The sequence below is a fragment of the Schistocerca nitens genome, chromosome 2, assembly GCF_023898315.1.
Source record: "Schistocerca nitens isolate TAMUIC-IGC-003100 chromosome 2, iqSchNite1.1, whole genome shotgun sequence".
Classification (NCBI taxonomy): Eukaryota; Metazoa; Arthropoda; class Insecta; order Orthoptera; family Acrididae; genus Schistocerca; species Schistocerca nitens.
Window position 1 is genome coordinate 1,109,248,049 of NC_064615.1, and position 576,716 is coordinate 1,109,824,764.

General features: G+C 42.4%; 1 protein-coding gene across 2 annotated transcripts; it reads right to left on the reverse strand.

The window, feature by feature from the left end:
• Window positions 1-77,478: 77,478 nt before the first annotated feature.
• Window positions 77,479-438,655, reverse strand: LOC126237502 (26S proteasome non-ATPase regulatory subunit 1). Of its 2 annotated transcripts, none has more exons than XM_049947659.1 (18): window positions 438,528-438,655; window positions 438,176-438,293; window positions 432,341-432,510; window positions 420,571-420,764; window positions 416,081-416,293; window positions 414,576-414,788; window positions 401,664-401,890; window positions 388,289-388,541; window positions 382,207-382,395; window positions 360,003-360,218; window positions 356,373-356,437; window positions 103,673-103,787; window positions 96,181-96,297; window positions 89,732-89,834; window positions 88,824-88,993; window positions 88,538-88,735; window positions 81,240-81,552; window positions 77,479-77,701 (listed from the first exon to the last, which is right to left on the reverse strand). In XM_049947659.1, the coding sequence occupies exons 1-18, from the start codon at window positions 438,544-438,546 to the stop codon at window positions 77,631-77,633; spliced, it is 2,964 nt and encodes a 987-aa protein (XP_049803616.1). In that variant the 5' UTR covers window positions 438,547-438,655; the 3' UTR covers window positions 77,479-77,630. The 2 variants fall into 2 exon arrangements, with proteins under 2 accessions (XP_049803616.1, XP_049803615.1); XM_049947658.1 differs by having other exon boundaries at window positions 88,487-88,735.
• Window positions 438,656-576,716: the final 138,061 nt, after the last annotated feature.

The window sequence follows — 576,716 nt, forward strand, 5'->3', positions numbered from 1 at the left end:
AATTATATTTCTCCCTCCCTCTCCTTTTTATGTTACGGTTTCATACACTTGAAGATGACATTTTAAAATCTCAAAACCAGTCATGGTTTAAATAAATATTAGTACAACTGAAGTGGATCTCTCTAAATTACACAGATACCTGTGATGACTACAAAAGTGTTGGGTAGAAACTATCAGGTTCAGACCAGTAGGTGAAAGTAAACTTCTGAGTGATTTCTCCTGTTTCAGCAACAGTAATCTGACTACTGTGATCATTTCTGCTCCTATTACAATTGAAACCTTTTTATGAAAAGGAATGGTTGCTACACAGCTTATAGTAGAAATGCTGAGTAACAGATAGGCACAACAAAAAGAGCTTTCAGCCAAGACCTTTGTTGAAAATAGACCACACACACACACACACACACACACACACACACACACACACACACGACCAGAGTCTCTGGCAGCTGAAGCCAGACCAGATTGTTGTGCCTATCTGTGACTCAGCACCTCCACTGTATGGTGAGTAGTAACTATCCTTTTCATACTATTTTACATTCAGTCCTCGATTTTCCATTGTTTAACTGAAACCTTTTGTATTTCAAAACTTCTAGCTACTATTGTTGTTGTTGTAGTCTTCTGTTCAAAGAGTGGTTTGATGCAGCTCTTCATGCTGACCTATCCCGTCCAAGTCTCTTCATCTCTGCATAACTATCACAACCTACATCCATCAAGACATGCTCTACCTCTACAACTTTTACCTGTCACACTTCCTTCCACTACCAAACTGATAAATCCTTCTTGCCTCAGAATGTGTGCTATTAACGATCCCCTCTTTTAGACAAGTTGGGTCATAAATTTCTATCCTCCCTGATTTGATTCCTCCTCATTTATTTCTGATCTATCCATCTAGACGTCAGCTTTCTACTATAGCACCACATTTGAAAACCTTCTATTCTCTTCTTGTCTGAATTGCCTATCATCTGCATGAGAGCAATTGTCTGGGCTGTTGGAGGAGGAATAGGGGTTGGTTATGACACATGATGTGAAGAGGGGCCAGTGGGTTGGTGCAGGACAGGTCTTTCAACAGGTGACTCAGTGACTGCACAACAAGATGAATGAATTTGGAGGGTAGACCAAATAAGAAACAGAGAAAGGAGCAGATGGGGGTAAGGAGAGGAAGATGTGAAGAGGGTGAAGAGGGGGCAGGGAAGCAAGAGAGAAAGGATGGGGGGTCGAAAATGAGGAGGAAAGGAGGGAGGGAGAGAGACAGAGACAGAGAGAGAGAGTGACAGACAGAATGCCTGATTGGGGAGCAAGGTGGGGGGGGGGGGGGGGGGCATGATCAGGTCAGGCTGTATCATGTGAGAAAGCAGACGTGTTATGTATCAGCTATGTTACAATTGCTTTATAACATTCAGTGTGGACATGACGAGTAACCAATTGTCTTCTCACATGAGTGACCACCATTACACTGTGCCAAACTGTAAATGTGACTACCCCACTGCCAAACAAGCTGTGCACCACCATAAAAATGACTTTAGCACCTGCTTCACTACAAAGGTCATCTGGATTTTTCCTCCCAACACTTTTTTCTCTGAACTACACAGGTGGGAATTGTGTCTCCAGCACACCTTGTGCCCATGCAATCATCTTGGCCTAAACCTCTGCTAACCTATTTCCTGCTGCCGCCCCTTAACATTTTCCTTCTCTCTACTGCTCATACCAATCCTTCCCATGAAGACTGGGTACTGCTTTTTCCCATCACTCTTCCACATCTCGCCCCCCCCCCCCTCCTCCCCCCCTCCCCCCCCCTCCCACACACACACACACACACACACACACACACACACACACACACACACACACACACAGGTGCTTTCTCTCTCTCTCTCTCTCTCTCTCTCTCTCTCTTTCTTCTAGTTACAAAGTCATACATGCTTCTACAGCCTTGCATTTGTTGGTTGGTTGGTTGTTTGGGGGAAGAGACCAAACAGCGAGGTTATCGGTCTCATAGGGTTAGGGAAGGATGGGGACTAAGTCGGCCGTGCCCGTTCAAAGGAACCATCCCGGCATTTGCCTGGAGCGATTTTAGGGAAATCACGGAAAACCTAAATCAGGATGGCCGGACGCGGGATTGAACCGTCGTCCTTCCGAATGCGAGTCCAGTGTGCTAACCACTGCGCCACCTCGCTCGGTCCTTGCATTTGTCCTCTAGTAATTACTGATTAGCCATTTTGCACTTTCTGCCAATTACAATATTTAAATGTCTATAATTCCTTATTCCTGCTTCATTTGCTATACTTTTGTATTTTCTCCTTTTGTCAATTAAATTTAATATTTCTTGAGTTATGAGGGATTCTGCTTTGCCCTGGCTTTTTACCTACTCTGTTGCCTTCACAATTTGATGGGCTCATGGTGAAACAGCAGTAGTTCTCACAGTAGGATAATAACGAAGTTTTATTTTATGAACAAGTGTAAAACATGATATATAATGCACACACATCATAAGAAAAAGGTGGCCTCTGTACCACTGAGTTCATTTTGTAAATCCCAGATGGCAAAACAATATAAGCAACAGGAAAGTATGTCAAATATATATGTGAAAGTATAAGACTGTTTATGAATATCTCAGAAACAAGCAAAACAGAACTTTTTAATTCATTGTCACAACACTCCCACTTCATTTAGTAAATGTTTAACACTTTCACTGTCTTTTCTCTCTAATTTCTTCAGCAGTGATGATAAAAAGTAGCTTAGTGCATTGAAGTTGCTTCTAGCAATTGGCTTGGTTAGAATATCTGCTTGCTTATCTGCAGAGCTGACATGTTGCAGATTAAAGATGACCAAGCTGAATTTTTAAAATGATGCTTCACATCTATGACTGTTCCTCACTTATAGGGCTAAGGGTTCTTGATCAACTAGATGGTGACTTGACAGCCCATATACAAAGTGGCAGTTATTTCTTTTAGCCGCATAATATTTTGAAAAATTGGCTGGATCTACATGATTTCTTTTACAGCTTAACAGGAGGCTATATATTCTGCTTCTGTTGACAAGGCCTCCACCTTCTGTATTTGAGAGTTCAGAGTTGTGGTGGCTTCACCAAATTTAAAAACAAAACCTGTGGTTGATTTTTGAGTAAGAATGTCATCTGAATAATCTGAGCCATTAAAAACAAACAGATGAATATCCCCAGTCACTGGATAGTGTAAGCTGTAAGAGATTGTACCGTTTAGGTACTATTCACAGCATTCCAAAAATCCCCAGAGCCTAAGGGGACCCAAGATTAGCAAGGGTTCATATCCTCCAGGGTGTGCAGTTGGCAAATATCAGAGTGCTATTGTGTCAAATAATAAATTAAAGAACATTACCCCAGTACCAGCATACCCATAGTCTTGCTTTCCACTTCAGTTCCTCATTTTTATGATTCTTACTGGCCAGTTGCATACAGTTCTATTTCATGTTTAATCTTGAATGTACAGAATCTCCTTTAGACATTGAGAACCAAGCCACCTTGTGATGGAGTCAAAAATGCACTTTCTTTTAAGATTGTTGGAAATTGTATCAAAACATTTCCCCAATAAATGAACATGGCAACAGCTGTGAAACATTATAATTTGATAGGATTTCCAACAACATTTAAAGATAAGGCACTTCCGGTTCCATTATAAGGTGATTTTATGTAAAACATACAGAAAATATTTTGTATTAATGAGTTAAGACACAATAAAATATATCTATTTGTATATAGTTGTCCTGGAAGAATCATCAAAGTGAACAAACGAAATGACATGAATGAGGCACCGCATATCTTTTGTTTATCTGTAGAATTAGCAACTTACTTAGGAACTCTCATTCACTTGAGAATCACTGAGCCCCTACCAGTGAATGTCACAGATAAGGTTATGATAACAGAAGTAATATGGCTGGAGCTTATAATGGAGCTCAGACCTATATTCCTCAGTGGAATTTTGCAGTAAAATTCTCTCAGTTTGGTTTTTATAGCCTTGATTTATGTAGAGTACATGCAGCTGAGAGTTGTTATGGAGTGATTCTGTTTCTCAACAACCTGTGTAGCTGCAGTCCATAATTATGGGAAATTCTGAAACTGTGTGCTGAAAGTTCTTTATATTGTGCATCGTGGACAGACAGACAAAGCATTTCTCAACTCTTGTTCATTGTATGACATAGAAATGTTTCTCTGCAGAACTGTGGCTAGGTGTGTGCTGGCATAGAACCAGATGCAATTGGATGTCACCACCTACCCATGCTCAGTTCATGTGAATAGATTCTCAAAGTAAGTACTACTGAGAGGGTAATGCCTTTGGAGAGCATCACTTAGGCAAGTACACTCATCTAAAGGACCCCCAGAAGCCAGTGGGTCATGTGGGGATACAGGGATGACCGCTGAGCAGGCCGTGGTTCTGACCACTTGCTCTCTCCTCAGCCATGCCTCCTCTTCATGGCAGCATGCCCTCTGCCTGTCTGTTGGCTGCCTCCAGGCACCATAAATTTACTCTTTTGTACCCTAAGTGGTAGAATTATGAAAGTAATTACAAGTTATCTTCTCTGAATCCCCATGTAGCATGTTCTTACTCACTTACCAGCACCCCCATCTGAACACCTACATCCTGCCTACCAAGTCCCCTCAAAAATCCTGAATAATATTGCATATTTGATACCCACTGGAGTGCTCAGTTGTGGCTGTAAGACCAAATGCAGCTCACTTGGATGATATTGTCACTGCTGTTAAATTTCTTAGCTGAAATATGTTCTGTAGTATGGAGTTTTTGGATTATGTGAGACCTTGAAGAGTTTAATAGTGATATCACTTTGGCTGAAGTTGTTGGTATCTATTGACTACAGAAGTAATTTACTGTAAGTTCAAAATACTGCCATTTATGTTGAAGTAAGACACTTTCAGAGCTTATTAAATGGCTTAAAATCACTTTGTGGAAATTGTGACAGTATTCGGTATTCTTTATTCACCATTGACCACTTACAAGGGAATAGGTTTGAACATTAAATATACAATTAAGAACAAATTTTACAGTGAATTTTTTACAGTTTAATTCCACTTCTTTTAGAAATATCCTTAAGTACTAATGTCAAACATGTTTATTTCAAATAGTTTAACTATATTGTAAAATGAGTGTTTGAGTAACCAATCATGTATGTCAACTTTGAAAATATTGTAGGACAATGTCTGAGCAGATATTGGAAGTTTACAAAAAATTCTAAGCATATTATTCTGAGTAGGTTTGTAGTTGTTGTTAGTCTGTTTGTAACAAGGTTCAGGTTACGTCTGGTATTGTGAGGGTGTATAGCAGGGGTAGCCAAGAATTCATCTCACAGGCCATGCCTGGCCACAAGTCGTATAGCGATCCCACCATGCCATGTTATCTGACCTTGAGGAGGCATAGCATATGACTTGTTATATTTCATATTTCTCAACCACATAGATCAAACACAAAACAAATTTTCAGTATTATTTAATTATTTGCAGTGAAGACATAACATAATTTTTATCTGGTACAAACTGTTCAGCACATGCACATATGCAGAAAATTTCAGAAATTTTCACACTCATGTTGCCATGTAGTCATGACTTATTTAGTACTATAACTGAAAAAAGTCTTTCACACACATATTTTGGTCAAAATATTGTAGCACTTCAGCATCCTCATTATGCGAATGTGAAAACTCGAACTGCAAATGCAATCTAGACAAGCAGGACAGTTCTACTGTTAAAGAGATTTGTCTTTAAAATGGGAATTATCTTGCAGATCAGTCAGTTACATCTGCAAGATCCTATGGCTTAGGTCTTAAATCAAATGAAACTTTTGTTGAATACCGTAGCTAGTTTAGCTGCAGAATAGTCCAACATGTCTGCTTCAACAACTTATTACAGAAAGAAAAATGGCTAGAAATGTACAAAATGAACGATATAAATGAAAAATTCAACACTTTCATTGATACATTAACCCATTTCTTTGAACTTGTATTCCCACTGAAAACATTAACCATACGGGGGAACTCTAGAACAAACAGCTGGATCACAAAGGGAATAAGGGTTTCATGCCAGAAGAAAAGACTACTTCATGAAATATGTAACTCAAAAAATTCCTAACCTGTAGTACGCGCATACTATAAAAAATACTCCAAAATATTAAGAAAAGTAATAAAAGCAGCAAAAATAATGCATAATGATGAAATCATTTATAATTCAGCTAATAAATCAAAGGCTATGTGGAGTGTTATAGAAACAGAATGTGGAGAATACAGACAACCTTGCAAAAACATAACACTATCACATAAAAATAAAAAAGTAACAAACCCCTTAGAAGCAGCCAACAACTTTTTCACAGGTGTTGCTGAAAATATGTTACAATCAAACTTTAAGAGCACCCAGGCAAATGAATATAAAATAAGTTCATGTAGAGGATCAATGTACATCAGTTCTGTTTCACAAGATGAAGTAGCTAAAGCAATAAAAGGACTAAAAAATTCCAAATCGGCAGGTATTGATGGTATACCTGCAACAATGTTAAAGAAGAGCGCATCAAACCTAATTGAAGTACTCACACACTTATGCGACTGCTCACTTCAGGCAGGCACTTTCCCTGATGTGTTGAAAACATCAAAAGTTATTCCTGTATATAAAAATGGGGATAAAGACAATGTAAATAACTACAGACCCATCACAATTTCCTCCTGCATCTCTAAAGTACTGGAAAAAGTTATGTATGAGAAACTTATGAAATTTATAAATAAAAACAGCATCCTATGTAATGAACAACACGGATTCAGAAATAAGAGGTCAACGACAACTGCTGTCTCTGAGTGCATCAATTCCATCCTAAACCTGATGGACAAAAAACAGGAAACAATAGGTGTCTTTATTGACTTGTCAAAAGCTTTTGACATGGTGGACCATAAAATTCTGCTATCAAAGCTAGAAAGATATGGTATTCGAGGTCTATCCAACAAGTGGATCAGTTCCTTCTTGACTAATCGTATGCAGGCAACGTGCATCAAGCACACAGATATTGAACTAAAAACTGTATCTAATCACTTATCTAACTGTAAACAAATTAAATGTGGTGTACCCCAAGGATCAGTATTGGGACCCCTTCTGTACATAAATGATCTAAGCTTAAATGTTGATGCACACAAAACAATCATATTTGCAGATGACACCACGATTCTACTAAAAGGAGATGACGATGAACTGTTACAGCAGACAGTAAACACGGTCACGAAACAACTTAGCAGCTGGGCACAGAGTAATCAGCTTGTGATAAACAGTAAGAAAACCATTGCTCTAAAATTCCACAATGTTCCTAACAAGGACATGTTTATCCCATCAGTCTCTATCAATGACGAACCAGTTGGTAACAATACTGAAACCAAATTCTTAGGACTTTGGCTGCAGAATAACATCAGATGGAATAAGCATATTGAATATCTCAATGCAGAACTGAGCAAAACATGTTACCTTCTTTGTTCATTAAAATCATGCTGTAGTGAGAAAACAGTATTGAATGCATATCATGCATACTTTCATTCTCGTCTTAGATATGGGGTCACCTTCTGGGGAAACTCTAAAATAGCTAATAGCACTTTTAAACTACAAAAAAGGGCCATTAGACTCTTGTTTGGATGCAAGCCTAGAGACTCTTGTAAACACCTGTTTAAGAAATCTAGTATTCCTCCATTACCATGTGTATACATTATGGAAACCCTTTTGTTCTTTAAATTAAATGTAATAGGCAAGGACTGGAGACTGCAAAAAAACTGTGATATACATGAGCACTTTACCAGACAAAACAGAAACTTACATATGACTCAAATCAGCACAGCACTGTGCCAAAAAGGTACTTTTCACATGGGAATTAAGCTTTATAACAAACTTCCTGAAAACATAAAAGCTATCACTGAGGTCAATACATTTAGAAAATCTCTAAAGTCATATTTACAGCATCACTGCTTTTACTCCATTGAAGAATATTTAAATTTATGAAATGTGTTATATAAATACTTACGTGTAAAGTGTATTATTTAACCTTAAATATGTATGCCTTGAAATGACTTTCAGCCTGTATATTTATAACTTGACTTGCCCAATGTCTTATGCATAAGCTGCTACGTAGACAACAGGACCAATAAATAATACAATACAATACTCAGATGAAACTGTTTGCTGAGCAAGCGAATATGTCAGCAGCGCAGGCAGCTATTTCTGCAAATGTAGAAACCATAGTTGTGGAACAGGCAAATATATAGTGACTAAAGTAACAAATCTGACCACCACTGTGAGTAATTTAGTTACAGAACAGGCAGAGTTAGCCGAGACAGTAAAGGGTATAACCAATAAAGTAAATGAACTGCCTACAAGGGAAGATTTTGTTAAAATATTAGCTGATGTGAATACTTTGACAAATGAACAGACAGAAATCAGGAAAGAAATAAATAGTATGAAGCAAACCCATGAACAATTTCTGATTGAAATAATTGTGAAATTGAAACTGTGCGGGGGAGACAACAAACAGTAGAAATAGAGGTGCAAACCCTGGCATCAACAGTAAAGGAATTAGTGTCTGGATGTGAAGAGTGAATGGAACAAAAACTCTTAAGAAAAAAACCCAGCAGTTTAAGCAACAATTAGATGACTGTGTAGTGAATAAGGAACAGCAGGTGATATTGTCTGTTAACCCAGATACAAGCCCAAACGAACAGATGTATGGAAATATGTCACCTATGAGTGATTATGCCAGATATATCATGGAAGATAAAATCTTAAAGCTTAGGCAGTTCCAAATATTTTTTCCGGAAAAGAAGACATTAAATCCTGTTGTATTTATCAGATGATTCAGGGGAGTGTTACCATGAGCTTGGTCTGGTCAACAGAAAATCAAATATGTATCAGGATACATCCAAGGTGATGGTAATCTGTGGGTGACAGACATTATAGACAAGTGTCACACATACGACGAATCTGAGAATGCATTCCTCAATAGACATTGGTCAAGAGGCATTCAGGAGAGATTGAAGAAGGAAGTACATAACCCAGAACTCTTACCAAAAAGGGAACTTAAGGAGATACTTCGAAAAATATTTGAATAAAGCAAGATATTGGGATCAACCAATAGATCTCAAAAGTGTGATAATGGTTATCAAAGCTCATCTTCCGATGGAGATCAGGGAAAAACTGCTGCATGTTTCTGAAGATAATCTGGAAGAATTCATGTCTGCAGTAGATTCAGTCAATTTGCTACAGGAGGAACAAAGAGGAAGAAACAATTGCAATAAATCCTGTCAAATGGAAAATAGGCAGATAGATTCTAACAGGAATAACGGAAGAATGAATGGAAGACAAGTGGATAATTTCCATCGGCCCAATAAGAACAATGATTACAACTATGGAGTAAACTGTATGGAACAGCAGAATAATGGAAGAAATTATGAACCAAACAGAAACAGACAGAGGCGATTTGAAAGGAGGTACAATCCTATATATAATGACCATAGAAATCAAGGACAAAGTAATCAAACCATATATGAGGTGAGGCCAAGGCTAACAAATAAGCAAGCCTGGTGAGAAAAACCACCAGTCATAGTTGAAGCAACCGATGACAACAAGGGACTGGCAAGACAATGAAATTTAACTGAATCCGACATGATTATGCCACAGAGGTTCAGTCAATAAAAGAGTAATCGGGGGCAAGCAATCACATGTAAACTGTTTTAGATACAATGATGGAATGAGGATCATTGAGGAATTAATGGAAGAGGTAAATCCTGGGGAACAAGTTTTTAATAAAGTACCAATATCAGCGATCCTTGCCGAAATATTAGACGTACCTATCAGAGTAATCTTGGATACTGGAGCTTCGATAAATGCAGTCTCCAATGATTTATCTAAATGGCTATCCCAGAAGACAAAGTTACTGATGTTGCCGATACGAAACTGTAAGATCCTTAAAGCCTTAGGTACCTGTTCACAATCAGTCGGATACAAACTTTGCTAGATGTAACAATAGGAAATAAAGCAATAAGATGCTTGTGCCTAGTAATTCAAAAATTAATAGAAGATTGTATCACGTGATCAGAAACTATGAGGGAGAAGCACTTAAAAATAGCCTTCTCATCTGGTAAAGTCAGTTTTTGTGATAATGGGGAAATGGCACAAGTTTATCTGATCAGGGAAGAAAGGAGCACTTACTGTTCTGGGCATGGCATTAAGCTCATTAGAAAAGAAAGGAGGTGTAAACATACAGAAGAAGTGAAGGAAAGTGAGATACCTGGGATAGCAGAACAAATGGAAGCTGATGGATTGGAAAATGAACAAAATGATATTGGTAGATCTTTTGGAGAAATATGTCCAGGTTTATGAAGAAAGGCCAGGAATTACTAAGGGATTTACATGCCATTTGGAAGTGTTTCCTGATGAGACATATTGTAATAAATCACATCCATTTCCATTGGTCAGTCCATATTACAGTTCACTGTTAGTAGTGCCTAAATCAGAAAAAATTATGTTTCAAAAGGAAGAAAGGAATGAGTGGGTCAACAGTCTAACAAAGGTGCCACATGATAAGCCCACTTGGGAAGAAAAGATTAAATTGGCTTTAGTGAACATGGCCAAAAAGGCAAGAAAGAGAAAGGTAAAATATGACAGTAAATTAAAGAAAGTACAAACTTTTGCTGTAGGGGATAGAATGTTGTTGGGCACTCATCCACAGGCATCTTTATTGAAGAAGAGGAACAAGAAATGGCAATTATTATTTGTTAGTCCACTTGAAATAATAAAGATTCCACATCCTGGGGCATATCTGTTGGCCTACACAGTGACGGGAAAGGTGAAGGGACTCTATTGTCATCATGGTATTAAAAAGTACTATGCCAAGTGAAAATTAGAATTAGTCGAGTATCTAGTAAAGATTGTATATATTTAAGGAGATTTCATTTCATTGAGTTTTTAGGTGTAGGTAGGTTTAATTAGATAAGTAAGTTAACTGATGTTTGTTTTCAGCAGAACCACAGGAGGAGACCTGATGCTGATTGTATACTTTTATGTGTATGTGAATAACTTTTGTGTTTATTTCCAGAATTAATTTTAATTTTTTGTGTGTGTTCATGTTCTCAATTAAGTATTAAGAGTAATGTAGTTTATGAGTGATAGTGTCAGTACTTTCTGGAAGGAAATATTTTAACAGGAAATGATTCCAAGTAGTTCTGGACAGTGAACACGTACTTGTCTGAAAAGTATGGTAAGGCAGAATCATTTTTCTGGGGACACTAGACAACAAAGAGCAGGGCTGTGCATGTCATCTTGTGGTTGGCTTTACTACAATTAAGTGGACCTTTGCTATACAACCAAATTTTCAGTGTCATGTAAAAGGTAAACTAATGGTGGCTGTGCTAAGTTATGTTAGATTCAGATGCTAATGAGAAATTACCATGTATTAGTGGTTCAATGTTTGTATTACTTGAGCAAATGGACTTCCAGTGAAGCAAGCAAAGTAATATGACACTGTAAATAAGGGAATATGTGACTGATTAAATTATGTATGAAGTTATTGAAATATAAGTGCAGTGTAATTCTGCATGCCCATGGACAACCTGCGACTGTTGATAGGGTACAAACAATACACAATAATTAGGAACATTATGAGAATTCATATTGTGTTGAGACTGATCCATGGTGTAATTTGAAGAAAAAAGGATATAAAAACAGTGACGTTTAACAAAAGTGTTACAAATGTGAAAGAATAGTGAAGAACTTGATCCAAATCTATCATGCCAGTGCAGAAACATGTTAGCATGCCAATCTACTAACAATTTCAGGGCCAAAAAGGTATTCAGAGTATGGGGTCAGCAGGCTCACTGGTCATTTGTTTCATATCCACCACATCCCATTCCTGATCCTGATGCGAGTCCATAATGACCTGGTCCACCACGAGAGACACCTACACATCCGGGTAGCAGTCGTAGGAGAGAGAGTCATCATTCAAGACCTTCACAACTTGCTTAGTGAGATTGACTGACATCACCTAGCTTCTCTGCAATAGCTAATTGTGAAAAAACTGAACAAGAAGATTGTATTTTAAATTAAGAAATTTAAGTTAAAACTACCAAAATGCGAAATGGGATTTGGAAACCAGGTTGGCTGACATCACTCCCAGTTTTCCATGGTTTACTGTGGAAGCTTTGCCCAGCCTGGGAGGGGGGGGGGGGGGGGTTCTGAAATCTAAAAAGGCCATGAACCTACCAACTGCCTATTGTCAGGGGTGTTTGGTAAATGTAGTCCAACCTGGAGTAAGGACAGTTGCATATGGCTAGTACAGAGTGGGTTCGAGAAAAGTTGTAGACAAACTTTCACTTCCATCGGTGGCTATACAATATCCGTTGGCCCATACTAGCTGACAGAAGAGAGTGATTGGTTCAACAACCTTTCTATTGTTATCAGTTTAAAGTTAAGATATATTGCGAGGTGGCGCGTTTTGCCTGCGCGAGCAAAATATTTATTACTTGACTCTGCGTTGCTCCATGGCGAGCAGAGAAAAGTAAGAAAATCAGAATGTGACTGGACTTTGTTAAGGGACCGGATAATGTAGGAAGTGTGTGCAATGAAACAGTCATTGTTAGCCGCCATATTGGATAAGTTGTGTTTTTTGAGGTTCACAAGTGATACGTAATGTCAATGTGAAGTTTAGAAATGTTCGTAATTCTGTCTGTTACATTTCAAAGGTAACTGTGCATATTTAATTTTGATCAAAGGATTCTGTGATGAACCATTATGTACTACAAGCTTGTATAGGACTTTGAACATTTGGTGGTCGATGTTTGCTGCAGAACCTGCTTCAATAACACTAGAGACAAGAGAAAGTTTTCTCTGCTAAAAAAAATGCATTTCACCCACAGACAGTCATCAAATGACCAAATGCGAATGGCAGTGTTCCAATTTGAGAAGATCCTATAGAAGTTTCCTTTCTCTTATATTTCAAGAATTTTACAGGCATCCATCGGAGTTGGCAGCTGCTTCTCCACCATGAGATTAACTTGTCTATGTGTACAAAATTACGTATGCTGAAGGAGTTGTCAATGCCAATCAAGATAGTTTCCTTCACAAACATGCAAACAGAGACACTACACACATTAGTTCAATAACAACGAGTTTAATATTACCATCCAGAAAAATATTTATCTCTTCTTTTAAGCAGCAGAAATATAGTAATGCTTAACCTCTGGAATCTAGCAATCAGGATTGTAGGCTTTTTTTGGCATTCCTTACACATAAACCTGGCCCGATGTTAGAAATAACAAAAACTCTTTCCTAATGCCACTCCAAGTGAACTTGCATGTGACAGTGTTATTATCTCACTAACTATTACGACCAACAGGTGAATGTGGTTACAGCTAGGTATCAATTCTCTAATTGGAAAAAAAGGTCAGAACAAACTTATCGTGAGTGGGTAACAGATTTGCAAGGTATGATAAGGAAATGCAAATTCAAATATGCTTTCAGTGCTTTATATTCAGATGTTATACTGCATGATGTGGTTGTGTACAATGTGCTGATGTCAAACTCAGAGAACAAATTTTGAAACAGTCTGATTCATCATTTCAACAGGTAGAACAAATACTAGATCAGTTGTTTGTTGGGTTGAGTCACTTAGTTGTGATCACCACATTCTGCACTGGTGGCATGTTCTAGCCATGCTGAGTAAACAACCTTCCACCCTGTGTAAGCAGTTCACTACACAGGCAGCTACATAGGCAAACAGAATTAAATCTTGCCCTTGCTGTTATACACAGCACAAATGACAAGACTGCCACTCCCGACAAGCTCAGTGTTATTTTGCCGGGCCAGAACCGTTCCCATTGCATTACGGGACAAAGTTGCTGCTGAACTTAAAGAACTGCAAGATAATAGAGTTATTGTGCCCATATCAGCTAGTCAATGGACAAGTCCACTGGTTTCGCTCCCCAAACCTTCAGGTTGCATTTGCCTCTTTGTTGACTTTAAGTCTACAGTCAACCCACAAACTGTCATTGACACTTACCCGTTGCCACACCCAGACGATCTTATGGACAAATTAGGTGCTGGATGCTACTTTTCAAAAATTGATTTGGGCAATGCATACCTTCAAATACTGCTCAATGAAGAATCTCAAAAAGTGTGTATAGTAAATACCCATTTGGGCTTGTTTAAATATTTGCGTTTGCCTTTTGGTAGTGCTTATGCACCCACCATTTTCCAATGGTATTTGGAACAGCTGACTGCGCAAGTGCCAAACTGTTCAAACTATTTGCACAATACTGTAGTAGCAGGTCGTACAACTGAAGAACATATTGCAAATTTACATGCTTTGTTTCATGTGGTATCTGATGCCAGACTAAAGTGTAGACTGGACAAATGTGATTTTTTAAAACCTGAGTTGCACCATCTAGGTCATGTCAAAAACAGTAACGTGTACATCCTCTTCAGTCACATTTTTAGCCATAAATGATTTGCCAGTTCCTCACATTACAGAATTGCAGACAGTTTTAGGGAAAATGAACTGTTATATTCAGTTCATACTGAATGCTGCACAAATAGTAGCTCCATTTCATTGCTTGCATCACAAGAATATCCCCTTTGTTTGGACAGATTAGTGCCAAGTAGCTTTTCAAAAACTTAAAGATGCATTGCTCAGTGATCAATGCTTAGTTCACTTTGATCCTGACAAAACCAGTTGTATTACAGGTTGACGCTTCCTCTTATGGAATCGGTGCAGTGCTTTTGTACAGAATTGATAACAGAAACAGACCTATTGCTTTCACATCAAACGTGTTGCCCAAAGCCCAATGTAGCTATTCACAAATTGAGAAAGAGGCTTTGGCCATTGTGTATGCTGTCACCAAATTACACCACTATTTGTATGGCAGTAAATTCTACTTAGTAAAGGATCACAAGCCTTTGCAGTCCTTGTTTCATCAAATGAAATCAGCTCCTGTATGAACTGTCCAAAAATTGCAACAATGGCTTTGTTGTTGTCTCAATACCAGTACGGATTGTGTATTGTCCGATGGCAAAACATGGTAATGCGGATGCACTTTCACGTCTTCCTATTGGTGCTGATACAGACTTTGACACTTCTTCTGCATCTTGTTGTCACATTAATGCTCAGGATTCTGAATTGCTTCAGTCTTTTCTGTTTAACTATAGGAAAATTGCACAGGCTATGGAAGTTGATTCAGATTTGAGCATTTTGCTAACATGCATTCACACATCCTGGCCTCACTCATTGAATAGCATAAAGAACTCTGTAGTGCACCAATACTTTGCATGTTGCCATAGCCTTGCTGTACAGAAGGGTGAGAGTGGACAGTCACGTGTGTTGATCCCTAAAACTTTGCAAAAAGAAGTGTTGCAGTTACTTCACCAAGGACACTGGGGAATTGTTTGTACAAAACAGTGAACACGTTGACATTGTACTTAGCAGGGTATGGACATCCAAATAGAACAGATGACATCACAGTGTCTTACATGTGTGGAAAATCAGTTCACTCCACCACAAAAATTCTCTTCTTGGCCTAAGTTGCCATCACCATGGTGACATGCACAAAGACTTTGCGGGACCTTTTTCAAACATTCATTGGTTGATTGTAGTTGAATCATATAGCAAGTTTCCTTTTACTGTGTCCATGAACTTAACAATGTCACATAGCACAATTCAGGTGTTCCCTTCGATTTTTTGCCTAGAAGGTTCACTGAAGTAATAGTGTCAGACAATGGCCCTCAGTTCACATCAAATGAATTTGAAACATTATGTGAACACAATGGCACACAGCATCTAACTAGTGCACCATTCCATCCACAGTCAAATGGCAGAGCAGAAGGGATTTTGTCAGAACATTCAAGCAGCAGATGGCCAAACTGCACTCTGCACGCACCAGGGATCAAGCATTGCTACAGTTTCTCACCTCATACCATTCACACACACGAGATGGACTATCGTCGGTGGAATTGTTTCACGGCTGCCGCCATCACACACTACTCCACCTGCTCCACCCTCCTCAGCATTCAGTGCTGAAGGAAGGCCTCAAGTATTGCTTTCAGCCACATGATATTGTCTTTTACAGGGCTTTAAAGGCAGCAGTCGGTGGGCGCAAGGTGAGATCATCTGTCGACTTGATGCTTGCATGTATCTTCTTTCAGGTCCAGATGGTTTGCAGCACTGCCATCAAAATCAACTTCACCTCTGTCATGTACACTATGATCTTTTCACTCTCTCTTCCCTCAGATCAGTTATCAGTGACATGTGTCAACTTCCAGGAACATTGTGTATAGCAAGAACTTTACTGTTTGCATGTCACCCATCGTTTGCGACTACTCCTTGTAAATACAAGTTAAGTATTGTCAATTTGATTTATTGAAATAAAACTACTAATGTTATTTGCTTGAATTGTTGTATAGCAATCTGAGAATGCAGCGCCCTTTAGGCACCTTATACAAGACGAGTGGGCAAGAACCAACAGAACAACTGTTAGTTCACTTGAATTCCACTGGCAACATCTCATACAGTTTGTAAATTACATTTGTGAACATATTTAGTGTTTAATAAGAAAATATTTATTGTATATTTCATCCCAGTGAGTATTTTTTGTGTATCTCAAATACTTCCTGAATTACGTTATGTTTAAATCATGTCACAACTTCTTTAAAATAACAATAAAATTGGATTGTTATATTTGGAGTTGTGGTCCAATTACACATCCTGGCCTGGGCCCAGTCCTGGCACTCAGGGGCCCTGAAAAAATAATGACTAATAGTGGTGTGTGGTCCTCTCCTCCATACATCATACAGTAGCTTGTGGAGTACACATGTAGATGTAGATATTGTAAAACACCTACAAACCATCATTGTCTCTTTGTGACATAGGAGCATAGAGTCCATCATGGGTATCTTTTGAGGTTTTTCCTTGGATATTTGAAAATACATCAAATCTTTAACTGTTTTATAAGGGTGACACCTTCTTAGATGATCCTCCACTTTGGATGGTTTCATAACATCATTGCCTAATGCTTTCTTACATAAAATGGATGTAGGTAATCATCTGTTCAACAAAGATGGAATGAAACCAAACTTCAAATAATCAACATTTTACTGTCTACATTTCTCTTTAGAGCCAGTCATTCTTAATATCAGTTATCTGTGGACAAAAATTAAACTATTTAGGTAAATATGATAGACGTAGAAATCAAAATCAGTCCTACCAACCTCAAGCCATGATCAACATATTTCTATGCAATGAAAGGAATTACAAAAAGAAAATTTGATAAAAAATAATGTACTTACTTTTCTCCAGCACTCCCAAAACAATATGGAATGAAAAATTTTATCTTGTACTGTTCCCCACTATAACCTGTTCACTAAGAATGTGCATACCTTTTGTGCCAGATTTTAAGGCTTACCTTAGAAGCCATATTTTGCACGACTAATGTAATTTTCACTCAGTCATATCTTAAATTTCATCCCAAACAATTTTTTCTTCACAAACTCTCATTGCAACAAAATTTTCTACCTTGAAGAGTCAGCATGTTATCAGATTTAAATTTTATTCACTTGTCAAGCACTGCCCCAAGTGAGAATAAACTGAACTGACTGACTGGCACATTATGTTATCAAACATGTGACAGATGTTTCCCACTCCATTTATCTCCTTCAAAGGCTAAAATATTTGTCACCTTTTCCTTGAGATTGAATGATGCTATCATTGCCAATAAATATTGGGATGTCACTCTGAAATGGATTATAATTTGTAAACCATTCAATTTTATTACAAATGTGATCAGTAGCACCACAGTATAAAAACTGTGCAGTTTCATCTACATGCTTGCCTGCTGTTGAGGAAAAAATTTTTGTGACCTTGATGCTTTGACATAAAGCTTCTGCACACTTCTTTATAATGGCTAGTTTATTAAATTTTAAGCAAATCATCTACAGTCCTTTCCCAGTGACCAGATTCAGTACATTTAATGCATTTACATGATTTTCTCGTTATTCTTAAAATGATTGTTCCTCAGTTGTTTATCTTGCTGGAGTAGATGTATGCTTATAATTTTTTTTTTCTTTTCATAAACTGAGAGTAGTTTGGTCAGCATTGCAGCTGAAGATCCACAATTAATAATCTGTAGCAGTGGCTTCTCTTCAGTTGATGTCTCAGTAATTTTCTTAGCTGCATTGTCCATCTTTTCTCACACTGTGAAATCCATTTTACCTGCCTGTGCTGCTGCAATATTCATGTTGTCATTATGCATCAGTTTAATTTTTTAGCCTATGACAATATCCCAAGCTCCCATTCCATTTAAGGCTATATGCAATTGAATGGCCACTTCTCAATGCATTTGAGCTTGATAATTCTTGTAATGTAACTTTCCATCACTTTTAGGTTACATTTACACTTGCACCTGGTGAAAATAATGTCAAAACTTCTTTCTCACACATTATTAATACTGTACCTGGTGATCTGTTTTATTTACATCACATAAAACTCATCACTCAGTGCTCACTGGACTCATGATTACAGAATAAATTTTCAGCTCCCAGGATAGCTAAAATCATTTATTCTTATAAATGACGAGTTCTGGCAATTATCTGTTGCCATCTTTGGGTGTGCAAGAGATAGGACTGAAAACATTAGGATACAGCAACTATCATAACAGTACACATAATTGCATCCACGATTTGCAATACATGGAATAGCAACATACCTGAATTTACATTATTACACAGTCATCTCCTTCAGTACAGTTGGTGATGCTATACCGTGTACAGCTGTGTTGATATTGTGAGCTATATTACAAGTCAGCATGTCAATTTTAAAATAACAGCCGTATAAGCATTTGTAACTGTGCCAATTACAAGTTCTTACGTTCATCACCACTTCACAGCTGCCACATCCCATTGTAAACAAATATCTTCATGGGATATTCATCTCAGATGACTAATATCAAAAATGCTATTAGGTAACACATATGGCCAGTGTCCATATTAGTCATCTATGATGCAAATCACATGAACACATTTGTTCTAGCACAGCCTCATATATTCAGAGAGTGAGATGCTAATACTACATCATGGACTCATTTTAAGAGCAATTGCAATCCCGTACAGTGTAATAATCGTACATTGGTTATATTAAACATTAGAAGAGTGTGCACTTAGGTATCAAGTGATCAGATCGCTCACAGGTGTTGAGTGATGAGATTCCACTTGGACCTTGAGTGATGTGTTGTCTAGGATAAGCTCATGTAAACATTGTAATTGACAACAAAAGCACAAACATTAAATAACTCCAATGCTGGTACACATACCTTGAATGTATTCTTGTTGAAATATCATGCTTGTAGATATCAAGCTCTTCCTGGATGTATTAAACCTACATATGATACCACAAGCTGTAGGTGGTGATAGGTTGTTATATTGTTTGTGATTTTACATAATGGAAAATTTGGTAAAGAATTATCAAGAATTTTTGTGAAATGTTTTTAAAAAATTTCTAAAATGATATAAAAAGGTTTAGATATAAATTACATTTTATGAATGTTGCAGCATGATTTTACAGAGAAGTTCTTATGTATTTCTTTATTTTAAATGTAGACTATGATTTGGCTTACATTATGATAATAATTTAGACATATGTAACTGTGAGAAATCAAACAACGGAAAATTCAAGATGGAATGTAACAATATTAGAGATGCTGAGATGCTGAGTCGCAATAGGCACAACAAAAAGATTCCCACAGTTATAGCTTTCAGCCATTAAGACCTTCGTCAGCAGTAGATACACATACACACAAGCACACACACACACACTCACGCAAATGCAACTTGCACACATGTCTGCAGCCTCAGACAACTGAAACCACACTGTGAGCAGCAGCACCAGTGCATGATGGGAGTGGTGACTGGGTGGGGGTAAGGAGGAGGCTTGGGCGGGGAGGGGGAGTGATAGTATGGTGCGGGTGGCAGACAGTGAAGTGCTGCAGTTTAGGCAGAGAGTAGGAGAGAAGATGGCGGGGGGGGGGGGGGTGTAATTTGTGGAAAGGACCGAAATAAAAAGAAATTAAAAGACTGGGTGTGGCAGGGATATCATGTTTGGTAGTGTGTTCAGCAACAGGGTGATCCACTTGTTTTTTGGCCATAGTTTGTCGGTGGCCATTGATGCAGACAGTCAGCTTGTTGGTTGTCATGCCTACATAGAATGTAGCACAGTGGTTGCAGCTTAGCTTGTAGACCACATGACTGGTTTCACGGGTAGCCCTGCCTTTGATGGGATAGGTGATGTTAGTGACCGGACTGGAGTAGGTGGTGGTAGGAGGATGTATGGGACAGGTCTTGCATCCAGGTCTATTACAGGGGTATGAGCCATGAGGTAAGGGATTGGGAGCAGGGGTTGTATAAGAATGGACAAGTATATTGTGTAGGTTTGGTGGACGGTGGAATACCACTGTAGGAGGGATGAGAAGGATAGTGGGCAGGGCATTTCTCATTTCAGGGCACTACAAGAGGTAATCAAAACCCTGGCAGGGAATGTAATTCAGTTGCTCCTGTCCTGGATGGTACTGAATTACAAGGGGAATGCTCCTCTGTGGCTGGACTGTGGGACTTTGGGGGGTGGTAGGAGACTGGAAAGATAAGGCATGGGAGATATGTTTCTGTACAAGGCTGGAAGGATAATTACAGTCAGTGAAGGCTTCAGTGAGACCCTTGGTATATTTTGAGAGGGACTGCTCATCACTGCAGATGCGATGACCATGGGCGGCTAGGCTGTATGGAAGGAACTTCTTGCTATGGAATGGGTGGTGGAGGTATTGCTGGTGGTTAGTAGGTTTGATATGGACAGAGGTACTGATGGAGCCATCTCTGAACTGGAGGTTTGTTGGGAAGATGGCTTGTTGGGCTGAGTAGGACCAGGTGAAGCAAATGGGGGAGAAGTTGTTGAGGTTCTGGAGGAATGCAGATAGGGTGTCTTCACCTTCAATCCAGATAGCAAAGACATCGTCAATGAATCTGACCAGGTGAGGAGTTTAGGATTCAGGGTTTTTAGGAAGGATTCCTCTAGATGGCTCATGAATAGGTTGGAATAGGATGGTGTCATGCGGGTGCCCATAGCCCTACCCTGGATTTGTTTTGCCTTCAAAGAATAAGTAATTGTGGGTGAGGATATAGTTAGTCATGGTGACTAGGAAGGAGGTTGTTGGTTTGGAATCCATAGGGTGTCTGGAAAAGTAATGTTCAGTAGCAGTAAAGCCATGGGCATTAGGAATGTTAGTGTACAGGGAGGTGGCATCAATAGTGACAAGCAGGGCACCATGTGGTAAAGGGACAGGAACTGTGGAGAGTTGGTGAGGGAAATGGTTGATATCTTTTATATAGGAGGATAGATTCTGGGTAATAGGTTGAAGGTGTTGGTCTATGAGAGCAGAGATTCTCTAAGTGGAGGCACAGTAACCGACCACAATAGGTCGTCCTTGGTGGTCGTGTTTATGGACTTTAGAAAGCATGGAGTGGTAGGGGTAAGTAGAGAGATGGACTTGGGGAAGAGGTTCTAGAATGGGCCTAAGGATTTGAGTAGTGACTGGAGATTCTGCTGGATTAGTAGAATGCAGTCACTCTGGCAAGGTTTGTAGGTGGAAGTATCTGACAGCTGATGGAGTCCTTTGGCCAGGTTATCCTTGCGGTTCAAAACAATGGTGGTGGAGCCTTTGTCTGCAGGTAGGATTATAAGGTTGGGATCAGTTTTAGATGGTGGACTGCGGTTCTTCCTGCAGATGCAAGGATAGTTTTCATGTTGAGGGATTTAGGGAATGATGGTGAGGCAAGGTTTGAAGTTAAGAACTATGGGGGCAGTGGGAGTGGATCATGGTTGGATAGAGGAGTGATCTGAGTTAGGCAACATTCAATAATGGTCTTTGGTTGACTCTGATTGGTCGGGTTGCATCTGTCCATGCCATACCTTTCCAGTCTCCCACCACCTCCCAAAGTCCCACAGTCTGGCCACAGAGGAGCATTCCTCTCGTAACTCAGTACCATCCGGGACTGGAATAACTGAATTACATTTTCTGCCAGGGTTTCGATTACCTCTCATCATGCCCTGAAATGAGAAATGTCCTGACCACTATCCTTCCTACCCATTCGACAGTGGTATTCCACCATCCGCTGAACCTGCATGATATACTCTTCCATCCTTACACCACCCCTGCTCCCAATCCCTTACCTCATGGCTCATACCCCTGTAATAGACCTGTTCACCTGTGGGGGAGAAAAATTCACCCGAAACCTTTAATTGCTCAACATAAAATAGTTGAGCAGGTGAGAAGCCCAAGTCCTCTTTCAGGACAGTGCACAGTGCTAAGAGTACTAAACCCTGAGTCAAACCAGGCCCCCATATGGCGGTGCATACTCTCTACTATACTATTACTGGCGGGATGGTATACAACCGCACAGTCTCATAAGCTCTTCAAATAACTGGCACCCCTCTCCATGGTAATAACTTGTGGAATGCCAAATCTCAAGAACCGGCAATTTAGGAGTGCCCTGGTGACAGAGACTGCAGAAATATAAGGTACCAGCATGGGCTCAGGTCGCCTAGTGAATCTGTCTAGTATAGTCAGCAAAAAGGCAAAATCCAGTGGTATGGGGGATGGGGATACATCTACATCTACATTTATACTCTGCAAGCCACCCAACGGTGTGTGGCGGAGGGCACCTTTGGTGCCACTGTCATTACCTCCCTTTTCTGTTCTAGTTGCGTATGGTTCGCGGGAAGAACGACTGTCGGAAAGCCCCCATGCGTGCTTGAATCTCTCAAATTTTACATTTGTGATCTCCTCGGGAGGTATAAGTAGGGGGAAGCAATATATTCGATACCTCATCCAGAAATGCACCCTCTTGAAACCTGGCGAGCAAGCTACACCGCGATGCAGAGCGCCTATCTCGCAGAGTCTAGCACTTGAGTTTGCTAAACATCTCCATAACGCTATCACGGTTACCAAATAACCCTGTGATGAAACGCACCACTCTTCTTTGGATCTTCTCTATCTCCTCCGTCAACCCGATCTGGTACGGATCCCACACTGATGAGCAATACTCAAGTATAGGTCGAATGAGTGTTTTGTAAGCCACCTCCTTTGTTGATGGACTACATTTTCTATGGACTCTCCCAATGAATCTCAACCTGGTACCCGCCTTACCAACAATTAATTTTATATGATCATTCCACTTCAAATCATTCCATACGCATACTCCCAGATATTTTACAGAAGTAACTGCTACCAGTGTTTGTTCCGCTATCATATAATCATACAGTAAAGGATCCTTCTTTCTATGTATTCGCAATACATTACATTTGTCTATGTTAAGGGTCAGTTGCCACTCTCTGCACCAAGTGCCTATCTGCTGCAGATCTTACTGCATTTCGCTACAATTTTCTAAGGCTGCAACTTCTCTGTATTCTACAGCATCATCCGTGAAAAGCCGCATGGAACTTCCGACACTATCTACTAGGTCACTTATTATATATATTGTGAAAAGCAATGGTCCCATAACACTCCCCTGTGGCATGCCAGAGGTTACTTTAACATCTGTAGATCTCCATTGATAACGAGATGCTGTGTTCTGTTTGCTAAAAACTCTTCTATTCCGTAGGCTCTTACTTTGTTTATCAGGTGACAGTGCGGAACTGTATTGAATGCCTTCCGGAAGTCAAGGAAAATAGCATCTACCTGGGAGCCTGTATCTAATATTTTCTGGGTCTCATAAACAAATAAAGCGAGTTGGGTCTCACACAATCGCTGTTTCCGGAATCCATGTTGATTCCTACAGAGTAGATTCTGGGTTTCCAAAAACGACATGATACGTGAGCAAAAAACATGTTGTAAAACTCTACAACAGATCAACGTCAGAGATAGTTTTGTGCATCTGCTCGACAACCCTTCTTGAAGACTGGGACTACCTGTGCTCTTTTCCAATCATTTGGAACCTTCTGTTCCTCTAGAGACTTGCGGTACATGGCTGTTAGAAGGGGGCAAGTTCTTTCGCGTACTCTGTGTAGAATCGAATTGGTATCCTGTCAGGTCCAGTGGACTTTCCTCTGTTGAGTGATTCCAGTTGCTTTTCTATTCCTTGGACACTTATTTTGATGTCAGCCATTTTTTCATTTGTGCGAGGATTTAGAGAAGGAACTGCAGTACGGTCTTCCTCTGTGAAACAGCTTTGGAAAAAGGTGTTTAGTATTTCAGCTTTACGTGTGTCATCCTCTGTTTCAATGCCATCATCATCCCGGAGTGTCTGGATATGCTGTTTCGAGCCACTTACTGATTTAACATAAGACCAGAACTTCCTAGGATTTTCTGTCAAGTCGGTACATTGAATTTTGCTTTCGAATTCACTGAACGCTTCACGCATAGCCCTCCTTACGCTAACTTTGACATTGTTTAGCTTCTGTTTGTCTGAGAGGTTTTGGCTGCATTTAAACTTGGAGTGAAGCTCTCTTTGCTTTCGCAGTAGTTTCCTAACTTTGTTGTTGAACCACGGTGGGTTTTTCCCATCCCTCACAGTTTTACTCGGCACGTACCTGTCTAAAACGCATTTTATGATTGCCTTGAACTTTTTCCATAAACACTCAACATTGTCAGTGTTGGAACAGAAATTTTCGTTTTGCTCTGTTAGGTAGTCTGAAATCTGCCTTCTATTACTCTTGCTAAACAGATAAACCTTCCTCCCTTTTTTTATATTCCTATTAACTTCCATATTCAGGGATGCTGCAATGGCCTTATGATCACTGATTCCCTGTTCTGCACTTACAGAGTTGAAAAGTTCGGGTCTGTTTGTTATCGGTAGGTCCATGATGTTATCTCCACGAGTCGGTTCTCTGTTTAATTGCTCGAGGTAATTTTTGGATAGTGCACTCAGTATAATGTCACTCGATGCTCTGTCCCTACCACCCGTCCTAAACATCTGAGTGTCCCAGTCTATATCTGGTAAATTGAAATCTCCACCTAAGACTATAACATGCTGAGAAAATTTATGTGAAATGTATTCCAAATTTTCTCTCAGTTGTTCTGCCACTAATGCTGCTGCGTCGGGAGGTTGGCAAAAGGAGCCAATTATTAACCTAGCTTGGTTGTTGAGTGTAACCTCCACCCATAATAATTCACAGGAACTATCCACTTCTACTTCACTACAGGATAAACTACTACTAACAGCGACAAACACACCACCACCGGGGCTAGTATGGGGCTTGGGACATAGGAGGGCGGGGGGGGGGGGGGGGGGGGGGGGCGGGCAACAGACACAATATCTCAATATCTACATGTGAATGTGGGACTCTTCCTGATGACGAGGGAAAGGAGACTATGAGAGCAAAAACACGTCTAGAATTCTCACAGCTTTGACACTTTCTGAACACTATGTCCAGTGCCAACAATCTTTTAGCATTCCTGGCTCAACAACTTTATCTGCCTCCAATATAGCAGAAGCTTTGATGCCAGGATGTGACAAGTTGTGAAGTGCATTGAACACAGGGGGCACCACCATCTCACCGAAATGAAGGGACAAATCTTGTTCTTGGAAGTATCACACCATATACACTGAGGCACCACGCATTGTCAAGAATTCAAGATGTAAGCTTATCAGTTCAGAATTCAAAGCTTATCAGTTCAGGATTCATACAAAAGTGCAAAAGGAAAGTATGCATCTCTTGCTCTGGCTCCACTGCCACCCAGTCAATAGCAGTGACAGCTGTGCAGTTTCAAGATGAACAATCAGTCACAATATTATCTTGACCCACAATGTTCTAGATGTCCATTGTGAACTGAGCAATGAACTCAGTTGTTGTGGTGAAGTAAGTTCCATAAAATGCTGGAATATGGACATTAAAGGCTGGGATCAGTAAAAATTTTAAAAGCTTGACCCTCCAGCCACAGCCAGAAATGCTTTATAGCCAAATACATAGCAAGAAACTACATGTCCAACACACTCCACAATTGTCACTGCATAGACAGGTTTTCCGGAAAAAAAAAAAGCCAGAGGCTGCCAGCCTGCAATACAGTGCCCACCACTGTTTGGCTCACACCCACCATCAAAGCAATGAGAGCACCGGAAACAGAGTGTGCCATCAAGAAAGCATTATCTAATTCAGTTCTTAGGTTTTTAAAAGCATTTTGAGCTTCATAAGACCACCATCAAAGCAATGAGGGCACCAGAAACAGGGAGTGCCAACAAGAAAGCATAGCTGATGAAGTTTTTAGATCCTGAAAAGCATTTTCAGCTCCATTTGTCCAAGGAATATTTTTGCTTCCAGGCATGATTTTGCTTGTTAGCAGTTTATTTATTGGTCCTTGTACCTCAGCTAAATGTGGCAAGTCACCAATAATAATTTAGCATTCCAAGGAATCTTCTGAGCCCTTTAAACATTGGGGCTGGAGGCATCTGCGAAATGCCGTTGACCTCCTCAGGCAGAGGTGAAATGCCTTTGAGAGTGACTGTGTAGCCTAGAAATTGTACTCTTGCGTGGCAAAAAACACACGTTTCTCAACTGACCATGACTCCATAGCACTCCAGCCATTTGAACAGCAAACATAAATACCTGAAGTGTTCATCTTTGGTTTTAGAAAATACCAGTATGCTGCCCATATGACAGAATATGGATGGAAACCCATAGCATTTCAAGTACAAAATGCTGCTGTGTTTGGGCAGTACTCCATAGACTGAAAGATACTGTATTATGTTCAAAGATCCCAAAGGGTTAGTCATGGCAGTTATATGTTTATAATTTCTGATCTTGGGGATTTGTGAGAAAGCCTTTGCACAATGTATTACACTGCAAAAACAAGCCTGCACCACACTTGTTAAAGTCAGCAATGTTAGGAGCCAGGTATCTATCCAGAATTGTGTGAGTGTTTAGGCCCCTACAATTCCCACACATTCTCCATTAGCTATCCTTCTCCTTTACTATCTGTAGAGGTGATATCTATGCACTGTGAGATCTTGTCAAGGGTCTTTCAGAAATCATCTTCTTGAACTCAGAGTGTGTAGCATGTAACTTGTCAGGAGGTAACCACTGAGGTCTGGTGACCACAGGTTGCCCTGGTGTTGTTTGGATGTGGTGTTGTGTTGAGTGGCTTCTCTTGCTCTTCACCAGTACTGAGTCTGTTAACACAGAGAATTCTCACAAAAGCTGTTGGTCATGGTCATCGCAAACTCTTGTTGCAGCCTTTACACCAGGAGTAGGGGTAGCCACCTCATCCAAGTCCCGCGAAGCAGCTGAGCAGTGTAAACAATGCAACAGTTCAAGTGAAACACTCTAGAAACAGTTCAAGTGTTTGTACAACAAGCATTTTATAGTGGACATTTTTCTCTTTAGTTCAGCTTTGATGTCTTGTAATACTGTTATGGCAAACTGCTCCTCAGTACATAATACATGACTTCACATATCTTTGCATTAAGTACATTTCATGTTTTCTCAATTCTGAAGCTTGCATAAGTTCAGGTAATGTAGAATGAGAAGTCTTCTCATGTAACACACACATGTGCATTCTGCATTTAGATGATTGCAATGTCAAGTACGTTATACCCAGTGTGGAAGATGCAGACAGCTCTAAAATCTCCACGCAATGTACATTAGTGGTGTTGTGCACAACACATGGCCTGATGTGATAGGAATGAGAGGGAAGAGAGGCACTCGATTAAGTAATGGTTTGATACATCCAGCACCGAATATTGGACCACTCAGTCCATGACAATAAATGTCCATGTATGGCAGGAGTAATCATCAAAATCTAATGTTAACTCTGTCTTCCTGAATATCTCAAGGGCCAAATTGTGAGAAGTGGAACTATTATAGATGAGTGTTGTTTGTTTGGCCTCTTTGAATATACACTTATCTCACATCCAGTGATGATCAATAATTAATCACCAGATTTTCTTTCCTTTACAAATAGTCTAATTAAGCCTGAAATTGCAAACGCCATTGCAGCTGTGTTGAATTTGAGGCATACTGAGTGTTCTGGATGAGCGAGGATGCCTGTTGGCACTCATCATTTGCATTTGGGTGGAGGCATGGCTTCATGCTCTGTCTTGCTGCTTCACCCATCCGTCTGTGGTACCAACACCATTCAGATTTTGTTGGTTACTGTTACAGCCTTGAAAACTGTTGTTATCTTCCTGCCTCTGTGGCCTGTCATTCAGCCTAGCAAACTTGTGAACCAGATGGCTCTGTCTGTGCACTTGCATCACTGCAAATGTCTGAATGCATGGTTCAGGGCCTCCCACCATAACCTGTATAACTGCTGCACATGAATTATTGTCCATACAGGTAATAGTGATAGCATGTGTCTTGTGTGCCAAGTTATCAATAGGATGCTCTGTGAAGGCAGACAAAATAGCCCTAATATTCTGCAGCAATTTTCATAGACAAGAAAAGATCTTGAGAGATTGCTCAGACATGAGTACACTGCCCACAAGCAGATGCAGCGAGCGAAGTACTTGTGGAGGGGAACCTCTGAAGCATGCACCACTTTCAGTAATTCTGCAAAGCTGGAACTCAGGTGTTAACACAAAATGTTGGATCACTGGCTCTTTAAGAACTGCATATTACTGTTAGTGGAAAATATCAGGCACAGTCCATATCAATTCAGGCAGTCTAGGAAAAAATCTTACCTTCATCGTCTCAGATGTTATTGACTTTAGCATACGTTAAAATGAAGGATTAAGTAAGAAACACACATTTTTTTGTTTCCCCCAAAAAAGTTTCTGCTCTGTGGTTTATGATGACACTGCACATACCATTTTGAAGATGTGAATTTTGGAAAAAGTTTTAAAATGCTGTATCTCTGGAACAGTTCTAGATATTTTGTTGTTTTTTTTATTATTATTATTTGAAAGATAATTGCTTTATGATTACGAAGAAATCTTCCACTTGGGCTTATCTGTCAAAGTTATTTTACTATAGCATTCTAAACTTTTTTTTATAATTTACAGATTTTTTTTTTTTAGAAATGCCAATCCATAAAATTTTGATTTTTTTTCCTGTTGGTTAGTACCATATAGTTCTACATTCCCTAAAAATGAGAGCTTCCACTTTTAGGTTGAGCAGGTTCTATAAATAATTGAAATTTTTACCATACATAAAACCTGTTTTATTGCCACATTATCACATAACAGGTTCATAAAAATCAAAACCTAGCCTTATTTAACATAATTTTAGTTATGAAAGATAAGTAAGAGACTCATTATTCAAGCATTTTGAATGGTTCCAAAATGTATGTGAAAGGTCCAAAGACTTAAAGGTTTCAATTTATACAACTTCTGTGAACACCGTTTTGTACTGAAATTAGCCAGTCATTGAACTAAAAATGTGTTCAACTGCTTCAGTATCTACCTTAGATATAGAGTGATGCCTTCCTGTTGAATCAATAGGAAGTGGAGCACTTAAAATCTTCAAAACACTGTGAACAGGAAGGGAGCACTAATGGCATTGTTGCTGTCCTTCAGCTGGAAACTTATATCCAGCAGCTGGTCTGTGTGGCAGCATAAAATTCACTACAATTTCATTTAAATCATAACTGGTGTCTATTATCAGTGCAATCCACCTGTCACAGTCATACACACACACCACAAACATCCCCTTTCTCAGGCTGTGAATCTGAATATCATTCTGCTGTTTATGAGGTGTTGGCCGAACGAATGAAATTTCTCCTTCCTTGCTCTTTAAAGTGCTTGCAGTATGAGTTCACCCATCACTTTGAGTCCAAAAATGTGTCTTCCGAATTTCTTTCATGGGAGTGGTTTGTTTGGACCATTCTTCTGTTTTCTGTTCACAGAATTCTTCGATTTCCTCTTTGGATGAAAGAATGAGGGCTGTGGATGTGTAAGATTCCATGATTCTCGTAAAATCCTCAGCATTCTGAATTGCAGCTGTATTTGGTCTGGAAAGATTATGTTTTGTAGCATGGTGTTTCAGCAAGCCTCCGACACCATCACAAGACCCCTGCCTGTGACCATTAGCACTGTGTACCCAGTCAGTTGGCACAAGCAACTTACTCAATTCAAACAGCTGGTAATAATTTTTAAAATGTCTAGGAGCACCATCAGAAATAATGATGATCTTTGTTGCCTGTTTGCAGTTGAAGAATTTTGTGCATTGCTGGCAAGGAATGTGCTGAGTCATGTCCTGTGTAATCACTTATAACTGCAACACTTGTGGTCTTGTTTTGAAAATATGTTATTCCTGTAAAACTGAAACCTTGTTATTACTCGAATGATACCCTTGTACTTCTTGAGAGAGACTTACAGACCAGTTCCCAGCAAAATGACAATAAAGCACTAAACATAGTTCTTCAGTATGAGCACACCCTTTCACCTCTGCAATGTGTTGTTGTTGCTATTTCTTCAGATTCTGGTGTGTTACTGCTTTCACTGACCATTTGCCAAGTTCATCAATGAAACTGTCAAAGGCAACAGTTTTATTAATTAGTTTATTTTCCTCCCATGTCACATAGGTAATTTCTGCAGTTATCTGCTGCATCTTCCAGGCCAAGTGTCTGTAAAGACAGTCCTCACTTTCCAGAGCAGTGACCATATTCTTGAAGAAACGAGTCTCTTGCTTTACGTCAAAGACTACTAATGACTTTACATGCTCAAGCAAGGTGTCATATGTCATGTGCTCCAGTACGTTCTTCAAAGTTAACTCACAAAGTTCAAAATTCGCACAGTACACACAGTAACAGACATATCTAGATGGGTGTTGAACTTCCCACTTAGATCGTAGTGTGTAAAATTTTGATCTTCCAATATGTGAAGATGTATACTTGCTCTTATAAACTGCACAAGTTTCTTTATTACTGCGAGTCACTTTCACAACTTTTTGATCTTCAACTGTTGAGCTTAACATTTTATTTTTATATAGTTTTTTGTTTGTCTTTCTATACTTAATGATGATGTTCAGTTATAGTGTCTTTTTTGTTGCCACTCTGGTGAGAACAGTCCTATTTATCTACCAGATAAAATGACTGCACTATTTGAACTTGAATTGCTTCTACAGGATGACCATAATAGGGATCTGGCCTTCCAAAGACTCCTTTTACAGATCTCACATTTCTTGATTTGTCTACCATGTACTTTGATACTGATGGAACATGGTTCAAAATTGTTTTCTTTGATAATGTCTCTGGAATAATAGTTAAAACTTGCACTTTTTCACTGTAGGATGCACAATATTCAACAGCTGAATTGATATTTGTGAAAAATTCCTGGCAAGAGGTGCAAGAGTACCTTGGTTCATTTTCTTCTGAAGATGGAATTTCTGCTTTGAAGAGTGTGGTCAATTTTGCTGTAGTGTATTCATCCATAGCTTTAGTAATTTCTCTGTACTTTCTTGATGCATAGAGCTATTGACTCGACTTCACTTACTACAGTTTCTTAACAGGACTAACATCTACCTCTGTAGTTGACTGATTCATCGTATTTAACTCTTCCTCTATTGATCCAAAATCTGCATCATCTGCACCATGGGAGGCTTCACCTTGTTCAGATACTATCGTTGTTATTCTGAAAAAACATTTAGAACACAAAAAGTCATCACTGGAAACATCTTCACTTTAAAACAGAGTCTTCAATAGAGAAAACTTATTCCCAACCTGAACAAAGTCTGTTTTTTTTTTTTTTTTTTTTTTTTTTTTTTTTTTTTTTTTTTTTTTTTTTAAATCACTCCTTTATGGATATGCAAATAGTCAGCACACTTCACACTCCTGTGGCCCCAGTCAGAAGACATTTCAAACAATCCTTTTCATAATTCCTCAAGAAAACACAGAACTCACTGGACGGTCTCAGATTTCTTAGAAGCCTCTTCAGTAAACAAATTAGCACTGAACAACTACAATACAGGAACCTGCAATGAACAACCATGAAAAAGAAACTGACTAGAAACTAAAAAACAAAATGTAAGAAATAACTGCAACAAAGACAATAGAAATAAACATTGTAACAAAGAAATTAGTAAGAAACAACTTGAAGACAGACATTACCCTCGAAAGCTAAAAAAATGATTTTTTCTTTTTTTTTTAATAAAACCTGTCCAACTTACAAAGTGGAAGCTCTTCTGTACAGAAAATATAATACTACATGATACTAATCAACAGAAAAAATCTAATTTTTCTGGATTGGCATTTTTGGAAAAAAAATCTGTAAATTATAAAAAAATTCAAAAGCTGACAGTAAAATAACTTTGACACATATGTCCAAACAGAGGATACCATTGTAATCATAAAGAAATTATCTTTCAAATAAATAAGACTCTAACAAAATATCTAGAACTGTTACAGAGATACAGCATTTTAATTTTTTTTCTGAAATTCTCATCTTCAAAATGGTGTTTGTTGTGTTATCTTTGTAGGCCTGTATCTCGGGGCAGGAATTTTTTGGAGAAAACAAAAAAATACGTGTTTTGTACTTACTCCTGAATTTTAACATATGCTAAATTCAATAACATCTGAGACTATGAAGGTAATCCCCCTGCCTGAAGTCATATGGATTATGCCATCATCTAATTGTTCTATAGCACTCAAATCCAACTGTGCTATAACCAATGTAAATTTCTCTGTGTCCAACACCAGTCCTTTGTAGATGAGAATGGCTTCCTTCTGGGTTAGCCATAGCTGAGCCTTTGTGGGCCAGAGAGGTAAAGTCTGATATTATTGTACACTATGTGAACAAAAGTATACCGACGCTTGGCTGAGAATCGCTTACAAGTTCATGGCGACCTCCATCAGTAATGCTGGAATTCAATATGGTATTGGCCCACCCTTAGCCTTGATGAGAGCTTCCACTCTCACAAGCGTACATTCAATCAGATGCTGGAAGGTTTCTTGGGGAATGGCAGCCCGTTCTTCGAGTGCTGCAGTGAGGAGAGGTACTGATGTCCATCAGTGAGGCCTGGCATGAATTTGGCATTCCAAAACATCTCAAAGGTGTTCTATAGGATTCAGGTCAGGACTGTATGCAGGCCAGTCCATTACAGTGATGTTACTGTTGTGCAACCACTCTGCCACAGGCCGTGCATTATGAACAAGTGCTCTATCATGTTGAAAGATGCAGTCACCATCCCCAAATTGCTCTTCAACAGTGAGAAGCAAGAAGGCGCTTAAAACATCAATGTAGGCCAGTGCTGTGATAGTGCCACACAAAACAACGAGGGGTGCAAGCCCCCTCCATGAAAAACACGACCACACCAGAACACCACCGCCTCCGAATTTTACTGTTGGCACTACAAACACTGGCAGATGACATTCAATGGGCATTCGCCACAACCACACCCTGCCATCGGATTGCCACAATGTATACCATAATTTGTCACTCCACATAATATTTTTCCACTGTTCAATCGTCAAATGTTTATGCTCCTTACACCAAGTGAGACGTCATTTGGCATTTACCAGCATGATGTGTGGCTTATGAGCAGCTGCTCGACCGTGAAATCCAAGTTTTCTCATCTCCCGTCTAACTGTCATAGTACTTGCAGTGGATCCTGATGCAGTTTGGAATGCCTGTGTGATGATCTGTATAGATGTCCGCCTATAACACATCATGACCCCTCTTCAACTGTCAGCGGTCTCTGTCAGTCAACAGACGAGGTTGGCCTGTACGCTTTTGTGCTGGATGTGTCCCTTCTCATTTCCACTTCACTATCACATCAGGAACAGTGGACCTAGGGATATTTAGGAGTGTGGAAATCTTGCTTACAGACATATGGCACAAGTGACACCCAATCACCTGACCACGATCGAAGTCCATGAGTTCCACGGAGCACCCCATTCTGCTCCCTCACGATGTCTAATGACTACTGAGGTCACTGATATGGAGTACCTTGCAGTAGGTGGCAGCAAAATGCACCTAATGTGAAAAATGTATTTTTTTGGTGGTGTCTGGATACTTTTGATCACATAGTGTACCTGTTGCCACTGCTTTTACCACTGTTGTTTGATGTATCTGTTGAATGCGTAACATTGCTAATTACCAGAAAACTCTGGAGTTCCTGTTTCACTGCAAACTTTTTGGTGGGGTCCATTGTTCTGTGTAAAAGTGCAGACTACCCATTTTAACCATTCAGTGTGATATCATTAGTGTGGGAATAATTGATTCCACTTCAAAATGTGTTTAATTTGTAAGTTTTGAACATTTTGTTTGTTTTAAAAACAATTTGCACAAAGTAGAAAACTTTTACCACACATCAAAACATGGGCCATCACACACAACTACCAAAGAAGCTAAAATACAAAGACAAAGACAATCATGTAACCACTCCACCACAGGCCATGCATTATGAACAGGTCCTCGATCATGTTGAAAGATGCAATCACCATCCCCAAATTGCTCTTCAACACAAAGAAATACACATACACAGGCATATCACAGATGAGATATTATTTAAGTGTCCGCAATCAATCCCCGTCAACACTGCTTATTGATGTTGCCACAACATAATGCACACACACACAGTAAAAGTGCAAGGCAGTCTCTGTACCACTGAGTCCACTTTACAAGTCTCAGATGGCAGCACAATACTGGAAACTGGAAAATGTACAAAATACAAATGTGAAAGTTTAACAGTGTTTGTGAATAACAGAGAAACAAACAAAACAAAATATTGTAATTGACTATTACAACATTTTTTATGTCCCAAAGCCACCCATTTGTCTTCTACTGTATTCCTTTCTCCTGTTCCAAATCATCGCCTAACGCTCTCTCTGAAAATTTTATAAAAACTGCTGTTTCCTTCAATTTATCCAGATCCTACCGCCTGGATTTCCTACCTTTTTGTAGTTTCTTCAGTTTTAGTTTGCAGTTTGTAACATTCCAAGCTTTGAGGTCATTATATGAAATGAATCTGTGACACCACTTTCTCTATTGAAGAATTTGATGTCACTTTAATTTGAAATGAAAAAATACCTAGGACAGATAGTTAGTGTGGTATCAATAGCTACGATGCCATGGCGTAAGTTACATTGGCACTGCTACAAGACACCAACGACAGCGCCCTCTAGCAGGCACTGTTGAGATCTACGAGCTCCACTGCAGATTCACCCCATCTGATCAAGAGCAGACAGCCGGGACACTTTGCTTCAGTTTCGCACCTCAGGTCAAAGTTATAGACGGCTGGGACACTTCATACCTCCTTGCAAAGTTATGTATTCTTTTTGCTACAGTAAAGGTGATTTAAATTAATACTGCAGTACCGACATGTATTACCTTTCCCTGCTCCTACCCATGCGCTGCCTTCCAGGCGAGATACAAAAGTTGGCGACAAGGACTCCCCTTTCCCTTCCTATCATCACCTTTCTTTGCTCGGTACTGCTTTCTTTTCATGCTAGCCTCATATAAGACTTTCATTTGTGTAAGCCACGGCTTTACCACAGGAACAGGCTTTGCTGTCCGATCTTGTATGTTTTCAGGCTCAGCAAATGATGCAACTGCTTGCTGCCATAAATGGACTGGTCACACTACAAACTGCAGCTACTTTGGCATCTCTGACGCCACCGCCCGTACTGGCCTCATCGCCGACGGTGCCGTCATTTCGTGCCTTCAATCCTGACATTGAACGATGGCCAGAATACATTATCCAGCTTGAGGCACACATCGCAGCTTACAATGTACCAGGTACAGAGCGGCTTGCTTTTTTCATTGCCAACGCAGGTGTTGTGTTGTACCGTGTGCTCGTGAAATTGTTTCCCACCACCCGCCCAGAAACTAAAACATACGATGAAGTAATTGATGCTTTGAACTCCCACTTTTGTGACAGTGTAAATGTGGTAGCTGCATGCTACAAATTCTTTTGCCTCCGGCATGGCCCCTACTCAGTCTAATAAATCTTGGTTAGCGGACCTTCAGGGACTAACTTCTGATTGTGACTTTAATTGCTCATGTGGACGCTCATATGCGGATATAATGATTAGAGATTCTATTGTGCAGAATGTGGCAGGTCACCGCATCCACGAGCAAATCCTCAAATTTAAAAACCCGTCTTTGAAGGAAGTAGTGGACTTGCTAGACAGACAAGATATATTAGACATGGCTACTTCCACGTTCGACGTAACCCCGGGTGTGTATACTCTTAGTGCAGCGCAACATGTGCCCTCCTGGGCCCTGGCCCAACCAGCCACGCCACGCTGCTCGCACGCACATAAACATGGTTCAGACTGGGCACCCTCTCAGAAACTGAAATCATGTCTGAACTGCTTTCGTGCCCACCCACGGGACAATTGCCCATCCCGTCACACACAATGTTATTTTTGTAATAAGAAAGGACAGGTGCAAGCTGTGTGTAGTAAGAGAAACTCTAATTCACAACTTAACTCCCATTTGCGTGACTCATGTGGGCGTCACCACAACGGCAACTGCCATGATCATGATTCACATCAGCCTATGGACGTTAATGCCATTCAAAGCCTTCTGCTTCACGTGCTTCTATAGCTTGTCGTGTGAATCAAGTTTTGCCAGACACTTCCTCTCGCATTCAGAGCGATGCGAGGAAACTTTTTGTGACTTTTAACATTTGTGGATGTTCTGTTAACATGCAGCTGGACACTGGTACGTCGGTTTCTTTACTGAACAAATCGACATATGACTTGTTTGGTTCGCCCCCCCTTAGTCGTTCGCATTCCACGCTGACTGCATTTACTGGACAGGAAGTCTCAGTGCTCTGTGTGTGTAGTTTGCTAGCCACGTATGGTGTAACGACCTGTACAGTGTCTTTCCATGTGCTCCGCTCTAGTGATGCAACAAACGTTTTTGGGACGGACGCATTTGAACTTTTTGGCCTCGCAATTCAGGACAATGCCCTTTGAATCAGCACTAGTGACCATGCAGACAGTGTTGCTGGGCTATGCAATGATTTTGCTGAACTCTTTTCTGATGGCCTTGGTTGTGCCACAACCTTTGCAGCACATGTTGTAATTAAAGACAATTCCATGCCTATTTTCCGGCATGCATGCCCGGTACCACACGCACTGCACGACGTTGTAGCTGCTGAACTTACACATTTGCATGATACTGGTGTCATTGAACCTGTTTCTGCTTCACTATGGGCTTCGCCTATAGTGTGTGTGAAGAAACCAAATGTATATGTGTTGACTTTAAATCTACAGTAAATCCCCAGACAGTGGTAGCTACATTTCCCTTACCGCATCCTGAAGACATTTTTTGATAAACTTGGTGCGGGAAAATTCTTTTTCATGATTGACTTGCAGGACGCATACTTTCAGATTCCACTTGACGAACAGTTGCAGCGCTATTTTGCGATCAACACCCACCTTGGATTGTTCAAATTTCACCGCCTTCCATTCGGTTGTGCTTCAGCTCCTGCTATTTTTCAGTCTTACTTACAGCAGTTGTGTGCCACTGTCCCTGGTTGCTCAAATTATCTGGACGATATAGTTGTATCCGGGCGCACCCCTGACGAACATTTGCAGAATTTGCGTGCCTTATTTACTGTACTTTTGCAGGCAGGACTAAAGTGTAACAGAGGCAAGTGCAATTTTTTTCAAACTGAGATTCAGTATTTAGGACATATGATTAATGGACAGGGTATCCATCCCTCGCCGTCACATCTCAGTGTGATTAGAGACTTGCCAGCACCCAGGAACTTGAAAGAACTTCAGTTGGTGTTGGGCAAGATTACATATTATATTCATTTTATACCAAATGCAGCACAGATTGCAGCACCTTTGCATCACCTTCGGCGTAACAACGTTCCTTTTGTTTGGTCTTTGGAATGTGACACTGCTTTCCACAAGCTCAAATCTGCTTTGTTGAGTGATCGCTGTTTGATTCCTTTTGATCCCTCCAAACCAGTTGTTTTGGCTGTCAATGCATCTTCTCATGGCATCGGAGCGGTTCTCTCACACCGCGTTAATTCTGTCAATCGCTTGATCGCTTTTGCGTCTAAATTGCTCAATTGTGCCCAGCAAAACTATTCTCAAATCGAGAAGGAAGCTTTAACTATTGTATATGGAGTAATTGAGTTTCATGATTTATGGTATGATCGCAAGTTCTATTTGGTCACTGACCATAAGCATTTGATGTCGTTGTTCCACCCGTTAAAGCCAGTTCTGGCCCGTACGGCACAAAAATTGCAACGTTGGTCCTTGTTTTTGTCTGACTATAATTACAAAATTTTGTTTCGGCCTACAGCCCAACATGGCAATGCTGATGCTTTGTCTCATCTACCTATTGGTCCTGATGCAGTGTTTGATTCTTCCAAATTGTCATGCATGTTTATCGATTCTCAAGATAAGGAATTAAGTGATAGTTTTACGGTGGATCTTCATCGCATTGCTTCCGCGACAGCCGCCAATGCTTCTTTGCAGGTTCTTTTGCAGTATGTTCATACTCAATGGCCTCCATCTGCTACGCAGATTCGTGATCCACTTGTTCGATGTTACTTTGCACAACGTCACAACTTGTCTGTACACCATGGTGTTATCTTGTTATGAACTGACAATGATCAGTCTCGTGTGGTTGTACCTCATTCGTTGGAGTCGAAAATCCTCCGTCTACTGCACACTGGTCATTGAGGTATAGTGCAGACGAAGTAATTAGTGTGTCGTCACTGCACTTGTGTCGGCATTGATAAACAAATTGAGAATTTGCTTGCTAACTGTCGCTCTTGCGTGGAGCATCAATCTGCTCCCCGCCAGTGCTTCTTTGCGTGACCGACTCCTGCTGCGGCTTGGCAGCGCATTGATGTTGGTTTTGCGGGTCCTTTCTGGGACACCCGCTGGTTGATAGTTATTGATGCATACAGCAACTTTCCTTTTGTTCTGCCTATGTCTTCTACTACATCTGCCAGTACTATTTGGGCTTTGATGTCTATTCTTTGCATTGAGGGCATTCCGGAAGTTATTGTCTCTGACAATGGCCCTCAATTCATGTCCTCAGAGTTTGAACCGTTCTGTGCTGCTAATAGCATTCACCATCTGACTTCAGCCCCGATCCACCCCCAGTCGTACGGCGAGGCTGAACGCTTTGTGCATATGTTTAAGTCCCAGATGAGGAAGCTGCACACAACACACTCTCACGAGCATGTGCTCTGGACTTTCCTTGCTTCATATCATTCTCAGGCATGCGGCACCCGTTCCCCAGCGGAATTGTTACATGTGCACACCCATCAGTCGCTCCTGCACCTTTTGTACCCATTCCCGCTGCTTCGCCATGTTCTGGCTTGGCGCTGCATGATTTGGTGTTCTATCGCGTTTTCTCTGGCAGGCAGCTCTGGGAGCTTCTGCCGCTGGTTGTTTTCCAGCAGAATTGGAGGCTTCGCGGCTTCCACCGCCTCAGCCCACGACTCCACTACTGCCACCGCCATGTTCCTCTGCAAGGGCAGACCCCATGGACGCTGAGGCTGATGTCACGCTGCAGCTGCCGTCGCCCATGGAGGTTGTTGCTCCACCTCCTCATCCGAGCACACCCAGTGGCGGTGCATGGCCTGGGCAGGTTTTCCATGGGTTGTTTTCCTCACCCCCTTATGACCAATTCGGGGTAGCGGGTGGACAGCATGCCCCGGCAGTTCCGCTGTTTGCCCCCTCAGCTGCGCTGCCCCAGGGTCCCTCCACCTGCCGTCGGAAGCCATACTCAACGACGGTGTGTCGTTTCAGGGGGGAGGGATGTGGTATCGATAGCTATGATGCCATGGCATAAGTTATGTTGGCACTACTATGAGACACCGACGACAGTGCCCTCTAGAATGCGCTGTTGAGATCTATGAGCTCCGCTGCAGATTCACCCCGTCTGATCAAGAGCAGACAGCCGGGACACTTTGCTTCAGTTTTGCACCTCAGGTCAAAGTTACAGACAGCCAGGACACTTCACACCTCCTTGCAAAGTTATGTATTCTTTTTGCTAGAGCAAAGGTGATTTAAATTAATACAGCAGTACCGATATGTATTACCTTTTCCTGCTCCTACCCATGTGCTGCCTTCCAGGCAGGATACAAAAGTTAGGAACCTCACTTGTGATGGTAATTTATTGAATCTAATGGCAACCAACAGGCCTGACCACTTTGAGGATGCCCACACCGAAGCTACGATCAGTGACCATTATGCAGTTGTGGCAAAATGTTTACCAAAGTACAAAGGACACCTAAAAAAACAGTAAACTAGATAAAAAAATTAAGTAGTATCATATCTCAATGAGGAACTTGAAGCTTTCAGCACAGGGCAGGAGCATGTAGAGGAACTATGGCTCAAGTTTAAAAGAATAATTGACCATGCACTGGATAGATATGTACCCAGTAGATCAGTTCATAATGGGAGGGAACCTCCATGATATACGGTCACTGTAAAGAATTTTCTAAAAAAAAGCAGAGATTACTGCATAACAGGTGTAAAACAAAGTGTAGGGCTATAGAGAGATGCTGAAAGAAATGCATTTGACTGTCACGAGATCAATGTGTCGGAAATCCTCCGGCTACTGCACACTGGTCATTGAGGTATAGTGCGGACAAAGTAATTAGTGTGTCGTCACTGCACTTGTGTTGGCATTGATAAACAATGACTATCATAGCAGAATATTGTCAAATAATATTTCACAAAACCCAAAGAAATTCTGGATGTATGTAAAGGCTGTTAGTGGCACCAAAGTTAGTGTCCAGCCCCTAGAGAATGAGAAAAGAACTGAATTTGAGAGAAGCAAAGCAAAAGCTGAAATGCTTAAATATATTTTCAAATGTTCCTTTATAAAGAAAAACCAGGAGAATTGCCCCAGTTTAATCCTCATACCTCTGAAAAGATGAATAAGTATTGGCATCAATGGTTTTGAGATACAGCTGAAATCATTAAAATCCAACAAAGCTCCAAGGTCTGATACAATTCCTGACAGATTCTATACTAAATTTGCAGTTGAGTTATCCCTCTTCTAATTATAATGTATCATAGATCCCTCAAACAAGAAACCGTGCCCAGTTTTAGGAAAAAAGCACAGGTCACACTGATCTACAGAAAGGATAGTAAAAGTGTTCCACAAAACTGCCTTGACACTGATTTCTTGTAGAATTTTAGAACACATTCTGGGCTCAAATATAATGAAAAATCTTGAACAGAATGACTTCCTCCATGCCAACCAGCATGGGTTCCAAAAACATTGCACTTTTCTCACATGACATACTGAAAGCTTTGGACCAAGGCAGTCCAATATATGCAGTATTTCTTGATTTCCAAAAATCATTTGACACAGTACCACATCCACACTTATTGTAAAACGTGTAATCATATGGGGTATCAAGTGAAATTTGTGACTGGGTTGAGTACTTTTTGGTAGGGAGGATGCAACATGTTATTTTTGATGGAAAGTCATAGTCAGTCGTAGAAGTAACTTCATGTGTGCCGCAGGAAAGTGTATATGTTAATGATCTTGCAGACAATGTTAAAAATAGTTTTTCAGATGATTCAGTTATCCATAACAAAGTACTCTATGAAAGAAGCTGCTTAAATATTCAGCCAGACCTTGATAAGATTTCAAAGTGGTGCAGAGATTGGCAACTTTCTTTAAACGTTCAAAAATGTAAAACTTCGCTGAACTTCACACACACACACACACACACACACACACACACACACACACACACACACACACACACACAAAAGAGAGAGAGAGAGAGACAGAATGATCACACAGGCACAGTCATGGGGAAAACAGGTGGTAGACTATGGTTTATTGGAAGAATACTGAGGAAGTGCAATCACTCTGCATAGGAGATTGCTAAGCAGTCACTTGTGCAACTGGTTCTAGAATATTGCTCAAGTGTGTGGGACCTGTACCAGATAGAACTAACAGGGGATATTGAACTTATACAGAAAAGAGCAGTACGAATTGTCACAGGTTTGTTCGAACCGTGGGAGAGAGTCATAGAGATGCTGAAAGCACTGAACTGGAAGTCTCTTAAAGATAGACAGACACTGTTCTGAGAAAGTCTATTAAAGTTTAAAGAACTGGCTTTAAATGATGACTAGGAATATAAAACAAACTGCTATGTGTTGCTTGCATAGGGATGGGATCGTGATGATAAGGATAAAATAATTACTGCACACACTTAGGCATTAGACAACCATTCTTCCTGCACTCTCTCTATACATGAATGGAAAGCAAAGAAACCTTAATAAGTGACATAGTGGGATGTACCCTCCACCATGTGCTTCAGGGTAATTTGCAGAGTATAAATGTAGATGTAGATGTCGTGCCTCTCTGTGAATCAGCATCTCTGTTATATGGAGAGAGCAACTATCCTTTTCATAATACTGTTACATTCCATCCTGGATTGTCCATTGTTTAATGTAGACAAAGATGTAGAATACTTGGTGTTTTCTAAAGAACTTGATAAAGTTGTGTACAATTCAGCTATTGTAGTTTCTTTATTTGTTTCTTGTTAAGAACAATATTTTTCATATTAAAATTTGGAAACCCAATAATTTCAGAAAAACAGTCATCTTGACATTTTTACATCAGATGTAAATAGAAGTGAATAAAAAACACATTTTGAAAAATTTTGTAATTTCATTCCACAGTGACACATGAGTTTTCATTTCAACTGTATGCAGTTCAAAACACAGTTTATATTTCAATCTTTGTAAGCAGCTTGTAATTCAGTTGTTTTGCATGTACGTCTTTGGTTAGGAAGTGCGCCAAGAAAACATGTGAATTAGCAGTGGAGGAAGTCAGTCACATTTACCAGTTCTTTGTGTTTGGCATAGGGTGAGTCTCTCATAGTGTGATGTTGTGGTGTACATGCAGTGTAGATAAACCATTGATTGCAGATAACAGTACATTAGTAATGGGACTCAATATGAAGAGCAAATAGTAAACTGCAACCAAGCACATGGCTCCCACATTACACATTCAGTAGAAAGATTATTAAAGAAGAGAGACTAAATGACCTGAGCACTGTCTTATGTAAACGTTAAGCAGAAAATTGCACAAATCTGGACCAGTGTCTCAGTTGCACGACTATTCCCAAAACTTAATATGAAATTTGATGAAATGTTGGCAACAATCACAAAGAAGAATAATGTAGGCAAATCACAAGGAAGAGAAAAACCAATTCAAGGGAGATGTGGTATACTCCTGAGCTGAATAAATTAAAATGCATTGCCATAATGTTCTGGAATTGGATGAAGATAGTTTTAGATCTTCCAACTAAAAAGCAGCCTTATTGTAACTACTAGCCAAGAGACTGTACAGAAAGGGAGTTAAGGATGCAAAAAAGATATACAATGACAGATTTATTAAATACGATCATAATCCATGTAAAGCAGCTTGGAATCTTATAAATGCATACAGAAAGAAGATTACCTTTGCCTTAAATTACTGTCTACCTTATGTCTTCAAACTATACTTGTTAGGATAGTGAAAAATGTTTTAAGTGAAATTCCAGACTCAGACTTAAAAACTGGAATGAAGTGCACCCTAAGGACACTGCAAAAATAGTTCATTCATATAAGCATTCATAGAGTGCAGATATCTATGGCATATCCAACACAGTCCAGAAGGAAATTATTCCAGCTCTTGCTCAACCACTAGTCATAGTAATCAACAAATGTTTATTCTTCAGTGTCTTCCCAGAATTTATTAAAACTGCATGAACTGTGCCAGTCTCCAAAAATGTGCTCCATGTGAAATGTCTAGTTTTAGACCAATTTCAATAATTCCAATTCCAGGTAAAGTTATGGAGACTCTGAAGAAACACCAGATGCCAAGTTACTTTGAAGACAATAAACTCTTCCAGGACACACAAACGTGGCTTCTGCAAAGAAACGTGAATGGTTACAGCAGCACTGGACTTAATTATAAAGATAGGCAGCAGGTTTGAGACAGAGAAAGTATGTCATTGACACTCTGTGACCTCAACAAAGCATTTGACTGAATCTTGCACAAGGTATTGCTTAATAGCTCTTCAGCTTAATGCTCTTCAATCTTATCTTGAAAACTGAAGAAAAGTAGTACCAGTGAAAGGAGAAGTCTCCCAAGATCAAAAATTGGAACATGGCATACCTCAGGTGAGCATCACAGGACCTTTCCTGTATCTTATTTTTGTCAATGATATGGGCTGTAACAACCACAAATTATGGTTTACTAATGACACCACACTTTTTGCCAAAGGAAAAACTGCTAGTTAATCTATCAAGCAACAGATGTGCTTTTTGAAATCATCCAAGGATGTTTTGTCAAAAACAAATTGAAAATTAACAAAGAAAAAATCAGATCATCCGATATGCAGCCGCAGCAATGTTGTATGCCAAGATAACTGCAGGCTCTCAAGTTGCTGGGCTTCATGATTGACAGAAAACTATCATTGGATGAACACGCAGCGTATGTGCACTCCAAGCTCTCCCACATAATATAGCTTCTGAGGAGACTAAAGTTTGTAGTAAGTGACAGCACTTTATAACAGTGTATTATGGACTATTTCATAACCACATTAATTATGGCCTGCTGCTGTGGGGACACTCTGCAGGTTGCAAGAACATGTTAATACTACAAAAAAAGGGATCATCAATTATAGTAAAAGACTGGAGCACTGCAAGCCTGTACTCGCCCAGTTAGGAGTAAAGACCAATTTCGGCTAGTATGTGTTTTTATCCCTCATCAACGTAAAGTGTGAGGTAAGAAATATATACATATGACTCAAACAACAAGAGGAATACTGCAATACCAAGCTGTCAACTCACTGGAACACAAGATAGCTTTCCAATAGTTGCTCTAAAAATGTTCAACGCACTGCCTTGAGAAATGCAATGTCTGCCATCAGTGTTATTTAAAAGGAAAATTGCACAGGACTTAAACAGCATCCATTCTGTGCTATTGAAAAATTTTCAGCAGTGACCAAAGTGATGGGAAAAAATGATGTCATTTTCATCTGTTGTATATGTCATTAATATGAACAGTTTTCTTTGTATGTTATCTGAAAAATAGTAAAAACCCATATGTATGTATGAAAGCTTGACACTGTCCATCCAGTCATGACTGGTAAACTGCACAGACCTAGTAACAGAGCAATATTTTATATTTTCATATTTGCATACTGTTTATTCAATTTAGGTTGTCTGAAAAATGCACATGTATTAATGCAATTTGTAATAATATCTTTGTTTTATCTTGTAAATAATGTGGAGTGAAGTTTTTCGTAACTAATCAATTATTGTCAAGATACAATATCTGCCCATGGAAATGTCTAATTGTTTAAAATCTGGTTTCAAATCTCTGTCTTGCCATTATATAATGAATCTGAGATCTACTGTCTCTAGGCCCCTTCTTGTAACCTTCTTCCATAGTTCTTAACCAGGTGTTAGCTCAATGATTAAATTATGCTCCATACAGAATTCTACCAGGTGGCCACCTCTTTCATTTACTCCTCCCAGTCCATGTTTTCATACTATTTTTGCTTCTCTTACTTTTCTACTACCAAATTACAGCCACCCATCACAATAAAATTGTCATCTGCTTATAATTTCCCACCCAAAGACCCATATGGGGGACTGTTTTACTTCTGAAACACTTTACCCAAGAGGTTGCCTTCATAATTAAGACATAACAGAAAGCTGCGTGCCCTTGGCAAAATGATAATGGTTGTAGTTTCCCTTTGCTTTCAGCTGTTCACATTACAAGCACGGCAAGGACACGTTGGCTAATGTTAAAAGGCCAGATCAATCAATCATCTAGACTGTTGTCCCTGCAACAACTCTCTTCAGCAGCAATTGATTAATCTGACCTCTGCACATATCCCACTGCATTGTGGTTGCACCTGTGGTAACGGCCATTCCTGTTGTGGAGCATGCTAGCCATCCCACCTCACCAAGATCCATGGTAAATGGGGAAGGGGGTTTTTGCTAACCATTTGTAGTAAAATTACAGGCTCTTCTTCCACTGACTCTATTTTTCCTTGCAGCCTTGAACATGTCTTCTTAATCATGTTATTCTTTGACCTTGTCCAAAACATTTTCAAGTTCTTCACTGTTCTGGTATTAATTTTAATAAGCCTGCAGAGTGGAATCACTGTGGGCAACAAATGTAGTTATACTAATCCCCTGTTGTATTCTGAACAGTATGAATCACTTCCACAGAACAAATTAAGCATCCCATTACAACAGTAATATAATCATTATCTGTCCATGTTCTTTGAAAAATATATTTGACCATGCATGTTCTTGATAGCCTATAAAAATTTTGTGTAATCAGTTAGATCTTTTCACTATGTTCAAGAAGCTGAATTTTGTTAAATGAATATTTTGATGTATTGGCAATAATTCCTCTGCCAGTGTATATAACTAATTAATCCCCAAAAACAGCAACACTCCTATCAGAATAAGTTTCAGTCTGTGATCACAAAATAGTGTGATTCTTGGACTACTGCTTTTGGTCAGTGATATTCATCCTGAAGAACAAACAGTTTTGTGATCACAGACAGAAATAAAAGAAACTTATTCTACACTTTCTGGATCACTATTCTATTCACAATTCTGTTGCAGGTTATGCGATTCCTATCAGAGGTAAGCATTTCTTGTATTTCAACACATAATAGCCAGTCTTAATATTGCAGCTTGTACAGATAACCGAACAATGACAAACTCTTCTAATGATGTTTTTTTTACAGATAGTTCTTTTTCATTGTTTCACAAATGAGAATAATTCTACTTTCATTCCTCTTAGACTTTAATTAGATTTTCCACTGATGAATGAGAATTTGTTCTTTCTATAACACAACAGTCACTTTAGCAATGCTCCCTAGCCTTCAGTCCACCACAAATAGTAATCACTGACTCATACCATAGGGTCAGCTGTAGAGCTGAACATTGCTGTACAAATCCATTAAAGACATTCACACAGCACATGAAAAAACAAACAAAATATGCAGATTAGCACTTTATCTTACCAGATACTTTTATAAATTAGTATTAATATTATTAACTGACAGTAACTTCCACTAAGAGCTGATTCATTGGGTGCGGTATTTAATGCTGTCCCACAGTAGTGGATCCATATAAAATGGTAGGCCTGTCAGTTCACAAGCTGCCAGTGAGAAACTCATAAACTTCACAAAAAAGAGGCTGTTTTAATAAAAGTTACGCATGTTTTTGCAGAATTATTGCATGTGTCTTTGAATATTGTGCCACAACAGTGGATCTGGAAACACACAGCACAGGAGGACTGATAGTTTACAAAGTGCAAGTGAAATATCTTAAGCTCCATAATTTTAACAAACTAGTGCACATTTACCTGGAGAGCCATTATTTGTTGTATTAAATGCTGTGCCACAGTAGTGTGTCCTCAGTTACATAAGCCAGTGAGTCTGACAGTGTACAAGATGGAAGTGGGAATATCTGAAGCTTCACAAAACTTCCAATTATAGCACTTTTCGTGTTCCATTTGCTTATGGTGTACAGGAAGAATTATTGTTTAAACAGCCCTGTACATACAGTAATTAATCCAAACTTGTCTCTGTGGGCCCAACAGGAGCAATACTTATGGGTTGTACCATAAATAAGGATTCCTTGCTTAATGCTGTTTCTTGGAACATTTTAAATGGGCTTGTGCAGAATAATGGCAAGCTATAATATAGGCATCACAGCTGAAGGTACACAGTCTTGAAAACTAAACTGCAAACAGCTGTTGTATGATCCATTAATAGTACTCCTGGTTTCACATCCTTAAAGTTCCATCTTCAAGTACAAGCAGATGAAGAAGAGTAGCTCACAAGGAAATTAAGAACTATGAAAAATTATTAAAAAAATCGTTTAGAATGGCAAGAGTGTTGGGAGAAAAATACATCATCATATACAAAGCATTCAAATTTAAATATGGGAGCTGACTTACTTATTTTCAGGTCATTTACAGACAAAAGTTGAGTGCGCTGAAATTCCCATCATTACCAGTCAGTTTGTAATAATTCATCAAATTAGTGACAAAAGTCAAAAGTTAAAACAGTGGAATGAAGAAGACAGTCATAGAAGCAAGTCAGCTCTAAAACGAACAATAAAACTGTGGAACCAGAGAAAAGGGGGCTTATGGATGAAAGCAAAAAAGAGTAGTAATTGTGATAAAACAAAGGACGCAATGAAAAGAACTAAAAAGTAGCTGTAGAGTAAAATTAGAATCAATAACAGAATAGTAAAAAATCGTTTAGATTGGCAAGTGTGTTGGGAGAAAAATACATCATCATATACAAAGGATGCAAATTTAAATATGGGAGCTGACTTACTTATTTTCAGGTCATTTACAGACAAAAGTTGAGTGCACTGAAATTCCCATCATTACCAGTCAGTTTGTAATAATTCATCAAATTAGTGACAAAAGTCAAAAGTTAAAACAGTGGAATGAAGAAGATAGTCATAGAAGCAAGTCAGCTCTAAAACGAACAATAAAACTGTGGAACCAGAAAAAAAGGGGGCTTATGGATGAAAGCAAAATTAAGTATTAGTTGTGATAAAACAAAGGACGCAATGAAAAGAACTAAAAAGTAGCTGTAGAGTAAAATTAGAATCAATAACAGAATAGTAAAAAGATGCAAATAAGACTTGTTATATTAAAGTCTTACCAGAATAGATATGATACATGACAGCGAGAACTGTCATGGGTAGATGCTGACAGAATATTAGCATACATGTCAGTAACAAGTAAACAGACAAGTGCGGCTTACTCAGAAAAGACAGATGGCATGTGAAATTGTAAATAATCTGAATAAGAATTTTGGAGGTATCCTTGTAATAGACATAACATTAAAAAGAAAGTGCAGTACAATGGCTATTGAAACATAACAAGAATCAATTAATTACATTGTAGACTATCAAAATTAGGGAATAGATTATAGTGTTTCAACTCACTTTGGCTTTGTAGTATGCAGTCTGTATGACACTTCCTACTTCACACAGTCTCAATCTCTTCCTGTATGTTTAAAGTATGGCAATGTAAAAATTTTAAGTTAGTTGACAAATTGGTGATAGTGTGGCTCTGTTCTCATAAATGGGAACTTATTGCTAAAGTGGAGTTTGTCAGAGTTAGGTGCTCTTGGAAACTGATCTCAAAACTTCTACCTGTCTGTCCTATAGTACTATTACAGGCTCATATAAAAGCTGTTTGTGGTTTATTTTTCAATTTTGCAGGACAGTTTCTATCCCCCACGTGACAAACAAACCTGTAACCATAAATGCTGTCATTCATTGCATAAATTCAATATTTCCTGTTATTCTTATTTGGAACTGTATCCATAGTCTAGGATGGATCAATGAATGTTTTGGATACAATCTTTTTTGTCGGCTGAGTTCACCTATCCAATATCCTAACAATGAATTACAGTCTGCCACCTGCTGTACTTATGAGTCAGCCTTTGTGATGATTCTATTTCATACCCGTATGAATTGTTACAACTAAGCATTTTTATGGTAGACTGAGTCCAACTGTGATTAATTGACACTGTAGTCACAGGATACCACTTTTTTCTTTTTAAGTGTACATTTTCCCTTTTTGAACATTTAAAATGAGTTGCCAGTTTGAAATCGTATCAAGATCTGGCTTGATATTTGTGTAGCTTTTGTTCTGGTGGTACTTCATTATGGATAACTAGATTGTCTGCAAAAACGTTGAGGATACTAAGGCCATTAATATGTGACATGAATGGCAATGGTTCCAAAACATTTTTCTGGTGCATGCAAGATAACATGCAGTGTTCTCCTACCAAGAAATCTTCAATCCAGTGTGAAATTTTGTTTGATATTCCATATTATATTACTTTTATTAATACATGGTACTGAGTAATAGTGAATACACTTCAAAAATATAAAGAGGAGGAGGTATACTTGAAATAGTTCTGGATATACGGGAACATTACAGATGGGTTACATCATGTCAGACAGAGATTCAAAAAAAAAAAAAAATAGATTTGATTTTAAGACATATCCAGGAGCAGATAAAGACTCAGATCACAATTTAGCAATTATGAGGAGTAGACTAAAGTTTAAGAGGATCATCTGGAAGAATTAATATGGAAAGAGTGGGATACTGGCGTACTGGGGAGTTACGAGAAGCATTTAAAGTTCACCAACACTGTAAATACTGTGATAATGAATACCACAGCAGGCAGTTCAGCTGCAGAGGAATATTTCGCAGAAGTTGGAGAGATGAACATAGGAACAAGGAAGGCAACTGCAAAGAAACCCTGAGTAACAGAAGAAATTTTTTAATTGAGCAATGGGAGGAGGAAGTACAAAATTGTACAGTAAAAGACAGGAATACAGCAATATAAGTCATTCAGGAATGAAATGAATAGAAAGTTCAAGCAAGCCAAGGCAAAATGGCAGCAGAAGAAATGTGAAGAAACTGAAAAAGAAATGGTAGTCAGAAGGAATGATTTAGCGAATAAAAAATTCAAAACAACCTAAGGGGAAATGAAAAGAGAGAATGTCAACATTGAGAGTACAAATGGGAATTCCACTGTTAAACACAAGGGACAGAACAGATAGGTGGAATACACTGAAGGTCACTTTAAGGAAAGGAAGGACTTACATGATGACAAGACAGAAGGAGAACTTTGAGCCGATATGGAAGACATAGATGATAGACGATCTAGCTTAAGTCAGGGTTCAAAAGAGAATTGAAAGAGATGCAATCAAATAAGGCAGAAGGGATAGATAATATTCCATCAGAATCATTGCATGAAGCAGAAACCAGATGGGTATTCCTGTAAGTGTGAAGTATCTATTTGACTGGGGACATACCATCGCACTTTCAGAAAAATACTATCTGCACAATCCTCAGGATAGCAATTTGACTGTAGATATACCATCACACTTTCAGAAAAATATCATCTACACAGAGCTGAAGATAGCAACAGCAGATAAGGACAAGAACATCACACAATCAGCTTACCATCTCATGCACCCCAAGTTGTGACAAGAATAATATACACAAGAAAGGAAAATAAAATTGACAACCTGTTAGATGACAATCAGTTTCGCTATAAGGAAGGTAAAGGCAGTTCTGACTGGTAATGGAGGCAAGGTTTAAGTAAAATCATGACATACTTGTAGGATTTTTTTACCTGAAAGAAAAGCATTTGACAGTACAAAATGGTGTGAAATGTTCAAAATTCTGAGGAAAGTAGGAGTAAGCTGTAGGGAAAGTTAGGTCATACATAAGTTGTACAAGAACCAATAGAGAACAATAAGAATGGAAGACTAAGTACAGAGTACTCAGATTTAAAGGAAATTAGACAGAGGTACAGTCTTTCAGCCCTACTCTTCAGTCTATACACCAAGTGGAAGCTATGACTGAAAGAAAATAAAGAACCAAGAGTTGGATTAAAATTCAGGGTGAAAGGATATCAACAATGAGATTTGCTGATGACACTGCTAACCTCAAAGAGTATAAAGAAAAATTACAGTGCCTGTGGAATGGAATGAACAGTCTAATGTGTTCAGAATGCGGATTGAAAGTAAATCAAAGAAATATAAAAGTAATGAGATCAACAGTAAACTTAATATCAAAACTGGAGTCATGAAGTAGATGAATTTAAGGTATTATGCTATGTTGGAAGCAAAATAACACAACAGACAAAGCAAGGACTTAAAAAAGGAGACTATCACTAGCAAAGAGGGCATACCTGGTCAAGAGAATTCTATTATTATTAAACATGAGCCTAAATCTGAGGAAAAATTTCTGAAATGAACATATGGGGCACAGTAGTGTTTAGTAATGAATCATGGACTGTAAGACAACTGGAAAGGAGAAAATTGAATCATTTGAGGTGTGGTGTTATGAAAGGATGTTGGAAAATAGGTGGTTCTCCACAGAATCACCAAAGAAACCACTGACAAGAAGACAGAACAGAATGTTAGGACATGCATTAAGACATCATAGAAAAATTTCCATGCTGCTAGAGGGGGTTTAATGTCCTACCAATATCAAGGTCATTCCCATGGTACTAGAGGAAACCGTAGAAGATAAAACTGCAGGGGAAGACAGATTGGAATACATTCAATAAATAAATGAGGATACAGGATGAAAGTGCTCTTCTGAGATGAAGTGGTGGACACAAGAGAGGAATTTGTCATGGGCCATCCCAGAGCAGTAAGGATATTGACAAAGAGAGACAGAGAGAGAGAGTCAAAAGTGAGACAGAGAGAGAGAGTCAAATCCTTTCAAGAAATACCATACCTCATATATCTGAGTTCCTCAGTCCATGACTTTCAGGATGTCATGTAAGAAAATATGCAAGTTCAGTTTCGCATGACTGACATTTTTGGATTCCATGCTAGTTGTCTTGGAAGAGGTCATTCTTTTTGTGACACCTGCTTATGTATAACCACAGAATATGTTCCAGTATTCTATAATGGATGGATGTCAAAATGTAATGAAATTATAACATTATATTGTCACATTCCATCCTGGATTTTCCAGTGTTGGATGGATGTGAAAAATATTTGACCATAATTTTGTGGGTAGCTTCTAATACCTTCTTGTAGACATGTTTGACCTGTGCTTTCATCCAGTAACTGGGCACAGTTTTTAATTTAAGGAATCTTAGGTGTATATCTACATCTACATCTACATACATACTCTGCAATCCACCATACGGTGCGTGGCAGAGGGTACCTCATACCACAACTAGCATCTTCTCTCCCTGTTCCACTCCCAAACAGAACGAGGGAAAAATGACTGCCTATATGCCTCTGTACGAGCCCTAATCTCTCTTATTCTTTGTGGTCTTTCCGCGAAATGTAAGTTGGCGGCAGTAAAATTGTACCGCAGTCAGCCTCAAATGCTGGTTCTCTAAATTTCCTCAGTAGTGATTCACGAAAAGAACACCTCCTTTCCTCTAGAGACTCCCACCCGAGTTCCTGAAGCATTTCTGTAACACTCGCATGATGATCAAACCTACCAGTAACAAATCTAGCAGCCCGCCTCTGAATTGCTTCTATGTCCTCCCTCAATCTGACCTGATAGGCATCCCAAATGCTTGAGCAGTTCTCAAGAATAGGTTGTATTAGTGTTTTATAAGCGGTCTCCTTTACAGATGAACCACATCTTCCCAAAATTCTACCAATGAATAGAAGACGACTATCCGCGTTCCCCACAACTGCCATTACATGCTTGTCCCACTTCATATCACTCTGCAATGTTACGCCCAAATATTTAATCGATGTGACTGTGTCAAGCGCTACACTACTAATGCAGTATTCAAACATTACATGATTCTTTTTCCTATTCATCTGCATTAATTTACATTTATCTATATTTAGAGTTAGCTGCCATTCTTTCCACCAGTCGCAAATCCTGTCCAAGTCATCTTGTATCCTCCTACAGTCACTCAACGATGACACCTTCCCGTACACCACAGCATCATCAGCAAACAGCCGCACATTGCTATCCACCCTATCCAAAAGATCATTTATGTAGATAGAAAACAACAGTGGATATACCACATTTCCCTGGGGCACTCCAGATGATACCCTCACCTCCAATGAACATTCACCATCGAGGACAACGTACTGGGTTCTATTACTTAAGAAGTCTTCGAGCCACTCACATACTTGGGAACCAATCCCATATGCTCTTACCTTAGTTAGCAGTCTGCAGTGGGGCACCGAGTCAAACACTTTCCGGAAGTCAAGGGATATGGCATCTGTCTGATACCCTTCTTCCATGATTCGCAAGATATCATGTGAAAAAAGGGCGAGTTGCGTTTCACAGGAGTGATGCTTTCTAAAGCCGTGCTGATGCATGGACAGAAACTTCTCTGTCTCAAGGAAATTCATTATATTCGAACTGAGAATATGTTCGAGAATCCTGCAACAAGCCGATGTTAAGGATATTGGTCTGTAATTTTGAGGATCTGTCCTTCTACACTTCTTATATACAGGCATCACCTGCACTTTTATCCAGTCGCTCAGGACTTTATGTTGGGCAAGAGATTCAAGATAAATGCAAGCTAAGTAAGGAACCAATGCAGTAGAGTACTCTCTGCAAAACCAAATTGGAATCCCATCAGGACCTGACAATTTATTTATTTTCAACCCATTCAGCTGCTTCACAACCCCAGGGATGTCTATCACTATGTCCTCCATACGGGAATCTGTACGAGACTCAAACGGCGGTATGTTTGTACGATCCTCCTGCATGAAAGATTTCGCAAATGCTAAATTTAAAATTTCAGCTTTCGTTTTGCTGTCTTCTGTTGCCAGGCCAGACTGATCAGTGAGTGACTGGATGGAAGCCTTTGACCCACTTACCGATTTTACGTAATACCAGAATTTCCTTGGGTTTTCAGCAGGATATTTTGCTAAGGTATGACGGTGGTAGTGGTTGAATGCTTTGCGCATCACTCTTTTTACAGCAGCATGAATCTCTACTAACTTTTGCCTGTCCTCATTCTCCCGATCTTTCTTGTACCGTGAGTGCAACTGCCTTTGCTTCCTGAGCATTCTCTGAATTGCGCTGTTAAACCACGGTGGGTCTTTTCCATCCGTAACCCACTTTTTCGTCACATACTTGTCCAATGTGTGATTTACAATGTGTTTAAAATTTGCCCATAATTCTTCCACGTCCATCGTACCGGAAGTAAATGAAGTCAATTCATTTACTAAGTGGGATGCCAACAACTGCTTATCTGCTCTTTCTAGTAAGAATACTCTCCTAGTCGTCTTGACCAACTTTTTAACTTATGTAACCATAGTTGTAATGACAACATCATGATCACTAATCCCTGTCTCAACAATGACACCGTCGATGAGGTCTGGTCTGTTCATGGCTACCAGATCTAAAATATTTCCATTACACGTTAGCTGTCAATTTAGCTGCTCAAGACAGTTTTTGGATAATGTGTTCAAAAGTAATTCACACGACAGCTTGTCTGTACCACCTGTAATGAATCCATAGACATCCCAGTCTATACTAGATAGGTTGAAGTCGCCTCCGACTAATATAGCGTGATCTGGGTACTTCTGCGATACGGAATGTAGACTCTCTTTGAATGATTCTAGAACTGTCATGGTGGAACCTGGTGGCCGGTAATAACACCCCACAATTAACTTTATTTCCCCTAGCCCTGTTAAACGTGGCCAGATAACTTCACAATCACACTCTACTTTGAGCTCAGTAGACACAATATTTTTGTCAACTGCAATGAAGACACCACCTCCTACGGTGTCTAATCTGTCTTTCCGATACACGTTCCAACCCTCACTAAATATTTCAGAACTTCCTATCTCAGGGTTCAGCCAGGTCTCAGTCCCGAGAATAATTTGCATGCCATACGCTTCCTGGAGGGTAATAACTTCAGGAACTTTATTCTGAACACTCTGAAAATTTACTGCTAATACCTTGATAGCTGAAATGTCTTTACACTGAGTGCATCCTGATTTCCCTGCCTGCACGTCGACTGGTGAGTGTTCATCAGGACACCTTGCACTACTGCCTAGCCTGAAAAACCCCATGTGCATGCCACAAGTACTCTGCTACCCAAGTAGCCGCTTACTTTGTGTAGTGCACCCCTCCCCTGACCTATCTAGGGGCATCCTACAATTCCCCACCTAATAGTGCAAGTCTAGAAATCTGCAGACAAGACCATCACAGAGTCGATGAAGCCTTTGGTTGAGACCCTCCACTTGGCTCCAAACCAAAGGACTACGGCAGTCATTAGAGGATGAACCTGCCTCTTCCTTGTGTGACACACACACACATTTGAAAATATAATGTATTTAAAACAAAACTTCGACACAAAAAGACTACTCATCAATAAAAATTCTACAATACACAGCTACAATACAAGCCAAAGTTGGATGTACATGTTAAATGCCAACACAAAGTTATTTCAAACAGTCTTATCCATCCTAATATCAAACTATACATTGCTTTACCAGATACCATTAAACACAAACAGAACTTTGGTCACTTCAAATCTAATTTGAAGTCGTACTCGGTTGATCACTGCTTTTACACAGTACATGAATACCTACAAAAATAAATTTTTCTGTGTTAACCTAGTGTAGTCTCATACACAATAATATTTGTACATTATCTCTCTGTATATAGTGCAACAACATATATTTAAGTATTCATCATTAATTGATATATTAATATGTGTTAATACGTACAAAGCCCCCCCCCCCCCCCCCCCCCCCCCCATGATCCATGAACCTTGCCGTCGGTGGGAGGCTTCATGCTTCAGTGATCAGGTAGCCGTATCGTAGGTGCAACCACAAAGAAGGGGTATCTGTTGAGATGTCAGACAAGTATGTGGTTCCTGAAGAGGGGCAGCAGCCTTTTCAGTAGTTGCAGGGGCAAGAGTCTGGATGATTGACTGATCAGGCCTTGTAACTTTAACATTAACCAAAACAGCATTGCTGTGCTAGTACTGCAAGTAGCTGAAAGCAAGGGGAAACTACAACCACAATTTTTCCCTATGGCATGCAGCTTTACTGTATGGTTAAATGATGATGGCATCCTCTTGGGTTTAATATTCCGGAGTTAAATAGTCCCCCATTCAGATCTTGGGTGGGGACTACTAAGGATGAAATTGTTATCAGGAGAAAGAAAACTGGCATTCTACAGATCAGAGCACGGAATATCAGGTCCCTTAATGGGGCAGGTAGGTTAGAAAATTCAAAAAGGGAAATGGATAGGTTAAAGTTGGATGAAGTGGGAATTACTGAAGTTTGGTGGCAGGAGGAAAAAGACTTCTGGTCAGGTGAATACAGGTTATAAATACAAAATCAAATTGGATAATGCACAAGTAGATTTAATAATGAATAAAAGTATAGGAGCATGGATAAGCTACTATGAACTGCAAAGTGAAGGCAGTAGTGTAGCCAAGATAGACTCGAAGCCCACGTCTACCGTAGTAGTAAAAGTTTATATGCCAAGTAGCTGCACAGATGATGAAGAGACTGAATAAATGTATGATGAGATAAAAGACATTATTCAGATAGTGAAGGGAGACGAAAATTTAATAGTCATACATGACTGGAATTCGGTAGTAGTAAAGGGAAGAGAAGGAAAAGTAGTAGCTGAATATGGTCGGCAGGTAAGGAATGAAACAGGAAGCTGTCTGGTAGAATTTTGCATGGAGCATAACTTAATCATAGCTAACACTTGGTTTAAGAATCATGAAAGAAGGTTATATATGTGGAAGAGGCCTGGAGATACTGGAAGATTTCAGATAGATTATATCGTGGTAAGACAGAGATTTAGGAACCAGGTTTTAAATTGTAAGACATTTCCAGGGGCAGATGGGACTCTGGCCACAATTTACTAGTTATGAACTGTAGATTAAAACTGAAGAAACTGCAACAAAGGTGGGAATTTAAGGAGATGGGTCCTGGATAAAATGAAAGAACCAGTGGTTGTAGAGGGTTTCAGAGAGACCATTAGGGAACAATTGACAAGAACAGGGGAAAGAAATACAGTAGAAGAAGAATGGGTTGCTTTGATAGATGAAATAGTGAAGATCACAGAGGATCAAGTAGATAAAAAGACAAGTGCTAGTAGAAATCCTTGGCCAACAGAAGATATACTGAATTTAATTCATGAAAGGAGAAAATATAAAAATGCAGTAAATGAGCAGGGCAAAAGGAATACAAATGTCTAAAAAATGAGATCGACCGGAAGTGCAAAATGGCTAAGCAAGGATGGCTGGAGGACAAATGTAAGGAGATAGGGCATATATCACTAAGGGTGAGATAGATACTGCCTACAGGAAAATTAAAGAAACCTTTGGAGAAAAGAGAACCACCTGTTGTATTAATAGCAAGAGCTCAGATGGAAAACCAGTCTTAAGCAAAGACAGGAAAGCAGAAAGGTGGAAGGAGTATGTGGAGGATCTATACTAGAGTGATGTACTTGAGGTAGTATCACACAAATGAAAGAGGACGTAGATGAAGATGAGATTGGAGATATGATTCTGCATGAAGAATTTGACGGAGAAGTGAAAGTGAAAAAATGGTCCTGGGAGTGGGCAACATTCCATTACAGCTACTGATAGCCTTGGGAGAGCCAGCCATGACAAAACTCAACCACCTGGTTAGCAAGATGTATGAGATAGGCAAAATACCCTCAGACTTCAAAAAATTCCAGTCCCAAAGAAAGAAAGTGTTGACAGGTGTGAAAATTACCGAACTATCAGTTTAATAAGTCATGGCTGCAAAATACTAACAAGAATTCTTTATGGACAAATGGAAAAACTTGTAGAAGCTGAACTTGCTGAAGATCAGTTTGGGTTCTGTAGAAATGTTGGAACATGCTAGACAATACTGACCCTACGACCTATCTTAGAAGATAGATTAAGGAAAGGCAAACATATGTTTCTAGCATTTGTAGACTTGGAGAAAGCTTTAGACAATGTTGAGTGGAATACTCTCTTTAAAATTCTGAAGGTGAAGCGGGGGACTGGGAGCGAAAGGCTATTTACAATTTGTACAGAAATCAGACAACAGTTACAAGAGTTGAGTGGCACGAACAGGAAACAGTGGTTGAGAAGGGAGTGAGACAGAGTTGTAGCCTATCCATAATGTTATTCAATATGTATATTGAGCAAGCAGTAAAGGAAACAAAAGAAAAATTTGGAGTAGGAATTAAAATCCATAAAAAAGAAATAAAAACTCTGGGGTTTGTCGATAACAATGTAATTCTGTCAGAGACAGAGCAGACCTGGAAGAGCAGTTGAATGGAATTGACAGTGTCTTGAAAGGAGGATATAAGATGAACATCAATAAAAGCTAAACGAGGATAATGGAATGTAGTTGAATGAAATCAGTTGATGCTGAGGGAATTAGATTAGGAAATAAGACACTTAAAGTAGTAGATGAGTTTTGCTATTTGGAGAGCAAAATAACCAATAATGGGTCAAAGCAGAGTATACTAAATTTAGCCTGACTATGGCAAGGAAAGTGTTTCTGAAGAAGAGAAATTTGTTGACATCGAGTATAGATTTAAGTGTCAGGAAGTGTTTTCTGAAAATATTTTTATGGAGTGTAGCCATGTATGAAAGTGAAACATGGACGATAAACAGTTTCGAGAAAAAGAAGAATAGAAGCTTTTGAAATGTGGTACTACAGAAGAATGACGAAGATTAGATGGGTAGATCATGTAACTAATGCGGAGGTACTGTACAGAATTGGGGAGAAGAGGAAATTGTGGCACAACATGACTAAAAGAAGGGACCGGTTGGTGGGACACATTCTGAGGCATCAAGGGATCACCAATTTAGTATTGGAGGGTAAAAATCATAGAGGTAGACCAACAGATGAATACACCAAGCAGATTCATGAAGAAGCTTGCACACGATAGAAGAGCATGGAGGGCTGCATCAAACCAGCCTCTGGACTGAAGACCAAGACAACAGCAACATGTACAGATGTATAATTATATAGAAAATTGTTAATATTGACACAAAAATCCAAACATCTCTTGCACACTGTGCAGATGTTGATGAAAATGGATCAATAAATCAGAATCAATGATGTGGAGCAAGTCAGTTTACAGGATATGTATACATAATTAGTGTTAACATTACTAAATACATTATTGCTTTTAGGCCTACTGTAATACCACAACCCCCTCGGACCCTATATCCTATTCCTATCTCACCTCCACTCTCCCAGAGAGGGCATATATATAACATTAGTAATTTACACTAATTTAAACTGTTGTTTTGACATTGTTTACATTGTGTCTCACCAGTAAATGAAATGAAGGAAATGTGTTGGATTAAAAACTAATGTACCGTCATAATTTACACACAACAGAATCTTCAGGCACATGGTATGAATTGTAATTATGGAGTAATTAATGATTAAAGTTCCGATATTTCCAAATCATAGAGAGACAGTTATTTTTGGGTTTCGAAGCCAAAAATTGTTTGAATACATAATAAAAATATTACATGATGATTTTTCAGTCAGAATCAATCATACTCATATTTTAATTGATGTTAGTTAATTAATAATAACTACAGGTATTCCTTCCAGTTATAAAACTGTTCAACTAAAAGGAGTCGCATGCGTTTCAGCCTTTATGTGATGGTTCCCTGTAGGGTTTGACCTCCATTCTTCAAAATTTTTCTGAAGAGCAAGCCAATTGGGGAAGGGCACCTTATATGGCACATCGTGCCTTGAGATCTGTAGCCCGCTTTCCCGTCGTCTCCTTACAGTACCATTCATCCTCCATCTCTTGGGAGAGGACACCTTCCTGGGTGCATTTTCCACCATGCACTATGCAGTGTCACTTTCTGCACCGACAATGACCATGGACATGTTTGCAACTGATATCCAGCACAGTAGCCAGTCTGTCGTGGTGGGGCCACCACGTACCCTGTTGGTTGTAGCCCCCTGACAACACAGCGATCGTTCTGCTGATGCCCGCGCCAATAGCTCCCCATGTATGCCAAGGAGTAGATGCTTCTCACCCTGGAGCATCAGGACTCCTGGCATCCTGCCAGGTGGCCTTTGCTGCGGTTGGGTGGTGCCTGTGGGGAGGTCAGATTGGGTGGCATCAGGGCAGATGACACGCGATGAAGTGTACCATGTCATCACTTGCTGTTGATCAAACACCAGCAGTCTCTAAGCATTCCATGTCTCAGTACAATGCAAGAAAGTATGACCCAAAATCATTCCCCTCCCTGGCCACACCATCGGAGGAACACCAGGCTAAGGATGGCGGCGAACCTTATTCACTTTGATACCTCGTTTGTATGAGAACTGATGGGGACTCCTTTGTTTCAATGAAGCCACAGTTTTTTGTAGAGCATTTAGAGGACAAGTTTGAAGAGGTGGAGGGATTGTCCAACATGTGATCTGGGTCAGTCTTGATAAAAACAGCATCCTCTGCCCAGTCACGGACTTTACTCGCTTGCGACAAGTTGGGGGATGTTTCTGTTACCATCACGCCACATAACAGCTTAAATATGGTCCAGGGTATTATCTTCCACAAGGATTTCTTTTGCAGTCTGATGATGCGCTGCGCACCAATTTAGAGCGGTGAGGTATTCATTTTATGCGGCACATCCATAGGAGTCTGAGGGATAATCAAGTTGCCACCGATGTCTCCATCTTGGCCTTCGAGGGTGACACCTTACCCGAGAAGGTCAGGGTGATGGTCTATCGCTGTGATGTCAAGCCACATATCCCTCCCCCAATGCAGTGCTTCAAATGCTGGAAGTTCAGCCATATGTCTTCCTACTGTACTGCCAACATCACATGTCAAGATTGTTGACGTCCATTACATCCCAATACTCCATGTGCCCCGCCTCCCATCTGTGCCAACTGTGAAGAGCATCATTCCCCTTGCTCGCCAGACTGCAGTATTTTACAGCGCAAAAGGAAAATCATGGAATACAAGACCCCAGACCGACTGACCTACACTGAGGCTAAGACGAACTTTGAGCTATGGCTGTGACTATGACCTCCTCTTATGCCGCCGCTATGAGAACAGTTGTAGCCCCATCTGTTCTGTGATTCCGGTCGGCTCTCTGAGCCAGAAGACTCCCCCTTGATGGTGGGGGGCACTTCCCTCCCTGTTGCTCTGACACCGCTTACCTTGTGAGCACTGTACCCCCAACCATCGAGGATATCAGTCCCCACTTCTCAGCCGGAGAAGTGTAAGTCTTCTTTGGCACCTCTTGCTAGGAAGGGATCTCTTGGGTCACTCCCTTCCCAGGTTTTTGCTAGTGGGAAAGATTACTCCTGCCATTGGCTGAAGTGCCCAAAAGTAGCTGGCCATAGGGCTTCACGATCATCCTCAGTCCCGGGGACTGAATCAGTCAAGCCCACCCAGCCAGATAAACCCAAGGAGCAGCAGGAAAAGTCCAAATAGAAGACCCCTAAGACCAAAGAAATTGCGGTGGCTTCCACACCACCATTACCTACAAGCTTTGCTTCTGAGGAATGAGGTGGAGATTCTGGCATCTGCTGAGGACCTAGATCTCGCTGGCCCCTCAGACACTATGGATACAGACTGCTCAGGAAATAAATCAATGGCAGCACGTAACCCTGAGGTATAAACTGCCTCATTGAATGTTTCATGCCTTCCCAGCCTCACGATCAATCATCCTCCAGTGGAATTGTGGCAGATTTTTTCCACCGCCTGGCTGAGCTACAGCAGCTGTTAAGCTTGAACCCTGCCCTCCATCGCTATAAGGGATATCACAGGAACCATAGAGACTATAATCCTGTGGCTGTCAGAATATGGATGATGCAGGAAACAACTGTCTGCAATGTATACCTTCCTCCAAATGGTGCAGTACTCCTGAATGCATTGGCTGCACTGGTTGATCAACTCCCTAAACCTTTCCTACTTTTGGGAGATTTTAACACTCATAACCCCTTGTGGGGGGCATCGTGCTTCCTAGCCAAGGCAGAGATGTCGAAAATGTACTGTCACAACTCGACCTCTGCCTCTTAAATACAGGTGCCGCCAGGCATTTCAGAGTGGCACATGGCACATATTTGGCAGTTGATCTCTCGGTTTGCAGTCCTGGCCTTCTCCCATCTATCCACTGGAGAGAACATGATGACCTGTGTGGTAGTGACCAATTCTCCATCTTCCTGTCACTGCCCCAGCGTCAGGCCCACGGACGCCTGCCCAGATGGGCTTCAAACAAGGCAGACTGGGAAACTTTCACCTCTGCTGTCACCCTTGAATCTCCCTCACATGGTAACATTGATGTGATGGTTCAGCAGATGACTACATGTATCGTTCCTGCGGCAGAAAACACAATCCCTCACTCTTAGCCTTTAAACGGCTCCATGCCCGCGTTCGCCATCTTATCAAACGATGGAAGCAGGAATGTTAGGAGAGATACGTCCCGACCATTGGGTGTCATATGTCACCTTCCCAAGTCTGGGCAAAGATCAAATGTGTTTTCAGGTACCAGACCCCAACATGTGTTCCCAGTGTTACCATAAATGGTGTGTTACCTACCAACAAAAATGCGACTGCTGAGCACTATGCTTGAGACTCTGCATCGGAGAATTACCCCCAGCCTTTCACACTCTCAAACAGCGGCTGGAAGGGAAATTGATTTCATTCACTACACGCCACAGTGAACCCTAAACACCTCATTTACAGAGTGGGAGCTCCTCAGTGCCCTGGCACATTGCCCCAACACAGGTCCTGGGCCACATCAGATCCACAGTCAGACGATTAAACATATCTCATCTGACTACAAGTGACATCTCCTCGTCATCTTCAACCAGATCTGGTTTGATGGCGCTTTCCATCACAATGGTAAGAGAGCACCACCATTCTGGTGCTCAAAACTGGTAAAAACCCGCTTGATGTGGACAGCTATCAGCCCATCAGCCTCACCAACATTCTCTATAAGCTGCTGTAACATATGGTCTGTTGGCTGTTGGTTTGGGACCTGGTGTCACGTGGCCTACTAGCTCTATGTCAGGGTGGCTTCCGCCAGGGTCGCTCTACCGCTAATAATCTTGTGTCCCTCAACTCTGTCAACTGCACAGCTTTTTCCAGACACCAACACCTGGCTGCCATCGTTTTTGATTTACAAAAAGTGTATGACACGACCTGGCTACATTGAATCCTTGCCACATTATATGAGTGGGTCTCCAAGGCCTGTTCCTGATTTTTATCCAAAATTTCCTGTCGCTTCATACTTTCCATGTCCAAGTTGATGCCTCCCATAGTTCCATTCATATCCAGGAGAATGGAGTACCACAGGGCTTCGTATTGAGTGTCTCTCTATTTTTAGTGGCCATTAATGGCCTAGCGGCATCTGTAGGGCCATCCGTCTCACCTACTCTATAAGCGGATGACTTCTGCATTTCGTACTGCTCCTCCAGTACTGGTGTTGCTGAGCAATGCCTGCAGGGAGCCATTCAGAAGGCGGAGTCATGGGCTCTAGCCCATGGCTTCCAGTGTTCAGCTGCGAAGTCGTGTGTCATGCACTTCTGTCGGCGTCGTACTGTTCATCTGGAACCATAACTTTATCTTACTGACAATCCACTCACTGTAGTGGAGGCATATCGCTTCTTAGGACTGGTTTTCAATGCCCGATAACTTGGCTACGTCACCTTCGTTATCTTAAGTGGAAATGCTGGCAGCACCTCAATGCCCTCCACTGCCTGAGCAACATCAACTGGGGTGCAGATCGCTCTATGCTGCAGCAGCTCTACAGAGCCCTTGTTCAATTCCGCCTTGACTATGGAAGTGTGGTTTATGGTTCAACGGCACCTTAGGTGTGTCATTTACTCGAACTAGTGCACCACTGTGGCATTCACCTAGCGACAGGTTCTTTTAGAACAAGTCCGGTGACCAGTGTCCTGGTGGAGGCCAGAGTCCCTCCATTGAAGGTTAGGCATGCACAACTGCTTGCCACTTACGTTGCACACATTCATAGTTCTCCTGTGCATCAGAATTACTGTCTCCTTTTCCCACCTGCGGCTGCCAGTCTCCCACATCGGAGGCCTAGATCAGGGCTAACGATTGCAGTTTGCGTGCAATCTCTTCTGTCTGAACTGGAGTCCTTCCCTTTACCACCTATACTTGAAGTCCATTCACATACACCTCCATGGCGTACACCTAGGCTGCGGCTTCGCCTGGACCTTTCACATGGCCCTAAGGACTCAGTTAACCATGTGCCTCTCTGCTGTCAGTTCCTCTTGATTCTCGACATGTACCAGGGCCATGAAGTGGTTTACACTGATGGCTCGATGGGCGATGGTCACATTGGCTTTGCCTATGTTCATGGAGCTGGCGGCCATCTCTTGTGCTCTTGAGCACATCCGCTCATGCCCAGGCGAGTCATTTCTCCTGTGTACTGACTCCTTGAGCAGCCTACAAGCCATCGACCAGAGTTACCCTCATCATCCTTTGATAAAGACCATCCAGGAGTCCATCTATGCCCCGGAATGGTTCAGTCATTCAGTGGTCTTTGTCTGGATCCCAGGTCATGTCGGAATCCCAGGCAATGAACTTGCCGACAAGCTGGCCAAACAGGCTAGGCGGAAACTGCTTCTGGAGATGGGCATCTCTGAACCTGACCTGCGTTCTGACTTAAGCCACAGGGTTTTTCAGTTTTGGAAGACGGAATGGAATAACAGTATGCACTACAAACTGCATGTCATTAAGGAGACTACGAATGTGTGGAAGTCTTCAATGCGGGCCTCTCGCAGGGAATTAGTTGTCCTCTGCCAGCTCCGCATTGGCCACACTTGGGCGACCCACGGTTACCTCCTGTGCCGTGAAGACCCGCCTCAGTGTCAGTGTGGCACCTGGTTGACAGCAGCTCATCTTCTGGTGCACTGTCCCACTTTAACTGCCCAGCAACGGAATCTTGGGTTACCAAAATCGTTGCCGCTAATTTTGTCTGACAACACCTCATTGGCTGATTTAGTTTTACGTTTTATTCGTAAGGGTGGGTTTTATTTCATCTAAGTTTTAGCATGTCTTTTGTCCCTCTGTGTCCTCCACCCTAGCGCTTTTAGGGTGGAGGTTTTAATGTGTTGCAGAGTAGCTGGCTTCTTTTTATTCTCATGGTCAACCAGCCATGGTCCTCTGCTTTGTTGTTTTACTCTATTCATCCCATTTCTTGCATTTCTGTGGTGTTTTTGTTCCCCTTTTGTCCATTTACATGTTTATTGCACTTCATCGTTCTTGTGATTTTTCCTTTCATTCCGTTTTGTATTGTCAGTCTCATTTGTTTTATTCTCACGCTTGTGGCTAACCAGCTGTTGACCACGATGAATGGCACCGCCAAACTGTGGCCAAAAGCAAAGTAGGCCACCCTGTGGCACAACATGCAGCTGAACATAACACACTTGGTTTCAATAGCTGCTTTACTACCCAAACCATCTGGATGTTTCCTCACCCTCAGCTTTTCTGAACTGCACAGGTGGGAGTTATCCTTACAACATATTCTCTGCTCCCATAATTATCCTGACCTCAACCTACAGTGACATACTGTCCCCACTCTCTCCACCCAATAGTTTCCACCCCCTATGTCCTATCATCTCCTCCCCATTCTTGTCTCCCACCATGTTTATTCTCATTCCTCTGCCAATGCATCCACCCGTCTTTCTCTGCTCCTCTCATTTTTTTTGTTCCTTTTTTCCTCACCTCCCTGCCCCACAACCTCCTGACACTGTCCCTCTTGAAGTCTGGTCCCTACACACTCTACCAGACAACGTTTGTCTCTTTCCCCATCTGTACACTACTATCCTGACCCCTTCCAGATCGCTGCTTGCATCCCATGTGATGCAGCCCAATATGCTGGAGTTGGCAGTCGTGTGTTCGTGAGGTGTGCTTGCTTTTGTGTGTGTGTGTGTGTGTGTGTGTGTGTGTGTTTACTGACAAAGGCTATGGCCTAACACTAAATGTGAGTCTCTTTTAATCATGCCTGTATGCTGTATGTGACTTGACATGTCTTCTTTACAGTAAGTAGCAATCTACCTTTTCATAAATTGTTGAAAAAAGCCTTTTTAGATGTGATATCACCTACAACATTCTTGACTTATTGAACACTTCTAATTACATTACTGGTTTTATTTAGTTATTTGTATAGTTTCTGTTTTTTATACTGACAGGCACAGCTAAAACTGAACAAATTGTGTTTTGAGAACTACATTATTTGGCTTGGTGCCCCAACATGTATTCTACAGCCTGTAACTGACTAATGAGATAAATATTCCAAAAGCACCCTGAAATTGGCCAGTCAAATTGACTTCTACCACTCTAGGATTCAAGCAAGGTGGTCTTCATCTCTCCAGGATGTCACACTATTGTGCAATCAGGCCAACTGGACTGCAGAATTTGTAGCTTTGTGATAACATTTAGTGCCATGTTACATCCCACAGTGTTGAGAAGGTTCCAATTCCTAAGAAGGACATTTTTTGACCTGGCAGTTAAAATGGGGGCACAGATTAATCCCATTTGCCAAGTTCCCCTGACCTGGAGTACAGGGTAACTTTGCCAAACCCTCCCCATTTTCTAAACCTCACCAGTCCTTTTTATTCATCTGTCTTCCTTCGCCCATCCAGCCCTTCTGCCAGGAGGAAGAACCACTTTCTCCAAAACGTTGCAAATTTCCTTAACCTTTATGTGTGTGTTTTCTCCTGCCACCATTTGGTGAATAGATTTTTATTCGTTTCCAATAGGTAAATAGTACATTATTCTGAGACACTGTGGTGCAGCAAGAAGGGGGGGGGGGGTCGTTTTTGAGGAAGGATGACAATCACATATACTGCTGCTTATGTCAACCTGGAATCCATTATAATTGGAACACATTATAATTTCCACATGCAAGGTTAACATTTATCAATTGGGTACCATGTTTATGTTCCAGGTTACAAACCTTGCTCAGTGTCACATAGAAAAATTTTGAGAGTAATGTGAAGTTTGTACAGATAGCAAATCACAATTGTTAACATCACTTTTCGAATGTTGAACCATGGAACATTCGGCTGTCCTGACACAGCTCATGCACTGCTTGATGATTGCACATTGCATCTAACATTCTCAGTCATCAAAACAATAACTTCTTCAACAGTTTGACACAACTGGCCAGTGTACTCTCCCAGGAGCAATTCCCAAATCACCAGTTAATTTGAACTGCCAACTCATGGTCTTTAACCTCAGTTCAGAAAGAGGAACTCTCCATATTCATTTAATGTGTTGATACTAAGTGCAGCAGCACTATTGCCATTATTTTGATAAAACACTTTATGCGTAAAGCACTGTTCCCCTAGTCCAGACCCATGTTGACAGTCTACAGCTGTAATGCACTCTTGATGCTTGTGTTTCAAACCTACCTGTGCCTAATGGCAAGTCATGACACTAACACCACTAACGACACAAATCCTGCAGCAGTCTGAACATCATTTATGTAAAGCTGGGTACCCATACAGTTAGTGGTTTTCTGTCTACAATGGCTCAAGAAGCGAAAGTTTAATTATAACCATGCTGTACACACGAAGTTACAATGATTTGATTCAGAATGCTTTCTCATTCATACACATGTAATGCTAGAGTGGATTGCAGCTAAAATTATCTCATTGTTTTACTATTTTCATTTGTCAGTCATAATTTTGCTAATTGTTTATCCATCTGAATGCCTATTTTTTCCAGCAATGTATCAATAATTTTTATCAATATATCGAGGGCTGATAATGATATTCTTTTAAATATCAATATATTGGATTCCTGATACTTTTAAAAATATCAACAGTTCCAGTACGTACCCCAACTGACTGTTGTGAGATGCACAATTTACCCTTTACTCTTACAGATATGTTTCTCAAATGTATTCTGTTTCTTCAAGAGAAACTGAGACCTGAATGTGTTTTCACCTCGACTGTACAGCTCATTATCTACCTTTTAAAATGTATTTAATAGATACAAATGCATTCATATGGTTACTCATACATACAATCCACTGTGTTCACTTCAGCCTTGGTCGACAGCCCTGAATGTGGTCATCCGTCGTAGAATTCTGTGCCTTAGCAAACTGACACCTTAGAAAAGGTTGTTCCAACATGTGCCCAATGCGAGCAGTAGTGCTCATGGCCTCAGATTGGAGCTGCAGGGGCAAGGGGTGCTGATGTCATGTGAGTCAGTAATCTGCAGGCACAAGTAAACAGAAATACCTCTGCCTGTTTAGTTCTCATGGATGTGTAGTTGTGACAGCAACAAAAATGTCTAGCTGCAGAAGCTCACTGACATCTTCATTAGAAGAAACATATGTCTTCAGCAATAAGAGATGTACGTCCACAGTGCTTGGCGTATCACAGAATGCTTATTTCTGTAAAGAAATACAACTTACTGAAAGAAAAGTTTGCAAGTAACTGGTTTCCAGTTTGAAGGGAAACATACAGCAAGATGCAAGTTGAAAGTAGTGTTACTGAGGATTTTTTAGAACTTAATAGTCTTGTGCTACTGTAATATGTTTATTCATTTCAGCTGAATGTCACTGAAGAAAACTTAAATGAAGCTCTAATTTATGCATGGTACATGCAGCTCACATAATAGCTATGACTGGCAAACTATTATCTTTGGGACCTCTCATTAAATCATGTCTGGTAGCAGTAGCAAAATACAAAGTTCCAAAGAAATTAGCAATTTCTGAAGGCATTTATCTCTCAAAGCAAACAGTATCCTGTTGAATCTTCTATATGAATGCTGATTTGGAAGTACAATTCAGGAATAAAGCCTAGAGTTTTACAGCTGTTTCTCTCACACTCAGTGAGAGCAAAGATATATCCAAATGTGCTCAATGTGCTGTTTTTGTAAGTGGTGTGGATGTGCAGCTGCAAGTTATGGAGCAGCTGCCAGATATTCTACCACAGGATTTCACAACAACAGGACTTGATAATTTTGAAACCACATGCGAATCCGTGGACAGTACGAACTTGCCATTTGAAGTTTTCATTCTGTGGTCACAGATTGTGTGCCATAACTGGTTGGCTGTCAGCAAGGTTTTCTCTCTTGCTTAAAAAAATAAACTGAAGACAGACTTTGGAAAAAGACATCTGTGGTATACACTGCGTCATTCATTAGCAGGTATTGTGTGTTGAGACTTTGGAACTTTGTCATGTAATGGACAGTGTGGTGAAATGGGAATTTTATACAAAGATATGGTGTCAGCCATCATCAGTTCAAAGGGATTCTTCAAGACAATAAAACTGAGTATGTAGATATACCTTACTACTGCATTGTTCAGTGGATTAGCAGAAGTAAGGCTACTGATGTTTTCTTTTTTGCATTTAATGAGGAAATTGTTTATAAGCAAGATAGGGGAAGAAATTCATGACCTCAAAGAACCAAAATTGCCATCAGTCCGTGCTTTTGTAGCTGATATAACAAAGTGCTAAATACTTTGAATGTGTCACTACAGGGAAGAGATTTGTTGATACTACACATGCATGACAAATTCAGGGTGATCAGTGATAAGCTTCATTTGTCTGAGGGGCAAATGGAGAACAGAAATATGACATTCTTCACTCATCTTGATTCTGTACATTTGCATGATGACATCGCTTTTGTGAACTATAAATGTATAATTAATCCTCTAATAAATAGTTTCAAGTTGCAGTTCCAAGAACTGAACTTTAATTCAGAGACAGAACTGCAACTCCTCAGTACTTCTTTCTCAGTTGTACCTGAAGATGTGTCACCAACAATGTAATTAGAACTAACTGATTTACAAAATTCGAAGTTGTTACAGGATAGGTACAACAGCTGTTTGAATATGTGTCAATGGTATCAAAATGTAAAGACAAAACATTCCCCAGGCTACACATGAATGCAGCTGGGATTGTGTGTCTGTTCAGGTCATCATACTAATTTAGTCTATATGAAATTAGAATTACAAGTTGAAGACCATAAAAACGTAATGGCTGGTGAGGAATGAGTCAGCTGTATGCAAATAGCAAGCAGAACAAATTAATGAGTAACCTTTGCTCAACTAACAAATTATTTCTTTTTTTTTTTGTTTTTTACAACTTTTTTGTGAGACAAGTTTATTTTTTATTCATATCATTTGATATTTTGTTTGCTGAGAACTGCTGTTCCTAATGGTGTGAGCAGGGATTATGTTGACCACTCGAACACTTGTTCATGAATTTGTACGGTTTGTTCGGCAAGATTTAACTGCTGTCAGGTATCTACGAGATCTTGGGACCTCATGTGGGGTTGTGAAGTGCTGTGGGCCCAGACTTTGTGCTGACGGATGATAATGTTCAACCTCATAGGACACGGGTGGTTGATATTTACTTGGAAACAGAAGAATTTGCATGCATGGCAAGGCCTACTTGCACTCCCGATTTGAATCCCATAGAGCAAGTCTGGGATGCACTAGGGACATGGCTTGCATCGCGTTAGCATCCACCAACCACTCTCCAAGACTTGCAACCAGCTCTGCAGGAAGAATGGGTGTTATTGCCTCAACATGAGATTGATTACATCATTTACAGCATGCCCCATCATAGTCAGGCCTGTACTGTTGCCAGAGGTGGTCACACCCCATATTGAGCACATTAACCACTTGCTGGGATGTGTGTCTGGATCCATTAAATTGGAAAACCAGAGAACATATTTGTCTATCATTATGAAAGATGCAGTTGTTTATGTGCTTTATTCTTTACATTGTTTGTACTTTACTAGTGCCAGTTTATACTGTTTGTGGCAGAATAAACACAGCTTTACAAAATTTCTGTTTCTGGCTTTAATTTTGGATACCAGTGTAGTTCTACTAATGGAAACTACTCCCCTACCTAAGGGAAGTCTTTGGCCTTGACTCTGAAGCACGACACAGAAAATGAATTAATCATCCTCTTGCTTGATGGAACGTTTCTTCAGCTTCTTCTTGCACTACTTTTTTTGCATTAATAACCTATATTCCTCTTCATCTTTCTACGGCTGTGAATGTTTTACCTCTGTCGCAAACTCAGAACCTTTCTTGAACTCCTTCGAGGATAAGATCTGTTGTGTTGCCTATCTTACTTGACCTTTGTTGTTGTTAGAACAGTTACAACCAAGATACAGTTTGGTTTCCATGTATTTGTATAGGCTCCATTTTCTATGCTAGAAAAACTACCAACTGATTTCAGTTACATCCAGACTGTTACTGCTCACTCTTTGTGTTTTATTGGCCATTGATGAGGTTTCATTTCCCCTTGTCTGAAGTTATTGGGAGTTTCCAGAATGAGATTTTCACTCTGCAGCGGAGTGTGCGCTGATATGAAACTTCCTGGCAGATTAAAACTGTGTGCCCGACCGAGACTCGAACTCGGGACCTTTGCCTTTCGCGGGCAAGTGCTCTACCAACAGAGCCACCGAAGCACGACTCACGCCCGGTACTCACAGCTTTACTTCTGCCAGTACCTCGTCTCCTACCTTCCAAACTTTACAGAAGCTCTCCTGCGAACCTTGCAGAACTAGCACTCCTGAAAGAAAGGATATTGCGGAGACATGGCTTAGCCACAGCCTGGGGGATGTTTCCAGAATGAGATTTTCACTCTGCAGCAGAGTGTGCGCTGATATGAAACTTCCTGGCAGATTAAAACTGTGTGCCCGACCGAGACTCGAACTCGGGACCTTTGCCTGTTGGTAGAGCACTTGCCCGCGAAAGGCAAAGGTCCCGAGTTCGAGTCTCGGTCGGGCACACAGTTTTAATCTGCCAGGAAGTTTCATATCAGCGCACACTCCGCTGCAGAGTGAAAATCTCATTCTGGAAACATCCCCCAGGCTGTGGCTAAGCCATGTCTCCGCAATATCCTTTCTTTCAGGAGTGCTAGTTCTGCAAGGTTCGCAGGAGAGCTTCTGTAAAGTTTGGAAGGTAGGAGACGAGGTACTGGCAGAAGTAAAGCTGTGAGTACCGGGCGTGAGTCGTGCTTCGGTAGCTCTGTTGGTAGAGCACTTGCCCGCGAAAGGCAAAGGTCCCAAGTTCGAGTCTCGGTCGGGCACACAGTTTTAATCTGCCAGGAAGTTTCTTATTGGGAGTTTCCCATTTCACATGTACTCAATTCAATGGTTTGTATTTCTAGTTGATTTTTGCATGTCCCTTTATTCAACTCAGTGGACTAATTAACATTATTTTATAATTATTTAGATGAGGCTGTCAACAGCCCATAGTTAGGACTTGTAATGAATGACACTTGGTATTTTATAGGACCAGCTTGTAAACAGTCTAGGCACTGCAGAGTAGCACGCACACCACTCCAAATATTAATATTGTATGAAAAATGACATGAATGTCACTTCTTCACTTTGTACTGACTGCATTGTCACTTGCCTTAGGTTATACTCAGTTGTATTTTAGAATTCACATATGATCAGGAATGCTGTTTGTAGGCATCTCGAACATCATATTCACACCACTGTTGTGGCACTGCCACGACCTTAAGGAAATTTGAGACACCGTATTCCAATTACTTCATCAAAAGCAAGTGCATGACGACACAGATGACATGCAGAATAAGCCACATGTTACATCAATATGTCGCAAGGCTCTAGTGATGACCAATCGATGCAGCAATGCACCAACCAGCGCTACAGTCCTTCATTGCCAGATGGCCAGTCAGTCACCAGGGCATTATTCATATGCAGCATTTGAGCCACAGCACAGAGGTCATAGCTTGTGATTGTAACCAATTGTTGCTACACTGCCAGACCATTCCAGCACCTGCTGCACAGCCTTCATCACCACCTCGCCTCTTATGCACCTAACTCCCGAGATTAGGGCACTGTGCCAACATGCCTCTGCGTCACTAACCAGCACTACAGATTTTGCCGACCAACACCATATGGGCCACGGGGAACGATGCCAGGGTATACCACTGGACGAGAGTGTGCGCCTGTAACTGCTGTAGCTAGTTGGAGTAATAAGGAATTTAAAAGGCTTGGCAAACAAAGAACTACCTAATTGTCAGCTGAGATAGAGGCATACCACTCCATCTTCTGGAGAGTTACAGAATCACCAATACATTTGTACCAATTTAACATTATACACCAACAAATCGATTTGTGAAATTTGTGTATTATTAGCTAAAACCAAACAACCACCATGTCTTCAACTGGCAGTCAAATTAACACATCTGTGCTCTACTGCATAACAACCTGTTAGTATTGTGATAGGACTTTCACTCCACCAATGTACGAAGTATCTTTGAATACTAGGAGACTTTTACTCAAAGCATCTCGTTGTGGCACCCGGAGACCTGGTTCCAAATTCTCCTCATTCTTAATGCCACTATCAAACAGTTCCCATTATTGGTTCCCAAATTTAAGTTTTCTCTTACAACGGACTGTCAGTGCAGATCCTGCATTATCCATTCTCTCATATACTAATGACATGAAATAAGTCTAATCCTTGAATCAGTTGATGGCGCAGGAACAGCAAAAAATCACAATGGATTAAGCTGCCCCCTTATTACAGCATTTCACCAGTGATACAAGTTAGCATAATTGTTCCCACAGTGACCTCCACCCTGCTTGCTATTCTGGTACTGACTGTAATTTTGTACCACTGTTAGACACAATTTATATAGTCAATGGCATTACACTTCTCTATCTGTTTCGAGTTGTAGTGAATTTTACCAATGAGAAGTGCGGTGTCAGTAACATTTATTTTCCTACTCTCACAATCTGCCGTAATGTTGTAATATGTTGCAAAGCCAATTTCCATTGCTTCCTTTAGTTAAGAAATACTATTTTACATTTTTCATGTGAATTGCATACTTTGGTAATTGATTCAAACATCAGTCTTATTATTGTGTTTATTTGTTCATGATTCTGATCTGTCTTTTGCTCATGTCAGCGACCAAATGGTGCCACCCTTGTTGTTATGGTCACCATAAAGAAGTCTGGCACTGTATATTCACTTCATCCTAAAAGGCCATCCAAAGTCTGACTTTCAATGGCACGAAGCTGCATTTTTATTATAAATCACATGGACCCAATAACTCTTCCAAAGAAACTATAAGTCATTCATTTACTTCTTCTATTAATTTTTAAAACAACCTGTAAATGTGTATTGATTACTTACAATTTATGTTCTAATACTAGTCCTCAGAGTGTTTCAGTTGCTTGCACTTCTTAAAACTGCCTCTGAAAGCAGGTTCAGCTACCTCATTAGCACCTTACATATTCCCAACACACTGTGGTTTGGAACAGTGACCAAGACAATCACTAAATATTATTTCCTATAATTTGTAGTTACACTTTTATTTTGTGTACCAACTACCAGTTTAAGTACCAAGTACCATCACTGGCAACCCTACAATCATAAGATCACAGTACATAGTAAAAGTATTTTTTAAGGGGTAAGGGGCTGGGAGGTTGCACTTTATATCACATTTACTATCATACCCAAAACAATACTGTAAATGTTTCTTGAAGAGTATTTTAGGTATGTTCTGCGATGTTTTGACCATAGGACAACCTAATGGTGGTACTCCATACCGAAACTGGTAGATGGCAGATGAAATAAAACTGTGAATATAGTAAAAACACAGATGATGTGACTTACCGAACGAAAGTGCTGGCAGGTCGATACACACACAAACAAACACAAACATACACACGAAATTCAAGCTTTCGCAACAAACTGTTGCCTCATCAGGGAAGAGGGAAGGAGAGGGAAAGACGAAAGGATGTGGGTTTTAAGGGAGAGGGTAAGGAGTCATTCCAATCCCGGGAGCGGAAAGACTTACCTTAGGGGGAAAAAAGGACAGGTATACACTCACGTGCACACACACACATATCCATCCGCACATACACAGACACAAGCAGACATTTGTAAGGCCAAGAGTTTGGGCAGAGATGTCAGTCGAGGCGGAAGTACAGAGGCAAAGTTGTTGTTGAAAGACAGGTGAGGTATGAGCGGCGGCAAATTGAAATTAGCGGAGATTGAGGCCTGGCGGATAACGAGAAGAGAGGATATACTGAAGGGCAAGTTCCCATCTCCGGAGTTCTGACAGGTTGGTGTTAGTGGGAAGTATCCACATAACCCGGACAGTGTAACACTGTGCCAAGATGTGCTGGCCGTGCACCAAGGCATGTTTAGCCACAGGGTGATCCTCATTACCAACAAACACTGTCTGCCTGTGTCCATTCATGTGAATGGACAGTTTGTTGCTGGTCATTCCCACATAGAAAGCTTCACAGTGTAGGCAGGTCAGTTGGTAAATCACGTGGGTGCTTTCACACGTGGCTCTGCCTTTGATCGTGTACACCATCCGGGTTACAGGACTGGAGTAGGTGGTGGTGGAAGGGTGCATGGGACAGGTTTTACACCGGGGGCGGTGAATATAGTAAGTTTGTGGTGAAACTTCTGTTGCTGTTTTCTACAGAATTCTGATTACATCCCTGCCCATCAGGGTGTATACAGGAATAACTGCAAAACTGTTCCTATTTTGGGGAAGTGTCTTGCTTCATAAATGTAGAAAACAACAACAGAAGTTTCACCACAAACTTACATTTTTTTAAACGGACCCTCTATATTATTTGTTATGGAATCAGTAACGTGTATGAATGGTATTGGTTGCCATCGCAATACATAAATTACATACTGAGAAATTACAAATCAAAGTTGAAGTTTGAAATAAACAAAACACACCACTATTGCACATCCAGAGATGCATGTGTGATACCAACATATCAATGTTTACAGCAGGAAACCCTATTTATACTTTTGGCCCTCATGACAACAGTGAAAGTAACATTACATACATCAATTGCATCACAATTATGAGTGACATGGGGTCCACAGTTGTGTCTCAAGATGTGCAATTACAGCATGTTTCATTTACTTCAAGCATCAACTTCGCTTTGCAAATTTTTTGGGATGTAATTGATGTAGTGAGATGCAACCAATGCCATTCTTTTAGTGATTTTTCATGTTGTTTATTGCGTAAGAAATATGTGGTGTCCATTTAAAAGAAAAACATAAATTTGTGTTGAAACTAATACTTGCTTGCATTTTAGAATATCTCGTAGTATTTATTTTCATGAGCCCCTGCCTTACATTTATACCAGTGAAACTTGTTTTTGAATATCTATTTTTGTAGCAGAAATATTTGTGCTGAAACAATCAAGTGGGCCACCCTGTATATATATTTTTCTCATCTCTCCCTCTCTTTCTCTTTTTCTTTCTTCATTTATAATACTGGAGAAAGGGAGAATTTGCTCTTGGTACAGAGTACTAAGAAGGAACAAGTGAGGGAACTGATACAATGCAAACAAAGAATATCACACACATAAGCTGTTAAATGGCTACTTATTTAATACCATAGTAACAAAGAAACACGTACAAATAGTGGAAAATTGCTATCTGCACACATTGTCCTTCCCGACAACACACTCTCTCTCTCTCTCTCTCTCTCTCTCTCTCTCTCTCTCTCTTTCTTTAATATTGGACATTCCAGAACTATTCCACGGTGGAGGAGGAGGAGGAGGAGGAGGAGGAGGAGGAGGAGGAGCAGTTTCTGTTTCACATTAATTTTATGTCTATTATATTTTTCAAAATGCTGGGAAAGTGATCATAGATTTTTATGGCTCAGTACCTCACACCTTTTCATGCCGTATTAAGGCTGAATGATGGATTGGGCAAACCTAGTGTTATATTTTTGGGTATTGTTATTGTTTTTTTTTGTAACTACAACTGATTGTTGACAGGAAATTTCACAAGAGATTAGATGTACTGCAGGCCCACCCCATTTACTTATAATACTTGTTATGATGCCCATGAATTGTGATTTACATAGCTCAATTTGCAATGAAGTGTGCTTGGAATTGTGCTTGTCTGCAACACTTTTCATAGTAGCCACAAAACTTGCCCACTGAGGAGACGAAAAGTCTCATGTTTTTAGAGCATTAGTTTCTGCTAAACAGATCTAAATTAATTTTGTGCTGTCAAAGAAACATGTGAGGCCTGTTAGATTAGTGAAATAACACAAATCTATTGTGGGAAATTTCATTTATTGATCCTTAAAACATACATTTATTTTAGAAAAAATGCATTATTTCTATATTATCAAAACAGTTCTTTTCCAATCATGACACAATTTGAAAACTGTTCAATAACAACTTATTGATAAATAATAAATATCTTTTAATCCTCCGTGTATTCAAATGGCTCGGGAGGTTCTGGCTCCTTGTCTTCATCTGATTTTGGACCAAATGCTGTAAAAGGATTTTAATAAATGGTTTAGATATAGAATTTAACAAAAATTGGTCTCTTACATTACACATCCTAATATTACTTAGGTAACACCTCATGTTACCAACAACAGTAGTAGCAGGGTACATAATATTGCAAACATGATAAACGCTGCACTGATACAAAACTGTATATATGATAAATGTCAATGTCTTGTAGGTTACTTTATGTGCTTCATCAATCACTCAAGTCAGTAAGTTCTGTGTAACATTTCAGTAAATGGGGATTGGAATGGTATGCTATTTTATGTTATGCTGGAGAGTGAGTCCATGTTCCTGTTTGTGATGCGTTCACCAACCTCCTATGCAGATAAAGTTATTGTCAAACAGCTAGTATTGCACAGACACAATGCCACTGTTATGAAAAGAAAAAGTTATTCCAGACAGCTATCATTTCTCTTGTATCGCACAATAATCTTTCATCATCAACCATTTCTGTCTGATATTCAGTGCTACTATAGAAACACAAACCACATTTGTTGCAAAAGAAACAGCAGTCATACCACGAAAAGATTTTTAAAGGAATGTATTACATCGGTTAAGAGTTTTGATGGAGTATAAAGAGGAGAACATGGTTAATACAAATGAGCAAGAACCCTTTTTTCAAATGGGTAATGCAGATGTTGATTTGAAAATGGAATAGATGACAGAATAGTTTATTAAAAAAAAACTGGCCAGGTGCAAGTAGGACTCTTGCTCAAAGGGTTCCGTACAAATGTAATTGTGTATATAGACGGTTCATGCACACCAGAAAACAAGAATCTCTACCATTTTTTTCCTGTTATCAACACTGATACTGATAAGGTATCATTCGCAGGAATTCCCAGACTTTCAAGAATATTTAATTTTAACTTTGAAGTCTGTTATCAAATGGCAAAAGAAATATTTGTGTGTGACAAATACAAATTGACAATTTTCAGATTTTCCCCATTTACGTGTACTGTAAAACCTTGCTTCCTGCCAAATTTCATGTTTCTAAGTCAATGGGAAGCACCCTACAGGTTTTGGTGAGCGAATTTTTGAGTATCAAAGTATGTGACAAAAATGAAACTCCATGTGACATATATGGCTGTGTCTTTCGATTGCATTGGTTTAGAAGCTTCAGTTTTTAACACTGCCAAGGGACCATAGGCCTTAGTATGTGACTTGTTTCAATCTCATGTGTCTAAGCTTTTTAACAGACAGACAAATTGACGACAAAACGACACTATAAGGGTTCCATTTTTGCTGACTGAGGCATGAACACTAAAAATTAAATGCAGTTTTTAATAAAATTGAAGAAATCTAGAAAATAGGGCATGGGCAAGAGGAAAAGACAGAGGAAATGAAACATGAAAGCTGAAAAAATGCAAGACAAAAATGAGAAGGGCTAAGGGAGCTGCCAATACGGAGGACGTCAGAGAGAATAGTGAACACCCCCCCCCCCCCCCCCCCACACACACACACACGAGATTTTTGCAGCAAATGCTGCAATGGTGTCCTATTTATGAGGAAGTCTTAAATTATCAAAATTCACAGAGAGATGATGCATCCAGGTTTCTGCTCCCAGTGTTGCTTATGACAATGGCAGCAGGCAGGCTATTTCAAAGTAAATGTAACTGCCAAATTGTAAGAGAACAGAGACTGCAACAATTTACCAAATAAATGAATAGACACACACGGAGCGCTAAATAAATAGTGAGCAATGTCATTAAGAAGTTTCACATTTCCTGTGTGTTTCTCATATGACAGGGTCACAGGTTGCTGTGGCAGAACAGCTGGTCTAAGTCACCCAATATGCAGATTCTCATGTACAAGGGTACAGTGCTGCATGGTAGTGTTTAATGGTGTGTGTGTGTGTGTGTGTGTGTGTGTGTGTGTGTGTGTGTCTACTGAGAACAATAAAAAACTGAGTATCTGTATACTAAGAAATTTCTGAAACTGATACATCTTCCAGAAATACTGAGGTCATTTTGATAACCATCCACATCTATCCGAGAGTGCCTACAAACTTATTCCTCCCAGGTGTTCTGTCAAAAGATTTGTGAAACCCATTACCTACTCCCAACTGTTGGAAATTAGCCCACAGAAAATCCCTTCATGAGGACTGCTGTCACAGTTAAAATAGAATGCCAATGATGCAGCTAATAATGTTGCAAATGAAAGCATTTTGACTGGTCATCTCAAAAAGGTCATGAGTCACAAATATAAAACTTTACAGGAGGAGGCAAAAACTTCCTACAGCATAAACCATCTGTGTATTTGTTATTGTTCCTGTGTCAATGGTTATAGAGTCTTCAAGGATTAGGTAGGCATTGTTTATTTTTGTTTTGTAATTTAAAGTTTATCATAAAAGAAATTTTTAAATTTTCTAACTCCTGACTTTTTGCAATCGACAACTATTCATTACAATAAATGGAAGCTATACTTGGAGAACATGTTGATTTTGCCACAAAATCAGTAAATGATGATAAACTGCAGGGAGACTATTACTATGTTATTCATGTTTTGAGATGTAGCAGTGCTTCTCGTAACAATGCTGAAGTAAAAAATAACAGAACATGTTGTTGTTGTTGTTCTTAGCTGTAAAGAAGCTGAAATACCTCTGTGACAGCGCAATCAATGAACTGCTCTGTTTTCACTCGCCCAGGATAATATGCATCATACTTTTGCTTGATTCAGAGGGGGCGAGACTATTTAAAATAGACAGGTCACCAATTTATTGGTAACAGTTTCCACTGGTTCTTAAATCTCCCAGTTGATACAAGTGTTAAACAAAAGTAAAACATGTTGTTATTCCTATTCTAACCAACACATCCACTGGACAACTGTGCAGCTCATTCATATCTTTTGGGGTATAACTCTCAATATAATGGTTTAGAAATGGGTAAACTTCATTTCCACCTTTCTTGGCTTAGCCTTCATCGTACCTGTCAAACTATGCATTCAGTTAAACACACTTCCATATATCCACTGCAAAAACGGCACAAGTCAATACTTGTGATCTTTCCACATGGAGTGTACATAACTTGCTGTAAAAAAGTTGACTCATGACCTTTCTGCAGTGACCAATTCATTTGTGAGTTGGGCAGCTCTTCTAAGTTAATGCCACCATTAGACTTACTGGCTGAACCCTATACTCTCCTTACCTTCATTTTTACATCTTATTCACATTATTGTCATTTTCATTATTTCTATTGTTTGACAATTAATAATAATAATAATAATAATAATAATAATAAGTCACCATCATCATCATTATTAATATTCAGTAGCTGTATTTTATCTTCCAGTTCTCAATAGCCCTTTATTTTCACTATACGGTCTCTCTACATGGTCCTGCATTCACACACATAAACTTTGCTCATTCGCTCCACACAACTCTCACCAGTTTATTATTTCTGACCTCCATGGTTGCAACTGGTTTACTACAATTTCTTTCAGATCTCTGACATTTGCTAAATCACCCCTAAAACATACATTTCCCCCCCCCCCCCCCCCCCTTTACTGCAGTGAGACTCACCTGCTACAGGTTCCACGAGCTCTTCCTCAGCGCCGGGCCGCAGCTGGCGCACCATGATGATGCCTCCGATGGTCAGGTCCTTCAGTGGAGTGTACGAACACCCTTCTGGCAATTGCAGAACTTTCAGCTGTGGTTTCATAACACGAGCTGGATTGCTTAACATTTCAAATGATGGCTCAGCTTCTTTTTTTTCTTCATCCTTGCCACCTTTCTTCTTTTCATCTTTTTTATCATCCTTCTTCTCATCCTTCTTCTCATCCTTTTTATCCTTTGTGTCCTCCTTCTTATCCTTTGTTTCATCCTTGTCCTCCTCCTATGCATAAAACGTTACTTGTTATGTGACAGTTTCAAAACAGTGCAATTTATTATTCCAAGTGTTTTAGAGAGAGAGAGAGAGAGAGAGAGAGAGAGAGAGAGAGAGAGAGACATTTAATATATACCTACAATGCATTAGCAACAAATATTACAAATAATAGTATGTATACTCCTACACATTGTACACCTCACCAGCATTATGTCACATTCTAATTATTGTTGATATTTTCTTTACATTACATAAAAGTGCTCTATGTTCACAATCTGAAACCAAGAAAGAAAGGATGCACAGTTTACCATCTCATCAACACTGAGGTCATTGGAGACAGATCAAAAATTCTGATTTTTATGAAAGGGTGGGTGATGAAATCAGCTGTGCCCTTTTCAAAACAAGCCACCCCAGCTTTTACCTAGAACAATTTGGGAAAACCACAGAAAATATAAATCAAGATGGCCAGATGGGGATTTAAACTGCCATCCTCCCGAATGTGAGTCCTGTGAGCTAACCTTTTTATTCTGGTCTTAAACCGTTATTAATTAGAAATTAAGTACAGTTCGGTAGAAAACTGCTGTGCACTGCAGTGTTCTCGTTCAATAAAACTACTTACACCATATGTAAGTCTACTGTTTGAACTCAGACTAACTCCTTATGCAGTACAATAGTAAGGTAAGATTACAATCAAATTATCATCACTCCAATCTTCAATACATTTCAAGTGATTTTAACGCTTTAACTGCTCTGGACGTGTTAACGCACGCGCCTTTGCACCTGTCCCTGTGTGCTCTGAACATGTTTACCCGTGCTACCAGTCTTCTACCTGGTACCCTGAACGTGTCTACGCATAGAAGGACTGGTGGCGCAGGTAAACATGTTCAGAACACACAGGGACGCGTACAAAGGTTCCTAATAACTGATGAATCATCTTCACAGTCTTGGTTTTATATGTTCTAATAATTTCTGTAGCAAAAACCATCATTGTACCACAGTCGATTTTGTGTGCTTATTTAATTTTCAACTTCATTTTAAGTTCCATAACTTCCATTTACTTGTCACCAGACCGACATCTTTATATGTATCCATTTCATTCAAATATTTTTGAGGTTAAATTTAAAATGTGGCTCTGAGGATACTGAAACTTCCTAAAAGATTAAAACTGTGCCCGACAGAGTGTCTAACCTGAGACCTCTGCATTTTGTGGGCAAATGCTTTATCGACAGTGGCAAGTGCTCTGTCGACAGCTGCTCAGGCATGACTCACAACCCACCAACATTTCTCTAATTCCACACCCACTATAACTAAACAGCATATTTGAGGGATAGTCACCAGTTATCACTTCAGAAAAATCAAACTGTGATCATGATACATGCTGACTGTGTCAGTCCTTTCTCTACACATTCACTGTTCAGTGCGACATTTTTCCCACTCATGAATGACTTGATGGAGACCTTGGTTGTAGAAGTCTGCATTTAACCGCTTATGAAACACTCTACCTCAAAAATCACCTTCAATAATTTTGAAAATGCATTCCAACAATGGTGTCTTCATCTGAGTAATCCAGAATACATCACTGAGTACTGTGACATGACAATAAAGGGGATGAGGTAAAATTTGACAGCCCAAGAAAGCAGCAAGTGAGATTTTGGCAGTGTGCTCCTTCCAGACAAAATCCATTGGAAACACACTGTGGCAGCCCTAAAAAACATTCACCTTACCTCTGATCTTTGCATTTTTTGGCAGTGGTGAATCCACACGTTTCCACTGCTCAGGTCACAGCAATACAGCCAGCACTCATCCAAGGCAATTAGTTATGTGGACTGGTCTGACACAACTGCTGCCTCAGTTCAATCATCGTTTTTAATGGGTAATGGCAGTCACAGACCCCAGTGAAAGTGACCTTTGTCACGTTTAAAAATGCTGTGTATGATGTTGAAAATTGGTGTACATACGCCATTGTTAGAGGAAATATTTTAGGATTGCCAGTTCTTGAGCGACAACTGGTCTGTCAACTCACTCTCCGTCATTCACACACACACACGCACGCACGCACATACGTACATTCCAAAACATATGACAAAATGTTTGTTTTAGATGACTGGCTAACAATATGGATACAGTCTTCAGGAAAGCATACCTATCAGTTTCTCCCCAACATTAAGGAGAGAGTGAACCAAAATATCCTACCCCCCATGGGTTCATATATTGCTTATGTGTGTTCCTGTGTCTGCTGCAGTTAGAACTCAAAAACTTGTTGGGTGTCTGCAATATGCTGGGTACAGCTTAGCACATTCTCTAGCTGTGTTCATTAAACTAGTATAGATAATGTAAGAATGCAAGTTCAGTGAGACAGTATCATTGCGAAATTGTAAACCGTATGGCAGACACTATTCTGCCACAAACATCTTTCCGCAAAACACTGTAACTGAAGGAAAATACTAATTACTGATGATACATAGGCAACACCTTGCTGCTTGTTAAAGAAGATATCAAAGAAGTGCCAACATTCAGCAATTCTCTAATAGAGTAAACAATAAAAAGAGTTTGTAGCTTAATGCATAGAAAATAAAAACATTAATTTCCTTCGTGTGTGTGTGTGTGTGTGTGTGTGTGTGTGTGTGTGTGTGTGTGAGAGAGAGAGAGAGAGAGAGAGAGAGAGAGAGAGAGAAAAACTGGAGGTGAGCTATCCAGTGCCTGACACTACAAGCCCTTCAACATCAATCACCCTAGAACTAGCCAAAATTTGGCATACAGGTCTGTGTTACATAGTGCAAACAAAATACCTTTGACCAAGGAAATTATACAAAAAAAAAATATGCTCAATTTCCTCACCCCTCTGGCTGACCCAATAATTAAAAATAAATAAATAAATAAAAATAAAAAAACTACAGGAACACAAAATGCAGAAGAAGAAAAGTAAATATGTGACCAGTATACACAGATGGGCAGAGTATCATGAAGGATTGTTAATTTCTTCAAACTGAACACGGGAAATATTTCTTTATCTACTCCTAACGTTGTAGAGCAGAAGTACAATTTTATCTGTGATAGTGACAAATTTTCACTAGTTGAAATCTACACACTAATATGACAAAAATGTTTTTATATTTCACATATAACGAAAGAGCAAACAGTGTTGTATCAGGTATTCAGAACAAGTAAGTGCTCTGGCATGCACGATGAATCCACACTCTGACAAAGTTTTCAGAGGTGTTTCAGCAATATTTTCTGTCTAGTAATCCATGAGGACAGGAGGACAGCAGCCGGACATGAAGTACTTAAATAATGACAATTAAAATCAACAGCCTGTATTGTAATCCATTGTCATTTATTCAAAACATGCTACCAGTTTCAATGCCAAAAAGGGTCATCTTCAGGCCCCAAGCATAAACTGCAATTAACATATGAACCGCAATGACAAAGACCAACAGAGTCTTCAAATGGAAACAGTACAACTTACTAAGCATGTATGTCAGCATGTGCAACCGACAAAGTTGTGAGCAGCAGGACCAAAATCAACTTTATTCTGTATCTTCATAGCAGTAACAAGTTCAATGGTCAGACGACACTGGCAGTGTGACTTATTACGCATGTATGCCAACATGTACAACCAACAAGGTCTTTATTGGTTGCACATACATGCTTAATAAGTTACACTGTTTCCATTTGAATACTTTGTTGGTCTTTGTCAATATGATTCATAGCCTGATGGCAGATTATGCTAGGGGTCCGAGACGACCCTTTCTGGCATCGAAATTGGTAGAATATTTTTAATACATGACATTGGATTACAATACAGCTGTTGGTTTTAATTATCATTATTCAAATATTTTCTGAGTAGTTTGGTATCAGGGACCCATTGAATACAGCAATCCATCAAAGAGTAATCACATTTCATGTGACTGCATATCCTCATTTATCATGGTATCTGTACTGCAAAACAGTGCAAATGTGGCCAATATGTGCTTTTTTTTCCTTGTTTGGAAAGAAACTTGTTTCAGTCACTTACAGTGCTTGTTGCTGGCAAGGGTAATGTCGTTTTCACTCTGATACAGAGCAAGGTGGAATCTTTCTCTCTGCTCTTATTACACACGCACTAATAATTATTTTTTTTTTTAATCCCTGGAATTAGTTACTTACAGGGTGGTCCAAAAGTCCGGAAACACCCTGATAAAATCCAAATGGAGTAACAAACAAGAAAACAGAGTCCCTACACACGAGGAAAGGGAAGGGGTGAAACTTTATAGGCTATGCCACCAACAAGGTGGCCATCTTGAAAGCCGCCATCTTTGATTCAACTCCAAAATTTCAAATGTGAATGTTGTCAAGAGACTTGATCAGATAGAGAATTTCACCAGAAAAACAATGCCGTTGTTATTTTAAACATAGCTTTATAGCCCATTACTTGCGGCAGCAGTGGGACGTTCAGCAGCGTGAGTATTACGTACTGAGAAGTCATAAAATGGAGTCTGAAATGGTGCAAAGTGACTATCCCATGCCTGATATGTTACATGTGTTTAACTGTTAGATATCATTTACTCATGCTATCGTTTTTAATCATGGTTTCTTTATTTATAGGTTACAAAATGTCCTTAACACATGAAGAACGCATTGGAATCATCTTGATATCAGGAGAAAGAAGCACACGGGTCATTGCTGAGGATTTCAACAGTCATCACCCAACCAGACAGCCCATCACTCAGAGCGCAGTTGCCAAGCTTTTGGCCAAATTCTGAGCAACTGGTTCTGTCGCAGATAAACCTAAGGTTGGAAGACCAAAATCCGCCACCGATAAAGCAACAACAGTGAGCATGTTGGCATCATGTAGCGAGAGTACGCAACAGAGTACTCGTCGCCTGTCACAAGAATGTGGGGTTAGCCGCACCTCCATACTGCGAATTTTATCGCAGCACAAATGGCACCTGTACAAAATTCAGCTGCTCCAACAAATATGTAGAAGCCACAGAGCACTAAACCGGAGTTACACACAGTCCATTATACTTAACAGTTTGCCGTCCGGTGACACCAGAGTGGTGTCGTGCACTAAATAGCAGTCAACGACCGGCAACACCAGAGTGGTGTTGTACGCGTAGTATCGCTCAGTGGCCGGTAACACCACAATGGTGTCGTGAGCATACTATCACGCAGTGGCCAGTGACAGCACTTCAGTATCTTTCTCATTCTGTTGGTGTTTTGTTTAGGTAACAATAAGTTACACACGTGAACAAGTTCTTTGTTTTTATAAGTACTTGTGCACTTTCATCATGGCAGACGAAAGAGACATTATGATTATTTACGATGAATGCGCAGGTATCTTGTCTGACGTTCTGGACTTGACCGATTGGGAAGAAGAAACTGGACATCAAAAAAACTGAAAGTAAAGCAGAATCGTTAGAAGATAGTGAAATACATCCAAGAGGAATTCGGCAAACATCATGGCTGCCAACTGATTTGGATGAATCAGGCGAAGAAGGCAGTGCACAGTGGTCAGACTTTGATTTACCAACGACCAATAATAAATTTGAAAGATCTCCGGGTCCACACATATTTCCCCAAAATACACAGAGTATGAGGATATCTTAGAATTACATATTGGGAACAATCTATTTGAATATATTAGCAATTGAACCAACAAGTACTACAGTCAAAATTGCAATAGAAGGAAAGTGGATAACAAAATGCCAAATTTGTTGACATTATGGGACCCGAACTTAGAAAATGGTTTGAGCTTACTATTCTTATGGGAATCGTAAAATGATTACTGGTCAACAAATCCGCTGATAGACACACCGATATTTCGCAAAATAATGTCCCGCAACAGATTCAGACAAATATTATCATTTTTACATTTTTCTGACAACAACAATAAACCAGATAATGCTGACGGCATTTCAAAGTGCAATTCATAACTGATTATTTTTCCAAAAATTTTAAAGAAACGTTTCATCTAAGTCAAAACATCTCATTTGATGAAGGAATGATGGTGTGGACAGTTAAATTTTAAAGTTTACAATCCATCGAAAATTACGAAATAGGGCATACTCATCGGATGCTGTGTGATTCGAGTACGGGATACATTTCCTCATTCAAGATATATTCCGGTGCTGAACTACTTTTAGAAAAACAATGATAGAACTACTGACACCTTCTTATGGAAAGTGGCATCACCTCTACAGAGATAATTATTATAACGGTGCAGAACTTGCAGAGAAGTTACTTGAAAAGAAAATTCGAGTTTGTGGAACGATACGGCAAAACAGAGGATTTCCAGAATAATTAAAGCATGCAAAAATCAATGTGTTTGAAGCTTGTCATCAACAGAAAGGTGACGAGCGGCCGGCACCAAGCCAAGCCAAGTAATCAGAATTAGTGTTGCCGGCGCCAAGCGAATAAATTTCGACAAGAAGTGCAGATGGAAAAGTGTTAAGATTGATGACATTCAATATGGCTAAAGGATTGTTGTGACGAAGTTCTCCACACCCAAGAGAGACAAACTTTTTTAAGGCAGCCCAAAAATGGCACTGTCTACAGTCAAGCGAGAGGAGTATGGAAAATCAAAAACAGAGATTGTAGCCACTGTGGTAGCTAAGCGTTTGTACATATCTTTCCTGGAACTTGTTGCTGCAGGCAGTATAGAAGAAAGGATGCCAAGCTCTCCACTTGCCAACATTCACTACACACAAAATAACATTCATTTTCTTACCACTTCAGAAACAAACAGCAAAGCGAGCTTTCGATAACTCCCTATTACGTCACAATCTGGAGAAGACTGCCCGACCAGCGCCATTCCGGTACTTTAGACTCAACATTGATGACAACTGATGTATGTCAAATGCTTGAGCAACCATTTACACTAATGCGGTGAGAAAATCAAGAGAATGTTGGCCATTATGTGACTAGGTGTAGCAGATATTGATGGTCTAGAAATGTGCGCCACCTTGAGGGAGAAGGACGTCGGGATGCGAGCAGCAGGGGCGGCGCTACTGACCACTTCCATCTTTTCAGCGGCGGACGTAGTGGCAGCAGCAGTAGTAGCAGTCTCACGGTGCCGGCGACGCGCTCTGGCTGCGATGCTCAGTACGGCTGTTGTCACCTTCTCACGCTCTTCACGCTTCTTCTCTTCCAGTGGGGGCGGATATGCGAACAGTGATGGCCGAGCATTCGAGCGGAATTCCATCTTGGGCATCTGGGGAGAGAGAGACAGAGTCACAGTCAGACAGTGGAACAGGTAGCAGCAGCTACAGTGTTCGGAGCATCGGCACTGGTGATCTCACCTTGAGCTGAGCGTTGAGTGCAATGAGGCAGGTGGGCGAGAAGGCGAGTGCAAGGCAGTGTGCCAGTGGAAACCAGTACCAGTATTGTGTGAACACCAGCACACCCACCACAGCCAGCATGTTTGTGTGGCCCGTGCGTGACTGCAGAGACACTGTCACATTGCGCCCACCTGTGAAAGCCGAGTACCTAAGTCCACCGACAATTACCTCACTCAACAATAAAAAACCATTAACATACATGTGCACAATGAGCCAGGAGCAACGAATAGTTAGTGAAGACTACTGGGTAAATAACATAAAACGGCCTCAGAGGCCTATGTCAGATGCCACAGCATTACAAAATGGTAACGGTAAGCTCTATTTTCTATGAAACAAAATACATTAATCTTGGGTTTTACACCTGGCAAACAAGTTTTACCAGCCACCTAAAATGTAGCGACAATTTTTAGCAAGCATTGTGTATTTAATACAAGGAATTCCTGCCAAATGGTGGTGCAAAATAGTTCTAGGAGCCTTTCATGTATCTAAAGACAGCTCAGCTCACCTCTAGTGGCTCACTAACAACCTCTGAAACCTCATTTCGGAGTTAACAAACACCCCATAATCATATCAAGCCAAGAAGGTTATATCTGTCCACACTCTCTCCAGACACAGAAATAGTTGAAAAGTCTGCATTTTGCTCTTAATGTGCTACCCATCGAAGCATCCCTCTGATGCAAATGATTGTAGAAAATGGAAGTGAGTTAGCCAAGATCTGCATAACTGCCTCAGAAAAAACATTAACAGGAAAATGCTACAAACCTTTTGAGTTATCAAACACGCAAAATAATACTGTTATATAATGACAAAATATTTTGTCACCAACAAATACATTAAATTTAAACACTGTATAATATGAAAATACTTACCAGCATCGATTATTCCTTGGGCAAGAATAGCACCAAATTTCGCCATGACATCTTCATGCTTGTCAACAATGACCTTAGCATATAGTGCGCGAAAGTCTTTGACCTGAAACAACAAAAAAGTATTCCATGTTGGAATATCAATAATATAAGGGAAAAATAGATTCCTACTCACTGTAAAGATGACACATTGAGTTGAAGACAGGCAGCTACACATTAGCTTTTGGCCAAAGCTTTCATAAGAAAAGGGTACATACACATTCATTCAAACTAGCAAGCACATCTTGTGCATACATGGCCAACTCCAGCACCTTCGACTGGAATGCAACTGTCTTGTAGAACAGAAGCAGCAACCTGGAGAAGTGGAAGGGATAGCAGGGTAGAGGTGAGGGGAAAGAACAGCACTTTCTGGCAGAGCATGCAGGAACTAGAATGTCAATAGGCACAGCATCAGGAGGCTGAGAGACAGGGAAGCGGAAGGGGGAGCAAAAAAAGGAGAGGAGCAGGAAAGGATAATTAAGATGGGTAGATGCACTGGCACACAAAGAAGGTGAGGGGAGAAGAATATGGAGAAGATGATAGGACAGATGGGCTGCAAACTGTTGGGTGGAGTGAGTGGAGAGAGTAGGTTACTGTAGATCAAGGCCAAGATAATTTCAGGAGTGGAGAATGTGTTGTAAGGGTAAGTCCCATCTGTGCAGTTCAAAAAAGCATAATTTTTGAAGTAATATATCGTCTTCTGCTTGTTCCCATTGTAAATGGAAAAGATGAATGTTGCATTTTATTCATGATGGTACTGTGTGGGACTCTTTGGCCGTGACTGCCTCAGTCTTAGCATAGAGCTTCTAAAGCACAAAGGTACTTTCCTCCATGTACACTATTTGCATACCTACAACAAATGTCAGCCAAAGTGCACAATGATGAAAAAATGGCAAACAACTCAGCTAACCTCCCCATTTCTTTTCTTAAAAAAAAAGTCCCTGTTCAAAAAATGGCATGGAATTCATTGTATGAAAACTATAAAGGGAACAGCCACTGAATGGAGCACTCATGCAAATGCTACTCACACACATAACTGCAGTCTCAGGCAACTGACACAACATTGCGAGCAGCAGCACCAGTGCACGATAGGAGTGGCAACTGGGTGGGGGTAGGAGGCGGCTTGGTGGGGAGGGGGAAGGATAGTATGGTGGGGTGAAGTGCTGTAGGTTAGAGGAGGAGAGGAAGTAGCGGAAAAGAAGAGAAGTAGAGACAAACAAATAAAAAGACTGGGTGTGGTGATGGAATGACGCCTGTGTAATGCTGGCATTAGAGCAGGGAAGGGTCTGGATGGGCAAGAACAGCAACTAATGAAGGTTGAGGCCAGGATGGTTACGGGGACATAGGATGTATTGCAGGGAAAGTTCCCACCTGCACAATTCAAAAAACCTGGTGTTGGTGGGAACGATCCATATGACACAAGCTGTGAAGCAGACATTGAAATGAAGTATATAATCTTTGGCAGTGTGTTCAGCAACAGGGTGATCCACTTGTTTCTTGGCCACAGTTTGTCAGTGACCATTCATGCAGACAGACAGCTTGTTGGTTGTCATGCCTACATAGAATGCAGCACAGCTGTTGCAGCTTAGCTTGTAGACCACATGACTGGGTTTCACAGGTAGCCCTGCCTTTGATGGGATATGTGATGTTAGTTACCGGACTGGAGTAGGTGGTGGTAGGCGGATGTACGGGACAGGTCTTGCATTTCGGTCTATTACAGGGGTATGAGCCATGAGGTATGTGATTGGGAGCAGGGGTTGTGTAAAGATGGACAAGTATATTGTGTAGGTTTGGTGGACAGCGGAATACCACTGTAGGAGGGGTGGAAAGTATAGTGGGCAGGACATTTCTCATTTCAGGGCATGATGAGAGGTAATTGAAACCCTGGCAGAGAATGTAATTCAGTTGCTCCAGTCATGGGTGGTACCGAGTTATGAGGGGAATGCTCTTCTGTGGCTGAACGATGGGACTTTGGGAGGTGATGGGAGACTGAAAAGATAAGGCATGGGAGATTCATTTTTGTACAAGGTTGGGAGGATAATTACAGTCAATGAAGACTTCAGTGAGACCCTCAGCATACTTCGAAAGTGACTGCTCATCACTGCAGATGTGACGCCCATGGGTGGCTAGGCTGTACAGAAGGAACTCTTAGTGTGGAATGGGCAGCAGTTGTCGAACTGGAGGTATTGCCCGTGGTTTGTAGGTTTGATATGGATGTTAGTTACCGTAGCCATCTTCAAGGTGGAGGTCAACATCTAGGAAGGTGGCTTATTAGGTTGAGTAGGACCACATGAAGCAAATGGGGGAGAAGTTGCTGAGGTTCTGGAGGAATCAATCCAGATAGCAATAATGTCATCAATGAATCTGAAGCAGGTGAGGGGTTTAAGGAACTGGATTTTTAGGAAGGATTCCTCTAGATGGCCCAGGAATAGGTTGGCAAAAGATGGCGCCATGCAGGTGCCCATAGCAGCACCCCGGATTTATTTGTAGGCAATGCCTTCAAAGGAGAAGTAATTGTGGGAGAGGATGTAGTTGGTCATGGCAACGGGGAAGAAGGTTGTTGGTTTGGAATCCGTCGGGCGTTGGGAAAGGTAGTGTTCAATAGCAGTAAGGTCATGGGCATTGAGAATGTCAGTGTATAGGGAGGTGGCATATTTAGTGACGAGCAGGGCACCATGTGGTAATGGGACAGGAACAGTGGAGAGTCGGTGGAGGAAATTGTAGGTATCTTTTATATACAACGGTAAGTTCCGGGTAATAGGTTGAAGGTGTTGGTCTATGGGAGCAGAGATTATGGAATTTAGGAAGATGTAGAAGGCAGAACTGCAGGGAGTGGTACGGGTGAGTAGAGAGATGGACTCTGGGGAGAGATTCTGGAATGGGCCTAAGGATTTGAATAGTGACTGGAGAGTCTGCTGAATTACTGGAATGTTGTCACTGGCAATGTTTGTAGGTGGAATTATCTGAAAGCTGGCGGAGTCCTTCTGCCAGGTAATCCTTGCGGTTCAGAACAACAGTGGCGGAACCTTTGTCTGCAGGTGGGATTATAAGGTCAAGATCATTCTTTAGATGGTGGACTGCGGCTCTTTCTGCAGATATAAGGTTAGTCTGCATGTTGAGGGATTTGGGGAATGATGGTGAGGCAAGGTTTGAAGTTAAGAAATTCTGTTAAGTCAACTGGGGGTGGTTTGGGGGCAGTGAGGGTGGATCACAGTTGGATGGGGGAGTGCACTGAGTTAGGTTCATATGGTTTGATATTTTGAGTATGATTGGTAGGTTTGGTGGTGAACAAGTGTTTCCACTGTAGGGACTGGGAGAAGGAGAGAAGGTCTTCAACAAGTCCTGTGTGATTGAATTTAGGAGTGGGGCAAAAGGTGAGGCCTTTGAAAAGGACTGATATATCTGTGGGGACTAAGGCTTCTGGAAGAAAGGTTCATGACTGTGTTGTGGGTCTGTTTAGGTTCTCATTTCTGTATTGTGGTGGGAGGGAATTTTGGAGGGTGGGGTAAGTGTAGTAGGTCTGTGAGACAGGGTTTGTCAGCTATGAGAGGGCGTGTGGAAGGTCTGGAGGTGGTGGACAGTGGTACTCCAAGGCTGGAGTAGGAAGTGAGCAGGAAGGAGAGCTTTTTGAGGTGGATTTATGCATGTCGCTCAAGTTCCTGCAGGGCAGGAGTTTCAATGTGTGTTAGGGTTCTGGGAATTTGGGATTGCATAACAGGAGAATCTTGCAGGTGGAAAGAAGGTACTGCAAGGAGGTTTGGGCTTGGTTGATTTGTTTTGCAGGACTAAGGATTGGCGGAATTTGAACAAGTGGAGGTCATTGTGGAACAGGTAGAGGTCATTGTGGAAGGAGAGGTGGCAGCCAGAGATGGGTAATTTGATGGTAAGGCCATTAGGGGAGAATGTTTAATTGATATGCAGGATCAGACTACTTGTATTGCCAACAAATGATCAAATTAAGTTACATCATTATTAAGCAATTTGTTTGGCTAGTTCATACTGGGAAGAATTAGTAAGCTTCAACTCTTCTGTGAATCTTGCAGAGGGCAAAAACTATGGTAGTTGGCATTATTATATTGGTTGGTAGTGTATCTATAATTTTGGTTTGGAAACAAAGGATAAGTGAAAGTGAAGAAATGTTTATTTCTGCATGTTCTGGATGATTTATTGGTAACCTTTAACAGTGGCAAACCATATGTTAATGGATGGAGGATCTCTAACTGCAATTACAATTGATCATTTCATCCTGGCGGAGGTTCGAGTCCTCCCTCGGGCATGGGTGTGTATGTTTGTCCTTAGGATAATTTAGGTTAAGTAGTGTGTAAGCTTAGGGACTGATGACCTTAGCAGTTAAGTCCCATAAGATTTCACATACCTTTGAACAGTTTTTGATCATTTCATTATATTTTCATAAACATGATCACTGAGGATGGAGGTTTGTAGACTGTAGGGGATTTAATTTGGTGAAAAAATATATGGAAGCATTAATTTTGGCTTTAGGAACTTGCTCTCAGGAATGCTACCACCCTGTGATAGACAGGTGTTCAACAAATAGGGTCTGCTCCAGTCGGCTATGGTTCTATCCATGACAATTTTTATGGATGATACTTAATGTTATATTATAACCAGGAGTGGTCATAGCTGCAACACCAAAGTGTGGCTGTTTGCAAAGAGGCCAACCTTGTTGATGCTATGCTTGCACAACAACTAGTGTTAAGTCAATTTTATTGATTTAAGTATAATCATGTTGAATGAAATTTGTAACTGGGTTGACAATTTTTTGGGAGAGGACACAGCATGTTGTCTAGGATGGAGGGTCACTGTCAGAACTAGAAATAACTTCAGGCATGGCACAGGGAAGTGAACTGACACTGTTGCTGTCCATTTTGTATATTAATGACCGGGTATACAATACTGGAAATACTGTCTCAAAGAAGCTGCACAAATATCCACCCAGATTTTGATATAACTTCAAAGTGGTGCAAAGATTGGCAACTTGTACAAAATCCAAAAATTGAGTACTCTATGACTACAGTATCAACAAGTTACAACTGGAATCAATCAATTTATACAAATACTGGTATAACAATTTATGGGAGTTTGAAACTGAATGATCACAAATTCAGTTTGTAGGTGAAGCAGCAGCAGCAGACTTCAGCTTGTTGCCAAGATACTGAGAAAAAGCGACCAATACCACAAAGGTGATTGTAAACTAAGCACTCATGTGACCCAACCTAGAATACTGCTGGGAGTGTATACACTACTGAGTTTGTCCCGCTACTTCTACTTGGCATGGGTTCCACAAAGACTGGCAGATGTGTCCAACTTTTGCCCAAACAATGTGAAAGGCTGCAAGGTTTTCAGCAAATTAACTGTGACGGAATTTGTACAATGCTTGTCCAGTGATTCCCTTTTATTCTTGCGAGGATCCACATGTTCCCTTGAACAAGCAGAGATCTACACACTCCACCTGTGCAGTGCCCTTCTTGCCTGATACACTGAGGTGCGGCAGGTGTCCCAAAGATCGCCCATTAATGGGTGTTATGGTGTAACATCCATCCATCCATCCATCCATCCATCCCATCACAGCATACTGTCAACTTGAGGTTCCACTGTCATGTCCTGGAGTGGTTACTAAAACATGTCCATATGTTACAGTAATAGAGAACAGGCAAAGCCCCTGGCAGGATTTGCAGGGGGGGGGGGGAGTAGAAGGGGAAATTATACATCTATGGGGGCAATACTACATAGTGTGGAATAATGAGGACACATTGACTATCTGCTGGGAAGGCAAATGGCAAACAGTATTCAGGAGAAGAGTGGTGCACCTACAACGAAAACCTCAAGGAAGGCACTAGTGCAAACTATTCCAAAATATTGTTTCAGTATTTTAAGTCCTTATGAAGTGGGTGTAACTGTGTGCATTCCACAAATTTAGAGGTGCACTGTTAGCATGATGACATTTAAGTGTAATCTACAACAAAATTAAGAGAGATGCTTTGGGAATAATGGTAATGTTCTTGTGAAACAGTGCCAGATAAGATCAGAATGTTGATACATACCCTATACCAAGCACATCACAGTGGGGAGGTCCCAGTACAATAGCCTTTTTCTTTGTCATTTTTGGACAGGTTCATATCAGTCATTGTGAGAAAGAAAAGTGTGTCTTGCATGAGCTAACAGAAGGTGCCCTTAGGTACATTTTTCATCTGGGCACCAGTCCAACTGATAACCAATGACACACAGGTCATCAGGCGACTACATTCTATATTGTAGCTCTACTTCCGTTGCCTGCAATATTTCAACTGCTGATCTACGCAAGATGTGTTAATGCTGTATCATGTGCCCCAGAAAGCCACAGAAGTATTGAACTACTTAGGCAGCATAATGTGCAGTTTACACACTGTACTCACCTTAGGACACGTGTGCTCAGAGTGCTGGATGAGGATCATGGCAGATGCGATGAGCGCACCTTGCCGCACAAAGTTTACTGGGTCATTCGTCATAGGGTCGATCAGTGCTATTGCCTCCTATAGTGAAACAGCACAATGACATACACAATTATACACTCTTACAAAAAGAACATTAAAGGAATTGTTTCTGTAGCCAATTCTAAAAATAATCAGATAAAGGAGATGATCTCAAAAGTGGAGAACAGTAAGCGTCTTCACTCTTGAACAAGGTATGTACTACAAGAAATATTTTTATTCAAAGAATGAGTTGAGCAGCCCACTAAAACATCAAAATATTCAAAAGTAAGTTCGAAGAAAGGCATTTTCTGTTTGCAGTGGAGCACGGTTTTCACACACCACACTATCTAAAATAGAAGTAATTTCCAATTTTATGTTATGTGTATCATACAGAAAGTCACCAGCGACCCACTGTTATGAATATTAATTTTAGATTTTTAGGCGAGTCATAAATGGTACATTATATTGCTCTCATTTTTCTGTCACTTCCAATATAATTTCCATTTGTTTGTACACTTAATACATTTTGTTGAAAATGGCGGCCCACAGTTCCTAATCATTTAAAGAAAAGATCACAGTTTGATTACCAAGAGCTGTTCATTTACAACCAGTTCAAATTTGTCAACAAGCATCTTAAAACCTTTAATACAACTTGGTTATTTTATATAAACCAGTGGTGTCAAATAGCATAAAATCTATACTATGTTACTGCTGTAAAGTACTAAAATACATTACATTGTTACCAATAACATACATAAAACAATGTTGGTGTTTGTTCTACAACACTGTTGACTCCTGGCATTTTGTGTGGGGGCGCTCTACACTGTGGCCTGTGCATGTAGAATGCCTTCTTTGGCTGACACCTTTTCTCTGAACTTTGCCTTATTTGGTCAATATACTTAGGACACCACAGGTACAATAACTCAGGCACTGCACTATGTCCTATTGCAAAGTTTGTTTTGAATTTGTTCACAAATCTTTCCTTGGCACATACAGCGGGAAGGGTGACAGCTACGAGACTCATCTCTGATGCCTCAGTGCCATCTTTCAAGTGCGAGAACAAACAGTGTTATTGACACACCCAACAGGGGGTGATGCAATGCTATTTGAAGTATGCACAGCCGTTTCCCATCTGGCAGCCCATGCACACATCTCCATATGAATGCTCAAGGCTGAGATAGATTTCGGCAGCAGATTTCTCCTTCTTAACACAAAATTCAATATTACGCTGCTTAAATGGCATCAATAATCACATGAAAGAAGTTAACAATACCACAATGTTTCAAAGATCAGTTTCCTTTCACTGTCACATTTTCAGTTATGACAAAAGGTTGTTCACGACTAAGTGAAACAGAACCTCAAGCTCCAAGTAGACGAATCACTGACTCTCTGCCTGCAAGCTTAAAGAACACTCACTCTCGGCAAGTTTTGCAGGCAAAAACAAGTAAACACTTCTAGCAGCTAGATATGGTTGCATCCTGTGAGAACAAGCAGTGTTATTAACACACCCGACAGGATTCTGATGCAGTGCTATTTGAAGTATGCACAGCCACCAAGAGTTTTTAGTTTTAACACATTTGTTTTATTCTTAAATAGGGAAGTAGTGTTCCAGTATGCTGGTGAAGTTGAACTGTTTATTTCAGCTCCAGAAAAATGCAGTGTGGGACCATAGTGCACTTGGTACAATAATACTCTTCTGCATGATAGCAATTTCACTTACTGAACATTTTTTCTTTATCCGTTGCGCAGTCAGAACATTACAGCCGCGCAGTCAGAACATTACAGCCTTTCCCTCCACACAGCATGTAAGACCTCAATACACACATTCGAAATTTGGCTACCAAGTAACTAACAGCCAACTCAAATTCGCAAATATAGCAGCACAGCAGAAACAGAATTAACTTTCACTGCTGCTAGGTGTTCTGTTCACCATCCATGTGGGCTCCATGTAAGAAAGTATGGAGTAGGATAAGACAAAGGCAAGATAACAAAGAAGAGAATGGAGGCACCATGACAATGTTTCCTATAAAACACAGGTCATTTACAGTGAATTTTATTTTATTTATTTATTTTTTGGGGGGGGGGGGCTGTTTTAGGTCGCAAAACATCTAAGGTCAGTATAGAACCATAGAATGCCAGGACCGCGAGGGTAAAAAACCATTATGGAAGAGTATCTAAAATTCGCTGACAAGACACCGGAGTCACCAGGTAGAAATCAAATCTCTTTTGTCATATTACTGCTTTTTAAAGAACTTAAAATGGAAGCCACAGCTCTCACGTTATCCGCTAAAATGTCCGGCAAAGCGGGTGGTAGCCAGACCCTGAGACGTAAGTGGCTAAAATAGGGACAGAGGATCAGGAAATGTCTGACTGTTAATGGCTGGCTGCAGACAGGACAGCTGGGTGCAGGGTCCCGACTCAACAAGTGGTGGTGACTAAAGCGGCAGTGCCCTATTCACAACTGAGCTAACATTACTTCTTCACGGCGAGACGGCCAGGAGGAAGTCAACCTGGCTGTTGGGAGAGGTTTGACTTCTCTGAGTTCGTTCACATGAAGGAAGCACCAATGGTTTTGCCAAAGTGACGTGATACGCCGATAGAGAAAAGTACAAATATCTCGTGACGTAACAGAGTAAGAGGCGGGCCGACTGAGATGGACTGCGGCCTTGGCAGCAGAATCAGCAGTGTCATTCCCAGGCACACCAACATGGCCAGGAACCCACATGAACGACAATTGGGCTCCCCCACCCGGGAACAAATGGAGGCAGTTCCAGATCCGTTGAACAATGGGGTGGACTGGATCTGGATCATCCAGAATGTAAAGGGCACTGGGAGTCAGAGCAGATCACACAGCAAGTGAGCTGGTGCCTCCAGGCATAGTGAACAGTTTGATAGAGGGCAAACAGCTTTGGGGTAAAAAATTGTGCACTGGTCAAGAAGTCGGAATTGAAACTTATCAGCCCCAATGACAAAAGCACAGCCAACACCATGGGCAGACTTGGAACCATCAGTGTACAAAAATATGCTATCGGCAAGTTGTGAGCAAAGTTCGAGAAATTTGCAGTGATTGGTCAGCTCAGGAGTCGAATCCTTCGGGAATGAGCTGAGGTTAAAATGAACACAAACCTGTGCCTGAAGCCAAGGTGGTGAAGAGCTCTCCCCCATTCGGAAAGTGGCAGGAAGTTCAAAGGTTGGGTGGCCTGGCATGGAAGCCGACATACCTACTGAGTAGGGTGCCACGCCAGTACAGTGGTAGTTCCCCGGCTTCTGCGTAGAGACTCTCAACTGGATTAGTACGGAAGTCACCAGTGGCGAGGCAGATTCCCAAATGGTGGATTGTAGTTAGACGGTGTAAGATAGATGGCCGTGCACAGGAGTAGACAATGTATCCATAGTCCAACTTGGAGCAGACAAGATATCGATAGAGGCACAGGAGGACAGTCCGGTCAGCTCCCCATGAGGTACCACTCAATACATGAAGGACATTGAGGGACCTGGTGCAGCGTGCAGCCAGGTAGGACACCAACTGGGGAGACCAACTGAGTTTCCTATCAAATGTAAGCCCTAAGAACTTCGTTGCATCTACAAACGGGAGAGCATTTTGGCCCATTCGCATGGACGGTGGAAGAAATGCCTTGTACCGCCAGAAGTTGACGCCAACGGATTTGGTAGCAGAAACCAATTGTGACACTCCACGAACAGAGACGGTCCAGACAATGCTGAAGGCAGCATTGGAGGAGAAATGTCCAGTGGGAGCTGCAATAAATAGCAAACTCGTCAACGAAAAGAGCCGGATATGCCATCTGGGAGGCAGTTCATAATTGGGTTGATGACTATGGCAAAGAGGAAGACAATCAGTACGGAGCCCTGAGGCACCCCGTTCTCCTGTGAAAAAGTGTGGGATAAGGAGGAACCCACATATACCCAGAAAACTCGGTCTGTTAAAAATTCCCGATGAAAGTGGGAAGATGACCGCGACGGCTCCATAAGTGCAGAGTACGTAGAATGCCTGTCTGCCAACAGGTATCATAGGCTTTTTCCAAATCAAAGAAAATGGCCACTGTTTGTCACTTCTGCAGAAAATTATTCATGATGAACGTAGACAGGGTGAGGAGATGATCAACCGGTGAGCGGCACTTTCGGAACCCACACTGAACATTAGTGAGAAGATGGTGTGACTCCAGCCACCACACTAATCGACCATTGATCATGCGTTCCATCGCCTTACAAATGCTGCTGGTAAGGGAAATTGGACAATAGCTGGAAGGAAGAGATTTATCTTTACCAGGCTTAGGTAGGGGAACAATAACAGCTTCACACCAAAGCGTGGAAAATACACCGTCAGTCCAAATACGGTTGTAGGTATTGAGGAGAAAGCGTTTTCCCGCAGGAGGAAGATTCTGCAGCACAAGGACGTGGATTGTATCGAGCTCAGGAGCAGAAGACCTGGATGAGGAGAGAGAGCACGCTCGAGCTCCCTCATAGTAAAAGGAGTATTGTAGCATTCTCGATTCAAAGAGAGAAAAAGAGATTGCACGAGCCTCCTCCGCCTGTTTCCGAGGAAGGCACGATGGTAGTGGGTGGAGCTTGAAACCTCGTACTGGCCCAAAGCTTGGAAACATAGACAGGGTTGACTATGACGTTTCCCGCCACAGTCAGACCAGGGATCGAGGCGTAGGCAGTCGTCCCGGAAAGCCGGATGGCCACCCCAAAGGAGAGAGGGCGGAGTAAATCTGTTGAATGAGCTGATGAAGGAAACCCAGCATGCTTTCTTGCTTCCCTTAATAGTGCGATAGCACTGCGCACGTAGTTGCTTGTAGCGGATGCAGTTCGTTAATGTAGGATGAAGACACGAAGCGCACGTTGTCGGGCACGAATTGCATTGCCGCATTCCACAGTCCACCAAGGGACTTGGACCCGATGGGGAGAAGTAGTAGCAGTACGAGGAATAGAAGATTCGGCAGCCTAGAGAATAACGTCAACGAGGTGCTCGACCTGATCATCACAGCTAGGAAACAGCCATTCGTCAAAGACTGCCAAGGAGGAATATAGCCTCCAGTCAGCAAGAGAAAATTTCCAATGTGTGGGCCGCTGTGGCGGGGTATGATTGTACAGGCGAGTCACACAAATGAAGTGGTCACTTCAGTAAGTATCAGAGAGAGCACACCACTCGAGACATCAAGCGAGCTGGCCAGAGCAGATCAAGAGGTCTAAGTGGGAATAAGTGTGCGTGGAATCAGAGGGAAACTTGGCTTTGGCGATGTTAAAGCACACAAGATTAAGATGATTGAGAAGATCCACCAAAAGAGAACCTCTCCGGCAGGTGACAAGCAAGGCCCAAAGAGGATGATGGGCACTGCTGTCACCGAGGAACAGAAAGGGTGGAGGAGGCTGAGAAACAGGCTGCATCAGGTCCGCCCTAGTGACAGCAAAAGACGGAGGGATATAATGGTGCAGAGGGAAAAGGTAAATTCGGGAAGGAAAACACGGCCAGCAACTGCAAGCGGGTGGGTGTGCAAGGGGATAGGACGATGACAAACATCATCTTGTAGAAACATAATGACCCCACCATGAACAGGAATGCCCGCCGTAAGGGGAAGGTGCAGCCGTAGCGAAGCAAAATGAAGGAGCAAAATGGTCTTGAGGATGTAGCTTGGTTTCTTGGAGACAGACTACAACTAGACATTGCGATCGCAGGAGCAGCTGGAGATCAGCCCTGTTAGACTGAAGGCCATGGATATTCCATTGTAAAAGGGCCATAAAATTTAGGAACACCAGAGAATGAATAAGAAACACTCACCTCGACGGCCGCTTAGGGCGAGCCGCCGAGGGAGGACGGCCACTGGAATCCACAGGTGGAGGATCTTCGTCCATCCACTCAGTGAGATCAACGGAGCTTCCCCAGTGTCAGTCAGTTGAAAAGGACTGACGAGTCGAAGAGGGGGAAGACTGTTTGCCTTTGGATGAGTGTTTTGGCTTTTGGCAATTGGCAGAAGAGCCAGATGGCTGTGATCTCGAGGTATGCAAGAAATCTTCTCAGGAATACACCTTTTTGAATTGACGGTTCACTGCTGGCATTGCAACCATCTTCACCGGTGAGGGCGAAGAACGGGTAGCAGGATCTACAGCCCGGGAAGTGGGAGACGGAGTGTCAGCTTGAAGGTGAGGTGACTTTGCCATCATCGAACTGAACTGTAAGCCACAAGTTTGCGTAGCCATGTTTTTTGTGGGACGGGTAGAGGCTAACACAGTGCTGTAGCTTCCAGATGAAGGGACATTCGGTTTACGGCTCGCCAACAGTTTCCAGGCAACAGGAAAAGATACCTTCTCCTTCACCCTTATCTCCTGAACAGCCTGCTCGTCTTGATAGATGGGACAAGAACGAGAAGAAGCAGCATGTTCTCCATGACAATTAATGCAACGGGGGGAAGGCGGTGGACAGGTGCCCTCGTGTGCATCCCTCCTACAAGTGACACGTTTGGCTGTGTTTTTACAAGACGTGCTGGTATGATTGAACTGGTGGCATTTATAACACCTCAACGGATTGGTAATGTAAGGACACACACAGATGAATTCATAGCCTGCCTCTATCTTGGTAGGAAACGTTAACTGATCGAAAGTCAGGAACAATGTGCGAGTTGGGACCAAATTGGCAGCTTCCTTCTTCGTAACTCAATGAACAGCAGTAACGCCCTGATCCGATAGATAATTAGTTATTTCGTCCTCCGTCAAACCATCCAATAGCCAGGTGTAGATAACACCGCGGGATGAGTTAAGTGTCCTGCATTTACAGTGAACACAACCCACATGTGTGTATACAGCAGCAGCAATAGCAGAAGAGGGGTCAGTAAATGTAAAAGCTAGGGCCAGGCAGGTCAGCTCGTGCTGCCTGTGTGCAGCTGACGTATACTAGAGATCAGACTGCGGCAACTGCCCACAGTGGTGTTCTGGCAGCTGACGTACTGCTACTCATGCTGCTGCTCAGCAGGCCGGGTCACAACTAGCTCCTACAACCTATCCTTGTAGCTGTCGTGGTCCCACATAATATACATTTCATGTCGTGGCATTCAGAAGATCTGACTAGCTACTTACAGTTCTTTATTGGTAATGGCATGCACCACATCATTGATATAAAGTACATTTCACTCAATTGTATCCTCTTCGATGCTGAAATTCTCTGAAGCATTAGTTACTGTTAGTGTCTTGTACATCGAAGTCTTCGCTGTCTGACCTCATTAAACATTTGACAGTCCCGTTTCTAGCTGAGCTCACACGTAGCCAAGTCATTCCTGCTCCACGTTTCGTATCGCACTCTGCAGCAGACCTCACTGTCTCTGTCCTACATCATTGCTGGGGGAATGATGAACCACTGTGGTATACGACCCAGTTCGAGTTACGGTAATGAAAAATTTCGACAAACGTATTTGTGACTCACCTTGAGGCCAGTACCGGCGCAGGCGATGCCGAGCGCCATGGCTGCGCCGTATCGTACGTGCGGGTTGTAGCTCTCTGCCAGCAGCGACACCACGCTCGGACACTGCTCCGGCGTCCTGCAACACGCCACACAAGTTGCTCAGCCTAACATCACATCACGCTCAACTGTCGTCTGCCGAATGTTTATCCACAACAATTCCTCAACACAATTCTACATTACCAAACACTCAATCCTGGTTGCAGTTCGCCTATTTCACAGCTTCCAGGGACGAGAAAAATTTGATTTTCAGTGTGTCGTATAATTAATGACCGAATTTAAAACGTTGCCAAATATACTCCTTAAGAATTATAATCTCACATTAAAATTTAACACAGTAAGTTGGAAATCGTGTTTATGTCTTGAGGTAGCGTAACTAACAGTCTGCAAATTCCCAAGAGTATAATCAACAAACTTTTCACAGAATTTCAACACTTTTCTAAACTTTTTTATTAGGCTATTGTTGAATAAATCGAAACCGAAACCAAAAGAACTAACATTAATTAAGATTTTGCGTCTTCAACCAAAAAGGTATTGCATGTTTAACGACAAATATTTAATACATTAACTCATTTGTAAATTAATGGGTGTTTCAAGCTGTTTTACACAAGGGAGTTAGAATCTTTAAGGAACAGGGTGGAGCAGGGGGTTACTGGTAAACTCAAGTAGCCTCACGCATAGAGCGAGGTGTCTGCAGCCAACGTCACACACCGTCGGTGACTAGAGTTGTGTAAAACCCAGCGACTTTCTGCAGAATCTACGAATTCTGTAAAGACGTGGATAGTATCCTTTTCTTGTTCAAGTTTTAATAATAACCAACAGTATCTAGCTTCACTGTTGCCTGAATGTGGTCATTTACTTGAATTATCATCATCTCGATCAGATAGTACGTAGTGCGGCACAGCAAACTGGTCACTTTTCAAACAGTAATGCATGGTTTAGGTGCTGTGAGGCGTCCAAACTTGAGAATGGTGTTACCAGCGTATCTTCGGAGACAGTTTGGCAACGTACTTATTTTTACAATCAACTAGCTGTCAGCACAAGGTGAATTCACGATCAGCGTGTAACCGCTCCCTGCTTCTTCTAGCCCTTTGTCCTTATAACTGTGTAACCGTGCCTTGCACCGGTGCGGTGACTTTGTTCTCGGGATTACGACGTATATCGTCCATCCAAAAAGTTCCAATCTAGGTTCTGTTCCTGGCGTATAACCCAAAGCCCTGCATTCACGGTACAAGCGACGTCAGCGCAGTAACTACAGCAGCAGCTTGAACTAACAACTGAAAACAGATAATCGTGAACAGGCAGTGTTAGGTAATCGACGTGCGGCCGTAGTGTCACCGTTGTTGTGTCACAAATCACAATGCAGCAACATCTGTAAGTAAAGTTTTCAAGACAATCTCTAGAATGTTCTGAAGCAGAGGAAACTGCGTGCGAAGTTTGTCCCGTACTCCTCGACTTCCGAACAAAAATGATGCGCGGACGCCAGCTGCAACTTGATTTAAATGCACAATGCGGACAGTTGTAAACTGGAAAAAATCATCATGTGAGACGAGAGTGTGTTACCAATATGAACCTATCACAAAACGACAAACTCCAGAAATTCACACGAAACGTCAACATTTTGACGACATAAGAAACATTCAACCAGATGTGATGCGCCAGTTGAACATTCCAAAGGACCACTTTTCTGACAATTTTACTTGTTTGTATGAAAGTTGTGTGCTTTGTACTCAAGAGGGGAGAGACTATGTAGAACGCCTGAAGTATTAAAACCACGAACCTAACTTTATTTTTTATTAATCCAGTCTCGAAACTTTTGGGCTGATGGTGTTTACCACTATACGGGCAATGAAACGACTGACATGCTGTGTGCATACGGCAAAGTTGATGGCAACGATATAGCTACCGCAAGATTGCATTTAGAATGCTTTCCCCACAGAAGTACTATGTTATCATTCGATCTTCGCAGCAACTGAGAGAAAACTACGACAAGCAGAAGAGTTACACCCACCCAGACGCCATCTTTTTCGACTGGATTTGTTCCGAAACTGTGGTGTGTACGGAAAGAAAAGCGACTTCTTCCGTACAGTATGGCATTTAGAAATTTACTGTACGTATTGTAGGCCTTCTTTACGGCGCAGCAATTTTTTTTGCACTTCTGTCTAGTTCAATTGTCCAAATGTGTGTGAATTTCTAAGGGACCAAAGTGCTGAGGTCCCTAGACTTGCACACTACTTAAACTAATTTATGCTAAGAATAACACACGCACACACCAGAGGGAGGACTCTAACCTCTGGCGGGAGGGACCGCGCAATCCGTGACATGGCGCCTCAAACCACGCGGCCACTCCGCGCGGCTATTAAGTGTCAAACACGAATGCTGGCAATCTGAAAATCTCTTTAGTTTTCTCGAGGACATTTTGGAAAACTTCGAAATGGTGCAAGAGTCGGGCATATTTCATTCTAACGAGTGCGAACAAGAGCTACGTGCTCACCATGTGAGTAATAAGTAGAGGACTAGGCAATACGAGCATACTTTGCTCGATGGTATTTACAGCGTTGCATACCCTGCCAAAATTCCTACTTTGATGCTAGTTAACACGAAGAGTCCATACATGCAAAGACGAGGACAGGGCCGCGAGGGGATGGCGAGACAGGCCCAGGAGGGGAGGGGGGTGGGGGTGGGGGTGGGGGTGGGGGTGGAGGTGGGACGCGCGCGCGCACACACACACACACACACACACACACACACACAGAGAGAGAGAGAGAGAGAGAGCTTTTCCCTTGGTCCGAGATTGTAAGCGCACGGTGTTGTCAGGTGGGTCGGCTTAAGACACAACCCTCCGCTTGGGAGCCATGCTAGAAGGGGCGCCAGAGCAATGCTTTCTAGATAAATGTACGACGGTGATAAAATAACGTGACTGATTCAGTCACAATGTAAATACGCAAGCAAGATGAACCACCAATAGATGTGAAGAATGATGCCTTCTCACAAATCAGTATGGGCGTGCCTTCGCTTGTGTACGAGCTATTATTTTTTTCGTCCATTCCTTCTCACAAGTCAGTATGGCCGTGCCTTCGCTTGTGTACGAGCTATTATTTTTTTCGTCCCAAAAATGGTAACTGTAATAACAGAGCAACGAATTGTCGTGAAGTTTCACAGTGAAAATTCGAAAAACTGCTACTGAAACCTATCCGTTACTAAAAGAACTGCATGAAGAAGATTGTTTATCAACAACGCGAATTTTTTTTTTTTTTTTTTTTTTGGTGGTTCAAGCGTACCCAAGATTGTCGTGAAGACGTCGAAGATGACAAGCCAAGCACGTCCTTCAACACACAAAAAAGTGTAAAGATCAAGAAAGTAGGTAATCTTATTCGATCTGATCGTCTATTGGATATTCAATTGAGTGCTCAAAATGTAGGAACTGACAAAGAATGCTTAAGGGAAATTTCATATAACCAATTTAACATGAGAAAAGGGTGTGCGAAACTGGTGGCGAAAAATTCTCACGTTAGAGCAGTAAGAAGCTCGCAAAAACGTTTGTACTAATGCTTTGACCATCATTGACAATGATCCCAATTTCTTTGAAAGAGTGATTACATGTTACGAATCTTGGTTTCTCACTTATGATCCATAAACTAAGGGTCAATCCATTGGAAGAGCGCAACGCTTCAGTCTAGAACTGTGCTGCTGCTGCTGCTACGGTCGCAGGTTCGAATCCTGCCTCGGGCATGGATGTTTGTGATGTCCTTAGGTTTAAGTAGTTCTAAGTCTAGGGGACCGATGACCTCAGATGTTAAGTCCCATAGTGCTTAGAGCCATTTTTTGTGAAGAACGCAACTTCAACTAGAGCGAAAAAAGCTCGACTGAGGAAATCAAGATTCAAAGCGATAATGTTTTTTTTCCGATATTCATGTAACAGTGTATCTTCACTGGGTTCCCGAAAGCCAAACTATTAATTAACATTGCTACCTTGATGTTCTTGCTCAATTTAGCGAGAAAATGAAGACCGGAATTGTGGAAGAATAAGTTATGGGTTCTGCATCCAGACAACGCACCGGCTCATAACGCACTGTCGGTCAAGACGTTTCTACCGAAGTATATGCCAGTGTTCTGCATTTAAAGGAACAAGATTTCAGTCCGTTGAAGCAATCAAAAGAAAAAGTAGCAAGCGCCATGAAGGAGCTCACAGAACAAGGCTTCCAGCAACATTCCATCAGTTGAAGATTCGCTTGGACGTTGTAGGGATCGAAGAGGGTAGCATACTGAAGGTGACAACTAAATATGTATCGTTTTGAAATAGTGTAAAACGCTTCATAGCGGTAGTACCGTTAGTTTATAGCAACACCTTGTATATAGCGACTTCTCCTTTAGCTGCTTTATGCTTACAAAGATTTACGTCCATGTGTTCAATTTCTACCACTTTTAACTGATGTCTTGCTACACATAACAACTGTAGAACTGCCTTTTACAATTTTTCAGTTAGTTATAGTTATGTGTAAATTTCATCTTTCTTATGTATCACGCTTGTTATGTTTTGATGTCCAAATGTATTATGATACAAGTGCTCCACAAAGTCCATAGTCTTATTTCAATGATGTTTGCATTGCAATTTGTGCAGAATTTCCTTTAGTTAACAATGTACCTAACAATAACTTAGACAAGTTTTCTGAATAGCTTATTTGTCAGTATACATTCGACTACATTCTGTGCTCACAGATCGGTGTGGCGTCATTTGTTTTGTGTGGTGTGCCTACGTTTAGTAATATTGTTCTAGTATCACCTGGTTTTGGGAGAGTTAAAGAATTTGTGTAGTTATTTTTTTATCCTGATTTATTGGTAGCTGGTGACAAACTTTTTGCATGACGCTGGACGTATGTTGAGCGGTTTTTAACCACAGTTTAGTTTCTAGAATCCAAGGAATAAAATTTGCCTTCATTTTAACTAGGGTCTGAGATTAGAAACTGTTTTGTTTCTACAGTGCGACAAACATCCGAACGAATTCAAAAGTAATAGCAGTGTACATGGCTACAACACTAGGAGAAAGGATCATCTTTACTACTCAAGGTTAAATCTAACTTTGGCTCAGAAGGAGGTAAATTATGCTGCCACGAAAGTCTTTGGTCACTTAACTAATAGCATCAAAAGTCTGACAGATAGCCATATAGCATTTAAAAGGAAATTGAAAGAATTTCTTAATGCAACTCCTTCTACTCATTAGATGAATTTTTGGATATAGTAAGTGGGTAATTTCCCCAATCCCCACAAAAAAATTAAAAATATTAAGTGTCATGTAATATTTTGTGTAATGTAAAATCTTGTATAGACACTTTTTTTTTAACCTGACACGTTCTACATCATTACGAAGTGTCGTATTCATGATCTATGGAACAAGTACGAATCTAATCTAATCATCTCAGTATCTTGACTGTATTGCTGTGTGTGTTATGTACCTGTCTGACTTTTTGTGGCGGTTTACTAATTATACAGTCGTACAACACTTCTGTCCCGACGAATAAATTTTCATTCATGCTATGGCTCGAAAATGTTTTGTATTCTTTATTATTGCTACACGATTTTTGAGTTTCAAAGAGCTACAGGATCATTTTGGACAATTATACAAAAGTATACAGAATCTTTTTGACTATTTACACAAATATAGCTATTTCCAAAATAATTTTGAACTTTAATTACCTTTGAAAATTGTTTTAATGGGTTCAGTGTTTCACAGATAAAGCAATACGGGAATAGAGAATTACGACGTACAGGGTAACAACTGTTTTTTAAAAAAAAGCAAATTAGTCACTAACTACGGCGTGCACACACTTTATTCTACAAGTAAACGTCACTACAGACATTCTGATTTAGGTTATGACGGGTTCGATATGCCTGCCATCACTGGCGATGACGTGGCGCAGACTAATAGCAAAATTCTGCATGATGCTGACGATGACCGTCTGTTTTCAGCTCAGCAATGGTTTTTGGGTTATTACTGTACACTGTCTTTAATACAGCCTAACAAAAAGGAGTAGCATGTGTTCAGATCCGGAGAATATGGTGGCCAATCGAGACCCACACCAGTGTCCTCTGCCGGCCGCGGTGGTCTAGCGGTTCTAGGCGCTCAGTCAGGAACCGCGCGATTGCTACGGTCGCAGGTTCAAATCCTGCCTCGGGCATGGATGTGTGTGATGTCCTTAGGTTAGTTAGGTTTAAGTAGTTCTAAGTTCTAGGGGACTGATGACCATAGATGTTAAGTCCTATAGTGCTCAGAGCCATTTGAACCAGTGTCCTCTGGGTACCAGAGAGCCATAATGCGGTCCCCAAAATGTTCATATAGGACGTCAAAGACCCTCCTGCTTCGATGGGGTCGCGTTCCGTCTTTCATGAACATCATCTTGTCGAAATCATCTTCCAAAACCTTCACGTACCATTAGACAGTCACCGTGTCATCAGCGAATATGGCACTGATTATTCCGTGACTGGACACTGCGCACCACACTGTCATCCGTTGATGGTGATGAGCCTTCTCGATCGCGAAATGCGGATTCTGTCCCACAAATGTGTCAATTTTGCCTACTGACGAACCTATCCAAATGAAAGTGAGCTTTACTGAGGTGCATGTACATACTATTTCCCATCATGCCCCGCGTCCAACTGTGCAGTTTGAACGTCCTAACAAATGGTTCAAATGGCTCTAAGCACTTCCCCTAGACTTAGAACTACTTAGACCTAACTAAACTGAGTAGAAGAAAGGCTCCATTGATAGGACATATTCCGAGGTATCAAGTACTGGGGGAAAGCGTGAGGGAGACGAAGACATGAATACAGTACACAGATTGAGAGGGATGTAGGTTGCAGGAATTACTCCGAGATTAAGAGGTTTGCACATGTTAAAGCAGCATGCATCAAACCAGTCTTTGGACCGAAGACCACAGCAACCACTCTGTATTCACCTGACCAGAAGTCATGTTCCTCCAGCCACCGAACTTCACTAATCCTCATTGCATTTCATTTCACTGTAATCATTTCCCTTTTTATATATTTTACCCAAGAAGATGCTGCCGTCATTTAAACATAAAGCAGAGCTGTATGCCCTCGGGAAAAGTTACTGTTGTAGTTTCCCCTTGTTTTCAGTCGTTCGTGTTACAAGGCCAGATCAGTCAACCATCCAGGCTGCTGCCTTTGCCTGGCCTCTAAACATATATCCCTCGGTTGTGGTTGCATATACTGTATGGCTATCTGTATCGCTGAGGCACGTAAGCCATCCCACCAACGGCAAGATCGCCAATTAAAAGTAGTATTTCCTTTTTCAAAACAAGCCGTACATCTGCAAGTGTAAACGAAGTTTGCAACGGTATTGGTGAAATGGGGTTCGTTGCATTTCACGCTGATCAAAGCAGTTATGGTATAAGACGAGAAACGGAACTATCTGAACTTAAAGTTTGTTAGCGAAGTCAAACTTAGGGAATTTATTTTCAGATACAATCTGAAGTACTGATGCAAATGTTTTCCGTATCGCTCAGGCCATAAGAGAAAAACGTTTGGTGCAAGTCATGTCCTAAAACTCAGAGTGACCACTGCGAATGGCCGACACCGCTTCGCAGGTGCGTTCTATAAGTGCCGCGTGTGTCGCCAGTCCCTGACGAGAGCCACCTGAAACTGCTTGTCAAGTAAACGAGTTCCAGATGTGTTCGGTGGTACTGGAAATGTGCACGGTATTGTGGCCCCAACGAACAACGGCCTGAGGTGAGGTGTCCACAACAGCAACGGCGTCACGACCCACCACCGCAATCCGTGTCATTTGAGTCGCAGTTCGTGTCCACTCGTTCACTGGATCCTAAATCTGATCTGAACCCTACTTTTCCCGAATAAGACGAAGACGAGGAGGTGGAGGAGGAGGGGTACAACCGTCCCACACAAACATTTGTCTGTTTAAAACGCAAAAATACAGCACAATATCTTTATTGTAAGTTCACATTCTATACATCGCAGCCATCCTCTCGTGCTCTCACATTCACTATCGAGTACATACAATTTAAGAACATGCTTTGCGTCATAGTGTACTTTCGGAAGAGGAATGGCACGAATCGCAGCGCAGACAGCCTGACAGCGCGGCAAGCTTAACTCTGTGTGGCATCTCAGCACGATGCAGCGTTTGGAGTTGCTTCGGCTTGCAAGGGTAGCAGCTTTGCTTAAACCCAAGTGCAGCTTGCTGACTCTCAAATCCTGCCATTTCGCACGGGCCGCCCTCACACTGTACGTGTTGCTTACCGACTAGCGTGCCAGACGTGCTTTACGTCGTGGTCGGTGCACGATTCAGCCGAACTGGAGCATCGTACGGAATATGCTTGTCATGATGTGCTACTGCAGCACTCTCCAGCGGCAGTTTTCGGCTGTATCTCACTTGAAATCACACTTTAAGAAAATGGACGCGCATTTAGTTGCTATATCTATTCAATCGCACATTTCCCTATGCTAGTCATATTGTTCTGTTGTAGCATACATAAACAAAAATTTCAATATCCATACCGGAAAGTTCCAGGTTCAGTCAATAAGGACGTCAGCTATCATTCCAAATAGTGCGATGCAAATTTAACCTAGTCTTCCGCATAAAATACCAAATTTCATCTTCCTCAATAACTAGCAAAACGAGTACAGCACACAGGGCTTCTCTGCTAGACTCTTTCTATGTCTACCGCATTGCGGCTTAAAAAAAAAAAAAAAACACACTTTTTAATCGCAGCTAAATAGCGAAAATATTCAATGAGCGTCGTTCCTGGTTTTTTAACTACTACATCACGTACAGTTTCGTTAAGTTTAATTTTTTTCAATTATTATCAACTGCTACTTTGCACTGTGCAAGTAAAACCAACGAAATAGAGAAAACTCAAAATGTCGTTTCATTGTAATCTATGTGGAGCGATTTCAAGAGGAATCGCCACATCTAGAAGTTTGCGGAGACAGCGACAAGAGTAACTGTGCAACCGTTTATTCTGGTACGGAGGTACACGTACAGAACAAGTGCAGGGAAGAGAGGTCGCTGGCCACCACGCGAGCCTCCCTACACGAAAGGTGTCGTGCTAAATCTTTGCAGGGACTTTTCTATTAATGCACTGCAAGACGCCCGGCTACTGAAAGCCTGAGACAAAATAACTTGCCATGTGGCAGCAATATACAGGGCCGTTATCTGAGAGTGGCTCGTCAGATGTCGACCAGCGATACGGTCGGCTCAGATAACGCGCTTCCGACACACACTATAACACCGCCCACCTGATGGGGCGACCTGCATACACTTTAGAGAAATTGAACCATCGGATCGTGTCCTTTTCCCCCTCGTTGAAGAAGGAGTAAAATGGATTTCTGGCACTATAAATTGTGTAGTCACTAAATGAACAGTAACGGTAGTCTACCGTGATGCCAGCGACAAAGAGGAATGGCAGGGAGCGAGGAAAAAGAGGGGAATTGTGTGTTACAGTCGCTCGGTCCGCTAACGTAACGTGGACGCAAGATGGTTACAAGACGGCACGTTTACCCGCTTGAAAGTGTTGTCGAGGCAGCAATTAGTAACAACCCCGTGTAGTGTAACAGTATTATTAGCTTTCCTGCTCACGGCGTTTTATGGAAACCAATAACACTCAATTTCACACAGCGTTGAACGCGCTTTCCAACAAAGATAGTGACTTCAACTTACGAGTTTTACGGAGGGATACCGAGAATTAGTGACGCTGAATAATGCTTTACAAACACCAGACTCTTTCTACGGAGTGTACCCGCGCGCGCCTGTGGGCGTGCGTGCAAATTAGATATCGTGAAAACAAAATCGATAACGACAACGATTTGAGCAACGTTAAATCAGATTTTGCAGGCTAATGAATCTCCTAACAGGTTCATATCTAATCGCGCCTCCTGCATCCCAAGGTAGTGCCGTACATCTATTGCTCTCTGCTTTGTTATAATTTCAAGTTTGAAAATTACGAACGCCTCACTGATACGTGGAAAGTTACGCGTATCAGTGCGAAACATTTCTGCCCCTCGGCTGGCGCGTTGCTCTCTCTCTGTGCCTCCGTGACGGGCGCGCTCGGCGGACCGCGACAGTAACGCGACGCTACATGACATGACGCCCCGTCTCTGCTTACAGGGACAGCGCCGCCGCGCCCACGCGACAGCCAGCGCAGTCTGTCCTGCGCTGTTTCGCCGCGACACACACCACCAAAACTAGACCCACAAGATAAACGGGGAATTACTTCACGCTATACTGCTAGAGCAGGGGGTGGCAGGAGCGACTGTCTGGAACGCGTCCACTTTGCTGTCTGCCGCCTGGGTTCTTCCGTATAATCTTGCCCTGCTATTTCCACAATGTCGAATCTACTCCAAGTACGGCTCTTGCACGGAAGAGTTCAAGCCAGTTCAAGCCGTGCCATCCCACGAATAGAAAGGGCGGGGACGACGGCCGATGTGGTGTACTCGACCGCCCCAGTCAAGGACAGAAAAGAAGGCGCTGGGCTGCATGCTACTTAACGGTCGGACGGGGTCCATAAAGCTGGCAGTGGTGGTGGCGTACGCAGAGACCACGCCCGAGACCTGCCACGAGGGGACGCGTGACACGTCTAGGGCTTTTCTTCCGTAGATGCAGACCTTTCTTCAGTACTCTCCAGAATTATGAACCGAGACGGAAGTGCAGGAGGATGTATTTTCACGAGAGCCGTGAAATTGCAAATTTAGGCACTCGTCACATAGGAGAAATCTCACAGGCTGTACAATAACGGTGCACTGTATACGGGAGAGGAATAAAGCATTCCACGTACTGCTAAAACTTACAGATATTGTCAACAAGTGATTCCTTTCGATATTGTGGGAGCACGAGATAGTGTGATCCTCTCCTTTCACGCACTGGACCTAACACGGCAGATGCCTGACATACTGGCACCATACGAAGCTTTGATCGACGAACCACCTGGCTGGCAAGCATCCTGGAGCGGGTCTGTTGTGGACTGTGGCTTCTTCAACTGGCGTGTTGTGCCACCTGTGTTACCTGCGGCGCAAGCGCGTCCAACTCGACTGCACGAGTTTGAGGCGCTTTCACACTGTTGAGTCATTTACACACTGATTTCAAAAATGGTTTGTAAGATTCTCCGAGCAGGAGTAATTAATTCTCAGATGCACGCCCAAAGTTATCGAGCTTTTCCATTATTTTTTCGTCAAAACTTAATGCTCAGCAGAGGTAGGAGTTGATCCGAATGGGTAAAACAAGTGAGAAAGTAAAACGTAAGATAAGTATCGGAATAACGTGATACTTAACGTACGATACTTTGTACGGCGATTCCACAAAACTTTACACTGGCGCTCTATGATACTGGTTATATCAACAGCGAACTATTTCATAGTAGCCTTAAAGGTCGATTCACACCTGACGGTACGGAACGTCAAGGTAAGGATTTCTGGAAAAGGAAGTTTTGACGTTCACGGTGAGAGGAACGGCGGCTCTTACTAGTGTCGGAAGTTAAACAACTTTCCCCACACTCGCTGATGTTATAGTAGTGGATGTCGCGATTTTGCGTATTCTTAATTTTGTTAGTTTGCTTTGTTTACATGACATATTGAAAATTTTCTATGACGAGTTGGACATTTTCGCCACTGGGTATTCTTCCACAAAAAAGCGAGATATTTAAAGGGCAAAAATTATTTACGTTTCACACCTGCAGATACAAAAAGTCTACACTTTACATGTAAGAACTTACACATTGATGAAGCCGTTTTCATTATATAACCGTTTTATAACATTGAAAACACCAGGTCTATTGAAGGAGAAAAATACAGTTAGAAACAACTATTAAGAAGAAAAGCACAATGGATAAGCTAACAGTCTCTAGTACTGCCTCAAAAATATTATTTGACTTGTTTATATCAATTTTCGTTGGTAAAGAAGAGCCGATATTTTTAAATGTTTACATGAAAGTTCTGTTGTTTCATTTCTGAGCGGTTTAGAATACAAACATAATCTAGAACATCCGTTATGATGTCTGCTATGGTCATTAACTAACTTTATCAACGTTAGTTCGTTAATTTTGATAGTGTACCAGTATTGCAACTTTTGTATCACGGATGGTATCTCATACCGTTCAGACGTTAACGCTGTTTCGACGACGAGGTCTTTGGACACGGACTCTAAGTGTGCGGATTAGGGAAGGATGGAGAAAATAGCGTCCGCGTTCTTTGAAAGAAACGTAACCAGCTTTCTCCTTAAGCAATTTAGAAAAAAAAAATCTCAAAAAAACTAAATCCGGATTGCGGGACGGTGATTTGGACTGTCGTCCTCCCGAACGCGAGTCCAGTGCGCTAAGCAAAATGGCGTCGGTTTGACGTTCCGTTGCATCGGGGTCTAGTGTGGACCTGCCTTAATGCAGCCAGCTTCATACTAGTTTCGTTTTCCCCATAGGTAGGAGCGGGAAGTGAACTGATTTGGTTTGTCACCCGCAACCGGCAGGCGGCGTCAGCGCCGGCGGCGGCGGCGGCGCGCCTCCCGCGGGCGGGGAGCGAGTGGCCGCGGCGCGGCGTGTCGCGTGGCGGCCGGCGGCAGTCGGCGGGCGTGGCGCGGCGGCGCTGCTGCTGCGGACAGATGGGGTGCGGCGGCAGCTGCTGGGGCTGGGGGCTGGCGGCGGCGTCGGCCGCCGCGGCCGGTGGCCTGGGCAACGCGCTCGTCTGCCTCGCCGTCTGCCTCGAGCGCCGCCTGCACAACGCCACCAACTACTTCCTGCTGTCGCTCGCCGCCGCCGACCTGCTCGTCTGCCTGCTCGTCATGCCGCTCGGCGCTATACCCGGCTTCTTCGGTGAGAGCTCGCCGCCCTCAGCACCCACATTACTGTTGTTGTTGTCTTCACTTGGGAAACTAGATTCGTGCAGTCCTCCACATACTTTATCCTGTGAAAGCCTCTGCACCTCTGTAACTGCTACAACCTACATCCATCTGAGCCTTCTTAATATATTCATCTTTTGATCTCCCTCTACAATTTCACCCCCCCTCCCCCCATTAAACAGGCGATTCTTTGATGCCTCTGGATGAATTCTGTCAACAGATCCATTCTTTTACTCAAGATCTGCCACAAATTTCTTTTTCCTCCAATTCAGTATTTTCTCATTAGTCACTCGATCTACCCATCCAATCTTCCACTACTCTTCTCTATCACTACATTCTGAAACTTCTCTTCCTATCTGAACTGCTTATCGTTCTTGCTTCCTCTCCCTACAGGGCTATAGACCACGCACCGAACGGGACAGCGCAGTCATTCGCATAAATGGACTCGCATTCGGGATAACGACGGTTCAAACCTGCGTTCGGCCATCCCGATTTATGTTTTTCGTGATTTCCCTATATCGGTTAAGGTAAATGCCGGGATGGTTCCTTCTAAAGGCCACAGCCGCTCTCCTGCTCCATCCCCCTTCATCCGAGCTTGTCGTCGGTCTCTAATGACCTCATTGTCGACTGGACGTTCAACACTCATCTCCTTCTCCTCTACACCAAGCAAATACCTTAATCAGAAATGACTTCCGACCATTTAAATTTATATTAAATGTTAAAAAATTCTTCTTTTTCAAAAATGCTTTTCGTACTGCATCCAATCTGTGCTTTATATCCTCTACTTCATTCGTCATCAGTTATTTCAATGTCCAAATAGCAAAACTCATCTACTACTTTTGGTGTCTCATTTCCTAATCTCATTACATCATCACCGCCTCATTTAATTCGCTTACATTGCATTAACCTCCTTTTACTTTTGCTGATATTCATCCTAAAATCTCCTCTCGAGAGACCATCCGTTCCGTTAAACTACTGTTCCAAGTTCTTTGCTCTGATGTAATTACGACAAAGCAAGCTTCAGTTTTTTTTCCCCTAAACTCGTAATTCCTTCTCCATATTTACCCTTTGTTTGTTCTACTGCTTGCTCAATTACGTTTATAAATTCCGAGACGTGGAGAGACTTGTTTCTCTAGAATGCACACACGCGTCCTGCAGCTAAAAAGTAAATCTGTCATTAACTGCAAGTCGTATTTTACCAGGCGGCCATATTGAAGGTGGTATATTTTCTTCCAACCTTTTGAACTAATTTCTACAGTTTAACGTGGTCTGCTAACAAAAATCTCAAATGTGTGTGAATTCCTACGTGACCAAACTGCTGAGGTCATCAGTCCCTAGACTTACACACTACTTAAACTAACTTAACGCTAAGGACAACACTCACACCCATGCCCGAGGGAGGGCTCGAACCTCCGTCGGGAGGGGCCGCACGATTAGTGACACGGCGTAACAAAAATCTACAAGAGCTGATAAGTGACACATTAAAATCCTGGGAGTGACCGGGAATCGAAACTGTCACGTTTTGTGACTCACTCGCAGTCTTGCACTTAGCCACAGAGTTCAACCAGGAGTAGCTACCGTTCCAATTCTGACTATATTTAATGTGTGTGTATCAGTTTGAGTTTTAATAGTCGTCCGGGGACACGAAAATTTAACCCCGCCGAAAAGAGAACAGAGATGACCAGCAAGTGCGCCAATAATGCTGGTACGGTTACGTGTAACCTAGAACTATGGCAAGGACTCGCTAGATGTTACTGTAGGGAGTGGTGATGAAGCAGCGCTACGCTAACTCTACTCTCAACTAGAGCAACTACAGCACACGCACGGATTACTTTCCCGTATCCCGTCCTATGTTCGTGCCCTTACCGTAATCTTATATCTATTTTTTCGCACTCCTTTATACGACCTACGTGCGGTTGGATTTCACAGTAATAATTTTACCAAAGAGTAACAGAAATAGAGTCTTTCGATGCAGCTGAAAGAAAGTAACTTCGGCTCGATCAGTCTGCCTAGTGAAAGCGTGTAGCCCGAAAGATTGTTGTGCCATATGACCGCGAAAGCTTAAGATAGCAGGTTGGTGGATTTTGATGTGTACGTTTTCCGGAGTTCCGACGCTTCAGACCAATACTCTGACACAGTACGTCTCTGTGGGAAATCTCCGACGCCGGAACAAGAAAAGAAACGTACGACAAGGATGGCAGCGAGCGGCAGCACCTGGCTACGGCCGCCGGCGCTGCCATCCACGGGCCACTATCGGAGCTATCCTCGCCTCGCGACGCGCCAAGCGAGACCGATTACCGCCCCTGTGGAGAGCAGAGCAAACGCAGATAGCCGCGTCCCGGCTGCAAGCCTAGCCCGACACCCGGCACTCGTCGCTCGCGGATAAGGCTTTGATCTGTGCTTGTCTGCTCCCGTCGAGCCGCCCGTAAAGACCTGGCGTCTTTCCGCCACAAACGTGGGCCACCTCTGTTGTGATGTAAACCAACGCAACCCAGGCAGGCGCGACAGCACATTCAAGTCAATCGCGTGACTTCCATTCGCTGCGCTTTACATCAGTAGCTCGCTGCGTCTCGTCTTAGCGTGATGGGGACGATGTCTGATTTTGGTTGTATGACCTTTTCACAAAAAGAAAAAAAAGTAGTTTGCCTAGTTTCGTAGCCGTTCTGTGGCCAGTGTAAGTTAGAGCAGCAAGCTTTCCAAAAAACAAATTAGTCACTTCATTTTATCATATAAATTTTCCCAAAAATGAACACAGTGACTATTTTCGCTGCCAAACAGCGAAGAGCATATTTCTTCTTCAGCCACACATATTTTAAAACTGGATGAACCTATCATGTATGTCGCACATTTCCTGCTAAACTACTGATTTGATTTCAACACATATTACTTAGACCTACTCTCTGGACAGAATGGCTGTGAGGTAAGAACCACGTACCTATGAAAGGGTGTGAGGAAAAGTAGTGTGGCTCACGACGTGCGAATTCGCAGACTTATTAATTCGGTATTTGAGAATGTGAGCACTTAGTAGCAACAAGATTTATACATAATTTCGACCTTACCTGGAACTACTTCTCTCTGACAACCCCACAAAATTATGAAAGGAAAAAAGTTTATTGCTTACCACATTTTCGCTGGTCATGCAGTAAAACTGCCTCACAGGGCATGACATTTTAATTTATTACTTCCTTACTACTAATTGTATACACGACACATTTTGCAGTCAGTATCCACATATACCATTAAATGTACCAGTAAATTATATCATTCTACGACACATTGTTCAGAAGATATGACATAATAGAGATCGAGCTGCGTGAAAACTAAACTGCAGGACGAAATTCGCTAGAGATACAGGTGAAATGTGTGTGAAATTTTTGTAAAATGTATCTGACACGTGTGCACGCTGGCCGAGCCGCGGCCAAAAAACTCCTCCTTAACCCCGGATCGATTTCAACCCAACCTGGTACACATATTATTGTCTGAAAATAAATACTGTGGCAGAGGGGGTTGAGAGTGTGTTCAAGAGCCAGCAACCTCCTCCTGGTGCGGCGTTGACAAAGTGAACAGAGAAGCAGTGAGGAAGAAATGGACAGACGGAGAGGCGGATGGGGGACATGGACACAGATACGAGAGAGAAGGAGATGGGCTCAGTGAGAGGGTAGGACGATATGAGCAGTGGGGGGAGGATCATACGGACAGAGGGTGCAGGAGCATATGCACAGAGTGGAGGACAGGACGGGAGAGACTTGGGTGTGCAAGGGGTGGATGAAGAGAAGGGGATGGACTAACTGAATAAATACGTACCCAGGCAACGGCCCGTATATAGTCACTCACCCCATTCGTTTTTCCTTCTCTCTTCGTTTGATAATTATACTCTTATTCCAACCCTTCTGCACGGTTTCGCCAAATGGCATAATTTGAGAGAATGTCGAGTAAAGGCCTTTGCCTGCGCGAACGACTACGGCAGGACGATGAGGACTTTTATTGTTAACATTTGATGTTACAATTTAAGCTCATTTTCTAACAATTCTGATTGTCCTGCATTACTACAACACATACGTCCTTTTTCATCTACTACTTCTAAACAACGTGCCAATACATTACAGAACTGTGTCATTTCATTACTTAACAGCAAATGTTACTACCACCTACAAAGACTTAGCCTCTTGGGCCTAAACACCGGAGTGTTGCACTCCGCATCACGAGAAGTTGGGCCACTACTCTTACTTCATCTACAATTGGTAGTCTACTTATCCATCAGTGCCGTTGCGCACACTAGCATCATCGTTGTCGAAAGTTACTCTTCTGGACCAGTGAAGAGGCAATCACCGACACCTCACCATTCTCTGATTTCCCCTTAGCTAGTATACCTAGCATGGGGACTCAGTGCCTTCTCACCCTTTCCAGGTTAGTGATCTCTTATCAGGATTTGAGACACCTGTTGCTACACACTAGTGAAATCAAGGACACAGTAAAACTTTTGCTCACACACACCTTTATTTTCACACGTCCATTTTACAGTTATAGTTAAAATATATCCGCTGCAGAGGGCAGCACAATGTACAGACTTAACAGAACACCAACAGATGGCGTAAGAGTCTTAATTCGCCGAAAGCGGCACTAGGTGAAGTGTTACGCTTGTACATTGGGTAGTGAAATGATAACGAAGCCTTGAATGTGGAAGCAAATGTTACGCCGCATTTGTATACTGTGGAGAAAAATTTTAAAGGACAGTACACAAAACTACGGATTGATTAATTGACGTGTGTGTGTGTGGGGGGGTGGGGGGGTGGGGGGGGGGGGGCGCTCTCGCGCTCTAAAGTGTGCATGCACGCGCTACGCGCGCACGCATGGAACTTCAATCTGAAGTAATGATGATGTGTCTCTCTCGCATCACGAAAATCTTAACCTTCTTCCTTTGGTGGGAGACAATTGCACTGACAACTACGTCACTCATTGAATTTTGTTGCTAGAATTACAGCTCGCATATCGAGGCGTCGCCGTCGAAAACGCTATTTCTCTCGTTGGCAACTTGGATCGATACGGACGAGCATTTCTCATCGATATACTGTACCACCACCAATGACGACCAGCACGGCAGAAGAGAATTCTTTTGAGAGGACGATGTGGTGTGTACGCTGTATATAACCTCGCAGTCTGGCGGCGTGCTGCCGCTGACGTAAGGCATCGGTGAAACTTGAACGACTCCTGCTAATGATAAAGTTGCCAGCACGTCAGCTGGGCGCCACTTTAGTTGTCAGCTCTGCTAATGGTGCAGGCAAGCGCACTCACGTGAGGCATCCCAACAGCGACGCCCAGTTTGTCTGCTTCTTCCGTCCTGTCTTGAAGCCGGCTGGTAGTTGAGCCCGTTATACGGCGTCATTACGATGCCGCTAGACAGAAAGTTCTGTCGCTACTAGAGCACAGACAAGCAACTGCGAGAACATATTCGTAAGACAACATAAAATGTTACGCACATGGGCAATGTCACACACTGTCACTCTACACAGTGTAGAGCGGATTTAACGATAGCTGTTTGAACCGTGCTGCTTCGCACAGTTTGAAAACAGTTTGGTGTCGTTTGCACTGACCCACTTGATTAGTGTCATACCTTTCTTTAAAAAAAGGTTATAATTTTCTGGCCATTTCTTTACCGTTGGCCAAATTCATTTTTGTGTGGCAAAAGCTGTTATTCGTCGGGTTTGCATCTCAACGATCTCTCGAATCAAGAAATAATATACATATCACACGGTGAATCTTAACAAAACGTCATCGTCCAACAGTTTATTCCGTCGCCGTTATATGCTTCTTGTAATCACAAGTTAACGTAACTAATAAAGTATACAAGCAAAATGCTGCCTCATCTCACCTAGCCAGTTCCATATTCAGCGTACCACATGGGCCCAGACCCAAACGCCTACGGTTGTCAGGACTGAACCAAGCTGGGTGCGGAGAGAAGGATCTGTTCACCCTCGAGAGGGTCAAGAAAGTATTATTCACAACAAAACGTTTATTAATCAGGTGACTGCGCACCGCCGGCTGTTTTGCTGCGTTACGGAAGGCTGTTGTGGCCGTTACGCACAGCTCAATCGGTGGCCCAGAGGCTGGCACAGCCCTCACTGGGCAGCATTGGACAGTGGACACTCTGCTACTGAATTGACTCAAACAGCCAGATCTTTCTCGAGCGTGGATAATGGATTATTCAGAAAAAATTCATCTGATTTTAAAATGCGTTTCTGGTGGCTTCAATGAGCAGGAAGAAAACTCTGCACTAGGCTGCTACAATGGCACTCCACGTTACATCTATAAGAAGTAAAAAAATGTGTGTTATAGACCACTCACATATGTGGATTTGGAAACCTTATTAATACATGAAGCTTTTCTCATACATGAAATCAGAAAATAAAACTCCGTTTTTTCCAATTTTTTTGCCTGTCGAGCAGCATCCATTCAGCCATTTCAACAGTAATGCTAATTATGACGATATGAAAATAAGCACCTAACAACAGCCAGTCCGTGAATGGAAAAAATTTTCGACTCTGCTGGGAATCGAATCTGGCCCCTTTACTTCGCCGCGCTGACCACGCATCTACAGAGGCAAACGAAAGGCGAGGTCTTCGGAACAATACACTAACGCAGGAAACACTTCCAGCATGTTTCCATTCTTGATTTCAAAAGAATGTATTTCAAATTTCAGAAGCTCAATAAACGTTTACATGCTTTTGAGCGCGTTGATAATTCTTATTCTTTGACTTATCATCGCACTCGTAATGTGTTGCCAGCGATCATAAAAGCGTGTTGTTAAGCGATCCAGGCATCGCTCCCCTCCCAATAAGTCGGCATTCCCCACCACTCTCACCGATCGGACAGTAGGCTGCCTCACTAACTCACTGCTCCCCACCACTCTCAGGGAGCAGTTTGCAAGGTAGCTCACTGCTCCCCACCACTCTTAAGGATCGAATAGCAAAACATCTCACTGGTCCCCACCACGGCAACTGCGGACGAAATCGCACGGAGCAGACCACAGAGCGACTTGAAGTGTCATTCTGTTCTCTGCGCTCTTGGCACAGTGAAACAGCTTGCAACTCGCTTTCATGACTGAGCATGTCACCACTTGAGTTCAGCTATTAATTCTTTGTATCGTTATTTGATCTGTTCTATTCGTCATCTTCTTGTGTTGTTGCTCTTCTGTTTATTTGTGTGTGTGTCTTTTTGTTAGATGTACTATTATGTCCTCTTCTATGTCTGTAGCATTTATAGTTGCTCTTTTGTGTGTGTTTGTAGTCTTTATGCACCTTTTAATTACTTTGGGTGGATAGCATACTAAATGTAACCGTTATTTTAACATACATGATAGTTCATGTATACAGGTAGTCACAGGAGGAATGGTCAATATTCAAAAGTATGACAGGAACGATCATTTGAAGCAAAATACTAAACATGGACACACGCCCTATTCCAAATAGTTTCGGAGACGGAACATATTTAAAGTTACTCTTGTATGTTTTTCTTGAATAACACGAAATCAGCGGCCTCTAGCGAAAGCAGTACAAAATTAAACTACATTAAATTTCCTTTAAAAGGGTCCTATTCATTTTTTATCAAGGACTTTTAGGCTGCTTGAAGAGAGCGAGATAATATATAAATTCTTGCGCAACGCGATGACAATGTACTGAATAATAAAGAAAATAAGTAACAATGTACATTAAATATGTTCTATCTCAGAAACCATTCAGAAGTGCGCATATGTCAACATGAAGCTTTTACCCTCAAATGGTCGTTCCTGTCGTATCCCTGAATATTGACCACTCATCCTGGGACAACCTGTATATTATGTTTAATTTTTTCTTTATTCATTTAACCTTATTAGATTAATGCCTTTAACAATCCTTTTACATCAGACCAGAGTTTTAAATGTAATAACAAAACTTGTTAAAATCACAGTTACTCAAAAAAATCATTTTTAATATCGTATCTCTCCTCCTCTCTGCATGTAGTAGGCATTTGCCTGTTACGTCCTCTTGGCTGAAATTGTTGGTTCTTCTGCCCACTGGGTGAAAATTATCACCAATTTTCGTAATCTGCCGTCTTCCATTCTTTTGACGTAATCCTTACAGTTGTTTCTATATTCTTTAATCTGCTCATTTGAGTTTTTCACTCTCGGTTCTTTTCTGTTGTCTACATTCATTCTCCTCTTACACAGAATGTACCCAGGTACTCTTCTTAGCAATCAGATCTCTAGTGCTTGCATTCTGCTGGGAAAGAGAGTTTCTACTGTGTTGTCGAGGAAAGAGCTTCAAGGTCGAGGGAGCAGTAGTTATTATGAGCAGTACGGGATCAACAGTAAGCTTGACTATTTGGACTGCAACGCCATCCTATACAGAAAATGCTGAGCTGAAGGATTTTTCGACAGCATTGTCTGCTAAAGAAAGAATTTTTCGCGACTACCGTCATTTACCTCTGCGAAGTAATCAATAAGTCTGCTTTTTGTTTACAGTTCAATGAACATTATCACTAAAGACAAGTACTGGCTTAGTTCCTTGATTGGGAGAACGGGATCAAGTGCAGCTTCTACTTTGCCTACTCTTCCCTAGATAACACAAGCTTTTCCATCGAGCATCTAGTCTTTATGTTTTAGATTAATGTATTGGCATGTCTTAGTTACCGTTTCTCTCGGTTTGATTTATTCTGTTTGCTTTCTGCATGTAATCAATTTTATTTTCAAGGGTAGGAGTCCGTTTGTGAGTCAGATAAGCAGCGTCTCCAACGTTCGTAGACTGTTTTAGCTCTTCCGTTAGCCAAGGTGCATGTTTTCCGTTCAAGTTTCCAGTCTTCGGGACAGCATATTTATTATGTAACAGAGATAGTTTGTAATGATGTTGTGAGCTGATATTCCAGGAACGAATTTCTTTGCTTGTGAATTTCGTGGCAAATATATGTACGGGGGCTGCATTACGGGTACATGCAAGCTGAAATACTGCTGCATTTGAAGAAGAACACACCTGAACTTCACAGAATATTTACGTTAGTGTTCTTAGCATTATTTGTATGATCCTAAGTCGAATCGAATTTTGAAAGGTCAGTTTTGAAACAAGCTATCCTGCCTATTTTCGGAGGCCTGTAGAGGACGCAAATCACGCAAATTTTTCAATGGGATTTGATATTTACGAACACATACTTTTCTCGTTTGTCTTCATTAGTACTGCACGTGAGTGACGTGATCCGTAATAACTCAAAGTGTTTGTATGCCACTACTCCACCTTCTAATCTTTTGCTTCTGTGATCTTAAGACAGTTGAGTCTATATTTAGAGAACTGGAGAACACGCTTGCCTTGATCCAGGTGTCCAAGTTCGTTACAAGAAAGACATGGATGTTGATATTCTGAAATATATCGGGGATTCGTCGGAAAGAGTCGAAAGTGTGGCCAGCTATATTCTACAGTAACAATACAAACACGCTGGTAAAAATAGTAGTTGGCAGCTCCTACAGCCCAGACATTAGAGTTCATTTGCACTGCTTTTTTCCAGCCTTTATCCGCATCATTATCCTGTCATCTCTTGTTCACAAGCTGTGTAGCCCCAAATTCAGATATCACATTATTCGAATTTTATATCTTTCAGCAGTGAAATCCTCGCCTATTGTCAGGTTTGTCTTCGCGGCTTTCTTAATCACTATAATTGTTTCAGACCTTTTCGTATATGATACAAACTTCACGATTGCGGCTCTAGGTTTCGCAGATCACAACTTCCTGCATACTACTCTATAACTTCTTATTACAAAATCTGCTGCTTGTAAATCTGTTCTCACTTTAAGCTTTTACTATGTAAATGGCTATATTAATAGCAAATGTTTTAATTTTACCAGTGTACTTTCAGTGCTGCACAACAATGTGTTATCCACATTGCCTTCGCCTAGAAGAATTACGAGCGATGTTCGGTACCATTTTACTAAAATGGAAGAAAAATGAAAATGCTGCTACTGTCAGCAGGTAATTGTCATGGCTTCTGGCTCATCATCAAACCCGAAGAGGCATCTAAAATCGAAGCATCCTATAGTGCCTCTGGAACAATGTGGGTTAGGAAGCCAATAAAGATCGCCATCAATCGATGTAGAAACTCGAGAAATTATTTCTCGTGAACTGTCCTCACTGACGACTGCTTCCACCTCGGGTGAAAGTATCCTCCAAAAAAGCCAAAGTCTCAAGCTCTATCCAGCCCACCAGTGTCGTCAGGTTCTGGACCGAGTCCTGATTCATCTCCTTTGTGATGTAGTCAGCCTCAGCTGCTCTTCATGTACAACAACCAATAAGTAATTTTTTTAATATTATAAAGCCGTTCACATTAAGTAACTGTATTCTATTAGACGTGCAGCTTTTAAAAATGGCATGCAGTAATAATTAAAAATTTTCGAAAAGTGTCTACCGTACGTCTGATGCTGGACGGGTGTAAGTAACATTAGTTTGAGAAGAGCGAACTAAAGTCATATCTTTTAGAGTGCTCACAATTCAAAGAGAGAGAGATTGCAGAAAACATCTCAAAGTAGGTAAAGTCTGTTATCCTGAATACAATATCAACTTTAAAATCACTTCCAATATAACACAAAATGTGTCAAATACGGAATTACCTGACATGCTTTTAAAACTTCCACATATCCCATGCTTTGCACATACTTTATCCCCAATGCACAACACCCAATTCATAAGTCTATACAGCAAACCGTTGATGAGTTCAAATGAGTTGTGTTTCTTAAGGAGAAACCCCTTGCTTTAGGCAAACTTGCTGAAATGCAAGAAAATTTAAAAAAAGACCGACCGAATTTGAAACAAGATGTCTCAACCAGATGGAACTACTTACGAAATGTTGAAAAGATTTACTTTAAATAAAGATCCCATAATTTATTACATCGCTATATTAGGTTGAAAATTAATCACTTAAAACTTAAAAGATACAGACTGGGAGATAATGCAACAGGCTTTACAGATACTGAAAATTTTCGATGAGGTAACCGAAGAGATGCTCCCACAGAAAACAGTCTCAGTTTCAATAATGAAAGTCTTGCAAGGATTAATGAAATGGCAACTAAAACGTTTAAAAGTAAAAATAAAGAATTTCCTCAAGACACAAAGTCACTGATTGATAATTTGCTTTTAAAGGTTTATGGAGTGATTTGGTGTTATCTCTAACAACGAAATGATTAGTCAGGCAACATTACAGGACCCCCAATTCAAAGGCAAGGATTTTCAGGTGACAAAAGCATTTCAAGACTGCTTCATGAAGGCTGTTGTAGAAATGAAAGCGTTGGTTGTTCAACAAGAAAGAACAAAGCTCATGACTGAACCAGTTACCACCGTTACACATGAGACTTCGTCAAACTGGTAGGAGTTCAACGAGAGTATTAGTTAACTTGTAGCAAGTCACAAACCGGAAAATGCATCAATTGTCGAATTGGATAAATATTTAGTGTAGGGATACTTGCCTAAGAAACAGCGATCTGTTAAACGGGTTGGAAACAAAAAATTTGCTGTGTTCAGCACTGTATCAATTGGTTCTAAATGTATAAAGTATTACACCAACATAATTCGCCTGCGAACGAATATTTCCAAAAGGAGGAAAAATATGCACTGAGAAGAGAAAGAGACTCATATCGACTAAAATAGATCAAATTTTATTCATAACCAACAATAATGATTAACTTTTCTTTTATGGGACCATGTATGATAATACTGACTGTAAATGATGACTGTAGATATACTTCAATTACAGTTGTTATAATTCTTATGTTATTGTTTTTTTTCCAATAAAATGTCAAAATACAACAAGAATAGTATTTTGTTCTAGTATTTATAACCTTTGCAGTAGGCAAATTACTTCTGCATCTGAAAATGACAAGGGACATAACACAAAATTATTACTCCTCTTTATATGTTCTTTCAAAATAGGACCAAATCAGATAAGAATACAGGTTTAGTGACCTGTCTTAAAAGAGGCAATGTACCTTCCCCTTACTTATTTCTGTGACTGAATGGCGAGTAATGAAACTGAAATAATTCATTCCAGCGAGTAACCAGTTCTAAACCCTTCTCTGAAAAGAACAGTTTTGTCCATCTCTAGTGGACAGCAGCCCGCCCCCCCCCCCCCCTCTCTCTCTCTCTCTCTCTCTCTCTCTCTCTCTGCCGATCTCCGAAGCGCTCTCGCTGACGGCGTGCGCCCAGGAGATTCGCCCTCTGCCCAGCCTGAAGTACTCGTCGTGTAGAGTCGGACGCGCGGCCTCCTGTCGGGGCACAGATGACGCCACCAGCATCAGTGTCAGCCGCACGATCTGGGCGAGCAGCAGCAGTGGCGGTGGATGGCGTGCAGCTTCGTGGCCTTGCTGGTCAAGCCTCCACTGGGGCAGTACACTGATGGCTGTCTCTATACCCCCATCAATGACGACTCTGAAGTTGCCGCTGCTCCCCTAAATCGCGGGACTTCTGAAACTGCGAATGAGAGTGAGAAAGACGTCGTATTTAGAATGGCGCTTTCCGTGCAGTCTGCTGCGACGGGAGTAGCAGTGAAATCACGTGGTCAGCTCTGCTAGTGGCTTCAGATTTTCGTAACTTCTTCTTTCAGACGCCCCTGCTCAATCAGTAACTGAATAGTTAATGTTGCGTTACAACTGGCTTTGTTGTGCCACCAGTATGATGGCATCTGTCTGTTGGCGTGACGTCACTGTCATTGCACTTCACTTGCAGTTCGGGGGGTTCGGGCCGTCCCGTGTATCGTCATCGCTTCCATTTTCGCCTCGCCCCTAGCTGGGAGTCTGCCGCTCGCTGACTCAGGCAGCTGGACTTTTAATTACGCCAGTGAAGAATCTTAACAAAATTTTAGTGTTAGCCTGCCATGACGGGCGGCCGTGTCACGAATCACTTCTGATCGCTAGCGAAGCGAGTACTTTGTATCTAATGACTCAGCGCACAGCGGCAGCCGAGTAGCAGCACCGGTCGACAACTCGGAATGACAATATTTTTCCGCTTCGGTGTGGCAGTTGGGCGTCTCGCTACTTCGGGGTAATGACGGTGTGCGCACGATGCCTGTCTTGAAATCTCTCACAGGACGTTGACGAATCTACTCGGTGAAATAATTTTATTCTTTCACAAGTGACAGATTCGTATGCCAGCTTCATGGTGAACTATCTTTTCACTAATGGATATAATTACTGTGATATTTCGAAATTAACTAATCTACTGCATAAAATTCTAAAAGTTTGCAACGAAAAATACGAGCAGCTTTGTGTTTGGTCATACACTGCCGCATATGAAATCCAGTTAACGTGCCACTATATATATCGAAAAAATGGATTGCAAGTAGCAAGCACACTTCCATCCTCACGTGCATACAGCACACTCAGAGAGCACTCTTCATAACATCAATCGTATCTCACAAGTGTTCGAGATGTGTGTTCGGCAAGTTATAACATGCCAAGAGGAGAGTGTTTTGCCACATAAACATGTGAAACATTTCTTACCTATCACTACAGATTTTTCTGAATGACATATTTAATTCCGAAAAGTCACAGTAACTATGACCTTCTCGATGAGATAGTTCATCAAGGTACTGGCATGTGAGTCTGTAAGATGCGAAAGCGTCCTTTTTATTTGCTCTGCAAACTTGTTTCTTTAAAATCGTTTGAGAAAGATTGCAGACCAGCGGGCGGGGTGCACGTCTCGACTGTCTGCGTGTAACCACAAAGTGTAGTGGGTCCTGAGCAGGTGTCTGTGACGTGCGCAGGCTACTGGCCGCTGGGGGCGGCGTGGTGCAACGTGTACGTGACGTGCGACGTGCTGGCGTGCTCGGCCAGCATCCTGCACATGAGCTGCATCTCGCTGGGCCGCTACCTGGGCATCCGCAGCCCGCTGCGCACGCGCCGCGCCTACAGCAGCAAGCGGCTCGTCGGCTGCAAGATCGCGCTCGTCTGGCTGCTCGCCATGCTCGTCTCCTCCTCCATCACCGCTCTGGGTAACTTGCCAAAATACTCTCCTCTCTGCAGAAACCTCGTTTCCGTATCTCAAACTGTTTTCAGATACGAGGGACGTTGCGGATACTTTATTCTAGATTTATCGCTGGCACGCGCGATCCGAACTGGATCCGGCAAAAAGGTAAAATGCACCGAACACAAAATCATACGGACCCTCATTTTTCCGCTGCCAACTTTTCGAAATCCCGCAGTGTCTTACAATAACTACGACCTTTAACGAAATAATGCACACTTCATCACTAAGCTGACAAATAAAAATCAAATGGCTCTGAGCACTATGGGACTCAACTTCTGAGGTCTTTAGCCCCCTAGAACTTAGGACTAGTTAAACCTAACTAACCTGAGGACATCACACACATCCATGCCCGAGGCAGGATTCGAACCTGCGACCGCAGCGGTCTAGCGGTTGCAGACTGCAGCGCCTAGAACCGCTCGGCCACTTCGGCCGGCGCTGACAAATAAAGCTATAATTAACGTAAAGGATAGTTGCTACTCACCATATAGAGGAGATGCTGAGTCGCAGATGGGCACAACTACTGCACAACAAAAAGACAATCACAAAATAAGCTTTTGGCCAACAAGGCCTTTGTCAAAAACATGCACACACATGACCAGTCTCTGGCAGCTGAAGCCAGACCACACTTCTCTGGCTCCAGTTGCCAGAAACTGTGGTTGTGGTTACAAAGGCCTTGTTGGCCGAAAGCTTATTTTGTCACACTCTTTTTGTTGTGCCTATTTGGGACTCAGCATCTCCGCTAAATGGTGAGTAGCAACTATCCCTTTGATAATATTGTTACATTCTATTCTGCATTTTCCATTGTTTGACATATTTTTACGGAACAGTTTCTGTAAAATCGACTGAGAAAGACTGTACGACGCGCGCATCGATTTTTGTCTGCGCGGCGCGTCATCCGCCACACGCCCTGACGCAGTGGTCGTCAAACCGCAGCCCGAATCAAGTGTCCGTAAGGCCCGGAGTCCTTAGCTGTATTTTGTAATAATGTGCTTCTAGCAACTAATAGCAGGTTCAAAAGTCAACCACCTTTAAGAGCGTCTTGAGAGCGTATTTTTATTGCTCAATAACAAAAGTATTTACAGAGCAAGTAATATTTGAAGATGTGCTTAATTTTAATTGACGTAGGTGAATTCAGCCGTGAGCTACGATAGTGTTTGCCGCTTACGTCAGGGGCAGAGTGGTATGTTACCCGCCCACTGCAGGGTTAACAGAAGTGAGAGGGGCAATATTTTATTGCTTGTTTTACAATGACGACAACTCACGAACGTGCGCAACTAGCACCGGGGAACTGCTACGGCACAAATATCAAACGGGGGTAACATGGATTCGTTAAATGCTCATTGCAAAGACGGTCACCTTCAAATGTAGTATACGGTTGTAGCAAGTAGTATGCAATCAAATTAAGGCAATTACCATACAATGCAATGAGTAAAACAAAAATGACATTCAAAACATTTAGTAAACGTTTGTGATCGTGTCTCATATTGGAATTACTGTTACTAATTCATGCAAGATACTAATTTATGTAGATTACCAGTTAATAGTAAGATCGGTAGGGGAACGTGTGGTAAAGTGGCCAGGAAGGGATGTGTTTTTCCTCTAAACAGCGCTGCTGCCGGCCCCACAGTGGTCAGACTAATATATATCGCTGCGTTCTTTTTTCCTTTTTTTTTTAAACTTTGTTTTTGAATTGTTTCATGACAAGTAAGTAATCATTTATATTACCTCACTTGTACGGACAGTAATTTATTTTTTACAATATCGGTGTTTAAGTACAGTCTTTGGCCCACAAATATAGTTTCTTATTATTCATTTCAGACTGATAGATTCTTCTGTGGATAAGTAATGGCGTCCTATCGAAAAAAGTGGCCACACTACTCGTCGGAAAAAGTGGGCAAGGTTGTCAACGCGCTAAGAGTTAGTTACAAAAAAACACGCGTAACACAACAAGTAAAACTGACTTCTGTACCCTTCTACAGAAAAGGCTATCATCCGCCATTCTGCCCCTTTGTGACAATTTTGACTTAATTAAATTATATTATTTAAACCGTCCCTGTGCTATTTGGCCTAACGCAAAAGTCTGCTGCAGCCGCTTGCTATTTCTTCAGACACGTGGGCGTGATTAAGCCTCGGAAAAGTGCCTGTAAATCAGGAAAACAAACATGGGATCCTGTTGCGATGGCACTGGCGACTGTACCGCTCAGGTACGGAAAATTGGTCACTGTGTAACCCTCCAGAAAAATGCATTTAGTTTCAATATATCATTCAATAACCATTGTTTGGTGAAAAATTAATCTCTCTTTCAGCGGCCAGTTTACAACCCGCCCCCCTCTCCCTCTCCCCCGCCGAACCCAGTTCCTCCCTACGCGGCCTGAACTGTCGCCCTACCATGTCATTATCGGCTGTTAAGCAAGTAAGTTAGACGATCAAAAGTCCCTAACGCGAAGCGTGTCCGAGCCACCGGGCTGCCGCCGTTATTAAAAAGGGGATATTGTCGACTTTGTCTGTGTGCCGGCAGGCGTGCACGACCGCAGGAATATCATGCCGTCGGAGCGACAGTGCGCCATCAACAACCGCTACTTCTTCGTGCTGGGTTCGCTGGTGGCGTTCTACGTGCCGATGCTGGCCATGGTGGTGACGTACGCGCTGACGGCGCAGCTGCTGCGCAGCAAGGCGCGCGCCGCCTCCGCGCCGGCCGCCCCCGCCGCCGCCGCCGGCCGATGCAGCCGCAGCCGCCTGCGCCCCAGCGCGTCGCAGCCGGCGCTCGCACTGCCGCTGGCCAAGTGGCGCTGCGACCAGCTCAGCTCCTGCCCGTCGGCGCTCAACCTCAGGTCTGTAAATCCACCCTCCCGTTCCTAATCCCCACACTTGAGCCGGGTTCACGCAAACGAAATGACACCACCGTTCGTGGTATACTGCAGTGGCATCGCAGTTGCTTGGTTCGTTGGATGACTACTAGATTCTTTTTTTCTCGAACAGTCTGGTCTGCATGCCTGTACGTCAGAGATGGCCTATCACGCAAAACCCAGCCGAAGAAAACCCCAAGGTCTACCGACGGCCAACGAAGACTATGTAATGGACAAAAAAGAAGAAAGGGAGACATAGGAAGAAAGGTAGGCGAGGTGCTCCATCTAGTGAGCAGCCGGAAGCCCTCAAAGTCAAACAGATCACATTGGGGGCCGGGGGGGAGGGGGTGGGGTGGGGGGGTGGGGGGCGGAAGAAGAAGAAGAGTAAAAGAGGAGGTAAAGTGAAGGCTGGGATGGACCACCAAGCCCAGACAGCCGCAGCCCGGTCTGGACACAGCAGGCGACAGAATGTTCTGCCAACCCCTCCATTGGCCAATAAGATTAAGTGGCACTCCCTTGAAGGCGGTGGTAAAAGCCCCCTTCACGAATAAAACGTAAAACTAAGTCAAACGCTGAGGCATTATCTCCTAACACCAGGAGAAGCGAGTCAGGGAGATTAAAAGTCCGCGCAAGGCGGCTAGGTTGGGAAAGTCAGCAAAATGTGGACCACCATCCTCAAACGGGAACCACAACGACTGTGGGGGGTGGGTCTTCGCAACAGAGGAGATGACCGCGAGTCAGCCAAGTAAGGCCAATGCAGAGCTGGCAAAGGACAGTGGAGGCCTTGCGAGAGGCCTGCATGGAGGTCCTCCACAGATTTTTAGTCTCCTTTATCATCCAATGTTAGTTTGATAAAGTCAGAGTGAGCCATTCAGTATTCCAGATCCCTGTAACTTGAAAGCACAATACCAATCGGAGGTCTGTTTTGGAATACTGATCTCGAGACTGCTTACTGGTAGCCAGTTTGGCCAGGCTATCAGCGAGTTCATTCCCCAGAATCCCAATATGGCCCAGGGTACAGACGAAGTTCACTGAGCATTCACATTGTTCAAGGTCATACAGAGAAGCCTGGATAGCCATGACCAAGGGATGGCGAAGGTAACACTGATCTTTTAAACTGGCCAATGAGTCGCTCAAGATGAGAAGGGACTTACTGGCTCAAGAGCATGACAGATGGCTACCAACTCCACAGTGAAACCACTACAACCACCCAGCAAGGTGCGCAGTTCAGTACATCCCTCATGAGTATAAGAAAAGCCCATGTGACCAGCAACAATCGAGACATCAGTACAGACTATTTCTGAACCCCAGGATGCACCAAGGATGGAGAAAAATTGGTGACAGATGGCCTTGTGACGAACTGAGTCTTTCGGACGTTGTGATAGGTCAAGACGAGCACCACAGTTCCATTGTGAAGACAGAGTTTCCAGTGGCGTCACTTCTATGACGCCACTTTTGCCATCTCTCAAAAACTTCAACTCAGCAGCCCCGAACTGTGTCATTGGACTGTTCCCTTGTGACTGTATTTAGGAACACTGGCATTCTGTGGTAGTTATTTTTAAATAATTCTTACTATACTGTAATTTCAGTGGTCGCCAGGTATACTTTCGTAGCTTCTGTAACTACAATAACAACAACGCACGCGCGCGCACGTGGAAAGAGTAAATAAACATATTTGATTTGAAACCACCAATCAACTGAAATGTATAAACATCGTCGTTTTAGACAGCACGCACAAGCAATAGCTCCCGCTTGTGATTCAGCAGCTGTGAAAAGTATTCGAAATGCCTACATTAACTAACACAGTGAAACTATAAAAACCTGAAGAATGGTGCGCTTGCACATGATGATACTTACATGCCAATGGTGGTAAGTTTGGCATAGGCAGCAATTTCGTCTTGGAGCGCAAGACGAGTAGAAGAAACATGTTTGATAAAAATGTTAAAATTCGGTTAGAAAAGACCGATATTATGACACACATTATTGATGTAGCAACTAAGGTAGATTGCCTGAAGATGTTAATTGCATTCAGGTCCATTACGTGTCGTTTTCACACGTGATCGCCGACTAGAAAGATCATCGGTATACAGCCAATGGTTCCAATTATAGATAGTGGTGAGGATGAGTAGCAGGACAGTCTTTCACTGTCAAAAATCGTACAAACGGCAGAAGGATCGTAAACTGAGTATTTTGAGATGAGGAACTAATGCTTGTTAATTATGGACTTCGGGAGGTACGAGATCTGGAATAAACAGAGCACTTCCTACACATCATCATTAGCTCGCAGCATCGGCGTCGGTGGCGCTATCTCGATTAAAGCTTTCAAAACCGTCTGTCGCGTGTTCACAGACCTGGTTTATAGAACTGCGTGCGTCACTTTGAACAATCGCTATGAGCCCAGCTTACAACTATAATGTCTAAGCTCATTGTGCCCGTTAAAAGCTCATAGTAGCAAGTTCAGGATTTGAACTCTAATGGTATTACGCCCCACTTGGTAAACCATTTCACTACACATGCTTACGCCAAACACCCGACACTCATTGCAGACATCCTGATGAAATATAGCACAAGACTGTCTCAGAAAAGTAACTTACGCGACGTACTGTCAAATTTGGCGTTTATTATTTAATTTCGTGGAGTTTAGACTACCTTGTAACGATACTCACATTTACCTCAACATTGTTTTGGACTTGGCATACGTGATGTATGATCTGACATTACTTGAGAGAGAGAGAGAGAGAGAGAGAGAGAGAGAGAGAGAGAGAGAGAGAGAATGAATCAGGTTCAATAACAAGCACAGAATCTAATGATGCGATAAAGCAACACATACACACACTATCAGAAACATTAAGGAAAATACTGATATTCCTGGACATTTAAGGACAGGGCGTCCATAAAAGAATGTCCTGACATCGGGACACAGCGCAGAAAACGTTTAACTCTGCGGACTCTCTCTGATATTGTACAGGTTAATGAGGATATTCTGACCCCCAGGTACGAACATTGTCGTGATTTGCCTTCCTGTTCATATGAAAAGTTAACTAATCAGTGAATGCCACACGACCAAGAAAGTCATCTTCCCGCTGCAACACTTCACGTGCAAAGTTATAACCTACATCATAGCCATAGAGCTATTAAGCATATAGTAATCGAAACAGGTGTGCAAGCATTTCTTAAAATCTTCCACACTGTGTTCTTTGGCAGCTGAAGTTCAAGACTTGGTTTCAGGACAGACTTCTTAGGACTACGAAGGTAAGATGCTCTGACACGGTGAACATCCTCTTCAGACACTTTTGGTCGTCCGTGCTTTTCCTTTTTACAAACACATCAGTTTGTTTGGAATTGACTAAACCATCGGCGGATGTTTTCTGTACACGGTAGATCACAATTAACTTTAAACGAAACGCGCGTTGCACTAAAATTACAGATACACTCATAGCAAACTGCAGAACACAAAACGCTGTATGCTCAGAAGTCACCATTTTGCGACGTTTTATGCGGCGCTGCAAGGGGAAAACGACAAAGCAGTACTCGCGCACGAGCTTAACTAAAACTGTTTGAGGTACTCGTTAACTGTGACCTTGATCCAACACTACAACGTTTACAGTTGACACTACTGAAATTTATAAGTCGGACATTCCTACATGGACACAATATATAATAAAAAATTGATCTTCAAATATCCCTGGAGCAATGAATTAAGAACAAGCTGAAACTGAGAAATTGAAAATATAAAAGCAGAGGAAGTAGCAGAGATAAATATTTTCAGGAGCAGAAAGTTACAATTAGGATTTGAAGGTAGAAGTGATGTGAGAACAGGTGTAGTCCGAAGGAAAACAGCACGCACACGGCGAGAAGAGGAGAGAAGGACTGGAACTGTTAGAAACGTTGTGTTCGCGATGGAAAATGCAACACGTACGAGAATGGCGGCATGTACATTTCGACTCGGCTCAGCAACAAGTGGTCGCGCAAACTGTTTGGAGAAGTGAGCGGAGATGTTTAGAAGCTTTCGCTAACTGCTGGGACTAGTCTTTGATGAGTTCCCGTTAAACGTCCAAATGTTTGCTTAATGCGTGGGTCTAAAATTGGTTTTCACGTTCGAAACAAACGAGGCACGACGTAAACTCCCGTTCCAAGTTACGAAAGCAGGCTTTCTACCTCGTTCGAATGACTTTCTAAATGCTACTCTGAGTATGAAATCCAGAGTGAGGCATATTTTCACAACTACGCTACGTACTTATCAGCTCATCTACGTCAGCAACTATTCGAAGGACAGTTACGCAATACAGACAATCTAACGTACTGAACAACTTTAATCACTTCCTGGCTGCCCTGTTCGCTAATATAGTCGCCTCGGCGAGTTTTCGGCTGGAGGGGCAGGGGGGAGGGGGGTTCGTCAGTTCTTGCTCGCTATGGAGACGATGGGCCGCTCATTTCCTAATCATTCTAAACGGATGGCTGTATGAGCCGAATTAGTTAATTTTAAGGACAAGATATTTCTCCACGAAGAACAGTGTTTTCCAACGTTGGTGGTAAACTGCCAAAAGTCAAACCAGGAAACAGCATCTTACAGAAGCTCGCGATTCTGTCTGGATGGAAAGCCTCCACGTGAAATAAATTCGTGGGGTGTTTTGGCAGCTCGCTGAATCGGGCAGTCGGCCGACAGCGCTCGGGGTTTGGCAAGTCGTGGGCCCATACTTTCGGCAATCGGGAGCTCGTTATCCTTACAGTTCAACTACGTTACTCTTCCGGCACAGAAAACCTACAAAGCATTCCAAAGTCCATTTCTGTGTGCGGCCGTCCAATTCAGCTTAGGAACTTTCTTGGCCAGTGTTTCGTAGTACTGAATGTGGACCTGTTCGGTAAAAAGAGGCCTCAGAACGAAGAGTCGAGCCATTATGTAGCTGCAGGTGGCTCCTGGTAAAAATGACGAGGTTAGTTTGCGTTAATTCATACCAAATAAATTTCTTTTTGTTTCCCTGCAGATTCGAGAGCGATATTTGCGTGTGATTTTTTTCTACTCACTCTGAATTTTATTCCCGTTTAGTTGTTCTTCCGATTACCAACGAGAGTTGCTAGTAGCCAGATGGAGTCGGCTCAATCATTGTTAGCTGTCTGCATAGTCCACACCAGTGATCGGGTGTCTGAATCTTTCCCGAAAGTAGTGAGAAGTTACAGGGCTTTTAACTGTTGACTTTGGAGATGCGAGAAGTTTACCCCAGTTTTGGGGGACAATGCAAGCCTGGTGGCCCTTATTTAGATGAGTCGATAGCGTAGCAGAGCAGGTCCGCCAATAAACGTTTCCGAAGAAATCTGAGAAGCTAGCGCCCTATATCGCCAAGAGAGCGTGGACTGTGGCCTCGGCGTGAGTATGACTCCTCACGATGCCACGGCAGCTCCGTCGCACGGACGACAGCAACGTTTCAACCGTGTGGGGAATTCCATAGCACATCTCCCTGGTGGTCTCGCTCTTGCGAATATTCTAAAGACCGTATATTTTTGACAGGCGGAACGGCGCCGCGAACGCAGTCGCCGGCGGGGCGAGGTCGTGACAGGAATAGCAGGCTAGATGTAACGCGCTCGTCGCCCTCCCGCAGGTTCGGCAGCGGGCGGCGCTCGGCAGCGGCGCGGGCCGTGCGCACGGAGCAGAAGGCGAGCAAGGTGCTGGGGCTGGTCTTCTCGGCGTTCGTGCTGTGCTGGACGCCCTTCTTCGTCCTCAACGTGCTGCAGGCGGCGTGCCCCGGCTGCGACGTGCCGCCGCGCGTCGCCACCACCTGCCTCTGGCTGGGCTACGTGTCGTCCACCATCAACCCGCTCATCTACACCGCCTTCAACCGCACGTTCCGCGCCGCCTTCGCGCGCCTCCTGCGCTGCCGCTGCTGCTGCCGCCGCGGCATCCGCCGCCGCCGTCGCCGCCCCCCGGCCGCCCCCGCGCCGCCACCGTGGTCGCTGTCGCTGTCGGTGCTCGCCTCCGGGACGGGGACAGCCACGACCTCTTCCCAGGCAACCACGCCCCTCTACTCCTCGCCGGGATTCGCGGACTCAGAGTGCTGAAAGCCAACCCTACCACCCACCCGCAGCCAAGCGAGCACGTTCACGCTTCAGTCGCGCGCGCGCGTGTGTGTGTGTGTGTGTGTGTGTGTGTGTGTGTGTGTGTGTGTGTGTGCGCGCGCGCTCTCGGAACCAGCAGACTAACCTGCCGTAGCCTATTTAGGCTAAATGAATGAAACCTGCGCTTTATAACTCGCAGTACCCTAATTTCTTTGTGTATTGCAAATGTTTAGCGACTTAAAAGCTAACTGAAGTATAAACTAGACTGATCCATGTACCTTAAAACACAGACGGAATGACAAAGCTTATAACCAGGCGTAATATATTACAGCTAACCCTAATTATATAGCAATCGAAAGAACAAAATCCGTAACTCTCAAACCCGTCACCCACAAGATTAAAAAAGGTCCTTTGAAATGAGGCAGATTTCACATTAGCCGGTAGTTTTCACTGCAGTGTGTGAAGGTGCCCGCAACTGCTAATCCGTTCATCTGCACAACAACCGTCCTTCGATCTACGAGCACAGGTGGTGTCACGACGTCGTGGTCGTCGTCGTCTAATACTGGACTTGTGTAGGTGCCGTGGGACTTATTACCCCAATGACTTCTCTTGAGACATGGCAATCAACGTCTATAATTGCCTTTTCACATTTCATACTATCTCCTACCGAGGGACTTGGCGCAGTGTTTAGCACATGGACTCGCATTCGAGAGGACGACGCTTCAAATCCCCGTCCGGCCATGTACGTATAGATTTTCCGTGACTTCAGTAAATCACTCCATGCAAGTGCCGAGATAATTTCTCTGAAAAGGGCATGGCTGATTCCCTTCCCTATCCCTTCATCTATAACGACAGTACTATCGATGGGACATTACACTCTCCATCCTCCTCCCTTCCTTCCTTCCCGTTTCTGACGACCGTCTACTCGTCAAAGTTGGGCACAATTGTGCAAAAGAAATAAAGAAGTTGAGAGTATATAACATTGTAAACAGTTGTAACTACACCACATAAATACCCATCTTCAGTGTACACACAATGTGGGCTCAAACTGCTAATGCAACATAGGCACTTACACAGAATAATAATAATAATAATAATAATAATAATAATAATAATAATTATTATTATTATTATTATTATTATTGATGCTGCTGCTGCTGCTGTATTTTTGCCCTATGAAAGCCCATATTGCTATATATGATACAGGATGACAGTAACCTTACGATAGTTTGAGCACACAAGACCATTAAACACACAATCTACAGGGGAAAAAAAGAAATACACAGCGTACACACGCAATATCAAAAGAGACAGGCTGTACCAATGTAGAATAAAAGGTGTGCAGCGATTTTAACAGATGATAGAGAACAACACACGAATTATACTGCGAACATCATTCGAATTCCAGTAAAATTGTTAATGATCAACAATTCACCGAATGTGTGAAAAACTAATTTCAAGTAAAGTCAGTCTCCATATCCCAACAAGATGAATGTCTCTTTAAGTACTAAACGCAGAGTGCTTCAGTAACATACACCCGATTTGAGAAGGCTACATCTTCATCACGAACGAAAGTAGAAATATGGGTTCAATATTACACATCGAAACTAAAAGTTACCCTTGGCGCCAGTTATAAGGTCCCATTTCATGTGGTTGCCGCTAAGGTTCACCTTAACAGAGCAAAAAAAGGCGTTTAGCGTTCTCCACGGAGAATTCAATTACAACTGTGCGGTGTCATTATAATCGCGGGTACGACCCTGTACCTCATACAGCTCTTGTATTCGATGACAGCAGCAGCGGTTTCAAGACACTGCTTACTCTCAAGACGTATAGAGCATTCAACAGTTTCGCATGTCGTACGCAAAAAACTGCGCGTACCGGTAGAGTTGACCATTACTCCTGTGCCTGGTGTGTTTTACGGCGACGTTTGTGTTTCACATCACACAGGAATCGCTTGCTACAAGCCTTTCATAACCGTGATCAACAAAGTTTACTTTAGTGATTTCATTGTGGGCGTGGAGATTGAAGATGTTCTGTGTTCAGTGATGAGGCTACGTTCCATCTAAGTGGGAAAGTGAATCGCCACAACGTAGATACCACACATCACAGTCGATCAAGAAACCGAAGCTCTACGAAGCTTCGCGTGTTTTGTACCGTTTCCCAGGGAAAGATTTACAGCTTTTTTTCTGTTTCGACTTTACATGAATCGCTTACCTGGCCATGCTGGAGATTCTGCTATTGGAAGAACTTGCCGATAATTTCACTCTGCAAAAGGACGGAGTAAAACCACACTGGCACCTGCATGTAACAAGATTTTGTTACAATGAACTTCCTCAACAATGGTACGGTCGCAATGGGGGTACGCATCCCACAGGGTACATGGAACATTTGTGACAGATGATGAAGATCTTAATACTAAATGTAAATGTGAAAGGCGCCCAAGGCTGTTGTCGCATACATGTAAGATATACAACCTTGTAAAATCATATATTACTTTTTAAAATAAAAAAAAAACTTTTAGGTCTACGTGTATGTTAAAATTTGCCTAAAATTTCTATCTTCATTCAAGTAGGAAACACACTGATGATCCAAAACTTTATGACCACCTGCTTAACACAATCGCACTACAGCAACGATTTTGGGCGGCATGATTTTTATTTGTTTATTTATTTTCTACATAACAATGACCTAACGTTTAGTTTACAACAGCATGTCATGTAAATAATTATACGAATTTCAAATGTTGTCCGCCACCAAATACAAAATAAATTAGCTGGTATGTAACCTACGTCAAAAACTTTTTAAAAATTTAAAGAAAAATAGTAAAATCTACCACGTGCTATCAATATATACTCCTAAAATCCAGTGGTGGTCTCGGAATGACTTGAGTCTCTCCACTCCTAATGCGAAACTATAAACTATTCCTAAACTATTACACCACACTCCCATTATCAAATGTGATTTCCTAATACTCGCGTCTCGTCAAGTCCAATGGGTCTCTTACTATTCTACACACAATATACTATTGATATACCATTCTATTACTAAGTTAATACAGGAAATATGATAAAGCGTGGCACTTTCGCTTTTTTGCTGTGACAGATTACAGAGTTCACCATGAATCCATGTGTTAAGTTATCTTTCATACATTTCAGGATGATCAGGTAAGTGCTCTTCGCTGCAGTCTTCGCTCTCCCGTACTGTAGGGTCTGCATCTTATAGGTGTGTCGCTGTAAACCGAGACCACCTGCTGGGAGGTATCAAAAGGAAGCGTCGGCGGTTGGCATCAAAAAGATCTCATGTTAGTGCAGATTTCCATGGCATAGCGGAATCTGCATTTTTGTGTCCCCTTCTGGTGGCGACAGTGAGATTACTGGAACTACCCGCCATTTCTCGAACACGTTCTACACTGCCCAACCTGTTGTGTGATAGCCCGAAACCGTCATCTTGTACTTGAAAATGTTTTTCTTTGTGTCATGCAGTCCTGTTTCCATTGTGCTATACTTTTCATGTTTTGTTGATCCCTGTCCTGTCAATATGAGTGGGGCATTACGAAACTACCTGTTCTGGGGTGCCCTTTACACAAAAACCACATATTTAGAGGGGATACCAACGTCAGCCGCAACTGGGCACTGAAATAATTCAGTGGCTTTTGTTGTTGTTTTATTTCGTTTTAGGACGCAAAAACAACTAAGGTCATAAGCGCTCTTGTAATACACCTTAGAACACCAATAAGTGAAGCAAGTTAAAAGCGACTGTACGTTAAGCGTAATCGACGGAAGGAAAGAGCTAAAAACAAGGACTTCCCCTTGGAGAATGATCCACAAAATACGCTGTAGGGACAGAGGTCACGAATCATAGATTAAATGTTCTTCATCACATTGCTACAACGGATAAAAAGTAAAACGCGGTCGACAGCCCGCGCGTCGTCCGCTAAAACAGCAGATAACTCAGACGGCAAACATACGCTGGAACGTAACTGTTTTTAAAAAAAATAAATAAAAAAAGGAGAGGACAATCGGTCCGGAAATGGCGGACCGTCAAAGGCTGACGACAATGAGCACATAGTGATGGATGATCGCCGCGCAGAGTGGCCGTGCGGTTTGAGGCGACGTGTGTGTGTGTGTGTGTGTGTGTGTGTGTGTGTGTTCGTAGCATAAGGTAGTTTAAGTAGTGTGTAAGTCTAAGGACCGATGACCTCAGCAGTTTGGTCCCTTAGGAATTCACACACATTTGAACATTTGATGGATGATCACCACCAACAAATGGCGATGGTTAAAACGACAGTGCCCAATACGCAACCTAGCTAAAATGATGTTCTCGCAGCGAGAGGGAAGTCAAGCCGCTGGCAGAGGTTTAACTGCCCGTAGCTTGTTTGCCATGAAGGGAAGACCAGTGGTGATGCCAAAGCGGCACCACCATCTGCCCACAGACGGCAACAGGTCCAAGATGAACACAGGCCGCCACACAGAGCCACGGTGGCGAAGGGTTCACAACCATTGGGAACGTGACAGAAATTGTGAAAGCGAGAGCCGGAGCAGTAGCCGACAGACAACTCCGGGAGATAACCTCGTACTGGCAGTCAACGAAGTCATCGAAAAAGAGGGCATACGATGGGTGGCATGGCATGGAAGATAAACTGCATGCGTAGCTGCTGACCAGAACATCACGCCCGTATGACAGAGATAATTTGGCAGATTTTGCTTAGAGACTCAAACAGGCTAGTGTAAAAGGCGTCAGTGGCCAAACGTGTTCCACGATGGTGGATTGTATTAAGATGGCGTACGATGGACGGACGTGCAGATTCACAAACGAAAACGCCATAGTTTAGTTTCAAACGGACAAGGGAATGGTGCAAACGGAGGAGGGAGGTCCGATCTGCTGCCCAGGGAGTACCGCTGAGGACACGTACGACAATGGAGTACCGAGTACAGCGTATGGTCAGCTAGGATACGTGGAATGACTAAGAAAGTTTTCTATCAAGCATGAGCCCCTGGAATTTCGTAGTTTCGGTAAACGGAAGAGCAACAGGTCCAAGATGTGAAGACGGTGAAAGAAACCCACTGCACCGCTAGGAATGCAAAAAAAAAAAAAGCGTTTTGTGCGTGGAAAAGCGAAAGCCATTGTCGATGCTCCACGAGTAAAGACGATCTAATATTGCTGAAAACACCACACAAAGAGACAAGTCCGTGAGAACTGCAATAGATTGCAATGTCTTCGACGAAACGAGAGCTGGAGATGCCTCGCAAGAGACAGTCCATAATACGGTTAAGGGGTATACCAAAGAGAACGGAGCCTTGATGCACCTCGTTCTGCTGGACGAAGGTGTTCGACAAGGCTGAACACACACGCCCCTTGAAAACTCGGTCTTTTTAAAATTCCTGAAGGAAATGGGGCAAGCGGCCTCGGGAAGCCCCGCGTGCATAAAGCACGGAGGAGACAGTCATCCAGTAGGTGGCGCAGTAAGAAAGGAGGATAAACAGACAAGGGACTGTTCCGATGCCGGGCAACCGAAACTTCAGAACACATTCCAGAAAATATCCAAGGTATGTTTTCCAAGGGAGTGGAAAAATAACAGCACGAGAGTGGTGAGCCACGCGCGGGTAATTCAGTGTCGAATGTTGAAAATTTGTACTGGACGGGACCCTAACACGGATCTCCCGCTTTAAGCGAGCTTTCGTCATAATCGTTTGGCCATGCGGGCACGCTTACTGGCCACCTCAAATTCTTCTTGCACGCTACAATTTTCCCGATTTCCTCGCAGCATTTCCTGTATTTTCGCAAGATATTCGGAACCTATTGTGCATCCACACTGAGGATATCATAACAGTCGATCTTGCACATATACTAGTTTTATGTGGTGTTTGCTCTGCCGGGCATGTTCGACAGAACAGACACCACACATCAATAACACAATCTCTCATGATTGTGTTGCGCCTCTTGATCCTATGCAGGTATGTTGGGTAGGGGCCATGTACCGTAAGAAAAGGTATCATTTCCAAACTGGGACTGGTGTAATCCATCTTCATTCTTTCCCTTATGGCCGGAAAAATTTCATGCACTCTAACAAGTAACCCCATCAGTACGATGTCGCGAAAGACCACAATATTTACAGCATTCGACGCCCCATACATTATCTACCATGCAACGATATTCCTTGCTAATGGCGACAGGGTGCGGGACTGGAGGTATCCAATTGTGACACAGCACGATGCTACAGAGCATAGCTGAACTACTTAGTCGGCGAATAAGTCCAAACAGTGCTACAGTGCTAGTGATGTCGAAACAAAGTAGAGCGATGCCAACGATAAACAAAGCAAACATTGTATTATATCAAAAACAACACACTACTTCATATGTACAACCACAGCCGAAATATTCCAAGATTTGAATACAGAAGACCGCTGCAACTGTTGGAATACTTTACTGGAGAATACGACCAGTTTCGCAAATTAATTTTGCATCTTCAGATGCTTCAATCCAAATGATTAAAACTTCTTTTCAAACCGGATAAAGCCATTCCCAACATTTACATCCAAGTATTCAAAACTTCTGGTCTCGAATGCGTGAGCGTCTATGGTAAATTTATTGGGGGCTAAGGCCATCCCCAATCTCCACTGGAGACAGCCTGGGAATGTCTACAATGGAACCTGGGGATGGCTTTAGCCCCCGATACATTTTATCACAGACGATCACACATTCGTGAGTTAGAGGTTTTAACCGGTGGATGTAAATGTCAGGAATGGTTTTATCCGGTTTAAATAGAACCTTTAATCTTCTGACTTGAAGCTGTTGAAGATGGGAATTTAATTTGCGAAAACGGTCTTTTTCTCCAGTAAAGAATTCCAACAGTCGCAGCGGTATCATCTACACCAACAGTAACCGAAGTTGACATTTCGTCAGAAAAGAAGCGAAGGAAATTCGCAGATTCAGAAAGAATGGGCAGATGAAATATTAGCGTTTCTGCAAAATGAGTCAGTGAAATGCGTAGTGTTGTATACGCTCGACTGCGTGGACAACGTGCATAAGGAGAACAAATATGACGATACGCGTTTAATAACGGGAACAGATACTCAAAGAGGTAGTTCATCATTCTTGTCGGACAAGAAGCCATAAATCCAGTCTCCAGTGAAACGTAGTTAAGGACAATCGTTGTCCAAGAGGCAGGTACTAAACGTAACTACGTACATGGAAGACATTCACAGCACGTTAAAAGAAAAACAATTATGAACTGATTTTGAATGAGTCCGCAGAAATACGACTGTGTAGTGCATGAGAAAAACTACGGATATTCAAGGGAAGACCATGGTGCACTTGTTACAAAAATTGTTTGCGCGTTTCCAGGACGCTCGATTAAATTTACAGGATGTGCATGATAGAGACCTACTGTGTTATGCACATCAAACTGCGCGCGACGTAGACTACAGAGCTTTCAAGGGAAGCAGTGGATGGTTCCGAAACTTCAAACAGTGTTACAGAAGATAACGGAATTTCAAACAGAGCGTCAACTTGACAAGCCTTAACAAGCTGCAGAATTGGCCTGGAAATTTGTATATGGGATAAACAAACTTATCCTATCGTTCACTAAGGAATTTGTTCTAAACTCCGACCAATCGGTATTTGAAGGGGAAACACACACGAAATGTACCCTGGAAAGTAGAGGTACCAAGAGAGCTGTATCAACTAACGTCAATGCCTTAATACATTAGTACACAATTATGCTGACTGTCAATCTGGATAGTAAATTGGCTGGAAAGTTGCTCTGCCCTCCACGATTCTTCATCATGTGCGTGAACTCGCAAGGGAAGTAGGGAATATTTACTTCACAGCAAGCAAGAGTGGGTAAATGGGCTAGGAGAACTACAAATATGGTATGAGGACTGCTTTTGGCCAACAGCTGGTCAAAAAACTAGCTTTTCTTTGATTCCTGGTCTACGTATAAAAATCATACTCCTTTAGAGCAAACTACCCCTCCTGAAAAGTATGTGACATTACAGTTCATACCACTTCGAACCACTGGACAAGTTCAGCCTATGGATGTTTGTGTTTTCCGTGTCTGTAAAACATATTATCGCTATCTGCAGCTAAGCCTTAAAGGATGGCCGGTTTCCCGATGAGCTCAATGTCAGACAGTTTCGCATTCGGTTGCATGCTATCACATTCCATAACGTATCACCCCTTTGCACTAATATTATTCCACATACGCTCCTTAAGAGTGGATACCTAGCTGAACGTCCTACACGGTTTGTAACACTCAAGGAATTCGCCTTCGATCTTGATTGTGCGAACCATTGTGATCACCGTGGCACACCATTTTTCATTCTGAGTTCACGGTGGAAGCAAATGGTCTGTTTTGAACATTTCTTTAACGTCGACGATGTCCATTTTGTGAGGTGTAATACATACACTCCGTAGAAGGTTGATTTCTGCGTCTCCCGAACACTGTCTCCCTCCAGATGTAGATGGTGACTCATTACCAGTTAATATTTTTCCTGTCACAACTGTTAACACAACGCTTTCAAATGAGCCTAACAATAGATTGAACTTACGACCTGGCATTCAAGGGGTTCCTTGTAGGACCTCTATCTGATGCGTCACAGTCACGTTGCCATTCAGCTAACCTGCATTTCTTCAGTTGTATCTTAGTGTTAACATTAGACCCTAATACACTGCGCAACAGAATTAAAGGATCATTTTTTCGAAATCTCGTCACTGCCTGCCATTTCTACACGTAAGTTTGAAATTTGGCTGAAAGGTACCTGCAACCTTCCTCTCTGCAGTGGTGCAAAAGCGTGGCGCGTTGCGACATATCTTTCGGCCTCGACGACGCTTTAAACAGCAAGGTGGGGACACGTGCAAAAAGTCCACAGATCTGAGTTTCTTGTGTAGTGGCAACTCGAATCGCAAAGGTGTCGAAGGGTTGCCTAATTGCAGACGCCTCTGATTACTTTACAGGTTCTCTCTATAGTCGCAAATTTTTAAAATCCTGAATAAAAATGTGCGGGTGCCACCGAGGGTTGCGCCGAACTGGCGGGTCATAGTGGGACCCTTTGCCGTCTTATTCACGTATGTGTCAATGTCGCACCCCCTCGTGATTACGCCAGAAGACAAAGAAGCTCCACAGCATCCGTAGAGAAGGGTTGTAACATCCTGAGGTGTCAGCGTCAGATGTTGTCAAGATTGTCTTGTTGTTGCTCACCGCTCCGCGAACTGTCGTTTTCGACCACGAAATGTGTGGGAATCAACGCCCCAAGGAAAGATGTGGTTACATTCGCAACCTTAATGCCACACCCTGAGGTATTAACATGTCGATTCTGAGTGGCGGTGTGTCTGGAATGTCCTCGGCCACTCATAAAAAAATTGAGTGATTTCAGCACTAGTACTCGAGGTTCTAACCTCCATCGCAGAGGCGTCAAAATAAGGGGTGAAACGTGGGTAAGAAGCTGCGACGGCCTTCCCGTTGTGAGACACATCCAGGGAGGCGTTGGGCAGAACTGACGTGAAATTTGGTGCCAATGTGGCATTATTAACCCACCTGATATGTCACATGAGCTGCTGCGCTGTGGACTTTTTTTCGGATGTGTCGACACCTTGCTGCTTGAAGCGTTGCCGAGCCCGAGGGTGACTTCTCAGAGCGCTACGGTCTTGCACCATTACGGAGGAAGGTTGTTGCAGCATTGAAATAAATATCAATATATAAAGATTTATCTGTACAAATATCACAATCATTTTGATGTAATTAACGTATGACTGCTTTCTTGGGATCAGTATACTTCTGTGATAAATGCAACAAGCTATATAACAACAAATGCTCACAGATGTAAGAGAGACAGAAAAGTGTGCATATTATGCAAAAGTCCAGACCATGAAAGTGAAGAAAATAAGATCTATTGTGAAAAATGCAATAGGTACTGTTATAATGAAGAATGCTTGAACAATCACCAAGAAGTTTGTGATACAGCTTACAGGTGTGCAGGATGTAAAAAGATTTGTTTAAGATCTAAAGAACATAAATGTGGCTTTGAACTTTGCAGAAATTGTAAACAAGTAGTGTAAATTGGAAATCATAAATGCTATATGCAACCTATATTGCAAAATGGTGGTATCTGTGAAAGAAAATTTGGTGAAGAATTTATAGTGCAAGGTTGCTCAAATTGTAAGAAGGTTGTTATGTTAATGAAGAACTTAAAGATTTTTATATTTACCAGTGCTTCATGTATAATAAAATAGTTGGTCTTAAAGAGTTTAAACGTTGTAAGAAAGGCTTTCCAAAGAAAGCGAATTGACCCTATACCGAAAGATACATGTGGTTTGATTATGAAGCAACTCAAGAAAACTGGAACACACATTCCAATTCTTATAATTGTCCACAATTTCAAAGGTGATACTGTTTATAAATTTAAGACAAATGATGAATTCTGTAAGTGGATGATATAATGTTACTGGAGATCGCGCAGTTGGGCATAAAAATTATAGATAGTAGTAACTTTATCTAAGAACCACTCAGTAGTTTTCCAAAAACTTTTGATTTGAAACAACTGAAGAAAGGTTACTTCCCACATTTATTCAATAACCCAGAAAATGAAAATTATGTAGGACCGATTCCTGATACTGGATGTTACTGTGTTGACACTATGAATCCAAAACATAGAGAAACGTTTCTCAAATGGCACAGCTCCAGAGTTAAAGAAAATTATGTGTTCAGTATAAAGACAGAAATTAACGAGTACTATAATTCTGATGTAAATATATTAAGAAGAGGTTGTTTGGAATTAAGAAAACAATTTCTGGAAATGGCTAACATTGAGCCATTTTGTTATTTAACTATTGCTGGCATTTGTATGGAAATTTACAGATCTAAATATTCACCGAAAAATACAATTGCAGTATTGGATAAAGAACAGAAAGAGAATTATAGTAAAGAATCCATAGCTTGGTTGGATAGTTTAAATAACAGCAACATTCAAGATGCTCTTAATGGTGGAGAAGTAAGAGTTGCAGCAGCAAAAGTAGATTGATTTGATAAAGAAACTAATACTATTTATCAATACCATGGTTATTGGCATGGATGTAAAAAGTGTTTAAAAAGTGAAACGATTAACAGTAAAAATTAGGAAACGATGAACGATCTTTATCAAAAGACTTTAACAAGAAGTGCAGTGGATACAATTTAGTGGAAATGTGGGAATGTGATTGGCTGAACTCAACAGAGAATAAAACGCTTAAAAAATTAAAGCAGTTACCTGAAATTGTTGAACCATTGAATCCAAGAGATACATTTTATGGTGTATGAACAAAGCAGATGGTATTAGCTCAAAAATAAAATATATTGATGTATGTAGTCTTTATCCTACTGTGCAATATTATGATTATTAACCTGAAGAACATGAAAGAAAAATATATAGACCAAGATTGGTATGGCTTAACAAAATGTAAAGTGTTGGCTCCTAGAGGATTGTATCATACTGTTTTACCTGTACGCATGCAAATCGATAAAAATGAAAAACTATTATTTCCTAAACAAATAAGTGAACGCAATCACAGTGTTGAAGAAAGAAGTTTTATTGGAACTTGGACGACTGATGAAGTAAAGAAAGCGGTAGAAAAAGGATATAAAGTTATAGTATTGTATGAAGTATGGGATTTTAAAAATAAAAGCAATATGATGTTTAAAATTATGTGAAAGAGTTTATGATAGTAAAATTAGAAACTAATTCACATAATTTTGAAAGTGATGAAGAATACATCAAAACAGTTAAAGAGAAATTGGACATTGACTTAGATCGTGATAGAATAAAGGAAAATCCTGGAAAACGAGCTGTTGCTAAGATATGTCTTAATTCATTATGGGGTAAATTTGGACAAAGGCAAAATATGAGTCAAACAGAATATGTGACATATTTGCAACGATTTTATGAGATATTACTGGATGATCGCTTAGGTAACTTAGATGAAAATTTTAGTACAGAGCAGATGGTTCAGATGAGGTACAATTTCAAGGATTATTACGTGGAAAACAATGCAGCTACTAATATTCTCATAGCTGCATTCACTGCATCAAATGCAAGGCTTAGATTGTATGATATGTTAGATAAACTAGGAGAATCTGTTGCATATTTTGATACTGGTTATGTAGTATATATTGATAACGGTAAAAATACTGTGGAAACAGGTTGTATGTTCGGTGAATGGACTAATGAATTAGAAACAATTGTATTACAGATTGTGCTTCCACAGGTCCCAAAAGTTACTATTACCAGAAAAATTATAAGAGGACAGAAATGAAGGTTAAAGGGTTCACTTTAAATTACAAGAATATTCAAAAGTTGAATGGTGAATCGATGATAAGGCTAATAGAAAGTGAAGTTAAAGAAAAGATACAGTTAGAATACAGTCAGATAAGAAGATATGTTGATACTAAAAATCTAGTAAACAAACAGGTTAAGAAAGAATTTTCATTTCAGTATGATAAAAGAATTGTTCTAGAAAATTATGATACAGTGCCTTATGGATATTAAAAATTAAATAATTTATCTATATATTCTAATGTAAATAAAACATTCATACTACATTCCTTATACAAATAGAATAAATTAGTTAGTTGCATTTTGTTGTATTCTATGTCGTCTAACTTTGTTATAGAGTGATAAACTTTTAAAAATAATGAATAGCCTTTAATGTAATTTTGTAGGTAAATTATTAATTGGCAAATTAGAATTCACCATTTGCTTTACAGTTATAGAAAAGAGAGAATCGGAATTTTATATTTCCTCCCATATTTCTATATCAGTTTCCTCATAGCTATCAAAGTACTTTTCATATTCTTCTCTGTAAATTCTCTTTAATGTTCCAACATGTTTAGTATGATCCTGACTTCTTAAGTGTTCTATAATTAATGATGGTTTAAAATATGCTTTGCAAATATTACACTCAAATTGTTTCTCTCTTGGATTATGACTTCTTTCGACAAAGATGCCAAAGTGAAATTCATCCCATCCATTAGTCATATTTATAAAGATTAAAAATTTAAAAGATTATTAAAATTTTGTTCTATATAAATGGACACTCTACTGAAGAAGCTCAATAATGCAAGCAATTCTAATCTGTTTAAAAAGATTAGTGATCTTGATGTAAATGAGTGTTATTACATTACTGATTGTGAATGCTTAATAACTAGATATGGTGATAAAATTTCTCTTGATCTCGATATTAAATTTAAAATTATTTTGCCAGAAAGGTTCAATAAAATAATAGATAACTGGGACTTCCAATTTTTTAAAGATGGTGACGTTAAAAGGAATGAAAAGAACTAAAAACAATAGCGAATTTCATGATCTGGAGTTTGTGTAGCTGCAGAATTTTAGTTGAAATTTTTTTTATTTTTCATAGCTTGCATCCGTTACTAAAAAAAATTTAGTAAGTAAGTGACTTGTGTGTGCAGCCTAGCTGTTAATAAGAAATAACTGTTTATAAGAAAAGGAAGAACATCATTAAATCATCTGCAACTGCGCTCAACCTACCCACTTACTTCTCGCCATTAAAACAATATTTCTCTCTCCTTGGAGATGTGGACTACACGTGCTGCTTAAAAGATAACTGAATTCCTAGCTATCACTGATGATTTTGCCAGAATTGTCGCCACATACTTATTTTTAAATTATCAACAACAACAGGACTATGTACGATTTCGTGTTAGATTCCAGTATCTCTCAGCGGGAATGGTTTTATTTTGAAAATTCAAGAGAATAACTGTAACATATAGCAACATTACTATATTATAAGACAATATAACACACTACTTAAAAGGACCCAATTAAAAACTCACGTGGAGGGAAGAATCGACGACTGAAACAAAATTATGCTTCTTTAAAGGTTCTTGATTATTTGTTCAATAGCAAAAGGCGACGACTGATTTAACTTCTGTGTCAAGGCATGAAAAATGTTGGTTGAGTAGTGCTTTCTTTGTATCCGTGGTGCAATTCATCGATCTAAAATTTTGTGCCTCAGTGTGACGTGAAAATTTAGCACCTTACGTGGTAAACTGTTTAACAAAATGTAATACTGTTTCGACGGACAATTAGTTCGCATAATTAAAAGATTTATTTACCTCGGCACGAACTGTTCCGTCGGTTCTTTCCCATTCGAGCATAGCTTAATTTATCACTACCAACTATACAGTCAATATCCTCACCATGTCTTTAGTTAACGGAAGGTTTTGCAGTACGTTTGTTTACTCTGAGCTTATTTTTCCTCTTGTGACTATCACAGTAAGTTATACGATGACACTAAAATTGTCGCTACAAGTAGTGTACACAATTAGAAAATGGTACACATGAAAATATATACCTGTCATTTGTCAATATGGTCTGGACCGACGGAGCCAAAGATCCAACACGTTACGTTGACAACAACTCCCAGCTAAAAAGAATTTTCAAAACCTGGATGCAGTATCTTGGGCTAGAGGACTGACACAGTTTCATTTTTTAGGGTGTAATAGTTAATGCAAGATTCCTCAAATTCACTCAATAGTTGATTCCATGTCAGGAGCGTTCTTCATAAAGAAAAAAAAATCTTTCTGTGACCATGCACATTCGCCACGGAGGACTAGGGGATACCAGAACAGGGCGTCTGCCAGAAAGATGGGGAAGCGTATCGGCACACACAGGAGTAGGTGGTAAGCATATGCCTGTCATCTTCGAATTTGGGAGCGCACGCAGGCGAAGGACAAATGCCGTTGTTTTTTTACTTTCAAAGCTATCATTAAGACTGTCACCGGCGACAGCCACGCGCGTAACGCGAAGGACGCCGGCAGAAGGCGGCGCAGCCGCAGGCAGCACGGCTTGTTACTTGTGTGGCTGGATAAATAGCTGGGCAAGCAGACGCCAAAAACAACACGTGTGTGGCGGGTGTAGGAAGACCATCCATCTGGACGTCTTGCCACGTGCTAGTCTTTGATCCGTTGACGAAATCACAAACCACAAACCGTGATCGTAACAGTGGTGGTGGGTAGTTGACGTGCGCACCCTAAATCCGAATAACAATTTACTGTTGAGGTAAATATTCAAAATGCATTATGAACAGTTCCACCTTGCAATCACAGAGAATTTCGTTATTAAGTGAAATGCTTCCAAGCCCCAGTATCAGGATAGTCTCTACATCGCCACAGCATCCAGAGCGGCAGCGATCTACGTAGAGCCACAATTCGAGGTCAGTCTGCAGTATCACACTTCAGAAACTTTCCTTTCGAGTGTACGTTGCTCGTTGCATTTTCTTCTAATTTTGAAATTCTGCTTTCGTAGAAGCACAGACCCACAGCTGCAGACATAGGCGAGCTCGTTACCCCCCCTCCCCCTCCCTAACCCCAACGGCAGTCTAGGTGTTTGTTTACGCTCTGCTGCTGACTGCCCTTACTATACGTGATTTTCGTGCAAGTTGTCTGCTTAAATTCTGTCCTAGGGCTGAAACTTCAGTAATACGATATTTGCCTTTTTCCCACGCATTTATTAATTAGGAACTGCAACGGTGAATACTGTTGCTGCTACGAACTCAAGTCGAAATACGTCACAGTAGGAAAAGTTACTTTTCATCGCTATGTAGCATAAACGCCTAAGTACAGTTATCATGTTAGTAATAGGTGCTTTATGTACCAGAAAATATCGAGGACATCATAATGATGAGTTGATACGGAAGGGCTAATTTATGGACTGCATGGTCATCTATATTGACGAGACAAGTGCTACATCAATTCAGCATTGTGAAAGTGTGCTGCCATTGAACATATTTCGAGCAACACTTACCTGCAGATAAGATGACAATTCGAGTCATATCCTCCGGATTACACATATAGGCCCTAAACAAGTCATTAAGGACTATGATTATTTTAAAGTAACACGAAAGAAGACTGTACTGCTAGCACTTAAGAGGTGGAGAATGATTACGTTAGATTAAAATTTGTTTCCCTAAGGACGAATAAAGATTAAAAATTGTGTACCATAAACTAAAAATGGCGTTTCGTCCATAAAAATACTTCAAAGTGTCGTAAATCGCTAATTCGCTGCATGCCACAGCCCCAAATTCCAAGTTTTTCAGGATACTTTACTTTTGTGTACAGGGAAGTCTTTCGCAATGCTGCCGCAACGTAATTAATCAAAACTGGGCTTCGAAAATACGGTAAAACGTAGTATAAGGCCAAAAATAGCGGTGCCAATCCCTTGTTTTTCTTATAACAATAAAAAAAAAACAGCGACGTCTGAGTTGCGAACTTGTAAAAAGTGCCCTTGCATTTCTTCTTTCAAAGACTTATGCCAAGTTCATTCCAGTTATAGATAGGAAATCTTAACAGACACCTATGAATCGCGTGCACAACATCCACGATGCTTCCCAACGAAATCCGTCTCTACTAGCGATGTAATGGCACCCGCACCCGCACCACACTCACGAGATAAGGTTTGTTGGCGAAATATATTATTTTTCTTTTGCGCACCTGAAGGTTCGCTCTTCAGACATTTTCCATGTACGACGGCACTCTGTACGAGCTCTTCTCTGCGCCCTACTCCTGCCTCACAAACCTATCTTAACAATCGCGATACGTGTTCATGTGATTGTCGCTCTGATTAGCGCTGCTCTGCCGAAATGGGGATACTCTGCTTCCTCAAAAACGACCGTCGTTGTCACTGACCCTTCCGGCAGACGAATGTTAGCGGGAGAGGGTGGGTCCGGCATCACTGTGGAGACATCCCGAGGAAATGTTGGGTCGCCGTTTATAAAATCGGAGCTGATGAAATCAATTCCGAAAGCAGATGTAACTAACTGGAGCGAAGGGATGTCACCGACGCGAGCGGTGTTGTGGACTTCATTTCGGTGCTCGCCTGAGCTGCCAGGACGGAGAGGTGTGGGTGCTCGCACTGCAACGCGTGTCACACGCGCGACGCAGACTTGCCATCTGCGCGAGGCAGAAGGTACTGTGAAACCCCGTCGGGGCGACAGGAGACTGCGAGCTTGTCGTATTGCCATGACTCAACTGAAGAAAGTTGCCCTCTTTCTAGCATACCGAATGTATCGTGCTTGCACAACGCCACTTTCAACGACGAACACATAAGATAGTTACACAGGTTTGGTATCTGACGACGGTCGCTCGATCGCGGCGCCCACTGGGAAGTGCGTGCCGCAGTGCGTTGTGGGAAAGGAACGGACCGGTGCGTCGCACGGCACAGAGGAAGCTACCGTCTGCGCGTGCGTCATCCGGCCGTTTGAATGACAAAGGACGTTTTACGCAACTCACTCCTGCTCAAAGTTATCGGGACATAGTTGGAACATCCAACGAAAACTCAACGTGGCACGGATTCTAAGTAGTCACAAAAATTACGAATGTGTTCTCTAATCTCAGATAATTTAACTGATGCATTTGTCTTTATATTCTCGTAAAAGATCAACGTTGAGAAGTACACATGGACGACCAGACGGTACGCTCTCAACTTATTCCTGTGGATCCCACTTCTCGAAATTTAAGTTAAGGAAGCTACAGGGCCATCTTGGAAATTTCAGTCTCTCTTTGTTTATGTCACGGTCCAGTCACGTCAGGCTACGAGCCTCAGCGAAGACCACACCCATGTCTACAGTCATGTTCCTGCGTAACAGACGATACACTTACGTTTCCGCCGCAAAAGTGTGACTTATGTGTCACTGAAATGAATATCGTATCACATTCAGTTACGAGGTTTTCTTATCAACAGACCACATCTTCACCACTAAACGGCTAAATCGGAGAACGGTTCCAGTTCAAGTTGTCTTTAGGGGAAACAATTTGATCTTTTATTTTTCATACAGTTAACGACCGAATTTAAAAACTTAAAATGCTGTTCAAATGTAATGATTAGCACGTATAATATTACCTTAACGGTTTAACACAATCAGGTGAGTATTAAAGTGTATGTCTTCTAGCAGCGTAACCCACAGCGCGAAAATTACCCAGACTATACTCCTCCAGCATTTGGCAATGACAGCATTTACCGACTTCCAAGGAACTTTAAATATAATTTCAAAAATTTTCTACAATGGCTTGAGTGTTTCATTAGTCTATGAGTTAATGACGTGAAAATAATAAAAATCACATAATGGTGGTTTTGTACCACAATGGTTCTACATGCTCGACGTCAAATATTTAGCACATTCTCTCATTCATGGACGTTCGATCCTTTACACAATCGGTGTATTTGTGTGTGTGTGGGGGGGGGGGGGCGGTTGCAGGTAAAATATATTGTATCTATTATGAGATTCACTACAACGTTTTCCGTTCAAACCAGGTGAAACATCGCGGGAGCAGTATCTGTCTCTGGAGCTCCATCTACCCGTCGCAAAATCATAAAGGTCCTTACGCACAGCAGAAAAGGTGTTTTGCTTTTAAGGGGGTAGACGAACAACCTTCATACATTGTCTACTAGTGCAATGCTGTTACTCTGACTGAGGGAGCGAGAGCAGTGCTTTGCTTTGCCCGCAAGTTATTGGTGACATTGGAAACGTGCCAGATACGGTGAGATGCAGCTTGAGTGGTGGTACGTTTTCGTCGATAGAAAAACGGCAGCAGGTTCTCGTGATAACGAGACACCTCAAAATGAAGCTACAGTTCGGTATCTGCCCGGTGCATCGTATCAGGTAAACTATCGGATGCACGCGAGATAGGCATTGAGATGTGACAGGAAGTCCTACGCTGCTCGCAGTCGCTCCCCTCAACGTCCTGGCAGCATAAACTGTAGAACGCCACGGCACACGTCGGCTGCAGTCACGTCACGTGCTTCGGACGCACAATGGTGGACAGCTGAACTGGGCTGCTTTGAATAGTTTGCTAAATCCTTCTGATATCTTGCACTTCCGAGTTGCCTCTGAGACTTGTACTATCTTCAGCAGTTGTGTATTAGCACTGAAGTAGACCAGAAGACGTCGGGCCATTCCTAGCGGCATGGCAGGCGGTGGCCGCGAGGTGAGGATGCTGGCCGGTGGAGGATTCCGTGAAACAACAGTAGCAAAACAAGTTTTTCATTATGAGCCATATAGCTACAGCTGGGCGCCACGGTGCAGCTGCCACGCCTCCTCTCGGTCCGTGGTTGGTCGCTGCGTGCACCGCGGCTGCCTGGCCTGCGGCTCTGAGGTGCGACTAGGATTGCTGAGAACAATGCCCAGCTTAGCAACACGCGGCCCAGTATGGTAGGCTGTGAGTCAAGCTGGCGCCGTCAGCGGCACTGTGGATGGCCGGAATGCCGCCTGGAGAAACCAGCCTCTTTGTGAGAAGTCCCGCCTCTACGAGCGGTGAGGACAGGGGGCGATCGCACCACTCTGGAGTCCAACCACAGTTCCCTACCCGCCCACCCCGGGCCAATGTCTGCTGCCGACGCAGTGTGCCAGGAAAAGGACTCCCAGCTGAAAGGTACCAAGTCCTTGGCGGGCGATCAGTACCCAGAGATGACCCGACGATGATAAAAGGCAGAACTCAATGGCGGCCGCTGGTTGGACCGTGTCGCCTCGTCAGCCAGCGTAGCTCTCTCATTACAATAGGCGGTGTTGGACTGCTCGTCCTTTAACTGAAATCGGCGAGTTTATGCAGGACCTCGGTTGTTGTCCTGGAGGTATAGCACAGGGCCGGTCACGGCGTACCAAATTTCACACGTGCAGCGTGCGCGGCCGGGCCGAGGCCCGACCTGTCACTCGGCTTCGCTCGGACCTTCCCGGAAGTTCATTTAGCATTGCTGTGTGGCATGTTTCGGTCGGCGCAACTACCTGAGGTCAGCACGATCGTACTGTCGGGGCTGTTTCACTTGCGCTATTCGTTCATGGTATGAAAGACTTTCTCAGGTCCAGAAGCTGTCTGCACAAAAATTGCAGTCTAGCGATCCACCGTCGCAACCGTTTAACACGAGTGAGAATGAAAGAAGAGGGGATCAGAATTCTCAGTTCGCTTAAGTGACAGGTACTGCATATTTGCTATGAAACGCATTACAATACCAAGCAGAAAGAATTTACAGATGTAGATGACAATGAAAGAATAAATTTGCCAACCTGGAGCACGCGAAGAAATTGCTGGTACAAATACCAAAATTACTGAAGTTGCGCGCATTATTCCACTGTCAATTGCAACGGTTTTCAATGGAACTAAACGAAGAGTGTGGACACCTAATATATTACTGCGAAGTATGTTGATTAAATCAAGGGGTACGCCTGGAACGATTTTTCGATTTAGAACCCCTTACTGTTGAATTTACAAAGGAAAAGTGAGTGCAGGAACGAAAATTACAATTGCAGACATACGTGGACTTCACTGCACCCTACCCACAGTGAGACACTGTAAGGTAACTTCTTTTCGATTTGATGGGATGCATTTAAGAAGAAAATCGCGTTTTAGAAGGGACACTTACTGACGAAGACAATCCAGCTCCCTAAGCTCACTGGCGTTAAAGAATTGTGTGAAAGAATTACAAGAATAGTTTTATGGAGATTTTCAGGATATCCATCTGTTTTGAGCTGTTTCAGAGACCGTTTGCCATTTCACTTGAAAGCGCCCCTGTGCACGTCTAAATGTAACTGATTGACCTGCAAGGTCAGTCCCATTTTAATGACGAACATTTTTACATTAAAACTGTCCAGGAAGTCTACACTCCTCTCCTCTAGCAAAGTTTCCAAGTCTCCATAATGTGGTTGCAAAAATGCTTCAATATTTCGGTGGACATATTTGTCTGAAAGACCTTTTTTAGATTACGAAACTAGTCACAATTATATGGCAACCTGAGGGCAAAACTTTGAACTGTTCACGTCTATCCGTATGCCAACAGTTTGTACCAGGTAAAAATTAGGTATTAAGTGCGCCAAAAATAATTCATTAACACCGAAAATTTGTTTTTGTGACCTATGTTGTTGAGAATTGTAAAAATATAAAACGATTTAGTATCGAGTGCGACTACACTGCTATTTAAATGAGGCACGTCACAGTTTTCCCGCCTCCCCCCCCCCCCCGCATCCTCCTCCTCCTCCTCCTCACGCTCAAGCAGCGTGGCGGTGGGAGGAAATGTGAGGCGAGGCTGAGCACTTAGGCACTCGAGCCGAAATCTTGGCCGCCCCTGGTGTAGTAACCGCCAAGCGCTTGATTCTCATTGAATCAACAGCCGTAGTGCTGCAAGCGGCATGGTGACATACTGTGCCCACCGGCTGCCTCTGGTTTCTGCACTGCATTACTACTACTCTCCCACAGAATCACTGCAAAAGACTGTCAGGGCCGCTACAGTATTTAGAATGGCTACACTGGCCATTACGACAAGAACAACAGAGTTCACATTTCCAGATTCCTATGCCATAAATATCTGCAAATAAACCGCCTATACATGATCCAGAGGGATAATACCCTTCGTATGGAGTGTTCTACGGGAAGCAGATTCATTTTCAATACACATATGTGGCACCTGAAGTTTGATTCACAGTATTAACTTCAGCAATGAGAATAAGGCACATTTTTCTTCATTTCGTATGTTTAACATTTGCATTTTTCGAAGATTTTTGACTTAGGGGAACTTGTACAATAGACTGGAAAAGTTGGTAACAATAACTGTACATACAAGTAAGTTATAGATGGGAAAATCCGTTGTAACCCGCAAACTTATTGTTTTCTGTATGTCTTCAAAGCTATACTCATTGCCAGATGCTGATCAGTAAGTATGTTGACATGCCTGAAATCTCCTTCCAGAGCCCTGATTCCATTTTAACCAAATTTGGCACACAAACAGTACACTTCATGGGTATCATGCCTGTGGGGCTTATATTCTTAGCTTCAATGGAAGCGGAGGTACAGGGATAAACTTTTTTTCAGGCCCTGAATATGGGCTGCCCTGCATGACAGTTTTAGGAATAATACTGTTCTGTATTATCGACCTGCTTTGCTGGATAGTCTAAACGTCAGGGGGGGGAGGGGGGGCAAGACTCGGGATTTTCCCACTCCAGAAATGTAGACTGCCCTGCATGACAGATATGGCAGAAGAAGCAGTTGGGCCGAGAGGGGGTGGTGGTGGTGGTGGGGGGGGGGGGGGGCAAGGAGGGGAGAGGCTGACAGGGGGAGCAAGGAGGAGATTGGCTGAGTGGGGGAGTGAAAACAAGATAGAGATCGAGAGAGAGGGAGGAGGAGATGTGTTCGATACATGTGTCTAACGTATACACAAGCACAGCAGTGGACACAAGTGATATTATTAAACAAGAGAAACTCTTGCTGAAAGCCATATTTTAAACAGAAAAAGTAAAGAGAGTTGTACATAATTTTAGTAGGTATAGTTTTGCATCAGTTTACAAGAAGTTAGCACTTCTTTGGACACATTTTGTGCCTACTATACTAAATATGTTTGGTTTTATACTGTTCCTGCTTACATGTGTACTTTTTTGTAAGTGTGGCATGTCTTCTGTTCCTTGCTCTGATTACTCCCATACGTATTTGATGTTAGTAAGTGTTGTATTTGCTTTAAAAGTTTCACTAGTGTGAATAGGGCAGTTTCGTCCTCTCATAATATGGTGTGCTTTGTATATTATGTCAGAAGACCTGCTTTTCTCTCTCAGATACAGCCTTTACCGTTCTCATAGCATAATTTGTATACACCTGATGACTAAACTTTGGTGCTTGCTTTTTTAACAAATCGTTTGTTATGAGTTACATCAATACCTGATATTCTCACTACACATTCAACTTGACTGTGTGTTGTCTTATACTGTGATGTCTGGTTTTGCTTTGAGTGTTCTAGATTCCATCCCCACTTCACTGAAGAGAGTGGAGGAATACAAATGGGGTTTTGGTACGACGTATTCCATTCCACAAACGATCTGTCACCCTGCCGATGTGTGTGCCAACTTTTACTTTATAAATATTTTATGGTCGCCATTACTGATGTTATTCACTATAGTGGACCTGCTATGTAGTATCATTAGACCGGATGTGTCAGCTTCACCATTTTTTTTTCTTCTTTCTTCTTCACCTTTTGCAAGGGCGGATGTTGAGAGCTCCGATCTGTTTACGATACTAAAATGAAGTAGTCACTCTTCCGATAACTCTCCTATATTACAAGCGAACTGTACAACTTCATTTACAACTGTGGGTAAACATATCTCTAAACCTGTAGCTCAAAATAGATTGCAAGGTGTATTCACGTCCTGACATGGCATTACAGAATGACAGTTCTCATAATAATCTTCAATTGTCCTGGCGTTGACGTTATCGCCCGTGCCCTTTGCTCCGACACTTCCAAGACACCGCCAAGGCCGCGACGCCGAATCGTACGCGGCCCACCGCAGCAGGTGGAGACGTTCACCCGCAGGTCGCGCCTTGTCGATGTACTGAGCTGATGTCCATCACACGCCATCTGCGCATATGGCAAACCAGGGCGCGCACAGTGGGATGTTCCACACTTAACAACTACCTGAACAACGATCCTGTTTCAAAGAACATCTTTCGTCGGCCTGAGTAGTTAGAAGTGGAACATGTTATTCTACAGAATCGACTTTTTATACCACACCTGCTACTCTTTCTTCCATTGGGGAACATTCTAGTTACTGCTCGTGTAGAAGTTAGCCCACCTGTTTAATATCTTTAATACTGGTATTATCTCCTATTTGTGAAACTCTGGTAGTTGACAACATAGCTTAAAAGTAGTTCTTGAAAACCTGTATAGACTCAGACATTAACACACAATATTTGCTCTTATGAGCAACGGTTATTAGTGTTGCTGTGTTTCGGACTACTTTTTAAGTCACGTACAATTTGAACAGCTGACTTATTTCATCATTAGACAGCGTTCGGTGAGAAGTATTAGTAAATGATTGACCATATGCTATTCATAGCTATTGGTGTGATGCTTGTATGTAGTTTTCTCGATATGTTTCAGTAACTGTTGTTCAACATCGATTAGAATGGACAGGGACTGTGATTGCTGTGTTCGGATGAGGGCTGAGTTGGCATCCCTTCGCTCACAGCTGCAAGCGCCGCTGACTTCGGTCGCGGAGCTTGAGGCAGTTGCCAATGGGCACCACTGTGGGGAGCCGGACTTGGGTATCAAGGGGATATCAACCTCGTCCCGTCTGTCCCCAGATCGGTCTCGGTCTGCCGCTGTGGTTGCCCCGGTTGCTGCCCGCAGTGGGGCTGAGCCCTCGCCTGTGGTTGATTGGGAGGTCGTTCCAAGGCGTGGCAGGCAGCGAGACGTCCCCGGAGGCTGATCAGAAAGCCTCCCCGGTGCGTCTGACAAACAGGTTTCTGAGCCAGATGCAGCTGCCTGCCCTGTTTCAGAGGATGATTCTCAGTCTTCAAGGTCCGGGCAATCACAGAGGGTGGGCTTATTGGTAGTTGGGAGCTCCGATGTTAGGCGCGTAATGGGGCCCCTTAGGGATATGGCGGCTAAGGAGGGGAAGAAATCGAGTGTGCACTCCGTGTGCATTCCGGGTGAAGTCATTCCTGATGTGGAAAGGGTCCTTCCGGGTGCCATGAAGAGCACAGGGTGCAGCCAGCTGCAGGTGGTGGCACATGTCGGCACTAATGACGTGTGTCGCTTTGGATCTGAGGAAATTCTCTCTGGATTCCAGCGGCTATCTGATTTGGTGAAGGCTGCCGGTCTTTCTTACGAGATGAAGGCAGAGCTCACCATCTGCAGCATCGTTGACAGAACCGACTGCGGACCTTTGGTGCAGAGCCGGGTGGAGGGTCTGAATCAGAGGCTCAGACGGTTTTGCGACTGTGTTGGCTGCAGATTCCTTGACTTGCGCCATAGGGTGGTGGGGTTTCGGGTTCCGCTGAATAGGTCAGGAGTTCACTACACTCAGCTGGCGGCTACACGGGTAGCGGAGGCTGTGTGGCGTGGACTGGGCGGTTTTTTATGTTAGAAGGCCTCGGGAAAGTACGGGGTGGGCTGCAATCTCAAAGGGTGCATGGCAAATACAGGACGTGCTTGGATCAAGTAACAGTCGGAATTGTCGTTGTAAATTGTTGTAGTTGTGCTGGGAAAGTCCCTGAGCTTCAAGCGCTAATAGAAAGCACAGAAGCTGAAATCGTTATAGGTACAGAAAGCTGGCTAAAGCCTGAAATAAGTTCTGCAGAAATTTTTACGAAGTCTCAGACGGTGTTCAGGAAAGATAGATTAGGCAGAATTGGTGGTGGAGTGTTTGTGTCTGTCAGTAGTGGTTTATCTTGTAGTGAAGTCGAAGTAGATACTCCGTGCGAATTGGTATGGGTGGAGGTTATACTTAACAGCCGAACTAAGTTAATAATTGGCTCCTTTTACCGCCCCCCAGACTCCGATGATATAGTTGCGGAACAGTTCAGAGAAAATTTGAGTCTCGTAACAAATAAATACCCCACTCATACGGTTATAGTTGGTGGGGACTTCAACCTTCCCTCGATATATTGGCAAAAATACTTGTTCAAAACCGGTGGTAGGCAGAAAACATCTTCCGAGATTGTCCTAAATGCTTTCTCCGAAAATTATTTCGAGCAGTTAGTCCACGAACCCACGCGAATTGTAAATGGTTGCGAAAACACACTTGACCTCTTAGCCACAAACAATCCAGAGCTGATAGAGAGCATCATGACTGATACAGGGATTAGTGATCACAAGGTCGTTGTAGCTAGGCTCAATACCGTTTCTTCCAAATCCACCAGAAACAAACGCAAAATAATTTTATTTAAAAAAGCGGATAAAGTGTCACTAGAAGCCTTCCTAAGAGACAATCTCCATTCCTTCCGAACTGACTATTCAAATGTAGACGAGATGTGGCTCAAATTCAAAGATATAGTAGCAACAGCAATTGAGAGATTCATACCTCATAAATTGGTAAGAGATGGAACTGATCCCCCGTGGTACACAAAACAGGTCCGAACTCTGTTGCAGAGGCAACGGAAACAGCTTGCGAAGTTCAGAAGAACGCGAAAACCCGAAGATCGGCTAAAATTTACAGACGCGCGAAATTTGGCACGGACTTCCATGCGAGATGCCTTTAATAGGTTCCACAACGAAACATTGTCTCGAAATTTGGTAGAAAATCCGAAGAAATTCTGGTCGTATGTAAAGTACACAAGCGGCAAGACGCAGTCAATACCTTCGCTGCGCAGTGCCGATGGTACTGTTACCGACGACTGTGCCGCTAAAGCGGAGTTATTGAACGCAGTTTTCCGAAATTCCTTCACCAGGGAAGATGAATGGAATATTCCAGAATTTGAAACACGAACAGCTGCTAGCATGAGTTTCTTAGAAGTAGATACCTTAGGGGTTGCGAAGCAACTCAAATCGCTTGATACGGGCAAGTCTTCAGGTCCAGATTGTATACCGATTAGGTTCCTTTCAGATTACGCTGATAAAATAGCTCCCTACTTAGCACTCATATACAACCGCTCGCTCACCGATAGATCTGTACCTACAGACTGGAAAATTGCGCAGGTCGCACCAATGTTTAAGAAGGGTATTAGGAGTAATCCATCGAACTACAGACCTATATCATTGACGTCGGTTTGCAGTAGGGGTTTGGAGCATATACTGTATTCAAATATTATGAATCACCTCGAAGGGAACGATCTATTGATACGTAATCAGCATGGTTTCAGAAAACATCGTTCTTGTGCAACGCAGCTAGCTCTTTATTCTCACGAAGTAATGGCCGCTATCGACAGGGGATCTCAAGTTGATTCCGTATTTCTAGATTTCCGGAAAGCTTTTGACACCGTTCCTCACAAGCGACTTCTAATCAAGCTGCGGGCCTATGGGGTATCGTCTCAGTTGTGCGACTGGATTCGTGATTTCCTGTCAGGAAGGTCGCAGTTCGTAGTAACAGACGGCAAATCATCGAGTAAAACTGAAGTGATATCAGGTGTTCCCCAGGGAAGCGTCCTGGAACCTCTGCTGTTCCTGATCTATATAAATGACCTGGGTGACAATCTGAGCAGTTCTCTTAGGTTTTTCGCAGATGATGCTGTAATTTTCCGTCTAATAAGGTCATCCGAAGACCAGTATCAGTTGCAAAGCGATTTAGAAAAGATTGCTGTATGGTGTGGCAGGTGGCAGTTGACGCTAAATAACGAAAAGTGTGAGGTGATCCACATAAGTTCCAAAAGAAATCCGTTGGAATTCGATTACTCGATAAATAGTACAATTCTCAATGCTGTCAATTCAACTAAGTACCTGGGTGTTAAAATTACGAACAACTTCAGTTGGAAAGACCACATAGATAATACTGTGGGGAAGGCAAGCCAAAGGTTGCGTTTCATTGGCAGGATACTTAGAAGATGCAGTAAGTCCACTAAAGAGACAGCTTACACTACACTCGTTCGTCCTCTGTTAGAATATTGCTGCGCGGTGTGGGATCCTTACCAGGTGGGACTGACGGAGGACATCGAAAGGGTGCAAAAAAGGGCAGCTCGTTTTGTATTATCACGTAGTAGGGGAGAGAGTGTGGCAGATATGATACGCGAATTGGGATGGAAGTCATTACAGCAAAGACGTTTTTCGTCGCGGCGAGATCTATTTACGAAATTTCAGTCACCAACTTTCTCTTCAGAATGCGAAATTATTTTGTTGAGCCCAACCTACATAGGTAGGAATGATCACCAAAATAAAATAAGAGAAATCAGAGCTCGAACAGAAAGGTTTAGGTGTTCGTTTTTCCCGCGCGCTGTTCGGGAGTGGAATGGTAGAGAGATAGTATGATTGTGGTTCGACGAACCCTCTGCCAAGCACTTAAATGTGAATTGCAGAGTAGTCATGTAGATGTAGATGTAGATGTAGATATGTTGTGGTTTAGGTTTCTATTATTGTATTGTTCGTTTTTTGTATATGCCTGAAATTTTTAACTTTTCCATTTGCTTTTGGGTATTGCGTGTATCTAAATTCGGGTAAGTACTGTTAAGGAAAGATGCTTTCCGTTGATAGAAACATTTAAGAGTTTTTCTGCAATGAACTAGAAGTTTTTTTGGATTTTTTGGTAGTTCTCTCACACGTGACTCTTCAAGCTTTCTCGACGGATATGTTGTAAATAGTCTTCACGGGTTTGCCGCCGGATGACATGTTGTGCAAATTCCACAATATTTCCTTGGAGTAGCTGTCCGACATCTTCATGTGGTTGAACCTTGGTGGGGGCTAGTAGTCGGACAGTCGCTCCGAGGAAATATTGTGGAATTTGCGCAACGTGTCATCCGGCGGCAAACACGTGAAGACTATTTACAGTTCTTTCACAGTTTTAACGATTTATCAATTTTGTTCTGCAGCAGCATATACTGTATTCAAAACTGTTTCGGAGTGGTTTTACATTTAATATTCACTATATTGTTATTAAATCATTGATGTTCAGTATTATCATGTTTAATTTACACAACAGAATATTTACTGGCTAGCACAAGAAACTTGGAATATCTTATTGTCCAAGAATTGTAATTATAAACAATTAAGAAAACTGAATTAAAACTTTTGATATATAACTGTATTTCTGGTTATTCTATGTTATCTAAATTGTTATGATGATAAAATGAAATCAGCGCCAGTACAACCTTAGTACAATGATGCTCACTTTTTTTCCGTCTGATTCGATACAGTTGGGAAACAATCATGCCTTTATTCTTTTTTGAAGGCTAAAAAACCTAATTCTCAGTAACTTCGTTTATATCAGAAGATCACAGCAGCGAAATTTAGCGCCAAGTATTTATTATTCGCCACAACATGACACTGCACCGAGTTTGGGTGAGACTTTAGCTAGCGTTACCGATGTCACATGACATGCGTCTCGTCATAGCGAACTGCAACGCCTCGCTTTTTAGGTAGCATTGACGTCGTTGCAGTATGGCTCCATTGCGTCTCATCTTTCATGCGGCTCCTACAATACCACTTGCTTCACACCACCCGTGTTCAATTCCTACGACATTATCTACATTCGAGTGTTTGTTGTAGCTGAATTATTCGTTCAACAGCTGTAGCGAAGAAGAAAACAGCTTGCACTATGGACAAGAACGTAGGGATTAACGAGTGAGCAAGCGATCATGTTACAATCTAAGGGGTTTTGTTTGAAGAAAGATTTTGTGTGAAAATTCCCCATTTGAATGACAGTGTTGTACTGTAAAAGCGCTCCATTGCACCTGTGGTCATTACTTCAAATAGAAGAAGAAGAAGAAGTAGTCAACGTGGAGTATATAATGAAAAGTGTGTGTTCTTTTCACTAACTAAAAAACAGGGGCTCAGACGATTATAGGCGACTGAGCTATAATGACAGGGATTTTGTACAATGGAGTTTGTATCTGTATATTAAAGGGCTGAAAGCAACATAGAAAGAGAATGGTACAGCGGATTGCATCCGCTCCTGCAAAGAGGAAACTAAGGTGCTGAAAGCATATAATTGAAACTTGTTTATCAAATTAGATATTGGTTTCAGTAATTTAATTACTCGTTCATCGCCTGTGCACTGGAGAGGAGAATTTGAAATCGGTTTTAATATGCGTCCTTTCTGATCTCGGTACAGTTATTTCTCTTCCTTTTTACATTTCTTTCTCGTTCCTTGTGAGCAGGTACTACTTCGCTCATTTGTTCTCAGAACATGTGCTGCGCCGTGCATAGCAGAAGCGCAGCTTGTTACTTGCTTCAGTAAAATGTTTCCTTCTCATTTCAGTGTCTCAGAACACTCACTCAAATGTCAGTCCCCTCCTGTCCTATACGTCAACATCGAATTTCTCTGCAACCACTACTGGTAATGTTGGACTGTCCACATGGATACTGTGGCACTGGTTTTTACAGAATCGCTCACCGATACACATAATTATAAATAGCAGCGCTGACGCCTCGAAAGCAGTGGAGCATTCGGAAGCTAGAAAACGCTATCACGCACGCACATACTAACTAGGCTTCCTGATATGTGCCTGTCCAGTAAGGCAGTGTGAAACTAGCAGCGAACTCAAGGGGCTATTTCTGCGCTTGGAGTCATCGTGCATTCGTATGTTCTCGAACAGCCCGGTTGGAATGCATTAAGCGAGACCATCGGTCGGCTTGCGCCCCCCCCCCTCTCCCCCTCGGGTAATCTTAGCGGACGCCTTGGGTCATATCAGCCCTCTGTTCGCCTGTCGTCATCGGGAAAACACTATCAGTGCTGTCCCTGCCATATAAAACAGTAGGGAAATTGGCGACAGCTCTGCCGGGCTGGGTACTTACCGAAGAAGAATTTTCAAGTTAAAAATGGAGGAAATGAGCCGTACTAGACGCTCTCTCGCCATGTATTAACTCTCCCAGCTTTAAAAACTATAACTATCCAGTCCTTTGACGAAAATTCGGGGCTGTTCTCGGAATGTAACGATGGACGTGCTTTGAACATTTAACGTCGCCAAGTGGCGAACTTTTTCAGCTATACAGTAATAACTAAGCAAACATATGACTGGAGAAGCTTCCAGCTGCGATACTGGTAATTTCCTGCGATGTTTAAAATTTCTTGCCTAACTTTCTTTTTTCTTTAACAAATGAATTCTTACAGAGCACTGTATCGCTTTCTGGCTTTTTTTTTTTTTTTCTTGCGGTAGCACAGTGACGCATGTCTGTCCTAGAGCTAGGCTACAGATTATTATTGTTAAGGAACACTTCTCGGACCTCAAATAAACAAGGTGGTGGTACAAAGGTTTTGAGTAATAAGTTCGACGGATCGCAACCTAAATAGAAGTATGTAGTCCTAAAATTTTAGCACCAGCAAGTAGCAAAGCCTTAACGGATGCTTTCTGTCAAGAAGAAAGCGACGAAAACGTGACAAAAGGTAAAACTTTTTGTAATTTGCGCCTATGTCCATTGAATTCAAGCGAAACAGCTATCAACAGTCCACCAACAACAAAGAACATGAGAGTCAGCTACAGAGTTGTGTATTGATGAGCCTTTGTGTCACTTTTTCGCGCCAACCTAGCAGAGTCATAATGAACCTCATAGCTCTTCTCCTGGAACGTGGATGAATTAGACGTGCTTCTAGTGAGTCAATCAAACACCCAACCTACCTCATCTGGCACATTAAGTCGTTGGTCCTAGACATATTCTGACGGAAGTGAAAAGTGTTACTCCACCGAAGCTCCAACACGATATTTACCAAATTTATGGAAATGTTCATCACATAACGGGCATTGCATGATTACACGTTCATTCCGTTCGGAACTCATATCCATCAACATCAGTGTGTCAAACATATGCTGTGTCAGTTTACGTGGTTATACATGTATCTATCGCATCCACCACGCTCCATGGGCGAAAAATCAGACAGTCAAGAACCATACATTCATCAAGGTTTCTGTGGTGTGAACTGTAGTGCAGGGTCTTGCATTATCCAGCTGGAATATGCCATCTGATTCCTTGGCGTGCGACGTGCACACTTTAGGTAGGTAAAGGGACGGGTTGGGCTAGATCATCGGCTGGTGACAGTTCGAGTCCGCTCTTCCTCGTCTACCGGTCTCCGAAGCCGACACACTGCCCTAACTATAGCGAAACAAACTGTACAAAAATACCAAATGGAGTCGACACACGTCATCGAGTTTACTGAAGTACGATACGCACGAGGGCACACTCGATATCGTCGCTAGGCCTAGGACTAGCTGGGGGCTCCCAACAGCGGACTAGATTGGCCTCGCTTCTTGCTGCGGTCCCCGGCTGCTCTTTCCTACACGAATACTCTGTTTCTTTGGCACTGCGGCAACAGGGCTTCCCCAGCACGACAGTTTTGCGAAGCGAGAAATGACGTAGACAGATGCCCGGACGCTCGTTCACAGATATTCTTTAAATTATGTCATTAAATATCTCAACAAATAATTTCGTCCGAAACTCGTAGTCGTACCAATTACATGTTTGAGCACACAAAATGAGACAAATACGACAAAAATATTTTAATCGACAGTTCTTACCGACTGACGTTTACATCTTTTTTACAGATTATAATTATTTGCCTGTTGACAACTCAATTACGTTTGCTTGTACACGTGACATCGAATCAGCTAGATGGAACAGCGGGTTTGCAGTTTGGTTCAACACGCTGACGTGCAGGTGACGTGTGCCCTCGGTATCCGATACACCTGATACGGCTTATCGGCTGCTGAGATTTACAGCACAGCATAGCAGGAAGACAATACAAGCAGCGTGCTTCGTCTGCCCACAGTCGACTTTCGCTGAGCATCCGCCACCGCGGTCACGTCCTCTGGTTAACTGATGATACTCCTGCTGAAAGATGTCAGCGAGTCTTTCTTTCTCTGGTCCTCTTATCAGCGACAATCCACGTTTGAGGCGAGTCTGAAAACGCTATCTTACAGCCTGACGGTTCCTCGCGATAAACAGCCAATCCCGATTCGAGCCCCGTTCTTGCACCAATTTTCAGCTGCTACTACATATTCGTAAGCAATATTATTTGTGCGATTTCGATACAAGTGTACGTTTACAGTTTTCCTCTGTCGCATTTTGCTCAGCTTCAATGTTGGAACATTAAACAAACGTATAATTAACGGCCATAGAACAAAAACGTACTCACAAAAAAAAAAATGGTTCACATGGCTCTGAGCACTATGGGACTTAACATCTGAGGTCATCAGTCCCCTAGAACTTAGATCTACTTAAACCTAACTAGCCTAAGGACATCACACACATCCATGCCCGAGGCAGGATTCGAACCTGAGACCGTAGCGGTCGCGCGGTTCCAGGCTGAAGCGCCTAGAACCGCTCGGTCACACCGGCCGGCAGGATTCGAACCTGAGACCGTAGCGGTCGCGCGGTTCCAGGCTGAAGCGCCTAGAACCGCTCGGTCACACCGGCCGGCAGGTACTCACAAACAATAGTCTTAGAGTGCCTAATTTTTGCACAGGATAGGCAAATTGCACTTAATAACTGAAAGGGTCGGCGGAAAAAAATACTAATCAATGGTTTAGTATGGATTAGCTGATCAAGTAATCCGTTGTATTTTCGAATACAACAAATGACGACGACGACAAGTAGTTCCTAAGCGGCACTACAAATCACTATCTTCCACATAAATGTGTTTAGTCTTACAGCATTTGTCTGCTTGTCTTATTATTTAAGCGACTATATAACAATATACAACCCAAAGTATGCTCTTGTGAATTAACGCTTTCTCCCACCTACGCCTTCAGTTGACTAATGGGTTTCTTTAAAGATTTCGAAACATTTTGATTTTCCGCTCAGTGTGTCCCACATGAAATATTTGATATTCGGGGATATGACAGAAACGATCATTTGAAGCAAATAAGTTTATATGGACATCAGCCCTATTCCGAATGGTTTCCGTGATGCAGCACATTTAACGCAAACATAGTAATTTATTTTCTATTTCATTCGGTACATTGCTATTGTTTGCAACTTACCACCGTAGTAGAGAGCAAGTCGAGGCGAAGAATTTGATGCGGGGCAATTTCAATCTATGAAGTTGGGCAACTACCTCAAGCTGATCTACAAAGCTACAGCATCGCCCGAGATTTTCAATATATTCTCGCTCTCTTCGGGCAACATATTGGTCCATGAGAAGAAACTGTACGAAAGTGAAATGAAATTTATTTCGGAAACCATTCGGAATAAGGCATGTATCCATATAAATCTTTTTGCTTCAAATGAGCGTTCCTGTCATATCTCCTAACATTCAGTATTCTTCCTGGGACACCCTGTACTGTCCGTACGCCGGATGCCTGATTTGTACTGTCTTCTGACACTAATATAAACGTTTAGCATACTACGTGCGACCAAAGAGTCGAATTACTTGCATTTTAATACGTAAGTAAGGCATAAAGAGAAGCACGACAGTGACAAGGGCACAAATTAACACTTTTTTTCCCTCCAAACAGTTTTGACTGCAGAAAAAAATGGCACGTTTGCTCGGAAACACATACCGTGTACTAGCACCTGCGCGCGAAGTCGACCGGGCGGAGTTATTTCACACGGAAGTGTCGTCTGAGTGGGGTGCAGTGCTGAACAAGAAACTGCTTAGGGAGGCCATACGCGGTGCTGTACTGTTCCGACACCCGCACACTGTGCACATCGGCCAAAGTTGTCGTCCGCATCTTTCTCTCCTTGCTGCAGCCGTCCCACGAAACTACACTTTGTTGACCTTACCCGATATTCAAGCTTGAGCGCAAGTGGTATCACACGTAGGCGGGTCAGGCGCTTCCTAAATATGAACAGTACGCACCTATAGTTATAGTACAGTGATGAGCACATGCAGAGTTTATTACAACACTGGCTGTGTGTTTAATGCAGCAGTTCACTCTACTGCGTCTGAATCGCGATCCAAAGTGAGACAGTGTACGGTAAAGGTGGGGCAGCAATACGACTCTGGCACTGTCATGGTCACCAAGCTAGAAAGTCGGTAAGGATTTCTGCTGAATCAGAATAAGAGTCCAGTGTCTTAGGTAACGTTCCAACATGTGACCGTACCGTATTTCCGTTTCTGCAAACCGTAGCAACAGGGGAACTGTTGCCTTTCCCTCTTCGTGAAACTGACTTTGGATTAATTGCAGCACACAGAACTACCGACCCGAATGGCGCAAATCTGTCAAATCATTTTATACCACTTCGGGGTATGAACAAACCCAAGGTTCAATAACTCGTACGATCGTCAACGTTTTTAGTCGAAACTTGGTGGATCTCTAAATAACAACGTCTACAGAAAAAATGCGAAACAACCCTACGCATTATCGTTCGTCCTTTGTTCTCCAGCTGCATACCAGATTGTACCCATTCTTAAAAGTTGGTGTGTTGAGACCCACATTGGACCGGTACTACTGCCACACCTACCGATACTCATTGAAATGTACACAACACGTTAATATGCCATGTAACAACTGCTTAACCGCACACAATGTAATACAGAACTTATATTTCACTCATCCTTTTAAGAAAGCAGTCTTTAATTCCATGCCGCGTTCCACGCACGCACTCTGTGTGTCTCGGGTGGAAGTTTATTGTAGCTCGCAGCGTGTAGTTCCCCAAAACTTCGCCAGATGTCAGATACGGCAACTGCGCCTCGATGCATTGCCGCCCGTCGTTTCTGCGCAAAACTGTCACAACCATACACCACATTCTAAGGGAAATGTACTCTGCACAATATGATTTGTTTCTCTATTACCTTTCGTCTAAGCAAAGCCTTATTTTGTAACAACAGATTAAATGAGGCAAATTATGACCGCAAATCTTGTCTGGGTTCGTCAATGATGATAAGCAATGTTTCGACTTTTCGACTGTGTCACTTTATTGGCGAGTGTACACTGCCAGTGGGTTGCAGCTTCCACTAGACTATGTAGATAATGACAAAATTCAGAACTGAATGAGGAGTCAGGCAACGACGTTTCACTTAATGAAGCCTATTGTCAACAGCACTAGTTACGATGATTAAAATTTTTACAATACTGTAATTATAAACTCTAAATCCAACGTTTCGGCCATATTACTACGGCATTCCTCAGGGCAAAACTAGGTTGGTGGAGGAGAGTCAGCTCTATTGCTGACAACAGGTGTCACTACGACATATTTGCGAAATTTTATTGGCTTTAGAATACAATAGGCTAGTTATGACAAAAGACGGGAGGGTAGGAAAGTAGCTACTGGAGGGCTAGCCGGCTTTCCAGTGATTGGCGACGGTCTGTGAATCAGCGCGTAGCTTCTTAGTGAGCCTGTTTTCTTCACGGTGAGCGCGGACATACACTGGCAGTTCCACTATGGCTGTCTGTTGAGGTTGCCAATTCGGTGCCCGGTGAGACTTCTGCCCCACAACCGCTCGCGGTCCGCTCGACTCGGACAGCAGTCAGCCAGGACGTTGGAAGTTTGCAGGCGTCCTCTATATGTCAGGCTGCTCAATAATTTCAACCGCCTCCCGAATTTTGCGTTGTCGTGTCCACGACTCTCTTGCCAGCACAGGGGCTTCGTGGAACAAGGTACGCTGTCCACAGTGACGGTGGTGTTCCGCTGTCTCCGATTTACTGTGCTGTGCTGATCGGACATACCATTTACGTTCTGCTGCTCGTCTGCTAACTTGTCTCCCAGTCTCCTCTATGTAGACAGCTCCGCGCCCACAATGTAGCTCGTATACTCTTGCAGTGCTTAGTTTGTTGACTGAATCCTTGGTGCAGCTATCATGTTGTGGAAAATCTGTTTGAAACCTCGTTGGCGGAAGACGTTGCCTCGCCGTTCACGTATGGTAAGTCCACTATTCTCGTCCTTGCCCTCTTTGTTTTATGTCGGCTGACCTTCGTCGAGCTGGCGCGAAACGTGTCGTGTCACTCCCTCGATTCTTCTTTGATCTTCTTAGAGTCAATTATCCCGTAGGCACGGACAGTCTGCGTGTGTAGAACTGAATACTTCCGAGCTGTGTTACGGCAGCACTCTGCGTGTAGATACCCATTTGTGTGAGTTGACTTCGAGTATACACTGTGTCCCAGTGTACCATCCATAGTTCTATAAATGATAGCGCTAAAACACCGTTGTTTTCGGTTTCGCGAGTGAAATGTGTATTCCTATGCAGACTGTTTAAATTATGAGGGCGCTTCCCAACTGCGGCTCCTCGTGTGGCCAGGTAACGAATATGTCATCTACACCCCGTAGGCAGCAACGGGGCGTAACGGTGCAGAAGCTAGGGCCGTTTCTTTCAAAGCTTCCATGAAGATGTTCGCAGCAACTGGGAGGGGAGAGCGCATTGCCACTCCATCTAATTGCTCGTAAAATTTTCCCCATCAGGTGAAGTATGTTGACGATAGGCACAGGCGCACCAAATCGCAAATATCAGGTGGGAACTGCTCCTGTATTATGCGAATGGTTTCCTCTATAGGTATATTGATAAAGTGACACTTGATATCGAAACCATAGTTCGTAATTAAATTTGGTTGGTTGGTTGATTGATTGATTCGGGGGAGGGGACCAAACTGCAATGTCATCGTTCCTATCGGATTAGGGAAGGATGGGGAAGGAAGTCGGCCGTGCCCTTTCACAGGAATCATCCCGGCATTTACCTGAAGCGATTTAGGGAAATCACGGAAAACCTAAATCAGGATGTCTGGACGCGGGCGTGAACCGTCGTCCTCTCGAATGCGAGCCCAGTGTGCTAACCACTGCGCCACCTTGCTCGGTCATAATTACAGTATTTTTTACAATGTCGCGGTACAACACCCACATGAATTTCAACCGTCATGATGCCGGCCACAGAAGGCTACGTAGTTATGTTAGCTCTTAAGTTAGTTTCGTGATCCTTAAAAGTGTGAAAACAATTAATGGACTACGACTGTATTACCTTCGTTTGACTGACGAGATGTAACGTTTGCCTCAAGTAAAGATGGACTTCAACTAGTGAAACAAGTCGACGGAGAAAGTTTGGAAGTGGGCCTGAAAATCCATTATAATCAAGAAAGTATTAATGTGTAAATATATCGTAGAGAACATCTGAAAAATTAACAAAATGACACCACAGAACCAGTCGAATAGCTTTTGAAAAACTACACATAGCTTTCAAAACTAAGATTCTGATGTGTTTGAAAAGAAAAGTTCATAACCAGGTTGACTTGTGGCAGTGGCAGATGGACTCTTACTGCTGCCACGGTCAGGTCACGTTGTAAAGTGTAGGACAATCTTGATTACACAATGATTTGGAGACTAATTACAATGTCTAGGGACTGACATGTATATATTACGTATGACTGAGTGAATGTTCTGTGCTGTAAGGTGTAATGCGGCGCAAGGTGAGCTACGGCAGTTTTCATACAAAGTTGTAGCAAATGTGCACAGCGCGGGAATACACTCCGAAGAAGAGAGATCGCTGGCCTCTGAGAGAAAGCAATGGGACCCAGGACGATGCCTGACTAACGATCTACCATGTTGTTGTTCTTGTGGTCTTCAGTCCTGAGACTGGTTTGATGCAGCTCTCCATGCTACTCTATCCTGTGCAAGCTGCTTCATCTCCCAGTACTTACTGCAACCTACATCCTTCTGAATCTGCTTAGTGTATTCATCTCTTGGTATCCCTCTACGATTTTTACCCTCCACGCTCCCCTCCAATGCTAAATTTGTGATTCCTTGATGCCTCAAAACATGTCCTACCAACCGATCCCTTCTTCTAGTCAAGTTGTGCCACAAACTTCTCTTCTCCCCAATCCTATTCAATACCTCCTCATTAGTTACGTGATCTACCCACCTTATCTTCAGCATTATTCTGTAGCACCACATTTCGAAAGCTTCTATTCTCTTCTTGTCCAAACTAGTTATCGTCCATGTTTCACTTCCATACATGGCTACACTCCATACAAATACTTTCAGAAACGACTTCCTGACACTTAAATCTATACTCGATGTTAACAAATTTCTCTTCTTCAGAAACGCTTTCCTTGCCATTGCCAGTCTACATTTTATATCCTCTCTACTTCGACCATCATCAGTTATTTTACTCCCTAAATAGCAAAACTCCTTTACTACTTTAAGTGTCTCATTTCCTAATCTAATCCCCTCAGCATCACCCGACTTAATTTGACTACATTCCATTATCCTCGTTTTGCTTTTGTTGATGTCCATCTTATATCCTCCTTTCAAGACACTGTCCATTCCGTTCAACAGCTCTTCCAAGTCCTTTGCTGTCTCTGACAGAATTACAATGTCATCGGCGAACCTCAAAGTTTTTACTTCTTCTCCATGAATTTTAATACCTACTCCGAATTTTTCTTTTGTTTCCTTTACCGCTTGCTCAATATACAGATTGAATAACATCGGGGAGAGGCTACAACCCTGTCTCACTCCTTTCCCAACCACTGCTTCCCTTTCATGCCCCTCGACTCTTGTAACTGCCATCTGGTTTCTGTACAAATTGTAAATAGCCTTTCGCTTCCTGTATTTTACCCCTGCCACCTTCAGAATTTGAAAGAGAGTATTCCAGTTAACATTGTCAAAAGCTTTTTCTAAGTCTACAAATGCTAGAAACGTAGGTTTCCCTTTTCTTAATCTTTCTTCTAAGATAAGTCGTAAGGTTAGTATTGCCTCACGTGTTCCAACATTTCTACGGAATCCAAACTGATCTTCCCCGAGGTCCGCTTCTACCAGTTTTTCCATTCGTCTGTAAAGAATTCGCGTTAGTATTTTGCAGCTGTGACTTATTAAACTGATAGTTCGGAAATTTTCACATCTGTCAACACCTGCTTTCTTTGGGATTGGAATTATTATATTCTTCTTGAAGTCTGAGGGTATTTCGCCTGTCTCATACATCTTGCTCACCAGATGGTAGAGTTTTGTCATCACTGGCTCTCCCAAGGCCATCAGTAGTTCTAATGGAATGTTGTCTACTCCCGGGGCCTTGTTTCGACTCAGGTCGCTCAGTGCTCTGTCAAACTCTTCACGCAGTATCTTATCTCCCGTTTCGTCTTCATCTACATCCTCTTCCATTTCCATAATATTGTCCTCAAGTACATCGCCCTTGTATAAACCCTCTATATACTCCTTCCACCTCTCTGCCTTCCCTTCTTTGCTTAGAACTGGGTTGCCATCTGAGCTCTTGATATTCATACAAGTGGTTCTCTTCTCTCCAAAGGTCTCTTTAATTTTCCTGTAGGCAGTATCTATCTTACCCCTAGTGAGACAAGCCTCTACATCCTTAAATTTGTCCTCTAGCCATCCCTGCTTAGCCATTTTGCACTTCCTGTCGATCTCATTTTTGAGACGTTTGTATTCCCTTTTGCCTGCTTCATTTACTGCATTTTTATATTTTCTCCTTTCATCAATTAAATTCAATATTTCTTCTGTTACCCAAAGATTTCTATTAGCCCTCGTCTCGATCTACCATAAATAACCATAACAATGTTTTATTTCAGAATAAATTTTCACTCTGCAGCGGATTTAAAACTTCCTGACAGATTAAAACTGTGCCGGACAGGGACTAGTACCTTGGACATTTGCTACGAAGTTTCAAATCAGCGCACACACTCCTGCAAGGTGAATATTCATACTGGACACGATCCCCTGGGATGTGGCTCTAAGTGATGTCTCCGTAATTACCTTTATTTTAGAAGTGCTAGCCACGCAATGTCTACAGGGGAACTTCTGTGTAAAGTTTGGAGATGAGGTACTGGCGGAAGGTAAAGGGTACTTGGATAGTTCAGTCGGTGCCCGAAAGGCAAATTTTTCAGATTAGAATGCCGATCCAGCATACACTGTTAATCTATCAGGTAGTTTCACCGACACTGTTAGAAAGAGGAAAGAACCGTTGTTATTTCGCTCATCTATGCTTCCTTTGTGATTATTGTACTACGATGCCGGCCGCGGTGGTCTAGCGGTTCTAGGCGCTCAGTCCGGAACCGCGCGACTGCTACGGTCGCAGGTTCGAATCCTGCCTCGGGCATGGATGTGTGTGATGTCCTTAGGTTAGTTAGGTTTAAGTAGTTCTAAGTTCTAGGGGACTGATGACCACAGATGTTAAGTCCCATAGTGCTCAGAGCCATTTTTTTGTACTACGATGTGTTCAGCTTTTCTAGGTAGAAGTTCTCTGTAGTAATTTCGATTAAGGAAGTACACCTGCATTTCACGTTAGCTCAAGACGGTACACAATTTCCATTGATTTCAATAGTAATCAAGAGTTACAGTTATGTTTACGCATGGCGTTACGTAGTTATTGATGATTTGTTCTATCATTACGAATGTAATGTGTCCCGTACCGAATTTAGCAGAGGGGGAAAAAGGGAATTTTCGTTGGCAGGAAATATACCGGTCATTATCCGACTGATACTTACATGCGTAGTGCCCCATTAAGTGTAATCGGAAACTTTTTGGATTGGGGAAATAAGTCTGACAAAAAAGAGGCTCAGAATTTATAAGATTGATGGATGGCATCATAATGGTATCGAATAGGTCGAGACTTCTGTGACGTTCCTCTAATACGGAATAGAAAGAAATCTTGGACTCAAAGATCCTGTACGGAATCATAGAACTGTAAGAAGCACTGAACAGCGTTATTCTCACTTTAAGGAAAACTGTTTTGAAATTCTACACTCGTATGTAACAAGTTCTTTTTGGAGAAATGAGTTCTAGGAACCAACGCCTGACGTTTTCTAAATGTTTTATATGTGATTAGATGAGAAATAGCAGTTGGAATTAGCAGTTTTTGTGTGTGTGTGTGTGTGTGTGTGTGTGTGTGTGTGTGTGTGTGTGTGTGTGTGTGTGTGTGTGTGTTCGCGGCAGCCTAGTGTACTTGTTATTTTGGGAAACCAGCAAAAAAAGGGCCGAAATACATATGTGGATTGTTCCTTTAAAAACACAAGAAAATCGTCATGTCAGTGCACTTATTTTAAATATTCCCATTTAGAAACTCCCAGGACAGAAAAGTTGATTTTCGGCATTGACAAAAGGGGCAGTTTTCTACAGAAGATTATATCGCTGTCAAATGAATAGTTTTATGGAAATATATTCAGTAGGAAACCGCTACGAGCAACGGGATAAGTAACTGGAACCTTGCTGATAAGAGCTAACATCGATGGTCTAGCGAAGCATTTATCGAGATTGACAAATGAAAGTAGGTGCCCATTTATAATTTCTATGCACGCTACAACGTAAATATGAAAAACGCAAACTGAAGATGTGTGCAGACTATGCTACATAAGGGCAGTATAAAACATAATTATATTCCATTTACTTTAATGACAGAGATAATTTACGTCGATCAGAACATTTGTGGTATATCGCAGAATTACGTATGCATTATTAACTACATTTAAAAGGAGATTTAATAGAAAATGAAGTTGTCTGCTCTTCTTATTACTACTGACTGAAAGCTGTATTATTTTGGAACAGTGACGTATTTTAAGGCCACGGTTATTGACACGTTTCATTTAAAAAATTCTTACATATAGCAGCGAAAGCTGCGCAATTTTCAGATCGTATGTGTGTACGTCTTCTGATTTCTATAAGAAGGCGTATCTGTCGGTATTTAATAGACGGAACCTCCTGTCGGCAGAAATTCTTTTAAATAGCGACACAGCATGCCGAAGGAGCGTCACAAAGTGAAAACCAATCTAAGATCGATGGTTTCTTGGAGATGAATGAATGGAGGCATACTGGAAATTACAACGAGAGACAAGGAAACAGACAAATATTGAAACAGACAGATATTGAATCAAGAACAGCTACTATATTTAGTAATTCAAAAGTAGATACCCTCTGTGTAGTCAAGTGGCTTTGTAATTTCCAAGAAGCGTTGCATATCAAAGTCGCTGTCTGCTTGCTACTTATATACGTAATATCAAACGCGCGACTCTCGAGGCCGCAAACATCGATATTGTTTTCCGCGTTGACAACGAAACGTCGAATAACGTAGTTTATAGTGACGTCTGAATCCGGTGTAGTACAGAGTTCGAACAGTCTCACGTGGAGGAAGTTAGGTCCGCTATTTTGTAGCGTAGACAATTCTTCACAATTTTTTGGGTTGTTGCCGAACCACGATCCGAGTAATTGCGTCGATTGTCATGGGGAGACGTGTATGCACTTTCTAACAACACTTAGGCTTCCCTTTTCGGTTGTGCTGCACAAAATGCAAGAAAAGAACTTCCCTCTGGATAAAAAAAAAACGGTTTGATAGGCCCAAACTGAGCATCGAAGTGTCGTGCTGGGAAAGAGAAAATACTTTACCAGCCACTGTGTGGGAAACTGAAGTGTCAGTGAATACTGTTTGCGACTACTACGGTTTTTGTCGTGAAGAGTGCGTTAGCGCCACGAATGAAAGTGTGTGAGAATAACTTTGTTGATCAGTCACCACTCGGAAGTACGGGAGAGGGTGTCTTCTAAAAAACGAAATATAACATATATGGGTTTTCGGAGGTATTAAAAGGGAGTTTAGGAAATGCCTTATACTTCAAATATATTCTAGGGGTAAGAAAACTTCAGTGCCCCTTAGAAAGCACTTCATTTTGCCAGACACCAAAATTATAACTGACGGCTGAAAGTCTTACAAAACTTTGAAAAAAATAGGCACAGATAACGAATTTGTGAACCATTCCTTTAAAATTGTCTTTCGACGATCCATCGGTCCACAACAGGAATACAGAGCGGTTGTGGAAATCTTTGAAATGCTCATGCTCAATTAAGAGAGGGGGCCGACCGAGACGTGCAGTATCTATACATCCGCAATTTACTATTGTCTGGCAAAACCCCTCCGTGAGAGACTGCCGATATTTCTGAGAGACATATCGAGAGCATTCTTCTCTGCAGAAAAAGGATTGCTCCCGGCTGCCTACATCACCCTCGGAATTGTTCAAGCTGATGTGGCTCATAAGCAAAGTGAAATTTACGAGCTTCATTTAAAAATAATTTAATTTAAAAAACGTTCGTCATTTCTCGTCGCCCACATTAACGCTGTAAATAGTAGCCATATTTGAAGACGCGCGTCTCCAAATATGGCTACTAAACAGCGTTAACGTGGGTGTTTCAGAATGAGGTTTAAAAATCTGGGAAACAGGTTCCACCAAACCAAAGAAACAAATATATTTGTTGACGTACAGTACGTCAGTGTACGGCAATACACATGAGTAACTGAATAAATCTGTTGAAATTCAGTTACACGATAAATTACACACATCTAAAGGCTGTCAATGCAATTAAATATCTATGAATTACAATTACGAACAACTTTAATTAGAACGATCACACGGATAACGTTGTAGGAAAGGCAAACCAAAGGCTGCATTTTACTGACAAACTTAGAAGATGCAATAGGTCTACCAAACAGACTCTTCTCCGTCTTCTTCTGGAGTATTCCTTCGCTGTATGGGATCACCATCAGATACGAGTGACGGAAGACATCAAACAGTTCAAAACAGGGCACTGCGTTTAGTATTATCGCGAACTAGGGGAGAGAGAGTGATGTACATGGGTTGGCTTTTTTAGAGATATTTTCACGAAATTTCAGACACCAACTTTCTCCTGTGATTTCAAAAACTTTTTATTGACGCCAACCTACGCATGGAGAAACAACCATCGTAATAAAACAAGAGAAATCAGGGCTAGTACAGCAAGATTTAAGTATTCATTTTTCCCCAGGCGGTATTCGAGAGTGGAACGGTAAAGAAACAGTCTGAAGGTAGTTCGATGAACCCTCTGCCAGGCACTTAATTGTGAATTGTGAAGTAATCAAGGAGGTGTAGATGAATAGATGGAGCCTATGTCTTTCTGTATTTCACGCAATGAAAGTTTGAGAGAAACAAAAATCCTTCTGAAGCGACACAAGCGATTTCGCGAATGCGAGATGTCTCATTCTCTTTAACAGTTGTATAAGGGGGCAATCAAAGTGTGTCCGTTGAGGACACTGCTGCAGAGCGTATGGAACGTAGCGTGAGTGCGAAGCGGGTATACACTAAGGTTACGTAAGTTATGCTATACCGATATTCACATATGAAGATGGCGGTCCTACTCCAACCGCACCAAATCCCACGTAAGTCTAAATCTTCGATCTTCCAATACTTGGGTCTCCCGTCCTTTCTTTTTTTCTGTGCACTGCCCTTTTGTATCTCCTTATCAGTGGATTCTACACATTTACAATACGCTTGGTTTTTCACTTTTCATTAGCTTCTATATTTGCCGACCATCATCATTCTTGGATTTTTGATTTTCGAATATCCTTTTCCCCCCTAGAGGTTTATTTGCTGTCCGTGGATTTGTACATGTCTCGGTTTATATAAGAATTTCTACTTCGTAAGTAGTAATTTGTGAAGCCTTTTATTCCTCTCCTGACATTAGTTCACGTAATCTTGATTGTAGTGTAATCCGTTCATAATTGAGTGAGAAGGAGAGAGAGAGAGATCGGGTTAGTATCGTGTGTGTGTGTGTGTGTGTGTGTGTGTGTGTGTGTGTGTGTGTTTTCCATTCTATTGCATTGAATTGTGTTGGAGTAACATCGCGTACGGAGGGCGAGATGCTCTGCTCACAGGCCCCGTGCCCTTTTGGGCAGTGCAGTAGCCCATATAGAGGAGCCGTGGGCGGTGCCGAAGTCCAGCACCACGCCAAATACCGTCCCCTGACCTCGCGCAATGACGACGTGCCAGTCCACCCGTAAGAGTGATGGTGCGAGGGGGAGGGGGGGGCATCCTCCCAGCGATCTCTCCGCCTTGCCTGTGCATTTTTATCAAACCTTCCTCAGCTGGAATTGGTTTTTGTTACGTCACCTTGCTTGTAAACCTCCAGTCTTAGTGACTATTGCCAGTGGCCTCTGACTCTCCGAAACACCCGCAACAAACTGACGGCAAATAAACGCGATGGGTGCTCGTGATTGACCACCACTTACGAGCTCCCAGCCTACAACAGCCTGTCCTTACAGGCGATGCCAACGTGCTTTCTGGCGCAGAATATTTTTCCGTTATATGGGACGTGTCATGTAGTTCTTAAGATGACTAAAACAGCTTCGAAAGTAAGCAAACACACGGTTGTAAAGGGAAAGAGAAGTACTGTATAGAAAGTGATGGGACTACCACAACAAAATTGCAGATACCAGGGAAAAAAAGCGTCCGAGGAAGAGACAAGCGGCAATTTCGGACGAGTTTCAGAAAGAAGCTCTTCGTAGTTATACAGTGAAACGCCAAAGAAAGTGGTATAGGCATGCGTATTCAAATACAGAGAGATGTAAACAGGCAGCCTACTGCGCTGCGGTCGGCAACGCCTATATACGATAAAAAGTATCTCGCGCAGTTGTTAGATCTGTTACTGCAGCTACAATGGCAGATTGTCAAGATTTGAGTAAGTTTGAACGTGCTATTATAGTCTACGCACGAGCAATGGGATACAGCATATCCGAGGTAGCGATGAAGGAAGGGTTTTCTCGTAAGACCATTCACGAATGTACCGTGAATATCAGGAATCCGGAATATATATCTCTCAAATCTCCGGCATCGCTGCGGCCAGAAAAAGACCCTGCAAAACCGGGACCAACGGCGACTGAAGAGAATCGTTTAAGTTCAACATGACCGCAAATTATTGCAGATTTCAGTGCTGGGCCATCAACAAGTGTCAGCGTGCGAACGATTCAACGAAACATCATCGATATGGACTTTCGGAGCCGAAAGACCCGAAGGCCCACTCGTGTATCCTTAATGACTGCACGACGCAAAGCTTTACGCCTCGCATGCGCCCGTCAACACCGACATTGGACTGTTGATGACTGGAAACATGTCGCCTGGTCCGACGAGTCTCGTTTCAAATTGTATCGAGCGGATGGACGTGTAGGGATATGGAGACAGACTCATGAATCCATGGACCCTGCATGTCAGCAGGGGACCGTTCAAGTTGGTGGAGGTTCTGTAATGGTGTGGGAGCGTGTGCAGTTGGATTGATATGGGTCCCCTGATTCGTCTAGACACGACTAACAGGTGACACGTACTTAAGCATCCTGTCTGATCACCTGCATCCATTCATGTCCATTGCGCTCTTCGACGGACTTGGGCTATTCCAGCAGGACAGTGCGACACTCCACACGTCCAGAATTGCTACAGAGTGGCTCCAGGAACACTCTTCTGAGTTTAAACACGTCTGCTGGCCACCAAACTCCCCAACCATCAAAATTTTGGAGCATATTTGGGATGCATTGCAACGTGCTGTTCAGAAGAGATCATCACCCCTTCCTACTGCTACGGATTTATGGACAGCCCTGCAGGATTCATGGTGTCAGTACCCTCCAGCACTACTTCAGAAATTAGTCGAGTACATGCCACGCCGTCTTGCGGCACTTCTGCGTCCTTGCGGGAGACCTACTTGTACCAGTTTCTTTGGCTCTTCAGTATATAATAAGGGATGATCAAAAAGTTCCAGTTCGAAAACCGTACATTCCAGAATCGGTATGGCAATCAGGCGAATTCGCAGTGAGTATTGAGGCAATCATCCCACCGACGCTCCAGATTCAAGATACCCGTTTGGTGAAACTCCGTGTCCTGCTACGTGAGACAGTCCGTGACTCTCTACTGCACATCTTCGTCCGACAGGAATCGTCGATCCTTCGAAGCCTTTTTTAAGGGACTGAAGGCGTGATAATCATATGCGGAGAGACAGGGAGCGTAGGATAGGTGCTCGAGTGTCTCCCACTTGAGTTCGACTATACGGCATTTCCTATATGTGGAGACGCGTTGTCAGCATACAGTACCACCCCTTGTGCACCATTCAACAATTGTGGTTTTCGACAGACGTTATTCCCACACACATTCTTGGTTATCCCATGGATTTCTACCGACATTTCTCTCTGGGCGGCCAAGAAAAGAATAACAGCACGTTGGTACTGTTTGCATCCATCTGTTTATAATGTCGCAATAGTTCACGTTTCCGCATTTACCGCGCGCACTTCGCAAACACATGAACGTCGCACTAATCCTTTGCCAGCCAGTCGGTGCTTATAATGAGATGAAAAAAGTCATGGGATACCTCATTACATCGTGTCGGACCTCCTTTCGCCTTCCAACAAGTCCTTGGAAATCCACTGCAGAAATACTGAGCCATGTAGCCTCCATAAGTAGTCCATAATTTCGAAAGCGTTGCCAGTGAAGGATTTTGTACACTCTCTATCATCTCTATAATGACCCATAAATGTTCGATGGGGTTCGTGTCGGGTGATCTGGCTAGCCAAATATCTCGCTCGAATTGTCCAGAATGTTCTCCAAACTACTCGCGAATAATTGTGGCCCGGTGACGTGGCACATTGTCGTATATAAAAATTAAGTCCATAAATGGCTGCAAATGGTCTCCAAGTAGCCGAACATAACCATTCCCAGTTAATGATCGGTTCAATTGGACCAGAGGACGCAGCTCATTCCATGTAAACGCAATCCATCCTTAAGGAGCCACCATCAGCTTGCATAGTGCCTTGTTGACAACTTGGGTCCATTGCTTTGTGGGGTCTATGTCACATTCTAACCCTACAATCAGCACTTACCAACTGAAATCGGACTCACCTAACCAGGACACGATTTTCCAGTCGTCTAGGGTCCAACCGATATGGTCGCGATCCCAGGAGAGGTGCTGCAGGCGATGTCGTGCTGTTAGCAAAGGCAATCGCGTCGGTCGTCTGCTGCCATAGCCCATTAACGCAATTCCGCGGCACTGTCCTCGCGGATATGTTCGTCGTACGGCTCATACTGATTTCTACTATTATTTGACGCAGCGTTGCTTGTCTGTTAGCACTGACAACGATACGCAACGCCGCTGCTCTCGGTCGTTAAATGAAGGCTGTCAGCCACTGCATTGTCCGTGGTCAGAGGTAATGCCTGAAATTTGGTTTTCTCGGCGCACTCGACACTGCGGATATCAGACTATAAAATTCTTTAACGATTTCCGAATCGGAATGTCCCAGGCCTGCAGCTCCAACTACAACTCCGCTTTGAAAGTCAGTTGCTTCCAGTCGTGCGGCCCTAATTACGTCTGAGTCATTTTCCATGAATCACGTGAGTACTAATGACAGCTCCGCCAATACAATGCCCTTTTATACCTTGTGTATGCGACAGACCCGCCATCTGTATATGTGCATATCGCTGTCCCATGACTCGTCACCTCAGTATATTTTGACTGCTTACGCAGTGGAACGGATGGTTACGAGCAGCCATTCACAGGTATTGGGAACAGGGCAAGGGACTATGTTCTTAAACATTACGTCTCGGAAGAAACTTCTGAGGAAAAACTGACAAGACGAACACAGCAGGACAGTGAAAGATGATCATGATGATGATGGTAAGGGCGATCAAACAACTATAGGACACCCAGGCAGCTAGTGAAGTAACCTTGGTGAAAAACTATATATATATATATATATATATATATATATATATATATATATATATATCGAGAAGAATGACCTGAACTTACGGTCCTGGAAGTAAACCTCAGCCAGTGAAAGCTTTGGAATGGAACAATGACAATCAATTCATACGTGTCTTAAGTTCAGGAGAGACAATATACTGTTACTGTGTACGTATGGTTGCCTGCAATTAGGCGAAGCACCTGAGCACTTTACTATGCAAAAACTATACGTACTAAATGTCACCTATGCCATGTCTGGGATGAGAAGGGAAGATCCTATTTGTATTGCCAGCCTCTTTCTTCCATTAAGTAAGTGCGTAACAATAACAGTGGCTCAAGTCACAGAAATGAATTACCACTACTACCAATTAGTCACTTAAATGTTACTCAAAATACTATGAAAAATGTTATTGTTGGCTGAGTTGTTACAACTTATTACCACTACTACCAATTAGTCACTTAAATGTTACTCAAAATACTATGAAAAATGTTATTGTTGGCTGAGTTGTTACAACTTTAGAAGTGTTCTATTACTACTACTGCTACTGCAACTACTGCTACTGCAACTACTACTACTGCTACTACTACTACTACTACTACTACTACTACTACTACTAATAATAATAATAATAATAATAATAATAATAATAATAATAACAACAACAATAATAATGGAAATGGGCGTTTGGCGTCATTGGCCGGGAGGCCCCTTACGGGGCAGGTCCGACTGTCTTGGTGCAGGCCTTATGACATTCGACGCTACATTGGGCGACCTGCGCGCCTGATGGGGATGAAATGATGATGAAGACAACACAACACCCAGTCCCTGAGCGGAGAAAATCCCAGACTCAGCCGGGAATCGAACCCGGGTCCCTTGGGACGCAGTCCGTCATGCTGACTTTTTTTTATTCCACAAAAACAGTAACAAAAATGGCTACAATGAAATGACATAAATAAGGTGACAGATAATTGCAGTCATAAATTACAGCATTCAAAGAATGAGTCTTTAGCAGTAGCACAATTTAGCACCTTCAATGTCACCTTCAACTGGTGGCAGTTCAGCATGCACATTTTCTTCTTCTGCAGCCGGTTCCTCATCATCATTTCCCAGACCCAAATTAATCATTCAGTAAATCCTTGATGTGTGTTCCTTCCAGTGTAAATTACGTGGACAGAAGAGCAGTCCCGAACAGCGACATCGCAAAATACTTCACTGCCTTGTTATTTTTGTCATTTCCAGCCTTCTAAACGCATCTATAGGGAGTTCAAGATCTTTCAGCTATCGTGGCGAACATAATAACAATAATAATAATAATTTGGCCGTATGTAGCTTAAGGGCTATTGGATAGCATTACGAAGGTTAACACGGAACATCAGTGATTCAAATTATTTTTTTTATGTTAGTAGTAAACATGAAATTAACTGAGATGAGGTAAAGCGCATCTTTTAGAGCAATCTTTTCAAATGTTGTAAAACATAGAGCAAACGTGAGTTCCCCTTTTTCTTAGTGTCTAAACGTGGCAACATGGTATACAAGTATAGGTAATCATCCATACACATAAATGTCTTAGCACATCAAGTGATCATGACTTTCACACAAAACCAATTTCAGTCACTACATGTTCCTTAGCACATCACATTCCACATAATTTGCCTTCGGCAGAGAAAAAAAAATCAGCGTAACATTATATGGAGTGAGTGATATTAGTGTACTTGTTATCCTTCGGTAATAATGTCCTCAAATCAAACTTCAAAAAATTCAGTTTCACTGTCTAAGAAACTTTACCATAGTTAGTAAAGTCAACATAGCAAAACGTACTTCCCTTCACTATGACAGCAAGACTTCTCAATAGTGTGTTTCGTATCCATTTTGTCAGATACTGTATTAAATCTATCACGACACCTATAGTTGCTAGATAAGTCTCCTTTCGCTTTCTTTATTAAGAATGTTTAATATAGGATACGTTCACATTTATACTTGGGCAAAAAATGGTTTTCTTATCACAAGGCAGAGACAAAATTTTATACTGTTGATGCGATATTAAGGACCGAGTCAGTTTGGCTCACAATGGTTAAATGGGGACTGCATCAAAAACGACAAATTGGCATCCCACATACCATCCATGTTGTATGTGTCTGTAGTCGTCTTTACCTGTGGTTTAATTTAAAGCCAGTCGTTTTTGCTACGTTATATGAGCAGTTTATTCTTTTCCAATTCAAATTCTTCATTTTCTCACCTCAATAAGCACTTCAGACTAACATCTTCCTACGCCATGACCACCACTGCAACATTATGCTTGTGAATTTTAAGCCATTTTTTTCTGGAACGTTCCTTCAGATAGTTCTCTTATCGAAACAAAGTCAAAGTTCATGCTATACCGTTCGTGGTATCAGTGTTTGCCAGTTAAGTTGTGCATAGCACTAGTTTTCCTAACAGTTTTTATAAATTTAAAAATGCTCTGATCCAACTCCGCCCTCTCGATAAGAAAAATATTTACAGACTGTCGTTACAGTGAATGTTCGCGTTTGCAAAAAAACAATATTTGTAATCTTTTCCCACAATAAATGAAACAACTGTTCATGCATAAAGTTATCTAACCGTCAGCTCGGGAAGCCAATAACTTAATCTCGTAGAAGGGAATATCGGTGCTTCTGCCTTGTGGAGATTATCAGTTCTTAGTTACATAGTTTGTTCTACATGAACTACAGATGACGCTGGCTCGTTCCTTCGGTCATTACCTCTCGGGCAAATTATGGACATTTACTCGGTTACATTATCGCAGACAGTGTGGCATGCTGCTGTAATCTCTTCGATCAAGCGTTGGCATCTTGAGAATTACGAATTGCATCTAACTTTTTTTTTATGGGTGCGTATTAAGAGCATCGTGTACGTGACAACAGTTTCCAGTAACGTACAACATTTTTTGAGTAAACAGTTCATTACGTTTGCTGAACTGTGCACTGATTGTTCCTGTTCACAAAAAAAGGTCCAATGCTCGAGAAGAACGGGGAAAGCCTGTGACATTTATTAGATCTTGCCACGAGGAACACTGCGACTTAAAGCGTAGGCAGAGATGGAAGCGAGGTTACGTGACTGCACTTTGATTGAGCAAATTGAAAATACGTGAAAAACGCGTCGTTTTAGCTATGATTTGTTATAATAAAATGACAGTTAACTACATTTCGGTGAGTAAAGGCTTCCTCCTGTAGTTGGTGTTTTTAGTGTTATAGCTTGTGTGCTACGAAAGTATACCGTTTCAATGCTACGGCACAATAATTTATAAAAAGCGCGTCTTTTTGGTATAGTTTGCACATTAAATATCAAATAGCGACAGTTACAGTTATCGTCTTCACACAGTCTACGCCACATATGAAGGCCTGCTCATAAATCTAAGCTATGGCTTAGTTGGCACAGCCGCGATATCTGAGTAGCGTAGATAAAGGTAAGAGCGTTCGCGAACACCACCTTCCAAGTTTTTTTCTCAGCTTCGGTTTTCTTAACGATTCTGGGTCTTTCTTATTCATTTGATAGAAGTATTATCTCAAAAATCGATGTTATTTTCGTATCTGGGAATGTGGACTCGCTCACGTTTGTGACTTCTCGGTAAATATCTTTTACGATGATGGAAAACCACCTCGAGAAACCAGTCTCTTCCATTTGAATGAAATTACGAAAGGAATCTCGATCTTGAAACCTATGTGATGGAAGTACATTGTTTCAGAGTATAGTTAGTCAACGCTACATGGGGAATATTGATATTATGCTTGCATATATTTACATTAGTCACTATACCTTAACTATATCCAATTTAAAACCGAATATGGGGTAAAATTCAACAGAGTTACTTCTAGTAGTCTGCACCTCAGCTCGTTGTCCAACATTATACAGTGCCATATGGTGATGCTGCAGTGTTGCTGCACACTTCCACCACTCCAGGCTGCGTAGTTTCCGCGTTGTCGCCATCCATTCACTATTCAAAGCCATCGACGAGTCCAGAACATGCTTCGCGATACTCTCCGACCTTCTTCGACAGTCCCTATCATACTTAACGCAGCTATTTTACGCGCATCCATTTTCATGAACATGTGTGGTTTGCGAGCCAAACAAAGCGGGCGACGGTCGCCGGAAAGCGCTGAGAGAGCAAACCACGTTAAACGCCTCGTCTCATGCGCGACGGTTGTGTTGTAGTGGTTTAGTCCGCTTTGTGGTGCCTTCACTGCCCAGCATGACGACTCAAAAAAGGCCGCGTCACAACCCTCTCAACACGACGAGTGAATGAACAGAAGTTCACTTTTCGAAAAGAGCAACGTGAGCCGACTCTCGATTGCAGGCGGTTTTAAATCCCGACGCCGTAGATCCGGGTGTGCCAGCCGTGCAGCACAGTATCACACAAATTGCGGAGAAACCAGAGGGGCTGTGGATTTTGGTCGGCTGGGTATTGACGGGGGTAGGGGTTTAAGGTAGTCAACTGCGAGATTGTAAGTCCCTTGTTCACGGGATGGTAGACCAGGAGCTAGTGGTTGACATCAGGAAGAAATCTGATCGATTCGTGACAGTACGCAGGAGTGGTAAAATCGAGGCATCGAAACCATTATTGGTGTCTCAGACGAGCGACAACCGAATGAGAGGTAAAATTACATGGGTCGGGGCTCCCGCAAGAGTCGTGCATGTGTGGCGACAGGCAGATCCGACCTGAGAAAATAATTCCTTCTAGTCGGGTGGAGAAGAGATCTATAACCGTGGGAAGGCTAAAAGCGCGACGAAGTTCAGGAGGATCGACAATAACAGAACTTGGTGAGAGAAATGAGGAGTTCGAGTCAGGTCAAGTAGCTGGAGTCTGCATGCGGTGGGAGCCGTCGCTTCCACAAACGTTCCACGTCAATATTACTATTTCGCTGGACGTACAAAAACATGTTCAACTGTTGTTCCACCGTCAGCTAGCAACAAGAATATTGAATCTTTAATGTCTTTCCTTCGTCAGCATACTATTATGAAAGGGCACGCCTAAAAAGACGTAACATACGGTGCGGCAGAAAATGTGGCTAACCGCATCTAAAATTAATTGAAAACAGAATAACGGAGAGAGGAGCAGGTCACGCGGTGGAGTCGGGGGCAGCCGCCCGGAGAGAAGGAGAGTAAGGTAGCAGTGCGTCGCACAGGATCCCCGCCGCCCGCACGTTTCGATGGAGTGAGGCTGCAACTCCAGCACTAACACACTGTCAAGTGGCTAGCGACTTTTGCTTCGTGCCCCGTCAGAGCTTTGTGATGCCAACTCGGCGCTCCCCGGCGGAGGGCTTGAACTCGGGGCAGCGGCAACGAGCACAAGACCGCGGCGCGGCGAGCCGAGGCGAGGCGCCCTCCTCTGCAGTCCCCCGCGGCCTCATTAGCAGCGGGACACGTCCGCCCTGCTCTTGTCTTGTCTCATCCCGTCTCGTCCGCCAGGATCCGCGCTGCAAAATAAGCACAGCGAGCCGAGCCGAGCCGCGCTGCGCTCGGCCCACGTCGCAGCTGGGGGCCGCCCAAAGTACGTCACTCTCCGCGTCTCGGCATCTTGCCTTACGCTCCTTAATTCAACGCCGCGCCACGACTAGCCCGACTCCAGTATCATTGGGACTTAATTTTCTAACAGAATATCTGAAAGCAATTGCGCAGTCTCTCTCTCTCTCTCTCTCTCTCTCTCTCTCTCTCTCTCTCTCTCCCCCTCCCTCCCTACAACAAGGAAACCTTACGGCCTGACCACCTCCGATATTCTCCTTACCAATACGCATTAATAAGACTGATGAGTAATTTTCAAGAAATGGTGAAAAAGTTTGTCTTCCAATGAATCTGAGCCCGTAACTGCTTTTGCTACTATTTGTTTCATGTCGCCACTCTGGACCGTTACTCCAAAGTATGTCGCTGCTGTTCCAGTATCCAGTGTTTTATTGCTAACATGAGAGGGAAGTTCGGAAAGCGACGCTCAATAATTTTATTACTGAAAGTTTAATAGGTAACCAAACAAAAAAAAAAAAAAAAAAAAAAAAATCACAACTGGACTTACATCTTTTACCTACTTTTCTATATAGTCACCGACGTTCTCAACACATTTCGCCCATCGTTGTACCAGTTTCCTATATGCCCTGTTCGTGTAACTCCTTTTGGTTGGAGTATAGTCATCTGCGGACAGCTGATTTCACTTTCACATCTGTCGCAAAGTTTTGGCCGGCCAGGAATTTCTTCATGGGACCAAACAGATGACAGTCCGACTATGCAACGCCCGTACTGTACGATGGACGCTGCAGCACCTCCCAGCCAAATTTGGTGATTTTCTCACGAACAAGAGAAGCAACATGGCGGCAAATATTGTCATGAAGAAGTCCGACAGCATTAATGTTCTGACGTTTGTCACGAAGGGCATGACGCAACTTAACCAAACTTTAATGTAGGATGCAGCATTCGTGTGTTCAGTAAAGTTCACAAATAATACACCATGCATATCCCAGAACACTGTCACAAACATTTTCCAAGCAGACTGATCCATTTTAAATTTTTCTCGTACTGGGGAACCAGCATGTTCCCATTCTATAGACGCTTGTTTGGTTTCAGATGTGTAGTGGTACGCCCATGACTCACCCGTCAGGGTAGCCGAGAGCGCTAACGCGCTGCTTCCTGGACTGGGGTAGGCGCGCCGGACCCGGATCGAATCCGCCAGGAGGATTAACGACGAGGGCCGGTGTGCCGACCACCCTGGATGTAGTATGTAGGCGGTTTTCCACATCCCCCTAGGTGAATACCGCGCTGGTCCCCACGTTCCGCGAGTCGCAAACATTTGAAACCATTTCGCACTATTTCACGATTTACACTAGACGCAAACAGTTGGGGTACACTGATTCTGTCCCCGGGGATACGGGATGGTGGCAGAAAGGGCATTCGGCTACCCCTAAAACTAACATTACCAAATCCGTTGTAACCACGCCGACCCTGTGATCGCTGCGGGACTTAGGCGTAAGCGAAAGAAGTGGTATGGCCATGACTCATATACAATGAGAGATTCCTTTCAGAAAGTCGTGCCCTTCTGCGGCGTAAACCGTTAAGTGATCCAAGCTGGTCATCATTCGCTGGTCCTTGAGGTTGTCTGTTAGGCCCTCAGGCACCCAGCGAGCAATAACTTCACGAAACTTATCGTGAACAATATCGTACACCGCACCATACGAAATGTCGAACTTCTTCCATAAGATTCGTAGTTGCGCACCCTTGTCGTTCAAAATTGTTTTCTGGACGACTTTCACAGTGTGCGAGGTTGCAGCTGTTACTGTCCGCCCGAAGCTGAACTTCACACGGCCGTCTTGCAGGAATGCACACCACCTGGAGACGTTCCATACAGTCGTCCCCCATACACGCCACGCATTTCCCTCTGAATTTGACAGGGTTTATGCCCTTTGGCCCACAAAAATCAAACTACACTTCGCTGCTCTTCACAAGTTGACAACAGTAACATGTGCGCCACCTTTGTTTCGTAGTTCGGGCTTCTCTTGCAAGAGTTGCACATGAAAACTAAATACCCTGTGTAGTGTAAATTTTACACTTATATCGTCGTGGAATTTCAACATTCTAGCTGCAATACCAAAGAGGAAAAAATTATGCGCGTTACTTTCCTATCCACCTTCGTAGTAAACGAATGGTTAGTGGATCTCTCTATCTCTACGGAGTACGTTACATTTATTCACGTTCGGTCACCACTTCCGATCGCTGCGCCAACAGTCGACCCTCTGTTCGTTTTCCTGCAGTTCGCTCAAGTGCTCTGCCGTTGTATCACGATACGCTGATTTCCATTTCTGTTCCTGCTCGTTATTCTGGAAATGCATGTGTCCATTGCTCACCGTAAGTTCTCGCGTTAAAAGACCACTCATCACTACCACAAGTCAAAGTGCTGGACACTGATCACAAACTTCCCGCTTCAGCCGAACTGGAAGCATCAGTTCCTTTACCCAAATAGGCTCCACGTCGAATTCATAGTTCCTTCATTTCTTTGCTGTTCGCACACAACTAGTCTTTATGTATCCTAAGTAGAAAACGTCATCAACTGCTTCCAAGATTTCACTGCTGATTTGCACTATTTTCTTCCAGACACGTTAATTAGACATCAGCCATGTGCCCTCTCCGTGGAAGTGCCATCCTACGAGGTGCAACACCTCACCCGTAACATACCTTCTCTTCTCACGGCTAGTTGGTCTCTAACTACAAAGTAAGTAATAAATCAACGACCGGTAAGCCACAAGCCATACTGCAATCAGGAACGTCCCTCTCGTCAGTGCACCGGAGCTTTCCATGGTGTTGCACCGAGTCGACTAGCGGCCAGAGCCCTCGCACTCCTCGCGATGTGCAGCACGCGACAAAAATTTCGCGACATATTACTCCTCAGATTCAACCGCAAAAGATTGTTGGCGCAGGCAGGTTAAATTTTTCCGCTTCTGCAAATGTAAAATCAGCGCCAGCCTCGCTCTGACCCGTGACCCAAGTCTGAAACTTCTCACTATCGCAAAGTCAATAACTGCAAGCCCTGTAGCTATAAGAGTAGTCTGAGGAAACGTTTCGAGATCCGAACACGGAACTGCAGTATGCTGACTGCTAACAGCTCTCTGCGCTGCCTCCAACTCGTACTGGCAACTCCAACCCATCGTCAACACATCAACAAATAGGACAGGGAGAGTGTCACACAAAAACAAAACTTTCAGGCACCAACTAGTTCAATGGCCTCTAACTTTGCCAAGTCCGTCTCGTTCACAACCCTATCGTCCAGCTAGCTACTGGCTCCGCGATGTTGTGAGTTCTCTGTCTACCGAGGAACTGCATCTTCCTTCACTTACGCAACACTTGCCTAGAACCAAGGGCGCCCATAAAATAGTTTATAAGGGAGGGGGGGGACATGTTGAACCTTGGGGTATGCACTATATTTAATAGTTTGGAAGAGGAACGGTGACTTGTAACCAGCCATGAAAAAGTTCCCCTTCCCATGCAGTTACAAACCTGCGTAATATTGACATTTAAATCATTTTCTTGAAAAAAAAAGCAAAAAAAAGAAAAAGCACCTGACTACATTATACCTTTCCCTTTCCCTGAGAGCTAGAGGGACGGGGGAATGGGTGCGTACGCCGCGGGCCCCTATGCCTCCAGGCATGGGTAGTCTTGCCTAGAACAGCACACAGTTCAATCAGAGATCCTAGCCCGAGCTCGGGAACGCTCTTTCGGAACGCCTCAGTTTCCCATACTGCAAGAAAAAGCTCGGTTGATCACGAAAGATTATCTTCTCGCGTCTTTTGAAATAAACAAGGAAAGCAGCAGCATCACAGGGGGGCGGCACCACTTCCACGCACCCCCCCACAACCGCCAGCCGACTCCTCGACTTCGCGGGCTCGCATAACGCTCCACCAAATTATTACACACTCAGGACTGTCAACCAATCAGCATCAGGAGCGCAATGCATTAATTTTCAGTGGTCTTTTCATGCCCCAGCTCATAACGCTTCTTTCAGCTGCTGTTTCCTGTCATGACTGCGTCTGCCATGGATGTTCGAGAACACTGGCCGCCGTGGGGAAGCTTCTCTCCCGTGAAATCAGCCTAGTCGGCTACGACCAACATACACTGAGGATGATTAAGGAAAGAACGGGCCACCGTCATAGCGGAAAAGAACCCCGTTCCCCCTATAGCCAGACACGGGACCGAGGCGACTACAACAGCGAACACGGAAATAACACATGGCAGACCAGGAGACGCAATGTTGCAACTTTCCTTCGATCTATAAGCAGCTTACGTTTCACCCCAACTACTCAAATACTTGTGATGGCGCCGTCTATGTCTAAAGATGATTTCCGGCAAGTGGCCCAAAGAACTACCTACGATGCCAAACCATGTCACAAAAATAGTGTCACGTCTGCTTACGTTGTTTACCATTTTATCTCAACGTTCCTAATGCTGTGTTTTTAAGAAGGAATACTGGAATCTGTACATGATCTTACATCATTTTTATTGCTGTAAACTGTGCATAACAACTGTATTATTGGAATAACTTTTATTTCGATAGTATCACGTGCTTTCCTTGAACGGGGAATAAACAGAGGATAATATCTCTCCTTCCTTCCCAGCCCGCATGTTAACACTCCAGATAGCATGGATCACTCGGAGCATAACTCCCTATACAGCTTTATCTCTGACTTAACTGCCACAGTAGAGAGTAGAGTGCAGCCTCACACTAATAAAAGGCTTGGCTGTGTCCTCCTGTTTGTCCTGCAATGAGTATCATGCATGTAGCTTTCAAACCTGGTAAAGTGGCAAACCATTTCACTATATCAGGTTTTCAACTGCTGCCTAGCTACTGCTTTTACTTGTACGTAACATATATTTAAACTTAAACTTATTTTACTGTACAGTGAGGTGAAAAAACTCATTGGATACCCCATTCTCCCCAGGCGTAGCGACAACTTGACGTGGCATGGACACAACAGGTCGTTGGAAGTCCCCTGCATAAATATTGCGACATGCTGCCTCTATACCCGTCCATATCTGCGAATGTGTATCCGGTGCAGGATGCGATTATGTCCCATAAACGTTCGACGGGTTTAATGTAGGACGAAATGAGAGGCCAAATCATTCGCTCAAATTGTCCAGAATATTCTTCAAAACAATCGCAGACAACTGTGGCCTGGTGACATAACACTGTTTGGGAACATGAAGTCCATGAATCGCTGCAAACAGTCTCCAAATAGTCGAGCACTACCACTTCCAGTCAATGATCGGTTCAGTTGGACCACAAGACCTGGTCCATTCCATGTAAACACAGCCCGGACCATTGTTGACAACTTGCGGTCATGGCTGCGTGGGGTCTGTGCCACACTCGAACCCTACCATCCGTTCTTCCCAAATCAAATTGGGACTCCTCTAACCAGGCCACGGTTTTCCAGTCGTCTAGGGTGCAACCGATATGCTCACGAGCCCAGGAGACGTTCTGCAAGCGATGTTGTGCTCTTAGCAGACCTACTAGCGTCAGTCATCTGCTGCAATACCCCAATAACGCCACATTTCACCCTACCTTTCATTTCACCTAATGCAGGGCTTCACAACATAAGTGCTCGCGGAGCAAGCTGTGAGCAGCAAGGCGCGAGCACGGAGCAGCGCGAGCACGCTACCCCCACTACCGGACCAGAGCGGAGAGTGCGGAGAGTCACGTGGGGTACACAACAGCTGCCGCCAGTCGATGTAAATCCGCGGCCACCTGCAGGGATATCACTCACGAATTATTACTGCGACAAATAAAACAAATAAAGGAGAATGTAGACGTGTCACATAATTTTACTAGCTTAGTGTATGCCTCTACCATCTGTAGACACTGAAACTAAAGAATTCCACGACAATCCTATATTTTCAACACATTCTTCAACGCTACTTAAAATATCACCTCCGGTTGTAGTGTTCTTCATGGCTACTACATCGAGGAGCTCCTCCCTCACCTGAAGATCTCTATTAACACCTCTAATAAATATGGCAAGCTGCGCTGTTCCAGTGATATCAACACTTTCGTCCAGAGCTAGAGAATACGCCATAAAATATTTACAGATATTTGCAAGCTGGCTCTGGACGTCGTCTGCCATGTCCTGTATGTGACGCATAATGGTCATGTTAGATAATGGCACAATCCGAAATTGCTGAACTTGAGATGGACACAAATGTTCCGCTGCAACTACTAAACATTCTTTTATTAAATCGCCATCAGTGAAGGGGCGCAGGGATTTTGCTAAAAGCAAAGTAATTTTGTAACCCACTCTGAGAGCTGCCTCAGTTGATTTTTCTTCGTCGTCCAGATCTTCTTCGGATAGCTTCCTTCTAAGTTTAATAACTTCCTGTGCACGATCTGGTCAATCACATTTTCCACGTCCGTAGTCTTTCGCGTGGTACGACATATAATGTCGCTGCAAATTAAATTTCGTAAAAGAATTCAGCGTTTTGTGACAAACTAAACATTTTGCAACACCATCTTTTTCTGTAAACAGATACAATTCCTCCCAATGGGGGTTGAACTGCGAAAGCATGGTTGGGGTTACACAACGGCGACTTCACATGATTCTTAACCAGCGAAGTGACTGTTAAGAGCTGATCGTAGTACTTTAAACGTTACACAGTCGGCGCGAATTCAATAGGCACGCTGCGGCCCTATTCAAACGTGCGCGCGCATTTCCCCTCCCTCCCTACTCCGCGCTCCCTACTCCGCGACCTTGCAGCTGCTCGCGAGCACGTGCCTGAGCAGACGCGAGTACTCGCACTCAAAACCGGCCAGTTGTTAAGCCCTGACCTAATGAATACATTCGACGCACATCCTACATCGCTTTCTGTAATTATTTCACGCAATGTTGCTTGTCTGTTAGGACCGACAACTCCAGGCGAATACCGCAGTTCTCGGTCGTTAAGCTAGGACCGTCGGCCAATGTGTTGTCCGTGAATAGTAGGAGAGAGTGGATTCTGGTGCATTTTGATATCGAATTGATGTCAAATTAATTACACTGATTAACTAAATTGATCAATTAATTACCCAAACCCTGGTGATGTCATCGATTTTTCCACCGTCACGTGCCACTTGCCCCACCACCACTCTATGACAACAATCATATCGGAAACCTTTTCATAGGAATGACTTATGTACAAACGACAGCTCTGCCAATACATCGCCTTTTATATATTGTATACGCAGTACCACCATCATCTGTATATGTGCACATCGCTATTCCCTGACTTTTGTCGCCAATCGCTATTCCCTGACTTTTGTCGCCGCAAAGTTTACTGTTAATGGGACGAAATATCGTAGTACACAAAACAAAAATACAGTGGAAATGAACAATAGCCAATGTAGAAAATATATTTCTTTCAAGAACTACACGTCATAGTAGCTAATTTGCATCTAAAGAATAAAGAAAAGAAAAATGCGACGCAAGTAACTGGGCGTTCCTCCGACATCGGCAAAGTCCCTTGTAGAACACAGGTGCACGTCGAAGGCATGTCAGGTAACTCGATCGCTTCCATCCTGACTGTTTATGGATGTTTCCTAACAAATGTGGCATTTCTGATGAACTGAAGGAAAGACACCTTCCTGCTTAGCAACTCGTGTGAACGGCGAAAGTGGTCCCAAAGCCAAATGTTCATCTGTGTAGGAAGATTACTTAGTCTGAGCTGCAGAACGGGAAGAGGAAGACTGCGGAAGAGATTCTGCCGAGCACTGCACGGGCTACTTTGAAGCCAGACCTTAATGGCGCCGGCATTCCACCGCTTGACGATGCCACACCGGCTCAACTCTCAGGCAAGACCACTTACCTCCGTGTGAAGGTCTTTTAGCACACAAATGCAAGAAGGAAGGAATATTACGACTGAGCTTCTCGTCGACGTAGAGAGCACAGTTCTACTTGGGTAAGCACAATGGCTGCGGCCTTTCCAAGGGAACCCTACCGGCATTTGCCTTAAGCGATGCAGGGAAACCACAGAGAGCCTAAATAACGATGTCTGGGGATGGTGGGGCGTGGGGGGCAGAACTACAAGCGTCATCGGAACGAACTTGGATCCAGTATGTTAGCACTGGCTAAAGCCGTCGATAGACTGATCGTGCATCCGAACGTGGAGCGTGCCGAGTTTCTGACGTCATAGCGTCGAATAGCACGTTGGGGGGTGTTTCCAAACGTGCAGAGCAATATCTAGCACGTCAGATATTCTGAACGTGCGTTTAAACCTTTACCAATGAAATCGCAAAATCAATGAAATAGCAAAATCAATGAAATCGTCAATGAAATCGCAGTACGCCAAACGGCACATGCACGCCATCTTCCTTCGGTGCAGAGGTGTGAGGAGCCATATTGGCTTCCAATTGCATCCTGTACGTATGTATATATGCCGTTTCTGATCACCAGAAAACTGGTGAGCTTTTCAAAATCTTTCGTTAACTGTATGATTCGTTGTAATAAAATGACGAGAAACATCATATTCGTGGTAAAAGTATTGTAACTTGCATACTATTTGAACCATGTTGAGGAACCATTAAAAACGCATTGTTCTGTTATAATTTGTTATAATTAAATTTCAATTAGTGATATAGCTACAATGTAGCTTTCAGGGCATGGTAACAGGCTAGATATGGTCTCTCAACACTCGTGGCCACTGTAGCGCAATGAGTAGCGTCGCAGTTCCATTTTGAAGTGTTGGTGGTTCACCTCCCATTACACCCAAAAAATTTTCTCTTCTAACCTACGCTTTTTTAAATAAGTTCTGATCCTTTCTTATGAGTTAAATGTAAGTATATACAATAATATTCGATGATATGTAAATATAAGGGTGCTCTTTTTGAGGGGTGTGTGTGTTCGATTGGCTTAATCTACACGGCACCTTGCACTACTTGCAGTAAGATATTTTGCCTTTTTTTCTTTTTCTTTTAAGTTTTGTAATTTCTAGAGATTCTGCTACTGAGTAGGAACAGTTATCAAAATCAGAATGACCTTAGGGTTTTACTAAGAAGTGAGAGAATTATGAAAATGTTTTATCTTATGTGGGAAGCTATTTTTAATTTCTATCGTACTATTTGTAATGGAACTTTTATAAGCCCATGTCCTTACTGACTGGACGGGACTTCTCTTCTTGCCTTATAGTATTTTCACGGATACTGCAGTTTTTATTTATGTATACTACAGACAGAAAAACCTGACTAGCATATGGACGAGGGAGAAAAGTACGATTTAATAGCGCTAATATGGTAATTTTACACCCGTCCTTTTCGTAAACAATCTTATTTATGAGCCAGACACAACCGACAACTGCCGCTGGAGCGCACTGCGATTGCGTATACCATCTTGGGGCCTACGTGCCGTATGCACAAGTTGCATCTTTGCTGAGCGTTCAGAGAGACGTTGAAGTAGGCACGCTCAACGTTGACGTTCGACAGTACGGTCCGTGTGCCGACGGCTTACCACAGTTCGCTCGGTTATCCACACTGAGAAGATTGAGAGACCGACAGCGTCTTCGGGCGTGTGACCTACTCTAAGATGCCCATCCAGAAATTCAGACTGCAATTTATCTCCGGGCAGGAAGAGACGGGCGGCTCGCTGGAAGACTGGCACCTGACAAACGAATAGCGTTTGTACACACCGTGCGGCGTATAGCGGCCCCGATCGCTAAAAGCGGAGGCGACCGGCAGGCGCCATCGCACGCTCCGGCGATCGGTCCGTGTCACGCCGCCACTCGTCCAGCTGCCACGCGTCATAGGCCGAAACACTTTACTGGCCAGACATCCCAGGGCAGCGCAATGTACACTATGTGAACAAAAGTACCCGAACACCCCCCAAAAGATACGTTTTTCATATTAGGTGCATTGTTCTGCCACCTACTGCCAGGTACTCCGTATCAGCGACCTCAGTAGTCATTGGACATCGTGAGAGAGCAGAATGGGGCTATCTGCGGAACTCACGGACTTCGAACGGGGTCAGATGATTGGGTGTCACTTGTGTCGTACGTCTGTACGTGAGATTTCCACATTCCTACACATTCCTAGGTCCACTGATTCCGATGTGATAGTGAAGTGGAAGCGTGAAGGGACCCGTGCAGCACAAAAGAGTACTGGCCGACCTCCTCTGTCGACTGACAGAGACCGCCGACAGTTGACGAGGGTCGTAATGTGTAATAGGCAGACATCTATCCAGACCATCACACAGGAATTCCAAACTGCATCAGGATCCACTGCAAGTACTATGACAGTTAGGCGGGAGGTGAGAAAACTTTGATTTCATGGTCGAGCAGCTGCTCATAAGCCACACATCACGCCGGTAAATGCCAAATGACGCCTCGCCTGGTGTAAGGAGCGTAAACATTGGACATTTGAACAGCAGAAAAACTGTGTGGAGTGACGAATCACGGAACACAATGTGGCGATCCGATGGTAAGGTGTGGGTATGGCGAACGCCTGGTGAACATCTAGCAGCGTGTGTAGTTCCAACAAAAGATTCAGAGGGTGGAGTGGTATGGTGTGGTCGTGTTTTTCATGGAGGGGGCTTGCAGCCCTTGCCTTGCGTGGTACTATCACAGCACAGGCCTACAGTGATGTTTTAAGCACATTCTTGCTTCCCACTGTTGAAGAGCAATTCGGGGATGGCGATTGCATCTTTCAACACGATCGTGCACCTGTTTATAATGCACGGTCTGTGGCGGAGTGGTCACACGACAATATCATCTCTGTAATGGAGTGGCCAGCACAGATTCCTGACCTGAATCCTTGAGAACTCCTTTGGGATATTCTGAAACGCCGACTTCGTGCCAGGCCTCACCGACCGACATTGATACCTCTCCTCAATGCAGCACTCCGTGAAGAAAGGGCTGCCATTCCCCAAGAGACCTTACAGCACCTGAATGAGATTTTCACTCTACAGCGAAGTGTGCGCTGATATGAAACTTCCCGGCAGATTAAGACTGTGTGCCATACCGAGACTCGAACTTGGGACCTTCGTTTTTCGTGGGCAAGTGCTCTACCATGAATCTGCAATATCCTTTCTTCCAGGAGTGCTAGTTCTGCAAGGTTCGCAGAGAGCTTCTGTTAAGTTTGGAAGGTAGGAGACGAGGTACCGGCAGAATTGAAGCTGTGGGGATGGGTCGTGAGTCGTGCTTGGGTAGCTCAGTTGGTAGAGCACTTGCCCGCGAAAGGCCAAGGTCCCGAGTTAGAATCTCGGTCCGGCACACAGTTTTAAACTCCCAGGAAGTTTCTTTCAGAACCTGGTTGAACGTATGCCTGCGAGAGTGGTAGCTGTCATCAAGGCTAAGGGTGGGCCAACACCCTACTGTGCCCAGGGACTGGGTGTTAGTGTTATCTTCATCATTTCATCGTCATAATCATTTGTGCCTGTGGCTAGATTGGACTGTGAAAAAAAGTGGACCATGTAAAAATCTGGACTTTGTATTGGCGCTGATGACAGCGCAGTTGAGCGTCCTACAAAACCAAACATCATCATGAAACACCATACTGAATTCCGGCATTACCGATGGAGGGCGCCACAAACTTTTAAGTCATTTTCAGCCAGGTGTCCGGATACTTTTGATCACAAACAGTAGCTTCCAAAGTCATTAGCAGTCGTCAGTAGTTCCCGAAATGTAACAGCCACGACACACTGGAGTCTGTAACTCTGATGCACCCAAATATTTATCATGCAGGGAAAACTGATAAAACCAACAAACTACAGGGACAGATTCCTGGTTGGAAACGGAGGGGGGGGGGGGGGGGGGGAGGTCCTATGAACATGTGTTCGAGAATGGACGGTGTGCGTGCAATGACAACAAATCGTCCCGGAACACACAACAGAGCTGCATCGCATCCACGTCACAACGGATGCCGATTATGCAGATTGATGATACCAGTTCTGGTAACGGTAAAGAAGACCGATGAGAGAAATTCCATAATTCTGATGGCCTGGTGCAAAAATAATCGACAAAATCCTTCCCATGAAGGGAATCCGCTACTGATCATCCTTGCACTCGATGAAGGTGATAGGATAGTAGTGGTTATCATGCAGGACACACATAATCAAACATTGGCTTACAATATGTTCACGGGTCACTTGCATGGAGCTCGTACTAGGGTTCGTCTAAATATCCTGTGGAACCCGGTCCCCCAAATCTCGTGTAGATTCAGTCCGCCGCCTCCCTGTACGTTCGTCCGTCTGAAAGGACCCATGATCACACAAACGACAAAAAGGGCTTGAAATCTTGTGTGATGTGGTTGGTGTCTGTGAGCGTACTTTTTTAGGTGTAGCCGTGCTGTATCTCGACCGTTTCCATCTGCTCGGCCGTACACAAAAACAATCTCGGCTAGTTCCTGACATGAATACCGGGCCATTCTGCTGCTTACAGTACGCTGCGTCCATTACAATGCCTGCAACACACAAGGAACACACGGCACGTGGGCAAAGGAACTTTCATTCGTTAGCGCCACCTACCGTGGCAACGACTTATTTCCGGACAGATGTTCGCAGGACCTTGCCTCCCCTGTTTCCAGTCAGGAATCTGGCCCTGCAATTTGTTGGTTTCATTAATGTTCACCCCACATATCGTCAGACGGTTGAAAACGGCAGCCCATGCTTGTCCGCTGATCAGTAAGCACAGTGAAGACAAAGAGCCTCCAGTCACGTGCGCACTGCTTTGCCCTGCCTTTAGAGTCCTCTAGCGTCTAAGGACGCCATCCTCTCGCTGAGCCATTCCAGCCAAGTGGTCTATTTATCTCTGTCTCACGAACTCAGCTTCTATTGACGTTAACTATGTGGCTACCCACCATACACATTACATGTAATTCCACAAACTATTACCTCACAATATTCAATATTTGTGTTCTACAAGACTTTTGAGATGAGGCTATCGAAATTGTGTGTCGACGATGCGAAAGATTTCAACATTCTTGAGGCGATGTCTTTTATCGAATAACTGGAGCTACGTCAGACAGTTCGCACATTAATCCAATAATTTGGATTGTATAATTTAAACAAGTTTTTTAAGAGTTTTGGTACAGCATTCAAAGCACCAAGCGCACTCGAAGTCGTCAAGAGTTTGTTCTTTATTATTTATTTCTCGAATCTGCAAAATTTTAACTTTCAGGAGTGGATTGTTTTTGAGATAACTTCTGCTCAGTTTTGCTCCAGCAAAATTGTTACTTATATCTACGGAAATTTTTATTCGCAAACGTCCGAAAGGCCATCTGGAACCGAGCGCCGCGGGTTTCGAATCCGCGCCAGATGGCGTGGACCTCGATGACCACTAGAGGTCGCTGCAGCAGTCTCGCCGTAAGCCGTGGCTGCGCGCGCTCCTGGCCCCTGAGTCTAAAGTGAGGGTGCCACTGTGGAGCACGTGGTCCCAGCGGCCAATAGCGACATACACTGTCGTGCAGCTGCATCTGACTCAGCTAGGCAGTCTGGTATTTGCGTTGATTCAGTTGACATCTCGCTTACAGACATCGTGTTTACGTTGCGTGTGCTTACTTCCCGTTAAGAGTGGCCGTTGTTTGGATTTCGTGAGGTTATCTCTTGTGACCCCGTGGCTTACTACTTTGTTGCTGATCTTGGTGTCTTGCTCGGTTGTCTGTCGTCGTGCTTATCCTTCCATTCCCGTTCGTCCGTCTTGTTTGTTCGCGGGCCGCTCCCGTCGGTCCCGCCGCTGTAGGCCACATCTTAGGCAGTTCGTTCATCTTTCCTAAAGAGACCTTAATTTAGTTGTAGTATATTCTAAGGCGTGCCTGAAATTATCGACGATACGTTCATGCACAAAATTAAATTGTTATTTTTGAAGGAGGATACTGTTGCCAAATGGAAATGGAAATGCCGTGTGGCTAGGGCCTCCCGTCGGGTAGACCGTTCGCCTGGTGCAAGTCTTTCGAGTTAACGCCACTTCGGCGACTTGCGTGTCGATGGGGATGAAATGATGATGAAAGACACACAACACCCAGTCATCACGAGGCAGAGAAAATCCCTGGCCCCGCCGCGAATCGAACCCGGGACCCCGTGCGCGGGAAGCGAGAACGCTACCGCAAGACCACGGGCTGCGGACACTGTTGCCAAAAATAACGTGTACAATTCAAGATACATGAAAGGCTTGAGACAATCAAGCTTGAGACAATAGGCGCAAACGGCACGAACAGGGTAACATTAGAATCTATAATTTCGAATCGGACCTATCCGGCACACATGGTCTCATATGAAGGGAAATCCAGAAGTCAGCTTGTACATGTAAATAATTGTGCGAAAAGCACGAGTTTTTTCCCTAGCTGTCACCAATAGAGTACCTTTTCTGCTTGGCGCAGTGAAGATCGTGCATCATTTGAGAACATTCAGTTGTCGACTAAAGATGTCATACTGCAACTGGCCACACGTCACCATTTTATTTCGAAATTCAGACACGGTATCTTGTAACTACGATAGAAAATCGTGAAGTCTGGTGAAGCGATAGTTGCGCTAGATGTTACAGAAAATTATTCATTTGTGATTCAGAATACTGTGCAGTGTTTTCACTGGGAAAATAGTCAAGCTGCTGTGCATCCCGTTGTGATTAATTTGGTTCAAAAGGAACAGAAACAGTCCAGAACTATTTGCAGAGTATGTAAAAGCAAAACTTTGTGAAATAGATGACTGAACTGAAATTGTGTACATTGGCGATGTTTATGCTGCCCAACATAAAAGCTTTACCCATTTGTTACACAATCACCAATACTTCGGTGTAAAGGCTGAATGAAACGTCTCTGGTACCAACTACGGTAATTCAGTATATGAAGAAGTAGAAGGTACTGTCAAACGACTGGCTGGAAGGACTAGCATAAGCGTCCAAAAGAAAGCTAAGTCCAACGCCGTTTGATTCATATGAATTTTTGTCGTAGTTTTGTTGGAACGGTGCAGATTGAACAATATGTAATAGTACAAAAACGAAGGTTTTAGTCTGGATTCACAGGAGTGGAAACAGCAGTTACGTTCCAACTGACAAAAACTTTATTTTCGAGACTTTCTGTCACTGTTGCCAAAAATGACTCAGTAGTGTTCCCATCAGATTTCTTTCTTAGAATCAGACGTGTCAGCTTTGCATCTTGATCAGTATGTTGTCCGTATTTGTGACAACAGCTAGTGCATTGATAACATTTGTGATGGTTCACGTGAGAAAATTATGTTCTGATTACTTCCATGGATCGCTGTGGCCCTTTATACACTCCTGGAAATGGAAAAAAGAACACATTGACACCGGTGTGTCAGACCCACCATACTTGCTCCGGACACTGCGAGAGGGCTGTACAAGCAATGATCACACGCACGGCACAGCGGACACACCAGGAACCGCGGTGTTGGCCGTCGAATGGCGCTAGCTGCGCAGCATTTGTGCACCGCCGCCGTCAGTGTCAGCCAGTTTGCCGTGGCATACGGAGCTCCATCGCAGTCTTTAACACTGGTAGCATGCCGCGACAGCGTGGACGTGAACCGTATGTGCAGTTGACGGACTTTGAGCGAGGGCGTATAGTGGGCATGCGGGAGGCCGGGTGGACGTACCGCCGAATTGCTCAACACGTGGGGCGTGAGGTCTCCACAGTACATCGATGTTGTCGCCAGTGGTCGGCGGAAGGTGCACGTGCCCGTCGACCTGGGACCGGACCGCAGCGACGCACGGATGCACGCCAAGACCGTAGGATCCTACGCAGTGCCGTAGGGGACCGCACCGCCACTTCCCAGCAAATTAGGGACACTGTTGCTCCTGGGGTATCGGCGAGGACCATTCGCAACCGTCTCCATGAAGCTGGGCTACAGTCCCGCACACCGTTAGGCCGTCTTCCGCTCACGCCCCAACATCGTGCAGCCCGCCTCCAGTGGTGTCGCGACAGGCGTGAATGGAGGGACGAATGGAGACGTGTCGTCTTCAGCGATGAGAGTCGCTTCTGCCTTGGTGCCAATGATGGTCGTATGCGTGTTTGGCGCCGTGCAGGTGAGCGCCAAAATCAGGACTGCATACGACCGAGGCACACAGGGCCAACACCCGGCATCATGGTGTGGGGAGCGATCTCCTACACTGGCCGTACACCACTGGTGATCGTCGAGGGGACACTGAATAGTGCACGGTACATCCAAACCGTCATCGAACCCATCGTTCTACCATTCCTAGACCGGCAAGGGAACCTGCTGTTCCAACAGGACAATGCACGTCCGCATGTATCCCGTGCCACCCAACGTGCTCTAGAAGGTGTAAGTCAACTACCCTGGCCAGCAAGATCTCCGGATCTGTCCCCCATTGAGCATGTTTGGGACTGGATGAAGCGTCGTCTCACGCGGTCTGCACGTCCAGCACGAACGCTGGTCCAACTGAGGCGCCAGGTGGAAATGGCATGGCAAGCCGTTCCACAGGACTACATCCAGCATCTCTACGATCGTCTCCATGGGAGAAGAGCAGCCTGCATTGCTGCGAAAGGTGGATATACACTGTACTAGTGCCGACATTGTGCATGCTCTGTTGCCTGTGTCTATGTGCCTGTGGTTCTGTCAGTGTGATCATGTGATGTATCTGACCCCAGGAATGTGTCAATAAAGTTTCCCCTTCCTGGGACAATGAATTCACGGTGTTCTTATTTCAATTTCCAGGAGTGTATTTGTCCCATGAGCGACTCAGGAGAGATATTTATTAGATTCCCGAATATTATTATTATTATTATTATTATCTTTCCTTTCTCAGACCTTAGGTCTGGTCAAAAATGGAAAGTGACGCGGACCTTGATCAAGCGTGACTTCCTTTTAACTCTACGGTATATGTTACATTGCATTTAGGATCTTTCGGGTAATTGAACATGTATCAATAATTACAGATTTCTGTATTTGTATATATAAGTTTGGATGTAGCTGTATTGCGTTGATGTACTGGTGGATATTGTGTGGTATGACTCCTGTAGTTGATAGTATAATTGGTATGATGTCAACTTTATCCTGATGCCACATGTCTTTGACTTCCTCAGCCAGTTGGATGTATTTTTCAATTTTTTCTCCTGTTTTCTTTTGTATATTTGTTGTATTGGGTATGGATATTTCGATTAGTTGTGTTGATTTCTTCTTTTTATTGGTGAGTATGATGTCAGGTTTGTTGTGTGGTGTTGTTTTATCTGTTATAATGGTTATTATTATTATTATTATTATTATTATTATTATTATTATTATTATTAGACTACCAGTTCCTGAAGCATTCCCTTTGGACAGGCATTATAGTCACCCATATAAGCTGATTCAAAAAACTGATTATGAATTTAAAGTGTTGAGACACTAACAAACGTTTGACTTTGTTGTTGCAGTTCCAGCTTGGGATGCATTAGGCAACCGACCAGAGGTTTAGGAATGTTGGCTAAGCAGCCCATAATGGCTTGCTTAACATAAATTTCCGTGTCTCACAAACAGGCTTGGGGCCCTCAGAAACGTTCCTCATCTGTAAATGGTCTCGCTCCACCCTCAGACATAGCCCTTTAGCGATGTGAATAACCGTTTTATTCAGTGGGACGAGGAAAGCCACTGTGAACCAATAAAAATTAGTGCTCAAAGAGAATTCCACGATCAGCAACGAATCCTTTTTTTACAATGAACTTGACTGAATTTACCTATCAACTCGAATCGTTAAGAAAAGCTGCGTAAACGTGTATTCTGCAACAGTTAGTTACTCAGTAGGATGTAATAGGCTCTCTCTTGCCGTCAACACATATATCACATCCACGAAAAAATAACATTCTGAAAACTATAAACAACGCTGTTCCTTTGTAATTAAGGGCATATCTGAAAATACAGCAAAACTAAACTAAGGTGCGTTGTAGATAAAAATGTGCTGTTTCTCAAGAATGCAGAAAGAACTGCACTGGAGCTTCCCTTTCGGAAATATACGAGTTCAAAATTGCTTAATTACAAAGAAAAAATATTCTTGTGCAAACTTTCTCTGCGATAATAACAAGACCTATCCATTCCCGAAAGTGGAATTTTGCAGATTCAAATAAATGTGCCGGACTGGGACTCTAATACTTGATTTCCTGCTTTATGCGACAGGTCACAGTTTCGACTAACCGAGCACGCTTTCCGTCTGACCCAAATTCCCAACTTGTTGCACACTATTTACATAGCGCCCCTAGCCACCATACTCATTGTTCGCCGCATCACGCAGGTTTGCCGCTATAGTTCAGGAGACAGAGCGCATCTGCACTGAAATGGGCCTTAATGGCCGCCAAGCCGTACATATTTATGTATGTTACGTGTATATTCTTTCCTTCCGCAAACAACAGAGAATAAACTTTAGGGTGCCACTGCTGCGATGAATACTACTGATCTAGTGTACTAACCCCCTTAGCGATGTTAATTAATAATTCAATGAAATCCATCACCTCTAAATGATGTTAACTTTTGCAGCCTTGGCGCAAAATTTCGACAGCTCTGACCAAATGGTCCTCTAAAGCTCACGTTTTGAACATTAAGAGCCGAGTATTTGTGGAATTACGTATAACATGTATAGGCAGCTTTACACCAAATACGAACGAAATCTGAGACTGTAACGTAAAGGACACTTGATCCTGTTGCCCCCCTCGATAGATAAAAGTGCGCCTGAAAACTTCCTGGCAGATTAAAAGTGCGTGCCGGGCAGAGTCTCGAACCCGTTCGCCTTTCACGAACAAGTGTTCTACCAACTGAGCTGCCCGACCACGACTCACGACCCGTCCTCACAGATTTACTTCCGCCAATACCTCATCTCCAACCTCCCAAACTTCAGAAAAGTTCTCCTGCGATGCTTGTGGGACTAGCATTCTTAAAGAAAGGATACTGCAGAGACCCAGCATAGCCACAGCCTAGGGGAACACTGCATTTGGAGAACGAGTTTTTCACTTTGCAGCGGTAGAGCACATGCCCGCGAAAGGCAAAGGTCATGGGTTCAACTCTCTTTCCGGCACACAGTTCTAATCTGCCAGGAAATTTCATATCAGCGCACAGTAACATACCGAGTGAAAAAGTCAATCTGGAACCTTGTTACTATTCGTCGCCATGTACACGCAGCGCACAGTAATGATTTTTTAACTCCCCTTTTGGTTACATCCGAAGATATATTTACATCACGACATTCCTCCCTGTAACAGCAGCACCAGAGAAATATAAGAATATTTTGAATGTGTTCTTTAAGATCATATGGATTTTGCCATTCAATAGTCATTTTTCATACACCAATCGTGGAGCATTAGTTTCAGACCATTTCTGCTTGCTGAAGAGGAAAGCAGGGACGAGTATAAACATAACGTATGTACACTGAAGAGCCAAAGAAACTGGTACATCCGCCTAATATCGTGTAGGCCCCTGCGAGCACACGGGAGTGCCGCAACACGACGTGGCATGGACTCCGATAATGTCTGAAGTAGTGCTGCAGGGAACTGACACCATGAATCCTTCAGGGTTGTCCATAAATTCGTAAGAGTACGAGACATCTCTCTTCTGAACAGCACGTTGTAAGGCATCCCAGATACGCTCTATAATGTTCATGCCTGGGGAGTTTGATGGCCAGCGAAAGTGTTTAAATCAGAAGGAGGTTCCTGGAGGCACTCTGTAGCAGTTCTGGACGTATGGGATGTCGCATTGTCCTGGAATTGCCAAAGGCCGTCGGAATACATAATGGACATGAATGGATGGAGGTGATTAGACAGGATGCTTACGTACGTGTCACCTGTCAGAGTCGTACTAGATGTATCGCTCCAACTGCACACGCCTACACCATTACAGAGCCTCCACCAGCTTGAACAGTTCCCTGCTGACATGCACGGTCTATGGATTCATGAGGTTGTCTCCATACCCATACACGTCCATCCCCTCGATACAATTTGAAACGAGTCTCGTCCGACAAGGCAACATGTTTCGTCATCAACAGTCCAATGTCGGAGTTGAGGGGCCCAGGGGAGGCGTAAAGCTTTGTGTCGTACAGTCATCAGGGGTACACGAGTAGGCCTTCGGCTCAGAAAGCCCATATCTGTGTTTCGTTGAATCGTCCGCACGAAGACACTTGTTGATGGCCCAGCACTGAAATCTGCAGCAACTTGCGAAAAGTTTGAACTTCCGTCATATTGAACGATTCTCTTCAGTCGTCGTTGGTCCCGTTCTTACGTAATCTTTTTCCGGCAGCAGCGATGCCGGAGATTTAATGTTTTACCGGATTCCTGATATTCACGGCACACCCGTGAAATGGTCGTACGGGAAAATCCTCACTTCATCGCTACCTCGGAGCTGCTGTGTCCCATCGCTCGTGTGCCGACTGTAACACCACATTCAAACTACGTCAGACACTTGTTGTCTTATATAGGCGCTGCCGACGGCAGCGCCGTATTCTGCCTCTTTACATATGTCTGTACTTGAATACGCAGGCCTATAACAGTTTACGTGGCCCTTTAGTGTGTATTCTGTAGCTCATTCCACCCAATACACCAAACACACGCTGCTGAAAGGAATGCAAGCAGAGAGAGCTACGCCAAATGTCTACGATCAGACATTCGTGCAGCGTTTATTCTGAGGAGACTGGATCCATCTACAGAGTTTCAACAGCTCCCGCCTCACGAGATGGTACAATGTAACGAGACAGTTTTATTGTATTCCGTAGGGAACGTCACCCATTCCGGTGAGGCGTCAATGAAGATTTGGTCATATAAAAAAAACATATTCTGAAACAGTTGGGCATTAGTTTCTGGGGCTACATTTATCGGCCTACTTGCGGAAGAGGGAATTATCAAATGTGTCAGATGCATTTTTGCTTCCGTGGCGGTACTGTGATATTTCTCTATACTGCAGCGTGGGGACACACAACCATTTTGTTACCACCTACTACTGTATACAGACATGTAGTATTGTATACTGTATACTGACAACAGTATTGCGCCGCACTAAGCCAACAAGAACGGAGGCATACCTGGTCCATCAGCAGTTGCACCTCTGAACGTCTTACCTGCAACAGAAAACAAATCCATCAATAGTGTTCTCACAAATAAATCGACTCCAAAGCATAAACAATGGTGTGAAATTTTATGGTGGAGCTACGAGGTAGTTGTCAAGACACTGTGTTTTTTAAAAAAAAAGTTTATCAGAAGGTACACAAAAACAAAAATCGGGCTACAAACAAATGAAACCCTGAGACGGTACCAATGTGACATCCGAAATTTAAGAACAACATTTATTTTAATATTTAAGGCTGGAAACGACAGTAATACAATTTTGTTGAACGCAGTAACATTACATGTATATTACAAAGTGTAGACAGGCAAGGAATAATGTAGCGAGAAATCAGTCTTGTGCGGCAAATATGCTCAACTAAACTTCACTTACTAATTAGTGCAATTACGTGCTACTGTATCTTATAAATAGTAGTTACTGCACGAGAGAGAGTCAACATTTCAACACTAATCTTACACTGACTAATTTCTGTCACAAAGTATTCTGGGACATCAATTTAAACGTGAATGTGACACAGGTAACTTGTCTCTCATATGCAATGAATCGAACATTTCAGAAAATGAAAAGAGCGATACATAGAAGACAGCACCACAACGGTACCGAGGATGAACAAACAATATGTATTGAAGTGAACAGACTGTACGTAAGCTGTATTATAGAATAAAGGCTACAGAAGGAAGGAGTACACGAGAGACAGAACAAAGAATTACACCCGCAACAACTCAAAACAAAGCATTACTGACGCACAAGTCTGTATAAGGGTTAAAGGCACACAGACGGCCGTCTCACGCTATTCTGGCTTATCGCTCGGCCACATCACGTTGGCCTTGAGCTTGTTATATACAAAAGACTGCCACTTTTTTGAGTTCCGCTATAGCGACTAATTTTTAAAAATAGATCAAATTGGAAGACACTGTTTAGCTGCTACCTGTACCAGCGTGTGGGATGTTGCCGAAATAGGTTCGTGGACTAAACGAGTAGAGCTATGATAGTCTTACTATCTAGATTTCGCAGCAATGTTTCGCGTACAAAAAAGCATATGATGAGATCTAAGGGTCTCTCTTGTGAGGATAAAATCATAAGAACTTAACCAGATTCTAGAGAGATCAACTTCACAGACAAAAGTGCGGATGAGTCTATTCAAAAGTCTACAGAAAGATTTCAGAAGTGTTGAGTGGCTCGGTGGAGACGATTCTGAGACTGTCTTCTACAAGTTGTCAAGAAGTAAGCCATTTGGGGAAGCGGTCAAGGCAGGTACTGGCGTTGCGGCAGCATCGACGACGATGACGAAAGAAAGACTGATGTTTGCAAGAGAAGACTAGATAAATGTTACACGAAAACGGTGAAGAAGAGGACCAAAACGCAGTCCAAACCCTGTCGGACATCAATTTCTGTTAGCTCAACTGAAAATCGAAGGGAAAGTGCTTACGTGGTACGTGCATTGTATTACGAAAAAATGTCAGGCAGTGGTACGTGCATTGTATTACGAAAAAATGTCAGGCAGCTCACTGAGACAGGGGCGTAGAGTTTATTAGCGGAATGTCGCAGTGCTGGAAGTGACCGGTACTGCGCGCAGCGTGTGTGGGGCTTTCAAAAGCAAGGCAGAGCGCTAAGGCGTAGTACTTGGCTTTGATTTCTTGGCCGCTGAGATAAAAAGCGTCGAACAGCTGTAACTTCCATGTCGCATTCAATGGAGTGCCGACAGGTGCACTACAGAACTGCACCACACGACAGCCGAAGCCGTTCAAACCTCCCAACCCAATCAAGCCCATGTAGTTGGGAAAAGCGTGTATGCTTGAAGAGAAGTCACGACGTTAGAAGAACCTTTGTTAAAGACTGAAAAGTCTCATTACGTGAATTCCTGAATGGAAAGTTACGCCGTGTTGAGTGTGGGCACGGTTACGTTTGCGAGACTGGAAGTACGTGAAGCGGGACGGGCAGCTATTACCATTCCTGCGAGAACCTAAAACTTGGCACGGACGCCTAGCCTGAACTGCCCTACACAATGCCATTAATAATTATAACCCCGCCCCCCTCCCCCCCCCAACCGAAACTGCTCCGAGGTAATATGCAATGACACGATCAAAAACGTAAACAAATATGAGTAATTCTGAAACTACTGCTCCGACAGGAAAACGGTATTAACACTGTAATTTAATGTCCATCTAAGCCCCAATACCAAATCTGGTGTTCGTAGCTTGTAATCCAGAGCCGATCTCAGTTTCACCCAAGTTCCGAACTACAGCCAACAAGGACATGAAACTGGGGCTTCTGAGGGTGTCTAGACATCGTGAACACAATGACGGGTCATCACACAACATATTTTCAGCAATCTACATCTACATCTACATCTATACTCCGCGAGCCACCTTACGGTGTGTGGCGGAGGGTACTTATTGTACCACTATCTGATCCCCCCTTCCCTGTTCCATTCACGAATTGTGCGTGGGAAGAACGACTGCTTGTAAGTCTCCGTATTTGCTCTAATTTCTCGGATCTTTTCGTTGTGATCATTACGCGAGATATATGTGGGCGGTAGTAATATGTTGCCCATCTCTTCCCGGAATGTGCTCTCTCGTAATTTCGATAATAAACCTCTCCGTATTGCGTAACGCCTTTCTTGAAGTGTCCGCCACTGGAGCTTGTTCAGCATCTCCGTAACGCTCTCGCGCTGACTAAATGTCCCCATGACGAATCGCGCTGCTTTTCGCTGGATCATGTCTATCTCTTCTATTAATCCAACCTGGTAAGGGTCCCATACTGATGAGCAATACTCAAGAATCGGACGAACAAGCGTTTTGTAAGCTACTTCTTTCGTCGATGAGTCACATTTTCTTAGAATTCTTCCTATGAATCTCAACCTGGCGCCTGCTTTTCCCACTATTTGTTTTATGTGATCATTCCACTTCAGATCGCTCCGGATAGTAACTCCTAAGTATTTTACGGTCGTTACCGCTTCCAATGATTTACCACCTATGGCATAATCGTACTGGAATGGATTTCTGCCCCTATGTATGCGCATTATATTACATTTATCTACGTTTAGCAATCGGCGTGTTCTCGAGAGAAACAGCTCGCTGCTTAGCTGCGGCAGGCGGACAGTCCGTACTAAAGGCCAAACAGACCTCCTACCCCGTACAATGGCTTAGCACACATTTCATTTATCACGCAATATTCGTTACGTTGCGAGTTGAGCACTGAGCGGATTTCAAGTATCTGTATTTCGCCTTTACCGAAGAAGCGCTTCGTCCAGCAGCACCGGCCAGGGAACTATCGCCGGTTTCTGCTTCTGTGGCCCCCCTGAGTGGTGGGTAAAGCAGAGGGCGTTGCTGCCGGCAGAGCCCGTTAGCCGGCGAGAGATTGAGAAATGTCATCAATTTCCAGGGCGGCGCGCCCAGGAGATTACAGAAAGGTGCCCTGCCGGAAGGAAGGCTGGGCCGCTCCGCTCCTCCAGCCCACCACCAAACGGCACCACAGCCGGGAGTCTTTCCAGTCACCCAAACACAAGACGATGACATTTGGCCCTTATTACTACGTCTAAGATCACTCATAGGAACTATGTCCACGTCCCATTTTTTTCGTAAAACTCTCCGTGATCTTACTCTAAGATTTTATAAACTGTCTTCTACAAAGGATTTTTACCAAAGTTCTTTCACAGTCCCTTCATTAGTTAGTCTATTTTTGCAACTGTGGACATGTGTGTACAAGCAAGCAAGCAACGCTCAAGAAACACTTTCTTTTTTGGTAGCTAGTCGTCTGTGTTGCACGAGGTTATTAAAAAATAACGGTAAGTTTCATCTTTTGGAAAGCATTTTAATTATTCGTCTACATCGAAGTTAACCCTCTTCAAAACAGTCACCGCGATATATTATACACTTATGACAATGCCTTTTGCAATCCCCCGGTACACTACAATATCGACTTTGGCCAAAAATTCAGGAACAACTAAGTGTGAGCTGGTGCATTGTCGTGCTGCAAATGTAAGGAATTGATTTGCCATAAATCCGCGAGGTACGTTTCATTTTCCCGGATTGTTTCAAGCAAACTGCACTGAAGTTGTAAATAGTACTTCTTAGTGATCATTCGACCTTAGGACAAGAACTCATGCTGAACTATGTCATTAAAATCGAAGAACGTAGTGAGGATAGTCTTTACACTTGTGGTCTAGCGGTTCCAGGCGCTCAGTCCGGAACCGCGCGACTGCTACGGTCGCAGGTTCGAATCCTGCCTCCGGCATGGATGTGTGTGATGTCCTTAGGTTAGTTAGGTTTAAGTAGTTCTAAGTTCTAGGGGACTGATGACCACAGATGTTAAGTCCCATAGTGCTCAGAGCCATTTGAACCATTTGAACTTTACACTTGACCGCAATTGCCTAACATTTTTCGGTCTTGACGATCCTTAATGCTTCACTGGCAAAAACGAGCCTTATTTTCGACATAATACCCGTAAACAACATGTTTCATAGCATGTTGTAATACGTTTCATTAGTTTTGTAACGTTGGCGGTTCATCTAGTGACTGCTGAGCAGCTTGCATTCGGCGCAGCATTTGTTCGAAATTCAACTATTTTGGAAAAAAATAATTTTCCATCTCATACCCAGGGGTACACGAAAGGAGACTCCGAGAAGATTGCGATGATATGCGATCAGAATGATAAAAGCAGTCGGGCGTACCCTGGGCAACGCAGGGTTCTTCGTCGACTTTCAGGGACAGCGTAGTCGATGGAGACTACAGAAGAATGGCCTCCCGCAAGGAAGTGTTTTGGCTCCAATTCTGTTTAATATATATACACGAACGACCAACCCAGACACCAGGAGATTCTCATATGCTAACGATCTCGCTCTAGCCACTCAGAGCACAGATTCTGAATTAGTTGATAACAACCTCACGAATGCTCCTGAAGATCTATCCAGATACTACAACACAAACCAGCTTAAATCAAACCCTACAAAGAGCCAAGAGTGTGCTTTTCATTTGAGAAACAAGGAAGCCACTCGGAAGTTGAAAACAGTATGGTCGGGGGTTGAACTGGAACACTACAAGACTCCAAAATACCTAGGAGTGACACTTGATAGATCTCTCACTTTCAAAAAGCACTGCATGAAATGCAAGTCGAAATTCTCCACCAGGAACAATCTCCTAAGGAAACTGGCCGGATCATCAGCAATGGCACTATGCTATTCTGCGGCAGAGTATTCCTGTCCTGTTTGATATAATTCAGCAAATGCTGAACAGGTGGATGTAGCTCTCAACGGAACCTGCTGAATTATAACAGGTTGCTTGAAACCCACCCCAGTCGAATGGCTTTACCACCTCGCAGGAATAGCTACACCGCCAGTTCGAAGAGAGATAGCTGCGAACAAGGAAAGAAAGGCAGTGGAACAGGAAATTACTCATCCTCGGTATGGGCATGAACCGCATCTGCAACGACTGAAGTCAAGCAAGAGTTTCTTCAGGACATCAAAGGAACTTAGAACCACTGCTGAAAAATCTACAATGGATTGCTACGACCTACATTCCCCCGTGTTGGAAAATAGTTGTTGGAGCTTTACCTCCAAGCCATGACAGGGCAAAACAACTAAGAAGTCCCTGAATAGACTGAGATCCGGAGTTGGAAGATCAAAAGTTAACCTGGCAACATGGGGACACACTGATCCAAATGATATTCGGTGTGACTGTGGAGAGGAACACATGCTTCGGTGTCGATTGTGTCCAGTCTCCTGTACAGAAGATGACCTTCAACAAGCAACAGAAAACGCACTGGAAGTGGCTACGTTTTGGTCAAAAGTAATTTAATCATAACTGTGTAAAATTTATGTACTTGTACCTGTATGTTTCTGACACGAGAATAATAATAATAATAATAATAATCTCGTACCCAAAACATCCAAAGAAAATTATTCATGACACGGGCATACTGACTACCAACAAAATCCGAGGCTTCTCTAATTATGATTCTCCGAGCCCTCATAATCATTTGTTTCACTTTTTCCTCGATTTAAGCGGCTGATGGTCTGCTGGGGCGTCCAGGGCTCTCGTCATCTTCAACGTCAACATGTCCCCCTCCAAAACGCTTATACCAGTCGTGAACCCTTCTTTTACCCAAAGCAGAAACGCTAAAAGCAATATTTAGCGATCCTAATAACTTTTTGTTCTGTTCTTATAGCAAAAGTCTTATTTTCTACAGTATAAATAATCCCCAACACTAACAAAATCGATGTAACCTTTTGGACAGCTGACAGCAGACTATAGTCCAATTTAACGTACCCGTCACTTCATGGATGCACTAATGGTAGCTGCACTAGCAGAGGCACCGTCGGCTACCATTTCCGGGGAAACACACACACACACACACACACACACACACACACACACAGAGAGAGAGAGAGAGAGAGAGAGAGAGAGAGAGAGAGAGAGAGAGAGAGAGAGAGAGAGAGATGCAAGAGTGTCTCTCACTGCTTTGCATAAAGCTGTGGAACATACTGGCATACTGTATCTGCTCTATAAATCAGCAGACAATCAGTAATAAGAATTATTGAGGGGAAATTCGCGAAAGAATTAGGCGAGTCATCACATTTGGCCTGAGAAGAGATGCCTCCAGAGAAGGTTCACATATCTAGACTCCTTTCATGGATATGCAACTCAAACACCTGAATATAACTGAAGGAAGCACATCAGACACACAAAAAAACAACATGTCACCCGGATAGCAACGGACCTGTTTCAGAGTAATAAATCGTCCTTGCTACGAGTTGTGAGAAAGCTAGGAATCTGCTATAAACCTATTTGTGGCCGCAAGTTATTAATGGAACGCCAAGATACTACAGCCTGACGCTGCCGTTTTCTGAGGGACAAATTTTGACGGTATCATTTAGCTTAGTGAAATACGGATAAATGCCGGAAATCGTTTAAAAAAGCGCTGGCCAGACAATACCACCAGCACTTGGAATGGTAGTATCTATCGGCAGAAGGAAGACAATAATTGTAACGCATGCCGGAACTTTAAAAGGTTTCATTCCTAAATGTTTGTTGTTAATCATTTCGAATAAGACAGCTACCACAAAGAGAAAAACTACAGCATTTTTGTAAAATTACTAAGACTGTGCTTCGAAACTCAACGGAATACTCTTTGACTTAACGTTATGGGTAACACGACACATCATTCTGTTATAGAAGATAAGGCGCCTGGCAAGGAAACGAGAAAGCAGACATTGAGGAACTGTGTATACCAGTTGTCAGTAACTTGAAAAACGCAGAACTGACGAGATCGGCGCAAGAAAGTGCTAACCCTCATCAATTTAATAAGGATTAGACTGATCAACTCGTCATTTGCACATCTGAATGCACCACATGCTGGTAACAGTAATTGCACATGTGCTTTTGTATAAATTGTTTTGTCATGTCGTTTTTATTTTATTTGTATTTATCCAAACACACAGTAACTTGTCTGGTCTTGTAAATTACCAATTTCTTACGTCGAACCCTTCAGTTATCAGAACTTCTATCGAAACACAAACCGGAGTATCCAGATTACCTTGTGCACGAAATGGCAAAAACATACGCACGCAAAATGTCCACATTGCCTCCCTATCATTGCCACTTCAATGCAACACAATTCATTTCCGATGAGTTCAAACGACGTATTGCAACCAAAAACTGGCAAAAAAGGACGAACCATGTGAAACGATACAGGCATCATGGAGAAATGAATTAAGGATTGGTCCGCCTTTTTGCAAGGACACAAATTATTGTTTTGCTTTAAAACCCCATGTTTCGCCATACTTGTGACATCGTCAGTGAGTTGTTTTATTTTATTTTACACTGTTTGCGTCCTATGGCTGCCAACCGAAATCAGCCACAGGGCTATATTAGTACACCATGTCATCATTGTAGTGTGTGACTACTCCTGAGCTGTGACATTTGTTTTTATGCCACACGTGTTTTTGTTGTTTTTGTCCATATGGACAGACGCTTTCGCCCGCTCATCTTCGCTGGTCATCGGGGCTCAATTCGATGCGGGGCTCATCACTGAAAACAATTCTAAGTCAGTAAATGAAATCCTAGGACGAAGACGTGTCTGGAGACGTCGGTGGGATACCAATCTGCCATACGTCCCGACAACCATAACCCCTTTTGTTGTCATCCGCAGCACCCTTACAGTACAGAGGAACGTCGACGATATTCTACGCCCTGTTTTTTAACCTTCACGGCAAGCCATTCTGGGCTTACTTTGCAGCAAGATAATGACCGCCCGCAACGGCAAAAGTTTCCACTGCTTGTCTTCGTGCTTGTCAACTCATTCCGCGGCTAGTATGGTCGCCGGATTTCTGCCCAACTGAGCACGTTTGGAGCATTAGGGGTAGGGTCCTACAACCAGCTCGGGATTTTGACGGCATGATATTCCTCAGGAGGGCATCCAACAACGCCAAGCAGATTAACTGGTTGTATAAGGGCCAGGGGAGGACCGATGTGTTATAATATAGCTCAACTTGTGATGTTCTTCCTCTAGAATAAATCATCCAATTTTTCCGAAATTGTACTCAATTCTCTGTCTACATTTACATCGCGTCTACAGATTTCCGTCCTATTGGGATAATTCCTTATTAGTGCGTCGTTGATTTTTCTTTCTTTCTTAGAGTAATTCAGATTAAGCTTCGTACTTTTTAAGAGTTACATATTGATACAATTGGATAAAAACCCCGGTTTTGAAAGCTTATATATGTCAAACGCAATGCAATACGCAGCTTTTGACAGATCTTGATGATCGACTAAGAAAAATTGTTACCACAGCTCCAATATTTATCGTGATATGACAAGATACGTTTGAAGCCATTTACGAAACTCTAGTCTAATTAAAATCGGATTTTTTATGTACTTATAAACACTATTGGAGTCCTAAAACAGTATGTGACTTTTTTTTTTACTTGATCTCTGTCGCAGATAGCTTTAAAGCTATTTTCTATCGCCGCGGAGAGCTATGCGCTACGCGCCAACGTCGTAACTTTGCAAAGTACTTTAAATCAGATTATAAACATCCGATATGAATAACACTGCAGAGATGTTTTTCAGTCAGGTTTACCAACACAACTCCGGAACCATCGCGTGAATCGGGCTAATACTACATGTGAAATTACAAAATTCCCCTTACTTTTTAAACGCACCTGGTGTACTAGTTAATGCGGCAGCTAATCAACCGGCACTTAAATCTCTTTCGCGTTAGGCACCTATAAGTGTTAAGAAAAAGCCAAATTTACTGATGATTAGTTAATGAGCGTTGTGAGATAAAGAATACGAAGAGGATTGTTGGAATCTCGAGAAAGCAGAAACTTGTTGCAAAATTGATAGTGTGTAACCAGAACTTTGAAGTATGTTTCGTGACAGAGCAAAATCGTAAGATAACAACGAAACTCATCAGAAAATCGATGGCGACAAAGAACACACAGTGGCAGAAGTAAAAATTATGTGAGACTTGGTTTACAAAATCAAAAGTTTCACGTTCTCACACACACACACACACACACACACACACACACACTTCTTACTAATACTACGCCAAATTGATTTCTGTGTACTATTATCTACGAATGACTCACTTAACTATGTGACAGATGAAACGACCGAGAACGCTATGAATATTTCTGCGTAAAAATACTAAGGACGGGTATTGGATTTGTAACTGCAAAGCGATAAATAAAGAGGTAATATTTCTTGGAATTTTCATTACACACGATGTTCAATTCAATACGTCCTCAATAATTATCACTATACGAATCTGATCTGCGGTATTCTTCTGGGGAAAACATTTCAAAAGTTTCTGCTCTCTTCTGATCTGTTTATCTTCCACATTACTTCCGTTCAAGGCTACACTCCAGACAAATACCTTCAGGAAAGACTATTTATATTATACGTAAACAAATTTCTACGTATCACAAACGCTCTTCTTGCTGTTACCAGTCTACATTCATTTTTATACCCCTCTGCCTCGGTCAGAGTCAGTTATTTTGTTGTTCAAATAATGTTGCTCATCTTGGTACTTCATTATTTATCTGATCAGTAGGACTGATTTGACTTCCCACGCCCGGGTTCCCGGGTTCGATTCCCGGCGGGGTCAGGGATTTTCTCTGCCTCGTGATGGCTGGGTGTTGTGTGCTGTCCTTAGGTTAGTTAGGTTTAAGTAGTTCTAAGTTCTAGGGGACTTATGACCACAGCAGTTGAGTCCCATAGTGCTCAGAGCCATTTTTGAACTGGTTTGACTACATTAAATTATTGTTATATCACTTTTGTTGGTATTCTTCTTGCATCCCATCTTCAGGACATTATCCATTCCATTTAACTGATCTTAAAAATCTTTGTCGTCACTAACAAAATTAATTTTCCTTGGTTTTCTTTACTGCTTGTTAAATATACAGATTAAATAACACGGGCGATAGGCTACAGTCGTGTGTCGCTCCCTTGTCAACCATTGCTTCCCCATCCAGTGTTTCCACTCATAACAGCAATCTGGTTTCCGCGGGAGTTGTAAATAACCTTTTGCTTCTTGTATTTTATCCCTGCCAACTTCAGAATAACTGTAGCCAAGCAACATTTTCAAAAGCTTTTCCTAAATCAACAAGTGCTATAAACGTAGGTTTGCACTTCTGTAACCTGTCTTCTAAGGTAGGTCGTAGTGTCAGTATTGGATCGTGGGCTGATCTTCCTCGATGTCGACTTCCATTTGGGTTTCCCACTCTACTGTGAATAATTAGTATCAGTATTTTGCAAGTATGACTTATTAAACTGGCGGTTCGCTTATATTAACGCTTGTCGGCACCTGCCTTCTTCAAATTTCGAATTATATTCTTCTTGAGGTCTGGGGGTATTTCGCCGGTCGTAAGTACAGAACATGATCTTGAAAAGAGTACTTTAGTATGGTTTTGTCTCACAGATTAGTTGTTCATACTAATGTCCGTTGTGAATGAGTTGACAGTTTTCCACAGTACAATAGAGAACTTAGAATTGATCAACTTTAAACTTTGTGCAGTTTTCATAAATCGTCAATACCGCCAGTGGAAATACTGTTATTAAGTTAAGGGACTTCCCCCATGAACCATGGACCTTGCCGTTGGTGGGGAGACTTGCGTGCCTCAACGATACAGATGGCCGTACCGTAGGTGCAACCAGCAACCACAACGGAGGGGTATCTGTTGAGAGGCCAGACAAACATGTGGTTCCTGAAGAGGGGCAGCAGCCTTTTCAGTAGTTGCAGGGGCAACAGTCTGGATGATTGACTGATCTGGCCTGGTAACATTAAACAAAACCGCCTTGCTGTGCTGGTACTGCGAACGGCTGAAAGCAAGGGGAAACTACAGCCGTTATTTTTCCCGAGGACATGCAGCTTTACTGTATGATTACATGATGATGGCGTCCTCTTGGGTAAAATATTAAGGAGGTAAAACAGTCCCCCATTCGGATCTCCGGGCGGGGACTACTCAAGAGGACGTCGTTATCAGGAGAAAGAAAACTGGCATTCTACGGATCGGAGCGTGGAATGTCAGATCCCTTAATCGGGCAGGTAGGTTAGAAAATTTAAAAAAGGGAAATGGATAGGTTAAAGTTAGATATAGTGGGAATTAGTGAAGTTCGGTGGCAGGAGGAACAAGACTTTTGGTCAGGTGATTACAGGGTTATAAATACAAAATCAAATAGGGGTAATGCAGGAGTAGGTTTAATAATGAATAAAAAAAATATAGGAGTGCGGGTTAGCTACTACAAACAGCATAGTGAACGCATTATTGTGGCCAAGATAGACACAAAGCCCATGCCTACTACAGTAGTACAAGTTTATATGCCAACTAGCTCTGCAGATGATGAAGAAATTGATGAAATGTATGACGAGATAAAAGAAATTATTCAGGTAGTGAAGGGAGACGAAAATTTAATAGTCATGGGTGACTGGAATTCGTCAGTAAGAAAAGGGAGAGAAGGAAACATAGTAGGTGAATATGGATTGGGGGGAAGAAATGAAAGAGGAAGCCGCCTTGTAGAATTTTCCACAGAGCATAACTTAATCATAGCTAACACTTGGTTCAAGAATCATAAAAGAAGGTTGTACACCTGGAAGAATCCTGGAGATACTAAAAGGTATCAGATAGATTATATAATGGTAAGACAGAGATTTAGGAACCAGGTTTTAAATTGTAAGACATTTCCAGGGGCAGATGTGAATTCTGACCACAATCTATTGGTTATGAACTGCAGATTGAAACTGAAGAAACTGCAAAAAGGTGGGAATTTAAGGAGATGGGACCTGGATAAATTGAAAGAACCAGAGGTTGTAGAGAGTTTCAGGGAGAGCATAAGAGAACAATTGACAGGAATGGGGGAAAGAAATACAGTAGAAGAATGGGTAGCTCTGAGGGATGAAGTATTGAAGACAGCAGAGGATCAAGTAGGTAAAAAGACGAGGGCTAATAGAAATCCTTGGGTAACAGAAGAAATATTGAATTTAATTGATGAAAGGAGAAAATATAAAAATGCAGTAAATGAAGCAGGCAAAAGGGAATACAAACGTCTCAAAAATGAGATCGACAGAAAGTGCAAAATGGCTAAGCAGGGATGGTTAGAGGACAAATGTAAGGATGTAGAGGCTTGTCTCACTAGGGGTAAGATAGATACTGCCTACAGGAAAATTAAAGAGACCTTTGGAGAGAAGAGAACCACTTGTATGAATATCAAGAGCTCAGATGGCAACCCAGTTCTAAGCAAAGAAGGGAAGGCAGAAAGGTGGAAGGAGTATATAGAGGGTTTATACAAGGGCGATGTACTTGAGGACAATGTTATGGAAATGGAAGAGGATGTAGATGAAGATGAAATGGGAGATAAGATACTGCGTGAAGAGTTTGACAGAGCACTGAGAGACCTGAGTCGAAACAAGGCCCCGGGAGTAGACAACATTCCATTAGAACTACTGATGGCCTTGGGAGAGCCAGTGATGACAAAACTCTACCATCTGGTGAGCAAGATGTATGAGAAAGGCGAAATACCCACAGACTTCAAGAAGAATATAATAATTCCAATACCAAAGAAAGCAGGTGTTGACAGATGTGAAAATTATCGAATTATCAGTTTAATAAGTCACAGCTGCAAAATACTAACGCGAATTCTTTACAGACGAATGGAAAAACTGGTAGAAGCGGACTTCGGGGAAGATCAGTTTGGATTCCGTAGAAATGTTGGAACACGTGAGGCAATACTAACCTTACGACTTATCTTAGAGGAAAGATTAAGAAGAGGCAAACCTACGTTTCTAGCATTTGTAGACTTAGAGAAAGCTTTTGACAACGTTAACTGGAATACTCTCTTTCGAATTCTTAAGGTGGCAGGGGTAAAATAAAATACAGGGAGCGAAAGGCTATTTACAATTTGTACAGAAACCAGATGGCAGTTACAAGAGTCGAGGGGCATGAAAGGGAAGCAGTGGTTGGGAAAAGAGTGAGACAGGGTTGTAGCCTCTCCCCGATGTTATTCAATCTGTATATTGAGCAAGCAGTAAAGGAAACAAAAGAAAAATTCGGAATAGGTATTAAAATTCATGGAGAAGAAGTAAAAACTTTGAGGTTCGCCGATGACATTGTAATTCTGTCAGAGACAGTAAAGGACTTGGAAGAGCAGTTGAACGGAATGGACAGTGTCTTGAAAGGAGGATATAAGATGAACATCAACAAAAGCAAAACGAGGATAATGGAATGTAGTCAAATTAAATCGGGTGATGCTGAGGGGATTAGATTAGGAAATGAGACACTTAAAGTAATAAAGGAGTTTTGCTATTTAGGGAGTAAAATAACTGATGATGTTCGAAGTAGAGAGGATATAGAAGGTAGACTGGCAATGGCAAGGAAATCGTTTCTGAAGAGAAATTTGTTAACATCGAGTATAGATTTAAGTGTCAGGAAGTCGTTTCTGAAAGTATTTGTATGGAGTGTAGCCATGTATGGAAGTGAAACATGGACGATAACCAGTTTGGACAAGAAGAGAATAGAAGCTTTCAAAATGTGGTGCTACAGAAGAATGCTGAAGATAAGGTGGGTAGATCACGTAACTAATGAGGAGGTATTGAATAGGATTGGAGAGAAGAGAAGTTTGTGGCACAACTTGACTAGAAGAAGGGATCGGTTGGTAGGACATGTTTTGAGGCATCAAGGGATCACAAATTTAGCATTGGAGGGCAGCGTGGAGGGTAAAAATCGTAGAGGGAGACCAAGAGATGAATACACTAAGCAGATTCAGAAGGATGTAGGTTGCAGTAGGTACTGGGAGATGAAGAAGCTTGCACAGGATAGAGTAGCATGGAGAGCTGCATCAAACCAGTCTCAGGACTGAAGACCACATCAACAACAACAAGTTAAGGGAAATGAAATTGCTGTTGAAACAAATCGTAAGTTTTCTTTATCATGTACTTTCTACCAGGAAACAAGAGCTACGAAATATTTACAAAAATAACCAAGTAATCAAAAGTGCCAAGAACACGAATGCTTTACTTAACTTTCAAATTTCATTTGGTGTCCTTTTTTTATGAAAGCTCCGATGACACGCTGTGGCAGAAACGATGCAGCCACTGTGAGGTCTCGTCGACGTCGCCACCGATATCTGTGTGTGAGGGCGTGGAAGAGGCTACTAATACAACGAAGCGTCGGAGAAAATTTATGAGTGCGTGACGTACACCATCGCAGTCAACTCTATTGTCACTTGATTTGTTTTGTAGTCTGTGTTGTTATACTATTTAGCAAATTAGTTCTTAACCTGTATCTTGTAACGTATATGAGGTTCCTAACCTGGTCTTTGCATGAACGGAGAATCATAAGTTTCCCGTGAAAGATACATATTTCAAACAATTCGGCAACAGTAACGATTGCTACTATGCAACTCAATCATTGGAAAATGTAAATGTGAATCTCCAACAAACATAAATCTAGATACTGCTATTCTGATTACATACACATGTATGTATGTCGCGTTTTCCGGGTCTAGAGTGAAATTACATTGCATCGGCATCGATTGTTCTTGTTTTTATTAATTCTGAATGCATACAGAAGTTCAATGTCGTTCATACAAAACGGTGTATAGGCCATCGGCAAACAACGCCGATTCCTGTGATGTCACTGAAGTGATCAGGAGTTCAGTTTAATCATAATGTTAAATTATAACATAACGCATTCACTGCAGTTTGATAGAACAATACTTTACTGTTATTTTATCTATGGCGGAAGTAAGAGCAGTCCACGGGAAGTGCTCGGGTCCTTAACCCGCTCCGAAGACATGCAAACGGTCCCTCAAACACCAACGCTGAAGAATTCTGTCACGGGACGTGAAAATATTCGAGCACGAGGATGGTTGGTTGGGTTAAAAGAGGGGGAAAAGGGACCAAACTACGAGGTCATCAGTCCCTTGCTCCAAATAAAACAATGACAAGTGTGAGAATAAAACAAACGAGACGGACAACTCCAAACGGAATGAAAGGAGAAATCACAAGAACGATGAAGGGCAACAAACATGTAAATGGAAAAAAGTGGACAAGAAAACCACGGAAACGCAAGAAACGGGATGAGGAGATTAAAACAACAAAACAGATTACAATGGCTGGCTGTCCATGAGAATAAAAAAGGAGAAGCCAGCCACTCTACAACACATTAAAACCTTAGCCCAAGAAGCACTAAGGTGGAGGACACAGAGGACAAAGGACATACGCTAAACCTTAGAACAAATGATAAAACCCACCCTCACGAAAAAACGTACAACTAAATGAGCCGATGAGGCGTTGTCAGATAAAATTAGCGGCTATGAGTCTGATAACCCAAGATTCCATCGCTGGGCAGTCAAAGTAGGACAGTGCACCAGAATATGGGACACTGTCAACGGGGCGCCGAACCGACACTCAGGTGAGTCTTCCACGGCGCAGGAGGTAACCGTGGGTCGCCCAAGCGTGGCCAATGCGCAGCCGGCAGAGGACAACTAGATTCCCTGTAAGAGGCCCGCATGAAGGACTTCCATTTATTCGGAGTCTCTTTAATGACACGCAGTTTGTTGTGTGTACTGTTATGCCATTCCGTCTCCTAAAGCCGAAAAACCCTACGGTTTAAGTCAGAACACAGGTCAGGTTCAGAGATGCCCATCTCCAGAAGCGGTTTCCGCGTAGCCTGCTTGGCCAGCCTGTCGGCAAGTTCGTTGCCTGGGATGCCGACGTGTCCTGGGGTCCACACAAACACCATTGAGCGACGGGACCGGTCCAGGGCATAGATGGACTCATGGATGGACGCTAACAAAGGTGGCGAGGGTAGCACTGGACGACAGCTTGTAGGCTGCTCAAGGAGTCAGTACACAGGAGAAGTGACTCGCCTGGGCATGAGCGGATGTGCTCAAGACCACGAGAGATGGCCACCAGCTCTGTAGTGAATACACTGCAGCCATCGGGCAAGGAATGATATTCAAAATGGCCTCTGTGGACGTAGGCGAAGCCGACATGATCATCAGCCATCGAGCCGTCGGTATACACCACTTCAGAGCCCCGGAACACGTCAAGAATCGAGAGGAAGTGACAATGGAGAGCGGCAGGAGTAACTCAGTCCTTAGGGTCATGCGAAAGGTTCAGACGAATCTGCAGCCTACGTGTACACCATGAAGGTGTATGCAGACGGACCTGGATGGGAGGTGGTAAAGGGAAGGACTACAGTTCAGACAGAAGGGATCGCACGCTAACCGCAATCGTTTGCCCTCACGTGGGCCGCCGATGCGGGAGATGAACTGCTGCGGGTGGAAAAAGGAGCCAGTAATTCGGATGCACATGAGAACTACGAATGTGTGCAACGTAACTGGCGAGCAGTCGTGCGCGTCGGATCTGCAATGGAGGGACTCCGGCATCCACCAGGACACTTGTCACCGGGCTCGTTCTAAAAGCTCCCGTCGCTAGGCCAACGCCACAGTAATGCACTGAGTCGAGTACACGCAAATCTGAATGCGCCGCCGAACCACAAACCAGACCCATAGTCAAAGCGGGATTGAACAAGGGCTTTGCAGAGCTGCAGCAGCGTAGAGCAATCTGCACCCCAGTTGATGTTGCTCAGACAGCGGAGGGCATTGTGGTGCTGCCAGCACTTCGCTTAAGCTGACGAAGGTGAGGTAGCCACGTCAATTGGGCGTCGAAAACCAGTCCTAAGAATCGATATATCTCCACTACAGTGAGTGGATCGTCATGAAGGTAAAGTTCTGGTTCCGGATGAACGGTACGACGCCGATAGAAGTGCATGACACACGACTTTGCAGCTGAAAACTGGAAGCCGTGGGCGAGAGCCTATGACTGCGCTTTGTGGATGGCTCCCTGTAGGCGCCACTCAGCAACACCAATACTGTTGGAGCAGTGCGAAATAAAGAAGTCGACTGCTTACAGAGAGGGTGAGATAGACGGTCTTACAGCTGCTGCTAGACCGTTAATGGCCACTAAAAATATTCATACACTCAATACAGAGCTCTGCGCGATCCCACTCTCCTGGATATAGGGGGAACTATGGGAGGCACCAACTTTGACACGTAAAGTACGGAGCGACAGGAAATTCTGGATAAAAATCGGAAGCGGGCCTCGGAGACCCCACCTGTATAATGTGGCAAGGATATGATGTCGCTAGGTGGTGTCACACGCTTTGCGTAGATCAAACAATTCGGCAAAAAGGTGTTGGTGTCTGGAAAAGGCTGTTCGGATGGCAGACTAGAGGGACACAAGATTTTCAGTGGTAGAGCGCCCCTGGCGGAAGCCGCCCTGACATGGAGCCAGTAGGCCACCTGACTCCAGGACCTGACCCAACCGCCGAAACACCATACGTTCCAGCAGCTTACAAATTCGTTGGTGAGGCTGATGGGCCAATAGCTATCCACATCAAGCGGTTTTTTACCGGGTTTGAGCACCGGAACGATGGTGCCCTCCCGCCATTGCGATGGAAAGACGCCATCGCACCAGATCCAGTTGAAGATGGCGAGGAGATATCGCTTGTAGTCAGGCGAGAGATGTTTAATCATCTGCCTGTGGATCCGATCCGGCCCAGGAGCTGTGTTGGGGCAATGTGAAGTGCGCTGATGAGCTCCCACTCCGTAAATGGGGCGTTGTAGGGCTCACTGTAGCGCGTAGAGAACGAGAAGACTTTCCTTTCCATCCACCGTTTGAGGGTGGTGCGAATGGCCTTGGGGAGGGGGGGGGGGGGGGGCTAGTTCTCCGACGCAGAGGCTCGAGCATAGCGCTCGGCAATCGCGTTTGCGTCAGTACGCAGCACGCCATTGATGGTAACGCCAGGAACACCTGTTGGGGTCTGGTGCCCAAAAAGACGTCTAATCTTCGTCCAGACTTGGGAAGATGACGTATGGCACCCAATGGTGGACACGTACCTCTCCCAACACTCCTGTTTCCGTCGTTTTATAAGCTGGCGTACAAGGGCATGGAGCCACTTCAAGGCTATCAGATTCTCTAGGGAAGGGTGCCGCTTATGTCGCTGTAGACCTCGCCGACGCTCTGTAATTGTCTCAGCGACTTCCTGCGACCACCAAGGGGCTGTCTTTCGCCGGGGCACCCTAAAGAGCGAGGGATCGCGTTTTCTGCCGCAGAAACGATTGTGGTAGGCACCTGCTCAATCATCACATCAATGTTACTATGTAGGGAAGAGTCAACGGTGACATCAGAGGTGAAAGTTCCCCAGTCCGCCTTGTTCAATGCCCATCTGGACAGGCGTCCGTGAGCCTGTCGCTGGAGCAGTGACAGGAAGATGGGAAGTGGTCTCTACCACACAGGTCGGCATGTGCCTGGGCTGCAAATTGATAAATCAATGGCCGAGTAACTACCATGGGTAACACTGAGATGTGTAGCGGCCCCAGTATTTAAGAGGCAGAGGTCGAACTGAGACAGTATAGTTTCGACATCTCTGCCTCGGCCAGTAAGCACGGTGTCACCCCACATGGGCTTATGGGCGTTAAAATCTCCCGAAAGTAGGAAAGGTTTAGGGAGTTGATTAATCAGTGCAGCTAATATATTCAGGGGTACTGCACCATCTGGAGGAAGATATACATTGCAGACAGTTATTTCCTGCTTCGTCATTCTGACAGCCACAGCTTCAAGAGGGGTTTGAAAGAGCACAGGTTCACTACAGACTGAGTTTAGGACAAACACAAACTCCACCTGAAACTATTATAGTCGCTACGGTTCCTGTAATATCCCTTACAGCCGCGGAGGGCAGGGGCCCGCATTTCCGGGAACCAGGTTTCCTGGAGGGCAATACATAAAGCAGGTGTAAAGTTTAACAGTTGCCGTAGCTCAGCCAGGCGCTGGAAAAAACCGCCACAATTTCGCTGGAGGATGACATCATCGTGAGACTGGGAAGGACTGGAACATTCAATGAAGCAGTTTACGCCTCAGGGTCACCTGCTGCCACCGACTTTTTGCCTTGTGTCTGGCAAAGGGTTCATCGAACCACCTTCACAATTCTCTATTATTCCGATCTCGTATAGCGCGCGGAAAGATCAAACACCAATATCTTTCCGTAGGAGCTCTGATTTCCCTTATTTTATTGTGGTGATCGTTTCTCCCTATGCAGGTCGGTGTCAACATAATGTTTTCGCATTCTACAGAGAAAGTTGGTGATTAGAATTTCGTGAGAAGATTCCGTCGCAACGAAAAACGCCATTCTTTTAATGATGTCCAGTGCAAATCCTGTATCATTTCTGTGACACTCTCTCCCATATTTTTTCGATGTACTCAGTCCTAACTGATAAGGATCCCACACCGCACAGCAGTATTCTAAAAGAGAACGGGCAAGCGTAGTGTAGGCAGCCTCATTAGTAGGTCTGTTACATTTTCTAAGTGTCCTGCCAATAAAACGCAGTCTCTGGTTAGCCTTCCCCAAAAATTTTCTGTGTGTTCCTTCCAATTTACGTTTTTCGTAATTGTAATTCCTAGGTATTTAGTTGAATTTATGGCTTTTAGATTAGACTGATTTATTGTGTAACCGAAGTTTGACGAATTCCTTTTCGCACTGATGTGGATAACGTCACACTTTTCGCTATTTAGGGTCAACTACCAGTTTTCGCACCATTCAGATATCTTTTCTAAATCGTTTTGCAATTTTTTTTGGTCTTCTGATGACTTTAATAGTCCATAAACGACTGCGTAATTTGCACACAAACTAAGACGGCTGCTCAGTTTGTCTCCCAAATTGTTTATATAGATAAGGAACAGCAAAGGGCCTGTAACACTACCTTGGGGAACGCCAGAAATCACTTTTGTTTTACTCGATGACTTTCTGTCAATTACTACGAACTGTGACCTCTCTGACGGGAAATCACAAATCCAGTCACACAACTGAGAAGACATTGCATTAGCACGCTATTTCACTACAAGCCGCTTGTGTAGTGCAGTGTCTTCCGGAAATCCAGAAATACGGAATCGATCTGAAATCCCTTGTCAATAGCACTCAAAACTTCGTGTGAATGAAGAGCTAGTTGTGTTTCGCAGGAACAATGTTTTCTAAATCCACGTTGACTTTGTGTCAAGAGACCATTTCCTTCGAGCTATTTCTTAATGTTCGAACACAAGCTAAATTATAAAATCCTGCTGCATATCGACGTTAACGATATGGCCCTGTAATTTAGTGGATTACTCCTACTACCTTTCTTGAATATTGGTGTGACCTGTGCAACTTTCCAGTCTTTTGGGTACGGATCTTTCGTCGAGCGAACGGTTGTATATGATTGTTAAGTATGGAGCTAATGCATCAGCATACTCCGGAAGGAACGTAATTGGTATACAGTCTGGACCAGAAGACTTGCTTTTATTAAGTGATTTGAGTTGCTTCACTACTCAGAGGATATTTACTTCTACGTTACTCATGTTGGCAGCTGTTCTCGATTCGAATTCAGGAATGTTTACTTCGTCTTCTTTTGTGAAGGCATTTCGGAAGGCTGTGTTTAGTAACTCTGCTTTGGCAGCACTGTCTCCGATAGTATCTCCATTCTTATCGCGCAGAGAAGGCATTGATTGTTACTTGCTGCTAACATACTTCACATACGACCAGAATCTCTTTGGATTTTCGGCCAGGTTTCGAGACAAAGTTTCGTTGTGGAAACTGTTATACGCATCTCGCACTGAAGTCCGCGCTAAATTTCGAGCTTCTGTAAAACATCGCCAATCTTTGGGATTTTGCGTTTGTTTAAATTTGGCATGTCAGCCAAATTTTTTCAATGACAGCGAGTAGCTTCGAAAAAAAAATTTAAAAAATCCTCTTCCATTCAAATGCAATAGCAAAACAAATCTTGAGCTTGAAACCTATGCGATTAAGTACGTTACTTCAGAGAGATGCTAATCAATCAACATCTAGAGTATGGATATTATGTACTGACGAAGTGACATGACACGCTGTACTTTAACTATATTCAAATTAACAGCGAAAATGTGATGGAGATTCGACTGAATAAAGGAATAACTTCTGCTGGAATATATATCAGACCGTTGTTCGGCAGAGGTGATGTTCCTCTACCAGCTACTCGCTGTTTAAGCCATCGACGAATCCAGAATCTTCTTCGGATCTTCTATGCTCTTCCTCGACGATCGCTAACAGAGTTAACGCAGATGTTTTACGCACATCCATTTTCGTAAACAAACTGTGATTAGCGCACCGGACGCAGCCGGCGACTTCCTCTGGAGAGCGCTGAGGAGGACTTTTCGTGAGTTGTGACAGGTCATTCTAAAGCGTGCAGCACGACGGGAATCACGTCTGGCGTGCTTCGCGATGAGAAACAACGTTCCGTTTGAGGATGGTTTAAGGGGTCCTAAAGTTGCGAGTCCGAGACTCCGACAAACTTCCAAATGTCGTACCATCTACAGAAACGACAAACAATCTCAGTACGTCCACTTGACCACATTGGCGCTATCTGGGCGCGAAACTTATTTCTCCACTTGTACTGAAAATTTGTGTGGGCTGGCCAGTGACTGGGTTAGGGAACCGCCGCAGTGGTACAGCTCATGAATTTGGCTCAAGTAACAGCTACGGCACGCTATGATGGCCTGATATTGGTGATACGAATCCGAGAACGTGGTCCGTTTACCATCTCGAATTTCCGAACCAGCAGTGGGTAGTGGCCGCGTTAGAGATCTCGAGGTGATGTTTAGTAGAGTAACATCACTACCGAAAACAAAATACGTGCTCTTCGTCGCCCAAACTAGAGTACGACATGCACCATTCGAAAGACAGAGGCGTCGTGTCACAGAGCAAGGGAATAGTATTGCACTCATGAAAACTTGGATATGGCGCCAGCGCGCGCGTGTGTGTGTGTGTGTGTGTGTGTGTGTGTGTGTGCGGGGGGGGGGGGGGTGGAGAGATAGGGGGAAGAGGAGGGGGGATGGAGACAGAGAGGGAGAGGAGGGGGGGGGGATGCGTCACCATTGTGAACGGATGACTCAGCGCCTCGTTACTAGGTAAACTTCAGAGTTTGTATCAGCCGCCGGAGTGACACAACGTGCAGGCAGAAAGGACAAAACACGCCGACACGCCTCCTCCGTGGCCATGCAGCCGAGTCTTGGGCGTGTCGTGTCTCTATTCGGAAAAACCACCGCAACGGAGGCAACAACGTGTTGATAAGGATCGCCGGCTTCTTGCAGCGACTGGAGGACCGCAGAACAGCAGCCTCTACATCCAGAAGCACGCCGTCAGGTGCGTGACGCAGGGCGCTTCCGTCGTCCCGGTAGCGGCAGGCCGTGGACGCCGCCGTCCGGCGGGCACCACCCCTATGCGCCAGCGCTCGTGGCGCCAGGATACCCGCCCCGCACAGGGACGCCTGCCAACGGTGCCGGTGGCTCGTCGAGTGCGAGCTTCGACGCCGAAGGGCGTATTAGCTAGCAGTAGCCAACTCAGCCACTTTCTATTTACAGCTATTAACTCGGAGAAGTCTAATATAAGACGTGTTACATGTGCATACTCGCCGTGTAAAATATGACCTAGTGTGGCGTCATCCACAAAACAAGATGGGGGTGGGGGCGCGGGAGGAGGGCCGGAACACGAGTTGCCGCGACTACTGTGGCATTTCCACTTTTGTGCTGTGCGTCACAAGGAAGGCTATTCACAGCGGCGAGACGTCAAATATGCATCCAGTCTATAAAGAGACATAACGACGTGGCAATCAATAGGCGTGTGCTTTGTCTTTTCACGGCTGTCAGGCTGCTTTACGGCTGCCGCCCATGAGCCACCGTCCGGCCGAAAGCAACAGCCGTGCGAAAACGCGCCGGCCTAACGATCGGCCCGCGGCAATAACCTATCGCATTGAACAGCCGTGCCGCACGGCCTTGACCCGTCCGCAAGGCGCGCAATCGCTCCGGCGGCGGCTGCTCCCGTACCTCCAGCAGGCCGCTGCCTGCTGCTTTCTTTTGTGCCTCAACTACTGCGAGGCGCCAGCACCTGCCCCACCGGCGACCCCGTGGCTGTTACGCCCCCTTTCGCACTGAGCACAGCAAATTTATGATACGAAATGTTCGCCTGTTGGGGTGACACAGCTTCGTGCAACTGCGCAAAACCACATGCCGCGATTCTAGTGGACTTGTTAAATGCGGGAGTATAGATATTAGCACCGATGTGGCGGGGAGTCACTGTAACAGCACATCAACACACTGACTGCAACTGCTAAATTATGACAACTACATCTATGTCACAACTACGTAAATTACCCGGAAAAAAAAATCACTGTTAAACACAGTTAGCGGCTAATAAAATACAAAATTCTTTCTAATCCGTGGCAGTACTAACAGCGAAATATACGTCAATGTTATGTCGTGATATTTAGCTTCCGCGCAGAAATCGTTCGGGAAACGATTTTTATACGTCTCTTCTGAAGAAAAATAGTTCCCTTTCTGTACTCTAGTCCAATTTAACAAGCAAAAAAAAAAAAATAATAAATTAGATGACACTCTTTGGTATATCCCTGTCACTCTTTCCTGCCCCACCATAACTCACTCAAGGAACAATTCGTGGTTTGACTCTCTCATGTAAATCCCAACAATACTACGTTGTGCAAGCTTAGTGAAGTAATGAGGACCAGATAAAAGACATAAGATTCTACAAAGATGAAGCGAAAGAACTATCTCCCTTTATAGCAGCAGTTTATCATATATCTCCGGAGCAACGAAGTGTTCCTACTGACTTAAGCGCAGGCCCAATGCGGTTTCAAGAAGGGTCGTAGAACATATGCACATAACTATAGGCGTTTGGAGTATATCATCACGTCAATCTGCTGTGAAATTATCGACCATGTTTTATGCTAAAGAATAATGAAGTTTTGGACAACGAATATCTATAGGAAGTAGTATGGATTCCTGCGAAACTCAGCTGGCTCTGGTCCTTCACGACGTCCACAGCGCTGTAGACAACTGCGCTCGGGTTGATGCCGTGTTGCTTGACTTCAGGAAGACATTCGACACTGTCCTACACTGCCCTTTAGTGAAAAAAAAAAAAGAACTTACCGAGCATCGGACCAAATTAGCGACTGGATTAAAGACTTTCTTGCAGATGGAACTTAACGGATCAAAATCGACATATGTAAACGTAATTTCCGGGATACCCTAAGGAAGTGTGATCGGACCGTTACTGTTTTTAATGTATATAAATGATATTACTAAAAACACAAGGAGGGTCATCATTAGTCGTTGAAAGAGAAGCCTTTATTTCTGTTACAAATTGATATCAATTACTGCGTGACAATCATCAATGCTGGCAGTAAAGCCCTGTGAACTCTGAAATATTGGCAGTGAAACTGCAATATGTGCACATGTGAATGAAGAGTACTTGTCAGAACGAAGGTATAAATACAACTGGTCTGACAATTAACATTTGTACTTCAACGACCAATGCTGATCCTCGTTTTGTTATTGACACTTGTATGGTCGTCGTGGTGCACGTAACTCCTCATGGAGCCACCATTCAAAAATATAAATGATCTAGTAGAAAGTGTCTGAAGCTCTTTAAGCTGTTTGCAAATGATGCAGTTGTTTGCAAGATAGTAGCAATATCAAAAGACAGTATCGATTTGCAGATTGTTGAATAGTGCGGTGCTGGCAGTTGATTCTGGCCGTAAATACATTTAACATATAACCGATACATAGCAAAAGAAATCCACTAGTGTACAATTATACTACTGGTGACAAATGCTGGAAATAATAAGTACCGTAAAATATCTAGAAGTAACTATTCAGAGCGACCTTAAGTGCGATGACAACATAAAAGAAACAGTAGAGAAAACAGATGCCAGAAGTTTAATTGGAAGTATCTTACGGAAATGAAAGTCATCGACAAAAGAAGAGACATGTTCTGCATCACTGTGTGGTTTACTGTTCAAGTTTCGTGAGCGTACGTTCACAGAAGAGCGACGCAACATATTGCTTCCTCCAGTATACAGTGTGGTCAGAAAATGTCTGAAACGCTTGTATGGATGTTGCATGGCAGATTGCACTGAGATATGAATGTTATAAAAAAAATTCGATACGTTGCGCCGTTTCCGAGTTATTTAGCATTGAAGTTGGCCAATCAGATCGTCGCGCGCGTAAATTCAAGTTTCAGCTGACGAGACAAAGCACTCTCTGGGCAACACCGCCCCTGGCAGGCCGCTTCAATGTGAGGGCGCGACGCCCCGATTGGCTAAATTCTTTGCTAAATAACTCGGAAACGGAGCAACGTATCGAATTTCTTTCTTAACATTTATGTCTCTGTACAACCTATCCTGTAACATCCCTACAAGCATTTCATACATTTTCTGACAACGCTGTATATCTCGCGAAAAGACTACATAGGTAAAATTAGAGAGATTGGATCCCAGACAGGGGATTACCAGCAGTCCCTCTCCTGCGAACCGTTTGGGCCTGGAACAGGAGGGGAAAGTGGCAGTGGTACACAAAGTACCCTCCGCCACACACCGCAAGGTGGATTGCGGATTACCGGCGGCTGGGCGAGACTGGGGAGTGGGAGCCGTCTGAAGCCCGCTACTTTGTACGGCCAGGCCAGGCGATCGCCTCGGGCTGTGGCAAGTCTTCCGGATTCGTTAGCAACAGAGTGCAAGAGCCGCCAGGTACCGGAACTGATGGGTCACGTCAGGAACCTATATCGAGAAGTACAGAAGAGGAACAAGTGGCGAGGAGTCGGCAGCGCTCAGCTGTGGCACGCGCGCAGTGCGCACGCGCGGCTCGGCGCGGCCGCCGCAGGCCCGGCCGCCGCAGGCCCGGCCGCCGCCGGCGCCGGCAGTCGGGCAGCAGCAGTGGACGCGGCGCACCGCGTGCAGACGCTCCGCGGCGCAGCGGACGACACCGCAGCGCTCCGCGACACTGCCGGCGGCCGCCCTTGGCCCGCGCCCCACAGTGCTGACGGCGACGCCGCATGGACCCGGATGACGTCGGCTGCCCACCGGCAACGCGCAGCGACCGGGTATACACTTTACGTAATGACACGGCACCGAGCCTCTACCTGGACATTTACATTCTGCACGTCACCACCGAGACAGCTGCACACGCGTCACCTTCTCTTTGTCGAGTATTATTCTTCTCCCAATTTCCAATCGTAGCGCCGACAAAGTGATCTGCGCGATTTCTGACTAACCGAGCAGTGCCTCCAGTGAACGTAGATCGGTATTTCTGTCACCCATTTACAAGCAAATGTTTTCCATCTGTTTGAATCACTTCGAACGAAGTATAAGGTGCCTGTTGAGCCCCTCCACAAAGTACCACCAGTTGGTATCAAACCTTGTGTCCAGAAAAAAGTAATGAAGCGAATAGAGGAGATTAGTGAAGGGTTGTGTTACTGGTCACGGGTTTGATGCAACGCAGAAATAATAGCGGAAACGCCACCCACGAGAAAAGCTGTACAAATCTCGCTGACACGCACAGGCTGAAGTCCCGCACGAATCGAATGAAAAAAAAAAATAGTACGACGTGTTAGCGGCTCATGTCATTTTCCACGAACTCACCGCGGCACAATCGTTTATACTGTTGCCAATGGCTGAGCATCCAGCTTCCTACCCATTTTGAACCAAAATCGAGTGTTCCACGGAAGAACAACGGGCTATAACTGTATCTGAGTATTCGTATATTGCAATATCTCTGCAAGTTCCCCTCTCGCAAATACGTCTCTCTAACCTTCAGCAATATCTCTTCTTTGCTCAGAAATTGTTCTACTGATTATGCAGTTGGAATTCCAGTCACCTGCATGCCGACTGCTTTACCTGTTACGAGAAGAGGACAGTAGTCCGACGAGAATGAAGTTTCATTCATTAGCCGGATCGACAGCTTAACTACACACACACACACACACACACACACACACACACAGAGAGAGAGAGAGAGAGAGAGAGAGACATGCCTGTTTCTACGTTACATCTTTTTATCTTCTGTGAACTAAGTGCAATACATGCTAGCTGCCAAGTTTACCTCACTTCTTTGTATCCACTTGCTTGCGAATCGAAAACAGCCGTGCAAACCATCACTTTGTGAAAGCCGACTGGTGTGCTGCCTTTTGTTGCTACCCAAGAATAACTTCCTGCCAGTTTGCTGGACTGACCTTTTGTCAAGGTTAATTTTTGTTGAACTCATTCTATGCACCTACTGGACCAATTCTAATCGAGCATGCAGATCGGGAAGGAATGTCAGTGTCCATTCGGTTGCTTCCCGGGGGATTTCGCACTCTCTGATGGCGGCTATCGCGCGCATTAGGTGCACCCGGCTATAAAAGTGGCTCATGTCGCCACGGATGACGCCTGCCGCTTGGGTTCGGAAGCCATCCCTAATTCCTACACTCACATGGTTGAATTTATTAAGAAAGGTAGCCTCACATGCGGGATTTCAGCTGAACTAGCGTTTTGCAGCACTGCTCCTAGAACCGGGCGCGGGCTTCTGGTTTCGAGTCGAGTGGACGACTTAAACCAAGAGGCTCAGACGATACCGGATAGAGAACTATAGGAGCTTCATAATGGGTCTGCCGTGCACTCAACGTCGGAAGCGGCTAAAAGGGCAGCAGGGTAAATGTGGAGGATAAAAAATCTCTTTACACGCCCAATAAATTACAACGATTCGCATTCGTCACTGCAGAACTGAGAAAGAAAATATTAATGTTGTACTAGTTTACTGCAAGAGACTCCTTGCCAATGTGCTTTAACTAGACTTACTTATAAAAGGTATTAATGCGCAAATACCACTAGGGACAGGAAACTGGCTAGAACGAGAAACTAATATGAATGAAATTCTAAGTTCCCATTGGAATGGCGACGAAGGGATCTTTATAGCCGTAAATAATACGGTAATATCTAGTGAGGTAAGTACAGGTTTCGAATGCGACGCGATTTCGATGGTGGTGAGTGTTAACGTTGAATCGAACATGTGATCTGATGCCTTTATAAACCGTCTAACTCTGGAGCACTAGCGATGGTACATTTGAGGCAAAACTTCAAGAAATCTGCTCGTAAATTTCCTGACCATATTGTATTATTAGGGGACTACTTCAACTTACTAGCTGTAGACTGAGAGACTAACGTGATATAGGTGGGTAGTAGGCATAATCAGTGTAAATTGGGACAGTAAAAATTATGTATGTCTCAAGCAACGTTGTGTGGGATGGGAATGACAGGCCGTGGTTGGACTGCCGTGTTATAAAGCTGCCTCGAAAACAAAGAGAGCTTCGCCGCAGATTTAGACGTAACGAACCCTCGAAGACAGAATTAGAGTGACGAGAGACGTGCGTGAAGTGTTCTTCGAATTCAAAAGTAAAACCCGATCCACAGATCCGAAAAAAAGATCTTAAAGAGTTTTGGTTTTACGTTGAACCAGTGAACGCATCAAAGCCTTCAGTGCAAACACTTATTAATCACAGTGACATCGAAATGGAGAATGATGACAAAGGCCGAAATACTAACTTCGTTTTTGCACAAGGATTTCACTGAGGAAGATTGTACTCTGGTTCCTCCTTTCAACCGTCGCACGTACGACAAAATGACGGATACAGAAATATGTGGTCGTTCGATAGGAAAACAGCTGAAATCGAAAGAAGGCCAGCTACAGGACCTGACGGGATACAAATGCGAGTCTATACGAGCGTGGTACTCTTCTAGCAGCAGTCTACCGTTGGTAGGTGAAGGAACTAAGCGTTTGAACTGATTGTAAAGAAACGCAAGTCCTTACTGTTTTCAAGAAGTGTCATAAAACAGACGCATTCAACCTTACGGCTGTGTCGCTAATGTAGAAGTTTGGTACACGTTTTATGCTCGCGTATTATGTCCTTTCTGGAGGCTGAAAATCCCCTTTTTAGGAGTCGTCATGCATTCCGCAAACAACGATCGCGCGAAGCTCAGCTCGCTTTGATGGTCCACGAGACTCTGAAGTCAGTACATCCCCTTCCCCAATCTGATGTCGTGTTCCTCGACTACGGGATGACCTTCTATACAGTTTCACATTGCCGCTCAATGAAGAAATATCGGGCTAGCTTCACGATTGGATTCAAGAGGTTCTAGTAATTTGAACACATTCTTAAAGGAGGGACATCTAGACGTAAAATGAAGGAGCACTGCACAAGAAGGGAGTGTTATGGGACTATCACTTTCAACAGAGGATATAAATTATCAAATGGATAGAGTCGGAAGCTCAATGCTAAGAGGCCGTTTGCAGATGCTGCTGCTGGTGTAGGTAAGTCGCAACGATAGAAAACTGAGGCAAAATGTAGGAAGACTGCGTAGGATTGATGCTTTGTCTGGGGATTCACAGTTGACCCTAACGTACTCAAGTGTACCATACTGCGCATAAATAGTCCCAAAAGTCTGCAATTGTGCAATTTGACCACTGCTGAACAATCACTGGAAGTAGTTGTATCTACTCAATATCTACGAGTATGCGTACGGAACGGTTTCAAGTGGAACGACATAAAATCCATCGTAATAAAAGTAGATAGGTGATACACTGGCAGCATACTCGGACCCTAGTCTACCTTCGATCGACCCATTCTCTACTATCACTCTTCAGTATGGATCTCTACCGGACAGGATTTATAGAGAGAGAAGCTCCCGAGAAAAGCAAAGAGCGCGAAAACCTCACAGATGTGCCCGTGCGACTGGAACAGAAAAGGTCCAGCCTGTGGTGGCTCGTGGAGCGGAGACGTCTCGACCGCGTGGGCAAGCACAGGTCCAGCGCGGAGCGGATCTACTGGCAGAATGCTGGCGGCGCTTCCCGTTTTCCGGCGGCTTCCAAACGGAGCCCCGCCGCTACGTGAGTCGACTACGGCGCCGGCCTGTTTACTGGGCACAGCGGCGCGACTGCCGCTGTAGCTGCGTCAACTCGGCTTACGTGACGTAATTACAGGAAGGCAGTCTAAATCCTCAAAACGTCCGACAGAGTGTACGAAACTCCAGCATACACTTCGCGGCCAGTAGGTTGTGCAAGGCAACTTCGACACCCACGGGTAACGTCTAGTATCCGAAAACAGCCCGAATCGTGGAAAGGATACTTTCCGAATGAAGGCATGGCATAAACCGTTCTATTGGGACACGGTAAGGGGGCGACAGTGGCGTGATAATGTTCGAATCAGGAGACTGCTGACATAGGAAGATGGGGCTTAATTCTCATCACGTCTGGATGAAAACGCGGCGCCGCCGCGACATTTAATTTAGCGGTCAGTAAGCATAGTTTTTAAGGTAATACATATGCTCAGACGATCGTTCAGACCGCTACCAAACTTCAGAAGCAGTCTGAACAGTACGTCGCGGCACCTGGAGCACCTTACAACTCACTATTGGTCGATAGTATTTCAAATTTGCAAGGTGTTCGCCAATACTTGGTGCAGCACCAACCTCCCCATCGCAGCGTGTTGCGCTCAGCGTTCAGCAGCGTTCACGCAATGTGTTCCTGCTTCCGCCAGTGCCTTTACAACTCCATCACTATTTCGTGTAATACATCAGCCATTATGTCCGACACAGAAGACGCAGATTCACTCGCAATTAACGAACCACGTGCGTGGATGTCTACAATCTCCTTTCGTTTGTAGCCTGTACAGCCTCACATGACGACAGTTCAAGAGAACGACAAGTATGCAAGGTGTATTCACGACCAGAACTCTTCCACAGTTCTTATTTAACAAGGAGAAAAGGAAGACGAACGTCGATGTGTTACGAGTAAGCTACGGAATTAGATGCTTACCAGTAAACCCGCACCCAATATTCTCTAAAGAACAGATATCTTATGTAGTATCACGCAGCCAGGTTTTCATGCATCTGAATTGTTTATGATATACCTCCTGAATTATGTCTTATTTTGATATAATTTTGCAGGTACTTTTTTCAGTGGTATATATTGATACTGTCTGCAAAATATGTTGTGAATAGAGTTAGTAGTAAAGACTAATAAATTACTGCCTGATGCTGAAGTTTTACTGCACAATAGGAACATACACAAATCGATAAACGTTTTTCCTTTCACTATTTTGCGCAAGGTGTCAGCAACAGAAACTTTCGAAAAGTTTTGAAATTGGATGTCGTTAAGAGCTCTCATTCTTAAATACTCAATTAATATAGTCTGTGTAATTTGCGCGCAGCGACTTACACCGTCTACCGACATATACATAATTTCTAACTATAACACAGTGTGTGTCGAAAAGGACTCCACAACACTGGAATGATATATAAATTTATTGAGATAACTTTGGGAATCGGTAGATTTGTCATTTTGTTGCAAACAGCCACAAGTCTGATTCACGTAGTACATCAGTAGCCCATTCCGCCACCAGGAGCCAGCGTAGTGCACAGTTAAAATGGCTACTTTCACTAGTACGGAGCGAGTTCGCTGTGTGCTTTGATTCGATGAAACTTTTTAACTCTACAGATCAGTGGAGGTGACCGAGATAGGATCGTTTACTACCAGCAAGAGGGTGCACCACGTCATTTCCTCACAGAAGTTCGATGTTTCCTCAATTATCGTTTCTCAGGTCAGTGGACTGGCCGTGAAGGGCCAGACGTGTGGCACCTCGCTCCTCACACTTGACACCACTGGATTTCTTCCTCTGGGGTTTCATTAAAGACCGTGTGTATATTCTTCCCCTAGCAAACAATTAGGCCTTTGCACAAGTTACGCCAGATTTGCTGAAACGACTGTGGGAAGAAGTTAATTACCTGGTGGGATGTTTGCCGTATCACAAATGGTAGCCACATCGAACTAAAATGACACTTGACATTTTTATGTGAAACTTGATGTGGTTTACTATAAAATGACACTCCTACCGATTCTTTACGTTATCTCAACAAATTTCTATATAATACCAAACTTGTAAAGTTCTTTTTTACTCACTCTGAACTTGTCATGTTAAACCTTCAACGTAAGGTTAAAACTGTAGACCTATGAAAGTATTTTAAATTTTAAAATTCTGACATTAACTATACGAAACAATGATGGGCAACCTGCATCTGCGATTGGGTGACCGTTTCTGCTGTTTAATAATATATATGTCATTTTAATTAATCCTAGTGGTCGACGTTAACGAACACATTTCTCCTATAATGTGAAGCATTACATGGAATGTAACATTGTCACGGGCTGGAACAGGGAGACGAGATGTCGGTGACCAGGCCTACCCAGCAGCACCTCTCAATCTCGCCCAGTCTCCTCCTCTCCTCTCCCTCCTCTACCTGCTTGCTACTACACACACACACACACACACACACACACTGAATAAAATGGAGAGCAAGTGGAGTTATGTCCCCCAGCAGCAGCGCGGCGAAGTCTGGGAGCCGTATGGGTGACCGGGTGGCACCAGGCGAACAACAGGTGGCCATGGGCGCGGCCTAGCATGCTCAACGCATCGGCGGAGGCGGCGGACCCCGGGGGCGGCGGCGGCGCCAACTGGTGGGCGCTGCTGGCGCTGTTGCTGGTGGTGGCCACGGCGGCCGGCAACGTGCTCGTCTGCTTGGCCATCGCGTGGGAGCGCCGCCTGCAGAACGTCACTAACTACTTCCTCATGTCGCTCGCCATCACCGACCTCATGGTGGCCGTGCTCGTCATGCCGCTGGGCATCCTCACGCTCGTCACGGGTGAGTCCCGCCCGCCTTTACGCCCCTCACGACCTGCCTGTCCTTAACGACAGTAGCAATACAGTGTCAACTGGCCCCCCCTCCCCCTCTCCACGATTTGTATCCATTTGCACTGACAGCCGCACCTGCCGCGCCTTCCTAACTGCACCATCAGTTCATCTCAATCTGTCGTAGATAATAGTCGAAAAGATCATGGAGCGACAACTATTTCGACATCTTTCTCTGGTACCCATGTATGTGCAGGAGTGTGTATGTGCAGGAGTGTGTATGTGCAGGAGTGTGTATGTGCAGGAGTGTGTATGTGCAGGAGTGTGTATGTGCAGGAGTGTGTATGTGCAGGAGTGTGTATGTGCAGGAGTGTGTATGTGCAGGAGTGTGTATGTGCAGGAGTGTGTATGTGCAGGAGTGTGTATGTGCAGGAGTGTGTATGTGCAGGAGTGTGTATGTGCAGGAGTGTGAATGAAACGGGTCACAGATATCCCACGCCGTAGAGCCTAGTTTGCTTTGCTATCGAGCTTGCTTCTACGCAGACCAGTACTGGAAGCCACGAGAAAAGCCTGATTCACAGCTTGATCGTACAGCAGTCATGAGAGCGGCCAACGGCCTATAAGGGTACAAATCGCCCTCGTATACAGCCGCGTTTCCAGTCCGCGTCGCAAACTCCTACAGAGCGTACAGTTCTTCTGTTGCATCGATGCGAGGCGAATCCAGCCGTAATGGGTTGTCACTTCAACGCATATTACGAGTTAAAAAGTAACAGATCGGAAGAATCGCAATTCAGAGACCGATACTTTCTGCAGTGCGACACACTTCCCTGTAGCGTTTCCGTCCGCAACTGCTGAGTAGTTGCGACACTCCCTAGCGCACTGTTAGTGAATCCCTGATGAATCGGGCAGATGTCTCTAAATCTCCTCTATTTTCTTCGTTAATCCAACGTTGTAAGAGTCACTTACCGACGAACAATAGTCTATAAATGACAAAACGATTAGTTTTCAAGCGGCTGCCTTCGTGATTAACTGCATTTCCTTTAAGATGCTACAATAAATTTTGATTGGTATACACCTTCCCTCTGATAGATTTATACGGAATACTCACTTTTTGTGTTGTTAGATGGTTGGTTGGTTTTTTGGGGAAGGAGACCAGACAGCGTGGTCATCGGTCTCATCGGAGTAGGGAAGGATGGGGAAGGAAGTCGGCCGTGCCCTTTCAGAGGAACCATCCCGGCATTTGCCTGGAGTGATTTAGGGAAATCACGGTAAACCTAAATCAGGATGGCCGGACGCGGGATTGAACCGTCGTCCTCCCGAATGCGAGTCCAGTGTCTAACCACTGCGCCACCTCGCTCGGTTTTTTGTGTTGTTAGACCCACGATTCAAAATTTCGATACTCAGATATGATTAGCATGCATGCAAAATGGCGTAGCGGAAGAAGAATGTGTGTGTGTTCAAAATGGTTCAAATGGCTCTGAGCATTATGGGACTTAACTTCTGAGGTCATCAGTCCCCTAGAACTTAGAACTACTTAAACCTAACTAACCTAAGGACATCATACACATCCATGCCCGAGGCAGGATCCGAACCTGCGACCGTAGCGGTCGCGCGGTTCCAGACTGTAGCGTCTAGAACCGCTCGGCCACCCTGGCCGGCTAATGTGTGTGTGTGTGTGTGTGTGTGTGTGTGTGTGTGTGTGTGTGTGTTTGGACGGAAGTGTGAAACGCGTGGAGGTAGTGCCTCAACAATGATTTTCAGCTCAGCCTTAGTTACCATTAATCCAAAACTTTTCACATATGTTCGTTGGTGCTTTTTGCATGTTTCTCATTACAACTGAGGAGAAAATCTAAGAGTGTCAATTACCAACGAGACATATATAAACTGAATACAGACTACCCTCGTAACTTTGGGTATTAGCAACTGCAGGCCTTAATGATGGTACCTGTTTCGCATTTCAATAGCTGCTTGTATGTCAAAGTTTGTGATGTCCGTAGTGACATGCTAAGCACTTTAAGGATTTTGTTAAAGTACTTATCAGTCAGATAATGTCAACGAAGTGCGATTAATGAGATGCGAAGAACACAGACAACCTGTCCAATAGACCTCCTGATAAAATGTGCCATATAATTTCTTAGAAGGGTGACAGCGAGATCGCGGGAAATATTTTTATTTATGCGGTTATTACACGGAAAACTCTAAAACAGAGTAGTGACATGTAAGGCACGTAATTACAGCTACCATTTTCAAGGAAATGTATTGTGGTGTTCTTTTTAATAAAACGAAATACGAAGCTTGTGGTTATTCGCTTCGTTCCCGCCTGATGGAAGTAACTAATGAATTTATTGTCTTTCTCACGCCCGAAGTTGGACCTCTCAGTGCTTCGGCAATGTTCTACCAATCACATTTATCTATTTCCGTCACTTGTTGTGTGGATCTGTCGGATCCAACGATGGAGTATACTATCTATATTCTTGTATCACCAATATAACATTCTCTTCCCACTATTCTACCACTCACTCAACTCGTGTCAACATCAGCAGATAGCAGGCGTTGTTTGCTGGTAGCGCCGAAGCGAAGAGGACGGTAACTTGCTTCGATGGTTTGGTGGAAGACCGACAACCAGCGAAACACGAGCGAGCATAAGCGAATGAGAACCGATCGCCACCGAAAGCGCTACACTCGCCTACCGTTTACACTAGACAGAATTCTGATTCGGTGATGCTCGTTCGCTTGTGTTTGCTCCGGTGTAGACAAGACTTTTTTTAAAAAAATGTTTGTGGCTTTAGGACATCAAATGAGCCTGAGAAAGAATTTAAACATTTAAATGTTTGACAGCCTGCAACCGTTAAAAAACAATAATTTACAATTACATTCACTTAACATGAAATTAAATCCACGAGCTAAGAAAATTAAAATAGACTCATCGACATGAAAAAAAGGCTTGAGAACACTGATCATACTTAATTATTTACGATGTTATAATATAAAACATATAAAAATCGCTTTTCGTATTCTTATTTGACCTTCTGGAATAAAGCGGCATACGAGTTTACACACTCTTCTTCGCTAAAATAGTTTGAATGTTCGTTGGTACTGTATTGACGCTGCATCCTGCAGCACTATTGTGGTTTCTTGATATCTTCTATCGCAGCCGATAGAAAGTGTAGTTAATATCTTCCCCATTGCCACATTCACATGAAGAACATGGAATCACACTGAGACGGCACAGATGTTGCCGGCATCTACCGTGATTAAATCGAAGTCGTGGCAACCTCACTATAAAATCTCTGCTGCGTCTGCAACTTTTTTACCAGGGACGTGATGGGAGCTTAGGTATTACTTGGACTTAGCGTCTCCCTTTAATTTCGTAAGACGATATAGTTTTTCGTTCCATCGTGCCTTGATTCTAGTCCGTCACGGTATGTAGGAGATAAGAGCATCAATGACGGGAGTGAATCTGATAAAATAATGATTGTTTCTTCTTGAACTACTTTTGCGTATTGAAGTCCCTCTAAAGTCCCTCTAACTTCTGCAGTATGTACGGTGCTTCAGGAAACTCGAATTTGGTCCGTCGATTCGTCTTGCGATCCTACAGGGTGGTAGTTTCCTGTTAAACCAATACCGGCCCGAGTTTTGTAATCTTTGTCAATAAACTGTCGTGTAAGAGGTGGAAACGTTACAACAATAATTTGTCGGTGATGTACTTCCCGCGTAGTAGTAGTAGTAGTAGTAGTAGTAGTAGTAGTAGTAGTAGTAACGGCTGGAGTCGATCTGAATTCTCCAGTAGACTGATGGCTTTATATTGGCACTTGCCTAGTTTTCTGTCGGCTATTTTGTATTGCTGAACGGTAGCAGATGCATCCGTGGTGCACGTACGACGTTATTTGAACGCGGTATATGTTAATGCAGATTCTCGGGTGTGCTCCCTTCACATTCACATATCTGAACCGCGTGCTTAATACGATGTGACCGAGAGAGCGGAGTGCGGAACGCAGGGTGACCCCAGCAGCTGTCCCGCCACCGACCGGCGCTGCCACCGCGCCGCTAGTGTACGCGAGATCGATGCGCGCATCGCGGGCCGTCCCTTTCATGTCGACAGACAAATTTGATTCGGGCTTCCGAAAAATAAAAGGCCCGCCACCCCACAGCGAGGCAAATGGCGCGCCGCCTCTGAAAGCACAGCTGCCGAGTCGCCGCTCGCCGCTGCGCTGTGCTGTGCTGGCTTCAGCCGGCGGGCCGTCGGTGACGTGCAGCGCCTAGGGAGGCGAGGTAATCGGCGGCTGCTGCAGTTTCTCCCGCACAGGTTAGTGCCCTCCATGACGTTCTTTCCACATTCCCACCGCGTTTCACTCACAACGCACATGTTTTTCAGAATCTGATTTCATCAATGACAAATGCGACGTCGCGTCCGAAGAAGTAAATATAAAAGCATAGGTTCAACCACATCTCGCACTGCAAAAGCACTAGATTTGACAGAGTTTCAATTTGCAAGCCTTTACCATCCTAATTACTCTACAAGAATCTTATAAAAGCGAAAAAAAATTAAAAGATTTATAAAGATTGGTTGCCACTTTCCTAGTAGCCATGTCTTCCTAAAATCGTCTTCAACACCATTCGTGCAGTAGATAAAATTAATTAAAATAAATCGGGTATGGAGTTTGTCAACGTACACAGCGTCACGACAACAGCTGTTTCCATGGACGGTCCGTACTCCCCCAGCGAAGACGCAGGTAGCGCAACTGAGCACTTCGTCGGTATAACCAATAAATCAAGCACATTCTTACCAATTATGAAATATAATGCACACCCCTAGGGAGATGGGCGGGAGTTCGAATCTCGCCACGCACTCAGTGGCAATAGTGACGCTATAATTGAAGTAGGTAATCGCAAACTGCAGATCTACAAAATTTTAAAAAAGTTGCTTTTATCTCCTGTAACCTGTTCATTTTAATTGAAGAAAACGTTTACATAATTTAACATATATTCATTTTTCCCGCCACAATCGGACTCTCTCACTGTTCTGTAATAAGCTACCCAGTTTCCTGTCCTTATGTCGCATGTGCAAACATATGAAGTCTTCAGTTCCTGACAGCAGCCAGTTTAGCGGATATGCACGGATATGGCTGACTATTCGAAATTGTTAGCCTACAAGCGTCCCTGTGTTCCTCATACCTCAACTTGAACAACCCATTAGTCTCAACGACGGAGTTCATGTAACAACTATTTACTGAATTCAGTAGAGGCCAGATTTATCGTAATTTCAGTCTTCTTATTTTTCCACTATTTTTCTCATGCTGCAGCTACGAGATCGCAAATTATATCTACCTTTTTTTCATAAATATGTTACTTATTGTGGTGTATCTCAGAGAAAATAATCTGTTTTCGATTTCACGGCACGTCCTTCCTGGGAACTCGTTCCCCCCACATGTGTGGGCGATGCGCGAGACACACACCGTTCCGACTGCGACGCCCCAGTTCACGTCGTCTACTGCTCCGAAATGTCGCCTCCATTCTGCCAAAGCTGCGTCTTCGCAACTGACAGGTTTCGGGCGATGGCAGATGGAGCCACTGCTTACTCGGTCTCCCGGTTTGCGGTCACTGGCAGTGGACACAGGCGACGATTCTTACAGTCCATACATATTTTTGTACCACACGCCGCCATTTTCTGAAACCAGAGCAATTCTAGACAAGGCACCCAAGTTTCATATCAAAATGCTGTCAACAGAAGGAGCATGTCCAGCTCGAGGTACTTGTCTAATCGATACACGGCGTCCTACGCAACTACCATTACAGGCTCGGAGTTCTACAGGAGACACGCTAGATCAAGTTCCCAGAAGGAACCAATGTGCGGGAACACACCGTTTGGGTATTAAATAAGTTTGAAGCTCGAATCACTTTCGATATCCCACCACCTGCGTCGGTACGTAGTGGTACAGCTGCACGACCGCGAATATCGAGAAAGTTTGGTGGATTATCTCAATCCATCACGTACAATTCTGTTCCGACGACAACGGCGGCGACAGACTGATGCGTTCGTAAACAGGTGAGCTGACTATTGTACTGGCACGTACACGTACCTGGGTTTGTGGGCCGTGTGTATGAAAGTAAGTGTCATGGATACAGCTTGTGCAACAAACAACAGGATCGCCTCGATGAGCAGCTTTTGTAAAGCACACAGGTCAGGAGTTCGGAGTCTCCGCTGTGTGCACCCCGTGAAACGGGAGGTCTGGACGTGAACCCATCTTCAGATTTATTTCATGTCCAAACTGAAAATTTCCGGGGACGTGTTCCCTAACAGAACTTTATCCGCGGTCTTGTCCCGTGCGACCCTCCCCAGGCAGTTCGCTGGAAGCACCGTGTGCGGCACCGCGCTCCAAACTGCGCTGGGACGGCGCCGGACGAGCTCATCGGCGCTGCCCGCCTCCGCGCGACTTTCGCCGTCGCGGCTCTCGCTAATACGCTCCGTCGCCGCCCACTGGAGGTGAGGTGCTCCGTCCTCGCCTTCCTCCGACCTCCAACTGACTTACCCAGGCAGTTATCCTCCGAACCAAGGATCAAGGACGACAGGCCAGATTCCAAATTGCTAGATTTCCGCAAAGAATTTTACACCTTACCCCTCTCCAGGCTGTTAATGAAGGTACGAGCATATGGGAAAGGTCCCAGACATGTTGAGTCATTCGAAGAGTTCTTACCTAATTAAACCTAGTACCCTGCCCTCGACGAGGAGTATTAATAATTGACCAAGTTGTCGTTACAAGTGTGACAGGACCGCTCTTTTTCTCTATACAGGGTGTTACAAAAAGGCACGGCCAAACTTTCAGGAAACATTCCTCACACACAAAGAAAAAAAATATGTTATGTGGACATGTGTCCGGAAACACTTACTTTCCATGTTAGAGCTCATTTTATTACTTCTCTACAAATCACATTAATCATGGGATGGAAACACACAGCAACAGAACGTACCAGCGTGACTTCAAACACTTAGTTACTGGAAATGTTCAAAATGTCCTCCGTTAGCGAGGATACATGCATCCACTCTCCGTCGCATGGAATCCCTGATGCGCTGATGCAGCCCTGCAGAATGGCGCATTGTATCACAGCCGTCCACAATACGAGCACGAAGAGTCTCTACATTTGGTACCGGGGTTGCGTAGACAAGAGCTTTCAAATGCCCCCATAAATGTAAGTCAAGGGGGTTGAGGTCAGGAGAGCGTGGAGGCCATGGAATTGGTCCGCCTCTACCAATCCGTCGGTCACCGAATCTGTTGTTGAGAAGCGTACGAACACTTCGACTGAAATGTGCAGAAGCTCCATCGTGCATGAACCACATGTTGTGTCGTACTTGTAAATTCACATGTTATAGCAGCACAGGTAGAGTATCCCGTATGAAATCATGATAACGTGCTCCATTGAGCGTAAGTGGAAGAACATGGGGCCCAATCAGGACATCACCAACAATGCCTTCCCAAACGTTCACAGAAAATCTATGTTGATGACGTGATTGCACAACTGCGTGCGGATTCTCGTCAGCCCACACATGTTGATTGTGAAAATCTACAATTTGATCACGTTGGAATGAAGCCTCATCCGTAAAGAGAATATTTGCACTGAAATGAGGATTGACACATTGTTGGATGAACCATTCGCAGAAGTGTACCCGTGGAGGCCAATCAGCTGCTGATAGTGCCTGCACACGCTGTACATGGTACGGAAACAACTGGTTCTCCCGTAGCACTCTCCATAAAGTGACGTGGTCAACGTTACCTTGTACAGCAGCAACTTCTCTGACGCTGACATTAGGGTTATCGTCAACTGCACGAAGAATTGCCTCGTCCATTGCAGGTGTCCCCGTCGTTCTAGTCTTCCCCAGTCGCGAGTCATAGGCTGGAATGTTCCGTGCTCCCTAAGACGCCGATCAACTGCTTCGAATGTCTTCCTGTCGGGACACCTTCGTTCTGGAAATCTGTCTCGATACAAACGTACCGCGCCACGGCTATTGCCCCGTGCTAATCCATACATCAAATGGGCATCTGCCAACTCCGCATGTGTAAACATTGCACTGACTGCAAAACCACGTTCGTGATGAACACTAACCTGTTGATGCTACGTACTGATGTGCTTGATGCTAGTATTGTAGAGCAATGAGTAGCATGTCAACACAAGCACCGAAGTAAACATTACCTTCCTTCAATTGGGCCAACTGGCGGTGAATCGAGGAAGTACAGTACATACTGACAAAACTAAAATAAGCTCTAACATGGAAATTAAGCGTTTCCGGACATGTCCACATAACATCTTTTCTTTATTTGTGGGTGAGGAATGTTTCCTGAAAGTTTGGCCGTACCTTTTTGTAACACCCTGTATACATAAATTATCTGACGGATCAGTGGCAATCTGCCAAGGTTTACTGATGACGCTTCATTGTACATAAAATGACTTAGAAACAATTTCTGTTAGCTGTGATGAATGACAGACAGCTGGCTCTAAATGTCGAAAAAATGTGAACTGATACAGATGAGTACGAAAGCCAGTCTTGTAATACTCGAGCACAAGACGTAGATGTATAAATCAGGCAGCAAACAGCGTTTAACGCCACGTCGACGGCAACTTACTTTACACGCGGTATAAGCTCGGTTTGCAGAGGCACAGAGAAACGTAGCCTCAACTTTTAAATATTAGTTTCAACTGTTCCTACGCACACTGGAGCGTTGTAAAACACCTGTGTTGTTGACAACACTTTCAAATTTACCTTTTAGGAGCGAAATTGGTAATTAATGGTTTGTGTCGCTCGCGCTGTGCATTGTTCGAATTTTTACATTAGTGGCGAAGATGGATTATGCCATTTTGCAAAAGTACTGAACATCATTTTTCTGGCTGTTTCTCGATTACTTGTAGCAGCTTAAGCGTAGTTTCCAACACAAGTTTCGTTATCACGCCAACCATCAGGCCTAATGGCTCTATCCTGTGAACTATACAACAACTGTGGAGACGCTTCCACTGCGACGTTCGGCAAAATGTCAGTGTACCTACCACAGGTAAGTCCCTTCGCCAGTTCACAAAGTGTTAGTTGCAACGGTAAAACGGCCGTAGAAGGGGTCATCGAGGGCAACCTGCTCCTACCACTTTAAATGGGCAGCAGTGCCATCTGGGCCTACACCGTGCACAGGCAATAAAACAGCACTGCCGATGCTATTCACAAAACTGCGTGTATGTCTCTAATTCGAGTACTACCGAAAGCGACGACGTTGAATGCGAGCAATACCTCACGCAACAAGTAACTCCGATGGAATCGGCCGAGTCCAGTCTGTTATCACCCTCCTAGCTTGCTCGGCAGTAATGAGTCAGTGGGATTGGCGACTGCATCATACTGCCCTGCACAAACTATAATTATCGGTTCATCACCGTGAGTTTAAAATAACGCAATTATCCTCACGTTAGGCAGGCAAGCACAACGAGTTATAATGCACATCCATAATGTGATCTGCAGCACGCTGATGAGTGGTTGCCGTGCATCCGGCTGCCACTCCCTCGCTGCGGTTGCCTCTTCACTGAGCAGGGAATCGGCAAATGCAGGTAAATTTCTCTCTCGCACAGGACCAATCTAATGATCCGCAAATGTTTTGCGTTCACCAACAATGAAATAGATTTAAATTCTGCTTTACAACCTCTCGTCTTCCAATTTAAATGTATCCACTCTCTGGTATTGAATTGCCATGAATGATTTTAGTTTTCGTTTCATTTTTTTGCCACATAATGAGAGCACAGTTTGTTGCGATACTAGTTATGTATTTAACTGAGCATGAAATTACTCACTTCCCCTCCAAGTAAACGAAAGTTATCGCAGCAACTCATCTCACATGAAACTATCGTCAACTGAAAATAGGTCAGGATGCGAAAGCATGTCATGAACCTACAATGAACTCCAGTTGGGTTTAGCTTGTATCATACAGATGTAAACCCGAATTTAAACCATGTTTATGGCTTCCCTCCTCAGATGCGATATCATCTGTCGTGCGGTCCACGCGAGAGACGTGGAGGTTACCACGACCGCTCAACAACGTCCACAACTCATGAGACACATAATACCGACACTTCATACAGGCTTCCTGAACCGCGAAGTGCAACAACTTACGTCATTCAGTAATTGAGTAAATTATTGAATCAACGGGCTTCAACATTTCGATGTTAATCACTATAGTTGCAAACCTTTATACACGAATGAACTTCTTACGTCAATGCACAAGAAATACTTGTGTATTTTTAAACGATTACCCATATTGTTCGATCTCATCATAGTTTTTGGCAAAGCTGCTGTTTTCCAGGTTGCTAGCTTGCTTCACTTTCATTCAAATAGTCCAGTTTGCTTCTTTCTCACAACGCGTCTCTTTAAATTTTGTTGTGGCAGTTCTCTCGAAAGAGTTTTCGTGAATGCCATAAAGTACATATCGTAGGTCCTATTAACAAGTCTTTTGCTTTTTACAGTCATTTGGCTGACTAATAACTGGATAGAACGTGGAAGCTTCTCTCAACCGTTTATCACAGCTAGTATTTATGGGGTGAGACATAAGAGTCGTGTAATTTTTACATAATTCGTTTTCTGGCAGGAATTTTTTTTCCATGGATTTTCTTCCAACAAGATTCGGAGCAAAACAGCACAATCCAAGTCGTAAGTTTCAAATCACACTACAGACATTTTAGATTTAAAAAAGTTGGAAACAAAGTGTGGTGTATGGACATATCAGCCAAGCAATTATACTTTATTCTCCGCATCACAATATAACACATGCATTATCGATAATTTGCACGGTTTTTAAATTGCCTAGTTTGTTAAAACCGCACTGTAATAAAACCATGTCTTTAGTTCAGGGGTCGACTGAAATATCAAATACGTATCTACTGCGTCCGACAGTTTTTTTTTTTTTTTTCCTGCTCGTTCGATACGTCGATTTTGTTCTTCATAGTGATGCTAGAGCGTTAGGTGAAAGTTTGTTTACATGGATTCATCATTATGAGAAAATTTTACAGCGAACGTTCCTCGATATTGTTACATAATGGGACTGTTAAACTTCGGAATTCCGGCAATATCACAAATATCCTGTCTCCTTGCTGGTCTAGAACATAGCAGTGAACTACAGGTTCACGCCGCTTTTGTCACACACTAGTCGCTTTAGTCACTTATTCTTTCTTAGCCCACCGAGACGCACTCTGCTCTCTCTGCATTCGTTTATTATGTCTAAGACTCCGCCTGTGATCGCGAGACAATTTGTCACGAGCTACTGCAGCCCGCCAGTACTTGCTAGTCTGCGCACATTTGCAGATTCGTGTTTTCCTTTTAACAATACATGAAACAACTGTGGAGCAAACCAAGCTGCCTTCGGAGAAGGGTTAGTGCACTTTTTTTTGCTTTGGTAATTACAGACATTTAAATAAAATCAAATTAGGGTGCGTCTTCTACATTACTAGCTCTACTGATTAACAAAGGGACTCCAAGTCAAATGCGTAGGCAGTACGACTAAAAGCGGAGGAAAGTTCGTGGAATTTTGCAACAGTTTAGGGTTCACTGCAACGAACATAGTTTTCAAAAGCAAAGTACAGAAGTTTTACAAATAAAGCAACGTAAGGACATGTGAATATGGTTTGTTGATATTCGCCGGAGAAAGGACGAGAGCCGATCACGGAAGATGCATATGTGACTCGGACCCTGCCGGTGACTCCGATGAAACGACGGAGCTGTGGCAGCGCATACGGGGGTACCATTCACTACTGGTACCGTACTCCATTAGAAGAACAATAAGCTGCCGCCTCCTCAGCAGTGTTCTTAAGAGTGAAATGTCATTGAAAATTTCAATCTGCCTAGCGAATCGAAAACTTACGGACTGCGCATTTTCATTTTGGTGTCCTTAATGTCGTCGCCTCGTATATCCTCGTGTGCCACGAGCACAGCATACGAGTCCCCTCGCAGGCAGCGCTGTTTAGCCTATCTAGGCTGCAGCCTACGTCTGGCCAGCCACAAGTCGCGACCCGCGCGCCAGTCATGGCAAAGTGCGCAAGTGGTACACACTATATTCATGTTTTCCTTCCCCTGCCCAGTGTATACATTCAACAACTGCAATGAAACCTGTTTTTGAGTGTACGTATGTGTGTGTGTGTGTGTGTGTGTGTGTGTGTGTGTGTGTGCGCCTATTCCAGGTGACTGAAGACGCTTATTAGTAAACTGGGACGAAACGCAAGACAAGATGTGAACTGTATTTTTTTCAGCTGCACACGGACGTACACTGGGTTAGGTGTACACAAAGAGCAGCGCTCGCGAGTCCTGCCACCTCTAGCCAGCGGCACCAGATGGCTGCTGTCCCGTAGTCGCGGCACATCACACCCCTGCACTCTTTGTCATCTACAAGGCGCCTTCATTAGCGTCTGGCTTCTTGGGAAACACGCTTGTGTGTTTTCCTTCGCGTACACGACTCATTCCACTTTTAGAACATTCAGTAGCCGTATATATACTTCCTCTGCAAAAATGGTAGAAAATTGCGTGGATTTGGACTAGGTTCTTGCCTGAAGTATATAACACATCATATGTAACGCAGGCATACTCAAATAACACTTCAAACTCAGTTTTAGGTCCGAAATGTGGCACTTAAGAAAACGTAAATGTACGTACGAAAAGGTCATCATGTGAGAACTTTGGCAGGCGCGCACTCCACAGTGCCTCAGCATCGACCGTCGCTTTACGTCACGGCCCTGCTGTGCTCTCGCGGACGCCGCAGCAAGCTTCGTAGCCGGACCTCCGACTGCGCCGGTGAATGTATTTCTCAGTCAGTCAGTCATGAACTTGCACCACTTTTACGCAGTACGCCGAACCCCTCACAACAGACAACAACCAGTGCGCTCCCTCTGCCCCCCCCCCCCCACCCTTTCTCTTCTTACTCACCAGCAGTGTTATCAAACACTTGATGAGTACAGTCTGGGTAATTGGCGCTCCGATGTAATAAAAGATAATTTTTCGCACCTGGAGACAGTTTTACCCGTAACACAAAAGGAAAAATTTGCAGGTACACTCAGTGGTGTACGTGGATACCGTCGGCAAAATGTGCTGCGAGTAGAGTTGTTAGTAAAGAAGTAATAATTAAAACGTCATGCACGATCAGACAGCTTTACTGCGCGACCAGCGAAAATGTATTAAGCGATGAAACGTTTTTTCTTTCATCATTTTGTTGGGGGGGGGGGGAGGGTGACAAAGTTTCCTTACGTTTGCAGATAGTTGGAAATCGCTAAATGGTCTAGTTCTCAAATACTGCAGGAATATATTCTGCGTAGTTTGCGCAATGCGAGCTACACTGGATCAAGACATTTTCAGAGTTTCTCTCACATTTTATTTGCTATGTTAAGGCTTATATATCTTCTACGATGGATTTTTAAATCCGGTCAATAGTTATATGAAATACTGAAAATAAACTTCTTGTTGTTCCTGGAAGCCGTTATACAGGCAACTTGGAACTTGCACCCGCTGACAGTCTGTAAGTAATACACAACATGTGAGCCATTACTCAGTCGCGCTAAGCTACGTCCGTGACCGTGCTGGATGCACTGGTGCGAGTAAAACGCAACGAAATGGCACTGAGCTAACTTTCCGCCTTCACCTTCGTCCATCGCACGACTAGAACATTCGTTAATTCAGAGGCGAGCACAGAAAGGACTTATGCTCTTATCCCTGAGCTAACTTTGGAAATCTTTTGCACTGCGCCGCTATGTATTGGACGAGTTGTTCTCACGTCTGCAGCAACAGCAAAGGGCACTAAACAACACAATAGACATTACGGTATACTTATTCCCAGACAGTTAACGGGCACCTTTCGCTCGCCTTGCAAAAGATATATTCAAACTTATGGAAAGCTTCATTTCATCTACTGTCTTCTTAACAGCATGTGCCAATGCACATTTCCGAGCACAGAATCAATTTCTCGGCTTCAGTGACATATTGGACATTTCGAAAGTGTGCGGCTTTCTTTTGCCCAATATGGATAGAGTGTCTCACATCAGATGCTTCTATATTTCAAGAATTTGTAGGATGCCACTAGGATTAACAAGTACTATCCGTAAGTCCATTTCTGTACTGCCAATTCGGTGGCCTGTTTTGAGAAGACTGTCAGCAACTATTGACTCGTTATTCTCTTTTATACGCAGTGCAGCAGCTTTCCTCAAGTCTTCAGGAGAAAATCTTCCCGGTTTGTGCTACACCGAGGAAGTAGTAGTTCTGGACATTGATTTTGTAAACAACAGACGGTTTGAACTTGTTCGAGTGATCTGGTTGGTGGCCAGTTCGTCGTTTGTACAGGAACGTACTGACACATCTACATCTACGTGATTACTGTGCTATTCACAATAAAGTACGTGGCAGAGGGTTTAATGAACCACCTTCAAGCTGTCTCTCTACCGTTCCACTCTCGAAAGGCACGCGGGAAAAAAAAGAGCACTTAAATTTTTCTGTGCGAGCCCTGATTTCTCTTATTTTATCGTGACTCTTGTGTGGACGCACGAGACACCCATATCACACACACTGCGTCTCGACTGACTGCCTGTCTGACTCTGGACAGGCGGCGGACGGGGGACCGGAGCAGCCAGCCACAGCCGCCGGCGCCGGCAACTCCTCCGGTCCCCTGCCCAGTGCTGCCGGCTATGACGGGGCATTCTGACGCAAAACGTTATTCTTTGTAGGACTCTTCCAAAAAGCTCGCTCATCTCCCTCGGTAGAGCACCAGCACAGCGCTTAGTAGTATGCCGTCACAGATACTACGGCGTGCAGACACAACATTATAAACGACAAAAACTACCAAATTCCCTCTGGAGTCTACGCATATTAATCCCAAATAATGCCAAGGTAGGGTTCCATAACGTTCCACGAAATAAAACTTACATTTTTCCAGCCATGTTCCAGTAGAGAAAAGAACCCTTAATTGTTTCCTCAATACTGACCACTCAATGTTAACTCGAAAATCTGGCGAATCTTGACGAAGGGGAAGACGTGCTCTTTCCTCCTCCTGTTTACCAAATTGATCCAGCCGATTGAGTGGGGGTGTTATAAGAATGCTGGCAATAACGTTTGCGTCATTAAATGAATACGGTTGATCCAAACGATTTTGCGTACCTTACCACAGGAGGCACTGAAAACTGAGACGCGACAACCCAAACCATTACGGAACCTCCGCCACACGTATGAGTCTGGTAAGGAAATCCTGCGGTACAGGAAACCAACTTTTAGCAACCCGCTGGTCAGCGGTGCAGCTGTTGTGTTCACCGCACGAATGAAGCCTTTGATTTGCATTTATGTGGTTCGTATGAAGTTTGTGCAACCGCTACTATATAATGGGCATTGCTCTCTTGTTGTTGTTGTTGTTGTTGTTGTCTTCAGTTCTGAGACTGGTTTGATGCAGCTCTCCATGCTACCCTATCCTGTGCAAGCTTCTTCATCTCCCAGTACCTACTGCAACCTACATCCTTCTGAATCTGCTTAGTGTATTCATCTCTTGGTCTCCCTCTACGATTTTTACCCTCCACGCTGCCATCCAATGCTAAATTTGTGATCCCTTGATGCCTCAAAACATGTCCTACCAACCGATCCCCTCTTCTAGTCAAGTTGTGCCACAAACTTCTCTTCTCCCCAATCCTATTCAATACCTCCTCATTAGTTACGTGATCTACCCACCTTATCTTCAGCATTCTTCTGTAGCACCACATTTCAAAAGCTTCTATTCTCTTCTTGTCCAAACTGGTTATCGTCCATGTTTCAGTTCCATACATGGCTACACTCCATACAAATACTTTCAGAAACGACTTCCTGACACTTAAATCTATACTCGATGTTAACAAATTTCTCTTCAGAAACGATTTCCTTGCCATTGCCAGTCTACCTTCTATATCCTCTCTACTTCGAACATCATCAGTTATTTTACTCCCTAAATAGCAAAACTCCTTTATTACTTTAAGTGTCTCATTTCCTAATCTAATCCCCTCAGCATCACCCGATTTAATTTGACTACATTCCATTATCCTCGTTTTGCTTTTTTTGATGTTCATCTTATATCCTCCTTTCAAGACACTGTCCATTCCGTTCAACTGCTCTTCCAAGTCCTTTGCTGTCTCTGACAGAATTACAATGTCATCGGCGAACCTCAAAGTTTTTATTTATTCTCCATGAATTTTAATACCTACTCCGAATTTTTCTTTTGTTTCCTTTACTGCTTGCTCAATATACAGATTGAACAACATCGGGGAGAGGCTACAACCCTGTCTCACTCCTTTCCCAACCACTGCTTCCCTTTCATGCCCCTCGACTCTTATAACTGCCATCTGGTTTCTGTACAAATTGTAAATAGCCTTTCGCTCCTTGTATTTTACCCCTGCCACCTTCAGAATTTGAAAGAGAGTATTCCAGTTAACGTTGTCAAAAGCTTACTCTAAGTCTACAAATGCTAGAAACGTAGGTTTCCCTTTTCTTAATCTTTCTTCTAAGATAAGTCGTAAGGTTAGTATTGCCTCACGTGTTCCAACATTTCTACGGAATCCAAACTGATCTTCCCCGAAGTCCGCTTCTACCAGTTTTTCCATTCGTCTGTAAAGAATTCGAGTTCGTATTTTGCAGCTGTGACTTATTAAACTGATAGTTCGGTAATTTTCACATGTGTCAACACCTGCTTTCTTTGGGATTGGAATTATTATATTCTTCTTGAAGTCTGAGGGTATTTCGCCTTTCTCATACATCTTGCTCACCAGATGGTAGAGTTTTGTCATGACTGGCTCTCCCAGGGCCATCAGTAGTTCTAATGGAATGTTGTCTACTCCCGGGGCCTTGTTTCGACTCAGGTCTTTCAGCGCTCTGTCAAACTCTTCACGCAGTATCTTACCTCCCATTTAATCTTCATCTACATCCTCTTCCATTTCCATAATATTGTCCTCAAGTACATCGCCCTTGTATAAACCCTCTATATACTCCTTCCACCTTTCTGCCTTCCCTTCTTTGCTTAGAACTGGGTTGCCATCTGAGCTCTTGATATTCATACAAGTGGTTCTCTTTTCTCCAAATGACTCTTTAATTTTCCTGTAGGCAGTATCTATCTTACCCCTAGTGAGACAAGCCTCTACATCCTTACATTTGTCCTCTAGCCATCCCTGCTTAGCCATTTTGCACTTCCTGTCGATCTCATTTTTGAGACGTTTGTATTCCTTTTTGCCTGCTTCATTTACTGCATTTTTATATTTTCTCCTTTCATCAATTAAATTCAATATTTCTTCTGTTACCCAAGGATTTCTATTTGCCCTCGTCTTTTTACCTACTTGATCCTCTGCTGCCTTCACTACTTCATCCCTCAGAGCTACCCATTCTCCTTCTACTGTATTTCTTTCTCCCATTCCTGTCAGTTGTTCCCTTATGCTCTCCCTGAAACTCTCTACAACCTCTGGTTCTTTCAGTTTATCCAGGTCCCATCTCCTTAAATTCCCACCTTTTTGCAGTTTCTTCAGTTTCAATCTGCAGTTCATAACCAATAGATTGTGGTCAGAATCCACATCTGCCCCTGGAAATGTCTTACAATTTAAAACCTGGTTCCTAAATCTCTGTCTTACCATTATATAATCTATCTGATACCTTTTAGTACCTCCAGGATTCTTCCAGGTATACAACCTTCTTTTATGATTCTTGAACCAAGTGTTAGCTATGATTAAGTTATGCTCTGTGGAAAATTCTACAAGGCGGCTTCCTCTTTCATTTCTTCCCCCCAATCCATATTCACCTACTATGTTTCCTTCTCTCCCTTTTCCTACTGACGAATTCCAGTCACCCATGACTATTAAATTTTCGTCTCCCTTCACTACCTGAATAATTTCTTTTATCTCGTCATACATTTCATCAATTTCTTCATCTGCAGAGCTAGTTGGCATATAAACTTGTACTACTGTAGTAGGCATGGGCTTTGTGTCTATCTTGGCCACAATAATGCGTTCACTATGCTGTTTGTAGTAGCTAACCCGCACTCCTATTTTCTTATTCATTATTAAACCTACTCCTGCATTACCCCTATTTGATTTTGTATTTATAACCCTGTAATCACCTGACCAAAAGTCTTGTTCCTCCTGCCACCGAACTTCACTAATTCCCACTATATCTAACTTTAACCTATCCATTTCCCTTTTTTAAATTTTCTAACCTACCTGCCCGATTAAGGGATCTGACATTCCATGCTCCGATCCGTAGAATGCCAGTTTTCTTTCTCCTGATAACGACGTCCTCCTGAGTAGTCCCCGCCCGGAGATCCGAATGGGGGACTATTTTACCTCCGGAGTATTTTACCCAAGAGGACGCCATCATCATTTAATCATACAGTAAAGCTGCATGTCCTCGGGAAAAATTGCTCTCTTATCGTGTGTTAAGCTCCGTAGTCGTCTTCTGTAGTGCCGTCCTGACAATTTACCCTTGTCCCAAGTCTTTGCGGTAGCTGGAAGCTCTGCGTCAACAAACCGAGACTTGCACCCTAGAAATATAAAGGAGGGACAACGTCAGCGCTAGCAAATTCAGGACCCTGGCGTCGCCAATTTGCCCCACGTGGCAAACAAGGATATAAAATGAGGCAAGAGCAGCAGTTTGCGTGAGAGTCTCTACGACACCCGCCTACTCAATACAAGGGCCAGCAGCTGCCGCCTCTTTTTCCCCGCTCTGAGATTTTCCTCGACCAGACAGCGTGAATAAGTGAGCCGATCCAAGCCAGCAGTATGAGGCATCCAGTTCAACTGCCACTTCTGGCGTTTACAGATGATCTGCCTCTACATCGGTGTCTCGCGAATTAAAGCGATCCTTACAGGCTCAATATTACTGATAATAATACTGTGCCAACCCAGTGCATGGAAGTGCGAGGCCAAAATGGCACAATAATATTCCGCGATATTTACGTCCAGGAAGTGTCAGAATTCTCCCTTCATAGCGAATATGTCTGCTCTCAACTGAGTGGAATTCGCTCGTATTGTGGCTCGGTTGTTTGCCTTGCAAAACACAGGAGACATTATGCAGCATGGGCGAACCATGTCTCAAAAGCTTGCAGTGAATTTTTCAATGGACCAGGGGCTCATTCACGGCAGCATAGATTCGTAAACCACAACAACAACTGACTACAAATTAAACAAATGAACTCTGTACGTTATCGTGTACATATGCTGTTTCCTATGTATTTCCCTACTCTAACAACTTTTGCAAACGAAATGAATGAATTATTTAAGAATTACTAATTAAAAGCTTACACGATCTTATGTCTGCGCATTTTTCCACGGAAAATAAACATTAATACTCACTAGACAGTTGACTATCTTCTTTGTCAGTTCTGAGAAACGATACAACTAACATGATAATTTATGCTTAATGTGATCTACAGCTTACGCGACTATTGTTGATACGGAGTCATCCGGCATTACCTCATCAACCAGGGTTTTCATTTCTCCAAGTACCGCAATGTTCCAGTCCGCTTCCTGCTTCATTGTCATTTATTTATTTATTTCAAATTCTTTGCGGAAATTCGATCGGACCGAACTGAACCCCCGTGTATTGCACGAATCCTCCTCTGCACGGTACAGTATACTTCACAATATACAGGGTGTATCATAATTAATGGCGTAAACGCATACAGTTGAAAGTACACGATAACACAAGCAAAAAAGTCTCAGTAAACATAGGGTCGAAAATGCATACCTTAAAAGCTACGAGCAATTTTTCGCCTTCGATACTGTGAAGCTAAGCTCTTCTACTGCAAACTCTTTTGCTCTCCACATTTTCGGGAGTAGTAGTATGGACCAAAACAAGAAAAAATGTCCAGCAAACATTTGCTCTAAAATACGTACCTCTCAGTAAACATAGGGTCGAAAATGCATACCTTAAAAGCTACGAGCAATTTTTCGCCTTCGATACTGTGAAGCTAAGCTCTTCTACTGCAAACTCTTTTGCTCTCCACATTTTCGGGAGTAGTAGTATGGACCAAAACAAGAAAAAATGTCCAGCAAACATTTGCTCTAAAATACGTACCGTAAAAGTTATGAGCAAATGTTCATTAGAAGAGATGTGTTTCCAAGTAGCGAAGATGAGCACGTGCTCGTAGCTCTTAAGGCATGCATTTTCGACCCTATGTTTACTGACAATTTTTTGCTTTCAGTATCGTGTACTTTCAACTGTATGCGTTTACGCCATTAATTATGATACAACTTGTATTATGCGAGGGTCAATATTTTTAAAGGTCTACAATCTTCTCCAATATATTGAGCAAACGGTCATTATCGATCTCAGATGGTGAAGACTCGTGCAAGTAAGTTCAGAATGAAGTTAATTTTCATGCTGAATGATCAATTAGAAGAGAAAGGGCGAAGAATAAAATGTGGAAAAGTGGCAGGAGTATGCGGTCTGTTTAACGCGGTCAGGCGGAAGTTGCTCGACAAAAGAGAGAGATCGCAGGGGGGCAAAGACGAGTTGTTTATATACGTGCAGCCCAGCTCTGAGCTGTGACTGAGATATATATATATATATATATATATATATATATATATATATGTGTGTGTGTGTGTGTGTGTGTGTGTGTGTGTGTGTGTGTGTACGAAACAGAGAGGGGGGGGGGGGTGAAGCCATGGCAGTACCGGCGACGGGTCCGCTCTGTCCTGTCCTGTCCTGTTCTGGCCTGGCCTGGCCCGGCCTCGCCTCCTCAATCGATCAACCTCCCCACCCCCACACCCCCATTCCCTCCCTCCACCCACTCGCCTCGCACAGCAGGCCACGTTACGCCATTAAGCGGTCGCGCACGTAAATCCACAGCTGTCAAAACAGCTCTGACAGCAAGAGGCGAAAAAGCGAGTCAGTGGCGGCCACCTACTCACCTTCGCCGACACCTTCCGGCCATCCACTGGGCAAAACTGACTTCCGACATGCATTGCCTTCTTCACGATGGTTTTTGTACAGCGCAGCTATCCGTACTCTCGATACGACACGGCCGATTTATTTACACCCTTAATACATTGTTCTACTTCTAGCTCATTCTGTATTCCTCTATTTTCAATATTATTCTATTTTCAATATTATCCTACTTTGTGAGGCTCTGAACTGATGTCGGCAATTTCATTGTTACTGCCTCTAATTTTGTTTCACCCTTCCTTACAATCAACGGTGCCTCGCACCATGATTTACACAACCTGTCACTGCCTCAATTTTTCTACTTGTTGCAGCGCAATTAGATCCGAATGTTTTTCTGCAGAGTCATTCACGTCATAAGTAGAATCGTAACACAGAAAATTAAAATGCTGTACCTACTCGAGTGTGTAGTTGTCAGTCCTATCTTAGATCTCACCAGGGCATTTTCAACCGCTCGCCAGCGACTTTCTTTAGTTCACATTTTAAAATCGTATTTAAGACAAAGTACGTCCCTGATGGATGAGAGTCACCCTATATACAACGATGTGACTCCATGCGCCCTAATCCTACAGTTACTGTGACGCCGTTAAGATGGTCGCAGTATGCTGATCAGCCAAACTTGACCACTGCCAACTGGGAGACTCAATGCTGCTTGTTGCCGTTACGGGTACGTGGCGCGATAAGGTAATTATTTCAGCGGAGCCATTGAAGGAAGGAAGATTGAGTTAATGTCCCGACAACATCGAGGTCATTAGAGACTGAGCACAGGCTCGGATTATGCCAAGGATGGGGAAGAAAATCGGCCGTGCCCTTTCAAAGGAACCATCCCGGCATTTGTCTGGAGCGATTTAGGGAAATCACGGAAAACCTAAATCTGGATGGCCGGACGCGGGTTTGAACCGTCGGCTTACCGAATGCGAGTCCAGTGTGCTGGACCCACTGACATAAGTAACTTTGACAAAGGGCATGTTGTTGTGGTCCGACGCCCGGGAACGAGCGAGCATGTCAAAAACACGAAGCTGGTCGGTTGTTCGCGTGTTTATATCGTGGGGCATTACGGACAATGGTTGCAGGAAAGTGAAACCACGATTAGGCGAAAAGGAGTTTGATGTCCGCACCTCGTCACACAACGTGGATGTCGGAAGCTTTCCCGCCCTGTAAACCAGGACAGACGGCAATCTGGTACATCTGACGACACAGTTCAATGCTGGTGGATGCACAAGCGTTATGGAATACAACGTTCAGTGGAGAATGTTAACATGGGGCTCCGCAGCGTGTTATTTTGAGCAAACGACATTAAAAAAAACGATTGTAGTGGGCGCATGATCATCGACATTGGACCGTGGATCAATGTAACTGTTTTGACGTGACGGATGAACCACGTTTCTTGTTATACCAGGTCGATAGTCGTGTCCGAATACGACATCATCCAGATAAACGGCAGCTCGAAACATGTACTGCGTCATGGACGCAGACAGAGATAGGGGCAGTATTAGGCAAGAGAGGACATTGACTTCCATGGGTACCTGTGGTAATAATATAAAGGAAGTCTGACAGCTGTGGATTACGTGAATACTACTGCGGACCACCTGCATTCCTTCATGCTTGATGTCGTCCCCGACGCAGATGGCATCTTCCAGCACGCTTTTGCGTTGCAAAAGGTGGGTCAACACCCCGTTAATAGCTGGTCATAATGTGTTGAGTCATCAGCGTATATAATATAGGTAAGATCCGTAAATCAGTAGTTCGCCGAACAGTATGCTGTAAGGCTTCAGAAAAAGCTTGCAGTACACCGAGGCGGAAACATTTTACAGTGTGGAGCGCATCAGTCGCTCTGAATACGCGAGAAACTGGCTCAAAGTTAGTTGGCGATGAATATTCGTGTATTTGTACCAGATGGTGCAACAGTTCACATATTTTTTTCTCCTTCGAACTCTGGGTTTGCAAGCGTATCTACTGAACATTCATGTACACTTAATTACACACGTAATTTGAAGCTCACTTAACACACACAGATTTGTTGGTTTGCTTTCTAAAATTCTAGAGGAAAAGTACCACAACTTGCTCTCCACAGACCATAGCGTAACATTTAAACAATCTCCAACTCTTGAAACGATCAATTTGCCGGCCGCGGTGGTCTCGCGGTTCTAGGAGCGCAGTCCGGAACCGTGCGACTGCTACGGTCGCAGGTTCGAATCCTGCCTCGGGCATGGATGTGTGTGATGTCCTTAGATTAGTTAGGTTTAAGTAGTTCTAAGTTCTAGGGGACTGATGACCAACGCAGTTGAGTCCCATAGTGCTCAGAGCCATTTGAACCAAACGATCAATTGCAATCGTGTGTCAGATTACCGTTCCCATTCCCATTAATAAATTCCAGATCGATCGATTGCTCTCAAATTTCATTCGCTGGGTTCGACATCTAAATTTATAGAATGCATGTGGTGGAGGATTCACTTTTATAGTATACTATGGTTTCTGCCCGTATTATCCACGGGTGAACAATGCCAAGTGAAATCACGGCTAATGCTCTTCAGTTATAACGAGATTTTGTTTCTACTAAGAAAAAGCGTTTATCGTCAAATTCTGCGTTGTTTGTGCGCGTCGCCACACAATCCTTTAGACAGTGCAGATTAGATTAGAGCGCTTTCTTCAGCTTAACACCAATACCTTCCATCGTCGTCCTTATTTGTATTTTATGTTGCTCAACCTTCAGTTCCTCAAAAACGTGCAGCATCTGGGTTAACAGTAGTTACCGTATAGCAGTTCATGAATGTGACAGAAATGACAGCACCTACGATAGTCAAGTATGCATCTTTTACGTCCAATGAAGAACTACCTTCATCCTTCAGCGCAAGAGCGACAGACTTTGAAGTAAGCGCAAATACTCGGCGAGCCGGCGAGGCTGAAAATTCAACAGCTCTGTTCTCAGTCTACGGAACCACTGCACCCAGCTTCTGAAATAAGTAAAGACAAACAATGAGGATTAGGGGGGGGGGGGGGGTAGGACGTCAAACGGGCCGACTTGGAGCAGGAGAGGCACCACAGGACATTTTAATTTCCACCGTCTATACTTTTACAAATAAATTCATAAAACTTTAACAGCATGACCAGGAAGGATTCAGGATTCCTACTCCTAGCAGTGGAAGCTCCAAAAACACTTTTTTTTTACATGTGAAATTTCATCATTTTTTCACTTACTGCTGGCTGCATTTGTTGCTATAGGTACACTTTTCTTCCTAAGTAAGAGAGATTCTTCGATAACTTTTGTACAGCATACAAACCCTAGTTACAGGTGTATGAAACTCTAGAAGTTATTTAATTTATGAAAAAATGAATGAACTGTTACATTTTAAACTTCATGTTTAGAAAAAACTCAAGTTTTATAATTATCTCTTTTTTTCCACAGTTTTTTTAATAGATTTGGAAAATTCTAGAGTTTCATACACCTGTAACTATGGTTTGTATGCTGTACAAAAGTTATCGAAGAATCTCTTCCTTAGGAAGAGAAGTGTACCTATAACAACAAATGCAGCCAGTAATAAGTGAAAAAATGATGGAATTTCACATGTAAAAAAAGGTATTTTGCTACGTTTTTGAACTTCCACTGTCATGAGTGTGAGCCCTCAATCCTTCCTGGTCATGGTGACAAAGTTTTATGAATTTATTTGTAAAAGCATAGACAGTAGAAATTAAAATGTCCTGTGGTGGCTCTCCTGCTCCAAGTCGGCCCGTTTGACGTCCTAACCCCCTTAAGTTGAACTAAGCTGTGGATCCCACTGCCGTAAGAGCCCCTGCCGCTAGCCATCTCGTACAACGTCGTCGTCGTTATGGTATCCTGGTGGTGAAGTCTTGGAAATTTTCAACCCGTTCTCACGTCACAGAACTTTCAGCAGGACACATCGGCCAACAACAACCTGATAGGTAATGGACAGGCACTCAATGAAATAGCACGTCCTTCGTAAAATGTACACACACAGATCACATCCGCATATACAGCTCCAACCCACTGCTCTGTTCAATCAAGGACAGCGCTATCAAAAACCAATAATTTTAGTTTGGTATTCTGCGACAGTGATGATTCGGTGATTTTGCTGTTACAATCATTGTACCATCCAACACTGCAGGGACAACAGCGTCGAGTCAATAACTTTCCTCCCCTGAAAACGGGTGACGCCCGGAACAACAGCCCAACAACTATCACCACCACCCCACGACGACAACCATCCCACAACCCAAAAAATCAACGAACAACACGATAAGGCTTAGCATATCATCCGCATCCAAAGCAAATAAGTCGCGCTGCACGAAATCATCAAGTTCAAACGTTGTACCTGTAGCCATTTTTTAGATAATGTGTTTGATGTCTGCAGCTTGGTGATGGATCAAGTAAATGTATTATCATCGCAAACTATGCCATGCTGCACCCCATTTTTAGGAATCACTACGTGATTTGCGAATGTAGACACATCTCCGTCGACACTCTTACCATGCTATTTAGAAGGCACTTGCGTTTTAGAGTAAAAGCGACTGACATTCCATTTACCTGAATATGTAAAAACAACAAGCTTGGATATTGAAAAACAACGCTTTGTTGGCAAGAGACATCGTAAATCAGTACAGATGGTGCGAAATCTCAGCAAAAGTGTCAGGCAGTCCGTCCTGTCAGCTGTATGCGCTCGCTACGTAGCGATGGCTAGGCTGAAATGAAGAAACCTGTTTTAGTGTCCGAGCTAAGACGCAACAGGAGAGCGTACTAATCTGTAAAAACGGCAAGAAGCCTTAAGTCTGCGCAGCGGAACTGATTAGCCATATACACGTAAGAGCGATTAATCAGTTGCTACGGTCAATGGCGCTCAGTTTCAGAAAAGGGACTCGAAGACGGTCCACTGTCGCTGCAACTAGCAGGTCCAAGGGCGCCATACCTAAGCGAGCGTGCTCAGTGAAGCTACCGCGTCCAAATTCGGGTAATACGAAGCTTTCTGCTGAAAAGTTATGCCACTTGTACGAGGAGACTTAGTTTGGGACGACGTGTGTAACTTCCTTTCTAAGACAATTGTGCAAGAACAATGGCACACTGTCAGAACACAGCACAAAAATTTCCTACAGACAGTTACTTTGCGGTACGATTAACCGGTGCATCACAGTGTTCGAATGAAGTGGAAACGTCTCCTCGGCCGACGTAAGCGAGACAGTACGATTCTAGTGGACAAAACGCGGAAATTACAAAGAGATACACCGTCAAATTCTGGCGCCATACGGACCAAATGCAACGAATCGCGCAACCACTTGCGATGCCGATCGGGAAGGAACTCCATCAACATCTGAGGAGCACGTCCACGCAATCGAAGAACTGATTCGCTGCAACTGCAGATTTTGAAAAAATGAGGGATAGCGGTCCCGGAATGGATCAAGGACCAAGTAGCCTATTTCTGTCGCCGAGGGATTGAACGATTGGTACCACGTTCTAACCATTCTATACAGAGGCTGTGTGTGTTGAAAAATAGTATAATGCGCCCGTTTTAGTTTAAATTGTATGGTAGCATCCAATAAAAGCTCACTGACCTGCCACAATAATGTGTAACATAGTTCTTTAGTTTCAATATTTTGTTGATACAGGACCAGCAGCCTTTTTAATATTTCATGAAGCGTTTACTAACAAATCTGTAACATTTCTAGCACTCTTAAGGCGTAGCGCACATGAGGCTGAAATTTAGAGCCGCTCCAGGTGACGTGGGTTTTGGGTGCCCAGTGCAGACGTGTACTGCGGGGCTGCCTACCTGCCAGCGCTGCGAGTGCCGTGCAAGCCTGACCTCCAACACTGCAGGCAGCAGCAGCGGCAGCAGATGCTGCTGCTGGTATTGACAGCGGTTCCAGGCAAGCGCGCGCACGGTCTCTCTGTCTTCAGTTTAAGATCACACCCCCCTCACCTCCCAATCGGTTTTCCAGGAGAATGTCCCGTCTTACTCTGCAGCATACTCAGTTCCAGTAAGTTTATGGAATAAAAGGCACCGCGAACTCATTTAAAAACAGAAAATGATGAAATGAATCTCAGCAGCTCAACAGAACTAACAGATCCTGATCATCGTATGGGCCATCATGCAAGCACTGTATGTGCCATGATGTAAACTAAATGAATGTAAACGTATACTATAATGACTTTGAAGCGTCCAAATTCGAGCTACCGATATTAAAAATACCAGCAACCTAGCGTAAACATAACAAATTAACTCGTCTTTTTTGTCACACGTAAATACGGGATTCTTATTAATTACGTACCATGACCGTTTTATTGCGGTAATTTCTGAGCCCTAGGGGAAGAGGAGCGTGCAAGCAAGATACCAGCACACCTAGGTCACTATTCCATATCTACGTCAATTAAATTATACATTAAGACACGAAGGAATGACAGACACAGTGATCATGGCAACTGCACGGACTACCCTAGCACTCCTCCTGTCAGACCTAAATTCTCATCCTATCCACCCAATATTGATATAATGCCCCTTGACCATTATCCTCATCACTCGCGGCATTTCGCCGATTCCCGTAAGAGTTCAGGCCTGGTGTGCAACTGCAGTAAAGAGATCGTTGACCGTTTCGCCTTAATTTTATATCTACAGGGTGAGTCACGTAAGACGTAACACTGCTTTTATTTCGGGAACGGTTACACATATCGAAACGCGGTTTTCGGCAAATGTTAGAGTATCGAGGGCATCGTATATTTTTGTTTGGTTAATGTTTTTAGCGCTGGTATCAACGGAGATATTGAAGCAAGTACTTTTTTTTAATAGAACCGTACACTTTTTATAACTGTATTCGATAGCTCTTGAGAAGACAACTACAGTGATGTAGCGGACAATTACTGAACTATATAAAATAAAATCGTCGTAACTTCTGAATGGGTTCCGTTAGGACGTTCAAACTGCACGGTTGGCCGTGGGGCACGATGGGAATTAGTATGCGCTGTATGGTTTGGTTTTGCAACGAAGCCTACTTTCATTTGGATGGGTTCGCCAATAAGGAATAATAGGGTATTTGAGGAACAGAGAATCCGATATTCGCGATCGAATAGTCTCTTCATCCTCAACCGGTGACTGTGTCGTGTACAATGTCCAATCACGTGCGATATTCCTTGATGACACGGTGACTACTGAACGTAAAATGAAGATTTTGGGAGATGATTTCATCCCCATTGTCCAAAGCGACCCTGGTTTCGACAAGGTGTCATTCATGCAAGACGGAGCTCGAGCGTATCGAAGCACGAGAGTGTTTGATGCCGTGGAGGAGCACTCTGGGGATAATATTCTGGCTCTGTGGTACCCACAGGCCCCTGGCATGGGCCTCGATCGCTGTGGGGCTATATTAAAGACCCCAAAACCATTTCCGAGCTGAAAACAGCCATTCTGGAGCTAATCGACAGCGTCGATGTTCCGACTCTTCGGCAGGTCATGCAGAATTTCGCTATTCGTCTACGCCACAACATCGCCAACGATGGCAGGCATATCGAACATCTGCAGTGACGTTTACATGTTGAATAAAGTGTGCGCACGCTGTAGTTTGTAGCTAATTTACGTTATTTTTTCATATAATTCAATAACTGTCGTCCTGTTTATAGGTAGGTGTGTGTGTTCTTTGGGACATATACATAAATTATACACACTGTTTCCAAATGCTAGCAATAGGATAACTATGCCGTAAATATTAGCATTTATATATAACTTGTGTATCGAAGCGAAGACACGCTGTATAATAATGCTTCCACTGGTCCCAAATTAGTTATCGGTACCCGCTTACGGTACAATTACTGTCAAGGTTCTCTGCTAAAGCTTCATCGAGTGGTAGCCCAGTGCAGCAGAGTTGCTGTCAGGCGTGCAGCAGGAGCAGCCGCCGAAGCAGGAGCAGCTGCGGCCCTTCAAATTCGCCGGCTGCCCGCAGCGCTCAGCAAACAGCGATGCCGCGACTCCAAACTCAAACACAGAGGCCAACCTCCACCGCTTATGCCCATCCCCGTCCCCCTCTTCTCAACCGAGTCTTTTCGCATCTCCATGCTCCCTGCTGTTCCCTTCGAAATCGTCACCTTCAGATCATCATCTGAACTGGCGAGCCGTCCTCACTGAAATGCCGATTTACAATTTTATTGAAGGTGCTCCAAAAATTGAATGCTCGTCTGTGTGTACTGCTACAACAACTGCCTAATTTGTAAATACTAAGGTGGGGTTCGCTTGAATCAGATACCAATTCACACGAATCACTATTATAAATCTTGAAGAGGAAAGAATTTTTCGATTCCGAATTGATTCATTCAAACCATTTATGGAATATGCCCGTAGTGTAGTTTACCGTACTTGCACCGTGACTGTTGATTTTTTTAAAGGAAATCTTCAGTCGCTTACGTATCTATCGGTGTAGCTTGGCGAGAGCAGAAGTGCACAGGTTCTTTATAACAGTCCGATTCCGTTCTACGTAGCCTGCCCGACAAAAGTGGTATCTGACGTCGGCCTTAAAACTGTGGGAGTCAGCACGCAGATGCAGGCGAAGACTACCGCGGCTATCACACGCTTTGCTTTGGCCATCGCGGCAAAGTGCTAATTTATATCGGGGGACTACTGAAGACGATGTTGAATCTCCCACCGCCCATGTGAGGGCGGGAGGCTCAGAAGTATTGCGGAGGTCTTTGCCGTCGGATGGATAGCAGTAGTCGGTTGGGCGGCGACTGCCGAGGAGCGGGAGACGCGGTGTCTTTCTGAGGTATGCCCTCCTGAACAGCATCGGCGTTGCCATTTTATAACTCTAAACTCTTATCTTCCCATCCTCTTAATTTTAACCATTTTCTTAGTTTTAAGTGTCCAATGCTACAACTTCGTAAAATACTAAGAAACCAAATATGCTTCATTTTATGTATATGTACAATTTAGTACTGTGAACACAACGACCTGTATTCGTCACTAGAAGGCACGTCAACTATAAGCGACAGGAAACGATATATTCGCAATTTGAAGCTTGAATGGAGAGATATCGGATCAGTGTTGGAGAATTTGAGTCGTGGAAGAACTACATTGAGGAAATCAATGTATTTTTCTTATATTTAGCGACGAAGCGGGGAAAGAGTCAAACACGAACGCCACCGCGTTGTCACTCGTTCCCTTTCCACGATTTCGAGGAGAAATTTAGGTATTTGTGAAGGGAAACGGACAGATGAGTGGGCACGCATAGCGGTGCGTTGTGGACGCCTACTGACGACCGCTGCTGTTGTGCGCAGGTTACTTCCCGCTAGCGCCCGTCTACTGCCTGGCGTGGATTTGCTTGGACGTGCTGTTCTGCACGGCGTCCATCATGCACCTAACCACCATCAGCGTGGATCGCTACCTCAGCCTGCGCTACCCCATGAAGTTCGGCCGCAACAAGACGCGCCGCCGCGTCACACTCAAGATCGTCTTCGTGTGGTTGCTGTCCATCGCGATGAGCCTGCCGCTCTCGCTCATGTACTCCCAGGTGAGAGGCTGCGCCCACATTAGCTAGCGCTAGCGTCGACGCCGCACAGTCAGCACCAATGCGTTTCTCTCTCTCTCTCTCTCTCTCTCTCTCTCTCTCTCTCTCTCTCTCTCTCTCTCTTCGCACACTGTGACATAGCACAAAGAGTGTCAAACAACGAACAGAATTCTCAAACAAAAACTCTGATGTGCCCATCCTCCCTTACATTTCCGAGATCGTCACTATAATGTTCAATGCTTCGCCAATTGATGAGTAGCTACTCCTCAAGAAGGGATATTGCCAGCAAGGCAAACTAAGAAAAACGAAGAACGTAGTGGACAATTATTTTTAATTAAATACATTTACGCACACCTTTAGCTGCTACATAACTTCATTAAAGTATGTTTCTAACCTTCAGTCTATAAGGACCATCTTCTAGCACTGGTCAGTAATTCGTTCAAGCATTTCCCCTTTCTTAAGTATTAAACACAGTCGTCTTAATACTGTTTCAAACAGGTAAATATCAGTGTGTTTCCAAGAAATTTTTGTTAAGTGGAGACATTTGTACTCTCGTTGAGTGTGTTACAGACTGTTGTAAGATCTTTCCATGTTTTAATTATTATTCTCATTTTTATTTTATTATTATTATTATTATTATTATTATTATTATTATTATGAGCCCCTGAGGACTAGGTTTATTTCAACTGTATCTTTTCCTCCACATCTCTCTCATCATTTCACAATGCTTCTCTCCTCTTTCTTCTGTCCAAGTGGCTCAATTCTTCTTCCTGGGATCTTCATGCACACCTCTGGAATCTAGCAATATCGCGTGGCATAATTGGAGTTCGTCTATGCCTCTTCCAATTTCTCTGCAGCATATGTTATCCACTTTTAAATTATTGAAATAAGTAAACAATTTTTTTGTCTGTCTTCTGGGATTAATAATTTGCATGTGGCCGTCTGTAATTTTATCAATATGCGTATGAAGCTTATTATTATTTCCTTAAGATGCATGACAGCTGACTAATTATCTGCTCATACTCTTTTCGCTGTGTAACTAGTATGCTTGCCGGATACGAACACATCTGCTCCGTATCGACGCAGCGAATTAGTCCGCGCCTGCAGGTAGGCAACCCAATGAAACAGATTTCTAAAGCGGGCTGCTGTCGCGCCTTCGCGAACAATTCATGACAGCGATTTCAATGAACTGCACGCGTGTATTGACGTTTCCTTGCTGACAGACGGTGCCCGCGCTGAGCACCTGCAATGCGACTTGCTGACTTGGAGAGATGCTCTATCCACTAATGCGTGCTTTTCCTGTACATCTCGTCTCCTTATTGCTGCCTTTAACAGAAGACACTCCGTTGCTGCTTACCATCAGGACAGACGAGGTACGCCGAAGGCCCGGTACATTGTTGTATCCTCCCACTGGAAGAGTGGAAGGTTAGAGATTAACCTTCCATTGATGATAATGGCAGCGAAGGCGCACAATTCGGAAATAACTGAGAAGGGAATCGGGCACGTCCTTTTCTAAAGAGCCTTTGCTCGCGACTGCCTTACGCTGGATGGTTTGGCTCGGTCCCTGCCTCAGACACGTCCTCCACCTATGCTAGCTTAGCGTTTTGTCCCTCCATGGCAGCCGTGCGGATGGCACGCGGGGTTTTAGCACACTGCGGCCACCGTTGCAGGACCACACGTCGGTGCTGGTGGCGGGCACGTGCCAGATTCCGGACCCGCTGTACAAGCTGATCGGCTCCATCGTGTGCTTCTATATCCCGCTGGTGGTGATGCTGCTAACGTACGCGCTCACCGTACGCCTGCTCGCCGTGCAGCAGCAGAACCTGTGCGGCGGCGGCGCAGGGGGCAGCGCTGGGGGCGGCTGGTCCAGCGGCTGGATGGGCGGCGCGCCATCACCAGGTACGCCACAGAAACCACCACTACCACTACCGCTAAACTAGTTAGTACAACAAATGCCTACTAATTCACCATTTCTCAGTCGTATTAATATGTTACATGTCACCAGGAATATAGAAAAATTAATTCGATCTATCTATATTAACACTTGACACGTTGAATCACCCACAGCATGCCTGTACGATATCGAGATAAATTGTACCTACCTCCTAGCTGAATCACTGAGGCAATTATATCGGCAACACGCACGTTGCTCAGTTTCGCGCGTCTATACGAAAATAATCAGGCTAACAGTACAGTGGGTGAGGGACCAAAATATTTGCAGGAGATAGACTACAGATCCAAAGTTGCGGGTTGTACTCCCCAGTCCATAGTGTCTGCAGTTTGCAGTTCTGGGTGCATGTAGAACATTCATCGTCGGTTTTCATGTTAGTCTGGGCATGCAGAGCGTACTTAACCCGCTGCAGTGTTCCTTGTGGGTGGCACGAAGCAAACACAAGTATTACATTAAGCAGCGACGCGATAGTTTTGCGAGGATACGTATTGTTCTAGAGACAGTGAGTAGCAAAAAAACTAGCGGTGAGTCGCAGTTACCCCAACGTTGCCAGTTAGCAGGGTAGGCAATGGCTTGCGCGTGTGGCGTGGGACGTCACAATGGCGACGCCGTGGATTATGTCCCACACACGTCTGTACAGTACGCACCAAGAAGCTGCCTCCTTAGCTGCACGCCTCTGTACAAGGTGTAGCAAAGGTCTAGGGGTGATAAATCACATCGTTGAGGGAGAACATTTGTTTGCGAAGAAAATATTTGCCGATGGTTCTCGGTGACGCTACGTGTCCTTTGGCATTTGCCGATCCTAGGAAGACGATGTTTCCCCGAACTAGTAGGGTCTACTCAGCAGAGTGCTACATAGTACCTAGCAAAGCAAACAGATAAAAGTGATTTTCGACAAGTTAATAACGAGTAACTCCAAATGGAGAAAGATATTTTATAAGCGATACAGAAACTTTATTTTGCTGAGCCTATCGCCTTTCATATGGGGCAGATGGCTGGATTATGAGCAACGCGTAAGGCAGATTTCATACTCCCCTGCAGCCTCTCAGGTGCACAACCGACGAGGACGCCACTGGCAAGTGTCAGCCAACTGTCTCTAACAAAAGCTGTTCCCCGTGACGTGACGTTGTCACCCCAAACATTTGGTGCAGTTGCAGTTCGAACGAAATAATTTTGCGACTGACAGGTTGTAGGGGCGGGGGCACAACGTTTGCAGCGTGCAGCCGGCCACGCTGCGCAAGGCTCTGCCTGAACCGCAGAATAGGCAACCAGCGAACAGTGGCGGTCGGGTAGCGGCTGGTTCGGTCCGCTTGACAGGCTGGAACGCCGTCCGCGAGTGGTTCTAACCGCAGTGTGGTGGTTGTGGCTGGCAGGCGGCGGCGGCGGCCTGGAGCGGCGCAGCACGTGGCGGCGGCTGCTGGGCGCCCGCGGCGCGGCCCACTGCCACGGCCAGCAGCAGCCGCAGCACCAGCACCAGCCGCAGCACCAGCCGCCGCGCGCCCACCACGGCCAGCAGCACTCGGCCGCCAGCACCGACACCGAGCTGAGCGCGCTCGACCTCTGGCTGCCGGACGACGCGGCGCCGTCGGCGGCCAGCGCGCTCTCCCAGCTGGGTGCCGAGATGCTGCGCCTGTCGCGCCGCCTCGAGTGCGTCGGCGCCGCGCCGGCCCACGCGCACACCGCCCCGCACACGCCGCCGGCCACCACCACGTGAGTAGTCCACACCACAGTGTCCAGACTGCTCCGGCACTACTTTTACCGCCGTCTGCCCCCATTCCGTCCTCGTATTTTCTGACTCTAGCTACCAACTTGCTCGTCCCATATGCCCCCCTATCGCCTGGCCACATGTTCCACTTACGCCCTCTAATACGGTCTCTTTCCTGGTCCATTAGTCCGTTTTCCCGCCTCTCCTAGTGGTTCTTCACACTAAAGTAGCCGTTACTCGTCCACCAACTCTCAGCTTTTAACAGCTTTTTACTCGAGAACCTGTCTCACAACCACAAGTAAATCTAATAACACACTAATCAGAAGTATTCAGAGACCAATTAACGGACATCAATAATGGATACGCCCACCCCCTGCCTTTATGAGGGCTCGAACTCTCTCTGGTACGCATGCAGTGACATGTGTGAACCACTGTGCGGTAGTAGTAGCTCACTGTCACCCGAGAGCCGAAACTGGAGGAGGTAGTCACGTTGGACACACGGATCTGGAGCGAAGTCTACGTTCAAACTCATCCAAAACGTGTTTCATTCCGTTCAGGTCGGGACTCTGGACAGCAAAGGCCATTTCAGAAATTTAACGCCACAAAACATTGCCTCGCAGATGCTGCTTTACGACAGAGGCCAACCTCGTGCCGAATCAACGTTTACGAACTGTTCCTTCACTGTACACAATATACAGCATAGTTTGACATTTAGTCTTTTCTTAACATCAAACGGGCGCGCCTACGTGTAAAGTGCGCCAATCACAAACAACAGTTTTGTACCAACACATTGTTGTTTTAAAATTGCGAGCCCGCTTCTACTCCCTTCATTGTCGCTTCAGCTAACACAGATATAAACTACTTTGTTAGACATTCGAGAGAGGATCAGTAATGTAAAATAAACAGCGAGGCAGCTAAGAGAAGATTTATGATGCGTGCAATAAAATCACCCAGATTCCGAGCTACAAAACTCTCTAATGAGGTAGTGACTTACGACACAATTAGTAATCGAATAAGTTTGGCGAGGATCTGATGTAACTGCGTTCTTTAGTGCTCCGAGTGGGTCATTACTGTGCGGGAACACTTGTATGCAGCAATAGAGCGATAGAATGAAAGTTTATTTTATAATTCTTTAATTAAACAGTGATTCAGCTGAGATAGTTTTATTTTATCGTAATTTAATCAAAAAGGGGCTCTGAGCACTATGGGACTTAACTTCTGAAGTCTTCAGTCCCTTAGAACTTAGAACTACTTAAACCTAACTAACCTAACGACATCACATCCATGCCCGTGGCAGGATTCGAACCTGCGACCGTAGCGGTCGCGCGGTTCCAGACTGAAGCGCCTAGAACCGCTTGGCCACACCGGCCGGCGAACAATTTGTACTACAGCCACATAGTATCAAAACACGTCTCTACCGTCGCTACGCCTGCAGGAAAGGTAATTTAGCGTAGATGATAAGGTGTCTAGAGCCGTGTCGCCGTTTGTGAATAGTCGTGCCCATAGCTGTTTCTTGAGGTCAGGAAAGAACGGTGATTAATCGAGCAAGTCCGTTTCAAAATTTGTGACCAGCTTCGAATTTGTCGTGACAGTATCGGCAGTGAAATAACGCGATACCACGAGGAACATCTTTTGCTCTGGGCGGCTTTGCGTCTCTTTTTTTAAGTTTTCGCTCTGCAGCAGCCAGGTGCTCGATAGCGCACGTATCTTAAAGCTACCTGTCTCAAAGTACAGTAACGCTAGCCCACTTGTCAGAAAACGCCACGGTGCCCAGCTTCTTTGGTCATATGACCATTCTTTGGTGGTCCCGCACGCAGAGAAACCCCGATATAGCTGAACTGACACGACCAGCTGAAGGTGAACTAGTTCTCTCAATGATCCGTTTGCTCTGTCTCTGGTTGACGGTTCACCAGAGATAACCCGAAACGTGTGGAAGCGAAGCCACCAATTTAACTACACAACTTCAGTCGAATGTCTGCTGAACTTTTTCCCCCTCCCTTTGTCGCCCCCAGATAACGAATCAACAGCCTGGTACAAGTCTTAGAAATTGAAGTCGCTTCGGCGATTAACTTATCCCAGTAATCCCAATGGGGGAAAGTGAGTCTACAGTTTAACGTGTCGTCCATCTCGAATCTTCGCATCGTGGAGAGGTGAAGGCTACGTTAACGACAGACTGGAAATTTTCTGTGCTTCGACGTTTCGGTTTCCAGACACGCGCTTTGCCGCTAGGCTGCCAGGTGTGACTCCAAATCTCTGTAGAGCCACAAATCTATCGCCTGTATCGGGCTACCAAGCACGGGGTAGAATTTCCTTTGCAATAGATGTATTGCTTCTCTTTTGAGGCTGCAGCTACAGACGTCTGCGTTTCGTCGGCAGGAGCGCAAGCGAGGAGCGGAGCGTGTCGACGAGCCCCTGCGGTTCGCAGACTCAGCTGTGCCCGCCGGCGCCGCCCTCGGCAGCGGCGACGCCGAGGCGGCGGGCGTCCACGGTGGGGGAGACGCCAGCCCGGCCGCGGCACGCAGGGGTCCCCCGCCGGCGGCGTGGCTCCAGCTTCCACCAGCTGCTGCCGCCGTCGCAGACGCCGCACGCGCAGACGCAGACGGCGGTCAGCGACGTCGTCATCGTGGCGACCAGCGCCTGCGGCCCGCCACCGGGACACGAGCCCTCGGTGGTGACGTGGCGTCGCGGCTCCGCCTCCACGTGCCGCACGTCGCTGCTGGCACCGCCCCCGCAGCCGCAGCCGGCGGGCCCGCTGCGCCGCGCCGCCACGCTGCGCCTCGGCCACGCCGGCACGTCGACGTCGGCATCGTCGTCCGTGCCTCCCAGCCCGGCAGCGCGCAGGACTGTACGCGCGCACCACTCGCGCACGTCGAGCGTCGCGTCGCGCACGTCGTCGCGGCACGGCCGCATCCTGCGCCTCGAACAGAAGGCCACCAAGGTGCTGGGCGTCGTCTTCTTCACGTTCGTCGTGCTATGGGCGCCATTCTTCGTGCTCAACCTGGTGCCGGCCCTGTGTGCCGGCTGCGAGCGCCACATCCAGCCGGCCGTCTTCGACCTCGTCACGTGGCTGGGCTATGCCAGCTCCATGGTCAACCCGGTCTTCTACACCATCTTCAACAAGGTCTTCCGGCAGGCCTTCCGGAAGGTGCTGCTCTGCCAGTACAGGTCCAAGACGTGGCGTCCGTCGCCCTGACTGTGTGTGACATTTCGCCCGGCTGTGCTGCTCGCCCCAGAGATGTACAGTGCCGCTTCCAGACTGTGTTCGAATATGCGCATGCTGTGCACAATTCTTAATCCTTAACCACTGCCATATGGCGAGCCGGTACTCCGAACAACACTCGTCTGCCCGGTTACAGTCACTCCTCTACGTAAAACCCTACACCTCACACGCACTCTAGTGTAAGCCTAGAATTTACACGGTTAAAACGTCGAGTCCCACACACTGAGCTACTAGTTTACAAGGACGTAAGGCACTGTTAACAAAACGCAGACCAAAATCAATTGCTCGTCACGTTGCATCGTCTGCAATTAGCCGCAGTTTATTTGCGACTACTGTCGCCTTATGGCTCAGGCAAACCTCTTAAACAGGGCATACACTCGAGCAGTACTACATTAAACCTGTCACAACCATTTTTTGCGGACTGAAACACGTCAATGTACGGCTGTTTTAATTAATGTCGTAATCAGAAGTAACAATGCGAGAAAGAAATGTTTCTAGTCGCTTTGTTTTCCATCGCGAGGAGAGGTTGGACATTTGGACATACAGGAATATTCGTAAATACCTTCGGGGTTTTAACACACACACACACACACACACACACACACACACACACACACACACACACACACACACACGCCATGGTTCCAGGCTGCTAACCGGGCAGTTAAGTGGACCGGAGGACGCCTGCTCTGCTGTCTGTGCCTGCACCGTCACGCAGTCGTGAAGGATTGACGGAATCGGCATGCTACGTGTTTGTAAACGGGCGTGTTCTCGAAAACAGTGCTCCAAGAAAACGATGAAACAGAATTGCTGCGGGCTCAGGCCCAAAAACCAAACAAAAACCAAACAAAAACCTCTAGTAACATTTAACACTATACCCTCTATACACAGTGAATATCGTCAAACTGATGTATGCATGATGTGTACAACCTGTAATTACGGCAAGATAATGTAAACGTGGCATTCCATAAACTATTCTGTTGGTGTGTGCTATTCTTCCCAATACAGGCTCCGTCGGAAAATGCCGATCCCTTCAAGGTAAGAGCAAAAACCATCCTGGAACACGCTTCACCTCGCTCTTTCCACACGAACCACATGCGGCTGCAGAAACGCGTTCCAAGCAGTACAACACTGACGCCTTTCATTCATTAGCGACAATGGTTACCAGGTTTGCTTAGCAAATGCGATAGGAAAAATCATTAAAAACTACTTGACCGATCAGAAGCAAACATTCAGCTCTTGAGAGGGAAATACGGAAATTCTCCGAACCATATTCAGGGATGTTCTAGGTTGTGCGCCACAGGAGATAGTGAGGAATGGGAAGGAGTCACCGTGATTCACAAACATGAAGAGACAGATACATGGGAGATTCGAAGGAAACAGCATCCCTGTTCACTAACAGCTAGGTGAATGCAACACAAGGTTAAGGACAGCTATGAGACAAGCGATCAGTGAATGCCAAATCAAAACGTTACATGTATAGATGTCGAAATAATCCTTATGAGAAGTCAGTCAATGGAATGGATTGATCTGTCCACGTGACCGATTATCGTGGCAGCACCGACACAAATAACTGTCGGTCGCACAAATGTAAAATGATACAGAAAAATGAGTGGGCTTCGATTTGAAAATCAGCTCGTCACTAGGTAGAGGAAAGGCCACTGGGCATGTTAGATTCAGCGTACATGGTCTAACAGTTTATCACAGGTCACCAGGACAACGAAGTGCGACACGTCAGAGGTCGTTCCAATGTCTGAGAAGGGAGCCCAGACACGTCTGCTGAGCACACTAGTAGGATGTCAGCATGTTTTAGAAGTTTGACCATAACATACGCTCGCGTATGATGTCTCTTTTCGATACACTCCTCTTTAGGATCATTTGAAACCTTTGCTCAGATCGATTCTGTGTATCTAGACTTCCAGGAAAATTATAACACAGTTCCGAACAATCATACGGCAACGAAAGTACGCGTATACGAAATAACCGAAATCATATGCGACTGGACTGAAGACTTCCTCGCAGTTAGCATGTCTTCCTTAACGGGGTGGCTGGTTAGAAGGGAATACAGCGTACGATGTGTCTTAAGGTATTGTGATAGCGCCGATATTTACCACTATATATACGGAGTGTGGTGATAAACGTTAAATATCGATGAAACAGGGCAGATACGTCAATTTTGTACGGAAATAAGTCCACCTATTCACATAGGACGAATAGCTACATTTACAGCACTCGTTCAAAGTGTCGTCTCCCAGCTTGAACGCCAGCACGAAGTCGTGTCGTACCGGTGTGGTCTAGATGGAGTGACGCGACGCAGCCGCAGTGAGAATGCCTGCCCGCGGGGAACCCTCCCCTGCACCGTCTCGACAGTCGTCTAACGCTAGTAGAAGGAGCCGGCCATCGAACTGGACCAACCCTTCCAATATGCCTCGCTAAGAATGTACGATGAAGGTTTTCACCCCAAGGACGAGGAAATTAACTCAAGTCCATAATTTTGGCATTCCCACACATCCACGAAGATCAAGTCGGATATAATCCAACAACGTTTGGCACAGGCATCTCAGAAACAGTGTGGTGCAGATTAGTTAGAAGGAAAGAGCTACGTTCCCTTTTTCAGTCCGTCTCACGCGGAGTAATATTCGCCGACAGTTTGCTACGTGTCGCGCTTCACTGTTGGTTAAGAAACATCTTCCCAGGTGTGGAAATTTATTTCACTGACCGATGCGGACCGCAGGACGCTGCGTAAAACATTTTCCTGGGTGCAGAGCGGTGCGCCTCAGAACGTAAAAAATGAAAGTGCTGTTTCTTACAATTTTACAACTGCACACGATAGAGTTCAACGAGAACTACCTTCTGACACCATTTTTTTTAATTCAATGCAAATTTTTGTGGCATTGAAATAGAGAAATTTCGCGCTACTCAATATTTATAACGCCTTATCTCCTGAAGTGTAATGTCATACAACATATAGTTGGATTCAGTAGTACATTTCGATAACGTGTGCAAACTTTCTGGTCTAGAGAGTCAGTAACAGTCAAGTAATGAATTAAAATGTCACGTTTGAAGCGGAATTTTTTGCGAACCAACATCCGAAATGTAAAAAGCGACAACATTTTTCCCTTTACTCTTATGTTGGGGGGGGGGGGGGCAATAAAAGCGAGAAAAAGTTTCGAAAAGATTTGAATTTATTTTTACTGTTTGTTGGAAGTCGGTAAGCGCCACAGTTTCCCTTAATGAGAGCAGTATTGTGTCGTTCATAGGCATGACGCAAGTTCCAGCACGCTGCGAGGAACATTTTGCTATTACAGGGGCGGCGCAGTACGCAGCGACGGTAGCAGGTGAGGCAACGAAGGCCATACATGCCGCGCAGTCATCGATCTAACAAACGTGTTAATTCTGGCACTCAGAGTACATGCAAGTTAGGAAAGAAGAGGAAGACTATATTACTGGGAAGAGTACTCAGGATGCGCAAAGCAGTCAGACAAATGATGTTACATCGAAGAGAAGAACGTATAGCATTTTAGTAACAAAACAGTTACTTGACCTTGCGGAGGAATGCCAGTTCCCACTGTCTTATAACGCAGACGTATCAGAAATTAATGAACTGCATAAAGATAATATCATACCCTTGGTAGGGGTCGGCTGTTAGGCCAACGCTAAATAACTCACTGTGAGAAGTGGATTCACTAATTACTTCAACGGTCCGAATTTTAATCGTCGTTCTCAGTATTAAGCAAAATAACATCAAACTTATAACTATGGTTAAAGGCTCAGTACAGATATATTACATCGGACATAACGAATGACATTCCTTCTTACATGTTTCATTCATTTTTCTTCCGGTTTCTGCTCAAATTAATTACTTTTGCATTTAGTTTTCCAACTCGGTGTCAACCATGTTCCACAAAATACGCTGTTCTGATACCAACTTCATAAGCTGCTCATCCTCAGAGGCACAGAAACGGTCAGCAATCATTTCTGGTCAATGTTTCAATAATTAGAATGGGAGAATTACCTTCTCTCTTGCTGCCCGTGAGCGCGAAACAAATACTGCAGCGTCGCCTAGGTAGTCGTTGCTCCTCTGTTGGACTTCCCTACTCCTCCAGCCAGGCAGATCTCCATGACGTGCGGAAGAGACTCCTCCCGAAGCACACAAGCGTTCCCCGCAGGTAGAGTCCGCAGCGGCACTGCGTTGCCCGCATACTAGGAAAACGGTCTGTCATGATTCCATTGTGCGAGTGGGGAGCGCGGTTACGCACGCGTTATACCCAGCACGTTGCGGGAAATTCCCGCAGCTAGGAGAACATAGCTTTAGCAAGAAATAGAAACGGCTAGCTCGCGTACGTTTTTTTCTGTTTACTTACATCCCTCTACACACTGGGTTGCTGCATCTTGAGGTGATAGAGCCCGTTGGTTCGGTTTTGTTAAACAGTTTGTTCGCCTACTATTTTTATCGTGGCAAAAAGTCCCCATCAAATACGGATGTTTGTCAGGATAGCTGGATGTTTTCACAACGCAAAACCAAGACTTTTCCCTTCATGGATCAGTGCACGCAACAATGTTTTCTGTGCCCCACTGGGGAGACGTGTGGTAACTACAGCCTGCGCAGGATACGGTGGCCGATGCGCAGTGACCAATTGCGTCCGAAGCGCTGTGAGAGTTGATTCCTTTGTTCCTTTGTTCGGAAGGGGAGGCCGTTAAGTGTTTGTCCCCCTTTCGGCATGTCGGCGATGACACATCTCATACCAGCCGAGTGTACGCCAGATGTTTGCGTCGTAGAGTAATTATGGTGGAGACAGTGTTTGCGCAGCAATCGCCAACATAGTTTAACTGAGGCGGAATAAGGTGAACCAGCCCGCATTCGCCGAGGCAGATGGAAACCCGCCTTAAAAGCCATCCACAGGCTGGTGGACAAACCGGACGTCGACACTAATCTGCCGGGCGGATTCGTGCCGGGGACGGGCACGCCTTCCGCTCAGGAAGCAGCGCGTTAGACCGCGCGGCTAGCCGGGCGGACTATGGTCACAGTTATTGTGATATTTATGTGGAAGCAAGAGACTGCGCAGAATTCGAGAAAGGCTGCAGGGAAAAATAGGGGTAGCTATGATTATACGTTTGATGCATATTACATAATATGTTGCTGCGAATGAAATTTAGCTAACGTATTGATATTTTCTTCGACCTGGGTGTAGGTCTCTAATGGTCACCAATCTCAAGAAAATTGAGCTGACGTAGCACACTCATTTGTGATCGCGCCGTGCTAGCAGTAAAGCCAGAGTGAAAGATCAACAACATACCTCGTATTTCATGAACGGTTTGAGATATCTAAATGACATTTTGCGAAATGATAGCATAAAAAGTATTTTTCAGTATGATTACTAAGCAAAACTTCATTATCTACCGTGTTATTCCACTAGCTACAGACTTTTTCGGTGAAAGAATGTTATTTTTAAGAGCTGTTGATAGTTGCTGGAACGAGAAATGATATGAGTTTTGAAACAGCATACGTGAAGACATTACACGTTTATTTTATACTGCGGATGTGCTTTCCCATAAGGTACTGACCTTACTTTTGCTCAGTTTCTCACTTAATAAACTTAATAAACCACTGTTATAGAATTGCCTTGCAACTGCGTCTTCACAACATATTAGCAAATTTTAACATGACAATAAGAGAAATGTGTAGGTTTTACTCAAATTTCGCCACTAGAGATGCTTTTCTGAAAGGCACGAATGGTTAAAGAGCCATGCGAAAATAAATCGCTGCATTTTCGGTGGAATTCTTTTAAGATACTAACCACAGCAGCAATGACACATCTTTTCAATGGTCACTAATGCCAGTGAGGGAATGGAGGCGCCCTGCTTAATATTTACAAAAAATGTGAGTGTAGACTTCAGTTTTGAACGGCGCTTCCCCTCCAGCGGTCGTCATTTCCCCAGCAGCGACTGCCGCACTGCCGCACCACGGATGCCCTGACGTCTGCTCACCTACTGGCACGGTATTCTGTGCGGACTCTTTACAGTCTGTTCAGAAGCACATTATGACTATCAGTTCGGCAGGAGCAAGTCGATGAATGGAGCAGTGTTCCCACGGCTCCCATAGAACACACACCTAATCCTACATTTAATTCAACTCGCTCAAACACGCAAACTACTCATTTTATAAACATGGAAGAGCAGCACTATGCTTTCGTTTTAGTTTTATTTTCGTAAAATAATTATTAAGGCGGTATATGGACAGTTTACAAAAATAAATTTTCTGACAACTTTAGCGAATTTTCGAACGCGGAAAACTTTTTTTGTTGAAGTTACGTGACCACATTATACGAATTAAATCCTAAGAATATATCAAATTTTCATCTACTTCACCCGGAACTCTGTCAGACTTTTCTAACACTAGATAATTTGCTTTAAGTATGACTTCCTCGTGTGTCACGTACTAAGCAGTCATCCACACGGTTTTGTTACGAGAAATGGACCGTCATTAATTCCTCTGATCCACCTACGTATTTCCGAGAAATGGACCGTTATTAATTCCTCTGATCCACCTACGTATTTCCAACATAATAAAATATAATATTTATGCGTGTTTTCCGCAATGCCTTTAACTCAGCCAACCAGTAATGGGAGAGAACAAAAGTGATACAAAAAACATTACTTGAGTATTGCAGCAATAATTATATTGTGAACAGTAATATTTATTTTATTTATATAGACTGTATTCCTGAGATGAACTTCATTTGGAGTTGGACACCAGTAAGGAATTATTATTAAAATATCAAAACTTACGAAAATACATTTTTTTATGTAGCTACTTACTGTTAACTGCGCACTTCAAACATGTAGCTGACTCCGCCTTTACTTTATTTCTGTGGTGATAATGGAAGAACCCCATGACAGATACTTAAGTATCACTGTACCTGTCACAGCTATTATTTAATGAAATGAAAAAAATATGTGGGACTGCCCTGAAAAAATTCTGATTCGTTAACTGTGGCCTATAACTTTCTAGTGTCGGATTTTCTTTTCTGCGGTAGTAAATGTGAATAAGAACGGCATCCTCAGCGAATGAATCTACAGTGACACTCCGCTTATCCATAGTATGTTTCAAGATTCTATGTTTTTCCAGTATCCTTTTATTTTTCGAACGTTTCTTCCTTGACAATCTTCACAACAGCGTTTCTGTTTATTTCAGAGCTGCAGCATTTCTATCGGTTATATTGTTAATGGAGAGCAGCGGGCCACCATTACGATTTTCAGTCTCGAAGTAGGCACGTGACGCGGAAACCGTTTCTATCGACTCACCTCGCACGGCAATCCCCTGACCAAGAGAAAAACGCAGAACCTTTCCATTCTTAGATTTCGACGAACTTTCTACTGATATTTTAGTACTACACTACAAATAATAGTAACAACAAATGAAATAATTCTTGCAGCAGTAAAAAAGACAAAAATCTCAGGGTGCAGCGAACACGTAGAACAGTAATCTTCCTGAAACTCGAACACAGTGCAAGGAGAAAATGTTGTGATGAGATGAAAGTTTGGCAACTTCGGACGTTTGCTGCGGCTACAGGTACCGTGGCACACCCGGAATGCGGTCCGTGCCTCCAGCGTGCGCTGTCCCACTTCCATCGTGCTGTCAGTCCTGAAGTAATTTTGAACAAACTCTGAGGTTACGTTTCAACCCAGCCTCCACCCTAGTGTAACCACGCTTCCGGTGAGCCGCTGCTTCCAGGCTTCCAGAAAACTGGTAATCACATGAAAACTTGCGAAGCCCCTGTAGGGCAGCAGCCTATCAGTCGCGAGCCCGCACGTGAGATTAATGCGTACGAGCCGGGCTTTCGGGGCGCCCTAGTCTGCTCGCTGGCGGTTGCAGAGCCTGCCACCCTTAACGCACGTGGAACCGGATAATTTACTGCCCCAGGCGTCAGATCTCAGGACGAGAGTCAGTTTTACAGAGCGTGCTGAGCGAGCGTCAATGCAGGCCCTGTCCCTGTCTATAAATGAGCCAGCCTGCAGGCGCGACACGCCAATCTGTTACACAGAAAAGCAACCTGATGGCCTCGCGGCGCAATCTCAGGGCTAACAGTATCAGCTCTTTACTGCAGATTAGCCGCCCGATAACCGACTGCCGCCTGGGCGCCATCCCCTTCGCCTCTGACACCTCGGCGCAATTTCTCGCACCCCCTCCCCCAGTCTATTATCAGACAACTTACGAGACACGAAATGGCAAGCGTTTATTCACTTTCACAATTTCGCCTCCTCCATACCGGTACAGATCCAAGCTACCAGTACAGACGTGGTGTAGCCTGCGTGTCGCAACCAGGGCGTTAACGGCAATATTGTTCAGTTGTGTTTCCCCTAATTGGCCTACTAATCTTAATAGCGGAGTCCAGAGGCCGTAGAACCTATTTGTTTCATTAGGGTTTGTGTATGTAGCAGGCAAGGATCTTTGATACTGATGGTGATCCGAAAACAGCAAATATAATGTGCACTCTTTGAACAGGGTTATTTACTAAAAGACACATATACGAGCTGTCTGACCACACTTGATACAAAATTGTTACTGTCTTTCACCTATTACACCCGTGATCCCAGGTACTAAGAGACACGAGCCATCTGGCTTCTTGTTCTAGTCATGCACTACCTAGGGTGCCTAGCTCAGAGACAAGCGCTCAAGTTGCCACTTGCTCTGCAGTCTACTCAACCAATAGCTAACTTGGGCTCACTGCTAATCAATGACAGTTACTTGCTCCTAAACAGCAAATTGACTCCGGAACACTGCGATTTGAGACATAGACCGCCTGTCTCTCTCCGACATTATTCAATGAAACATATATAAGCCACTTGTAAAATTGCAACTAATCTATCAGTTGCAGCTGCGCCATCCAAAATTAATACTCTCTTTGTGTATGGAGTCCTATCGCTCCATCAGCAGTGACTGTTGTCAGCCACTGTTGCAGGCTCCTCCTGGATACTACTTCTACAGTCCGCCACTCTGCCGCTCTACTGCTCGATACTCCATTACTCTCTTACTCCATTACTGATTCGCTACTGCCGATGATTGTCCCTTTATACTCCTATTAAGAGCATTCTTCCACTCTGATCTGGTTGCATACGACATGCTTTATGAGCTTTCACGGACATTCACCTTAATTTCCACTTGATAACCAAGAAACGTAGTTGGCTGCTTTCAAGTCTCGATCCTCACCTTACTTGCCGTTCTGACAAGAGGTAGCCACGTGGTGGCGGTGGTGGTGGTGGTGGTGGTGCCGCCGCCTGGACTCACCCTCGAGTGCCCAGACCGTTTTCTATAGCAAACAGCCTGGGGCCTCACGTACACACATGCACGCCTGCCCAGAAATTTCCTACGAAGCTGTTCAAAGATTAACCAAAGTATTCTCCAGACCTGATAGCTACAACTGCAGGTCACTGGTATGGGCCTCGATGCCACCACTGAACACAGCAATAGTGACGATTTCTGATTGCTGCGGGTGCAACTTACAATTTGTATACGAGCTTTCATTACTTCCTTAATTTTTGAATATTTAGGATTTTAATCATAGCAGCATCGTACCTGTGTGCCTCGCACTGCAGGGCCGTCTCCCCAATGGTGGAACAGTTTCTCGTCGAAGTTGCCATTACATGTCTTGGTTCAAGGTCTCCGCCATTATCTAACATTCACATTCATTCATTGGTGATATTTTTTGACTAACTATAGACACTAGAGATTAGAAAATTTTGGCATTAGTGCTACGCAGGTGGGCAAATTCTGTGCACAAATAATTCGCAATTCCTCTGATAATGCTTGAAATCCAGGCGTGGGCAACTTTTTTGGCTCAGGGGCCGCTTTGTGGAAGTGGAAGTTAGCAGAGGGCCGCACCTTTTAATACTATTGCATTCATTAGTTAACTCTGCATTTCACAGTTGATTTTACTGCATGTCAGTAAGTTCAGGCTGCAGATCCTCACAGGCTGTGTCAATATCAGCAGTGATGGGAAAACATAGCAAATTGTAGTGAGGTTAATTTCTTAAGATCCTGAAATCATCTTGTGAACTCGTCCTCCAAACTCTGCAGATGATCCCTAACCTTAACATAAACACTTTCACGCACTTTCAGCTTTGCTAATACAAGGAAATGACAAAAACTGCCTTCGTCTGCTTGCCTTGATAAGAGGTCTAGTTTTGCTTTCAATAATTTTCCATGCGTCCGCATTTCATTACCAAACAACCATTTCCCCTTCAACGTCACATTCAGCTGATTCAATTTCTCAAATACATTAGCTGCAAACATTGTCCCTTATCTCTACTCCTCACGTCTTACTTTTGTAACAATCATGAGATACCTCCTTTGTGTCCAGAAATAACAACAATTTCATTCCGTAATGTCCAGACTCGAACATTTTGCCCAGGCTTAGCCAAATCACATTGTTGTGATTAATTACGTCTCCATACTCTGCCCCCACATCCTCAAGAAGAGGTCTTAATTGTCGATGGTGGAGTACCCTTGCTCTGAACGTGTTCACAACACCAACAACAGGATTAATACATGCTTTTAACCCCAGTGAAGCTTTTCAAAGACCCTAATGATGAAAAATGCAATGAAAAAAGTAAATATCATTGTATCTTGTGCTTCTAGTTCTTTAAAAGCTTTATTATACTTACATTTTTCCTACTGAAAGCTCTGGCCCCATCTGTTGTAATACGATTTTGTTCCAGGACAAGCCACTTTTCCCCACACAATTTACAGCACAATCAAGAAAATCCTGACTAGCGTTACTGTCTTTAATTGATTCCAAGCTAAGTAAATGTTCATTAATACAACGGATAAAGATGGGGTAATTGAGCTGTGTCTTCGTAAACTTTGCTCTCATCCACTGCCCAGGAAAACCTCACGACACAATATGCTAGCACACACTACGATTCACCATTCAACAAACTCACTATCCGAAACAGGCTTGTTGCGTTTAACAAGATTATAGACTACCTGAAACTTGTTTCTGTAGTGCTATTTTGAAGTGTTGATTCCTCTGTAAATAATGTTTGCTGATTCTTCAGCCTTTTCACAAACTCCACAGCTTTTATTTTGTGCCCTTCCTTGAAAATTTTGCAGCCAAATTAGCTATTTCGTAATGTCGTTTCAGATTGTACTCCTTAAAAAAGGCTATCGTTTCATGACAAACGCACTGCTTTATTCCCCTTATCAAGTAAGAAATTGTGTGTGTGTGTGTGTGTGTGTGTGTGTGTGTGTGTGTGTGTGTGTGTGTGTGTGTGTGTATTATTCATTAAACGCACATTTATCACAGATTTTACGTTTTTTCGGGAGATTTTGATTCAATTGAAGTTGGAAGTTTATATATTTACTGTTGCACCGATAAAATGAAAACAGACGAGGTCAATCGGAAAAGCACTGCGCGTCGTACAATCCGCGCAAACAAAGTTCACACTCGGTGCGGTGGCTGATGCTCCCATCAGTCTCCGCGCCGAATGACGACTTGGTTTGAGCGAATAATATCTACACTGCGCATGCAGTATGACGTGACCGTCGTAATAGAAATCTTCGCTCGCATACGGGAAGGAAATCTCGGTTCAAGGCGTTTTTTTCTGACTATCTTGGTGGGCCGCACAAAAACCGCTATTTGGCCACACATGGTCTAATTCACGATCACATACATTGGTGTGGGGAGAAGTGTGCCTGCTCGAGTCATGTCTTGTACAATTAATCAACGTGCCCTATTCCGCAAGCCTTTTAATTCCATGTAACCTGCAAGAATGTGAAGACCATTCCGGCCTTATCTCTACTATCCCATAGTAGGCTGCCAGCGGAGCACACACATTAACCTGGGGCCAGACTGCTCATCAGACTGCTTGGTGCAGATGCCACCTTGTTCATAATTTCGACGAAATACCTATTCCGTCTGAGGTACATTCCGAGCTTAATTTTAAGGTACGGCCCCTCAGCTAATGGTCCGGATCCTCGTGCGAACACCACAGCGCCAGCTGGCCGCAGGATCCCCCGTGTCGTGCAGCCCAGATTTACCTCGAACCACCGCCAGGATGTTATCTAAGTAAGCAAGGATTTCTCTTATTTCTTAATTATCTTCCGTACTTCAGAAACACTGTGATGATGTACATCAAAACGAATGTCCATGACGTCGTCATTCAGCATCTGTCTTCTACCGCCCGGAAGGCAAAAGCAAACACCCTGCGTGTCCATGTGACACAATTCATCCGCACTGCACAAAGCGGAGGTTTGCATTCAAAACAGGAATAGAAATGCATCCAAGAAAATGAGCAGCAGGAAAATGACTTCCCTCCAGTCGATGAGCGACTAATTCACAAAAAGTCGCCTCGTACCCAGGGCGCTACTAGTTAACAGCCCTCGCACACAGCGTTTGCTAACGACAAAAATTTATTGATCCGACAGGGTGCCTCAGCCTGCCCGTTGGAGGATCCGTAGCTCCACAGGGTGCCTATTGAAATGGGGCTACTTCGAGCAGGAGATATCTTAGGGCTTTCTATCGTGCCCTTTCCTCCATCAGACAGAACTCGTTTCTGCCAATCTAAATGCAAGACATCTAAGACATAAATTGTGGAAAGTTGCTGTCGACTACAAAGAAGTATACTATGAAGGGAAGATTCGTTTTATAGGGTGAGTGTCTTCGCAAAACGCATTCCAAAACTCGCATACGGAAGAATCTGTAATACTCTCGCGTCTCACAGCTCGCTCATCAGCTGGGCAGGCATGTCTCAGGTCTACGTCGGCGCACCAGATGGCGCCACACCGCAGAGGAACCGAGAACGGCGATCAATTATCCTCCGTAATGAGATTACGGAATGCCCCTCGCGCAATACTCCGGTCCCAATGACGCGTTTGCTTCTACCCTTCTCCCCCCAAAGTTTCGCACTGTTCTCACCCAAGTCGGAGCAGCACTACCGCGTCGTAATCACAGACTAGCCTCAGTGCACGTACGAAAGATGCCAGGTTTATAGTTCTCAGTCGCGTAAAAGAACCTGTAACCGTGTACCGCGGTAAGTGGAAGCGGAGTAATTTCCTTCCGTCACCAACCAACTCATTAACTGCACTCACTAAAATTATTGCGTGTTCTTGACCCGACGCGCTTTGATAAAGCACGGCAAGTATATGAATAATTCTTCCATCTGATGGTGAAGCTCCAAAGCTTTCTAATCGCAAATCTGTGAAACACAGTCCTAGCGTTGATCGTCGAATGGAACGGTTTCCTCCACGAGAACCGCTCTACTAGGTCACCTCATTACGACGAGATAGACTGTGTTTTTAAAGTGAAAAGAAAAATTGAACTATGCAGCTTACGTTGCTCGAACATCAAACGGCAATTCCTCTAGAAAAAGACTTAGTTAAGACCAGTAGTACAATGTCAGTGTTTGCGTTCAGTAAGTAGTCGGAACGCCGGTGAACGCGGAACTCCTGCAGAGGACGAAAACGTGGTTGACCGGTTGCGGCCACGCAACAAAAAATTAGAGGGGTTCGAAATAAACTACCGAGTCGCTTGGAACTTAACTCCTGGATCCCTTATAAGAACACACGTATCCCAAACTCCCTCTATCACACGTCAGTAGCAGCGACTCCCCCACGCTGGCAGAGTGAGTGCTCTTCCCCGACTCCTTTCCTCGCGAAGCAACTCGCCCTTTGTCAGTCATATCTGGTAATGGCACATTTACAACGGAAAAAATGGGCGTAATGCAGACAATATACCCCACCAATGCTGTCCGATAATATTGTGGCCATGCGAAAAGCAGCCACATGTATGGCAACATTGCCTGGCAATGTTTGCAGCAATACATTTCCGGGGTTGAAGGGTTTTAGAGGAGCCACACTATGACCGCGGTATGGACGAACGCGACATAGTGAGAGTGAATGCGGTTCTCCTGCATTTCCACTCCACAAGAAAATGTTAGTAGGAAAAAGAGAAAAAGGGCTACGTGGATGGGTTCTTTTTTAAACAAGCCAACTGCAAGCGACACTAAATTCTGAACTGATGATGGGAACATTTTCCAGACACTGAAACACGATTTCCACTATACCGCTTAAAACCAATTCGTCCGAGAACAAGTAAGAACAAAATTAATATGAATGACTGTACACCAGTTACAACCGGACTAGCGGTCCCACTTCAGTTTGTCTCTAGTGATGATTCGTACAGACGTTTGCAGTACCTTTATAAAGTGCACTCCCCATCGATATACTTCTTGGTACAAAACGTTTGTAACGTTCTGATGGAAGGAGCAAGAAATTCAGTAAAGTAAATTGAAATAATAATCAAATGTTTATCTTAATGTGTTACTGAAGTTCATCAGCACAGTGAGAGAACCATTAACTTCATAAATACGACATATCTAAGATCAGAATCGCGAACCATGAAAAGTAACGTACGGAAACAAGATCATGACGACGATGAGGTGAATTGCTTCCCATGAAACGTAGGAAATGAATCTTCAAAAAAATTTAGAAGTCTGAAGAAACTATTAGAATAAAATTGTGGTTCACTACCGCCAAACTGATAAGAAGGCATCGGCTAGGATGTCCTTTTTCATATTTCGGTCTTTGTATTTTTCTCCTGTGTTGCATAGCTCTTGCCGTAGATGTACGTACACGTTCATGAATTTCGTGGTTGTCTCCCGTCGTATCTACGTTGCTGTAGATAACAAACACATTGAATGCTTCTACGCTCGCGCGAGAACTTTCGAACTGAAAGGAACGACATTGTTTCACGCGACTTGAGACTGCAGCGCTGTCACCGTGAGAAAGAGCATGGAACGCTGCGAAACACGGAGGCATACCCAGACAACAGTGGCTGACGTGAGCCGGCTATACGAAATATTCTCCGCCCTTGGTGGACAGTACTGCCAACACCTCGGCGATAGGTCGGCAACTGACTGCAACAGCTTACCCGTCAACAATATTGTCCGGCAATACCTCAATATTGGTATGAACTGCAGCAATGTTGACGGCAACATTATAGTCGCCACACGTTTCTCATTCGTCTGCCTTCCGCAGAACATTTTCTATGTGATGGTTTCAATCTAAGTAGCTTGTAATTGTAATCTCTAGGTATTTAGTTGAATTGACAACCTTCAAATTTGTATTATTTATAGTGACCGCGAAATTTAATGGATTTTATTTTAGCACTCATGTGGGCGACCTCACACTTCTTATTGTTTAGGGTCAATTGACGCTTTTCACACCACGCAGACACCTTGTCTAAATCTTTTCTTAATTCGTATTATTTTCCCATCTCTTTATTAGATGGTAAACAACAGCACCACAGCAAAAAATCTAAGAGGGCTATTGACATTATCACCTAAAACGTTTACAAAGATTAGTAACAGCAGAGGGGCATAAGACGTCCACGGGAAACGCCAGCTACCACTCTTGTTTTACTCGATGACTTTCTGCCAATTACTACGAACTGAGATCTGTCTGAGAGGAAATCATGAATCCAGTCGGAAAACTGAGCCGAAACGCCATACCAATGGAATTTGATTTAGTAGTCACTTGTGAGGAACGGTGAAACAAGCTTTCTTAATATCTCGAAATTTGGAATCCTTTCTGGAAATCTAGAAATTCGGAATCTACTTGAGATCCCTATTCGATACCGCCCATCGCTTCATGTGAATGAAGAGCCAGTTGTGTTTCAGACGAACGATATTTTGTGAGTTCGTTCTGGTTGTGTGTTTAAACGATCTTTTTTTGTCAAGGTAATTGACAATATCTGAACACAGTATATGTTCCAAAATCCTACTACATATCGTCAATTATGCTCTTGGGTCCTTTTAAGCAGCGTACATCACGTCTTGAACGTCCTCCACGGTACTCAAATACTAGCAAATTTAATTTTATTTGACTTTACTGGAGAACTCGGTACAGAATTACACATTTGATGTACATTTCAAGAAGACTATTGGTTCAAATTGCTCTGAGCACTATGGGACTCAACATCTGAGGTCATCAGTCCCCTAGACTTAGAACTACTTAAACCTAAGGACATCACACACATTCATGCCCGACGCAGTATTCGAACCTGCGACCGGAACAGCAGCGCGGTTCCGGACTGGAGCGCCTAGGAACCGCTCGGCCACCGCGTCCGGCAAGAAAACTATAATTGCATACACTCCTAGAACATGTACAGTTGTCTAAGAGTGTTCGGGATGCCACAGAGTGAAACATGCGGGAAGGTGAAAATGAGAAACCGAGTAGCAGGTGACTTTGAAATTTTAACGGGTCTCAGGCAAGGAGATAGTTTATCTTTTACCCTGTTCAATGCTGTCCTTGTAAGGTCTCACGTAAAACTCTAAAAGAACTTTGAAGGAATCCAGGTGTCTCTCGAGACAGTTCAACGTTCGGCTACATAAAGTAATGATCGAACTCGTGGTACTAAATGGCTGTGAGACGTGGACTATCTGCAAAACAGGACTTTCATGGACTCGTATTTGCGAGAAAAGTGTTGCGCAAGATCTTTGAACCGACGTTAGACGCAAACAGTCGTGAACGGAGGGTCAGACACAACCATGAGCTAGATGAAATTTACAGAGATGCCAATACACTCAGGTGATAAAAGTCATGCAATACCTCCTAATATCGTGATGCACCACCTTTTGCCCAGCGTAGTGCAGTGCGGAAACTCGACGTAACATGGACTCAACGAGTCGCTGGAAGTCCCCTGCAGAAATATTTAGCAATGCTGCCTCATTTGCCGTCCACAATTGCGGTAGTACTGCTGGTTCATTGGTTCATGATATTGTGCACGAACTGATCTCTCGGTTATGTCCCATAAATATTCAATGCGATTCATGCCGGGCGATCTGGGTGGCGAAATCATTCGCTCGATACCTCTATAATATTTTTCAAACCAGTCGTGAGCAGTTGTGGCTCAGTTACATGTCGCGTTGTCACCCATAAGAAATCCATCATTCTTTGGTAACATGAAGTTTATGAATGGCTGCAAATAGTCTCCAAGTTGCCGAGGATAACAATTTCTAGTCAATAATCGATTCAGCTGGACCACAGGACCCAGTCCATTCAATTTAAACACAGGCAATACCATTATGGAGCCGCCATCACCAGCTTTCACATCGCCTCAATAACAACTTGGGTCCATGGCTTCATGGGGTCTGCGCCACACTCTAGCAGTACCGTCAACTGTTATCAACTGAAATCGGGACTCATCTGACCAAGCCACGGTTTTCCAGTCTTCTAGAATCAAACTTATAAGGTCAAGAGCCCAGAAGAGGCGCTGCAGGTGCAACAGCCAGCCATAGATGTGGACGTATGGCGGCATGAGTAGAAGACAATGGAAAAGGAAACTTGTCGCTCCGCGCGGTACGATGAGCCTGATCGTGTAAAAGTAAGTAAACTTTATTGGTCCACGAAGTTCCCGTCACCATAGGCGTCAGTGACCTGAGCGAGGGAATGGTGTGCGTCACCTGTCCGTGAACTGTGTCAACTGTGTTCTGAGTGTGTCCGTACTTTGACTGTCCAGGAAACCGCTGAACCCCCCCCCCCCCCACACACACACACACACACAGCCAGCCAGCCAGCCAGCCAGCCAGCCAGCCAGCCAGCCAGCCAGCCAGCCAGCCCGCCCGTGCAGCAGTCACGGTTGTTGATACGCCGCGCGGATTCGATCTCGGTATGGCTGACGCCAAACTAGAGCGCCGCGCCTTATGCTGTGCGAGCAGGCAAATCGAGTTCAGTGAGATTGAGTCTGTAATTCCACGGATTACTCGCGTTCTCTTTCCTGTGTGGCTGTGCGACTTTGCGCCGCGGCAGGTGTCTGGCGCCGGTGGCGCCTGACCCCGCAGCAGCGCTGTTGCAGTCGCGAGCGCTGGCGGGCGCGCGGCCCGGCCTGGCGCGGCCCGGCGGCGCGAATCAATCGGCAGGCAGCTGGGCGCAGCGCGGCGCGGCCCGGCAGCGCTGCTTTGTGCGGCCGCACTGCACTGCACTCCACTATAGCGGTCGCCCGCCTCACTGTCCAAAGCCCAGAGCGGCACGGAACGGCACGGGACAGGCGGATCTGGTAGCGGTCGGGTTGCGGGCGCCACGCGCCGCAGCAAGCCCCGGAGTCAACCTCTCCCGCAATATGGGGCCACGGTGCTGCCGTCAACAACCGACTCCTCAGCCGCCGTCTGCTCGGTATGCGTCTCTGGCCGCTTCGCAGCACACACTACACTTCTATGCTGCCCTCTCGTCTTTCTAGCAGTACTGCTTACACAAATGGCACTGCCTGTCTCGTTTACTGCCACGACCGTTTCTTTCTCCTACCTCGTCTTCGCGGTCCTTACACCCGATGCGCCCCGGTAGCGGTAGAAATTCTCCTGCATTCTGTTGCAGATGTCGGTTCTCTATACTTTCTCAGCAGTGTTTCGTGAAAAGAACGTAGTCTTTCCTCCGGAGACTCCCATTCGAGTTGGCGAATACTCGCCTCTTCATCCAACCTGTCGCTAACAAACCCAGCAGCACACTTCTAAATTGCTTCAATGTCTTCCTTTACTCCGAAGTAATGGATATCCCAAAATCTCGAGAACTCTTCAATTTGTCCCACAAGTGTCAATTACGTGGTCTCCTGAGCTACACTATCCAGCAATTCTACCAATAAATCAAAGTCGACCATTCGGTTTCCCTACTAGCGACCTCGCGTCATCGTTCCATTTCGTGTCGCTTTGTAATGTTGTGCCTACACATTTAATCTACGTGACTGTATCGAGCAACATACCCTAATCTTCCGAAAACGGTTGATGGACAGAGCCGACGTAACTGAACTCGAGGGCCAGTAATTTTCCCGACGGCCGGTCTTTATCAACACCCGTGTTGGCAAACGTGCCCAGGTCCGAGGTGGGAAGTACCACCCTTGTAGAAGCGTTGTAAGCGGGATCAGGACGTGATCAACGAAAATGCCTGTATTCTGCTCCCCGTTTTCTTCGGCCGTAAGACCCGGAAGTTAAACATCTTTGTTGAACGATTTAAACTCTTGAAATCGGCACTCAGACGACAGCCCTCGCGGATGTAGGTCCTGTTGTGCGCCCTCTGCGGCTGAAGTTCTGTCCTGAAGTCAGTAAATGGCTATCATGACGGATCAACATAGTAAGGAAAATCGTAGTGTATTTCAGAAAGTGATACTTCGGGATCAGCCGCGTCATTTCTCGCAACACGAGGTGGTGGTGGTAGTGGTGTGTGGCTTTTCCCCCTACTGACTTTTAACTGATTTTTCTTGTTTTTTTTTGTGGAAATTAGCAGGGATAGATGGTAGGAGTCAGCTGTAGGCAGTGTATGAACTGTTGGTGGTCTACATATTCCACTCCATCGGTTGGATTTCAGAATCTTTATGAAAGTAGTTGGATTGCTGCAGTGCTTTTACTTATTGTCTTTGGAGTAGGGTGAGATCTGGCCCTGTCTCAAAGGCCAAAGTGAGTTTGGTAACCGTTATTTAAACTGATTTTACTTGTGTGGCAATGTACAGTATTAATACGGGCCCGCTAATAGAAGTTTCCGACGGGGTCTGCAGAGCGTGTGAGCTGCGCGTTTTGTCACGAGTGCATTCTGGCCCCGGCAGCCACTGTGTTTCAAGCGACGCAAAGCAAACTTCGAGGACGGACGAAAAAGTGTAGTGGGCCGTGCGTCCGGTCCAATGTCACGTGGTACCATCACTTAAAATTAGTGTAGGAGACGCAGATGACAGGCGAACTCACTGCAAGAATCCTGATTGGCAAGTGATAAAAATCAAATGCCTATTGCTACAGAACAACCGCAGTTGCTACGGAATGACAGCAAAAGGAAATGTACAGAGCGGGACCATGTTAACTGCAGCGAAGACTGTGCACGAACACACTGGATGCATTCGACGCTTCATGTAGTACGGCGTTTAACGATCGTGGTTGTGGAACCAATTAGTGCGACATTCCGTGCGGTACGGAAACAAGTCTGCAACACTACCGGAACACGTGTATCTAGTAGAAATATTTCGCGGCGAATAGATCGCGCTGGTTTGTAAGCTCGAAGCGTGTTAAATGCATCCCACTTCAATCACGTCATCGTCGACAAAGAGTTCGTTGGTATAGGAAGCATGTCGGTTGGCATCAGCAACAGTGGTCCAGGGTTATGTCCTCCGACGAATCCCGCTTTACTGTGGCGAGTGAGTCTGGCCGCCAGTTAACTGTTGAGATTGAGGGGAACGGTTACGCGCCACAGATTTTTCATGAACGTCATCGGTATTGCCTAGGCGTTGCTGTGTGGGCCGAACACCGCTGCAATATCTTTGAGCGAGGTACAGTGGTACTGCAGAGAGATTATTCTGGATCATGTCCCTCTGTTTAGGGATGCGGTATGTCCTGATTTTCTGTTTATGAACAACAGTGTCGGCCCACATGCGACTGTTGAGGTGTCAGCCACACTGGAAAGTGAAGACATTGAACGTATGGAATGGCCTGCCTAATCCCCGGACCTAAATCCTTTGGAAGCGTGCCTGGGATGCTCTTGGTAGACGGGTTTCTCAACGAACACCCCCTCCGCGAACTGCGTATGAACTGAAAGCCGCCTTGAGAGAGGAGTGTGAGAATATGCTCCAAGGACTCTTGAGCAGTTTGTAAGCCGCCATGTACAATAGATGCAAAATGTGCATGTGTGCTTATGTGCCTATGTGCCTGAGAGTCCGATAACGACTTTTATGTCGGCACTCCGACCTGTGTCAGACATGAACGTTATTTGTGTCTCATATTATGCTTTCCCATGTGTTGAAACGTGTGCCTTTTTCGTTATAAATATACCGCTACATCTCTATTACACACGTAGTCTTATGTTGTCCATCGAATCCCGTGACTAATCCTGTCCAACAATGCCTCTGTTCCTTAGGAATTGTCAAGCAGTGTATAACTCGGTTTCGTATAGGTTGCTGACAATCTTCATTTCTGCATCTGTTGAATACTCTCGTCAGCCCGGGACCCATAGAAATTTGGATTACAAATAAATATAAAAAAGGCATCCGGACTGAAGAGATATGTCTAACGTTCTGCAGGCATTATACGAAAGCACTTGCTCCCCTCCTAGCTGTACTTTATAGTACGTCTTTAAGGACCCACCGATGCAAAAAAGAGCCACAAGATTTGCGATTTCAAGAAAGATCGTCGGAAACATACGCCTATATCGCTCACCTCAGTCGACATCTTTTATGCTCTCTTATGAAAATCTTTTTGGGGAACAAATATATAACGACACGGATTCAGCAAAGCAACCTTCTGAAACGCCGCTCGCTCTGTTCGTCAACGAAATCCAAAGCGCAGTATACCTTGGCGTCTAGGTTGATGCTACATCCCTTGACTTTGGGATTATACTATTGGCGACAAATTGCTGGAAACAGTAACTAGCGTAAAATATCTAGGAGTAATCGTCAGGAGAGAGATAACGTGCAATGACGACGTACAAGGATCACGCCGATAATTCGGCAGTATAGCACACTGCTGCCTTTCGAGAGCGCCTTTCAGCAAATCGAGTTAGTGCAATCTCTCGCCCTAGGCTGATTAGATGCTCCGTTAAGTCGGGAGTTTATTAGGTCTGCAGGCGGTAGAGAACGCCAGCTCGATAAACAACATTGCACCAGTACGGCAAGGTTCAGGTTCCGGCATCCAGTTTACCCTTCTAGGACACGATGGAAATTAGAATTGCGAAGCAAGTAGAGGTTTGAGCCTGCATAAATCTTTCAGCCCTTTCCGCTGAAACTGCTTCTATCGACGTTTCCACAGCTGAGAACAGTCAAAGCAGCCTGACTCTCGGCCAGCAGGAATGCGTCCAACAAACGTGTAAAGACTATTCAGTATCCGCGGAAGTAATCACCGTAGCGGAGTGGCCGGATTTAAAATGTGGGCGCCGTAGCGTCACTCCTGCGCTCAGTCTGAGGATGGCCCGAAGGTATGCGGTCGGAATGTCACTGGAAGAATTACTGTGCACGCAGCCCTAAACCTAACTGCGTTGTGACCGACTGATGAAATTACGCGTTACGACAGAAACTGTTTTGGTGCGAGTAACACTTTGAAATGGAATTTAAAACCTCGGTTGGCGTCTCATTGGCTGCCATTCACTCTGGACGACATGGCGCATCCGAAAAAAGCAGGCCGAACGCTATTTACGTTTATGATCTGGAAAAGTGAGGAAGGCGGTAAGTGACAAATTTCCGCCGGTCAACTGCAGCCCTGTGAGGCACTGCGCGTGCTGGAAATTGTGACCGAAGCAAACGGTTAATAGCGAACAGAGCGTCCGCTCGCGAGTGGAGAAATCAATGGAGCTGAGAATGAGGCGGCCGCAGCGATCGATGGTCGTACGTCAGTGGCGGACACGGACTGCGGCTGCACCTCCTAACCTAAACTCTGACTCGCGGCTCGCCGTGTCGCCGCGCCTCTGTCCACACGCGTTCCCTCTCTGACCGGCACTTCTCTGCGTCCTGCTCGGTCGCATATTTATTGATTGAATAATTTCAGTTGATGAATCCGAAAATTTCTAGTCGCAACGAAACATCGCAAGGGCGAGTTTCAGAATAATAGGGTATATGGAAAGGGGGGGGGGGGGGCGGCAATTAAGCAACAGACAAAACGTTTGACGGTCTAACGAAGTCCCATTGTGTCGGTAAGCATTAATGCCGACCAACACCTAGTAACTTGTCTTACGACAGAAGAAAGAGTTGTGCGATTTGTCACAAGCTTATTGTTCTACTCAATAGCACTGGCTCGAATAATAACGCCAAAGCTTTTTTCCCATCGGAAGTTATTATTTTATTTTATGCCCTGCACAATGACACTATTTTAACCGACGAACCAGTCTCCAGAAACTACAACAAAAAAACATAAAACCAAATTACAAACACAGAATTTAAAAATCTGTCTCTCTTCTACTTGAGAAAGCATACTTTAAATATAAAATAAAATTGGTCCATAACCCGTGGATCAGCGTGTGCTGCGTACAATAAGTTTTCATGCTAACTAAAAGGTCAGAATTATAGATACATTTTAAACGACAGACTACGCATCATCATAGAATAACTTGTGTAATAACGAACAAAAATTAAGGTGACAATGTATAAATATTTTTCATACTACGGCAGGGTATGTATAAAAAAAAATCGGGACTTAAACTTTATAACAAGAAGCAGTGCAATATGCGTATTCGCGAGGGCAGGTCGGAGACGATGGGTGGAGGCTCTCTTCTGCTGGCAGCAGGATATCTACGCTATAGGTCATTCGCATAGCGTCGGCACAGCACCTGAATGTCTGCACACGGAGGGTTTCCCTCGGATGACTCCACTCGGTGTGGTGGCAGGCAGTCGTTCAGTGGGCAGGTAGTTTCTGGAAACACTGGGCGCAAATTTCACTGGGCGCAGTTCCGCCCACGACAGCGCGTGCCCTGCACGACTTGCTGGAAGGAGTCTTAATTACCACTGGCTTCTCCTCGCAGATCAGCCCGGAGCCATTGCGAGGTTTCCATACTCTCCTCCAAAAAAATTATGCTTTCGCAAACATGATATTTCAGAATTAAACCTTTGACCACGCTGTCAGATGCTGACTGTTGTCGGCGACCTGAGAGGCGGTAATAACTACTTTTGTCGAGCTGAATGTACCGTCATTGAAATTTAATCAGAGACGTTCAGGTGAGGAAGAATCACTAAAATTTACTAGAACTTGTTCAGAGAAAACGTCGAAAACCTCAGGCGGCTTTTCAATGTTGTTCCTACCATCTTCACCGCTGAAGCCAGCACACTAGTTCACAAATGATTTCTTTTATTGCAGATGGCGTTGCGAATAAATTAAGAACACGTACTTATTACTCGACCAACAGATTTTACTATGATGCGACCAGAATATCTTCGTTATTGACGCCACGTTGCACGGTCGACCGTGATATTGCCTCACTGTCACCAGGCAGTCACCAACACAATACAGTTTTTTTTATTTAATTACAGTAAATGAACGTCATTGTTTTTACACAAGCATAGTCATTCCAGCTACCTGAAATTTTGTCTCTGATCGTTGAACTGTTTCCAGTATTTTTCAAGTTTAAAACAGTTTATTTTCGATAATTACATGGTTCCGTAATTCTAGATTTGTTCGACAACACTGTAAATGAGTATTTATATTTATTACGCAACTGAATCAATATTATTTCCTTACAAACGATCATTCAAATTATCAGTGTTTTATAGTACTTTATTCTTTCGCAAGTCTTGCGTGAGACACTTATATCGCCGTTTCCTCTGAATACATATTTTGAATTATTAGGCACGATCCTGTATATTGTCCTGCAGTTTGTGGATCATAAACAGCGTATAGCTATTGATAACTGTTTTTCAGTGTCATTACACGTATCGGCAGATATTTTTATGTACCTGGCGCACAGCTTGCAGAAAATGAACGTAAGGTTCGAGTCTCCCATCGACGTCCCAATGCAGTCACATTAAGGAACCTCCATCACCTTTATTCGATGCAAATAGCAACCAAATTGACACGTGTTCCAACATGATGATGATGATGCAAGTCATTTACTTGCTTGGGACATCTGCCCACACTCATTCCATCTGCTCGGCACCACTGCGATTGTAGCAGAACGTCATAGAGCACGTTTCTGTAAGTAGGCTGCGACCTCAGCAACCTTTCGTGCCGACCTCACTGCTGTGCTTCCTGCAGGAAGAGACGGTGAGGGTGGCTCTGCCGGAGGGTTGGGGCAGAATGCGAGAGCAGACGGTCGCACAAGCGCCGAAGCTGTCTGCCGGAGTTAAGGAATCAAGCTACAACGCTAACTCATAGTTTTTATTTATTTCTTCTGGCGAGATGACGATCACCATGCTCTTATAGATGTAATCACGTATTATCTGTACTTGCAGATACACACTGCATCACTGTGTGTGTGTGTGTGTGTGTGTGTGTGTGTGTGTGTGTGTGTGTGTGTGTGTATAAAAAAAACTGCTTGAAACTAGCTCTGCCCCACGAACAAACGAAGCTACGAAACACAAGAGAAACAAATGCCCTTCAAAGTCGATACTAAACTACTTTTCATTATCTATATTCACATGTACTCGTAATCTGCAATTCCGAATGAATTGTTACATAACTGACACAAAATGTTACTTCATAGGATAATGCCGTGGTATTTCTAGTCAAGAAAATTCCAATGATTCTACTTGACGCCCCTATGTAATCCTTGTCGGTTGCTACAAAATCCATTTCCGACTAATAGGAATGCAAGCAACAATACGTGGAACATGTGCATCTTGTACCGTGAGATGAGAATTTGTCAGCATGTCCAGGGGAGTCGGTTGACAGGAGCGTCATTGATCGCGAGACCATGCAGTTCCTTCTACTGACAGTCCAAACGACAACAGTCAACCAGCAGCTTCTCAGTGAAGTGGAGTCGTTATATGTTCAGCCTCCACAACAACCAACATGTAAGCGACTGTCCTCATATCCAACAATACAGTGTCTCGATACCAAGACGCAATTCATCAATTGATCAGAAGTATCACGATATCCGTTAATATGGAGCGTGTCCACCCTCCCCCTTTACAACGGCTCTAACTCTATTGGAACTGTTTCCAATTAGGTGTTTGCATTAGGTGTTGAATGGCAGCCCATTCCTCCACCAACATTCTAGACACGCTGGGATCTGAAGCGAAGCGAAGACTACGTTTTAACTCATCCCAAAAGTGTTCCATAGGGTTCGCGTTGGGACTGGCCAAGCCAGTCCGTTCCAGGAATGTTATTTTCCACAAAACATTGCCTTTCAGTTGCTCCTTTGTGACAGGCTGCATAGTGATGTTGATACAATCTTAGTCCCCCAACAGTTTCACTACCATACGAAGTAGACAATGTTGTAAAATGTATTTATATTCCCCCGCATTTAGAGTTTTCTTATGCGCAACAGGAGGACCACACCCCAACCGCGAGAAACTCAACGATACCCTAACGCCACCTGCTCCATACTTCACGTTTGGCACTTCACGTCATTTTTTTTTCCTTTTTTAATAGTAAAATCGGCTTTCAGGATGTGCCCTTACAGCCATCTCAACAGAGGAAAATACGACAGTGTGTTTCGACAGTGCAGAACATTCACAAGGGCCAAGCCGTACCCTGGTACGAAGTCACATAGTCTTTAGACTTCTGTCATGTTCCACCGTGCAGGAGATTTTCGTTTCAGTTACGACGATTAGAAGACAGGGACAAAACACAAAACCCAGTCCATGAGCGGAGAATATCTCCAACCCGGCCAGAAACGAACCAGAGCCGCTTCCGTTAGCAATCTACCGTCCTGACCCCGCAGCTACCGAGGCGGACGTCAAGTAGTGCTCTCCGCGGATTCGCCAAACCCAAATCCTTCCATTGGATTTCCACAGGGTATAGCGCGATTCATCACTACAAATCACTAATTTCCAGGTGTCCATTGTCCAGTTGCAGCGCTCTTTGCACCTACTCTAATATCGCTTAGCGCTGATTACACACAACGCAGGCACAGCAATATTGTACACACATGTGTGGGTTATGCGGAGGTGCTCGGTCATTGTATCCCACTTTTGTAACTCCCGACGCACAGTCATTGTGCTAGTTGGACTACAGGCAGCATTTTAGACATCAACATGAGTGGTTCCTTCCGCTTAATTCACGCGATTTTTACAGTCACCCTCTGCAAAGCTCTATGCTTTCTATCGTCACTACCTACGTGAAGTCTGCTAGTATTTATGTAGCTCTGGTTGTTCCTCCACAACTTCACAATCGCAGTGGACTTGTGCAGCTTCAGAAGGGGTCAAATGTCTGTGATGTAAAGGATAACCCGTAAAGAACACAATTTTTAAACGGAACGCCTCTTCCAGTTTGTTAGGTTGCCGGACTCGAAATTTAAGTAACTGTCATGAGTTAATATTGCGATTATCGACTGGCATTGTCGACTGGCATTTATGTGTATTGTTATCAGCTAAAATGGAGCCATACACGATGAGTCAGCACATTCAGATTTTGAAAGTGCATTTTAAATACGATGAATGCTATGCAGACACCGTTCGAAGATTTCGAGTAATTTTTGGCAGGCGAAATGCGCCTAATGTGTAAGCAGTACAGAGACTGGTATGGAATTTGAAGATACAGGATCGAAAATTAACATCAAATCACCTGGACGTCCTCAATATTGTCAATAGTTAGCAAATCCGTGAAACAGTTTGCCTCGAATTGTAACAAAAGATCTGCACTTGTATCATTTTACGATTCAACTAAACCAAGAGCGGAAGCCGATGAACCATCTGAAGCATCGAACATTTGCCGAGTGAGCATTCACAAAACAAGAATTCGATAGTGGTTTTCGTAAGGAAATAATCAAATGGTTCAAATGGCTCTGAGCACTATGTGACTCAACTGCTGTGGTCATCAGTCCCCTAGAACTTAGAACTACTTAAACCTAAATAACCTAAGGACATCACACACATCCATGCCCGAGGCAGGATTCGAACCTGCGACTGTAGCAGTCGCACGGTTCCGGACTGCGCGCCTAGAACCGCGAGGCCACCTCGGCCGGCAGGAAATAATCTTCTGAGACGACGCACACTTCTAGCTTCATGGTTATGTGAATAAACAAAACTGTCTGGTTTTGGGCACAGTGAATCCTCGCATGGTCCGTGAGAAGTGTCTTATCTAGAACGAGTCACTGTTTGGTGAGGGTTATGGGCTGGCGGACTAATTACGACATACTTTTTTGGAGACGAGACAGGAAAAGCAGTGACACTGGCTGGTGATCGTTATCGACACGTGATAACACTATTTTTATGGGCGCAGTTTCAAGGACTTAACGTGGAACATGTGGTTCCAACAGGATGGGCAATCTGCCACAATGCCGCTGAAACAACGAGGTTGCTGCGAGAAAGATTCCCTGCTTGTCTCATCTCACGCAATGGCGATCAGAATTGGCCACAGAGGTCGTGTGATTGACATGTGAATTTTTTGTGGGGGTATTTTAAATCTTGAATTTATGTTAACAATCTAAGAACCACTCCTCAACTCAAAGCAGAAATTAGACGTGTCACGGGTCAAATTCAAGCGGAAATTTGCTCTCGAGTCATTGAAAATTCGTCCACAGAGTGGATGTGTGCAGACGAAGCGTTACTATGGAGACCAGTCCACGTTCGAAGTCACTCAGCTTTCAAGACCGAACTAATCTTCTGTTACTGCTTCTCTGCTGACAACACAAGACTCTTCTCGCCTCCTTATATGCCGGCGGGTCCGCCTCTCGTGACATTTAGGGAACAAAGCTACATAACATAGCGGTGTCTGGATAGTACTGATTGGGTAGTGTCAATACCAACACTAATTTAAGTGCCAGCAGACTATAACAAGAGACGTCTCTAGCTACAAGATGTGTCCGATTTGCAGTATTATTGCAAAAACTGAAAAAAATCGTGTGACACGTTAAGTGGAACTCCAAAAGTTTAAATTTGGAGAACGGCCTTAATCTCTATCGACGGGACAGAGGGGCCCCTCTAAATGGCTGCAAGTAATGATTCCTGCAGTATCTTCATAATGCGTTTCACAGAAACACGAAGTTTTTAAATTTTTGGTAATTATTTTCAAAGCCGATTCCAAAGATGAAAACTGTCCCCTACAAACTGAAATTTTCGCGCGAATCTTATCTTTATATTACCACAGAAAATGCTGTTCCACTAGTTTATTCTTCCCAGCATACACAGAATCACATTGTAAATGCTCTTAAGAACTCGTTTGCGGTGTTCCGCAAGGCACCTTGTAATTGCGGGGTACCAGCGGATAAGGTTAGTAAATCCAAATTTTATATATATTTTTCAGTCGTTACCTTATATTATTTTGCTTTACATGTATGTTTTGGGCGTGCAATTTGGAGTTAGAACAGAAAATGCATCTGTCTCCGTAGGCAGACGGAAATCTTCACGTAACGCTGCGGACATTGTGTCAGCTGGTATTCCGTTAATACAGTGTTTTAGCCTCGTTTAGTGCGCGCTCGAGTACACAGTTCTCTCCATCGCTCGTTTTCAGTAGTCCCTGTTCGCTATAGTATGCACCGATTTTTACAGTTGGTCCGAAGTGTTTAATTTTCTCGACACATATATTGTCCAGAGCGGCTGTTTTTCCCTGATCGCTTTTCCATCTCGAGTATAGTTGGGGTAACTGTGACTGCTGACTTCATGTGTGTCTTTTCTCACGTCCCTTTGTCTCCTTCGTTGTTTCTTGACCTTGTCGTTCAGCAGCAGCCGATTGGTTGTGTGTTTTGCTGTACCAGCGACGTGCTGCGTCGACTATGTGGGATCGTTATTTAGATTTTTAAGCGTCCCTCATGTATGACTTAGATGGATTGATTCTGCAGCGTTACCGAAATGCGCCATGACCTGTCTACCTGCCTCGACTGCGTCCGCCGATACTGGATCTCTGCAGTACAGTTTTGAGATCAGTTGCTGCTTCGGATGTAAATGAAATGTGTAGACCTATAGGGCAACAATCTCCTGGGATTAACTTCCCGGAAGAGAGATAGTAGTGCTAATTTTTCTGGGATTGTTCTGAGTGCACCACCTGTAACCCCAACTGTTATACACGAATACGAATAATGCAGAATCTTCTATATCTGACACTGCGTGTTTGCTGTTTGCTTTCATTAATACCGAATTAATATCATAGCAACTGAAATCTCTTCGAACAAATCTCATAGCCTGTGGCTGAAGCTTAGCTGGTTCCCTGAAATAGAAAGAAACGTTTGTAGGACTATAGACTGATGTCACAGTGACCACCGCCAGCTCGTCGCTCGGAATTTCTATGTTATTGACGTTTGTAACGTCAGCACAAGGAGCAGCCAATAGTGCGGCCTAAACGCAGGGTGTCTGTTGTGGCGCACCACAGTCAAGAAAAATATGCCAATACTGTGTTTCGCAGATACTGTCCCCAAGTGTTTCATCGCAGAATGACATGCCCTTCATATCTGCAGTGACCATCATCAAGGTAGCTTAATGCTGCAGTGGGGAGTAGGCAGTGTCAGTGTTCGATGTGAGGTGAAGAGGGGAAAGGAGCTCCCTTACCGCGTGCCCGAGTTTCCATGGATCAACAGAGCGGGGACCCGGGGGACAAGATAAATACGCGGCAGTCAGTCGCACTAATTGCTCTCGCCGCGTAGTCGAGTCTTCCGCGCGTGGTGGTGCAGTGACACACAGTAGAGCATGCGTCGGGTTAGACCAGCGCACACTGGGAAGCAGGAAGTGTTAGCCCAGAGAAACAGCATATCTACATTCTACATCTGTACCCCGGAAGCCACTGACGGTGTGCGGCGGAGCATTATTCTGCTACAATTGTCTCATCCCATTTCCCTGCTCCAATCGGCAATCGTGCGTGGGAAGAATGGCTGCCGGCAAGTCTTCGTATTAGCTCCAATTTTTCGAATTTTCCCGTGGTGGTCGTTTAGCGTTATCTCGTTCTGTAGGCACGCCTTAGTGAGGATTCCTTCCGTATTTGCGCATTCACAGCTGAGGAAGAATCTGGCGCAGCAGCCATCAGTATCGTCGACCTCGGATACTGGAGGGACAGGCTGCTGTAACGACCGGCAGCAGTGGTATGAGGTGTGCAGGACAGCGGAGTACCTACTTCTGTAGCAACTGTCCGCGGTGCTTACCGAGGCCTACGTTATCACCGTCCAAGCGCTCCACATAAATTACTTTATTTCTTAAAGTCCAACGTCCCACTAAGTTTCTGTATATCGAAAATCATTTGTCGTGGGAAGAAAAACAAGGCGAAAGCGAGCTGTTGTGACCATAGAGACTCACATCGTGGATAGCTTCAAACCCCCACAAACATGTTGGGCAACGAGACAGAAATTTTCTCTGCTTTTTTTCAAGAGCTTCACTCGCTTAGCGTTTCTCATCCGCCGCGTCGCTACACATTGGTGTCGCAAAGACATGACAGGTGTGCCGCAAGATTTTTTTCATGCCTTCTGATCTTTCGCAGGTAAAATATCTAGAACACAGAAAATTTATCGCCATATCCTGGAGTAATAAATTTGTAAAATTTTGTATCTCATAGTCGTTCAATAATTTACTGTATGTAGTTCTTTTTGCATCTAGGCAATACAACCACATGTAGCGCAGTCGCTCAAGGTCGAAACGTGCTTTGATGTGCCCCAAAAGAAAAAGAGATTGAGAAACGCGGTATGAGAGCGTTGTCTCAGCGAACATAGACAAATAGCCTTGTTCAAAACTACTCGTAATGTTTAATCGAACAGACATCGGGCGATGTGTGGTTTGCGGTCGTGTCGTATTGAAACATGAAACTACTTGAAGCACCTACTCATGGTTGTGTGAGGCTTCTGCCGATATTAAAAAATAAAAATTGCTTCGTAATAGGACGAATATCTTAATATATATCGCTGCATGAGTTCATTTTCGTGACGTAGTCCCTAGCGCGACCAAATAGATCGGGCGTGTGTACAGTTTATCAGCACTGAAAATACGTTTAGTCCCTTTAAACAACTCAGTGCGTTCCGACATTTTTTTTATTTTTTTTTACGTAGGTGACTGAGCCTGAAGATGTTATGACAGAACATAATTTTACAGGATGTACAAAAAAAACTTAGATCTGAAAGGAATGATGATATTTTCTACAGGTCGATCACCATAATCCTTAAAACGTAAAGCGATGACCATAATATAAGAGGTACTTTTCATCACAGAAATACTTTTTAATCAGTGATTGACTTACTTTGTCGGATAGCCGAGCGATAATATTGATACAAGTGTTGTTACTATAGAGCCACACTTACGTTTGCAAACTTTGCGGGGAGAGAGAGAGGGGGGGGGGGGGGAGTGCGGCATTTACCCACGCGGAATTCTCATTTCGTGAGCAGTTAGATGATTTTTACGTACGGCCTTGCAAACAGCAATGGATGTGAGGCTGCACGGCCTTATCCAAACCTGTTTCCAGACAGAAAACTGCCCAGTCACCCAACCTTCGCTGCTGTTGTCACGTTGCTTAAGCAGGATTTGTGCCACTGCCTATCACTTATCCAGGTAGACCAATATTCTGTAGTACGACTGACCTAGAAGGAAGCATTCCCTACATGCTCGATGAAGATCCTAGTATAAGTGGGCGACATGTCACCGTAGCATCTGGCATCTCACAGTACCGCTTGAAGAACGCTTCACACCGCTTCCCGTACATGTCTCGTCTTCAACTTGCGCACAGTCCTTCACGTGCTCTTAACCGACGGACTGTTGCATAACTTCACATCGGTTAGTTGTAACTTCGGTCTTATTCACGGTTGGCAGAATATCTGGGATAAATTCAATAAAAAATTGTTAACACTTATCGAGGTAATTTACCGGGTGCACCCCTAAAAATATGAGGAATCTGGTCCATCCTCCTAAGTTTGTATTTCTCTTACATACTGTGTAACATTGTTTCGTTACAAAGGAACCAAACAGAAAATGAACTGGTGTTGCTGCATTACTTTCATGTCTTAATTTAACACTGGCTGTCATGACTGACGTTTCACAAATGCATTCGTTCAGATTAAGTGAATCTGCCTGAAACGACTGTAGGCCCACCTAGTGGTATCGCAAGACTGACACGTTGTTGCAATTTGACGAAAATATCACTTTTTTTTCCTTTCTCCCTTTAGTACAGAAACTCGTATTTTCCGTGTTCAACTGATGCATTTCTGTCCATTGATGATGATGAATTTAATAATGATCGAAGTCTATGTTCTTGAGAAAGAGCGTATAATGAACTATTCATAACTGTGCAAAGTAAAGGATCTCCCATAAAGAACGCAACTACCGAGTGCATAATAACATACAAATTTATTGAATAAATTAAGTAATTAACATATTGTTGCAGAATATGCTATCTGTGATTATGTAATTATGTATGAAACATGACCCTCCGCATCTCTGCAGACGCCCTCTTGTTCTTTCGATAAAATTTTCCATAACTCTTCGGCATAACTGCATCTCTAGATCTGAAATTACACAACGAATCTCGAGCTTGACCTCTGGAAATGATCGTGGTTTGTTGGCCTACACACGAGATTTCATATAAAACAAGTTTTCAAGTATCCCAACAGAGAAATCACGTGGAGTCATATCACAAGATTTGAGTGCGCAATTCACATTAGCGCTGATAGAAATCAGATGGCAAAACCTCTTCAGCTTTCATACGATGCAGTTCGGTCCACAGAAATTCTCTGAACATATTGTGGTTACGTTCACCATTCACTTCAATGCGGTGCCGGCACCATCTTCGAACAAACAGAGTCCAATTACGCTCTCAGCCCAAATGTCACACCACTCTTACTGGTGTATCTGATGGCTTCTCCATAATTACTCGAGGCCTTTCTGTGCCTCAAATCCTGTAATTTTGCTTTTTCACGAAGCCATTCAACGGAAACTGAAAACTACTTTCTTGATAGCACTGATATTCGCTCTTGGTTCGCAAAGACTCCAGTGAGCAAATGTACGGCTCTTTTCGTGATCGTTTGGCTTCAGTTCTTGTGTCATTTGGACATAATACGCCGAAAGGCGCACATTGTCTCAAAATTGGCTGCATGCTGGAAATGTCAAATTGTTGTGAACTTCCGCAAAAGTATTTCACCGAAATTAACAAGAACGTCAATACTCACTATGGCTACACTTTTCGCAGAACATCTAACACGAGGACGTTCCGGAGGATTAATGTCCAACACAGAACTGGTTCTCGCAAATTTAGCATCATTCTCATCACAGTCGACGTACTCTGTGCATTACTTTGACCAAGCATTCCACGGAGTTCGCGAACAGTCTCTGCACAATATTCACCATACTTGCAGTAAATTTTCACTGACAACACACCGTTCAGTCGTAAAGCGCTCCACTACTAACGACGTAGACAATAAACAGGTGAAAATCGTGAAACGATTAATGTTGTCAGCTTGCTAGGACATAATGGCAATTTTAAAAGTTGCATTTTTTCGAGGCACGATATGAAAACTATCGTCGAAACCATTATTCCCACGAGAAAATACATACAAACGTGTGACTTAGTAGACTTTCGCGGCGAAATTAGTTTTCAGCGGGACTCAGCAGCAGCAACGGCAGCAGACGCGATCTATTTGAATCACGTTCACTTTAGGCTCCGGCAGCAAACCCGAGGAGACACTCAATACATAAACATATCACAAACGTTTACAAGGCAGTATACAGCACCTTTTTACTTTATTCTTTGTGTCCGGGTTTGTTTCTTACCTCAATACAGTTGACTTTGGACGAAATAATTTTCAGTGACAATTTTTTTTTTTTTTTTTACGTGCCTATACTGTACAGTGCAGGCTCATTCTTAGTCGAGATACTGTAAAACTTACACAACATTTTCCTTTCAGATTTTGCTTTATTTTTGGAGAAACCTAATAAGGAAAACACCAAGTCGCGGAAAAACATTAAGAAGACAAAAGAAGCGTAAAACCCATTACAGTAAGATGAGCGAGCGGAAAGAAACTTGGTTAGCTTCCGATGGTAGCAGGCGACGCCATAATCCCCAGTTTCCACGCACGAGCAATCTTCAGCAGTCAGAATTTTAGAACTCTGCACAATCGGCTGATTGACACGCTGGTGTGTGACGCGTACACGTGATGACGAGCAGCCGGTTAAGAGGAGAACGTTGTTCGTTTAAAAGGGCCTGAAGAGTGAATGTAGTCTCAGCAAGCCAGCACAGGTCTAAGCTGTGCAGTGAAAAAAATCATCACACAGTACTGTTTTGGTGATCAAGTCGAGCGAGGTAAGGGATGTGGATGATTAGTTTCAAAATTGGCGACAGGTGGCGGCCGTGTTTAGTGTAGCTCTGATTATTTTGTGCTGATGAGCAGCGAGATGTGTGTTCAGTCGAGGGTGTTGGATCACTATTTTTCCGCAGACTGATCGACCCTCGAACACGGAGAGCGACAGAAAGAATTTTGTAGGTTATTTTGTGATTATTCTGCATCCGTCTTCGTCGCAAATTGTGGGACGGCATATAATGCCGCCGAGCTGCGCGAAGTACGCATTTTACAGTGAACACTACGGCAAACGTAATTTGCAGTCAGAGTGCTTAAGATCACGTGATGCAAGAATAAGTCCAATCTGTCAACATTTGGTAGAATCAACATTTTCTAGAAATGACACATGAAATTTAATTAATCCACGAAAGATGTGGCTTACAAAAACCTCGTTGCAACAGTTCTTGAGTATTGCTCTTCGTGGAGAGGAACGCGGCCGAGAGAGAGAGAGAGAGAGAGAGAGAGAGAGAGAGAGAGAGAGAGAGAGAGAGAGTGTCTTGAGGAGACACTCAAGAAACTCCACTGACAGACTCTAGGAGAGGCTTTGCGCATCAGTGTGAGAGCGTACGTTCCAACAAGTGTCGGGCAGCATATTACTCCCTCTCGCGGAATAATCAAGATGAGAAAACCCGACAAATTAAGAGTTCAAACGGAGGTTTGTCGGCAGTTTTTCTTCGAACGCACCATTCGCGTACGGAACAGGGAGAGGGAGCGGGAGGGGTGGGCAATGCTAGTGGTCCCAGAAGGATCCTCCGTCCTCACATGGCACGTAAAAGCGTTCGTGGGCGAGGAGTTGGTAGAGTTCTACGACGTCACAACGTGGAATTTCATTTTCCGCTGCCTTCCAGAGGGAGGAAGACTTGAGTAAGACGAGTCAGATTTTTCTTCGTGGAGAGGAACGCGGCCAATGACATGCAAGATCGCGTTCTACATCACATCTTTTTGTTAATTTTTCCGTACTCAAATGACGGGGAATGTCATATTGGTGGTTAAACAATTTTCGTTCTTAGTTGTTTTCTTCCTATTACAACTTGCATGTTGTAAAAGTATTCCGCTTCATGGTGCATAGAAAGCTTACAAAAACACTTCGTTCTTGGTACGATTTGTTATAATTAATATCAGTTACTGATATATCAACGATCACAATACCGTAACATCAAATATATACAAGTTCGCTGTAGTGTCAAGAACAGGTGCTACGTTGTGAAGTCGACTCTAGTTGGTTCGTATCCTATTACATCTAGCTCTTTTATTCACCTTCATGTTTCCTGAAAGATTCTGGGCCCTTATTAAATTAATATATGTATGGTAAATAATATCTAATATTATTTATAAGTAAGAGTGCTCTCACTCAAGTGTGTCTGTTCAATTTTGTGGATACACCAGGAAATATGGATGAACGAATGGCAAGATTGCTTTCTGCGCCACTTTTTGATTCCATCCCAATTCAGCATTTACCTATCTACCTACCTACCTACCCACACAAGTACGAAAATTCTGACGGTAATATTGCAGTAAATTATTATCTTTTTATTTTTGATTCATAAGGAAAAGAGCTTGCACTAATTGCAGTAGTAAATTTTGCGCTTTAAACAAGACAGTCCTGCTTTTCAGATGTTCTTAGAATTCTGCTGCTAAATAGGAGCAGTGCTCTAGGAGTTAATTAATAAAGTGATAATTATGAAATTATTTTATCTTTTGGAGAAGGCGATTGTAAATTTTTGTCGCACTATTTGTAATGGATGTTTTAAAACTCATGACCTTACCAACTGGACATAGAACTGTCCTTTTTGCCTTTTATGTTGTTCACTAAAGGTTTTATTTGTATATACTACAGACAGGACAACATGGCTAGGCATCTGGACAAGGGAGTAAATCTGTTTTAACGGAGATAATTCAACAGTTTTAAAGGCGTCCCATTTCCGTAACACGTGTTATTTGTGAGCCAGATACAGCCGATGACTGCTGCTAGAGAGCGTTGCGGTCGCAAACCACGATGAGGAACACTTTCCATGTGATGGCACCAGCTGGTTTCTGACTGTGCACGGGCCACGACTGAAACCATGTCTGGCGTCCTTCACGGTAAGAATCATGTCCCGTGTGACGACAGATTAAGCTGGCTTGCAGACTACAAATGTCGATATACCTTCTATTCCTCCTAGTTTACGGAACAGAAGAGGATAATACTTTGTAAAACGCATCGCGTTTAGTGCTTGCATGAAGTCTTACGCAACTGGGTACGATATCGGTTAAGAGTTTCTAAAGACTTATCAGAGGAGTAAAAGTTTCTTAGATTAATTATTTAACGACCCGCTCACTAGCTATGGCCCATTTACGTGCACGTGCAGTTCGCAAGGCGAGAAAATTGTCCCAATGGCTTGGAAGGCATCTGCCCCGCTGGCCCACTTGTCGTAATCGAATATCGAAGGGTTCGTCGCCTGCAGGCAGCGCACGCACGGCGCCCCGCGCCCGCGGCCAAGTGAATGTATGGAGACGTTAAGCCGACTGTCTAATCTTACGTCTAAGTGTACATCGAAACGTCAGCGGCGAACAAAATAACTATTTTAGAATTAAAAAAAGGCCACGTTTCGTGAGATACATGATTAGGTGGATGGCTATCGCACAATACAGGTCTCGCTAGGAAGCGTTACCATGGGGGAGGCCGTTGCGAACTGTTACATTTCTCACAACGATTAGCTACCGATTGTCGGTTTCTGTTTCTTAGTTGTATCCGTAGCAATGGTGAAAGCAGAACTCAAACTCTTAGCAAAGCGATCATCTCTGCGCGGCATTTAATTCCGTAAATTGTTTCGTAGCGGCGGCTTTACCACTGCGTTCGCGATTCGTTGGTTACGTCATTACTTTCGTTTGCTCGCGTTCTTGAACATTAGTAACCACATGAGCCTGTATGGACGGTTCTACAAATCACTCTGTATGTTGAGAAGCTCTGGAGAAGTAAGGCACACAATGCCTGCAACGTAGGACATAAGTAGAGAGTACTTGCACAGCTGCTCTCAAATAATTCTTCTCCGTGTGATTATCGACGTGAGGGCAGCTTTACACCACTGTAATAGCTCGAAAGTCGCGTACTCGTGAAACATTTTTTGGTAACCAACGGACCAAGATCACCGCCAACGTCCGTCATTCAGATGATGAGGGGTGGATCTGACGGAATATTAGCTCTGGCTGCAGTTTTCGCGGTTTTTTACGAAATATGTTAATCCAGTTGAAGCGGTCGAGCGTAACCTGAGCGCCGTGGAAGAAATGAGCGACTGAACTTTGCACCAGACACTGAAATAATACTGGACAGAGTGATAGGGAAAGGCATTTTTTGTCAACAGCTCCAACACTGAATCTACGTGAATAAACTTTACCTTACGACGTATGGCACTACAATGTCGGGAGCTGATACTGGTTTAGAATACTCTCATGGGACCGGATAACAACACATCACAGACACGTAGTCTTACTAAGCCAGGTGTGCGATATGGCAGAGCAGGTTTCACCAACCTTGACGTCTAAGTTTAATAACGTCTTAAGAGGACTCTGAAATCCGGAGGAATTCAATCCCGCGCGATAACAGCTGCGCTCTAAGCAGACACTGCAAACTTCAGTTTTAGGGAGACATCTAATTGCCAGAACTTTGACTATCGATAATGGAAATGAGTTTGTGGTTACAGTCAAAATTAAAATTTGGGTTCAACCACATATTTCCTACCATTTTTTTCTTTTTTAATGCGTAGGGAAGCCGAAGTCCCATTTGATTCTTAAGCCAGGAATCTAATATTCTGACGACCCAAAACGTTTATACACGTGACAATGAAAGCAGGTAGTACGATAAACTTGTGGAAAGAATTATCCTAAACACTTCACCACCCCATCTGAACACTAAACAAGCTGGATTTAAGCTTACGAGGGCCGGCCGATGTGGCCGAGCGGTTCTAGGCGCTTCAGTCTGGAACCGCGCGACCGCTGCGGTCGCAAGTTTGAATCCTGCCTCGGAAATGGATATGTGTGATGTCTTTAGGTTAGTTAGGTTTAAGTAGTTCTAAATTCGAGGGGACTGATGACCTCAGATGTTAAATCCCATAGTGCTCAGAGCCATAAAACTTACGAAAACATGGATAAGTCAGGTTACTGTGCTGAAAACAGAACAGATTTGAGGAAAGCGTACTAACGGGTCGAATTTGTTGTGGATCTAACAAGGCCACTCGTATCAAAGGTGCGCAGTACCGTACACAGCCTCTGCCTGACTAAGTACACTGGTACACTGTTTTTTGAGGAGTTTCAGGGAAACATGAGTAGCTGCAGATTACAGCGCAATGAGCATCATCACGGTGATGCACAAGCGCACCCCCCCCCCCCTCCTCCTTCCATTTAAAATATATAGACAAACGGCCCCGACATATGACCTGCAACTCAGTCTTCTAATTTACGTTAGCAAATTAAAACTTCCTGTCCACCCAATAACTTTTGAAAAGGCTGGAAATAAGAACAGTGACCAGCTGACATTAAGCAAGAGCAAAACTGTAGCAATGGTTACGAGCAGGACACCTGCCCAGGGCAACCTGATGTTAGAGGGAGAGAAAACAGTGTGTGGAAGCTTTCAGTTACCCGGGAAGTGCAATATCAAGAAGTACAGAACAGAGAAACAAAGAGATTCAAATTTTTGCGTCGAGTGCATGATGATCTTTCGGCCAACGGAGTACCTGCGACGGAAATAGACGGTCAATAAGACGTATCTCCTTGCCGATAACATACATGGAGTGCTGTGTAATTAACAAGTTATAAGCAAGCGAAATTGTTTCTACGATCAGCCTTGCAGAAGATAAAACTACGAATGAACACATCAGAGGAGAGATGCAAGTGGATCTGTCAATGATAGAGACAGAGTACTGCACAACTCAAGAAGTTTGAGCATTTGGACGTGTGAAGAGGGTGGAGGATGTAGGATAATCACCTGAAAAAAACTGATTGAAATGGGACGAGGAAAAGACCAATAGGATGACCCAGAAAAAGATGGAGCCGATTAAGGAAGATCTGGAGACTACGGTAGAAATTGGGAAACAATAAGTTATCAAGACAAAGCAAAAAGGAGTCAAATTGTTCATAAACGCATCTCCCGGTACGCTGGAATATTACGAGTGATCTGTAATGGATTACACATGGAGCCACGTAGTAATACTCGCTTGCCCTCATAATCTTGTTGTCAGAACAGCCAGCATGGGCGCACATCGTTTCACTCTGCGCACGGGCGCCCTGTCGTTATGCTATTTGGCAACAGAATATGCATTCCCAGTCGGGCCGAACAAGCAAACACTGAAATCTACACCTGGTGTTACGACACGAGCTGCCTACAATCTACTCTGCAGACAACTTACACGTTGTTCAAATAACTAACGGGAATGCAGCCAGGTGACATCTCGACACCCCCCAACATTTCGCCAGGTGCACACCCAGTCATTTTCAGGGCACAAACGAAACAAGGGACCGCTGTGCAAGGGAATTTATACGGGGCAGTCAAATGAAAACGAGACAGATAGAATTACATAACTATCTACTGCTTCAAAAGTAATTGTCATAACTGTTAATACGAGGGTTGGAACTTTAATAGTGGCAACTATTTATTTATAGCTCGTACAAAATAAATACGTGTTTCAAAGTAGTCACCAGCATTGTGTATAACCCGTTGCCAGCGATGTGGAAGTCGTAGGATACTCTTAGTAGTGCCAGTTGTGTTGACAGTTCGGGCGATGCGGTCTATTGCCCGACGAATTTGTAGTAGTTCTGAAGTGAATGCCATGAAGTGGCAGTGCTAGAAGTATCCCACAACTTCAACATCGCTGGCAACGGGCTATACACAATGCTGGTGACTACTATGAAAGTCAGTAAAACTTCTAAACACGTATCTATTTTGTACGAGCTGTAAATAAATAGTTGCCACTATTAAAGTTCCAACCCTCGTACATTTTCTCCACTGAGAGACAAGTGTTGACGGGGTTCATATGTTGTAAGGATTGTTTTCACTATGGTGCCAAAGTTTCACTGGGAAGCCCTTGCACATCCTCCGTACAGTCACGATCCCTCGCCATGCGATTTCCATATTTTTGAAGCCCTGAAGAAAGACATTCACGGCCGTCGATTCACTTCAGGTCAAGAGGTACAGTAATGGTTTCTAGGCTGGCTCTGAGCACTATGGGACTTAACATCTATGGTCATCAGTCCCCTAGAACTTAGAACTACTTAAACCTAACTAACCTAAGGACATCACACAACACCCAGTCATCACGAGGCAGAGAAAATCCCTGACCTCGCCGGGAATCGAACCCGGGAACCCGGGCGTGGAAAGCGAGAACGCTACCGCACGACCACGAGCTGCGGACGGTTTCTAGGCAACCCCGAACATTTTCCCTTGAAGACGTTGGGCCCGCATCTCGTGGTCGTGCGGTAGTGTTCTCGCTTCCCACGCCCGGGTTCGATTCCCGGCGGGGTCAGGGATTTTCTCTGCCTCGTGATGGCTGGGTGTTGTGTGCTGTCCTTAGGTTAGTTAGGTTTAAGTAGTTCTAAGTTCTAGGGGACTGATGACCATAGATGTTAAGTCCCATAGTGCTCAGAGCCATTTGAACCATTTTTTGAAGACGTTGACCGTTTTGTCCAACAATGGGGCAAACGTATTAACAGTGATCATTACTTTTGAAATAGCAGACAGTTTACTTACTTTTTCTATGGCTCTGTGTCTTTTCAAATCTCTGTTTGCAGATCACATCTGAAAACACTGCATACGCACTAGCGCCACCACTCGAACAAAGGTACCTGACGTCACAAGTTGTCGATAGTGAATATTCGTAACCGAAGGGAGAGGTAGCATTAACACTGTCCTGTTTTTTGACAAGAGAGAGCAGGACTCCACGAAGAATTGAAGTAAATAACTCCATTCGTATTAGCAATATTACTTGCTAATAGTATCTCAATCCTTACTGACACTATCCCAACAGCTGGAAATGCATGCCAGAATCTTCGAGTTATATTCCAAAGAAAGTCAGACCTCAGCCAAGACAATGTTCTGTAATAGCAGATTTGCTAGGCTGTTGTAAGCGTGTTTGTGAGTCTTATGTTCAGTACACCGGTCCTCCACAGTCCTGATTGTCTGACCAATAAGCACGCCCGAACTGCTAGCAATACGGTAGCCACCCACCTTACGCAAACCAAGATCATGCTTTACGGAACCTGTCTTAGAATGTGGTCGAAAAAACACATTTCACATCATGTATCGCAAAATACGACCAATACTATTGGAAATGCTCTCTATACAAGCAAAAAGTCAGCAGATTCAGTTGCCACCTCGGTATTATCATCACTCACCCGTTGTTCCATTGACCTGTCTTTCACTACAACAATTCTGACAAAAGGTGACTTCAAGATGGGCTAACTCAGGTGACAAACACTGACGGTCTGAGCTGAGTTGGGCTCCGAACCAAAGTACAAAGTACCCTTCACGCTGGGCCAGATGCTGACAACTACCAGCCTGTAGATATAAATGGAATATCTTAACGTGCCATGGGCCTTCCTCCTCGCTAACACATCAACGGAGGAAATGCAGCCCCCATTTCCAACTTCATCGTAAAACGAATATTCCGGAGTATTGAATTCACATATTCTAAAAAGCCGTTTAAATTGTCAGAACCATGAGGCCACCCAAGTATCTTCCACAAATCTGAAAAAACACGCAGGTTTCAATGCCGACGACTAAGGCACTTTCCTTGAAATCTTCAAGAAACAAATTGGAAATAAAACGCTTCACATTTGAACTCTGCCCTTCTGTTCATAGAAATGGTTGAATAAAAAGTAATTGGAAGTCAGCACGTGTTGAAACAGATCGTTAAATCAACACCAAACCTATTTTTAGCTAACCACAACGAATCAGACAGGGGATAGGGAGTGAAGAGGGAGACCACATCGCAACTTGGAAAAAAAAATCTGAGTCAATCAGACGCAATCCCTCCAATCGACGTCCGAAATCCGCGGACAGTAATCGTTCTGTGTTTTTGGACAAGCAGAATTACGATCAAAAGAAGCAGCGCTTGCTATCTGACTCAGCGTATGGTGCTGACGCTACAAAAACTGTTGAGGGATACATTAACAATCCCCTGAAAAAAGTTCCTTGTCGCAGGAGATTATCAAGGGTTAATTCTTATTGTGGCTCAATTCAGTTCTCTCAGTGGCCGCTGCATTGTATGCCGTACCAGATGGTAACACGAAAAAGAAAAAATGCTCATTACAGGTGAAAACGTTTACGGGAAGGCAGCACGAGGGGTGAAATTTCCTTTCTGACGGCGAATACTCTTTTTGAAACTGAAGCTCAACGATTCTTACCAGATCTTGGGACAGAAATCACCGAAGCAGAACACTGATGAGAAAAGCAACTACTTATTTCGAGAAGTTTTCGACTGTTTTAAGGAAGATTCGTTGGCACTGGTGAATTGACGTGTGTCAAAGCGATACTCATGGTACGTAAGTACCTCACAACCCACACAGCTTCTAAGAGAAATTGCAATGACGTGTCTTTGCCGCTAATATTGTGAACGCATAGTTATTTTCTTTTTAATTTCCTCGATCTTTGTCTGCAGGCTACGTTCTCAACATATTTCGTCTAATGCTCTATCACGTTCGTTCCTATTGTGGTCATTTTTAATTGTGATGTAAAAAAAAGACGGCTTTAGTTCACATTTTTCAAGTAAGACACTATTCTTCGCAGCAAGTTGAAAGTCTTCCTATGTCTTCTCGAAATCGCTCTATCAATCCGCCGTCGGCTGCAGAAATCTTCGCCGTTTGACAGCGCTTGTGTGAGTGGACGTTTCGGCTTCCATCGGCAGCGTTCGTATAACACTGTATGCGGTTTGGCGCACGGATAGGGACTCCGCCTCGGTTCCGTGCAATGTGCAGACGAGGGTGGCGAGTTTAGGCAGTCTGTGCAACTCCATGGACTCTCGTCACGCGCTAAAAGGAACGTGAAAACATGCACCAATAGCTCGGCAGCAAAACTCTGTGTATTAACTGTACGGCGCGGCTGCGCCCTCCAGCCGACATCGCAAGTATCCCGACAAGTGGGGGACGCCCCGGTAAGAGCGGCCGCTGACTGCGCAGCCGGGCCGCGGCTGGAGGGCAGCGCACACACCGCGCCGGCTGACGGCTGACAACGCGGTATTCAATCAGGCTGCTGCTGCTGCTGCTGCTGCTGCCGCCGCCGCCGCCGCCCTCTCGCCTTCCCGCGCACTTGCGCCACTTACCTCTACAGTGCTGTTTCCCCCACTTCACATTCTTTTACAAGGTAAGAGGCCCGCCGCAAATGGCAACGATTTCCGCCCTTCGATTTACTTGCTACAGCGAAATGCAGCAGCAGAGAAACCCCTATATAATCAGCAAGTCACTGTACAGCATTCCCTTCACGTACGGAGTGAAGATAAGATGAGCACACGCCTTTGTACGCCCTACAATTATCTTGTTCGGACTAAAAATTAACGGAACATACGAGGTATGTGGGACGAAATGAGAAGTGGAGTGATCAGTGCCCATATTTTCTCAATTATGACACGCTGTCCCCTCAGGCTGTTCGTATAAAGGAAGAATCTGCGCCACTAGGGAACAGACTATGACCTGCCCCGAAGGCGCGTCAAGGACAATCCCAGGACCACGGAACAACATTGACACCGTCAAGTGTCGGATGAACTGATGGATTTAAAGGGACCAAACTACGTGGTCAATGGTCTTCTAATCCTTTGCGTGTCAAGCCAGTAACTGTTCACATAGAGGAAATACACGAGAGACAAATCCCAATGCACTAGGTTGTACATGAGAATCAAGAAGGCCAAGAAAGAGAAGCAAGTAGACATGAAAGAGGTAAAAATGGTGAAGGTGGGAGAGTTGCCCTGCCAAGAAAGCAGTTGGAGGCCCCCACGACACATGCATCCAACCGGTGCTTCCACACCCTCCATCACCACAAGAAAACTAGCTACACAGACAAGATAAAATCTTAGAAAAGGGGCTTTGACGATGAGTCTGTCAGACAACGACCAATGTAAAATAATAAGAAAATTAAAACGTTGGGAAGGGCGGCCCACCGAGCAAAGACAGCCACAGGAGTCCTCAGGTCAGAACAGGCAGCGAGACACCCATCCAATCTCTCAATCCGCCGACGAAACTAACATGTCCTTCAGAGAGAGGAGTAAAAACGACTTTCGTGGGTAAAACGTAAATCCAAACCAGTCGCTCTGTTGTCAACTAGCACCAGAGGCAGTGTGTTAGCAAGTTTAAGTTTTCGCCATATAGTGGCCAAATTAGGACAGTCCAACAGGATGTGGGCCACCTAAAGATGGGCACAACACCAACAATGGGCGGATCCTCACATCGGTGGATGTGGCCTTGGGTCAGCCAAATGTTGCCATATACAAACCTGACAGACAGCAAATTCCCTGTGAGAAGCACGAAGGGAAAACTGTCACGTGGTCGTGGTCTCCTTTATGGTTCACAGTTTAATCTACGAAACCAGGGCACACCAATCCGCATGCCAAGCCTTCAACAACTGTAAGCGTAAAGTCGTCCGAAGGTCCAGTTCCAGTAACACATCTCCAAATTCAGCATCCTGGCAGCCAACTTGGCCACCTGGGCCAGCATGATCATTCCCTGGGATCCCAATGTGATCAAGAATAGATACGATCAACGGTCCAGAGTGGTGGAGGTCTTACAGGAGACCCTGAATAGTCACAAATAGTGGATGTCGATGGTAGCCCTGGTCGACAGCCTGATGATTACTCGCGTAGTTTCTGCCGATTAATAGTGACTCGCTAGTGCAAGAACGGATGTGGCTGAGCCCTCAAGCAATGCCACCAGTTCTGCAGTGAATACAATGCATAAATTGGGCAGGACGTGTAGTTCACTGCATCTTGCGTGTGTACACAAAACCGGTTCGTCCAGCGACCACAGAGCCGTCCGAGCCTGGTAATGCGGCAAGGGCAGGCGGCGAAAAACCAAATGGTCTGTTTAGCATTTCAGTCCAAAAGAGCTCAAGGCAGATCCGAGGACGGGGTACACACCTAGGGGGCGCTCACAATTTCTCCCTGACAGGACACGATAATGGGGAAACAGTTCAGAGGAGTGACTGTATGCGAACTGCGACCGTGACTCCCGACGTTGGCCTCTGTTATGGGAGGTACATCTCCCTACGAGGAAAAAGGGAACTGTAGTTTGGATGCTCAGCGGAGTAGCTAATGTGTATTGCATAGTTTTGCAGCAGTCGCTGGCGCCTGATATGTAGAGGAGGTACGTCAGCCTCCACAAGTAGGCTGTTAATAGGGGTCCTGTTGCACGTCGAACCTGCACCGTCGAGGGTGTCGCACGCACTAAAACACTACAGTCCATCCAAGAAGTAAGGTAAAGCTGGTCTTGATGTATAGAAGTAAGTGGCCGAAATATTTGAGTAAACTTGGGCATTGGCGAATTCACTGCTGAACTTACTGTCGTTGCCTACGAAGGGAGCATCCCGGCTTCCCGCACAAAACTGTCGGCGAAGGAAACCTGCTGTGCCGTCATTTGGGAGAGACCGCCTCAGAGAACGTGTGTGACGTCAGTAATTTAATTTTAGTACCGACCGAAACCAACGCATAAAGCCTGAGGTCCGTATTACACTGTCTTTTAACTTCTTTGCCCAAACTACTTCACTGGAACTACTACACGACCGTAAAAAATTTTATCATAGTTGTATGGAAATGTAGCGCGATTCGGCAATTTACTCCCATTGTGAAAAGGAAATATTTACATAGGTATTTTATGTGGTGTCAGTATATGTGTTATTTTTCCTCTCTTGCCCTGCAGTTGTATTTTTATGATTTACTGCAATGTGACATTTTTTTTGTTCGATTTTTCGAAACATCACATACAATACCCGTGCAAATATTTGAACATGTTCATGGGAATAAATTCTCGCAAAGTATCGTGCGAACTATGAAGAAATACGTAACTGGTGTAGTGTCATTATTTAAACCATGAATGCTATTTCTGCTAAAGATCGTCTCATGGTGAGGTTAAGATTTTTTATCAGCAGGCGAACGCTATTCCAGCTTGCAATATAGTACTCGAATCCACAGTCTACCATATTACGTATTATTCTAGGTAAATGTGAACAAATTATCACCTAAGGAAGAATTTATGAAGATTAAGTAGGTTATTTAGTGTACAAAGAAATACGTTTATTTCACTTATGTACACTTTGAATGAACACACTTGGCTTTTTACTTCTCCTTCCACATTCTTTTTATATGTAAGCTAATCATCACCTACGGAGCAGCCAGGTCGACTGCGGCTGACAGCTGCAGCTATTTCTTTGTGGGAGTCCAACCGCTTATTACGGTTTTTGTAATCAGCGTGCTTTGTGCTGTAAGAAATTTCGTATCTTCATACTTTGCAATGATCACTGTGGTGGCAGCCACGTACCAATATACTTCGTCATTTTATAGCTTACATTACACTAATGCAAGTGCAGTGGAATGTGCGCTGTGGCGAACTTGGAGCAGAGTTAGGCTTCGCTCTAACTTGTATCAGAGATTTCTGCTAAAGCTTCCCCACTACACAGTCAAAGATTTGACCGAAGGGCTTCGATACTTATCGTCGGCCATGAACACAACATTGCTGCGGTCACACAGATGTGTGCTCAGGCCTGTATTTGTCGTAGGAAACAACGGGAGAGATGGTAGCAAGCCGGCTGTGGTTGCTAGCTGCATTATCGTGGTAGTAGTAGTAGTAGTAGTAGTAGTAGTAGTACTGGTTTCGTGCATGGGTGGTGTTGGTGATGACTACTTTTCAACTCAATATTGAACTTCCGGTGAAACAAATAAGAACGGCAGGCACAATCAAGTGTTGCAAATTGCACCAACTTTTCCTACAGAACTCAAGATGTTTTATATCATTGTTTCTGGAAAAACGTTATTTTCCGCATATGTATGGATATTACTGCAAAGGAGTTCATAATCCCATGATAATGCAAAGTAGCGAGGATATGCTCCGAACGCCGAAAAGTTACATGTGGGATTAGAAAATTTACGTGTTAGGTGTGCCTCCAAGACATAAACCGAACAGTCCATATGCAGTAAATACATAATTGGGGGATAACACTCAGATGGCTGTATGAGGCTGTAGCATCACAGGAATCAATATTTTAATTTAATTTCTCCTTTCCTTGGTCACCTGCATGGTTTGCGTGGGTGAACACAAAAAGGGAGAGACCACAACTACTCTATGACAGGTTATAGTCCAGGCAAATTAGGAAAAAGGGGGGGAAAAGTTTATAAAGTTTTGAAACTTTGAGAAAAGGGATGAAGAAATAAAAAACAGAAAAGTTCCCTCCCGTATCGAGGAATCTTCCCCCTCCCTCACCCCTTAATGTAATTTATTTTCCTTTTTCCACACTTTACAAAAAACTGTTCATTTAACAAAGTTATCTATATTACAGAAAATGTTTCTGGTGAAATTTTGCTCAGAGGTGGTCAAATGCATGTTTAAGCAAGCTAATTAGTTTGTGAGTACTAAAATTTGTAGATAAAAAAACAGTGAAATTTCTTTTAAAACAGACTTTTATTTATATAGAACAATTTTGATTTATAGCCTTTTACTTTAGATTTAAGCAACGTAAATAATTAGAGTGAAAATCACTTTTCATGAAAATTAAGAATTACTGTAAAACTAATCCCCAATTACTTTTGTTGTAATATAATTACAATCATATATACAGACTGTAGACAATGAAAATACCACAATATCTATCAAACAAATACTTGTAAATATTTTTTTTACATAACCATCTATCTGGACTCGCACACCCGATTCCAACCACAGCATGGAATGTACCTTTGCCCATCATTGTTGCAATATTGAAGCCAGCATTATCGAAAACGAATTGTGAGAACAAATCATTTGAAATATTTGGTTTCCAGAACTGAATGGCGGAAACCCATATTCGAGACAGTTTCAACAATGTTTTTCAATTCCGCTTTACGAAACAAGTACACTGCAAAATCAAGTTGCAGTGGGGAAATAAATGATTGAGGCCTGGTAGCTGACACAATCGCATGGGATATTGATGTACATTTTTTTAAAGGGGACTGGTCAAAACCTTTCTTTTTTGACAAAACCACAGCCATCACAAATTCGTGTTAAGTGTCAGGAACCATAACTTCAGCATTCTCTGTCAAGTCATTGATATCTGGATAATCGGCAATACTGTAAGGAGTCATTCTTACACCTTCATGGATGATAGCTGCTGCTGCTTCTACTATTCTTTTTCTCTCATCTTTTTCATTAACAGCTCATTCATTGTACCACTGATACTAATGTTTGTGGCCACTGCCACGAAAACATACAGCTGGAGGATTTTTTGGCACTGTGATAAACAAGACCCCACAGCCAAAGTGTTCATTCAGTCAGTTTATTTTTCAGACTTTTTATAGTCATTGTCTCTCCTTCTGAGAGACATACATTAACTTTCTGCAAAAAATTGAGATGTGAAAATTGACATTCCTCTGAACTATCTGTAAATTTGCATAATTCTTGAACAGCGGCATCGAAGTTGGTATCTTAAGGACGGCCTCTTTTTCGAACAGAGGAAGGGTTCAACACTAATTTAGCATAGCACTCTTTATGATAACAGGCTTCTGCAACTTCTAAACACAAAACACTGTTCATATGTTCAGCAACCTTTCTACCAAAATCATTATTGCATTTCTGTTTCCGCCTCTATGCCGCACTTTTCAACACACATGAAACAGTATTTTTTTAAAGTGAATAGATAAGAGGAAGAGGATCTCAAATTTTTATCATCTTCTTGTGCAACACCTCGATTAATTAGTTTCCTTATATTACGTTTCTTAATACATTCACGTTGACAAATCTTATGCACTTCAATCAGTCCAACATTCTGCAGAAGATTGTGAGCCCCATCCTTCCGTTCCTTGCTTACGCGTATTAGAGTTTCGAACCCCTTCATCACTATTGATGTCTCTCCTTCCGAAACACAGTTACCACATAAAACAGGTAGTAGGGGCCAGCATTATTGTTTTCTCAGTCCAGACAGAAGAAATGAGACTAACAAGAAGCACATCATAACACCACTAACTGATGAATACAGTCACAAAAACAGAACACTCTGCAACTACTTTGACAGTTCACAACATTAACTCAACTGAACTAGACACTGGGTAGAAAGAAACGGCAACAACGGCAGTGGTAGCAGAGCTCTACGTGAATGGGATGGGGAACTTGATATTTTCATTGTTGGCATGTACTCCTAATTTCAACAATACTGATAGCAAGATAAATATCATCAAGTAGAATATATAGGCTACAAAATATTTCCATACACTTAATTACACTATTCATTTAAATATTTTGTTAAGCAACAAAAACTGCAAACTATTACATTCTTATTGCTCAGATACCATTCGTATAAATGAAAAGATGCACACGATCTTTTTCCTGTACAATTTTGGGAGGAATATATTTACTAATAAAGCTCTGTTTGAAAAATGAGCCTTTTTCACGTATAAATTTAAAATAATGTACAAACTGACTTTTGGAGCGGATAAAAGGGTGACATGCCCCCCCCCCCTCCACACACCCCTATGACGGAGAACTTTTCTGTTTCTTACCCCATATGAGTTTTTTTCCCAAAGTTTGAAAACTTTATACAAATTTTCCCCCATTTGCTGACTTTCTCTCTAATTTGCCTGTGGTATTAGCCTGGGTTCGTGTAGACACGTCACCTCCACTGTCACATAACAGTTCCATGGGAATAACATGACTTACTTGACAGGCCTGTCACACGGGACAAAAAGCCTTGAAGACTCTGAATGTAGCATTCCAGTGAGCAAAACAACCCCTGACTTCCCAATTCAGTACTGCAACTGGAGTCAAAACAACAATCCACTACTAGTTTATGTGAAATCATACTACTATGACAATACGATTTGAGTTAAGTTGGGCAATCTAGAGGAGCCACCCCTAAGGCTAGACTTTCTCAATACAAAAGTGAAAAGCCTCTAGATACCACTAGGAGCACCTACGACAGCTGAGTGGTTCGCGGCACTGATAGCATTAATCTGGCTATCGTGAGCCGGCACGTGAGCACCAGTCCACTATCTATTTTTCCCCAGAGCTGGCTGTCAATTTAAAACTAGTTACAATGCCACAGATGTACACAATGCCACAAACTTCCCCAAATGTGGGGAGCAGATGCAGTCAGTTTTGGATAATGGATACACTCAGGAGAATGGTCTGTGCTTTGTGGAATGTTTCACATCTGTAAACGAGGTGATTAATGGTGAAAGCTTTCATGTAGAGGCCTTGTTTACATTGTTTTTCAAATCAAAATGTACAGCAGGTGACACAGCTGTACCGAGATGATACTGGACCCCACTCACAGAACTGTCTAGTCTTGGATGTTTTGCAAGACTAGATATAACCAGTATGAAGGGATAAGAAATGCCTTCTCCCTCTCCTGTAACTGTGAACTTGAAGAGGAAGAACTAGCAGATCTGCAGAACAACTGCACTTTAAAACTTAAATACCTACAATTAGATTTCTGTAACTTCTAGATTTCTGTTTAAGAAGACTGCCCTGGCCTAAGTAAAAGAGCACTCATCATACTGCTGCAGTTTTCTACAACATATTCATGCAAAAAAGCATTTTCTATTATTACTAATACAAAAACAGTAGCATTTGTAAGTTCGAATGAAATGAGGAAACAAATGCGAATTTGTCATACATCCCAGTTATACGACATGGATTTATGATGTCTGTCAATTCCCGTAGGTCACTGAATTGCTAGTATTCGAAAGTTTTGTATCTCTTGTAACAAAAGAGAGGAGAGCCGTGTGTGGACGTGGTTCTCTGCCAAAGATGAGATGGACATGCACAACAGAAGAAGGTTCTGTTGAGTGACGCAGTACTTCTTTAACACTAGGATGCATATACAGGGCCTCCGACTCCCTTGTATGTTTTCATTTTTAAAAAAATTCTATAATTTTTTGTTTGATTTCAAACTGCTTTCCAGTACTCTTTCGCCAACACTGTGACATTCCTCCTATCAAGTCTGAACAAGATACCTTCTTAAGTTTTTTGTATAATTCAATACATTTACCCATACACCGTGAATGCATAAGCACAGCTTCAGAAGCCCTCACACATTTATAAATGTTCTTTAGCCTATATTGTCTTCAACATTTGTTTGGGAGCAGTTATTAATTCAACATTAATTGCAGTGGTATTTCCAGCAACAGGAGTGCCAACAGCAGCAGTAGGTGTAGTAGAAATAGTATAACTAAAAAATTATACACACTACTTTCACATATTGACGATGTTGGTGTATTATTGATCTTTTTGCTATCAAATGTTTTATTATTGCATAGTATTGTTATCCTGTGCTGCTCTTGTCAGCCTCATTGTTACTGTAGTTTGTTTGTTGCTACAAGGCCCATATTGTTACGAGTATGACTCTTTTAGTGCTGGACAAGCTGCTGTTTGAGAGACACACCTTTTGCTATGGCTTTGACACGCAAAGCAAGAGAGTCAGTACGTGCAAATGCAACTAATTTTGAAAGTGTTGTGACTCAGTGGTTTGAAGAAGATTATTCTTGCAAGGAAGGGAATATTTTTTGAAGATGCAAGTACCAAAGAATCAGCCAATGAACCTGCAGATGTGAATATTGAGGCAGATGACAGTCCTTCCGATAATATTACTTCATCAGAGTCTGAAAATGAAGAACCACAACAAAAAGGTATAGAAGATCACACATACATTAGTCGGAATGGAACGATTTGGAAATTAGAACCTCCTGCAACTTTTCGTATGCCTGTCCATAATATCGTAAAGAAGGCACCTGGTCCAGCCCGTGGTTTGAAAACCTGTTAACCTAAGGATGCCTGGGACTATTTTATCGCCAAGGAAATACTAGAGGGAATCATCAACTGCACAAATATTGAAGGCAGAAGAGTGGCTGCTTTACGTGGTAAAACATGGAAACACGTTTCACTTGCTGAAATGGAGGATTTTTTTGGTCTTTTACTGCTTTCTGGTGTTGAGAAGATTTGGGATGTTCCTATTAGAGAATTATTCTTGGATGAAAAGGCAAATCCTATATATAAACCCACCATGTCAGTAAATAGATCTGAGGATATAAGGAGAATGATTAGATTTGATGACAGGTGTACCAGTGAAGCTCGATCTGCAGATGACAAACTTGCAGCTGTTCGCTATGTATGGGAACTATTTCTTGACAAGTGTAGAAATAGAATGATTCCCAATGATTCGCTCACAGTTGACAAACAGCTAGTCCCATTCCGTGGAAGATGCGGCTCCACTCAGTATATGCCCTCTAAACCATCCAAGTATGGCATAAAAATATTTTGGTTATGTGATGCTACATCTGCATATGCTTTAGACGGAATTGTTTACACAGGAAAGAAGCCCCATGAACCTACTCAGAAAAATCTTGGATTGAATGTAGTGAAAGATCTTGCTAAAGGCATTGAAGGATCATCAAAAAATATTGCTGTTGACAACTTCTTTACTAGTGTGCAGCTGGCAGAAGAGATGCTTCAGAAGCGAATTACAGTGGTGAGAACAATCAAACAAAATAAACCAGAAATTCCTAATGAGATGAAACCATCTGCCTCGAGAGCGATTCATTCCTCTTTCTTTGCATTTAGAGGTGACATTACAATGGTGAGTTATGTTCCCAAAAAGAAAAGATCTGTAGTTCTCACTAGCACAATGCATCACAACAGAAACACTGATGAAACTCATCCAAAAAAGAAACCAGATATAATAAAGTTCTATAACTCTACGAAGGGTGGAGTAGATCAAATGGACCAGAAAATTTGTTATGACACTTGCAAGAGACAAACAAGAAGATGGCCATTTGCATTATGGATGAATATGATGGACGTCGCAGCAATGAACAGTGAAATTTTATTTTCCGCCCAACATCTGACATACCATAGTGGAAGAAGTGATAAAAGGCGTTTGTTCCTAAGAGATTTAGCAGAGGAAATGGTAAGACCACTAATGAAACTTCGTATTCAGATCCCTAATCTTCCAAAGAAAATCGTTGATACCATGCAAAGATGTGGTGTTCAAAAAGATGTCATATTGCCGAACCAACTACCTGTTTCAGGAAAAAGAAGAAGATGCAATTATTGCCCATACAATAAACACAGAAAAAGTGCTATGACGTGCATTAAGCGTAAAACCAAAATTTGTAAGGAACATAGTGGCGTTATTTGTGCTTCTTGTTTGTCACATGTTGAAAACTAAGAAAATTGCAATTTTATGTGAAAAATGAATAACTTTTTGTCAAAATATTGCCTATATACATAATATTGTGAATAATGAGTATGTTTTAATTGAAGAGATTGGTTGTAATAAATGTTATAAAATGTAAACTACAACTTATAAGTGAATTAATAAAATTATTTGTATATGTTGTATGTAAATGGATGTAACTAGTAAAAATTCACTCTTAGAGTTTTTTTTAAGAAGTTAATAAAATGTTAATCAGGTCCACCAAATCCTGTTACTGTATCTTGGGAATCTTTCAATATGACAATAAATTTGACAGAAATAAATTTAACTCCAAAGAATGATTATATGAAAAGAGGAAAATTTTAAATTAGGGTAGGGCCTTGGAGGCCCTGCATATGCATTCATGTGTGTTTTCGGCACCATGCATCCTAGGGTTAATGCCTCCTCCGTGTAGCCGGTCAGAAATGGTTGTGGCCAGGCATGAGGATGCTCACAAACAAATCTATAATTAATCTGTCCAAATTGTACAGTCATTCGAATGTGTTTCAGTCTTCATACAATATTCTGGTGTAGTGGCCAGACGTGCAGGAATTCGAGCTGCTTTCACAGAGGTACGCTGAGTCAGTGTTCTAATTTAATGACCATGGCACATGCACCCCATATGGCTCTGCTGTGGCACACCACACAGGCAGTGTCAACATGCATTGCAGCAATTGGCTGTGCCCCAGCAGCAGGGCGATGGCAGGCAAAGTCGTGAATGACACTGCACAGCAGGGGTAGGTGACTGGTGGCATGGTGGGTGCCCAAGCTGGGTAGAGAGGCAGAAATCCACAGATCGCAGTCCAGCGATGGCATCAACAGATTCACAGCCGCATCATCCACTCCCCTGGGACAGGGTTCAAATGCAGTTACTCTGTGCCAACTTCATTGAAGGGCAGTGTCTGTGAGTCACTGCAGAAAGTCTGGAACAGGGACAGTGACCCACGTCCATCTGCTGTCAGGCAAATGTGTATCAAATTGCTGAAGCTTCCTGGAGACTGGTCAGCAACCTAGGTTACTGGCACTGAGTGTCATGACACGGAAGTGGGTACAAGGTGTGGGGGTACTTCTATCAGCAAGACTTTGACCATGGCTTCCAGTGTTCCAGGTATGGTACTTGCACCGGCTGTGTCTTAAACCATTACAATGCGAAAAAGTGCTTCACATACAGTTGTACTGGACTCAGAAACAAAAAAAATGAAAAATTAATAGATCCTTACAATATAATTTGTTGCAACTGAACACACAAATGTGTAGCCATGAGGAAAAACCTGGAAAGCTCTGATCTAAACATATACATGAACGAAGCTTCCCGTAGGATAGGCCTCATGTTAATGAATGAAAGTCCGGCAAAGCCCCTGTCCAATAGTGTCCACTTTGACTATTTTTGTTTTGTTAACTGGTTCCCTCTCCCCCTTCCAGAGATATACTGTTCAGGTGTTACAATACGTGGTTGACATAAGCTCAGCATATACTGCATTCTAATGACACACAAAAATTGTTTCAAGAGTAAACACACACTGCTAATGAGACATAATAGTTTTTACTAATGTTCTTTCACAATTACAAAGAAAAATAAGTAATAAAGCACAAATGCTGATTTCTAAATAATGTTGTTCTCTATAATTGTATAATTTTTTGTGGCAAATATTTGAGCTAATGTCGTCGTACACCACTTTTCATATTCTTTCATAGTCTGCAGTATGTTGAATTTACCACATGAGCTGTTAGAAACAATATTTTCAACACTTGCCATTCGAGATGGTTGTTAGGGGAAGAGGGCAGACTCCGAAATAGTCATTTATGATAGAAATGAGTTCGTCAACTTCGAGACTTGTCATGCCACAAGAATTAAGTTTTATAGGTAAATAAGCTGTCTTTATGTTACCGAAGTAAGTATATATGAGGAAAGTCACAGTTTAAACTCAGTTTAATAAAACGATAAAATAAACTTTCATTAAATGAGCTGACTCACTGTTTAATTAAACAATAATAAAATAAACTTTCATTATATCATTCTGTTGCCACGTTCAAGTGCTATCCCACACTATGACCCACTCAAAGCATTTAACAGTGCAGCTGCATCAGATCCCTGCCAACCACTTATTTGATTACTAATAATCTCCTATCTGAGTGCTTCTAGCTCACAATCTGGTCATTTTCTTGCACGGCTCAAATTTTCTCTCACCTTGCTCACTAGTGATGATGAAACTGAACTATAATACATTGCCTGAAAGAACTGGAAATGCTCAGCTGTATTACACGTGACAGATGATCCTAAAATTTATGCTGAAGCTTCTAAGCCAACACTGCAACTTATATTCTTGTCGGGTCTGCACCTGGATCATGCAATCATTTACACCCAATATTTCCACAGTCTACCTGGACGCCACCTTCAAGTGTTTGCTAATCACACCGGAACTGATTCATACCACAAACAGTGGCCTCCTTATATGCCGCAGAAGCCCAACAGCACTGCTGTCCCTCAACACCAGCCAGGGTACAGTTGCTCCAGTGCGAAAGCTGGCAAAAACTATGGATCACTATCTTGTACCACTGGCAATACATTCTGCCATCTGAGTCGCTGCTGGTTTTTAATATCAGATAAAATAGACTTCAAAAAATTACTTACAGTGTAACCACTGTCTGTCTGTTATGTTATCTGACAGTCTAATTTCAACTGTTTCTTTTAAAACAGAGGCCCAATAATGAGACACAGTGGCAACAATTTGCCTGTATCATACAAAATTCTGTGTCCCTCAGTAATACAGTGCTCTGTACCATGGATTTCTCATGCTGCAACAATTGTGTGTGGCGAATCTGCTCAATACACCTGTCGTGAATGACGTTAAAAGTTTGGCCACTATATAGAATAGTTTGGCTTTCTTATCATATGGTCAGGGTATATCTTCAAAGATAGCATGAATTTTAATAATATCAATATTTTGTCCACCTGTCACGATTAGAGGGCTCCTTGGCTAAAAGAGGACCTAGAACTGAGGAAGCCCAGCTTTTACAAAGTGTGTTGCAGTGGGAAAAGTATATCAGTCAAACTATTCACACCATTCACAACAGATGTATTGAGCACCATCATCATACACAACTGTTCCAATCAGAAAAATCCACAGTATACGGTACTGTCTTCCAGAGATTTTTATTTTATATAAGGACGCAAATGGCTGCCACTGTGTCTCATTATTGGGGCTCTGTTTTAACAGAATCAGTTGAAGTTAGACCCTCACAAAATGTAAATAGAGGCAAACTTCTCCTTTAAGTAAGATTTGGAAGACTGTTTCATCTGACTTTCAAAAAAACATTTGTTAACTCAGCCGGGAGAGTGTTTCGACAGCGGTACTCAATAGCGATCCATAACTCTTGCCAGGTTTTACCACTGGGGCACTGTACCTTCGCTTTTATTAAGGGACAGGAGCACTGTTGGCCTTCCGCAGCTTATAAAGGGATCACCATTCATAGTACGAATCAGTTTCAGCATGATTAGTAAACAGTGTTCTCACCTGAAGATGGCAGCCAGATAGGCTGTGGAAATGATGTGTGTCACACCCAAACCTCCATATGTCGGACACTCAGATCAGTACCAAACGTTGTGAGTCGATGAGAGTATTAAAAAACCGATTCAGTTTGTGCTGTGTGCTGTTATTCATCAGAAGATGCGTACACAGTAGTTAAAAGTAACACCAGAACTGCAGAGTATATGCAGACCATATCTGTGAGCTCTAAATGTTAAGATCTCTGGTAAGTGAGTTGGTAGAGTGTCAAACTGTCGTGCTCAAGGTCCTTAACAGATTACCTGTGAAACTGTTATATGGGAGAACATTTTTCTGCCATGTAAAAGGACGTTTCAGAGTTTGTAGCAATGTTCTTTTAGCAGTCTGGTTTCGCTTCATTAGTTGAAAGTAGCAAACCTATACTGCACATTTGTATAGATAACACCACATCAAATGTGCTCTATAGGTTTGCTAATTTCAACTAACGAAGTGAAAGCAGACTGTCAAAAGAAAATTGCTACAAACTCTAAAACATCCTTTTACATGGCAGAAAAATGTTCTCCCATATAACAATTTCGCGCGTAATCTGTTAAAACAAAATCGTCATCAGTGGGTTTTGAACTCGTGACCTTTAGTACGACAGTCTGATGCTCTACCAGAGATCTTCACATTCAGAGCTCACACACACAGTTTGCCTGTACTCTGTAGTTCTGGTGTCACTTTCAATTACTGTTTACCCATCTTCTAATGGACGACAGCAATTAACACAAACTATGTCAGTGTTTTGGTTGATATTGTATCAGCACACAACTTTTGGTACCAATCTGAGTGTCGGTCATATGGAGGTTTGTGTATAAGCAACAATTTGCAAAGTTTTTTCTAGGAAGTTCGTTGGAAATGGACAACAAAACTCCAAATTACGGACATAAGAAAGCTAAAAATGATTAACAAATTAATTATAGCACAGAAATGCACTTACCTTACGATGAATGTTTGTATGAATAATTCACACACTTCTTATGAGCAGGGAATCTGTGAATGAACCACTCACTGAAATCGAACATGCTGTATACTAAGTTTTTCTCAATGAAGACTGTCTATAGTGCTATCACTAGTCTGATTCACGGTACTTTGTGGGAAAGTTTTTGTTTTCTTTCCTTTTCAGGACAAAGAAAAGATTGCTCCATCTCGGATGTTGTCACTGGTATGATAATCACTCTCAGGAGTTTCATCACTTTACAGAAAAGTGCCTGCAAGTCATTTTTGAGCAAAAATGACAGTGGAGCAGCACCTGTGATAGTTTTGAAGTAATTCCTCATGAACAGTATCTGAAGCTCCAGTCTCAGCCTACTGCATTCAAGAAATGGATATGTATTTTGCAAGAGTTCTGCAGCAACATTTATGGAAAGTGACTTGCATACAAAACAAACATTTTCAGAATTAAATAAAACTGCAGTTGTGTGCTGCCCTCTGAAGTTGAAGTATTCAGAAATCTGAGTAACAACTGTATCTTACACTTTTTTAGGAGCAACAGTTTCTGGAATTTTGTTTCCTTGTCTGTCACAGGATTCAGCAGATCTCTGCAGGTACAGATAATGCCAATGATGCTACCTTTTATATCCTGTATGGATCTTTTGAAATGTTCTGCTTCCTCACTGTACAGTCAGTGGGTCAACTGACTGATTTTGTAATTGACTGTACGATATGTCAACATGTGACACAAATAATCAAATACAGACAATCACAATCAAAATTCTGGATGCTCTAAATTCAAGTGCAGCCCTCTCGCTTGAGTAATTGTAGTAGTCTGCCAAGACATAAGCTGAATTCGCTCCAGGCTTTCTATAGGTGACTCCCTATTTTTGTACTCAACTTTCTTGTTCACTATAATAATTAGCACTGCTGTGATGAACTATGAAACACTAGAAATCTCACAAAGTTCAGGAGGAAGAAAAGAAGAAGAAGGAACAAAAAACCTTATATCCATATTCAAGCTGTTACCTCAGCTAAAATCAGATTCAACTTATGAACACAATAGGCATGTTTATTATGTTCATTCAGAAGAGTCCATAAACCTGAAGTAAGAACACTCATAACAGCTGCATCATTGCAACTCTGAGAAACTTCATCTGGATTATCTATAATATCCAATACAGTTTCTTTAATTGATTCTGCTAATGTTTTTGCATCATGTTCACGAGGAATGAGGAAAGTTCAAAATCAACTGTGAATTTATTGAAATATCAGTTGTCTCACCCAAGATAACTGATACATCATCACTGACTTCAATTTCCTTTCTTACTCTGTCTCTGTATTAAAATTCATGGAGAAGAAGTAAAAACTTTGAGGTTCGCCGATGACATTGTAATTCTGTCAGAGACAGCAAAGGACTTGGAAGAACAGTTGAACGGAATGGACAGTGTCTTGAAAGGAGGGTATAAGATGAACATCAACAAAAGCAAAACGAGGATAATGGAATGTAGTCAAATTAAATCGGGTGATGCTGAGGGAATTAGATTAGGAAATGAGACACTTAAAGTAGTACAGGAGTTTTGCTATTTAGGGAGTAAAATAACTGATGATGGTCGAAGTAGAGAGGATATAAAATGCAGACTGGCAATGGCAAGGAAATTGTTTCTGAAGAAGAGAAATTTGTTAACATCGAGTATAGATTTAAGTGTCAGGAAGTCGTTTCTGAAAGTATTTGTATGGAGTGTAGCCATGTATGGAAGTGAAACATGGACGATAACTAGTTTGGACAAGAAGAGAATAGAAGCTTTCAAAATGTGGTGCTACAGAAGAATGCTGAAGATAAGGTGGGTAGATCACGTAACTAATGAGGAGGTATTGAATAGGATTGGGGAGAAGAGAAGTTTGTGGCACAACTTGACTAGAAGAAGGGATCGGTTGGTAAGACATGTTTTGAGGCATCAAGGGATCACAAATTTAGCATTGGAGGGCAGCGTGGAGGGTAAAAATCGTAGAGGGAGACCAAGAGATGAATACACTAAGCAGATTCAGAAGGATGTAGGTTGCAGTAGGTACTGGGAGATGATGAAGCTTGCACAGGATAGAGTAGCATGGAGAGCTGCATCAAACCAGTCTCAGGACTGAAGACAACAACAACAACAACAACAACAACAACAACAACAACAACAACAACTGCTGTGATAAACTTCCGGCATACAAAAAAATAAATCATTTTGAACATGTTTAGTAGTACCTTTGAAACCAGGAGCCTTCGAAAAAATGATTAGTAAGCACGTGAAGTTCAGCAGTGAAATTTATGACAGCAGAAAATTCCTGGATTTGATGAGTTATTGCATTTATCACGTCCACAAAGTGCAATCTCTAAAGTAGCACAAAATTTCATACAATCCACAATTTTAGAGAATACATAATGACTTTTGCAAATTGATTATTGTCTTTCAATTACCTGCCTAGAAGCACTATACGGTTGTTGTCTAATATTGTGTTTCCCTATAACATTGTGCTCTAGCTGTGCAGTCGTATGTGATTTAGACCACTCATATTTCCTTATCTTCTGTGATGAACATCCACGACAGTCAATGCCTCTTGGCATCCAATTTGTTTTCCACCTACCAATTTCTTTTGCATGCAACCAACATAGAAAGCAGTACAATTTGTTTATGATATCGCAGCCATATATCCAATCTACTGCCCATTATAATTTCTTTACTTTTGTTTTTAGTTTTATTGACTACCTTTATTTCTGGCTTCAATCTCTCTATGTTCTTGATATGGAGTTTCAAGGGACAGGGAAGAGAAATTAGTTCCCTAAGCCTCTACTTTGAATTATCACACACACTGACTTCAAACTGAGGACACTGCACAATTGAGACAAGATGCCTTCAAACTCAAAACCACATATCGAATCCTCCCGCTCGGCAAACAGTAAAACCTGCTCACAGTGTTGTTAACTTAATTGCAACATATCAGCCAATAACAGAATAGAGTGACTGCAAAAATGACACAATATAAATGAATGAAATGAATAGGGCAGGAGAGTCTACATAGGCACAACAATATTTCATCTCGCTATACCAAATGTGCTTGGTTGTGTATTAACAGACAAGGACATAACTGAATGGTTGAAACATCTCCAGTGAGCTCCAGTCGGAAGATACTGAAACTGAAAGACAAATAGAAAACTAGTAGCGATGGTTACATTCCCACTAGTTCTGAATAAACCAAAAGTAGTTGTGATGTGTCAACACCAATGACTAATGGCTGCAGGACAAAAAAAAAATCTATGAAAAGCTGTGTATCATTCAGAAAGTGGCGACATTTTGTACAACAGCAGAACAAAGACAAGTAGAGAGAGGTGCCATTTACCTTCTACAATTTTTCATGCGCCATATGGAATTCAGAAGAGAATGGAAGAGTTTAGGTCACACTCAAACGCAGTTGGAAGACTACAGAAACAAAATATTCTACACTAAACAGCAGGACTGATACCACTTGTTAATAAGAACATCAACATCCACATTGCCTCTAGTTCTCGGCAGCTGTTCACAGACAGTAAAACACTAAAACAAATCGTGCACAGACACACAAGCCTACTGACACCAACAGTTTGTGTGTTTCTCTTTGAGCTAGATGGATTTTTGTATCTCTTTTGGCACATTGGTTTTCTGCATTAGAGGAATCTAAGTTCATAGTTTGAGGTAATGAAACTACTGTACACAGTTCATCCACAATACACTGCCGAGAGATAGAAATAAACACATTATTAAATTTTACGTCTTTATATTAGGGAGCAGATGCCATTGAAATTCAAAGTCAACAAATTTGTTTTGGTAATTATCAATGAAATTCACCAACAACCATGTAATTGAGATGTTATTTTATTTTGACTACCAGTTTCGGCATTCCACAATGCCATCTTTAGGTCCCACATGCATCTCTCAAAAATAAACAATATTGTCATACAGGATGGCGTGAATTCAAAACCATATCCCAAGTGCTTCATCTGAAGACTTTATTTCGAGTTGCTTTCAAGTCCTCAAATGAAGCACTTGGGATACAGTTTTTAATTTACGACATCCAGAAATATATGGCACTGTATGACAATACTGTTTATTTTTTAGATACACATGTGGGGCCTGAATATGGCATTGTGAAATGCTGAAACTGGTAGTCAAAATAAAATAACATCTCAATTACATGGCTGTTGGTGAATTTCACAGACAATTACTTGACCAGCTGATGTCCCCTGTCCATGGTGGATAAACAGAGACTGAATTTGTTTTGGTTCCGAAGTTCAGTACCATTTCACAGAAAACTCTTCCCACTTTACAGTCCAGGATGAAACATCACAATTCATGTACATCTCTTCACCACAAAGGTCAGATGCACATTCACATGGGTCTGTATATGCTGCTAACCAAAACTTGATGCCAAACACCCATTCAACGTCAACTGATGGTAAAAGGACGAGTATTAATATAATGAAGATACAGCCTGGGTCAATTTTTTTTTAATTGGATTACCAGTTTTGTCCTTTATCACAAGTCATCTTCAGCTCCACACCCAGTCAAAATAGATAAAGGGGTACGACAGCCGTGGGCAGTTTACAGTTGAGCTAGGTCCATACCACTAATGTGAACTGCTTGGCCCCCACCCAACAACACATACTCAATTCTTTTGGAAGTTATTATTTTATTTCCATATTAGCTCAGGGTAATGTACAGTACAATCTTATTTCTCTAATGTAAACATTTGCAGTTGTTATGCACTTCCATTTTTGACCACCATCGGAGGAACATAATAATATTCGGTCCAGTGATGTAGCAAAGAACTCCTCTGTTTAAATGCAGAGATAGTTAAATGCCAGTCTGTGTTTTGTGTCTGTTAACCACTGGAAAATTTTTAAGCCACTGATGTGGTTACGGCAACCATGTGTCAAGATTATCAGACTGTGCAAGCAAATGCTGTCTCAATTCAGATATGGTTTTGTTGAGGTCTCAGAGTGACTTTCAGGTGGTTACCCACACTGTTTAGGCACTGGTGGGCTGGATAAGCATTTTCATCTTAATTACACTTTACGTACAGATGACAAATACCACAAAACAAGCCTACATTAGAGCAATAATATACACAAATATTTCCAGTCATAAATCCATCAACAGGTTTTGACTTTAGTTATTCTGTTTTGCCAAAACACACACAGAAACACATTTAAATAAAAACCATTGAGAAATATGACAGATTTTGTACCTCTGTATTTTGAGTGACAGATCTCAGAGCTCTAACAACTGCTGAATTACGACAAATTTATGAGGTGCCAAAATGGATAGCCCAAGATATTCAAACAACCAGGAGATAGAAAGCAAAAAAAAAATTGACAACAGCTGCATGGCCGAGAGTAACAAATTTAACTTGTTGGCGGCATGGGCCAAATTTCAGCATCCTGTATCAATCCCTTGTGAGATAAAGGAATACAAGTACCCAAAAAGCCAAATTATTACATCCTTGCAGCGTAAGCACCATCATACTTCTAGGATGCGTGTTCAAATTTCTTAATTAATTTTCAATTACTTTCAGTTCATGTACACTTATCTCTGAAATTTTAACAGTTAAAAAAATGAGTGCAGGTGGAAAAGAGAGAACACAATAACAGTACAGTAAAACCAAAACTTCTTGAAACCTTTCTGAATCATACAAATCACAACGTCAGCACCAACCAACAAGTCACCATGCACAGGTAACAAGCTGGTAGAGCAGTGTGGGAGGCACTGGCACACAGTGGAAGAAAAGCTTATTTAAATTTATAATGACCTTGTAACAAACAAAATTTGCACACCACATTCATGGAATGCATGACTTGGGTGTGTAGACTTGCCATGAAGGAGAAATTCTTTTGCATTATTGTGCAAGTTCACTTATCATGCTTTCTGTTCCACAAAGCTGGGGTTTGGTGTGTGAAATAAGCCAAACATTAGCACCATTAATCTTTGAATCTTGCTGCATAGTTGGAGTTCTAATGTTGTCAAAAAACACTACCTGTAACTAAGTTCCTACACATATTGATTTATACAAACAACTATTTTACCCAAAAGGCATTGACAAATGCCACTACTTAGCTTTATAATAGTGAGCTACCTCCGATTACTTTCTCTTTTGAAGACTGCCAGTGCAGATAAACAAATGTTCATGTTCTGGTGTAAATTTTAAGAATTTCTGGATTAACAGTAGAGAAACTCTCAGGAAATGACACTCAAGTTCTTAATGACACTAGTTTCCAAGGATAAATAGTCATATCCATGGACCCGAGCAAAAATTAATTCAAATTTGCTGTCCATTTCTGCACTTCTGTGGGTACAAGCAGACCCCAGCAAGAAATCAATCCCAGGCACCCAGCAGTGTCCTCAAGGCATTGTCAATAACACTACAGTAGCTGGATTATTTGTCTTACTGTCTACATCATTATGTTACATATTAAGTGAGATATTTACATCCTTCCAAGCTACAGTCAGAAGCCTATGACTGGTGGCATATCAGTACCTTTTACAGTGATTTCTCTGTCTTTGATCTCCTGTTCTCCTTCAAAAATTGCCAGTGCCTCTGACAAACCTGGTAGAATGCTGCTGAAGACTGTTGCAGTCACATATCTTTGAACTACACCTGGCTCAAAACATGATGGATTTGGAACAAAAAATATCATTTGTGTTTGCTCCCAACAACAATCTTATCTGGTTCTTTACAATGCCTCTTATAAGTTAAAGAAAGTTCTGCAAGCAGTCTTGATTTTGCCTTACATTAAGAATGTATTCAATACTGTACACCACAAAGTCACTTAACATGCACAAAAGTTACTCAATAGTTTTCAAAAATTCTTTTCAAAATCATAGCAGATGCTGACACCAGCCAATGCACATGTTCTTACAGTATACATAAATTTTGTGTACCATTATTGGGGCTTAAAATGAATACCGAATCCACAGACCAGTGGTTTATTACTCTGTGAGCCCTTGAATCGAATACAGCAAGACTTGATCTACCAGCTGCATGAAATCACTAACCTGTCTTTCTCCTGGCACTAAATAGCAGTTCAGCTCCTGAGCACACTTGCTGCTGGTCTCTGCCCTTCACTTCAGTGGGCTGCTGAGGTAGCTTGGGGCACTTTTTCATCTTGCCACTATTCAAAATTAACAGTTTCTCAAACATGGGTTTGTCATTGCCTTTTTGTTCAAAATAATGTACCGATTCAGTAAATGGTTGTTTAAGAGTTTGAACAAATGTGGGATGTCAGCGAATACCTAAATGTTTCAAAGAATTGCTTGGGTGGGGGGAAATAAAGAGTCTTGTGACTGACACCAAGCACCGTCATGTCTGTAACTGCAGCTACATTGTATCAAATACTGACCATGGGACATTACTTCAGGCAAGGGTGCAACTGTTATCTGAAAATCAAAAGTTAAATACACAGGTTGCTTCTAAGTTGCAAACAATCTTCGCACCATGACAAGGACAACACTGCTGCAAGGTCCAGTTTCTCCTGAAATGCTCTTTTCCAGATCCTTTATGACCCAGAGACACTGTAAAGCAGTCAGCAGCTGTTCCTCAATGTACTGCCATGAAGCATGTCCCCTCCCATTGAAATGCCACAACAATTATCTGGGTCTGACCATATCAGCCGGCCGAAGTGGCAGCGCGGTTCTGGCGCTGCAGTCTGGAACCGCGAGACCGCTACGGTCGCAGGTTCGAATCCTGCCTCGGGCATGGATGTGTGTGATGTCCTTAGGTTAGTTAGGTTTAACTAGTTCTAAGTTCTAGGGGACTAATGACCTCAGCAGTTGAGTCCCATAGTGCTCAGAGCCATTTGAACCATTTTGACCATATCAATGCAGATTACTTTGAGCAGAGCTACATCTGACAGGAGATGATTCTGGAATCCACTTACTATGTTTATTAGAAGTTAACCGTTGCTTTCCACCAAACATCTGGATAATTACTCACCCAGGAAGGAACTGTCAGAATGTTTGAAGGACTATAAATTTATTGACACTCTTGTTGTGTTGTTTGTACGACTTGGTGGCTGGATCAGATAATTATGAAGAAGAGCATCAAAATCCATTTGGACACATCCTCATAATGTGCCACATGCACTTATTTGACAGCACAGCATGTCAGATCTGAAATCTGACAAGAAACAAACTTGCCCTCATTACCAGGACCTCAACTCCTGTACACACATTTTATGTTCATTAAGTAACAAAAAATGGAAGAGTAGCTTTATTATCTGCATGAACTCAGGCAAAAATACTTTCCTGAATTTCCTCAGAATTCCACTGTCTGTATCATAATCAGGATTCATCAACACGCAAGGACAAGATAACTTTTTTCCTTGCTTTCACGAGATTTTAGTAGTTAAGAGGATCTCTATTTCCAGGAAAAGTTTGGTTTCTGTGAAGAATTTTAGTCCTCACAATGACATTTGTTGTGAAGTAAGAGTTCAGGTTTGTTTTTACTGCTTTGTCGTTCTTTAAAACACATAGAACCCCGTTACTTTAGCCTATCACTTACACCAAGAAAGGCATTTGTGACACATGCAAATTGGTCTAAGAGACTAGTGCAGAGAGGGGGGGGGGGGGGGGAATAATAGACAGATAAAATCGACCGCTCATGAAAAACAGCAGATTTGGTTGCATAGCTGTTGTGTGTAAAACAATTTTACACGGTCAACTACATAGTACTGCATTTATTCGTACACGATGTTACTTTGAACGCTTCATTTTTGGCAACATTACTTGTTGTTGGACTATTACTGACTCAATTACCTGTAATGTTTATTCAGCTGATCTTTTATGAACAACCTCTCCCTCCATTGTAAATTTTAAATTAACTGTATGGAATTTCAAATTTTGTTTTACTTATGTGACCAGTTTCGTAATTTCACTATGCCATCTTCAGCCCCCTGCTCAATGTGTAGGAAGAATCCCACCTCTTGTGCAATCAAAATAGGGGCCAGCATTCAGTAGTATCCGTGTACTATTTTTTAACAACATGATCCCTTCATTCATCAATAGCAGACTGCTACTGATGAACAAAGGGATCATGTTGTTAAAGAGTAGTCAATTATTGAATTCTGGACACTATTTCAATTGAAAATGACGTGGGATTCTTCCCACATGTCGGTCAGGGATCATTAAGACGGCATTGTGAAAGGCCGAAACTGGTCACATACGCAAAACAAACTTTGAGATCTAGACAGCTTAAGTTGTTTTTCATTTGACATTTTATATTGAACAGCCAAAGGCCCTCAGTCATTCCGTATAAAGACGGACTTACAAAGACTGTTCTTACTTTAGTTTTCACCATCACTGGCAAGTGGGAATGATGACTGACTGACTGAATGTAATTGACTTTTATAGACCGTCTCAAAATTCATTACAAATTATTACAGCTCACATTAAAATTTAAAATGCATTGTATTATAATCTTACAAAATTTAGGACTGTTGGGTAGAACAGGTTTATTCTGGTTCCAATCAGACATGGAGCACAGGAAGAATGACTGCCTAAATGTCCATGTACATGTACATGCTGTAATTATTCCAATCTTGTCTCCACAATCTCTACAGGAGCGATATTTAGGGGGATGAAGAACATCTTGATTCTTCACTTAATACTGAATCTTACAATGTTTCAAGTAGGCTTATGTGGGCTATATGACATTTCTTTAAGCATCTGCCAATTCAAATTTTTCAACATCCCTATGACACACTACCATGTCAAACAAATTTGTGATCATTCATGCAGCCCTTCTTTGTGTAGACATTTTTCAGTAATGACCTGGTATAATGAAAGAATATGAATGTCATCTTTAAGTGAAGCCTCACGAATCATTCAGTCTTCACACTTATACTCTGCCTTCGGCCAAAAGATTGGAAGTAAACAGAAATTCAATGTTGGAATGGCAAATAACAGACAATTCAAAGAGTAAATATTGTAGCCCAGTTCCTGTTGTGTCAATACCTGGTGGAGGATTCGAGTAGTTTTGGATGCAACAGACATTAGGAGAGTTTCACCACGAATAACAACAAAATCTGAAAACTTAGCACTTGCAGAGATATTGTGGACTACTTTTCAAGTATTTGAGATGATCATGTTGACAACAAACTTTATTCCAATGTATACAAGAAATAAATCAAGCTTGAAAAGGAATATCCAGATACCAAAAGGAGCTGAAGTATTGCATACCTCTCTTTGCAAGCTACAGCATTCCTAGAATTTGTGTCCTTCAATACTGCAGGTTAGATTCAAGTCAGACTGTCCATTATCAACAGCAAGCAGTTTACTAAGGAAGTAAATCCTGAAGTACATTTCCCTAATTTTTAATACTGCGGTTACCCATTGATGACAGCTTTTCCTTTTCTTTTATAAATGATGTCTGCTTTCACAATTTTGGTTCACTCCCGCTTCTATTGCGCACGTTGTGTGTGTGTGTGTGTGTGTGTGTGTGTGTGTGTGTGTGTGTGTGTGTGCGCGTGCGCGCAAGCCAACTGGAAACAGCTGTGCATCCACTGACACCTTTTGTCATTCTGCTCTGGTCTACATGGCACGGTGTGGTGCAGTGCAGTGCAGTGCAGTGCAGCACAGCTCTGACACAGCATTACATCCACCCCTTGCTCTATAGATAGTAACAATTATCCCAGACCACTTATATGTGGGGAACCGTGACAAATACTGTTAGTGATATCCACAGACAACTCTCCTATATTAGCGATCGCCTAGTCTTATGAGAAGATATTACTGAAAAACATGGTACGTCTTAGCATGTATTTTTTATATCTAATCAAGTATGTATCATAACAGAAGCCACAAAACATACAGGTATGTCCGAATGAGACATTCCCTCAAATCACTTCCGCATTCTGGAGTTACTCTGAGACTGACTGGTTGGTAACATTGGACATCTCCCACACTTACTGACTGAATGCTGCCTGATGGCAAAATGGTACGCAAGTTGATTTAAGTGTGTCTGCACTAAGTGAACATAGTAAAGCAACAGTCTGCGAAAGTATTTCTGTATAAAACTGTTGAGACATTGCACTTTGGAAATGGATGGCTGATTTGCTACTTCCTGCAGTACAGTCATTACATTAAGGCAGTGCAAACTAGTGTCCATTCCCCACAACTCGCACTTCTTTACTGTCACTTAGTAGGACATGAGCATGGGTTTTAGTTACAATACTACAAAACCTCTTTACACTCAAATTATTTAAACAATGGTAAATGAAGTAAACTGGACAGCAGAAAAGGTCTTTAAATGTGCCATAATTGTCTCGCAGAGTGGGCAATGAAGGATGACTACACCGTATTTAACGATCAATCAAGTCAATATAGCATACACGGTTATCAAATTAAATTGAAGAACAATGTTTAAAATTATTTTTAACACAATGGAATAATGCACAGGACAGTTCCTTTGCTCATAACCAGTTTCCATTTAAGTACCATATATTTTTAGCTTTCACACATTGGTATATTTCATAGTGTCAACTGGAGATGATTGTGAGCATTTAAAGTTCACTATTCCCTTAGCCACCCCACATAATTATTTCAATCTCCTGCACTCTGAACTCGGCAGAAGAACTCTTGCAACATTTAACAGCCTCCGGCCAGTCACCAAACATGTTAGTTAAAATGCATTTACTTTCTTATTACTTTTCTCTCACATTACTTGGCAGAGTGACTTGCTACAGGAAAATCTTAATAGAAAAGAGCTTCCACACATATTTTTATAGAATCAGAATGAAAGCGAATAAACCAATCACGTTCACAAGTAGTCTACTACCAATGGGGTAGAAAAGTGTAGGCCTATCAGAGAGTTGTTTCTAGCAACCTGCCAACATTCTAGGACACTTCAATTATAGTGTGGGTCATATGAAACACAGTAAGGAAAGCGAACCAAATTTCTTGAAGGTCCATACTATGACTGTACAAAATATGGTGATCAATTAATTCCACTCCTAGAATTGGAGAAACTACCAAGTGCCAACATGTGGACATTCTCACAGTTTATTTTAAAATCTGGCTCCTGTCCATCTAAGGTTTTAACACACTGTGCAATTCCCCACTTGATCCATGTCATTTCCACTTTCTTACACATTGGTGGGACACACAACATGACTCACTATATCCAATGCCCAACTAATAGTTGGCAACTTAACTACAAGTTGAACAACTACTTACAGAAATCGAGGTTACAATCTGGGCAGCAGATTGAAGTTGAAGAAATTTCAAAACTTTCAAAACCTGACAAATTAGACAATAAATGTACTATTAAGAAGTCACACACTCCCTAATACGTGTATGCAGTAAGAGCATTCCAAGTGTATGGGAATCTGAAAGTTTCGTAACTGTGTGTAGCAAAATGATCTGTGGGAATCCAAACAACTGTTCTCTTGTAAGGCAGTTTTTCTAATCTCAGTAACAGTCAGGTATAGTTTCCATGTTCTGTAAAATGTTGTAGCGCACTTACCTGAACAGCAGGAAGCCGAGTCCCGTTACAGCCGCCCTCCGGACATCATCGTTTACATCAGACACCTGTAAGACAGCACCTGCTAAACAACATGTACATGTTACACACACATTCTGCACATAAAAACGCTGTGTTCCCAAAGAGCGAGCACCGCATATTTTGTATTTTCGTGATTACAGTTTGTGTTTCATGTTATTACTCACATTGTAACAGGGCAACCCCTTATTTAATATGCCCAAAACTTTTAGAAGTATCATTGACAAATGTGAATTGACTATAATCTCAATTTGTTACTGAAGAAAACAAAATTGTAAAACAATGCCCTGTGAAAAATTTTCAGAATATGAATTGACTTATTAAATCGAGTGGGAGACTATATCCTTATACGTAACTAAATCATTCATCCATTTGTATTTACCAACCTATATTAATCTACCTCTCAGGGTAAAAAAGCTTATCTTTGTTGCAATATGTGTAGTGATTCTGAAAGTTTTCCTCCGTGTGATATATCAACCACAGAACACAGAAAACAGGGTAAGAAAACAGATTTATGTGTAACATTTATTTTAAAATTATTCTTAAATTATTTATAGAAATTATAAATGTATGCTCACACTGTCATTAGGGTGGGAAAAAGAAGTAAAAAGCAATGGGCAATGTGGTAGTTTCAAAGCACAACAGTCCCGTACTGTAAAATGCACAACTTACAACTACAGTTAAGTGAGTACCCTTTGAGCTGCTTTCCATCTCACATCGCACCAGAAATCACAAAAACATTATATCCTACAGAAAAATTTACAGACACACGATCTGGCATCAAAATCACAGTTCACATATATTCCAACACTGCAGGCAATATAGAACTAGTACCAGGAAGTAATGCCAACACTATGATGAAAGCTATTGCAATGAAGTAGTATGTATGTGCCCGTCAATCATATGGAATTAGCATTGTAACACAGGTTGACATGGAGAAGTGACAGACTAAATAGAAAGGAGCTATAGTGTTTGGCGGTACCCATGACATTAATGTGGAAGAAGCTGCCCAATTTGTTGGTGCATCAACACAGGCAGTCCAATGTGTCTGCACCAAGTGGTGTGCCACTCGCAGCCATGTAGCACGGCGTAAGATAAATGATCATAAAAAATCCTATGCCCCGTAATTGGTAACTGCATATGAGTGTCTTGCACGGCTGATGACAGTTGGTTCCAAAACCATCAGGAATTGGTGCCCTCAGTGAACTCAAGTCAATCACAACCAGTTTCTGAGAGCACTAAAGAGTCTGCTAGGATGTATTTCCAGTTACCACTCAGGCACCCTACCACATTTTGAGCGGCCTGCTAAAGCATCCAAACGAAGGACTCAACATCCCCAAAATTTCAAAGCATTATAATGTCTAATCAATTTAGCATCACATGGCAAACCTGAAAAAACTTCCTTGCCATACTGAGGCTATTATAATGGCTACAAATAGTGTTACACGATATTTTAATCATCTCTCTTTCTGAGTCATCAGTCTTTTGACTGGTTTGATGTTGCTTGCCACAAATTTATCTTCTGTGCCAATCTCTTCTCTAAGAGAAACTCTTGCACCCAACATCCCTCAATAATTTGCTGGACACATTCCAATCTCCGTCTTCCTCACAATTTTTACACTCTACAGCTCCCTCTAATATCATGGAAGTCATTCCCTGATGGTAGGAAAGGTGTCCTGTCATCCAGTCCCTTCTTCTTGTCAGTGTTTTCTAGATGTTTCTTTCTTTGCCAATTCTGCGTTGAACCACCTCATTCCTTACCTTACTAGTCCACTCTTCTGTAAGCCCCAATTCTCGAATACTTTGATTCTCTTCTGATTCTTCTGTTTTCTCACAGTCTCTGTTTCAAATACTGTACAATGCCGAGTTCCTAAGTACACACTCAGAAATTTTTTTCTTCAAATTAAGGCTTTGTTTGATACTAGTACACTTCTCTTAGCTACAAATGCCTATTCTGCTAGTACTAGTCTGCTTTTTACATCCTCCTTGCCCTCTCCGTCATGGGTTACTTTGCTGCCTAGGTAGGAGAGTTCCTTAACTTTCTCTGCTTTGAGATCACCATCCCTATAAGTTTCTCACTGTTCTCATTTCTGCAACTTCTCACAACTTTTATCTTTCTTCAATTTACGATCAGTCCACATTTGTACTCATTAGACTGCTCGTTCCATTCAGCAGATCCTGTAATTACTCCTCACCTTTACTACGGGTAGGAACACCATCAGCTAATCTTATCATTGATATCCTCACCCACCCAAAATTTTAATCCCACTCTCTAACCTTTCTTTTATTTATGTCATTGCTTCTTCAGTGTACATGTTGAACAGTAGGGGCAACAGACTGCATGCCTGTCTTTTACCCTTTTTAATCCAGACACATCATCATTCTTGGCCTTCCAGTCTTATTATTCCATTTTGGTTCTTTACATTCTGTATATTACCTGTCATTCCCTATGGCTTACTTCTATTTTTCTGAGAATTTCCAAAATTTAAAATTTCGCACCACTTTACACTGTTGAACACTTTTTCCAGGTCAACAAATCCCATGAACATGTCTTTATGTTTCTTCAGTCTTGCTTTCATTATCAAGTGCAATATCAGGACCACCTCTCAGGTGTCCTAACCTTTCCTAAAGCGAAACTCAACATCTAACAGATCCTCAATCCTTTCTGTACATCATTCTTGTCATCAAATTGGATGCATGAGCTGTCAAGCTGACTGTGCAATAGTTCTTACACTTACCTGCTCTTGCTGTCTTCAGAATTGTGTAAATGATATTTTTCTGAGAGTCTCTTAGTATGTCATCTTTCTTGAATAGCTGCTTGGTTGCCACTTCCCCAAAAATAATTATAGAAAGTCCAATGAAATGTTATCCATTCATCTACCTTATTAGATCTCAAGTCTTACACATCTTTTAAATTCTGACTAATACTGGATCCCATACCACTTCCCTATCAACTTCAATTTCTTCCCATATAATTCCTTTCATAAGTGACTCATTTCTGTATCCCTCCTTCACCCTGAACATTTTTGTTCTTCCTTATTTGATCGATCAATTGAAGTATTTCTCCTGCTACCCAAGATTTCCTCCTCACAGTTACCTTCCTTCTAACTTCGTTTGTCTGTGCAACATCTGACTTATTTTCCATCCAGGGAATGTACTTCCATGTATTTACCATTACACTATATTTCTCTTTCCAGTCTCATTTACAACACAATAAGTCTCTCCAATATTCTACAAGTTGTCTCCTTGCAGGTAAATTACATCTCCAGAGAATTCATCTAATATTCAGTTGACTATTCGATAGTGTAATTTCTATGAATATTCTAATTCCCAACACCCTACCAATTACAAATGTTAAGATTGGTGGAACAGAGTATTTGATATTTACCCATTTAATGCTAGACTATCATTTATCTACCTGCAGCATACTGCACTACTTGCAACACTGGGCATATTGTTTCCAAGGTTTTCCCCCATTTTATTACAATCCTTCACAGAAAACTATCCAACAGAACACCATCGGGCAACAGGACTGAATATATACACTAGCCAGACCGACCCTTCTGGTAACATAAAATGCATGCAGCTACTCACAGCAACATGCAGCAGACGTCGAATGGCTTGGTTGTTGCCGGTACCGCAGTAGGCCATCGCTATCGTGTACATGCCGGAGCGGCGCAGGATTGGGTCCTTGTCCTGGCAGAGGGACGTGGCCAGGGGGTCTGCCTCCTCCAGACGGCCGTACATCGTGAGTGCGATGCCGACAGCCAGTCCACGGAGGATCTTCTCGTGCTGCGTGTCCTGTGCGTACTGCAACAAAGCGTAAGTCCCTACCTTAGTCACAAAATCTGGCCAACTGGTGCTAATGTTAGTTTCACAGCAACACTTTCGGCATGGAACTTGATATTGTGGTAATAGCAAACATTGGATGTACACTACTGTGGCTCAGTTTATCCAAATGGGGGCACAATTTTTATTGGGATCAAAATCAAAGAAGTGCATAGTTTCCACTTCAGTGCAAAAAATATGAAATGTTACTATATTTGGTATCTGTCTCCTGTTCGCAAAAAAAAAAAAAAAAAAAAAATGAGCTCTCATTCACCTCTGCTGTAATTGGTACCAAAATTGTGAGCCTTCGGCACTTTGGGAATTCCTGCATCATCTAAACAAATGAGATGGAAATCTTAACTGCTGAAATGTTCAGAAACTGACACCTCAATCTAATAACTTCATGTAACATCAATATGAGATATAACTGATTAAGATATAACTGATTATCACAGATTCATATCCTGAAAATGAAGTATATTTTGACAAAATTGGCAGTACTGGATTTTCCAGTTTTCCTATCTCTCAGCATTGACTAATGAGCATGTCACAAACGAATTCAGTTGTAGTTTGAAGAAAATTCCTATGAAATTGAACTGCTCACAGATAAAAATTGTTTTATAATTGCATTCCCTCACTTATCATTACTTATATTTTGAGTAGTTACAAACTTTTTTGTAGTTGCCAGCCTCTTATAAATTTAATTTTTTACTACAATGCGTGATTTTTAAGTAATGTTCGTTTGAACGTAAGTACACAACGAAAGGTTATTTCAAAAAAGTAAATTTATTTTCAGAAAGTAAATACTTCACTCTATTTTTCAATATAGTTGCCAAGTTTGTTCCAACACGTATCATACCTTTCAACCAATTTTAAAATACCCTCTTCATAAAAACTTGCCACCTGCTCCGATAAGCAAGAGTTCACTGCCGTTTTCACATCATCATCATTGTAAATGCGGTAATCGCTCGGCACAAGGTCAGGACTGTAGGGTGGGTGGTCTAAAACTTCCCAGCAAAAACTGTCCAACAAGTCATGGGTCTGACCTGCAATGTGAGGTCTTGTATTGTCATGGAGAAGGACAATTCCCTTTGTCAGCATGCCGCATCTTTTGTTTTGAATCGCTCTGCATAACTTTCTCAGGGTTTAGCAGTATGCTTCTGCATTGATAGTGGTTCCTCGTTGCATGAAGTTGACCAACAAAACACCATGCCTATCCCAAAACACCGATGCCATGATTTTGAAGCCGTCAACTTCTTCTTGATAACGAGTCATAACTCCAACGCACACTCAAATCTTTGGTTTTTGTGGTCTTCTGTTAGGAGTTTCGGGACCCAACGGGAGCACAGTTTCCTAAACTTTAGGTGTTCAGAAATAACATTGTAAAGCACTGACCTTGACACATTGAGAAATTCATTTGAGAGACCTGTTATTGTGAAGTGCCTGTTCTCATGCATCCTGGATTCAAATGAAGCCACCAAATCATCTGTAATCAAAGAAGGGCGACGGGAGCGGTCCTCTTCATGGACATTGTCACGGCAATCTTTGAATTGTCGTACCCACTTACACACTTACACACTTTGCTTTCACTCCTAACAGTATCATCGTACACTTTGCAAATCTGTCAATGAATTTCTGCAGCAGACAGGTTCCTTGCTGACAAAAACCAAATCACTGAGCGAACCTCACTAGCAGCAGGCGAGTTGATAGTCTTTAAACCTTTTGAAAGCACAGAACAGAACCGTACAGGTTAGCTACAGAGCTGAAACTGAGCACAGTTGTTCCCGAGGCATGCCGGTACACAATGCACGCGCTCATTGCGTTATGCGCGAACTATTAGTGTCTACAGCAAAATGGACCTTACTTAAAAAAACACGCCTCGTACTTGCTATAGTCTGCTCCTGTCTGCCTTAATTCATAGAAGCCCTATGGATGAAGAAATAGTAGACCATTTGTGTTTGGTCAGTTCTGCAGCAGCAGCAGCAGCAGCAGCAGTTCCAGAACAACAAATACCATCTTGGTAAAGTGTGTGAGAGAAAGAGAGAGAGCACATACACCCCATTTTTTAAATTTATCTTTATTTCTATTACTATTAAATTCACTGTCATGAAATATTTATTTAAATGGCAAACTAAGGAGAAAAATAAGCACATACATGGCTGAACATTGCCAAAGATTTATATGTGTAAGGGAGAGATGTTCTTTATTTCTTAAGATTTTAACTGTAGCCTGAAATCTGACATTTCAATTCTGCAGCTGGTAAAAATATGAATGACTTGGCACAACAAAATTAGGGCAGCTTTTATTTTACCATTACTTTTCTTGGGCATATTATTTACTTTACTTTGTGTGCATCCAGATATTTATGCATCTGAAGCCCCAACATGAACTGTGTTGTAGTGGTAACTTTTAGGATGTCTTACAGGAATTGAAGTTACTTGCCTACGAAATATGTTCCTTACATTGTATCACCTTCAATAAAAAATATCAGTTAACAAACACATCCTTAAAGTTGAAAAATCAATGTTTCGTTTCCATCTGCGGAGGACATTTTTAAGGGGGATTGTAGCATCTTAGAGAGAGTGATTCACATGCTGGGTCGCTAAAATGACTACAGGAAAATTTTGTTTGTGTGCGCTCCTGAACAGTAGGGTTAGGTCACGTTTTAAGTACCCAGCACAACTGGCCTTTTGTCAACTGCCACCACCTGCTGTTATCGCCACCCGACGGTCGAAGACTGGTACACATTATCTTTAGCACCAGGATCCAAATGTAATTCCATTTCATGCCCTCCTCCTCGCTATTGCATTTACATGGGTGTTTTACAATCTCTATGTCTTCTCGGTACAGCCTCTCATGGTATCTGCTTGGGCTGCCTGTACTCTAGTCCTATCAAAATGAATGTGGTGGTCTCCTGGCTGCAAAGCATGTTCTGCTACAGCCGATGTGTCACTCTCCCACTTCTACCATTGCCTTTGTCCTCTTCTAGACGCTTTCTGATGGTTCTTTTTGAAGAAACCGTGTACGCCTCCCCACAACTACACAGTACCCTATAAATTCCTGGTTTTCCAGCAGTTTGTGAGCACCCTTGAACAATTTTAGGGGATGCCATATCTTCCACATGGATTTGTAGGTTACCAGTATGGTCACTTTTTTCAAGATTTCTCCTATAGTCAGTAACATCCTTAACGGAAGGCAGGAAAACTTTAGACTCCACAGGTGCTTGTGCATCGCTTCAATTTCTGCGTGGCCCTCTTCACGCATTTTTTCCTCAGTGGATGATTAGCCCGTTCTTCAGCAATGCATTGGCGAGATGTTTTAATTCCGTGTCAAGCAGCCCCGGTTCCCAGACGTTCCTTGCTCTATCTGCCAATGTTTTTATGATGCCTCACTTTTGTTGTTGGTTGTGTGGGCAGTAGCTAGGCAGCATATGAATCTGACAGTCAAAGAAGCTACAAGCCCCCTTAAATGTCCTCCACAGATGGAGGCAAACATTGTGTTTAAAGATGAAATTAAGTCGACCACAACATTACAGCCCAGAACATTTTATTAATTCCGATATTTCTGACCATCAAAGTTTACATGTTTACTCATAGCAATAACTTCATGTAGAAACAAAGGAAAAAAAATAGTCTCTTTTGAGCAATACTATCTAAGAAGTAACAATAACAACTCATGATGCCTTTAATCCTTAAATTATTTATATTCCATAAAGGATTTTCCTATCACGTCTTTTAATGAAACTGTGATTCAATGGTAAATTCTTGTTACTGTTCTAATATCCCTTGAATATACTAACGTAATAGCAGATTTGAATAAATGGGAATCAATTGTATTAACTGGAGTAACTTTACTGGTATTAAGTAATGCACTGTCGGATGAAAAATTTATTCTGAAGACAGCATGTGTAAATTGAATATTTGTAAAACGAACACATTTCCAGCAGGTTATCAACCCAGGGACATTTTTGCAGACAAACCAGCTGTCAGCAAGATGATCCTGCAATTTAAGCAGTCACTGTTGAATTTTGGTTAATATATTTTATTAGGTTGTTACTGTGTGGAGTTGTGATAGAACTAATGGAAAATGGCTTGACAAAAATTGTGCATAGTGATATACATATATACAGATAGCAGTAGTATCATGTACACAAGGTATAAAAGGGCAGTGCATTGGAGGAGCTGTCATTTATGCTCACAGGGGAAACTCCAATCGCATCACCCTCAGATTTAATGGTAAAATGGCCCTGTGGATAGCCCATCAAAATCTGAACACAGATCAAGCTTGAAAAGAAGAATGTGTACTGAACTGTCAAAAAAAGCAGCAAAACAAACAGTTAACAGGCCAAGCATAAGCTGTGCAACATCAAGTGTATTACAAGAACCACGGAGTTGTGGTTATGTTGTCACTGTGTTGGACTGCCAAGCAGAAGAACCATGTTCAAATCTCCCTCATGCCTTTTTATTTTTTATTTTTTGGTTTGTCTCCCATGAAGACACACAAAGTTGGGAAAAGAGACAGGCCCAGCTATGGTAGAAGAAAACTACAAGAAGCTCAAATGGAATTAAAACACAAAATAGCTGACACACTAATGGTGGAAGAGGAAGGACTATCTGCTGCAAAGGAACAGAAATCATGCCAGAAATGCTCTGATTTGGACAAAATTGTGCACGATTTGAAAGAAAAATGTTCCATATCCACACGCCAGAAAAAAGTAGCTATTCTTACCCTTGGACCTTCCAGCTGGTCTATTGACTACACTCCAAAAGAATTCAATGTTTCTACATATATGGTAAAGCAAGTTAGGAAAATAAAAGCAACCCAAGTGCAAGGAGTGCTTCCACAACTTCAGCAGGCTGAGGTAAGCAATTGAGTTCAGAAATAAAGGTGCCAGTGTCGGAGTTTTATGAAAATAATGACTACAGACGAATAACGCCTGGAAAAAAAGACTATGTAACGGTGAAAATGGGAAATGTACATGTACAGATGCAAAAAAGACTGTTGCTATGCAACATATCAGAACTATATGTAGAATTCAAGGAAAAGTATCCCAATACCAATGTAGGATTATCATCTTTTTTCAATCCTCGGCCAAAATGGGTTGTACCTGTAAGTGCAAGGGGCACACACAATGTTTGTGTATGTGAGACCCATCAAAATGCTAAGCTGATGCTTGCTGCTATAAAGGATTCTGGTCTGGATTGCAAAGGTGCAATGAAGCTGCTAGAGTGTGACATCAGTTCCTACCAGTGCATGATACACGGGTGTGAAAAGTATCCTGGTAAGGCAAATCTTGCAGAACTTATGAATAACAAACTGTTTGGTGAACTCCTTATGGATGACAATGAACTTGTTTCTTATAAACAATGGACACACATGGATCACACCAGTCTTGAAACAAAGCAAAATGCAGTGGAAGATTTTGTTGAAATGTGTTGTCAAAAAACGGACAAACTGACCACACACAGCTTCACAGCAACAGCACAATCGGCTTATCGCCAGTTTTGTAAGGATAATTTGAAACAAGATGAAATTATAGTAATACTAGACTTTTCTGAAAATTATGCATTTATAGTTCAAGATGCCAAGGATATCATTGGGACAACAGTGTAGCAACTCTCCAGCCATTTGCGATTTACTATAGAGGTGAATCAGGTGATGTGTCTGTCATGAACCTGTGTGTTTTTAGTGACTAATTCATGATGCCATTGCAGTTCATGCCCACATTCACACTGTCATGGCATATGTGAAAAACAAGCTGCCTCACATACATTTTGCGAGATACTTCAGTGATGGGTCTGCTAGTCAGTAGGAAAAAATGTCAAAATCTCAAAAATTTATGCATGCATTACCATGATTTTCAGATTCACGCAGAATGGAATTTTTTCGCAACAAGTCATGGTAAAAATGTATGTGATGGTATTGGTGCTACCTTTAAAAGCATGGCATCATGAGCTAGTCTGCAGCACCCTACAGAAGGTCACATTCTAACGCCTCTTCAATTATTTACCTGGGTACAGAAAAATTTCTCTGGCATACAATCATTCTATGTTTCAAAAGATGAAGTGAAATCAGTCGAAGAGTTGCTAAAAAGCAGACTAGAACACGTTAAAAATGCTGCAGGCACAGGGAGCCATCATCAGCAGACTCTGACAATGGGTCATTCCACGTCAAATCAACAAATGAAACCATCACTTTCAATCTTACCCTCTTGGATTTAAATGCCTGTAGCACTCATAAATAGTACTACAAATTAATTTTTTCACATTTTTCTGATAAAAAGTTTCCGAGTAATGGACTTTGAAAAATTGAAAAAATGGCAAATTTTTGACTCGCGGAACAATGTTGTTTTCTTTATAACTCGTGTTCTAATTAAGCTAGAACAATAAAATTTACTTCATTGGAAAGCTCTTTTAAAGAGCTTTAATATGATACCAAACATCATTAGTTTAATACATATATATACACATTGTTTATAAAAACAACATTGTTGAATTTATCGAATTTTGAAAAACTGTATTTTTAAAATTCTAAAAAAATATATATGTGAAAGATACACTTTACATCTACATATTCTGAAAGTTTCAACTTGGGATGAGCATGGGATCACTATCAAAAGCAATTTTATGTTTACCACGATTCTCCAAAATCACAGTCAGATAGGTGAATTTCTATTATTTTGCTACACATAAAAATATTACAGTGTTAGATTTTGTTACATGGTCCAAAAATTGTACTTCTGAAACGAATAACTGCTTATTAAACTTTAGTGCTAACTATTTATTAATAGCTGTAAAACCACGGGGGGGAAAAAAAAGAAAAAAATGGAAGCTATCTCTCATTTTAAAGATTATATATAAAATGATTATTTGGTGTTACTATCTGCAATCTATTCAGTATTTTATCTCTGGTTAATATTGTAAGCAATTTTCACCTATTGTTGAAAGTGACCCACACATTCTTTTGTTGTGAGGCAGCTGTAGTGAAAGTATGTGATTAACTCTGAAATGTGTTTTGAATCTTGCTTAAAGGTACTTTTGTACAAACCTCACAAGAGTCTGTAAGTTTGTATGCCTACAACCAGTTAATGTTTGCATACTATTAACATAATGAAATATTTTTTACAGGGAGTGAAAGAATAGAGAAGTAATATTGTGTAGTACTGAATATAGAAAGCTGGGGCATTCAACTTCAAAAACATTTTTTTTTAATTAGTTTGTTCACTTGAGAAATATCAAGCCACAATAACCACAAGAGAAACTTACGGCCTGTTTCACAATGGATGAAAGCAAGAAAACCTTTCTTAACTTTTTGATTTAAAGTGTGTGACAACTGCCGTAAAAAAATTGCACGAGTAGAAATTTGTGATACATCTAGCACAGAAAATGATGATGATCTACTGTATTCTGTGTGAAACAAGAAAGTGAAAATGTTTTGTGTGATAGTGACATACAAGACATTGCAGCAAGTGAGGCCTTAGAAAGGCTGAATGCTTCTTTGCAGTCCGTTGGTGAATCGGCAATTAAGAAGAAACGACTGTGTGAAGCAAAATATCCAAAGGAAAAACTAATTTAATTAACTTCAACAATTCAAACAAAGGTATTATTAAACTTCTTGGCAGATTAAAACTGTGTGCCCGACCGAGACTCGAACTCGGGTCTCAGTCGGGCACACAGTTTTAATCTGCGAGGAAGATTCATATCAGCGCACACTCCGCTGCAGAGTGAAAATCTCATTCTGGAACCCTCAAACTGCTACAGGGCGAACATATAAGTTATCCAGTGCATAAATGTTGATGTGCAACAGGCTGATTAGTTTGAAGTATGAAGAAGTGCACTAATAGGATGCCTATTTGTAAATAATGGTAATTACTAACTGAATTTAGGTCTGATCTCAGGTATTCATCTTTCTGTGTTTATTTTTTTATTTTTATATTTTTTAAAGTTTTCATTTTATATTTATTAATTACAGAAGCATAAAACATATGTTCTTTTGTTGATTATAAGTTATTTTTAATTTCCACATTTTACAACAACATACAGCTGGTGAGAAGTAGGCCTAATATCTAAAATAAATTAGTTTTTACAAATTTTTAAAGCACCTCCCATAACATAAAATTGCTTTTGACAGTGATCCCATGCTCATCCCAAGTTGAAACTTTCAGAATATGTAGATGTAAAGTGTATCTTTCACATATATTTTTTTGGGAATTTTAAAAACACAGTTTTTCAAAATTCGATAAATTCAACAATGTTGTTTTTATAAACAATGTGTATATATGTATTAAACTAATGATGTTTGGTATCATATAAAAGCTCTTTAAAAGAGCTTTCCAATGAAGTAAATTTTATTGTTCTATCTTAATTAGAACACGAGTTATAAAGAAAACAGCATTGTTCCGCGAGTCAAAAATTTGTCATTTTTTCAATTTTTGAAAGTCCATTACTCGCTAACTTTTTATCAGAAAAATGTGAAAAAATTAATTTGTAGGTGCTGGAAAATTTCTTGGGGAATGGCAGCCCATTCTTTACAGAGTGCTACACTGAGGAGAAGTACTGATGTCGATCAGTGAGGCCTGGCACGAAGTCGGCATTCCAAAACATTCCGCAACACCCCAAACGTATTCTATTGGATTCAGATCAGGACTCAGTGCAGGCCAGTCCATTACAGGGATGTTGTTCTCATGTAACCACTCTGCATTATGAAGATGCTCGATGTGTTGAAAGATGCAATCGCCATCCCTGGATTGCTCTTCAACAGTGGGAAGCAAGAAGGTGCTTAAAGCATCAATGTAGGCCTGTCCTGTGATAGTGTCATGCAAAACAACAAGAGCTGCAAGCCCCCTCATGAAAAACACAACCACACCATAACACAACTGCCTCTGAATTTTACAGTTGGCACTACACATGCTTGCAACTGACATTCACCGGGCATTCGACATGTCCACACCCTGCCATCGGATTGCCACATTGCGTAATGTGATTTGTCACTCCACACAACATTTTTCCACTGTTCAATCATCCAATGTTTACGCTCCTTACACCAAGCACGGCATCATTTGGATTTTTACCAGCATGATGTGTGGCTTTTGAACAGCCGTTTGACCATGAAATTAAAGTTTTTTCACATCCCGCCTAACTGTCTTAGTACTTGCAGTAGATCCTGATGCAGTTTGGAATTCCTATGTGATGGTCTGGATAGATGTCTGCCTATTACACATTACAACCCTCTTCAACCGTCGGCAGTCTCTGTCAGTCAACAGAGGAGGTCAGCCTGTACACTTTTGTGCTGTAAATGTCCCTTCACGTTTCCACTTCACTATCTCATCAAAAACAGTGGACCTAGGGATGATTAGGAGTGTGGAAATCCCGTGTACGGACGTATGACACAAGTGACACCGAATCACTTGACCACATTTGAAGTCAGTGAGTTCCGCAGAGTGCCCCATTCTGCTCTCTCACAATGTCTAATCACTACTGAGATCGCCGATATGGAGTACCTGGCAGTAGGTGGCAGCACAATGCACCTAATATGAAAAACTTATGTTTGGGGGGGGGGGGGGGGGGTCAGGCTACTTTTGATCACAGTGTATCTGTTACGACAGTGCAGCAAAATTTGGCATTACTGGGCTATGGCAGGAGATGACCGATACGAGTGCCTTTGCTACCAGCATGACATTGCCTGCAGCCCCTCTCCTGTGCTTGTGACCATATGACTGGAAAACTATGGCCTGGTCAGACGAGTCCCAATTTAAGAGGGTAAGAGCTTATGATAGGGTTTGAGTGTGAAACAGAACCCATGAAACCCTGGATCTAAGTTGTGAATGAGGCACTGTACAACCTGATGGCGGATCCATAATGATATGGGCTGTGTTTACATGTAATTGAGCGAGTCCTCTGGGTAAACTGAACCAATCATTGCCTGGAAATGGTTATGTTCAGTTACGTTGAGATCACTTGCAGCCATTCATGGACTTCATGTTTCCAAATAATGATTGAATTTTCTTGGACGACAATTTGCCACATCACTGGGCCACAAATGCTCGCAATTGATCTGAAAAATATTCTGGACAGTTCAAGAAAATGATTTGGCCACCCAGATCACCCATCGTGAATCCCATCCAACATTTATGGGACATAATTGGGTCAGTTCATGCTCAAAATCATGCAACAGCAAGACTTTCGCAATTATAGACAGTAGAATGGCTCAATATTTCAGCAGGGGACTTTCTAACGACTTGTCAAATCCATGCCATGTCGAGCTGCTGCACCAATCCCACGAATTTTGTTACCTTAGTGTATTTTTGCAAAGTTTCAAACTGGACCTTTGGCTTCTCAGTTTATGCACCTTCTATGATATAATTTTCTAAGAAGTGCTGTCACCTCAGTCAAACACTGGCAAGATTACTCTTAACTGCACTTTTTTTTTTTCATCTATATTCTTTGAGTTTTCTAAAACATGTCTCTCAGTTTTTGAAGAATGAAATAACTGTTGAGATACAGGACATTCTGTCCTATGACAATCACCTGGCTGTCTGCCGACACTCCAGAAGGTGCAGTTACCACACATTCTTACAAATCCTTCAGCCTTGCTCCTCCAGAAATTACAAACTATTGCAAACACACCTCAGCAATCTTTAAGAGACATAGAAAATAGGTTAGTGTCGTGAATAAACCACATTCGTCATCTTTCTGAAGTACGAGGGCCATTTCATAAATAACGATCACTATTTTTTTTACTTACATGTTATTTTTTCCATTGTCACTTTACAGTCCTTCAACACAGTCTCCCTGCTTCTGTATAACTGAAGCCCAACATTTCTGAAACTGTATTATTCCATCCAGAACGCAACTTCTGTTCATCTGTCAAATGGCTCGGGGAACGGTGGTAGAAAACTCTTCCAGAGAAAGATAAAGACATTCACACATGGACTTTTTTCAACTTCAGGAACAAGTTGAAGTGTGGTGGACTCATGTCCAGGCTGTAGGGAGGATGCGGCAATACTTCCCATCCATATTTGCACAGTTTTTGGACTACAACATTGCCAAAATGCGGGTAAGCATTGTCGTGAAGAATAAGGGTCCCCAAACTGGAGCAGCTAAGGTTGGGTTTCATGCATTTTTCTGCACAGATTTTGCATGAAGTTACAATAATGCACTGCTGTGACATTTGCTCCACATGGAACTATCTGTCATGATGATCCCTTGGTGGCCATAAGCAAAAATGATCATTTGCCTGAGCTTTGATTGAGTGCATCCAAAATTTTTTTTTTGACGTGGAGATTCTGAAGCTCTCCACTCAGAGGACTGTAATTTCAACTGCAGATGGAAGTCTCTAATCCACATTTTACCAATAGTGACAATTTGACAAGAATCCTTGATCTTCATGGTTGAATCTTTGTTTGAGCAAGGTTGCAATGTCCAGGGATTTCTGCTTCTCTTCAGTAGTCAAACAGTGTGGGACACATCTCATGGAAATTTCTCTCTTCTTGTAGTTATTGGTCTAATTACTGAATATTTATGTAGGGGGCATTCCAGTGGCTTCACAGAGTTCCTCAAAAGTTGCAGTGATCTTGTTGAAGATCATCTGCCACAAGTTTCACACTTTGTTCATCTATTGATGTTTCGGGTCTTCCGAGTCCTGGATTAACGTCTATGCTCATACAACAACCATAAAAATGATTAACCCAACATGAAATCGTACTACAGTTCACTGTAAACTCACTACAAACTTCACTTAACACACTGTGAATTTCTGTCGGGCTTTTGCTGCATAAGGTCTTGATCTTAATGTACAACCTCTTCTCTTCAACAGCCACAGTATCTGAAGCCCCTGCAGGGTCCTTTTCTACCCCTCACAATTTTGTTTTAGTGTACATAGTGAAAAAATAAAAACAAGTGCTTCTTCCTCAAGCTCCCAATTACATCAAATGTAACTTTCATTGCTGTTGCCTCAAACAATCCACAATAACACCAACCTGTGCATTATTTATTATATGTCCCTCATATTACATCACATTCTCCAACACTGTGGATAATTTGCCACAAATATGTTGCCCGGTCCTGCTAGTCCCACAATTCCTGCCCACAGACTGATGTGCAATGAACCCGATGCCTTACTTCCACAACTGCTCAAGGATTTGCCCACATGTACTGTAGTTATTGTCATAATTTATCATCCCACTGTAAATGAATGTCACCTTATCAGTAATTAAAATGCACACTGAACTGCAGATCTTCAACACCCTGCCTTAGAATCAATTTACAAAACAGTAACAAGATATCAACAATATAAGAAAAAGATAGATTTCTACTAACAGTAAAGACAACACATTAAGTTGCAGGTATGCCTAAAAGACACTTACACATTAGCTTTCACCCACAGCCTTTGTAAAAAAAAGAAAACATGACACACACACACACACACACACACACACACACACACACACACACACACACACACACACACACAGAGAGAGAGAGAGAGAGAGAGAGAGAGAGAGAGAGAATTTAATGTATCCTCTTTACTGTAAGTAACACTTGTCTTTTCCTTACATTATTGATATTCCAACCTGGAGTTTCCATTATTTGTTCCAGTAACAAGATATGGTCATCTTATGGCCTGAGAACTTGCACACACTGTAAGTATTGCTCACACGGATATGATCATGCCGGAGTGTGGCTTATGCCTTCATCAGCTCCAATCTTCACACTTGCTTTGGGATCATCATCTACTAGTGGCATCATTTGCTCCTCCAGATATGATATCCGAACTGTGCTGTGTGAGGTCTACCACAATCTCTTGTCCCTGATGCAAATGATCCCAAGGAAGCTATCCACTGGAACAACCTGCTGACAATTTCGTCAGATGGAATGTAACATTGACAAATATCAACCCAGGTAGCCATGCATGTTTAAGTGCCACTTCCAGGACTGGCCCTAGATCGTATCTGCCCAGCAGATTAACAATGAAGGTGTGTGTGCCTGCCAGCCTGACTGATTTTTTGGTTGTTTCCCCCACACCTGACTAAGTGAATATCGGGCTGGTACATAAAACCCACATCAATTACACGATTCGTAAACATTTAGGAATCTCTCCACACACACACACACACACACACACACACACACACACACACACAGTTGGGCTACATATATTCTGTACTTGGGGAAAATAGGGTGGTAATAGGAAGGGCAACCAGCCACCGCTAAAATTATCCGTACCAAATCTGTTGAGAACCATGTCAATCCTGTGCAGCTGCAAGGGGGGAAAAAAAAGGAGGAGGAGGAGGAGGGGGAGGAGAATGTAGCATTGACAGATGTTTGACATGTACAACACATTACTGTTCATTAACATCATTAACTAAAAGCATAATTTAACATCATATCTGCCCCTTGCTGTGTGTTATAATGGGACCCCATCTCACTGTTTGCATTTTTTACATTCTGGTGAATCACTACTCATGTTCTCATGCCAGCACAATACACAATATGTACCAAATAGCTGAGATAGGATGTAGTAGTAAGTTCAATGCCTGACAACAGTAGTACCATCAGAGGACTAAGTACAGAGACAAACATAACCAATCAGAAACATAAAATTAACAACTACAGACACAACTAGCATCATTGCTGGACTTTTTCAGAACTTTTTTTCTAATTTCAACAAGTACTTTCTCCTGTAAGAATACAGGTCAGCTTTTTAACCACCCTGTGTAACAATACAAAAATGTTTTGCAAGGACAGAAATTGATTGAAAAGGCATTACAACCCAAATCATTCTTTTGTAAGGACATTCACTCTTAGAAATTGTTTCAGTAAAATTCTGGACTTACTATGTGGAAACCTCACTTTCATTCTAATTATCTGTTCACTTTACACTTGAAATCACATCTTTATCTCAAAGATCTTGCACCACTATTTTAAACTTACTTCTTTCTTTCTTTCTTCTGTGTATCCTAATCTTCTTTCCAGAACAATTTGCAATAAATTCTTGTTTTCCTACTTTCTTTTTTGTGCATCCCAGCACCTGTATTTTTAATTATAATTTCCCTTTTTATGCCTGACAGTTCTTATGGAGTGCTTTATCAGCCTCATCAGTCTTGTCAGTCTGAACTCCCACCACTCTGTCTTTAGTTCACATTACACATCACACTTCACGTTTTCCTTCTGTAGTTCTTACCAAGTGGCTCTGTACTCAATGTACAGGGTATCCTCACTATTTCATGAGCACCACTGAGTTGCATGGTGGATGCACAACATGACAGATCACACTATCTCAACAACTTGAGAAACCATGCAGTTCCGCAAATGCCTCCCAACATCATTTTCCACCTCACTATAATGGACATGTTACCAAATTTCTCCACGAGACATTTCCCGGGCATTTGATCTGAAGGCGTGGGTCCCATTGCCTGGCCCCTACGTCTACCGATCTGACTCCGCTGGATTTAAGTGTGTAAGGGCTTATCACAGACATTGTTTACAGAACAAGGGTCTGGGATCTGATAGATCTGAGACAACAGATCTACACCACAGAAGAGCCCATAACACTTGTCATGCTTACGAACATGTAGTGAGAAGTTAAGTACTGTTTCAAAATCTGTTGAGCTACAAATGGTGCCCACATTGAACTGCACCAATACGCATAAAAATGTTTGATCTATGCATAATGTGGGACAAGTAAAGTTATAAGTACTGAAATATAAACAAATGTTTTTGTATAGCTCTAGCTCAAACACACTGTATATTATTCACAATGAGAACAGTCATTATTAATCTTTGTGAGCAGTAATCCATGGACACTAAAAATAGGCTGAAGTTTAAAAGAATAATTAGGAAGAATCTAAATGTAAAGTGGAACACTCAAGTGCTGAGAAAGCATATCTATTTGAAGTTCCGTGAGGCAGTAGATACTGAAATAATGAATACCATGGTTTATAAAATGTAGGAAAAGACAGATTGCTACTTACTATGAAAAACACATGTCAAGTTGCAGACAGGCACAATTAAAAGACACTCACATAAAGCTATCAGCTACAGCCTTCATCAGGGGGAGAGAGAGAGAGAGAGAGAGAGAGAGAGAGAGAGAGAGAGAGAGGGAGAGAGAGAGAGACCATTCACGGGGATCTAGTCGACATTCCCAAGGAGGAACTGCAACATCAGTGGGCTCCAGAAGGTATAGTATATGTACAAAACGTCATGGAAAGGGTTGATGAGAATCTCATCAAATCCGACTCCTTGACCCAAGCATTCAGTACCACAAAACTTCCTGAGAATGTTAAGGCTGGCTTCCTTCACCTTAGTGTGAGGCCTTATTACCCAAAAACAATGGGCTGTTTCAAATGCCAGTGTTTTGGGTATACAACCCTAGGATGTAAAGGAGATGCTCATGATGGAGTTGTTTCTTTGTCTCCAGCCAAATGTACCAATTGCTCTGGAAACCACCCTGTTTGGAGTAGGGACTGCAGAATCTTTCTAGAGGAAAGTATAGAAATAAAAATAACAAAGCGTATCCCCTATGATGAGGCCAAAAAGATTTACAAATCCATGCAGCCTCTCCCATTTGCTACATCTTTTGCATCCACCGCTTCAGAAGCCTACTCTAAAAGCTGATGCCTCTATGCGAACAAAGGTGGCGTGTGTTGGCACTAACACCTGCATGCATAAGTGCACTTGCAAGGCAGCAAGTGTTTCAGAGCCTGTAGCCCCCACTAGAACAGCAGACAAATGTACAGTGGCCACCTTGGGCGAGTCTCTAATAGCTCCAACGGCTTGGGCTGTTCAGAAGCCACCCCTACTCCAGCTCCAGCAAAGTCCACAAAAGGCTACTCTAAAGCAGCAACAGCAGGTAAAATTAAGTGGTAAACCATCCAACCATGTCAATGTGATTCTACCTGATGCTTCATCTGACTCTTCCCCACAGCCGATGGAGTATTAGGTATGTATGAGGCAATCATCTCACTTCATAACTGAACCTCCACCTGCTGCAGTCTCTCCTCCCCCCCCCCCTCCCCATCGGAGTGTGAGAATGAAGGTGCTACCCCTGTGATAGATGACTTCCAAACTTTAGTGGAACTTGCAGGGGTTCAGGATGCATGTGGAGGAACTTCATCTCAGGTTAGGCCATTGTGTATGTGTCTCCAGGAGACTAATTTCCATCATACACCCCTGAGCTTCAGGACTATGTACTCCACAAAAAGGATGACCTGAGTGGAGGGAGAGAGGGAGAGAGGGAGAAAGGAGGAGTAGGTATTTTCATCAGTTCTGACTACCAATCCTCACCTCTCTCCCTCACAATGAATTTACAAGCAGTTGCCATATCAGTGCACATGCATCACCCATTGACAATATATCCGCTTTACCTGACACCACATGATGTGCTCGACGAAGAGGCTCTGAACGACCTTCTTACACAGCTCCCCAACCCCTTCATTCTCTGTGGTGATTTTAATGCACACAATTTGCTTTGGGGCTCTGCAACTACCTGTTCCAGGGGTAGAGCAGTAGAGAGGCTTCTCTTGTCAACATGTGTGTATTTGCTAAATACAGGACAGAGCACGCACTTCTGCACTGCAAACTGGGTCATTCTCTGCCCTCAATCTCTCACTTTGCTCTCTAGCCCTTGCGCACATAGCTCAATGGGAAATGGGAGATGACTTGCACAGAAGTGATCACTTCCCGATCTGGATCCACATTCCCAATACAGTGGAATCCGATAAGAAACCGCTGTTATGGGTGCTCACTAGAGCAGACTGGATGCTTTACAGGCAGCTTGCCCAGTTTAAACATCATGTCCATGTTGATGAATGGGTGCATCGTATTACCAACATGATCCACTGTGCCACTGAAGCATCCATTCCACAGTCCACAGTCCCTTGGTGGAGTGCAGAATGCCACTCTGCAATCAGAACCAGGCGTGCTGCTCTGTGTAGGTTCAAGTGTCTACCAACTGCAGAGAATCTTGCAGTCTTTCAGATGGCGAGGGCGAAATGTCACCGGATTATTCAAGAGAGCAAGAAGAGGTCGTAGCAATGGTTCCTGAATACCATTCATCGTTCCATGAAGAGCTCTGTTGAATGGGAGACCATTAGGAGAATTTCTGGGAGAGGAGGGAGGTGCCTCATGGCTGCTGTAGTGTGGAACAGCACTCTCCAAACCAATCCACAAGACACTGACCATACAATGATGGCCTATTTTGCCACAGTTACTGCAACCACCAATCAGGATCCAGGTTTTCAGCACCATAGAGCAGTTGCTGAGAGGAGCAGTTTGGACTTCCAGTCCATCTCTGATAAAGGTTACAACTGCCAGTTTCCCTCGTGGAAACTTGTGACACATCCCCTGGTCAGAACACAATCCATTACAGTATACTGTGGCATTTCACAAGCCGAAACAAAGATAGGCTCCTCCCACTTTTTAATGCCATTTGGGGGTAGGTCACTTTTCCAACTCGTGGCGTGAGGCCCCTCTGATTCCTGTTTTAGAACATGGGAAAGATTGAATGTGCCCTCACTAGCTACATGGGAAAGACCTTGGAGCAGATGGTCAACTGCTGCATTGTCTGGATCTTAGAATCCAGACAACTCCTTAGTTGCTTTCAATGTGGGTTCAGGAGGTACCACTCCACTTTTGATAACCTCGCTCTCTAGGTATATTTTTTGACAACGAGAAGGCCTACAATACTACTTGGAGACATCTGATCCTCAAGCAGCCTCACAAATGGGGTTTTTGTGGTTGTCTTCCCATTTTTATTTAGTTCTCTCTCTCGCCACAGTATTTTTGACACGGAGACGGTGACGTCCTGTCTCATCACTTTAAGCAGGACAACTGTGTCCCTCAAGGTAGTGTTTTAAGTGTGACTGTCTTTGACACAGCTATTAATAGCTTCATGTCAGTTGTGCAAAGTCTTGTCCAGTGTTCTTTATTTGTGGAAGCCTTCTCTGTGTTCTGCTCTTCTTCCAGCCTTGCAACGAAAAAAACATCAGTTCCAACTAACTCTGACATTTGGATGGATGGCTGCAGAAAAGTAGTTTTAAGTTCTCAACCGAGAATTCTGTGTGTGTTCTTTTTAACTGTTCTCATTCCATTCTTAAGTTTCCTGAGTTGATGATATGGGACACTGTTCTTAATTTTAAAGATGCACTGAGGTTTCTGGGCCTCATATTTCACTGTCAACTTACATGGTTGCCACATCTTAATGACCTGAAGAAACAGTCATTTAAGGCTCTCAGTATTTTAAAATGTCTTAGCCACAGTACATGGGAAACCAACAGGACTTGCCTACTCTGGTTTTACAGGGTATTTGTGTGATCTCGGCTTTATTATGGGTACACAGGTATGGATCTGCAAGAATTATTATTTAAAGATGTTGGACATGGTGCACCATGAAGGGATTCAGTTGACCACTGAGGCATTCAGAACAAGCCCCCCATACAAGTCTCAGTGCAGAGGCTGGTGAACCATCATTTCATGTTAGGTGACCACTACTTACAATGTACCAGGTATATAAAACACTGTCTATACCACGCACACCTGCATACCATACCGTTGCTCGGCTTCCACTGGCATGACTTTTTCATAACCAGCGACGAGCAATGAGGCCCTATGGGATTCACACACAGGATTGCCTTTTAGAGACTGATGTGGCTGGTCTTAATGTTTTACATTAAGGTTGGTGCAGATTTCCACCTTGGCTCCTCCAGCAACCCAAACTTATGTGTCATATTCTCTTGCATGTTGTCATTTCTACACTACACAGGAAGTGCATGCAGTTGTGGGATGAGGAGTGGCTGGCGGTGATGGCCAATAAGCTGTGGTTAGTGACAAACAAACTGGCCATGGCATGCCTCCTGCCAGTTGCTCAGGCGAGATGAAGTGACTCTTACAAGTCTTAAAATTGGACACTGCCCTTTCATACACAGCTTTTTACTATGGTGAAAGGATTCCCTGTTTTGTGATGCTTGTGGTGTGCACATCTCTATATGCCATATTTTAACAAAGTGCATTTTATACTGAGATGTAAGGGCAGAATCAAATATTAGTGGGGATCTGCTCCCTATTTTAGATGACGATGAGATGAATGTAATTAAGGTTTTAAAGTTTTACGATATGTCTGGACTCTGGCCTAAACTTCTAGGCTGCAGAGTGGCTGACTTTTTTTTCTTGTGGTCAGCCAGCCAAACCCATCTGCTATATTGTTTTAACTCTTTATACCACTTTCTTCCTCTGTCAATGTTTTACACTGATGCAATACTTTGTTTTGGGCTTTTGTGCGGGTAAGCACCTTGTTTTCCAACTTTTGATACCTGTGTTTTGCTTGCTGTTTTATCTTCCTATTTTGTGAATTTTACTGACACTCTTCTCAATCTGTTTTCACATGGGCACTAAAGACCTTGCTGTCGTTGGCCAATACAAACATCTCCAGTCATCCATCCAACTTTTGTTACTATACATAACAGATTCTAAAAGAATCGGGAGGACAGGTTACATGAGCCCTCTTGTTTGTCTCTGTGTTGGTACCACCCAGTGGCCTGTCCTTTCCACTGGGAGCAGGAAGAGAAAATTTTTAAGGAACCATCTTGTCCCCACAAGCAGCTACGGAAATAAAAGTACACAGAGTCAGAGCTCACTTGCCGAGGTAAGTCACATACAAATGAGGTGCAGCAGGTCCCCCAGAGGTTGCCCACTGACTGTTCCACCTCAACAGCCACCCATCTCATCAGCGGACAGCAAACATCGAGATTGAGGGGTTTTTATAGAGCTTTTTACTATTCTCAAGATCTGGGCGGTCAAGCCAAGATCCCCATTCCCAGTGATACAATGTTCCACTGCCACACAGCATGGCAATTGCTGTAGCATACACAGAGTTTACAATGGGAGGACTGGCAGCGCTTACCAGCCCTCAGCTCAGGAACCCTGGGGTCACCAAGCCAATACCCAGCAGATGGATGCTAAACTATGATATCTTTACGGTCAACAGCAACTTATCTTTTCCTTACATTGTTGATATTCCAACCTGGAGTTTTTGTTGTTTTATTCTTCCATATTACTGTTAACAAGGAACTACTTATCACACAGCTTACCCTGAAATCAGCCAGAGTCCTCTGTATCTACACTGATTCAATGGAAACTTTGGAACTCTTGATTTCTTATTCGTCTTTTATGCCTGCAACATCATGACCTCTCAGTAAGAAGACTTGACACACTTCTGCCCTTAGGCTACACTACATCATCCACAGTATGAAATTGCAGAGAAACATTTCTTGTTCCAGCAGTGAAGTGACTGCTTCATTACTTACCATTACATTTCAAGAGCAAATGAATAGGCAATATGGTGCCAATATTTGTTATGTCATCATTATATGTCAGTAATGCTACATTTATGACGAAGTACAGACAGTTATCTGATCCTGGAAATGGCACTTTAAGATACAGGGCTATGCAGGCGGGTAATTTAACACACAGTTTGTCTAACAAAATGAGCCATCCAACAATTTAATACATACTTTTCCTGTTTTGCTGCTGCTGCTGCTGCTGCCACCTTCAATCCATAGACTGCTTTGGTATCACTCTACTCTATCCTGTGCAATCTTCATCATCTCAATACAACTACTGCAATGTACATTCACTTAAACCTATTTACTGTAATCAAGCATTGATCATCTAATAAAATTTTTACTCCTCACACTTCTCTCCACTATGAACTACTCCCTGATACCTCACGAGCTGAGCTATCAACCTACCCCTCTGATGTACCTTCACTCATGACATGCAGAATTTCAGAGACAGCACGTCCATACAGTTCACAGGCCTGCTTATAGATGCTGGGTCGGCCCCTTGGTGCACAGTGGTGAGCCACCAAAGAAACAGTCTTACTTAAGCGATCACAAAGTACGCCCGGCCTATTCTGTAAACCATGTTACTGGTGCCTTCTCAATGTTTCCAGTGCTACGTACAATCTGTCCTTCATTGTCCCTTACATGTTGCTCTACAAAGTAGTAAATATTCCATAGATCAAGTTTGTTCTTGCTAAAGCACCCTCTTTTAGTCAAGTTGTACAATAAAGATTTTTTTTTCCCTCAGTTCAATTCAGTATCTCTTCACAAGTTAGCCAATTTACCCATCCGATTCCTAGCCACATACATGACGAATAACAACCGAAATACAAAGTTTGTAAGCGTTGCAGATAAAGAGCGTCATTTCCTTTTTAGTCTCTTCCCTATGATCATTCTCCTTTCAGTGTAAATTACAACTCCAAATGAAGATTTAAGATATATTTACTGTGTTGCATTACAGTACAAATGCAGTGAGGTTTGTCCTTGTTCTTTTACTGAATGATCAACGGACAGAGTTAGCCGAGAGGCTAATTTTCTTCTCAAACACAAAGGCAGCCCAAGGGATGACCAAAGAAGAACTTCGGTGACCTTGGAAAGAAATTCCTCCCGTACCATAATTCAGTGCAACTGTGAAATACAGAATATAAAAGAACCCTTTCCAAAATATTGGAAGTTGTCTTTTCTGCATTTTGAGAACTAGGCATTTGCCCGTTGTGACCCTCATCTTTTCCTGTCGTCCTTCAAATTTTCATACTTGAGGTTTTGTATTTTGCAAATTTCAAATGCTTCCTCTGAATGTTTGTTCACATACTTTCATCACTCCACTTCATTTTGCTCTTATGGATTTTATTTCTTAATACATGAATATTCAATAATCATACCATTTCCAATTTTGCCTGATCTTTCACAACTTCAAGAAACCATTTCTGCTGCCTGAATTGCACTCACATTTTACTCATACCCCCAAAACTCATTTTCATACAATATTGTACTAACATGATCTTATGAAACTTCTGTTATACTTCTTCATCCCTTCCTCCTTCATTCTCTCCCCCCCCCCCCCTTTAAGAAAGAAAGAAGAAGAAGAAGAAGAAGAGATACAGATTTAAGCAGTGTTCACTAAGAAATACATACCGCAACCATGTCCTCAATAGCTTGGGTAGCTTTGGACCCAAGCATTACCATGCCCATTGCAATTCCAGCAGCCTCACCCGTAATAGCATCATCTTGGTACAGATTGAATTTCAATTGCTCATAAACATCTTGTCGGTTGGTTCCCATGGCAGCTAGACCGAGGCCAAGGCACCCTCCATGTCGAACCATCTGCAATGTAATTCATTACCATATACTACTGTTAGAAATACTGAATATTATATATACCTTATTTCTGCCAAAATTTAAAGTTACCTCCTCCTCAAAGATACTGAAGAAAGAAAAAAAAACACTTCTTTCAAAATGATATCCTTAGTCTCAATTTGGATTTCAAAATGGTCTCTCCACAGTACATGCCATTGTTCAAATCACATATCATACTACGCAAAATTTAAACAACAAAATATTGCTCATTTGTAGTTTTCTGCAATTTGTGGAAAGTGTGTGCCCAGAGCCATACCAGAGATCTTGTTGGTAACTGGTTTTCACCTTGTGCAACTATAAGGTTAAAGTTCAGTAGCAGACAAGCACAGTTTTAGGCTATTATTCAGTTATCATGCAAAGTATTTTATCATTATAATAGAGGGAAACATTCCACGTAGGAAAAATATATCTAAAAACAAAGATGATGTGACTTACCAAATGAAAGTGCTGGCAGGTCGACAGATGAAGAAAAAAAAAAAAAAAAAAAAGAGAAACAAAACACACACACACACACACACACACACACACACACAGAGACAGAGACAGAGACAGAGACAGAGAGAGAGAGGCGGAATACAGATAAGTATAAATTACTGTATGGAGAGAGGGGGGCAAAAAAAAGAAAACTCGTGAATGGTTACCATGATGCCATGTTTCACACCAAGAAGATTTATTGCAATTGTAAAAGTGATCCATTCCACACCATAACAAGAAGTCGCAATTACGATCCACAGGTTATGCAAATAACTAATCAGATTTCTCTTATTGGACAGTGACACCCAACTGCTTAGAGAGCGTCAGTGAATCTACGAAATTTTCAAAGATGCAGAGCAGATGTAACATGCAATGCATTTAATACAGAAGATTGTCGAACCCAGTATTTGAGCTTCTGTGTACTGGATGGACTGACAACAGACCATACTTCTGTGTTCTCATTTTTTATTAGTGTTAGCACAGAAGATTGCCATATGTTAATTTATTTGGACACATGGGCTTATGCTTTAGTAAATCACAGAGAACAGATTATATCTGCACCCCCAGGCTCTGCTAATGAGAAGCCTCCACATTTTGAGAGGCCATATTGTTTCATTATGATTTCTGGCAACGATTTAACTCACTGTGGTGCTAAGACTGTAGGTAAACCACACCATATGTTTGCAACCCGACAGCAACTGGGAGAACACACAAAACCTATGTCATTGTTTTGGCAACAGTATAAATCCACCTGGATCGTCATCTGTATTCACTGTACACTTATAAAGACTAGTGAAAACTATGTAATAGATTAGTATTTCAATGAAGACTGATGATGTTAAAAAAATTTTTTAAAAATTAAAAAAAAAATAAAAAAAGAAAGAAATTTGTATGGCACTCTATCTCTTAAAACATTTAACATTAGAGTGTAGCTTCCCTTCTATGTTGTTTCTCATTACACTAAAACACATTGTACTTATGTTGAGTTATCGTTTCTAAAATAAAAGACAATGTGTCTTCTGAAAATATTCATATAGAGCTGTAGCCTTATATGGAAGTGAAACATTAATGATAAATACTACAGACATGAGGAAAATATAAGCTTCTGAACGCAGCACTTCAGAAAAATGCTGAAAATGCAACTAATAGCTAACGAAATGCTGAATCCAATTGGAAAGAAAATAAATCTGTTGGGTACAGTGACTAAAAGAGGAAACACCATGTGGCATCAAATAATCATCAATATGGCAATGGACAGAGGTGTGAGGAGTAAAGATTGTAGCAGGAGAGCAAACCTTGGCTAATGAGTAGGTTCAAATGTATGTAGGCTGAAATAATTGTGCAGAGAACAAGATACCTGCATAGGACAGAAGTGTGGAGAGGTGCAGCAAATCAGTCTTTGGGTTGAAGACTACTACTACTACTACTACTACTACTACTACTACTACCACCACCACCACCACCACCACCACCACCACCACCACTTACGCTGACTTATTTGTTAATTTATTCGGTTTAACTGAACTAAAATATTATTATGATAGCACTCAGAATTGAGGTTGTAGAAATGTAATAATAATAATAATAATAATAATAATAATATAAAAACCTCATCTACATACATACTCCACAAGCCACTACTAGTCATTTCCTTTTCCCCACTCCATTTCCAAACAAATCACGGAAAGAAATGGTTATATGCCTCCATATGAGCCCTAATTTCTCTTATCCTCATGGTCCTTACACAAGATGTACAGACACATTATTCCCCACTCATTTGGCTACAAAATCCTTTTTTTTTTTTTTTCAACATAATCTCCATTCAATGTGATTGCATTACACCACCTTTCTGGGAGTGCCTGTGTACCCACTCAGTACCTCTCTAACTGGTCGACATCAGGGACAACATTTTGCTGCATCAATAACAATAACCTCCCTATCATCCACATACTGCTTCCCACAGTGTGCATCCTTCATTGGGCCAAACAAATGGAAGTCAGAAGGTGAGAAATTTGTCCTGTAGGGTGGATGAGGATGAACATTCCAATAAAGTTTTGTGAGCTCCTCTTGGGTGTGCAGATTTGTGGGGAGCATTGCGTTGTCATGGAGAAGTAGTCCTTTTGCATTTTGATGGTGATGAACATGCGGAAGTTGTTTCTTCAACTGTCTGATGGCAGCACAGTACACAACAGAGTTGATTGTTGCACCATGAGGGAAGACATCAAACAAAGTAACCCCTTCAGAGACCCAGAAGATCGTCACCATGACTTTGCTGGTTGAGAGTATAGCTTTGAACTTTTTATTTGGAGGAGACACGGTGTGGCACCGCCCCATGGATTGCTGTTCAGTTTCTGGTTTGATGTGATGATCTCTTGTTTCATCGCCTGCGATGAAGGTTCAACAAACAAAAAATTGTCACAGTCAGCCTCTTAATGTGCACGCAATCCTGCACAAGTGGTCCTTCGTTGCTCTGTATGGTCTTCTATTAGGCAGCGAGGAACACAGCAGGCACACAACTTTCAGTACCCCCAACTGGTGGATGAGTGTGTCAGCACTACCAACACAGACTTCCAGTTGTGCAGCGAGGTGTTTGTTTGTAATTCACTGATTACCTTGAATGAGAGCATCCACACTTTCCAACACTGCAGGAGTCGCACCTGCATGCAGCTGGCAGGCACGTGGGAGATCAGGTAGGTTAGTGCAACCTTGCAGCACTAATAACAGACATCTTTCGCAATGGCACACTGTACTTTTGTTCGCCATCCGGCCTGCCATGACACTGTGCAAGTGCATATGAATATCAGCAATCCTCTGGTTTTCTGCCAAAAAAAGCAATGACAGGTATCTGCTTTGAACACACCACTGTTACAGACTCCATCTTGGGGGCTACATGTAGCACAGCCTCTGTGAATTTCATGAAACTATAGCGACTGAAGTAGGAATATTCCACAATGTCCCACAGCAAATTCCTCATTTTTCAACCAAAACTGGCTGCGGAAAAAATGCATTATGTTACTTGTTGAACATCCTTCATACTTTTGTGTTGATCGAACTTACCAATAACAAGTCTAGCAGCTTGCCTTTGAACTACTTTGATGTTTTTCTTTAATCTGACCTGCTGGGGGATCCTCAACAATTGAACAGTAGTCAAGAATGTGATGCTCAAGTGTTCCACACACACATTTACAGATGAGCTACAGTTACCTAGAATTCTCCCAATAAATCTAAGTTGACAATTCACATTCTCTATTGCTGTCCTTGTGATCTCGTTGCATTTCATGTTGCTTTGTAATGTTATGCTCAAATATTTTATCATCATGACAGTGTCAAGCAGCACACTAATAATTCTGTATTCAAATGTCATAGGATTGTTTCTCTTACTCACCTACATTAAGTTATATTTTTCTACATTTAGAGTAAGCTGCCTTCCATCACACCAACTAGAAATTTGATGGCACCTCATACAAGATGATATAGTCATCTTGTATCACCCTACAGTCACTGAACACCACCTTCTGATGCAGCAGTATCATCCGCAAACAACTGCGAACTGCTGCTGACCCTGTCCGTCAGATCATTTATGTATACAGAAAAAAACTTGACGGGGACATTCTGGATCTCCGACAAACACATTATTATTACTATTAGTAAACAGCTATTTCGATAGTTAGTGAGATGTAGCCTCTTCAAGTTAAGCAGTAATTTCTCGGAAGTTCGAGCTACTTGTGATTCTCAGCAGTGATCTGACAAATTAATATTGCATTTATTATTCAACAGCTGACCAAGACACACAAACTCTTCAAATGACAATGGAGCCTTTGTGCCACTGATCACTTTTTCATTCACCTCTGACTTACTGAACACTGTTTTTATTTTCGAGATGTTTACGTTGAGTCCAAATTCTTAACACATTTCAACAATGTCAAAACCAGAAACTGCAGTCCCTCAATGTCATTAGCTAGAAGTACAATATTATCTGCAAAGAGAAAGTGTCTAACTGCATTCCATCCCTCTTTTCTTCTAAGAGATCTTTGACACTGCCATCTTCAAAACACCCATGAATAGTTTTGGTGACATTGGGTCCTCTTGTTTCACAGCTCTAATACTGACAATTTCTTCACTGGGTTTTCCAATGGTGACAAATGATGCCGATTTCCTATAAATCTTGTGGATCATCTTAAGTTTGTTCTACCTCTCATTCCGTGAGAGCCTGTACAATGACTGTGTGGCTGACTTAAATACGTCTTCAAAGTTGATTCATTTATATTCATTTGTTTGACAATTTCCAGTAGAGTGGACATTGTCCACTGTGCCGATTCATCAGAATCATTCTTGTTTTACTGGCTGAGCTCTGTCCAAGCCTTACAAAATTCCCACCCCCATTAGCTGGTTACCTATAGTCTACAAGCTTTCCAGAAACATCCTGAAGCTAATCAACAACATGGCATATAAACGACAAGGATCCGGTTTAAAACTGTAAGAGCGGAAAAGACCAACAGCCACTGATAGGGGCAATACGAGACTTCACACAGAATGTTAAAAGTTTACAAACTGTCAGTGGCACCAAATGTGGTTATGTTTTGTTATGAAGAAATGAAGGAAGATTAGGGTTTGATGTCCCATTAATGATGAAAACATTACAAACACAGATTAGGAACCAGTCTACAACATTTTGAAAGAAACACTGTGGCACATTTGCCTAAAGCAATATAGGGAAACCATGGGAAACTTAAAATTGATGGCCAGAGAGGGTTTCAAACTGGAAATACTGTGTCTTTACAATGTCACTGCCTCATTCAATAGTTCGAGTCTTTTCAAATTCCCATTCTAAAAAAAAAAAAAAAAAAAAGTTCTAAAACGGAGTTTTTAATTGAATAAGATGTCAACCTAAGTCTCGGGCCTCTAAGCACTGCGAGTTAATCCTTATCACCATGCAGAACTCTACTGTTGGAAGACAGTGTCTGCTTTGCAAATGCTTGTTTTAGCTGCATGTCACTTCACTGGAATTATTGCGCAGGAGTCAACCGGTAAGATGGATTCATTTATATGTCACAATACTAGGCTGGTTCTCAGTTTGAGATAAACTGTTGACATTGGAAAGAAAACATCACATCAGTCTCTTATCTTGTCATGAGAAAACGTTTGCATCCTTGGTGCAGAAGTCCAGCTATAGAACCAGTGAACTGGATAGAATGCATTGTGCATGAAAGCATAAGCCAAGAGAATGATCCAATACTAAATCTTAATAAAACATCTGCTGGCGTTTCCTCAATACTTTCTGGGCAGCTGTCCATACTCTGCATTTGGTTTTTGATTCCCCTAATTTAGAGAAAATACTCTTATGTCCTCACACTATTTTTAACTATAACTTCTCTTATTAACTTACCTCATTTTCTGCATCTTTTAACTGTCCCAGCAGATAATCAATAATGCGAGCTCCATGATTTGCATGTATGAGTCCTAATGCATAGAGCCCTCCACCTTCCGAATAGCCCGAGCTCGGTCCAACTTCACGGGGCAGGTAGCTCTGCATCAGTGCAAGAGCCTCTTGCTCGTGGCCTCTGTGTATAACACCGAGAGATGCTGTAGCCGTCATTTTGGCCCAATTTGTTGCTCTTGCTAACCATTCTAAATTGTCTCTGAAATTGAATAATATATCCATTGAAACTGGCCAAATACATAAAAGATACAATAAACACTTCACAAAATTAATGTAATATCAAAGGAAAAAAGTAATTCTGATCATTATTGACAACTGTGACTCATTTCAACAAGTAAGATAATGGTCTAAGTATGTTGAAAGTCCTCCCCATGAACATGGACCTTGCCATTAGTTGGGTGGCCTGTGTGCCTCAGCGATACAATAGCTGTACCACTGGTAAACCACATCTGTTGAGATGCCAGACAAATACGTGGTTCATGAAGAGGGGCAGCAACCTTTTCAGTAGTTGCAGAGGCAACAGCCTGGATGATTGACTGATCTCACTTTGCAACACCAACCATGTACTATGAATGGCTGAAAACACGCGAAAATTACAGCTGTAATCTCTGGTGGGGATAACTCAGATGGACGTCATTATCAGGACAAACGAAACTGGCATTCTATGGACTGGAGTGTCGAATGTTAAGATTTCTTAGTCGGGTAGTTAAGTTAGAATATTTAAAAAGGGAAATGGGGAGGTTGAAATCAGTTGAAGTGAAGTTCGGTGGCAGGACGAACAGGACATCTGGTCAGTTGAATACAGGATTATAAATAAAAATCAAATTGGGGTGATGGAAGAGTAGGTTTAATAATGAATAAGAAAACAGGATTGGGGGTAAAGGTCCTCACAGGACACAGTGGCCACTACGCAGTGACCAGTTTTCGTTCGAAGTGAGGGGGGAGTTCATTTTCTGGTTCAGAAGGAGAGGCCAACAAGTATTTTCCACCTTTCGGCTGGTCAGCAATGACAGAATCACAACACATACCCTGCTGTCTTTCTCAAACGATTTTACAGAAACTATTCAGTAAAAAATTTCATTTTTAGGATGAGATTTTCACTCTGCAGCGGAGTGTGCACTGATATGAAACTTCCTGGCAGATTTAAACTGTGTGCCGAACCGAGACTCGAACTCGGGACCTTTGCCTTTCGTGGGCAAGTGCTCTACCAACTGAGCTACCCAAGCATGACTCACGTCCCGTCCTCACAGCTTTACTTCTGCCAGTACCTCGTGTCCTACCTTCCAAACTTTACAGAAGCTCTCCTGTGAAACTTGCAGAACTAGCACTCCTGAAAGAAAGGATACTGCGGAGACATGGCTTAGCCACAGCCTGGGGATGTTTCCAGAATGAGATTTTCACTCAGCAGAGTGGCTAAGCCATGTCTCCGCAATATCCTTTCTTTCAGGAGTGCTAGTTCTGCAAGGTTCGCAGGAGAGCTTCTGTGAAGTTTGGAAGGTAGGTGACAACGTACTGGCAGAAGTAAAGCTATGAGGACAGGACGTGAGTCTTGCTTGGGTAGCTCAGTTGGTAGAGCACTTGCCCGCGACAGGCAAAGGTCCCGAGTTCGAGTCTCAGTTCGGCACACAATTTTAATCTGCCAGGAAGTTTCAACTTCATTTTTGTTTTACTTATAGCTTTATATGAGAGATTCATGGCGATTGTGATATTTGCATGGATTCAAGACACCATGCAATGTTCAAAAAAGTTTGCAATGAAAAATACAGGTCACTGTGATTTTGGGTTTGGTATGCGTATGAAATTTAGCTAACACACTGAATTTTTCTTTAGGCTTGAGTAGAGGTATCTATCTATCACCAATCCCAAGAAAATTGATCTGACATAGCACACTCATTTGCAATTGCAGCATGCCAGAAATAAAGCCAGAGTGAGATATCCACAACATTCCTCATATTTCATAAGCAGTTTCAGATATCGAAATGAGACTTTGGCAAATGGTAGTGTGCAAAGAGGAGAGTATTTTGCCATTTCATTATTATGTAAAACTTCATTATCTACCGAGTTATTCCAGTAACAACAGAATTTTTTGATGAAAGAATGCAGTTTTTAAGGGCCATCGATAGCTGGTGAAATAAGAAATGCTTGGGTTTTGGAAGATCAGTGAAGACATTACACTTTTTTGTACTGACAACGTGCTTTTTCATAAGATAATGACCTCACTTTTCCTCAGTTCATCACTTAATAAACTTAATACACCACTGTTTCAGAATTCTCTCACAACTGTGTCTGCACAAAACATTAGTGAGGTGAGACTGTGTAAACTCTGCTGCATTTTGAAAAAAAAAAAAAAAAGAAATTTTAGCTTGGCAATCAGAGATATGTGTAGGTTTCACTCAAAATTTGTCTCTCATGACAGTTCTCTGAAAGTTACAAATGGTTAAGAAGCCAGCAAAAATAAATCGATGCATATTCGAAGGACTTCTTTTTAGATACTAACCAAAGCAGATGTGACAGCAGATCTTTTTGAATGGTCACCATGAAAGTGTGCGCACAGAGGGGGCCACTTAGTATTTACAAAAGATGTTAGCGTAGGCTTCAGTTTAGAATGGCACTTCCCTTCCAGTGCTCAGCATTTCCTTAACAACGCTTGCCTGTAACCCCCACCACTACCGCTCTCCCTATGCGTGCCCTGTCTTTTGAGCATATACCAGCCACAGCATTCTGCCTGTACAATGCTGTGAATGGTATAGTGAACGCGTATCGTAGCCAAGGTAGACGCAAAGCCCACACTTACCACAGCAGTACCAGCTTAAGCCAACTAGCTCCATAGATGAAGACTGAAGAAATGTATGACAAGATTTTAAAAAATTCAGATAGTTAAAGGAGACAAAAATTTAATTGTGATACGGAACTTGAATTCAAATAGTAGGAAAATGAAGAGGAGAAAAAATTGTAGGTAAACACAGACTTGGGGGAAAGGAAGGAAAGAGAAAGGGCCTGGTAGAATTTTGTACATAGCATAATTTAATCATTGCTAACACTCTGTAAGGGGGTTTGTGATTCCTTACCCAATGATAACTTTTTTTTTTCCTTGCACAGGTTTAAAGCAAGCAAAATCTATTGTTAAGTGCCACTAGTGCTAAGTAAGTGTCAGAAGAGATTGAGTCTTGAGTCCATTGAGTCCAGATGGAGCTGAGAGCTATGCATTGTGTTGTAATGGATGAGTGAGCCCTACCACCATGGGTTGACCCTCAGCAAAACATTACCAATTCATGACAAGTTATATTTCTGATGAGTGCTTATAAAGGTTTAAAGTGTGCTGTACATTTTCGTTCAAATCACCTGCGCCAACTAAATAAAGGGTGTTTACAAATGAATATCTGTGTTTTAATGCTTAATAATATTTATTGTATTAAAACCCCGATATTCTAGCATGAACACCCTGTATTTGACTGGAGTGAGAATTGTATGTATTCACCATTACTATAGCATCTGATGTAATACCAAGAATTCATATCTGTGATGAGATTAACCATAATTAAAAGCACGAGACGAAAGTAGTATCTGCCTCATATTGTGTCGAAGGAAATATATCACTAACAGTGTAAAACATCTTGATGTTGATTATTGCAAAATCCTTTATCACTGTGTCAACATTGTTTAGCATCCGCACCCTGACCAGAAACAACTCACAAAGCAGCTAAATACAATCAGATTTATTTATTAGGCCACAGTCATATCAAAATTAGATTCCTGTTTTGATTCATGGCAATCCAAGTCACATTAATAGGGAGTGTTTTGACTTCGTTTAAGAATAATGAAAGAAGATTGTACACATACTGAGACACTGGAAGGTTTCAGATTGATTACACAATAGTACGAAAGAGATTTCGGAACCAGATTTTAAGTAGCAAGACATTTCTGGGGGCATATGTGGACAGACTACAATTTATTGATTATGAACTGTAGATTAAAACTAAAGAAACTGTAAAAAGATAGCAAATTAAGTAGATGGGACCTGGATATGTTGAAAGAACCACAGGTTTTTCATAGTTTCAGAGGGAGCATTAGGCAAAACAGGAACTGGGGAAAGGAATACAGTAGAAAACGAAAAAGGAGCTTCCTTGAGAGACGAAATAGTGAAGGCAGCAGAGGATCAAATAGGTAGAAAGATAAGGCCTAGCAGAAATATTTGGATAACACAAGAGATGTTTAACTTAATTGATGGAAGGAGAAAATATAAAAATGCTGCCAATGAAGCAGATGAAAGGGAATACAAACATCCAAAAAGTGAGGGACAGGAAATGCAAAATGGTTAAGCACAAATAGCTAAAGGACAAATGTAAGGATTTAAAAAGCACAGTTCATTAGGGGAAAAAAATAGATACTGCCTACAGGAAAATCAAAAGGCCTTTGGTGGAAAGAGAAGCAGCTGTATGAATATCAAGAGCTCATATGTTATAAGCAAAGAAGGGAAAGCTTAAAGATGGAAGGAATATATAAAGGTTCTATGCAAGGGAGATGAACATAAAGGCAATATTATAGACATAGAAGAGGCGGTAGATGAAGATGATATGGGAGATATGAGTCAGAAAAGAATTTGTCAGAGCACTGAAATGCCGATGTCAAAACAAGGCCACAGAGGTAGACTATGTTCGATCAGAACTACTGATAGACTTGGGAGAGCCAGCCATGACAAAACTCTTCCATCTTGTGTGCAAGATGAATGAGACAGGCAAATACTCTCAGACTACAAGAATAATTTAATAATTAAAACTCCAAAGAAAGCAGGTGCTGACAGGTGTGAAGATTACCAAACTATCAATTTGATAAGACATGGCTGCAAAATACTAATACAAATTCTTGAGCATATTTTCATTCTATCTTTGTAATTAACAATATGGCCACACAAATGAAGAATTTACTAACACGAATTGCTTACAGAAGAATGGAATATCTGGTAGAAGCGGACCTCGAGGAAGATCAATTTGGATACCACAGAAATTTAGTATCACACGAGGCAGTGCTGACCCTAAAACGTATCTTAGAAGGTAGGTCAAGGAAAGGCAAACCTATGTTTATAGCATTTGGAGACTTACAGAAAGCTTTTGACAATGTTGACTAACACTCTCTTTGAAATTCTGAAGGTAGCAGAGATAAAACACAGGGAATGCAAGGCTATTTACAACTTGTGCAGAAACCAGACGGCAATTATAAGAGTCAAGGAGCACGAAAAGGAAGCACTGCTGGAGAAGGGAGTGAGATATGGTTGTAGCTTATCCAAAGTTATTCAAATCTGTACATTGAGCAAGCAGTAAAGGAAACAAAAGAAAAATTTAGAGTGATAATTAAAGAACAGGGAGAACAAATAAAAACTTTAGAGGTTTACCGATGACACTGTAATTCTACCAGAGACAGCAAAGGACTCTGAAGAATTGTAGAATGGAATGGACAGTGTCTTGAAAGGAGGATGGGTGTAAGGTGAACATCAACAAAAGCAAATCAACAGTAATGGAATGTAGTCAAGTTAAATCAGGTGATGCTGAGGGAATTAGACTGGGAAATGAGATACTTAAAGTCTAGACGAGTTTTGTTATTTGGGCAGCAAAATAACTGATGATGGTCAAAGTAGAGAGGATATAAAATGTAGACTGGCAATGGAAAGAAAAGTATTTCTGAACAAGAGAAATTCATTAACATCAAATGTAGAATTAAGCGTTACAAAATCTTTTCTGGGAGTATTTGTATGGAGTGAAATGGTGATGATAAACAATTTAGATAAGAAGGGAACAGAAGTTCTGAAATGTGGTGCTACAGAAGAATGCTGAAGATTAAATGGGCAGACCATGCAACTAATGAGGTGGTAACAGAATTGAGGAGAAAATAAATTTGTGGCACAATCTGACTAAAAGAAGGTATCAGCTGATAGGACACATTCCGAGACATCAAGGGACCATTAGTTTAGACTGGAGGTAACTGGGGTTTAGGACCCAAGAGATGAATACAGTAAGATGATTCAGAAGGATGTGTTGCAGTACAGTTATTTGAAGATAATGATAATATGAAATTAAATCATCATATGGCATTTATTGGCCGGGATATCCCCTTCGGGATTCGGTTGCCATATTGCGAGACTCTTTAGTTGACGCCACTTTGGCGACTTGTGTGTCAATGATGATGAAAATGATGATGAAAGACATACAACACCCAGTCCCCTTCTGGCAATCGAACCTGGACCCCCTTGCATGGTAGGCGGTAAAGCTACCGCTGCGCCATGGAGGTGGCCCTGAAGGTGATGAGACTTGCACAGGTTAGAGTAGCATGGAGAGCTCCATTAAACCAGTCTTCGAACTGAAGATGATGACGCCAGCAGCAGCAACAACAGCAAGTTTAAAGTACGAGGGTTGTTTTTTAAGTAAGGACCGTTCGCGCGTATAGTCCCGTAGTTCGCGCGGACGCCGCAACAAGCCACCGCGCCACTTGCCGCATCCTTCCCGTTCACACTGATGCAAGTTGCAGCTCTGTAACTGACGTGTATGCATCGCTGTGCTACTTTATAATGTTTATGATTATTGAACCGCCCGCCGCGTGTGAGATACGGTCAGTGATACGTTTTTTGACCCCGAGAAGCCTGTCACCTGCAGAAATTCATCGCCAGTTAACAGAAGTTTACGGCTCGAATGCAATGAGTGAAGGTAAAGTGCGTCAATGGGTTAGAGAGTTTAAAAATGGCCGTCAAAACGTCCATGACGAAGAACGCTCGGGCCGGCCCTCTGTGATCACTGATGATTTGGTGGCTGCAGTCGGAACAAAGGTTCGTGAGGACAGAAGATTCACAATTTCCACTCTTTCTTTGGAATTTCCTCAAGTTTCAAGATCGGTTTTGTACAAAATTGTGTCTGAAAACCCAAACTTTAAGAAACTGTGTTCTCGGTGGGTACCCAGACTCCTCACAAAGGACCACAAAGAGAAGAGATTTTCCACTTCACTGGACTTTTTGATTCGTTACGAGGGAGAAGGAAATGACATGTTGAGTCAAATTGTCACTGGAGATGAAACATGGGTATTCCATATCACTCCCGAAAGCAAGCGACAATCGATGGAATGGCGACACACAACCTCACCCGTCAAGGTCAAAGCCAAACAGACGCTGTCAAAGCGCAAGATTATGGCAACTGTGTTCTGGGACCAGCGCGGTGTTTTGCTAGTGGACTTCATGCCACGAGGAACGACAATCAACTCAGATGCCTACTGTGCAACTCTAAAGAAGCTCCTCAGAGCAATTCAAAACAAAAGGTGTGGCATGCTGACAAAAGGAGTTTTGCTCCTGCACGATAACGTTAGGCCTCACACCTCTCAAAAGACTCGGGATTTGATTGATTCTTTTGGCTGGGAAGTTTTGGACCATGCACCATACAGCCCCGACCTTGCTCCTAGCGATTTTCACCTTTTCTGGTACCTGAAACACCATCTTGGCGGGCAGCACTTCAATGACGACGATGAAGTGAAAGCGGCCGTGAAATCTTGGCTGTCAGAGCAGGCGGCCGAATTCTTTGAAGAGGGAATTAAAAACTTAGTTGTACGGTATGACAAGTGCTTAAATAAACAAGGCAACTATGTAGAAAAATACGTAAAAGTGTGTAGAATCAGAAAATAAAAGTTTTTTTACAAAAGTATTTGTATCTTTTTTTTAAAATAAAAATGGCCCTTACTTAAAAAACAACCCTCGTAACATTGTTGAAGCATATTTCCATTATGACTTTTTTTTTTAATGTGGCAAGATAAGTTTTTGTTATTTTGTTCAGCATGTTCTTCCTGGGATATGGTATCCCAAGTGTCAGCAATTTGATTCAACAGCAGCTCCAGCTGCATACAAACTTTTTATGCAGTATCAATACCAGAGAAGGAAAGTTGCTACTCATCATATAGCGGAGATGCTGAGTCGCGATAGGCACAATAAAAAGATTATTAACACAATTAAAGCTTTTGGCCATTAAGGCCTATGTCAGAAGTACACACACACACACACACACACACACACACACACACACACACACACACACACACACAGACAGACAGAGAGAGAGAGAGAGAGAGAGAGAGAGAGAAATGCACCTTGCACACACATCTGCATTCTCAGAGAGCTGAGACCACACTGCGAACAGCAGCACCAGTGCATGGTGGGAGTGGCGACTGGGTGGGGGTTAGTCACTGTCCTCACCCATCCATCCCCCTCCCTGTTCCCATTCCAGCACTACACAGCCGTCATTTCACCGCCACACCCAGTCTTTTATTTTCTCACCTTTCCGCTACTTACCCCCTCCCCCCTCCACACCTTCTCTCCTGCCCTCCATCTAAACTGCAACACTTGACTGTCCTCCATTCCCATCATACTATCCCTCCCCCTCCTCCTCCTCCCTACCCCAGCCTCCTCCTTACCCCCATCCAGTCGCCACTACCATCATGCACTGGTGCTGCTGTTCGCAGTGTGGGTGAATCTCTTTATTGCGCCTATCGCGACTCAGCATCTCCGCTATATGGTGAGTAGCAACTTTCCTTCTCTGGTATTGTTACATTCCATCATGGATTTTCCATTGTTTGATTTTTATGCAGTAGGAGTTGCTATTCGGTTGGTACTGTGGGGGTGGGGAGAGGGGAGGGCGACAAGTATGTAACAGGCCATTTGGTGTTCACCATTTACCTCAAACCACCTGACATTTAGCACAACTGTTCCAGAGGAAAATGCTACATCAAACAGTGGAAGAGAGGCCTGGTGGTGAAAGTTATCAGCAGAATGTAGAGTTGTCTTGAGTTTTCTGCAATTGACACACACTCCAAATAAGCCTAGACATCTGCTGTCACACCATAATACAGAAACATCTCACACTGAAGGGACACAGCAAATCAAGAGGAAGTGCAATTCGCCTGACTGACCCAATCGTTTTCTTTGCTTCAAGGCCTACTGACACTGCTCACTTGCCAACTCAATCTTAATTGACCATGCCTTGCCACCATGAAAGTGTGCGTGCACAGTGTGTGGCAGGTCTTCACATTTAGCTCTCCATGCAATCCTGTTATCTGCTACGCTGTTTGTTTTCTCATAATTGTTTCTTATCCTTATACTACCGTATTTACTCGAATCTAAGCCGCACTTTTTTTCCGGTTTTTGTAATCCAAAAAACCGCCTGCGGCTTAGAATCGAGTGCAAAGCAAGCAGGAGTTCTGAAAAATGTTGGTAGGTGCCGCCACAACGAACTTCTGCCGTCGAATATATGTAGCGCTACACAGGCATGGTTTGTAGGCACAAAGATACATACTGGCGCCAAGACATCTGCGTCAGTAAATAAATTAAAAAAAAAAAAAAAAAAGGTGGAAGACGAGCTTTTTTTTCTCCGCCCCGAGTTTCGACCACTGCATTTTCATACATTATCCAACGAAGTAAATACAAACTCCGTATTGTTCATCTTCGAATGTAGCAGAATTTCAATGTACTAAGAAAATCCGACTGGCAAGACTGTTTGGGATGTTTGTCAATATGGCCAACTCTACGTTCTGAAATTTTTCCTACCTGTGGCAAGAGATGGTTGCTAATAGGAACTTTTATGAATTATGAATCACATGCAGTATTCTCTTCACCATAAGAATAATACGAATATAAACATTTTGCCATGTTTTCTTACGTGTTTGCTGCTATCTCATTTAAATCCTGCCTGCCTAATAAACTACGAAACTAGAGTGAGACAACAGCAAACGCGGAAGAATATACGTATCATGTCATGTTTATATTCGTATTAAGTGATACAGTCAGAAATAAAGCACGGCAATTGACTCGATTTTCAAATCTAAGATGACTAATTTCTGTGCAGAATTTGATGTACTAAAGAAGCAGCCGCAAAGATCTTCAAACAGAGAAAAATTTTCGCCTAACTCTCGTTCAGAACATGTTCTATCATACGCAGTCTATTATTTGGTTCTTGTTGATCATTATCAAAGAAAAGCAGCAGTGTAGGTAACAACAAATAGCAGTCTCTTGCCATTGTTTCGCTAATGAGACGATTCCTCTCTCTCTTTTTTTATTGCTAGCGGCAGTAGCGCGCACAAAAGCAAGCCATGCCGCGAGCGGCGACAGTCCGTAAACACGCACTATCAGAATGCGACAAACAATGCATGACACAGAACAGTAATGCATTTTCAGCTTAGAGTGACGTAAACACCTATAACAAAGAAAACGGCACTTATCAGATCGAAGCAAAATAAGCAATAGATTCAAACCAGACGAAGCAAGTGAAAAAGGAAGGGTACACATATAAATACGGATGGAGCGCCTGACGCATAGCAATGGCTACCTGGTAAAGCTTAACTGCTAAGCTTAAGACTCGAACCAAACTACTGTAGCTGTATCGTCATTCATTCGACCTAAATTGTGTCTCATATTACAATGGACCAACTTTGATTCGATTTGGAGGTGCGGCCTAAAACTTTTCTCTCCCCTTGAATTTCGAGTCTCAAATTTCAGGTGCAGCTTAGATTCGGGAATTTTTTTTTTCCTTTATTTCGAGTCTCATTTTTCAGGTGCGGCTTAGATTCGAGTGCGGTTTAGATTCGAGTAAATACGGTATCTGCTCCTCCTCTTCCCCCAACCCCTATTCACCATTCCTTCCACTGCATCCATCAGTAAACAAACTCTTCTCATCCAATTTCCATGTCAAATGTGTTTCCTCCTCCTGATTGCCTTTAAAATTTCTCTCTCTTCCCCCCACTCTTCTCAACATCTTATTTCTCACTTAGTCTGCCCATTTTATCCCTTCCATCCCCCTCCAAATCCAAATTTCAGACGCTTCTATTCTTCTTTCTTCACCTATCCTCAGTGTCCACGTCTCAGCTCCATATAATGCCACACTCCATATAAAGTGCTTCACCAATCTCTTCAAGTCACTGTCCACGCACCTACATAGAAGTCTCCTCTTCTTGTTAAATGTCTCCATGTCTCCATGTCTCCTTGGTAATTGCTATACGTGTTTCCACTTCCTTATTACATATTGTGTTGTCTGTAAATATGCTTCCCAGGTATCTGAAATTACTAACTCTTTCTATGTCTTCCTGCTCTAATTTTTAGTTGTTTTTATTTTCCTTACACTTATCACCATGCATTTTGTCTTTTCTTATGATTCTCATTCCAAGTTCCCCACAGGTCTTATTTAACTTATTTCACATTCCAACCATAGCTTTTTCACTCTCTGCCAATAACCTCATATCTGCAAGGCTGATACATTCTATCCTTCTGCCACCTACTCACACCCCTCTTTTTCATTTCAAACATTTCTAAATTGTACAGATATATGTTAAAGAGTATTGCCTCACTCCCCTTCCAATTGTGCTTTCCACAGTCGTCTCCATTCCCAATCTGCACTCTTTATTTTTGGTTATAGGTGTAGGTTCTTAATCAGCCTTCTATCCCTCCAATCGACACCATTGTTTATTCTACTGTGCACTATCACAGGCTTTCTCCAAGTCAATGAAAACAGTATAAACTTTTATTTCTCTTTCAATGTATCTCTCGCCTATAATTCTCAGCAGTCCAACTGCATACCTTGTACCTTCCCCTCTTCTAAATACATACAACTCTTGTGCATACTTTTTTTTTCCCACTCTACTGCGAAGTCTCTATGTATGACCCTTAGTGGAACTTTTGCTGCATGAGAAATTGAACGTATGGTTCTAAGATCCTCACATTTCTTGGCACTGCTTTTTTCTCAATCAGGATCATTACTGCCTAGTGGAAGTCACCTGGCCATTTACCTTCCTCATACATCTTACACATATGTAAGTTAGTTCTTCCACACCACTATTCTCAAGACTCCTAAACAATTCTGCTGGTATTCCATCAATTCCACTCGCTTTATGATTCTTCATCTCTCTTAAAGCCCCTCTATTCCTCCTTCCAAGATCCTGTACCCACTATGAAATGTGACAATGTGAGGTGGTGTGTCAGTGTCTGGTTGTAATTACCCAACAAGAGCAACAGAGAACAGCATGTTTAGTAGTAATAACATGAAGTAATTGTGGAAACATCTGCTGTGAGAAAAACCAATAACTAACTTTTATTAAAAAAATAGGGGTTGTAATTCTAAGAGTTGGCAATATATTCGACACAGCAAAATTAATTTTGTTGTACACTGTATACAGCTGATACTGCTACCTGAACACTTCAGTAACTGTAGCCAATCTCCAATCATTAACTGTAACTGACCTTTTTCTTTTACACAGTCTACCTCTGACTACCAATCAGTCTGTCAACACAATGTTCATTCCAAAAAAGAAACACACATAGAAGGTGTGGTGATGACAATTTCTTATAAAGCAACTTAACTATGATTAATCTGCTAAAAATATTAGAAAGTTCCAAATTTGGCACACAAAATAGTACATCTGCTCTTCTAAGTTTTTGGTAAACTATCCTCCCATTGGTGCCACCAAGAAGATGCAGTACCACAAAAAGTGCCCTAGCTGACACTACTGTTCTAGGCTTTAGTCCTATGAGCTGCACTGCTTCCTGTGGTGCCCATTACCAGCTGCCAGGTTATCACAGTATGCACATTACCATTCTCTGTACACAGTAAAAAGTGCATGTACTCGTCATTAGTTTATAGTCTTTGAGCACGTCGTGTGCCCTCCACATTTTCTGTGGCTGCTTATCCCCTTAGTTTCTTCATTCAACAGTAACATACAAACGGATCAGGTAAAATACACCATTACATTAACATTTTACGTTGAAAAAAAAAAAAACAGATCTGCCACAACATACTTAAACAGACTGATTGTCAGAACCACCCAACATACTTGGGAAGGCGGGCTCTTGCAAATCATTGCTCTGACGAAAGATGAGACCAAGAAGTACAGACCTTTGACATTTTTATTTATGAGACCAAGCAGCCCCATTTAAAAAAAAAAAAAAAAAATATTGTATGACAACAAAATGATAAGAAGAATTTTTTACAGTTTTATTACCAGTTTTTAGGAACATTTAACATTCTATAATCCTAAACTGAGATGATGATTAAGTTGAAAGTGGGTAGATAACACTATAAAATGTATAGCACTATACAGACACACTACTCCTGAACTGATGGTGACCTACAAGCACTATACCTCTATCAATACATGTTCTGTGTACACACACACACACACACACACACACACACACACCACACACACACACACACACACACACACACACACACACACACACACAGACTTACAGTGACTCTGAAAATGTTTTGGAAACTAATATGTAAATAATGTTCACAATTCTGTAACTTACCGAAGGAACTGATCACTCGTCGTGCCACTGTGCATGTAAGCATTGGCAATAACTGTGGCAGTATGACATATAGATACTCTGATAGCATCTTTTGTGTTTTTGAGTATAAGCATATCAGAATGGTTGCTACGAATGAGAAACTGCAAGTGGAGATCTATGGATACTTCACCACTAAGAATACTTGACAGTTTCTCGATACGCAACTGATGTAACTTCTCATCTTCATTCTAGGAGGAAAAGAATTCTAATGAATTTACACAGACATATGAACAATTCAAACTTAAATATTTATGTAACAGGATGTGTGAAAGTGGTTTGTAGAATATGTAAATAGATGGTCACAGCTGTACTTTGTTAAATTTCAAGTACATCTTAAGAAAATATTACCACAATATGTGAAGTGAGAGTTTTAAATCAGCATCATGCATGTTAAATTAAATAATCTCCAGTTTATATGAAAAGTAGAAAAAACTTCTCTATTAGATTCTTTCATGGCTATGCAGAGGATAGGATCTGACATTTCTTTTTTCCCACTCAAGATTCACATGTAACAAAAAAATATAATGTAATTGTATAGATAAAAAATCTACTCACTAAGCAGTGGCAGAACATGCACATAAAAGAAGGCTGTAATTATACAAGCTTTCAGAGCCAGTGGCTCCATGTTCTGGCATAAAGGTTTAAGGGGAAGGAAGACAGGTGAAAGAAAAAGACTGGAGAGGTCTAGGAAAAGGGATAGATTTCAGGAAAGTCACCCAGGACAGACTTCACGGACGGGATGAGAAGGAAAAACTGATTCTTGGGGACTGCACCTGATGAGATCTGAAAATATGAGGTCTTAATGGTGGAAGACAGGGAATTACTGCTGAAACTTCATGTACAAGTTAGTAATAGTGAAAAGCTAAGACTATTGTATGTAACAGAGTTGGGAGGCGGACAGCAAAAAACAGACAGGCAAAAAAATTAAAAATATAGAAAACTAAAACGAGTGAAGAAAGGAGTAGTTACTGTGAAGAAATGCTGAGACTGAAGAAATTAACGTAAATTAAGGCCAGATGGATGGCGAGAACCAAGGACACGCTATAGTGGTAGTTCCCACATGTAGAGTTCTGAGAAACTGCTTGTCTGGGGGAAGACCCAGATGGTGCATGTGGTGAAACAAGCACTGAGGTCACAACTGTCATATTGTAAAGCATGCTCTGCAACAGTATATTGTTGCCTATGCCCATTCATCCTAATAGTCGTGCAGATGTAAAAGGCCGAACATGTGTCATTTCACAGGTAGCTCTCCTTTTGATAGTATATGTTTTGCCATTTACAGGGCTGGTGTATGTGGTGCTAAGAGGGTGCATAGGGCAAGTCTTTCACAAGTATGGTCAGAGGGGTAGGAGCCATAGGGTAGGGAATTGTATGCAGAAGGAGCGTAGGGTCTGACAAGGATATTGCTGAGATTGAGAGGGAGACAGAAAGCTATTCTAGGGGTGGTGGGCAAAATATCAGACAGAATGTATCTCATTTCAGGCATGATTTTAGGAAGTCATAATCTTGTCAAAGTAGCTGATTAATATATTCCAGACCAGGATAATACTGAGTGACAACTTGTGTGCCCCGAAGTTGTTTTTTGGATTGGATTTTATGGCCCTGGAAACCTGCTTTTGAACTAGGCTGGTGGGGTAATTACATCCAGTGAAGGCAGAGGTGAGAATTTCAGTGTATTGCTGTAAAGAGTCTGCATCTGAACAAATGCAAGGTTGCATGGGAGGCAATGTTTGACATGGAAGGGGCAACTGTCAAAATGTAAATACTGTTGGTTGTTAGTAGGTTTAATGGGGACAGGAGAGAGTAGCTGGCCTTTGGTGAGGACAAGACCAACATCAAGAAAAATGGCACGGGATTTAGTACAGGACCATGTGAAATGTAACGTGGTAGGAGGGGGGGGGGGGGGGAGTATTCAGATATTTTAGGAATTTTATCAGGTCCACATGAGTCCATATGGAAAAGTTGTCATCAATGTAGCTGAACCAAACCAGGGGCTCAAGACCTATGGATTCCAGGAAATCTCCCTCCAAGTGACCCATAAAAAGGTTGGCATAGGAAGGAGCCACCCTGGTTCCCATGGTCGTATCCCTGATCTGTTTGTACGTCTGCCCCTCAAAGGTGAATTAGTAGTTGGTAAGCACAAAGTTTGTTAAGGACATCATCGGTTTTGAATCAGGTGGGCACTGACTGAAAAAATGTCCAGCAGCAGACAGACCACATATGTAGTAATGTTCGTTTAGAGGGAGATGGCATCAATGGAGACAAGCAAGGTGTTTGGTGGGAGTTTCAGACGATCTAAGAAATGGTTGGTGTCTTGATACAGTAGGGAAGTATTTGTACTATGATTGCAGGTGTCAATCAACTAAGGCAGATGTACATTCAGTGGGTGTTTTGAAGCCAGCAACTATAGGACAGCCATGATGATTGGGTCTGTTGGTAAAAGTTGGGGAAGCATGGTTTGGGTGGAGTAAGAAGTTCTATGGGTTGAGGTGTTAGTCCTTGTGAGGATCCTGAGGTTTTATGGATGGACTGCAGGTCAGTTTGAATCAAAGCGATGGGACTTTATGGCAGGTGCTGTATGTAGAAGTGTCAGACAGCTGGCATGGACCTTCACTAACATATTCCTTTCAATCAACTACCATAGTGGTAGATCCTTTGTCTGCTGGGAGGATAATGGAGTCATTACCTTTCAGGGAACACAGATTGGTTGGTTGGTTGGTTTGGGGTATAAAGGGACCAAACTACAGGGTCATCAGTCCCTTTTTCCTGATGCAAGCAAGGCCCAAGGTACAGAAATAACCAAGTACATTTGAGAAAATAAAAGGGGGAAAAGGAATGGGGACCCACACCTAAAAACAAAACAAATGGAACGAACAAAAAAAGGGGGAAAACTTACACCACAAGGAAAAGTAGAAGAAGGTAATAAAACCATAGATCAGATGATCTAGGCTGGCTGATCACAATGATAAAAAAGGATGAACCAGCCACTCTGCAACACATTAAAATGTTCACCCCAAGAAAACAAGGCAAGATGAACACAAGTAGGGAAAAGATGACCACCAAGACAAACAAATGCAAAGAAAGTGTGACAGAGTTAAAATGCAGAGAGGGTGGCAGCCTTGGAGAGAAGGCTAAATGTCCACCCTTAGATGGTATGATAAAAAACCCCATCAGGACTAAAATGTAATACTAAATCTGCTTTTGAGGCATTGTCACTAAACACTGAAGGTAGGGTGCTGGGAAGGTTAAAAGTTCGACGAAGAAGGGCTAGAAGTGGGCAGTCCAGCAAGATATGGACAACAGTCATATGTGAGCCACAGTGACACTGAGGTGGGTCCTCGCGACAGAGGAGGTAGCCATGTCTTAGGCACGTATGGCCAATGAGGAGCCGGCACAGAACCACAGAGTTCCTGCAAGAGGCCAACGTGGAGGCCTTAATGGCACGCATATTGAGATTATGCCATTTCGCCTACAAAATCTGATTGCAGGTCAATTACAGGGATGCCAATCTCCAGAAGCGGTTTCTGTGTAGCACCTTAGGCCAGCCTGTCAAAGTTCATTTCCTGGGATTCCAACGTGGTCTGGGGTCCACACAAACACCATGGAACGACTGGACCATCCCAAGGCAGAAATGGACTCCTGGATGGTCACTACCAAAGGATGGCGGCAGAAGCACTGATCAATAGCTTGTAGACTGCTCAAAGAGTCAGTACAGAGAAGAAATGATTCGTTAGGGCATGAGCGGATGCACTCGAGCGCATGAAAAATTGCCACCAACTTTGCAGTGGCAACACTGCAGGCATCTGGCAAGGAGTGCTGTTCAACATGTCCTCCATGAACATACGCGAAGCCGACGTGACCATCAGCCATTGAGCAGTTGGTGTAAACGACTTCATAGTCAAGAATCAAGAGGAAGTGACAGCCGAGAGCCACAGGGTTAACTGAGTCCTTACGACCATGTGAAAGGTCCAGGTGAAGCTTCGGCCTAGGTGTACACCATGGAGATGTACATGAATGGGCCTCGAGTATAGGTGGTAAAGGCAAGGACTCCACTTCAGACAGAAGAGATCAGACGTGAACCACAATTGGGGGCGCTGACCTGGGCCTCCGATGTGGGAGATGAACAGCTGTGGATGGGAAAAGGAGACGGTAATTCAGATGCTCAGGAGAACTACAAGTGTGTGCAACGTAACTGGTCAGCAGTTGTGCACGCCTACTCTTCAATGGAGGGACTCCGGCCTCCACCAGGATGCTGGTCACTGGAGTCGCAATAAAAGCTCCTGTTGCCAGTCGAACACCACAGTGGTGCACTGGGTTGAGTAAACGCAATGCTGAGGGCACTGCCAAACCATAAACCACACTCCCATAGTCAAGGCGGGATTGAACAAGGGCTCTGTAGAGCTGCAGCACTGTGCAGCGATCTGCACCCCAATTGGTGTTGCTCAGGCAACGGAGGGCATTGAGGTATTGCCAACACTTCCACTTCAGCTGACGAAGATGAGGAAGCCACGTCAATTGGGCATCAAAAGCCATTCCTAAGAATTGATATGTCTCCACTACAGTGAGTGGATCGTCATTAAGGTAAAGATCTGGTTACAGATGAACGTACGATGCCGACAGAAGTGCATGAATGCGCCTTGTGGATGGCTCCCTGGAGGCGCCGCTCAGCAACTACAGTATTGGAGGAGCAGTACAAAATGCAGAAGTCGTCTGCATACAGAGAAGGTGAGACAGATGGCCCAAAAGCTGCTGCTAGACCGTTAATGGCCACTAAAAATAGACACACACTCAATACAGAGCTCTGTGGGACCCCATTATTCTAGATATGGGTGGAACTATGGGAATCACCAACTTGGACACTGAAAGTACGGAGCGACAGGAAGTTTTGGATAAAAATCAGGAGTGGTCCCTGGAGACTCCACTCATACAATGTGTCAAGGATATGATGTTGTGAAGTCATGTCGTATGCTTTACGGAAGTCAAAGACGGCAATCAAGGGTTGGCGTCTGAAAAAGGCTGTTTGGATGGCAGACTCGAGGGACACAGGATTATCGCTGGTAGAGCAACCCTGGCGGAAACTGCCCTGGCATGGAGAGAGTAGGCCACGTGACTCCAGGACCCAACACAGCCACCTACTTACCATACATTCTAACAGCTTACAAAGAACGTTGGTGAGGCTGATGGGCTAATAGCTATCCACATGAAGCGGGTATTTGCCGGGTCTGAGCACTGGAATGATGGTGCTCTCTCGCCATTGCACAATATCTGGTTGAAGATGACGAGGAGATGTCGCTTGTAGTCAGATGGGAGACATTTAATCATCTGACTGTGGATCCGATCTGGCCCAGGAGCTGTGTCGAGGCAATGTGCAAGCATGCAGAGGAGCTCCCACTCTTTCCTTTCCATCCGCTTTTTGAGGGTGCGACATGCTGGGGGATAATTCTCCAAAGCGGAGGCTCGAGCATAGTGCTCAGCAAAGTGCTCGGCAATTGTGTTTGCGTCTGTAGATAAAACGCCATTTATTTTAATGCCAGTGACACATTTCAGGATCTGGTACCCATAAACAAATCTGATCTTCTTCCAGACTTGGGAAGATGACACATGACACCCAACAATCGAGACTTACCTCTCCCAACATTCCTGTTTCCGTCTTTTTATAAGCTGGCGAATGCAGGCACAGAGTTGTTTAAAAGCTATTAGGTGCTCTAGGGAACGAAGGCCTCATCAATTTCTGGTGAACGCCAAGGCACTGACTTTCGCTGGGGGCACCATAAAGAACAAGGGATAGTGTTTTCCGCCACAGAAACTATCTTTGGTTGGTTGGTTGGTTTAAAGGTAGGATAAGGGATCAAACTACAAGGTCATCGGTCCCTTGCTCCTAATGAAACAATGCCAGAAGTGTGAGAATAAAACGGACGAAACATATAACACAAAATGGAAAGAAAGGAAAAGCCACAAGAACGAAGGGAAGGCAATGAACACTAAAAGGAACAAAAGAGGCAAGAAAACAACAGAGAGAGTAAAACACGAAAGCAGATTAGAGTGGCTGGCCAACCACGAGAAAAAAAAAAGGGAAAGCCAGCCACTCTGCAACACATTAAAACCTCCACCCTAAAAGCACTAGAGTGGAGGACACAGGGGGGAAAAAGGACATGCACTAAAACCTACACCGAAGTATAAAACCCACTCTCACGGATGAAACTGCTGTGGAGGCATTTTCGCCCAACACTGAAGGAAGGGTGTAGGAAAAGTTTAAAGTCTGCCGCAGAGCGGCTAAAAGTGGGCAGTCCAGCAAGAGGTGGACAACTGTCATTTGGGAGCCACAGCGACACTGTGGTGGGTCCCATGCATTAGCCACTTATGGCCAATGTGGAGCCAGCAGAGGACAACCGATTCCCTGCAAGAGGCCTGCATGGAAGACTTCCACACATGCATAGTCTCCTTAATGACATGCAGTTTGTCGTGCATTCTGTTATGCCATTCAGTCTCCCAAAGCTGGAAAACCCTACAGTGTAAGACAGAATGCAGGTCAGCTTCAGAGAGGCCTATCTCCAGAAGCGGTTTCCGCATCGCCCGTTTAACCAGCCTGTCGGCAAGTTCATTGCCAAGGATTCTGACGTATCCTGGGGTCCACAGAAACACCACGGAATGGCAGGACTGTTCCAGGGCACAGACGAACTCCTGAATGGACGCTACCAGAGGGTGGCAAGGGTAGCATTGGTCGATAGCTTGTAGGATGCCCACTGAGTCAGTACAGAGCAGAAATGACTCGCCAGGGCATGAGCGGATGTACTCAAGAGCACGAGATACGGCCGCCAGCTCTGCAGTGAATACACTGCAGCCAAATGGCCAGGAGTGTTGCTCAACGTGTCCTCCATGAACATATGCAAAGCCTACGTGACCATCCGACACTGAGCCGTCGGTGTAAACCACAAATTTTTTTTTTTTTTTTTTTTTTTTTTTTTTTTTTTTTTTTTTTTTTTTTTTTTTTTTTTTTTTGAGCCCCGGAACATGTCAAGAATCGAGAGGAAGTGAGAGTGGAGAGTGGTGGGGTTAACGAAGTCCTTATGGCCATGCAAAAGGTCCAGACGAAGCTGCGGCCGAGGCGTACACCTTGGAGGCGTACGTGAACGGACCGCAAGCAGAGGTGGTAAAGGCAAGGGCTCTAGTTCAGAGAGAAGGGACCGCACACGAACCCCAATCGTTAGCCCCGATCTGGGCCGCCGATGCGGGAGATGGACTGCCGGGGCAGGAAAAGGAGACAGTAATTTGGATGCTCAGGGGAACTATGAACGTTTGCTGCGTAGCTGGTAAGCAGTTGCGCACGTCTGATCTGCAGTGGAGGGACACCAGCCTCCACCAGGACACTGGACTGGTCCTAAAAGCTCCTGTCGCTAATCGAATCCCACAGTGGTGCACAGGGTCAAGTAAATGCAATGCTGAAGGCACAGCCGAACCATAAACCACACTCCCATAGTCAATTCGGAACTGGACAAGGGCTCTGTAGAGCTGCAGCAGTGTGCAGCGATCTGCACCCCAATTGGTGTTGCTCAGGCAACGGAGGGCATTGAGGTGCTGCCAGCACTTCTGATTCAGCTGACAAAGATGAGGGAGCCAAATCAACCGAGCATCGTAAACCAGTCCTAGAAACTGATATGTCTCCACTACAGTGAGTGGATTGTCATTAAGGTAAAGTGCAGGTTCTGGATGAAAAGTACGATGCCGACAGAAGTACATAACACATGACTTTTCAGCTGAAAACTGGAAGCCATGGGCTACAACCCATGACTGCGCATTGTGGATGGCACCTTGGAGGCGCCGCTAAGCAACAACAGTACTGGAGCAGCAGTACGAAATGCAGAAGTCGTCTGCATACAGAGAAGGTGAGATGGAGGGCCCGACAGCTGCTGCTATACCGTTAATGGCCACTAAAAATAGAGACACAATACAGAGCCAGAGTGACAGGAAGTTTTGGAAAAAAATGTGAGTGTTCCCCAGAGACCCCACTCATACAACGTGGCAAGGATATGATGTTGCCAAGTCGTGTTGTATGCTTTACGAAAATCAAAAAAGATGGCAATTAGCTGTTTCCATCTGGAAAAGGCTGTTCAGATGGCAGACTCAATGGACACAAGATTATCAGTAGTAGAGCAACCCTGGCGGAAGCCGCCCTGACATGGAGCAAGCAAGCCACGCGACGACAGGACCCAACCCAACCACCGACATACCATACGTTCCAGCAGCTTACAAAGAACGTTGGTGAGGCTGATGGGCCGATAGCTACCGGGTTTGAGCACCGGAATGTTGGTGCTCTCCCACCATTACGATGGAAAGACACCATTGCACCAGATCCGGTTGAAGCTGACAAGAAGATGTCGCTTCTAGTCAGATGAGAGATGTTTAATTATCTGGCTGTGGATACGATCAGGCCCAGGAGCTGTGTCAGGGCAATGTGCAAGGGCACTGAGGAGCTCCCACTCTGTAAATGGGGCATTATAGGTGTTGTGTACACAGTTCCGCGTAGTCAGAGCGTACACAACTTTCCCATCAGAGCGCGCCCCGCTAAGCACAAGATGGCACTGCTATAGAGACTGACCAAATTCTGCTTCCGCCGATCCGCGTATTAATATGTAACGCAGCCAATAAGATTGCTGCTAACGTAGAACCTTTTCTCCTCGCGGATCACACTCGCGCAGTGATACATGAACGCGCGAGGTATTATAACGAGTGTACAGACCTCCGATTAGTCAGTCTGCCTTTGTCTGCACCAGTTGGCATTAGTCTGTACCAATCTGTACGAGTTCTTCATTTGTCCGTAACAGTCTATAGTCAAGTTTCAGTCTGCGCCTAATAAGATTACCATATTCCTGTACATAAGATAAATGTATAGACAATTTTGTCAAGTATCAGAGATATATGTGAGAACCAAGACCAAAGGAACTTCAGACTGTCAATTGTAAATAGCATCCAGAACCAAGATAAGCAATTTTTATGCTTGTTATTATTTTAATAAATGTGTGTGAAAATTAATCAAGTTCTGTTTAAAGTTGGTCACCGTCAATCTGCTACTCTAAGCGTGCAAGTGGCATTTCTATCGTCTGACCTAACGGCAGAAGATAAACACGCCACGATAAGACCACGAGACATATTGCTGACACTCGCCTACTTTGTTAGAGCGGCAAGTCAAATAATCTGATGGTGTGTGTACTGAAGGTCTTACAGTACGCACACCACAATAGGATTCACTGCAGCACATAGTGAATGAGAGGACATTATCTTCCAGCCACCATTTCAGTGTGCGAAAGGCTGAGGGTAATTCTCCAATGCAGAGGCTCGAGCAAAGTGTTCAGCAAAGTGCTCGGCAATCGCTTTTGCGTCAGTACATAACTCGCCATTTATGGTAACACCGGTGACAGTTGTTGGGGCCTGGTACCCGAAAAGATGTTCGATCTTTGCCCAGACTTGGGAAGATGACATGTGGCACCCAATGGTGGAGACGTATATCTCCCAACACTCCTCCTTCCATTGTTTGATAAGGTAGTGAACACGGGCACGCAGCCATTTACAGGCTACGAGGTGCTCCAGGGAAGGGTGCCACTTATGCCGTCATAGAGCTCACCGACGCTCCTTAATTGCTTCACTGACTTCCGGCGACCACCAAGGGGCTGCCTTACGCCTCGCGCACCCAGAAGAGCGAGGGATTGTGTTTTCTGCCGCAGAAACAATTGTGCTGGTCACCTGCTCAACCATCACATCGATGTTACGATGTGGGGGAGATTCAGCTTTGACAGCAGAGGTGAAAGTTCCCCAGTCCGCCTCGTTCAAAGCCCATCTCGGTAGACATCAAGTGTGCCTGACGCTGGGGCAGTGACAGGAAGATGGTGAAGTGGTCACTACCACACACAGGTCGTCATGTGCTCTCCAGTGGCTACATGGGAGAAGTCCTGGGCTGCAAATTGATAGATCTATCGCCGAGTAACTACCATAAGCATGAGCCACACTGAAATGTGTGGCAGCCCCAGTATTTAAGAGGCAGAGGTCGAATTGCAACGGTAATGTTTCGAAATCTCTGCCTCAGTCAGTAAGCACGGTACCACCCCACAATAGGTTATGGGCATTAAAATCTCCCATAAGTAGAAAAGGTTCACTGATTAAGGCTCCGGGACTGAGGATGATCGCGAAGCCCTACGACCGGCCACTTTTGGGCACTTCAGCCACTGGCAGGTGTCATCTTTCCCATTAGCAGAAACCTGGGAAGGGAGTAACCGAAGGGACTCCTTCCTGGCGAGATGAGCCGAAGAAGACTTACACTTCTCCAGCCGAGAAGTGGGAACTGGTGTCCCCGATGGTTGGGGGGGGGGGGGGCGCAGTGCTCCCGAGGTAGAGGGAGGAAGCAACAGGAGGGAAGTACCCCCCCACCGTGAAGAGGGCAGGTGTAGCCTTCTGGGTCTGAGAGCTGATTAGAATTCGCAGAACTGTTCTCGTAGCGACGGCATATGAGGAAGTCATAGCCACAGGATGTAGGCTCTCATATTTTCTCTTAGCCTCAGTGTACATCAGTCAGTCCAGGGTCTTGTATTCCATGATTTACCTCCCTTTCTGTAAAATCCTGCAGTCTGGTGAGCAAGGTGAATGATGCTGTCCGCAGTTGACACAGATGGGAGGCAGGGTACATTGAGTATTTGGACGTGATGGACATCCACAATCTCGACATGTGATGCTCGAAGTACAGCAGGAAGACATATGGCTGAACTTCCAGCATTTGAAGCACCGCATCGGGGGAGGGATATATGGCTTGACATCACAGCGATAGACCATCACCTTGATCTTCTCGGGTAAGGTGTCACCCTCGAAGGCCAAGATGGAGGCACTGGTGGCAACCCGATTATCCCACGGATTCTGATGGGTGCACCGGGCGAAAGGGACACCTCGTCGCTCTAAGCAGGTGTGCAGCTTGTCGTCAGACTGCAAAAGAAGTTCCCTGTGGAAGATAATACCCTGGACCATATTTAAGCTCTTATGTGGTGAGATGGTAACAGAAACATTCCCCAACTTCATACAAGGGACTAAAGTCCGTGGCTGGGCAGAGGATGCTGTTTTTATTAAGAATGACTTAGGTTGCATTTTGGACAAGCCCTCCACCTACCCATACTTGTCCTCTAAATGCTGTACAAAAAACTGTGGCTTCATCGAAACAAAGGAGTCCCCATCAGTTCTCGTACATACAAGGTACTGCGGTGAGTAAGGTTCACTGCCATCCTTAGCCTAGCATTCCTCCCACGGTGTGGCCAGGGAGGGGAATGATTTAGAGTCCTACTTTCTTGCATTGTACTGAGACTTGGAACTCTTTGAGACTACTGGTGTTTGATCACCATGAAGTGATGATGTGGTACGCTTCATTGTCCATCATCCACCCTGATGCGATCTACTCCGACCAGGGGGCCTCCCCACGGTGCCACCCAGCTGCAGCAAAGGCTTCCTGGCAGGATGGCCATTGCTGGAAGTCCCGATGCCCCAGGATGACTGGCATCTACTCCATGGCATATGCGGGGAGTTAACGGCACAGGCATCAGCAGAGCGATCCCTGTACTGTCAGGGGGCTACAGCCAACAGGGTACATGACAGCCCCACCACAACAGACTGGCTACTGTGCTGGATGTGAGGTGCAAAGAAGTCCATGGTCATCATCGGTGCAAAAAGCGCACTGCATAGTGCATGGTGGAAAATGCACCCAGGAAGGCGTCCTCATACAAGAGATGGAGAATGAGGTGGACTGCAGTGTGATAACAAGGAAGTGGGCTAAAGATATCAAGGCATGATGGACACGATGCACCATGTAAGGCACCCTTCACCAATTGGCTCACGCTTCAGGAAAATTTTGAAAGATGGAGGTCAAACCCTACAGGAAACCATCACATAAAGGCCGAAATGTGTGGGACTTCTTTTAGTCGCCTCTTACCACAGACAGGAATACCTTGAGCCACATGGTGTATATTGCCAACAAACAATATCACGTTGCAGAACATGCTCTACAACATGACAGTTATGAGCTCTGTGCCTGTTTCACCACATGTGCCATCTGGATTCTTCCCCCGGAGCTCCCCTCAGACCTCTGCAGGTAGGAACTACCGCTACATATGTCTTTGGTTCTCACCACCCACCTGGCCTTAATTCACGACAATTTCTTCCATCTCAGAATTTCGTCACAATAGCTACTTCTTTCTTCACTCTGTTTGAGTTTTCTACATCTTCAATTTCCTTGCTTTATATTTTTTGTCATCCCCCTCCCACCTCTTTTACGTACAATACACTTAGCTTTTCACTCTTATTGACTCTTGCACAATATTTTGGCAGTAAGACCCTGTCTTCCATCTTTAAGCTCTCGTGTTTTTAAATCTCACCTAGTGCTGTCCCATCGAATCAGTCTTTTCTTCTAATCCCATCCCTCAGAGTCTCCTCTGATCCACAGTTCCAGGTGACTTTTCTGAAATCCACCTATTTTCCTAGACCTGTCCAGTCCTTTTCCTTCACCCCTCTTCGTTTCCCTTGAACCCTTCTGCCAGAAAAAGGAGCCACTGGCTCCAAAAGCTTGCACAATTCTGGCCTCCTTTTATGTGCATGTTCTGTAGTCACTTCAGGAGTAGATTTTTTACCTATCCAAAAACAATATAGTACTGCACAACCATTCATTATTATCAGCTGCATGATATGTACAAACATTTGTTAATTCTGAACAGGAAGATAATGGCAGATAATCACTACAAATACAATAACCTCAACAGTAATGCTCAGTTCATGACTTTTTATGATAACTGGCACCTCAGTTTGAAAATGGCAGAAATTCGATAATTTGTGAGGTTGAGGGATACATACCAGATTTTCAAGTTTGCGTTCTGTTTTTATTTCCTGTTCACCAGCAGAAGCAGTGGTGGTCTCTGAAGTATCAGTCTTTTTCTCCAAGGTGTCACTTGTACCAGTCGGTATGGGAGCTGTGGCTCTTAATGCCTGGAGGACTCTGCCAAGAAACTGCTGAGTTGCACTCTCATACAGGTCAAAGGCAATCTGGCATGCCATCAGTGCACTGTCCTGTGGGAAGAGAAATCTTAAAAAATGTGCTTTGCAGATGGGTAATAAGTCACTCATAACCAAACGAAGAAAAAGAAAATCATGTGTTCTTAACAACCAACAATTAAGTGTAAAATCTATAATTTCATGCCATACATTAGGTTAATTACATGGCTATTTGTATGTATCCTTAATCACATGGTAAGCAATGAGGTACTCCGGTTTACATATCACAAAATAAACCTTTATGACGACATACGAGCATTCTGGGTGCATTTTACATAGAAATCTGAGATGGGGTTTTACATATCACGGCTGGGGAAAATCACCTTCCCCTTGTCACTTTAAAATAACTTCAGAGCAAGTTTAAGTCTGTTGGACAAATTCATCATAAAAAATGGCACAGGTCTGAAAGTTCTCTGCTTCTGTGAATTAGAAACAAAACTTGTCTGGATGGACTGCACTGTTTTGAAAAAAAAAAATAAATAAAAACAAAAAAAAAATAAAAAAATTGTAATATCTGGGAAGTAATAAATCACACAATGGGAAGACCAGCATTGGATAACAATGACATGGAAAGGAAACATTGCCACTCATCACATAGAGGAGGCACCGAGTAACACAAAGGCACAATGAAAAAGAATACTAGAAATATTCAGCTTAAGCACAAAGCCCTTCTTCGGAAGTAAAAATTTCACATCTGAAGAAGATTTCTAGAATTATTTTTCACTTTAGCTGTCTGTGCCTCAATGCTTCCATCTACATGGTGAGTAGCACCCTAACCTTTCCATATTGTTGAAGACTAAATAAGCAAGCGATCCAACATTCTGGAGTTTAGATGTGAAAAATGAATCATAAAGAAGAAAGAAAGACAAGAACAGAGCACAAGCAACTGAGGTGTGTATCAGAGGTACTACTGGTATTATAAGAAATAAACAACACACAATTCAGAATGAAAATGAATGCCCTGACATTAAATTAAGATTACTTAATTTCAACAACAATTTCCCTTGAGCTGCTGGATATCCTAAGAATTTAGCTCCTCAATCAGGTACAGAACAGAAGAGCAGGTATGGTAATCAGCCATACAGAGCTTCCTCAAACTCATCCAACTGTAACAGTGTGAACACTGACACCGAGTTATTACTGTTACATCTTCAGAAAAGGCTGGCACAACATTTACCATCCTGCATGTTGTCCAAGATACATAAACTAAGCCTCACTAATAGTGCCAATTCATACATTTCCTTTCTTTGAATATAACAAAATATATATCATACAGTACAAAGCTGTTACTTCAGCATAACACTTACCTCTGTATCCTTGCTAAGTTTGTCGAGAATCTCTGCTACAGCCAAAGGGTCATCAAGAAAGATGAGACACTGACACATGTTAACATAATCTGGAGTGGCAAGATTCCTATACAGATCAACTAATGACCTAAGAACTGTGTTCCTGAATCCACGGTTCTGAATGAGGCTCATTGCCACCTGGAAGGCGTATGTTAACATTCCAAATATGTCATCCTGAAAAGATAAAATAATTATTTTTTTTCCCCCAAATGAATAGTGATAGCAAATCAAGTTGCACATAAACTGGAAGATTTTATGCCAGTCACTTATGGATATTTATAAATTTGTTTGTGAATTATTCGAGTAATGAAGTAACAGTAGAGTTACTAGTTTCAAAAGGCAGTATCCAAACTCCAGTGGCTGCGTATGCTTCTAAATCATGATATTACTGCAATACTCAGAAATGCATTTCATGTGTTGCAGCATTGAGATATTCCACCCATTAAATGATTAACACACATTTTTATCAAGAGTAAAGAGTTCCTCAGCAAACCATAAAATTATGAAGGAGAATTATTGGCAAGTACCTATTTTCAGAATGTTATGCAGATACACACATGTATGTGACACTATCTCAACTTTCTAAACTAGAAGTTTCCTCCTTAGGGAGGAGAGACAGGTAGTTTGGGAAGGTCAAAAAGGAATGGTAGGTCACTCCAACAGCAGGATGAGAAGGACCACTTGTTGTGAGGACAAAGAGAAGACAAAAGAGTGTAACACATAATTCATTTCATTGTTATGTAAATAAGTGGTTCCTTTTTTTAACAGAACTGCAATACATTTTATTGTGTATCAATTTTTGTTTCACATAAAAAGTACTGGAAAATATTTTAACTAAAATAGTATGGTAAGATCACATGCCACTTTTAAACATTACTCAGACAGCAGTATGCAAATATATGACTTTCTAATTCTGAGAAATCACCGAGTATGTATTCATAGCACCCAACTTCAAAGGGGATAAACACAAATTCTTCCCATAAAAAAGGGCCAGCAGCAGATACAGTAAATTTTTTCATTATTACTATAATGTTGCTCATTAAAAGCTATTCTATCAAAAATTAAAATTGAGATGTACAAGGTAAAAAAAGGGAATGGGGTCATTAGGAAAAGTTTTGTATGTCATGGTGTCAGAACTGAAAGTGCCCTACTGCTACATCCTCAGAGAATGTGCCACAGAAATGAGGCCTTTGCCTGCAGGGAGGAGGATGAAGCAGCAGTGTCTGCCTTGAAGTTGCATATAATTTAGGGCTGGCATTATGATCATATTTTTCAGGCTGGACCGAGAGGAGAGACTGGAAGAGAGGAACCTTTGGGGTGCCAAGAGAGGGTGGTACTTAAATCTATATACATACATCACAAGCCACCATATGGTGCATGGTGGAAGGTACCTTGTATCACTACCAGTCATTTCATTTCATTTTCTATGTAACTCTCAAATTGAGGGGAAAATGACTGTCCATACACCACCATACGAGCCCTAATTTCTCTTATCTTTATGGTTCTTATGTGAAACATGCATTGGCGGCAGCAGAATCTTTGTGCAGTCAGCTTCAAATGCCAGTTCTCTAAAGTTTTTTTCACTAGAGTTTAGTTAAAAGAGTAGTCTCCCCTCCAGGGATCCCCTTTTGAGTTCCCAAATCATCTCCATAATACTCTTGTGTTGATCAAACCTACTGGTAACAAACCAAGCAGCAAGACCTTGAAATGTTTCTATATCTTCCTTTAATCTAACCTGGTAGTGATCGTGAATACCCAAGCAGTATACAAGAATAGGCCACGCTAGTGTTCTGTATGCAGTCTCTTTTATACATGAGCATCACTTTGTTAAAATTCTGCCACCAAACAAAAGTTGGCCATTTGCCTTCTCTACTGCAGTTCTTACATGCTAGTTCAATTCACATCTTTTTGCAACATTAAACCTGCATATTTAATAGACATCACAATGTCAAACAGCATAGTACTAATGCCACACTGCAACATTACGGCATTGTTTTTCCTACTTGTCTACATTAACTTACATTTCCTACATTTTGATCTATCTGACATTCATCACACCAACTAGACATCTTGTCCACATCCTCCTACGCTGACTCAACGACAACTTGCCATACACCACAGCATCATCAGTAAACATTCACAGAGTGCTGCTCTCTCTGTCAGACCATTTATGTGTATAGAGAATAAGCACACTTCCCTGTGGCCCTCCTAGCAGTACCCTTGTCTCTGATGAACACAGGACAATGTACTGTTGGTAAGGATAGGTAGAGGGAACACTTAATTTCTATAATAATGGGTGAGATCACCAACTAGTTTTATTTCGCTGCAATTGTCAACACTTTTGACCCATAATGAGGCAGATTCATACTCCTTTATTTTACAATGATAACCAACGGTATGGTGGACATGTAATACGATTTAAAACATCTCTCTGTTGTAGACTAGAGTCAGATACTTCCCCAAGATCTAGAAATATGGGATTTGCCTGTTGCCTTTCACACATGGTTTGCAAGGTATCGAGTGAGGAAAGGGCAAGCTGAATTTCATATTTGTGATGCCTTCTGAATCTGTGCTTCTTTGTGGACAAAAGCTTGTATGCCTCAAGGAAATTTACTGCATTCTAACCAAGAACATGTTCAAGAATTCTGCAGCAAACTGATGTTAAGGAGACTTGACTATAATCTTGCATATCCATTCTTTTATCCTTCTTAGTATTGAGGAAGAGGAGAGTCTGTCTAGCATCTGGGTTGACATGGTTTGATACTTGTTCTGTTGCTTTAACCCAAACTACCCAAACATCACATGCCTCAATACACTATGTAGCCAAAGCTAAGAAATTTGTCAAACTAGATGTCAATCTCCACTTCTCAGATGGCTCCACATAAACACAGTTGTCCATAACAACCACACCAACCACTAACAGTATCTGTACTTTGACAGCTGTCATTTGTTCCATGACAAAAAGTCTCTTCCTTACAGTCTCACCACCTGTGGACATCACGTCTGCAGTGGAAAGCAGGTGTCAACATATACCGATAACATTATCAGAACTTTTAATACACTATCCATAAATCTCCTGAGCCGTTTGCTCCCCTTGACACCAGTAAACCTGTTAACTAGTGACCAACCATTACTCCTCTGGTGCTCACCTCAGCCTTGAGAAACTCCACCGCACACTCCACCTAGGCTTCGACTACCTTTCTTTGTGTGCTGAGATGGGGGATATTCTAATCAAAATTCTATCTAGATCCTCCTAAGTAGCAGTCTGCTACCCACACAACCTACAGAATATCCTTGTACACCCTTATTCCAATCCTACACCCCAAAGGTCATTCACTTATGGTTGGCCCAGGTGCAAGACCTGTCCCATATACAAATGCACCACCACTAACTGTAGCCCAGTCACAGCTATTTCCTATCCAAGAAAAGGGCACAGTGGAAAGCAGCCACATTATACATCATCAGCTATGTTGGAATTACTGTGCAACATTCTGTGTGGGCATGATAAATAACTGACTGTCTAATCGCATGAATGGTCAAGGTAGTCTTACAGGATGGGTCGAAACCCTGACCCAGAGTTCTGGGCAACTTTTCCAAACTCTCCCAATTTCCTAAACCTTGCCAGTACTTTCTCTTCATCTTCCTTCCTTCCTTCCTTCCTTCCCCTTCAACCCTTCTCCCAGAAGAAGCAGCCAATGACTCCAAAAGCCTGCAAATTTGTATACTTTTATAAGTGTGTTGTCCTGCAGCCACTTTGGGGAGCTTGTTTTGTTTTGTTTTAGGGCGCAAAAGCTACTAGGATCATAAGCGCCCATTTTTGTGAGTAAAAACTGTATTTAGGTATTTGTGTTTAAATGAAGAGTGGCTACTTGTGTGGATGTATTTATATAATGTATATTTAATCAATGTATATAGCCAGATGAAATCTGTATATTGTGTACAAATTTAGATAGATGGGTCCTTCTCAACTGATGATCTGACTGACTTTCCCATCCTTCCCAAACCTATCCCTGTTTTTTTGCCATTGGAAATTACATGATAGTTCTTTTTTTACTTTTAAATCTATCTATTGGCAGTAGAAGAAATTTGCCTCCTGAAGGAGGCCACTGGCCAGCCATTTAGTGCCATTTTAGTAATTTAGTACCAAACACCCCTGAACAAGCAAGCCTCAGCTCATCAGTGTGTGTGTCCATAATTAAACTAATGGAACACCCAAAAAAGTCAATTAAATTTGGAAAATTACTTACGAACTAACACTCATTCTCTCCCCCCCCCCCCCCCCCCCCGACACACACACACACACACACACACACACACAAATTAAATTTAACATGGAAAAGGAAAGCAAATTTTAGCATTAAATCACTAATCAGCTGAAAATATAAAGAGAGGAATATCTGGCAAAGTGAAAATTTGTAGACCATGATAAGAGTGAATGAAAATTTTCTCACAGATTCTTTAATAGCTCTTTCAAAGATATCCATCCGACGAGTTTCCAGTGCTAGACCAAGAGCCTGGCGGTATTGCCCATCATCAAGACAGCGCTGGAACATTCTATTTACAATAGCTTCCAAACGGTGATCAATCTTCTTCGCATCTTCAGCATTTGCTGTACGCTGCTGTGTGTAGAAATCAATACATTTTGCTGCAACCAAAAAATGCAAATGTGTAAGAATAATTTCAAATAAGTCTCCATAATCTAGTAACAATGCAGCATTAGAAGCAGCAAAAACATTGCATTAACATATCAAGATTAACTCCGTTAAGTAAATGCAGAAATTTTCTTTTGCTTTTACAAAACAGTGAATTTATAATACAATGGAATCTAGATACAACATTCAAAGGATCTTGAAAATTGTGTTGTTATAAACGAGTGCTGTAACAGAGACTCGTATTTTCAGTCTATTGTGGTGGAAAATGGAAAAGAACAAATTTATTTAGCATTATTTTACTTTGCATACAGGTTTCACTCTTAAGCTTACATGAATACAGTATACATAACGGTGTATCTAGTACTCACCAAACTTCTTAACTTATGAATGACAGTCATTTTACTATGTTGTCCATTTGCCCAATACATACATTCTAAATAACGTTCTGTGTTCATTATTTTATTTGCAATTTCACTGCTCCCTCCCCTAGCTTCATAGGGCATGTTCATAATCTTAATGGCTACTCAAGTGCCACTCACAGTAGGATCGGCTATTTCTTTCTTTCTTTCTTTCTTTCTCCTCCTCCTCCTCCTCAGCTCACGTCATGATCACTGTGACCCACATTCTTCATTTCATTTGCAATTTAGTCTTCAGTTTGCACTTCATTTGTAATAAGGACATCCTCTATTGTTGCATATATTTCATAGTTGCACTGACAGAGAATATCACAGTTTGTTTCTTGCAGCAATCCATATGGTGCCAGATCAGTGTCATCACACATGTCTTCAGCTGCAGTGGCATTAATTCCTTCATTTGTGATTCCTGCATGACAGAGGTCTTGATAGTTTGGGCTATGACCCAGCTACAAACTTTGGTAAAGTATCTGCCCAGATCCTTCAGTGTGACAGAATAACCCTACTTTTTCTCAATGCACAGTATCATTTTCAGGAATATGAGCTTACAAGAGTGGCATTTCAGACTACTAATTAATCCTTGGTCCATGGGCTGCAATAAGCAGGAAGAAAAACAAACGTAATATTCTCCAGACCAGCGTGTGCAGGATGTGGTGGACAGTTGTCAGTTAGAACCAGTATCTTCCATTTCTGACTTCTATGTTCCCAATCCCAATGCCGTATTACAGTTCAAAAAGTTCGCAGGTCATCCGGGAATTTGTTAGCATTGTAATACACCGGCAGATTTTTTACATGTTTAGAACAGCTATGATTTTTTTTTTACTTGCCTATCATGAGCAATTTTTTCTTCTCAGTTCCACTTGCATTAGCATAAACCAGAGCTGTTATTCAGTCTTTAGGTAACTTGCCACCAACACATTTTTTCACCATTTAATTTTAGAGTTTCGTCAGATGCCAATTTAAAGAAAATGCCAGTATCATCTGCATTAAAGATGTCACAGTCTGCATATCCTTCATGAAGCAAAGGCTACAAGGTAATGAGCTGTTGTTGCATTCTTTCAGTATTCACACTGTTGGCTTCACTGCTCATTTTGCAAAAAGTAATGCCGTGACTACTTGAATCTGTCAATCCAGCCACTGCTGCAATAAATTCCCCATATTTTAATTTCTTGGTAAATTCTTCCATTTTCACCATAAGAAGAGGTCCACTAACGGGTACATTGTTGTTTCCCTGTTGTTTAAACCACTTACGCAGGACTTCTCACATCACTCCATTCAGCTTTTCATAACTGCCTGATTTAAGATCCATTTTGTTCAAATGCGGTAACAATTTTATTCTTGTTCTTCCAAATCATTTGGACTGTGGAATTTATGAGGCCAAACTGATGGCATAATTCAATCCTTTTAGCTCCATTCTCGATTTAGTTAATCACTTACTTTTTCTTTTACTGCCATGCATTCAAAATGCGTGCACTTCATAGAAGATTGTTATGGAAACTAATACCACATGTACTGTTGATGAGTTCTGTGACTGTCACCATTACTGTAGTGTGAATGCCCTAGGATAACAATCAGGTGAGGAATCTATCCAACACCTATTGTCAACGGAATGGCAGAGAAAACAATATGCTAAGTAGTCTTATTACAACAGATTTCCTTCTACAGTATGTTGATTCTTGGAAAATATTGTTGCTAAATGAGACAAAGCGATGTTGCATACGACGTATACACATATACATCTGTCGTATTAAGCAAGGATGAAAAGTATGTTTGTTACGAAGAATACGGACATACCACAGAAATCACAATGTTCTAGCAGAGTTGTCATAACCCATGTCATTATAAGAAAGTTTAAACAGTAAACAGTTTGAATTTCTCATTTGTATTCAATTGCTAAGAATAGAGAATACCAACATTTATATGCAAATGTTTTCTCAGTCTATTAAATGCTTACACTTTCTGAATATCTTCTTAGGTACGAGTTTACATTAACAAGTACTATTTTGACATCAACCAACTATTCTGCCTAACAGATTAACAGCTAGTAGGTTCTGAAATAATACCTCTACATATACTGGAGAAGCAATTCAGCTGGATTTACCACTATCTCAGTACTTAACAGGAACCTTAACGAAAGTCTGTAGCTTTTTTATTGTAACACAATTGTGACAAAACCCCACGCATGCATATCCACGAGGTGCGTGGAATGTACTTCAGAAGCTTATTACACTGACCCATTTCTTGTTAATAATTGCGTATCTTAAGAGCTATGAGCACTTTTTTGTCTTCACTACTATGAAACATCTCTTCTGCTGAAGAAGTGGTCATAGCTCTCAAAGTATGCATATTAGAGCCCACATTTAGCCTAGACCTTTTTTGCTTCAAATGATCTTTCCTGTCATATCCCAAAACATTTGCCATTCTTCTTGGGGCACACCAAATAACCTTATGTATTCTACTATGATGCCTGCCACATCCAAATTCGAAACAATACGGTATATAAACAAGTTGTTACTAGCTTCTTTCAATTAAGGTGGACTTGCTTACATTGGTATCAGCCACTCTATACTCCACCTGCGTTGTTGCACTAGGGCAAGCAAAAACCTGTTATTTGCTCCAGTGGCGCCAAAGCATCAGGAGTATTTCCATATCTATTTTCTCATCAATTTCACAATATGGCACCACATTCTTTGAATCTGTAAAGTTTCTTAACTATTGTTTCACTGCTTGTTCTCCATTTTTATTTCAAGCTGCCAGCTTATTTGGCCTGCGGAACAGTGTAAAAATAATTTACAGACCAAAATGTCACAGTAGGTGCCCGTGTGTGTGTGTGTGTGTGTGTGTGTGTGTGTGTGTGTGTGTGTGTGTGTGTGTGTGTGTGTGTGTGTACCTCTCCATGCTCAGGTAATTGCAAATATGAGAGTTTTCGAACAACAGAAATCTCAAGAATATACTGTAGTGGTCTGGCTCAGCAAATATGAACACACATGCTCATGAAAAACATTTAGACAACAGGATACTGAAGCAGTGGATCAGGGCTCCAAAAAAAAAAAATTAGTATATTTGCTGGTTTTGACAGCCCACAGCTTCTACCTGAACCCTAACAAACATGTTTTGGATGAACTACAGTTCTTTCATATTTCCAGTCCAAAAATCTAGTAAGTGCACTGGAATAATTAAACTCTGCAAAATAATGTCCTACATACAACCAGTTACAGGTTGGTGCCTTTGCAACATTCAACACTAAATGTCTGTCAACTTTAGGCTGCAACATATCTCTGTAAAATAGTATTTGTAAAAGTGGTGAATCAGGTTGTGAACATATCACCAATGTTAGTAACAAAAATGTTTTTTTGTGTATAATTTAGTAACTATTAACTTAATGTAATTTTTCTAACTGAAGACAATATTTTTTCACCTAATCTAACTGGAAAATGCTGTACAAACACTGCATTAGAAATGAATGTAATTAGAAAATAATCAAAGCAAATAAGTGTGAAATGTTGAAAATTTTGTAAGATAGTTGCAACCCTCAACTGCATCTGTTTTGATTTCTAAAGGCAGTGTTTTACAGCTCTCAACTGATTCAGAAGTGACTTCTCCAAATTACTAAAAACTACCTTTTTCTGAAGGCCAGCCCATGCGTCTGATTCGTAACAGGTGAATGGGTAATGTGTAATTCCCAGCCCCAAGTCAACAGGTGGGGTTTGCACGTACCTTCTGGTACATGCCAGGCCCAGGGAGGAGTGGTTGCCTGAGCCACTTCCTTCCCAAATTGCTGATTGGTGCCTCTAGTAGGTGTTCAGGAGATGTGACCCGAGGCACAAATAGTCACCTAAGGGAGGTGCATCCCCTTCTGAAGAGGGCACCCAGTTGGAAGGAGTGCACCATTGTAGAAGCTGGCAAGCATGCTTGCCACTTCTCCACAGCTATTCAGTTCGTGTTGAGGTGCACTGAACACTGAAATCTTCCTGTGGTGTTATTTACACTAGGCTGTTTGATGGCCTGACCAAGGGAGAAACGTAAACGTACCTTTCTGATCAGGGTGTCATTGCAATTCACTGGGTGATGAAAAAGGTAGATGCGTCCTCAGTGCCAACATGCACTCTCTTTCTCACTTTTCATAAAGTAGTGCTTCTGTCAAAAATCAAAGCCGGTTTGAAGTTATCACAGTCTGATCGTACATTCCGAACCTGATGAGTTGCTACCAGTGTCATCATTACAATCACACACTAATGTCCTGTTGACACCCAGCCAAATGTGTAACCTGTGGTAGAGATGCTCACGAGGGCGACTGTCCACCTCCTCCTCCCCTCTGTATGAACAGCAAAGGTGACCATGCCACTGCCTCTCGAGATTGTCCGGTATGTGCAGGCTGTCCAGCAGACCCGGGTGAAGGAAAAAGTGCCTTACCCAGCCACTCGCAAGTTGTTTGCTAATCGCAAGCCCTGCATTTACTATCTGACACCTACCGTACAGTTCTTGCTACATCCTACTCCACGAAGGACGTGGCCACGCACACATCAAACCTCAAATTCAGTACCACTGTTGTAAAATTGCCCAGTGTAATGATAGCATCCCCATCTCCTCAATCTGTTCAACAAGCCACCAAAATTTTGCCTCACAGAGTGAGGCAAAGGGGACAGCAGGAATATTCCTGCGAAGACTTCCTATGTACCTCCAGGCAACAAACATCTGAGTCATACTCTGCCAACCATAAGATCTCCAAGCAATCCAACAAAGGCAAACGGTCCAACACCTCTGTAGACCTCAAGGAGCAGGATCCTCCAGCCTCTGCACCCTGTAGCACTGAATCTTCGAAAGCTGGCACTCAGCAGCTGCTGAGGTGACACCCATTCATTTTTTCCCTCCTCTCCTTTCCTCGTCATGACTCTCCTCCAATGGAAAATTCACAGCCTTCGATCAAACAAAGAGGACTGCTCTTAGAATCACAGCGTCCACTTGTGTTTTGCTCCAGGAAACAAAATTGCATCTTCATGACCACTTTCAGCTCTCTCATTTCTTCCCAGTCTGCTTTGACCCCCCACCCCCACCCTGAGAGTGGCATTCCTTCTCATGGTGGAGTCATGCTGCTGATACAGGATTACGTTCATAGTCAAACCATCTCCCTGACTATCTGGTTTCAAGCTGTTTCAGTACGCATTTTTCTTCCTCACTTGATCTTTTCTCTTTGTACCTTTTACATCCTTCTGTCATTCAGTGTCATCATGGCAGATTTGCTCCAGCTTATTTGGCAACTCCCTCAGCCCTTTCTGCTGCTCGGTCACTTTAATGCACACCGTCCCCTTTGGAGTTCTCCCAGAACTGTCCAAGAGGTGCCCTCCTGGCTGACCTTCTCAATCAGCTGAACCTCATCTGCCTTAGACTCCACACACACCTATTACCATTTGGACCTCTCCTCCTGCACTGCCCAGCTTGCCCACCAGTGATCCATTCGCTCCAACAGTTGTGATGACCAGGTAGAATATCTTACAAACATTATCCTTACCGCCGCAGAATGTTTCATTCCTCACACCTCCTCTTTACCGCACTGTGTCCCGCTCTCTTGGTGGACTGAGGCATGCCGCAACACAACTCGCACATACAGACGTTTTCTCCACATTTTTAATCATCATCCTACAATGGCAAGGCATATTCATTGTGAACAGTTGCATGCCCAGTGTTGTCGTGTTTTTCTGGGTAACAAGAAAAGCTAGCTGGATTTCATTTATTAGTTCCTTTAATAGTCTCACTCCCTCTTCCTACATGTGCACTAACCTCTGATGGCACTCTGGGACCAAGGTCCATTCCCCAATTTCCAGCCTGACAGTAGCAGACGATGTCATACGGGACCCTACTGCTACCTCCAACACCTTGGGCTGCCATTTTTTGGATCTCCTCCCACTATCACCTGCCTTCCTCCATTGGAAACGAGGTGGAGAAGACTCGGGCGATACTCTTATCTTCTTAGAATCTCGAGTGCTACAATGCTGCTTTTACTATGGGGGAGCTAGAGCATGCTCTCATTTCATCCCAATCCTCCACCCCAGGGCTGGATAATCTTCACATTCAGATGTTCCAGAACCTCTCTCTTGCGGGCAAGCACTTTCTGCTTTATACGTACAACGGCAACTGGACAGAGGGCACGCTTCCCAAATACTAGTGTGAAGCCACTGTCATACACATACCTAAATCCACCAAGGACAAACACTTTCCTTCTAACTACTGCCCATTTTTCTCACCAGCTGTGTTTGCAAGGTGATGGGAAATATGATTATGCACGGCTGATATGGTAACTCAAGTCTCACAATTAACAAACCACTGCACATTGTGGATTTCAAGTGCGCTGTTCTGCAGTTGCCCGTCTCGTCACTTTCTCCACCCATGTCATGAATGGCTTCCTGCAGAAATCCCAGACTGTGCGCGTGTTTTTTGATTTGGAGAAAGCTTACGACATGCTTACAACACCTTATGGAGAATTGGTATCCTCCATACTCTACACATGGGGCTTTCGTGGCCACATGCCCCATTTTCCTTCAAGAATTTTTAAAACACCTTGTCTTCAAAGCATGTGTGGTTCTGCCTTGTTGGACACCTTTATCCAGCAAAACAGTGTGCCTCACGGTTCTGTCCTGAGCATCTTCCTCTTTGGTATCCCTCATTAACCCTACAATGACTTTTCTTCCGCCGGTCATCTCTGGCTCCCTGTTCATTTTGTGATCCATTGCAATTCTTCACAGATCTGTCTCCTTGAGCTGAATCTCCTGCAATGTCTGTATCATCTTTACTCATGGAGCATTAACAATTGGTTTAATTTTTCCAATGACAAAACCATTTGTTTGAATTTCTTCCAGTGTCTTTACACCTTAGGCCTATTGCTGTTCCGTTGGTTGAAACTACAAAATTCCTTGGGCTAGTGCTCAATAAGAATCCTCCTTGGTCCTCCCATGTTTCTTATATGGCGGCCCACTGTATGCGGTCCCTTAATGTCCTACATGTCCTCTGTGGTACTTCCTGGGGAGCAGATCGAACAAACCACCCTCCTCCATCTGTACCTGTCCCTTGTCCGTTCGAAACTAGACGATGGGTGTTTCGTTTATGGATCTGCACATCCGTCCATCTTACGTAGTCTCAATACTACTCACCATTGTGACATCCGCTTCATCACTGGCACCTTTTACACTAGCCTGGTTGAGAGTCTGTATGCAGAAGCTGCCGAACTACCGCTGCCCTACTGCCATGACTTCCTCCTCAGCAGATATGCATGCCGTTTGTTTGCCATGAGTGGCCACCCATGCTATGCCTCCTTCTTTGATGACCTCAGCAAGGGGTGCGTCCCTCTTCTCTGTTACCTCCTGGAGTTCTCTTTCGGCTATTACTCCAGCAGCTTCACTTCACGCTAATTGCCACTTTCCCGATGGGTGTGAACCCTTCACCAACTTAGCATCATGTGAGGACTGTTCACCTTGTCCTTCATTTGCTTCCACAGGACACTACCCCAGCCTCACTCTACTGCTGTATGTTTCACGACCTTTGCACACAGAACTTCGCAATATTATCTTTGTGTATATTGATGGCTCTCGGACTGACCGTGGTGCCAGGCGTACCTTCATCATTGGCACCGACATTTTCTGGTATCTGCTTCTGGAACAGTGCTCAGTATTTACAGCAGAGCTCTTCACCTTGTACTAGACCATGCACTACATCTGGCGACACAGGCTTTTCAATTGCGTCATCTGCTCCGACTCTCTCAGTGCCCTTGAAAGCCTCTGTGTGCATTACACTGTCCATCCCTTAGTGCAATGGGTCCAGGAAAGCTGTCACTTGTTCGCTCTTGATAGAGCCACTGTGATATTTATGAGGGTTCCTGATCATCTCGGTCTGATGGGAAATGAGGCCGCTGACGCTGCTGCCAAAGCTGCAGTTGTCATACCTCAGCTGACTAGTTCTTTCATTTCTTCCGATGATCTCTGTGTTGCCATCTATCAGCAGTCAGCAAGAGGTGTCACTTTGGTATCATCACTGGTCCTACCTTCATGTGAACTAGGTCCAGGGAATTAGGCATCTGCTAGAGGCTTGGATGATCTCATCTTGGCCCTCTTGCTGTGAGGACATTATTTTAGCTAGGTTGCATACTGGGCACAGTCTTTTTTGCCATTGCAATTTGTTAAGTGGTGCTCCCCCACAATTTTCTGCTAATTGCCCTCAACCTTTGACGGTCTGCCATTTCCTGGTGGAATGTCTTTAACAACTCACAAGTTCATTTGTGTTTGCTGTCTGAGTTATCATCCATTTTGCTGACGACACAATGGCTGTCAACCGCATTTTCTTTTTATCTGGTGTAACAATATGGCAAAGGACATTTCATCTTTATTTCAGGATTTCTGTTTCTCTATGGTATATTTTATAGATCTTTCTCCACGTCCCTGTTTTTAGCTGTCTTTCCTTCCGTCAACTGAGCTTAATGTGTAGTCGTTTTTAACTCCTCTCTTTGTCTTAATGTTCTATGGTCCTGACTTGGGCGCATATGACCCTAGTTGTTTTTGCGCCCTAAAACAAAAATAAAACAATCTGAGACAGAAATGAGAGGTAAGAGCCCACAATAATGAGTACTGGGGCTCTGCAAATACTGAAGCCTGTAGTGAAAACATGATGCTCCATACACTGGGCTCTGAGTCAGCATTCATTCTACGTAATAATAAAGGATATATACCTGAACAAGAAAAAATGTCCAGATTATTCCCAAATAAACCAGCTTTTCCCCAGGTGACAATACACTACATTCCACATGAAAGTACACTTTTTCCATATTAAGTGACAATATACTTTCCCTCAGATCTGTAAAACTTATCAGTCCTTTTTCAATGGGGAAGGTTTTATACATTGACACAGAACTTCCTGCCACTTTAGGAAATGAAACCAAGAAGAAAAAAAAACATGTTTTGGAAAGATCTTCGACACACACGGACAGGTACACAGCACATTTTTGTATTACGAAAGTATAAATACGAATTCTGCCAAATACAGTGCAGTAGCTTCTGAAGCACTCCAATCAAAACCGAGATGTGCTTCTGTCAACCAGTCACAGCTCACATCACATGATCCTGTCAGCCAATGACAGCAGAAACTAAGAGCATAGGACACATGACGTAGTCAGCTAATAGCAACACGACCGCTAAATAGCACGAACACACAAATAGGAAAAGTTAATGATTTATAGCTAAAAGAAAAGCTCACCTTTCACACATAATATTGGTCTATTTTAGCATGTGTTACCCTTTAAGATATATCAAACACAAATATGCCAGTAAAATTCTAAATAATGGCATAAATTAAGTGCTGTTCCTAACAGTGTCAAGTTTTGAATGAGAGTCATATGCTCTGTGATTTTACAAATTCATCACCCCCTTTCACACTTATCAATTCATTTGCTAAAAGGAAATTTACTTTGAAAGTAACACTTCTAAAATCATCATTCACAATATTTTCCCATGACCTGTTAGAAATGTGAATAGTTATGACATCATGCTCATTGAAAGCCATTTGTTGCATTGCATAGTCTTCACCCTAAAGCCTTTCACACATTTTGGTGTCAGCATACACTTGGGTGTGGTGTGTTTTGTTGTTGCCAATGGCACATTTTCTTTGCAACTAAAGTTTTATTTTGGTATTATTCACTCGTTTATGTTTTATTGCTGCAGTATTATTCTTCAGTAGTGGCTAAAGTAAAATTCTTTGTTGGAGTATCAGTTCTTACCTGTCAAAATTACAAAACTTTTAACTGAAAACTAAAACAATAAAAAATTCTAGGAATTCTGAAATATTCCCAGGTTTTCCATGATGAAAAAATGTACACTTCCTGGGGTGTATGCACCCTGTAATACTATGCCATCTGAAGGCCTATAACTGAAACAAGTTTTAAACATTTTTGTTTTGAATACTGATATAGCAGTATGCGCTAGTTCCACTCCTGCATCTATTGTAATACTGACAAATTAGTTCCTAGGCTACTGTTAAGTTTTAATTAAAACTTTTTACAACACCATATTGCAAACATCAGGTGGTCAATTTTGAAAGCATTATTATGGATCTGGTTTACAAGAATATCAAGGTGCACTAATGCGTTTGATAAAAACATAGTAAATAACTCATTAAAAAAATTAAAAAAATCTGTTTCAACCAAGCCCCTAGTGAACTACATGAAGCAGTTATAATCTTGCACTCAATCACAACTGTCCACTAGGTCAGATTGGGGTTAGAATATTTACAGCGCACTTTCAAAGAAACATCCAAGCCTTAAATGATTTATGGAATCTGTGAAAATCTAAATCCAGATGGTCAGTCAAGGACAAAACCGCTGTCCTTGAGGATGAGACCAGAGTCTCACCACTATCACCTCACCTGGTCGTAACCAGTAAATTACAAAATACAGTCAAAAGCCAGGATGGCTCTAATAGCTTTTGGCTTTCCACCCTCTCCATTCCACAATTTAGACTGTAGTTTCATCTCTAAAGCATACCGGTGTACCCCAGTTCGGTCAGTTGCATCACATTGCCACATGTCCTTTGGATTATGCTTTGCCAGTCTCATCCTTCCCCAAGTGTTATTGGTCCAGATAGATCAAACAACCCACACATCGACATTTGGCTTCTATTTACGCAGGTTATCATCCCAGATGTTACAGTCCTATTAATACAAGATGCCTAGCATTCCAACAATAATTTAACACAAAACCTCAGTAGGCCATCTCAACTGTGGCAAGCATGAAATGCTCATGTGATCACACTAGCAAACACTTCTCCAGTAATAAATAGTCATCAATCCTCATGAAATTCCTTCTGAATTTATGTGGCCCTTAGTCCACATTTTTTAAACTGATGGCATTTTCACGTAATTTATGGCACTGACTACTTCAGACAGCTGGCAACAGCTGGCACACATTCGAAAGTTTTGACAAAGCCATTACAGTAACTGCATTATCATTATCAACAGCTGTGTTGCTTAGATAAGTTCCTCTTTAGTCTAAAAAAATTTACAACACCACCAACCAATTCTTAAAGACACTTTCTTAACAACTGACAATGCAAGAGAAATTACAAGCGACATTTAAAAGAAAAAATGTGTGGGTTGCCACTGTTTCACAAGTAATGTCTTACCAATAGTTGTATCCACATATTCACTATGGCCATTAACATCAAATAAGTCTCCAGCTCCTAAGGCGTATGTCAAGGAGTCTTCAAATGATCCCAGATGATAGTACACCTTGCTTGCCACCAGAGCTGCTAGCTCATGTTGGTTGAAGCCCCTGTCCTCATGAAGAATTTCACTAAAGTGGATGACAAAATGCATTAACATTTATTTCTGACAAGAACACAGATCACAAAAATACCATATACAATCTTCAAGCTCACTTTTTTTTACACCACAATATCTTCCTAGCATCATCAGGTGCTGAAGGAAAGCTGTTAGAGACCACCACCAAATTTACAAATTTGATTTTACACAAGCAAAAGTAGCACTGTATTGAATCCTGTAATGTGCTGTTTAAAGATAAATTAAATGGAAGCAACTGCAGTCACATCTGATAGACAGTAATTCAGAGGGTATTTTTTTATGTAAATTGTTCCCTGGCTTTAAGAGAAAAACACTAACAATCAATAAAATTGTCTGAGGCTCAAAATGAAGTAAACTAAGCTGTAGCTACACAAAATCATACCTGTGCTGCTGTAGTTAGCTTCCCAGCCCATGTAATTGTTCAGGAAATGTGAAGTTGCCATGCTGCACATGAAATGTGCATTATTAATCTTCAGAAAACCCACCCTAAAAAATGCGCACCAACCTTTATACAAGGTTTATCCAGAAATATGTACCATTTCATTCTATTGCCACCACAGCACTAGTGTCGCAGATTTGCACATTCACACTCATCTCTGCTTCATTGTCTTTCAATTGACACCATTACAGCCAGAATGCATTGTGTTTACACTTGCTTGAGAAAGTTAATGAGAAAATTCATGAAAATCGGTGGTTCACAATATAAATGCTCTGTGATGTGTTTCCATAGATTTCAAAAAATGTTTTGCATGATATTGTCACAAGTTGCTTAAATTTTCGCAAATTGTGGTCCCATTGGGTTCCAAAAATGCTAATAGATGTCCGAAAATGAAGCAATTTTGCAGTGTTTTGACATTTCTTACCAGATAGTGTGATAATATTATGAGAAGAAAAGTTGCTACTCACCATATAGCAGATATGCTGAGTTGCAGATAGGCACAACAAACACACTCACAATTAAAGCTTTCGGCCATTAAGGCCTTCATCAGCACTTCACTGTCCACCACCTCCACTGTACTATCCTTCCCCATCCCAGCCTCCTCCTTACCGCCACCCAGTCGTCACTCCTATCATGCACTGGTGCTGCCGCTCACAGTGCAGTTTCAATTGCCTGAGACTGCAGTCTCGTGTGTGTGTGTGTGTGTGTGTGTGTGTGTGTGTGTGTGTGTGTGCGCGCTGCGCGCGCGCGCGCCACATTTCTGATTCAGGATGGTACAGTAGGGGTGGCGTACAGTGAAGTGCTGCACGTCAGATGGAAGCCAGGGGAAAGGTGAGAAGGAGGAGGGGAGAACGGAAAATGAGAGAAATAAGAAGACTGGGTGTGGTGATGCAGGCTGTGAAGTAGTCATTGAAATGAAGGATACCATATTTGGCAGCATTTTCAGCAACAGGGGGTCCATTTGTTTTTTGGCCACAGTTTGTCAGTAGCCATTCATGCAGACAGACAGCTTGTTGGTTGTCACGCCTACACAGAATGCAGCACAGTAGCTGCAACTTATGTTGTAGACCACATTACTGGTTCCACAGGTAGACCTGCCTTTGATAGAATAGGTGATGTTTGTGACCGGACTGGAGTAAGTGGTGGTGGGAGGATGTATAGGACAGGTCTGGTTCAAATGGCTCTGAGCACTATGGGACTTAACATCTGAGGTCATCAGTCCCCTAGAACTTAGAACTACTTAAACCTAACTAACCTAAGGACATCACACACATCCATGCCCGAGGCAGGATTCGAACCTGCGACCGTAGCGGTCACGCGGTTCCAAACTGTAGCGCTTAGAACCGCACGGCCACACCGGCTGGCAGGACAGGTCTGGCATCTAGGTCTATTACAAAGGTATGAGCCATGAGGTAATGGATTGGAAGCAGGGATTGTGTCAGGATGGACGAGTATATTATGTAGGTTTGGTGGATGGTGGAATACCACTGTGGGAGGGTTGGGAAGGATAGTGGCCAGGACATTTCTCATCCCAGGGCACGATGAGAGGTAATCAAAACCCTGGCAGAGAATGTAATTCAGTTGCTCCTGGATGGTACTGAGTTATAAGGGGAATGCTCCTCTGTGGCCAGACGGTGGGACCTGGGAGGTGGTGGGAGACTGGAAAGATAAGGCATGGGAGATTTGTTTTCGTACACGATTGGGAGGATAATTACGGCCAGCAAAGGCTTCAGTGAGACCCTCGGTGCATTTCGAGAGGAACTGCTCACCACTGCAGATGCAACGACCTCGGGTGGTTAGGCTGTACAGAAGTGACCTCTTGGTATGGAATGGGTGGCAGCTGTTGAACTGGAGGGTTTTTTGTTTTGTTTTGCTGTAGGGGGCAAAAAAACAACTGGGGTCATAAGCGCCCACGTCAGAACCATATAACAAAAATACAGAGAGGAGGTAAACGACTATTGAAGTGGAGGTATAGCTGGTGGTTAGCAGGTTTGATATGGACAGAGGTACTGATGTAGCCATCTTTGAAGTGGCGGTCAACATCTAGGAAGGTAGCTTGTTGGATTGAGTAGGACCAAGTGAAGCAAATGGGGGAGAAGTTGTTGACGTTCTGGTGCAATGTGGACAGGGTATCCTCACCTTCGATCAAGATAATAAAGATGTCATCAATGAATCTGAACCAGGTGAGGAGACGACAGATGGAATTATTATACAGAATCGTGACTGGTGATTAAACATGAATTTGTCACTTCATTCCAGAATCGAAACAGCCGATAGAGTAGAGGCACTCCATGATCCCTCCCCACCCGTCAACCACCCTCCCCCCCCCCCCAAAAAAAATAGAAAAAATGTATGTCAGCACAAAAGAATCAAGCGTGCTGTGTTCTGTGACACGATACTGTGAAACATTGAGAAAACTTCAGTGTGTAATCCAAAAGATTAGGTGTGGATCGCTCAGTCATGGCACTGTGTTGCTCCATGATAATATATGACTCCATTCTGCTGCTGTCACTCAAAACCTTATTTAACAATTTGGTTGGGAGCAGTTCAGTTACCAACCATGCAATCACAATCTCGCACATCTGACCGCCACTTATTCTTGAACTTTGAAGGGAGATTTTGGATGAAGGCACTTTGACAGCGACGACGATGGGGGGCCGGGGGGGGGGGGGGGTTCAGCAGTGGGTGTCTTCACTGACTGCATCTTTCTATGAAGGATCTAACCTTGACCTCAGGCTCCCAATCAGTCTGTCACCACAACCAACATTCCAAAAACCAACACGGATGGGAAAAAACTATCAGTGTTTGTGTGTATATATATGACTTCACATGCCACATAATCGTTATGTAATGTGATGAATCCACCACCTGATATTTGTACGTTCAGTGGACCCAGACAAAGAAATTAATCATTCATTAACAAACCCAATTTTGATACTGTTGCAACAATCAGTACAAAACATTATAACAAGTCAATTTCAATTCAAATTGGTACCAATATATCCATTACACAATCTAGCTTAAGGAAAGACCAATATAGCAACCATCACATAAAAGGAAATTTAGAGCATGTTAGTTGTGATATCTAAACAATGCTCACCAAATAGATACCACCCAGAACCTCACTAACAAATTAAACAGCAAAATTTGACCTACACAGGGTGCTCCGGGAGGTATAACTAGTTTGGCATTACAGAAGAGTCTTATCTACCTGCCTGCTTTGATATGGTGGAAATGGCTACTTGCAGCATATACAAAATGACATTGATGTCACTACATACACATGCCAACAAACGTGAACAAATATAAAAATGACAATAACATCTCATTCCAAAAATAAAATGAAACTAACGGGACAACCATGGAAAAGTGGGGTCTAGGGTGGGGGCAAGCAAAATGTACAACAATAGAAAAACACTGCACCATACCAAAACAAATAATTGCCTAAAAAATTTAAATTACAGCATTCTGCTACACCAACAACAATACAGGAATCTGACATTTCCCCTTGGCCTATATAGCTTAACTGCAGCTACCAATACAAAAAAAGCCAACACCTACGACCCAGGAGAATCTGACACTTCCCTTCTCCTACATAGCTTAACTGCAACTATCAATACCAATAAACCAAAACCTACAACTCTGAAGCATGGAACCAAAACCCCTACATGTTGTTGCCACAAATGTCACATGTAACATATTCAGCAATAAGACCATACATTGGCACAAACTGTATTACACACATCATATCATCAACCACATCAAAACGTAATGACGTGCTTGTGGTCTTCACTGTTGTATCCGTACCTAACAAATAAGCAATAAAAAAATTTAAGACTTCTTGCCACACAATAAAACCAAACAAATCAGACCCTTTTAAAAACAAATAAAGAAAAAAAAGGCCCACCCATAAGCACCACCACCTTAATACTTCACCTTAATACTTCACTGCAAACACTTCCACAACCCACGCTGACACACCTCAAAACCACAATGACAACTAAAACTCAAATGAACCCAATACCACAAAAACTCACCACTTCCATATCCACCACCAGACAGCACCATCAAATACAACGACAGCTGCAGCTTAACGTCTTTGCAACATTCAACACTGAATGCCCATCAACTTTAAGCTGCACGACATCTCCGTAAAACAGTATGTGGAACAGTGGTGAATAAAGTTGTGAATGTAACACCACTATCAGCAACAAAAATGTTTTGTTTGTGTATAATTTACCAACTACAAATTTAATTTAACTAATTTTTGCAACTGAAGACAGCATTTTTCCACCTAACCTAAATGGAAAACTCAGCAGGAACACTACATTAGAAATGGACACAATTAGGCATATCTAAGAATGACAGTGATACACCTAACCATGTAATGGCAAACTATTATTGGAAATTAATAAATAATCAAAGCAAAAAAGTGTGAAATGGAACTTCTGTAAGACAGTTGCACTCCTCAACTGCATCCATTTTGCTTTCTAAAGGCTGTGGTCTACAGCTTTGAGTAGATTCAAGAATGACTTTTTCGAATCACAAAAGGCTACTTTTTTTAAAAATTTACAACTAGTTTCTGTAACAAATCATCTAGTGTTAAAAGTACAGCATCTACAGGTAGTTTGTTGACATCACACACACAAATAAGAATTAAGGAAAATTGGGGTTAAAACCCATCAACAAGCAACATCATTAGAGACAAATGAGGTGTAAGAGCCCACAATAAAGAGTATTGGGGCTCTACAAATACTGAAGTTTGTTGTGGAAGTATGATGCTATACACAATGAGCTCCACGTTGGCATTCAGGATATGTGGTATCAACAAATTGTTGTTCCAAGCTGTACTGTAATATTAAGCCAACTCAGGACGTATGACTCAAGTCTTAAATATTTTTCTTTTAAGTACTGACATAACAGCCTGTTTGAAGATATCCCTCCTGAAGCTATTGTAACATTGACAGATTTTGGTTCCTGATCTATCACAAAGTTTAATTAAAACCCTTAACAACACCATACTGAGGGGAAAAAAAAATTACGACTTTCTAATTTAATTTAACCAATTTTTCTAAATGATTTCGACATTTTGCCACCTAATCAATATGCTGAAAAATTTAGCAACAGCTAGTAATTCTTTCAGAAAATTTTCAGAACTGCATTCCTGTTTAAAATTTTAAATATCTAAAACACGACAAATGTTTATTAAAGTACTTACATTTTCTCTATTGCTTCTGATATCTCTGGCCAAAATTCGTCGACGATTAAGTCAAGTTTTTTCAGTGCGAAAACCTTGAGTTCCGGCATGGGTTCGTCTAACAGGGAAATAATCCCCGCTGCAAAATATTATCAGAATTTAAAAATAATAAGTATACAAAACAAAACGATGGAGTACTGTTGTATTTCAACAAACCCCATCGTGTTTACAAATTAAGCTCGTCATGACATTAGGTGACTTGCAACTTCGTTAGAACTATTACTTGCTAATATGAAACTAGCTGTATATTACGCCAGAATGAAATGAAATGTCATATATTTGATTACTTCCAGCACAAATAACTTATGCAAACCTGCTGATGTTATATTCATTATTGCTGCTTGCAGTTTACACGCCTACAAACGAACACAAACTCTTTGCACGGATTACAGCAGTACACATGAAACACAGTTGCTAGTTGCTACATAACAATTGAAGCGCTGACCAATGAATTTACTGTGCAAGATATCCAAAGTTAATATTTTAGACAGACAAGTACGACCACGCCTCCTACTAACTTACTACCAGCACAGTTATGTTAGACTGTGCTACCAGTATATTAAATTATAAGTCTGGTTTATATGCAAATAAAAATTTAACTTCTTTAAATAGTCATGGCAATAAGAAGTCAATAAAACAAAATTATCTTGAGAATTCTTAATATGATTATTTAGCCACTTTTTAACCGAGCAAACACAACCAAAAGCGCAACAGAGAACCAGAATTCTGGATCTTTCGTTTCTGATTGCAGTAAATAAGAAAAATGAGCTTAGTACTCTTACAAGTCGTGTGTGAGCAATTTTTAAAATAAGATCAAAACTTTACATAAACTGAATAGATATTGGTTCAATAAGAATAGACGGTGGCCCATTCGGGAAAGGAGGAGGTCACCTCACCCTTCCCCTCCCCGTCCTTCGACGTGGAGCTATGCTCTCACGATCTATAGGATACTGAAGCTCTTCTGAAAATGAGCATGAGAATGTATTAATCGTCGAGTTTTGAGCCAAAACGCGCACTGAAATGGATTGAAAGACAAAAGATGTAACGGGCTGTCACTGTTCAGCAACATCAACAATAACCAGCAAAGAATGTATGTCTTGCACATTTTCTTCAACTGAAGAACCAAGTTCCATTTCCAACAGATGTCTTTAAAGTCGTTATTAGGTGATAAATAGCAAATAACAATTGTAACAAACACTAAATAATCCGACTGAAAGTACTTCTCAAACAAATATGAATATATAATATAATCAGAATAAAACCAATAGATATTAGAGTGATGCAGGTGCTCCTTTTATGTCTTTTTTTATGATCTCAATGAGAATGTTGGTAAATATTATCCTATGGCTTTAGGTGAAGTACTATCCACAATAAATTTTGAATACAAGTATACAAAATCACGAATCTCAAGACATTGGGAAAGAAAAGAATTCTAATGTATCTATCTACAAGCGAGGTGATTGACAAATTTGCGGAAGACAAGCATTCATATGGCAAAAAGTTGTCAGCATACTTACCAAACCCCAGAGCGCACTGCCAGAGACTTTCTAGAAACGTGGACACTGAACTGACGGAGCAAGAACTGAAAAAAGCTGTTCAGTCTACCATTCCTATCACACACGTGCATAAGATGATGAACAAATAAACCAATTATGTACAATGAGCAACATTCCCCAATAAAAACATATTGTCGCCTTTGCACCACAATTTCTGCCAAAACATGTAACCGTATTATGGTACGAGGTGTAACGTTAGGTACTAAATATAATTAGTTAGACAATTGTTCCAGCATCTTCGAGGTGGCCATCTTAGTAGCCAACGTCAACAATCAGTAACTCGATAAAATACATGTGGAGCGAACCAGTGCCAAATAATATGCTGTTTATACTGTAAAGGTGCGTTTATACCTGTTTCACTTTCAAAGCATAATAGGCAAGATGCAAGGGAGTGCATGCACTGGTGTAAAGTCACACATGCCTCTGATGTGTGTGCATAGGCCTCCATGCACAGGTGCAGGAGACTCCCATTCCAGTCAGGGCGAAACGTGCAACAGTCATGCGTATGTTCACAGTTCTCTCCATTTATTTGTTTGTTTGACTGTCACTGATAGTGAAAAGATTCAGTTTTTTGTATGTTTTTGCACTAGCACAACCGCTGATGAGAAACAAATAGAATTTGTGGAGAATAATCATTGTTTTCCTTGTTTGTGGTTCATCAAGTCTGAACACTACAAAGACGGAATTACGAGAAATTGCTGTTTACATTTCCTGACAAAAATGTATAACATACAAACAATGAAGGAAACACTAAAAAAAGATACGAAAAATATTCGTTCCTGCTTCAGATGCGTACATAACGACTACATGTCGAAGAAGAAAATTAGTTCCCAAGTCGTTGATGTGCCAAAAGCGTCCTGGTTTCTCTGCGAGCCACTGTCATTTATTCATAGTGGAGAAGTGACAAGGCCTGGCACAGAAACTTTCACAACTCCATTGGGGATAGAGGTAAGTTTTCATCACTGTAAAACTACATGTTTGCTGTCACAAGCCATCACACAGTGTCGGAAGTGAATAAATATTATTGTTTTCATGTACTTATTTATTGTAGGGGTATGATCCAGTAGTGGGCTGGGCTCTGAAGCTTTCCGCACATATCTCAACAAATTATGTAATACGATTTTGTAAATGTCTATACGGCAATACCTCAGTGTTGTCACAGCTCTATAGACAGATAGGGAGAGGGAATACCTCACTAAAAAAAACAGAACACATATTTGCAACAGTTGCACAACACAATACACAAAAACCAATAAAATTTATGCTGATGTCTAGTCAGCTATAAGTCAATATAGACATACCACAATCTCCTGTTAATGAGCACCCTCAATGGGTAACTCGTTACAGGGACATGACTAGCTTGAGAGCATTCTAGCAGTTCAATGGATGGAACTAATGGAATTAGCATGCATGTGCAAATAAGAGTAGACACTACTTCTAAACACGTCTGTGTATGTGCACTAGAGGGGCGAAAACTCGCGAATGTGTAGAAAGGGGTACTCATAGCATGCTTTCTGCTTGTTTAGATGTTTGTTTATTAGCCTTTCAGAACATTTACCAAGCAGCTGACTTCGTTAATTGAAGTTGTATATGTACATTTACCTTATAGTTTTTAACCTTTTCATTTGTAAAACATTTACAAATTGATGATTTTCATTATATAATTTACATTCTGAATATCTCATTACATATCTACACAATCATACATAGATAAATGCATCCCCTCTCCCATTATATCAGCATATTAATTACAGAAGTTGAAATGTAACAGTTTATTTTTCATACGATTTCGAAACTAATTTGAACTGTATGATTAACTGTTACATCATTAGGTAGGATACCTGTAAGTAATTTCGTCCTTAGACCTCTGTAACGTAATTTTCAGCAGCTTTGTGTCAAAATGCTCATCAATATATTTTCCATCCATTGGTAGAAACATGCATTCTCAGTTCGTCCAATTGCAATTACTGTTTTTATTTACGAACAGTCAAGTAACAAAAGAGATACCAGATATACTGTACCTATATTATTTGAAACCCGTAACAACTCTATTTATCATATTGCCAGTTTGCTATGCTATTGGCTAACATAACAACATGTAATCACGTTATAATTACTGCAATTCGTAAAATGAAAGCAGATTAACAACGTAAAAAAGTGTTTATTTGGGCTACTGAATTTTTACTGAAATTTTGTTCACATTAAAAAATTATGTACTCATATTTGAAACAGGAAACACTGTAGGAATGTTTAGAATAATCCAGTTTCAGTGTACTTTATTTGTTTCATATCATTCATTTTTCCATGATAACAAGAGATATGTAATCATTTTATGTCACATCCATGCATTTCTACTGTAACTACTGGATGATAACATCTTTTGTAATTAACAACAATTTTTGTAACTGTAATTAGAGAAATTTACTACACACAACAATGCATCAGCTGTCAGCGAGAATATATAAGTCCCATTAGACAATGTGTTGGAGGCCCTGTATGATGTAAGATCTTGAGTAGCACTCTGTGATGTAATAAATTTTACACCTGAAACGACAACTGACTTTTCACATATTTTGAGAACCATGGTGTACTCTATTCCTTTCTTCCATAAAAAAAACTTACAGGAAACATCAGATGCAGCGAAGGAACGAAATAAAGATAAGTTCTGTACAAAGTTCATTATTTTGAACAAATTGAGCTATACCCATCACATTTCAAGATCATTTGTTTCAGCTACCATTGAGGAAGGTAATGTTCTGTATTGATGTTTACTTTGAATTATTTTCTGTTTACAGTGTTTACCCCTAGAAAGGCAGTTACACTGCAAAGCATACATATTCCTCCAGTTGCACATTATGTACATGGTATATGTGACTGAAAAAGTATATTATCATTATACAGCTATGACATTCTCATTTACTAGTCATTAGTGATTTCTTCCACATTATACATGTCCATCTGGTTACTTTGAGGGTATTCTTCTACTGAATAATACACCATTTTTTTACAATCACACCTCTAATTCTGTCTGCCTCGATAGCTCAATAGTCAGTGCGACGGATTCTCATGCCGGGACCTAGGTTCGATTCCTAGTTCTGACGGGATTTTTTCTCTTGGTGGGAGGACTAGACTGGAGTTTACTGAGCCTTGTGATGGCAATTGAGGAGAAGCTACAAGACTGGAACGTCGACAAGAGCTGGGAGTGCTGTTTGCTGACCCCATGCCCCTCCACATAGCATCTGCTAATGGATGACTGAAATTTTTTACTGGTTGTCACAGTTTGTTATACATCTTCAGACTTAAGTGTTTGTGCTTGTTATGTGTCAGTGACTGCCTTGAATATGATATGTAGTTTTTGCTGGTACTGTGCACATGTACATTACATTTTTGGAGTAAATTTCTTTATATTTCTTTGACATAAGTTAAGTAATTATATATATAACAACATTGGAATATTATTACATTAGGTCGATTGAAGTGTTTCTTACATGATTCTCTAGGATCAGTTGTTGAATAAATCAGACTGCTTTTTTCCACCACCTGAAAACGCAGTTTATACCTAGTTGATTTCCACATAAGAGTACCACACACAGTAGCTGTGACTGAAAGAGTGCACAGTGAATGGGAATACAGGCATACAGTGAGTAAAGGTGACTGTATGACCTTCATGTACGTTATCAATCGTTTATTTCTGAGTAAATATGGAAGTCACTCCTTTATGTGTGCTTTCGATTTCTATACATAGCACATTACCTAATGAAAGTTCACGTTTGATTTGATTACATCTTTATTTTATTTCAGAAGGCCAGGAAGAAGAAACTGACTATTGTTGGAGAGAGAGTCTGTTTATAAAATGAATGAACAGGTGGTTTAAATCTTACTTCTGATAAGGTGAAATTGCTCCCTACATTACTGAAAAGGGGAGGCGACTTCGTTTGGAATGCGGATTTACTGCAAACTTCGTACAATCGTAGTACTCCATGAGGACAACAAAATGTGTAGGCAGTAGCGCGTACTTCTCAAGCGTTACTGAGAAAATCGCAAGATAATTTCGGTCGTCGAATATATATATATATATATATATATATATATATATATATATATATATATATATATATATATATATATATATATATATATATATATGTGCTTGGCCATTTTAACCAGGAAGCGGCTGCAGCTGAGTAGTGCCAGCATGTTAGCTCAGCGTGTTCGGTAAGAGCGTTAGCTTCCCTTTCTAATAAATAAAAAAAAACTGAGCAAACAGATGAACGAACAAGCTGAATGGGTGCCATTGGACGTCTGCCATGAACAAATGTCCAAGTGTGTCGGCTCAGGGCCCACGACTGACAGACCAGATGTCTCTCTAGTCCCCGAGCAAAAGCATTAGGCGGCGGCAATCCTTTGATACTTGACATACAAGAAATTCATGTCGAAACACGTGCTCTCTCTCTCTCTCTCTCTCTCTCTCTCTCTATCTATCTATCTCTCGTCTTGTAGCGTGCCACTGCCTGGCCTGCGTGCACCGTTGTCTGTGGTCGGACCGAACCGCAAACAAAGCAGCGTTTATCCAGTAAACCCCTGCAGAGTACCGACGCACCCGAGAGCTCCTTCGAAGGCAAATTTCTGACTCAGAATCCGTCCAAGATTACCGCTGAAGTCTATAAATAATTAATTTCCGATCACTTGATCGTGATATAGGGGCTATATGGCGGGTGCGATAGCTCACCACTCTCAGTCTCTGGAAGAAGAACAACCATGAAGCATTGCCAGCAGTCGAAATGCTCATGGCCTCTCCATCGCAGAAAAAGCGTAAAAGTAAGTACTTATTACATTTCATTCATACTATTACTGCATGCAGTAGTTCCTTCTCCTCCTCTTCTTTGTCAAGTTCCCTTTCTTCGTTCAACTCTTTGTAATTGTCTGTAGATTCTTATTATTTCTTCTTCTTCTTCTTTTTTCAGCAGCGCCTGGGGTGTCTGGACCTGTAGCAGCCATCTTCAGCTCATCAGGACTTGCAGCGGACTGTGGCCTGTCAACATCAGCAGCGGTAGCAACACCATGAGATCCTGTAGGGCACCTGACCAGCATGCTAGAGCAGGACAACGAGCTGCTACTATCCATTCCACTCATTGATTTAGCAACCCAGGTAGTCCCTGACTCTCAGAAGAACTGTGCTGGGGGCCCTACCCCACTCAGTGCAGGCCAGTACTGGTCTCCAACGTATGCACTATCTTAGAACATTCTGGTGTTACTGCAAGAAGAGAGTGTTGATGTGATGGATGAGAAGCTGCCGGTTCCTCCCAGTGCTCTACTGCTTTTCACTTCAACTTTCAATTTAACAGCTAGTGGTTCAAAGCGCTTAAATGTTGGTGTAGAAGCATCAGTGGATAGTGACTGGTGTTGTGTTAGAGATTGAAAATGCATCGAAAAGTGTTGAAGTGCTCTTTATGGAGCTGGAGTGGGATGAACTGTGTCATGCCGAACATTACATCAACCAACAGATGACCTCCGAGTATTCTCCATCTCCAGACATTTACTGTGCAGGTCTAACACTTTCCATAAATCATACAATGATGTGACACTCATGGTGAGATCTGGAGGTCGACCCACTTATCTGCAACACTCCACCATTACAAACTTATTCAGTCTATGGACGATGCTATCCCTTGTGCTGGAAAGATCGAACCATGAGCTGTGGTGTATTCAAACTGTGTACAAAGACATTGTGAACTATCTCTGTACATACAGTGTGCATGCAGATGATATAGAGCAGTGAATCAATATGGTGCTAAAGGAATAACCTAAAGTAACTCCCATCAGTTTGAGAGAAATACATGCTGAATTTACTGCATACAAGGAACAGTTATTTGGGAAACACTGTAAAAAATTAATCAGTTGTTTTTGCCGTTGTTGTTGATGCAATGCAGCATATGCATCATTGCTGAAATGTAAATAAAATAGACATAAGAAACTTCCTGCCAGATTAAAACTGTGTGCCAGACCGAGACTCGAACTCTGGACCTTTGCCTTTCGCGGGAAAATGCTGCCAGGACGTTTCATATCAGCACACACTCCGCTGCAGAGTGAAAATCTCATTCTGAAAATAGACATAATTGTAAATCTTTGTTTTTTTCTTATTTACTATCTCATCATTATATAATATAAGGTGTAGCCATTGCAGTTCACTTGGTAAGATGATTGCACTGTAGCAGCAAAAATATATTATTACTATTACAAGCGTTTATTTTTTCTATAAAACCCTGTTGCACACCGAAACCTGGCATAGTAGTTATCATGACTGGGTGGGTGAAGTATCAGCATTTTGGTGTATGTGACTGGTCCTGTGATGGTGCAGAAGAAGACTGGAAGAAGATGAGAAGAGGAAGAAGGAAAAGAATGGAATACTCCTCCCACATAACATAAGAGCGATAATTGTAGGTACAGCTCACTGCAGCAAGACATATGCTCTCATGTCACTACTAACACACACAGATGGAGTCCACTTTGAGCATGTGTGCATATTTTCAAAAATGCTGTTTCAACCCAAGTACCAGCTACTGCAAAAGATACTGCAGTGTTGATGGTGTAACATACATGACATTTAGTAGTCAGGTTTCCCCACCAGAAAAAGTAAAGCCAAACTCAGTGTTCGTATTTTATTTGTGTCAGACATATTCTAGAATCACAAAACAGTTGATGAGGGATAATGCAAATGTCATTATAGCTTTCAGGCAAGACAATTTGAATGTAAAACACATTTACCAAGCACATGTATCGACTGACAAGTTACTCTATGATTTTGTAAAGACATGTGCAGATTGCTGGAATCACCCATAGTATGGGTTTCTTGTTATTGACAACTCAAGAAAATTGAATGACAATAGGTACAGATGGAACTTCCTGGAGTTTCTATATACTGTAAGTAGGCTGTTTAGGTTTTCTTATTGGTAACGCCACGTAGCGCTCTGTATGAAATTCACTGGCTATGCGGTGTGCAGTCTGTCGCTAGTCTGCATTGTCTGCCATTGTAGTGTTGGGCAGCTGGATGTTAACAGTGCATAGTGTTGCGCAGTTGGGAGGTGAGCTGCCAGCAGTGGTGGATGTGGGGACGTGAGATGGCGGATTTTTGAGAGCGGATGATCTGGACGTGTGTCCATCAGAAACAGTACATTTGTAAGAATGGATGTCATGAACTGCTATATATATATATATATATATATATATATATATATATATATATATATATATATATATTATGACTTTTGAACACTATTAAGGTAAATATATTGTTTGTTCTCTATCAAAATCTTTCATTTGCTAACTATGCCTATCAGTAGTTAGTGCCTTCAGTAGTTTGAATCTTTTATTTAGCTGGCAGTAGTGGTGCTCGCTGTATTGCAGTAGTTCGAGTAACAAAGATTTTTGTGAGGTAAGTGATTTGTGAAAGGTATAGGTTAATGTTAGTCAGGGCCATTCTTTTGTAGGGATTAATGAAAGTAAGATTGTGTTGCGCTAAAAATATTGTGTGTCAGTTTAAGCACAATCATGTATAATTTTTCTAAGGGGACATTTCATATGGCGACCCTGCCAGGATACCTCACTGGAATCTTCTGATTTTTACTTGTAGTTTGTGTAATTAGTGTAGCTTTTGTTTATTGCTAGCACGCAATTGTAGAGAGAATCTCCTTTGTAGTTGCAGTCTCTCATTGTTGGACAGTAAAACAGTTGTGGCATGCATGTAGATTTGCACCAAGTATTTTGCAGCTGCGCTTGCAATTAACTAGATATTATTTTCAGTGCTATGTTAATGTGTTCTCTTATTTCTGCTCTTCAAATTGTGTTTTTCTGTGTTATCGTGTGAAATATTGTGACAATAATGGCGTGTGAAAAACGTAACTCTAGGCTCCAAAGTAAACTGAAAAATAATAGTGACGACGAGCGTAGCTTATCAGCACCACTGTGTAATGAATTAACGGACATTCAAAGTAGTAATTTGGTAATTGTGCATAGGGAAATGGAGCGGGTGGCAAATAATGGTGTAGACAGTGAAACAAGTAGTGAACAGGGAAGCATTATCGATCGATCGGTCGGCAACAGCTTGCCTCAGGAATCAGGAATGACAGAACACAATATTGCAAATACTGTAGACTCAGGTTTTGGGTCCTCACAGTTTTCTCAAATGAGTCAAGACACATTTTCTGCTTGTCAAAAATGTGAATGTTGCCAGTGAAAATGCACTGCCAAAAAGCATAGAGAAACAGATTCCAGACACTAATACATTATTATTGCAATTAATGCAACAAATGGAACAAAATGAGAGACAAACACAGCAAAAGCTTCAAAAGTTAGACACAATGGAACAAAATCAGAGACAAACACAGCAAAAGCTTCAAAAGTTAGACACAATGGAACAAAATCAGAGACAAACACAGCAAAAGCTTCAAACGTTAGACACCACGCTTGAACAAACACGTGAAGATTTAACTACTGAGTTACATAACATTGAATCGAAATGTCAAAAAGTCTGTAATGACGTAAAAACACAAATTTGTGAGCATTTTCAGCCTATTTTTTTGGCGGCATGAAAATTAATTACAGAATCACAAAGCAGCCATAAAAGAACTGCAAACTATTGTTCATGACAATCATGAGACCTTGCATGCTAAAATTGACTCAGTTGCATCTACCGATTCGGGTACGCAACTTGCAAAAACTCAGGAAAACTTAAAGGACACAATAGATACTCTGAAAATTGGTTCAGAAAGACACATGGAGGAAATTAGTTCATTATCAGAGAAAGTAGCTGAACTTTTGGATCAGCTAAATAATTTATCTACGAAGGTAGATGATAATCTGAATGACACAAAACCGGTAGTCTTTAATGACACAGAAGAGTGCGAACGAATTAGGAAATTCAAACAAAATCAGAATCAAATTAATACGCAACACCAAAGAGAAATCCGGGATGTACAAGATCAGCTGACACAGGTAATACAAGAATTACGTATTTCAGAGGACACTCGCGCTCTAATACGGGAAGAGGGACATAGAAATACGGAACAGCCACTAAATAATAACACAGGGCACTTCGGAAATTATGAATTTTTAGATGGAACCGCCGAAACGACGTAACAATGACCGACACGCGACTCGCCGACATGATGATTTTGACTATTAGCTGTTTATTACTACACATAAATTCAAAACATTTAAGAATTCCGGCAACGACATTCATCCACAAGCGTGGCTTCATCAATTCTCTCATTGTTTTCCTCCCAACTGGTCATTAGAGCACAGATTAGAATTTATGTGTGGCTATTTAGAGAATGAACCAGCTGTAAGAATGCGATCGGGCATTCACGATTGCCCCAGTGAAGGAGAATCTTATCATGCCTTCCTCGCAGCATATTGGACTCAAGCTGCACAAGACCGAGTAAAACATAGCATCATAATGATGAAACATTTCGAACAATCTGAATTTTCCAGTCTTGTGAAATATTTAAAAGACATGTTGCACAAGAATCAGTACCTGTCAAACCCATACAGCCCCTCAGAGCTCATCCGCATTTGCTTAATCAAATTACCTGAACATTTACGACATATTATTTTGGCAGGACGTTGCAAAGTCGACATTGAAACTTTTCAGGGACTCTTACATAATTAGAAATTGACACTGACAATCGCGGAACGCGAAAACAGGAATACAACAATTACAGGTCACATCCGTCGCAATTCCGCGATGAAAGAAATAATAACTGGACATGATAAGGCTATTCTCACAACACAAATCGTGACCAAAACAGACACCACCCTTATGACAACCGTTGGGAGAGTAATAGTTACAGAGAAAGATCGCATTTCCGTAGTAATGAATATGTCAGAGACAATCAGAGAAACAGACAATGTTGTTGTTGTTGTTGTGGTCTTCAGTCCTGAGACTGGTTTGATGAAGCCTTCCATGCAAACAGACAATATGGGAACCAAAATAATTATTATCACGGGAGACAGAATAACTTCAGACGCAATGGTCCACCGTGCAGTGATAATTCAGGGAGAAATTCTCCACCACTTAACCGACAAGAAAGAAACTACAGGAACTACCGACATGACGACAGACGATATAATTATAACCAGAGACCTGAATTTCATCAGAACTGGCGGGATTCAAACAGGGCAGGGCCCTCTCGACAAGGTGAATTTGTAGGTATCCTAATCCCAATAACGACGTGCGCCAACAAAGAGACAGACAATGACTCACACCACAGGCAGCCACATGCGCCGGCTGGCTCAGAGGAAAATAAGATAGACACTAACCTTGAGAAAATTTCCAGTATTCTTTACCGACGTATACCACATGATAATTGCGTTGAAGCTGAAACTCTGTGTACTAGGAAGAGTAAAGGTTCACACCACATTTCACATGTAAAGCCGTTTATTGAATGATAATCTGCTTTTTAACTTAGCCTTTGCTATAAAATTTTTCACTTCACGTTACTAGTACTCTTTGTCACACTTACAAACTGTTTACATGCAACTATGTTTTAAAGTTAACTATCCAGTCAAGAACCTAGGGAACTTAGACAAGTAATTACGAATGCATTGTTATAGTGAACAGATGACACAGTGTTGTTATTTGTACATTCTTCCTTGTAAGTTGCATGATTACGTAACGAATATACGGCTTACATACTTAGAACATATACTGCTAATGAGATTTTCATGCAACATTTTGGTTTACTTGAAAAGACATTCTTTATTTAAAGTACTTTCTGTGGGATTAAAGATGACTTAGAATTTGGTTTCTTTGACAGCTACACGATTATATCATGACGCTACTAATGTATGACACAATTTACATTGTTGCTTTTGTGCTGTACCTGTTTTATATCTGCACAGTTTTTATGTATTATTCTGGAAAGTAAAACATCTTTTAGTAGTAACTTTTGTGGTATAGCTACAATGAGACAGCCTTTTCCCTAGCACAACAATACATTACATTATAGTACTTTCTTGATCACGGTAAGGTACATAATAACTACCATATCTATACGCAAAGCATTTCACTTTCGTTTACGATGAGGTAAGTACATTGACTTCAGCAGAACTTTGCTTACAGAGGACGATTAGTACGACACTTCCACAGAATTATTTTACAGCAAGACGCACATATAGCGCTACAGGACACGCATTTGAGTGATTAATTTTGTACTTGAACCATTTATTTTTCAAGATTTTTGAATTACAAAGAAAGTTTTCCGTGATACATTTCATTCCATTGCTGTAATCTGTAACACCTGAGGGTATAATTACATTAATCCTCAGGGGGGTACACGACTACTTTGTGTGCTAGGCGTGTAGCGAGCACTAGGAGCCCTAGCTAATATGGTATTTACTTATACAACTTTAGACATCGGTACCATATGTCTCTAACACAGAATTACACAGCTATCTGATTATTTAACAGAGAAACAAACATTTTTTACTACGTCAGTGACACATGTTTACACAATTACACAGTTGGATAACTTCACACTTATTGAATTGTATTTTGTCTGTACTTTGTGAAATCTTCATATTTTTTTGGAACCATTGTGATACTATGAGAGCTTTGAATGATGTAGTTGGTATGGGATCATGATTTTTAAAGTACATTTGAGGTAGATGACACTATTGAAACGAGCAGAGAATTTTTGTAGGTTTTGAACTTATTGCAGAAAGCTACGACGTTTTTGAGATTTGGCTGAGTTTTTATGATGTTATTATTACGATGACAATGTTTATTATGCTGTTGTGGTATGTTTATGATAAATAAGCTGATGCTATATGAGGAATCTGATTATGCTATGTATTTATTATGATGAAATATTTAAGTGTCGACGCAAGATTGACGTGTCGACGAATATGTATATGTGTAATAAGGTAAGGAATAATGAGTATTGGTTAGGGACTCTGGTTTGTGAAAAAGGATGTTGGAAACCAAGGGTCGTACTTTAAGAGTTATGAAATGTGTGTAAATGCGTGAGTGTATCAAAATGCCGGCGACAATTTTTGACATAGTTTTATTTATGGGATTTTGTTTCTACAGATTTGTAACGCAAACATTTCGACCTGTGACGTTTTATTTGTATCAAACTGTCACTGTAGCGGAAACTGATGTCGTAAATATTTCGTTAAGGAAGGTAGGTCACCTTGATGTAATGCACTGTAAGCACCCAGCTGTGTGACAGTCGCCTGGAAAAAAGCCATTAGTGTGTGCCTTTCAGAGGCACAGGTGGAAAAAAATGAGACGCCATTAACCTCGCTATTGACATTCCTTTCTATAAAGCATCACAAATACGACATGCTCATTACTTGGAAAGATACTTACATCTGCACACCCGATTATGACAAGTGTCTTTCTACGAGAGTTGAGAGAATTTCTACTAACTTATGAAATGCCACATGACTATTGAATGATATTTTTATGCTTTACTTTGTACATAGTTGCTTATTTCATTTGATATCTGGTTTCCTGCTGTGTTGCAACATTGGTTTTATAAAATAAAATTAAATGCATTTGCTAATGTGAACACTTTCTGCCAACAGTTCTATTAAATAATAATTTTATGATCCTCATTCTTCGAAAAAGGAGCACTTGGAATGGAAAGAACAATAAGAAGGGATTAATAACAGTAACTGCATACATAATTTTCTTTTCAACTACTTGGTAATTTTTTGGTAGAATAAAATGTTGTGGTGCACCACTTTAATGACATAGACACTAAGATGTGAACAGACGTTTCCCTTATCTGCATTGTTGTCTTTAGTGTACTATTTTTTCTGGTTGAGCTATGTCATATTTAGGTATAAGTTATTGCATTTGCTGCTGCTGTATGCCAGGCATAGTGCTATTGAATTTCACTTTGTATTACTCTGTTAAGCCAGTTTTACTACTCATTTATTTTTCTTGTTGCTGCACATTGGCTCATATTAGTTGTACTGTTGCATTTGCTCTGCTAATTTAGATTTGCTGCTGCTTGCTTTGCCAATTTGCATTTTTTTGTCATTGCTGTTTCTGTTAATTGTTTTGTGCTGCAGCATTGCCTCGTCCCTTAGTTTAGCATCTGAGCTCAGTAGATATAAGATAGCTTAAGAGGGAGTAGGCTATATAAGAGAATGAGTTGCGATGAATTGGAAGAAATGCATTGAGAAGTTATACGAAAAAAGTACAGAAAGAAGGTATAGATAGGACTTTTTGGGAATAATGATGAATGAAGGGAGATCTCCAAGAAGTAAGGAAAGTTTCGTTTGGAAAATACTGCAGTAAAACAAACCCTGTCCTTTCCTTTTGTCTTATTCAGCAATTTGTTTGTGTACCCTTGTGTATTTGTAGTTTTCCTGTCTTTATGTGTTTAGCTAATAAGATTTATGTTGGAGAACTTTTCTAGTACTAAGCTACATTCACTATAATGAGGAATACTTTTATCCTCAAATATAATTTGCATTAATAATATGTTATTTACTTTGTAAAGATGTTTAGACATTACTAATTCTGTTCTGTTTCAATGCTCATGTGTGAAATTAACGTTTCGAAAACTATTCTCATTATTTTATATACACTCCTGGAAATTGAAATAAGAACACCGTGAATTCATTGTCCCAGGAAGGGGAAACTTTATTGACACATTCCTGGGGTCAGATACATCACATGATCACACTGACAGAACCACAGGCACATAGACACAGGCAACAGAGCATGCACAATGTCGGCACTAGTACAGTGTATATCCACCTTTCGCAGCAATGCAGGCTGCTATTCTCCCATGGAGACGATTGTAGAGATGCTGGATGTAGTCCTGTGGAATGGCTTGCCATACCATTTCCACCTGGCGCCTCAGTTGGACCAGTGTTCGTGCTGGACTTGCAGACCGCGTGAGACGACGCTTCATCCAGTCCCAAACATGCTCAATGGGGGACAGATCCGGAGATCTTGCTGGCCAGGGTAGTTGACTTACACCTTCTAGAGCACGTTGGGTGGCACGGGATACATGCGGACATGCATTGTCCTGTTGGAACAGCAAGTTCCCTTGCCGGTCTAGGAATGGTAGAACGATGGGTTCGATGACGGTTTGGATGTACCGTGCACTATTCAGTGTCCCCTCGACGACCACCAGTGGTGTGCGGCCAGTGTAGGAGATCGCTCCCCACACCATGATGCCGGGTGTTGGCCATGTGTGCCTCGGTCGTATGCAGTCCTGATTGTGGCGCTCACCTGCACGGCGCCAAACACGCATACGACCATCATTGGCACCAAGGCAGAAGCGACTCTCATCGCTGAAGACGACACGTCTCCATTCGTCCCTCCATTCACGCCTGTCACGACACCACTGGAGGCGGGCTGCACGATGTTGGGGCGTGAGCGGAAGACGGCCTAACGGTGTGCAGGACCGTAGCCCAGCTTCATGGAGACGGTTGCGAATGGTCCTCGCCGATACCCCAGGAGCAACAGTGTCCCTAATTTGCTGGGAAGTGGCGGTGCGGTCCCCTACGGCACTGCGTAGGATCCTACGGTCTTGGCGTGCATCCGTGCGTCGCTGCAGTCCGGTCCCAGGTCGACGGGCACATGCACCTTCCGCCGACCACTGGCGACAACATCGATGTACTGTGGAGACCTCACGCCCCACGTGTTGAGCAATTCGGCGGTACATCCACCCGGCCTCCCGCATGCCCACTATACGCCCTCGCTCAAAGTCCGTCAACTGCACATACGGTTCACGTCCACGCTGTCGCGGCATGCTACCAGTGTTAAAGACTGCGATGGAGCTCCGTATGCCACGGCAAACTGGCTGACACTGACGGCGGCGGTGCACAAATGCTGCGCAGCTAGCGCCATTCGACGGCCAACACCGCGGTTCCTGGTGAGTCCGCTGTGCCGTGCGTGTGATCATTGCTTGTACAGCCCTCTCGCAGTGTCCGGAGCAAGTATGGTGGGTCTGACACACCGGTGTCAATGTGTTCTTTTTTCCATTTCCAGGAGTGTATTTACTTATGTCATAATTCCTGTAACACTGATGTATATGTCTATTTCTTTTCTTTTGTAAAGCCTGTATTACTACAAATGTTATCTGCACTATTATGTTCTTTAATTATGTATTTTGTACCTTTGTTATTGTATTCTTATGTTATAAATTTATAATTGTATAGACACCAATTCTTCAAATTAAGTGGGACTGATGACCACAGATGTTAAGTCCCATAGTGCTCAGAGCCATTCAAATTAAGTTACATTTCACTGCACACGTTTCTGTTGGTCACAGTAATGCACAATATGTGAGACGTTGGGACTGTTAGTGTTTCTTCAGTAGCTCTACAGCCCTTGGTGAGCCTTGGCTTCTTCAACAATCTTCCTCCACACTTCTCGGTTATTTGCTGCTCTTTTCCACCCCGGACTCCCATACTGGTAAGATCCATTATTAACTCGTCGATCCATCTTCTTCTAGGTCTCCCTTTTCGCCTAACTGAATGGATCATACCTTTCATCATTTTCTTTGGAGTTCGATCCTCTGCCATTCTCTCCAAGTGTCCTAGCCATCGTATTCGCTGTGATTTCACAAATTTTACTATGTCCCTGCCTTGTATTAACTCTTGTAATTCGGCATTGTAGCGTATTCTCCAGCCTTCTTCCTCCCTTATTGGCCCATAGATTTTGCGTAGTATTTTCCGCTCAATGCTTCTTAGAGCATTTTTATCATGTTCTGTCAACGTCCATACCTCTGAGCTGTATGTGATAACTGGGCGGACTAGGGAATTATATATTAGCAGTTTAGTTTTTCTTGTAACAAGGCTATTTTTGAAAAGCTGCATATTTGCAAAGTAAGCTCTGTTTCCTGCTTGTATTCTTTCCCTTATAGCCTTTCCAATACTGTTATCATTTGTTATTAGGGCTCCCAAGTAGTTAAAAGAGGCCACTCCTTTGAAGCATTTCCCATTGATGTTTAGGTTTTTAGGGGTTCTTCTGGCCTCAGATTGTGACATTACCATATATTTTGTTTTGTTTTCATTTACTATGAGGCCAATTTTTAAGGCTTCTGTTTCCATTGCCCGGTATGTTTCTAGGAGTGTATTGGTATTTCTTCCTACTATAGCAATGTCATCAGCGTATGCACATATCTGGCTAGTTTTCATAAATATGGTGCCTCTTTTGTTAATTTTATTTACTGCACTATGCAGGGCTATGTTGAATAGGACAGTGGAGAGACTATGGTGGTGGTGGTGGTGAGTGTTTAACGTCCCGTCGACAACGAGGTCATTAGAGACGGAGCGCAAGCTCGGGTTAGGGAATGATTGGGAAGGAAATCGGCCGTGCCCTTTCAAAGGAACCATCCCGGCATTTGCCTGAAACGATTTAGGGAAATCACGGAAAACCTAAATCAGGATGGCCGGAGACGGGATTGAACCGTCGTCCTCCCGAATGCGAGTCCAGTGTGCTAACCACTGCGCCACCTCGCTCGGTGGAGAGACTATCCCCTTGCTTCACACCTTTATTAAAGTCAAAGCTATCACTTGTTCTGCTAAGGACCTTTACTTTTGCTCTTGTTTCTGTCATTGTCATTCTGATTAGTCTTATTAATTTAGCACATATACCAACTTCTTTCAGTACTCTGTATAGTTCTTGCCGATTTATGGTGTCAAAGGCTTGTTTGAAATCGATGAATAAGAAATGCAGATCTATATCATATTCATAGAACTTTTCCATCATTTGCCTTATCACAAATATTTGATCAGTTGTTCCTCTGCCTGGTCGAAAGCCACACTGATATTCCCCTAGTATGCCTTCTGCACACTTTTGTATTCTTTCGTTTAATATACTTGTGAAGATCTTATAAGCTGTACTTAGGAGTGTTACACCTCTATAGTTTTCACATGCTGTTCTGTCCCCTTTCCTATAAATGGGGACTATTATTCCAATTTTCCAATTATCTGGCATAGTTTCTGTTTCCCATATATCTGATATTAATGTGTGCAGTTCCTTTATTACAGCCTCACCACCAGTTTTTATTAATTCAGCAATTATGCTGTCTTCCCCAGGGGCTCGATTGTTTTTTGACTTGTACACAGCCTGAGAGACCTCTTGTAGTGTTGGCTTTCTTGCCTCATTGGTTTCATTGTCTACTTCCAGCTCCACTCTTCCCTCCTGTGCAGCTGTCTCTTCATCTTCTAGGCTGGTGCTTAGTGTGTCTTTGAAATACTCTGCCCATCTTCCCACTATCTGTTCTTCCTCCCTTATCATTTTCCCAGCTTTACTGGAACAGGCCGTTGTTTTTGGTTGGAATCTATTCTTCATTTTGCCTATGGCATGATAGAACTTTCTTATTTCACTCTGTTCCTTTAGTTCTTCTAGTTCTTGAAATTTCTTCTTATTCCACTCTCTTTTCTTTCTCTTGCACAGTCTGTTAGCTCTTCTCCTTAATTCTCTATATTGTTCCACATTATTTCTGGTTTCTCTCTGTAGCACTTTTGTTCTGGCCCTGTTCTTTTCCTCTATTGCTGACCTGCAATCTTCATCAAACCACTCCTGGGTTCTTCTGTTCCTTCTTATGCCTATTATTTCCTCTGCAGCATCCTTAATGGCTTTTTCAAACCTGTTCCACCTTTCATCTACTCCTACTGTGGTCTCTTCATTGCTCAACTTTCTGCTTAGTGTTACTTGGTATTTTTTTACTTCATCAGGGATGTTCAGTTTGTCTGTATTCCATTTCATCATCTTTCCCATTCTGTTGCCCTTCGTTAGTGACAGTTTCTCTCTCAAGACTGATTTTATCAAAAAGTGGTCTGAATCACAGTTTGGTCCTCTGCAGCTCCGTACATCCGTAACTGACGTGGAGTGGCATGCGATCACTAAAATATGGTCAATCTGATTGACTACTCCATTGGCTGCAGACTTCCAAGTACCCAGATGGATCCTTTTATGTGGAAAGCAGGTACTTTTAATAATCATATTATTCCTTGCTGCGAATTGGCATAGTAAGTCTCCATTCTCATTGTTTTCTTCATGTAGTGAATATTTTCCAGAAACTCCATACGGATGTTCATTCCTCCCTATTTTTGCATTAAAATCTCCTATTACTAGCATCAGGTCATATTTAGGTACTGCACAGCATACTTTCTCCAAGCCTTCGTAGAACTGTTCTTTAATTATATCCTCTTTTTCCTCTGTTGGTGCATGTGCATTAACTATTGATATATTCCTAAATTTACCTTTTAGTCTGAGTCTGCACATCCTTTCATTTATAGGTTCAAATTCTAGAAGGCTTTTCCTAACTTCCCTAGTTATTATAAACCCTGTTCCAAGCTGGCCTGTTCTTTCTTCTGGTCCACTATATACCAATGAGTACTCAGGTTTATCTATCTGCCCATTCCCCTGCCATCTTATTTCCTGTAGCCCTACAATATCATATTTGAATTTTAAAATTTCATTGGCTATTTCTTTCATTTTTCCAGGCTGAAGCATTGTCCTCACATTCCACGATGCTACTGTTAGATCCTTTATCCGTTTCCTTTGCCGGGGTCGTGATACATGCTTTCCATCCAGTTTCCGAGGCTTCTGTTGAATTTCCGTAATATTCTTTTTTTACAGTATGGGGTTATTAGCCCCATGCCCAACCCCCAACCTGGAGGACCAGGATTTGTATGAGGTTTACTCCTCTAGGGAAGCTGGCTTCACTACGCCTCTAGAGCCCTCCCTGCCCTATGTTGTGGGACACACTTTGTCTGGCTCCTCTGTCAAGACCAGTCCGGCTTGGGAGACCCTGCCAGTAGCTATGCTACCGCCGGCATAGCTCTCGACTTCACCGAAGCACGCAAACCCTCCCGCCCGGCACTGAAGGTGCCTACTATAAGGCGGTGTCCCCTGTTAGTGTTTGCACGTGTGTTAATAATTCAGCAAGGGACTGGATAACAGCATTGCTGGTTCGAAGGACATTTAAAAAAAAATTTTTTGTGAGTGCACAAGTGGTGTTCATCGACTTGCTATATTGTCCACAAGACTCTTCGATGGTGATTGTGCACCTGCATAGTCGCAACAGATGGCTGCTGGCCGTCTCTACAAGGACTAAAGTGGGTCTGCACCTTCGATGATCCACCAATACCATTATTTCTACAAGGACTGCAGTGGGTCTGCACCTCTGGTGGCCCACCAATACCGTAATCTCTATCAGGACTTCAGTGGGTCTGCTCTGTGGTGACCTACCTACTAATATTCATCAAAACTGCGACTCTCTACCAGGACTACAGTGGATCTGCTCTGTGATGACCTACCTACCAATATTCTTCAAAACTTCGACTGAATCTGCTGTGGGTTTACTCTGTTGTGGCCCATTACCTGTCTGCATTGTCTGCATGTCAAGTGTCAGCGCCGGCCGCTGGTGGCCGAGCGGTTCTGGCGCTACAATCTGGAAGCGCGCGACCGCTACGGTCGCAGGTTCGAATCCTGCCTCGGGCATGGATGTGTGTGTTGTCCTTAGGTTAGTTAGGTTTAAGTAGTTCTAAGTTCTAGGGGACTTATGACCTCAGCAGTTGAGTCCCATAGTGCTCAGAGCCATTTGAACCATTTTTTCAAGAGTCAGCACTGCCTTTCCTTTGGAAGGACAACACTAGTTCTTCAAAACTGCATGAAAATCCACTACTTCCTTGTGCATTTTCTTTTACTGCTCAGACTTTGAGAAAAAGAAAAACAAAAAAAAAAAACACTGCAATTTTTCTGTGATGAATGATCAGGACCGTCTTTATGGACTGTGAGAAAATTTTAGCTTTTGACCAACATTGTATCAATAAGTGTGTGCATTTGATTTCTTTGTTATTGTAATTATGAAAAATTTTTTCAAATCTGTATTGGCCACTGCGCAAAACAATTTGTAAAATTTTTTGTGGGGAGCAAGGGGGCTATGTAAGTAGGCTGTTTGGGTTTTCTTATTGGTAACGCCACGTAGCGCTCTGTATGAAATTCACTGGCTATGCTGTGTGCAGTCTGTCGCTAGTCTGCATTGTTGTCTGCCATTGTAGTGTTGGGCAGCTGGATGTTAACAGCGCATAACGTTGCGCAGTCTGGAGGTGAGCCGCCAGCAGTGGTGGATATGGGGAAGTGAGATGGCGGATTTTTGAGACCGGATGATCTGGACGTGTGTCCATCAGAAACAGTACATTTGTAAGAATGAATGTCATGAACTGCTATATATTGAACACTATTAAGGTAAATACATTGTTTGTTCTCTGTCAAAATCTTTCATTTGCTAACTATGCCTATCAGTAGTTAGTGCTTTCAGTAGTTTGAATCTTTTATTTAGCTGGCAGTAGTGGCGCTCGCTGTATTGCAGTAGTTCGAGTAACGAAGATCTTTGTGAGGCAAGTGATTTGTGAAAGGTATAGGTTAATGTTAGTCAGGGCCATTCTTTTGTAGGGATTATTGAAAGTCAGATTGCGTTGTGCTAAAAATATTGTGTGTCAGTTTAAGCACAATCATGTATAATTTTTCTAAGGGGACGTTTCAATATATATGAAAAAGTGATGAGCATGTCCGTTTATATCACACCATCAACAAGTTTGCACGTATGTCAGGCACTCAGCCTGAGAGGATAGGTGTGTGTAGACAGAGAATGCATCTGTACACAGATGGAAAATTTCAATCTCTCAAACGTAAATGTAAGACCTAGAGACGTATGCCCAGACCTTTCCGAGACTGATCGATGAGTTAGATGCTAGGGTTAAGGAACTATACATATACACCCACATCATTCTGAGAAAGAAAGTAGATGACTTAGCTGCAAAAGTTGATGGAACTGAAAAGAAAGTACATGACTTAACTGTAAAGGCTGAATGAAATGCACATAAGGTGCATCTGCTGAAGCACTCTGCTTAATAGATAGCAAGATGTCAACTAAGCATAAGGTCATCACTGCAAGGAAGGCCATTCGAGAAAAGATACAGTTGCTGGAGTTAGGACATTTGGATCAAGGGAATACACTGGGAGAAATATTTAAACCAGTTACTGAATCTTTCGATGAACTCTCTGTGAAATGACACTACAATGACAATGATGCTATTACCAGTTTCATTAACTGTCACAGCAGTGCTAGAATAGGCAAAACATTTGGTGTTAGTGGCGGAAAACCATACATGTTGCGCACATGACCTATAACTTTCAATGAAAAAAACAATGCAGAGGAGATAGGCAATTTCAAAGAAAACCATGTCTACCGAACCTCATTTTCCTCAAACACTCAAAAACTGTAAAATTTTCACCCAAAGATCTGGAGATGCATGGTGAAATAGTACAACTGAACAGTGTACACAGGAAAATAGGAAACCAACATAGTGCAAAATACAGGGACATTATAAAACCATTATTATTAGACAGCCGGTAAAGCAGTGGTGATGGTATTGACATTCTGTATAAAAGAGTCAGCAGTTAGTGTCCTCAGTATATATGAGATAATAGATCGATTACGACTGCTCATGACATCAGCTGCATGGGCAATATGGCTCACTGAAATGAGGTTATCTCAATAATTTCAGAGCTTAGAGAGAAATATATAATCGAATAAGTATGGAGATGGTAGTCCAAGAACCGCAATACTCAGTAAGCAAAACATACCCTCATGGGCATGTTGTGAAGGTTTGGGTGTCTTATGGCAGGCTGGTCTTATAGATATGAGAGATTCACATGAAAATAATGGAGTCAAATATATTTTAATGGTTATTGACACATACTTCAAATTTGCCTGGGCATTACCTGCTGAAACAAAAACAGGGAGAAATGTCACAAAGTGTTTGAACATTTGTTATAGACAGGGACGAATCAATGCCCTGACAACCAACAAACCGATCATGGTGGAGAGTTTTACAATAGGTATTTCAAGACTGTGATGCTGCAGTATGGAATACATCACTACTCATTATTACCCATCAAAAGGCAAGTATAGTGGAACGTCTGAACAGAACAATAAAAGGACCAATGAGGATGTGTTTTAATCTTCGTGACTCATACCAATGGATAGATGTCTCCCAGAAATAACTCTACAGTATAATTGAGCCAAACGTAGCACAATAAAAATGAGAACAATTGGTGTCCATGATAATTGATTCATGGATACAGTGTACTATCATGTTAAAATGCTGGATGCAAGTAACCAGAAATTTAATACACGTGATTTGGCGCATATCTCAGAACACACTGATCGAGCGAATTCTTCACAGTTTCCAAAGTACAGCGAACAAACCTCAGAGCTTACATCTTGAAGGATAGCAGTGGTACTGAAATTTCAGGGTGCTTTTACACCTAGGAAATGCAGAAGAGCTCAGAAGCAAACGTGTCTTAAGAAGTCGAGGGAATAAGGTAATAGTTAAGGGGCTTGTATGTAAATAACGGTCAAAAAATCGAATTCTCTCTAATTTTCTGAACAAGAAAAAGTTTACTTCCAGGAAAATGGACCACAGAAAGAATAGCACACAGTCATCTCCGTTAAAAATAACGTTTTGCTCTCATTTGTTTCATTTTTATGACATTTTAGTCCCTTAAGTTGGCTAACCTGTGAAAGCTTTTGTTTATACAGAGAGTTTAGTCATTGTCTGCTATTGTTTTGGCGCGAATATTTTGTTCACAGCGAAGTAGTTGTTTGAATGAATTTCTTATTGTGTGCATGAGTTTCTTATTCCACTTGAAAGCAATTTGAAGAATTAAGTTCAGTGTTAAACAACATAAATTTTATGGTAATCGGTTCACAAACGGATTCACTCTGCTAATACTGAAATACAACGTGATACAACACTTGAATCAGCTTCAAATACTCGAAGTGCTTCGAAGCTAAAACCCGAAATATTTCGAAAATGCACTTGACATTATTAATGCTGGTAATATATGTAGAGACGCCAACTATTGATTTGGGTTGCGTCATTGTTGAACTCTCTGCTCTATCTGAACTAGTAAATAAAGCTTTTCAGGATAAGATATGTGGCAATAGTGGTGTGAAGGTAGTATAGGGGATATGTGCTAGAAGAGGTTGTGCATCAAAATTAAGAACGGTTTTCACTTTTTGTTGTTTAAGCGAATCTGGCTATACTTATGAAGCAAATGGTACAGAAGTGCATAGATTTTCTGTGCTCTTATGGACTTATTTCCCCCTACAAGGTTTCACAGGTACAATAAAATTGTTCTACAGACTTTAGAAGAAGTAACGAATTATAGTATGAAAAATGCTGTTCTGAAAGTGTAGACATGAATGACAGCAATAAATACATGTATGTCTGCAGCCCTAGATGCATCCTGGCAACGAAGGGGCCATCTTTCCTAAATGGTGTAGTGACAGCCACTTTCTTGGACAATGGTAAAGTCGTAACTCTTCAGGCGTTCCCGGCGAGATCTTGACATGTTGAGTAATCAGGTCTACTGCCAGATGTTTGTGTCGCTCCACACCGGGGAAGAGACAACACATTACAGGCACGCCAGGCGGGCGCGGAAGGAAGAGAGAGCACCCAGCGCTCTCTGGGCATAAACACTGGACAAGGTCCTCCAATACAGCAGTTTCAGGTAGCACCTGAGGAAGGCAACGAGTTACGTGGCCGAAATATTGTGCCAGAGCGACACAAACATCCGGCAGTAGACCCGATTACTCAACAATGGTAAAGTCATTGATGTGGAACGTATAATCAAGTACTGTCTTGGCTGTACTAGTGGAACTGAAAATCATAAGTATTTGATTAATTTTAGTGGTTATATTGGAGGGATGGAATCTGAAGGTGTTGTGAAGAGATTTCACAGATCAGTGGAGAAATATGGTGTAGGAGATGGAGACTCAAAAGAATACCAAACAGTTTGTGAATCCAAACCTTATGCTGACACAAAAATTGAAAAACCGAATGTGTTGGACATTACCAGAATACGTTAAGTGCAAAATTGAGGAATTTGAAGAGGAAATTGTAGGGAAAGAAATTAGCTACTGGTAAGTGCATTAGTGGACGTGGTTGGCTTACAGACAAAGAAATAGATACACTGCAGTATTATTGCAGACAAGCCATAAAACAAAATAAAAATGACCCCAAGGCAATGAAAAAGCCAGTCTGGGCTACCTTCTTTCATAAATCCTCCACAGTTGACAACTCATGTCATGCACTCTGCCCACCCAGCAGTGATTCATAGTGTGGCTGCAAGAGGGCTGTTAGCCAAGGTCAGAACCTCAACCATAAACATTCTTTGCCATTTGCCATAATGGAACTTCTTATAAATCCTACTTTTAGGGATCTTAGTGCCACAAGATTATTAGAGAAGTATTTACATGTTAGGATTAAAAATCTAAATGAAGGTTTCAACAATTATATATGGGAACAAATACCAAAAACTGTTCTAGTAGGAAAATATGTGTGCTAAACGCTGTTCTATATTTCAGAGATGGTGTAGTGTCAGGGCTTAATGTTGTGGAACTGATGGGAGTGCCTGATGGACTAAATAGGCATAGAGCTCTAATAGCCATTGACCAAAGGAGAGTCTCTGAAGCAAAAAATTCAGTGTTGGAAGCCACCAAAGAAGCAAGAACAAGAAGAAGAAGTGTGAAAAAGAGAAGGGAGGGAAAACAACACAGGAAAAAAGATGAATATAGACCTGGGATGCATTAGTGTCATCCATGTTTAATAGAAAAAGCAAGTTTTAACTTAAACCTTTAATCTCCCCAATCAGTAGAACATGAAATGTTCTGGTACACTTTGGCTAAAAACTATTAAAGATAGAAAGCTGAAATTTTGTATACTGTCTTAAAACATGCTTAACTAAAAAGTAGACTATTCTTGTGACTTAACTTTGAAAATAAAATGTTTTTTGAATAAAAAACCTGATGTCATTTCCAAAATTTTTTATAATCTTACTTAAAATTTTTTGTACTATAATTTATGTCAGCATCATCTTTTCAATAGTCTCCTTTAAAGATAATAGTGCACAGTACTTACAGGAAAAACATAAACCTTCTACTTTGTTTGTATTTTAAGTAATGTGTACCTATGATGTACATAAATAATTAGCATGATTTATTTCACTTGCCGCTATAAAATACTATTAAAAAAGTGTGGGAGCTAAAGCTGTGATTCATACATAAAAATATTCCCAATAGATGGTAAGCATTATGTGAGCTTACAAATCTTATTCTTAGAGTTACACTGCTTCGAAAACTGACAGTTTTTTCAAGGTTTCCCCTAGTATTCATGGACCAGCTCCTTTAAATTGCTTGATTTTCCCCTAACAGCTAGATTGCGCTGATGGTTTGCTATTTAGTGGGGTGCACAGAACACAACCAGCACAGTATTTTAATATGTGTGATAGGAGACTATTATAGGAGGCAGTGGTATTCTAGACAAATTGCTTGTGCAATTACACATTCCAGGGTATAACTATTGTGGACTGGTACAAAGCTTAAAAACGTTTGGCCCATGGTGATATGGGGATTAATCTGCTTGACGGGGAATATTTAGAACATGACATTGCATACGCAAAACATAAAGATCTCCCATGACGTCACGCCACATATCGAATTCTAGCTGATAAGGCCAAGGTGATACACAGAAGAAAGGACGCTGGAATAGGACAACACATTGCTGCATTTTTAGTTGACAAAATAATTCGTGGTAAATTGGGCTTAGGGGCGATGAACTTCAAGTAAGTTATGAATGCTGCATGTCGTGCTCTGAAGAATAAGAAGAAGAAGACACTGATAAAGAAGATGGTGTGTTTAAAAAACTGTAGCCTGAGAGGTCGTGCGGTAGCATTCTCGCTTCCCATGCCCGGGTTCCCGGGTTCGATTCCCGGCAGGGTTAGGGATTTTCTCTGCCTTGTGACATCTGGGTGTTGTGTGATGTCCTTAGGTTAGCTAGGTGTAAGTAGTTCTAAGTTCTAGGGGACTCATGACCATAGATGTTAAGTCCCATAGTGCTCAGAGCCATTTTTTTGTAGCCTGAGAGCAATGTATGCAGCTTAAAGTGCCCTGAAGCATAAAGGAGCGGTTAAAGCACCAAGTGTTCTTCCAATGCCCAGGCCATCAGGTAGAACTATCCTCTTCCCCATACCTGTCCTCTCACATTGTTTCACAGGGTGGTGGTGCAGCTATTGCCAGAACAGTAAAGAACACACATAACTCCCAGGCACAGCTAGAGGAAGCAAGAAGGCATAACCACATGATGGAAGCAGCAGCCATCGCACAAGGACTATACCTGAAACCTTACAGGTAAGGAGTAGGTCTCTTCATGAATTAAAAAAATTATCCATTAGTTATTCTACTGGACAGACTGCTTAGAAATACATATCTGCTCAAGTTTGTCAGGAAAAAATGCAGCATTCCAAGATTCCATGATGGGTTTATGCAGGATACATTACCAAAGACTATGTAGAAATCCAGAGAATGTGGAACTGTGAATTTAGATGTTGCTGGAGGACCAGGAACCCATTGGATGTAGTATTTTAAGAAAAATACAAATAATGTCTACTTTTTAGACTCATTTGGAGACTTGCAACAGTCAGAAGAGTAAAGAACTTCACTGACAGAAGACCTGTGTTCTACAGTTTTCATCGCTACCGGGACTTTAATATCGTATTTACGCTAACCTAGTGAGCACCTTTTTTACCATTTGAAGTACTCGAAATTTAGGTGTGCCTTACATTCGATGGCTCATTAGATTCACTTAAATACGGTATGTTTCTTTGTATGTGATTTAGGTAATCAAGCTAGGTGTTCTTTTTTAATAATGTATGTCACTTATTACTGTAATGAGTAACTTAAAAATAAATTACGGTTGTTTCTTATAGTTCATGTAAAAATTCACTATTCTTTGAAATAAAGTTACCATTGTTAAATAAATTTTAACAATTAAAAAATACCCCACCAGTGATGTGTCAAAATTCCTTTTTTTATTAATTTAAATTTATAAAATTGGGATGCGAATACCATTCGATGGCGCATTAGATTCCTGTAAATACAGTACTTATTTATGTTGGCATCTACGCATCGTATTCCTCATAACATTTACAAAGAAGCATATATATGTAAGGAGATGCATTAAGCATACACCTGCAAGTCGAGGTTTAGATGCAATATCGTATACTCTGATTTTAAAAGAACGATAGTCGATATTATGTGCAAATTACTTCCCACCGATTGATTTAAGCAATGGGAAATGGATTATTGCGCTGATTTCACTGGGCATGGATGTGTGTGACGTCTTTAGGTTAGTTAGGTTTAGGTAGTTCTAAGTTTAGGGGACTGATGACTTCAGATGTTAAGTCCCATAGTGCTTAGAGTCATCTGAACCATTTGAAGAAGGATCCTAATAAATTCTACAGATCCGCCCAGTCAGTGGATATACTCCCTGTCAGTACAGTCTGTGTCGAGTGTAACATTTCAACAAACTCCTCTCTCAACAATGATTCATAGCATTTACGGATTCTTCCCATCAGTGGGAACAGGATATAAGAACGTTGAGACCCCTGCCAACGGTATTTAGCTCTCAGTAACAGTTCAGGCTTTGGCCATTTGGAACTCTGTATTGTGGACCAGGATAATCAACTTTTCGATTTTCGCGGTGATGAAATCATTGTACAGCTACATCTAAAGTCGAACCAGCAGCGACCTTAAAATTGCAGAGACCCAGAAGCGCTGATAGCGAGCTTCAACCAGTCAGGGGATCGCAGCAGCCCCGTATTGTCAACGAAGACAGGATGGGAGGAAGGTATAAAAGCAAAGTACAGAACGTGCGGCACTGCATTTCACAGCAGAACAGCAAGGTGAAGACATGTGGAAACAACGAGTTTCTTAAGCCAACGGATCCAAAACCGCACAATGACGTCATTCGATATAACTAGCCCAGTGGAACATGACGAGAGTATTATACACCAGCCTTATGCATAAATCAAATTTAACAAGAACAATGAAATTAGGATTGCCATCCAGCAGCAGGACGTTTCAACCCTCTCGTGCAAGAGTTTCATATATCTTGATGGATCATTTACAAAAAGGGATGGTACAGCTACAACAGCATCGAAGCTTACACAGAATGCTTTAGTGTTCCTGTTCCATGACATATGATATGAACTTAAAGGGGTCGAGATTGACTGTACACACAATGTACAAGGGACATTTGAAAAGTCCATGCAAAAATAAAAACTACTTATGTGTTTGGGGTAAACCTTTTTTATTTTTCGACATAGTCTCCTTTTAGACTAATACTCTTTGTCCAACACTGTTCTAATTTGTTGATCCCTTCCGAATAATAGGAATTGTCCAAGTCTGCAAAATAGCTATTAGTTACTGCAATCACCTCCTCGTTTGAATAAAATCTTTGTCTCGCCAGCCATTTCTTCAAGTTGGGGAACAAGTAGTAGTCCGGGGAAGCCAAGTCTGGAGAATAGGGGGATGTGAAACGAGTTGGAATCCTTTTTCCGTTAATTTTGCGACCAAAACGGCTGTGGTGTGTGCTGGTGCATTGTCATGATGGGAAAGGTCCAATCGCCAGCGTTTTTCTTACAGCTCGGTTTTCAAACGGTTCAATAACGATGAATAATATGCACCTGTCGATGAGGATTATCCATTGCGAATCCCAGAAGACAGTCGCCATAAACTTTCTGGCCTAAGGAATGGTATTCACCTTTTTTGGTGCACATTCTCCCTTGGGAACCCATTGTTTAGATTGTTGTTTGGTCTGAGGAGTATAGTAATGCATCCATGTTTCATCTACAGTGACGAAACGACGCGTTAAGTCCTGCAGATGCTTCCTGAACAGCTGCAAAACCATCCTTGCAACACTTCACACGATTCCGTTTTTGGTCAAGCGTGAGCAATCACGGAACCCACCTTGCAGATAGCTTTCTCATGTCCAAATGTTTATGCAAAATATTATTGACCTGTTCATTCAAGATGCCCACATCACTAGCAATCTCATGCACCTGAACTCTTCTGTCATCCATCACCATATCATGGATTTTATCAATGATTTCTGGAGACATAACTTCCACAGGGCGTCCAGAACGTTCAGCATCACTTGTGCCCATATGGCCACTCCGAAAATTTCGAAACCACTTATAAACTGTTCTAATCGAAGGTGCAGAGTCACCGTAATGTTTATCAAGCTCCTATTTAATCTCCTGAAGCGTCTTGTCTTTAATAAAGTAATGTTTAATCACCACACAAAATTCTTTTTCTTCCATTTTTTGACCATCACTCGACTTTCTTGATTCACACGAATGCCAAACACAAAGAAATAGCCCAATATGGCTGAAACTTGGTGTGCGTTCTTTCCAAAGATCCTACTAACTAAACATGACCTCGATACGCGCCGGTGGTGCCATCTCTCGGACTTTGCATGGACTTTTCAAACGCCCCTTGTAGGCATAACATCAACTCTTAAAATGTATATCTCTGCTTCTCCCTTGGATTTGAACGATTTATAAAATTCTGCATGGTTCATAAACTACCCAGTGGATAGAACAGTGGAAGAGAGCAAGAGATTTACTGTGTGTATACCTTTAAAATTGCTTAAGGGGTACTTTGAGGACATGTGGCAGATTCTTCTGAGTGATAAACAGGAACTTATTCTGGTACAAAGTTCAATGGTTGACAACTTATGCATTCAAGGAACCCAAGAGAAGAACGAGATCACCATCAATAAAATAATATGGAAAATACCGTACATCACAGTACTGGATGAGCAGCGTTTGAAGTTTTAGTGTATTTCTAGCGCTACCTTTCCCTTCAGAGGAGATTTTCGAGTATTCTGTGTAACCGACTGCAAGCATACAAATGTGGTCTATTAAAACCTCCTCTCAGCTAGAGATGCCTAGGTTCATCATACTTGCGTTTCAGACCAATAGAAGAGGCAATATAGCAAATGATTCCATTGTATTCGACAACTGAAAGTTAACTAATTCCAGAGTCAGCCTGATCTATAAATTACACTTGTATGATAATTTATACCTGCAGTGGAATGAAAATGTATGCAGTCTAGCATATGACATGTATGCGAGGTTCTGTGCTTCATACTATGAACGGAAGGGATGTCTACTTGGTTCACAGTAATTCAAGGAACTGGCGTCAATCATCGTAATAGACTGCTCAAAAGAGAACGAGATAATTAAGTCTGGACCTATAGATGTACAAATTGAATTTGAATCTTTGACGAATTTCACAGAACACACTGCCACATATGTTCCAGCTCTATATGACCATGTGATCAGCTACTGCTTCCTCACTGGTGTTGTGCACCGAGCTGTATAAATGAGCAGGTGCTGTGCCATACCTAGAGCATTCTACAATGGCATCTCGGGGTGTGAAAGCCAATGCACACTTTCAGGGTTTCTATGATGCTGAGTGTAGGCAGTTTATATTTAAAGATGTTGCATTTGTAGCGTACACAGAAGATGGCATAATAATAGGGACATTCTCAGCAAATATTGCATCACCAAGGTATTTCAAGCTTGTGAAGTGGTTAACACTTCTCTACCATGGAATTCACTAGGATCATCCTGGCATATCCTACAGAGATATGGTGATGTCGCTTTGGTTATTTGATCACACAGATACCATCATATACGTAAGGGGAAGGAGAAAATCTCATGGTTCCATAGAATCTTGAACTTTGCTGCTTTCAAGACCTGGAATTCTATGGGTGCCCTGTTCTCAATCAACTCAGGAGGAAGATGTGTGAAAATAGTTTTACTGTGTCTATTTATGAAAATGTAACATTACTTTTTAAGTTGGGTGAGAAATAAATGAATTTTTGCCTCACAACCTCAGTGTATTTTTTTCCCCGCCCTGTTCCCCCTTTGATAGTATACAGTTTTACCCAGATTATGTCTGTGATTTTCGTCAATGACAGGAGATATAATTTTAGATATGTTTGCTATATATCTTTGGAAGCAGACATGGTCACATGCCTTCTGCTCTCATAAGCCAATTTGTGCTGCACGATAGGTGTAATCCCATGCAGCCATTATATGTACAAGGTGTTTGAAAAAGAATTCCCTAGTTTTAAGTGTAAATTTAATGGGGAAATTAATGAAAAATTACATCAATGAGTTCATATCATGAAAGAGAATTCCTTAAAGTTTTGTTTAACGTTAGTAGACTTCAATGTGGGATTCATTTGTTGCCCTGCACTTTCGAGGCGATATTCCTCTTCTCGCCACATATTTACCAACATTTTAGGTGTAAATGTCGCAACTGCCACGACGATTCTTTCCCAAAAATGATTGATGTCTTTGATTTTTTCACTGTACACAACATTGTTTATGTGGCCCAAAAAGAAAAAGTCCAGTGGGGTTAAGTCTGGGCTTCGTGGTGGCCAAGGTATTGAGCCAGACCTGCCTGTTCACCTTCCTGGAAAGCGAGTGTCAAGAGCCGCACACACATGGTTACTGTAATGTGGTGAGGCGCCATCTTGTTGGAAAAACACAAGCCCCTTTTCCGCCTCAATATCGTTCATTTGGGGAAAGACATACTCTGTCAACACGTCGCAGTAAATGTCCCCATTTATTGTTTTTTCTACAAAAATGACTGGACCAGCCACATGGTCTTTCATCAAACCACAGCAGACATTAACTTTGGGGGACTCAAGTTGATACCAAATAACTTCATGTGGATGATCTGCCCCCCAAATTCTGCTGTTGTGACGGTTAACTGTTCCATTGACATGAAATGTAGCATCATCAAAAAGAGGATTTTTTTTTAATTGTCATCAACATCAGTTCTGTGTAGAAAGTCAACAGAGCACTCATATCTTTCGATTTTATCAGTTGGTTTTATTTCATGTAACAGCTGCAATTTCTAGGTGAGCAACTTAAGTCTTTCATGCACATCATACACAGTACCTTTAGGCACTCCTGATTGTAGACTACGTCTGTCTAATGACTTCTTCAGGCTCTGAACACACGAAACACGGATCTGTTCAACAACATTTTCAGAAGTTCTCTGTCTCTCTGGTGATTTTGCTTGTAAAACACCACCGGTTTTCTTGAAAGACTTTAGCCAATGACAGATAGTTTTTGCAGTAGGTGGTTCACCACCATACTGATGTATAATATTACGTTGCACTGTTATAACTCAGTTTTCACAAGCCAAATGACGCTGCTCTTTTTGTTATGGAATACACATTGTTACTGAGGTGCTCTGCACTGCACTGCATGCACAGAGGAGAAAAACAGCACTGGTGCCGTCTCAAGGTCAAGCAGACCTTCCAACTGCAGGGGAGCCAAACATGGAGAGCTGATCAATCAAATACCACAAACTAGAATAGTGTATATCACTTTTGACAGATTCTAGGACACATTAAAACTAGGGAGTTCTCTTTCAAACACACTTTATTTCGTTATGTTCCATCTTAAACTTCACTTCCTTCTTATGACTCATCTTCAGAAAATCTAATTTCATTTGTATGCACAGCCTTTATATATAAACATACATAATGCAATAAGGGATAGATTTTTTTTTGTAAATAACAAAAAAGACGGACAGTAACGAATTTATCGTTTATTCAGTTCACACAAATACAATTCAGTTTTTTAGATTACAATTCAGTTCTTGAGGTACAGTTCAGTTCTTGAGGTACAGTATAGTTCTCGAGGTAAAATTTAACTCCGCTGTTCCAGTGCAAAGATATTTTTAACTTATATGCTACAACAATGACACTGGTTGAGAATATTTTTTTACAAATTTTTCTCAGTAGCACTTGATGAGAATGTTATAATCTTTCCAGAAATATAAATCTATGCTAAAAACTAATGCAGAGATACTAATTTTACTGCTACAACTAAATTTCACAGTCCCAGTAGCACTTCTTATGTAACAACTCTGATGGACTGTGTACACATAGAATCTAATTCCATAGCCCCAATAGCAAAGGTTTTTACAATAACAATTCTGATGGACTGTGAGGTATATAGATATATATACTTAAAAACTTACCTGACTGGATGGCTAGTAGCAGGGGAAAACTTAACAACTATTTACAAGATGCACATGGTGTGTAGATATAAATTTACAGGGTACATATATGTTACTTATGAATAAGTAAATATACAAATATTTTTCTGTTTATGACTTTTTTAATAAATATTTTTTCGTTATTGTTTTTTTAAAGTTCTTTATCACACACATGGTGTGCATATATTTATCTTTTTTCCGCATATGTTGCATGTGTATGTACACGTGCACATAGTACTCATAAGTACACTCCTGAAAATTGAAATAAGAACACCGTGAATTCATTGTCCCAGGAAGGGGAAACTTTATTGACACATTCCTGGGGTCAGATACATCACATGATCACACTGACAGAACCACAGGCACCTGGCGCCTCAGTTGGACCAGCGTTCGTGCTGGACGTGCAGACCGCGTGAGACGACGCTTCATCCAGTCCCAAACATGCTCAATGAGGGACAGATCCGGAGATCTTGCTGGCCAGGGTAGTTGACTTACACCTTCTAGAGCACGTTGGGTGGCACGGGATACATGCGGACGTGCATTGTCCTGTTGGAACAGCAAGTTCCCTTGCCGGTCTGGGAATGGTAGAACGATGGGTTTGATGACGGTTTGGATGTACCGTGCACTATTCAGTGTCCCCTCGACGATCACCAGTGGTGTACGGCCAGTGTAGGAGATCGCTCCCCACACCATGATGCCGGGTGTTGGCCCTGTGTGCCTCGGTCGTATGCAGTCCTGATTGTGGCGCTCCCCTGCACGGCGCCAAACACGCATACGACCATCATTGGCACCAAGGCAGAAGCGACTCTCATCGCTGAAGACGACACGTCTCCATTCGTCCCTCCATTCACGCCTGTCGCGACACCACTGGAGGCGGGCTGCACGATGTTGGGGCGTGAGCGGAAGACGGCCTAACGGTGTGCGGGACCGTAGCCCAGCTTCATGGAGACGGTTGCGAATGGTCCTCGCCGATACCCCAGGAGCAACAGTGTCCCTAATTTGCTGGGAAGTGGCGGTGCGGTCCCCTACGGCACTGCGTAGGATCCTACGGTCTTGGCGTGCATCCGTGCGTCGCTGCGGTCCGGTCCCAGGTCGACGGGCACGTGCACCTTCCGCCGACCACTGGCGACAACATCGATGTACTGTGGAGACCTCACGCCCCACGTGTTGCGCAATTCGGCGGTACGTCCACCCGGCCTCCCGCATGCCCACTATACGCCCTCGCTCAAAGTCCGTCAACTGCACATACGGTTCACGTCCACGCTGTCGCGGCATGCTACCAGTGTTAAAGACTGCGATGGAGCTCCGTATGCCACGGCAAACTGGTTGACACTGACGGCGGCGGTGCACAAATGCTGCGCAGCTAGCGCCATTCGACGGCCAACACCGCGGTTCCTGGTGTGTCCGCTGTGCCGTGCGTGTGATCATTGCTTGTACAGCCCTCCCGCAGTGTCCGGAGCAAGTATGGTGGGTCTGACACACCGGTGTCAATGTGTTCTTTTTTCCATTTCCAGGAGTGTATTTACAAGCCACACACACATACACACACACACACACACACACACACACACATACACTCAGACACATATACACAAGATTACTTACACAATGATAAAAGGGTCATACTGCTACACTGTAGATTCTCTCTCTCTCTCTCTCTCTCTCTCTCTCTCTCTCTAGCTGACTCATTCTCTCCCTCTCACTCAATCAGAGTCCCCTACCTCTTCTCTCACTACAAGTGAGTAGTGTGAGTAGGGGAGAGTTTCAATCCCGTCATCACAAATGACCCTTTTATGGTCATGAGGCGGCAAGCCGATTTTAGACTGCAACACAGTGTACACCTCGTATCCTCTCGATTCTAATGTGCTCTGTCGTATGGGATGGCAGCGGTGCAGCACTTCAAACATTTCTGTACAGGCACTGCAAATAGTTTTCGACAGAGAGGCTCTCGATGCTGTACAATGCACACCCTTAGCCTGCCTCTGGGTAGCATCTTGTAATGTGTGATATGCTTACATTTTTGATCGCAGACCTGCAAACTCAGCAATTGGCAATTCATTCGCTTCATCTTTCATAAGGCCAATAACCTTCTTGTTCTGTGGAAAATACCACAAGGATTGTCGGACGTGTATGAGGACGTTGTAACGCGCCGTCTGGCAGTACCCAGGATCTAACTTACGACAATGGATCGTACTGTACCAACGTCGCTATGCCGTTATTGTATGGCTTCCTGCCGCGCAATATACTTGGGCTAACCAATCGACCACTACAGCTTTAATTAGGTACAGTTTTTAATTTCACAGTCGATGTTATGACTGCGGATCGCTCTCTGATTTTAGAAGATTCCAGTCGTAGTGGAGCGCCTGGCGACTACTCGAAGTCTAACTCGTACCGTAATAGCATTCTCAGGGCCAAATTGAAGACAGATCAACTTTAGTATAATTACTACTGCGGCAACCTCAACCACTGACTATGCAGCCGGCTCGAGTATCGAATAATGATAGACAGCACCCTTACTTTACACAACGTCGAGATCGAACAATGACACGATGACACTACGAATAGAAACATCCAAACATTCTAATGACAGTGATCACCAATATCAAGCAGTAATTACGAGATAGGCCGATTTTGATAACAACTCCCATTATCTAATCTACTGGTCTAATCCAAGCATCAAATCTTTTAAATACAGCACCTGTTTATATTATGTCGAGATAAACGCCCCAACTAGCTTGCAATTGTTCTACCACTCAACGAAATTCTCACAGTGCAGTACATTATCTCTGGAAAAAACTCGTAACTTTTTAATTACTTATAAAATTCCTATTCCATATACCGTTGTGAGCAGTTTGTATTAAGACGCTTCCACCAATATCTATCAGAAGTGAAATAGTTTATGCTACCACTAAATCTCTTTCCACTTAGCCAAGCGTTGATATATAAATAATACTTCGTCACGTACTTCACAGATTTAATAATCTTAGTCCTTGGTGTAATCGTTGACCTTTCCGTAATAAATTACAACAACTTCAATTCTACTTGCATTTACTTAGACACTCTTTCCATTAATGAAAACGTTTTAACTTTTTAGATTATCTACCCTCTGTAGATTTATCGTGGTTCCACTCAATCAGTGAACTTTTGATTAGGCAAACTTACAAATACCAGCGTATACTTGTGTCCTGCAACGCAGTATTAAGATCTCTGGAAATTCCCCCTTTTCTTTTCTCGTAAAATATATATACACACACCAGATACTAATTAAATACACGTAAGGGTTAAGTTAACCCAAGAAAACTTAAAGAATTTATTTTCTCTAGGTATTTAAATACAATTTCATTCACGTAAGTGAGCGAGTGCCACCAAAGACTACACTCCACAACATGGAAATTCAGTAATAAAAATTAAACAAAAACCCTAAGTGCCACCGCCACTTTAAATCTAACCTTAACTGACAATCTAAACCAATTCTGAACCTGGAATGAGATTTTCACTCTGCAGCGGGGTGTGCGCTGATATGAAACTTCCTGGCAGATTAAAACTGTCTGCCGCACCGAGACTCGAACTCGGGACCTTTGCCTGTCACAGGCAAGTGTAAAGCTTGGAAGGTAGGAGACGAGGTACTGTTAGAAGTAAAGCTGTGAGGACGGGGCGTGAGTCGTGCTTGGGTAGCTCAGTTGGCAGAGCACTTGCCTGAGAAAGGCGAAGGTCCTGAGTTCGAATCTCGGTCCGGCACATGGTTTTAATGTGCCAGGAAGTTTCAATTCTGAACCTCTTCAGGCGTTGACAATACGCGATCTGCTAAGTTCCCTACTTGAATTCGGCCACTCGTCACTTTGGCAAATCAAGTTTTTGTTTAGCTGTGTGCTGCTTGTAAAATGGTTCCTTTATTTTCTCGCCGCTTATCCACTCAACGACTGGTGCACTCTATCACAATATAGTGAAACAGTTCGTATTTATTCGAGCCAGTTTTCGGTCCGCTGTAAGATAGTGGTATTTAAACATCAAAAACGAACATGTGTTCGAGGCTGTCCCTTCTCGACACACACACCAACCACTACCAAACCACTTCAATAAAACGGCTAACAACCCAATTACTTCTGGGCGAGACGCGACCACTAATCGTACAATACGGACAGGATATCGGTTCCACCGATTCCCAAAAACTCAGCACCTACAAATCTGCTTCTCTCTCTAAACAGACTCATGCTGGATTTACCACAGCAAACTTTACGACCGAAACTGTCCACAAGACGACAATCAATCGATAGCTTGTGCACCTAAATTCACTAAAACCAGTGTATCACCAGCGACTATTCAGAAAATCCCACAGATCTCTGTATATTCCGTTGCTGAGCGTTGGGAAGAAACAACCATCACAGCCACATATATGAACAGTGGCCTAACAGACTAAATAGCCACGCTGCCTCCGCGAACTGTACCCAGATTAAAATACTGGTATCACAAATCAAAACTCCTTTCCCTCTCCCAAGACCTAACCGCTAGCTGTGTTGCCTCAATACACCACACAGTGGGTCGCTCTACTACCAGACCTACAACGCACACCGATATATCCTGTTAGTCGGTGAGAGGTCTACATGGGAACTAACTAACTCTTTATGTCACGCCATAGGAACCATTTAAAACGAACAAACTCGCAGCGCTACGCCAACTTTTGACAAATAATTAATTATTCGTTGCTGCTGTCGGTTCTCCACGACAGCGGCCGGCTACTACGCGTCTCTCACACAGCATCTCTGGGTCCAGCGAAGGCGAGTTATTGCATCGCTGAAGTCGCGTGCGCTCACCACCTGTTTTTTCTTCGACGTTCGCGGCTCATCTACAACATATTTTTTTCCTTAATACATCATACACTTATATTTGGAGTAACCACCAAGTGTTATTATAAAGTTACCGTGTAGGATGCTCAGCACAAGTAAGGGCGAACGTAACCCATGCGTTTTGATACAGAACAACGTGTCGAATTCATTACCGTGATACCTCATTGCTTCATATGGATTGCAGTTCTTCACCCAATAGATTAAGTTATTTGTATCCATATAAAGTAATTTAGGATCTGCGAAATAAGTTTTCGCAAACTCATAATGAAAGCGGTACATGTGGAGTTTGGAGAGGTCTAGTACGCACATCCCCACATAAATAGGTATCATAAAGTCTACTGCAGTCTTCGCCATCCCCACAGCAACAAAGTTCTTATTGAATAGGGTGATCCGCTTAACATTTGATGCATTTTCTTACGCTATAACGCCCATCCCATTCGGTTATAATCAAAATTTCTGGTCGCTCCCTCAAATTCTCCATTGTTTTACCGAAAATAGAATTATTCTTTAATTATAAAAATCTTTTTCAACGTCACATATCACAGAAGCTCTCTGTCTTGTATTCAAATCAATATTCTCCTTCAACCAAGAAGACTGCTTAAAGGAGATAGCCCAGTTGATTCTAACCAGCTCCATCTCTGAGCTGAGACACTGCTGGATATTGTGATAACAATGTATCTCCGCTTATTCTCCAGTGTTGTCATCAGTTTTGGGGTGGAGCCTCCTCGTGGAACTAGTTGCTCTGGACACAGCGACAAATCGGCGTGCGCATCATGCAAACTAATAGGGTATGTGAGTTCTGTCTCCACCACATACCCTACAACAGAATCAGTCGCCATACTCCTCATGATTTTTCCTCATAATGCCTTGCACTCGTCTTTGGGCACCCATCGAAACTCACCAATCGGCAATGATTGTTGCATGGCGTGTCCTTATAAGTTATTTACAGTCAAGTATATTATGTAACTTGAATCAAAGGATGCGTTGAACTTGTCACCCATCGATGGGCTATTTGCATTTGCGTGCCTATGAAGACATTGGCAAAGTCCCTCACGGATCCCTCACTCAAAGAAAAGGAGCATGTCAGCATCAGTCAATAATCTGATGTTGTACTTCGTTGTCTTGAGCATTGAGAACCAAGACAACCCAGGAGCCGTGTAATAAAAGGCAGGATCCAGAGAACATGTGGTCATGCACAGACTCCAGAATTTCTCGAAAACGTCTGCAAGCAAGCGCACGTCTGTGTCCATGTTAAGCAGTGAAGATGTCACAAGAGCGAGGAGACATTCAAAGTCAGTATACACTACAAACGGGCAACGCTCTTGGTGGTGAGAATATTCAAACTTTATGAATTTGTCTCCCTAAGTAGCCATAATAACACGTACCGGGTCCTTGGAAGCACAATTTACTAGAGGCGCCGCTAATAACTTTGTCTTAGGAATAATGATTCAGACACCTTAAGCAAGTATGCTCCTTACACTTATGATTACTCAATTGAGAGAATAGGAGTCAGGACACGTCTTTGGTGGAAAAATAATGATAATTATTACCTCCAGAGAAGAGCAACACACGAGAGTCACTCCAAAAGAAATGCACACTATCTTTTTTTAATCCCTCTTTTATTCTACATGTTTGAAAGTTTTACAGTGTATAGATACATCCTTTAGGAACAATATTTTAATTTATCCACATAATTTCCATCCCCCTCAACTGCCTTAAGCCATCTTGGAACCAGCTGCTGTATACGAGCACGGTAAAATTCTGGACCAAGCTGTTGGAGCCATTGTTTGGCAGCGTGCACAAAGGAGTCATAATTTTCAAACCTTGTTCCACGAAGAGAGTCTTTCAGTTTCCCAAAGAGATGATAGTCACATGGAGCCAGGTCAGCACTGTAAGGCGGGTGTTTCAGTGTTGTCCATCCGAGTTTTGTGATCGCTTCCACGGTTTTTTGACTGACATGTGGCCGTGCATTGTCGTGTAAAACATCCTGCTTTTGCCGATGTGGTCGAACACGACTCAGTCGAGCTTGAAGTTTCTTCAGTGTCGTCACGTATGTATCAGAATTTATGGTGGTTCCACTTGGCATGATGTCCACAAACAAGAGTCCTTCAGAATTGAAAAAAAAAAAAAAAAACATGGTTCAAATGGCTCTGAGCACTATGGGACTTATCATCTGAGGTCATCAGTCCCATAGAACTTAGAACTAATTAAACCTAACTAACCCAAGGACATCACATACATCCATGCCTGAGGCAGGATTCGAATCTGTGACTGTGGCGGTCGCGCGGTTCCAGACTGAAGCGCCTAGAACCGCTCGGCCACTCTGGCCAGCTTGAAAAACACCTTAGCCATAACTTTTCCAGCAGAAGGTGTGATTTTGAATATTTTTTCTTGGGTGTACTAGCATGATACCACTCCATTGATTGCCTCTTTGTCTCTGGTGAAAAATGATGGAGCCATGTTTCATCACCTGTCACAATTGTTCCAAGAAATTCATCTCCACCATTCTCATACTGTTCCAAAAGTTCGCTGCATACCGTTTTTCTTGTTTCTTTGTGAGCCACTGTCAACATCCTGGGAACCCACCTGGCACAAACCTTTTTTAACGCCAACACTTTCAGCACTCTGCAAACACTTCCTTCCCCTGTCCCAATGTAGCGTGACAATTCTTTCACTGCGATGCGTCTGTCAGCAGTCACCAATTCGTTAACTCTCTGCACATTGTCTGGAGTGTGTGCAGTACGAGGCCTGCTGCTGCGAGGACAATCCTCAATATTGTCGTGCCCACATTCATCACGTAACCTGCTTGCCCACCGACTAAATGTACTGCGATCGACAGCAGCATCTCCCACTTCTTGTGGATGTTTCCCACTGTCTCGTTTTCACAGCACAGGAATTCTATGACACAACGTTGCTACTGACGAACGTCAAGTGTAGAAGCCATCTTGAAGACATGCTGTGACGGCGCCGCTCACGGAAACAGGTTGAACTAAATTTGAAAACAAGCGGGAAGGATGTATCTACACATTGTAAAACTTTCACACATGCAGAATGAAAACTGTATTTTTACAAAAATAGTGTGCATTTCTTTTGGAGTAACCCTCGTATTTTCAAGCATCTTACACACACTGGCAAATTTTGAGAAATGGAGGGGCCCACGACAATATGCTTGTCCTGCTCATCTGACTTGCGTTTCTTCTCCAGGCCATAAACATGAACCAATATTCCTGTACTCTGCACCTCAAATTTAGGATTGTCTGAGATCCCTTGATGGTGAACTGTATAACATCAAAGATATAACATTTATGAATGTCAAAGTATCTACTGTATGTCCGCTGTGGATCTTTTGTGTAATTTCTCTCACAAGCCTGGACTGACCACGCAAAACAAACCTGATCTTTTTTAGTTTCAACGTTAATGCATGCCTGCTTATTAGCTATATCTTTAGGGGGCTTGATATAGCTATACCCTCCATTTACCGGATCATAGGCACGTGTATGGATGTCCAGGTGTAGTATTCACTTCCCTCTCAGGAAACGAGGCCAGTATAGCACTCCAGATGGATTTACGAAACCACTCGGTGACTGATGTGCTCCGCGTTATGACACCATTTCGCCCCCACCCCTCCCCTAGAGATGATAAAGACCTGTCTCTTCAATGTCACAAAATCAACTTTTGGGGAGGTGGGCAGTGAGGGCGTGCGACATTTCGGCGCAGAGCAGCACACTGCATTTAAGGCGGCATACCATGGATTATTGATTACTTTGAGGAGCTGTGTTTCCATGACAGGAAGGCACGCCCTTAGAAACCTGACATGGTTACCATACCCTCCTGATAGATTCTCAATGCTCATGAACCAGATTCGTTACTCAAAGGCGTCTCCAATCCCTGAGTATTCTAGCTGTGGTATGGTGTCACTGACCTGATGCTTTCACTAAAAGCATGGGAGAGGGAATTGCCTCTAGCCAGAGGATCATCTCCATTACTAACACTAAAACTATAACTAGATGATGAAGCTTCTTGTGGTAATGTGTTGAGGGTTGTGTGCTGTACCTCACGACATCGGCGAGAACGTCATGACGGAGGAGGAGGAGGAGGAGGTGATGCTGCAGAATAGTGCCAGTGCGAACAGCATGGTTGCTGCAACTAGCGTGAGGGAGGGTGGTCCTCAGACGCCAGAGCGGTGCAAGGCGGCGCCAGCGGCCACCCACGTGGCGACTGGGGGGGCCCTTGCGCTCTTGCTGGCGAAGCATGTCGCACAGCACCCCGTCTCTATATTTCAGGCTTCGCCGCCTCTTCTCACCTGAGCCTCTGCGTATTACGTGAATTATTCCCCTGATGCAGCCGCTGTACAATAACGACAGAAAAATAAGCACAAATTTCTAGACATCGCCTGCTGCTGCTGCTGCTGCTGCTCTGCTACTGCTACAAGGAAAGAAATAATGCCGATTATTTGCAAGCAGAGTGAGTGTGTATTGCCTATTTCTCACTGGCTCCTTGGCATCTCTGTCATCTCCCCACACCGACGAAGGTCTTCGTCCATCTCCTCTACCCACTGTGGCATTTCGCTGCCGCCTGAATTGGGGAGGGCCCATCGGTTCATCTCACTGATGTTGCCTACAACAACAATGATCTAACAGTAAAAACAAATACACACAAAAACAACGGGACACAAATATATTCTTTTTAGAATATACGCTCACATGGCATCTGCAATGGTTCCTGCATACCTCCAGCACATACCCCTCCCTGTCCCCCTTCTTCGTCTACCGGGAAATCATCTACAACAACAAAGGATATGCACCACATTACATGTACGATGAAATTTTACCACATATACACACTACTATGGAGATGAAAAAGAAAATTAATGGGTGTATATACTAAAACAGTGTTCCCCCATTCCTGTCAATCGTTTCCTAATGCTCGCCCTGAAACTCGCTACAACCTCTGGTTCTGTCAGTTTATTCACGTCCCATCTCCTTAAGTTCCTACCTTTTTTCAGTTTCTTCAGTTTTAAGCTACAGTTCATAACCAATAGATTGTGGTCAGAGTCCACATCTAACCCTGGAAATGTCTTACAATTTAAAACCTGGTTCCTAAATCTCTTCCAGTATCTCCAGTGCTCTCCTATGTACACAACCTTCTTTCATGATTCTTGAACCAAGTGTTAGCTATGATTAAGTTATGCTCCATGCAAAATTTACCAGGTGGCTTCCTCTTTCATTTCTTACCACCATTCCATATTCACCTACTACGTTTCCTTCTCTTCCTTTTCCTTCTATCGAATTCCAGTCACGCATGACTATTAAATTTTCGTCTCCCTTCACTATCTGAATAATTTTTTTTATCCCATCATACATTTCATCATCTCTTCGTCATCTGCAGAGCTAGTTGGCATATAAACGTGTACTACTATGGTAGGCATGGGCTTCGAGTCTATCTTGGTGACAATAATGCGTTCACTATGCTTACCTGCACTCCTATTATTTTATTCATTATTAAACCTACTCCTGCATTACCCCTATTTGATTATTTATTTATAACCCTGTATTCACCTGCTAGAAATTTTGTTCCTCCTGCCATCGAACTTCACTAATTCCCACTATATATAACTTTAACATATTCATTTCCCTTTTTAAATTATCTAACCTACCTGCCCAATTAAGGGATCTGACATTCCACACTCTGATCCATAGAACACCAGTTTTCTATCTACTGATAACGATAACGATGTCCTCCTGAATAGTCCCCACCCGGAGGTCCGAATGGGGGAATATTTTAACTACAGAATATTTTACTCAAGAGGACACCGTTATCATTTAACCATACAGTAAAGCTGCATGCCCTTGGGAAAAATTACGGATGTAGTTTCCCCTTGCTTTCAGCTGTTCACAGTACCAGCACAGCAGGGCCGTTTTGGTTAGTGTTCCAAGGCCGAATCAGTCAATCATCCAAAGTGTTGCCCCTGCAACTACTGAAAAGGCTGCTGCCCCTCTTCAGGAACTACACATTTGTATGGCCTCTCAATAGATACCCCTCCACTGTGGTTGCACCTACAGTACGGCTATCTGTATCACTGAGGCATGCAAGCCTCCCCACCAATGGCAAGGTCCATGGATCATGGGGGGGTCATATTACATATTCGATGAAAAATATATATACTACTTATGAGGATATTTCTGCTGCTGCTGCTGCTGTTGAACCTCTGCCTATCTTCCACGATTTGGTGGACGTTTGCTGAAACAATAACAAAACAATTAAGACCTAAATCTGAACACATATGCTGTAAGACTTTTTTAAGCTTAGAAATCTGAACACATAATGAATTTATACAACGAAACATTTTTTTAAAGAATGGAAATCTGAACTTGGCTCAAATGGTTCAAATGGCTCTGAGCACTATGGGACTCAACTGCTGAGGTCATTAGTCCCCTAGAACTTAGAACTAGTTAAACCTAACTAACCTAAGGACATCACAAACTTCCATGCCCGAGGCAGGATTCGAACCTGCGACCGTAGCGGTCTTGCGGTTCCAGACTGCAGCGCCTTTAACCGCACGGCCACTTCGGCCGGCCAAAATCTGAACTTGATGCTACAAAACTTTTTATGAAAATATACACTGCAAAAGCTGACCCTATGCTAAGAAATTAAATTCAAGTATATACTTACCCGGTAATTCCCGTTGTCTTTGGCGTTTGCCGCCACTGGCACTGCCACTGCCACCTGTTGCCGCAGATCGCTTCTTTTGTTTTTTTTTTTTTTTCAAATAAACCGGTAGCACACGCACATGGGCGAGAACAGCACAATCGAGCTCATCCCGCTGTGGACGATAGCAGAGTGAGAGTGACTGCACCATGAAGAGGGTTTATATAACCCCCACACCCTCCACCCACCGTTTCACCCAGGCAGTGTGACAGTATTGTAACAATGTTACTGCTATTCCAAAGTACCGTTATCCAAGATGGCGTCGATGACGTCATCCATGATGGCGGCGATGACGTCATCCTATATGGCGGCCGTGACGTCATTCAAGATGGCAGATTTTGGCGGGAAGTTAGAATTTTGGTGAGAGTGTGTCACGCCTCTCTCCCCCCAGAAAAATGCCGAAAAGTTCAAATTCCAACAGGATAATGCACCACACTAATCAAAGAAAATCGCAGGAAGATAGGACACTTGGCCTACATCCACTAACCTAAGGATTCGTGGGAAGAAAGGACTTGTCTTTATTATTTATCCAATTTCAAGCAGGTGTGTTCACCACTGGGTCTGAACTCCAACTGACATATCGTCGCCACCAGAGGACGCCACCGTGACGTCAGGTGATGCAAGTACCGTTATTCAAGATGGCAGCATCAGTTGTGTTCACCACGGAGTCCAGAGCCCAACTGACTTAGTTCATATCGTCGCCACTGTGATGTCGGGTGATGATGCAAGATCGTCTGCTATCTTTCTCACGCCGCGTCAGCGGCCCACGAGCGCACGAATGCTGATGTCACAGCCCCCCAGCCTAGACAATTATACTCGCGCCAGACATCTACCTTCTGTAAATATTCTAACTAAAGTAACACCCACATCACACATCTAACGTATGAATTGCCGAAGTACTTAATTCCATTTCAGTTTTAATGTACCACTTCGATATTCAATGAACAAATGACAAGTTTCACATTTCCTCACTAGGAGCGCAGTGATGTACCAGCCCCACCCCTAGAATGCTGCTGTCCTATTGGCTACTGCACTAGTCATTTGACTCTACGTCATAGAACCTACATAAACCAGACCAAAACCCAACTCACTCTGCTCCTATACTTTGTTCGATAAGCGTGTGTGTGTAGACGTGATTGTGAATTCAGTCATTATTAAGTGAGCATGCAGCACCAGCGAGTGTGCCAGCGGCAGGAGCAGGAGTAAACGATCTCGTGTGGATGAAGTTCCATTACCTCGTAAGTACATTTTCATTGCTCTGATGTCTGCATCCTTTAATTCAGTGTATTTGTCTTACATATGTTTTCGATCTCACTCTATACAGAATGCTTCGTCCTTTAACAGATTTTGTGTGTGTGTGTGTGTGTGTGTGTGTGTGTGTGTGTGTGTGTGTGTGTGCGTGCATGTCTATATGTTCTGTGTTACGTGTTATATCTGTTTTGGACCACCCCTAGAATACTCAGCTGTGGCTAAGGCTTTTGAGGGGCGCATCTCGTTCACTAGAATTGAGAATCCGGGAGGGAGGTAACGCGACCCTGTCGGGTGTTTAGAAGCATGCATCCATGTCTTGCAGACTGAGCTCCTCGAAGTCAGAGAAGATCCGAGATTTAACGCCATTAAATTCAGTGCAGTATTATGCTGCGAACTGAGTCATCCCCCTAAACATTAAGGTGACGCAGAGACAAGGACTCTACACTATATATGGGGTGATAATGGCGTTATTTCTCGGAGCACATCCATTGCTGAGTGGTATCGAGAATGTACCTTGAGCGCTATTATGGCCCATTTCCTGAGATGCAAGTACATGACTCCGCTAAAGAGCTCAGCTGTATACCACACCTCAACATCCATATAAACGTCTATGATCAATGGTCCAGTTATATTAAACTCCCTAAAGATATTGAGAACAAGCATGCGTGCATTAATGTTCAAAATCAATGTGATAATGCTTGTTTTGTATGGTCAGTCCTGGCTTGTCAGAGAAATTACAATTACAAAGATCATCCTGCATGTCCCAGCTGTTACAAAGTCAAAGATATTAAGAGACAGTATAACTTTGATGGTATTGAGTTCCCTGTAAAGGTCCAGGACATACATAGGTTTGAGGCTCAGAATACCGGAATATCGGTTCACGTTTATGCTCTGGAGAAGAAGAAGAAGAAGAAGAAGAAGAAGGACAAGTCAGATGAGCAAGACAAGCACACAATAATTGGTCCCCTCCATTTCTCAAAATTTGCAGGTGAGAGAGAGTTGCATGTAAACATGCTGCTCGTCTCTGAAGGTGCTAATTACCATTACGTCTGCATCAAAGACATGTCCCGACTCCTTTCCATCCAACTATCAAAAAATCACTATAAAAACCATATTTGTTTAAGGTGTTTGAATTATTTTTCATCTGAACAGTTATTAGCGATACATCTGTTAGATTGTGCTTCTAAGGATGTGGCACGTATGATTATGCCTACTGAGGAAAATAATGTCATTAAATTTCAAAGTGCTCACCACCAGCAGCGATGTCCTTTTGTAGTGTACGCTGACTTTGAATGTCTGCTGGCTTCTATTACTTGCTGTGAATGGAACCCCTTAGCCTCACACACAAATTTCACACAAAAACACGTACCTTACGCAGTTCCAAGTTGTATGTGCATATGATTGTAAACTTAACCGCTACCGGTCTTATATAGGGAACGACCCAGCAGTTTGGCTTGAAGCTTGAAAAACTCTCATGGGAAGTTGATAGCCTCTACAGCACAAACTTGCCAAAGGCCAAATAAAAGGAAGATAATGAAATGTATGAAACGGCGGTTAGTTGTCATATTCGGGCTGGCTTTAGATAGAATAGCGGAAACTCCTGTTAAAGATCACTGTTAACTTACGGGTAAGTTCCGCAGTGCAGTTCATAACGCATGCTATTTGAAGTATCAGTTACCTAGACACATACCCGTCTTTATTCATACTTTAAGCGGGTATGACGCTCATTTTCTCGTTGAGCACTTGGCTAATTTCGGTAAGAAGAATGATCAGGTCAGTGTCCTCCCTGAAAGTGTTGAGAGGTACATTTCTTTTTCAAAACCAATGACGCGAAAAATTACGCAATTGTTCTCCCACTCAACGAAATTCTCACAGTGCAGTACATTATCTCTGGAAAAAACTTGTAACTTATTAATTACTTATAAAATTCCTATTCCATATACCGTTGTGTTATAAGCAGTTTGTATTAAGACGCTTCCACTAATATCTATAAGAAGTGAAATAGTTTATGCTACCACTAAATCTCTTTCCACTTAGCCCAGCGTTTCTATGTAAATAATACGTCGTCACGTACTTCACAGATTTAATAATCTTAGTCCTTGGTGTAATCGTTGACCTTTCCGTAATAAATTACAACAACTTCAATTCTACTTGCATTTACTTAGACACTCTTTCCATTAATGAAAACGTTTTAACTTTTTAGATTATCTACCCTCTGTAGATTTATCGTGGTTCCACTCAATCAGTGAACTTTTGATTAGGCAAACTTACAAATACCAGCGTATACTTGTGTCCTGCAACGCAGTATTAAGATCTCTGGAAATTCCCCCTTTTCTTTTCTCGTAAAATATATATACACACACCAGATACTAATTAAATACACGTAAGGGTTAAGTTAACCCAAGAAAACTTAAAGAATTTATTTTCTCTAGGTATTTAAATACAATTTCATTCACGTAAGTGAGCGAGTGCCACCAAAGACTACACTCCACAACACGGAAATTCAGTAATAAAAAAAATTAAACAAAAACCCTAAGTGCCACCGCCACTTTAAATCTAACCTTTACTGACAATCTAAACCAATTCTGAACCTGGAATGAGATTTTCACTCTGCAGCGGGGTGTGCACTGATATGAAACTTCCTGGCAGATTAAAACTGTCTGCCGCACCGAGACTCGAACTCGGGACCTTTGCCTGTCACAGGCAAGTGTAAAGTTTGGAAGGTAGGAGACGAGGTACTGTTAGAAGTAAAGCTGTGAGGACGGGGCGTGAGTCGTGCTTGGGTAGCTCAGTTGGCAGAGCACTTGCCTGAGAAAGGCGAAGGTCCTGAGTTCGAATCTCGGTCCGGCACATGGTTTTAATGTGCCAGGAAGCTTCAATTCTGAACCTCTTCAGGCGTTGACAATACGCGATCTGCTAAGTTCCCTACATGAATTCGGCCACTCGTCACTTTGGCTAATCAAGTTTTTGTTTAGCTGTGTGCTGCTTGAAAAATGGTTCCTTTATTTTCTCGCCGCTTATCCACTCAACTACTGGTGCACTCTATCACAATATAGTGAAACAGTTCGTATTTATTCGAGCCAGTTTTCGGTCCGGTGTAAGATAGTAGTATTTAAACAACAACAACGAACATGTGTTCGAGGCTGTCCCTTCTCGACACACACACCAACCACTACCAAACCACTTCAATAAAACGGCTAACAACCCAATTACTTCTGGGCGAGACGCGACCACTAATCGTACAATACGGACAGGATATCGGTTCCACCGATTCCCAAAAACTCAGCACCTACAAATCTGCTTCTCTCTCTAAACATACTCATGCTGGATTTACCACAGCAAACTTTACGACCGAAACTGTCCACAAGACGACAATCAATCGATAGCTTGTGCACCTAAATTCACTAAAACCAGTGTATCACCAGCGACTATTCAGAAAATCCCACAGATCTCTGTATATTCCGTTGCTGAGCGTTGGGAAGAAACAACCATCACAGCCACATACATGAACAGTGGCCTAACAGACTAAATAGCCACGCTGCCTCCGCGAACTGTACCCAGATTAAAATACTGGTACCACAAATCAAAACTCCTTTCCCTCTCCCAAGACCTAACCGCTAGCTGTGTTGCCTCAATACACCACACAGTGGGTCGCTCTACTACCAGACCTACAACGCACACCGATATATCCTGTTAGTCGGTGAGAGGTCTACATGGGAACTAACTAACTCTTTATGTCACACCATAGGAACCATTTATAACGAACAAACTCGCAGCGCTACGCCAACTTTTGACAAATAATTAATTATTCGTTGCTGCTGTCGGTTCTCCACGACAGCGGCCGGCTACTACGCGTCTCTCACACAGCATCTCTGGGTCCAGCGAAGGCGAGTTATTGCATCGCTGAAGTCGCGTGCGCTCACCACCTGTTTTTTCGTCGACGTTCGCGGCTCATCTACAACATATTTTTTTCCTTAATACATCATACACTTATATTTAGAGTAACCACCAAGTGTTATTATAAAGTTATCGTGTAGGATGCTCAGCACAAGTAAGGGCGAACGTAACCCATGCGATTTGATACAGAACAACGTGTCGAATTCATTACCGTGATACCTCATTGCTTCATATGGATTGCAGTTCTTCACCCAATAGATTAAGTTATTTGTATCCATATAAAGTAATTTAGGATCTGCGAAATAAGTTTTCGCAAACTCATAATGAAAGCGGTACATGTGGAGTTTGGAGAGGTCTAGTACGCACATCCCCACATAAATAGGTATCATAAAGTCTACTGCAGTCTTCGCCATCCCCACAGCAACAAAGTTCTTATTGAATAGGGTGATCCGCTTAACATTTGATGCATTTTCTTACGCTATAACGCCCATCCCATTCGGTTATAATCAAAATTTCTGGTCGCTCCCTCAAATTCTCCATTGTTTTACCGAAAATTGAATTATTCTTTAATTATAAAAATCTTTTTCAACGTCACATATCACAGAAGCTCTCTGTCTTGTATTCAAATCAATATTCTCCTTCAACCAAGAGGACTGCTTAAAGGAGATAGCCCAGTTGATTCTAACCAGCTCCATCTCTGAGCTGAGACACTGCTGGATATTGTGATAACAATGTATCTCCGCTTATTCTCCAGTGTTGTCATCAGTTTTGGGGTGGAGCCTCCTCGTGGAACTAGTTGCTCTGGACACAGCGACAAATCGGCGTGCGCATCATGCAAACTAATAGGGTATGTGAGTTCTGTCTCCACCACATACCCTACAACAGAATCAGTCGCCATACTCCTCATGATTTTTCCTCATAATGCCTTGCACTCGTCTTTGGGCACCCATCGAAACTCACCAATCGGCAATGATTGTTGCATGGCGTGTCCTTATAAGTTATTTACAGTCAAGTATATTATGTAACTTGAATCAAAGGATGCGTTGAACTTGTCACCCATCGATGGGCTATTTGCATTTGCGTGCCTATGAAGACATTGGCAAAGTCCCTCACGGATCCCTCACTCAAAGAAAAGTAGCATGTCAGCATCAGTCAATAATCTGATGTTGTACTTCGTTGTCTTGAGCATTGAGAACCAAGACAACCCAGGAGCCGTGTAATAAAAGGCAGGATCCAGAGAACATGTGGTCATGCACAGACTCCAGAATTTCTCGAAAACGTCTGCAAGCAAGCGCACGTCTGTGTCCATGTTAAGCAGTGAAGATGTCACAAGAGCGAGGAGACATTCAAAGTCAGTATACACTACAAACGGGCAACGCTCTTGGTGGTGAGAATATTCAAACTTTATGCATTTGTCTCCCTAAGTAGCCATAATAACACGTACCGGGTCCTTGGAAGCACAATTTACTAGAGGCGCCGCTAATAACTTTGTCTTAGGAATAATGATTCAGACACCTTAAGCAAGTATGCTCCTTACACTTATGATTACTCAACTGAGAGAATAGGAGTCAGGACACGTCTTTGGTGGAAAAATAATGATAATTATTACCTCCAGAGAAGAGCAACACACGAGGGTCACTCCAAAAGAAATGCACACTATTTTTTTTTTAATCCCTCTTTTATTCTACATGTTTGAAAGTTTTACAGTGTATAGATACATCCTTTAGGAACAATATTTTAATTTATCCACATAATTTCCATCCCCCTCAACTGCCTTAAGCCATCTTGGAACCAGCTGCTGTATACGAGCACGGTAAAATTCTGGACCAAGCTGTTGGAGCCATTGTTTGGCAGCGTGCACAAAGGAGTCATAATTTTCAAACCTTGTTCCACGAAGAGAGTCTTTCAGTTTCCCAAAGAGATGATAGTCACATGGAGCCAGGTCAGCACTGTAAGGCGGGTGTTTCAGTGTTGTCCATCCGAGTTTTGTGATCGCTTCCACGGTTTTTTGACTGACATGTGGCCGTGCATTGTCGTGTAAAACATCCTGCTTTTGCCGATGTGGTCGAACACGACTCAGTCGAGCTTGAGGTTTCTTCAGTGTCGTCACGTATGTATCAGAATTTATGGTGGTTCCACTTGGCATGATGTCCACAAACAAGAGTCCTTCAGAATTGAAAAAAAAAAAAAAAACATGGTTCAAATGGCTCTGAGCACTATGGGACTTATTATCTGAAGTCATCAGTCCCATAGAACTTAGAACTAATTAAACCTAACTAACCCAAGGACATCACATACATCCATGCCTGAGGCAGGATTCGAATCTGTGACTGTGGCGGTCGCGCGGTTCCAGACTGAAGCGCCTAGAACCGCTCGGCCACTCTGGCCAGCTGGCACAAACCTTTTTTAACGCCAACACTTTCAGCACTCTGCAAACACTTCCTTCCCCTGTCCCAATGTAGCGTGACAATTCTTTCACTGCGATGCGTCTGTCAGCAGTCACCAATTCGTTAACTCTCTGCACATTGTCTGGAGTGTGTGCAGTACGAGGCCTGCTGCTGCGAGGACAATCCTCAATATTGTCGTGCCCACATTCATCACGTAACCTGCTTGCCCACCGACTAAATGTACTGCGATCGACAGCAGCATCTCCCACCTCTTGTGGATGTTTCCCACTGTCTCGTTTTCACAGCACAGGAATTCTATGACACAACGTTGCTACTGACGAACGTCAAGTGTAGAAGCCATCTTGAAGACATGCTGTGACGGCGCCGCTCACGGAAACAGGTTGAACTAAATTTGAAAACAAGCGGGAAGGATGTATCTACACATTGTAAAACTTTCATACATGCAGAATGAAAACTTTATTTTTACAAAAATAGTGTGCATTTCTTTTGGAGTAACCCTCGTATTTACAAGCATCTTACACACACTGGCAAATTTTGAGAAATGGAGGGGCCCACGACAATATGCTTGTCCTGCTCATCTGACTTGCGTTTCTTCTCCAGGCCATAAACATGAACCAATATTCCTGTACTCTGCACCTCAAATATAGGATTGTCTGAGATCCCTTGACGGTGAACTGTATAACATCAAAGATATAACATTTATGAATGTCAAAGTATCTACTGTATGTCCGCTGTGGATCTTTTGTGTAATTTCTCTCACAAGCCTGGACTGACCACGCAAAACAAGCCTGATCTTTTTTATTTTCGACATTAATGCATGCCTGCTTATTAGCTATATCTTTAGGGGGCTTGATATAGCTAGACCCTCCATTTACCGGATCATAGGCACGTGTATGGATGTCCAGGTGTAGTATTCACTTCCCTCTCAGGAAACGAGGCCAGTATAGCACTCCAGATGGATTTACGAAACCACTCGGTGACTGATGTGCTCCGCGTTATGACACCATTTCGCCCCCACCCCTCCCCTAGAGATGATAAAGACCTGTCTCTTCAATGTCACAAAATCAACTTTTGGGGAGGTGGGCAGTGAGGGCGTGCGACATTTCGGCGCAGAGCAGCACACTGCATTTAAGGCGGCATACCATGGATTATTGATTACTTTGAGGAGCTGTGTTTCCATGACAGGAAGGCACGCCCTTAGAAACCTGACATGGTTACCATACCCTCCTGATAGATTCTCAATGCTCATGAACCAGATTCGTTACTCAAAGGCGTCTCCAATCCCTGAGTATTCTAGCTGTGGTATGGTGTCACTGACCTGATGCTTTCACTAAAAGCATGGGAGAGGGAACTGCCTCTAGCCAGAGGATCATCTCCATTACTAACACTAAAACTATAACTAGATGATGAAGCTTCTTGTGGTAATGTGTTGAGGGTTGTGTGCTGTACCTCACGACATCGGCGAGAACGTCATGACGGAGGAGGAGGAGGAGGAGGTGATGCTGCAGAATCGTGCCAGTGCGAACAGCATGGTTGCTGCAACTAGCGTGAGGGAGGGTGGTCCTCAGACGCCAGAGCGGTGCAGGGCGGCGCCAGCGGCCACCCACGTGGCGACTGGGGGGGCCCTTGCGCTCTTGCTGGTGAAGCATGTCGCACAGCACCCCGTCTCTATACTAGAGGCTTCGCCGCCTCTTCTCACCTGAGCCTCTGCGTATTACGTGAGTTATTCCCCTGATGCAGCCGCTGTACAATAACGACAGAAAAATAAGCACAAATTTCTAGACATCGCCTGCTGCTGCTGCTGCTGCTGCTCTGCTACTGCTACAAGGAAAGAAAGAATGCCGATTATTTGCAAGCAGAGTGAGTGTGCATTGCCTATTTCTCACTGGCTCCTTGGCATCTCTGTCACCTCCCCACACCGACGAAGGTCTTCGTCCATCTCCTCTACCCACTGTGGCATTTCGCTGCCGCCTGAATTGGGGAGGGCCCATCGGTTCATCTCACTGATGTTGCCTACAACAACAATGATCTAACAGTAAAAACAAATACACACAAAAACAATGGGACACAAATATATTCTTTTTAGAATATACGCTCACATGGCATCTGCAATGGTTCCTGCATACCTCCAGCACATACCCCTCCCTGTCCCCCTTCTTCGTCTACCAGGAAATCATCTACAACAACAAAGGATATGCACCCCATTACATGTACGATGAAATTTTATCACATATACACACTACTATGGAGATGAAAAAGAAAATTAATGGACGTATATACTAAAACAGTGTTCCCCCATTCCTGTCAATCGTTTCCTAATTCTCGCCCTGAAACTCGCTACAACCTCTGGTTCTGTCAGTTTATTCACGTCCCATCTCCTTAAGTTCCTACCTTTTTTCAGTTTCTTCAGTTTTAAGCTACAGTTCATAACCAATAGATTGTGGTCAGAGTCCACATCTAACCCTGGAAATGTCTTACAATTTAAAACCTGGTTCCTAAATCTCTTCCAGTATCTCCAGTGCTCTTCTATGTACACAATCTTCTTTCATGATTCTTGAACCAAGTGTTAGCTATGATTAAGTTATGCTCCATGCAAAATTTACCAGGTGGCTTCCTCTTTCATTTCTTACCACCATTCCATATTCACCTACTACGTTTCCTTCTCTTCCTTTTCCTTCTATCGAATTCCAGTCACCCATGACTATTAAATTTTCGTCTCCCTTCACTATCTGAATAATTTTTTTTATCCCATCATACATTTCATCATCTCTTCGTCATCTGCAGAGCTAGTTGGCATATAAACGTGTACTACTATGGTAGGCATGGGCTTCGAGTCTATCTTGGTGGCAATAATGCGTTCACTATGCTTACCTGCACTCCTATTATTTTATTCATTATTAAACCTACTCCTGCATTACCCCTATTTGATTATTTATTTATAACCCTGTATTCACCTGCTAGAAATCTTGTTCCTCCTGCCATCGAACTTTACTAATTCCCACTATATATAACTTTAACATATTCATTTCCCTTTTTAAATTATCTAACCTACCTGCCCAATTAAGTGATCTGACATTCCACACTCTGATCCATAGAACACCAGTTTTCTATCTACTGATAACGATAACGATGTCCTCCTGAGTAGTCCCCACCCGGAGGTCCGAATGGGGGAATATTTTAACTACAGAATATTTTACTCAAGAGGACACCGTTATCATTTAACCATACAGTAAAGCTGCATGCCCTTGGGAAAAATTACGGATGTAGTTTCCCCTTGCTTTCAGCTGTTCACAGTACCAGCACAGCAGGGCCGTTTTGGTTAGTGTTCCAAGGCCGGATCAGTCAATCATCCAGACTGTTGCCCCTGCAACTACTGAAAAGGCTGCTGCCCCTCTTCAGGAACTAAACATTTGTGTGGCCTCTCAATAGATACCCCTCCACTGTGGTTGCACCTACAGTACGGCCATCTGTATCGCCGAGGCACGCAAGCCTCCCCACCAATGGCAAGGTCCATGGATCATGGGGGGGTCATATTACATATTCGATGAAAAATATATATATACTACTTATGAGGATATTTCTGCTGCTGCTGCTGCTGTTGAACCTCTGCCTATAACTCTTCCACGATTTGGTGGACGTTCGCTGAAACAATAACAAAACAATTAAGACCTAAATCTGAACACATATGCCGCAAGACTTTTTTTAGCTTAGAAATCTGAACACATAATGAATTTATACAACGAAACATTTTTTTAAAGAATGGAAATCTGAACTTGATGCTACAAAACTTTTTATGAAAATATACACTGCGAAAGCTGACCCTATGCTATGAAATTAAATTCAAGTATATACTTACCCGGTAATTCCCGTTGTCTTGGGCGTTTGCCGCCACTGGCACTGCCACTGCCACCTGTTGCCGCAGATCGCTTCTTTTTTTTTTTCAAATAAACCGGTAGCACACACACACGAGCGAGAACAGCACAATCGAGCTCATCCCGCTGTGGATGATAGCAGAGAGAGAGTGACTGCACCATAAAGAGGGTTTATATAACCTCCACACACTCCACCCACCGTTTCACCCAGGCAGTGTGATAGTATTGTAACAATGTTAGTGCTATTCCAAAGTACCGTTATCCAAGATGGCGTCGATGACGTCATCCATGATGGCGGCGATGACGTCATCCTATATGGCGGCCGTGACGTCATTCAATATGGCGGATTTTGGCGGGAAATTAGAATTTTGGTGAGTGTCACGCCTCTCTCCCCCCAGAAAAATGCCGAAAAGTTCAAATTCCAACAGGATAATGCACCACACTAATCAAAGAAAATCGCAGGAAGATACGACACTTGGCCTACATCCACTAACCTAAGGATTCGTGGGAAGAAAGGACTTGTCTTTATTATTTATCCAATTTCAAGCAGGTGTGTTCACCACTGGGTCTGAACTCCAACTGACATGTCGTCGCCACCAGAGGACGCCACCGTGACGTCAGGTGATGCAAGTACCGTTATTCAAGATGGCAGCATCAATTGTGTTCACCACGGAGTCCAGAGCCCAACTGACTTAGTTCATATCGTCGCCACTGTGATGTCGGGTGATGATGCAAGATCGTCTGCTGTCTTTCTCACGCCGCGTCAGCGGCCCACGAGCGCACGAATGCTGATGTCACAGCCCCCCAGCCTAGACAATTATACTCGCGCCAGACATCTACCTTCTGTAAATATTCTAACTAAAGTAACACCCACATCGCACATCTAACGTATGAATTGCCGAAGTACTTAATTCCATTTCAGTTTTAATGTACCACTTCGATATTCAATGAACAAATGACAAGTTTCACATTTCCTCACTACGAGCGCAGTGATGTACCACCCCCACCCCTAGAATGCTGCTGTCCTATTGGCTACTGCACTAGTCATTTGACTCTACATCATAGAACCTAGATAAACCAGACCAAAACCCAACTCACTCTGCTCCTATACTTTGTTCGATAAGCGTGTGTGTGTAGACGTGATTGTGAATTCAGTCATTATTAAGTGAGCATGCAGCACCAGCGACTGTGCCAGCGGCAGGAGCAGGAGTAAACCATCTCGTGTGGATGAAGTTCCATTACCTCGTAAGTACATTTTCATTGCTCTGATATCTGCTCCTTTAATTCAGTGTATTTGTCTTAAATATGTTTTCGATCTCACTCTATACAGAATGCTTCGTCCTTTAACAGATTTTGTGTGTGTGTATGTGTGTGTGTGTGTGTGTGTGTGTGTGTGTGTGTGTGTGTGTGTGCGTGCATGTCTATATGTTCTGTGTTACGTGTTATATCTGTTTTGGACCACCCCTAGAACACTCAGCGGTGGCTAAGGCTTTTGAGGGGCGCATCTCGTTCACTAGAATTGAGAATCCGGGAGGGAGGTACCGCGACCCTGTCGGGTGTTTAGAGGCATGCATCCATGTCTTGGAGACTGAGCTCCTCGAAGTCAGAGAAGATCCAAGATTTAACGCCATTAAATGCAGTGCAGTATTATGCTGCGAACTGAGTCATCCCCCTAAACATCAAGGTGACACAGAGACAAGGACTCTATATATGGGGTGATAATGGCGTTATTTCTCGGAGCACATCCATTGCTGAGTGGTATCGAGAATGTACCTTGAGCGCTATTATGGCCCAATTTCCTGAGATGCAAGTACATGGCTCCGCTAAAGAGCTCAGCTGTATACCACACCTCAACATCCATATAAACGTCTATGATCAATAAATGGAGGGTCCAGTTATATTAAACTCCCTAAAGATATTGAGAACAAGTATGTGTACATTAATGTTCAAAATCAGTGTGATAATGCTTGTTTTGTATGGTCAGTCCTGGCTTGTCAGAGAAATTACAATTACAAAGATCATCCTGCATGTCCCAGCTGTTACAAAGTCAAAGATATTAAGAGACAGTATAACTTTGATGGTATTGAGTTCCCTGTAAAGGTCCAGGACATACATAAGTTTGAGGCTCAGAATACCGGAATATCGGTTCACGTTTATGCTCTGGAGAAGAAGAAGAAGAAGAAGAAGAAGAAGGACAAGTCAGATGAGCAAGACAAGCACACAATAATTGGTCCCCTCCATTTCTCAAAATTTGCAGGTGAGAGAGAGTTGCATGTAAACATGCTGCTCTTCTCTGAAGATGCTAATTACCATTACGTCTGGATCAAAGACATGTCCCGACTCCTTTCCATCCAACTATCAAAAAATCACTATAAAAACCATATTTGTTTAAGGTGTTTGAATTAATTTTCATCTGAACTGTTATTAGCGATACATCCATTAGATTGTGCTTCTAAGGATGTGGCACGTATGATTATGCCTACTGAGGAAAATAATGTCATTAAATTTCAAAGTGCTCACCACCAGCAGCGATGTCCTTTTGTAGTGTACGCTGACTTTGAATGTCTGCTGGCTTCTATTACTTGCTGTGAAGGGAACCCCTTAGCCCCACACACAAATTTCACACAAAAACGCGTACCTTACGCAGTTCCAAGTTGTATGTGCATATGATTGTAAACTTAACCGCTACCAGTCTTATATAGGGAACGATCCAGCAGTTTGGCTTGAAGCTTGAAAAACTCTCATGGGAAGTTGATAGCCTCTACAGCACAAACTTGCCAATGGCCAAATCAAAGGAAGATAATGAAATGTATGAAACGGCGGTTAGTTGTCATATTCGGGCTGGCTTTAGATAGAATAGCGGAAACTCCTGTTAAAGATCACTGTTATCTTACGGGTAAGTTCCGCAGTGCAGCTCATAACGCATGCTATTTGAAGTATCAGTTACCTAGACACATACCCGTCTTTATTCATACTTTAAGCGGGTATGACGCTCATTTTCTCGTTGAGCACTTGGCTAATTTCGGTAAGAAGAATGATCAGGTCAGTGTCCTCCCTGAAAGTGTTGAGAAGTACATTTCTTTTTCAAAACCAATGACGCGAAAAATTACGCTCCGCTTCCTTGACTCACTCCAGACTTCACTCCAGAAACTGGTTGAGACTTTACCTCGGAATGATACGCATATCACTCGATCTGCATTTCTCGATGAGGAAAAGTTCCAGCTTGCGACTAGGAAAGGAATTTTCCCATGCGAGTATGTTGATTGTATGGCGACACTCAATGAAACCAGACATCCAGACATATCTGCATTTACCAGTAATCTCACAGGCAATGCCATAACTACAGCAGATTATGAGCATGCTGTGAATGTCTGGGGGGAATTCAGGATCCCTAATTTGGGAGAATATGCAAGGTTATACATGGACACAGACATGCGTTTGCTTGCAGCTGTTTTCGAAAAGTTCCGGAGTGTATGTATGACCACGTACTCTCTGGACCCCACCTTTTATTACATGGAACCTGGGTTGTCCTGGGACGCTATGCTAAAAAAAAAAAAAAAAACTGGGTGCAACATTGAACTTTTGACTGATGCTGCAATGTTTCTATTTTTTGAGCGAGGGATCAGTGGGGCACTTTGTCAATGTGTTCACAGGTACGCCAAGCAAATAAACCGCGGATGGGCATCGAGTTCAATGCATTCCTTGATTCTAGTTACATTTTGAACTTAGATGTGAACAACTTATATGGGCACGCCATGATGCAGCCACCGCCGGTTGGTGGGTTTCGATTAGTGCCCAAAGACGAATTGAAGGGTTTAGGTGGACAAATAATGGGTCTTGCGGCTGATTCTGATGTAGGGTATGTGCTAGAGGCAGACATCGCATATCCTAATAATTTGCATGGAGAGACAAGCGACTTGCCGTTATGTCCAGAGCAGTAACTTCTGCTTGGAAGCACGTGCCCTAAACTGTTGGCTACTGTTGGAGATAAGCAGAGGTACATTATTCATTATCGTAACCTGCAGCAGTGCCTCAGATTAGGGATGAAGGTTGTGTGATTCACCCGGCCAGTCTCCTTCAAGCAATCCTCCTGGTTGAAAGAGTATATTGAACTAAATACCGAAAAGAGGGCCGTCGCGAGTAATGATTCTGAGAAAGATTTTTATAAATTAATGAATAATAACATTTTCGGGAAAACTGTGCAGAATGTACGAAATGAACACTATATTGTGATTAGAATCGAATGGGAAGGGCGTTATGGAGTGAGAAAATTTATAGCAAGGCCAAATTTTAAGCGTGCAACCATCTTCAATGAAAACTTTGTTGCTTTGGAGATGTCGAAGACTGCAGAAGAGTTTGTGAAGCCTATCTATTTGGGGATGTGCATACTGGATATCTCCAAATTCTACATGTACTGATTCCACTACGAGTTTGCGAAACCTCATTTCGTAGAACCAAAGTTACTTTATATGGATACAGACAGCTTTATCTACTGGATCAAGAACTGCGATCCATATAAAGTAATTAGATGCAACGGTAAAGAATTCGACACATCTACTTATGGGGCCGATAATCCTTACGGTATTGTTCCTCAGAACAAGAAGGTTGTCAGTCTCATGACGACTCGAATGGTTTACGATTGTAGAGTTTGTGGGGTTGAGGTCCAAAATGTATGCATATAGTACAATGGATGTGCGGCACTTAATGGCGGGGAAAGGTTATTAGATGCATGGCATCTCGTGCTCTTACGGTTCATGACTATTTGCAATGCCTGAATGGTTGCAGCATTCAAGGCGCTCGTCCACGCATGGTTCAACAAACTAGCGTTCGATCACGAGGTCACGATGTGTACACTGTGTTGCAGTCTAAAGTCAGATTGTCTCCTCATTGCGATAAAAGAGTCATTTGTGAGGATGGGGTGGAAACCCTCCCATACTCATACTATTTTCTTGAAACAAAAGTAGGGGGAGGGGGGACTCTGGTTGATTGATAGAGAGGGAATGAGCGTGTGAATGGGTTGAATGGGGATTATGTATGGAAATAGTATGGCTCTTTTATCACAGTGTAAATATTGGATGAGTGTGTTGTGTGGTGTGTATCAGTCTGCATGCTTCCATGTATGCCTGAGAGTGCGAATGAGTGTGGGGGGCCTGTGTTAAGTATATGTCTGTGTAAATATATTTTGATTATTTTGCCAAAGAAAATCATAAAAACGAAAAAAAATTAAAACTGAAAAAGCATTTAGAAAAAAAGTCTCTATCTATGTAAATATTTTTCATCATTATTACTACTTAATATATGAACAAAAAGCAAGTTTTCGCACTTCATTTGTACCTATATATGAAGAAAAAACCAAGTTTTCACACTTCACATGTGCTTCCGTGTGAGTGGCTATAGGTTAGATTTTAGTTGTAAGTTTCACCTACCGCTAGCCATCCAGTCAGAACTAGTTTTAAGTATGTGAGTTCCACCCAATTAAATTCTATATATATATATATATATATATATATATATATATATATATGTTCACTTGCTCGCTGTAGTGGAAAATGTTTAGAGCCATCGAATTCAAAGAAATAAATATGGTCACTTACTTTTTTTAGTGGAAAATGCTTAGAGCCACTTACTTCAAAGAAATATATATGTTGAGTTGCTTGTGGTAGTGTAAAATGTTTAGAGCCAGCAACCTCAAAGAAATATTTTCACCTTTTGGGTGGAACTTCACTAGCGATAGTATTTACTGTGTAAGATAGTATAATTAGCTTGTAGTACCTCTGCATTAGCTGTAAACGTATATATATATATATATATATTAGGGTGTCCCAAGATATGATGGGGATTTTATTTTCGTGAAATCGAAAACGCATACCCTCTATTATTTTCTATTTGACGTTAATAACTCACATACTAAATATTATTACAATTAAATTATTATAACACGTGCCGACTTGACGCTAAACATAAGACTTGAAAACTTTTACTATGTGGGAATGGAGGGATTCTGGAACCAAATTGTCCAAATCGTGTTTATTCACTATTTAACATGTAAAAACATTAGTCTCTAAATTTTCATTTCAAAGTTTATTTTTTGCAGTCAGAATAAATCTTTCGGTACGCAACGTAACAAAAATTGTTTTTGTTCCTCCTAAACCGAGACTAAACCATGGAAGTCTTGCATCAACTTGACCGCTCTTTCAGCTGTATCATTCACTGCTCTCAGTGCTGAAACCTTCTTTCTGGTTTCTTGAAAGGAAGCATTGTTTGACCACATGGCAGGACATTCGTGGAGAAAACTGTCATCAATTTTAAGACGATAGAACAATGACTTGCTTCTGACTGAAATGAAGTCGTAGATGTTTTTCTCTGTAATTAAGAGAGAGCAAACCAGTTAACAAAATTGTGATGCAAACAGAAACCTAATGAAACAACGCCTCTGTTCATTTATTTAATTCACCATACAATGGACCGCAAAGTTCTTCCTTCGAAGGGATGTAGGGTCTAATGGTTAGCATGAGCTGATAAATTATCTTTGGTAAGTTCGCAAGCATTTTTACTTTTGTTTCTAGATCACATCATCGTCAAACAGTGACAAGACAGAAACTTCATCAGTCAAATATCAGAAATGCTGGCTTATCTTCTGTAGAGGTGATTTTGAGATGTCTTTATCTACTTTTTCGTATCCCTTCATTGACTTCAAAAAGCACAAATCTGGGTAGCGTGCCTTTACAGCCAAAATACACTGGAGCCATGGCCTGACGTAGGATGTCACGATGAACAGGCAGACATCAAACAGCGCTATCTTCTCCTTGATCGAAAGTTTTAGCTGAGCACAAAGTAATGATATTTTTAGGGAATGTATAGCTCTCGCCATCCATCGAGCTTGGTGTATGGCGCCTGGAGACGGTATCTTGAATTTTCTGTCTGTATCTCCACCTAAAAATATAACAGAAAGCTCTATCAACTCTCGGTAATCATCTCTGATTATTTCTTTTGTCAGTTCAGTACGGTGAAACTCAAGCAGATTGTCAATTTCTGAAACAATCAGGTGCATTGCAACCTTTTCTTTGTAGCACCGTATGTTATCTGGATCTACTCTTTTCGAGTTGTCTCGGAACTTTTCGAAGATTGGAATATTAGGACGTGTCACTGAACTGATTTTTACCTGGAACGCGTTTTTTAACACTAGTTCATACACGTGGTGGCGGCAAGGATAAAGAATGACACTTCAGTTACGTTTTTGTTCAAGTAGCACACAGGTACCATTGATATGACCTGTATCACAACAAAGAAACTGCACTTTGTCTTCGATATTCCAGCCCACAATCGCGTTCCAAACAGCTTTCGCCTGTTCACATCCTGAAGAGTTTTCCAAACTTGGCTCAGCAATAAGTTGCTCTTTATTTCTATATGAAATAACTATCGGAAGACTTCCTTCTTTTGATTCCCGATCATGTGTAGCAGGCAACAGTTTGTCATCCCAATAGACAGTCACAACATCTGGTACTTCGTTTTGAAAATTAACTTTTATAGCTTTCTCACACTCTTTCAGTTTCTCTGTACGAATTCTTTGAATCGAGGACTTACATGAAATTCATCAGTATTATATCCAAGTGCCTCAATGGTAGCTTTAAGAATACACACTGAATCTCTCACACTCAACTGACACCTATCTAGCGCTGCTGCTAATTTTGGAGTAATGAAATTTTTCCGCATAGTTGTTTTACTGGTTCCAGATTTTATGTTCTCAATCACAGTTGGGAAATTTTCTTGCAAACACATCTCATTTTCATTACAATCTGAAGATGAGTCATTTTGTAATGCTTCATAAGATGCTGTCGAAGGAGCTGACGTGGACAAATATTTAGCATGTCGGTTTTCTTACTCAATAGTTCTGATGCGCGACCTTTCCTCTTTATTAGCCAGTTTCTTGTCCACTCCAGCTAAGTGGCCAGGCCGACCTGGCTCTCTCCGTCGCTGTAAAAAGATTTTATCTTCATTTATTTTCATTAACTGAAGTGCATCGGCGTGTGCAATGTCGAACAAATCATCCAACTTGTTGACAAACTCTTATCGGCGCTGCTAAAATACCTTTTGGGTTTTTTGAGCATTTTTTTGCAACTTCCTCCAAACTTGATATAGGTTCACTAATTTCTTCAAACAATTAGGTACAGATTTGGTAGGTATACGCGCCTTTTCCCAAAAGATCATACACTTCCGAATAGTGAGATTTTCACTTTCACTGATAGTTTAATTACTTCCCGGATATTACAAAAAAAAAAAAAAAAAAAAAAAAAAACTGCTAGAACTTGTCCATTAGATGGCAGTTTCGAACGTGTTATCTGATGTTTTTCCGCAAGTATTAAAAATGTACTCGTTTTAGAAGTCTACATAATTCCACTGACAGTTTCACTTACTGACAACAATTTAGACTAACAATGTTAGAGACACACCGACACGAGGGAGCGCGCCTTCGCCTTTCTTACCAAGTACAGCCAACCTGACGTATTTCAATGCAAGTCGGCACGGGTTGCCACCATCCTACGGTTCTAAAATCTTACATATAGTTGTTTTGGCATCGTACAAATAAATTAAGAGGTTATGCGTTCAAATAAAAACTACTTCGATTTTTAACACACCCTAATGTGCACGCTTGCAAAACCACCGTTAATCATAAAATCATTTTTGTTACTTGGAGAGAGAGAGACGATGGCTGCATCAAGCCCTTCCAGAAATAGTGACGTTCCATAAAAGCTTTTCATTGGTTGAACATTAAAAATGAGGTTCTCGGTCTACATACCCACATCAAAAAAATGTTTTGCATCACCTCGGGTCCGAGAGTTCCGGACCTGTACAGAAATTTGGAATAGAGATCATCATAAAAATCGTTTTCGACCTTTTTATTGCTCATGCATGTTTTTATTGCTCATCGCATGTTGTACCGTCATACAGCAAAATCTTTAGAGACAGTGAACCAGATTACTGTACACGCCGGTACCTCTAATATTCAGTAGCACTTCCTCTTGCATTGATGCATGCCTGTATTCGTCATGGCTTACTATCCACAAGTTCATCAAGGCACTGTTAGTTCAGATTGTCCCACTCCTCAAAGGCGATTTGGCGTAGATCCCTCAGAGTGGTTGGTGGATCACGTCGTCCATAAACAGCCCTTTATCTCAGCTACGTTCGATACGGTTCGTGTCTGGAGAACATGCTGGCCACTCTAGTCGAGCGATGTTGTTATCCTGAAGGAAGTCATTTACAAGATGCGCACGATGGGGGCGCGAATTGTCGTCCATGAAGACAAATGACTCACCGATATTCTGCTGATATGGTTGCACTAGCGGTCGCAGAATGGCATTCACATATCATACAGCCGTTACGGCACCTTCGAGGACCACCAGCGGCGTACGTCAGCCCCACATAATGCCACCCCAAACCAACAGGGAATCTCCACCTTGCTGCACTCGTTGGACAGTGCGTCAAGGCGTTCAGCCTGACCGGTTTGCCTCCAAACACGTCTCCGTCGATTGCCTGAGTGAAGGCATGTGCGACACTCATCAGTGAAGAGAGCGTGATGCCAGTCCTGAGCGGTACATTCGGCATGTTGGGCCCATCTGTACCGAGCTGCACGGTGTCGTGGTCGCAAAGATGGACCTCGCCATGGACATCGGGAGTGAGGTTGCGCATCATGCAGCCTACTGCGCACAGTTTTATTCGTAACACGACGTTTTGTGGCTGCACGAAAAGCATTATTCAGTAAGGTGGTGTTGCTGTTAGGGTTCCTCCGAGCCATAATCCGTAGATAGTGGTCATCCACTGCAGTAGTAGTTCTTGTACGGCCTGAGGGGGTATGTCATCGACAGTTCCTGTCTCTCTGTATCTCTTCCATGTCCGAACAATATCGCTTTGGTTCACTCCGAGACGCCTGGACACTTCCGTTGTTGAGAGCCCTTCCTGGCACGACAATGCGGACGCGATCGAACCGCGGTATTGACCATTTAGGCATGGTTGAACTACAGACAACACGAACCGTGTACGTCATTCCTGACAGGAACTGATCGACTGTCAGACCCGCTCCGTCTAATAGGCGATGCTCGTACATGGTTGTTTATATCTTTGGGTGGGTGTAATGACATCTCTGAACAGTCAAATGGATTGTGTCTGTGATACAATATTCACAGTCAACGTCTATCTTCAGGAGTTCTGGGAACTGGGGTAATGCAAAACTTTTTTTGATGTGTGTATAAACCCACAACCAACCTCCATCGGCCTCAGTCCGCCTTGCTTTGCGTTCTATCGTCTTTGTGTGTACTTGTTCTTTTCTCTCGGCAAGATGAAGAGAGGCAGCTGCAGCAACGCTTCAGACTGTATCAGCAAGAGGCTTATAGTTTTGGAGACAGGATTATCAAGTGAGTAAATAATTTCTATTTTGAGTGTAAATTTTCGTGTGTATGTTAAATTAGCCTTATTAATTCCGTCTTCTTGTTTTAGTAGAACTCCAGGAATATTTCTTTGAGTGTGAGGAGAGACAGGAGGGGGCTGGACAGCGGCAGGCTCTCCACGTCCAGGGAGTATAATTTTTATTGTAATTTGTTCTTGTATAGTAGTAATCAAAATTTTCTTATTTCATACTTTTTTTTTTCTCTAGCTCACTTGATGCAAATGCAAACTGAGCAGGAGGCCGAGCTTGGGGCTGAAAAGAACTATCCGCTGCAGCAGCAGCAACGCTACGTGGAACAGCCCCCAGCTGTGTATAACCAACAACACTTGCGTAAGCACAGAAAAAACATATCCATGTGTGATCTCCCTGTATTATTCGACATTCAAAATAATTAAAATTGTGTCTCGTCCTGTTACAGGAACTGCTCTAGAGGAGTTCGATTTGTTGGACATTCAAAATAAATAAAATTATGTCTCGTCCTGTTACAGGAACTGCTCTAGAGGAATTCGATTTGTAGGACAGGCAGCTGGAGGCTTTTCATCAGCAGATGCAGGAATAGCCTCCAGCAAATAATGAGATGCCCAAGCAGCATACTTGAAAGTAAAACGATTACGTTTGTACGTGCCTCTAGTAGTAGTGCTAGTAGTAGTAAAGTAGGAAGATTTTTTCTGTAACAAATCGGTTTATATATCATGTTTGTTGTTGTTGTAGGCGAGACAGACCAGATTCTGACGAGGACGATGACATACCTGAATGGGTCATATAAAGTCTCTCTGATCTGGCCCTATTAGATGACGATGACGATGACTTTTTTGCAGGTGTGGTCGAGTCGCCCGATGAAGTATTAACGCCCTGGAACCATAGCCAAAAACGTAATTATGCACTCTGCTTATAACCTTGTGATCGACAGAATTCTTTCTTTCACCGTGCCAGCAACGGTAAGCAATGTACTCAACTTTTATTTATTTTATCTCTTCTTCTACAGCAGTCGCGTCTCAGCAACCTCAGCACAGTGTGGCGCGCATACCGGGGGCGGGTAAACCGTCTTCCTCGCCGAAGCGGAGCCCGGTAAGGCACGCCTCGCCTAGGCTAGGCGCAAATTGCGACGCGTATAGCGCGTGTGGCGCGACGCAGCGCAGCGCCCGTTTTTGTAACATCACAGGTTCAAATGGGACCGCGCAAATTGAAAAGCTACGCGACTCGGACGCGACACACGCCTGCGCCAAGTCGCGCGGCGTTGTGGTTGAGGCACAGTTTCTCGCGCCGCGCGTCACGCGTGCCTCGCTAGCACCGTGGGAAATTTGAGGCGGGGAGCGGAAAAGTAGCCCGGCCATATGCTCACATCGGAACGGCGCATATGAGCAGTGGTAGTATTACCCATACGATAAATTTTGCCTTACTGTGTACTAAATTTTATTGCCTTTGGGTAGTGTTTCGTTTTTTCGCCATTTAAACGCTCCAGCTTTCTTCGTTAGTACATTATACTTTTCTGTTATTTATATCTGTATAGTTCTGTTTTTTCTTCTGTCAAGAAAAATGCATAATTCAGTAACTGATAAGCCATTGACCGCTGGAATTGCATCATATGCCTCCGCGATGTTTTCCGATCGCAAGAAGGAACAGAGGGTAGTGAATAAGAAAGCAAGGAATATTAGAAAATCATGTAATAATCAAGGTAGAAAAGTAAAACAAGTTTATCTTCTCGGTGCCTAGTATGCTGGCGTATCTCTCCTATCTGTTGCAAAAGTTTAGAAAGGGATAATCTGATAATCTCCATAGGTGTGGTCCCTTTGTGCTTCTGGTAAAAAGCGTCCAAGATCTGAAGTATCGAAGTCTGACTGTGACTACTCTGATATGGATGTAATACGACACACTGTACTACATGCATGTGAACATCATATTTCCACTGCAAGCTAGAATCAGTCCAAAAGCAGTCACAAATAACCATGTTTTAATTTGATCGCCGTGATGAGAAAAATCATTTCAATTGTTGCATGCACATTATCAGCATTAATAAACTAATTATACAAGAGGCTACACATATGAAGAAAATGGTCAGTATTATTACGAAAGTAGGAATATCCTAAAAGAGTGTTATGATTAGATATATTTAATTTGTTGAAATGTACCGCTGACAAAGGCAGATCTACTTTCATGACAATGTTTTTCGACCTCCAACTCACAAGGCACACATGGCTAGCTTTTGCGTTCCTGTCGCGCACATTATCCTTCGCTGCTGACAAAACACTGAGCATTGTGTTGTGCGGCAGATCAATGGCTTATTTTTCTGAATAACAACAATTTTATTCGCGATCACAAATTGTCAGTTTGACAAGCCCTAGGTGAGTAACCAATATCTGGCATTCGCCTATCATTCCGCCTGAAGGAACGCTCGTCATTATTTTAATATGGTTCAAATGGCTCTGAGCACTATGGGACTCAACTGCTGAGGTCATAAGTCCCCTAGAACTTAGAACTACTTAAACCTAACTAACCTAAGGACAACACACACATCCATGCCTGAAGCAGGATTCGAACCTGCGACAGTAGCGGTCGCGCGGTTCCAGACTGTGACGCCACAACCGCTCGGCCACCAGCGGCCGGCATTATTTTAATACTGATCAGATCAAGAGAAGGAATAAAATCCTTTGGTAAGTTTCCGTTGCAGTCGCTCAGTGTTAAAAATACGATGGGTTACGAGGATTCCACCAAAATTCCAACAGAATTGCCAATCTGTTTTTGTGTGAGTTGTTAACCTTTTCTCATTCGAAGAAGCATCACCATTTATGAGGAAAGGCGACATTTCTCTTGGTGACAGGTTTATTTGTACTTCCTTTGTCACAATGTAATTTGCCAGACTCATCTCACAGCAGTTATTGAGACAGAATTCCGAAACGGAGGGCCTCATTAAATAAGTAATTGGCAATAACAGATCTCAATAGCTTACGAAAAACCTCATAGTATCGGTTTACGGTAACATAAAAGAAGAAATTTCATGTTTACTTTCATACTAGGAAGCTCTTGTTTCGCCAGCTGTCGATAACTCTTAAAAAATTAGTCACTGAAGTGAAATAAATAAAAAAGGAAGTATAAGTAGTGATATAGCGCCATAGTTAAGGAAGCTCCGTGTATTTAATAATTGGCAAAACACTCTTCTCCTTGTGGGCTATCATTCGCCAAACTTTCGTTTCGATGCCTCTAGCGGTTTAGGAGATATAAGAGATGTTGTGAGTATTTCATTCTCGCGGACGTGAAATCGGAAGTGAGCGCGCTACATGGGATCCATTTCCTCGAGATCAGAAGCAGATGGAGATCTCCTCCCAAGTCTAAACAAAAATTCATCATGTTAGCTAAATTTCATACGCAGCAACATATGGTGTAATAAACACCAAACGCAAAATCATAGCGACCCCTAATTAACTTTTTGAGTTTTGCGTGGTGTCTTACTAAAATGTGTACATCACAATAAGAATGGTCATTAGCGAGGTGATGGGCACTTCGTCACGAAGCTGACATATAGCGCTACAAGTAAGACAAAAATCATATTTTCAGAGAATAGTTTCTGTAAAATCGTTTGAGAAAGATAAGAGGTTCCGCGCGCTTCGGTTCAGTCAGCTCAGAGCGTCGCCAGTCGGCGCGTGCGAAGTATGGTGTACGCGTCGCAATATGCGCTGCACCCGCGCGACCTGTGCGGCACGTGCATGTCGCGCTGTAGTGTCGTGTCACGTCACACGTGCTATACGCTTCTCAATTTGCGCCTAGCCTAGGATAAACAGTGCTCTACCACAGCTGACTTATTGGCATACATCTGTCGAATGTGCCTCTGTTGTTCTCGGCAACGACGCCCGACGCTGCGCCCTGTTTGTCTTCTCACACTGGCATTGAATCTGCTATACGCCGGCCTTCCGTGGCTTGCGAAGGTCTTCTTCTTCAATAAACATACAAGTTTTCTGAAATTGTAATCAATCGTTTGTTTTCACTTGTACATTACATATACCGATTTCCGTCCCTTTCGGATAGTTTCTGTGTGGTGCGTCGTATTCTTTTTTTCCTTAGAGTGTACTTCATCAAAAGTTATTCCTAGATGCTGTGTCAGGATTTCGTGACATGACACAAGTGAAATGTTACATTCTTCTGCAGTATCTCGGACAGTCAGTCTTCGACTGGCACGCACAGTTTCATTGACGTTCCTGACACGAGCGTCGTCAGTAGACGTCGGAGGGCGTCCTGAACGAGGGCCGTCTTTAACTTCCGTCTGGCCATTTTTAAACCGTGTCAACCATTCGTAATACTCATCACTCATCGCCGTAGGCTCCCTGCATCATTTGATGTGCCTCTGTAAACGTTTTTATGAGTTTCATGCAAAATTTAAAGCAGATACGCTGCTTCTCTAACTCTTCCATCCCGAAATTCGCAAACTGTGAGGCATAAGGTTCTACTCGCTACAACACAGAACAATCACTAACAGACATACAACAGTGAAACTCCCAGCAGTTACACATAAGCACAAGCGTTTACAGGGATGCCAACAGCATTTCGCTGCAACACACCATTGGCGCAAAATTACAAATGTTCCGGAATTTTTTGAGCAGGCCTCTTATATATACTTATTACTTTACATTTGTTGATGATCCACGTTAAACATTCTACGGCAGCTGTCTGATCGCTGTGTACGAAAAATGACTGTCTCCCTGGTTCCCGTTGATTCCATGTCAACTTTTTCTCGTATACTTATTATTGTCACATACATTTTTCCCATGTACAAGAAACAGACATGTAAGTACTCCTTCATTGCCCTACAGTTTTCCCGAATTTGGCGTATTTTCCCTCAATTTAGATGTATTTTCCGTCAAATTCGCTAATTTTACAGATTTTATGTCACTTCTGCTCGTGTAATCATGACATCACGTCTCACCACGTATTCTAAATCTGCTTGTACATGTAGTACAACTGTCACCACCTAGCACCACTACGCTCTTTTTCTATGTGTTTGTGCCTGTATCGGTTTCACGTTCGGGGACCTTCGTGGCACAAGGTTGCTTAGGGATATGATCAGGATAGGGATTGCATTATATCAGGGATAGTATTTGAGGGTGCATTCCCAACGCATTATGGTCCGGATAGAGTTCGGATATGAATCTATCATGCATTACGGGTGGGATAGTGTTCGAAACTGGATCCACCATGCGCTATGGCCACGAATTCGTTAGGAAGTGCTTCAGAAGTTAATCCACTCGCTGTATGTGTGGGGTCGTGGATTTATTGGTGGTAGGTTCGGAGCGTGGTCTGGAGGCCTCCCATGTGAAACTGGGGAAACTGAAGCACAATGAGGGAGTGCTTACATGTCTGATTCACGCAGGAAAGTTCTTGTACATCAGAACGAGTATGCGGCAGCAAGAGAAATACGAGTAAAAGGTGAGACGGGAGCACTCGGAACAAGGGAAACAATCATTTTCCGTGCACAGAAATAAGACAGCTGTAACAGAATGTTTAACGTGGATGACACCTAACGCAGAGTAATAAATTTATACATGTCAGATGACAAGCACAGGTGTGACCCCAATGTCATGAGCAACTACCTTGCAGACTTTTATAAAGTGTCCTCAGCTAAACAGCATTGTATTATCATTTTTGGGGACTGCAATATACAGCTACAGAATGTCTCACATGTTTGATCCTGTGCAGAAGTGTTTATGTCTTGTAAACTCTAATAAACAGCAGTTACAATGTGTTTCTACGTATTCTCTAACAATCACAACCACACGGTATCAGCTAACAAGTACCTTACAGAACAGTTGTTGCATGGTTCTTTAACAACATTCTGCTGTATGTCTATTGAGGTAACAGGGATACATACAAGTTGCTTTCTTAAAAAAAGAGGACCATGTGCCTCTAAATTGACATGGATTTGCGTTAAAGACTAATTGAAAGTAGATGGAGTAGTCGGTTGAGAGTAGCAGTAACTAAGTATGATTTAATGGTAGACTGATGATGCATTCTAGAGAGAGGGAGATGTTGCGGTAGGTCATTCATAACACATTTAACCACTATTTCTGTTGTTCTTCGGGATGTATTAGTTTTGTGGTATAACCTGTGTTCGACTTTTATGCAATTGCGTGTTCACTGTGTGACTTAGAGTGCTTTCTACCTGCAATCGTTAACAGCAAATCTGTCTATACCACAGTCAGCAGAGGGTTTTCAACGCACGTTTGATGAATCATGTCCACCTAACCGATGGAAAACTTATTTCAGCACCATCTGTCACATCTTGGACATAAATCGAGTCTTCAGTTTCATAACTGCAGTGATTCTGAGTTAGTGACAAAGCATTGGTGAGGTACTGCAATTTGAGGTACTGCAATCCCTGTGTTCAATTGTTTGTCAGATGTTGTGTGTGGAAGAGACTGTGTTCTGTTCATGGAGCTAGTGCACCATGAGTATAATTTCACATGTCAAATCCTGCTGCTATTCATATGTCTACTACCCCATAAAATTTCGTTGTTTCATGCATTTTCCATTGTTGACGATCGTTTTATAGGACTGATGCGAGCGTAGCATAATTTCTTAATCGTAACTGGATCTGAAAACTGAGTGCTACACACCTCCAGAGAGCTATATAGTGCATGCATCACAAAGAATGTATCGTCTTTTCCTCTGGCATAGAGGGTAGTAGTTTTTATCATCTTAAAGTTTCTCATCATAATGAGTGGAGTAGAAAACTCGCAGGGCGAATTAATGTAGGTGCAGAAAATATATTCCCTGAATTGGGGTATTAACAGTGTTGCATTCCCCACACCTAGTATATCTGAAACTACATTGCTTTAACATTATAGCATGTCTAAGTGTAGAACTGTATCGTATTAGGAACTTGTGTTCGTGTTCTAGAATCATTTTTCCCTTTTCCAGTACCACCTTGGTACGGAATGCAAACACTAGAAGAGTACTACAGAACTGATAGCACAAGTGATTTACATAAAAAGTTTGAAACCTCTTCCATCTGGAAGTCCATCACGAATAAACCATACATTTTTCCTTCTTCTCAATCGTCTGTTATGTTACCAAAACATCCTCAAATGTATCGGGCTTGTATCTACTATAAGGGATGAAGAAAAAGTGTGTCTCAGTATTTTAACCGTGGATAGCTAATGACAGTAGGAACCAAAATTACTAATGTTGTGTAGGTCGACAATGCGCCGTTTTTAAACTACGGAAACCTGGCGCCACGCGCTCCGATTGCGCGCGGGATTGCCCTGTTGCTGTTCGTCGTCTGACGGGCAGTGCTGTGGTTGTCGGTTCACAGTCACACATTCAAACGTCAATCGCCCTGCCACTGCCCCAACGTGGTACGCACACGCGTCGAATAGGTCTCCCCCTCATGTCAAAGGCATTCACACCTAAGACGCCACCCACATCCGTAGACGTTTACAGCAAGTCACCGGCGACTTGGCGAAAACATATTCGTCGGCGGCATATCCTAGTGATGCTAGAAGACATCGAACACGACGAGATGCTGACTGTTCTCGAGCGTTTCGATGAAGCACATATGACAAGTTGAACACGACTTGGCTCACTCATCGGTTAGTCTGGGAGGTTTTGAGGGATGACGGTCAGCATCCATTTAGTATCCACTCCGTCCAAGACCTAAATCCTGTGGCGGACTATGAACACGGGCTATGGTTTTGTCAGTGGTTTCTGCGACGTGTTTCCCGAGATCCCGACTTACCCGCCATTGTGTTGTTTACCGACAAGTTCATCTTCCATCGGGATGGCCTTTACAACACACAAAACATTCATTACTGGGCAAGGGGAAATCCTCACCTCATGGACGTCCACGGACAGCAGGAACGATTTTCCCTCAACGTTTGGGTAGCCATTGTGGGTGACCATCTGACTGGGTCGGTTCAGCTACCTCCTCGACTTACCGGAGCAAATTACCTTCACATTTCGTAAGAAACTCTACCCGTGCTGCTGGAAGATGTACCCCTGGACATACGGCTACGTATGTGCTTGCAGCATGTTGGGGCGCCCGCATATACCGGTCGTACTATGCGAGGATATTTCAATGAACTCTTCGACGGCCGGGCAATTGGCAGAGGTGCTCACAGGAAATGGCTCCCGCGATCACCAGACCTCACGCCACCAGACTTTATCCTATGGTGATTCTTCAGGGCTCTAGTTCACCCACCTGGAGGCGAACCACCTAGAAACGAAGAAGAATTAATGGTTCGCGTTCAACATGCCGCCAATCACACCAGAGCAATGCCAGCAGTCTTTGAAAGAGTTCGGCAAAACGCATTCCACATACCGCCAATCACATCATGGCAATGCCAGCAGTCTTTGAAAGACATCTCGCAAAACACTGTTCGACTTTACCAAGCTTGTGTCGCGTCATAGTGTCGTCAGTTCCAGCACCTGCTTTAAGTAAACAATGTCCCAGCTCCAAAAAGGGCCCTTTTCAAGGTCGACACAATTTGTAAAGGACTTTCTGTACGCGAACTAACAGCTGTTGACGGGTTTGTTCCCGGTACGTCTTATCATGAAACTACAATGTATGTGTCGTGATCCCTGCGGATTCGCCCCCAGGACCTGGCGCGCTACCACTGACCATGCGAGACACCTTGGATATATCGCGATCTCTGGTTGGCAAAGCTTTCGCGGTCATGTGTTGTCCAGAGCATCCGACAACATGGCAATCCAGCGGCCATTGGAGTGTGTGGCACCACGTTTCCGTAGTGTAAAAATTGTGTGTTGTCGACCTACGCATAATTAGTAATTTTGGTTCCTACTGGCATCATCTATCTAGGGTTAAAATTACACGACACAAGTTTTATCCAACCTGTATACGTTTTATTGAGGCAAGAAGTGATTTTTTATGTTTCATATTCTTACTTGGACATTTGGCGTATCAGTTTACATGTTGCCGATGTTAGAGGCAATGACGTTTTTTCTTGGCACACAATACTACGCCTTACTGTCTTCGCCCTGATAAACGTACTAAATTTTGCGTCCCTTTTGTCTCCCCTTGTTACGTTATTTTTAGTTACGTGGAGAGATCCCCAGGGGTGGGGTAAAAATTTTGGAACATTCTATACGATGATGTATTTTCAGGTCTATGGAATCGCAGTCTGCAGCCATTCACTATGGTATGCCTTCGTCTGCGAGTAACAGACGAAAAAATATATCGGGGTGTCCCGTGGCGGTTCATGGCTTTAAAAATAGTAGTACAGTACAGACTGACTTAATAGCGTAACTGTTAAAGTCTGACCTCACATGCAGAAGGTTGTGGGTTTCAGTCTTGTGAGGTGCCTTCAACTTTTTTTTAGTTTTAAGTTTTTATCGAGATGACTTTGATCATTACTTTTATTCGTTAACTGGTTTAAATGTAACTTGTTTCTATACCTGTGTCACGTCGTATTGGTAATCGTATGAAATACATTATTTGATTTCATTTCTCTTCCTATCAGCCTTTTTCCATAGTAAACGAAACATGGTCCGTAATAGGCTATAATGCGACGTTTCTTTAATCGTGCGATTAGTCAGTTTCGACCAAGCGTCATTTTCAAGCACGCTTGTAACATCGGTATTTCACGTAATTTTCAAATCACTCTAAATTAAAAGTAAATACTAGCCATAAGAGTCACTTGAAAATGACATGACATACAGATGTTACAAACGTGCTTGACAATGACACTTAATCGAAATTAGCTAATCGCACGATTAAATAAACTTAGCGTTACAGCCTAATACTAACTATGTTTACATTTATTAAGGATGTGGAGGCTGTGGCTCGCCACAAATACAAAATTTTAAGTATTTTTCCACTTTGAATCCTTGTTCGTTTGATTTGGATTATTGTTATGCGTTAACTTCGTTTTAATGTCTTCCATTTCATCGTCTTCCATGTTCTTCCATGTTACTGCATTCGTTACTTCTGTTTCTCATTTTGTGAATACCGTTTTACTTATAATCGTCGCTTTTAATATGTTTTAAACATTTATGTGACGACTGACATTCAAAAATTGTACATCTTGTAACGAAAATCACGTTCTCGGCACCAATGCACAATCAGTATAAATTGATTATTTCGTCTTCTGTTTTTTAATCGACATATCGGTATTCATATCGGTATTTTAAAATGTTTAAATGGTATGGTGGGTAAATAAAACTAATTAAATTTACGGGCTCAGATATTCCAATAAGAATAAAAATGAACTATTGAAGATGTTAATACGTGGATTAAATTTACGTGACAGAGCAATATAAATATAATAAATTGCATGTAAATCAAATAATTTAACTTCCATTACTCCTAAACGAGGGCCTACCATGCTGAATGGCGCTGGACTTCAGGCTATATCACCGTAGAGGTAGTTTCAAACTATCTATCCCGCCGCTGGGGAACTGTCTTTGTAAGTGGTGGATCTACCTGGAGTTCACCTTGGGAAATCCACAGATATTTACGAATTCAGTCGACTGTTGTGGCCAGCTGGCTGGGAACGAGCATCTCGGAATCGGCGAAACAGACGACTGTCCGCGTGCTGCTGCCGTCTGCGTCCAGGGAAAGAGACGGAGGGGACCTATCTGTGAAAGGGCTGCACTTTTAACGCTCCTTTCTCCCTCACAGTAGTTCGGATTTATAAAGCAGAAGCAGCTTAAAATTTGTACTTGCAATTAACGTTATTATCCCCAGCAGTTCTGAGAAAATCAGTTAGCTATCTTATAGTGATGTTGACAAAAATATTTATAAAAGGCTAAAAAACTGAACACTGTTTAACAGAGCAAACGTTTTCTTTCGTATCTCTGACAGCATAGTTTAAAAATCAGTCAACCTACAGAAAACGTTACAAATATTATTTTACTGCAGGAAATATATTTAAAAATGTAGATTAATAATCAGTCGGCCGTTTTAGAACTTCGAAGCTGCATTTTCCTGTTGCTCACTTTTTTCTTTATCCTCCATATTCTTTCCCTTCATTCTTTGAATTATGCTAGCCACCTGGGTAACACCTCCTGCTACTCTCTTCGCTTCAGTTACTTGCAACTGATCGGTAACGGTTTCATCTTAAACTGTATTCTTTCCAGTCTGGATACCTAACGTTTTCAGAACATAAATCCTACAAACTGCACTATCATTGAAAGTTATTACTCCATCCATTACACCTATCTTCGACACTGTCAGCCCGACTAATACTGTTTTCGGTATTCGCACCCCTCTGCAGCTGTTGATACTTTCGGTGGAATTCAATGAGAGACCATGGGAATATCTTCTAAGAAGGTTTGTATTTGTCTGATCCCTTTATTTAATTCTCCATAACACGATGGAATACTTGTGAGGGAATTATATGCATGTACACCCTGTTTCAGTGAGTCACAACTGATCACAAATAATGTTCAGCTTATTATTCGACGTTGCTTTGAACTGATTGCCTCGAAACCTCTGTTTAGTGTTAAATTTTTTCAGTCTCGGTATTTCTAGCGTAGGAAACCGTACTCTGAAATAGAACAGCACGGTGGTAACTACAAAGTTCACGTGTTTGAAATTCCGATAGGAAGAGCTAAACAAATGTATTTAGATCTTTACTTGCAGCTAAGCCACAGCCTTCTAGATGTACCTATACTTACGTTCCGGTAGTCAGAGCCTTCTAGAATACGTCTGTGTTTACGATCCGTGTCTAAAAGCCAGAAGATGGAAAAGAAGGCTACATCACATATTCTAACGGACTTTAAAATTACAAATGAGTGTACCACCTGTGCAGCATTACGTTCAAATTATGTTTACAAGTAATTGGTAAATCAAAATGTCGATAAATTACACAGTTTTTGAATATAGCAAGAAGTGCTCTTTTCTACAGAACAAGATTTTTTTTGTTTATTTTTCACGAGCAGGTCCGCTTGACACAATGTTTAGCCAAGAGTAGGCATCATCACAGAATGTAAAATACAGGGGCTTTCCTGCTCTGCAAAGCTGTATAGGCTGATGTCTGCAGGAAATCTCAAGACACTAGAGTGTTAGTGCAGGCGCTTTTCGGCCCGTACCTTTCAGCATACAGTATTGGACCTCTGCAGCAGACGGCCCTTACAAACTCCCATGTTGATCCAACAACATCATCAACTGAGATTGTAATGGACATAGGAGCATTGAGATTATCCTCATAATCAGTGGAATCGTGTCACATCATTGGATGAATCACGTTTATTGTTTTTATTGCTACACTCGGTCCATGTTCATGCCTGGATACACCGCTATCCAGGTCTATGTATGCTAAATACATGCACTGCCTCAGGGACGTAGTCCACTGGGTCAGTATTATCCTCCAAGGGGACATTCATCTGAGATCTCACGAAATTTATGGTTGTAATCAAAAGCACCAAGGCAGCTGTGGACTACCTGGATACCATGTCTTTCTGATAGCGGTGGCACCTTTCAGCAGGATATCTGTCTGTGTCACAAGCCGATATTTTTGTTACAGTTTTGTTACAGTTTCTTTCCCTACTGCCGTGCGGGATTAGCTGAGCTGTCTAGGGCGCTGCAGTCACAGACTGTGCGGCTGGTCCTGGCGGAGGTTCGAGACTCTCTTGGCCATGGGTGTGTGTGTTTGTCCTTAGGATAATTTAGATTATATAGTGTGTAAACTTAGGGACTGACGACCTTAGCAGTTAAGTCCCATAAGATTTCAAGCACATTTCAACATTTTTGAGCACCTACTCACATTGACGTGTTGGCCAACAAATTTGGTTGCTGTGATACGGATGACAAACATATGGGTGTTATCAGGCGTGAACTCCATACATTCAAACATCGAGCATAATGTATGGCAATTTTGTATCCTGTGCATGGATATCTCATACCACATACCCTTGGAGGGCTGTCGAGTCGGTGCCATCAGAGAGGCGGCTGTACTGCGTTCCAGTGTGGGCCAACACACTGTTAAGACAGTGCCCATAATGTTTTGTTTTCCAATGTATATAATGAAGCATATTTTATTATTGCCAATGACGGAGCATTGGGACCCATGTCACTCTTTCAAGTCTCATCTTTCAGCAAGTTCTGGGACTGGATTTTGTTCATAAAAGATATTCATAAACACAGTATTTTTTTCACACAGAGATTTCAAGTGTAATGGCTCTCATAGATTACTTTAATGGTTGCAAGCTTCAGATGTATAACTTCGGTTGAGGCTACCTGGAAGTAAAAATTGATTTCATTCAAATTCGCTTATCAAACCACGTTACTGAGGTTCTGATGATGGTACTGCCTCTATTGTATTTTGTGATATTTTGAGTGCTTTGTAACATTGCGTAGGCATATTTATTTGTTTTCAGACGTTGGAATTGTTTTTCACAGACTGTAACTTCCATAACATTACATTCACCATCAGCATCATAAGAAAGACTAATAAAATGTGGCATACAAAGAAATATTCTATGGAAGTCCATCCACATTATCATACCAAAAAAATGACTCCATCTTCATGTATAGTCACACATAGTGGCCTAAAAAGTAATAGCACATAGAAGATCTCATCAGGTGAATGAATCATGGCACACAAAATACTCTTTAAGGAGACACTGTATGTCCTATGCATCCGATGTTAAATTACCGAATTTTGTGTCCCATTATCTTAGAAACATTTTAAGATGCCAACTTACAATTTTCTATATTGAATTCACCTTTCCAGATACACAGAACTAGAATTTTTATTGAAATTGTGTTGTAGGACATGTTATCTTTTTTTTTTTCAAACACTCAATTTTTTTGACAGAATGTTGTAAATAAATGAACATAAAAACAAAACAACGCAGGATATTTTAATTATTCTAGTTCCATATGTCTTGAATTTCACACTTGGCATGCTGTGAAAATTTCGTGCTTCTACCACCAGTACATTTTTAGAAAACAGGTCATTTATTGCAAAAAGTGTAGTTGAGAGATATTGATGTTAAAAACTTTATTACAAATTCTTATACAGACTTACATTTCTGAGTCTTTTATGCACTAGAATTGCCCTGGCCCATAGTCTGTGTCTCATTCAGTGTCAAAACAGCCAAGTGCTTGCCTCCTCCTTTTCTTTCTTACTTCTTTTGTCATTTGCTGAGCAGCTTACTCTGCTACATGTACATGAAGCTCATCCAGTTTCCACAGTCCTTTAGCTGTGGTCTGTCCAAATCATACCATAACTTCTTTCAGAACCTAACGTCTTTCATAGTTCCCACCATTAAAAGTTATTACAGCATCAGACACTGCTTACTTTAGAGTCATAAGGCCAAAAATACATTTTTAGGCACGCTGCAGCACACAACATTATTGAAGGACTCAGTCACATTCTGGATCTTTCCATGTAAACACTAACTCAGTAGCTGAGGATTTGCCACATCTCTGTAAATAGGTTTGATTGCCTCCATTCCTGCCAAAGGAACAGAATATTTATGTTTAAATAAGTTACTTTGCTTTTAGATGCACTATGGGGTGTAGTCATTTCAGAAACATTATCGTTATTTTCTTCACTGCTAGCATATGTGTTTTTAAGTGCTTCAGAAGAAAATGCAGGTCTCACATATCTGTTATCCGCAAATCTGCGTTTCTTGAAGTTACTTTTACGCTTAGTCATTTTATTTATGTATAAGAAGGAATAGAATTTAGCGTACTACAAAAATAGCCGATAATTACACTACTTTCAACGAAAACTGGTATCAGAAACAAAGGACTGATTTGTCTTTTCGTACTGCCAACATCTGAGACGTAGCAGTAGGCACCAAACAAAGCAATTCACAGCCTCCTAGGCTGTGTAGTTCCCAAGATATGACTGCTCAACTGTGGCAGTGTATACCTAGCCGCCAAATTTGACAGTCACACGTCAACATTCAGAATATTATTTCAAGATCTCACAATTGTCTGTTTTTAATGTGTTATATACCAAATTTTTTTTAAAAAAAGTCCAAAATACATTATGAAGTAGAACACAGAAAATGTCAAATTTCAACAAGTTTCACGTACAGTGTCCCCTTAGAAGAACACACATTCGTTACTTTGTTGCACACAAAAGAAAACTGTTAATTAAAATATAACAATATCATATACACCACAGTGCAACAACAAATGATGTTTACTGTTGCCACACACGTCTAAAATTTCACTGATTTCTCTCTTAGTTAAAATTATCCTCATCATTTCTAGCAGGGAGTTCCTCCATCAACCACTTCAAGTTTCAACGCCATGTCGACCAAAAAGTGAGTTGTGTCACCTGAAATCGTACTTTGCGTTTCCCTGTGACTTCAGTTGAAGCAGAGAAAACATTATCATTCTGGCCAGCACTGTCCTTTTCAACACGACCATACCTCTTGTGGTAAAACATTGGAACTCTTTAGAGATTAGCTTTACACCAAACAGAATGATTTGGTGGAGCTCTGAGAGAAATTTCATAATCCAAATGCAAGTTCGTTCATCAGGAATGTAGGAAGTTTGCAAAAACTGATTTCCTGACCCTGCACTCTCAAGAAACCAAGCGGGAGTTTTAAAGCCAGACTGAAAAAGTTTTTCATCATTAGTGTACCATGCTTTACTCTGTCTTGTGCTTCCTGAGACCAGTATGTAAAAAAGAAGCATCAAAATTTCTCATATTATTCGCAATTGTAATCTGTCAGACATCTGCATTGCAGTTACCCACCAAGTAACCACACACTAATCAGTCTTGGCAATTGCCTGACCGAGGTGGAAAATCAAACTACGCCAAGCAAGCATGAGGATGAATGTCATTTAGCACATAAATCTTTTTGATGGATATGAAATGATTCTAATCATCACCAAATAATTCTTTACAACTGTACAAAACAAACCCATATGCCTTCTTGAATGTTTGTTTCGCTTCTTCCTTTATCGGTGACAATCTGCCCCCAGTCCTTCAGAACATTTTTCTGAACTTAAGTAATGCACCAGGACTGGAAATTTGATCTTGAATTTGAGTTACCACTTCCTAGTCAGATACCCTCTCAAGTTTTTTAAGAAGCGTCATTTGTTCCGTTCTTATTCCACCCTCAAATATTGAAAACCATTTTGTAGCTGTTTAGTTTCCTCAGTAACTACGAGATGAAATTGACCATTACCTTCCAGAGAAGGTGGTAAGCTTAGACAGTGGAATCTGGAGTGAAGTCGGCGTTCTAAATAACCCGGTTTGATGCCAGGACTCTGGGGAATCTAGTCCATTTCTGCAACGTTGTAGTCGGCAGACGATTGGTTCAAAGATGCTGCTTTATTATAGGGTAGAATGTCATACTATAATGAACAATCATTGTCTGCAAAATGAACCTCTACTATATGTACTTCTCTGTACTGTAATATGGGTTCACATCCTTGTGCTTTCAGAGTATTCTTAACCGTAGTAACAGGACCACACCTAACTATAGAAAGCACCCTCATACCATACCACAATTTCCTTTGTACTCAGTTGACATCCAGTGACTACTTCACGTTCAAAGTTGCTGACGCCTCCTAACAGACTCGGTCTGCTAACAATCCAGTACTCCCCAACTCGTTTTATACTGCCAGGCCAGCCTCTTCTGACATCTAATCATTAGTTACGCATTAGAGTGGAGTGTAGCGATACTACTGTATACTGTGATAATAGTTCGCTGTCTCACTAAACAGAAGTACCTACCCTTGCTTCTGACGATGACTCACCATGAATAATGACACAGTCTTTGGTGACATGTATTTGTTTGATGATTCTAGGCTTTTCACGGCCTTTCACGTGATTGCCCTGACCTCTGTAAAAAAACCTCCTGGTGTAAAATCCTTTTCGTTTCTATTGGCTGAACACCCATTTTCAGTGGCGGATACATTTGCGGACTCCAGTTTCACAGCTTCTCTGAAGAACGGAACAGTCAGTGCCCGTAGTTTTGCCTTTATCTCGGTTCAAAACAGTCCCAGCTTTGTGGGCTGCTTATCACTATGAGTTGTTACAGTTATTTGCTCGGTCTCTTTACTTTACATGACTGCAGCAACGACAGGTTTTTTGCTGGATTTGGTTATCCAGAACTGTGGCAGTCTGTCAGCAATCCACCTATCTAGTACACTAGTGGCGAGATGCTGGCTGCCAATTAAGATAAATATAACAAGAAGATGTGAGCAGTCGCATGACTGGCAGTCAAGATTTTGAAAAAAAAAAAACGCAAATGTGACAACAGCACTGCAAAGGAGAACTCCAGGCTTCGAATAAAAGTGTCAGATGAATGTATCGAGAATACCACCAATGCTACAACAGGAGCAATATCTACGATTAACACCACATAGAAGGCCAAGTATGTCTACAAGACAGCTTTTTGGAGAGCTTAAATTTGATGAGATGCACGTCCAGTACAGTTGTGTATTACTCACCAGACGGCCCTCGACGTGCGTCCGTTTCTTGGTGTTTCAGAGGCTGGCTCGTACGAAGAGGCACGAAGTGAATGACTACGAAAAGTGTGAATCTCGTTTCAGTTTGTAGTACAGTGCTTTTGTCAAGCACAAAACGGACGTATCGAGGCCACAGCATATGTCCAGACCATTCCCCACCACAACGGAAGAGAGAGTAATAAAATTAATCCTTCAATTCAAATCACAGATTCTAACCCAGAAAAAAAGAGAAAGATCCGAATAAACTGACGCTTAGCTGAGAGGAGTCGATTAATTACTTCAGAATTCATCAAACTCAAATACTGAACTGACACTACTAAATTAATTTTCCCACGTCCACAGACACTATCGAGGTATTGTCTACATACAGTTCCATCAGTTGGAGACGCAGTACAAATTTAACATTTCACGATTAATTAATATAGGAAACGCCCCAGATGGTGAAATCGGCCCTCTAGCCGTTATTTCGTGTCGTTGTTGAAGCCACGCCGTGACGAAGTCACACACAGTACTCCTGCGTTCTGAGAATTCTCTCCAGTTCAGGTCACCCACCGTGAGAACCGGAACTTGGTCACCCCAGGCGGCCAGGACAGCAGGAACGTTCCACCTCTCACATCTGTTTTATTGGGTACAAGGACTTTCTCGTGTACCGCGGAGCTGTGCCATAGCTCATTGACCGAGTCTGTAACTAATCATAGGTGCAGCTCTCCAGTCCATTCCGTTGCAGTCTGCAGAGGTGCAACATCTCCAGGTTCACTGTACGGTACTTACCGACATTTGGCAGCTAGTGCTGTCCATTACCATGGGGACAGCCTAGTTTAGTCACCCTCGAACCACTCGTAATGTTTAGAGGTACTAAGCACATCGAAATTACTATACTTGGGACTCTACTACCTCTATGTCTGCGCCGAGAGGTACTGGTACTGCAGACTGACATGTAGCTTGGAAAGCTGTTAGGGCCGACCGCTGTTACCGTTATCGTGTGTGCCGTTGTTTTTTTTCTGGTGTAGCGATACCCGTTGTTTCAATCCAGTGCTCTGTCCGTTGTGTTGTCTGTATTCTGAAGACGGTTTTGTTGTGTGAAGTTGTACACTTTCAACTTGTCCTTTGGCAAATGTAATGCTCGCCCAGCGGCTGAATTCCGTGTATGATAACTTGTACAGTGTTTCCTCTCACTTATGTGTACATTTTTGAGTATACATTTCTACAAATTATCTCGAATTTCATTGTCTGTAGCTTCGATGATTCCCATTTCGTAAATCAGTTCCTTACTAGGCGATGAAACATCTGCTGTAAGAAATGAAGTCGAACGCCTGAAACAGATGATCGACTGGTTAGCGATCTGCTACAGAGCAATGTTAGTCTGTGGTTCTTTACTAATTTGCTAGAGTCGCATCCACCAACACCCGAAGGCTACAGACGTGGCGACTGTGTCAGGATCGACTACATATCTCCTCCAACATATTTTGGGTTTGTAACGGTCGTGAGTTTCAAACGCTCAATCCAGCTACAGTTGTTGGCCGCTCTTGACTGAGTTATAGCTTTCACGCTGCCCCTCAGTGTTTTAATTCAGTAAGAAAGGAAATCAAGAAAACTTGACGCTCTGTGCCGTCTCAGAAAGATAATGATGGTACACAACCAACGGCAGCCGCTTCCGTTACAGACGTTGCTTAGGAAAGCTAACGAGCACAGTCAAGATACTCCCGCTGTCTGTGTGTAGTGATTTCGGGTTGGAGCTGAACTGCCCGCAAAATCCTTTTGAATGCTTACTGGCGGAAGAATTTCTCGTATCAGTACAGGCGTATCAAAGTCTACGCGTAGCTTGCCACTATTCTGAATCCACATGAAAGATATTCGTTGGCACACGTGCAGGTATCCGGATGATCTCGTGAGTTGTTCGTGGCGTTACACTTACAGGTTCGACAACCGGAAAGGTGGCCCACATTTTACTTCTCGTGCCTAGATCGTCGAAATACAGCAGTGAGGAGTAACTGTTCGCCGGACAAGCATTTACCAAGCAGCCGCAGACACAGTTGAACGGTATTCCCTCGAAGTGGGGAGACTGACACGGATTCACTGTTCAGCCCAACATACCAAATGGGTACAGTATATCGCGCAGTTCGAAGAGATCATTTAATAGTTTAATCCACGATTCTACAAGTTATTCCCCTACCGAACTTGTGCTTCAGAGACCAGTAATTACGCCTCTCAGTGCTACGGTGCATTTACCTCCTTCCCAAGAAGAGGTATTGCAAACCAAATTGTCAAACACACTAACAAGAATGAGGAGGAAGGAATCTCACCAGAAGGCGCAACATGATCAGACAGCCGAGCATCCTGCGTTTAGGGAAGGCGATTTGATTCTAGTCCGAAACCATCACCCATATGATCTCTTAGAAAAGAAAGTAGTCAAGATCTGTCCGCTGTATGACGGTCCCTGCGCAGTCATATAACTTCTGGGCGACCACCGCTACCTTGTTGTCGACCCAGAAAGCGCTGCCGTGAAAGGCTTACAGAACACTGCAAATATCAGGCTGTTGATCATCCCTTCACGCTCATGGATTAACTTAAAACTCCACTTTAGCATTCTCGAGTTTGATTTTGTAATGATAGCGTAGTTCACTTAACATTATTTGCTTAGGGATATAGGGTGAGGTTCTAACAACTATCATTTATGCTATGTGTTCCTGGGGTAATGTACTCCTAGTTCTAAGTTGTGATTTACGTAACTGTGTGGCGATTAGCAGGTGCTAAGAAGGAAACTGGGGAAAAACTCACGGAGTTCACTAAGCACGAATGGCTTATGCCTTCGGAAAACGCTTGGGATTTAGTGAAAGAGTGACATCCGGAAGTATAGATTATATGTCTGGCAGTTGGGATAGGTGACAAGGGTAGCAATGAAGTGGATTTAGATCTCCTTGGGGCATGTGGAAAAGGGAAAGCGATTGCCTTGCGTGACAGGCATGATATGGCCAATCACGAACCACTCCCCCACTAATATTTACTGGACACGGATAAGGTTTGAGAATCTGCCTGTAACGCCAAGTCATTCACAAGAGTGTGGACAAGTCGGACTGAACCACCTCCCCCCTCCCATACACATACAGAGGCCACAATCTAGACTGAAAACATTTTTTTTTTTTTTTTTTTTTTTTTTGCGTCATCATTCTTCTGACTGGTTTGATGCGGCCCGCCACGAATTCCTCTCCTGTGCCAACCTCTTCATCTCAGAGTAGCACTTGCAACCTACGTCCTACACAGCACTAAACTACACTACACTACAGTACTTCGTATTAGAACGAAGCTAGATTACTTGTTTGTCAGGATAGTTATCCCATACGGCCCTGAGGTACAACTCGGGACTCACAGGGGCTGTGCTGCTGTGCCACGAAAGATGTGGAGATTTGTAGGTGGCTGTTAGGGTCTCAGGTAATCCTTCCTTGTCCTCCTCGAGGCTCATCTCCTCACTGCTTCTGGAAGCTTGTCGTAGGTGGATCTTCTGCCGTGTTGTGTGTCGTTTCCATGATGCGTGGCCTCGTCTTCGTAGCCTCTCTGCTATGTAGGCTTGAAGTTCATAAACTGATGTTTTAGACTTAAGCGAATTCAGCTGATTCCACAGTTCCTCATTCCTTATTATGTTACAGACTGTAGTAATGCTAAAGACGTTCCTTTCGTTGTCTGTAACATGTAGGCTGATGGCACTTTCTGTGACGATGTGGTCAGGGTGCCGATTGCTCCACATCAACAAGTGTACTCAGTAAGCAGTTAGGTATGGACCGTGTCCCTACAGCTATTTCTGCCCTGTCCAGATTTCACGTCGTTGTCTATAAATGCATGCCCCCATTTCCTTATTCGATGTGGCTCTTATGTCCAGTATCTCATAAAGCTTATCATGTTCGCCATTTGTCAGCCAAAATTGTGAACTTGCCTTTTTTAAGCTCGGGTCTAGAGACAGCAAGCCTATTATCACTGCAGCGCCTCAGACGGTGTTATGGCCTGTCAAGTGCAGGAGTACACTTCTCTGTGCTCCCAGTAGAGCCTGGGCTGTCCTAACCTTTGTGGCTCTGTGAACCCAAACGCTCGATCTGTAGCCCACAATAGCGATTCCGATTGCTTTGCGGTACTTTCTTTCTGGTTGCAGTGACAGCAGAAAATTTCTTTGGTCAATTGCTGCTACTTCATTGAGGATTTTAATACCTCTCTGTCTGAAGATTACTACATGTCCGTGAAATATTTGCGCTTCGTCGACGTTGGTATCAAGGTAAACAGCTGGTTGTGATTCAGACCGGGTATGGCAACGCAATTTTCTCCGTGGCTGTACATCTTTATTGGTTATCCACGGAGAGAAGCTGATGTCTATCTTGAGATACAGCAACCACAAGCCCAATTTTTCCTTGGTAGAGTTGACCATACTTAATGGACGGTTTTTCGTAGTTCCTTCTCATTCGTGGTAATAAGCGCTCACATCGAACAGCGACGGGGCGTAAGTTTTGCGTGATGGAAAGTATTCAGAAACTAAAATGACAACTACGTCTCTGAATCTGAAACGTATTGACCGAAAATGTGACACGACACTAGAGGGCCCAGGTGGATAATCACGTACCATATTAAGTGTAACGTTTTTAAGGGAAGAAATTTCCTATACATACTTCTTTCTTTTAAATGAGTATTTGCGAATTATTAAGGTGGTTGTTTAAAGGTTTTCGATATATTTGTGAGATAAATATCGCATGATTAAGTTCATTTTATTCTGAAGCTCTTCAGTTATCCAGTTAAAAGCGTTTTGTCATTTCTTGATTACTCTCAGCTATTGGGTACAGGTATAATTTTCGATGTGAAACGTATCTGCACCTTTGCCCTGGTACATTCCTTTTCCCTTATTATGAACGTCTTTATTCATTCAGTTACTCCGTTCTCATCCTTTTCATCTGGAACGTTTACGCTGTCTTCTTTCCTTCTCTCTTTCTTTCTCATTTTCCCCGTACTTTTCATGCACTGCACTGATACAGAAAGGGGCGCGGAAACCTCCATCTGTAGCACTTTTGTGTTAGCTCACGTTTCGAATTTAAAGAACTTCAGTCGTACGTGTACACGCCATTTTCAATGAGGATATTTCACAGGGAGCTCTGCTATTTAGTACTTCATACGCTCAACCTGTCCTGTTGACTTAATGTAGAAACAACTATATGCATTACACCTTCGTTAATTTGTTAACACGTTAAACGTATTATCAATGTGTGCTACTGTCCACTCTTCTTAACACATTTACCTCTCACGATTAGGTGATTTTCACACTCACGCCATTTAATGACGGATGTTTTCTCCAAAATCAGAAATAAATTTCAATACACTGAACGAACTATAGATTGTAGCGTTGCTTTAATGCATAAATTTACAAATTTCACGGGGAATGTCTCTTCGATCATATTTCGTGCACAGTTTCGTCAGAATATCACAATATGAAAATGTTTCGATCTCTTCACAATAAAATAAACCGAGGAACGGTTCTAGCTATACTAACTGAGAAAAATGTGGGTTTCGCTGAATGTCTCTATTACCCATTTATTTCGTTGTTTTGGGGGAACTTTAAATTAGATTCCGGATTTTCGGTGATGAAGAAATAAATTTTTTATGTTTTCTTCTTTTCTTACGAGGATTGTTGTAATGGATAATAGACAGTTACAAACAAATCGCGAATGGTTAGAAAGTTTTCTACAGTCACACACGATGGATGGTAACTCTTCAGTATTGTTCCCAGGCGAGGCTCACAACAATAAAACATCGTGCAACGTCGTGCGTGCGTTGCCTAGCATTTGTCTGCCTGGTGAACTTAAGCTATTGAAGTGCGTATCAGTGATCGTAGAAAAAGAATCTGCTGAAAAGTGAAGTGAGCTGCACATCTGTGCTAGAAGGAGCTTAATTCGTCGCCGAAAAAAGTTTGATTACTGAAGAGAGGCATATATAAGAGAAAACCATGAAGCCAGTGGAGGTAAGTGACCAATAACTGTCTACACTCAGCCATCATCCATGTCCAAGCAGAAAGCCCGACAGTGTTCATCAACCAAAAACACCGTTACTGTTGAATGCTATTATCTCATACGTCCTAATCAGAATAATATAGAGCTTCGTATGTGGGACTCACAGTCTCCAGCGTGAATCGCCTATCACTGTACATAGAAATCTATACTACGCAAGCCACTTTACGGCGTGTGGCCGAGAGTGCTTCTGAATTCCCACTTTTCCTATTGTATTCGCGAAAGGTGATTGAGAAGATAACATAATAATTCGCTACCGTAACATCTCTAAACGCTCAGGGTTTCACATCATTATCATTTCGTGAGAACTGGAATCGAGAAAATAATATCCTGTCCGATTCTCTTCGGAACTTACTCTCTCGCAATTTCAACAGTAGCTTCTCCGCTGTACACAACAACCCTTTTACCGTCTCCAACTGGACTTGAGCATTTCCATAACGGTCTCGCACCTGCTAAACGATCCCGTGACGACAGATATCCATCTCCGATGGATCTCCTGCAACTCCTCTATTATTCCAAGATGATATAGGGCATAGAGTAATCAGCAGTACTGAAGAATTGGTCGAACAAGGTTTTTATAAGTAGCTGTTTTCGTGGATGCATTGCATTTCCTCAAGACTCTTCTAGTGAGTCTCAGTTTTGGATCTGTTTTTCCTACAATTATTTGTACACCATCATTCGACTTCATGCCGCTTCTGCGTGTTTTATCGTTGTTTCACTTTCCATTGATATATCGCCAGTACCGTAATCGAACAATAATGGACTTCCTCAACTATCTATACACAATGTGTTATAATGAGAAGAATTTTCACGGTACTACCTGTTCCTGTGCGACTAATTGATTCACTGCAGATATTTCTCCATTTTGCTTATAGTCTTTTGGCATTTCAACCTTTCTATAGATGATAGATTCACCTCCGCGTAGCCTCAAGGAACTTTCGACGTTAACCACTAAGCTGATCAAGATCTGTGTTTTCAGAAGTCTCTTTTTGAACTTTCTTCCTGCAAAAGCTTAATATAAATTAGTGCATAAATATAAAAAAAATATTCCACTATTCTCCAACAGATTGTCTTGGCAATACAGTGATATAATTATATGCATCGATCGGGACGAACTTCTCGAAAACGGGAATGGCCTGCAATTCTTATCCAATCCGTTGACATCCTCAGTTGCTCAGGCGACCTACGGTAAAGAGTTACTTGAAGGATCACAAGTTCTTAGAGTAATCTCTACAGAATATTCCAGCATCTTATCAGGTCCCGATGTGTTTCCTCTGATGAGCGATTTTAGTTGATTTTCTTTTTCGTGATAATTTGTCTCAAACTACTACCACGGCGTTTGTCCAGTGACTGAAAGGAGGTAACCTATTGCGATTATCCGTGGTGGCAGATTTTCTGAATATCGAATTCATTAGTTTGGTTTTCTCCTTATTGTCTACCATTTCGGTGCAAGTATGGTCAATCGAAAGACCGAATAAAACATTCCGATTATTTAAGGCGATTTTCGGGGGACTGTTAACTCTGCAAAGGATTAACACTTAAGGGAGTCGCAGTATGGCCCGTTTGGTCTCTATAAAACTGTCGATGTGAGCAACGTATACTGCTTGAGCTAATTCACGTGAAACTAGTATCACCAGTCCACAGAGTAGATGCAGTAATCGGGAATAAGAAGTTGCTAAATTTTAGCTCTCTCTCATCGTCTCTGGTGTGTTCATGTTTCTCCCAAGAGCAGTGAATCTACGTCCGGTAAAATGGTTGATCAGTAATTCTCCGAACTACCGTCACCACAGACACGTGCTTTGCCGTATGTGCTTCGCAAATAGGTTGCCTTTCATCCGGTGTCAACCAAATTAAGCTTTTTGATTACCAGGACTGTCTGAATGCGATCCATTAATTCCTTAGTACGTGTAATCCGAATGTAGCACTGTGGTAGCAATATCAGCATCCAAGTTAGGATATTTTTTCATTAAATAAAGCCTGTATAACCGGTCACCACAAATAAATTGTGTTAAATCCACAAGAAGATAGGTTTGAATGGAAAATAAAATATATTCCAGCTTTAAGTTATTATCTCTCTTTCCTCACAGTACCAGAATTTTGTTTTCCCACTGCTTAGAATCACATATAGTTGAGATGGAGCTGAAGCATTGCGAAGTAACTACGTCCGTATAGCAACTTATGATCAGCTTAGCAATAATTATATTGTTTACTGAAAGTGATTCGAAATATTTTATACAGGTTGACATGCTCAGAAAAATATGTAAATTGCCCTTTATAGCTGTTGTCACGTAGGCAATACATAACAATTATCCCTCCTGTGACAGCATTTTATAGGTAAGTACTGCGAATAAGAAGAGAATTTAGATTTTTTAAATGTTATTTGCGTGTTCCTGAAATCTTGATTTTAGTTTTTTCATTCGGACACAACGGTATATTAGTCACAAGTAAGGTCTTTATGGAATATAATTAGTTAAACGCCTCTAAGTCTGTTGTGCGTATACATTAAAAGATCTGCTATCATAAAAAAACGCGTGGCAGTGGCACCGTATTTTATCATCTTGCTACAGCTGCATTTTGTGCTGAGGTGTACATTGACAACGCAACAACTCGTAGTAAAGGCAACTAGCAGCTGATTTTCGAATCTCAGTTGTTTGTTCATTATGTATCTGTCGTTGACACATTCCCTGAAATTTATGACTAATGCACTGAAGGTAATTGTTTAGCGTTGTCAGTAACAGAATACCCTCACTACTTACGGAGACATCACAAACTCATAAAAGACGTTTGGAAATGGATGATACCTGTGAACCATTTATTGTGTGGGAAGTTACTAAGTTTCCAATTAAAATAGTGAGTGGTTTTGTTGAGTTCCAGGCACGAATTAGGAAGATTCACACTTAATTACTAGTAGTCAAACTGTCAACTAACGATTCTAAAATTTGCCAACAGATTAAAAGGATATCTAGAGCATTGCTGGAACTTCAGCTTATGCGGTGGATCACAATATAGCTGAAAGGAAAACATGGCTTTGGCTTCTCGATGATATGCGGATCCAACAAAGCTGTGCCACCATAAGGATCATCTATTCTTAGGTGTACCAATCTGGCACCTGACTGAACTGACTTATGGAAATGAAGTAAATTCCAGCTCAGATCGCTGAACAGCTCGAACCGTAGGAAACTCCAGTGCATTAACCTCTCCGCCAACGTGTGCTTCTCTTCCTACTCGTCCACATTCAAAATATACGTCGTAGCTGATTAAGATTGATGTGGGCTATTCCATTATTAAGGTCTGCTGGGTCGTGAAGTCTAAATCACAGAGAAAATCCGATGAAACCTTGCACAGATGTCTCCGGCAGTGTCCCAGATATGCCCGTCGATAGCGTCTTGTCACTCTTTTCAGTTCTGAGAGAACGGAGATCAAGTAAAAATGCACAGAAGATAGTGTTCCCCGCCAAGAACAAATGCCTGCCGAGGGATTTCGCCTTATTAGATGCAGCTCACGTAACGTAACTGTTAGGCATTTCCATGACACTTATGGCCACACACTGCAGCGGCAATGAAGATGCTCCTGCAGCGTTTTCACTGAAAATTGTTTGATTACCTGCCCTACAGCCAGAAATGACTCCCTCTGGGTGTCATCTCTGCTCACATGAACCGCTCTCCATGAGGAAGAGTTGGTTTCACATGGAACAGAGACGAGCACTGCAACACCTGCAACAAATCGGCGCCTTGTGTCAACTGTCACAGATCATCCACCATGCAGTCCCGACTAGAAAAGACTGAAATACTAAATTACAAAAATTCTTCATATCCACCAAATATTAGGACACATAGTATATATTTTACATCAGTACTCACACACGTTTTTCATCCTGGTAATTACTTATTTCCGCGGATTAATTTGCTGACCTTTACTTATAAACTGCCGACTGATATATAAATGTGCAAGTACCACAGAATATTAATTTATTATTATATGCGAAGGAAAGATAAGAAAATTTTATGTACGAGGGGCCCTCAAATAGTAAGTTAGAGATTGTCGTGATAGGCCAACTAACTTGCAAATTACTCGGTTGACTTTTCAACTTCGCAGACGGAAGTTGAAATACGCTGGCGCTAGAGTGCTCTGAGTTTTAGCGTGTAACATGTCTGTGTGCATCTTAACTATGTCGTTGCGTGAGAAACAGAATCTCAAAAGACAGAAAATACGAATTCGGAGAGTTCGTCTACACATGGAACACAGACGAGGGCTGCGACATCTGCAACAATCCGTCGGTTGTGTTCAGTGTCATGGATCATCCCCCATACAGTCCCGACTAGGTCTCGCCTGTTTTCCATCTGTTTCAAAAACTTAAAGATTACCTTCGAGGACTTCGCTTCAATAGTAATGAAAGGGTGCAAGCAGAGGTGATGTAGGTGTTGGGTTGGCAGAGGAGCCGAAATGCACGCGTTTTAGCTCACGCAGGCTGGCGTGAGGAGGGAAGAACTATACTGGCGTGAGGTCTGGAACATGACAAAGAATTAGAATTCAGAAAGCGGACGTAATTAGTTTCATACTTAACTTTAATCCATTATGATGAGCGCCGCACTTGACGGTACATGACTCACAGTATTATCTGTTCAGAAGACATAGTAACTGTATATGGCGCGTTGCTAGGTCGTAGCAAATGACGTAGCTGAAGGCTATGCTAAACTATCGTCTCTGCAAATGAGAGAGTAAGTAGGCAGTCAACCATCGCTAGCAAAGTCGGCTGTACAACTGGGGCGAGTGGTAGGGAGTATCTCTAGACTAGACCTGCAGTGTGGCGGCGCTCGGTCTGCAATCACTGATAGTGGCGACACGCGGGTCCGACGTATACTAACGGACCGCGGCCGATTTAAAGGCTACCACCTAGCAAGTGTGGTGTCTGGCGGTGACACCACAGTAGGCATGAAGAATAAAGGTGTAGAATGTTAATAACGTGCGCTTTATTTAAAAAGCCTTAAGAGATTCAGCACTTTGTACACATCCGGCAACGACATACACATTCACATTCACAGTAGAGAATGCAAGGCGCAGAAGAGAGTGAGGAAGAAGAGGTGGAATGTGATGACAAAAGCGATGCATTTCGAATGAGGAAATGCTCTAGAACACCAAACCCTGAGCCAACACTGACAGTAAAGATGCTCCATGCCATGTGCCGTGTCCACCTGAGATACTGAATACAACACGGAGAATTTGATTCAGATGGTTGTTGCCTGGATGTAAGGGTTTCATGTTATGCAGTGCACTAAATACATTTGTCTCGCAGAAAAAACCAACTGCTTATTGCAATACCATAAAAATAGCAGAATCGCGCCACATACGCAGCGACTGCAGAGAGTATCACACGTTGTCCCACGCTAAGATCACTGCGCAACTGGATTGGCGCGTTATGAGAAGAGAGTACATGCCTTGAGACTACTGCAGGCCCAGCTACACTGCGGTACGGATAGTAACTGCGTCACAGTTTGAGAGTGAAATGGAACGGCGACTGGAAAGCTGCTACTAAGTTTAGTTGCGCGAGACAGTCCGATTCTTGCGGGCAAAACATCTAAATTGCACACAAACTAACCGTGAATTCTGGCTTTGTGTGTACAAAATGCAATGACGCGTCCCGCTGTATTGAAACGGTGTTATCAATTTAACCAATGCTGAACAGCCTTGTATGACGCTGATAGGAAAGGCCATCGAGGAACTGATTCAAAGAAGTCGCGGTTTATCCGCGATGAAGACAAACACTTAGAAGTTCTGGAAAGGCTCCGTGACCAACGAGCGGATTTCTGTCGTCGAGTAATTGAAGGACTGATAGAAGGCTCCTAGGCCTATTTACAGAGATTTGGTAACTATGTTGCTAAACAGTCTCATGTATCTGTGTCAGTTTGAAGTGTAAGAGAGCATTCTACACCTTTATTCTTCATGCCTACATCACCTCTGCTTGCATCCTTTCATTACTATTGAAGCGAAGTCCTCGATGGTAGCCTTTAAGTTTTTGAAACAGATGGAAAACAGGCGGAACCTAGTCGGGAATGTACGGGGGATGACCCATGACAGTAAACACAACCGACGGATTGTTGCAGATGTCGCAGCCCTCGTCTGTGTTCCATGTGTAGACGAACTCTCCGAATTCGTATTTTCTGTTTTTTGAGATTCTGTTTCTCACGCAACGACATAATTACGATGCACACAGACATGTTACACGTTAAACTCGGAGCTGCTCTAGCGCCAGCGTATTTCATCTTCCTTATGCGAAGCTGAAAAGTCAACCGAACAATTTGCATGACACGTAATACCCCAACCGATCTTGTGAACAGAATAAAAAATTTGGAGGCATTACTTTTCAGCACGCTCTCGTACATCGAAAAAGTTTAACTTTACATTGTTTTCAGCAAATAAACGATCTCTAATTCTATAGCGGAATATATGCACATATACAAGCTGAAATTACCTTTCTTTATTCAAACCACGCAAACAGCGCGATAAACAGGTTTCTTCAGTCAGATGCTGAAACTTACTGGGAGATTGCAGAAAGGGAACCAAGTGTTGAACAGAAAACACATGGTGCAAAGTACAACCTACAATCAGGCACAACAAGTTCAGTTTCTTACCTGGCCTAGACCAAAACAAATAAAATTTGGATACTCAGTATGTGCTTCGTGAGGACTGCGAAGGATATTTCAGGATCTTCATGATACAATAAAACAGTAGCACCTGACGGAAGGGAGAGCTTAAAGATCTTGCAGGAAATAGTTCCATTGTGTTTCGATGTATCTGTAGAAAAACAGTTACCAGCCTCCTCCTCTCCTGAAATTTTCGAAACCTGCTGGAGCTTCTAATAGGTGCTTTTATTGGAGTGTAGTATTGACTTCTATCGTACACTAAAAGGCCCCAATCCTCTGCCCATTCTTCCTTGGAAAGTTTCGTCTTCCGCAACCTGAATTCTTAGGATGGTAAATGACATTAATTACAGGGTGAGAAACACCGGCCTTGTTCGTCATCTATTCGTCCTAGTCGTTGTAAACTAATACCAAGTGTCCTCGGTTCCATGGAAAGGAAATTCATGTACCTCTTCGCTTATTTGCGGTACCCGAATATTCATTTTACTGATCCATAGACATTGCTGAACACATTCGTATACACATTTGGATTGTTACGCTACAGAAAGTTCTGGAGCACCGCGGGACGACCAGATTTGAGAGTCACTCGAATCGCTATACCTTCTGCTGTAGAAAATGAGAAATGTGGTGCAAGACGAAATTGCTTGGAATATTTCAGTTTCTGGACAAGAAATACACGTCGTACTGCTGAAGTCTCTTGCAAGCACAAGACATTAGTATAAACATGAACAATGTTCGTCGAATAAGACAGCTGAGGTGTAGTAGATAATTTTGAGGTTTACAAACATATGTAGCAATGGAGTACGAAATGGGCCTATGCAGATATGAGATTGAACTCAACCGGAGGTGTTACACACCGAATCTAATGTTTTAACTAGTCAGCAATTAAGACGCTACATTTCCGATTTGGATCTTATGTGCGGAAGAATTTATCTTACATCCCGTAGGAGGGTGATTGATCTACTGTCGGACTGCTGTCCCTCTAGACCAATAAATATTCTCGCCAAGTACTTAGTTGTCAAGTACAAAATCTAACGAATTCTCTCTGGTCTGAATTCCAGTTACGATTTCTGAGTTCCCTTGTTGTACTCTACACATCAGATATCTTAATATCTCTATTCATCGTTTCACAATAATTTATCCAGATAAGACGTTTTTAGTTCTTTTTTGCAACCCGTTAGTTTCGCATCCGTCTTCTAGCAGTGCAGATTGTCTGCTGAAGATAAGGAGAGCTTATATTGCTTAAATGCTACTCCACGTTGCTCAGTAATTGTGAGGATTCCGTATCCCATGGCACAGAGCTGTTAATCTATAACGAAGTAGCTTGTCGTTTTTGGGATAGAGAGATCTGTCACATTTAACACATTGAACAATGTGTAGTTGGATACGTGCTGTGGATCCGTTTCTGACACAACAGCTACTGTATTCTCCACGATTGTTTGAAAGAGTGCCAAGGAGTGTTAGGGAAGAATCTTGCTGTCGGATTGTCATCAGAACATTAGGGAAATGATCTGATCCTAATGGGTCATGCCATATTAAGTAGAAACCGTATCGTCTGGTAACGAACATAACGTGATATCGTCAACAGAGCTGCCTTTATGGGGGAAGACACATCAGGAGAGGACAGCCATCGTTGACAATTGACAGTATGTAAACAACGAAATCGGTAGCATCCGTCGTAAAGGGTGTGAAAGCATTTATTACAGAAAATCGATTTTAGTCACTGAGTAACCACCTTCAGTGCAAATATTTAAGTCTTGAAGACCCACGTAATAATAGCAAATATTACAGCTTCAAGTTGGGATCAAATGGCTCTGAGCACTATGGGACTCAACATCTGAGGTCATTAGTCCCGTATAACTTAGAACTACTTAAACCTAACTAACCTAAGGACATCACACACATCCATGCCCGAGGCAGGATTCGAACCCGCGAATGTAGCGGTCGCGCGGTTCCAGACTGAAGCGCCTTTAACCGCTCGGCCAGCACGGTCGGCCAAGTTGGGATCAATATAGAAGAACATGGCAGTTGACGAACAGATTTTTTCTTTAAGTGCTATGCTCTTCTATATTGTATACCCAACAGGAGCACCGTCTTAGTGTCACTGTCCCACAGTGCAGGCTCAAAATATGAACATTTCACAATATGTCTTGCTGTGGCAAACGGACACAATCGTTTGGTGTTTTTTTGCGTTTCATATTGTGTATGGTGTGTCTTAAGAGACTTGTGGAGGCACCATTAATTTATGGGCGGTTGTCAGAAAACCACCCAAAACTTTTTTCATGTATTCTTTCTACCAAAACCGAGCCGCGGATTCCAAGACGGATTTTAATAGCATATGACTGGATTTCCTACGATATACTCCTACAATACCGAGCCCAGATAACCTTGAAAGTTGTCTTCATATCTTTATCCGTTTCCGTGAGACGAAGGTCGAAAGTTACCCTACTTGAACAAGTAAGATATGCATGTGTAACGGGGTGTGAGGCGAAATAGTAGTTTATACTGCGGAGATTCAAGCGTTTCTACTGGTAATGTATTTGTCAAAGTTGATCGCATTGTTGCAAGGCAGAGTCGCTGGCAACCAAGATGTACTGCTTCAAGTTTATGAGGTGCACCTTTGGTATCCACAATCGATGACTGAGCGGAGAAAACTCTAGGGTACGTTCAAGAGAATGGTGGGCTCCACACCCTACCAAGTAACATCTACAGATATCGTAATGTTAATGCTATTTCCTGATTAGAAGAGTTTTGTCATCATCACATTTGAAGCGCGTTCCAAACACCACAGGCTTCAGTTACCTATGGGAAGGAGACACTATGTAATAAAATGGATGAATTACACCGTCGCAACCATCTCCGGTTGAAGAGAACTATCGAACATTTCTGAGTTGAAATTGTTAGGTCGTTGACATTGTAATAGCGTGTTAATGCGTAAACTACTCTGTCTAAAGCAATGCAAAGATATTCAAGATCATGCTGTTCAGGAATCAAGACGCTGAATAGGCTTCAAGATCGTGGTGTATAGGAGAAAGGTATAAATCATTTGAACCCGGAGAGTATCAATGCCGGGTGAAATGATGTTTTCCGTGGTCCGTATCTCGTGTGTACGTTTAAAACATATAAGGGCTGGGCATGGAGCACTGAGGCAGTCCTCTCTAGGTTGTACGAGCAATTTGTTCTGCAGTCAGAGCACTGTATCTTAGGAAGGTTTGAATACCAAACAAAAACGTCTCTGGAATACACATATCCCTTAATTTTTGTAATAGAAGTGAATTTTAAACATTGTCGTGAGCACTTTTACGTCGATAAACGCTAATGCAAAAATGTTGCCTAGTGTTGAACGTTCGAAAAATTTCAAATTGTATAATACGAAGAACGCATAGTTTCCGTTACCCTTCGTAAACCCCACCTGGTTTTCTGAAAGCAAATACTTCTATCGCAGCTACCACTCTGAGTGGGTCTTAATAAACTATCTAAGGGTCCTTCTGGCTCAAGACGACGTTGTACTTCCGGCCTTTGCTTTAGGTCACGGAGCTGGAATAATTATTTGAACAGTGAGGAGAGGAGTGTCATCCAAATACCGTTCAAAGTTCGTAGAAACTTTGTCAATGCACTATTTGGCGAATTACACAGCGAAGGATGGTGAACATGATCCACTACAAGGACAGAGTTCGTCGAGGACTGCAGCATTTTCTTCAGCTCTTTTAACTGAAAAAGTGATCACAGGATATGGCCAGATTCTACGGCTACTGGTGGAATAACGGTACTGCAGTCGTAAGACAAACATTTTGTCCGGGCTCCATTTGCGATTTCTGAGTTTTCATACTGTATTCAACACATCGGACAGCTTAATAACACTATTCAACGTTTCACAATAACTATTTGTTTCAGACGTTCCTGACTTTTTTTTTATTTTTACAACCTGTTAGTTGTAGCATCGGTCTTCCAGCATTGCAGGTTGTCTTTTTAAGATATGGAGATCTTATGTTACTTACGTGCTAGCCAACGCTACGCAATCATTTGTGAAGATTCCGTATTCTATGATATCACAGGGGTGTTAGCGTGTAACGAAGAAGCGTAATACCTTGTGAGCCGAAAACGTAGTTTATGTAGTGGCATAGCACCGATGAACAAGTTGTAAAGTGTCTTCACTAACATCAGAAGAGTTCTGGGAAGCCCACGTTGTAGTACTGAGGCACAGGGAAAGTCATGTGCGCGTTAAATCCTCTGTGAGGTGTAAAATTAGTCGCGCAATATTTCAGTTTCATAAAAGTAATGTATCAAAATTTTACTGACCCATAAAATTCTCTCCATAAGAGTGACTTGCCCTACTGTGGCTGGCAAAAGTGGGGAAGTAGCGGAAAAATGCTCCTACCGGAGGACGAAAACGGCGAACACGCTGTTGTTTAAAGACTCTGACAGAAAAGTGGAGTACCAGCTGCCTCATCTTACTTTCCTCAGCACCTTTAAAAAATTTCCCAAAAATTTTGGCATGCAGGCAAATTCGCGCGCTTTTTTATGCAGAGAGAGAATGTTAAAGCAGCAGTGGAAAAGACACAGATATACTGGAAGATAGTAAAAGCTGGTTGTGGCATAGAAAGATCGAAGGAGACATTAGGATTGTGAGAGAAGGAGAGTGTACAGTGGCATAGGTTCGTAGTTGACAGTGCTAGGAAATGAGTGAAAGAGACTGTGCTAGTGATACAGGAGTAAAGGGAAGGTGCAGTTGAAAGTGAATGACAGCCAGTGATAAAGAGAGACAGCGTCTACGATAGTGACATCGAGGACGAGAGAGATAGCGACAGTGAGCAGGCGGCGGCAGTTTGAAGGGGTGAATGAAATAGTAGCAGTAAGAGAGAGCAAGAGGGAGGCAATGACGGTGAGGGGATACAGTAGTAGTAGGGGTGTGGGTTGCAGGGAGGGGAGTTTGTCGGAATGAGAGATGAGATGACTTCGCTTACATTGCTTTACGGGGAGAAACGTATCGATAACAGGGTGAATGATACAAAACGTAATTATATCTGTGCTACTGGTATCTACAGTCTTATAGTACGGGAACTGATCTGTGCTTCCAAAAAAGTATTTTCTTCCCACACCAGTACAGGGACACCGCCTTTCCACTCTGGTGTGCTCGACCTGATAATGACGAACTCTCTAGAAATGATACGTCTGTCTTGTGCCAAAAAGGTTTCGGAAACGCAAGCTGCAGATATAATTGGATATGAAATCTCTCGGAAGACTTTCTTGATTTTCTTTGGCTGACCGAACGCTCCACTGAACGACCCCGAAAACCGTGGTAGGTGATAGCACATACAATATCATTTCTTAAATCTCTCATGTGTACCTCTACTTTGGTGGGGAAGAGCACCTCGGTTGTTAATGTGATGCTGCTGGTGTTACGCGTGTACTGATAGTGGCTGCCATTCTTCGTGAACGTCGTGAAGATTACTTGCGTGCCTGCTTCATGACATGTCGTTCTTTCCTGGGATAGAGGAGGCAGGGGGATAGTCTGTGAGTTTCCGGCACTATTCATGTGGTATTTGGTAGTTTTAGGGTATTTTTCAAACAAATTGAGGAAAGGGTCAAGTCCATGTGAGAGGTAGTCCACAAAAAATTCGTAACTTACTGACTGCTGTGCAGCAAGAGTTTGAGGCGGTGTCATTTTGCTGTCTGAATACATAAACTCTGAATCACACGTGTTCTAATGTTCTTTTGTCTTCGCAGGTGCTTTACAGCATTTTGTGCTGTCTGTGTCTTCCCTGCAGGAAGAAGACACGTGATTTGGGGCAGAAATCAAAGAAAGCACGTTCGACGGAAGTCTATGATTACAGAAATGTGGACATGGAGAAGGTAAGCACTGAGCAACTCTAAGGTGTATGAAAAATTCCACAATGAAGCCAACGACCAGTTACATTACAGTTAATATAGTCACTGATACAGCACCATACAGAATCTCACTGTATCAGCTTCTGGACTCGGCTAAACTCTCTCAACTACTCGTCATAAACAAGCCATCACCAAACGACAGCTGCTCCTACAGTGCACACTGACCCCACCGTTTTATAAGTGCATTTTCAGCGACAGTGAAATAAGTGTGGATCGAGCCACGTAACCCAATTGCAGCCACACGTCTTCGTATCCATCACCCCCATAACACTAGCCGCTCACTTTCCTATGATCTTCGGATCAGCATAATAGCTATACCTGCTTACAAAAGGACTCGTAATAACTGGTGACAACGGTAACAACACTAATGGTTGGAATTAAGCTAGTAAACTGAACTGAAGAAAACATTTCGGCTATACACGTTCGCATCCCGGACCGACCAAAACTTCCATATGTCACATATTGCCCATATTTTCTATGTTCGCATTTTGTTGTGCATGCGGAGGGAGAGACTAATTATTACAACCATCACACAGTCTGTGTTTATACGATGTCTGTATATTACATTACAATTTCCTTCAGTCAAGCATGCAGTCATTAACGGTTTGAGAAAAGAAGACCGCGTACTTACGTTCTTCCAACTAGGAGGCAACTTCTATACATAATGTGGCAATCAGTCGCAACGCTGCGGACAGCAGCATCCTGTCTTTAATAAATAGTAAAGTGAAGTACGCATGAAGGCAACCGAAAATTACATTCAGTCGATATTGTTACAGATTTGTGGGTCAAACCATAAAAACATGCCTGGTAAGATTAAACATCGTCCCTTTTGAGAATATTCAGGAGTAGCAATTGATGAATGGTTCAAACATTTACGAAAACTTTGTATCTTTTAATGGATAAGTTCATTTCCCTTAGTGGATGTAACGCAGACATGTCACACAATCGCAGACTACGCGGTATTAAAATAGGTGCACAGTAGATTGTAAAACGTCTACAGTTATTTACGTCATCATCCCAGCGTGGTACTGCGAGTAATGTCACATGTTTCCCATTTCTGACATCATGATCTTAACCAGAGCTATATGACAGAGCATTATTTTCATGACGCCATCAATAAGAATATGCGTTTAGTGTACACAGATGGTTCAAATGCCTCTGAGAACTATGGCACTTACCATCTGAGGTCATCAGTCCCCTAGAACTTAGAACTACTTAAACCTAACTAACTTAAGGACATCATACACATCCATGCCCGAGGCAGGATTCGAACCTGCGACCAACGCAGTCCCGCGGTTCCAGACTGAAGCGCCTAGAACCGCTCGGGCACACCGGCCGGCTGCACACAGATGTGTGTTCCTTAAATGATATTTTATGTAGCAGGCTTATTCTCCAACATAGAGAGGCTTCCAGTCTTTATGTTCTTAACGAATTTTCAAATTCGTCTCATTCGTCAGTGGTATAGAGATCACAGTGGGACGATGGCAGCAGAATGAATTTACCTTTTGCGGGCACGCGCTCCATCGACTATACTAACCAAGAACAACACACGACATGTCCTCACAAGTGTACTTCCACCAGTGCCTCATTTCACAACTTCCAAACTTCACAGAAAGGCAAAGGTCTCGTACTCGAGTTCCAGTCCGGCGTATCCCGGCCTTCATATTTCACCACGTGTTTATTGTATATATCTATTCACATTTGCTTCACATATTCTAAACCTTCATTGTACGTACAATTTTTCTCCTTTCAAGCGCCAGGATGCCTTAGCAGTAGCCATATTACCGTGCCACAGTTTTGTCTAGTGTTTTCCATTAAAATCTTACCTCACGTTTTCATTCTTGTAGCTCTTAGTTCTCTGCCTTATTTGATGTCTTAATTTATAAGCGCCGTCTGTAGCACCATACTGCACATCTCTTAAACGATACAGTTATGGACTGCATAAGTTGTATAAAATCTGTTTCAGTATTGTAAGTCAAGTGTTTAGAAAGTTCGAATCTGGTAGAAAAATATGCAACCCACTCTTCCAGATTTATGGCCGCTTGAAAAAGAGGAGGGTGTCACAAGTGCCTTCTGTCTTTGAGATATTTCCCTGCCAGCGGACCCCAGAATCAGCCAGTCACATCAGTAATGGAGATAATAGTGTGGACTGTACGCTGAAGGACGGCCATGCAGAGGTAAGTCAATATCAGTACAGCCGTGTGAAGTAAACTCGAAGACAGGGTAAGAAAGAACGAGAGCGAAGAATGACCAAATAAAGTAGCAAATTGTATGGTTTGCAGAATCTGTTACTCTGCCGGATAACTCTATCATTTGTACATGAAGGACTAAATAAGAATTGCATTTGATTACAATCCAATATTAGTATCGTGCACTGGTTACAAGAACCTAAGGTAATTCTAAGGTGCAAAGGAGCAATAGTACTTGTGCACTAAGCTTCGTCTGTAAAACTGTCAGGGTTTCGGAATATATCACTCGTCTCACACGCAATAGTGTTCTTCCGCACTCCACCAAATGAAAAACGAAGGTTAACAGTGACTCAGTGCACCAAAATCTGGCAAGAGCTTTCGACGTGCTGCCTCAGTCTCCAGTAGGCAAGATACGGACATAGGGAGTGTTAGTTTGGATACCTGTGCATAAAACTAAGCACTTCCGTACATAGGTAAAAGCGTATACCATCAGTTTAAAAAGAAGACGAAAGATGACTATAATGTGCGTGCAGAAATTTCAGGAAGTAGTACGTATCCACTGTAGAAAAATGTACACAAGGGCACAACGATATAACGTAAGTTACAGTTCCAGTGCCTGTGACGCTTACCAAGAGCTCATGCAGGAGAAAGTTTAGAAACTTGAAGAATAGTTGATAAGAAAATAAATAACCGGAACAGAGAACACAGACGTGTTAGAGAAGGTATTAGAGCGTGGGGATTCTTAAACAAAAGATAACAGTGCTGTCGTAGAGACCCCCTGTAATGTTCCAGAATCGAAATTCGAGGTTGATTAGGCAGTGTCAAGGAACACAAAACATAACTTCAAATGACGATGGTAAGAATAAGCTAAGAAAAACTAGTGTGATCACAAAGATAATTATAAACATTAATTTACATTTTCGTTAGTAAGCACTCTCACTTGCAATTCCCTGCGTATTTAATTGTGTACTGGCACTTCAAATTTATTTGATGTTGTGTCATACGTTAACTGTTTGTTGATGCCTTAGCACTAGTAGCAACAAACTACACATAATTGCCGGCCGAAGTGGCCGTGCGGTTAAAGGCGCTGCAGTCTGGAACCGCAAGACCGCTACGGTCGCAGGTTCGAATCCTGCCTCGGGCATGGATGTGTGTGATGTCCTTAGGTTAGTTAGGTTTAAGTAGTTCTAAGTTCTAGGGGACTAATGACCACAGCAGTTGAGTCCCATAGTGCTCAGAGCCATTTGAACCATTTGAACTACACATAATTTACTAAGTGTGCTCCATAACCATCTTCCTTTGTCTTTTCCCCTTTTATCTCTTAGTTCTCTGCCTTATTCGATATCTTAACTTTCAGCACACATCAATAGCACCGTACCAAAATTGTTTTAAAACTACAATTACGGGCTACTTATTGAATATATAGTCTGTTTAATTATTACAATCAAGATATCTAAACCTTTATATCTGCTGCATACATGACGTCTTGTCTAAATTAGTGATGGTAAAAATAAAACTCCCCCAGGTTCGTCTATTTGGGCGCTTCAAGGTGATAAATGTGGACGAAGAAATTCCTCCGTCTGTTTCCCACGATTTCAAGCTTCCTGTAGAACCTCGCAACCGCCGGAAGAGACGAGAGAAGAAACAGGAGAATCCAATTGATGTAAGTCAATATTATTACTACCATGATAAATAACCAGGAGGGAACGGCCAGACAGGGTGAGGGGGAAGAATGCACAGATGGTATTTCAGATGGTATGCACTGCGGAATCCGCCACTCTGCCAGGTAATGCACTGAAAAGCCAAAGAAATTGGTACACCTGCCTGATATCATGTAGGGCTCCTGCAAAGCACCCAGAGTACCGCAACACAACGTGGCACGGACTCGAGTGACGACTGAAGTAGTGTTGGAGGGAACTGACAGCATGAATCGTGCAGGCCTGTATATAAATCCGTAAGAGTTCGAGGGGATGGAGATCTCTTCTGAACAAGACATTGTAAGTCTCAATAATGATCATGTCTGTCTCCAGCTGCACGCGCCTCACACCATTACTGAGCCTCCACCAGTCCCCTGCTGACATGCAGGTTCCATGGATTCATGAGGTTGTCACCATACCCGTACACGTCCATCCGCCCGATACAGTTTAAACATAGAGACTCGTCCTTCCAGGAATAGAGACTCGTCCTTCCAGGAAATATGTTTCCACTCGTCAACAGTCCAATGTCGGTGTTGACGCATCCAGGCGAGGCTTAAAGCTTTCTGTAGTGCACGCACCAGGGATATACAAGGGGCCTTCGGCTCCAAAAGCCCATATCGATGATGTTTCGTTGAACCGTTCGCACTCTGACAATTGTTGATGGCTCAGCATTGAAATCTTCATTAATTTGCGGAGAGGTTGCTCTTCTGTCACGTTGGACGATTCTCTTCAGTCGTTGTTGTTCTCGTTCTTGCAGGGTGTTTTCCCGGCCACATCCATGTCTGGGATTTGATATTTTACCGAACTCCTGATATTCACGGTACACTCATGAAATGATCGTACGAGAAAATCCCCACTTCATCGCTACTTCGGAGATGCCGTGTCCCATCACTCGTTTGCCGACTATAACACCACATTCAAACTAAGTTAAATCTTGATAACCTGCCGTTGTAGCAACAGTAACCAATCTAACAACTGCGCCAGACAGTTATCGTCTTATACAGGCGTTGCGGACTCCAGCGGTGTATTCTGCCTGTTTACATATCTCTGTATTTCAAAACTCATGCCTATAGCACTTCCTTTGGTGCTTCAGTGTATTATTGGGAATCGCTCAAGCTCCATACGTGCTTTCAGAACATGGGAGACCGCAGCTGACTCTCAGATTTACAAGAAGAGCAGAGAGAGACATTCACTCTACTACAGACCAATAATATTATCCTCAACTTGTTACAAGGTCCTAAGGTAAAACTAAGGTTGCATGCAAGAATATAAATGTTGAAAGAAATAGTAGGCTATGAAACTGAAGAAGAAGGAAGATGAAGAACAATACACATAGGGAGACGTGGTTCCAGTATAATTGGTGTAAATTAATCAAAGAATACGATATTAATATGTTCGGAGGAATTATGCATCATCTTATAATATAGCAGGACAGTGTGAAAGGAGAATGAATTTGAAATATGTAAAAAACAATATATCGAGACACTGATAAACATATAGTAAATAACTCTACATGAAGTATTGTTAATCAGGCGTAGTATTTCAATCTGGCGAAAGATACAGTGTAGCAATATCGAAATATATTTATATTTTCGTTAGTAATCTTCCTTTTTTAAATCTACCGGCACAGTTACTTTAAGATCGCAAGTAGTAACCACCAAAAACCATCGAAGACGTTACATATCATACGGGTATAAAAGGATGCGTCCTGTTTTTAGATCATCATAGTCTTTCTTGGTTTCACTCTTTTCCATGGTCTAATCATTTTACGTCATGACACGCCCTATCCCACTGTATACGCGATGGTCTCATTCTTTTTTTCTAACGTGCCCATATCTTCGCAATTTTAACATACATTAAAAACACTGTATTTCACGTTCATTACAGCCTACAGTTAAGCCGTAGTTACTTAATATGTAATCCATTTATGAATGCTGAGACAGACGTCTAAAGATTTCTGTCCTTTAGACACATGCTATTCTAGCTCAGTCACTAATGAATAATAAACTCGAACCTCCCACAGGTCAATTTTTCTTGGGACTTCGGTGAGGAAGAGATGGCTGAAGAGATTCCACGTTTTGAGGACGACACTTCCGAACTGAGTGCTCTACCTGAAATTTTACCGCAGAAACCAGAGGCAGAGTTGCTTGATGCGCCGCAAGAGGGCCGTACTGAGGTAAGTCAGTAGCATTACTACCATGAATACTTAGTAGGGAGAAATGGCCTGACAGGGTTACAGCGGAGAAAAGCCAATTACACGTCTGTCTGCATGCATTGCAGAATCACCCTCTCTGCGAAATTTGTTTATTTATTTGGAATGTCTCACGCTCCAGACATTCTTACATGACAGCAAAATGCAGTCGAAAATCAAGTTTACATGAAGGACTGTACAAGGGATTCATTTTATTACAACTCAGTAATACTAAAGTCCATTGGTTACAAGCTGTTAAGGTAAACTTCAGATCGAACTCAATACTACTGTTGAGATACAGTAAGCTTCAGTTCTAAAATTGCCATGAGTTCGGAATGCCACTAGCGTGACACATGTCGGTCTAAAAGGAGTTGGGATGCACCGATTATAGACGACAGCCTTGTAGAGTCGCAGCTGGTCGAGCTCTACTGCTGGCCAGACACTCATCTGTCCATCGGTGTCGTAAGCTCGACGCAAACGTGTAGGATTAGAAGCTGACTTTCAGTTTGCGACGATGGCGTTACACACGCAGTGCGATTTGGAATTGTGGGCCGAGCGAGATTGAAACCGGTTGGCTCATTATTAACCCAACTACGACGAGGATAGTGTCGAGCGATTTATGGAAACGTGGAGCACATAAATCCACGTGGAAAAAGTGAAATTATCACAGAACATACTTCTTGCGGAAATAAATCCTTGTTTACCTTGTGTCTTTAAGAAAGATATAATACTTTACTGAAGCATACGACCGTATCAAAGCTGGACTGTTCTGATGCTTGCCACTAAGCTTAAGTTGACCTGTGGCTGCCAGTAGATTGCGTCCTCAGCCATTTTGTGGGTCAAACAGACGAGGTCGGCTACAGGCCTCACTGTACTGTAATTGTAGACCGCAGTTGCACAACTTGTCTCATCAACACACACTAAACAGAGGTATCATTGCGAAGACGTATCAATAGTAAAGGGAAAAGCTGCGATGCAGTTCTGTAATTGTGTGACATTAGGCAGACCTATTAGTTGAAATGATGTCTCGAATCCGACATCCAGATGTCAGGGGATTTGAAACCAAGAGCTGGAAATAAATGACTATGAACGCCATAAATTAACATGTGTGGCAGTAAGGGATAGATAAAGAAGACAGAAGGAATCACAGCATCTCAATGATTGTAGCCAACTAGATGGTGAACGTGCCACCTAAGACAGATGATAGAAACGGAATGACTATTACACCAAATCAGTATGCGTGGTAACGGGCACGATGGTTCAATCCTTGTGAAAGTTCAACACGATAAATGTGACGACATAAAGATTCCGAATGAACTTATGGAATATTCTATAACATCCACAAAGGCGCTCTACTGGGACTCTTTTATCTACCTTCTAACATAGTTCACACCTAATTGCTCCAGCTAAACTTTCGTGGCGTCTGTTTTGCCTTATTGTGATACTGTCACCGGTTGTTCTAATGCTGACGCTCACGTGATCTTTTAATTACGTTCTTGATGAAAACGATCTGGATAAGTAGACTGTAAGAGTATAAAACTTGTAAGAGCATACGAGCAGTTGGCAGAGACCACATGGAATCAATGGCACAAGCCGTAAGGAAAGGGCGAATGACGGGTGGCCCAGACATTTTCGGTACAGGTTCTGACAGACGTACCACGAGAACTGAAACAGTGGCATCCCATCTGTTCGTCCACACCGGTATCTATCGGATTTGATGCCGAAGTTATAGATAATTACTATAGTATTACGACGTCTTTGTTGGATAGCAATTCATAAAAAGAAATATGACAAGAATTTTGAGTTGTACAGTCAGTAGTAGGCTGCCTTCGAGGATAAATTATTTAAATGAAACTGTGTTTTGGATCACCTTCCGTCGGAGGCTGAGCTACATCTTATGGGGCAAACTATATATATACATATATACTCCGCAAGCCACCATGCGGTGTGTGGCGGAGGGCACTACTCGCGCTGTAGTCATATTTATCCCCCCCCCCCCCCCCCCACACACACACACACTTTTCCACTCGCGGTTCGCACGAGGGAAAATCGACTGTCTGAATGCCTCAGTACGAACTGTAAATTCCCTTATCTTTGAATGGTGATCTTTTCGGGATTTGAAAGTTGGTCGTAATAATATATGCTCTACATTCTCGGCGAAGATAGGATTTTTGGAATTTAGTGAGCAGCCCCTTCCCTTTAGTTCGTCGTCTATCTGCAAGTGTGTCCCACTTCAAACGTCATAACCATGTAGTCCGAAGACAACGAATGTGCGAAATACGACTTACATAGTAGTGTTTACCAAAAGGCTGCGCTTCTTAGTCACAAAAGAGGATTACCTCTGACTACTTTTTACTTCAGATACTTAATCAGAGTAAATGAATAATTTAGAAGGAAATGGAAATTTGTGCGAACTGTGTTACGTGTTTCGCTGGTCCTGTTATAAAACATAGTCGAGATGCATCCAATGGAAAAGAACACATGCTCTTTCACCCATCATCCTTTCCCTTATCTAGACACAGTTTTCTAATGACCTCGTCAACGATGGTACGTTACGTCTCAATCAGCATACTCCCGTCATTGCGGCTGCCACTGCACGCACTTTCTACATGTTATGTTGCCTCGCCACAGCTGTGCTGTTAGGGATACGTCGGATAACATCTTTGTGAAATTTACAACTGTGTGGTTGATGGTGTTGCACTGGTCTTCCGAAATCCTAAGGAAGTCGAATACTTTATTGAATGACTCGATAAGGGACAGATTCTGTACGGCTAAAAACACTCCTCACACTTATTACCCGGGATGATTTGACCGAAGAGAGTGACGCACATAAATGCGTGCAAAATAGATCCACGTGATAACACAGTAACAATTCTAGATATAAAAATGTTACCACTGCATGTATACAAATGTGTAATACGTAACGAAACAGAAAACATTGATGAGGAATATATTGCTCAACAAGACGATTACTAGTAATGCATTAGGAAGTAATTCTATTTATTGGAGGTTAATAATATGAAATCATACGTATAACAGACATCTGTTAAGTAGAAGAACAACATCTGTTGGGGGGAAGCGGATGTAACTTTATTGGAGTAAATTAAAACATAAATCTTTAACAACTTCAGAACAATCATACAAGTCCTGATATATGACACATGAACGTGAAAGACGTGTGAACGTTTTATACTTGACTAAACACTTTTATTGTAAATGAAATTAATTATCTGTACAACTGAGAAATATGCTTCCTTTTAACTCCAAACGATATCACGATTATTGGATGTGTTACTTAACTTTACTACATGATTCAGATTGGTTCAAATGGCTCTGAGCAGTATGGGACTTAACTTCTGAGGTCATCAGTCCCCTAGAACTTAGAACCACTTAAACCTAACTAACCTAAGGACAGCACACACATCCATGCCCGAGGCACGATTCGAACCTGCGACCGTAGTGGCCGCGCGGTTCCAGACTGTAGCGCCTAGAACCGCTCGGCCACTCTGGCCGGCTACTACATGATTCAGAATAGAAATAAAAAATAAATATATTTCTACATTTTCTTTAGCAAGCTCCCTTGTTTAGAGTTTCTGTACGTCTGTATGTGTTCTATTGTAACTAGTAAACAAAAACCATCACAATCATTACATGCCATATAGACCACAGACAATGTCTGAAGTTTTTAGATCATCATTCTCTTAGCAAGTTTCATTTTTCTGCTCGATCATTTTGTGTCATGGTGTGCACGAAGCACTGCATGGGCAATAACCTGCCTGTTCGAACCTGAACATATCTTAACAATTCTTACTTTCAAGTGCCCGATTAACTATTCCTCCTTGCCTTACCAGTATTCACGTTAGCCTTTCTCATCAGTCTGGCCCATAAAAGTGTTCCCCCTCCATTACATTCCTGTACCTGTCAGTTCTCTGCCTCTATCTTACTTTTTAACAGGCATCTGTAGCACTGTTCTTCAGCTTTATTACAACCTACACATGGAGATCTTGTATAACCCATTTTAGAAAGTTAAGTCAGTGTCTAAGGATCTCTGTAGGTTAGACGCTTGCCTTTACAGCTGAGTCAGTGATGATGAAGTCAAACTATCCACAGGTCCGCGTCATTGGGCGTTTCGACGTGACCAATGTGCTAGAAGATATTCCACCGCTCGAGGACGACGCCTGTAAACTGTCTGTGAACGCCGAGACTATTTGCAAGAAAGCAGAGGTGGAATTCGTTGATCTGCCGAAGGAGGACCCCGCTGAGGTAAGTTAGTGATATTAGTACAATGAAGAGCTAGCAGGAATAAATAGCCACTCAGTTTGGAGCGATGAAGAGACAAATACATCTCATACTGTCTGTATTTCAGAAACAGTCACCCTGCCGGACGATAATTTTTGCGAACTTCTCACAATGCGGTTACCTTTCACGACTGTAAAATGTAGTCGACTGTCTCGTTTACATGAAGAACTAAACGAGGGATTCACTATTTTACAATCCTATCATACACTCTAAAGCAAAAGAACGACGCACCACAAACGAATTATTAGAATGGGAAGGATATCGATAGACGTGATGTACAGGTGCAGACAAACAAATGATTACGCTTTAAAAAAAAATTGGATGATCTCAACAAACTGAGCAAGTCAGAAAAGCGTTGGTACACCTCTGGACCTTCTCCAGGCAGTTGGTGGCCTTGGCATTGATTGGCATGATTGTTGGATGTCCTCCTGAGATATCGTGCCACATTCTGTCCAACTGACGGGTTAGAAGGTCAAAATCCTCAGTTGGTTGCAGGTTCCCTTCCACAATGCTCCAGACGTTTTCAATTGGAAAGAGATCCGGCGACTTTGCTGGTGAAGTTAAGGTTTAGCAAGAACGATGACAATCAGCAGAAACTCTCGCCCTGTGCGGAAAAGCATTATCTTGCTGAAATTTAATCCGAGGATGGTTTGTCATAAAGGGCAATAAAACGAGGTACAGAATACCTTCGTCGCACCGCAGTGCTGTAAGATTGCCACGGATGACAACCAACCGAGGCCTGCTATGAATGGAAAAGGCGCACTAAGCATTATTTCTGGTCGTCGGTCCATTGGTGTCTCACCGGTGTCTGGGGCGTATAGATGCGTTTTCAGCTAGGTATCTCTCTGACACGAGTAGAATTGTCTTCAGCCAGGAATATCTCTTCGCATTGACCACCGATGACCAGAGAAGACGTGTTTCGAGAAGCCCCTGACTGCCGCCCTCCATACAGTCTGACAGCCAGGAAAGATGGTCTGGGGCGCCACTCCTTTTCACAACTGGAACCACTTGGATTCCATTCGCGGCTCCTTTACAGTACAGCAGTACGTCGACGATATTCCACGCAACGCTTTGTTGCTATCCAGGGCTTATATTTCAGCAAAACGAGTGTTTATACTGCCTCCCTTCTTGCTTGTCAGATCCTACCACGGTCGTCAAGTTCGTCGGATCTCTCCCCAATTCAGAGCGTTCGGAGTGTTATGCGTAGGGTCCTCCGTCCAGCTCGAGATTTTGATGCTCCAACACTCCGATTGGCAGAATATGCCACGATGCCAGGAAGACATCCAGTAACTGCAATAATCTGTGCCACGTCGAAAAACTGCTGGTATAAAGCCCAGAGGAGGAACAGCGCATTACTCACTCCCTCAATTGGTGAAGCCCTTTATCTTACATAAATAATTCAGTTTCACTGAAACTGTAATAATTTGTTTGTCTATACATGCACATCACTTGGTTATTTAGAGTGTACTCATGTCCTTTAGTTACTAGACACTAAGATGAATCCAAAGTCTAACGCGATGGTATCACTTGTGATTATAAGCTTTATAATATATTAAAATAATGGAATAGGTGATAATAAAATGTTGAAATGCGTGGCTTTTTAAAATGTATTGAATTAGTGGGATTAATTTTTCGGCATGAATGACAAGCACAATAAGTTGAGCTATGCCTGGAAATAAGTTCGTATTAGTTCATATTATTTTGCAGGACGAAGTAGTTTCTTTCTCCGCTGTAAATTTGTGCTTACCATTCTTTATAATGCTACGTTTGGTCGCCGTGTTCACCTTTGAAGTCTTGACCGTGTTCCCATTAAGCTTATCGGATCTTTGTAATTTTCCAAAGTACACAGGTGGGCTTCAGTTCTTGTAATTATTGTACTATTTGAAATAACAACTCACACGACCTTTCTGTTAATAAAACAATACTGTATTTTTCTAAACGGTACACACATGAAATACATACTCCTCACTTATTCATAGCGACCCCAAAATGGTGGTCTACAATTACTCGCTAAAATGGCGTGCTTTCCACTCGTTCACTAGCTGAGCGCGAATCCTCCCTTCCTCCTACTGGTACCAGAAAAAATCCTGTGTTTTTTAACAACTAAAAGTCAAAAATACATGACGGCAGGCATAGGCTCTATGATGGGCTACCGCTTCATCTTCTCTCTTTGCTTTTAAAGAAGACGAAAACAAAGGAAATGCAAAAGGTTTATCACAGCTTCCACTGTAAAATTGTCACGTGTTCGGTACTGTTACGTGGCACCCTGCAACTACTTGAGTCGTGCCAGTTGTAGACCATAGTTATAGCGAATCACAAGTGACGGTATGTCACTGCTGACTGGAGTCACGTCCTTCCGTCTACATGGCGGGTTCGGGGTAATGGTGTAAGATAAGCAGTTAACTTTTATTCCGCGACAAATACGTTATTTACGTAGCGTGATTTCTAATTGGGAAATGACGAATACTCAAATCCACTGACTCACATTCAACGCAACTATGACGATTAATGTTTTACGTAATTTATGGAAACGTGAACAGTCTACATCTGGATAGTCGTTGAACATTTAAAAGGGCACGTACTGATTTCGAGTACTGTGTCTTAGCCAACTCACACCTTCGCCACGTTGTAGTTTTCTTTGGAATATCGTCTGTATCTGGCTTGTTTCTTCCAGAGATGTAAGACTTCGCCGAAGTCGACTCCTTCAGAGATGAACTTTTCCACTAGTTTCAAGTGATCTCAAGTACCTCTTGCTTCAACGAGATTACATCCTTAGCTATTTACTGGAAAGAACAGAGGAAATTACCCACTTGCTGGACAGTAATGTAAACATTGACCGCAGTAGCATAGGTTCGTCTGCTCGATTACGCACCAAACAGAAATATTAAAGCGAAGATGTATCACTATCAAAGGAAAAGATTGCGATATACTCACATGTCTAAGCGACGTAAGTAAAACTATTAGCTGAACTGGACGCCATAGTAGGGTATGCCAGTGTAATAGGATATCAAACCGGGAGGCAGAATGAGATGTCGCCTGAATACCACAGATGACTATGCTATGAAGTAGATTGTCATCGATAAAGCAGTCAAAAACAATTACAACACTCCAGTGACTGATACCCATGAGAATTTGACGTCCCATGTAACGCAGACTTTAGAAACCGACGGAATTATGACATTAATGCAGTAAGCTTGGTAACGAGGACTTTCGTTTCATCCAAAGTTACATCTAAGGACATGTCGGGCACAGATGTAAGGTTGATTGAAATTTTTATGACGAACAATGGTACTGAGCCTTTCTGCAGCTTCAGTTTCTTTTCTCTCAGATTTGCCTGCTGTGACAGAGAGATAATTCACTGAATATTACACCAAAGAATGCGGATAACCTAACACACAAAATAACGGTGAACGTTTTATCATGTGATATGACAATAAGAATTAACAACGATGAGTTTAAAGGAGAATGGTATGTACAAGTGTGTTGAATGTCAGAAGATTAATAAAGCTACTGCATGTGAAGGTACAAGAACAACTCCTATGTTCCGTAAGTTCAGTCGCCACTGCTACCAGAATATATATATTTTTCGTGTAAGGATACGTCTGTTTAGCCTCATCCACTATTTTGCTGTAAATAGCATCAGTACAGCTATAACCCTTAGGAGGTACGGAACAGCCAACTATTAGAATATCAACCCGAGGCACAACCGTTGCTCTTGTTGTCTTCTGTCTCAAGAATGGCTTTATGCAGCTCGCCACAGTAGTCCATCGAGTGAGAGCCTACTGGTTTCTTCATAACTATGGCAAGCGTCATTCATGTGAGTCCAATTTACATGTTCAAGTCTTCATCTATCAGCAGAATTTTACAAACATCCGACGTTCCACGACCACACACTCACTCAGTCCTTTTTCACCAACCTGGTAACCTCCTGAGGCTTCATGATGCATGCTATCAACAGATTCCATCTTTTATTCACTTTCTGTCATAAAAATATTTTTCTCCCCGGCTCGATTGAATTGCCCAATGTAAGCCACGCTCTAGGTCGACTTCGTCTTCAGCACTCTCCTGGAACACTTCCCTTCAAAACCATCTGCTCTTTTCTGCCATGAACTGCTTACGGTTCGCGTTTCATTCATGTACAAGGCCAGACTGCAGACAAATACCATCAGAAAATACCATGTGACACTGAAATGTGCCTTTTATGTTAAAAAATTTTGTTATTGGCGTTCTCAGTTTTACATCTTCTGCACTTCAGCATCCATCTGATATTTTTCCACAAAAGTAGCAAAACTCTTTTGATACTTTCAATGTCATTTCCTAATCCATCTCCCTCTGTAGCTCACAATTTCGATTTTATTCTACTGCATTTTACTACCTTACTTTCACTTTCTTAACATTCAGCTAACAACATATTTTCAATACGTTACACATTTCGTTCAGCTGATAATTCAAGTAAAGTACCGTCTCTGATATAATTGCATTGTCGTCGACTAAACTAAAAGTTTTATTTTTTTCTCCCAGAACTTAAATCTCCATTCCAAGTTTCAGTTTCCTTTCTGTATTGCTTGCTGAATGTCCACGTGGAATAGGCTAAAAGCCTGTCTAATTCGTGACTCGCATTTCATCCTTGTTACCTTCAGAAATGCAGCGGGTATGAACGTCGGTTTGCTTTGCTTCAGTGTATCTCCCAAATCGTACAATTGAGTCAGTAATGGTTCGTGCATCTCTGCATCCCTCTTGAACCTAAACTCATCTTTTGCCAGTCTCATCATAATTTCGTGTTAGTTCTCTTCCAACCATTCCATTAACATTCACACTCCTTTGGAATTTTCCCACTTTCGAAGTGGGGTCATTACATGTTTTTGATGACTGAGAGTATGTATCCAACCTTGCACGTGTTACATGTCTGGTGAACTCTTTTTTTCTTGCTTCTCACAATGATCCCAATATCACTAAAGAAGTTTTGTCTATTCTAGGTGTCCTTCTTCGACATATGTCTTTCAGTGGTCTGTGAAATTCCTTTCACAGTATAATGTGTTCATCTTACCCTCGTCTAACTCCTCTTTCCTTTCGATAATAATTACTTCAAGCTGGTATTCTTTGTTGAACCTGTCCGTACACTGTATCCCAGTTTCAGTAATTCCTTTCTTGCTTCATACTGTCTTGCTATCTGAGCCCTAGGTATTGATTTATGTCGTTGAGTTTTCTCCAAAGTTTTCTTAAATTTTCCTGTGTGGGGCGTCTATTATTCGCACAGTCAAGTTTAGAGTTTCTTTTCCATTATTTTTAAACTTGTTTATTCACATCTGCTGGTTTAATTTTCTGTATTTAGGTATTTTCTTCTTTCGTGAATAAAATTCGTTACTGATGAGTTGTCTTTTCCTCCATTTGATTCTATGCAGCTCTCATTATCACTTCTCTCCAAACCAACCGTTCCTCATCTTTTGCAATAAACCTCCTTTTCTGAATCAGCTGTTGCCTAAAGCTCCCTTTGAAACACTCGATAGTCTTCTGAAGTCTTCTAGTATCTTCAGGTTTCTAAAAGATACGTAGCCTGCTTCCATACTTTAAAAAAATACAAATTCAACTGATTTCTGTGCAGATTTTTCCAGGCGCCTTTCTCTATAATTACTTTCCCATAGCTCATGGTGCTCTGTTATATTTTATATTGTCCTGCTCTCGAATTCCTGCCTTGCATCACAATTACTTTTTCTCTCCTTTCATGCAATGAATATTTTTTCTAATTAAACTTTATTTATTTCCACCTTCTAATGATCTACAAGCTAGTGGCCTATCATACTAACATCATGTGGGTGTAGGACTCATGTTTATCTGGCTACTCATGTTCATCTGGCTTCTAAGTTGATCGGCCGCATTCCTATTTTCTTGTTCATAAATAAATCGTCTCCTGAGAAATTTCCTTTTGCTTTCAGCTGTTGGAAGTACCCACACAACAAACCCCACCTCACTGATCATATTAGCTCCCTTTAGCAGGAATACGTGTATCAGAGGAAAGTGCCTTCGTCCAGCTGGCTGGAATGAGGCACGCCTCAGCCAGGTAGCAGGCTTCACCAGCCTCACCCAGCTGGTCCTCCTCCCAGTGACACGGGGCTCTGTAGCTCAGGAGTGAGGCAGCTGCATACAGTGACACTTTACACTATGCACCGGCAGGCAGTGTGTTGTCTTTTCGTTTGCTATTCCATCATTTCATTGCAACAGATTCCCTCATACCCTGACGCCCAGCACAATATCACATATTTCCGTATTTACTTTATGTTGGGTGTCCAGAAACCGCAAAATGCACTGAATAAGCAAATGTGCACTAGGGGAAGGAGAAGAAATGGGTAATTTTGGAGGACTCGTAACAGTTGAAATCAAACGATGCTTATAACTGACACACAGTTCTTCACTAAATAACAGTAAACCACCGAGTAGGGTAATTCCCAGTTACAAGACTGCTCGCAAGCAGTTGAACTATCCGTTTTAGATTAACATCAACAAATTCAGAACAGATAATTCGATAACAGTAACAACACCGACATCAGACTGACTTACAAGCAATGAATTACATTGAAAGGACAACTTAATTAATAACCTGCCAGAAATCGTATCAGTGTGTATCTAGTTAAAGTCCCGTTGCTAATAGAGAGATCTTCAGCGGTACTCCATTGAACATTGTGCGACAGACGAAGGCTCCTGTTTGTAAACAATTTAGTTCTCTTTCATATTTTTAACGGTTAGCAGCCGTACTGTATTCTCTGAAGGCTGGACTTCTTAGTATCATTTTAGCGCTTCTCTGACGCTAACAGGACGTTGTGCTCCTGTCCTGGATTTGATTATACTCTGCTGCTACAACTCGAAAGCTTCTATCATTGCTCGTGGAACTCGTACAAGAGGCCATCTTTGGCGATTGACTGTGCTCGTATGTTATAAATGTTGTGAGGCTGGTCTAAGATTTTCAATCTTCTCAAGCAGTTTCATGCTGTTTTGTTCAACCAACTAACCTATCATGACTTCATTAAGATCATTATGTAGGTCTCTGGCTCCAGACCATCGGAGTTATTTGAAAATGAGTCTTAAGGATCTCTTTCATATGACTTGAAAAGATTTTATATTTGTCTGGAGTACTGTGCCCCAAAACGAACTTCTGTATGCCATGGCCTTAATCGTGAGTGCCTTATAACGTCTTATTTTTGTATTGACTTTCACGTTTTCGCTGTCTAGTAAGGGATGTAGGGCATCAAATAGTCTGATCGTCTTCTCTTTCTTAACTTGTATGTGTAAGTTGAATATAAATTTATTGTCTAATAATACACCTAGGTATTTGACGTGGTTAGTCCCCCGTATCTGTCTGTTATTGATTTGTAGTCTGCCCCTCAGGTCTGGTCTTCTTGTAGAGAACAGGACTAAGCGTTTCTTATCAGCACTTAGACGCACCATGTTATATTTTGTCCGGTGCTCTGTGACAGTTAGATTGCCTCTAAAGGCGGCCTATGGCTGCATTCACTGTGCCACAACATCGTTTGCTAAATACCCCAGCTTACTAGTTTATAAATTGTAACAGACCGGAGAGAACATGTAAAAGTGTCTTATTTATTAGCTATCAGCTGTTATAAATATCGTTAAAGCTCCTTTTTCTTTTTTCTCTTCTTTGCACTACCCGGGTAATAACAAGAACGGTATTCCGTATTAACTCTTTGTTCGTCACAGTGTCTGGGTATGCTTTGCTACTATTATTTATGTATGTGCTACGTGATTACTGATTTTGTCGCAACTATAGCTGTGCTGTTTGCCTAGGTGGACGCTGCTGATAAGGAGAAACCTCGTAAAGAAGTGGAGGAGGAGGCAGCCGAGGATCTCAGCACCCATGCTTCGGTTGCTGCTTCCAGCAACTGAAGAAAAGATTTATTTGTTCCAATAGTTCTTGTTTGTTCCGAGTTTTTTGTTCTCTTCGAGTTATTTGTTCAGTTTTGTTCCTTGTTCTTGTGTTCGAGTTCATTTTTGTTTACTTTTGAATTTTCATTACCATTCTTTGGCACATTTATAAACAAAAAATAAATCTTTTGTTTTTCGTCAACTGTTGTCTAGTTCTTTAAGTGTGTTACTCTAAAATTATAGTTCACGAACATACTTCCTAAGAAGTTAATTTTCCTGTATTTAATAGCAATCAATAATAGACGCTTTGCATTCTGGAAACCAATCAAAGATAGCTATTTATAATAAAACAACACTTCTGGCTGTCAACCGAATGCCAAACACGTAAGCCCCACGTCCACAGTACCAAATACAATGTCACCTCACGGTTGGGCCATTTTATGTAATCTTGTAGACGTGGGTATAGTACACTTCTCATTTCGTAGACAGCCCGATGCCATTCAGAGAAATAGTATTCAGAGAAATAATATACAACATCTATTCGACTTGTACTTCAGGCGAATGTGAAAATGGAAGGGTATATATATATATATATTTATTTATTTATTTATTTATTTATTTATTTGTAATTGATCACCAAATGCAGCTGTATTACCACCAACCACTACGATGTGCGTACAAGACAGTCTAAGGCACTTGAAAACCTCAGTACAGTGTCATAAATAGGGCAAACATGTACCTCCGACAGTTTCGGATATTTTAGCTTAGTTTAGAATACCACATTCACTTCACAATGACACACTTCATATGATGCTGAGAAGCTCAATTTACTTTTATAGTATTTAGAGTGGGTATGAGTGTGTGTAATGAGGTGTAACACAATATCTCCAATGACTATGGGTAAAATCATGGCCTGGAAATTTGTCCACACTTGTGAACAACTTATATGGGGGTATATACCAGCCATAAGATGTTTAAGAGTCCGTTGGATAAAACATTGATGGAACTTTGCGAAGAACTCTCGTAATCTACTTTCTCCTACGAAGTTTACTTCTATGTAGCAGATGCGTACATATCTGAAGACTGCGCGTTCGTACCGATATAAATCGGCGCCTTCAGTCTCATCTTTGGGACATTTGTAATATATTTTCTGTGATGCTCCTTACGCCTTCAAAGAGTACCATACCTTTGTACTCGTAGTTTGTTTGGGAATATTGTATACATGCTCTACACGAATTTCTCACCTCCGTCTTCCGTTGATACGCGGGGTAGTTACTTCAGGAAAGGCAGTTAGAACAAGTTAAACTGTTAATGAATGGCAAGCTCTCAGGGAAGAGGTTTGTCTCCCATTATTTTCAGCTATGGATAGCTGTATGGTTCAGTGTGCATAATACATACGCATTAATGTAAAAGTACAATACTTATCCCCTATAGACATGGAAAGTGTTGGCTCTTTAACGTCAGTTTGATTAATTGTGCTGCATCTTGCCAAGCTCATACCAAAATTGTGATTTTATCCTGTGTATGCACCTATGGATATCACCTAGTGCAGAACTGGGTCATAGGTCGGCACAAAATGATTTTAGCTCTGTTAATCCTGGCTCTGCTTGATCTTTGTTATTCGTTGTGTACGCCAGCTGCACTGATCTCACCTTATTCATAACTTTGAGTGAGGTCATTTTCGTAAACCTGTTCTGCTATCTTCACCCTACAGATACAGCATCAATTGAATGCCATCAGAACCTTCGGAGTAAAGCTAATGTCGCTTGGCATATGTGGTGTCACCGCCAGACACCACACTTGCTAGGTGGTAGCTTTAAATCGGCCGCGGTCCATTAGTACATGTCGGACCCGCGTGTCGCCACTGTCAGTATCGCAGAACGAGCGCCACCACACGGCAGGTCTCGAGAGACTTACTAGCACTCGCCCCAGTTGTACGACGACTTTGCTAGCGACTACACTGACGAAGCCTTTCTCTCATTTGCCGAGAGACAGTTAGAATAGCCTTCGGCTAAGTCGATGGCTACGACCTAGCAAGGCGCCATTTGTAACATTGCATGTATCTTAAGAGTCTCACTTGATTCGTCAAGAGCGATGTACCACAAGGATGGAATAAAGTTAAGTATTTCCGCAGCTACGTACTTTTCTTTATAGCATTCATTACGTATCTTGTTTCAGACCTCACGCCATCCTTCGTGCGCTTATAGCGTGCATTTCGGCCCCCTCAAACACACTGTGTCGGCACCTCTGTCGACACAACAGCATATATGACATCCGAATTGGCAACCTAATAGAGCCTAATTGAGAGATGCAAAGGCCAATGCCACTTGAACAGATATGTTTCGTCCAAACTGCGGTGGAACGTATGAACGGACCATAGCGCAAAGTTCACAAAAGTATCTCTGTCGCTGAAATAAAAATAGAACATAAAATTTAGAGAAAGACTGCAATGAACGTTCTTTGAACAATTGGTTTGTTGGTAGACTAATGACACGTCTCACTTTTGCTACTCGAAATACACAGAATGCATACAGTGAATGTAAAAACTATTTCGGTACTAACAAATTCCTGATGCGAAACTAATCCAGCATACAAACTACTAAGCTAGCAAGACACAGACTACATAGCTATGTGCTGTAAGAAATATTTTCCACGTCGAATGGAAAACAGAAATAAATACGCTAGATAAGATAAAATTGTAGGGAGTCGTCCGTTTCGTCGGTCCGTAAGTGTTTGAAGGTATAAGAAAAAGTACGGTAATTATATGCTTTTGTAAGTCATTCATCGATTCAAGTTTAATGCTATTCTTGAGTAATTCAACGAATAACAAGCGCTTTTGAATCTTCGCACTGTATAGTCACCCTCAGTAACAAAATAAAAGAACAAATATCACAAGAAATCGGTCTCTAAGCCACAGTAAATATTAATACCCTACCTCAGAAAAAAGCCAATAGCTGCAATTATGTCATGAGACTGACTATTTGTCTTACACTGAAATGTGTTTCAGCAACCAACTAAAGAAAAAGTGCCTGCAATTAGAAATAATATTGGAACCGAAACAAAACTTCCTGTTACGAATCATAATAAAACTAAGATCTTATGTTCAGACAACCACACAAATGGAATGACACAATTTTACAAACATTACAATCAAATCCTGGTTGCTGTATGCGCGAAATTTTAATGAAACGTAATGAATCTTATGTTCAGACAACCACGCAAAGGGAATGACACAATTTTACAAACATTACAAGCAAATCCTGGTTGCTGTATGCACGAAATTTTAATGAATCGTAATGAATCAAAAAAATCAGTAGATTCCAATACTTGGTGATACGTGTTGTGATATTATTGGATTTCAGACATTTTGCATGTGAGAAAAGGACAGCCATCGAGCTGTAGTTTGTAATGATACTAAGCATGACAACACGAGAGTAAAGAAACGAAATCTGTTTATAACGTGCGCCTATACCAAGACGCGCGGCCAGCGTTTAAAAGGTACTTTTAAACACTATGACTCGCTGGGCGCAGATATTTAAAATCATTGCCGCAGCGCTTGATAGCGAGAAGCTGCGAAACAGAAGAAAGAACAATTTATCATTTGTTAGGAAAATTCTAGAGTCTTTATAGTTAGTTGTACTTCTGGTCGCCGATATGTTAACATGTACTTCATTACCTTTGATGTTTGGTTGCCGACTTGTTAAGACGTGTTGTGTAGCACCGCTACAAGTTATATTTCATTTAGTGAGAAAAACCACGTTATCATCAAGAAAGATAACGTTTTTGTAAACCTTGTGACGATAAAAAATACTTACGCGCACGACAGGACATTTAATTTTTACAAAATATCACACATACAAAAGCAGCGATTGTTGGACTGTTCCACGTATGAGAAAAACATAAAAGTGTAAGTTTTGTATTCATTGTAAATTTGTTAATGTTTATAGTTTAACGCCTTTGTTCTTTAAGAATATATTGATGATTCACTGTACAGAAAATCTATGCTTATTCTTTTCTTTAAATTAACCACAAATAATGTTTATGTTGAAATGAACTTTGTTACAGGTTCGCTCTTTATCGCGGTGTCTCGATTGTATTTGGGGGACCATTAATGTGTTCAGTTTCCGATCTGACAACTTTTTTTTACAAAATTTCACTGTTTTGCATTTTTTTTTATTATTCAAAGGCAGCAGCCTTTTCAGTAGTTGCAGGGGCAACAGTCTGGATGATTGACTGATCTGGCCTTGTAACATTAACCAAAACGGCCTTGCTGTGCTGGTACTGCGAACGGCTGAAAGCAAGGGGAAACTACAGCCGTAATTTTTCCCGAGGACATGCAGCTCTACTGTATGATTAAATGATGATGGCGTCCTCTTGGGTAAAATATTCCGGAGGTAAAATAGTCCCCCATTCGGATCTCCGGGCGGGGACTACTCCAGAGGACGTCGTTATCAGGAGAAAGAAAACTGGCGTTCTACGGATCGGAGCGTGGAATGTCAGATCACTTAATCGGGCAGGTAGATTAGAAAATTTAAAAAGGGAAATGGATAGGTTAAAGTTAGATATAGTGGGAATTAGTGAAGTTCGGTGGCAGGAGGAACAAGACTATTGGTCAGGTGAATACAGGGTTATAAATACAAAATCAAATAGGGGTAATGCAGGTGTAGGTTTAATAATGAATAAAAGAATAGGAGTGCGGGTTAGCTACTACAAACAGCATAGTGAACGCATTATTGTGGCCAAGATAGACACAAAGCCCATGCCTACTACAGTAGTACAAGTTTATATGCCAACTAGCTCTGCAGATGATGAAGAAATAGATGAAATGTATAACGAGATAAAAGAAATTATTCAGGTAGTGAAGGGAGACGAAAATTTAATAGTCATGGGTGACTGCAATTCGTCAGTAGGAAAAGGGAGAGAAGGAAACATAGTAGGTGAATATGGATTGGGGGGAAGGGATGAAAGAGGAAGCCGCCTTCTAGAATTTTGCACAGAGCATAACTTAATCATAGCTAACACTTGGTTCAAGAATCATGAAAGGAGGCTGTATACATGGAAGAAGCCTGGAGATACTGACAGGTTTCAGATAGATTATATAATGGTAAGACAGAGATTTAGGAACCAGGTTTTAAATTGTAAGACATTTCCAGGGGCAGATGTGGATTCTGACCACAATCTATTGGTTATGAACTGCAGATTGAAACTGAAGAAACTGCAAAAAGGTGGGAATTTAAGGAGATGGGACCTGGATAAACTGACTAAACCAGAGGTTGTAGAGAGTTTCAGGGAGAGCATAAGGGAACAATTGACAGGAATGGGGGAAAGAAATACAGTAGAAGAAGAATGGGTAGCTCTGAGGGATGAAGTGGTGAAGGCAGCAGACGATCAAGTAGGTAAAAAGACGAGGGCTAATAGAAATCCTTGGGTAACAGAAGAAATATTGAATTTAATTGATGAAAGGAGAAAATATAAAAATGCAGTAAATGAAGCAGGCAAAAAGGAATACAAACGTCTCAAAACTGAAATCGACAGGAAGTGCAAAATGGCTAAGCAGGGATGGCTAGAGGACAAATGTAAGGATGTAGAGGCTTGTCTCACTAGGGGTAAGATAGATACTGCCTACAGGAAAATTAAAGAGACCTTTGGAGAGAAGAGAACCACTTGCATGAATATCAAGAGCTCAGATGGAAACCCAGTTCTAAGCAAAGAAGGGAAGGTAGAAAGGTGGAAGGAGTATATACAGGGTTTATACAAGGGAGATGTAATTGAGGAAAATATTATGGAAACGGAAGAGGATGTAGATGAAGATGAAATGGGAGATGAGATACTGCGTGAAGAGTTTGACAGAGCACTGAAAGACCTGAGTCGAAACAAGGCCTCGGGAGTAGACAACATTCCATTAGAACTACTGATGGCCTCGGGAGAGCCAGTCCTGACAAAACTCTACCATCTGGTGAGCAAGATGTATGAGACAGGCGAAATACCCTCAGACTTCAAGAAGGATATAATAATTCCAATCCCAAAGAAAGCAGGTGTTGACAGATGTGAAAATTACCGAACTATCAGTTTAATAAGTCACAGCTGCAAAATACTAACGAGAATTCTTTACAGACGAATGGAAAAACTGGTAGAAGCCGACCTCGGGGATGATCAGTTTGGATTCCGTAGAAATGTTGGAACACGCGAGGCAATACTGACCTTACGACTTATCTTGGAAGAAAGATTAAGAAAAGGCAAACCTACGTTTCTAGCATTTGTAGACTTAGAGAAAGCTTTTGACAATGTTGACTGGAATACTCTCTTTCAAATTCTGAAGGTGGCAGGGGTAAAATACAGGGAGCGAAAGGCTATTTACAATTTGTACAGAAACCAGATGGCAGTTATAAGAGTCGAGGGGCATGAAAGGGAAGCAGTGGTTGGGAAGGGAGTGAGACAGGGTTGTAGCCTCTCCCCGATGTTATTCAATGTGTATATTGAGCAAGCAGTAAAGGAAACAAAAGAAAAATTCGGAGTAGGTATTAAAATTCATGGAGAAGAAGTAAAAACTTTGAGGTTCGCCGATGACATTGTAATTCTGTCACAGACAGCAAAGGACTTGGAAGAGCAGTTGAACGGAATGGACAGTGTCTTGAAAGGAGGATATAAGATGAACATCAACAAAAGCAAAACGAGGATAATGGAATGTAGTCAAATTAAGTCGGGTGATGCTGAGGGAATCAGATTAGGAAATGAGACACTTAAAGTAGTAAAGGAGTTTTGCTATTTAGGGAGTAAAATAACCGATGATGGTCGAAGTAGAGAGGATATAAAATGTAGACTGGCAATGGCAACGAAAGCGTTTCTCAAGAAGAGAAATTTGTTAACATCGAGTATAGATTTAAGTGTCAGGAAGTCGTTTCTGAAAGTATTTGTATGGAGTGTAGCCATGTATGGAAGTGAAACATGGACGATAACCAGTTTGGACAAGAATCGAATAGAAGCTTTCGAAATGTGGTGCTACAGAAGAATGCTGAAGATAAGGTGGGTAGATCACGTAACTAATGAGGAGGTATTGAATAGGATTGGGGAGAAGAGAAGTTTGTGGCACAACTTGACTAGAAGAAGGGATCGGTTGGTAGGACATGTTTTGAGGCATCAAGGGATCACAAATTTAGCATTGGAGGGCAGCGTGGAGGGTAAAAATCGTAGAGGGAGACCAAGAGATCAATACACTAAGCAGATTCAGAAGGATGTAGGTTGCAGTAGGTACTGGGAGATGAAGAAGCTTGCACAGGATAGAGTAGCATGGAGAGCTGCATCAAACCAGTCTCAGGACTGAAGACCACAACAACAACAACATATTCAAATAGGTCCCTTAGGTAATTTCATTGAAGAGTCTGATTGCGTGAAAGCAATCCGGGTTAAGAGGTCATTTGAGAAACTATTTTCACGCAGTCAATCTGTACGTCTCCTGAACACAATCGAGAACCGACGCATCGTCGATCATTAATTGATTTTTCTCTCTTTCCAAGTCGTACCAAAAAAAACGGCCAAGGAGAACTGCCGTGAGTACGCAATCTAGTGTTAAAGGGTGCATTCTTTATCTTGTCGGCAAACATTGCCATAAATTATCATCATCAATGTTATATTTGGTTAAATACGAAAAGACAAAAACCTTTTAACGCTAGATGTGGCGCCCGAACAGGGACTTGACTAAAAAAAATAACTAATTTGTTCTTTTTATTTTCATGCTACCATCTGGAGAAAATTGGAAGCCAAAACCAGTGATACAAAAAGGACGCAAATGCAGAAAATCGCAGTAAGAATCCACAACAACAATAAATAGCAGCGCGCAAGACAACTAACGTGAGTACGATTTTTCATTACGTTTGAAGCTTTGCGTACCGAGCATTCAGTCGGCTCGTGACATTCACTCTCTACGCTTTTTTCCTTTTCCTCAAGCAATTTAATTTCCAAATTTCTGTTTCCTTTTGCTATTAGATCCGCCTCTATCACATCATTTCGCTTATAATAGTTAGAAATAGTTAGCAAGAATTTCCATTGTTGTGTATTTTAGTGAATCACAATGGCCGCTATCTGTACCAGTTTCAGTGCTCTATAAGTGTTTTTCATTTATTTTATCACTCCCTTTGCCATATTGGCATTTTCGTGTGTCAGAGTTTCAATTTTTTTTATAACGCGCAAGCAATATCTGAGAAATCAGGACGCGAAATCCTTGGCGCACCTGACAAGTGAAAATCATAATTTAAAAAAAAAAAAATTATCTTTTTTAGCTCGTGCAGTGTAACTACTTTAAATTTACGATGGCTGATGAGCAACCAAGGCAACTTAGACCGCGCGCGGATGTAAACAAACCTGAATCTCGTAGTGGGGGAACAACAGACGACGAAGCGACACGTGAGCTGTCGGCGCCACAGACCGCGTCGCAGTCACGTGAATGCTCGCTGTCAGATATACTAAAATTGTTTGCTGATATGAAAACCAGTTTTGAAGCAAACATGGCACAGCTTACAAACAAGAGTGATAACATTGAAGCTCACATGGGTAATCTTGACACTCGAATGGCACAGTTAACAAACCAAAGTGACAATCTTGGAACGCAAATCAGTCAGTTAAAAAACCAAAGTGACAATATTGAAACGCAAATCAGTCAGTTAGCAAATCAAAGTGACAGCAGGTTCAACAGTTTAGAATCAAGGATAGAGGACACTCAAGTGCGAATGAACAATATAGATTCTGTTATTACCGACATCCAAGCACAAATCAAAAATTCGAATGACACCATGGAGGAAAAAATTAAAGCCATTACCACTGCTTACGCAAGCGAGCTAAACGCAAGCGTACACGCAAAAATTGATAGTGTTCTTTCGATGGTGGAATCCGCCGAGACCAATATTGGTAGCAAGTTCATAGATATGCAGGCCCAAATAGATGTGTGTAAATCAACTGCGAGTGACTCTTTGAAACATTACAGTGAGGTTTCAAAGAGAGTAAGCCAATTGACAGAAAGTGTCAACCACGTTGGCGAGCGACTCGAAGACCTTGCTCAGCAAATATCCGATGTCAATATTGACAAAAAGATCGCAGATGTCAACACCGGTATAAGCAATGCACTTAATAGGGAATTTGAAGAGTGGATGCAATCCAAAGAACAGTACATTGTCAGCAAGGTACACGCTGAACTAAAGGGTACGGTTAAATCTGCTACAGCAGAAATCTTAACCGCTCCCGGTACTTCTGGTGACACTTTAACCAGTGAATTAGGTGAAATCAGACGAGCATTTAGCCACGATCTTCCGGAATGGAAACGTCAGCTAAGCAATGATATAGATCAACTGAAACGACAAGTTACGGAATTGCAAGGTGACAATCAAAGTGAGTATTCGCTACCGCCAGAACACGATAATAGTCAATATCCCGAGTGTCAGGTACAATTCTCACCAACAGTAAACAATACGCGTGGCGAAACTTCCACGTCACGTAGTCATGCCGATCAACTAACACTCGTTGAACTAATGCGAGACGAGAGTGTGCTAAAACACAGAGTTTTTCAGCCTTTTATACCTGAAAAACGAAATATACATCCAATGATATTTCTAAAATCATTCACAGGCGCTTTTCCGGAATCATGGAACGACAGGCAGCGGATACAGTTCATCTTAGGCTATGTACACGGTGAAGGATCAATTTGGGGTACAGAAATAATAGACAAATGTCACACCTATGCAGATTTTGAAAAGCATTTTTTGAATAAATTCTGGAGTTCAGGTATACAACAAAGACTCCGAAAGGAGGTTTACAACGCCGAACCTTTCAACACCAAAGGAGGAGGGTTGAGACGTTATTTTGAAAAATATCTACGTAAAATTCAGTATTGGGACACGCCCATTTCAACCAAAGATGTAATCATGATCTTAAAGTCAAAACTTCCTGTGTCAATAAGAGAAAAACTAGTTAATGTGAGTGAAGAAGACCTAGAGGCCTTTCTTTCTGTTCTTGACAATTTGGATATGATCTATGAGGATGTGCGTGCGAGTGCGCGGAATAATTATAATAATGGGCCGCCCGCTCCGCAGCAGCACATAACAAATTGCGTCAATGGAATGTCGTACCAACATAACACGGGACAACCAAACGCTCAGCCTTACGGCAATCATAACAGTATCAACCGCCGTAATGGAAAACAATATAACAAATATCCACACCAGAATAGATACAATCCGATTTATCAAAACACACAGCAACAATACGGTAATTCACCGATAAATCACAACGGTAATTACCAGTACCAGAACAACAAGACGAATAATGGAAATCGTCACAAGGGAAAGAAATGGAACAATTATAACGGACCACAACAGTACAGTCAGCCGAGTCACTTCACTCCCTCTCACCAAATGAATTTTTCACAGCCGAAAAATGCGACATTTTCACACCAACCCAACCAACAGTTCAGGAACAATAGTCAGGACAATTCGTCGCATGCTTTTCCTAACTCCGCCGGTCATAATAGCCAAGGAAATCCGACCATTTTCTACACACAGGCGAACCAAGCACCAAACGCGATGTCAAATAACACGCAATCAAGTGATGCACAAGTCGTATGGGACACAAACGCGTATTTTCGACCTGGTATGTCACAAAATACTAGTCAAGTAAAAGTAACTGACATTTCAGCTCCACCCCAGTCGGAAAACCATTAGCAGCTTCTTTAGGCCTCCACGGGGAAGCTGCGGAACCAATAAGCTCTCATATCTCTAACCACTCATGCCAACCTAAGAAAATATGCGCACGACAAACACATTAGCAAAGTCTTATCGTATCGTATAAATGAACGAGTGCTATTAAAGACCCACTTCAAACCATCTTTGATTCATCATAAGAATCGCAAGTGGCAGCACTTGTATGAAGGACCATATATTATATTAAGAAAGCCGCACATTGGTTGCTATCTATTAGCTGACCCTGTATCTGGACGAATAAAAGGATTGTTTTATCACGCAGACTTGAAGAAATACGGAGTCAACCATTGAAAATAACTGTTAAGTTAAGCTGCTAAAAATAAAATATACACACACTAGAAGTTGTCATACTATGTGTGAAGTACCAACGTATGTAAGAGTAATGCACAGGACTAACACCCTGTTGACCTGCCACAGCAAGATAAGTAATTTATATGAGCACCTTAAGTAAAACACATTTATTGTAGGAGAGCAAGATTTGCCTTAGATGTAAGTTAGTTTTAAGTTAATTGAGCCATGAACGGCCACAGCCGAAAGAGCTGACAAATAAATATTATAGTAGGGACGTGCTAAGTGCCACCTGCTACCACTAGTTTTAAGTATAGCAAAGCTCTCTCCTCTTGAATGAAATAAATTAAAATGATCATTCAGACCAGAATGATTGCTCGTAGAAAAAAAAAATTGATTAAGGTCGCTTACTCTAATGAGGTAAATGTTACGTTATGCATAAGGAGTGTGTGACAACAAATTTTATGAGACCACCTATGAAACGCAGCAGGCAAAAAGCAGCAGATTAGCATATAAGAATTAAGTACGTCAATAACGATCCAGGTAGCAGGAAAGAAGTGCGCAACTCAATTATTTTATACGGAGAAAACCGTATACGCTCATAACAATCTTACGGCACAGTGCAGCTGAAATACTTACAAAGATCATTTATAAATAAACTAATTTAGTACTAGAAATATCTATTTCAGGTCCTCGAGGTATGACGATTTTTTTTTTTAGAAAACCAATTTTACGATACATGGAACGGAAGATAGTTAACAGACACAGTTCACTGCTAATACATGGTTTAAGTAATTTTAGATATGCATAGAAAATTGTTTAGAGAGCTGGATCAGACGACACTGAAACTACTGTAATGATTTAATTATACTATTTGTCATGAAAAACTAAGGTGATAATAATCTATGTTAAGCTCATCATATCATACGTCATTAACACTGTGTCTTCAAATCTCTTCACTCCATAAGTCTTTTGTGTTTTCCTCTAACCAGTATCCTTACCATCCTACCTTATCCAGTAGAGAAGTGAATTTTACGAGCTGGTTGCATGATTGATACATACAGGCTATACGAATGGATAGTCGTGACACATTGGTTGTCGACGGGCTATGCTTATTCTCCGCAAATTGCGAGTTCAGTTAAGATTTGTTATGTGCAATTGCACGACAGGGAACACCAAGCTTCCTAATTTCCCTAATGTTAGTTTGAACACGAACTGTTCATCACGTAAACGAAGCCACATTGACTATGTCTTCAAACTAACGACGTAATAGAGAGAAAATAAAAGAGCTGAACTTCAGAAAAGAGTAACTAATGTGAAAAGAAAAGAATAACAAGATTTCGAACAAAGTGTAAACCTAAAGTGCCTTGGAAGCACAGACTACGAACAAGAGACACGCTTTTCGTCCGGCCTTGTAGTCACAGAGACTAAATATTTCTTTGTAAATAATTTTTAGACATGATATGTATACTAAATGTTAACTGTACTTTGTAGTAATAATGCAGTCAGTAATAAATGGACACGTATATGCTGCTGCGTGTGAACCGACTATAGACAAGTAATTAATGGACACGTATAAAAGTGGTGCGTGTGAACCTTAACATGACGACCAAATAAATGTGAACACGAATTAATAATAACGTGTGAACTGAAAACGTGATAACTCCAAGGACACGTGTGAAATACCGCGTGTGAAGAAATGTTATAAGTACTTGTACCACAAAACCACGATGTAGAAAGCCGAAGAGTGAAAGTGAATAAGTGTTGTACTTACCACAAACGGTACTGTACGCCTTTCCACGGACACATTCTTCGAAACAGCTGCGGGAGTCGCCGCATCTGGCTGCTTCCGTAATCCAGAGTCGATGAAAAACTGTGTAAAAACTGACACCACGGCTAGTAGACACCAAACGCTCTGCTTCTCGCAGAATACTGCTGCTAGCGTTGTGGAACTGTCAAGTTATTATCACGTGATTGTGACCAACAGACTTAACACTGTGTACGCTGAGCGCTCAACAATCAATTTTCTTTGCACAACGAGCGCGGATGCCAAATGTGTTTGAAATGCATTCAAAATAAAATATGATAAAGCAATGAATTAAGCACTCATGTACCTTAAAGACACTAATCGGAAGAGTCTTAAGCTCGATTTTGACAATTGCTACCGAATTTACTGACCAGGCCGAGTAATGACGAAAACGTGTCGAACCAAATTAAACCAGAAAAATAGATAAATATGAGAAGTAAGCATTCCTAAGAGAATGACACATTATGTACATAAATAATTGTTATCCTTACCTAATCCAATTTTCTTTTAGACTAAGTTATTAGTAAGTAAGCACATTCTAATACAGATTTTTTTTCTGTATTTTTCATGTACGAAAACATAAATGGAAGCACGGACATGTGTCAAGTGAAATAGAGACCGCCACCATACGGCTCAACATGTTGCAGAACCAGTCTTCCAGTTCCTGACCCACGACGTATTTCCAACGCAACATCACACCCCGACAACTACTCCAACTTCCACAGTGAAAGTGATGCCCTACTTTTCCTCCACTGTGAAAGTGTAATCAATTTCCTCACTCAAGTGCAGTGCTATCATTTATACCCGAAGTTCTACTACCACTCCCAGTGCAACTCATACCTACCCAAGTGTAGTGAAACATTTTTTTTGCAGGTCATGAAAGCCACAAATAAGTAAAGTGCTACGTATTTACTGCAAGAAATCTTCGACGAAACAACGACAAAAATATTCCTGTAATATGTCACTGTAAAAGAAGAATGTCAATTTTTTGTAACATATTTTTTCCACCAGTGCACACAGCACCCAGACTTCCTGCGAAGTCAAGTAATTTATTTCTTTGTTATTTTTTAATATTTATTATGCCATGTATAATGTATCTACGTATGTGTATCTTTATCTTAATTTCACTATCTTTTCCCGAGAAATGAACATTTGTTATCCTTGTACATTAGAAAGAGCACAGTTCAATTGTCATGTCGTTACCCTATGGACAAGTTACTATCAATTTCAGTTGTACGAATATACTTACCTGATACTCTGTATGTTAACCACTTTGCCTGATGTAGCGTGTAAAACCCATTGTAAAGAATTTTTGCAAGTAATACTAAGTTGTTTCACGAAAGCAATAATATCACGACTACGCGTGAGTCGCGATAATCCTGACGGAGTCATCGCTCCTCACGCGGGAAGCAATGTGATATTATTGGATTTCAGACATTTTGCATGTGAGAAAAGGACAGCCATCGAGCTGTAGTTTGTAATGATACTAAGCATGACAACACGAGAGTAAAGAAACGAAATCTGTTTATAACGTGCGCCTATACCAAGACGCGCGGCCAGCGTTTAAAAGGTACTTTTAAACACTATGACTCGCAGGGCGCAGATATTTAAAATCATTGCCGCAGCGCTTGATAGCAAGAAGCTGCGAAACAGAAGAAAGAACAATTTATCATTTGTTAGGAAAATTCTAGAGTCTTTATAGTTAGTTGTACTTCTGGTCGCCGATATGTTAACATGTACTTCATTACCTTTGATGTTTGGTTGCCGACTTGTTAAGACGTGTTGTGTAGCACCGCTACAAGTTATATTTCATTTAGTGAGAAAAACCACGTTATCATCAAGAAAGATAACGTTTTTGTAAACCTTGTGACGATAAAAAATACTTACGCGCACGACAGGACATTTAATTTTTACAAAATATCACACATACAAAAGCAGCGATTGTTGGACTGTTCCACGTATGAGAAAAACATAAAAGTGTAAGTTTTGTATTCATTGTAAATTTGTTAATGTTTATAGTTTAACGCCTTTGTTCTTTAAGAATATATTGATGATTCACTGTACAGAAAATCTATGCTTATTCTTTTCTTTAAATTAACCACAAATAATGTTTATGTTGAAATGAACTTTGTTACAGGTTCGCTCTTTATCGCGGTGTCTCGATTGTATTTGGGGGACCATTAATGTGTTCAGTTTCCGATCTGACAACTTTTTTTTACAAAATTTCACTGTTTTGCATTTTTTTTATTATTCAAATAGGTCCCTTAGGTAATTTCATTGAAGAGTCTGATTGCGTGAAAGCAATCCGGGTTAAGAGGTCATTTGAGAAACTATTTTCACGCAGTCAATCTGTACGTCTCCTGAACACAATCGAGAACCGACGCATCGTCGATCATTAATTGATTTTTCTCTCTTTCCAAGTCGTACCAAAAAAAGCGGCCAAGGAGAACTGCCGTGAGTACGCAATCTAGTGTTAAAGGGTGCATTCTTTATCTTGTCGGCAAACATTGCCATAAATTATCATCATCAATGTTATATTTGGTTAAATACGAAAAGACAAAAACCTTTTAACGCTAGAGTGTGATGTTTACAGGAACAAACTGAAACAGTCACTTGAAACCCTGACAGTGACTGTGAGTATAGTAAGGTAGCAAACAGTTATCGTGGCAGACATCCCTTACAGAAATCATCAAATAGAGTCTTCTTGTGTAGAAGACATCCAAGAAGCAAGGCAGTGAGTAAAGAAATATTTGCCAGTCAATTGGGAATGTGTTTTTTCTGTTTGCCTAATGTCTCCTCTGTTAACTACAAATGCCCACTGATTGCTTCTTTCCTTATGCAGTGGTGATACTGTAATGGACAGTTTCTCCTACAAATAGCGAAGTGCATTTTCAGTGATTCATTAAATGTCTAATGATTATGTGATATAAGTTGTACCACAAGTTATTTTTTAAATTTTTTATTTAAGTGTAAATGAAAGATGAAGTATTTTTGATATTCTAATGTTACAAGCACTTTGGTTTGTATGCAGTTTACACGTATAGAGACCGCTTTCGTCTAGCAGGAAAGCTTTTATTTATGCAAAATTTTGTTAAGGAGGAATCGAGAAATGATAGGAGTCAGCCGATGATGGGGCTCGTAACTTACTGACGAACAGACAGGACAAGAAATTTAACCAGTGAGAAAGAGTGATAATTTCGAGGAACGTTAGGGAGTTTCTTTGTGATGAAAGTCACAAGATTTTATGTAGAGCTTGTAATTATCCTAACGAGGAGAAGAATGCAGTTTGACCATACAGAGACAAGGGAGTTTTAAGAATAGACACAGATTCTAATGTTATCAATGCAAGACAAGACGACAAGACAAGAAGATTTCAAGCAAAAAGATAGCAAGAAAAAAATATCAAAAAAGGCGATTCAAGACTATAAAATCTGATAATGAATCGATGCAGGAGAAAAGAAAAATCAAGCCATCAGAAGTATGAGAAGAACTAGCAGTCATC

Coding starts and splice junctions, on each gene's coding strand:
- LOC126237502 (XM_049947658.1), bottom strand. Junction 382,396..388,288: donor TAAAAGATGCAGAAAATGAG/GTAAGTTAATAA, acceptor ATTACATTGCAG/ATGGTTCGACATGGAGGGTG. Junction 88,736..88,823: donor CACTCAACGCTCAGCTCAAG/GTGAGATCACCA, acceptor CTCTCTCCCCAG/ATGCCCAAGATGGAATTCCG.